The sequence below is a fragment of the Triturus cristatus genome, chromosome 2_1 (genome assembly GCF_964204655.1).
Source record: "Triturus cristatus chromosome 2_1, aTriCri1.1, whole genome shotgun sequence".
Taxonomy (NCBI): Eukaryota; Metazoa; Chordata; class Amphibia; order Caudata; family Salamandridae; genus Triturus; species Triturus cristatus.
The window spans coordinates 1,072,464,488-1,072,957,270 of NC_140581.1; the positions used below are offsets into that span (position 1 = coordinate 1,072,464,488).

Here is a 492,783-nt window from a genome sequence, read left to right on the forward strand (position 1 = left end):
GTGGACTGGGCCTAGCATTTCGGGTTGGTTTGTTTCTGCTGGAGCAGACCAGACTGATTTGCATATGGCTGATCTGTGTGTGTGATGGCATAGTGGTCAAAACAACTATAGACAGGAATGTGGTTTGAGCAATTGCCAGCAGACTTTACCTCAGTTTGGGTTTTGCCACTACAGGCAAGTGTAAGAGGGAAGATGTAAAGCATTACAGATTCTGTGAACTAGTAAGGAAAGATTTTTAAAAAGTATGACAAGTATTGCGCGTGTTGCATGAGCTCGCATCTGGAAAACGAGTAGGGCATGTGTAAATCTACAGCACTACAAGCTGCAAATTGATAGTCACTGGTAAGAATGTTTTTTTTCGTTTGCAGCATGTATAGATGTAGCTGACATGCTTTGTGAATAAGAAAAGCAGCACCTCTGCCCTAAAGAGGTGGCCTCCGAGCAGGAGCAGAAGTCCTGTGGAACAGTTTATTGAAGACATTTTGGCACACTTGCGTTTCTTGGCATTGCATGAATGTCCCCACAAAAATGTTTAGTAAATGTCTAGCTAGCATGCCATGAAGCTGCTGTGCAGATGTCTGATAAAGATATGTTGTCTAGGAAGGCCAGTTGCGTGTGCCCGAGGCACTGAGGGTAATGTGTGCCTGGCTTAAGCATAACAAATGTGGATACTCTTCTCAAACCACCTGGCTGTGCCAGACTGTTGGGGGGGGGGGGGAGGTGGGGGGTTGTCAAGGTGGAGCTGCGCAAAACCAATAAACAGTTGTTTGGTCTTTCCAATAGACTTGGTGTGATCAACATAGTACATAAGACCTCGCAAAAGATTTTATATATGTAATGCCTTATCCGCCACTCACTGCTGATAGGTGGGAAAAAAAACAAAAGAATAGACTGGTTGGAATGGAAAGGCGAGATAACGTTTCATATGAAATGAGGTATGGTTTTTAAGGAGACCTGTTTCTTGTGGACAACCGCTTCCCCCAGGGGTAAAGCTTGCAGTTCACTTACCGAGTTTACGGAAGTTATAGTAACAAGGAAAGCCACTTTATAGGAAAGAAGATGCGGTGAATATTAATGGAGGGGCTCTCAAAGAGGCCACATAAGCCTGTTAAGGACAATTTTAAGGTTGAATGTAGGAATAGATGGTAACCTGGGTCTGTGGCGTAGCTAGGGGCTCCGAAGGTGAGCAAGTTGTGTCTGTCGACTACCACCATCCCCCTGCCTCCCGAAAACAAGTCAGCCGCCAGCCAGCAGATCTGTCGGCCAAAGTTACCTGCACCGCTTACCTGCACCAGGTGGCAAACTTAAGGTCCGCACCAGGTGGCAGTAGGTATAGCGATGCCACTGACCTAGGGGGAATTACTTCTTTAAGGTGATCCAACGAAGGTTCTAATAACGGGTATTGTAAAAATGGATTGGAAGTGTCTATTTTGAAGCTATGCAGTAAGTGCTGCTGAAAGGCACACTAATAGAAGTGTAGGCCAGCCCTGGCTTTTGTAAGTCTAACAGATAACAAACAGTCTTTGTACTGTTCCTTTCAAAACCTGCATGTTCATACAGTTTCAAAACTGGACAAAGCACTTCCATTTGATACCATAACATGCCACCGTATACGGTATCCTTGCTTCCCGTAAGAGTTTCATACACTCCTCTGGACTGTGCAAATGGCCAAATTGTAGGATTTCAGCTGCCAAATCACAAGGTTCAGGGCCATGGGATCTGGATGCTGCAGTGGTCCCTTGTATGGATGGACATAATCGGAACGTAGGGAGAACCATGTCTTTCATGCCCAACTGAGAGTATAAGTGTCTGCCACATTTTTCTGATCACAAATGTAATCTGTAAGAGCAGGGGGAAAAGCATATGTAAATACACCTGACCAGCTGATCAGTAGAGCACTGCATTGTGCTCGGTTACCTATTTAGGCACTTTTGGGCATATGTATGAAGCCTAATACCCATTCGCAAACGGGACGATTCTCAGAATCGGCCCGTTTGCGAACGGGAAAAAGTCTTTTGGGATGTATCATCCCAAAAGGCCCGCACAATATAGGGAATCGCAAAATTTGCGATCCCTATTTTGCGAATGCACTTAAGGAATCGCAAAGTGCGATACCTTAAATGCAATGCCGGAAGCACCCAAGTTGTGTGATTTTTTCCATAGGAAATCGCAAATTAACTTGGTGGTAATTTGCAATTTCTTTGAAAATTCACTTTTTTGCGTTTTTTAAAGTGGCATGTGGTGCACATGCATGCCCTTAGGGCATGTGCACACATACATATTTCAGGGGTGCAACAGGGTAACCTAGCACCCTTGAAATTGCATTCAAGGCCCATAGAAATGAATGTGAAGGTATTCCTTAATTGTGAATTGCAATTTGCGTTTCGCAATTAAGGAATCGCAATTATTATTGCGATTCCTACATACATTGCATTTTGTGAGTCCTTAATAGCGATTCGCTAAAAATCGCTATTAAGAACTCGCAAAATGGTTTGTTCAAACATATGCCCCTTTGTGTTTGCGTGTGTGGCCAACAGGTTGTTGGTTTGCCCCAATGCAGGAAGTAGTGATTGAGCACCCTTGGGTTTACCTGTTATGCATCCCTGGCTTCCTGCCACATGCCATGCTAGTAGTCTCTCTTTAACCCTATCGAGGATCAGAAGCACAAACATCTGGTGCTTTCTGGACTGTGCATTGGGCCTCTTCTCCCACACCTCATGTGGGGGTTCTGACTTTCTCTACGTGAAGGGGCTAGAAGAGTTGTGTGGAGGAGTGGTAGAAAGGGTGGATTCAGCCCTATGCCGTGACTGGAAGGACTAATTGTGAGCATTGAGCAGTTACTCCATTTCTTAGTAATGTAGGTGGAGGCCCAGACGCCCCAACCATATCCCATAAAAAGGCTTAAGAAGCGAAGAGGGGTAGTTAGCCACCTGGGCTGGTGGAAAGGTCAGTGAAGGAAGGTGTAGAATATCTCAGGGTGGCATAAGACTTAGACCCCTGCCCTCAAGCCATTTGCCAGAGCAAAGTACCCTTTCACCATCTGCCATGTAAAGAGAACCAAAAGCAACATTCTGTAGATTATAAGCCTCATTTAGATCTCGTCAGACGGGTTACTCCGTCACAACAGTGACGGATATCGCGTCCGCCAAAATATAAATTCCATAATATCCTATGGGATTTATATTTCAGCGGACGGGATATCCGCCAGCGATGTGATAGAGTAACACGTCAGCCAAGATCTAAGTCAAGGCCTATGTAATTGTTTGGATTGTATGTCTGATTGTATGTCTGTGGAAATATAGTTGTTTTCAGCTGCAAACGTTTCTTTTTTGGCGTCGTAATTTCCTGTATTTATACTGTTGTGGCATGCGACTATCCGATGTTTTATGGTTTTTTTAGACTCCCCTGCATCTGGCAGTCCTAACTAACCAGGCTGACATAGTGGAGAATCTAGTCTCGGCTGGCGCTGATATTGCCCTCCTCGATCGCCATGGGAACTCGGCGTTACATCTTGCTGCCAAAGAAGGAAAGGCAGACATCTTGGAAATCCTTCTCAAACACAAGAACATAGCCAAGATCATCGACCTTCCCAATGGGGATGGTATGTGGCCTTTTATGCCAATAAATGTTCGTCACTTTGTATTTCCTGCTCCTCTGCGTATACTTTCTTTGTGATCTATTTTTATTTTTCTATGTTGCAGATTTTTTATGAAAACGTGTCAGTTTTTGGGTTCTTCGATTTCTTCAAACAACTGTCCAAATCAATAACGGTTAAAAAGTTGCATGCCTTGCTGTAACAGTAAACAGAAAAGAGGGGAAATGCTTGATAGCCTCATTTAATTAGGATTTACAGTACAGGTAGTCTTTCCTTTTGCTGATCAATTTCAGCATCGTGACGTAGGATTTCTAAGAATTCGAGTCAGTTGTCTAAGACTCAGTGGGGTTGAGGCCTTTTTTTCATGTTCAACTACTTCATGACTTATGTACTGCTTTTATCTCCCAACTCTGACCCTTAACCCCGTTCTTCTCTTTTTGTTATCTTTATTTCGATCCGAACTACCCGCAGTTGTTTCAGTCTTTCTAAATTAGATCAGGGTGAATTCCCTTCTGTGAGCCCACTCATCCACCACTTTTCTGTTTTTCTCTCTCATCGACATTTCCTGTTGGTGGTTTAAATTTCACCCAGGACTTCCTCATAGTATTGGCACTCTTCCTTTTCTTCTTTAACTGGCCCATTGTGAGCACACAGATTACCAGCATTCTTCTGGTGCTTGCTGGGTCCTCCTGCAGTTGAAGTGGCAAATCCTCCAAGACCAGAAAAGAAGCAGTGTTGTTCAGGTGGGCCACAGTAGTGCCGCTAGCCAGCGAGTGCATGCCCCTACTACATGGCACAGCTGGAGGAATTTCGACAGACCTGCTGAGGTAAAGCAGCATCTTGAGGTGAATGTCGTGTCCTGGTACAATGAAGTCGTTCTGTTTTATGGTTACTGAGTAAATGCAACATACCATAGACCCCAGTTAAAAAAAGTACAAAGACATCCCAGGGCCCTCTGTATCTCCAACACCCATGAGCCTTAAGCAACCATGATACACCTGCCACTGCAGACCCCTCAAACCACTTCGCCACTGTCACACAATATATTTACCTACAGATTAGGGTCTCCCGTGGCTGGACTAAACAGTTCTGTTTGTCTCTGAAATAGCGAATCCAGTGACTATAACATGGATAGTGCACTCGCTTCTCTCTTAAGGCAGCTGTAGGAAAAGTATCCCAGGCACATTCGTGAAATAGTAACGAAGAAGAGAAGGAATCCAGCATGCTTCGTTTATCATCTTATTGTGTTTGCTATGTTCACCCTAAGTGGCCAAGGGTATGCCCTGTCATGTGTGCTCACTATGCCACTGGGAATGAGCTAGCCTGGCTGATGAGGGGTGATGGCCTGTAACTGGTCCCAGGATGCTTGTTTCCGGTCCAGGGAGGACCTGGCCTGGCAGTTCGGGCTGGACTGTTCCCATGAGGCACAGGGTCAAGACTGATTTGCATATGGCTGGGTCCAAACTGGGGTGGCATAGTGAGCAAAAGAATGATGGAGTAAACCCAGATCTGTGACTGGGGGTGAGCAGTTGAAAAGTTTCAGTACTCCATCCATCATCTTGTTGTGTTTGCCAGCTTACTCTATTTCCCTTATCTAGTCCCTCTAAGTACATATCTCTCCCTACAGTTTTATTCATCATCCTTCGTTTTTCTGCCATGGTAGCCCCCAGTTCAGCTTTGTTTCTGAGTATCCAGCTTCTGTTTCCCTTTCTTGTGCACCTCTTCCGTTCTTGCTGCATTTGCCCTTCCACCCTGCCCCTTTCAAGTCCTCCTGATTCCCTTTTCCTGACCATTTACCCCTCCTCCTCTCTCTTTGGCTCTTCCGGTCCTTTCTTCCACGCTGCAGCGCTTCCCTGTGCGCTGCATAAACATGGCAGACACCGTGAAACGAAGCTGGTGTGCAGTTCTAATTAATCTTAGTTGTAATTCATCTTTTTATAAGGTCAGTTGTAGTTTTTTGCAGAGTAACTCAAACCTTTTTACATTTAGCCTGCTTGTACATCACACTAATAAATATGTGCCAGGACCTCATTACGTCTGATTTCTTCCAATATGCCTGTCAGAGGTGGGATAGACAGATGGAGGGTGGGTAGTGTGAGAAACAGGTCAGCTGAGGATGAGCTCTAGTGACCTCAGTTGGGCAAAGCTGACTGGCAGTGGATATTTGTGGATGTGTAGCCAGAGAAGAGTTTGGTGTTGATGTCTACATAGGAGTTTCCAAGCACCCTGATAAGGCTGGAGAACACAGGGAATCAAGTATTGTATCTAAGGCTGAATAATTGCCCTAGTAGGCAACAATGATGTGACAAGAAAGTTTGTCAAAATGTGTATGCAAGAAGAACAGCAAGAATTCTCCATATGGTCTACAAGATGCAATCCTTTGCTTCTAAACATTGGCTCTTCCCCTTCTTCAGAAGCATAGGCCTAACTAGGTCATGTGGCAAATATGACACGATCACAAATAAACACCGTGAGACCGATTTACAAAGCACCCTGTATGCAAATCGAACATTTACTCACCTAGGCATATGCCTTTGTTTGAAGTAAAATGTTGACTTTCATAGAATACTTAAAGAATTCCAGGCGTGATCCGGGGAATCTACAACTATTGGAGATTACCCAGATCGCTCACTAGATATCCTGGTGGAAAGTTCTCTGTGGTAAAGTTTGAGTGCAAATTCACATAATTCCTAGGAACCGCCACTCGTAAATGAATTTATTTGTGCATCGAGGTGAAACTTAAAGCTTCAAGTCGCGTTTAGCCTTTTGTCTGTACATTTCCCACTTCTACTTTCGACATTGGAGCGATGACAAACTGCCATTAGATATGGTGCCAGTGATTACCACACTTTTGCATGTCTGCCCTTCGAGTGAATGTGTCTTTCTTTGTTTGAAGGATTGAATGGTGTTCACTTGGCGATGATGGCCAACAGCATGCCCTGCCTCAGGCTGATGATTGCAGCTCGAGCAGACATCAATGCTCCAGAGCAGAAGTCGGGGCGAACACCGCTGCACCTAGCTGTGGAGCAAGAGAACATCTCCTTGGCGGGCTGCCTTCTGCTTGAGGTGAGCGCCATTTTTTTCCCAAACAAAATCTATGTACTATGTTGTTTTTAGAAACGTGCCACCAAGGAGAGAGCCAAGAATAGATTAACATTTTTGGAATTCATTTCTGGAACTAATGCATTCTTTGAATGTTTTTTGAAACCTCAGTTCGAGTTTATAATTAAGGCTCCCGGTTTTATGGTATTTTTTTTTATTTTACATTTCCGTCTTTATTTATCAATATTTCTTTTTTGATCATTTTATCTGTATCTAACCACATTTTATTTTGTCGCAAAAAAAACAGAAGATGCAGCTAGTATTTTTCTACATTTATTTCAATAGGCAATGCGCGATTGGTTATTATAGGTTTAAATAGATTTATGTAGATGGGTAAACAAAGAGATCCTTTTGTTACTTGCAGTTAATAAATTGCAGTCCTTCTAATTTAACCCCAACTGTCTTATGCAACACATCATATACATTGATTTACACACATATGATTAATTGTCAATGTATGATGTAAAGCACTCTGACACCTTGCTTTACGATGAGTAGGGCTATAGCGTTATTAAAGAAATAAAACACAATAGTGGAATTTAACTTATTTGTGTAAATACTGGTACAGACCAACACATCTAACATTCCTACAGTGTGTGCATATCTCTAGGCTCGAGGGACTGAACACATTTTCAAAAGCAGGCCTCTCTTAGGTTCCTCTGAAGTGATAAGCGGTGGACATTTGTTTTCCCTCATTTGCTTTTAGGTTTGCTTCTTCCTCCTCCCCAGCCCCTACCCCCCATAGCTCCCAGCCAGGACACTCAAGCAAAAGGAGGCCTGATGGCCCCTTAATGTCGACCTTTGTTATGGACTCAGCTGACATTTGATAAGCTCTCTCCCCGTCCTGCACTTGGACAGTCTCGTCTTCTCCTCTCAGGCTGCAGGAAAGGTAAACATATTTATTGACATTTTTCCATTTCCTTTTTATAAATACAGAAAAAAAAATGCTGTCTGTATTTATATGCAAAAAATAGTTTAAATGGAAAACCGGGAGCCTTATTTATAATACACTTGTATAGTCATAACAGGTCTTCAGTAGAACTAGGTAACCTTGGGAAACATACGTCTTTCTGTCACTGTCAAAGGCTCACTAAAGATCACAACATATTGTTTAGTCTCAATGAAAATCGCTGATTAAAGTACCTTATAACACACCATCTGAAGGCTGACAGGACTGGTGGTATTTTGTGAGCTTAGACAAAATGTGCCTCTAAGCGATGAGGCTGTCTAAATAGACCAGAGCTCTCAGCTTCCCAGAGAAAGAGCATAATAACCATATTAAAAAGTCTGAAAAGTTCAAGATGGTACCACACATGCCCTCCATGAACTGCCTCATCATTCAACCAAGGGCACCTAGACAATCTTCTCTAATCATTTGTTTCCTGGTGAAAAACTGAGATGTCTGATACATGAGCGTATGTTTTTCTTACAAATTTAGGTAGAGAAGGTCAAACAAAGAAATCATCCCTAAACATTGCTGTTTTATGTTTTTCTTGATGGCAGAAAGGCTGGCTAATGCTCTCAGATGAGGATCCAAATAGTTCTTAAGGGCTGTGCCTTACACTTGAGACTCATGGAACTATTGTAGTGGGAATCAGTTTCTCTACAGGAGTGATCCTACCTGAGAAATTTGTAGGTGGTTACCACTAGCAAGATGGTTTGTTTTTATTATAAAGTAATATTTTATTCGCCAATGTAATTATACCAACCCCACCGCTGTGCACAGCTTCTGGTCGTGCACTGCATGTGTTTGACTGCAGAGCCTGGAAGAGCCAGGGCCTGCACCAAACCCCATCACAGATGGCTCTACATTTTTATACTTTTTGTTTTTCAATTTTCAGAAGATGTAGGCCAAATCCCTGTGTGCTGTAATGGCAGCTGCAACATTTCACCTCATGTTGCGGCCAGTCAATCCAAGATCATGCTCCCACGGATCTCACAGGAGCCTCTCGCTCCTGTGGGGTCATAGCACCCAATGGGAAAAAAAGCGAATCAGATCGATCTATTATTTTAAGTTGCAAGCCCGCTGGTACTATTGCATACCCAACCGTCCAGATATCTATACATTTTAAACCTTCATCTCTCAATTACTACTGAACTGATTTACACCAAATCACAAAAAGCACAAAAAGCACACAAGGCCTATTCCATTCAGCTTTTCCGGTGGTAGCGCTGTTCAAAAAACCTTATGAAAATTGCGTTTTTTGGACCCTTTCCTTTTTCTCGGCCTGTTACTTGACCAATCACCCCAAAACCTTCTAAGAAGGAGCTGAGATGGATTAACTTTCTTTTCATGAACATTAGGTGCTAACAGGGCATTTATAGTTAGGACCCCTTTCTATAGGAAAAGCTGCATGCTGTGGGGGTAGGGCACCCGCGGATGGAGGGGTTCTAGCCAGGAGTAAGTCTCACACAGCGGGAGTGATAAGAAGTCGCCGAGGCCCACCCCCTTTCTCCACTACTCTGCAAATGTGCAGTGTGGAAGTGGGTGTGTCAGTGGGTGTGTGATTGGTTCTGTGGATGATGTCATCGGTTCTGTGGATGATGTCATCAGCGATGTTACTAACCACATAATGAGTGATGTAATATGAGAGGTCAAAAGCAGTGCATTGCGGAGGCGTACGTTATAGTTATCTCAGATAACTGCTTAATTTCACTGCTTTCGTACGAGTGAAATCTGAGCCTAACAATAACATCCCTGTAACCTTTGTTTTTTCAGTGAATAATTAAATACAATAAATATAAATGCCTTTTCAGTAAGCACAGTTTTCTTATTAAATAAAAAATCCTGAACACTAAATTGCTACTTTCATATTAATTATCAGTTGTTAGGCAAGTTCTCCTGGGTTTATGGAAGTTTAGCATCTGGATAATCCTACTGCAAGCATGTTGAATGTGAAGTATCTTCTTTTTAGGCTTTGATCATAGGAATTTTGCAAAGGCAAGCATTCAAGGTTTACTCTTGAAGGGTTTGTGTGGGGTAGAAAGCATGAATGCTGACATACAATCTTCCAGGGATCTGTGGAGACTATGCCTGTATTTAAACTATTTTATGTGTATGAGGAATGTGTTCTGGTGTTGCCGTGCATGTGTGGTGCCTCTTCTACAGAGGAAGAGTCCAGAAGGTTCTCTGGAGCTGTTTGAGTTTCACTGTTCGTTCAAGAGATCGTGCAAATGTACGTTGTTGCTGGTGATAGCCACAGCCATTATAAGATTTCTGGTGTAAGTCACTAGAGGGCAATGCTAAAAGCTGTGTGCTGCAAGATTATGTGCCTTGATCCCTTGGGCACATAGACAACTGCAGTCCAAAATGATTGGGTACACAGAAGCTCTGAAAGCACAAATATGTAAGTGCAGCAAAGCAGTTGACTATGATGCATTTGTGGTCAGATGGGTCGTCTTCCAGAAACCACTCAAGTGACACTGATAGGATTCCAGCATTACAGTCAGTAAGCACATGGAACAGAGAAACAATAGGTTCACTGTGAGGGAAGATTTCCTTGGGCACGGTGCACATCACAGCAGTTTGCCCTGAAAGTTGTTGAGCACTTCTTTCATGCTTATGACAGGAGACACAAGCAATTGCACCTTCCTCTCTATTGGCAGTTGTTGAATAAGAGTTGCACTCTTATTTGGGCTTAGGTTAAACAGCCACACAAGTATTGGCAGTGCTCACTCCTTGCTTTGGGCAGTGATCCTCACAGGTGCTCTTGTTTCTTGAGAAATATGGCAGGCCCTAAAAACACAGGGGTGCCACTTTACAGCAACAAAACCTACACAGTCCTTCAAGTCTGGTTCTGTGCATGGGGGAACAGCCATATGTATCCCTGGTATACATTTTTCCTCAGGCTAGGCGCAGTTACTTCTGGAAGGCAAATGTAAACACATGCTCCTCGCTCAGAGGGCCAGCATCTATCTTTTTACAGTGGCAGCAGAGGGAACCACTACATTCACATAAAGGATCCAAAAGGGAGATGCCCAGCCAGACACATACTGCTCCCAACATAACATAAAAGTCACAAAAAAGTGTATTTGGTGTCTAAAAATTGAGAAAGGGCAGCATGTAAGTTTAAATGTCTCTAGGGAAGATCGCTTCTTAAACCCTCACTCACCCAAAGGTGACATGCTTTGTCTTTGGGTTCCTTCCTCACACCAGGACCGCAAGGTACCTGGTGTGGACTACAACTCCCCAATGTGGAGTTGCTGTGGTGTTTAGAATGATGAGAAGATGTTGGCAGGGAGTGAGGTGCAGAGTGTGAAACAAAAACAAGATAAGGAATATAACTCTCTCCAGAAGAGCTGGACTGACTTTATTCAAATGCCCTCTGGGATGGGATTATAAGTATGGGAGGAATAGGGGATTTCAACAACAAATATACCTACTTTGTGTGGTCAGCATGTTTCTGTCAGTCGTCGACCCCGGGAGGGGTTCTGAGGCATTCATCAGGACCCAGCTAGTCAATCGCTCTGCTGGTAATAAAAATCAAATGTGAATGGCCTAACAGTACCTGGGGTCCACCGGTGTTCAAAAAAGTGATACCATCCACTCTCAAACCTTCTGGGTTGTGCCTCAATCACAGAGCTGCTAAAGTCCGTGCAGTAGTGTAGTGGTATCCCAGCAAGAGTTCTGAGGGAACTAGCCGGCACCTCAGAACCAGTGCAGCACTTTCATCTTGCTTTAGTTCAGTTTGGCCTCTAGGTAACAAGAATCCCATAATGTCAGGGGCCGTGGGTCTATGGCAATGAGAGGCAGGCCATATCATCTCAAAATATTATGGAGTCTTTCAGCCAATTAGGTATTAAAAAGATCTCACACTCTGGGAAAAGTGAGGTGTCTGTGTCATGGCAGAAATCCTAGATTCACTTGGAAGGGTCAGTGAGTTACCTCTCTGACTTGGGTGCATATAAAATAGCCTGAACCCAACAACTACGTAATCAGCTGCTATCTCCCTTTAGTCATGCAATGGCCTGAACACAGTAGCCACCACAATTAAAATGAGTATCAATTTGGGTTGAATCCCATTTCATTCCAGCACTGTCAAATGCTCTGCAGATGAACAAATCCCAAAGGTCATATAGGGCACCTGCTCAGGGACTTAGTGCCAGATGTACTATCCATTTTTTCCATTCACAAATATTCAGAATGTGAGTTTTCAACCCCACAAATGGATTTCCCATTGTACAAATTCCATTTTAGAAGTCAGTTATGTTTTACCAGATCCTAAAATGTGATTGTGATTGAATACCAATTTGGTGTATGGTAGGGGTGTTGTGGTTGTCTCTTCCAATTAGCAGTCTGTATCCAATGTATCAATGGTTTGCTACAATAATTCCAAAACGTTACTTGCTCCAAAGTTTCAGCAGTGACATAATTGCAATGGGGGAGGGGTCCTATTTGGACATCATCACCTTTGGGAATTTTTGCCAAAGTTTTAGCGGAAGTGGGCGTGCACTAGAGGACAATGCCAGCTCTCACTGGCAGTTTGGAAAAAAAAGAAAACTTTTTTTTAAAAGCAGCTCCTCTAAGGAAACAGGCTGCATTAAAAAATAAAATGTTTTCTTTATTGAAGCACAATCACAGACATTGTCGTCTGAGACCCATGCAGGCCCCAATCCCTGTGATTGTGTAAAATCAGAGAGGCTCGCAATTTGTAACCTACCTGATGAATATTAGAAGTAGATTTGATTGAGACTCGCTCAAGTTCAGAATTTTACAAATTGACCTTTTAGGACATTAGTTGGTTCTCAAAATTCACTCCGGTCACGAAAAAACTGGTTGCATATTGCAAACAGTTTTTGCGACCAGTTCAATAGTACTATATCTTACCCCAAGTCTGAGTGTTTCCTGTGCTGGAAACATACTAGTTAAGTCAGAAAATATTACATTAAGAGCAGATCAGCTCTGTGCTACTGGCTCAGACACTTTAAGCTGTATATCCCTCAAAATAGTAAATACCTGATGAAGTCTCTTCTGATGCATCTTTTCTGTGAAAAATGTGCTATGTCCCAGTGTCCTCGTGCCCGTTCCATAGTATAAGCATTGTAAAACCTGACTGTCATTTCAATTCAATGCCATCTCACCCAGTCTCTGAATTGAAAAGCCTGAAACTGCTGTTTATCTGTGGTGTGTTGCAGGTGTTTATTCACTATTCCTTGTTACTGTTAGAAATGGGGTCTCTAGTTGGCATAGGTATACACCCTGTCCAAGGAGGCACCCACACTCTAGTTAGGCTAAGTGTAGTACACACTAAACGTTTACCTGTTCTCACCCTCTAGTAGCTTGGCATAGAGCAGTCAGGCTAAACTGAAGAGGAAATGTATATACAACAAACACAAGTCAGGATATTAATTTGTTAAGATTAAATCAAAAATGCTGTGCTTAGAAGTCTATAGCTGCAACTGGGGGCATGTGGTCGCGCTTCAGTTCCAGAAGGCTATGTGGCATTGAGGCGGTGTTAATGTTGAGATCGCGGAGCATCGGTTCCTCAGAGTTGAATTCAAACCACTGAGACCAGAGCGCTGCGTCAATAGGGAGTCACGCAGGGTCAGGGATTTGGTGGAGTCTGGACGGGTCACTATGGACATCGGTGGTGCAGTGTTGAGACTCACGCGGCTGCGGTTATTCGGAGGCGCTGTGGCAAAGTCAGCGCTACATTGAAATCGAGATTGTAGCGTTGCACACCTGATCGAGCAGTGTCCACAGCTTCGGCGCATGCAGTGGCAATGCGTCGATTTCACAAACTGCGATGGTTCCAACTGATGCTCAGCGTCGAATTTCTTGGTTTGCAGCTACAAATTCACCTCCAAGGGACTTGGATTGGCACCACTTGGCAGGTCAGGACCCACAGCAGAGGAGCCCAGGTGCTGGTTACAAGATGCAGGTGAAGTCTTTGATGTCCCTGAGACTTCAGCAGCAGGAGGCAACCTCAGTCAAGCCCTTGGAGAACCTTTAGAAAGCAGGATGCAGAGTGTAAAGTCTAGTACTCTCACTCCCAGACAAGAAGCAGCAGGCCAACACACCAAAGCAAACAGCAAAGTGGTAGTCCCTCCTGGCAGCACAACAGCTCTTCTTCCTGACCGAGCGTCCTCGGTCCAAAATGGTTCTGAATATATGGTGTCAGAGGTCCAGTACTTACACCTATTTTAGCCTTTGAATTAGGGAGACTTTAAAGAAAGATCTTTGTTGTGCACAATACCCTGCCCTTCCTGGCCCTGGGTGAATTTCTATGTATAGTAAAACTGGTCTAATGGCTCTTTGTGTAGTAGACTCAAATTCACATGGGTAAATAACTAGGTGTAACTAATATTCGTGACAGATTGGTTGATGATGTGGATTTTTGTAGTTTTGCATTCTTTAGCTTTTTTGTAACAATGTATTGTAATAATCAAATACTAGTAATGTCTTCTATATACCAAAGTGTATTAATTGTGTAGTTCTTGGGAGGCCTCAGACACATTCTGGCACATTTTTTTTAAAATTGAAAGACCCTCGGAGCTCCTCCCTAGAATTGCACCAAACGTTTATACTTATGAAGGTGCAAAAGTATTTGTCATTGGATGCAACATCATGCTTTTCAGCATGAAACGTATTTATAAATTATTCTTTTACATATCTGTAAAATAATGTCCTTGAATGCGTTGGTAAATATACTGGAAAGCATTGATAATAAAAATACATTGTGTGCCAAAACCTGTAAATAACTACAGTGCTGTTTGCAAACGTAGGAGCTGTTGGTACGAGGCATTGGGGATCACCAATACTAGTGTATTTAAGCAATGTTCCACTTTTATAGGTTTTTCGACACTTGGGCACCACCATTTGACAAAAACAGTTAAATGGTTTCTCTTCCTATGATATTTTTTTTAACCTTTTTGTTCATTTCTAAATGATTTTAGCTACAGCATTCTTTCCTTAAAAACAATATGGCACTGTTTCACAGGCATTTATGAGGTGTTGTTTTTCAATTGGTGGGTGTGGTTTTCAGTTATTTTAATGGACACGTCTGTTACTTGTTTTTATAGTATTTGGGCTTTTATTTTTTTTATTAGTGATGTATGTTTTTTCAAGTTTTTTTTTATTTTTTATTATCACCTTTGCTAATTAATGCTGTTGGACCAATGTGACTCCTGGCAGGGTGATGCCTTTGTGGACAGCACAACGTACGATGGGACGACTCCGCTCCACATTGCAGCGGGAAGAGGTTCGACCAGACTGACAGCCTTACTCAAGGCCGCAGGTATGGTGGGGGGGGTTTGGAGTGGAGCAGCCTTCAGCATTGTTGAATTGAACTTTAGTAACAGCTTTAACCATTTTTTATCAATATATAAAGTATGTTCCATTTGCCTTAAGATTAACATTGCATAATTTTCAGGACTCTTGTACAGTTTAAATTTTGAAACTCAACGTCACAACCGCACTCTGGCCTACCCTTCCCAGCTCTCTGATGTAGCCAGACTTTAGTCCTTTATTTCAACTGGATCAGGGATAACTTTGCATAACATGTGTGAGGTCACACTCATGCCATTTATTTCTTCAGGACCTCTTTAACGTTTGCAATCAGCAGGCTTATTCTATTTGATAGATTACGCCTGTTACTTTAACAACACTCTGCATTTAGCTTACACCATTAGCTTTAAGGAGAGTTAATCCTATCTTTCCCTTTTCGCTGGGGCCTATGTACTCCAGTTATGTTTAAAGTGATTGGAGCTTAACCACTCCACTGCCTAAAGAATTGTTTGCGCTGGTGGATGCAACTCTGGAATCCATCCTTCTCTAAAGTCCCAGTACTTTGATTGACATATACTAGAAGTCATTACACTTCTCCCTATGTATGGCAAAGACTAGTGAGCCTTTCCTACTGGACAAGCCTGCCAGACCATGGACTTTGACAATCAGTGGAAAGATCATGCCTTCCGGGCTAAGCCTGAAGTTTACCTCTGATGCTCTCCTGACCTTACAATTGATCGCACTGTGAAGTGAGGTCCAAGCAAACCCCATGGCACTCTCCAAGAGGCCTTTCTTACTAACCCCAAATGCCTACCAAATCAGTAACTGCTTAGCAGCCATCCACCACTAGAAGGCAGCTGAAATCCTTCAAAACAGAGATTCTATATTGCTATTTCTGGGCTTCCCTCCCAGCACCTCAGAAGAACGTTTCCCTTCTGACACCTTTACCCTAGTTTTTTTTTTCCACCAAGGACCTCAAAGTTCTATTTGATGCAAAGAATCAAGTTGAGTCGTTCATCCTTACCATAACTACAGCTGCCAGACCACCTCTCCCAAATCTTAAAAAGATCTGCCCTCACTTCCCAGTCCATACTGTCAATGCAACTCACTTGTAATGAGCATGCTTCATTATTGCAACAAACTGCGTGTGAGACTCCTCAAAAATTCATCCTCAAATCACCTCTCATCACCATCATCAAGTGAGTTGATTATCTACCACCAGTGGGACTCTAATTGACCCCCTCTCGCTGGTGTACTAGGCAATATATGGCATATTCCCGACCTTCCTCACAGGAGCCTTCCCTCAATATTTTACTACTAAATAGCTAGTCTCTGTTAACCACTTCCTATCTATGCCTATACTCCCTTGTGTATTGTCTTGTTCCACCTACTAAGCCCCTGACATTTTAAATATCCTGTCCCCTCAGTTGCCCTAACAGATTTCAAAATCTACCTGCATTTCCATCTCCACAGCCATTCTTTTTAATAATAATACTGATAGTTTTTTTTTCTTGTCAACTACCATATGCAGTCCTCAGCGACCCCAGTCTTTTTCTGTGCTCTTGCACGCTCCCTGGAAACTCGATCAGCATTGGATTTCAATGTACACCTTTTCTGTTAGAAATTCCCTTTTCTGGGCAATAAATAGAGTAAACAAATATTCTGTTTCTAGCTTTTAATCCAAAGCAGCCTACATGGGGCAAGCTCACCAATTCCAGTTTCCAGTACCCCTAATAACATATATAGCTCACCTGAGGGCTGCTTGTCTATCAAAAGTGTGTACTCTTCAGTACATGACTGAACTTGAGCGCTAGTGTGATGCAGGAGAACATGGCTCCAACCATATGTAGAATCTGTTTATTGAAGAACGAATTCAGAAATTGAGGAAGTCAAGTGTCCTTATAGCAATACTTCTTGGCTTGGTAAATCTTTTAGGAGTATAGGTGGCCTCCAACCACAAGGATTCTCTGAATGCTCATGAAGATGGTACAGTATTTTTGTTTTCGGAAGCCCACACCATCCTCCTTCCAACATGGAAGAAACATCTGCACTCTCGACTCCCCGGATACAAAGTATCTCCTTTTCATTGTCAAATAAAATATATCACAACATGCACAGAAGTCACTATCATAAGTCATGCACGCTCAGGATACTGTTCTCTTTAACTAAACTAGAGGTCTCCAGCTTTTGATGGATGCGCAGTGGGCATATGACACTTTCAACAATTAGGCGGTTAGTTTAGGGAAACTAATGATTGGTCTCTCCTGCAAGGAAAGTAGTCAGTCTCTTGATGTCTTCCAAAATTGAATGCGTAATTTACGGCAATAATAGCAGCTACCTTTTGCAGGTGATCACAGCTAAAATCAGTTACAGAATTCCAATATTTGCTAGGCAACTTAATGTGCTTTTAGACTAAATCTATTGTCAAGTTCTATGACTTATTTTTTGTTTACCTTACTGAATTCCCCAAGTGTGTTTAATATTAGAGTTTAGAACCTAGAGACTAATATGGCACATAGTCTTTTGTCTGAGGCACCTGAGCTCTATGACTCTTAGTGGTCCTATGTTTAAGGAAATCTGTTCTACTTCTTCTGTTTGGGTTCCACCTTTAAGCATACATTCGGGATCTTTGGATTATCAGATGTCTGGGGAGAAGGTGTGAATTGATATGGAAACTCTAGAGATACCCCCGACTCTTCCGTTGCATCGTGAAAATTTGGCTTAAAGCCTCAGTCTTCTTCATCTCCTGGACCTAAGTTGGATAATATTTTGCTGTACAAATTCTAAGCTATCTATTTATACCATACTCCCATGTACTGAACAGTTATATTGCTGGTAGTGTAGTAAAATACATTTTACCAGTGGCACCAATTTTAGAATCAAGTTTTTGTTTTGTTGTTTACTAGGAGCTGACCCTCTAATTGAAAACTATGAACCTCTGTATGACCCGGAAGTCACCCAGGAAGAAAATCATAAAGATGAAGGTATAGTTCCTGGAACAACGCCCCTTGACATGGCCGCCAATGACGAGGTGAGCGTGCTATGTCGTATGGGTCAATAATGATGGACCTGATTCAAGTCCATTTTGAAGAACTGTGTATGGAGATGTATGATAATCGTAAAAATCGCATGAGTACTTATTATCCTCTCCTATTCGTTCTGTGCATTATTGTCAAGCGTGTTTCCCAGGATGGTAACACTATGCAGAATGTTTGTGAATGGCCACAACCCAACACATTTGAAGGTGTTAAGAGCGTATTGCATGGCCATTAACCACACACTCTAACCGATCAGTTACACTAAACTTGGTACCACAAAATTCTACCTTATTAACATATTTTCCGCTGCACTAAGGTCCCTAAGTAACCTTAAGTATCTACTTATGCTAATCTAAGAATTTGCTAAAGGAGAGCAATGTTTTGTGCCTGCATTTTTTGTTTTTATGTTATCCTTCATTACATTGCACTTTGCATTATGTGATGTGCTTTGACTATTGTTTTTGACCAAATCAAATATTAATATTATTCAACTGTATGAGGTTTTCATAAATTCTTATTGTTTCCATCAGTTCACTGTTGTTGCTCCATATGTCGTTCTGTCTTTCCCTTACCTTCTGTTGCGATGTAATGTGATTTGTATTACATGGGCAGCATTCTGTTACTGCTTTATTTAGGCCACTCTTTATGAATACATACATTAAATAAAAATGTTTAGACGTTTTTGCAATGTCCTCTCAAGCAGCTTGTTTTAAATAATTATACACCCTGCTCAAAATGTCATCGGTCAGGCAGATACATGTTGGCTCTGAACTTCAACATCTACTAACTTTCCCCCTATTTTCAGGGCTCAGGGACTCTTTGGCTTCTGTTTAAGGTCTCAACAGGTGGCCCATCAAACTTACTATACTGCCCAAACACAAAATCAAAAAGATGATGGGTGGAATACTTGAATTAATCTCCGCCACTGGTAATTACTCAGAGCTGCATTCCAGTCCATTATCTTTTTGGCCATTATGCCACAATTGACAGAGATCAGCCATTTGCAAATCCCCATTGACCTGCTCTAGTAGGAACATTTCACCTGAAGCCATGTCTTCCTCATTTGGGATGACCACTAGCCACCTCAGATTGGTTTCTGTCTTTTGGGACTCATTTTGTTATGGTCTGCCCAGAGCCACACCGTGATCCCCTTTGACCCATCTGTGCTGTTGGTCACATTCTCCTGTCTATGCTTGATGTATGTCACATGGAATCTAATGTAAAGAAGGTAGCACTGCTAACATGTGTTGTTGATCCTACCCATGGTTTGCGCTGATGGCACTTTTTTTTTCAACCATTTCAGGTCTATGATATATTAAATGGGAAGCCATATGAATCGAAAGTGACCTACGAAGACCCGTTAGCACAAGGTATTGTGTTGTTTAACTGCTTTTAGTGAGGCACTTCAGTGTGTTGCAATAGCAGAGCCTGAAATGGTTTAAAGCACCATTATCCGTGTTATGTTTTCCTTTCACGTACTTATAAACATAAAAGAGACCCTTTACACCTCACTAGGGTAGACAGCATTTAATAGTATGCACTCCTATCTAATCCACCGCCATTTGGCGGGCGATGCATTGTATCACTCTATTGTTACTCTAATATGAATTTACCTTGAAATTTACCTTGAAAAAATGAAAGACAAGAGGTGTTTGGCAAAACAGGAACAGTTGGATAATAAAACGCTGCAGCCAGGAGTACAGTTACAGAAGCGGGTCTAAGGACTGACTCAAAGTACAATCGGTCTGAACAAGGTTTTAAGACATTTCTTTGTGTATCATAAATTGTTTTCGTTGATCCTTTTTGGTAAAGAATGTTGATCTTGTCTTTGGAATCATAAATCGGTCACCTGATAACAAATGCAGGTGGGCCTCGGCCTTGCGTGCACAGGTGTAACAATGGTACAGTGCAGGTAAATAAATTGTATGCCTTTACCACACATTTTTTACCACGCATATTTTTCCCATGAATATGCTTTTACAATGAATGTCATTACTACGCATTGTTTTCATATACACTCCCCCAACTTACCTTAAATGTGTGGTAAAGGCATGTGTTGTAAAGGCATGTATGTGCTAAAAATATGTGTGATATAAAATGCGTGGTAAAGGCACAACAAGGTAAAAATCTTGTAAAGTCTGTTTCCTGCGTGGACACAATGTGGGCCAGTGGGTAACGTGTCGAGATTTCCAGCATGAGGGCGCGTGATCGCTGCGTGTACTGTGTGTGTTGTGTTATGATTGGCTCTGTGTTCCTAACTTTGTGTGGCATCTGACTTTATGATGTGTTTTGGAAAGCGTGCACCCCTCTGGCCCTGTGTGCTTTATTGGGGCCAATCTCTCTGTACCATTGTGGCGTCACTCCACCTACCTGTGGGATTGATCTGACTGTCCTGTTCACGCGTCTGTCTGTCAGCTATGTGTCACTCCACCTGTGACATATCAATCAGTAACCTCAAGCCTAGTTCTCAGACCCTGGCTGACCACTTATTTCTGAGTCGAGGTTGATGGAGAGTTCATGATGGGTGAATTTGGTAATAATGATGTGATCTCGTTCTTATGCATACATGTATCATTGTGTACATTGACATCGACTTTTCCAATATTAACATTATTGTTTGGCAGCCTTCTGTTCTGATGGAAGACAGAACGTTCCCGAACAATGGAGTGAGGCAATGTATCAGCCTCCCAATGATTAAGCGTATTGGATTCGAGTGCCGTCTACTAAGCAAATTTTCTTTTTGAGATAAGGCTGCCATACCAACTCTGATATAAAATATTGGCTACGAATTTGATAACGAAAAAGTTGACGGCAAGAAACAATCACCATGCACACAGCAGGAGTAAAGTATTGAACCACAAGGTGTAACAACTGTAGAATAAATAACAAAAATGTCAAGACATTGCTGGAATTGGTATCTCCCAGCAATGTGGGATATGAGAGCACTGATCCCAGTAGATTGGCAGAGCTAACCAGGGTACAGAGCACAGTGGAATATCGAGGCAGATGGGAGCAGGCAAAGACAACAGAGGTTGAAACAATTACACCACACATGTGGTTATAGTGTGATCAATTCTAAGCAGCTTTGGAAAGATTCCCCACGTAAAAAACTGGATATATAACCTATGATGCTTTTGTAATTTTATAGAAAACTAAATATTTTCGCCATCACAAAAACTTTGATGGCTGCATCTTGATTATTCATTTCCCCATACCAGTGATTATGACTATACCTAGCATGTATATGTATATATATATATATATATATATATGTGTGTGTGTGTGTATATATATATATATATATCCAATCAAGAGTTTGCCTGGAAAGAGAGGACGCCACACAGGTAAGTTCAAATCTTGTTACCATTTATTCACCGAAGGCAGTCAGTTTTTGATGTGATGATAGCGGCACCGCCTGAGCCGCGAGAAGAGCCCCGCTGTGCTTTGGGTACAGTCCTGCCGAGACGCCAAATCGACGTTCCGGCCTAAGGAAAAGGTTAAGCTGATGGAGGATGTGAACGGCGTGTAAATGACAGTCTGCCATCACAACCCACTTGGAATTTAATTAAGAAAGGCGAAATGCTGCGCAACTCACTGCAGTATCACAAGGCACCACAAAGACCAACAGGCCACGCGGGTGGCCACGCCCACCTGGGCGGGGCATGAATTGCTTAATTGTGGAGCTGTTACAACGTTGCAGCTTATCGCTAATCGAAAGCCCGTATCCCAGGAAGAAGTGCCGCAGAGCACGAAACGCGTCGGATGGACTTTTGAATTTGTGTCTGACAACACTGTTGATTTGCTCGTCTTCGTCCATCGAATAAAAGCTCTATTGAACACTCACCTTTTGGGGGCCTCTCTTCGCAGGCAAACTTTTGATGTGATATATATATATATATATATATATATATATATATATATATATATATTCTTTTTTTTTTTCTTCTTCTTTTAAAGATTGGCCCTACCTACGTTTGTTGGTTCATCTATTGTGGTGGATGGAATTGCATATCACAGTGGAAGTGATTTGTTCTAGCAGGCACAATCAATGCATGGTAGCCTTTTACATAAATCCCAAGGGACACCTGTGACTATTTATTACATTTTCATTTGCGTCATAACATAGTAAATGCAGCTTCTTAGGTAATTACCGTTCAAGGGCCCTCGTCACAGGGTAGTAGCCAAAAGGCATAACTTTTCTTTTCATAACATGAGCATGCTCATGTGAGTAACTTGTGACTTTCTGGTAAGTCCCACACATTTCTAGCAGCACTTAATCTTAGCATGCTTATCATGCATTGCACAAATTTTACAGGAACTTTTTCGGTACTTTGTCCGCTTTCTGTAACCGCGCTTATACATATACTTGCATAACTTGAATGTGTTAACTTGGGATTAGTAAAGAATAATAATCATCCTTTCCTGTTTTATTCTTTATTACTACGTCACAATTTCAACACCCATGCCATCCTTTATTATGCACATTTTCTAAGTTCATTGGCCCATGTCACTCCACTTTTTGTCATCCCTATGCCAGATTAATTATTTTGTTATTCAGTTTCCTATACCTGTTGTAGACTCTTTTGAGAATATCCCTAAAAGTTGCATGACGATTCAATGTGATCAGTTTCAATCATTTAATGTGAATTAAATCTTTTTCTGTAAAAACTGTAGGTCCCCTCCTTTTATATCCTCCTTCAGTTTCCACTCCCTTCTTTTTGCTTACTCATTTCCCTGCTCAAACTCTGCTTTCTGTTTTTCCCTTTATTGCTAACCAGCGTCTTTTTAGCTCATATCTACCTTTCTAACTGTTCAGTTTCTCACTATTATTTTTTGAGCCATATGTTTCTAACTACATGTATTTTGAGCTGGTTAATGAAGAGCGTCTGTGACCACTCCCACCTACAGCGTGAACAAATAAAAATTCTGTCCCTGTCTCTTTATATTAACGTTTCTCCAGGAAATGCAGAAAGTAGTGGAAATACCACTCCTTTGCACTTATTCCCATTTCCCTCAGCAATAGACAATAAATAAATAGTGCCACGAGTAACATAGAACTATTTGACTTTATGAAAATGTTATGCACATGGCACAAGCAGGGAGAAGAACAAGACAATAATATAAATCATCATTAGTGGACTACTACTCGCAAGGAGAAGTAGAGCTACCTGGGCGGAGAAAGGATTGAAGGAGGTGGAAAGATGCAAGGGGCAGGGGAGCTGCGCATTACGAGGGGAAGAGCATTCCATGCTAGCGGACCAAGGTGGTAATGGAGTAGAAACTACTGGAGGAGACACAAGAAGCAGGAAAGCATAGAGTAGAACCTGAGCGCAAGAGTGAAGAGAACAGGATATGAATTAACTTGGCAAAAATATTGAAACCAGATGCGCTTTCTGAAGAAGGCAAGGGAAAATGAGTGAAACAAGCAAAGGTTTAGATAAAGGGTGCAGTAAATTTTGGGGGACAAAACAAACTTTTGTGAATCGCAGCCGCCGTGAACTTCTGTGGTTGTCCTGTTCATGATTGTGAAACACTTGATGTGTGTACTAGCTAGCCCTTTTGACTCGTATGCTCCAACACAATTGTAAGTTTGGTGTGCATGCACTTGTTGATGTACTTATGAGGAGCAGCCCATGCAAGTAAGAGCGGTGGGGCCGGGTTGGAGGGGGGATGCAACAGACGACCACCAGGGAAAATTAAATAAATAAATAATTTTCCCTCGTCTGTCGAAATCCCCGGCTCCACCACCCCACCGCCCTTACCTGCACAGGCCGCTGCTGGTACTTATGCAAAACAGCATCTTAGTGCACACCCCAATTGGGCAAAGCGGCACAGGGATGTGAATAGTTAAGTATAATCCAATCAGTTGCAGTGGGTATCAGTGCTACTAAAGTAAAACAGTGCCAAAGTTAAATGTCGGTGTAAAATGTGTATGCGCAGTGGCGGCTCGCAGAGGTAATGTTGTGGGGTGGAAGGCGTGGCGGGGGAGGAGCTGGGTGGGGGGTAGTGGAGTCTGACATACAACGGCAGGTATTTATTTACGTTCACCTGTGCTGTCATATGTGGGACTCCACTACCCCCCCACCCAGCTCCTACCCCGCCACAGCCTCACTGCCCCGCAGCGTTACCTCTGTGAGCCGCCACTTTGTATGTGTGCTACTAAATGACATTTCCTTTCATGATTCAGGGATAGGAAATATGTGTTTCCACAAATCTTGATTTTTAAGGAAATATCCCATTTCATCTTCAGTGGCAGGCATTTGTTTCTGAAGCTTTCCAGGATCTTCTTCTGATGGTTCCATAGAGTTATCAACAAACGCTCTGATAAGCAGCAGCCATCTTGTAACAGGAACATTCTTTTAAAAGTGCAATATTTTTTATCTTATCCAGGAGACATGCAAACTCTCAATGAAGATGTCAAATTGAAACTTTACAAATTGTTAGACGTGTCTGATGCTAAGAAGAACTGGTCGACTCTAGCACAGAACTTGGGTCTGGGAATACTAAACAACGCCTTCAAGTTGAGTCCCCTGCCATCAAAAACCCTTTTAGACAACTATGAGGTAATGTATTTTGAAAATATATTTAAAAGTACTTGCAGAATAACGCAGCAAGGATGGTCACTATTTGTGATATAGGCTGTTCGTATTTGTTTTAGGTTTGACATGTATTGCGCTGGAGTCATTCCTGAGGAACATATTGTATTCCAAATTACCTTAAGGGACTTTAGGTATGCGCCTTCAGCCATTTGCTTCATCCAAAGCATACCTCAGCAATGAGGGCCTGGATCCTATTCACCATAGAATACATCCACTGTCTTTGTCTAGTTGTCAAGGCCACAGTTAGGTGTATTGAAACCGCAACCTCAAAAATTGTCCACGGACTATCTCACAGGGACTTTTGGGGGTCTCCTCCCTCTACATCCTAGAGGTCAGAGTTTGCTTACTAAGCCCTGCGTCCTTAAATGACTGCAGCAAGGGTAATTCTTCTCTTGCTTCACTGCTGCCAGGTCCGTTAACTCAGGTGTGTGTTTGCAGACATGAAATGGTTAACTGGAGATGAAAGCTCTCTCACTCAGTGGGAGGCTTTATTTTTTTCATTTAATCCACAGATGGTTCATGGACTAGTCCATGAACCTCTGCAGACCAAAATGATCAAGATATACAATATCGCTGACCCTCTCATTTTCACCCTACACCTTTTTTTGTGTTAATTTTTTGTAAACTACTGAACAGATATATACTAAAATACCAAAAGCACGCTTTCCTAGGTAAGTTCTACTTTTATACCAAGTTTGACTTAGTTTAGCGGTTTCTGTTGTAGGCATGAGCAAAATTCCTGTGTGAGGTAAAATGGGAAAACACATCTGTTTTGACAAATTGCCCCCCTTAAGTTGTATTTACATTTTATGGAATACATGAAAGAGGGCATGCTAGACATTACCTGACTATTCTAAGCAGTTGCCAAATTTGTTGCAGATCTGTCCACTGGGGTTAAAGTTATAGACATATCAAAATATTACTTTTCAATGGACAGTGTGGATGACGGACACTGTATAAAAAAATATTTTCACTAATAACAGTTACATTGATGATATAGTTAGGTGTTGGAAAACAAAATCCCAAACTACTGAAATGCATGTTAAAGTTTTGTAGACTAACTATAACTTGAGCCCCCATCATGCACTGTTTAAGTGCTCCCATATTACATCATTCTTGGCATGGTTAAAGACATAATTGATGACATCACCGGTTATATTTAAATAATAACATTGTTGAAATTACTGAGATTAGCCAATGATTCCAACAGTTTGCTATTTGCTTTGTAAACAAGGAGTAAAACAACAACGTAAATCAAAGGTTGGACTCATAAACTTGTCTGTTAGTTTTCGAAAGATGCAAATGAAATTATATTTCAGAAGTGAAGCACTTTTGATGAATGTCATTCTCTCTTTACTTGCATTCACCCAAAGGATGGGTGCAGTTGGAGTAGATAATTTGCAGAGAACTGACCGCTGCACATCATTGCACAATAGGCCCTTTGGCCAGCTATTGCTGTTGATCCAGCGCGAAAAGGGGGCACATTTTACATATCCTCCCTGCGTCACAGACCCGTCATCACACTAACTCATTCACACACGCATTTATTGGTGGAGCCCATAACACCAACACTCATACATTTCTCTCATGAGTCTGCACAAAGGAGGAACGATGCGCAGGACATGTGGGGGGGTACCTTATTACCTATAGGGAAGGAGAATTTATATTACAGAATATACATATTTGCATCACCACCTATAGGATCCTAACCTTAACATCAAGGCACTCCACCACTTGGTCGATGGACCAGTTAGTTGGACTGGTTGATGGCGATTTAGAACCAGCTAAAACACATTTACGCTTCAGAATCCTCTAATCTCCTAATGGAAAAACCACAAACTCATAATTCCTGTTCATCAAATTATTGTTTATCTAAATCTTATTTGCAATTATATAATTAGCATTTCGGTCAATCAAATTTTAATTTTTTTAGTTAATCAACACAAATCGCATGACATTTTATATTTACCTATTCTTGCTATTGGGGTCTTTTCTAATTGGCTCTGCATGAACCGAATTCTCTGCTCAATTGTCCCAATAAAACCAGGCCAAGACTCAAAGTCCGGAAAAGTTCATTGCTCAGCACATCACAGTCCCAAAGATCTCCAAAGGACCAGGAATCGTGCAAGCGTGTAGCTCATCTATCATCGCCTGTGGGGTCGATAGGGGTGTGCCGAGACTCCTCCCTATTATACTACCCTTTTTATAATAAAATTTTGGGTAACATGAAACATTTCTTTGGCCATACTAAAGTCTGATTGGTCCATTTGAGGAAAATTTAAACATCGTCCGACTTTCCCAGAGACTTTGGTTCTCAAAGAAGTGCTAGGTCACTTCCTCGGCTCATGACATAACCATGCAACATTGTTGTTTTCCTGGTTGTGGAAGTTCATTGTTTCTTGCATTGATTTTTATTAACTGAAGTTTGGCAGTCCTCCATGTTCCTATCCTTGACCAGGAACACTGTGCTCTGACTTGAGGGTGCCTGGAGATCTACGGAGCCATCCGAGTTTGCGCAGTAGACATCGTGCTCACGATTTCTGAACTCCATTTTGAATGCCATGGCTTGACAGGCCCGAATGCCAACTTAAGCAAAACAAACACAAAAGGGTAATTAATATGCGGAAATGAAGATTCTAATGTTAAACCCTCACTAATCCCTTTGTGTATTAGTAGTTTCCTAGCTTATAGCGACATTTAAAGCAATACTACTCACCCTTAGAAAACGTCACAAAAGCAACATAAATCATGCAATTTTCTATTACCACATCTCCTATTATTAATATGCGTACCATATTAGTCATAAAGTTATTCTGCCATGCAAATAGCAATGAGTCCCTTGTGTAATTTTGTGTTTACCAAAAATTGCAAAGTGTTGGTTAGTATAACACACCACTCAGTTAATTCAAATTATAATATAAATCGATTACGTAATTAGTATTTTCATGCAAAATAGAGTAGGTATACAAATTTTGCTATACCTGCTCCATCACTGTGAAGGGCTGAAGACTGAACAAGTAGGTTGTGAGGTGGTCATGGAGGGGTGGGCCCTGTGCATGGCCAAATGGTTGGCCCCATGCAGATGGTTAGGCTCAGGGTTTTAACATACAGCAAGCCTACTACTCAACCTTTCTTGTACAGTGAATGCAGGGCAATGCAGATAATATTCAGTGTGTATGTCCAAAGTCTCTGCTTAGTCACGGTTGGCCGCTTGTGGAGTGGTGAGTGCACACCCTGGCCACAGGTTATGTCCATTGTCAGACTTGTCTTATAGGGGGCTGAAGATTGTGTGCAGTGGAGGTTTGATAATTGCGAAGTGTTGAGCACAGAGCCTTGCTGGAGCCTAGGCACTGAGACAACTCCTGATGTAGATGGGACACAGGTACTGGCAGGAGGCTATGACTGAGATGTTGTGAGCAATGTAATCAATTATGTCATTTAACATGTTATAATTCATGTGATGTGTGAGGTCATAAGCAGTGCAAACATATGGCCCTGGGGGATGGGGTCCCCAGGGCCATTAATTGCACCCCAGGGTTGGGGGGGGTGGCAGGCACAGCCTCCCTCCCCATCGCTATTCCAGCCAGGCCCTGGGGTTGGGGTCCCCGGGTCCGAAAACCCAGGGAGGGGGGCTGGGTGCTCCTCTCTCCCTTTTTTTTTTTTTACTTCAGCTGGGCCCTGGGAGATGGGGTCCTTGGGGCCGAATTCAGCCCGGGCGGGGGGGGGGGGGGGGGGGTTACGTCCTCCCTCCCAATTATAATAAGTCCAGGCCCCATGGCAAGGAATACTCCAAGACAAAATCAGCCTGGGGATGTGGGCTGAGTGCCACTCTGCTTTTTTTTTCACTTCAGCCGGGCCCGGGGGAATGGGGTGTCTCAGGCCGTAATTGACTCGGGGAATGTGTGCCCACCTCCCAGTTATAATAAGTCCAGGCCCCAGGGGGCGTGGTCCTCTGGACCAAAAACGGCCTAGGGAGGGGGCTGTGCGCCTCACCCATAATATTGGTTATTAATCCCCCCCGGACCCTGGCCCACTCGGTGTGGACCAAAAAAAGCAAGCGTGGGAAATCGCCCTTGGTTTTTCTTTTACATTTTTGCTGCGGATCCTCCCTGAGTTCCAAGATGGCTGCCAACACTTCCGGGCTGAAGTAGTGGCAGCCAATCAGATCTTACCATGAGATCTGTCGGATCCACAGAGAATTTGCATCCCTAGATACACATAAATCTTATTTCTTTAATAACTCCAAAATTACTGAACGCATTTACTCCATATTACAAAAAGAGATCTTTCTGACCCAGATCTAGCTTTCTGACAAATTTGGTGTTATTCGGTTCAGGGTGTAGATGTGTCTAAAATACCTATGGGAAATTGCATGGGGAAAACACACCCCCCCCTTCCTTGGGCCGCTTGACAGATCACCCCAAAACTTTTCAGACACAGCTGAAGTGACTGGCTTGCTAGTTTTTTCGTGAGGATTCATCAAACGGCGCCAAAGTTATTAGCAAAAGAAAACGCTTTTCCTATGGAAGCTAGGTCCTAACTATAACTAGAGGTTATATATATGTGTGTTTGTGTATATATATATATATATATAGATAGATAGATAGATAGATAGATAGATAGATAGATATTCACTGAAAAAAACAAAGGTTACAGGGACGTTATGTTAGGCTCAGGTTACACTCATACAAAACCAGTGAATCTCATGACATGGTCAGTGGCATTTTTAGAAACGCTGTTTTTTTTTTGTTTTTTTTAATGCTTCTTTGGCCCCAAGAGGCCTAAGGGGTTAATGTGTTTCTACCCTGCCACCTTTTCTTTTTTTTACATTTTTTGTGGGACTCGGTTCAGCCGAGTCCCAGATGGCTGCCAACACTGCCTGGTTGAAGTGTTGGCAGCCAATAACATTTCAGTGGGCTGTTCGGCTCCCAGATATCTATATTTTTTAAACTTAAATATTTCTGAAGCTACTGAACGGATTGACACTAAATCACAAATGTGTATGTGTGTGTATATATATATATATATTATATATATACAGTTGATGAACTTATTTATAGTTCTAGGTTGTCAACATCCTGGTACTTCATATGTAAGTGTGTTTATTACTATTCCTGCACGCCTTGCATTTGGTGAAAGGAAAGAATCTAACAGTGTTGCGATTCCTAGGTTCAGTACTTTCAAAGATTAGGTGGATTTGAACTATTTTCTCTTTGATTGATTATGCTTTTCAGTATATTATACTGAGGTGATCTTGTTTTTCTGATCCCTGTTTGACAGATCACCCCAAAACTTTCCAGACACAGCTGAAGTGACTGGCGTACTTGTTTTATAAAGTTTTGTGCAGATTCGTCAAACAGCTCCAAAATAGTTAGCAAAACAAAAAAAAAACTTTCACCATAAAAACTAGGTCCTAACTATAACTACAGGTTATGTATGTATGTGTGTCTATCAACAGGTCACTATTTCAAAGTTAGGGAGCTGTTTAGTGAAAGAGAAAATTAGTGGGCTGAATAAAAAGAGGAAGGGGATGCTGTACTTATGCAGACATATCTCACTTTAATTATGTGCAGCCCTCTTAGAAATACACTAGACCTCAAAATACTATAACCTCATACTTCCACTAACATTTGTAGCCCACTGGTTTCTTACCAGCGTTAATATCGCAAGGCTCATTTACTTCAGCCTACTCTCAAGGAAAGACTTCAAATTAAGCAGCTCCTAGTGCAACAAAATGGAGTTCATAAATAAATCACTTTTATTTTTAGTGCTAAATGTTTGCGCTCTAATCGTTCATTGGAACTCTTTGGTGATGCTGCAGTTGATTACTAGGGAGTTAACTGACAGACTGCTGTTACTGTTGGAGGTACATTGCATGTCCAAATGTTTAACTGGCATGAATCAATTTATGGGCAGACCGTGATTGGAGTACAACATTTGCACCTTTGTGCACTAATGATTGAAGGACTGTGGTCATGCACCCAGGTGCTGAAGGCATTCATTACCCCTTCTAAATACCCTTTAGTGCATTTCTTACCATTTCCTGTGGCTCATTTGTCGAGATATATAATATCCCTTCTTTGGATTCTGTGGTGGGGTGTCTGGGGACTATGTTGATCACTTGGCTCCGGCAGCAGCTATAAGCAGAGCTGGCCTTTGCTCAGAGAATGCTCCAGGCGAAATCTAATTTGGCGCCTCTTCCACTCGCCCTCTTCAATTGTCAACGTATTGAAAATTTGGGAGGAGTAGGAGGAAGGTAAAGAGTGCAATATTCAGGCATGCCATGAAAAAACACACACAAAAAGCAGACGACCGTACCAGCAGCATACAATAAAACGTGTTTAAGGTGTTTCTTTGGACATAAGCCATAGTGAGACTGCTGCAGGGAGATCCCACGCCCTCTGTAGGGAGGTCCCTTGAGCGTGGGCCCAGCTCTCAAATGCTGAAGGCTGACCCTGGCGACAACACATTGCTGTTGACAAATTCAACTTTATATTTTTTTGTTTGGAATAACTTTCAATGTCCTGTAGCTTTATACTATATGTTTTAATGCTTTGTCGTTCCATTTCACAGGTATCTGGCGGTACAATAGCAGAACTTTTAGATGCCTTGAGGCTGATGGATTATGCAGAGGCGGTTCAAATCGTCCAAGAGTCGATCTCTAGTACCAAAATCGACCTCAGCAATGAGGAAACATCCGGTTATGTGTCCCCGGCAGTCACAGCAGACCAGATAGGTACAAATTCGAAATATTTGTAGATTTTGTTGGGGGAGGCTATACTATGTTGGTAATGTTAGAATATGGAATTTTCTAACCCATTTTATTGGGGTCGCGGGGAAGACCGGTTTTAATTTTCTCCATTTCTGCTTTACAAAAGTTTTATCTTGTGATGTATAGAGAAAATCCAGTAGTGGAGGTAAATATGTAGAAGAAGGATGTATTGATATTGGTTTCAGAAAGTATATTGTTCAGTCTTTATGGTAAGCCCCTCCAGGAGCAGCCCATACTCCAACTGACACTCTACCACAGGCATCCTTGCAAGAGAGCATGCATAGAAAATATTGCAATATGCAAGATGGAAACACCACATTATAATATACACCAAATGTAACACACCGCTTCCCCTTATACAGAACAAACGAACATAAAATTAATGTAAGATAGAAACAAATCAATAAATTACGATAAAATCTTGCTAAATAAAGGGCTGAAAACAAACGAGATGGCACAAAATGCACCCCATGTAGAAGCATATGGAGCAAAATGCTGCTCCATGTTACCACACCACAAACCCAACATCTGGCCAGACTAGCATGAAATGAGAGATGACACAGAACACCAAACATTAGGAGGAAATAGACACCACATAAAACACCAACATGGCACTCCACTAAAACCTCACACGCAAAAGCAAAAGGAGGACCCTCCTACTCACACACCCAAACGAAACCCATTAAACCTCGAAAAGAAGCAACGGGTGGCTTACACCCCACACAGTCATCCCTGAAGAGAGGGCTCCTAGTGTAAAAGCAGCAAATGGGTGGCTTAGACCCAACACATCATCCCCAAAGAAAGGGCATCATGTGTAAAAGCAATGGATGGGGGAACTACACCCCACTGGTGTATCAACAAGCAATGGGTGGCTCACACTCAACATGTCATTCCAGAGTGTCTAAGAAATAAATGATGTGACATTAAATAAGAGCAGAATTCACAAGACTTAAAATGCAGCAGAAACACAGTAAAATTCCCACGCACAGGAAAACTTGCATGCTAATAACAAAGAAAAAATAAAACTGACGTGACAATAAATAAGTGCAGTCTCCATGCACAAGAAACTTGTGCACAAGTAGGAAAAGCTCACTGACACAGGAAGTTTTATCATGCAACAGACAATGAAGAAGAGTACTCTACCAAAAGCACACAAAGAGCAAAATGCAACAATAGACAACATAATCAAATTTGTAGCGCATTGAACATGTAAATTAAAACAGCAATAAAATATTCAGTCTCACACTGGAAACCAGTGCTTCACTCCGGTGATTGACTCCTTACCCAAAATATCTCTGAAGACTGAGGTGCCCTATGCGCCTTCAAGAAGATTGGAGAACTCAGGTCTCTGAAGTCCTAGGTTCACTATACACCCTCGAGAAAATTGGAGGACTCTGAGGAAATCCCAAAACCCTACAACTGTGTAGAAATGAGTCCCACGCCTAAACTTGAAACTTGGTACAGCAAGATTATGACCTCGACCTCTCCCGTGTTAACAATAGTGTGTCCCGGCAGTAAGAATAATTTTCATTAAAATAAAAATGCACTTTACCGTGATGGTGATAACTTGCTTAAAAGGGATAAGCCTCTCACCCAACTTGCCTATGCCATTCAGTCAAAATAGAAACCGATGTTATCGAACAGTTGTCTTGCGACTGGCCATAGAATTTTAAAAAATTGCTCCCACAATGACTTCTATGAATACTGCGCGACCTCACCCCCCCCCTCCCCGCTGGCCAGGGCATCGGGGAAGAAGAAGAGAAGAACAAGATGGAAGCACATAGAAAAAATACGTCCCGGTTGGCTCCGGCATGTACATGCTGCAAAAAGTGCTGCGCTCATGGAAACAACAAGGAGAATGCCTTGTCCCTCATCTGTGTGTCCAACTTCACCGCAATACCTTCACACATCTTTACATGACACTTTGGTCTAGAAAAGGGTGCGCAAGCCGCCTACCTCATGCAGCCCATTCAAATACTGCACACCAGCAACGGCACAACCGCTCGGCACAAAACAATGCCGCAAATCGGCATAGAAAGACAGGACCCATAACAAACCTGACAATTTCCACCAGCGTAAATCCTCAATCTGGAACAGTGGAAAATTGTTTTTAAGACATGGGTTGACCCTCAGCCGGTTCCTAATAACATTAATAAAGTTGATGCCACTGCAGGTCTCCTCCACTAATAAGCGCACGCTGCCAATAACTGCACATCGGCAATTGACACAAAACTTGAGCAGGAACTGCTAGCATAGCTGCCAACAGAGTCAACCATGTGGACACCTGTACTAATACCCTGGAGTGATGGCTGTTAGATGAAATATAACACTGGTGGGGCGATTTCCAGGGCATAGTGGATTTCTGCAGGCTCCACTACCTTGATACTCCTTCTCGATTGCAGAACAGATCTCTTGAAGCTCTCCTTGTACTCTTCGATTCTCCGTTTCTCTCTGTAGGTTAACTTCATTAAACACCTTCCACATGTAGTTTCTTCACTCAATCGTCGCCAAAATATGTTATGATGACTAGAGGAAATACAGTAGTCAAGGTAAAGATGTAGAAGAAGTATTTATTGAACTTGGTTGCAGATAAGTGAATGGTTCAATCTTTATGGTAAGCCCCACCAGGTATATGGTTCAGTCTTTATGGTAAGCCCCACCAGGAGCAGCCTCCCTGCTGCTAAGCCCATACTCTAACTGACACTCCACCCACAGGCATCCTCGCATTCCATTCCATCACAATGCACACCAACATCCCACACAGCACACTCACGCTGGCTGAGCAGCAAGGACCAGAGTATCAGGAAAGATGCATAATACCATAAACCAGATATAAAATTTTTAGTCCTGAACAAGGAAGGTGCCATTAATGTATGACGAGTTCCATTTTTTAGGCACTAGACCCCATGGGATGGTGTATTGAGTATTAGAACACTGAAATGTTGGGAGCTCCATTGAAGACAATGGAGTTCTCCCTGCTTCAACGGGCCGATAAAGGCCCGCAGAGCAACATTCCAATGTTTTACAAAGGCCTCTCGGAGCTCGAGGGGATTCAAATCCCCTCGAGCCTCGAGAAGCGTTTGTCTTATTTGTTAGAGCATTCTGCCCTCTAGTGGCAGAATGTTCTAATAGCCTTATAGCTCTTCGTAGCAGGGCTATACCGGCTATTAAAGTCCCGCTCCCTTCTTAAAGTCCCTCGCCTTTGGCTCGAGCCTTTAACACGGGACCGGGCCTTTAATAGCCGGTATAACCCGCCCCCGGCGGGCTATAAGGCTATAGTGTTCCCCTTTCTTGGGGAACATTGGCAATCCATGTTGTGTTATTCCCAACCCATTCCAAATATTAGTTTGTGTATATGTGGCGTGATAATTTCATGCTTGTGTTTTTAACTTTTCAGGTGAAATGTATGTTCCTAAGGCCCAGGACGATAGCATGTGTGACAGTGGCGTGGAGACCTCTTTTCGGAGACTGAGCCTGTCTTATTCGGAGTCTCTGACGAGTGGGCCTTATGTGGAGAAGCCAAAGTTGCCACTGACTACGGAAAGGAGCGCAGTAACTCACCCCTGCTGAGCCCATGAGCCCGAACTTCATGGAACCGACCATATCCAAGGGGTGGATTGGGCGCCAAACCTAAGAATAGTGCACTGACGACCAATGGGCACGCTCACACTTTAAACAAATCTAATCTCAAATCATGAATTGCCATCAGCGAACCCGCGGCTGCTGTCGTGCAACATGGCGACACCTGTTTTTGGCGCCACGAAGTCTGTGTCTACTGAGTTTTCACAATCTCCACAGCGCCTGGAAGGAAAGGCGACATCACAGTGGTGTCAACACTGAAAAATCTGGAAGGCTGAATGTGGACGTTTTTAATCAATCACCAAAATGTACTGACTTGAACGTTTTAACAAGAAAATTTCACGTAACAATTATTCTTGAGAACATATTTATTGAGCCACCTTAGCAAAATGAAATGCCTCCAGACGTCTGATTAGTAGGTAGCTGTGTTGGTAGCCATCTTTGTTTACATCTGTCCCTCGTCACACTTAATTCTGATGTAGACTGTGGCATTTACTAGGACACGGAGAGCAGTCCCAAGTTATAGGAACGCGTGCATATAGGTAACATTCGGTGAAATTCGGATTTCTGGTTGTTTTTCTGTTGCCAGCATATTTATTGTCTTCTAATAGAGCAGCAACACCTACAGCCACTCAAACGTGTTTGAAGTTCAGTACAAGGACATACATGACACCGGCTCCTACATACATGCGAGTGGTATGGTACACAGGTTGGACTGACAATGCCTTTTTTATCCAACAGAAGGAACGGCAGATACCATCTGCATAATAATGTACAGAAATTATATCTAGAACTGAAATAACGATGTGAAGCATACGATAATGATACCTGTTTCAGTGAAAATCAGTGCAATATAGAAAATATATATTTTTTTAAAATAACCTTTTGTATGTATAAAGCCCAGGTTGAAACGCTGCCCGTTGAGAAACAAGAGGCATATTTACAAGGGCTTTATCTCTGCTTTTTTGGCTTTTAAAGCCAAAAAAGCAGAGCTAAAAATATCGCCCTATTAACAAGAGGGTGCTAACATGCATTAGCGCATGTTAGCACCCGTTTACCCAACGCCTCCCTTTGCATCTCTAATGAGATGCAAAGTGGGCGTCACTGAGCAGGACAACCTTGTAAATATCGCTGATGTGCACATCGCGATATTTACAAGGCTGCCAACGCATTTTAGCAGACGTTAGTTTTGGGCGAAAACCGCTGTTTTAGCTGGAAACTAACATCTGCTAAAATGCAGACTTAGGCATACCTATTATCGGGGTGGATTGTGCTGCTACGACCCTGTGGATCGTATTAGCAAGGTTATCGCCGGTTTGCAAGGAACATTGCTGGAAAACCAGCGATGTGCCCTGCAAAACGGTGATCTCCCCGCAATCGCTGGTAATTATATCGCCCTGAGGAAACGCGTTGTAAATAACACGCTAACATGGCGATATAATCAAGCGATAGACGGCGATAAATAGAAAAGCGCTAATCGCGCTTTGTGTCTATTTATCGCCATCCTTGTAGATATGCCCCCAAATTGGTAAATTTGTAGTAAAACAGGCGATGATGGCCATCGCTCGTTTTATATTTATTTGTACCTTAAACTATATAGCATTTCCAACCTCTCACCATCTTACACAATTCTTCGTCAACTGCACATCACCACACTTAAGATGTGCATTTTTTGCGTCCAGAATGTTTTCAAACTGCGCAAGAAGATGCAAATTAACCACGTGACGCAACACGAGCAGCTACTTCTAAATCCGTTCCCAAGAAGTAAAGGCCTGGGTAGCCGTAGCTGGAGCCTTAACCGACTACGGCAGTTCACTTCACCTCGGTCTAACAAAAGAAAGCTAATACTGCCCTCCAGAGGCCAAGAAGCAGGGTCATGATTTCCCAGATTATTTTATATCGCCCTAGTAGTCTAAAAAACGCATCAAGTCGAATATAGAGATGAGAATAAAATTCAAAGCCGCACCTATCGTCTGCAATATCATCATGACAGTACTGCGGCGACCTTACAGTCTTCCAGATAAAAATTCAACACATACATTCACACCCGCCAATGGCTACAAAGCAAAGCAGATTCCCTGTGCCACTTTCCTAGCAATTCAAAAATAATAATACTAAAGAGTGGAAGGCGATTTTCTGTAGCATGACGACTTCTTCTAGAACTACCTAAACGCTTGGGCACCAGCCCCACATTTTTACCAACAAATTAAACGGATCCATAGTTCCACCGTTACTACCAGCACAGATAGTCTTGACAACATAACACTCTTAAATTGTTTGGGGTTCATGCACTATCTCGTTACGGTAGTTACAATTATATCCTACGCAGTTTTGTATCTACACAATTATTTTATATCCGTTTCCGCTGTCACACTGGCAGTATGACGTACAATCCTATTACTTCTTGCTATTTATTTCCTAATTCCGATAATCTCGAGGCGGATTCCTATATTTTATTGCTATTATAAGTGCTGCCGCTCTGTTCCTCAGTCCAGCATGCCCAGTGAGAGACAACAAATAGGCTCGGCTGGGCTCAAAGAGCCTATGGACGAGCCGAGTCCTGTAAATAGTTGGGGGCATATTATCAAGCCCCAGCGATAATTATTGCTGAGCGCACTGTGCACACTTTTTATTATCACCGGCTGTCGCTGGAATATATCGCCAAGCTAGCGCCGTACTGTCAACGCTTAGCGCTATGGCGATGAATATTCCAGCGATAGCAGGAAAATGGCCAAACATCGCTGAAAAATCAGCGATGTCCCTTTTAAAACGGCGATAAGCTTGGTGATAAGGCCCTGTGGCCTCGACCCATAATCCACCTCCCATGTTAGGTATGCCTTAGTCAGAAATTTAGCAGACGTTAAATTCCTGCGTTAAGGCAGAGTTAGCGCGATTATGATTTTTCGCTACGCCGCGTTGTTAATATCGCGAAGCTGCCTTAGTGATATTTTCCCGTGTTGTTTTGACAGCCACGCCTACTTTGCATCTCATTATCAATGCGATGCGAGTCGTGACAAAAATGGGAGCTAAATCAAGGAAACACGCGCTAGCGTGTCCTTGTTAATAATGCGATGAAATTATCACCGCTTTCCGCCCGAAAACGGACGCTAAGCCGGCGATAATTCTATCGCCAGCCCTTGATAATATGCCCCTAGGTATCTAAATCATGTAACAAATATTCTGCAAAAATGTGATGATCTCTTTAAAATTAAAAAAGGTATGTCTTTGGTATGCAGACGTTTTTTCATCTTAATACATCAGATTATTTTTGCACAATATTGGATAGTTATTTCATGTGCGATAGCGAAGAAAAAGGAGGCTCTGTAAAATAAAATATTTCCAGAGGATCATACAGTTTGGTCAAGTGAGGAAGTCAGGATTGGGCGAGGTTTCACTTCACGCACTAGATGGCTACCTCTCTCTCGCTCCTTGTTAACACCAAAGGCTTATGCATTGTTTTTAAAAAAAATTGATGCATGATGGGAAAGCTTTTAGCAAGTTTTTTTTAAATCTGAAAACTACCCCAGACCTGAATCCATTTGTTGTAGCACATGAAACGTGGATGCTGAATAGTTTGAAAATGTCTGCTCTGAGTGCAGTATTTTCTACATAGGTATTCTGCAGAGTGGGTGTGGCTTGGTGATCCTACATACTGATGTCGTGTGGTCAGGATTCTGCAGAGCCGGGGCATCAATATCAATAAGGCGGTTGCAGTATAGAGCATGTTGGTGTCATCCAGCTCACATGCTATCCGTTAATATTAGTTATAAAATCGTTGAACCAGAGACAAATTTTCGGTATTGGATTTTTCTTTATAATATCCAAACGTAAAACCCCTAACAGCATGAAATGTTTACCTTGTGTTTTTTTTATATCCTGCTCATAGGTTATATTCAATTCTTTCTTTTGTTATTGTAACATTCTTAAATGAGAATTTGTTGCTTTGAGCATTAGTCTCCTAGTTTTCACTGTTACCTTCTTCTCATCAGCAACTTTACATGCCCCTGTAACCATCCTGAAAAGATGTGGTTTCTCTGGGATGTTGTTTCTCATTTCTCCAGCTACATTGAATTGCTCATGTACAACGTGGACAACCATGGATAAAACTGAAGTTGACATTTACAGTGATTAGAGCAAGTTGTAAATTGGCCTCACTAAATGCCAAAACTCAACAGCTAGTCCAGATGTCTCCTCCTTAGCACAGCTCTCCATACCTGCTGACTGGGATGTATTTTTTTCACGAAGCCAGAACTTCATCTTGCATCTGTTGTTTGTCATGTGCTCTGTTTAGTTTTAGGTCTGACGTTAGCCAAGACCTTTTAATTTTAGTGATATCCGGCATATCATTTAGGGGATTTAAGCTAGCCCCCTACGTTCATTGGTCTGTTGTGTTATTCATATTTTTCTTCTGCCCGCTATCGCATATAGTATGGACAACTTCACTGTGTGTGACAATATGTTGCTCTTTCAGAAGGAGCATTTCCACACACACATTAGTTCCCTTCAGTATTGGGGACTGCTATGGCATTATGTGCTTTTTGAGACCCCAAAAAAGGTTTGCTTTCCTCCACTTTTTAAAAATCTTTGGGACATTTTGAAAAGACCTGACAGTTCCAACAACTATAACCGTATACAAAAACCATTTCAAAACAAGCATTGAGAAAGCCAAAAGTCTGATTTTTTTCCTGCAATATGTGCTCCACTCTTCCAGTGGCTAAACAACATTTTGGGGAAAACAGCATTCTTTGAATTTTAATGTCTTCACATACCTCATTACCTCATTTTGACATGTGTTCTTTTTGGATCATTTTTGGCCTGACGCCTCTTTTTTTTAGCATTGCTGAGGTTTTATGATGCTTTATTAATCGTTTGCGAGTCAAGGACCAGTTACATTTAGAAGTACTTTGAATTCATAAGACCTACTCTCTCTCCCATTGCCTTCTCTGCAGACACTGAATACAGAAAATGTTTTTTTCATTAAAAATACTGCCAGATTTGTAAATTTCAGAAATCTCTGATACTTCGATTTTGTGGCAGATTAGGTTGAACTCCAGCGTCGGCCTTGCCTATTCCTGAATTTTTTGTCACTTTGCTGGTTAACATCACTACATTGCGAAGCACTCGGAGGCCCCTTTGGTCCTTTTGCTCCTGTGCTTAAGAAAACCGTGAATAAATCAGTAAAACAATATACAGAAAGCTATCCAAGTAAGCGAAAAAGGACAGCATTTTTGCTGGGCTGCTTTAGCCTCTTCCAAATGTTGAGACTATCCAGATGGGAATGGATGGTGCAAACGAGGAGGGTGCCATTCCTAACTGAGTTAACCGTTTTAATAGCAATCTTTAAACAATCCTCGTATAATAGTTAAAGGCCTGATGTACTAATAACCATTCACAAAGCAGAATGTGCATTTCGCTCACCAATTGGTTTGAGGATGGTATGCAGCCTTATTTGCTACCTATCTGTGAATAGGCGGCAAAGTAAAGTGCCCATTTGCAGGAGCACCGGTGATTAGCTTTGAATACAGGAATGGTGGCCTGCAATGCTCAGCAGACCTCCACCCTGCATTTGCATTCCCAAATGGATAAAAAAAAATGAATGCAGCGTGTGTCCAATAAAAGGAAGGACAGGCCTTGATTAAAAAAAATAAAAAAAAACTTCAGTTTGTGAAGTTATCTGGGAAAAGAGGAAGTAGCACCATGGGCCATTGTCTAAACTCCCCATACTCCCCAAGGCCACTAGACACAATACACAAAATTACCAATAAGCTATACGACCCCAGATTAAAGACTGGTAACTGATCAATGGTTTGTATCACTAATTGCGGTTATAAACGATTGATACATACCTATGTGACTCATAACTACTTTCAGTTTGGAAAGGGTTGCAAAAGTACTTTTACAAATTTGAAAATCTTTTCTTACCCCTAAAAGGGCTTCAGCATCTTATAAAAGAAACACTAGCTTTGCAAGCACAAAACAACTTTGTACATCAAGCTCTAAGGCACGTCATCACGAAGGTGAAGCCGCTTCCAGCCACAGCATTTTTAAACAGCATCATGTCCTTTGGCTTCCTCGCTCTGTGGGTGAATAATTGCCCCACAAAAATGTACGCCACAGGAGACTTCCGTAAACCATGGAAATACATTATTATGTTTGTGCTCATTTGAAAAGAATTTAATTTCCTTCATACTCTGTGGACTTTGAGAAGAGATTACACCCTACCCTGGTATGTTGTCCAGTATGGCCCGAATCTAAGGCGCAAATACCCTTCCAGCGTGGCATTTGCCCGCACGTGTGGGACTGTGGAACATTATACACTGATTAAGTGAGATTCCTGCTACCTTCTGATCCCGCGCAAGATTTATTTTTGTAGTTTAATAATTTTATTTATTCTGGAAATCATCAAAGCTAAATGCGGCTTGTGGAACTTATTCCAAGGCCAGACAGCAGATTAAAATGAGGGCTCGCTCTGGCAGTAAACTGTTGAAAAGATTCTCACCTGCTCACACTCCAACTTAAGACATTGCTGCATGCTTGTGTGAATGCACATAGAACATAGTACAGAGCAATGAGCTATGTGTAAATTACCTTCCGTTCATTTGTGAATTTGCACATCCTTCATTAATCATCATACAGGCACCTTGACCAATGTGCAGTTAATTGTGGCCCAGTTTGTAACATTAGATGTCCTCTTAGCAAATGTATTTGCCATGCGCCTGCCCGCTTCCATCTCATTCTGTAAGTGATAAAAATGTACTGGGATAGGGCTATATTTGCCCTATGTGTCAAAGTAAAACTACCTGGTAGTCTAGAAGTAAATGGTGCTTTAGTGCTGGATAAGCTGAGCTAAGCAACCCTGAAGAAGAAACGCACACTTTTCTTATATGTGCATACATGATTTGCTACTGCAGAGAAAGAATGTATCCTGAACTCTCAAAATTTTGAATATTTCATGACTTGTTATTCAGCACTACCTGTAAAACATATAGATTACTAGCCAATATATTTGAAAAGCTGTGCTGTAACATGAATTGCTTGGTCTCAATTTTAGAGAACATTTGGAGAGGGGGAGAGAAAACCGCCAAACCACCACAGGGCAGACTGCGCTCACTCTCTGGATGCAATATGATGCTGGTATTAAAACATTTCCGGGGCTGCTTTTAGATCCCTGTCCAGCTCTACTTCCCGTACAAGAAAGTGTTAGTACCTGAGGAAGACTGTGTAAAGTCAACAACCCACTGACAAACATTCGGACTAGAACCAAAGCCATGTTGACATTTAGTATGTTTTATAACTCAAAGTGCTTTGAGAGTTATCTGATTCTACGGTACAATATGAACATAGAGGCATTGTAGTTATGCAGATACAATTTGTTTAACAATAATACCGACAAGCCAATTTAGTGTAAATTTCATTGAATATATTTAATGCCCGCAGTGCGTAATTTGTAAAAAGTGCCAGTGCCTTCATCAGGAAGCCACTGCAGCTTACACCACCCCTTTGCCCCTGCTAGCTATGCCAATGGCAGTACCAACACAGCTACTAACCCTCACACTTCTACAAGTGTGACAATCCAGATTATTCCAGACCACCAAAGCCATAAGAATGACTTGGGTGGCAGGTTTTGGTCATTTTGTATTGTACGTTGATTTATAAAAACAACTGCTGTTGTGCTCATTTTAAAATTTTAAAGACAACGCCACCATGTGGCAGATGGTCATAAGTGCCAGTGCTGACAATTAAATGCAGGTGCCCAGCACCGGAAACCACCGACTCAAATTAAGATGAATGCCGGTGAATCCTAAGCATTGCAAAATAATGTATTCCCCCGCGCCTTGTTTTATTGCTGTAAATATGTTTTTTCTGTGCGTTTTCTGTTAAGGAGAAAATAATATGTCTTTTGAATGAGTATTTGTGTTTTACTTTTGTAATAAAAAAAAGATCAAATCAAGACTTGCCATTGATCTTTTAGTTTATATTTTTTCCTGTCTGTGATAGATGTGAATGTAGAAATGAGCAAAAAAAGTTATTAATAATCATTAAGCAGCCCTCACAAATATTGCATTGTAGCTATTAGTGACATAATGCATGTTAATAATTCAATGAAATGTTCACAGATGTGTTAAAATGTTATTAAAGCCCAACTGCCAATACTACCCGTCACTCAACCTCAACAGTATCACTTCGTGAATTGCAAATCAGATTTTGTAAAGATCTATTGTAATTTCCTCATAAACTCATGTTCCACTTGCCTGTGCTTCACTTAATTCACAATGTACATTTTGAGCCGGGTACACAGCAAGTCCACAGACCATAGTGCACAATCTTAGTTATTCAATAGAGGAAACTGATGAAACAAGATTATCCTTTTATTCATCAAATTTGCTAGTTTCTAATTCAGTACTAACATAATGATACGCAGCAGGGACGGCTTTAGCGCTGGTGGCACCCGGTGCAACAATCATCATTCATCATTCGTGCCCCTATGACCGCATCCTTGGATTCTCTCACTGCCACCGGGCAAAATGCGCCCCTCATCTCTCCAATCATAAGTTATTGCTAGACACAGCATCCCACCCACCCCCGTCAGTGCCCCCTCCATAGGTCAGCGCCCACCAGTCGCACTGCCCTAAAGCCAGCCCTGATACGCAGTACTCGCACAGACATATAGTGATGAGCTGCTGTGGTCATTGATGCACCAAAATGCCAACTGTACCGGATGTGACGTCACACACCGTTTGATGTCCGTGATGAAGTCACAATATTGACTTACACAATATTGACTTATCAAAGCCTTCGAACATCAACTGGACTTGGCCCTTTTCCCAGAAATTTTTCGCTTTTCTGTGGAACCACATGTGTAAATGCAAGGATTGAATGTGTGCAGACTGGATTTCCCCATTTTAAAAATGTAACTTAAAATGGATGCCATAGCTGTGTGGTTGCGCCGTTTGACTGAGCTGGGTTGACAGTCTAGGCGTTATTTCCCAGCAACCCCAGCTTTTGGAGGGAAGCCTGGCACCCAGGGTGCTCTACCCCTCCCCCTAGGCCAGTTAGAGCCAGTTTCCCCAGATGCTTCTAGAAGCTTCTGGCACTGTCTGGAAGGTGGGGTGAGGGGCGTCTAAAGGGAGGAGCTGGGTTGCCATGCAGTCAGTCAGAGGGTGGACCAGGGAGAGAGGGGACCTGCTGCCAGGGGTTACCGCCACATAGGCCTGTGTGCTGGGCCCTGAGCCTACCTACCCCCCTACTGTCCACAGGGAGAGGGAAAGATATAGTTGGGGCAACGCAAACCTGGAGAAGCCCTCGCAGGAGTTTTAGGCGGTAGGATCAGTCAGGGACCTATGCCTCTGAAGGTGACGGGGTTTAGGCGCTGCCCTTTAAGTGAGTGAGGGATCCTGAACTACCCACTGATCTGGCCCGGCGAGAGGAGAATCCAGGGACGACAGGCAGAGACTAATTAGTCCGCCTTCAGCCACCAACGCAATTTCCCCCCCTCAAGAAACCCTCAAACAAGGGGCAGGAACCAAAGAGCGCTATTCCCAAGCTGCCCCCGGGAAGGAGAGCGCTATTTACAAGCTGCCCCTGGAAGGAGAGCGCTATTTACAAAGAAGAGCACTATTTACAAGCTGCCCCTGGAAGGAGAGCGCTATTTACAAAGGAGAGTGCTATTTCCAAGCTGCCCCTGGAAGGAGAGCGCTATTTACAAAGGAGAGCGCTATTTCCAAGCTGCCCCTGGAAGGTGAGCGCTATTTACAAAGGAGAGCGCTATTTCCAAGCTGCCCCTGGAAGGAGAGCGCTATTTACAGAGGAGAGCGCTATTTCCAAGCTGCCCCTGGAAGGAGAGCGCTATTTACAAAGGAGAGCACTATTTCCAAGCTGCCCCTGCAAGGAGAGCGCTATTTACAAAGGAGAGCGCTATTTCCAAGCTGCCCCTGGAAGGAGAGCGCTGGATTTGGTGAGCGCTATCTTTGAAGTGGCTGTGCCTGCAGCCAGAGAGAGTGACAGCCTGCTGCTGGGAGGCCGCCGAGACGCCTGCAGCCGAGAGCCCGGTGAGTGGGGCAGTGGGGGAACCAGTGGCGTGGAGGGGGCAACGGGGCACATTATCGGTGCCCGCCCCGGGGACCCTTCACATTTTTGGGACCTTGTGGGGGCGCACTTGGAGGGTGTGTCGGGGCACATTGTCGGTGCCCGCCCCCGGCGTCGTGTGGGACTGGTAGTGGAGGAGGGGGGGCAACGGGGTACATTGCCGGTGCCCGCCCCTGGTGCCAGGAGACTGCACAGCTGCCCCACAGGACAGTGGGCAGCTGCAACGGCCTAGAGGGATGCTGGAGGGGGTGGACACCTCGGAGGGCCCACGGACCTGCCCGGACTAAATGCAATGCCTAGCGCTGCAGTGGCTGGCCATGGTTGATGCTCCCAGAGCTTGCCAAGTCTACTGCCCCAAGAGCTTGCTATGCTGAATGCTCCCAGTGAGGGCCCTATCTGAAGCGCCATTGATCTGCCAGGTGTAGCACTATGCTATAATGCCATATTTAAAGCGCTATGGTCAATGCTAGTTGTGCAGCGCTATATTCAAATGTCATGCTCTTAAGCGCTATGTCAATTGCTATGTTTTGAAGCGCTTTCGCCGTGATATGTGCAGCGCTATATTCAAATGTCATGCTCTTAAGCGCTATGTCAATGGCTATGTTTTGAAGCGCTTTCGCCGTGATATGTGCAGTGCTATATTCAAATGTCATGCTCTTAAGCGCTATGTCAATGGCTATGTTTTGAAGCGCTTTCGCCGTGTTATGTGCAGCGCTATATTCAAATGTCATGCTCTTAAGCGCTATGTCAATGGCTATGTTTTGAAGCGCTTTCGCCGTGATATGTGCGGCGCTATATTCAAATGTCATGCTCTTAAGCGCTATGTCAATGGCTATGATTTAAAGCGCTAGTCATGTGTTGTATGCAGCGCTATGTCTAGATGCCAGGTTTTAAGGTGAATGAACTGCCTATTTTGATTCCTGCCTCAGGGGACCTCCAGGTTGTTAAGGGATATGGTCAGGTCATGATGTGTTTTATTACAGGTGGTCCGGACTAACGCCTAAGGTTATGCCCTGAGTTGACTTTATTGCAGGTTGCAGCTAATGGACTTACTTTTACTATCTTCTAAATCTCAATGATTCCGTCAGGGGCCCGATTGGCCCTGCCCTGTACATAATTCCCCCCCTGTAAATGTTAACCTAGCGCCAGTTGGCGCAGTACAGAGATTGCCTATTGACACCTTGTGGTTTTGGACAATACAAAAGTTATTTTTACCTCAACTGGTGTAGTGTCTCTTTTTGTAGTGTGCCTTGTGTGTCGCCTGTGTGTACTGCGTGGATGCTTTGCACATTTCCTCCGGAGTTTGGCCCGCCCGCTCTGCACCACGCTACCCGTTTCCAACATTGGTGTTCAGCGGTGGGATAGGACTTGTGTTTGCGCAGTACCGCAGCGACTACGGGTTGCACTGCAAACTGAGGATTGAAGGAATCTCAGGTCTTGGGGAAGTATTGTTTTTTTGTCTGATTGTGATTTCCTCCTAGAAGTGTGTTTTTAAATTGTGTCCCCTTGTTGCACTGTGGGTGGTGTGTCCCGGGTGTACCTCGCCAGGATGGGGTCAACCTAAAACGAGGATGATCTTATGGAATACACGGAGCAGGAAGTAGTGGATTTCTGCAGGGAGAGGGGGATACCCCCAGTAGGCAACATACGCAGGAAGTTATTTCTCTATGAGGCCCTCAAGAGGGGGGAACCCTTAGAGATCGGTGGGGACCTGTCAGATTACCCCTCCGCATATTTAAAGGGTGGTTTTAGTGGAGACCCGGAGGAGGACCTCCAGTGTAGGGAGGACTCCGAGAGTGAGGGGGCCCAGTCCATAACCCAGGAGGGGGGTGACACTGACGAGGAGGAGGAAGATGACCGGGGGGAGACGCCAGTAGCGAGTGAGGACACCAGAGTTAGGGAGTCCCGCGCTGGGTCCAGTCCCGGGGGCACTGCCCCGTCCCTTTCCCTGTCCCCAGAAGAGTGGGTAGATAGGAAGGAAGAGAGGGAGCATCAGCTGGCGCTGGGAAGGCTCAAGGTGGAGCTAGCGCGGCTGAGTGTGCAGGAGAAGAAGCTAGAGACGGAGAAGGTCCTAGCGCAGGAGAGGATGGCGGAGGCAGAGAGGGCCTTTGCCAGGGAGAGACCAGCTCGGGAGGGTAGGTTGTCCCCTGAGAGTGGTTTTTGTGGTCTGGATTCACCAGTGAGGGTGGGATCCAGTGGTGGCAGCGAGAGTGGATCCAATGTAGGGTGTCCCACTCCCAGAGCCCAGGAGATGGTGCCTGATTCCCAGGAAGAGGGGGACAGGTTACAGTTCAGGGGCAGGGTAAAACTGTCCCACCAGTCCTGGGGGGAGTTTGCGGAGGTGTGTGGGACTGCATTGGAGGATTGGGTGGTGAGGAGTGCAGTGAATGAGTGGGAAGGGCTGTGCCAGGTACTCATCCGGGAGCACATGCTCAGAAATTGTTCCCCCAGGTTGCGTCACCACCTAGTACAGTGTGGGTTCTCCGACCCCAGGGAGCTTGCACAGGAGGCAGACCTCTGGGTGAGGGCCAGGGTGTCTGAGGAGGCATTGGGGAGTGACCCTGAAGAGGGTGGTGCAGGGATCTTCCAACCCAGCGAGGTGGGAGAGGTGGCGAATAGCCCAGCTAGGTCCCCGGGAAGAGAGAGGGTTGTAGGGCCTCACGACCTATCCATAGGAAGGAGTGAGACGGGGAGGTGTCCCGAGGTGCCCCAACCGCAGTCTCAGGGCCTGGAGAGTTCCGTAAGGGAGCCCCAGGTTGGGAGCCTAGGCTGTCCTGATGTGCCGCCCGGTGAGGGGGAGCCCCTAGTGTCAGGAGGACCCGGGGCATCTGTAATCAGAGCTCCTGAGGTTCTGGGGTTGGCCCAGTTGCAGGGTTTAGATCCTGGGCTGGGATGCCAGGTTCAGGGGTTGCCTGACCTGGCGGGTGGGGCATCTGTTAACAGTGTCCCCCCAGAATTGACTTCCAGGGGTACTTCTCCAGGTGGGAGGGTGCGGAACTCTGGAAGGGGGTGCAGAGGGAGGAAGGTCACACCTCGGGCACCGGCTCAGCCACAGGGCTTAGATCCTGGGTTGGGAGGCCAGGGATGGGTACTGCCTGACCTGGCGGGTGGGACATCTGTTAGCAGTGTCCCCCCAGAATTGTCTTCCAGGGGTGCTACTCCCGTTGGGAGGGTGCGGAACTCTGGGAGGGGTGCAGGGGGAGGGAGGACTCGCCCCTGGCACCGGTGCAGCCTAAGGGTTTAGACCCTAGGCTGGGGAACCAGTTGAAGGGTCAAGGCCCTGGACTGGGGAGAGAGTGGTGGTCTGAGGGTGCCTCGCATGGGAGTAGGGTGAGGAACCCCAGAAGGAGAGGTAGGGGGAGGAGAGCCTCGCCCCTGATGGCTGGTCAGCCTGAGGGTGCGGACCCCAGGTGGGAGGACCAGTGGCAGTTTGGAACTGCAAGGAGGAGGAGGAGAGTGGTCAATGGGTACTACGGGCCTGGGGTTACTGCCCCCCACTCTGTGAGACCGCAAGGGCCAGAGACATCTGCGTGGCCTAGGGGCCAGTCCTGGCCACAACCAGCTAGGGGACCCCCGGGTGGTGGCTCAGTCGGTCGAGGAAAGTTTGAGAGAGGAAACCATCGGGTTCCAGAGTGGAAGAGAACCTGCGGGTGCTCCTGCAGTTGTGGGTCTGCGTCCACCTTTTCTCGCCCTAAGCAGGGAAGCCCATCAAGGCATTGATCGGTCTACCCTGGCTTTTGGCTGGAAGGGGGTTGTGTTGGACTTGGCCCTTTTCCCAGAAATTTTTCGCTTTTCTGTGGAACCACATGTGTAAATGCAAGGATTGAATGTGTGCAGACTGGATTTCCCCATTTTAAAAATGTAACTTAAAATGGATGCCATAGCTGTGTGGTTGCGCCGTTTGACTGAGCTGGGTTGACAGTCTAGGCTTTATTTCCCAGCAACCCCAGCTGTTGGAGGGAAGCCTGGTGCTCTACCCCTCCCCCTAGGCCAGTTAGAGCCAGTTTCCCCAGATGCTTCTAGAAGCTTCTGGCACTGTCTGGAAGGTGGGGTGAGGGGCGTCTAAAGGGAGGAGCTGGGTTGCCATGCAGTCAGTCAGAGGGTGGACCAGGGAGAGAGGGGACCTGCTGCCAGGGGTTACCGCCACATAGGCCTGTGTGCTGGGCCCTGAGCCTACCTACCCCCCTACTGTCCACAGGGAGAGGGAAAGATATAGTTGGGGCAACGCAAACCTGGAGAAGCCCTCGCAGGAGTTTTAGGCGGTAGGATCAGTCAGGGACCTATGCCTCTGAAGGTGACAGGGTTTAGGCGCTGCCCTTTAAGTGAGTGAGGGATCCTGAACTACCCACTGATCTGGCCCGGCGAGAGGAGAATCCAGGGACGAAAGGCAGAGACTAATTAGTCCGCCTTCAGCCACCAACGCAATTTCCCCCCCTCAAGAAACCCTCAAACAAGGGGCAGGAACCAAAGAGCGCTATTCCCAAGCTGCCCCCGGGAAGGAGAGCGCTATTTACAAGCTGCCCCTGGAAGGAGAGCGCTATTTACAAAGGAGAGCACTATTTACAAGCTGCCCCTGGAAGGAGAGCGCTATTTACAAAGGAGAGCGCTATTTCCAAGCTGCCCCTGGAAGGAGAGCGCTATTTACAAAGGAGAGCGCTATTTCCAAGCTGCCCCTGGAAGGAGAGCGCTATTTACAAAGGAGAGCGCTATTTCCAAGCTGCCCCTGGAAGGAGAGCGTTATTTACAAAGGAGAGCGCTATTTCCAAGCTGCCCCTGGAAGGAGAGCGCTCTTTACAAAGGAGAGCGCTATTTCCAAGCTGCCCCTGGAAGGAGAGCGCTATTTACAAAGGAGAGCGCTATTTCCAAGCTGCCCCTGGAAGGAGAGCGCTGGATTTGGTGAGCGCTATCTTTGAAGTGGCTGTGCCTGCAGCCAGAGAGAGTGACAGCCTGCTGCTGGGAGGCCGCCGAGACGCCTGCAGCCGAGAGCCCGGTGAGTGGGGCAGTGGGGGAACCAGTGGCGTGGAGGGGGCAACGGGGCACATTATCGGTGCCCGCCCCGGGGACCCTTCACATTTTTGGGACCTTGTGGGGGCGCACTTGGAGGGTGTGTCGGGGCACATTGTCGGTGCCCACCCCCGGCGTCGTGTGGGACTGGTAGTGGAGGAGGGGGGGCAACAGGGTACATTGCCGGTGCCCGCCCCTGGTGCCAGGAGCCTGCACAGCTGCCCCACAGGACAGTGGGCGGCTGCAACGGCCTAGAGGGATGCTGGAGGGGGTGGACACCTCGGAGGGCCCACGGACCTGCCCGGACTAAATGCAATGCCTAGCGCTGCAGTGGCTGGCCATGGTTGATGCTCCCAGAGCTTGCCAAGTCTACTGCCCCAAGAGCTTGCTATGCTGAATGCTCCCAGTGAGGGCCCTATCTGAAGCGCCATTGATCTGCCAGGTGTAGCACTATGCTATAATGCCATATTTAAAGCGCTATGGTCAATGCTAGTTGTGCAGCGCTATATTCAAATGTCATGCTCTTAAGCGCTATGTCAATTGCTATGTTTTGAAGCGCTTTCGCCGTGATATGTGCAGCACTGTATTCAAATGTCATGCTCTTAAGCGCTATGTCAATGGCTATGTTTTGAAGCGCTTTCGCCGTGATATGTGCAGTGCTATATTCAAATGTCATGCTCTTAAGCGCTATGTCAATGGCTATGTTTTGAAGCGCTTTCGCCGTGATATGTGCAGCGCTATATTCAAATGTCATGCTCTTAAGTGGTATGTCAATGGCTATGTTTTGAAGCGCTATCGCCGTGATATGTGCGGCGCTATATTCAAATGTCATGCTCTTAAGCGCTATGTCAATGGCTATGATTTAAAGCGCTAGTCATGTGTTGTATGCAGCGCTATGTCTAGATGCCAGGTTTTAAGGTGAATGAACTGCCTATTTTGATTCCTGCCTCAGGGGACCTCCAGGTTGTTAAGGGATATGGTCAGGTCATGATGTGTTTTATTACAGGTGGTCCGGACTAACGCCTAAGGTTATGCCCTGAGTTGACTTTATTGCAGGTTGCAGCTAATGGACTTACTTTTACTGTCTTCTAAATCTCAATGATTCCATCAGGGGCCCGATTGGCCCTGCCCTGTACATAATTCCCCCCCTGTAAATGTTAACCTAGCGCCAGTTGGCACAGTACAGAGATTGCCTATTGACACCTTGTGGTTTTGGACAATACAAAAGTTATTTTTACCTCAACTGGTGTAGTGTCTCTTTTTGTAGTGTGCCTTGTGTGTCGCCTGTGTGTACTGCGTGGATGCTTTGCACATTTCCTCCTGAGTTTGGCCCGCCCGCTCTGCACCACGCTACCCGTTTCCAACAGGCTATATTTGCCCTATGTGTCAAAGTAAAACTACCTGGTAGTCTAGAAGTAAATGGTGCTTTAGTGCTGGATAAGCTGAGCTAAGCAACCCTGAAGAAGAAACGCACACTTTTCTTATATGTGCATACATGATTTGCTGCTGCAGAGAAACAATGTATCCTGAACTCTCAAAATTTAGAATATTTCATGACTTATTATTCAGCACTACCTGTAAAACATATAGATTACTAGCCAATATATTTGAAAAGCTGTGCTGTAACATGAATTGCTTGGTCTCAATTTTAGAGAACATTTGTAGAGGGGGAGAGAAAACCGCCAAACCACCACAGGGCAGACTGCGCTCACTCTCTGGATGCAATATGATGCTGGTATTAAAACATTTCCGGGGGTGCTTTTAGATCCCTGTCCAGCTCTACTTCCCGTACAAGAAAGTGTTAGTACCTGAGGAAGACTGTGTAAAGTCAACAACCCACTGAAACACATTCGGACTAGAACCAAAGCCATGTTGACATTTAGTATGTTTTATAACTCAAAGTTCTTTGAGAGTTATCTGATTCTACGGTACAATATGAGCATAGAGGCATTGTAGTTATGCAGATACAATTTGTTTAACAATAATACCGACAAGCCAATGTAGTGTAAATTTCATTGAATATATTTAATGCCCGCAGTGCGTAATTTGTAAAAAGTGCCAGTGCCTTCATCAGGAAGCCACTGCAGCTTACACCACCCCTTTGCCCCTGCTAGCTATGCCAATGGCAGTACCAACACAGCTACTAACCCTCACACTTCTACAAGTGTGACAATCCAGATTATTCCAGACCACCAAAGCCATAAGAATGACTTGGGTGGCAGGTTTTGGTCATTTTGTATTGTACGTTGATTTATAAAAACAACTGCTGTTGTGCTCATTTTAAAATTTTAAAGACAACGCCACCATGTGGCAGATGGTCATAAGTGCCAGTGCTGACAATTAAATGCAGGTGCCCAGCACCGGAAACCACCGACTCAAATTAAGATGAATGCCGGTGAATCCTAAGCATTGCAAAATAATGTATTCCCCCGCGCCTTGTTTTATTGCTGTAAATATGTTTTTTCTGTGCGTTTTCTGTTAAGGAGAAAATAATATGTCTTTTGAATGAGTATTTGTGTTTTACTTTTGTAATAAAAAAAAAAGATCAAATCAAGACTTGCCATTGATCTTTTAGTTTATATTTTTTTCCTTTCTGTGATAGATGTGAATGTAGAAATGAGCAAAAAAAGTAATTAATAATCATTAAGCAGCCCTCACAAATATTGCATTGTAGCTATTAGTGACATAATTCATGTTAATAATTCAATGAAATGTTCACAGATGTGTTAAAATTTTATTAAAGCCCAACTGCCAATACTACCCGTCACTCAACCTCAACAGTATCACTTCACGAATTGCAATTCAGATTTTGTAAAGATCTATTGTAATTTCTTCATAAACTCATGTTCCACTTGCCTGTGCTTCACTTAATTTACAATGTACATTTTGAGCCGGGTACACAGCAAGTCCACAGACCATAGTGCACAATCTTAGTTATTCAATAGAGGAAACTGATGAAACAAGATTATCCTTTTATTCATCAAATTTGCTAGTTTCTATTTCAGTACTAACATAATGATACGCAGCAGGGACGGCTTTAGCGCTGGTGGCACCCGGTGCAACAATCATCATTCATCATTCGTGCCCCTATGACCGCATCCTTGGATTCTCTCACTGCCACCGGGCAAATGCGCCCCTCATCTCTCCAATCATAAGTTATTGCTAGACACAGCATCCCACCCACCCCCATCAGTGCCCCCTCCATAGGTCAGCGCCCACCAGTCGCACTGCCCTAAAGCCAGCCCTGATACGCAGTACTCGCACAGACATATAATGATGAGCTGCCGTGGTCATTGATGCACCAAAATGCCAACTGTACCGGATGTGACGTCACACACCGTTTGATGTCCGTGATGTCACAATATTGACTTACACAATATTAACTTATCAAGACCTTCGACCATCAACTGCCTCTTATTTGCTGCTCCGAGCGTAAGGCAACTGAAGGGCTGCGAACTAGAGAAAGAGGGCTCTAAGAATTATTTTTCTTTTTTTGTTTCTATTTTGCCAGCATGACCTCTGCCATTGGCGTAAGAAGAGTAATTGCAGCAGAAAAAATATGCATGGGGTAGCAAGGGCTGTGGTACTGGTGAGAAGTGAGCCAAGAAGTGAACTTCGTTGAACAGAATAAGGGCACATATCTTAGCCTTTGAGTAAAATGCACAATTTGTGCTGCTTTTCTGAGGGACTTTTTTTTTTAAAGGGGGAAGTCGCATAATCTGCTATCTGAGGTATTCCGTAGGACACTCTCATACCTGAGAGAGCACTTTCTCACCTTCTGACCTTTTTAAAGCCTTGGGGCCAAAACTTCCGGCGATTAGTTACTGATATTTTTGGCGCAAGTGGTAACTCAGCGTGAACTCAGCGGAGGTTTTCGTGCTGGTGCATTCCCTCACACCCCCGCGCTGTTGGTCTGATAAAGTGTTCCACCCAGATGAATGGAAACAAAGTTGAAACTCGGCAGCAGCGTTGGCCTTTTCCTGAGTGTTTGATATGTTGGTTTTGATTCTAGTTGAAACGCTGTCTTGTGAATTAAAGGCCAGAATACACTGTGGTTCAATGAAGGAGGGGAAATTCGAGGTGTCACTCTAGGGGGGCTGGGAGGAGGAGTGTCTTAGACTTTGTCTTGTAAGGAGCAGAGACATCAACTTCAGCATACTACCTGAAAGTAATTCTGTTCAAGACGCTATGGCCAACATTACTCCACTGGTATCCTTGGAGCCAGTGCTACTGGTCTGAATGGACTGCAGCCATCACACTGAGAAGGCAGCAATATTCTGTTTGTTTGCAATAGGGAGGGGTAGGTTGAAGAAGAGCACTACATTTCCCAGGCTCCGTAGCGTGGTACCCAAAACGCCTACTATGATCAGGGCCACTGGAATTATGTGGCAAAGGAGGTCCGAATTATGCGGCAGCGTTTAGTAAATTATGCTGCAAGAAAAGGCAAATTATACCGTCTCATGCAACATATTTTATGATGGTATTACTTCAATATTTTGTCATTTTCCAACTTGTTAACATTGTCTGGGAATCGGTAGCACTTCATTAGTACCAGTTTAACACCCAAATATAGCAATAAAAAACAAAATGTAATTAGTCAACATTTGCAAAGGGCCTTTCACTGCGTTGCAATGTGTTTTGCTGCAGTCTTTAGTAACTTTTGAAACGTTTGAGCTAGAATCCGCTTAAAATATGCAGATTATTCGGCAGATGATGGATTATGTGGCAAATGGGCCAAATCTAAAACTATTTGAAAATCGCCGCACAATCGCATAATTCCAGTGGCCCTGACTATTATACAGTGATGGCACTGCCAACAGTCGTGAGGCACCTTTTGGGAACAGGTATTTTTTATTTCTTACCCTGTATGCAATTAGTTTTATCAATCTTCAGAGCAATTCCAGAACCAGTGTTTTTAGGGTTTGACTCCTGCACCAATCAAGAATCTGTAATTGTTTATAAATGTGCCAGCTGCATGACCACATTTTGAATCATTTTGTGCTTTGCCACCCCTTGGCAACAAGTGTTTATTGTTCCGTAGATCTCTCGTGCAGGACTTCTGTTTCCAGAATTGATCAACTAGATCGTTTTGACCACCCTCCTTGTGGAGTTCTGGACGCAGCTGAAGGAGTGAAGAACCAGCATGTGGCTTCTCCCTCAGCACAACGCCCTCTAGTCATGAAGCAGTGACAAGTGCACTCTGGGTCAACACTAAATGGCCTTTTTGGAGGCTCTTTTGTGGCTGAGCCCAAGCTCGACCCTTCATCTTTGGAGCAAGAAAAGCTCCCCTGACAGTGCTGGTATAACACACCAGCATCATGTACCCAGAGGGGAGTAGATCCAGGTGTTTGGCCCAGTCTTTTTGCAGAATCTGAAAAAGAAGAGTTGAAGAGAAAGACTAGGTGCCCGATTTTCTCATTTTTCACGCAACGCAGCATCCTAATTTGCTGCTTTGCCTATGGGGTAAAAAAGCACAGGACCTTTTTTACTGAGAGTGGCTTAACTCTAGTGTCCCCCCCTGTGCTGGTTCTCAAACAAGGCTGCCTGGCATAACGTACAGGCTCACACCATGGTGCAGAGGTGTGTTCTGTGTAGCATAGGACTTGTGCTGGAGGTATACCCTTCTAATATAAATCACTTTGCACAGACAAACTCAAAATTCTCCCACGCGTGTACATGTAATGAGTATTTTATTTGAACTCATTTGCCTTTGTTTGAATCTGCTTCAAGAAGTGTTTGACACAAAGACCAATTTTGCTATCTTAGTAGATCAGACTTTGCATCAAAACCTATGGGTTTCTGCTCTGAGCTGCCCCAGTAATACCACCTGACTCATAGCGGCGGAAAGCGGGTTTTGTGCTGTGAAAAGTGCAAATCACCTTTTCCAGTGGATAATAAATCGCCTGTGCTGCTTTACATCACACTGGCACAAAGCCTTAGTAAATCTAAACCTAGGGTCAAAATCAAAGCTTTTTTTCCAGACCTCAACAATTGTCGATTTGGGGAAAAAGCACACAGTGGGCCAGATTTACTAGGTTGTCACACAGTGCACTGCAGCATCCGCCACAAATGCTGCACCGAGCTGCGTGAGAAGGAGAGCAGGAGAGCAGTGTATTTACAGAAATATGGCACCCTCCTCCCACCTCTCCCTAACGCCGGCACAGTTTTGTGCGGCCGTGCATCACAGACATACCTTTGCACCATAGTGCAAGGGTGTCTCTATGAAAGTAGCTAGGGGCAGGTCCTCCGCTTTGGCAGAGGAGCGTCACCCCACTGCTTTTAAGAAGTGCACTGCAAAGTAAAGGAAACATAAAATGATAAGTTTCAGTTGTTATTTTATGTTTTCTGTTGCTTTGAGGGCAGGGGGTGGGCGGGGCAGCTCTGCTCTCGGATCAGGGGAGGAGTGATTTGCCCACTCCTAAGTGCACTAAGTGTTCGGTCCGCCCAAACCAGTCATGGGCACTTTCCCCGTTCTCCATGCAGTCTGCATTACAGCCTGCATAGAGTACAAGCCCAGGTCCCCATTCCCTAGTTGAGCATCGAACCAGTACGCTCAAAACCAACACAGCGCTGCATTGCAGCTTTGTGATTGGTCAGGGTAACCTTTTCTGTGCTTCCTGTGACTCGGTCCAACAAGGAGAGCAGGAGCAGAGACGCCGGACCCAGCACGGCAAGGTAAGTGTTTCTTTTATTATTTTTTTACCATTCCCCTCCCTACCATTACCCTTACAGTACAAAATAAGATGCTTAGACTAACTTTAAACCTTTTACCACTTTGTATGTGTGCTGTAAAGTGCAGCACACATGCAAAGTCAGAAAAGAAAGGAGAAATAAAAGCATTTCTCCTTCATAGTGCTTATCTGAAATGGGCATTATTTTCTGATGCTAATCCTTGTCTACTTTTTTAAAGTAAATAGGGCTTAGCGTCCGAAACATTGGGTGGTTGCATGAGAACGCCCATGCACCAACTATGACATGCCCCTTGGCGCTAGATAATACAAAGCCGTGCTATGCAGTGCTTTGCGTTGCTTTCAAGTGATTTTCCAGCTTTACCCCTTCGCTGCTAGGCCTTCCCCCCCTGTGCTAAGCCTTTTTTTGGCTATTTGGGGTAGTGCGCGCTTAGGCCCCTGTAATTTTTTTACCACATAAGGTATCTACGCCAAATTTGCATCCTTTTCTTCCAACATCATGGGGATTCTAAAGATATCCAGGGTTTGTGGATTCCCCTGGAGGGGTCCCAGAAATTAGCCAAAATACAGCAACATTTTTTTCTTTTTGGAAAAATGGGAAAAACGCACTGCAAATGAAAGCGTCTGGGTTTTTCCCTGCAAATGTTATCAAAAAAGGGTTTGTGGGGCTGAAATCACCATTTTCCCAGCTTTTAGGGAATGACAGACTTTTGTCAGAAAACCAACATTTTTTACACAGTTTTGGCATTTTTCTGGGACATAGCCTATTTTTGCATTTTTTGTGTGCTTTCAACCTCCTTCCAGTTAATGGTAGAAATGGGTTTGAAAGTAATAATGGATCCTGGAAAGCTATACATTTTAGAAAAGTAGACACAATTCTGAATTCAGAAAGGGGTCATTTGTGTAGATCCATCAAGGTTTCTTGATAGAAACTAACAGTTAAATATAGGAAAAATTGAAAAGTAGTTAAAAAAACAGCCTTTTGTGTCAAAGTTTTCACCTGTAACTTCTTCTAATTATGACAGCTCTTTGGGAAAGCAATATACCGTTACATCCGCTGGACATTCCTGGTTGTGGGGATATATAGGACTTGTAGGTTCACCAAGAACCTGACGAACAAAAAAGTCAAAAACCGAGCAGCAATTTGCAATGGTTTTATATTATGTTCCGGGTATATAGCAATTATTGTGGGAAAATGTATACATGGAAAAATCGGTATGAAAGACACCTATGTATTTCTGAAATGGGAACAAAATATAGAGTTTAGAAACAGTAGGTATTTGCACATTTTCGAAATTGGGAATACTCATACTAGCACGAGAATTATCGGTCATTTTTCAAAATGACTTCTTTTTTACACAATGTCTTCCATTTGGAAGGCAGAAATGCATACAAAAATCAATAGGTAATAACAGTTGCTTTACGGATCTGAATTACCCTAAGTCTCCCGATAAAAATGGTACCTCACTTGTGTGGGTAGGCATAGTGCCCACGACAGGAAATGGCTCAAAACCCAACGTGAACACACCACATTTTCACAATGAAAATGTACCCTTTTTTTGCGAAGTGTCTTGCTATAGTTTTTGAACCCTAGCTCTGCCGGCACCTAGGGACACCTAGCAAACCTATACATTTTTGAAAACTAGACACCCAGGGGAATCCAGGATGTTGTGACTTGACTGCCTCCGACCAGGTTCTGTTACCCAGAATCCCTTGCAAATCTAAAAAATTGTCAAAAAAAACACTTTTTCCCCATATTTCTGTGGTGGAAAGTTCTGGAATCTGTGTGGATCCACAAATTTCCACCCACCCCTTGTTCCCCAAAGGCTTACGAGAAAAATGGTACCTCACTTTTTTGTGTCGGCCTAGTGTCCGCGACGGTAAACGGCGCAAAATGCAACATGGTCACACCTCAATTTCGCTGTGAAAAATGACCCTTTTTTGGCAAAGTGCCTAGCTGTCGTTTTTGAATCATAGGTCTGCCGGTACCTAAGAAAACCTAGCAAACTATACATTTTTGAAAACTAGACACCCGGGGACTTCCAGCAAGGAATGGCTTGCATGGATCCCCCAACGTTTCCTTACCCAGAATTCCCTGCAAACCTCAATTGTAGCTGAAAAAAACACTTTTTTCACACATTTTTCTGTGGCAAAGTGTGGCATCCCCGGGCTCACACAAATTTCCCACCACCCAGTGTTCCCCCAGGTCTTTCTATAAAAATGGTTCCTCACTTGTGTGGGAGGCCCAAGTACCCGCGACAGGCAAGGGCCCAAAACATAGTGAGGCGACATCAAAATTGCCTATCTCAAAACCACCTGGTTTTGCAAAGGGGGTCACCTAGGTTTTTGGCCCCATGCTCGGCGGCCATCTAGGGAAACCTACCGAACCCACACATTTCTGAAAACTAGACACCCAGGAGCTTCCAGGGAGGTATGGCTTGCGTGGATCCCCCAACGTTTCCTTACCCAGAATCCCCTGCAAACCTCAATTTTAGCTGAAACAAATCACTTTTTTCACACATTTTTGTGTGGGAAAGTTGTGGCATCACCGGGCTCCCACAAATTATCCCCCACCCAGCGTTCCCCCAGGTCTCCCGATAAAAATGGTGCCTCATATGTGTGGGAGGCCCAAGTACCCGCGACAGGCAAGGGCCCAAAACGTGGTGAGGCGACATAAAAATTGCCTATCTCAAAACCACCTGGTTTTGCAAGGCGGGTCACCTGGGTTTTTGGCCCCGTGCTCAGCGGCCATCTAGAGAAACCTACCAAACCCACACATTTCTGAAAACTAGACACCAGGGGGCTTCCAGGGAGGTATGGCTTGCGTGGATCCCCCAATGTTTCCTTACCCAGAATCCCCTGCAAACCTCAATTTTTAGCTGAAACAATCACTTTTTTCACACAGTTTTGTGTGGGAAAGTTGTGGCATCACTGGGCTCACACAAATTTCCCACCACCCAGCGTTCCCCCAGGTCCCTCGATAAAAATGGTGCCTCACTTGTGTGGGAGGCCCAAGTACCCGCGAAAGGCAAGGGCCCAAAACATTTTTTGATAAGCAATGTTGATGTTGCCTCAAAACATTTGGTGTCCTTGCACAGTCACATTTTGAGGTTTGCAGGTCATTGTGGGTAAGATAACTTGTTGGGATCTACAAGAGAGACATCACGATGCACTGCCATGGGTGTTTAGTTTACGACCAAAACTACAGTTGTTAGGTTATTCTTAAATGAAATGTACAGCTTGGCAGAGAGACAAAACAGACAAAGATTACTACACAGCCATCTATTCCTCGAGCACACACACATACTGGTTGGATTTGGCACGAAGGCGAGTGAAGGTTCACTATATAAAATTGTATTAACAAGAGATTTCACAAAAATGAAATGCACTGTCAATATTTGAATGGACAAAAAACTGAACCAGTAAAGCCACTTCAAGGCACCAACCGCTTTACAGGCCATTCACACACCTTTCATACAGGATACACACAAGACCATTTACACCACCAGGCACAAATCCAACACATTACAACATTCACAAAAAAGGGCAAGGTACATGTATGTCTGCTTGACAAAAACAGAAAAGACACATTTTTATGCACAACCACCAATTCCTCAAGCAGACATACATACTGGTTGTATTTGGCACGAGGGTGAGTGATGGTTCAGTATATACAGTTGTATTAACCAGAGATTCCACAAAAATGAAATGCACTGTTAATTGAAAGGACAAGAAACTGAACCATTGACTCACAGCTCGTGAGCTGTAAAGCCATGACAAGGCACCAACCTCTTTACAGGCCATTCATACACCTTTCATACGTGTGACACATACAAAACCATTCACAATGCCAGCCGCGGGCCCAGTACATTACAACACTCACACCAGCAGACAGCGTCATTCAAGGACCCATCACTTTCACACGCCCACATTCCTGACACAGCAACCACACCAGCTCACAGATTACGTTGAGTGGCGTTTGGCTAGCAGTGTGTGTAGTGACCAGCAGCTAGTCACTACTCACATACCGCCAGTCCACGCACACCAAACCGTCAGCCATGCGTCAGTCCACGCACACCGCCAGCCAAGCGCCAGTCCACGCACACCACACCGCCAGCCAAGCGCAAGTCCACACACAACGGCAGACAAAAACCAGTCCACGCACACCACCAGCCAAGCACCAGTACAAATACACCGCCAGCCAAGTGCCAGTACAAACACACCACCAGCCAAGCGCCAGTCCACGCACACCACCAGCCAAGCGCCAGTCTACACTGTCAGCCATGCGCCAGTCCACACACACCACCAGCCAAGCGCCAGTCCATGCACACCGCCAGCCAAGCACCAGTACATACAACCCCGCCAGCCAAGCACCAGTCCATGCACACCGCCAGCCAAGCGCCAGTCCATGCACACCGCCAGCCAAGCGCCAGTCCACGCACACCACACCGTCAGCCATGCGCCAGTCCATGCACACGACACCACCAGCCAAGCGCCAGTCCACGCACACCACACCGCCAGCCAAGCGCCAGTACAAACACACCACCAGCCAAGCGCCAGACCACGCACACCGCCATCACATTTAGAATTTTTCTTTATATAAATAAGAAAACACAAACAAATTGCAAATAGATACAAATCTACTAACACAAAAACTGAAACTAAATACACTACACAAATGCCAACCTTGAAACTGAACAAAAAATATTAAACAATAGAGGCCAGGCAGTGCACTTTACCACTCATGGATGCTCCCAAAAATTATTTTGCGTGTGGTACATTCTAAAACAAGCAGGCACACACAGCCCAGGGTTAGAAGGACACTCGGGGCAGTACATACGAGTCTCCTTCCGCATACCTCTTCGCCAACAGACTCTACATCTCCTACTGGGAAAGTCTTTTGAGGGTGTGGGAGGAAGGTGACCCGGAAAGTGGCGATCTTTCAATCTAGCAACATCCTCCACCACTCCAACTCTAGGAACACTTGCCTGTTCCACTAAAACAAGGCTGCCTATTACAGACTCCTGAAACTTAGCAAAAGTCATCTTTGACTCAGGACAAGAATCCTGGAACACAACAAAAGCATTAAAGGTTGCCAAGTGGAAAAGATGGATAGCCAACTTCTTGTACCAAATGTAAGCCTTACGAAGAGCAGTGTAAGGTTCCAACCTCTGATCTACTCTGTCAACACCACCCATGTGCCTATTATAGTCTAAAATGCACACAGGTTTGCGCGCTTCAGCAACCTGACCCCAAACAGTCACAGGTGCAGTGCGTTCATCATGGATGTTAGTCAGCATGTAGACATCTCTCCTGTCTGAAAACTTCACAGCTAGAAGCTCCTCGCAACACAACGCACTGCACTGTCCCCGCACAAGCTTTTGACAAACTTTTTTTGGGAAACCTTTACGGTTAGAGCGGATTGTGCGACAAGCAACAGTGTCCACTTTGGCAATTCCCTATACAACCGCACACCAGTGTAGAAGTTATCTTCATATAAATGGTGGCCTTTGTTTAAAAAATCCTCTAGCAAGTTCCCTCACAATTTTCTCAGTCACTCCAAAAGTGGACAGACAACCAGGGGGGTTAATCCTGGATTCCTTACCAGTGTACACCCTGAAATTATTGACATATCCAGCCCTACTGTCACACAGCATATACAGCTTAATTCCATAGCGGGCCCTCTTACTAGGAATGTATTGCCTAAAAACCAAGCGGCCCTTGAACAACACCAAAGACTCATCCACTGCAATTTCTTTCCCTGGAGCATAGATCTCAGAAAATCGATCAACAAAGTGATCAATGACAGGCCGAATCTTAAAAAGACGGTCACAATCAGGGTCATCTCGTGGCAAAGCTAAACCATTATCGACAAATTGCAACATCCGAAGCAGAAGCAAATACCTATCACGACTCATGACTGCCGGAAATATAGCAGTTGCCATCAAGGGACTAGTAGACCAATATTAAGACATTGATGGCTTCCTTAGCAAGCCCATCAAAAAAGTTAAACCCAAGAACTACTTCATCTCTTCCACCGGGTAGCTCTAGAGTGGGGCTTAAGGCTGGCACTGTTGTCCCTCAAAAACTGTTTGGCATACAAATTAGTCTGCTCAACAATCTCTGCCAAAAACACATCGTCCATAAACAACTAAAATAAATGTATCGGCAAAAAGTTTTCAGTATTCACTCTACACCCTGGAACACCAGTAAAGTCTGGCAATGCCGGCTGCACCGTGCCTGGGGCAACCCAGAGGTCAGCCCTTTCAACTGGAAGCCTTGCAGCCCCAGGCTGCAGCCCAGATGCCTCTTGCCGCACTATACCAACGGGAAGCCTTGCAGCCCCAGGCTGCAGACCAGATGCCTCTTGCCTCACTATACCAATGGGAAGTCTTGCAGCCCCAGCCCAGATGCCTCTTGCCGCACTATCGGCACATCAATGTCCTCCTCTACTACAGGCACTTCATCCGCACTAAGAGTAGCTTCATACACACTGAGAGTAGCTTCATCATCGGATGATGCCATGTGGAGAGAAATCTCACTGTCTGAATCTTCCCCTCCCACCTCAGCCTCAGAATCAGAGTCAGTCTCTGGACCATGGTCAGAGGAAGAATCAAAAAGCATACCAACAACCTGCTGAGCAGTAATCCTGTGGCTAGCCATTATCCTTATTAAGAAAGGAGACTGCACAAACAAGTCAACAACCAACACTGTGCAAAATAAGTAAGTAAAAAAATGTGAACTTTTTTCATCAAGATCTATATACTCAAAAACTATACGATTCACTTACAAGAGACAGCTACACTCACCAGCACCGACTCTGCAAAGACACAGCAAAAATCAACGATATCCCACTAGAAAGAAAGAAAAAAAATACTCAAAAGACAACAAAATACACATCGAGCACAAATGCAAAATGTTTTAGACACTCAAAAAACAGAAGCCAAATATACTGGTATTATTACACAATTTGCAAAAAACACATTCATGCAGAAAAATGAAACTCATTTACATTGTACAAAAAAAGTCTTACCAAACACATGCAACTACACAAACAGCAGAACCACCAGTGACGAAACCGCAACCTGCAACAGTCTACAGAGCAAAAGCCTTGAACTAGAACAAAAAGGGAGAAATAAAGCATTACAATTACAAATAACAAGAAATAAAAACAATTCACATTATAACACGCTATGTCACTACCCAAATGGGGGCAAAAAGGCCAAATAAACAGACTGATTTTTAAATCTGTGGCTCTAGTGGGCTGTCCTAGCCCCCCCCCCCCGGCCAGAAACGCCAAAAAATATAGGTGATCTGTTCCCGGGGGGGGGGGGGGGGCAGAAAAGTCTTAAATATTATTTAGGCCCATAAGGAAGTGACCCTTGCCCAAGGGGTCGCTTTCCATTTAAAATTTAAAACACTCCCTGGTGTCTAGTGGGGTTTTCTGCCCCCCCCCGGGCAGAAAGGTCAATTAAACAAACCGATCTGCAGAATAGACTTTTTTTAAAAATAGGACCCCTGGAAGCAACCCTTGCCCAAGGGGTCGCTTCAAATTTAAAAAAAACAAACTTCCTGGCTCTAGTTCAGCCTCTGAAGTTCAGCCCATGAAGTGCAGCCTCGGAAATGCAGCCCCGGAAGTGGGGCAGGTGTAGTGTGTGCCCTCCGCACAGGAAATAATGGATGTGTAGGTGTAATAGGTGTAGAACGGGGGTCAGGGGTACCTAGGGCTATCTGCAAGCCACCCAGTAGGGCCAACTAGGGGTGTTTAGGGTTATGGGATGTGTAAGCAGAGACTTACCTGTGTGCGCCATGTTGGTGGGGCAAGCAGGGACATGTCTGGGCATGTTCAGCGGATAGTTGCGGCTATAGGCCCGGTGTTGCTTCAGCAGTGGCGAGGGGCGTCTGTGGAATGGGAGCCCTAGAGTGGTGATGGGGTCTTTTTGGAGGTAGACCCGCCCCCCTGGGAGGCGTGCCTAATGCATATGGAGTTCCTGAGTGGTGGACTGTGGTGCAGGGCTTACACACAGCCAGCCATGGGTGGGAATTCCAATGTCCCCACAAGAGGCGGGAAGCTAGACTGCGAGTTTTGCTGGTGCAGTAATTTTACTGCCTATTTTTAAAAAGTCTCTGATGTAAAATGACAGTAGTTATAAACAAAAAATAAAAATCCAGCCAAGGGCGGGAATTCCAAAGTCCCCACAAGAGGCGGTAAGCTAGACTGCGAGTTTGCTGGTGCTGTAATTTTACCGCCTATTTTTAAAAAAGTCTCTGATGTAAAATAACAGTAATTATGAAAAAAAAAAATGTTACGTCAAGCCATGGACCTGGTATGTGTGCTGTTGCAACCCTAGACTGTGAGTTTGCTGATACAACAGTATGCACCATATAGTTTTAAAGTCTCTGATGTAAAATGATACTAGTTCTGAAATAAATAAATAAGACCTGTTTATACAACTGCGGCTTCTCTCTACGTGGGAGTGGGGTGTCAGGGCTGATAAACATGGCAATTGTGTAAAGCATGCGTCAGGGTTTGGTAACATGGCCATGCATCGTTTTGGAACGGTGAAGGGTGCTGCCACAGCCCGGAAAGGGCTGGATGAGGCAAGTTCCACTTAAGAGGCGGTAAACCTATCAGTCATGGTGATGTACCAGGGTGAAAAAATGCTGCTGCACCCCAGAAAGAGCGGGATGAAACACTGCTCCACAAGAGGCGGCAAACTAAAATGTAAGTTTGCTGATGTAACATTTTCAGCGCCTTCCATGTGTAAGCCACCCCAATAGGGCCTACTAGGGGTTGTTTAGGGTTATGGGATGCGTAAGCAGAGACTTACCTGTGTGCGCCATGTTGGTTGGGGCAAGCCGGGACATGTCTGGGCATGTTCAGGGGTAGTTGCCGCTGTAGGCTGGTGTTGCTTCAGCAGTGGCGAGATGCATCTGTGGAATGGGAGCCCTTGAGTAGTGCTAGGGTCTTTTTGGAGGTAGACCAGCCCCCCTAGGAGGCGTGCCTAATGCATATGGAGTTCCTAAGTGGTAGACCGTGGTGCAGGGCCTAGCCACAGTCAGGCAGAGGCGGGAAGTCCAATGCCCCCACAAGAGGCGGAAGCTAGACTGTAAGTTTGTTGGCGCAACAATTTTACCGCCTAATTTTAAAAGTGACACTAGTAATGAAAAATAAATAAATAAATGTTAAGTCACCGAGGCTTGAAGGGGTTGATAAGTATGACAATTTTGTAAAACATAAGTTGTTGGTGCAACATTTTTCACTGCCTAATTTTAAAAGTCTTTGCTGTAAAGTGACACTAGTTATGAAAAGTGAATACAATTAAATAAACAGATGTTATGAAACTATGGCTTCTTTCTACGTAGGAGTGAGGTTAGCAAGTTTGCTGATGTAACAATTTCACCGCCTAGTTTCAAAAACCGCCTTAAAAGAGTGCTAAGACACAAAGAGGCTTCTACGTGGGGAAAGAGGTGTCAGGGACTGATAAACATGGGAGTCTTGTAAAAAGTGGCGCCGAGGGCCTTGTAATATGCTGTTCTTAGATGGGACAGTGCATGAGAGGTCGGTAAAAGTATGACATTTTTAAGGCACGCATTGTACACCTTTGGGGTGTGCAGAGAAGAAAATTGAAATGCAACACGTAAACTTTTTCCATGAGTTTCCCGCCTGTCTAGGACACGACGAGGCTTCTACGTGGGGAGAGAGGTGGCATGGACTGATAAGCATGGGAGTCTTGTAAAAAGTGGCGCAGAGGGTCTGGAAATATGCACAGTCATGGTGTTCTTAGACAGGGAGAGGTCGGTGAAAGTATGACATTAAGGCGCGCTTTTACCCCTTGGGAGTGTGCAGAGAAAAAATTGAAATAGGGACGTAACTACACTTGCACTCTAAAATTTGTTGGAGCACCTAATTGTATCTTTGCGGGTAAACAGGCTTTGGCAGAAGACTACAGAGTTAACATGGCGCAGAAGGGAAACAGCCACACTGATGAAACAAACTCTATACTTAATGTAAGTAGCCATGGATTTCTTTTTTTTATAAGGCAGTTCTGGTATTTGTTAAAAACTTTAGGTAAGGAACAGCTGTAAAATAAGCATGCATATAGGTATTATTGTAGTGCTATGTCATAGAGACCTAACAGCTTTAAGAGGATAAAAATTACAAAATAAAACAATGCCTTTTATACACATACCTTAAGTGTTGGTGGTCTTCAGGATATGTAGGAGATGGTAGGGCCGCCCAAAATCCAGCGCCTGCTGCATTACAAGTGGCCAGTTGTGGTAGGTGCACTGGCTGCTGCTCAGCGCACTTGTTCTACCCCAGATACTACATTTTATTGACTGCTTGCTTTCCCCTGCTGCATCTTCTGGGAGCACACTCCTCAGCATACTGATACCCAATCTTTACTTAACACAGCTAGCATTCCAGTACTTGTAGTGCTGGCTATTCTCAGTCTTATACTGTTTAGGGGCAGTACAGTAATGTTATTGGGAATTCGACAATGACAATGCTTCCTATCAACATTCTATACATTTTCGCATTCATTTGCGAAGACTATTGATGTTTTCAGGGTGAGTGTGCCATGATGCTGTTAGTGTAGTCCATTTGTATTTACAGCAGCCAGGATACAAAGTGCACATCAGAGGGCTCAGACAACACCATTGCATTTAACAATTACAGACGTGGCATTAAATTCCTCAACCCACTGCCATTGTATTCCCTTATTTGGCACCACTGATAGTCTCCTCGTGATTGTCTTCTGTTCAGTCGACTGCTATATTGACAACACTGTTTATTGTAGTTTTACTGCTTTGATTCCTTGGCTCATGGATATACAGGTTTTGCTCTCTTGGTCTCAGTTGCAAAAATTGTCCTTTGTAGACCATTCTTCGCAGAGGTTAATTTGTAAAAAATAGGTGCTGGGGCTCTTGTCAGGAGGCAGCTTGCACCAGCCCATTTCTCCTGTTAGCACTGCCTAAAACAGAACCAACTACCAACCACGAAAGTGGGGAGAGGATGTGACGTAATGGCCAGAGTTGCTGACTTCAGCGCTGGGGAACCAGGTTTGAGACACAGCATCGGCTCAACATCCTGGGATTCTGGGCAAATCACTTAAGCTCCCTATGCATAAATGAATGTGTCCTTAACTGGTGCTCATGAAAAGCACTGGTGTTGATGAATAAGCGCCGGCTGAGCACCGGAAAACACCGGCTCAAATTAAGCACGGATTCTTCTGCTTCTTTGTGCTAGAGCTAAAACATACATGAACCTGTCAATCTGTGGAAGCTATTCCTAAATGAAAGTGCCTTGAAGTACATGTGCTGAGGCAGGAGGACAGATCCATACTCCCCATACACAGAGTATACTCCTTGTGTTGTGCATTCCCAAAGGTGCCATCCAGTGTAGATAGAAAAACACAAAGTTCTTTTTGTCCACACCTATGTCACTCACAATTACCAACAACGGGCGCCCCGGGCGTTGGAACTAGGGGTGCAGCAGGTGCTAGAGCACCCCCAGATCTGGAAGGAGTTAAGAAAGGTGATGGAAAACAGTGGAGCCTTTCAATCTGTGAAATTTAGCTGTGTGCTCAAACGCAGTGAAAGATCAACGAAATTAAGGAGAGCCCAGAGAAAAAAGGTATGCCACTCTTGTGAGTGGGTGGGATCAGATTACAAGAATGCGGCACATGAAAGGCACCAATGTAACTAATAGCTCCTTTTTAAAGTTTGCCAACATCGCAAACAAGAATCTTTTGAGTCTTTTAATTGGGGAATGTGGAGACAGGCATGTGTTAAAGTAGGGTGGGAAAACAAACCAATCCACAAATTATTTTCCCCGTGCGTGTATGCATGGCTAAAACCACTCTGATTTATCAATGGTCTCTTCTAAGTAACTCATTTCTTTAATAATGTTTTTAAAAATAAATTGACACAATGTATTCACATGTTTCATAATATTGCACCATAATGCAAACTGAACCACATTTTCACTAAAAAAGGTCTCCGGCTATCATTCACCCGCTTCCTTCCCTTCAGCTCCCCACTTAAAACTTTTTGTCATGCTCATTTGATACACTTGCTTGTTCAGTAACAGCATGATGCTCTTAGAACACCTACAGTTTTAGCGTGCTGAAGACCCTGACCAGCATCCTGAATCAGAAATTTGTTCTAGCATCACTGATGGCTTTTCAGATCTCATGTGACATTGTTCACCAGATGACCCCTTTCAAGCTCCCTGGGAAGCAGATCCTACGTTGGTTCATGCCGTAGAGCACTTCTGCGGATGAGTCTAGACCTTCCATATTCAAGATGACAGAAGATTTTTGTTTTCCAAATCCATGTGCAATTAAGTGTCTCAGACCAAGGTAGATATCCCTCCATCACCATAACTACCTTTAAAATCTACATACTTAGTGTGTCAAAATAGGACTTTCTGTGGTGTATTGAGCTGAAGAAGAAAATGGACTTGGATGTCCAGAATGGAAGGAAGTAAACCTGATACTGTGTTAGTAGCAACCGTGCAAACAGGAAAGACCTCTTTGTTATGTTATGGTAGGTGTTTTTATTTAGCCATTCTACACTATTTACATGGTCTGTTAACACCCTCAAGTGTTATAGCAGTTTGCTCCAACAGAAGGTTCATTTATTGGGGAAATCAGACTTGTGTATTCCTGACTTGTTGTCAGTGTGTTTGTGGTGGTTTTGCTCAATTTGCACTGTGGTGGTGTGTCTCTATCCTTGAGCTTATTGCTTGTCCATTTGTGGATGTAAACAAGCAGATGCCTCTGGGTGAGACCTGCGTGGTTTGCATTATATTTTTATGTTATACCACGGCTCTGTTTGGCCCAGCAGTGTGAGGTTTTTCTGGAAGAGTTTTGCCATAATAGATAGATGGTTTATACTAGATGTTTAACACCCTCATTTTCTATGTAAGACTTGTGTCTTGCTGTAACTTGTGTAAAGAAGCAGGATGGTATGGTTTCACTGATGTGGTGTTGCAGTGGGTAGTGTAAGGTGGTGTGCGGAGTCAAGTGTGGTTTTGGCTATTGTACAATATTGGGTTGTATAGTAATTACATTGCAATTTAGTGTGGTAAGGTGAGGTATGGTGTTATGTGGCATTTGTTGATGTGGTACACAGACCTTTAAGGTGAGACATAATGATATGGTGTGCCAAAGTCTGAGAAAGTGTGGTATTGTGTGTGTTGAGAGTGGTGTGGTACTGAGAGATGTGGTGTTGAAAATTGATGATGTGACATGATGTAATATGTTAGTGTATGATATAATGTGCTGTAGTGAGGTAGACTGAAGTGGAGTGGTTCAATATGAGATTGTCATGTGTGGTATGTTGGTGTGTTCGGTGGTGTGGTGAAGTGATATGTACTAAGTGAACTTTATTGTATAGTTCTGCTGTGCTGTGATGTACAATGTAATTGCTCTTATATGGATAGTTGCGGTATTGAATGGCATGTATACTGCATGGCGTGGTGTAGTCTGATGTGGAACCATAGGGAACTATGAGAGGGGTTGATGGATGGGTGGGGTGCAATATGATCACATGTGATGTGGCTTGGTATAAAGTGTGGGATGTTGTAACCTGGTATAAGTATACTTGAAGCCGGTGGTGCAATGTGTAGGATGTTGCGTTTTGGTGTGGTGTAGATTGGTGTGGTGTACATTAGTGTGGTGTTAGATTTTGTGGTGCTATGTGGCATATTTGGCATGGTGAACAGGGAGGTGTGTTGTGGTACAGTAGGGTGTGTTGTGTTGTATACCATAGAATGTATGGTCCTGTGTGGAGGTATGAAGTCAACTAGGGTGCTGTGAGGTGCGGCAATGTGACGGGGTATATGGTTGTAGTGAGTGGCTGCAGTGTAGAGTTGTTGTGTGAGATGATAGGTGGTGGTCTCATTTAGGATTTCACCCTTGTTCCCCAGCATATGGGTGCTATCCGGTAAGGTGTGAGTTGATCTGGACTAACGTTTTATGATGTGAGTTGCATTGTGCTCAACACATTATAGTGTGGTGTTAAGCTTACTGATTATATTGTGTGCCAGGTGTAGTGATGATGTAGTATGGTATGGAATTGGTTGGGGTGGTGATGTTTTGTGGGAGGCAGTGATGCGTGTTGATATTGAATAGTCTGGAGGTGCGTTGGAGTGTGCCGTGGTGAATGCTGTTATCATATAGCAAAACAACAACAACAAAAAACTTTAATTTACTGAAGGATCCCAGAAAACATAGCTGTCTGAGTACAAGACCCCGTTATACTGAAAAAAGAGTTCATTAATTATATAATTACATTTACGATTGGTGTGTCACCCCTTCTACTCATGTTCAGGTAGTGGTAGAAGTGGGATTGAAGATGCTTCCGTTGTGGATCCAACAGTATACCAAGTGGCAGAAGGTCAAAGACATTTTCAATAGCTCTTAAATAGTATTCTCAAAAGGCCCAACTAGAAAGCAAGCTTTTCACATAGCCTTCATGGCCAGACTGCTAGATATGCACAAAATGGCAGTGCAAAAAATAATGCCTTAGTTAGACTGCAGTTGCTAAACCCAAAGTACACCCTAAAGTATCATCTTCCATCTTACAAAAATATGTTCCAAGGAAGTACTCTACTTATGTATTCATTCACTGTGAAGGTGTGGCTAAGAATGCAGCCTCTTAGGCAGTATTGTGGGGGCCAGTATAGCTCCTTTATCAGCAGAAGTCCAAGTCGCAAGTCAGGCCGCTAATCCTGTGTATGCTACACCTTATGAAGAACTTAAATAAGCCATTTTAGCGAAAATTGGGCTTAATAAAGAGAATTACTGAGTTGTGCTCAGAGAGAAATGTGGGCTCATAAGGAAATCCCTGGGCATTATTCTTTAGAGTCAAAGACTGAGGAGAAATATGGTACAGATGGGTTTGGCTAGTGAAGGTTATATGTAACATATATATGGAATCATTCATAGATATTTTTCCTTTTAGTACTGTAAGAGAAGCAAAGCAACATACCAGGGTAGGCATACAGGAAGCCATCAATATAGCTTGCGCCAATCCTTGTGCTCAAGATTGGGAAATATTTGAAGTTAACACCCACTCCTAATGTCTGTAAAGGCCCACTCATTTCTCCAAGAATAGATTTTTTTCATCTTGGTTGAGTGTGTCCTAGGAAAACACTAGCATAAACATTCAAACATGTTTTTCAGGAGGCATTGTGTTGTTTGCAGAAGCACAAGCTCTTCCTTTCAAGCAGGCCTTTAAATTTATCAGGAGACCAGTCCAAGCGCTAGTAGATGCAGGAGATAAACAAACTGTCACCTTATAGTGGCTACACCCAACAAAGAACGGAACCAGGAGTCTGTGAAATATGTGCTTATGGAGATATGATCAATTATTAGGCAGATTGTATTCCTTTGCAAGGAGGAAGGCACACCAAGGAAGCTTTGGGAGGGGTAATAGATAAATTACTTGAGGAATATATATTTGAAACCAACAATCCCCAATTCAGCTGCAATTGTTGCTTGGTGTACGATAGTCAATGTATGGACGGCATTCTTTATTCTATTCAATCACATAACACCATACCTCACCTTACCACACTAAAATTGCAATGTAATTACTATACAACCCAATGTAGTACAATAGCCAAAACCACACTTGACTCCGCACACCACCCTACACCACCCACTGCAACACCACATCAGTCTAACCCATACCATCCTGCTTCTTTACACAAGTTACAGCAAGACACAAGTCTTACACAGAAAATAAGGGTGTTAAACATCTAGTATAAATCATCTATCTATTATGGCAAAACTCTTCCAGCAAAACCTCACACTGCTGGGCCAAACAGAGCCATGGTATAACATAAAAATATAATGCAAACCACGCAGGTGTCACCCAGAGGCATCTGCTTGTTTACATCCACAAATGGACAAACAATAAACTCGAGGCTCAAGGATAGAGACACACCACCACAGTGCAAATTGAGCAAAGCCACCACAAACACACTGACAACAAGTCAGGAATACACAAGTCTGATTTCCCCAATGAATGAACCTTCTGTTGGAGCAAACTGCTATAACACTTAAGCGTGTTAACAGACCATGTAAATAGTGTAAGGTACCTAAATAAAAACACCTACCATAACATAACAAAGAGTTCTTTCCTATTTGCATGGTTGCTACTAACACAGTATCAGGTTTACTTCCTTCCGTTCTGGACATCCAAGTCCATTTTCTTCTTCAGCTCAATACACCACAGAAAGTCCTATTTTGAGACACTAAGGGGCAGATTTACAAGCCCCTTGCATCATTAATTGCGCTGCTGTTGCATCACTTTTTGTGACGCAGTAGCAGCGTAAAAATACGGCCCATTTATAACATGACGCATCTAGTTGTAAAGCCCTGCGTCACATTATACCTGCATCAGGTATAATGTATGCAGGGTGGGCGTTCCAACGCAAAAAAGCCTTGTAGAAGTGACGCAGTGAAAACTACAAGATTTCACTGCGCCATATCTAGGACGCCACTGCGTCAAATTCTTACGCTTGAAGCAGGCGTAAGGAGTGACGCAACGCAATGATGATAGGCCACCCCCTGCATTGCTGGAGCAGCGTCGTGCTTCCAACACCACTCCAGCAATGCGTGACTTTTGCGTCAACAGATGCGTCAGAAAATCTGACGCATCTGTCAATCCTTGCGCCATGGTGCGCTGTATTGTAAATACAGCACATCCATAGTGGCGCAAGGGTTTCTAATGGTGACGCAGGGGAAGTGTCGCATCTTTATAGATGCGTCACTTTCTTGTAAATCTGCCCCATTGTATGTAGAATATAAAGGTAGGTATGGTGATGGAGGGATATCTACCTTGGTCTGAGGCACTTAATTGCACGAGGATTTGGAAAACGAAAATCTTCTGTCACCTAGAATATGGAAGGTCTAGACTCATCCGCAGAAGTGCTCTACGGCATGAACCAACATAGGATCTGCTTCCCAGGGAGCTTGAAAGGGGTCATCTGGTGAACGATGTCACATGAGATCTGAAAAGCCATCAGTGATGCTAGAACAAATTTCTGATTCAGGATGCTGGCCAGGGGCTTCAGCACGCTAAAACTGTAGGTGTTCTAAGAGCATCATGCTGTCACTGAACAAGCAAGTGTATCAAATGAGCATGACAAAAAGTTTTAAGTGGGGAGCTGAAGGGAAGGAAGCGGGTGAATGATAGTCTGAGACCTTTTTTAGTGAAAATGTGGTTCAGTTTACATTATGAAGCAATATTATGAAACATGTGAATACATAGTGTCAATTTATTTTTAAAAAAATGATTAAAGAAATGAGTTACTTAGAAGAGACCATTAATAAATCAGAGTGGTTTTAGCCATGCATGCACGCATTTGTATTAACTCCTTTCAGATCTGGGGGTGCTCTAGCACCTGCTGCACCCCTAGTTCCAACGCCCGGGGCGACCGTTGTTGGTAATTGTGAGTGACATTGGTGTGGACAAAAAGAACTTTGTGTTTTTCTATCTACAGTGGATGGGACCTTTGGGAATGCACAACACAAGGAGTATACTCTGTGTATGGGGAGTATGGATCTGTCCTCCTGCCTCAGCACATGTACTTCAAGGCACTTTCATTTAGGAATAGCTTCCACAGATTGACAGGTTCATGTATGTTTTAGCTCTAGCACAAAGAAGCAGAAGAATCAGTGCTTAATTTGAGCTGGTGTTTTCCGGTGCTCAGCCGGCGCTTATTCATCAACACCAATGCTTTTCATGAGTACTAGTTAAGGACACATTCATTTATGCATAGGGAGCTTAAGTGATTTGCCCAGAATCCCAGGATGTTGAGCCGATGCTGTGGCGCAAACCTGGTTCCCCAGCGCTGAAGTCAGCAACTCTGGCCATTACGTCACATCCTCTCGCCACTTTCATGGTTGGTAGTTGGTTCTGTTTTAGGCGGTGCTAACAGGAGAAATGGGCTGGTGCAAGCTGCCTCCTGACAAGAGCCCCAGCACTTATCTTTTACAAATTAACCTCTGCGAAGAATGGTCTACAGAGGACAATTTTTGCAACTGAGACCAAGAGAGCAAAACCTGTATATCCATGAGCCAAGGAATCAAAGCAGTAAAACTACAATAAAACAGTGTTGTCAATACAGTAGTCGACTGAACAGAAGACAATCACAAGGAGACTATCAGCGGTGCCAAATAAGGGGATACAATGGCAGTGGGTTGAGGAATTTAATGCCACAACTGTAATTGTTAAATGCAATGGTGTTGTCTGAGCCCTCTGATGTGCACTTTGTATCCTGGCTGCTGTAAATACAAATGGTCTAGACTAACAGCATCATGGTACACTCACCCTGAAAACATCAAAAGTCTTCGCAAATTAATGCGAAAATGCATAGAATATTGATAGGAAGTATTGTCATTGTCGATTTCCCAATAACATTACTGTACTGCCCCTAAACAGTATAAGACTGAGAATAGCCAGCACTACAAGTACTGGAATGCTAGCTGTGTTAAGTAAAGATTGTGTATCAGTATGCTGAGGAGTGTGCTCCCAGAAGATGCAGCAGGGGAAGGCAAGCAGTCAATAAAATGTAGTATCTGGGGTAGAACAAGTGCGCTGAGCAGCAGCCAGTGCACCTACCACAACTGGCCACTTGTAATGCAGCAGACGCTGGATTTTGGGCGGCCCTACTATCTCCTACATATCCTGAAGACCACCAACACTTAAGGTATGTGTATAAAAGGCATTGTTTTATTTTGTAATTTTTAGCCTCTTAATGCTGTTAGGTCTCTATGACATAGTACTACAATAATACCTAAATGCATGCTTATTTTACAGTTATTCCTTGTCTAAAGTTTTTAACAAATACCAGAACTGCCTTATAAAATAAAAACAAAATCCATAGCTACTTACATTAAGTATAGAGTTTGTTTCATCAGCGTGGCTGTTTCCCTTCTGCGCCATGTTAACTCTGTAGTCTTCTGCCAAAGCCTGTTTACCCGCAAAGATACAATTAGGTGCTCCAACAAATTTTAGAGTGCAAGTGTAGTTACGTCCCTATTTCAATTTTTTCTCTGCACACTCCCAAGGTGTAAAAGCGCACCTTAAAAAATGTCATACTTTCACCAACCTCTCCCTGTCTAAGAACACCATGACTGTGCATATTTCCAGACCCTCAGCGTCACTTTTTACAAGACTCCCATGCTTATCAATCCATGCCACCTCTCTCGCCACGTAGAAGCCTCGTCGTGTCCTAGACAGGCGGGAAACTCATGGAAAAAGAGTTTACGTGTTGCATTTCAATTTTTTTCTCTGCACACTCCAAAGGTGTAAAATGCGCGCCTTAAAAATGTCATACTTTTACCGACCTCTCACGGACTGTCCCATCTAAGAACATCACGACTGTACAAATTACAAGGCCGTCGGCGCCACTTTTTACAAGACTCCCATGTTTATCAGACCCCGACACCTCGTTCCCCACGTAGAATCCTCTTTGTATCTTAGCACTCTTTTAAGGCGGTTTTTGAAACTAGGCGGTGAAATTGTTACAGCAGCAAACTTGCTAACCTCACTCCCACGTGGAGAAAACCATAGTTTCATAACATCTGTTTATTTAATTTTATTCACTTTTCATAACTAGTGTCACTTTACAGCAAAGACTTTTAAAATTAGACGGTAAAAAAAGTTGCACCAACAACTCATGCTTTACAAAATTGCCATGCTTATCTACCCCGACACCTCACCCCCACATAGAAAGAAGTCATAGTTTCATAACATCTGTTTATTTTATTTTATTCACTTTTCATAACTAGTGTCACTTTACAGCAAAGACTTTTAAAATTAGGCAGTGAAAAATGTTGCACCAACAACTTATGTTTTACAGAATTGTCATACTTATCAACCCCTTCAAGCCTCGGTGACTTAACATTTAGGTGTTTATTTTTTCATAGCTATTGTTACTTTTAAAATTAGGTGGGGGCATTGGACTTCCCGCCTCTGCCTGGCTGTGGCTAGGCCCTGCACCACGGTCTACCACTTAGGAACTCCATATGCATTAGGCACGCCTCCTAGGGGGGCTGGTCTACCTCCAAAAAGGCCCCAACACTACTCAAGGGCTCCCATTCCACAGATGCATCTCGCCACTGCTGAACCAACACCAGCCTACAGCGGCAACTACCCCTGAACATGCCCAGACATGTCCCGGCTTGCCTCAACCAACATGGTGCACACAGGTAAGTCTCTGCTTACGCTGCTTATAACCCTAAACAACCCCTAGTAGGCCCTATTGGGGTGGCTTACACATGGTAGGCGCTGAAAATGTTACATCAGCAAACTTACATTTTAGTTTGCCGCCTCTTGTGGAGCAGTGTTTCATCCCGCTCTTTCTGGGGTGCAGCAGCATTTTTTCACCCTGTTACATCACCATGACTGATAGGTTTACCGCCTCTTAAGTGGAACTTGCCTCATCCAGCCCTTTCCGGGCTGTGGCAGCACCCTTCACCGTTCCAAAACGATGCATGGCCATGTTACCAAACCCTGACGCATGCTTTACAAGATTGCCATGTTTATCAGCCCTGACACCCCACTCCCACGTAGAGAGAAGCCGCAGTTGTATAAACGTGTCTTATTTATTTATTTATTTCATAACTAGTATCATTTTACATCAGATACTTTAAAACTATATGGTGCATACTGTTGCATCAGCAAACTCACAGTCTAGGGTTGCGACAGCACACATACCAGGTCCATGGCTTGACGTAACATTTATTTATTTATTGATTTATTTTTTCATAATTACTGTCATTTTACATCAGAGCCTTTTTTTAAAATAGGCGTTAAAATTACAGCACCAGCAAACTCGCAGTCTAGCTTCCCGCCTCTTGTGGGGACTTTTGAATTCCCGCCCTTGGCTGGATTTTTATTTTTTATTTTTGGTTTATAACTACTGTCATTTTACATCAGAGACTTTTTAAAAATAGGCGGTAAAATTACTGCACCAGAAACACTCGCAGTCTAGCTTCCCGCCTCTTGTGGGGACATTGGAATTCCAACCCATGGCTGGCTGTGGGTAGGCCCTGCACCACAGTCCACCACTCAGGAACTCCATATGCTTTAGGTACGCCTCCCAGGGGGGCAGGTCTACCTCCGAAAAGATCCCAGCACCACTCTAGGGCTCCCATTCCACAGACGCACCTCGCCACTGCTGAAGCAACACCGGCCTACTGCCGCAACTATCCGCTGAACATGCCCAGACATGTCCCTGCTTGCCCCACCAACATGGCGCACACAGGTAAGTCTCTGCTTACACATCCCATAACCCTAAACACCCCTAGTAGGCCCTACTGGGTGGCTTGCAGCTAGCCCTAGGCACCCCTGACCCCCGTTCTACACCTATGACACACCTACACATCCATTATTTCCTGTGTGGAGGGCACACACACTACACCTGCCCCACTTTCGGGGCTGCACTTTTGGGGCTGCACTTCAGGGGCTGAACTTCCGGGGGCCGAACTTCCGGGGGCCGCACTTCAGTGGGCCGCACTTCCGGGAGCCGAACTTCCGGGGCGGGACTTCCGGGGCGGGACTTCTGGCTCTTACGACACTTCCGGGGGGCGGGTCACCTGTCAAAAAATGAATGGTGACGAAAGGTATCACTGTATACTACTTCTGTGTATAGACTTCGGGGCAGATTTACAAGCCCCTTGCGCCACTTTTGGGTCACTTTTAGCATGGGAAAAGTGACGCAAAAGTGGCGCAACGGGCTTGTGAATCTGTCCCTAGTGACCTGAATGCAATGCTTAATTTGTAAAATAAATGAAAAGTAAGCACATGCCCCGTCTCATTCTCTCACTTTGACAGGTCCTTTCATCATCCATGCTGCCTCATTTTCTAATGTTTCTACCTTCCTCCTTCGCTCTTGCTCTAGGCCATAGTCTGATTATCAACAATAAATCTCAGTCCCCAACCAAGGAAATCAATTGAACACTGGGCGGTGTATTGCAGACAAGGGACAAATGCATTACAGGTACTTGCACACCAGCTCTCAAGCAGAGCGCCTGTCTCAGCAGCTCTCAGATAAGTGATACATTGTGTGCTTTCCTTCAGTAGGATACTGTAAATATCTGAATGTGAATTAGTAACGAAGCGCAGCGATTTACTAAAATAAGCAACTGGATGTGAACAAAGAAAACGAGGGGCATATCAGCAAGGCGAGTCGATAAAATTATCACCGCTTTAGCGTCCGTTTTCGGACAAAAAGTGGCGATAATTTTATCGCCCTATCAGCATGGACATGTTAGCGCGTGAATCCATGCCTTAGCGCCTGTTTACTGAACACCCAGCTTTGCATCTCTGAGATGCAAAGTGGGCGTTCCTTCCCGAAATAGCTGGAGGAATGTCACTAACCGACATTTCTCCAATTATCAAGGGCTTCTCTAACAAGCATAGCGATAAGAAAAGTAGCGCTAACCACGGTTATCGCTACTCTCCTTTTATAGCCACAAAAGGTCTATTGGGGGTGGCGAGGGGCCATGGAATGGCCCATGGACCTGGCCATAGCCCTGCTGTACTTCAAGTGCTAAATCTGTCCTTTCTCGGCTGAGGGGTGTGGAGAAGTCGAAGAGAAATATGACAGAATTAGTGAAAGATGCACATCCAGGTCAGGGCACTGATGTAGATTGCCCAGTACTGCTGTTATTACACTCTCTGAGCTGCATCTTTCACAAAACACGGCCTGCAGTGTATGGAGAAAAATTCAGACTCCACATAATCCTGCAAATTGATTGAAAACTGGGCACTCAAGCTTTAATTGTACTTATTTTTTGCTTCAAGGAGTCTGCAAACTGGTTGCACTTACCTGTCAAACTATATTCTTGTGAGTAGGTGGAAATCTTCCTTAAATGTTTTTTTTAAAGACAGATTTTATTGAGTTTAGCGGTACTTAGTGGGCGAAGCCCAAAGAATACTTTATGGATACCTTTTTAATCAGACAGTGCCAAGTACTTTTCCACCACAAGCTAACCTGCAGGCCCCAAAACAAAAACTGAAACAACAACTGAACTCCCTTAAATATTTAATAACGGAAAACTTAGCTTTCTAGATATTCTGGTTGCAAGAATTTTCTGAAAGAAGTGACGCATCTTGATAGGCTTTTCACCTTCTTAGACGAGCTATTGAGTGCGAGCCATTTTTTTCTTTGCAGCATGAGAGGAATGCAATCGCCATAACCGTTCAAGATGGCGGCACTCACGTCTCATATTGGCTAACTCCTCAATAAACCAGTTCTTATGCATCATATCAGAGTTGCAGTGTGTTACCAGCTATGGGCCAGAGTCCTCAATACTTGTTCATTATACTGATCAAGCAAACAGCTAGGATTCTCAGAGGTGGTACCAGTCGGCAAGCAAACAAAGGCTTTTTTTGCAGCAGTATTAATATCAAATTTACTCTATTTATGAACGGGTTTGCAGTTGATCATTTGGTCATTCTGGAGTGTGATAACTCAGCAAGGAAGTTAAACAGCAGCACATAATGAACTAATCAAGTGACAGCATCTTACATTGTTTGCCATATCTACAGACAATGTGGCCTTCTGTTAGAAATTGGGATTTTATTTGAGGGTGAGAGAACCCAAAGTGGAGTGTGTTTCCCAAAACAGGCAGTCACTATGCCTTGCTCTTTCGTGTTCACCAGGCACAGAACATATGTTCTTTTAGAACCCTTACCCACATGCTAATCATGTGGCATGCTTCTTCATCGGGTCCTCACCTGGTGAGATATTCACCATCAGATGGGCTCAACCTTGCAGTGGGAGGGAGCACTTTGAGATTCTCTGTGTTCTTAATGAGATCTTTGGACTGAAAACATTAAAAATGTCTCCAGGAAACCCTAACCCAATTCTTTATTAAATGGGGCCCTGTGATATGGCTAAAAACATAATATGACACAAAGGGGCATATTATCAAGAACGTGTGATAATCATCGCAAAAGTAACTTAACGCAACCTACAACATCGCAGTCTATCGCGGGAAATTTACACTGTGTTAACCAGGCATTCACAACACGGCGGTACCATGCGATAATCACCAGATAACGCGTCTACTGACCATGATAAAATCAACGCCATGCCGCAAAAATGCGAAACGCAAAAAAAGCTGCGATCAGGCCAATCGCGATACAAAAATCAGCGAAAACCAGCTACAGGCCTGCAATTCACACGTGTCAGGCGGGAACAATCACCATAAAGGTAGAAAAAAAACTGACAAACAAATGCCAAACAACAGCCAAGCACAATGGATGTTGCCGGAGCAAGTACGGAGGAGAACCAGAACCTCACAAGCCCGCCGGAACACCTGCCTGGAGAAGAAGAGTAGGAAGAAGCGCTTCAGTCCGCAGGAGAACAGGATCCTGATAACGGAGGTGGTCGAACACCTTCAACAACTGTTCATCACCTCCACTGTGTCATTTGTGACAAAAAATGGACTATGGCAGGCCATCGCGGACAAGGTGAATGCAGTTGGAGTGCTGAAGAGGACAATGGACGAGGTCAAGAGGCACTGGAATGATGTCAAGCACAAAACCAAGCTGAAACTCGCCAACAACCGGAAGGCAGCAATGCAGACTGGAGGTGGGAGTCCTGCGCCACAGGAGGAGCTGGATGACATGGAGGAAATGGTGTCCACAATCATCAGTGGGAAGACGGTGGCAGGAGTCGGGGGACCGGACACTGCTCAACAGGACCAGACACAACAGCAAGAGGGTGAGTAACAGCCTGGGACTGGGGGGACGGGGGCGATGTGCACAATGGCACACATGCACAAGTAAGTAGAGCACAGCTGCGGACAAACCATGCCCCAGACCCCAACTCCCACCAAGAGAACTATGTACCCAAGTATGCAACATTTCAGCACTTTATGAGCACAGAAGTCAGAGGCACGCCGCATGTAAGGGATAAGGGGCAGGCAAATCAAAGCTGCAGCGGTGACACCCCCAAAATGCGGCACACACACATCACGTGCACAGCATACCAACATTGACAACGAAGTGGCACAAACCACAACACGTTCACCACAGACCAGAGGACACAACTGGTGCTGACTGGGTGTAGACACTAGCCAATCACAAGTGGCATTGCAGGGAAATGTGAGTTGACAATGTACAAGCACAAGCACACAGCCGGGATATTGTCAAAATGTCCACTGTCCAGCAGCAAATGGGCAGCCTCTCCGAAACAGCCACGATGTACACAGTCATGCAGTCTGTATGTAAACAGGCAGCACCCACCACCACGGCTGTCTCCCAAGACCCCCATGAAGAACACATGGCCTTCCAATGCCGTGTGTTGGGATGCCAGGAGCAGCTGGCTGAACAGGTGCGTGGGGGCTTCGATCGCATGGCAGACAAACTAGATGCCATATGTGGGTGTCTAAGTCTCATCAGGGACCACTCACAGTTCCTAACGGACACTCACAGTCCGCTCCATGCTCTCCAACGAACCATTGCAAAAAGAACTATTGATGGACAGAATGCAGAACAATGTCATACATTCACCCCAGTACAGAGATCTGGGCCTAAATCCATCGTTTTTTTGCTCACCATGCCATTCCAGTTTGGACCCAGCCATATGCAAATCAGTCTTGACCCTGTGCCCAATGGGAACAGTCCAGCCCAAACTGCCAGGCCAGGTCCTCCCTGGACTAGAAACAAGCATCCTAGGACCGGTTTCGGGGTTTCATCCCTCTTCAGCCAGGATAGCTTGATTCCAGTGGCATGGAAAGCATATGGCCATGTCAGAACTGGGGTGGTGAAGTGAGCTAAATAATGATGATGGATTAAACCCAGATCAGATGACTGGGGGTGAGTGTTTGATTTGCTCAAATGCTCCGTTCATCATCCCCTTTGGTATCGCTTTGTTCGCCCTGAGTTGCCAGAGTATGGCCAGACGTGGGCCCCTTGCTCACTTTGCCACTGGATTCAAGATAGCCTGGCTGATGAGGGTTATGAACCCGAAACCGGTCCCAGGATGCTTGTTTCCGGTCCAGAGAAGACATGGCTTGGCAGTTCGGACTGGACTGTTCCCATGAGGCACAGGGTCAGACTGATTTGCATATGGCCATGTCTGAACTGGGGTGGTGGAGTGAGCTAAAGATTGATGATGGATTAAACCCAGATCAGATGACTGGGGGTGAGTGTTTGATTTGCTCAAATGCTCCATCCAACATCCCCTTTGGTATCGCTTTGTTCGCCCTGAGTTGGTAGTGTATGCCCAGACGTGGGTCTCTTGCTCACTTTGCCACTGGATTCAAGATAGCCTGGCTGATGAGGGTTATGAACCCGAAACCGGTCCCAGGATGCTTGTTTCCGGTCCAGAGAAGACATGGCTTGGCAGTTCGGGCTGGACTGTTCCCATGGGGCACAGGGTCAGACTGATTTGCATATGGCCATGTCTGAACTGGGGTGGTGGAGTGAGCTAAAGAATGATGATGGATTAAACCCAGATCAGATGAGTGGGGGTGAGTGTTTGATTTGCACAAATGCTCCGTCCATCATCCCCTTTGGTATCGATCCAATGAACCATGGCTGACATCGCTAGAGTCCTGACTGTGAGACAAGAATGACTGTCTAGTCAGAGTGGCTCCAGCGACCTCGCCCCGTACGGAACCACACACAGACCCCCGGGGTCATTGTTCAAACCCTTACGCTGGAGTGGCATATGCCAGGCCAGCCCACTACACTTACGCTCCGGGGGGGACAACAATGCCAGGACTCCCCTGTAGTGATCTGCTGCTCACAGGTCTAGTTGTCAGCATGCCACGGCCACTCCCTCACGGCTGGTTTACACCCACACCACACCCATCCAGCACACACGTTGCTGGAGCAGAGTTTTCTGTTGAAAATTTATCGTGTTTTAAGCTCCAGTTTCGTTTATATGGTTTAACTAAAATTATTAATTTAAAATCATTAATTTATAGTTTGTTTTGTCAAAGTCGGACTAACCAACACTACTAATGAGAGAAAATTACACGTGGGAATGCATATATGTTGCTTATTAATAATGTGCGGTTTTAATTAAATGAATGTTGCAAAGTGCTGTTTGTTTAAAGCACGAAACGCTTTTGAAATAACGTGTACTAATGCTTTATTGTGTTGCAAGAGGCTAGATAATTACATACACATAAGGGTATTAGTGGGAATTAACACTGTTTTATCATTATGCTGTGGTAACGTTGTTTTGTGTTTCTTTTAATTAAGATGGTCCGTTTTGGCCTAAACCAAGATGGCTGCCTTTTACAGCCTGCGCTCGAGTGAGTGAATTTTGATGGGAGGCCTTGCTGAATATGGTCGAGAGTCCCCTGACCGCAGCTTTTGCCTGGTTAGAAAATCTTCCGCGAGGATGGCAGCCCTGGGCGTGATTCCAGCTGGCCTTGGACAAGGATAAAGTACAATGAACATTGTCCAGTCTGTGGTGACTCTGCTAAGATATCAAGGAAGAACATTTACGAAAGATACATTTGCAAACTCGAGTTCCTTCTTCCGTCTTTTTATTTTTGTGATTTTTCCTGAGCGGAGGTTTTTCTAAATGTAACCGAGGGACTTCCTTTCCTGCTCGCTCTGCTCAGTGGCTCAACGGATATCTAATATTTGTTTGTTACTTTTGTTTGTAACATTCTCTATAAATATGTTAGACTAGAGAGGGTCCGTGTTCCATTGCGCTCATTACTTCCATTGCGTTCCATTGTGGTTCATCGCGTTTTGGACTTCTTACTGAACCTATGCTGAGGACGGCATCTCAAGAGACTTTACAGAGAGACCTGTCCTGACCCTTTTAGCTAGAATAGGTAACTATGAGAATAATGATTTCGCTAATGATTGATTTCTATTTTGAATTAATTTAGATAAATAAGCATTGATTGAATTAAGTTGTTGGGTGTTTATTTCTTGTCATTTATTGAAATTGTTTCCAAATGTATTTCTTATGTTTTAAATTATGACTCAGGGCAATATCATTCAGGTTGCATTGACCTCATTGTAGATGCAGATTGGTTCTCCTATATTCAGTGTGGATAGAGTAATAGTGTGAATTTAGTGTGATGGGCCCTAGCGTATGAAGTGTGTTTGTGCGTGTGACTGTAGGTTTACTCTGTCCGTGGAAGCAGGGAGAATTTGTATGCGCCGATCTGCAGCAGTTTCCTGGTAGCAGAGGATGGTTTGATTATTGTCTTGATCAGATTTGATTGCTTGTACATTGGCTTTTGATTTATTGATTATTGATTAATGTTGGTATATGTACTAATACTATATGTTGAAGTCGTCGTATTGAGTTTTATGTAGTGCTTCTGGAACTTGGGAGCTGGTGACAGTTCCGTAGTAGGGCAGAGGGAAGAGTGTGCTGCTCTCGGGAAAACCGGGATTGTTGGAATTACCTGTACGTATGCAGGAAAAACGTGTGACAATTGAAGTTGCGCGTCACATTGTCTGGAATAAGTGACATCGTCGTGTGTTACTATTAGATATATTTTCGGTATAAAAGGAGTGTGTATGGTAGCGAAGGTTATCCGTGAAACTCTGGTCATAAGTCCCAGGGATCCGTAAGTTTTGCCGTTAAAGCTTATCGCGGGAGGAGTAATAGGTATTCTCTGAGCTTGTTTGAAGGACTGGGCAGAGGTAAGCGCTGCTTGGTTAACGTGTGTTATAATTCTGTAGTGGGACAGACTGTTCGCTGTTCTTGAGAAAGGCAGGATTCTGTGTGCATGTGCTACATTTTCTGGTGTAAAAGTGCGTGAATGTATGAGCATTTAATTGATTGTAAGACTCTTTGGAGCAGTCCTAGAGGAAACAGTTAATGGATGCATGTTAGAAGGGCAGAGTAGAGGGATGTGCTACTGTGTCAACGAGAGTATTAATTCCGTAATGGAGCAGAGGTAAGCGCTGTTCTAGAGAGAAGCGGGATTCTTGTGAAAAGGATTTTCTTTTACTATTCTGTGGTTAGCGAGACAGACCATGGAGATGTTTATATGTTGTAACTAATAGATTTTGTGGAATTTGAAACGAAGTCTACTGAAAAGGCTTTGTAAAGGAGGGGTAGACGAGTGACAGGAGACAGAGCAGAAATGACTGCAGTGACTGCTGACGTCATACAGACCGCGCTCTGATTGGGTAGTGAATCAGAACAGTGCTCGCGCTAGGATTGGTGCGTTAGTGTGAGCCGCGCAGGGATTGGAAGGAGTACAGAGTGACGTAGACGCTTCAGGATTGGTGCGTTGGTGTGAGTCGCGCTGTTATTGGACAAAAGATCGTAATTGTACGGAAGGGATTAGAGAATATTGGTAAACATTAAAATGTATTACCAACCGGAGGAAAAGAAGAAAAAATCTTTGTTCGGTAAAATAAAGAAGTGGTTCGACAAGGATAAGAGCATAATAACCAGAGAGGGTGAATTGCTACCTCCGACGAAAACTCCTGCATCCTTCATGGTTGTGAAATATGGGTATCATACCTGTATATGGTTGGACAACTGGGTTAGGTATACTAAGGAAGATGGTGTTTTAGCGTTCCCGGAACATGGTTCATTTAATTTGGCTGTGTTGAGAAATTTACGGGAGAAAATGATGTGTCTAGAGCCTAGACCAAGGCCGACACAGTTCGAGGCATTGGTGGAATGGGAAGATGAGGTACATGAGCGAGAAAAGCAGAGGAGTGGAAATAACTATAGATACTTTTTTGGGAGAAAATATGATCGTGAAACTCATCATGATCGAATGAGGAGATGGCGAGATGCTAGTATGTCAGAGGGATTATATCCTATGAGGACAGTTGAAGAAGCGGAAGGGAGGAAAGGTGCAGAGAAGGTGCCTGATGCAGAAGTGAGAAGGTATGGAGCTAATGATTACGAGGATGAGGTCTTGGATGACATGATTTACAAGAGACCACCTCCGTATAGACCAGAACCAGAAGAAAGTATGTCAGCTGCTACTCCTGTAAGAGACACTTGCGGATTATTAAAACTGAAGTTGTGACACCTGATTTGAAAGATGGTAGCTCTTTCGTGGAAAGAGAAAGAGAGAGAGAGCGAGAGAGAGAGCATCGAGTTAGTGATGAGAAAACAAGAGAATTAGCCAGAACCACAACTGAGCTGACTGAGAAAATTAGAGAGCTAACGAAAAATCTTGAAGCAGTTACAGTGCCTGTAACTATAGGTCCGGTTGTGCCTATTTTTGATAAACAAAGAATGGGTGAAAATGGTTTGACAGTTCCTTATGTTGGAAATGGTTTGGTTGGCACGTGCTCTTTGGAGGAATCCGGAATGAGAACAGGAGGAAATAATTTGAGTCAATTAAGACATGACACCTGTGGTGAAGGATTAGATGTACAGTCTAATTCAGGATTGAATACTGGTTGTTTGGGAGGAACAATTTTGGAACCACAGAGGGTGACAGAACAAGTGGGTGCAGTGAAAAAGTCTACTGAAATAACAGCTGAGGATTTGAATGATTGGTTGAAGGTTCTTCAAAAGAAGGATAAAGATTCACAAGCAATTGATGTAGCCAGGTTGCGCATGGAAATAGAGGAGCTTATTGCAGGGACAATTCCTACAGATATACTCAAAAATCATCATGATGGGGAGTTGTTATTCATGTGTAAAAACATCACCTGGAGGGCTAAGAGTACACATGACAGGTTAAGAGCAATAGCGAGTGAACAAGGAGTTGACATGGATAAAGTGAAGGTGTTACAGAGGTCCTACAGGATGGATTTTACAGACAAAGATATTGAGAATCTAAATGGTGCTGGTAGAACAGGACAGGAAATGATTGCCTTATTGCGAAAATGGGGTGATGTAGAAAAGTGGAAGGATAGGTGGTACAAGAAAAGGGAAGATTCAGTGGACAGGACTTATTCAGCTTTTCCTGTGAGAGAAAAAGAGAAAACAGTGGATGCTTGTCCTATGAGAGAGATTCCTGGAGGAGGATATGTACATGTCCCATGGACTAGACAAGATATTTTATCATTTACAAATGATTTCCCTCGACTAAGAGAAAAGCCCGTCGAGTGGTATAGGCAGGTAGACAGGTTTGTGAAATTGTCAAAAGTGCTGTGGATTGACCTGAATAGTCTGTTTGATATAATTGTTCCAGCAGATTTGTGGGCTGAGTGTAAAATAGTTATAGGTTGGCCTGCAAAGGAGTATCCCAGAGATCAGAAAACAGGAGCACCAGATCCAGAGGTTATGAGAAAGTATGATCAGGTTATTGTGTTCCTGAAAAATAAAGTACCCCCAAAAGAGACAGACTGGGTTAAGATAGATCGAACACATCAAGAAGCGAAAGAATCAGTTCATGCTTTTTACGAAAGGCTGATACTGGCTTTTAAACAGTTCAGTGGAGATGAACACCTGGGTGACAAGGATTTGAGTCATTTTGTATACAGATTTGTATATGGCCTGAGACCTGAGATAAGTGAAAAGATACGTGAGCATACAGTGGATTGGCAGAGTAAAAAGATTGATGAAATCCTGAGACATGCAAAATACTTCAGTGATGGAATTGAAGCAAAACAGAGAAAGTTGAAAGAAAAGGCAATGTGGGCACAGGTGAAGGTTGCTGAAAGACAAGAAGCACAGTTGATGGAGCAGGCAAATAATGCAAATAATCCAGGAAATAGACCCAGATATGCAGGAAAAGGAAAGGGGAATTTAGAGGAGGCCAAGAAAAAGTTCCCTTGTCACAACTGTGGACAATTGGGACATTGGAGATCCGAGTGTACCAATCCACCATTAGTGAGTAATGAAAATAAATCATTAAATCAACAGGTGCAGAACGAGGGGTGTAATCAACAGCAGCAACAACAGAAGGTTGTCAGACAGCAGAGCCAAGAGCCAAAACCGCCCTTGCCGCAGAATAGAGGGTCCCAAAAGTATAATCAGGACTCAGGATTCTACAATAATGAACAGGTAAACAAACCGAGACGTTCAAATCTGGTACAACAGTACTGGTTAAAGAATGAGGGGAGTGAGTCTGAAGGGGACTATTGACGGTGCCGAAGAGAGGAGGAAGAGTGCATACTTGGTGCAACTCTAGAAATAGACCAGGCAGGACCATTTGTAGATGGGAAAATAAATGGGGAGAGTGTTACTTTTTTGGTAGACACAGGAGCGACGAGATCAACTGTCAGGTCAGCAGATATTAGAAATCTTCCTCTCTCGGACGAGGCAATCCAAGTAGTTGGTGTAGCTAATACACAGATTAAGACTCGTCTTACTGAACCAGTTAGGGTGAGTATAGGGAAATTTTCAGACATGCACAGATTTGTTGTCTGTGACACTAGTCCAGTGAATTTGCTAGGTAGGGACCTATTGTGCAAGATGAATTGTACAATTTTCTGTACTCCGGATGGAATAGCTTTTGAGACACCGGATGAGGATGTTTTGTACCGGATGACTCTAGATAATAGAGAGAGTGAGATTGTTGGTACATATGCAGTGTTTAATCCAGATGATTTGCCTCAGGAGTTGAGACACACAGTGAAAACAGCAGTTTGGGATTTTACTGGTGAAGATGTGGGATTGATGAATAATGTAGATCCAGTAAAGATTTCAGTGAAAGAGGGTATTGTTTATCCTAATATTCCTCAGTACAGATTGACACCAGAAATAATTGAGGGAATAACACCTATAATTGACAAGATGATTCAACAGGGTGTTTTGAGAGAAATACTGAGTAGCCCGTGTAATTCACCGATAATGGGGCTAAAGAAACCTAATGGGAAGTTCAGGATTGTACAGGATTTGAGAAAAGTTAACAAAATTGTGGTGGCATGTTGTCCCATTGTGCCAAATCCTTCAGTGATTTTGTATCAGATTCCTCACGATGCTGAGTGGTATACAGTGATTGATTTGTGTCATGCTTTCTTTTCAATTCCATTGCATCATGACAGTCAGCCGATTTTTGCATTCCGGTTTGGTCAGCGTATTTTAGCATGGTGTCGTATTCCACAGGGGTATACAGAGAGTCCTTCGATATTCAATCAGTTATTGAAAAAATCGTTGGAGAGTTTGATCATGCCTGAAAGTTCAGTACTAGTGCAGTACATTGATGATTTACTTGTGGCATCGAAGACACATGAAGCTTGTGAAGTAGATACCATAGCTTTACTGAATCATCTGGCAGATGGAGGGTTAAAGGTATCTCCAGCCAAATTGCAGTTTTGCAAGAAAGAGGTGCATTATCTTGGACACAATATTGAAAAGGGTCTGAGAAAGGTGACCGATGATCGAATCAAAATTATCAGAGGAATGAGAGCCCCAATGACCCAGAGAGAAGTGAGGATGTTTCTGGGGATGGTGGGTTATTGTCGTCAGTGGATAAGTAATTTCTCGCTGATAGCAAAGCCACTGATTAAGCTGACAAAAAGTGAAGTGAGAGATCCATTGGAATTGGATGGTGAACAAATGGCAGCATTTGAAGAGTTGAAGAGCAGAATGTGTGAAGCCCCTGCTTTGGGAATGCCAGACTATGAGAAAGAGTTTGAGTTGTACTGCAGTGAGAGAAATGGATGTGCACTTTCAGTGTTAATTCAGAAGCATGGACAACTGAGAAGGCCGATTGCGTACTTCTCATCGACACTTGACCCCGTAGCTGTGGGTTTGCCAGGTTGTCTGAAAGCAGTAGCTGCTACATGCAGAAGCTTGGAACAGAGTGAGGGTATAATAATGGGATATCCTGTAAGGGTATTTGTACCTGATGATGTGGCAATTCTTTTGACAAGAAGCAGAACTCAGAACATGTCACATAGTCGGCTGACTAAATATGAGAAAATCATTCTGGGAGCATCAAATGTGACTCTTGAGAGATGTGTAAATGTGTATCCAGCGACACTTTTGCCAGATGCTGAGAATGTGAATGTGGGAGATGATGTTGATCATGATTGTTTGGATGTGCTTGATTATTGCACAAAACCAAGACCAGACATAAGAGATTTACCATTGCCTGAGAGTGATCATGTGTTGTTTGTGGATGGATCATGTCTGAGGACTGATGATGGTGTGCTGAGTGCAGCATATGCAGTGTGCAAGGTTTCAGAAGTTATGGAAGCTTCGCCTTTGAAAAGTGTGAGATCTGCTCAAGTGGCTGAATTGGTGGCATTGACAAAAGCTTGCAAGATTGGGAAGAATTTGAGAGTGACTGTGATGACTGATAGTCAGTACGGATTTGAAGTCGTTCATGACTTTGGCCAGCTTTGGCTACAAAGAGGTTTTTTGACGTTGAGTGGGACTCCAATAAAGAATGCTGAAGTGATTGGAAAATTGCTTGAGGCGATACAGCTGCCTAAAGAACTAGCAGTTGTGAAGTGTGCTGCTCATGGACAAGGAGATGATTTTGTTACTCTTGGTAATAGATTTGCCAATGACATAGCGCAGTATTGTGCGAAAACAAATCAATCGATTAATAGGGCACGAGAAAGGGAAATGTCTTTTTGTTATGTGATGTTTACTAATGTCCTAGAAACGTGGGATGAAGTGAAACAGTTGCAGGATGAGGCAGGAGATGAGGAAATGAAAGATTGGATCAAGGCAGGTTGTGCCCCAAGAGAGACAGATCATGTTTGGATCTATAGAGATGGTAGACCAGTCATGCCAAATTCTATGCTGTCGACAATGGCAAGAATTTATCATGGCCAGGGACATCTGGGGAGGGATGTGATGATAAGGTCATTCAGGCAGACCTGGTACAATGCAAAGTTCAGGTTGATTGCAGAAAGCATCTGTCAGAGATGTTTGATTTGCCAGCAGTTCAATACTGGGAAAAAGACAGTGGTGAGTCTAGGAACAATAGGAAGAGAAGGAGGTCCTTTTACCAGAATGCAAAAAGATTTCATTGAAATGCCCCAAGTGAACAAATTGAGGTATGTTCTAGTGGTAGTCTGTTTGTTCTCGAGATGGGTGGAGGCCTATCCAACTAGGAGAAATGATGGAATAACAGTTGCAAAGTTACTGTTAAGAGAGTTAATTCCTAGGTACGGGTTCCCAGTGACAATTGAGTCTGATAGAGGTGGACACTTCTATAATGAGCTCATGGGTTTAATTTGTGAAGCATTGAGCATACAGCAGAAGCTACATTGTGCATACAGACCAGAGGCTTCTGGTGTCGTTGAGCAGATGAACGGCACAATAAAAAACCGAATTGGTAAGATGTGTTTAGCCACTGGAATGAAATGGCCTGATGTCTTGCCTCTAGTGCTGATGACCATTAGGTCTACTCCAGATAGAACAACAGGTTTGAGTCCGCACAAAATCTTAATGGGATGTGCGATGAGACATGCCTTTGTGCCTGTCAACAAGTTGATGACAATAACTGATGACATGATTTTGGATTACTGTAAAGGCCTGGCTGACGCAGTTCATTCTGTGTTTCACCAGGTTGGAGGAGACGCTACCACACTTGAGAAGAAGCAAGCCCATGATCTGAGTCCAGGGGACTGGGTGAGGATTAAGGTACACAGAAGAAGAAATTGCTTGGTTCCAAGGTGGGGAAGGCCAAGACAAGTCATTCTGACTACGACAACTGCAGTGAAGTGTGCCGGTGTGAAAAACTGGGTGCATGCGAGTCATACTCTGAGAGTTCCAAATCCAAAAGAAGGAACTGGTAAAGAGTATTTTGAAGAGTCAGAGTCGAGTGATGATGAAGAAACTGAGCCTGTGAGAAGGAAAAAGAATCCTGAAAGAGCTGAAGGAGAAAGAGAGTCAGGTGATTCTTTCCTTCCAGGAGAGGCTTTAGGAGAAACATTGAGAGTTTCAGGGGAAAGATCGGATTCTGTAAGAGTGCCTGAAGTTCTAACAAACAGTGGAGAAAACAGAAGAGAAAAGAGAAATTCCACAGAGACTACTCCTGAATTGGATGAGGAGGTTGAAATTCCACTTGAGATTATACCTGAAGAAGCAGGGTCAGAAGAAGATAGAGAGGGACAGATTGCGGAAGACCCCCGAGGAGGTGTAGGGAACATTCCTGTTGAGCTAGGTGAAGGGACAAGTAGGCAGCAAGAAGATTGCGTGTTGGAGACCCGAGGAGGGAAAGAATTAGGGAAATCTCAATCAGTAGCGGTAAAGACTGTGGAGCAAAAGAAATCTGTTGATGAACAAGAGGCAAATGAAACAGAATCAGATGAGAGTGAAAATGAGAAATCAGAGGGTCGAGTTCTGAGAAAGAGAACTTGGATTGGAGAAAGGAATAATAAAGAAGTGAGACCGAAGAGAGTTGTAAGAGGAGATCTTTGGCCTAATAACAGGATAAAGAGGCTGAGATACAGACTGACACGAGTAAATTCATCGAAAGCTGAACAGGTGAACGAAGTGTCGAGTCAGAATCAAGCAAAGGGTGAAAAACAAAAGATCACAAAAGAACCAGAGGAAATCAAGAGAATCAGAAAACCCAATGTGAGAAGTTGGCCTGGTATATGATGCTCACTAGTTAAAGTGATCACCTTGTACCATGCCAAGCAACCCTTATGGTGTGGTTGTAAGTCAACCTTTTCGGACTAGCTGCCCTAGTGGTAGCGTAGGCTAAGCAGTCTTTGAGGCTAAACTCGTGAAGCGTGTTAAGCCAGCTGTTTTACCAAATGTAACCCCCTTTTATACCAATGAAAGGACACCACACAGATGTATATTCAAAATATATATGTATTTATTTCTCAAAGTAACCCCTAGTCTCTTTATGAGCACAGGAGCACAAATCGTCAAACAAGATTGCAGTAGAATACACAGAAGTTGCACTTTATATGGATAGGCCCTGGTGGCCGCTCAAACCATATACTAAAATAGTGGTATAAGTACCACGAACAGAAAAGGGAAAAGGCCTAGGGCCTCTAGAATCGCTGGGCCTACAAGGAGCTAACTTCAGTTAGTGACCAGGAGGTCCACGGGTGGCGTGTGCAGAGCAAATAGTCACACGCGTGCTCCCATAGGTTTCAATGGGTGCGTAAAAAGTACAAAGTTACTGCAAAAAGGATCTTCCGGATGGACTAGGAACTCAAGATTGGAAACACAGACACTAGAGATGATACTCTACACTTGGGCACCGGAGTGCCAACTTTACCTCACCCACAGGAAGCGGGTGCTAGGTGTCGAAGTACGTCGGGTTTCTTCTATCTGTTCCGTGGAGCCTGAAGACAAAGATGCTGCAGGCGGTCGGTCCGGGAGAGATGCGGTGGATCCAAGGGTGGATCGGAGTTGTAGAAGACCTGTAAGCAGAGGGGACAGTGTTCACAGTCACTAGCCAGTGACCAGCGTGGCACCAGGTGGGTACCAGGCAATGTCGGGTGCAAACAGGAAGAAAGGTGTAGCTTGTCTCTGCAGCCACGTGGTCCCTGGAGGTCGACGACGTCCAGGAGTCGGTTCACGAGCTGTCCCACGCAGGCTCTCGCTGTCGGCGGTGTCGGCGACTTGATCGAAGCAAAAAGCCTTGGCAAAAGCAATTGTTGTGGAGAACAAGATAAGCTGATGGTTCTGACCAGCAAGGTCAGAGGGACTGCTCCTTTGGAGGGGAGCAAGGGCCAGTCTGGAGCAACCAGACCAGCGGTGTATTTCTTGAAGTTCGTCGCCAAGATGGCCACTAGCCAGCGGGCCAGCAACCGGTTAGGCGCGTCGAGTGGCAAAATGCAGAAGGGCCCCACGCAGATCGTAGAGATGCTGGAGGGCTCACCTTTGGTGCAGATGCTGCTCGAGGGTTGGGTTTCTCAGATCCCAAAGCACAACTTGGAGGGAGCCTCGGTTGTTGCGCTTGCAGCTTGTCGTCGTCGTTCCAAGATGGCTGGCTCCACGTGTCTCGGTGCCTCCACGGGTCTCCTCTTTTCAGGGACTGTGGATCGGGCGGTGAGAGGTCTGGAGGTCCAGGTCTTGTCAGTCTCTGGGCTCGGGCTCCGGCGGGAGGCGGCGGCAAAGCAGACGTTGATTCGCTGGGTGGTGCTTGCGTTAGCAAGGTGGTCACTCCCTGACCACAGGGGAGATTTCCTTCAGTCTTCTGTGCAGCAGAATGTCGAAGTTCCCGTCTTCTTCTTAGTTTCAAGTTGATTCCAGGATGTCTGAAGTCTTAGGACACAGCTCCTACCTTTAAGCGGATTCTAGGGGCCGGACTACCTGCTAGGTCCCTCCCTAAGGGTGGGACCAGGAAGGGGGGTGGTTACACCCCCAATCCTTTGTCCAGCTCGCCCCAGGCCCGGGACTGGTGTGTCCCAGGACCGGATTGAACTGGCATATGCACCGAGGCTCCTTGTGAGCCACAGGCATGTCTGGTTTCTTTCAAGCCCTACCTGACCAATACACAAAATCCTGTCTGGGGTGGTGCACGCACCTCCCCTGGCAGGAAACCCTTTGTCCACACCTCCCAAGCTGGAAGGACTCCCAGCAGGAGGAGGGCAGACTTGTGTCTGTGGTGGCAGCATCCATTTTGTGGAGCTGAGGCTATGTCTGATTTTACCCGGGTTTCAGGTACTGTACATGTCGTGTCCCTCTAGAAGGGTGGAATGCTAACCCCGTCGCCAGAATTGGCGAGGGGTTAGTATTCCAATTCGTATGACACCTTACTCGACATGTTTTGATAAAGCCAAACCAATGATAGCATTTAACTGCGAGGTTCATAATGCACTTAAGAGTATATGGTATGACGATATCTGGAAACAGTAGAAGGAAGTTGTTCCGACCACTGCAGACAGGCTCAGCTCATGCCAGAGCACCATCTCACATGGAACCAAGCACTCTGCCTTCAGGATTGTTAAGGCCTGCCATAGGAGTGACTTATAGGTTAACATGTGTCCCATTTAAGGTTAGGTATAGGTATACTACACCTAAGTAAGAGGTGGTTACACCAACTTACCCCAGCTGAGTGTTCAGCCAGTTGTGTCAAATTTGTTAGGACAGGCCAGGGGTGGCACAATACATGCTTCAGCCCCTGGTAGGCTTTAGATACACCAATGCCCTGGGTACATAGTGTACACTGGTACAGGGGCTCACAGGGTGATCCACTTCCAATTGGTTATGCACCTAGGGTGCATAGTGTAAATTTAGTAGAGAGAACAGCAGGCTGGGGGTCTGATTGGCAGGCCCACAGCCTCAATATGTCAAAAACCAGTGAAGCAAAAAGCAAAAATTTGGGGTGACCATAGGATAGCAGACCCTACTCTCCTACACAACCCCCCCCCCCCCAAACGCAGGGACATTAAACTAGCCTTGACCAGTCTCGTCTTCATGTCCTAAGTGGAAGTACCTGGAGAGACCATCTGCATTCCCATGGTCAGTACCTGGCCGGTGCTCCACTGTAAAGTCCATCCCCTGTAGGGAAATGGACCACCTAAGCAGTTTGGGGTTTTCACCCTTCATCTGATTTAGCCACAAGAGGGGCTTATGGTCGGTCTGAATCTTGAAGTGAGTGCCAAACAAGTATGGCCTCAGCTTCTTCAGGGCCCACACCACAGCAAAGGCCTCCCTCTCAATAGCTGACCAATTCTTCTCTCTGGGGGTCAACCTTCTGCTAATAAAAGCAATGGGTTGGTCTTGACCATCTACATTAAGTTGTGACAGCACAGCTCCCACACCCAACTCAGAAGCATCTGTTTGGACAATAAACTCTTTGGAGTAGTCAGGACTTTTCAGGATAGGTGCAGAGCACATGGCCTCCTTCAGGTCATCAAATGCCTTTTGACAGCTTACTGTCCACTGAACCTTTTTGGGCATCTTCTTGGATGTCAGATCATTAAGAGGAGTCGCAATGGACCCATAGTTCTTAACAAACTTCCTGTAGTACCCAGTCAAGCCCAAGAAAGCTCGAACTTGAGTCTGGGTGGTTGGAGGAGACCAGTCCTTGATGGATTGTATCTTACTCTCCAGTGGTTGAACTTGGCCTCCACCTACAAGGTGGCCCAAATACACAACCTTACTCTGCCCTATCTGGCACTTAGTAGCCTTGATAGTGAGGCCTGCCCTTTGCAGAGCCTCAAGAGCCTTCTTCAGGTGGATCAGGTGATCCTCCCAGGTGGAGCTAAAGACATGTCATCAAGATATGCTGCACAAAAGTCATCCAACCCAGTAAGGACTTGATTCACCAACCTTTGGAAGGTGGCAGGTGCATTCTTCAGACCAAAGGGCATCACCACAAATTGATAATGCCCACCTGGGGTTGAGAATGCTGTTTTGGCCTTAGACTCCTCAGCTAATCTGATTTGCCAATAGCCAAATGTGCTCAAAAACTTAGCAGAAGCTAGTTTGTCTATGAGCTCATCTGCCCTTGGAATAGGGTGTGCATCTGTCCTGGTGACAGCATTGAGACCCCTGTAGTCCACACAGAACCTCATCTCTCTCTTGCCATCTTTGGTGTGAGGTTTGGGGACCAGAACCACTGGGCTAGCCCAGGGGCTCTCTGAGGGTTCAATGACACCTAATTCCAGCATTTTATGTACCTCAGCCGTTATACAGTCCCTGACGTGGTCAGGTTGTCTGTAAAGCTTGTTCTTTACAGGCAGACTGTCACCAGTGTCCACCACATGGGTACACCAGTCAGTTTGGCTAGGTATTAGGGAAAACAGATGTTGAAATGATTGTAGAACTTGTCTACATTCAGTCTGCTGATGGGCAGTGAGGTTGCCTCCAAGGGTCACTCCTTCAACTGAGCCATCTTCAGGGTTCTGAGACAACAGGTCTGGGAGAGGGTCACTCTCTTCCTCCTGTCCCTCATCTGTAGCCATGAGCAAGCCCATGTCTGCCCTGTCAACATATACTTTTAACCTGTTAACATGGAGTACCCTGTGGGGACTCCTGGGAGTTCCTAGGTCCACCAAGTAGGTGACCTCTCCCTTCTTTTCCAGGATTGTATGGGGTCCAGACCATTTGTCTTGGAGTGCTGCTGGGGCACTGGCTCCAACACCCATACCTTCTGTCCTGGCTGAAACTCAACCAAGACAGCCTTTTGGTCATGCCAATCTTTCTGTAAGGCTTGGCTTGCCTCAAGGTTTTTGGATGCCTTCTCCATATACTCAGCCATCCTGGAGCAGAGACCAAGTACATAGTCCACTATGTCTTGTTTAGGCTTTTTGAGAGGTAACTCCCATCCTTCCTTCACTAAACACAGTGGGCCTCTTACAGGGTGCCCAAACAACAATTCAAAGGGGCTGTAGCCAACCCCCTTTTGTGGGACCTCTCTGGAAGCAAACAGAAGGCAGGGTAGAAGGATGTCCCATCTTCGCCTGAGCTTTTCAGGTAATCCTTTGATCATACCCTTTAGGGTCTTGTTGAATCTCTCAACAAGCCCATTGCATTGTGGGTGATAAGGGGTGGTGAACTTGTAGTTGACACCACATTCCTTCCACATAGCTGTCAAGTATCCTGACATGAAGTTGGTACCTCTGTCAGAAACTACCTCCTTAGGAAACCCCACTCTGGAGAATACTCCCAGCAGGGCCCTGGCCACAACAGGTTCTGTAGTGGTCCTAAGGGGAATTACCTCTGGATACCTGGTGGCATGATCCACTACCACCAGTATAAATCTGTGCCCAGATGCAGTGGGAGGATCCATGGGACCCACTATATCTATTCCCACTCTTTCAAAGGGGACCCCCACCACAGGTAGTGGTATTAGGGGGGCCTTTGTTGTGCCACCTGATTTGCCACTGGCTTGGCAGGTCACACAGGAGCGACAAAACTCCTTTGTATCTTCATTCATGTGAGGCCAGTGAAAGTGAGGGACAAGCCTGTCCCAAGTCTTGTTCTGGCCTAAGTGTCCTGCTAAAGGAATATCATGGGCCAAGGTAAGAAGGAAGCCCCTAAATTGCAGAGGTATAACCAACCTCCTGGTGGCACCAGGCTTGGGGTCTCTAGCCTCTGAATAAAGGAGCCCTTCATCCCAATACACTTTATGGGTACCTTGAGCATTCCCAGCAGCCTCAGCAGCAGCCAGCTGTCTGAGGGGTTCAAGAGAGGGACAGGATAACTGAGCCTGCCTCAAGTCCGCCCTTGAAGGTCCCCCTGTCCCCAGAAACTCAACCTGATCAGGTTCAAGCTCTTCAGGGACAGTTCCTTCAGGGTCCTCTAGATCAGCTTCCTGGGAAGGTTGATCATCACTCTGAGGCAGGGGGGAAGGCACAGCCTTGACCCTCCTGTTCTTCTTCTTGGTAGGTGCTTGGTCCATTGTTCCAGGATCCAAGACCTGTGGTTCAGTAAGGCACTTTTTGGCCTGTGACCTGGTCACAGCAAGGACATGTGGTGATATACCTAACATCTCTGCATGTGTCCTGTACTCCACTTCAGACCATAGAGAACTCTCTAGGTCATTGCCCAACAAACATTCTACTGGGAGGTCTGCACTAACCACAACCCTTTTGAGGCCAGTTACCCCTCCCCATGAGAAGTTAACAACTGCCACACTATGTGAAGTAGTGGCATTGCTGGCATTGGTCACCAGGTAATTCTCACCTGGTATGTACTGTCCAGGGTCCACAAAGCCTGGTGTCACCATAGTGACACTGGCACATGTGTCCCTGTAGGCTTGAGCCACTTTTTCATTAATTAAAGGAGTCTGTCTGTACTTGCCCAGGTTACTGGGGCTCACAGTCAGGGACAAATCAATGTCCCCATCACAGATCAGGACTGCCTGTGTCAGGGTTCTGTCTAAGTCAGAATCTCCTTCAGTTCCCATAGTGATTCCCACTACACCCTTTGTCTGGGGACCAACACTGCTAACAGTAGTACTGGGAGCAGGTGCCTTAGGGGCAACAGTGTTGGGGGCTCCACCCTTTTTACAATCACTAGTCCAGTGAGTTGTATTCTTGCAATGATTGCACCAGGGTTTCTTTTGACCTTCTTTCTTCTTCCCTTTAGGCTGGGACCCACCCTCTTTAGCAGTAGTTTGGGGCCCTGTTGAAGACTTCTGGTCTTTAGATTTCTGATCTCCACCCTTTTGGTCTGTTTTCTTCTGATCACCCCCTTGGCCCTGGTTCTGGTTCTTTTGCTTAACCCTGGTTCTGACCCATTTGTCTGCCTTCTTTCCCAATTCTTGGGGAGAGGTCAGATCAGAGTCAACCAAGTGTTGATGCAGTTGCTGGTTTTGACAGTTATTTAAAATCTGTTCTCTCATCATCAAATTGTACAATCCTGTATAATCAGATACCTTACTTCCCAGCAACCAACCCTCCAAAGCCTTAGTGGCACATTCAATGTATTCAGACCAGTCCTGAGTCTGTGTCTTCTGGGTGTCTCTGAACATTAACCTGTACTGTTCAGTGGTTAAGCCTAACCCATTAACTAGGACACTCTTCAGGACTCTGTAATTTCTGACATCCTCTTCTCTAGTAGTGAGGAGTCTGTCTCTGCCTCTTCCTTCAAAGGAGAGCCAGAGGATTGCTGCCCACTGGTCTTCAGGAACCTCCTGCACTTTGCAGGCTCTCTCAAGAGCAGTCATCCATTTGTGGATGTCATCCCCACTTTTGTAGGGGGGCACAACCTTAGACAGGTTCCTATTGTCAAAGACCCTATCTTTGTCCTTAGGGACAATGCTGCCACCAGTGGGTATAGACCCACTCTCTCTAGGTTGCCTAGCCTTACTCAGTTTCTCTTCCATCAGGGCTACTTCTAGCTCCTGCTTCCTGATCCTCAGCTGGGCTTCCTGCATTCTGGCCTCATGTTCCCTCCTCTGAGGGGTGGTCATCCTTTTCCTGGAGTGACCTTGAGAGCCTCTAGAGGCATGAGAAGCATTAGAGTCACCTGAGCGATTCCTTTGCCTCCCAAGCCCCTGGTTAAGTCCACTGGGGAGATCCAATGGGATGATCCCATTGTCAGTCCCCAATAGCCTTAGTTTAGCTGGGCCAAGTATAACACTTGGCACTGGGCTAGTTCTCCCTTCATCCTCACTACTTTCTGTATCCTCACCACTTTCCTCCTCTGTAGTATGATTCGCATCTAAGGGATGGCTATTGGAAAGGGGTACTTCAGTAGCAACTTCAGAAGGGGGGCCTCCTGTTCCAGTCCCTAAGGGGCCTAACTGGGAAGCTTTCTTGAGCTCTCTCTGATTTTCATCATTTTGCAAGAGTTCTCTGAGCTCAGCAGAGGTAGGGTTCTTGGGCTGTTTAAGGCCTCTAAGAGTTGCCAAATGCCTGAGCTCATTCTGGTTAAGGGTAGCAAAGATGGATGGTGCCCTCTGGGGGTCACTCTCAACAGAGATAGGTACATTGGACCCCTCTGCCCCAGCCATTGCTCTTAAGTGTGGGTGGATGTGTTGCAATCTACCTACACTTGGGTTTACCTACTAAACCTATCTAGTAGTTGTAGTCAGGGTGTGCTACTCCCTTTTCTCTACAACAACTAAGTTCAGTAGAACTTATGTATATCTAATCTTGTTTTATATGTACCTACAGGTACCTATGTGATCTTTCAATTGGTAACCAAGAGATTACAATGGTAAAACACAGCAAGCTCAAATCCAACCGCTGCTCACCAATGTGAGAAGTTGGCCTGGTATATGATGCTCACTAGTTAAAGTGATCACCTTGTACCATGCCAAGCAACCCTTATGGTGTGGTTGTAAGTCAACCTTTTCGGACTAGCTGCCCTAGTGGTAGCGTAGGCTAAGCAGTCTTTGAGGCTAAACTCGTGAAGCGTGTTAAGCCAGCTGTTTTACCAAATGTAACCCCCTTTTATACCAATGAAAGGACACCACACAGATATATATTCAAAATATATATGTATTTATTTCTCAAAGTTACCCCTAGTCTCTTTATGAGCACAGGAGCACAAATCGTCAAACAAGATTACAGTAGAATACACAGAAGTTGCACTTTATATGGATAGGCCCTGGTGGCCGCTCAAACCATATACTAAAATAGTGGTATAAGTACCACGAACAGAAAAGGGAAAAGGCCTAGGGCCTCTAGAATCACTGGGCCTACAAGGAGCTAACTTCAGTTAGTGACCTGGAGGTCCACGGGTGGCGTGTGCAGAGCAAATAGTCACACGCGTGCTCCCATAGGTTTCAATGGGTGCGTAAAAAGTACAAAGTTACTGCAAAAAGGATCTTCCGGATGGACTAGGAACTCAAGATTGGAAACACAGACACTAGAGATGATATCCTCACACTTGGGCACCGGAGTGCCAACTTTACCTCACCCACAGGAAGCGGGTGCTAGGTGTCGAAGTACGTCGGGTTTCTTCTATCTGTTCCGTGGAGCCTGAAGACAAAGATGCTGCAGGCGGTCGGTCCGGGAGAGATGCGGTGGATCCAAGGGTGGATCGGAGTTGTAGAAGACCTGTAAGCAGAGGGGACAGTGTTCACAGTCACTAGCCAGTGACCAGCGTGGCACCAGGTGGGTACCAGGCAATGTCGGGTGCAAACAGGAAGAAAGGTGTAGCTTGTCTCTGCAGCCACGTGGTCTCTTGAGGTCGACGACGTCCAGGAGTCGGTTCACGAGCTGTCCCACGCAGGTTCTCGCTGTCGGCAGTGTCGGCGACTTGATCGAAGCAAACAAGCCTTGGCAAAAGCAATTGTTGTGGAGAACAAGATAAGCTGATGGTTCTGACCAGCAAGGTCAGAGGGACTGCTCCTTTGGAGGGGAGCAAGGGCCAGTCTGGAGCAACCAGACCAGCAGTGTATTTCTTGAAGTTCGTCGCCAAGATGGCCACTAGCCAGCGGGCCAGCAACCGGTTAGGCGCGTCGAGTGGCAAAATGCAGAAGGGCCCCACGCAGATCGTGGAGATGCTGGAGGGCTCACCTTTGGTGCAGATGCTGCTCGAGGGTTGGGCTTCTCAGATCCCAAAGCACAACTTGGAGGGAGCCTCGGTTGTTGCGCTTGCAGCTTGTCGTCGTCGTTCCAAGATGGCTGGCTCCACGTGTCTCGGTGCCTCCACGGGTCTCCTCTTTTCAGGGACTGTGGATCGGGCGGTGAGAGGTCCGGAGGTCCAGGTCTTGTCAGTCTCTGGGCTCGGGCTCCGGCGGGAGGCAGCGGCAAAGCAGACGTTGATTCGCTGGGTGGTGCTTGCGTTAGCAAGGTGGTCACTCCCTGACCACAGGGGAGATTTCCTTCAGTCTTCTGTGCAGCAGAATGTCGAAGTTCCCGTCTTCTTCTTAGTTTCAAGTTGATTCCAGGATGTCTGAAGTCTTAGGACACAGCTCCTACCTTTAAGCGGATTCTAGGGGCCGGACTACCTGCTAGGTCCCTCCCTAAGGGTGGGACCAGGAAGGGGGGTGGTTACACCCCCAATCCTTTGTCCAGCTCGCCCCAGGCCCGGGACTGGTGTGCCCCAGGACCAGATTGAACTGGCATATGCACCGAGGCTCCTTGTGAGCCACAGGCATGTCTGGTTTCTTTCAAGCCCTACCTGACCAATACACAAAATCCTGTCTGGGGTGGTGCACGCACCTCCCCTGGCAGGAAACCCTTTGTCCACACCTCCCAAGCTGGAAGGACTCCCAGCAGCAGGAGGGCAGACTTGTGTCTGTGGTGGCAGCATCCATTTTGTGGAGCTGAGGCTATGTCTGATTTTACCCGGGTTTCAGGTACTGTACATGTCGTGTCCCTCTAGAAGGGTGGAATGCTAACCCCGTCGCCAGAATTGGCGAGGGGTTAGTATTCCAATTCGTATGACACCTTACTCGACATGTTTTGATAAAGCCAAACCAATGATAGCATTTAACCGCGAGGTTCATAATGCACTTAAGAGTATATGGTATGACGATATCTGGAAACAGTAGAAGGAAGTTGTTCCGACCACTGCAGACAGGCTCAGCTCATGCCAGAGCACCATCTCACATGGAACCAAGCACTCTGCCTTCAGGATTGTTAAGGCCTGCCATAGGAGTGACTTATAGGTTAACATGTGTCCCATTTAAGGTTAGGTATAGGTATACTACACCTAAGTAAGAGGTGGTGACACCAACTTACCCCAGCTGAGTGATCAGCCAGTTGTGTCAAATTTGTTAGGCCAGGCCAGGGGTGGCACAATACATGCTTCAGCCCCTGGTAGGCCTTAGATACACCAATGCCCTGGGTACCTAGTGTACACTGGTACAGGGGCTCACAGGGTGATCCACTTCCAATTGGTTATGCACCTAGGGTGCATAGTGTAAATTTAGTAGAGAGAACAGCAGGCTGGGGGTCTGATTGGCAGGCCCACAGCCTCAATATGTCAAAAACCAGTGAAGCAAAAAGCAAAAATTTGGGGTGACCATAGGATAGCAGACCCTACTCTCCTACACCCAACCAGAAGTATAGGTCACCGGAATGGACATATGTGGCACTGTCTGAAGGTGAAGAGGCAGAAAGTCAAGGAAATCCAAAGGGGACCTTACGAGAAGTCGTTGAGGAGAAAACTGTTGGAATCCTGAAAGTAATCTTGACTGATATTGGAGAAGAGCCAGATGCACAGGATGTTGTTGATGATCTGATACAATTTGATGTTGCTGAAGAAGAAGTGAAAAGTGATGAGAATCCAAACTGAATGAACTAAAGGAGTCACTTGGAGAAGTGAAAAGAGAAAATCTGAAATTAGCTGTTTGAAATAATCAAGTGTTCTAAGTCTCAGTAGTGAAGTAGAAGAGGCTAAGTTAAAAGACACTGCCAAAGTAGTAAAATGGCTAACACAGAGAATAATCAAAGTAGATGTGCCTTCTTAAAAATATGGTGTAGAATGTGCTGCTGCTGTACTGGACTATTAATGCTATTATGGGGTGTACTAGCTTTATTAGTTACTTTTAGAGTTACAATAGATCATTTTGGAATACATACTGAGAATGTGACTAATGTAGAGAAAAGTTCACAAAAGATAGTTCCAACTAGAATTAGTAACATTTACATACATAAAGATAGGTCAATTAATGATTTTTCTAGCAATGTTTTTTCAAAGTTATTGTACGAATACGTAAAGACAATGGAAGTTAGAGATTGCTACGTCTGTATGCAATTACCTGCATCCGTTTCAGAGGGTGTTACTTATCACCATTTACCAGCTACGTATGGAATTTCATGTAGTGTGTTGAGTAGTGTTTTTTATTATTTAGGGAAAATAGATTATGAGATGTCTAACAAAGATAGTATTTTTGGGCAATTGCCTATGAACCAAAAGTTGAATCCAGCTAAAGAAGCTAACATTTTTGGCGAGATTTTTATTGAGAAAGAAGAATTAACATTAGATTACATTTTTAAGAACAATTTAACTTGTAGTTTGAAAGAAGAGGAGAAAGCTTTCCTAAACATGGTAGAGGAAAGGAGAATGAGCATGCATGAGAAGGCAGAGAAATATAAAGTGAGTGAGACAATTTGGGACATTGAAATGGGAAAGGAGTTGAAAAATGGAGCTAGTCCAACTTTAGCTTTAGATGCACCACAGAAGGGTAAACTATGCATTACCAGAAAGAAGTCTCAATATGATACATATTTTGTTGGGACTAGTGAGTGTCATGATACATACTTCATTGCAACCGGATGGGGTTTTAAAGGTGGAGAAGATCCAGTTTTCCCAGGAGTGTATTATGTTTGTGGGAACAAGGCTTATTACAAGTTGCCTGACCATTGGTATGGCACAAGTTATGTGGGCCTGGTTTTTCCAAAGATTTTTCATATAGATAGGTTAGAAGAAGTAGAACACATTAATTTACTAACACGTTTTAAGAGAGAAACTTGGTCAGAAATAGTTGGTGATATATTTGGTGCTTTAATTCCAGCAGTGGGAATTTCTTTAAATGCATATGGGATTTGGAAACTGTCAACAGTGGTGGATCGCTTATCGACAAGTACCGCTGGAGGGTTTCTTTTGGTGAATACGGAGATGATTGCCGTACGTGCCATGTCTATGCCATGTCTATGCATGTCTATGCAAAATCGACTTGCCCTTGATATTTTATTGGCCAAGGAGGGTGGAGTCTGTGGAATGCTGAAAGTTCAACATAGTTGCACTTACATTCCTGACGAAAGTAAAGACCTAAAGGTCCTAAAGGTCTATATCAAAAATATTACTGATTTGCATGAAGAATTAGTACCACTGGAAGCTGAAAATGTCTGGACTAAAATAGCTAATAAGATAATTGCTGTTAAGAGTTTTATTGCTAAGACAGGTAGTACCTTTATTGGTAAAATATTGTTTCCTTTGACATGTGTAATTGTTGCTTTACTGATACTAAGATTGGGGTGTTTGTGTTGTAAAAACAGGGGAGGGAAAAAGAGATTAATTAGGAAAAAGGCAGAAAAGAAACAAAAGGGATCAAGGAGAGATCCACAAGAAATAGAATTAGAAGAGTTGAGGGAGAGTGTTTACTTGGAGACAAAGAGGGATGATGTGAGGGAGTCTGGTGTTTAATGTTGTTTAATGTTGTGTTGAAAAAAGACATTTTCGATTTCTCCTAAAAATTGGGACTTAAATTTGTTTTTTGGGTTGTTTTTTTTTTTTTGGGTTTTTGTGGTGATAAGATATCACCAAAGGGGGGATTGCTGGAGCAGAGTTTTCTGTTGAAAATTTATTGTGTTTTAAGCTCCAGTTTCGTTTATATGGTTTAACTAAAATTATTAATTTAAAATCATTAATTTATAGTTTGTTTTGTCAAAGTCGGACTAACCAACACTACTAATGAGAGAAAATTACACGTGGGAATGCATATATGTTGCTTATTAATAATGTGCGGTTTTAATTAAATGAATGTTGCAAAGTGCTGTTTGTTTAAAGCACGAAACGCTTTTGAAATAACGTGTACTAATGCTTTATTGTGTTGCAAGAGGCTAGATAATTACATACACATAAGGGTATTAGTGGGAATTAACACTGTTTTATCATTATGCTGTGGTAACGTTGTTTTGTGTTTCTTTTAATTAAGATGGTCCGTTTTGGCCTAAACCAAGATGGCTGCCTTTTACAGCCTGCGCTCGAGTGAGTGAATTTTGATGGGAGGCCTTGCTGAATATGGTCGAGAGTCACCTGACCGCAGCTTTTGCCTGGTTAGAAAATCTTCCGTGAGGATGGCAGCCCTGGGCGTGATTCCAGCTGGCCTTGGACAAGGATAAAGTACAATGAACATTGTCCAGTCTGTGGTGACTCTGCTAAGATATCAAGGAAGAACATTTACGAAAGATACATTTGCAAACTCGAGTTCCTTCTTCCGTCTTTTTATTTTTGTGATTTTTCCTGAGCGGAGGTTTTTCTAAATGTAACCGAGGGACTTCCTTTCATGCTCGCTCTGCTCAGTGGCTCAACGGATATCTAATATTTGTTTGTTACTTTTGTTTGTAACATTCTCTATAAATATGTTAGACTAGAGAGGGTCCGTGTTCCATTGCGCTCATTACTTCCATTGCGTTCCATTGTGGTTCATCGCGTTTTGGACTTCTTACTGAACCTATGCTGAGGACGGCATCTCAAGAGACTTTACAGAGAGACCTGTCCTGACCCTTTTAGCACATGTGACCCTGCCAATAAAAAGGGCCCCGCGCACGTGCACAATGCCATTTCCAACCTCTTTCGGGGGGTATCCGTGGGGTGTGCATGTAGGCATGGGGGCCCAGGGGCCTGCGACATCACATTCCGCAGGCCCGGAGGGGACATGATGGCATCCGCACCATGATACCCAATCATAGAGGGTCCATGACTGTGGGGGCACAGACTTGGTGACACCGGATACACTGCGTCCGGCACAGGCACACCGCTACAGGATGGTGACTTTCGGTGCACTGAGGTAGGGGCCCCTTAAGTGCTGAGCGGGTGTGCAGCCTGTGATGATGCCCCATCCCGGAGGTCTGGATGGCTCAGGGTATGTGTGCCCTGCTGGACCGCAGTGTAGGTCTGAGTCAGTGGGCAGCGCGGGCCTACCGCCACGTGGCGTCGCCTCCTGGATCACAGAGTTAGTGGCACCTATGAGGCTGAGCGGGTGTGCAGCCTGCGATGAGGCCGGGTGCACTGGTATGTCCTCTGCCATGGAGTAATCAAGACCCAGCACCAAACGTGAGACCTGGTGGCCTGCGGAGCGGGGATGCATGATATGGAGGGTGCCATGTCTGTGGGCCCGGGGCTTGTGGCTTGCAGCGGCACGTCATGGGCCCTCTTTTCTACACGCCAGTGGCGGAAGGTGAGCAGTGAGGCCTGGGTGCGCAGGGGCGGGCATGCACTGCTGGGCGGTGGGAGGGGCTTGGGTGCAGCTGCCTGGGTGCGCAGGTGTGGTCAGGTGATGATGTTTTGTGCAATTGTATGTACTTTGACATTCAGGTATCGTATCTGGACTCTGTTTCAGATGGCGGGTCTGTCTCAGATGTGGGAACTGGTGAACTGCACTACATACCAGCCTGTGGTTGGAGACACACCGGGGCAGCAGGTGGGCATTGTGGCCTGGGTGCGCAGTATCAGCACTTTCTCTCCTTGTCCCTCTCTTCTTTTCTCTTGCTCTCTCTCCCCCTATCTGTTCATATATCCCTCTCTGTCCATCTATCTCTCTCCCCCTCTCTGTCTGTCTTTCTTTCGCTCCCCCTCTCTGTCCGTCTTTCTCTCTCTCTCCTTCGCTCTCTCTCCTTCGCTCTCTCTCCTTCGCTCTCTCTCTCTCCTTCGCTCTCTGTCCTTTGATGTGCGTAGGACACACCTTCTCATCATGATTTGAGTCTTGCAGCCTGTGACCTACGGATTGTCCCAAGGGGACCCGACATGTGTCTTCATTTCTGTTCTGTGTTTATTTTAATACATTTTCATTTGTTGCTTCGAAGGTGAATGTGTGATGCTCATTTTTGTGACGACACATGCATGTCACCAGATGTGATTGTACGACATCATACAGGTTATTTGGTATATGTTTCTGTGTGGTTGATGTGACATATCTTTGTCTGGGGGTGGGTAGGGGGTGCCCGGAGTGGGGCCCCGGGGGAGGGGGGCGGTGGGGTCCTGGGGGTGATGATGGTGGGTGTTGTTGCCCTCTTGGAGCTCTGGAATGCATGTTCTGTGGCTCCATGGCATCTGTTGTTCTTCAGGTGTGGCTCTGGGCTGGGCTCTCTTTTGTGGTGCAGGTTGTAGTCCGACTTTGCACCAGGTCGGAGCAGGTGTTAGTTTCCTGGTGCTAACGCGCCTTATCGCATGTTTTGTGATCTTATCGCAGATCAGGCTGGTTATTGAGAATGTTGTGGTGTGGTGTTGTCACAGCTTTTTGCTCGGGAACGCCTACTCTGCATCTCATTAGCGATAGTTGCCGGGGTCATCCTTGGCGATGTTTTTTGCGGCTGCTATCGCCGGAAAACTGGTGATATGGGCTGTTTGCACCAGCTTGTGAATTGGGTGGTAAGTTTATCGCAAATTTAGCTGCGTTAAGGTGCCGATAACTCGGCGATAGCTCCCTGAGAATCTGGCCCAAAGAGCCATTTATGGAGCCAGTGGGTCAGTTCTAGGGAACATGTTTCATCTGTTCACAAGATGTGCAGATTTCATCAGGACTTCTGAGACCTTTGTACTCCTAACCTATATTGCGCAGGAGTTATGCATCTACACACATTACATGCAAGATCAAGAGATAGTTACCCAACCCTTCTATACAGGGTGAGTTGATTGAAAACTAGAGATTATCCACTTCAAGAATCCTAAAAAAGGAGAAGGTACACAGAAACGAAAATATGTCTGTATTAGAATACAGGTAGTTTAAACAATGAAATCTATGCACTCCACTACACAATCCGAAATGGTGAGGTCTCTAACTTTATAGACACGAACATCTATACGTCAGGGTAAACGACCTGTTGTGAAGTAAAGTAACAGCTAGTGTTCAAAATATCATGCAGTCATCTCATTATCCAAGTGTATTTACACAGTGCATCACAGAGCCACACACAAAGAAAAGAGTAAATGCATGAAGGTAAACCATTAGGCTCCAAGTGTTTTAGGTGGGGACATACATGGCAATGGAGATTATCCAGGCCTCATGGGAGCAAATGCCGGGGCTTGCTGGGATCAAAGGTCACACACTGTGAAAGCATGGAAGAGATAACCCTACATTACTAGCAAAGAAGAAAATATATACCAGCAAAATTACCCAGGGGTATTACTTACTACACCAATGCTCAGTGGGGACTTCCAAACCTAGCTCCGTGGACTGCATCTCCAAATGTGGTGGAGAGGCAGCTCACGCTAGTATTTAAAATAGTGCAATGTGTGCTCTGATGGTCAGTTACTCCTGCAGTCTATTGAGAAAAATGGCTCCCAGCCAGTGTGGATCACAGCAGCCATCTTAGAATAGGTTTAATTGCTAAATGCACTCATGTCTTGTTGCAGGGATTCTGCTCAGGAACAGAACTATGCTTGAGACCATAGAACATCAGCATGTAGGGACTGAGTCACCACAACCCATCAGTATGTATTGGCCCAAATCCGATTAGCTTATAGTGCCTCACTAGCCCTTCTAACCTTTCTAAAGAGACAAGTGATTTGGCAATCCAGAAGACAAATCTCTCGACCCTCTCGGAGATCGCGGTAGCAAGTCACCCCCTGTCGTTCTCTCACTCGTACCTGCCTACGATAAATAGAAAAGAGGCACAAAGGAAGTTTACAATATTTATTTAAGCTATTGTGCTCTAATATGTAATAATTGTGCCAGCATTAGAAAACAGATACAGGTCAGTAATGTCATTGGCATGATTAGCAGACTGTTGGAAATGGGGGTTTCTAGTTGGCAGAGGAAGGTACCTTTGTTCAAATAGTGGCCCTTGCTTGTAGTCAGGGTAAGTGGGATACACTCCTAAAATAACCCCTGCTCAACCCCATGGTAGCTTGGCACGAGCAGACAGGCTTATCTCAGAGGCAGTGTGTAAAGCATTTGTGAGCACATACAGTAATACAGTGAAAAGACTACAAGTGGACACCACACCAGTTTAGAAAAATAAGTAAACTTTATCTAAACCAAAACAAGACCAAACTACAAAAATCCACAATACAGTATTAAAAATAAGGCTTTCAAATGGTAGAAATAGTTCAGTTCAATACAAGTTGTAAATGTGACACTTTTCTCACAAAGTACCTTGGATGCGTCACACAAAACAAACAAAATGGCCGCAGGGAAGGTGATGCGTCGGATCCTTACACGCAAGAGCGGTGATGCGTCGGTTCCTTAATGCAGCGCAGGGGAGGTGATGTGTTGGTTCCTTACCGGAGAGGAGGTGATGCGTCTGATTCTATGCTGCGTGGGGAGGTGATGCGCAGGTTTCTTACTGCATCCCCCAACGATGCAACACTCTTGGCACCTCGATGCGTTGATCCGGTACGATGCGTGGTTTCGTGCAGCTGCACAGCAGGCTTGCATCAGGATCGGTGCGGTGATATCGGACTTCGGAGATCGTTGCTCCCGATGCGTCGTGCGGCGATTTCTCGAGCCGCGGCAGACGGTGCGATGGTTTATTCGATGACGAGTCGGAAACAGGTGCGGATGTGACACGCTTTTTTGGTGTTGCGTCGATTTTCCAGCTCCCAGCGACAACAGTCTCTAGAGGTCCTAAACAGTAGCAGGCACCTCTTTGCAGGTTGGAATTCCCAGCAAGGAAATTCAGGGGAGCTGGTGGTGAAATCTTTGTGTTCCTGAGACTTCAGAACAAGAGACAAGCTCAGTTTCAAGCCTTTGGAGTTCTTCCACAAGATGACAAAGCAACAGCAAAGTCCTTTTCTCCTTTCCTTGGCAGCAAGTAGCCATTGCAGGCCAACCCCAGACAGCAACCAGCACAGGGGCAGTATTCCTCCTCAGCTTATCCAGCTCTTCTCCTTGGCAAAGGTTTTTCTTGATTCCCTGAAGTGATCTAAAAGTTTGGGGTCTGGGACCCTCTTTTTATACCTCAAAATCCATTGTTCCCTGAAGGCAGAGAGTGTCTGTACCCAGCCAAAACCAGTTCTGTGGGGCACTTTGCAAGTGCACAACAACCTCCTTTGTCAGTGTGAGCCCGGGCTTCAGACACATCCCGGGGGGGGGGGGGGGGGGGGAGCCGTCATTGTGGAAGGCAGGCACAGCCCTATTCAGGTGAGGATGCTACTCCTCCCACCACTCCAAATGCAGACCCAGCCTATTCAGCCCAGCCCTGGCTCATCAGACTTCTGGAGCCACAGCCCTCTCCAGCCTCCTGTCATCCAAAAGCCAGACATGCAATACACCAACCTAGCAGAGGCACACTGGATGGTTAGGCAAGAAAATACCTACTATCGAAAAGTGGTATTTTCAAACACAGAATGTAAAAATCACCCTCACTAAAAGATGCATCTTAATATTCTGAGTTCAGGCGTACTAAACTTTATTTTCCTATCTTGTTCCTGGGGTCAGTTATGTTTATAAGATGTTATAAACTAACTCCCCATTCTGGTCTATGGGAACAGATAGCCTTGCAATAGTGAAAAACAAAATTGGCAGTATTTCACTATCAAAACATGCCACACACATCAGGGCATGTCCTACCTTTCACATACAATGCACCCTGTCCATAGGGATACCTTGGGCCTACCTTAGGGGTGACTAAAATGTATAAAAGGAAAGGTTTAGGGACTTGCCAAGTTGACTTGGCAGTCCCAGACTGCACACAGGCTCTGCAATGGCAGGCCTGAGCCACATTTTACAAGCTGCTTCTGTGGGTGTCACAATCAGTGCTGCAAGCCCACCAGCAGCATTTGATCGACAGGCTCTGGGCACACATAGTGCACTGTCCTAGGATCTGACAAGTAAATCAAACAGCCAATCATGGAATCACTAATCCATAGCAACAATTTACAAAGGGAGCACTTGCACTTTAGCACTGAACAGCAGTGGCAAAGTGCCCAAAGCATCTAGACCAGCAAAAACATATGTAGCAACAGCAATAAAATGGAAGGGAGACCCACGCCAATGGTGCCAAGTCTAACACAGACCATATACAATAAAAAGCACTGTCATATTATCTGACAGATTTACCTAAACCCATCATCACTACAAAAACGAATTGATTATAGATTATAGATCTCTGGGCTTAGTGGCGGACCCCATACCTTAGCATACTTAGAAAGTTTCTCTACATCTCAGCCCGCTTATCACAGGACCTTTGCTCTGTCTGCAAGTCTCCGCTCTGTGTTTTTTAGAACAACACATCCTGGGTTATATGACAAAATATCTGTCTTCAAAAGAGCAGCTGGGTTTCTCTATTATGTCTAGGTGCTAGTGTCCGCCCATAGAGAATAACAAGGAGCAACGTTGTTTGACCTTGCCTAGGCTGTTCAGACTATATCCCCGGAAAAGAGCAAAATACAAAAACATGTGCTAACTACGTGTAAAAATACAATGCGTCATAAAAAAAAGAATGATATCTGGTAACGTGTGCAAAGCAAAAGCGACCTACAACGTGTATAACTAGGCCAACATTGGGAAAATGACAATGAACTTTATAGCAAACCCACAAACGTTTCTATCCCTATTGCTACTTCTAGGCACAGCATTAATTGCTTCTGATAGATAAAATGCATTGCCCAATCCTTCCAATCTTGACCCAGAGACAGAATCACTAATACAGACTCATAAAATGCAGAGGAGAAAGCCATAAATATACACCTAAACAAGAAGGCATTGTATAGGCTAGATTGCTGTAGTCGCTGGTCCGTCCTAATACCGCACTGCCAGTGATTTTCATTGGACTTTTATAGAACACATACAGACTCACAAAACCAATACTGACTTGAACAAACTACTTCTAAAAAACAGAACAATAGTGGATATACAGGTTTGGGCACACCTATCCACGGTCTAAACAACAACATTGTGTGAAACTAACATGTATGGGTTTCTATGTAAGGAGTCACTATATGATGCAACCAAGGCTCACATTATGGCATACTGATAGGTAATGATTCACAGTGTACCCACACAGAGTACTAAGGGGACCTATTAGAGGCACATGGACATTCCATTGGCACTTGGGCTCACAATCTCCTATATTTTTTACTTTTTCCTGGGGACTCGTTAACTTAGCATCCTCCACATTAGCCAATTTCCATCTATTTTAGTATTAAATCTATTTTTATTGAGGAACATCAGCAGTGATACAGCCGCTAAGTGCCTACAACCTAGCGGACCGGCGTATTATGTTATAGGTATAACAGTATAGTGAATCAAAGCAAATAGCAATGCAAGTACATCATACTTAACACAGCATGCCGCCTACAACCCAGTCGGGCCAGCCGCATCTGAAAGAATAAGGCAGAGATGTGAACTGCTAAACAAAGCTGGGGCGGGTAAGCAAACATGCAGGATATGGCGAGTCTAAGCCTTGAGAAAGGGGCCCACTATGGTCCATAGGCTCCGAGATGCGCTCCATGTTTAAACAAGGAGCTGAAAAATAATAAGAACCAGGGAAAACCCACGAAAAAACCCCATCCCACCCCCACCCCTTCCCCTCAGTGAGTTTTAATGTAAAAAGTTGCATGTCCTACTACCCATGGGTTACAGTGCCAGGATGGGGTCCTCACGCACGGAGAGGGATAAGGACAGACAAGGCCTGTTCTTATGTGGTGAGTGCAGTGGTATCTGGAACCAAGTACAAGATGCGGAGATATTGCAGGCGGGCCAGTTCTCGAAAGTCCGCAGAGAGAATGGTTAAGAAAGGTGCCCAGATTTTAGGATAGTCTTTGTCCTTCCCCTCCGCAACCACAGAAAGTCTCTCCATCGCTAACAGAGTCCATAGTTGGTGAAGCCAGTGTGTGTGATCAGGGACTTTGTCAGTTTTCCACCGCGCCAATATCACCCTGTGCGCAGCGTTCAGTGCCAAGGCCATCTGCCGCCCCTTAGTCGAGCGCTGGGGGAACGTGAGTGCATTGGAAAGACCTAGGAGCGTGTATGCGGGAAGCCGGGGTATGGAAGTGTTGAAAGCTAAGTCTTTGTCATCCAAGATATGTTCGCAGTACCGGGTCAGTTTGGGGCAATGCCAGAGTAAGTGAATAAGTGTCCCAGGATTCCCGCACCCCCGCAAGCAGAGACCAGTGCATTGGGATTGCCACTTGGAAAGCTGTTCAGGAGTATAGTACCAGTAAGTAGCAATTTTAAAAGCTGTCTCGGTGTGGCTGGAGGAGTACGTTGTGTGGTGCGCCCGCTAAAAAATGTTTTCCCACTCCTTCTCCGACAATTCGTGCCCCAGCTCCACCTCCCAGCGCTTCTGGCCAGCCGTGCGAGCCCTTGGGGTTGCTGTATTAAGGAAGGAGTAGAGTTCAGAGATAAGGCTCTTATCATCCTTCTTAGCAAGTAACCATTTCTCAAATGGTTTCATGGGCCGAAGAGCTAGGGGACGCGTCCCATGTCCCGAGATCCAGTGGATCATCTGGGAGTGTAAATAGATGTCACAGAGTCAGGTAAGTTGTAATCCTTCTGTAGTTCCTTAAAGGGAATAAGGCCCTGGATGTCGTATAAATGGCCTATGCTCTTACAACCTTCCTCCGTCCAGTGCGCTGGCGTCTTGCCGGCCATCCTCGGTTGAAAAGCGGGATTCGAGAAAAGCGGAGTCAGGAGAGAAGGGAAAGAGGTCAAGTCTACCCTCCGTGAGACTCTGTCCCATGCCAGCATCGTAGGTCGTGTGACCGGCGAGGAGTATAGTCCCCAAGCACGGGCCGCCTTCGGCAGCCAGGTGTCATACCAGATATGTTGGCCAGCCACTGTTTGGTCCATGAAGACCCAATATTTCTCCATCAGAGGATGGTTCATTCCACAATATAGCAGATGAGGGAAGCAAGATAGTATCGGGTAATATTAGGGAGAGCTAAACGTCCGAGCTTCTTTGCCCTATAAAGCTGGGTTTGTGACAGTCGCGGCGAGACCGGGCCCCAGACAAAGCCCTCAATTGCCCTCTGTATTTGACTAAGGACATTTGGTGGGGGTACCAACGGCAGGGTTTGGAACAGGAAAAGCGCGCGTGGCAGGACATTAATTTTAATCGCGGATAACCTCCCGAACCACGTCAGGGGTAGGCGACGCCACCGTTGGAGGTCCGCGCGGATTCGAGAGAGCAGAGTTGAGTAGTTCACCTCCGCAGTTTTCGACAGGCTCTTGTGGAGAGTCAGGCCTAGGTAGGGAAGTCCCGCGGTCACCCACTCAAAAGGGAAGCGAGTCCGGAAGGCCTCCTATGTGTAATGGCTGGCAGTGACGTTGAGGACCTGGGATTTTTGTGTATTAATTTTTAAGCCTCAAAACTGACTGAACGTCTGAAGGTCCTGCATAATGGCCGGCAGTGAGATTAGGGGGTCATCAATTATAAAGATGATGTCATCCGCGTACAGACTAATGAGGTGATGGTCCCGACCGAAGGGGATTCCCTGTGCAAGAGGGTTGTCCCAGAGTCGCTAAGCCAAAGGCTCCATGTATAAAGCGAAAAGCAGGGGGAAGGGCGCACCCCTGTCTCGTCCCCCGCTCTACTTCAAAATACTCTGAGAGTAAACCGTTGTCTCGCACAGCTGCCAGCGGGGCGTTGTAAATACTCGCTATCCAGCTTCGAAACAGAGGCCCCAGCCTGAAACGCTCCAGGACAGCAAAGAGATACGGCCAGTGCACGCGATCGAAGGCCTTTTTTGATCGCCAACAGAAGGGCCTCCTCCTTAGACCGCGTCGATGAGGTGTCAGAGGCGTTTAGTATTATCTCCACATTGCCGCCCCGGAGATCGGCCGGTAGGAGCTACAGGACTCCGGGTCTTTGCCCGGTTTGAGAATAACAGAGATAGTCGCTTGTAACATGGAAGGGGCGAGGGATTCCGAGTCCGAAAATGAGTTGAAAAGGTGAGTGAGCAGCGGAGCGAGTTCAGCACAATAGGTTTTGTAAAAAAGAGTGCCGAAGCTATCCGGCCCAGGGGCCTTTTGTAACTTCAGCCGGGAAATCGTGGAGATGACTTCCTCGATGCATATAGGCGAGTCCAGGGCTGCCGCCTCAGCCTCCGGCAGGGGCGTCACTGCCGCGTCCCCCAGGTACTCGGTAGGGTCAGGTAGCAAGGAGGGGTCAGCCGTATACAGCGTGTGATAAAAAGAACAGAAGGACGAAACTATCTGGGCATCGTCAGTGGAAAGATGACCGGTCCCATCACGTAATGTTTTCACCGCATGCGCTTCTTGTTGGCTGCGTAGGCAGTGTGCCAACATGCGGCCCCCTTTGTTGGAACCAACGAAGTACTTGTGTTTTAGGCGAATCACGGCGTGCTCAGCCCGGTCAAGGTCCACCCGGTTCAATTGCAGGCGCGTGTTTTCCAGCTGTTGCCAGATGCCATGCGCAACCGTTCATTTATGTATTGCCTCCAGTTCCATGACCGCGGCCTCAAGTTCCTCACACTTCGCCCACCTGGACTTATTGTCGTACGCGGCCTTAGCAATGAAGGCGCCACGCACCATCAGCTTCAATGCCTCCCATACTGAGGTAAGCGGAGTATCTACACCCTCGTTATTAGCTATGTAGTCCGTGATACACCGCTTGATGTCTGCAACTACGCCCGGGGAACGGAGCAGAGAGTCGCGCAGGCGCCAACGCAAGGTGGAGGATGAAGCTACGGGGGGAAGCGCATTGCTAGGGTAATATGCGCGTGATCAGAGAGGGACCTTGCTTCAATTGTAGAGCCTGTGACCAGGGCCCATGCAGCTGGAAAAACTAGAAAGTGGTCAAGGCGGGCATATGTTTTATGTGCAGCGGAGAAGTAGGAATAGTCGATCTCAGTTGGGTGCAAGCAGCACCAAGCATCCCTCATCCCTACGTCCCGCAGCCATTGCCATTTCCCACCCTTTGCAGTTAGCGTGCCGGTACTACTTATGCGCGAGCCAGAGCGGGCTAGGTCCCCATCCATCACAAGGTTAAAGCCGCCCCCTATGATGACCGCATGATCCGGGGAATGCAACACCTCGGCACAAGCCTCTAGCAAAAACTTCTCTGGGCGGCCGTTAGGGGAGTAGATGGAAGCCACGGTACAAGAAGTGGGCCGTAGGCATAGTTGCAGTGCTAGAAGGCGCCCCTTGATTTCAGAGACTGTCCCCACTATGGATCCCCTGAAGTGTTTGGCCACCAGGATGGCCACTCCTCCCTTCTTACTAAATGCAGAGGACCAAAATTGGTGGGGAAAGTGACCATGCCGCATTCGGTGGGTGTCTGTTTGTTTGTAAGAGATGAGTTTCCTGAATAAGGCAAACATCGCCCCCGAGTGCTCCAGTAAGGACAGAACCGCCCTTCGTTTAACTGGGTGGTTAAGGCCCCGGGCATTGAGACTGACTATTTTAAGATCCAGAGGGAGAAGTGTAACTTCAGAAAGCTAAGCGGGGGCACGCGCTGTCTGCTTTAAAAGGAAGGGAAAAGGAGGTCCATGCGCGCGGACAGTGTGCAAAAGCAGTAGAAGAACTCCCTGAGGAGAAAACCCACCCAAACCCAACAAACAAGAAAATAATCAAAGAAATAACATGACAAGTCTGTCAGAGTTTAACAGGAAGAACATGACCAAGGTTCATCACAGGAGGCAAAGTTCAGGGGATCGTGGCTGCGACCAACGTCCAGCTCGAGGGAAGGTCGATCATTGTCCACCTCGACGATGGAAAGTCATCAGAACGTTGAACCGGATCCGTCTCCCCATCCCCCCGAAGCCCCTCTGAGAGACCACACTAGAACCATCCGACGACCTCTTCATGGGGTGTCTGGGCGATCCGTAACCTGTGATACGAAGGAGAGCGCAGCCTCTTTCTCTTTGTCTTTGGTGGCCTGATCAGGTTTCTTGAGTGGAGATGATCTGCCCACTCGCTGCCAGCCAAAGGAGCGACGTGCACGCCGCGGGGTCGGCCGATCTGCGTCCCCCAAAGGAGCGGCATGTTCAAGCCCCAGGATATTCAGCGCTTCCTCCAGCGAGCAAAGCTGTAGCAACTTGCCCTGATGTTTGAATACCAAGCGGAATGGGTGACCCCAGGAATATCCAAGCTTTCCTCATCCCCTAGTATTTGCTGAAATAGTGCTGTAACATAGGCCGAAGATCATCCTCCTCCTTCCATGGGACTGCTCTGATGCTCACATTGTTCCACCTGGAGCGGTTCTCCAGGTTCTCAGTCTGGGCCTGGAGATTGAGGTTCTGCTCCCGGAGGCGCAGCATGTCTTGTTGTAGATGGTGTAGCTCTTCGTCCCTGCTGAGCTCGTGCTCCTCAAGGGTCGCCACCCGCTCTCCAATCTCGTCCACATTGCGTCGGACCTCTTTTAGATCAGGGGTCAGCTGGGATCTTAGATCTTGTATGTCCTCTTTTATGGCCGAAAAGAGCTCTACCATGAAGGCCTTAGTGGCCGGGGAGTCATCGCCTTCCGATGCGCTTACGCTTCTGTCCCCCTGGGGCGTGGAGTTACCACTCTGCTTCAATAGTAGCTCTTTGGGCGATTTTTCTCTGCGCCCTCTCGCTGCAGCCATGGCGCGATCCACTCCTCTACTGCCCAACAGTCCGTGGCCGCCACTCATGATCGCTGGGCTGATGTCGAATCGCGGACTGCCAAGCCTCACCCCCTTCCTTCACTTTGTAGTAGCGTGCCACTCGCTACTGACACTGCGTGCAGCTCAGGGGTCAGCCAACTTCAGACCCCCTGGGGGCCGCAGGCACCACGTACAAGGCCCCCAGATGACAGTGACCAAAGGGCCCTCCGCTCAGGCATGCACCGTCCGCCGCCCAGGTGCAACCCCCTCGCCGCCAACCCCAGCGGGACCTCCAACCGGGAGCGCTCTTCACCGGGCCGCCGCTTTCCAATCTGCTGCACCACCAGGCGCGTAGCCGGAGCACAAGGGGAGCACCAGTCTGCACTCTCCACAGGCCACGCAGAGCACAGCGCTCCCAGTCCACAACGCACTAGAGACTCATCCGGGAGGGGGTGTCGCAGCCCCGTCTGCTGCCCGACAGGCCCACTCGGCAGTCGGGCCTCACGTGGCCCACCGGAGCGCCGCAGCTCAATCCCAGCAAGGGGGGGCCTCCCAAGATGACTCCCCAATCGGCCCCGGTGCAATACCTCAGTCTCCGTGTCCCCCGAGAGTGCAGGCAGCACCGCTCTCCAGTGCTCACCTTCCGCCGATCCGCGGACCGACAGCGGCCCCACCAAGTTGCATCGCCCGCACCAGGCCTGCTCGCCCCTCACCTCTGACTGCCTGCGGGCTGCTGTTCACTCCGGCTAGGGTCCGGGTCGGGGCCTGGCACCACCACCGCTCCCGGGCTCACAGGGGTCTGCACTGCGGTCAACAGCTGGGGAGTCGGACGGGAGCAGTCTCCAAGCTCCGCCCGGATCGCCGCACTCCAGCTCAGCAGCCCTCTCCAGAAGCCGGGCAAAGCAGCGGCAGCAGGGCCTCAAGATGGCGCTTGCTCAATCCGCCTCACCACGGCTGCAATACCGGCCGCCTCATCGCCTCCCCTCAGCCGGTCCACGTACAGGAGGGCACCTCTCCGGTTCGCGCAGCCAATCTCCACCGCAGGGCGACACCCCGAAACGGCCGCCGAGGGAGCTCCGGCGGGGCCGCGCACGACCACAGGCCTGAGAGGCTGCCGCCACCCCTCGCTGAAGAGGACCACAAATAGGGGGTTGCGGCAGGAAAAAATCGCCCCACCAATGTTGGACCAGCTGCCGGGGTCGCTCCGGTTCCGCAGGCCGCCGGATGGCACCGGAGGTGGGTGATATAACAAAGCTAAAACGTGGCGGTGCCGAAGGGACAGGATTCCACGTCCTATATTGCCGCCATCTAAGCCACGCCCCCTCCATCTATTTGAGATGACAGGAATGTACTGATAATCGTCTAAATTTCTACTATGCTGCTTCCAAAAATGTAAGATATTGCACTGAGCAGTATTAGATGACCACAAGAATTTCAAGGTGGCCGACACGTTCCCACATTTCAAGGCAGATTAGTTACAACAGTGGTCCAGTCTTGTATGGACCTAGGGTGCAATAGGTCAGTCTACATATGCCACTGGTTACCCATACTTTGTGTAACTGCATTTTACTCTCTCAAAACAGCACATCCACACTCAAGATAGTTCCCTTCAGTGCCAGTGTTTTTGCTATTACTTCATAATTACTTTAGTGTTGCCTTGGTATTTAGAGCCAGTTGTGACAGCAGGATGCTTCTGATGCACATTCCATCTTTATTAGATCCCGTTTCCTGCCAACACTGTTGTAAATTCCTTTTGGAGTGTTTTGATTCTCTGAATTCTGCTATTTGACAGCATACCAGATTGTCTTCATTTGAAACTGTTCTGCATTAAGTTATCATCTTTTTACTTTTTTCTTTTTTTCCTTCTGTTGTTCCTTCTTTCTTTCCTTCTTTTTTCTATTTCCCTTTCCCTTTCTTTTTATTCCTGCCTTCTTTTATTTTTGCCTTTTCATTTTTTTCTTCCTCTGCCCTTCTTTCTCCCTCTCTCTCTCTTGCTTTCCTTCCTTGCCTTCTTTTATCTTTCCTTAATTCTTTCTTTCTTCTTTCATTTCTTCTTTCCTTCTTTCTTTTGTTTTTCGTGATTTCTTTCATTCTTGTCTTTAACTACTTCTTTCCATCTCTTTCCCTCTCCCTTCTTTCTCTTTCCTTCTTTCTTTCTTTCCTTCACTTCAATTCTTTCTTTCCTTCTCGTTTACCTCTTTGTTCCTTTTTTCCTCCTTTTTTCTCTTTCTAGTTTGACTGCTTTACTGCCTGCTTTCTGTCTTTGTTCTTAATTTATTTTTTCTGGTCTTCCTTCACTTTCTTTCCTTTTTTCTTTAGATCTCTTTCCTTCTTTCTTGCCTTTTTTCTCGTGTTCTATCTTCTTACCTCCTTTTTTCTTGCCTGCCTGGTTTCCTTCTTTATTTCTCTTGCAGCCAATGCCAGACTGATTGACTGTTAAAGCAGTTTCCTTCAGTGCCAGGGAGTAGTATGGTAATGTGTGTGTTGTCTTTAGACCAAAAAACCATTTTGCCTTTAGCAAATAATTAGTATTTTTTTTTTTTTTAGATTGATGAGGACCTGGGATATTCCAAATGAACAAGTTACTTACCTTTGGTAATGATGTATGTGTAAGAGACATACATTAGTTATAGATTCCTTACCTTAGAATTACCCCCAGGCGTCAGACTGGATCCGGAGAAATTTTTGCTCAGCAGTACCCCTGTGCATCGGTAGGTGGCGTTGGTGGACTCCGCGTCAGTCGTCGGCGTCATGGTCGCCGGAATGACATTGTGGTATCTATTTAGACGCCACCTCTGCATGCTGACGTCAGTTCTGACACGTCTTTCCATGCCAGAAGAGCAGAGCCATGCAAGACACTGACACTGGTGCACAAAACTAGGGCCCTGTACGGGAGTCCATAACCCTAGAAGTCAGTTCGCAGAACAGGGAGGATGGGTGCGGCGGTAAGGAATCTATAACTAATGTGTGTCTCTTACAGATACATCGTTACCAGTAACTTGTTCATCTGAAAGAGACCATTAGTTATAGATTCCTTACTTTAGAATAGATACCCAAGCAATACCAACACCGGAGGTGGTTCTGCGAACTAAGTTCACACCAGGAAGTCCAGGAGAACAGAACAGCTGAAAAAGCCATCTCTCCAGACTCGACTGTCCAGGCAATAATGCTTGGTGAATGTGCGCAAGGATGCCCATGTGGCTAACTGACAGATGTCAAGTAAGGGAACTCCACGTCCCAAAGCAGTAGTGCCTACTGTCACCCTGGTAGAGTGGGCGCGCAGTCCCACTGGAGGTTCCTTCTTAGCCAAAGAATAGCACATCTTAATGCATAGAACAACCCATCGAGAGATGGTACGCTTGTGCACTGCCCGACCTTTCTTGGCACCCACATAACCCACAAAGAGTTGATTGTCCACCCAGAAGTCTTTTGTGCGGTCAAGATAGAAAGACAGCCCACGTTTTGGGTCAGACGGTGGAGTCTCTCCTCCTCTTTGGAAGGGTGCAGAGGCGGCAAGAAGGTGGGCAATGTGATGGTCTGACCTATGTGGAAAGAAGTAACCACTTTGGGCAGAAAAGAGGGCCTAGTATGGAGGACCACTTTGTCCGGAAGAACAGAAAGAAAGGGAGGTTTAGAAGAGAGAGCCTGTGAGCAGAGGTGAGGGCAAGTAGGAAAGCAGTCTTCAAAGTCAGGAGACGAAGAGGACAATTATGTAGTGGCTCAAAGGTAGCACACAAAAGATGAGTGAGGCCAAGATTCAAGTCCCACTGGGTCATTTGGAAAGCAGGAGGAGGAAAGAGATGAGTAATGCCCTTCAGAAATCGATTCACAATAGGGGACTTGGTGAAGGCTAGTCAGGAAGACTAAAGTAGGCCGAAAGGGACGAAAGATCGCCTTTTAGAGTGCCCACAGCAGAGACCTGCTGGGCCAAAGAAAGAAGAAAGGGGAGAACCTCTGAAAGAGGGGCAGAAAGGGGATCCACAGCCTTACCTGCACACTATGCCACAAATTTGTTCCATCTACAGTCGTATACCAATTTAGTGGAGGGATGCCTGGCTGCCAAGATGACATTACAGACTTCGGGAGGAAGGTTGAAAGCTGTCAACTGTCGCAGCTCAATCTCCACCCAAAGAGGTGGAGGCTGGACAGGTTCGGTGGAGGACCGTCCCCTGTAGCTGAGACAGAGGATCCTCCCAAAGAGGCAGTCTGATCGGAGGATCGATGGCCATACTCAAGAGCTCGGGATATCAGACTCTTCTTGCCCAATCCGGAGCCACAAGTATGACTTAGGCCTAATCGCGCTTGATCTTCTTCAGCACTCTGGGACAAAGTGGTACAGGCGGAAAGGCGTACAGGATGCCGAAATTCCACTCGCGACGAAAGGTGTCGCCGAGCGAGTGCCGCCTTGGAAACTAAATGCGCAGAACTACTGACATTGCGCGTTCTCTTCGGTGGCGAATAGATATAACCAAGGCACTCCCCCCTGTTGAAAGAGACTGTTAGACCTGGCACCATTGGCGTGGGTCTCCCTTCTATTTTTCGCTGTTGTCTCCTCTGTTTTTGTTGGTGTTAGATGCTCTGGGCGCTGTGCCACTGCCAGTCAGTGCCACAGCGCGAATGCTCCCTGTGTAAATATGATATGTGAATTGGTATATCCATGATTGGCTTATTTGGTTTACCTATTAGTCCCTAGTAGCGTGGCCTGTGTGTTCCCAGGGCTGTTAAACCAAATGCTGCTGGTGGGCCTGCAGCGCTGGTTTGCGCCACCCCGAGAAGCAGCTTGTAAAGTGTGTCTCAGACCTGCCACTGCAGAGTTTGTGTGCAGTCCAGAACTGCCATCTTGGCTGTGAAGTGCACCCACTTCCCAGCCCCTGAGCCTTCCCTTGGCATCATGTAAGTCACCCCTATGGTAGGGTGCATTGTATGTGTAAGGAAGGACATGCCTTGGTGTGTGTAGCATGTCCTGGTAGCGAATTACACCCAATTTCGTTTTTCACTACTGCAAGGCTACCTGTTCCCCATAGGCCAAAATGGGCAGTTTTGATTATTACATTCTATAATCCTAACTGACCCAAGGAACATGGTAGAAAAACGAATTTAGTATGCCTGAGCTCAGAATATTAAAATATATCTTTTAGTGAAGTTTATTTTTATATTCCATGTTTGAAAGTACCACTTTTAGAAAGTAGGTATTTTCTTGCCTAAGCCTTCAAGTGTGCTCTGCTGTTATGTGTATTGGCTGTCTGGTTTTGGAGGGACAGGGCAGGCTGAGTCAGACCTGGGTTGAATAGAGAGATCTGCATTTGGAGTATGGGGTAGGGGTAGCTCCTTGACCTGAATAGGGCTGTGCCTGGCAAGGTGAAAGCTGGCTCCACCTCCTACTGTGCGCCTGATGGCAGACCCCCTCATTCTGAAAGGAAGGATGCAGCCTGGTAAACAAAGTGCTCCAGGACTGAGCAGAACTGGTTCTGGCTGGGTTCAGTGACTTGTAGCTTTTGAGAACAAAGACTTTTGGGGTATAAATATCTGTGCTGAAACCCCTACAATTTTCTATTGCTCCTGGACATCAAGATGAACCTCTGTCCGTGTAACTGAAGGAATCAGCAGGAGGTGACTATCCCTGTGCTTGTGTGCTGTTTCTTGGATTGGCCTGCAGTGGTTACCATTGGACTTGGAAGAAGAGGGAAAAGGACTTGGAGAGAACTTTTATTAATCTTGTTAAAGCAATCACCCAGGGGCTAGGAGAGAGCTAGCCTCCTGCTGAAGTCTCAGCCACATCAGACTTCACCACCAGCCTCCTGATTCCTCCAGCGACGATTTCTATCTGCAGGTGAGGCTCCTGTGAGTTCCAGGGCCTCTAGTTCTACTACAGAGAAGAGAGTGCTGAAATCGTCGCTAACGCACATTTGCGAGCCGCCACAGCTGAAAGCGTACCGGAAAATCATTGCGCTGCTGCCGCTGAGTGCTCGCAACCAAAGATCATCGCATCGCACGTTTGCGAGCTGCCAAGTGCTCGCTAAATCCAAAGATCATCGCATCGCACATTTGCGGGCTGCCAAGTGCTCGCTAGCCCCACAGATCATCGCATCGAGATCATCGCATCACGACATCGCAGCGCGGACGCCGAGCGTCTGCCATTTTCATCGCTTCGCATCAGGATCGTCGCTCCCTCGCGGATCGTCACCTCATCTCCTCCCTCGTGACAAGGAGTCACCGCACCAACAGCCTAGCGTGCAGAAGTTTGTCGCCTTGTCCCCGCACGCATCAGCAGATCGGCGCATCGTCTCCTCCCTCGCAGCAAGGATTCATCGCATCGCCGGCCTCGCATGCAGAAAATCATCGCTACAGCTTCTTTGCGACATTTTGTTGGTTTTGCTACAAAATCCAGGTACTTTGTAAGTAAAAGGGTTGCAGAGACCACTGCTTTGAACTGAACTGCTCTTTGCACACTTTGAACTATTTTTGCAGCATTCCAAGAGTAATCCTATTTTACAGTATTGTGGCTTTTTATCGTTATCGGTCTTGTGTTAAAAGCCTATATATAAAGATGCTTATTTTTTATAACTACTTGTGTGGTGTCCCTTTGTAGTGTTCTTCACTGTGTTACTGCATATGGTCATAAATGCTTTACACACTGCCTCTGAGATAAGCATAGAGGCTCGTGCTACAATACCACAGGGTTGAGCAGGGGTTATCAAATGGTGTAGCCCTCTTACTCTGACTTAGGAAGAAGGGTCCCTACTTTCACAGTGGCCAGCCATTGCCAACTAGAGACCCCCATTTCTAACAGAGACCTTGCACCACCTCCGAGTGAAGATGCCATTCGTGATCCATCATGCACCGGCATGTTGAGTTCGTCCACCCTGGTGTTTAGGGAACCTGCCAGGTGTTGAACCACCAGGGTCATGCTCTGATGTTCCAGCCATGTCCAAAGGCAAATAGCCTCTTGACAGCGGGTCCACGACCCCACCCCGCCCTGTTTATTGCAGTACCACATGGCAGTGGTGTTGTCCGTGAACACCTGCACTACTCTTCCTTTGACAGAGGGAAGGAATGCTTTCAGTGCAAGACGAATCGCCCGGAGCTCCAAAAGGTTGATGTGGAGCCCAGACTCCGCCGGAGACCAGAGGCCTCTGATCTCCGCCTCTCCCATATGGCCATCCCATCCCAGGAGTGACGCATCTGTCACTACCGTGAACTCTGGTTGGGGAAGGGAGAGGGATCTGCCGTTGACCCAATCCTGGTTCGTGAGCCACCACTGCAACTGACTTGCAGTCCCCTCCTAGATCTGGATGACATCGAAAAGATTCCCTTGATGCTGCGCCCACTGGGACTTCAGGTTGCACTGCAGAGCCCGCATATGCCATCTGGCATGATCAACCAGCATGATGCAGGAGGCCATGAGGCCCAGCAGCCTCAGGGTCATTATCACCGAAATACGGGATAGAGGCTGAAACATCGGTATCACAGCCCAAATATCCCGCTGCTCGGGAGGATAGACCAGAAACCGTGCCAGAACCGCTCCGATAAAAAGGAGCTCCTGAGAGTGAAATCAGGTGCGATTTCAGCACGTTGATAGGGAACCCCAGCGAATGCAGGCAGTCCGCCGTAGTCTGGAGGTGAGAGACGACAGCCTGGGGCGAGCCTGCCTTCAACAGCCAGTCGTTGAGATAGACGAAGACTGGAACCCCTGATCTGCGCAGCTCAGCTGCGACCACCGCCATCACTTTTGTGAACACCTGAGGGGCGCTGGTAAGGCCAAAGGGGAGCATGGTAAACTGAAAATGCTTGTGGCCTACCACAAACCGTAGGTAAAGCCAGTGGGCAGGCAGGATGGGGATGTGAAAATAAACGTCCCGCAAGTCCAACGCTACCATCCAGTCTCAAGGGTCGAGGGCAGACAAGAGCTGAACAAGGGTTAGCATTTTGAACTTCTCCTGCCGGAGGAAGTGGTTGACATCCCTGAGGTCTAAGATAGGATGCAGGCCTTTTTCCTTCTTGGGTTCCAGGGAGTAGTGGGAGTAACCACCACGACCTACTCCTGGCACAGGGACACTTTTGATGGCTCCCTTGGCCAAGAGGGCCGCAACTTCCTGGCGGAGAAGGGCCAGATGATCCACCAACATGCAATCGAGTTTTGGTGGCTTGGAGGGAGGGGTAGTCTCGAAGGGGAGGGAGTAGCCCCTTCGGACTATTTGGCAAACACACCTGTCCGACGTGATGTTGCACCACTGTCACCTGGTGGCCCTGAAGGGTCGGACTAGGAAGGTTTGGAGGCTGCTGCAGGGGGGGCATTGGTGGACTGGCATGCTGGCTGGCCCCCAGACCCATGACGGTGGGTCCCATGTCTCCGGCCACACAGAGGCTGGGTAGCTTGCGCAGGCCTGTGGCTACATTATAAGTTTATATGAAGGATATACATGACACCGATGAGGATGGCACACATAGACCCGGCCTGCACGAAACATTGCCCCAAATGTCAGGCCCCAGTAGCAGACTTTATCCACATGATATGGACATGTAGTAGGGTAGCAGCGTTTTGGGAACAAATCTTTACTGCACTTCAACAAATGACAAGCCTACAGATTAGCCCATCCCCACTGCTGGCCCTGCTGGGCTATTCTGCGGATATACCCAATGCGATGCACAGGTATGGTGGAATAACACTACTCATGGCTAAGAGAGAGTATGCCATTCACTGGGGTCAGAAGAGTACGACAACAGTCGAACAGTGGCTTAAAAGCCTGACGTACTGTGATACCAATAGAGAGCTATATGCTAAACTGCCACCTCCCACGTCAAGACCCAGAGACATTTGGCAGCCTCTGAGAGACCATTTGAATAAAAGGATCGGTGAAGAGAACACCCAGTAAATATTCTGAACAACAGTTTCAAAGGAGGGTGGCACATGAAGGCAGGGAAGCGCAGGGACCCGGAGGGGCAACGTAAAAAAGTGAAATAAGAGTATCAAGATAGAGCCAACAAATGTGAAAACTAATTAAGACATTTACTGTGTATTATCTACTATGACAATTGAACGCACTATCAAACGCATGGTAACTGTAGATGCGTGCATCAAGCCGATGATGTAATTGGAGATTGTAGAGAATACTGTTGTACTGTTAAGCGTACTTTTAAGTGATGTAACAAAATAAACAAAGTTTAATAAAAAGCTCCTATAACATTTTCTACCCACATCTGCTGGCCTACAGTCGTGTAGGGTGGCCCTGAGCCTGCTACAGCCAATGGTCTGATCCCAACAACTTTAACCTCTCAGACAGTTTGCTTCTAGACTCCTTATTAGGGCAACAAAATTATGTCTGACTCATTCTGGCACGCAACACACAACCCTTGTCTTCTGTTTCAAAACTTCTGAATCAGACTCTTCGCTCATCCCGTTCTTGCTCACCATCTTGCCTTTACTTCCTCAATTACTTCATCTGCATATCTTCATAAAGTGGCCCTTAATACTACACCTGGAGCATTTTTGGTAATAGCTGGCCAGTTTTTACTAAAAGCCAGGGGGCAGATTTATGTTTCCTGGCGCATCCCTGCAAATCAGCAAGGATGCGCCAGGAATGATGCGTCACGCAAGTTTACCCTTGCGCCACACATGATGCGCCGCATTTACAATGCGGCGCATCATGGTGCAGGAATAAACAGATGCGTGACGCATCCGATGGCGTAAGGTTGGCGCAGTACTTCAGTTGCGTCGCAAGCGCGACGCAGCTCCAGCACTGTTCCAACCTACCCTATCCCTAACATGGTGCGTCAAGCCTTACGCCTGCTTCAAGCAGGCGCAGGGTTTTGGCGCATCAGTGTTGGGAAAGTGACTCAGTCAAATCTTATAGATTTGACTGAGTCACTTTTCAGGGGCGATCCTGCGACGGAACGCCCCCCCCCCTCTGTCGACACGCCCACGTGAAACCTGAAGCAGGTTTTACGTGGCGCAGGGCTTTACATCCTGACGCATCTCCATAGATGCGTCACGATGTAAATATGGTGCAACGTGGCGCAGGGTTTACACCGCCGCTGCGTCACAAAAGTGACGCAACGGCGGCGCAAAAGTGGCGCATCTCCAATATAGATCTGCCCCAGGTATCCCGTGGTCCTACAACCAGAATCTTTCCATTGTGTTTCCATTTTAGGTTTCACCTGCACAGTGCTTGTGCTGTGCTTGATAAGTCTATTGTTTTAATATAAACTTAAAAGGGACTTGTATCACCCCTCCTCTCTTTCCTGGCTTCTCATGGGTTCCTGGGCATGCAACTTACCTTTCCTTCCATTTCTATTGCTGTTGCATATTTTCCTGCATTTACCAATGCTTGTTCCTCATCTGCTTCTCTTATCAATTTCCACCGCCGAAATGCAGTTACCATCCACTTTGGTGGAACTATATTTTCATAAATTTTTGCCATGTACTCTTGCAGCATATTTATATAACAATTTGTCACCGGGAGAAATGTAAGCAATTTGCATAGAATCACAGGGTGTTGTGCGCCGCCCAGACACAAACCAGGATCCCCAGGTCTCGAGTCAGCAGCTCTCTGGTTGCTGCACCACATCCTCTCCACTCGTGTGTTATCTGTCAAGGAGCTTTTTCCTTCTCCCGGATGATGATTGATGAAAACTGCTCTTTATTTATTACATAGGCGAAACCGATGCATTGCCAATGCTTGTTATGTTTCCTTTTTCCTGCCTTCCCTTAGTTTGTCAACCATGGTACTCCTCGTGACATTTATTTTCTCCTTGCTGCTACAGCTCTTTGCTTCAGTCTCCCCACTATATTCCTAAGAGTCGATACAACCTGAGAAACCACAGCTATAGTACATTTGTTGTAATTTTTGTTATCTGCAAGGCCGAAATTTCCATCTTTTTGAGCGAAAATCTAGGGAGTACATTACCTTTCCTGTTCACTTTCACTGTTAAAAAGTATTATTATATGGTCTCCTTTATAATCTCATCGTGAAGTGATTCAAATCTACAATACTCAGAGGGGCAGATTTACAAGCCCCTTGCGAGACATTTACGCCGCAGTTGCGTCACTTCTGTGACGCAGCGGCGGCGTAAACCATGCGCCATGTTGCGCCTTATTTACAACGTGACGCATCTAGGGAGATGCGTCACATTGTAAAGCCCTGCGCTACATTAAACCTGCGTCAGGTTTAATGTATGCATGGTGGGCGTTCCGTCGGAAAAAGCCTCGGAAAAGTGACGCAGTGAAATCTACAAGATTTCACGGAGTCACTTTTCCGACGCTGCTGCGTCAAAACCCTGCGCCTGCTTGAAGCAGGCGTAAGGCATGACGCAGCATGCTCGGTATGGGCAGCCCCTGAGCATTGCTGGAGTTGCGTCGTGCTTGCGACATGACTCCAGCAATGCGCCGCCCTTATGCCATCAGATGCGTCACGCATCTGTTTATCCTTGCGCCATGATGCGCTGCATTGTGAATGCGGCGCATCTGTGGTGGCACAAGGGTAAACTTGCGTGACGCATCTTTCCTGGCGCATCCCTGCTGATTTGCAGCGATGCGCCAGGAAACATAAATCTGCCCCTAAGTTTTTTTGAAGAAGAAACTTGTACATAAGTAGATTCTCACTTCTTTTTTTCTAGTGAAAGAAAATGGTCTATTGCTGTACAAACACTTGGAGAATATTATTTATCTAGGTCTGCTATAGCGTTTATGAACACATTCGCATTGCTTGATGGCCTGGCCTTTTTCTACAAACTATTGTGGATTTTGATTCCAACTGGAGCCAAAGCGTATGGAAGTATTTTTTTTTCTCTCTCTGGTGTCATTTCAATATCCTCTACAGTTTCTATGAAGTTAATAAATGATTCTTTCCATTCCAATTATTTCAATAGTGGAGAGGCTAAAAGGGCTGAGGTGTCATCAAACTTGATGTTCAATAATCTGTTTCCAAGTTTATTATTTTACTTTTTGTTGTATTATTGTTTTGATTAAAAAAAGATCTCAGAAAGTAAAGGTGATGAATAACTTAAATAAGTAATTGTATTCAAATGTTGCATCTAGTAGTGCTGTCCCACTGAATGTGCTTTTGTGCACTAAATCCAATGGAAAGTGCTTCGTAGTATGAAGAATGTGTGCTATTTAAAACCAGCATCTCAAATTCTGATGGTCTAGTACAGAAGTTTTCCTTGAAGCACCACCAGCCGATAACAGCATAAACTAAACAAACAAGATGGCCTCCTCCAAGGCTCCTACAGTCTCACCTGAAACTTGGTGTGATGGGCATCACTATGTGTACAAAACCTGTTGATGCTGAAGGCTGTGAATTAGTACTAATGGCTGGCTCCATGCTCGCATTCATGTTCACATTTGTATTGGTGTACAAAGCACATGCAGCACAGGCAAAACTGCAGAAGTAAGTGTGTAGAAGGCAATTGTAATGGTGGTGCCGTGGAGCTGGTGTTCCAAAATTCCCCCAGGGTGGTCAAGTATCTCAGAAGTTCTATAGCAATGGTGATTGACTCCAAAATGATTCAGATTAATTTTCCGAAATGTAGGTTTAAGTAGGCTCGCTAGCACTACCCGGTGAAATCAAGAATTATTGGGAGGCAAATTGTGAGTTTTGTCGAAGTTTGTTCCAGTAGCCTTGGCCCACAACTCCTTCCACCCTGCCGGCTCAGTTGATGACTCAGGATATTGGGCATTTTTGGACAACCAACAAGCACTGGGGCATATTGATCAAATTTTGTTCATGCAACGTAGAAAGCCACCTTGCTGCGCTGCGTGAAATGTAGTGGGCAGGAATGAACCATATTTAGCATTATACTGCACATTCCTGCTCTTTGCATGCACTGGTACACAAACTGCTGTCTGGCGCCAATGCAGGGACCCTTGAATCATGGTGCACGGGGCCTGCTTCGTAGGCAGGAATTTTTTTTGTGAAAGAAGGGACACTTTCCTGCACAAAAACAATACTCTGAAGCTTTTTCCTCTTTTTATGTGTGCTGCAGAATGCAGTATATGAGAAAGAGGAGAAATAAGCATATTTCTCTTCATTACGCTTCCCTTGGGGAGGCATAGCATATTGATGCTTTCCGAGGTCTAACACTAAAGATAAATTTGGGAATGCGCCAAAATCCATAGGTGGATGCCTGGGAACATTCAAGCTCGACCAATAGAACACTTCCCTGGGGCAGAATAATGCAAGGCGCTGCCTTGCGTTACTCCATATTTACGAAGTCACACAGGGCCATGCAAGGTGGCCTGGCGTGGTTTGGTAAATGTCATTCTAGTTTTTGCGTCTCCCCCTGCGTGGCACCAGGGTGACACAAAACCATGATCAATATGCCTCAATGTATATACCTATGATCAGGAGAGTCTAATGGAGTTAACAGTATTTTATGTTTGTAGGTCACCCAAGAGGTAAAGAATTACAGATGTAAACATTGTCACAAATGTATATTTTTTCCTATTTACTTTCATTAGATCATGATTTTATCAATTTGTTTCTCAGGGAATACCATGAGTGAGCTACACAAAGAACCCCTCGCTGAATCCAGAATTGTGGATACTTTTCAGAAATGTATAACTTTCCAGGTTCACTCATGGGTTTCCACTACAAACTGCAAGTAGGTAGAAACCACAAAAATAGGAAAATTAACTATCACTTGGAAAAATACAAAACCTGTGGTCCTGGAATATGGGAAGAGGGTGAACGGATCACATTTGTTGATTTCATTCTAAAAAACACATGCTTTATAGTACGCCACATTTTTCTTATCAAAATCCAAATTTTGCTAGATTGTGGCTATTTTCTAAGTTCATTCCAGGGGAATCTACATAACCTGGGTAACTTTAGAATCACCAAAATGGGGGAAAAGAGGACACACATTTGGCATGGATACCATTTATGGAAAACACTTATGAATACTTAAGCGCAAACTGTCCCAAACATCAAAATAGAGTTCAGCACTGTAGGGAGGAGAAGGGAGGGAGGGAGGATACAAGCCTCAACACTTAAGTGGTTATCCCCGATTTGGTGATATTTTTGTATATAGTGATTATGACATAAGAATTTGAAAGAAAATATTTAGGTCATAATATGTTGGTTCCAAATCCACACTGGCTACTTGAAGCCCCATCAGCAAAATCCAATGGAAACTCAAAGGAACAATGGAACTATTCAAAACATGCAATGGCCTTGACCTTGAGGGACATCCCATCCAAGTAATAGCAACCCATGAAAAATGCATGAAAGCCAATGGCAGGTAAGAACGATGACCCGATCCTGGTGTCTCTCTGTACTTCTTCACATTGTACTTTTTTGAAAAATTAATGAGACAAGGTCTTTCAGACACCTACAATATTCGAGGATCCAGGACACAAGATATATTGATGCTTATGAACTTTAATCATGATTTAAATTTGGTGCTTATGAACATTAATCAAGATCCCACATTGCAGAATCATAGAGAAGGCACAAGATCTCCTTTAGTCTGGGACATCATTATTCAGTGCATCAAGCATTAAGCTGAAAGATCCCCTAGGACACACCACACTCATAATAGGCACATTTAATGACATCGAGGTCACTGACTGAATGAAAGTAAATACATCTCTAAACCTCCATAGTCACTTGAGTAGAAGATGTTAAGGTCATTGGAAGACAGGTGCCTAGGAAGAATACAGTTTCTGCATGTCATGCTTGTTAAACGGACAAAGAATTTAGATCCAGTGCTCTTAAGCCGGCATGTTTTACAATCATTGAGGTAGGACACACATTTTTTAAACAGCCTCCCAAACAGCCTCCCTGTTGCGTGGCCTACCACGTCCTCTTTTCACGAACCCCAATGACCTGTATGGCAAACTGAGGACATCAGCAAAATAACAGTAAGTAATCGAAAGTTATCTGGTCTGATATCATCAAAAGAGTTTTTGGGGTGTTTACACAATATCCAAACATTGTTTTCAATAGTACTTTAACATCTGATAAAGTTGAGTAATAACCTTACTCCATGAAAACAATCTACAGTGATCTAAAACCACAATGTGTGCAGCTTTCAGAGGGCCTTTTTCATCCTTATGTTCATATATTTGCCTGGTGTCTCTTCAATGGGGCACATCACCTAGGATGTCCGTTCCGATCACTAGATGTCCATGAGGGTTGTGATGCTCAGCGTGTTGTTTAACTGCGAAGCGGTGGTGGGTTCCCAGGAATAGAAGACAACAACGCGCTCCTTCTCAGTCATTAAGAAACCATTGTCACTGAATCTCCCCGGTATGTCGCCTACATCCAGCCAGACAAATGGGGCAACAGCAGTGGTCTTCAGCACAACATCATATGTTTCACCGTTTGGCTCAATGGAGGCCTAAAAAGAAACAGTGAAAAGCAAAACAATGAGAACTCCAAGAAACTGGTTGTACCTGCCGCTACTTTGTTCACTATGAAAGCCACACCAGGTTAACAATTGTCACAGGAACATAATATTAAGTAAGGTACTGTTGTTTCTGGGAAGGTATTTAATATTTCTTGCAGGTTCATTATTTATAGACCAGACAATGACCCCAAACTAGTCCAAACGTTTGGGGCCTGAGTCACTCAGTTACCATCAGAAGATTTGAGACAACGGAAAGAAGCAGCTGGGCATACAACAGCAACAAAAATATGATCATGAGTCTGAAAGAAACTGCTGTTATTAGTTGGCAATATTTCCTTCTCCTTTATACCATCGTCATACAGAAAGAATTCCCAACTTCATAACTAGCTAAGGAAAATACATAGTAAAAATGTTTTAGAAACATTTGTGTATAGAATTCCAGTTTATTTACTCCATATTAGCAGTTATATATATATTAAAAAACACATTAAAAATACATTGATTTAGAAAAGCACAAGTTACATTTTAAAATAAAATTACCTCAGTACAGATTTAAACAGAATTCATTGAAGTTAGGTTCTTAAGTGTACCACCATTTTTAAATGCACAATATCTCATTCGCTTCACTTTTCCTATGTTAGAAGGAGACGGCCAGGTGTGGTTTCTCTATCATGGTTCTGGAGCTGTGCCCCTCTGATAGTCCTACACGTTTACCTCAAAAAATATTAAATTGATCAATTTATTTATAGATAGGATCCTATCTCTAAACAAATTGATGTATTTAAGTCTGTGCGGTCAGTCCCTGGCGGCCTGCCCCGCCTCGCTCTGAAGCAGGAGATGGGAGCCAGGCAGTAAATCACCTTTCTGCAATATGAGGCAAGACGCAGGGCTTACTTTTCTAAACCCCTTCATTGCCATTGTAGTCTATGGTGGTATACACTGTAGGCCAGTGACAATGTCAGCGTCACAGTTTCAGGCGTCAGTCTGCATCGCTGCATGAGGCCAGATGCCTGTCATTCACAGGCATAGATCCCACCCTTTCCTATTTGTCACAAAGTAGTAACTGGATGCAAGAACGTGTGATTTGGAGCCTTGTCCTCTGTAATTTAAGTATTGGAATGCTAATCTTGTGTTATGCATATTGTGTTGAGACCCCTGGTCACGCTAACCTCCCCCATTGTGACGCTGCAGGCCCTGGCTGTAATTTGCTGGCCCACAGCAGATGAGCAGGGTTTTTGTTCCCTTGCAAAGTTAATCCAAATATCCTATTCAAGCACAAAGAGAGAAATATGTGCTTATAGTAAAGACATTTACATGCAGTATGGCACTAAAACTGGCCCTGTCTTCATACTCTTAACATTAATGCCAAAAGCATGGATTTATTTACGAAGAATGAATGTTAAAAACGTTAAGGTAATGCATGTCAGCGATTTTCTGGTTTCATGTTTTCCTTAACCTTGCATTCCCAAAGAGGGTTAGCTATTTCATCATGTTGTGTTTCTGTATTTTTATCATACATCTCTTTACTCTTGTATAGTGCATACTGTGAGTTGTGCCAGTGGTATATAGGAGCCTTGATTGAGAGCTCTGGTGCCTAGGTGAAAGGCAAAGCAGAGTGCCAGTCAGTGGGTTGGCCTGTCTGCAGAGCACACAGAACAATGGTCATGTATTCCAGTTGCAATTGAAATTCTATGTAAATGTGTGTGAAAGGGGTACACAGATGTCAAAATAAGTACAAGGCAAAAGTAAAAGAAAATAAAGTGCCTCGATGTGAGTGCAGTGTATGTTTAGGGGTGGTGAAGTGAGGGAGATGTAAAGAAGTGCATTCGGGGAGAGTAAAAAGAGGGTTGTGTAGAGGGAAGAGATGAGGTTAAAGATGTGCAGATGGACGAGATGTGCAGAGAAAAAGGGCATACATACTTGACATAAAGCGCACATAACTGAAGGACAATACTCCTTCCACAGGCCTCAATAATATTTAATTCATGGTCTCACAATTTCAGAATTTAAATAATTTCCAAGGCTAATTATAACAATTCATTTTTGTTACTGATTTATCTTAAACAGCTAACAACCATTGATAAAGCTAATTGTACTGGCAGGTTTCAGGTGCACGTCAGTTGTTATATATCTGGATGAAATAACATCTCGTAGAGAAACCGGAATACAGGTTGGGTGGCACACTATGGGAATCACAGAAATGTATTTTACATTTTTCCTTTTAGAGAGCCCCGACATTTTTCATCGCACTTGTCTGCACATATTTCTATAAGACTGATTACAGCCACCAGATGTGGGTGCTTCTCGAAGCATGGTTGGAGCATTTTCTTCCAAAGTTGATGCTGCAGGCAGTGCAAGACACTACACAAGCACACACTTTAAAGGGCTTGAAGTTGTTGCGCTGTCACATTTGCACATTACAGTAACTGTGGAACATATTAATACAGTAAGATAGGGGGCACTTTTTAATCAAGACTATACATTCTCACTACTTTATAAACTTGCTTTCTCACTAAATTGATTTTATTTAAAATGCACCATTTGCCAAACTTTTTTCAATTTTTCCTCGGGGGGGACCCCCCCTAGGTCCCCACATTTGTCCATTAAGCTTGCATGGTACTTAAAAGTCATACCCAACTTTTATGCCACACCACTTTCAAATGTCACCAGCCAGCACTGGAGCAAGCAAGAGAAATGCATATATTCACATTGTTCTTCCTCAAAAAAAATTCAGATCTGCTAGTTCTGGATATTTCTTGCTTTAAGGAAAAAGGGACGAGTAAGCAAAAGATCCTCCAAATTACACGTAACTTCTAACAGACGAGGACACATTTGATTCGACAATCACAGCAATCCTTGTTTCCTAGTTAGATCAAACTCAATCTAACAGCCTCATTACAAGTGCCTCGGAAAATCATCCAGTTACTCCATCCTCCGGAGTTACTGATACCGGTAGTACTGGTAATTCCATGCATGCAAGTTAAATACCAGAAGAAAAACACCAGGTCTGCAGTAAATCTGCAACCCCTGTAGTTCCTTTGGAGCCATTAACCAGAGTTACCAGTCTCATCCAATATGAAGAGGAACTTGTAATAATGTCCTACATCTGAGTAAATCATAAGGCATTATTGAGTCTGGCAATAAATCAAGATACTTACTCATCACTTCTGCTAACGCCGAAAATGTAAGCCACAGCAGAACGGCTCTACCCATTACTCCTGACTAGGGGCATAATGCAGGACCCAGCATTGAGGGGCCCCAATAGTTCCAGGGGACAACATTCATCCCATTGCCCTTCATACTCCACTGCTCCTGCCTTCTTGAGTTGTGTTTTCAGGCATACATTGAAATATCTGTGCATTGAAATATCTCAAAGCTACTATATGTTGAGCACATGTTAACACTTTTTTAGTTCAAACTAGAAACCAACTGTACCTGCTTGTAGCTAATGCAGCGCAACAACTGTTTACAGACGGTGCAGCAGAAGATCGCCATTTATAAAAAAATTGAATTAACTTGGACGACATCCGATTGGTGCTCTCCCTTTCGAAAAAAGACCACCACGACAAAAACCAACTTCACCACTTGCATGACCTTGGTAGCCGCATGAATGCGATCCAACTGCCTCAAACTAAACTCAGACAAAATGGAAAGGGTGATCTTCGGTAGGAAAACGTCAGCTTGGGACTCCAGCTGGTTGCCGGCTGATCTCATCTCCACACATACCCACACCAGAAATTTAGGAATCATCTAAGATGACAAGCGTGACATGATAGCCCAAGTCAACGCAGTGACTACCACATCCTGAGGATGCTGCAAAAAATCTTCAAATGGCTACCGGATAACACCAGGAAACCAATCACTCAGGCCCTGATCACCAGCAGGCTTAACTACAGCAACACACTCTACGCAGGAATTGCCAAAAAGCTACTGAATAGACTCCAAACTATGCAGAATGCCACCATAAGTCTCATCCACAACCTTCCTCACCACACCCATATCACCCCACACCTCAAAGAAAGTTACTGTCTCTCCATACACTTAGATCAAACTCTTCACACACACATACAAAGCACTCCACAACATAGGCACGGCCTACCTCAATAGCCACTTACACTTCCGTCTACCTCCCAGACACCTCTGTTCAGCTGGACTCTCACTAGCACAGGTACACAGCATACACAAAAACAGACCTTGAGGTTACATGGTCTTGTATATATCACCCAAAGAATAGAACGACCACCCAATTCACATCAGAGTCTCCTCATTGCTTCTAGAGTTCTGTAAGAAGCTGAGGACCTGGCTCTTCAAATAATCTCGCCTGGGAGACAGCTGCCAACCCACCTGCGAAAGGGCCTGAATATCCTCACAGGTGATTACCGCATAATACAAATAGACTCTACTTTCCTGAAGTGTGATACAAGGAGTGGGACCACTTATAAGGGGAGAAGGCAGGATCAACCTTGCTATTCTCTGAGCAGTGTTATAAGGGCCATGACACAGGAGCTCATTGGAGAAATCTCAAACTGATATAGCCCAAGTGAAGTGGAAATATTTATAAAAATCTTTTCCACTCATGTGTGACATCTATAGCCACCAGTGAGTCCCCTGAAGGTCATGGGCATCCAATGTAATGATAAAATCCTAGTAGGATTATGCAATCATTCCTGAGGAGACAGTGAGGACCTGGGTCCCACGGGAAGGGCATGGGACCATGACACATTATTCGTTAAAAATATTTTCTTTGAAGTAGTTTGAATTGGCCCTGAGACTTTCCTTCCATCTGAACAGTCCTTGAGCCTGAATAGAGTGACTCAGCAAGGAGCTGGGGACCCCAAACACGCATGGTGAAAAAAGGAAGCATGGGAGAGTAAGAAGCACACTGCTTCTCCTCGTAACACCTGAAAGGATAGTGATGGGCAGCATCAAAGCCAGAAGGGTCACGCAGCTTTATGAAGCCTGCTGTGCAGCCCCAATACACTTGCACAAGTAAGGTTTGTGTGTCTGTGATGCCCACAGGAATGTGAAAGGGTACCTGCGTACAGCAATGGCACAACAGCAGGTGAGTCAAAGGAATTGTAAAAGGAGATGTCCTCAAGGGAAGGCATGCTCTGTAACACCGCAGACATTGTGTTTAAAATGTAAAGATTTTTTTTGCTGGTGCCCCAGAAAGGCATGTGCAGTACACAACATACTGAAATGGCAAGGGCAGATACCCACGAGGTCCCCAGTGAAGGGAGAAAAGTCACATGCTAAGTGGCATATTTACTAGGAAGTGGCAGAGCATGGCTTTGGCCTCCTTGGCTTAACGCCACGCTCCGCCACTTCTGAAAACGCAGGGCTGCACCATACTTACAACAATATGGTGCAGCCCTGCGTTCCCCCAGCACTGGTGCTAAATTTAGCAGCCTAGTGCCAACGCAGGCACCCTTGCACCATAGTGCACGTCCCTTCCTGTACATAAACAATCTTTAAATGGTGTTTTGAAACTTCTATTTGTGGTGCTTAATGGAGCACACATAGAAGTTGCCAAACGTCATGTTTTTTAATTTATTGTTTATGTGCAGGAAGGGGCACCTTCCTGAAAATAAACAATCAAAGGCCCTTTGCTGTTTCCATGTGTGCTGCACAACGCAGGGTGATAACACACCGCCGGGCACCCAATACAAGTCAATGGAGAAAGGCCAAATTGAAAAAGGGCTACAGGCTCAGGCCAGGAGGCCAGTCTGCGAAAACCAACAGCTAGAGAGGTAAGTTGCGATGCTCAGGGATGTAGGGACACCCTTGGTCCTCTTTACCAAGGCCCAGCGGATGGGTGAAGGAGTGCCTTTTGGCGTTGGAAATGGCTTACTGGAGCAGGTCGCGGTTGAGGGGGTCGCTGTGCAGAGGCAGCAGGTGAGGTCGAGGAGTCCAGGAGGGGTCAGCTCACAGTAGAGTCGGGCTCTGGGGAACCTCGCTGGAACAGGTGGGCCACTAGGACTCGGGCCGGAAGAATTGGGTGCAGAGGTAGACTCGAAGGGCAGGTCTCGCGGTTCTTCAGGTAACGGAGTCTTTGCTTGATTTGTTACTTTTGAGCAGGTCTACTGTTCTCGAGAGATCTTGATCTATGTCAAAAGCAGGCAGTCCTCCCAAAGGATTGTCAAGGGCTGCAGACAGGCCGGTAGGACTGGGGCCTAGTCAGTAGTTCTCTGCAGTCTTCGATGCTGGTGCGGCTCTGTGGCATACAGCTCTTCTTAGCTCATCAGGAACCAGAGTTCAGGGCTCCGGGGGGGCCACCTAAATACTACATTTAGGGGTGTTTAAAGGGAGTGCTAGGTAGTAGCCAATGGGCTACTTACCTTAAGGTTGACTACACCCTCTAAATGCTCACCCCATGTGGGGGGTGGACATATCCTGTTTGGAGGAGTCCCACCATCCTCAGGATGGTGGGCACTGAAAAGTGTACTTCATTGCGCTCCAGTGTGGAGTTGGCAGTTGCATGTCTTTCCACCAAAGGATGGTGAGGACAGGAAGGGGGGCCTGCTCCTTCTAGCAGAAGAGGCTGCGGTCACCTTACAAGGCCGCAAGGCCTTTAGAGCTGCCCGCCACAGATGGTTCTTCCTGACCAGGGGGAGGTGTGAACACCTCCTCTCAGGACAGGCATTGTTCTCGACATCTGAGCTCGAAGGCGCCCACTCCATGAGGTCAATTCACTGTCTGGTGGTAGCAGGCTGGCTTACACCAGTCAGTGACTAAACTAAGGGTTGGTATCTTTGAGGGCACCCTCTATGGGTACCTCTTTGTGCAATATTTACTAAATTTGGCACTGGAATCAGTGCAGGTTTATTATGTCGAGATGTATGGTACCAAGAATACCATACTTCAGTGAAGTCATCATGGAGCTGGGGGACTCGTGTGTCCAGCCCATGTACTTACTATGGCTTACCTGGTCACTTACATTATCCAGTAATCGACAAGGATATTGCAGAGGCACATCTGCTCATGCAGATATGCCCTCACAGGAGATATAGTGCACCTTGCCTTAGGGCTAAGGCCTGCTAGTGGGTGTCTTACCATGCAGTGCCTATGGGCATGGAACACAGGAATGTGTGCTGTGTCCACTCTTCAGTTTTGTCTGCACTAAGACACGCAGGCTGCAGTGGCAGTGTGCATGTGCTTGATGAGGGGTTCCTCAGGGTGACATAATTTGTGCTGCAGCCCTTAGGGATCCTCTTTAGCCACAAGGCCCTTGGTACAAGGGGTACCTTTTACTAGGGACTTATATGGGAGCTAAAGCGGTTGTACAGCTTTTAGGGAAAGAACACTGGTACTGGGAACCTGGTTAGCTGGGACCCACTACACTTCAGTCAAGCTTGCATAAAAAAACAGGCAAAAAGTGGGGTTATTGCATCAAAAATCTAGTTTCCTACACCCATTAAGGTATTGATTAGTCTACCCTAGCTTTAGGCTTAAAGGGGGTCATGTTGGGCTTGGGCCTTTCTGCAGGGTCATCCTCAAACTTTATACCTTCACTCTCCTGTTTACTGAACCTGTACCTGCACACTTTACCACAGCTTACAGTGCTAAAGTGCTTATGCCCTCTCCTTTATACATGGTGAAATTGGCATACACCCAATTGGCACATTTAGTTTACTTGCAAGTCTCTAGCAAAGTGGCACTTCATGTACCCATGACCTGAAAATTAAATGCTACTAGTGGGCCTGTAGCACTCACTGTGCCATCCACTTAAGTAGCCCTTTAAACATGTCTCAGGCCTGCCATTACAGCCTGTGCAGTTTAAACTACCATTTCAACCTGGCAAAATAAACCTTTGCTGTGCCTAAACCTTCCCTTTTAGGATAGGCTAGGACGCGCCGCCAAACCTACCAAATCTTGCCAGACAAAGGACTTCCAGGACCAGGGGCCTCGCGGCAGGAGCCGCGTTTCTTTTGCGCGCCAGCTGGCGCTTAAAGGCCACCACTGCCTCCCGCTCCGCGGGATGCACAGCCAAACCTACCAAATCTTGCCAGACAAAGGACTTTCAGAACCAGGGGGCCTTGTGGCAGGAGCTGTGTTTCTTTTGCGCGCCAGCCAGCACTTAAAGGCCGCTACTGCCTCCCGCTCTGCGGGATGTGCGCGGGCGTGCCCGGGCAAAGCCCGGGCCAAGGGCAGGCCCATCCGTGCCCGTCAGCAACCAGAGGAGGCCGGGCTGGGCCCTCCCCCTGAGACCTGCATCAAAGAAGGTTGGACGGATCCTCTACTTATATATTACTCTAAGATAATTGAGTCACCAGTATCTACCCCTTGTTTGATATACATTTGCCATGGTGAGATAATACCAAGATGAACAAGCGCAAGGGGAAGGGTGTGTGGGCGGGAGCATTGTTGGGACTCTTGACCAATTTTTGGTTAGGGCTACCTCCGTATTGGAACATGAAATAGTGAGGACAGAACGCCGCCTATCCTTGGAGCCTTTTGCAAATAAAAGATCTTCATTGGGGGGTTTGTCTTCCTTCTCTACTTTGGATTGCGGACCTCTACTTTGGTTCTACATCTGATACTATTTCACTCAATTGATCAATTTTAGGTCCGCAATCCAGAGATAGTCCCCGAATCACTCACCGAATTGACACCTTGCGAGTCTATTCCCGAAGTAGAGTCATTTTGCACCAACCAAAGAGCTACAACCAGAGCATCAGGAATGTCAAAGACATCGAGCTTGGGGCCAATTCCTGACCCTGTGGTGAAGAGGAAGAGGAGGGGGGGGGGGGCACAGAGACCCAAACCTGCAAAATCTGCAAGGCAATCTAGAAGAGGGGGGGATGATTCAGCTGACTACGGTGCAAGAGTCCAAGGCTGGAAACAACAGTCTCTACTATCTTAAACCCCAAAGTCAAACTTTCGTGTATCAGAGGCATTATTAATTAAGATTAGGTCTTCTCCAACGTCTAATGAAAATGTCCTGACCACTGAAGTTACTTCCCGGAAAACTAGTAAACGGGTACTCCCCGCTAAACCACCCATTCCATCTATAAGGACAAAGCCTGTACCCCAAACCATGGCACTACCCAAGAATATTAACCAAGCGAAAACTATGGACGAAATCAACAATTCAGCTGATACTTTCGGCGAATTTGCACAAACTTCCACGAGTCCAATGGCTGCCAAAATATTAAACGAAGCCGCTAATGTAAACAATCCACCAATGGCCACTATTGATTGTGAAACCACCTGACAAAGTTCAATACATTTGGGGCAGGGAAGCTTAGGCGTTAATAGGAGGATTGAAAGACCGGCCCGAAGTTCAACAAAGTCTGATACCTAGTCTATAACTTTGCACCTGCCACCAGCGGCTGCACCATTGGTGGTGGTATTGGGAAATGTGCCATTATTGCGGGAGGGTCAGGCTGAATCCACAGTTCAACTAATGACTAAAGTCACGCATTGGGGGGACCAAAAGTTGAGGGGGGCTGGGGTGTGGGACAGGAACATACAAACCCAATTGATTATGGCTAGGAGAGTAACTTGGATAGGGCCTACAAGGAAAGAAAAGGGAGGAGATTGTGTAGTTTTAAATTTTAATAATGGTTTTATTGTAAATTTTCTTCTGGATATGATGTGCACCGATTTAAACAGGAATTCCAATAACATCACCGTGCTACCATTGGGTTTTTATTACAGACCTCCCCATCTAATAACACCACAGATCCATCAACAATGCTTGATGCGGGAGAGACAGACCTGGGTCGCCTCAGGAGGCCTACCAAGGGAATTCAACCTAAACTGTGAAAATAGATTTGCTCCTCTCTCTGATTTAGAAGCTTGCGATTGACTATAGCCTTCACAATTGCATTATACTGTGAGTAGCATAAGCCAGTCTCCAACAGTTTCGCTTAATGGGGTTAGTGCACAGGATATAATACAAACACAACCAGAGAGTAGTGGGAACCAGCCTTCTCCGGCTTCTGCCGTTGAGGACATCCTACTACAACCTATTAGACTGGAGGGGTCCCAAAATATGGTATCCAACGTAGATTCTAGGATTATTTTGGGAAATGACCTTAGACAATGTGATGAAAATCGGTTAAATTTACAGCAAAATCAAGATTGCTCAGAGTCATTTCCTTCTCAGCCGTCACTAGGGGTTGCTAGAGCAAAAGTAATGAAATCGAGCAAAACTCTAATCATGCAGGAAAATGTAAATCAAGAGGGCATTGATTCCCCTAATGGTGACCCCGTAAGCCAAAGATCATTAGGCATTGCATCGTGGAATAAAGCTGGTCTACAATCCAACATCGTATCCTCAGATTGGTCTTCCTTTATAGAGGGGCATGATATCTGGGTCTTTCAAGAAACATGGACACAGAATTCTATTTTCCGTCGGGGATTCCTGAACTTTGCAAAACCCTCTATTTCTAACCAAAAGGGGAGACCCTCAGGGGGACTAACTATCTGGGTAAGACAACATCCAGGTTATAGGATTGAAGAGATATCAACGGATAGCCCAGATATTTTAGCCATTATACTAAGATCACAACAAGATTTAGATATAATAGTGATTAATGTTTCTGCAAGAGGGCTGGCGGGTGGAAAATCTTCAAATACTGTCTCCATATTAGATACCCTTATTAAGAACCTTGGGGGGAATAATTATATAGTCATTGCAGGTGATTTCAATTGTACTTTTGAACCCTTAGGCTACGTAGATGGTGGTCTTAGCAGTGAAGAGGACTCCCTTTGGGGTATCCCATTGTTAACCTTACCTCCGATAAAAAAAATGGACAGAGGCAGCACTCCAGTTAAAAAGCCTGTGTCTGGAGTGTGGTAGAAGGGCTGTAAATGGAAGGAGTCTATCTGATAGTGAAGGCCAGCACACCTTCAATAATGGGTTCAGAAGTAGTCGAATTGACTATTTTCTTATTAGTGTGGAGCTATGGCCCCGACTTATAGATATGGCAATACAACCGAGAACTGAGAGTGACCATAACCCCTTACTGTTAACTTTACAGTTAATGGGTTTGGGTAACCAAGCAGAGCAGACTGGGATAGTAACATCTGATGTAATTATGACAAATGACATGAGAAGGGTAAAATGGATAATGTTATTGGGAAATGACCATAACTTAGAGCTGATGAAGATTGCAGTGGAAAATACACTATTAGCTATTTCAGTTTTAGATTCCAAGGTAGATGGCAATATCGCAATCATAAAAGCTCATGAAGAGCTCTTTTCTAAACTTAAAAGCTTTTTTATCAAGACTAAAAAAACAGCAACCGAGTCTCTAAAAAAATCAGCCAAGTGGTATAATAAGGACTGTAGAGTTGCGTATAGGCATTTGTCTCAGGCTATAAGGGGGAAGGCAATAGAGGAGGTTAGAATTGCACGGACTGCGTATAAAAAAGCCCAACACATAGCTAAAAAGGAGTTTGATGAATTAAGATGGAAGGAATTAATACAAGCAAGCTCCGGGACAGATATGCAGAAATTCTGGCAGATTGTAAAATGGGGAAGTGGTGAAATTATGCAAACCCCGGTCAACAACGTAGCAACAGAACAATGGGTTTCTTATTTCCAGGCACAATTTATCTCCCCGCCAGACATCTCGAATACAAACTTCTATTTAGTCCCAGAGACGACACTGACTTTTGAGATCAGGAAAGTTGAAATAGCCCTGGATGCAATCCAAACTGGAAGGGTACCTGGCCCGGATTGTATTCCGGCTGATTTATTTAGACACGATAAAGCCAACTGGGTTAAATACATCCATATTTTAGCAAATGCCATAGCCAGAGGGGCACCTATCCCGGATTCTTGGCGTGGAGCTGAGATCATACCGATCTATAAAAAAGGGGATCGCACCTGCCCAAAAAATTACAGGCCAATAAGTTTAATAGACACGATGCAAAAGATTATGGCCCGGCTCGTGTTGAGCCGAATAAATATGTGGATAGGTGAATGTGAGATTCTGTCAACACTACAGGCTGGCTTTCACCCCCATGTTAGTACCATAGACCAAGTCTTTAGATTCATGTTGATTTACTGGAGTACAGTAATCTTGGTAGGGGGAACCATATACGCAGCCTTTATACATGTAAAATCTGCATTTGATCTAGTCCCCCAAAACAAACTATGGGAATCCCTAAAGGAAGCAGGGATGCCTCCAGAACTTCTCCTTGTGATTGTTAAATTGCATGAGTCTAACTATGCTCAGGTCCGCTGGGGAACCCCGGGAAAGGTTACCAAACGATTTCCAGTAGGTAAAGGGGTACGACAAGGGTGTGTTCTGGCACCCACCCTTTTCTCGCTTTTTATTAATAGGTTTGTTACCTATTTCTTATCATATCCAACAGATGCTCCCTCATTAGCTGGCTCTAAGGTACCACTACTAATGTTCGCGAATGATACCCTAATTCTACCCAAGACACAAATGGGTCTACAGCGGGCGTTTGATAGATTTACGGTATTCTGCAAAGACCACGATCTAGTGGTTAATGTAGATAAAACGAAATTCATGGCCCTAGATAGATATAAATCAGTAAAAGGGAGAGTAGTAATGGATAAGGCCGTACTGAAACAAACATATACATTTACATATCTGGGAGTTACCCTGGGAAAAAGGTTAAACTGGAAACCACAGATTGACCTATTGGCTCTAAGGCATGCCCAACTTGCAGGTGTCCTTTTAAAAGAATTTCGGCTTTCACAAACTAAGCTGGTAGGCCCTGCAGTAACAATTTATAATGCAAAGATCAGAGCCTCAATACTGTATGGTGCCGAATTATGGGACTTCGAAAATGTAACATCGCTAGCTATATCCCAAAATAAGTTCATGCGATCACACAGGCCTTCCACAATCAATACCTCTTAAACCCCTCATTTTAGATTTGGGATGCACCACACTGGAGGAGCTAGCTTACTACAGGCCTATAGCGTATTGGAGAAGGCTCTGGACCACGCTGGAGCTGTTACCATATGCGAATGCATTGAAACATGTTAAAGAAATTGACTTGGCAGGTTCAATTAAATGGCTACAAAAGATAAAGAGCACATTGGTCGATATGGGGCTTAGCCATCCAACGGGTAGTATGTTCCCATCCAAAAAAGATTATAAGGAAGTTTAGTGGAATATGGTGAACATTAAATCGCTGTCACTGATACAAAACACCTCTCTTACTGGCATTTTCCTGGAACACAAAATTGAACCAAGATTTGAAGCATATTGGAATTTTATCACAAGACCTTGAGACAGGAAATTGTTCCATCAATTTAGAGTAGGCTCATTACCCATAAAATCTTTTACACTAAAATGGCAAAATTAAATAGATACTAAATGCCCTTTATGCCATTTGATGGATGAGTCAATAATGCATATTCTATTTGTATGCCCTGCATATAAATGCCCGAGAAATAAATGGCTAAAGTTGATTTGCTCTAATCTTGGCACAGGATCAAACATAACTGCTTTCCGCATCTTGAAAACAAGCCTGCGGGAAGACATAGTTATTGGAATGGCTAAGTTCTTGAGCTGGATGTGGGAAATTCGCAGAAATAACATTAATAAACTAGTGGAACTTAAATAGGGATTTCATGGCATCCTAGGTTTATTTCCCTTAGCTGTTGAGTTTTAGAAAAACACCATATCTAAGTTGCTACATACATGGGTATTACTGGTGTTATACTATGAAATGTCTAATGCTTCTCTAAACATTTCTTTTTAATCATTTAGAATATTTTAATATTTTATCTTTACTTTTTTACACTATTTGTATTATCAAATTATGTGCCAGTGGTGATTGAGGATCAATGTACTGTATTTTTTATTGTGTCTTTGGTGATTGAAATTATCGAAATAAAGACTACTTTGACTTTGATAGGCTAGGATAGTATTTATAAAGCACACTTATACTAGCTGGTGTTAAGGCGCTTATCGAACAGGGAGAAGTGACAGCACCAACTAGGAGGCATATAACCAGGTCTTTAAGAGCTTCTTAAAGACCAGAAGCGAGTCCATCTGAGAGATGGGAAGGGGCAAAGAGTTCCAGAGTTTAAAACATATAGTTCACCCCTAAGGTAGGCCAAAGGGCAGAGTGCATTGTAATTAAAAGATCGGATATGTAATTTTAATATTTACATGTCCTTGTGGTGAAAAACTCCCAAATTCATTTTACATTACTGTGAGGACTACCACTCCCATAGGATAACATTGGGTTGCCTTATTAAATTTAATAAGTGATAACTTTCAATTGGGAGCAGATAGAAACTTTGAGTTTTGTGTCTAAAAATATAATTTTAAACCCTCTTTAAAGGTAAAGTCAGGTTTTAAGTCACGATTCTGAAAATGGCACTTTTACAAAGTTTATAACATATCACAAGGACAACCCTTACTATGCCCACCGGGACCAGGGTCTATGAACATTATATGAACAACAAAGTACACCGCAGGAATCTTTAATGAAATTGGGGAAACACCTGCATTTTTGTAGAGAATCCAACAATAAATGCAATATTCATAAAAATAAGTGTTTTTACCAACTTTGGTAATGTTGTGTAAAAAGATATATAATAGTAATGATCAGCACTGTTGTGCATCAAACTTTAAATAGAAAAGGCGCACAACCGGGTTTCAGAGAATATTTTTTTTATATAGAAGTCTACAAATATATATATATATATATATATATTTAAGTATTACAAGTCTTTATACTTACATTAACCATGAAGATGGTTTAAAAGCCCTGCAACATTTTTTGAATGGGAGACAGCTACGTTTTGCAAGACATAATCAAATGATCCCAGAGTTCACTAGATTTTGTCTTGTAAACAACATTTTTCTGTTTGAGGATACATACTTCAGACAAATCTCAGAGGTGGCAATGGGCACCTGTTTCACCCCCAGTTATGCGAATTTGTTCATTGGCTGGTGGGAGGAACAGGTGCCTAGAACCTATTAGAAGGATAATCTGAAAGGCCGGGTCATTAAGTGGTATTGTTATATCGACGACCTATTCATAGTATGGCAGGGCAATGTGGAATCAGCAAAGGGTTATATTAAAGTATTGAATGATAACAATCTGAACTTACACCTTTCGGGTACAGTAAGCCCAGTGGCAGTGGACTATCTGGATCTGAAGGTGTTTGTGTCCGAACGGCAAGTTTATACCGCTCTGTACCGCAAGACTACAGCAGGGAACTCCACTCTATATGCAACTAGCAATCATCCACCCAAGTTGGTACATAGTATTCCCTACGGAGAGCTTTTAAGATTAAAAAGAAATAGCTCTCGCACATGTGACTTTGAAATAGCCGCTAAAGACTGTTTGGCAAGATTTGAGAAGAGAGGGTATGACTCTACTCTTTTAGAAAAGACATTAAGATAGGTAAAGTAAAGTAGCGACAAGAAAGTTAGCCAATACACATGAGGGTAAGTTCAGGATGCTCACTACTTATTCAGCAGAAGCAAACCATCTTAAACGTATGCTGAGAAAAAATTGGCACATCTTAAAAACGGACAATGTGATAAATCAAGACATTCCAACCTACCCGCTAGTGACCTTTAAGAAAGCTCGGTCACAGAGACAGGTTAGTAAGAAGTCACCTTGAAAAAGAATCCCACAGTTCGGGAACCCTTAGGGAAATGAGGGGTTTCTATCCATGTGGGAAATGCAAGGCCTGTTCAAGTAGTAAAAGGGTACTGTCTTATAATATTCCTGATGTGAAAATAAAAAGACAAATTACTAAATTTCTGACCTGTAGTACACCGTATGCAGTGTACTGCCTGACATGTCCTTGTGGCCTGTGCTATATAGGCAGTACAATACACCCCCTTAAATTCAGAATACTAGAACATGAGAGTGCAATAACAAAGAAGGATGAATCATATCCGGCAGCGAGGCATAATACCGAGAAGCATTCCAGTAATAGGAATATGCTACAGTATTATGGTTTAGACTATGTACCTGAAAGTATCCGAGGTGGGGATAGATTAAAGAAACTGCGAAGATTAGAATCACACTATATAGTGGATTTACAAACGAAGTATCCGAAAAGTCTAAATAGCGGAGTAGAATTAGCATCACATTTAGGTACCTGATTATATCTGCAAGGTAAAAATATGTAAGTGAATAGTTATGAAGTTTTGTACCAACTTGACCCCTATATGTGTTGACTGAAACCGTTTGAAAAACTGAAAAATTGAGAAGCAAAATGTTGAAATTACATGATTATGAAATGAAATGTATAGAGGTATTTGAACTGTGTAATTTATAAGAGAATTGCTGCGAAGATGAGGTTGCGTATAATTTTGAATATTTATCCAGGTCCAATTACTGGAATAATCGTTTTAAAATGCCTATTAATGTTGAATTGTGCATTGATGAGAATGAATAGGGACTCGAGCCGATCCACGGCAGGATAATATTTCAGAGGATAGAATTTTGTCCAATGTAGGCGTTAAATTTTAAATACGAACATATTCGTAAATGTGCTTCTCAGTTCTAATGAGAATCAGTATTCAGCTCATATTGAAATAAGCCGATACACGGCATAATTGTGATATGGAACAGAATTGTAATGACAAAAGCCGAGAAATTTTGAGCAATTTTGATTAATGACATTGCATCAATTTAGCACACAGTTATTAATTGGCTCGAATATGGTTTTAATTGAATGTGTAAATAAGAGCCTCCTTTGAATGATTACGTATTTTAGCAAGAATAATCAGCTTGCTGCTGGTATAAATTGCACATTACAAAATGGCGCCGATATAGACTATTATGCGTTAAGTCCCTTTTCTGTTACGATGCACCTTTGTAATAGTTTAAAGATGGCGTCTTGCTGGTGTGCCGGAAACACCGAAGAAGGCAGTTCGCCGAAACGTGTTTGTTTGGTCTGAATAAAAGATCCTGAGGAACGTCACCTGTGAGTGCTTACTTTCCTTATAATATGGGAATGGGAGCTGTTATATATATATATATATATATATACATATATATATATATATATATGACAGCACTAAACATAAGTGCAGGCGACACAGTGCTCCAATATGTAAGTGAATATAGGAAATATATACAAAGGGCAGAGGACTGATTGCAGCACACAGAAAAATTAGGGGAAATATAGGTATTTCTCCTAGTTGTGCCTCCCTTACGCCTCCCATGTGAAGGTATAGGAATCTGGTGCATTCCCTGTTTTTCAAACCCTTGTAATCTGGGAATGCATCAGGTTCCATGGATGCTGCATGGGAACACCCACAGCAACACACAGAGTAACGCCATGAAAAGCTACGCAGGTGGCTTTACATGGCCTTGTAAATATCGGAGGGCACACTGTGCTGCCGGTGCATCCAAAAAGTGAAACATCGGCAGCGGAAATGGCTTGTAAATAAACCCCACAGTTTCAAGCTTTAGACACTACCAAAGACCACTCCAACCATGGCCGGATCTAACAAAAAGAAACCTAAAGAAGCCTGGGAACATAAAAACGGGTCAGAAGAGAACAAAATCAGAAACCCCAATACCAGAATCTCCTATTAAAGGGAAAACAGACTGCAAAGTTAATATAGATCGGATCTTACAATGTCCATCTTCACTACAAATCTAGCCCAAAGCACTAAAACCAACACAGATCTACTGCATTCAAAGATTGTGAGACTACGTTTTTCTCAATCAGACAAACAGAGGCTGAGGTGAGAACAAACAAAGCAAAAGACGAACGGATTGGGCTTAAGAAACAAATGGACCTCGTGTCTAAGAAAATTGATATCCATGACAGAAAAGTGACATAGCTTAAGGACAGAGACATAAGAGATAATCCAAGTTTTTTGGGCGAACAGTTAGAGGCAGAAAATGATGCATAGAAACGACTCGGTATGTAAAAAGCATTTGTACCTACTTACACATTATTACATAACATACAGATATGCACACAACAAACCTTACACATACAACATGTATAAAACACACACTTGATATATATTATGGTGACACACAATTAGTTCCACATCATCATTTAAACGTAATTGTTATGTCGTGAAAACCTTGGCCAGTCCCTTCAATAACAATCATTCTTGGTCAGTCGTTTGTTGAACATATGCTGTATATGTACCTCACTTTCACTAAATGTCTACACTTACAAGTATATGTAGAACTGTGTGGATACGCTGATTAGCAATTCGACCTAAACAATATACTGAATACTCACCAAGGCCACCAAGACCACCATGGGTATTCATGTCTGTAAGGAAATGCCTCTTTTTGCATCTTCACCCCAGCATTTTTGGACAGATGCTGCTGGTTTATCAACTCTAAGACTGCACTTAGGCCTGCTAACCAGACCTCAGTGAGAGTGTTCTAACACATTACAAAATGTACGTTGAATTGGTGATCCCTAACTGGCACAGACCGACTTACTTATAAGTCCCTAGTATATGGTACCCAGGGCATGCAATACACAATGTCCTCCCACGGCCGCAGCACCGATTTTGCCCCCCTGTGTATGACAAACTACAAAATGGCTCCCAGCCTGTCACTGCACATTGGAAGGGCAATAGCAACACTGCTTGCTCGACTTTGCCATTCAAACCAATGGCCAAGCCCCCAATTCCTTTAACAATATATGTAAGCTTCCCCTAAGGAAGGCCCATTAAGCCCTAAGGCACGGAGGAGCTGTGTATCAAGTAGGACATGTATTTTTATATATGTCTTAATAGCAACACTCCTAAATTGTTGTTTTGCTGTGGAAGAGTCAGTAGCCCCATTGGCTAACGCAAGGTTACCGGCTGATCACTCAGCCCGGCTAACTTCTGAATGGGACTACCTAGCTGAGTACTGTAAGGTATCAAATTAACCTTGGCATTAAACCCAACTTGATGCCCAAATTGAATTTAATGTCACTATTAAAGAAATGCAAGGATGTCACTCGGGGTGTTAGGCCAGAAGCGAGCTTCAAAGGCGAAGCCACCTTTGGTGGGCAAATGACGATCACACCCCTGAGGGGCTGTCCTTTGTTCAGGCAGATGGGCTGGCAACGGGGACAGAAAAGGGGGAGACCAGTGCCCAAACCAGTTTTTCTGTGGGCGTGTAATCCACAGGTAGCCACATGGCGTACCATGCTCCTAACATCCGAGGAAGGGTCCTGACATCTTGAGAGTGGGCAGAATAGATCACTCTGGGATTGCCAGATGCCACACATAGCCAGAAAGCTGTCACCTTAGATGCATGCAGGGGAGGGATTGATTAACAGGAGTATGCCTGATTGCTATATTGTTTTATATGCCTGCATATTTACACTCGTCTTAGCACCATGGTGGAACTATACCTGCTATTTACTATTTTTGTGCCTGTAATCACTTTCATATGCTTCTGTCTACTGATTTTTGCAGCACATGTATTCTATACAAGAATAACGTTGACTCGATAAATATACTGCAAAACGTCCCATTGTGTATTCTTTGTATAGTTCTCTGAGTACAAGAGAGCACAAGCGACTGAGCAAATGGGTTCTAGATCGGTTACCACGATCCCTGATGGGTCAGGGTTGTCATGTTCAGTAGTTGCAGGTTTGGGTGGCTTATGGTGGCACTGTGAGCTAGCTGGTCTCCAGGCTCACATTTACTACGGAGGTGCATGGAATCAGTCTAAGCACCTCACCCAAGTTTGTTGTTCACAAATGCACAGATCCCACGGATTAGTCGGAAATGCACGACAGTTTGATCTACTGAAATATAATGAACGATGAAGTAGTAGTGTGTAGTATTGTGTACTGTTTTGTAAAGTAATTTTTCTCTTGAAAAGATAAGCACTGGGCTGGATATTAGCTAACTGGATTGATTGTTTAGATCTGAGAACAAGCACTCCCACACTACCTCAGTAAAAAGCTAGTGAATGCTCGCCATCACTACCAATGCGGCTCACGAGCGCAACGGTTGCACTCGGCCCAGATTCCAAAGCTATAGTTGGTTGTCTGTACCTGTGAGACTTCTCTCCTGTGACTGAGAAGGAAGAAGTCCTGTGGATCAAGGATGTAGGAGCTCGAGCAGACATCTCCAGAGGACCAATTGGAACTGGCAATGTTTCTGTAGTCTGTAACAGGAGCTATGGGGAGGCCTCCAAATGAACACCTTCAACTGGACATTTTTCAACAAAGTCTTATATAACAAGAACATCCCCTGCTGCAATTGAGCAGAACAGTTTTTTTATTTTATAGGAAACGAGCTTTAAAAAAATAAATGGTTTCTCTGAAACACGTTTTCTTTTCTTTCAGTGCCAGAAACGAATGCACTGGTGCCCTTTTGTGACTGATTTATCAACCAAACCGATTGCATTTTTGTATGGTTTTCATCCTTTTGTAACAATCACATTTTCCCAACAAGCATCACAAATTGTTTTGCTACAGCTTTTGATTTCTACATTATATTTCTTTCATTTTGATAGCTTTTGCTTGAATAAATATTGTTTTTCAGCTAAATCATTGGAGCTCTACAACAGATTTTCTTTTTTTTTTTTATAAGTCTTGCTTATACAACTCTTCTCTTTTTAGCTAATTAGGTTTGGTGTGTACCTTTTGATGTTCTCTATGCTCTTAGCTGTATAGTGCTTTCACTCAGTTGGCACACGTGTAAAAGAAGCATTTGATTGAGGGAAGAATTGTTGCCTGAGCCGGTTTTACTACGAGTGAACCAGGCATTCTTCACATAAACAGTGTAGCTACCAAGGAACAGATTGTTTAAACTTTGGATAAACCGAGTCACAGACCACCTCAAGATTGCAAACTCTCCAGCTAAAACATCCGACTTACTGTACAGCACGACTAGCAGCTTCTGAGCAATATTAACGCTCAACATGAAAAATTCAGTCATTTTAACAGATGTTTACCTGCATTTGTGGCTTCTCTAACCCCACTGAGTCCTTCAGTGAAGACAGAAAGTGATGATTGACAGGCCCAAACTGCTGACCCTCAGCCTCGAGGTAAAACGTGACGACGCAGCTCTGTCTGGTGCAGTTGTGGCATCTTTCTAAGAGGTCTGAAACGAGTTCCTTGTAAATTGGAGAGGCACTCCCAGCTTTTAAAGTGATCGGTCCTGTGCTGCGACCACAGACATTTTCTAGGGAGTTCCAGCGGTGCACTCTGACCTGTAAAACAGAAGTTAAAAACAGGCTTAAAAGAACAAAAGTAACAGAACCAATTTCAGTGGCAAGATGCGAGAAATGGTGGATCCATTTCGTGCTCCTTTCTTATTCTGCCTCAATAAAAAATAAATAAATAAAAAAAAATAAAAAAAAAATAAAAAAATCAGCCTTCCTTCACTGGTTTGCCGGCCACTGTGTGGTTATTGCGGCAGTACGTGACTTGCACCCGACAATAGGGTTTAAAATATCACCTCGGGAGCCTATCTTCAGCCCTGCTAGAGCCAGCACATTGTGAATCTGATGTTTTACTTTCCGTATGGGAATGGACAAAACTTAGCAGTCTTCAATGAAGCCAGCTAACTTACTTTTTTAAAGAATTGCCTTAGGAACCTGAAAACAGGAAGTGGCACCAGAACAGGACAGGAAATACCATCATTGCATCAAACGTGCAAATAAAAAAGTGAACTTTTCTTGATGTGTCAAAACAAAGATAAGGTCATCTTAATTTTCACGTGTTCTTTCGCATATGAGGTGAATCGGTGTTTCGAAACTTAAGAACAGTTTACAAAATGGAAGGCGTCCAATGGCCCAGTTGGGTTTGTCCTCAGACGCAGCCTGAGCTCATTCACCTTACGACACTTGTTTGTACCCCTCCTTGAAAGCGTTGTTTGGAGAGTAGAACCACATTGATATTGCAGATGAGCTGATCATCTATATTTTCTTTCAGACAGTCCTTAATTACATTCCATTTCTTTACCGACGCTTTGCAGAGCAATTTGCTTATTTATCCATGCACCAAGCCTATCAGGACATGAGGCATTGCTGTGTTGCACAATTTCTGTGTTCATGCCCAAAGATCAAAATTAAACAAAAGCAGCATCACAGACAGTGAGACTGAAGTGCATGCCTGTCCAGTCATATTAACTGTGTTTGCATGGCTCAAGGTCATTTAGGCAATCCCAGGCACTACTGCAAGGCCAGTGAATAGGAAAGTACCTTCTCTTTCGGCTCTATCAGTGGGTGTACAGCATGTAGCACTCACAATAAGTATAACATCCAACACCATTATTTTTTGCAAAAAGATTCAAGAATTCTGTTTTATGAAGGAAACATGCCCTATAACGTTAATAAGTGCTATGGTTCATAACCTGTGATCCGAGGACCCCTGGGGCCCACAAGGCCTAGTAAGGGGGTCTGTGGGTGTTTTACAAAATAAATAATATTAAAATGAATAAAGTATATACTGATACAGAAGCAAAATTGAAAACGTTCTATGTTGGATTGTGAATTACACAAAATATTTCAATATTAAAGAATTTGGTTGGTTTATAATTGCCTAAACCGGGGTCCCCAGCTTCCAATAATGACTCAGTGGGGTTCCCCAGATTCCAGTAATGATTCAGAAGTCAAAAGGTTGAGAACCGCTGTTCTATAATATTAACAGCTGTTCTGAAAAAGTATCACTGTTTTGCTGTAAATTTTCCGTGTCTAATATCTATGCGGGGTAACAGAGGATATATTTTCAGGTCTAATCTCTCCCTGTAGCCAAGCACAAATGTCTGCTTGATGACCGTTTTTATTGGCACTTTTCGATAGTTGTGTGCAGTTCCTTCGAATAATCTCCAGCACAGCTACATAGGAGCCGTGTGCAAAATTCGAGCTGACTGGCGCCTTTTAGTCGACCGCAGTCTCTAAGTTTGGCTCCGCAGGCTGCTGGGGGAAGCAGCAGTGTCAGGGGGCAGCTGGACTCTATGGACAGTATACAGACTGGGTTGTTCAGAAAGTCGATCAACACGGGAAAGCTTTGCAGCGGGAGCGAAGGGATGATGAACCCTAGCCTCTTACAGGCACATGCATCAAGCACAAAAACGGTCGCAAACGGGCAGATTCTCAGAATCTGCCCCTTTGCGACCGGTATTTTTGCATTTGGGATGCATCATCCCAAATGCAAAAATCGCTATTTAAGGAATCTCAAAATAACGATTCCTTAAATAGCGATTGCATTTAAGGAATCCCTAATTGAGATTCCTTAAATGCAATGCATTACAGTTTTTAAAATAGCGATTTCGCTATTAGCGTGAGCAAATTACCATGAAGCTGGAATTCATGGTAATTTGCTAAAACTTAGAAAAATGCACTTATTTGCATTTTTCTAAGTTTCATGTTGCGCACACACATGCCCTTAGAGCATGTGTGTATGCAACATATGTGCAGAGTTAACATACATGGGTGCAATAGGGTGTCATTTTGACACCCTTGCACCATCGAAATTGCGGGAGCAATTTGCGAGTACCTACTGGTACTCGCAAATTGCTCCCGCAATCTCCAATTCATTCCTATGGGCCTGGAGGCCCATAGGAATGAATGGGAAGACATTCCTTAATTGCGACTCGCAATTTGCTAGTCGCAATTAAGGAATTTGTGGGAATCGCTATTTCTTTAGCGATTCCTACATGCATAGGGTTTTGCTATTCCTTAATTGCGATTCCTTAATAATCGCAATTAAGGAATCGCAAAACCCTATGATGATGCGTGTGCCTGATAGTGCTTAATTTAAGCCGGTGGTTGCTGGTGGGGACCACGGGTGTTCATTTTGGGGGACGAATGGGCCTACTGGCACTTTTATTGACATTCCCCGAGAGCAAGAGAGGGGAAAACACACAAACAGGAAAGAAAGAAGAAGGGGAAAAATAAGACAAAAAAAACATCACCAAGGGCAAAAGAAGGCGCCGGCAAGGATGAGATAAAGGTTCAGGTAGTGTCTGGCAGAGAATTAAAGACGCCTGCAGTGGATTCAGGACTATGCAGCCTTGGTATTCGGCACAGGGACATTAAATAGCATCTGCCACTGTTTTTGGAGAAGTGCTTTGGGCAATGGCACTCATTATGTTACAAATTAAGCACTGCTCACAAAGCCATCAAGTTCGCTTGAAGAAAAAGATGTACAGTGATGCAGGGCGCAGGCAAATGGGCCTAACTTGTTCACCAATGTGGCTTGAAGAAGAGATGCATGGTGATGCAGGGTGTAGGCACACAGGCCACACCAGCTCATGAATGCTGTATAGATAGAAGTCTCATAGCAATGCAGAGTGCAGGCAGGCAAGCCTCTCACCATTGTCAGTGCTGCATGGGAGGCAGGCCAACAGCAGTGCATGACGCAGACACACTGCCTCCCGTAATCTTCAGAGGTACAAGCTTCAGGAGTTAAGCAGCACCACAGCGGGTAGCAAGCTGGCTTCAGTAGTTACAATAAAGGGTACATGTCGGGATGGACAGCTGTTGTAGGCCAAGGGCGGCTCCTCCACTATGGAGGAGAAGCGTTGCCCCCCTACTGCTGAAAGACAGCAGACTGAAGAAAAATAAAATGACAATAAAACTATTTTATTATCATTTTATTTGTCAGTCACGGAGTCTAGGGTGGGGGCAGCGTCACACAGCAGGGGGAGAAGGAGTGGTAGGCATTTAAAGTGCACATGTAGATTTGGCCAGCCATCTTAGGACAGCCAAACAACATGCGCAATTTGATATCTCCAGGCTGTACCATGGATATATCAGCAGTCCCTGCTGGAGTGTGAAACCGGCCCGCTCCACCCAAACCTAGCACTTCTCTCATGCTGGAAGTAATAGAATGAGAGCAGCCCTGGGATTGCGAGGGGAGTCTGGGAACCTGTGCTCCTGGGGACTACAGTGTAGGGAGCAGAGCAGCGAGGGAGCAGAAAATCAGGCCCAGTGCGGTGAAAGGTAAGTGTACCTTTCTTTATTTTTGTATAATTTCCCCCCCCACATCGGATTGGCAGCAGCCGCTGCTGCAATGCAGTCCAATCACTGGACTCTTTTAGAAGCGGTGCATTTCTTCCTCAATCCTCTGCATATCGTTCTTATCCCTGAAAGGGAGAAAGCCTAGAATTCTGCCTCTGGTCCTCGCCATCCTCAGCATGGGTATGTAGTGCTCCTTGAGTAAGAGGTGAACACTGGATAAGTGGTTGGAGGCATTTTACATCCAGTCCATATCCAGCTGAAATCCATCCGTCCAGTCAAATTTAAAGTTACCCCAAAAACCTGGGGAGGGGGAGGCAATCTCCTTGGGGCGCATTTTCTTTTCATTTTGCTATATCTCCATCGCAACCAGTTTCAAGTGAAAATGTCACTTTCCCTTTGTGTATCATGATCTGAGAATCGCATTTCGGCAACACAAAACATCAGGATGCTGTGGATGAGAGGCAGCCCATCTCTTTAGTAGAAGTTGTGCTTTCTTGACCTTGACTTTTGGCCATTCATTTATGCAGGTGTTTCTCAGGGCTGGCACAGGCAGCCCTGCAGGAACTTCCTTGGTCCAGGCCCAGAAAGCATCATCTTCTTCCCACATGATGATTTAAACAAGATAATTTCACTTTGCCTCACAGCTGAAGAAGCTAAAACACAATTCAGGGAGAAAGCAATGCTGACTACCATAAACACTGAAGCACCCGAAAGGGCTACTTCACATATTGGGTTGGTATCAACATGGATAGCCCAGCTCAGATGTACCCAAGCTCTGAAGAATACTCCATATGTAATCAGAGTGAATGTGAAGGCCTAGTCATGATATACCTCGCAGATCTACGAAGGAGAGCCAGTTAGAACTCCCTCCACTGGGGTTCAGATAAAATACTTGTATGCCCCTAATAAATTCAGCTGCTGCCAGCTGGTAATTGTCCAGACTTGGTCTTGGAGGTGGTAGGCATTCAAATTAAAAGAAGTGCCACTTTTGATGGAACCCAACCACCTAACAGAGTCTAGGATGTCTAGCATTGTGAAATGGAGCTCCTGCACAAGACAACATAACTGGTCCGTCAGAATATTAAAATTAAGAGCTGGTTGTGCAATGGACTAGGCGCCAGGCAGTTTCAATCCTGCAAGTCCATTTAAGGATAAATGGTCTTTCTTAATAAATCTTTTGTATACTGGCTCTTCATTCTAATGGTCAGTGAGTAGAGGGTGATAGGGTGGAGATCCAAACTAGTAAATAATAATTATCTATGGAAAGCATTATTAAACTCAGAGAGGTTCAAGAAACAACAGCGAAGGTGAGCCAATTTACACACAGACTGGTAATGTTGCTGCATCATTGAAACACCTGCAATTTATTCAGGCCTTCAAAAATAAAAAAAACTTACCAGTCTAGTGACTTGAATAATCTACTCAGCCTACCTGTAATACGCTTGACCCATAAACTGCCCTCACATTGTGTGATATTAGGCAAATGTTTTATTTCACAGTCACCTTTCTCTTCATTATGAAATGAGAGCGCCTTCAAATATTTGAGTTCAGCATGTTTGCTGTACAAAAAATTATTTTGTTTGATTTAATAGACTAAACTTTTGCTCCATGTGTAAGAAGAACCTATCCCATGTATATGGTAAACATGACCCCTGACTTGCCTCTTAGTTCGCTAACAGCGTTTTAATTAGGGCATGGAAAGGAATTTTTTTCAGTTCATGTTTAAAAACTCTCACTTTTAATAAATATATTTCTAAAGCATGATGTGGTAGTGCACCTTTACAGACAGCACATTTTCCATTGAAATGGCAATAAGCTTTCCCACTGACATGAAGTTGTATTGATAAAACTACATAGCATACAAACGATGATGTGTAGAACTCTGGTTTCAGCAAGTATTTATCATTTGCACATCACCAAATAAAGTGTTCTGTTTTGAACCTATTAAAATCTTTGCTAACCGCTATGTTTTTTAAATAGTTGCACAGTTCATTTACAAGCTATGTAAATGTTGTGTGTTCGAATAACACTGACATCCAGAGCCTTTTATTTCATACTCCCTTGTCACTTTACAAAATCCTCTAATTTAGCAGTCACAAAGAGAAAAGTAAACACCAATCTATGGGATCAAATAAGCAGCTTTTTGTAAAAAGAAATAAGCTTAAGCTGACATTTGACCTCTGTCTTTGACTGCAGAACAAAGGTGACACGATAAAAACAGAAATGGAGCAGATATTTCAAGGCCTGATGAGGGTCAATAAAGTATTTTAACATTTTCAGACACATACACCTAAGATGGGTGAATATTTAGAGGAATTCATAATTGCTGTTAATAAGAAAAATATTTGAACAAGGGGTGTGGAATTTTATAACATTTTTACATGACCTAGCGAAAGGATGATTCAGAAATATACTTGGTCTGTAAAAGATTCACTTATCCCTCTTGGTGATATGCAGTAATGTGATCAGCTAAAGGGTTTGTGCTGCAGGGGATTGGGCTTGTTTGTCCACTGGACAACATAAACATGAAAACGTGTTGTCCTTGACTTCGAAACAAATGTCCTGGGCCTAAAGTGATAGAAATGTCACTATCCTGCTTTGAAGGTCAAAAGAATGCATTTGTGTATCACCCGAAGTATTTTTTTTACAATAGTGCAAGGGCCTAACAAGTCACTGGATGCTTTCAGGACTGCTCTAAAAGTATTCAGAGCAAACTTTGGCCTTGCAGTTTTTACTTCCAGACTGATAAGAGAACACTAACTTGCCAGATGCAATTCTAAAAACGTGCAGTACCAGTTACTTGCTAAATTCCAAAGACCTGCCAGGAGGATTGAAACATCTTGAAAAGATGTCAATCAATTAAGAGATGTATACCAGAGTACTTCCGAAGACCAGCGTAGATGCTGTATTTCAGAGTAAAAAAACCAAGGAACCACAAGCTTCTAACTTTAACCTTAAAACACCCAAGTCTTCCAAGACTATACTGTCCTGCATACAGAGTACCACATCAACACTGTGTTACAAATGTGGTTCAACTATAAATAAAGCTAATGTAGGTGTTGCCCAGCATCGGGTCAAGTTTGAGGGAAGTGTGGGAAAGTGGGTCACATTTGTAGGGTGTTTTAGGAGGTTGCAAAAAGAGGGAGGTCAGGTATGTAGTAGAAGAAAATGTAAAAGATGAAAAAGACAAAGGTGATGGCACATGCCAAAGAACAGATGAACTGGAAGGGATGAAAACAGATTTGAAAATAAGTGTAGGGCCAGACGTACAAAGCCATTTTGCAATCAAAAACCTTGCTATTCACAAAATCACCGGCTTGTAAGTGTAAAATTACTTTTAGGAATGAATTAAACCCATTTTGAGAGACAGAAAAGCATTTCCAGCTAGCCATATGGGTTTAGCAACCCATACTAAATTGCATTTAGGATGGAGCATCAAAGGGGTGACCCCCTATCAATTGTGTTTCAAAGTGCCTTTTATCAATGGTTTGCACCAAAACTGTAGTGGCAAACCCCTGATTTGTTACAGACACCTCAAAGGAGGAGGTATCTGAATAACCTTGGGACATCGTGGTCCTTTGCGAATGGTACTGAGTGACCTGGGGAGACAGACAACGGAGAACCACAGTCTACTGCTCTAGACGTTTTCCCTCCCATATGGGAAACCTTTTTGTTCTAAAAGCAGCACTGGCTCTTATAAGGAACATGGGCAGATTAAAAAAAAAGTTCCCTTTCGGGAATGCAAATTCGAGAATGGTGGTCTGCTACTCTTTTCAGGCCATCATCTGCACCCAATCACAGTGGGTCACAAATAGCAACCAGCCTAATTAAAATTCATTAGGCAAGTAGTTGTGGGATCCCTGCAACTGGACATTTTGTGATAAAATCTATTAGTACATAGTTTGCATCACAAAATCAGAGACAGGTCAGAAAATGTTGGAGCACAATTTGCAACCCCTTCTGCTAACTGTCTCTAAGAATAGGAGGCCCATAGTTTAGGTAGTGTGACCAACATATTAAGGTGTCTATTGATGGGACAATTACAAAATGATTAGAGATTCTGGGGCCAGGATCACTATCCGATCTGTTTATAACTATGAGCAGAATTGTCAGCACAAATTCTTCAGTATTAGCATGGCGGAATGAAAAGGGAATTACATCGATTTGGGCATGCAATTCCTTCAAAGACAGTGCCATTGACTGAAATGTTTATGCAGAAAAAATAGGCTGAACGTGCTTAGGCAGAAGCACTAAGCTGACTTCAAAATAGCCCTGCGGCTATTAGAAAGAATTTTGAAAATCAAGGGTAAGAGCAAACGACCAAAACCAAGAAAGACAAGATTACTGTGAAAGATAAACTAAGCAGTGTTCCACATAGTGTTAGGGAGAACTGGACACCAAATACAAAGTATGTTAAAACAGATGAACCCATTGATGCAAAGCTGTGGTTGCTACCTACCACTGTGTTTTGCAAAAACAATCAAGAGAATTGGGTTTAAGTGTTGACTTTAGAAACTTTAACAAAGTCATTTGGGTCAAGTGTTGTCCACTTCTAAAGATTGAAGACTTTTTTAGCGGCTGTAGTTCTAGATCATTGTATCTCAACGCTGCATATCATCAGGTCGATCTGGATCCTGACATCTCACTGCTTTTGTCACTCACGGTGGTACCTACCAATTTGGCCCTATGCAATTCGGCCTGACAACTGTGGCATCAGCGTTCCATCATGTCGTCACTGAAAGTTTGAAAGGGATCAAAAAACACTGTTGCTGGGGCGTGGCTACGTGCTAGAGAGAGATGGCAGCGTAGTTGATCGGCTCCTGTGGCCCTGCTCGATTTCCTCGATATTCTGAAGTGTCCATCCGTTCCTTTGTGCGGAGTTGCTCATGAACAGGAACCCCGATCCCAGGCGGACACTCGGAGGGGCCTTGCGCGCCCGATTGCCAGGTGGGCGAGGACTGCCAGACGTGCGGCCTTTGAGAGGCCTGCAGGTCGGGACCTCTCGTGGACACCGGAGCCGCGCCGGTGGGAGAGATCGGGACGCTCACGCGGCGGCTCCTCCATCCGTTTGAAGATCTTGTGCCGGCGGCGAGCGGTGGGTGGCGTGTGCACTTCTGCCTCTGCCAATTCCCTCCCCTCGCCTGATCTTGGATCGGTCCCGTGTTGCCTCTCTCCTTGGCCTCGCCGGGAGTGGCGGCCGCTGCCATCGCCTCTGCCCGCCTCTGCAGCGCTACGCGCCGGCTGTGGCGGACTCTACCGGCAGGCGCTCGGACATCGGTCTGAATTCTTCATCGACCTTCTGCCACTGCCACAGCCTCCTGGGACGCATCGCCTTGACCGCAGTCACCAGCGGGGGGGCCCTGAGGCGGCACAGACGCTGTGGCTCCTGCCGTCCGACAGAAGATTGAGGCAAACGGAGAGCGGTGAGTGGCACGCGCTTTTCCACCTCTACCGATCTAGTACCCTTGTCTGATCTTGTGACAGTCCTGGGTGGTTTCTCTCCTCGGCCTGGCTGGGTGCGGCGGCCGCCATTATCACCTCGGACCTGCCTTGTAGTGCAACGCGCCAGCCCAGGCGGATTCTATTGGCAAGCGCTTGAAAGTCAATCCACATTAAGTATCGGCTTGCTGCCACTGACGCGGCGCATGAATCCCTATGGCGCTTATGACTGACTGATTCACGAGACACTCCATTTTGACTGCAGTCACCAGCGGGAGGGCCGCGCCTGAAGTGTCCACACCACCCTTGAACACTCATCGACTGCCCACTGCAGGTGGACCGGTGCGGACTGTCCTTATTTGCCAGGCAGTACAGAGTGGGACACAATAGAAGCCCGGCGTGGTGTGCATATCCAGAGAGCCCACAAGATGTCCAATACTAAAGGTGCCAAGGCGCCCTCACACCACATACTTGATCGTTTCCAATACCAAAAATCCAACTCCCCTGAAGCTGCACACAAAGACAAGCCAAATGCCGAATCTGGGAACCATCTGCCTGAACACACCCTGAAGGATGTGATGGATGCCATCGCGGGGGTTAGAACCTCTATGGAACAGAGCACCGATGCCATAACAGTGGAGTTACCCTTATCAGAGCAGACCTCTCCAAGATAAGCAACAAAGTCAAACAACTCAAAGTCACCTCATCCAATCTGGTGGAAGATGTCTCATAGCTGCAAAGTGAGCTTCGGGATCTCCAACCCTTCAAGAAACAAGCTGAAGACAAACTAGATGATTTTGAAGGACGCTCTAGGAGAAATAATGTACGCATTATTGGGGTGCAGGAGAAGGCGGAGGGGCAGGCAGTGGACCTCTTCGTGGAGGACCTCATCACGAACCACCTTTGCCCCAAGGGCCTATCTCGGCTATTTGTGGTTGAGAGGGCCCATAGAGTCCCCGGTGGAAGACCAAAGCCAGGGGCTCCTCCGAGACCTATCCTGGCCCGGCTACTAAACTTCAGGGACCGTGATGTCATCCTTAAGAGCGCCAGGGCAGCGCCCCCGCTCAAATATAATAACGCTACGATCTCCTTTTTCCCCAGACTTCACCCAAAATGTTCAGAAGCTCAGGCGTTCCTTCCTCACAGTCAAGAAGCAGCTCTGGGACAGGGGAGTAAAGTACTCGATGCTCTTCCCGGCTCGCCTGCGTGTGGAAGCAAACGGAAAGGCTTGTTTCTTCGACCGCCCTGAGGAGGCGATGGACTGGCTGGAGGGGTGGGGAGATGCGAGAGACCATAACGCTAGGTGAGGACACTGTACTGTTTGACCGCTGGGATACTACTCCAACCTGTAAGATGATTTTCTTGCCCTTTCATCGGATCGAGTGGTGGGAGACTGCCGGGAAGTCAGACCTTGGTGCCGTCATTCCCAACACCCGGACGGGGTGTACTTTCACTGGGGGACATTTGGACATGGGAGTGCTCTGGCGGAGGTCATGATTTAGACTAGCTATCTTGGGGTTGAGCGTGTTGCGGGAGCGATTACTCCCTACAAGTTACCTTTTTTATGGTTTGCAAGTTGGGTGACAGGCGTTCTGCACAGTTGTTGTACTTGGGCAGTTGGGGGCTCAGAATGCAGGGTAGCAGGGAGGGGGGACTTAGGGTAGGGGGGGTAGGAATGTTTCGAAGGGTTGTTCTTTTTTGTCTTATTTGTTTGTTAGTCGAGACTAGGCAGCTGTATATCTTGCACCCAATACACCGGTACTGTAACTACACACATGCTCACAAAACTAAAATTACTTAGCTGGAATGTCAATGGACTCGGAGATAGGCTGAAACGTACACTGGTCCTCCAATACCTTAAACGACACTCCCCGGATGTGGTGCTTCTTCAAGAGACCCACTGAAGGGACTTACTTGCAGGGCCCTCAATCGCTGGGGCTATAAAATGATCGCACACGCTGGCTTTACCACTAGCTCATGGGTGGTGGGTATCCTTCTTAAAAATACGTGCCCCTTTTTAGTACAACATATCCGAACAGACGATGGAGGTAGATATGTTGCTGTTACGGGTAGATGGGAGGGACACGTCCTCAACTTGATCTCTGTTTATGTTCCCCCGGTCTTCAGCACACAACGTTTACGGATCTGGGATTGCTGCTCCTGGGCCTCCCGAAGGGTCTCCCCTTAATTTTCGGGGATTTCAACGCAGTAGTTTCGGGCTCCCTGGACAGGCACCCCCGAGGGACTTGACTTCCTCACACCGCTGGCTTCCTGACTTTCTTGACTCCCTGGGGCTGACAGACACATGGAGGGCACTCCATCCCACCACTATACAGAACACCTTTTTCTCAGGTGCCCACAGGAGCTTCTTTCGCATTGACTACGTGCTCACCACTGCCACGCAAACAACGTATATCCGGGAGGTCAAACATTTGGCCTGGGGTATCTCGGACCATTCCCCCTGTGGGTACAGATGGGGTGGGGGGACCTACAGACTGGGGGTATTGCGCCTATAAACCCATGGTATCTGCGGAACCCACAAGTCAGGAAAGAACTCTTGAAATCTATCCAGCTTTATTTTCAGGAAAACCAGGGCTCCGTTGATTTCCCCAGATACTATGGGAGGCTTTTAAATCAGTTGTACGGGGCAACGCCATATCTCTTATAGCCGGTACTAAGAAAGAGAAGCATAGGGAATTGGAAAAAATAGAATCTGACATATTGGACCTGGAGAGACTTTCTGACAGGATTCCATACCCAGAAACATTGCACCTCTTACACCTCATAAGGGTAGAATATAAACACCTGGCGACAGATAAAGCCAAGGAATGGGGTACGCAAAGAGAGGGTAGGATATACGAGTGGGGAGACAAGGCTGGCAAACTGATCGCGTGGCTCGAAAAGATGGAAAAAGCCAGCCGACTAGTTTCCGAATTGACGGGGAAGGGAGGTAGCATAATTAGGGACCCAATAGTAATAGCAGAAATGTTTGCAGAGCACTTTAATACAATCTACGGCTCCACGTCAACCATGAGGGAGGATGACTCTAGAGACGTCCTGCGAGATATCTAATTGCCTACGCTCTCCCCTGATGACCGACTATACTTAGACAGCCCTATAACGACTGCGGAGATAGCGCAGGCCATCCAGAGTCTTAAGTCAGGGAAAGCCACAGGTCCCAATGGGACTACAAACTGTGCCCAGACTTGCTCTCCCCCCATTTGAAGGCTATGTATGATGACAGCAGACTAGTAGGCACTCTCCCACCGGACCAACGTCTGGCTTCGCTGGTAGTCATCCATAAGGAAGGCAAACCTAGAGATCTCTGTTCTGCTTATAGACCCATCTCCCTTCTCAACTTGGAACCCAAAATCCTCGCCAAGTTGCTGGCAACTAGATTAATCAAGGTCATAAATGACTTGGTGCACGCTGATCAGTCGGGTTTTATGTCCCAGCGTAATACAGCCCTTAACTTGCGGCGTGTACATAGCGTGTTGGGTAGAATTGACACGATACAGGAAGATGCCATCGTACTTTCTCTGGATGCCTCGATGGCATTCGACACCGTAGAATGGCCATATCTCATGGCGGTGCTTGAAAAGCTGGGTTTCGCCCCCCTTTTTATCTCCTGGGTAAGACTCTTATATGCTGCACCACAGGCGCAGGCAGTAGTGAACAACAAACGTTCGGTGGCCTTTACACTTAGCTGGGGCACTCGCCAAGGGTGTCCCCTGTCACCATTATTATTTGCACTGTCCCTTTAGCCCTTGGAGGCCTGCATCCGACAGGATCCCGTCATTTGCGGCCTGCGGTGGTCTGCGGACTGGGAAGATCGCATATCCTTATATGCAGATGACATACGCCTTTTTGTTTAGCTTCCCCCCCATAGATCACTCAGGAGCATCCTTGACATCTTTGCGGTATTTGGGCGTTACTCCGGGTTCTCGATTAATTGGGACAAATCCATACTTTATGTGCTCAGGGGTCTCCCACCTCGTTTATTCGATGATTGCCCCATTCAGATAGCGCAGGGTGATTTTCGGTACCTGGGAATATTTGTTACCCCTTACCCTAAGTTGCATTTTGAGAGGAATTTGCGCCCACCCCTACAGCAGCTGCAGAGAGACATCGTTAATTGGAAGATGCTCCCTCTTTCGCTCCTGGGGCAGGCAGTATTATTTAAAATGATGGCCCTGCCCCGCTTCCTGTATGTCGTGCAAAACGCGCCTAACCCGGTGCCAGCCAGTTACTTTAGGGAAATCGAGAGTCTCCAAAGGGAATTGATCTGGAACGGGAGGCCCTGTATAGCGCACAAGACACTGGTCCTCAACTGGTTCGATGGAGGCATTAGCCTCCCAGACATAAAGAAATATTATTGGGCTTCTCAGCTGGTGGCCATCAACCAAGCCACCTATCGCGACCCCTTCGATCCTGGATACACCATGGATAGATGGCTGCTGCCAGGTGGAACCTTTGGCGTTGCCCTTTACTCTCCCCGGGAAAATCTCTCGCTCACTGGCCCTACCAAAACATGTCATACGGATTTGGCATGACGTCAATAAAAGCATGGGTTGGAACTGTAGGCGAACGCTCGCCACCCCATTGTGGGATTCGGCACAACTCGGCCAGCTGAGGACCTCCAAGGTGTTCGATAGATGGAATCTAATTGGCATCTCGCGAATAGATGATCTCTGGTCCAAGGGGGACGTGGTGCCGTTTTCAACATTACAACGCTTTGAAATGGCGGACACTGAGTTTTTTCGCTACCTTCAGATTCGTCACGCCCTATACTCGGCTATACCGAAGGGCACCTCACTCCCAGACTCCTCCCCGCTAGAGGATAGACTCCTGGATGGCTACTTGCCAGAAAGGGCAGTCTCCCTTACCTACAAGAAGCTCCTCCACAATACCCCTGATCCTCTCAAAACACTTAAGGGGAAATGGGTGGCAAACAGTCTTGAAATGGAAAAAAGACGAATGGCGGAAGGCAATGGCGTCACCCTGGAAGGTGGGTTTATCCGCTTCACTACGGCTAGTTCAACTGAAGATCCTCCATAGGACCTACGTCACCGGACCACACCTGATGCATATGGGATGGGGGGTAAGGGCGAGTGCCGTAGGGGTTGTGGACAGGTAGGCACATTTATGCACATCCTCTGGGACTGTGACCGTATTCAGTGGTTTTGGCAAGCGATACACCGAACCTTTAGGTCTGTCCCACACAAACATATACACCCTGAGGCGAAGCGCTGTACCCTTAACATTTGGGAGCCAACTGACCTCACCACCTCCGAGAGGACCTGGGTAACTCTGGGTCTCTCGGCTGCAAAAAGGGTTATTGCGCAACACTGGGGAGCTGACACACCACCCACATTGATTCATTGGAAGCAAAACATGGACTGGTGCATGTTTCGTGAAAAAACTGTATATGTTGCAAGGGGTTGTCCAAAAAAGCCGTCTGCAATTTGTGGTGCATGGAACTCATACAGAGGTGATATTTGCGAAGCCCCATTGGTACCTACTGATGATCAAGACCTATCCTTTTGAGTTCCAGCATGAGGTTTATATTGTGTGTTGTCCTCGACGATCTCCGCTATGTGTATTATTGATTTATACTGTATTTCTTATTCTCTTATCAATGCTGCTGTCTCTTTATATTTTCAATAAAAAGAGTTATTAAAAAAACACAAAAAAAACACTGTTGCACTTCAAGACGACATCTTGGTTTTTACCAGTGCTTTGCAACAACATGATAGTACAGTGGAGAATCTGCTTGACGTGTTCTGTGAACAAGCTGTGAATTTGAAAAAGGACACGTGTATTTTTAGAACTGATGAGATTGAGAACGTGGCTCAATTCTATCCGGATGTGGGGTTCGACCAGAACAAAGCTTGAAATAATGCATTGCGAATGTACCAGCACCCAGAAATAAAGATTAGTTATTTTCCTCTCTGGGCATGTGTGAATATTCAAAACTCATTAAGTGTTCGCAGGTTTGGCTAAAGGTTTTATACATCTCTTAAAGAAAAATATCCCTTATATGCAAGATCTTAAGTGTAGCAAAGCCATTTGTAAAGTAAAAAAAAAATGATCTCAGAAGCTCCATTTGTACAATCCTTTTAGAGAGGTTTAAAACATATTGCTGCTATTTGTAATCAAGTTTGATGATCGACTACTGACTAATATTTTGTCAGGGAACAAAATAAATACAAACACTGTGCAGTTATCTACGTTGGTCACAAAACTCCCGAAACTCATTTCAGAATGGAGAACTTTCCCTGTGGTAGAAATGTTGGGAGCAGGTGGTCAACACCAAGAAGTGCAGTACTGAGGAGTTAGAAGTCAATGCCATACTGTGGAGAAGTAAGGATGAGTGAAAAGAGGGCACGGCAAAAGATGAAGTAATGCAGGAAGTTTTGGATTATTTTATCTTTGGATGGCTCAGGGAAAAGGAGTTGAAATATGAAGTTTAACTGTTTTGGACGGTTGCTCATTAACTGCTGAAAGAAAAGGGGTTACTTCTGTTTGGTGATGAGTTAGTCCCTCCCACAGGAATAAGAGAAAAAAATTAGAGGCATCGCAGAAGGGTCAAATGGATGTTTTAGTAAAATACGTCTGAAGAAGGAGGAGAAATTTTAGTGGCCTCATTTCAATGGTGATGTTCTTACACAGCCGCTCACAAAGGATAAAAATAAAAAACTTTACCTCCGACCTACACCATGTCAACAGGGGCGTCCCCCAAGGTTCAGTGCTCTCACCTCAACTGTTCAACATATACATGGAACCCCTCACTACCCTACTCAAAAAGGCTAACATCCCTTTCCACCTCTATGCAGATGACACCCAAATCTATCTTGAAACCTCCTCCATCGAGGACATCCACAGACTAAATGCCACTCTAAAAGAAATCCAACATTGACTGTCGAGTAACCACTTAAAACTCAACCAAAACAAAACCGAAATACTCCTCATCTCCAACAAAGAGGAGAACCCACATATTTCAGAATGGCTAAAAGCTTTGGATGCTCTTAACGGCAATCACACTCTGACCTGCTCCATTAAATCATTAGGAATTACCCTAGACTCAAAACTCGACATGGCCAAACACATCAAGAGCTCCGCAAAGAGTGCCTTCGTCAACCTGAAGTTACTTAACAAAATAAAACCATTCATCCTAACCAACGACCTCAAACAAGCCACCCATTCACTGGTACTATCCAGACTCGACTTTGGGAATGCCACCCTCACTGGTACAGCAAAATCGCACCTAGCCCCCTCAAAACTACTCTCAACGCAGCAGCTAGAATGGTCACTGGAATCAGGAAATACGATCACATCTCACCAGCACTCAGAGAACTAAAATGGCTCAACATTGAACTGCGTGCCAGATACAGAACTGCCTACCTCACACATAAAGCCCTGCAAACAGGAAAACCTGAGTATTTGGCTGCAAAACTCAAGAGGGCTGGTCAGACAAGGAACCTCAGGAGCTCCAGTACCCTACTATTCATCCCCATGAAAACACAAAAACAAAAAACTACTGCACGGTCCTTCGCAGGTAATGCACCCAAAATCTGGAATGCCAATCCAGCCGATATCAGGGCTATCCCGTCCTTCACAAAATTAAAAAAACTACTTAAAAATCCTTTTCCTCAACCGCTCCCTCCCAAATGGCTAGCCACCATCAATATGCTATTCCCTGCTTGTCGTCTCTTCCTGACATTGTAGCTCTAAGACTTTCCTCCTCCCTGCTGTTCGACCCCCAACTGCTCCTCCCCCCCCTTAATTGGTTTAACCCCAAGACAACATGCACTCTATGAGGTTATCTCAGGACTCACGGACTACCTCAATGCTGCTCAGCACACTTGGATTTCCGAACCTATTATGTTGAACCCTGCTTTATTGTATCAACCCCAAGACAACGTGCACACGAAGAGGTTATCTCAGGACTCACGTACTACCTCAATGCTGCTCAGCACACTTGGACTGCCAAACTTATATGTAGAATACTGCTTATTGTATGGATCTTACTCAAAAACTGTTGTGAAGCGCTCCAATACCCTCGGGTCAGGCTAGCGCTATATAAAACTCCTTAAATAAAATAAATAAATAAAAAGAAAGATATAGATTGTAGTCAGTGTGCTGTGAGTGACAAACAGTTGGCTACTAAGTCCCCACCACCAAAAACACCCATTGATTGCCCTGAAAGAGTTTGGCAGAAAACTGGCCAGATTTCTTAGGTCCTTTCCATAATCTGCTGGCACATGTGCGCTACATGATCGTGTTACTAGACCATTTATGTGTAGATGTCAAGTTTGTAAGAAAACTCACCACAGGAGGAGTGATAACATTTTTACGTGTTTTTTTTTTTTTTTAAGAAAGAAGGGGTACCTAGTATGATTCTTATGGACAATGGAGTCCATTTTTTTTGTTATGGTGAGGTTCTGAACAGATGTGGAATTGCATAATTAAGAATTTCTTTGTATAGCCCACATGGTCAGAGCATGATCAAGAGATTTAATCAGGTGTTGGACAAGTATATGCAAAGGGCTCATAAGAGCAGAAAATATGCAGAAGAAGCTGTGCGCAGGATATTGTGATGCTACAGGACAACTTCCAATGTCCCTAATGGGAGGACTGACTCCTTTTGAGTTGATGCAGGTAGGAAGGTGTGCTAAGCATTGTATCCATGTTGGATGGCGTCTTTCATTAAAGAAAAGAAGCCTGTAGATAAGTTAAGAAGAGGTGTCAAAGCAAGAGCAGTCATTAAGCCCCTCATTACGAGAGGCCCAGAAAATTAGCTAAATTTTCAACACCCATGGAGTTAGCGATACTGGCGGTATCTGTAACTCTGGGTGTGGGGTAAGCTTGGCCTTTTGTTAGTTGGAGCATGAGGGTCCACTAAGAAAAGAAGAGTTAGTAAGAACCTGTAGTGTCTTGCATTTCTGCTTAGCCAGTCTAGTTATCCTGTGGAATGTTATCATTCATGTGATGTCTTGGAATGTTGGGATACTGGACTCTAGGAGTCAGTTGAGAGCTGGGCTGAGCAAGCTAAAACATCTGCGTGAAAGTCTGGAGTTAGTGGTTTTCGCATGATTCCGAGCCTGCGTGAATGCAGGCTCAGAATTAGGGTTCTGTAGTGATGGTGTATGAATCAGGAAACCTGTAACTTTGAACGTATTGTTTAATTCTCTTTTGTCCTTGAAAGGGAAGATGTTGTGTCCTTTTTCCTTCATCCTTGTTTTACTTCTCTTATCTTTGCTATGTTTTTCGTATTGTGCATCACATCCTTTTCACATTTTGTAATTATTCACCTCATGTAATTAGTGTTCTCTTCCCTTCTTATTCTTGCTGTACTCGTTTATTGCTCTTCCTATTCATTTCATTCTATTCTATGTATTTATTGTTGTCTTCCCATTTTATTCTTGGTGTTCCTGCTTTGTAGTTTTTCTTCATGTTCCTTCCTCATCTTCCATTCTATGTTTCTATTGTTATGGTTATACTTTGCATTTTTGATGCCTTTATAAAGGGGAAGATGTGTAGTGTCTTGCATTTCTGCTTAGCTAGTCTAGTTATCCTGTGGAATGTTATCATTCATGTGATGTCTTGGAATGTTGGGATACTGGACTCTAGGAGTCAGTTGAGAGCTGGACTGAGCACGTAACATACTGATCCTGGTGGGGTCTCTGCATAAGCTTCCATCTTCTACTTTGAATAAACTTCTAAATATACTACCTCGTCTGATTTCCTGATTCATACACCATCACCACAGAACCCTAATTCTGAGCCTGCATTCATGCAGGCTCGAAAGCATGCAAAAATCACTAACTCCAGACTTTCACGCAGATGTTTTAGCAATTAAAATCCCTGGGTGCAAGTGAAAAACTTTTAATTTTGAAGGGGGCAGTAACTCCTGGCACCATCAGAATTAGGAGGCCACTCTTAATGAAGGCCTAAGTACAAGAAAAGGGAAAAGATCAAGTGCACAGAAAACAAACACTTAGGGCCACATGCATCAACAAGAAAACTGCTCGCAAACAGGCAGATTAGCAGAATCTGCCCCTTTGCGACCGGTATTTTTGCATTTGGGATGCATCATCCCAAATGCAAAAATCGCTATTTAAGGAATCTCTAAATAGCGATTCCTTAAATTGCGATTGCATTTAAGGAATCCCAAATTGAGATTCCTTAAATGCAATGCATGAAAGTTTAAAAATTAGCGATTTCGCTAATAGGGGGAGCAAATTACCATGAAGTTGAACTTTATGGTAATTTGCAAAAACTTTGAAAAATGCACTAAAGTGCATTTTTCAAAGTTCCATTTTACACACACACATGCCCTTGGGGCATGTGTGTGTGCAAGATGTATTCATATGCAGATTTCAGGGGTGCAACAGGGTGTCCTTTTTGACGCCCTGGCACCCTTGAAATAGCATGAGCAATTTGTGATTCTCTAATTGAGATTAGCAAATTGAGAAAGTCCTCCCATTCATTCCTATGGGCCTCTAGACCCATAGGAATCAATGGGGAGGTATTCCTTAATTGCGACTCGCAATTTGCGAGTAGCAATTAAGGAATGTTTAGAAATCGCTATTTTGTAAGCGATTTCTACATGCATAGCCTTTTGCTATTCCTTATTAGCGAATCCTTATTTTTCGCTATTAAGGAATCGCAAATGGCATTGTTGATGCATGTGCCAGTTAGTGTGTCCTGTGGGCAACTGAGTTAGGAGCGAGGTGCCTTTGTTGTTAAAGAAGAGCCTTCCAAGTCTCAGTGATCATCTGTACATTTGTGAAGTGGGTAAAAATGCTGTAATTGTTGCCAATGGCCAGTGGTGGCATGTGAGCAGGGTATCAACATTAGATTACGATGTTGGCATTAAGAAGCGATACAGCTCAAGAATTCAGGATCCAAGGGAGAAGTGTGAGCATCCATGCAGAGCAGGGGTACATCGGATCCTGACCAATCTTTCGGAATGAGGATCTCACGTTGGCCATGGGTTTAGAATGAGTCCTCTAATATGAACCTATTTATTCTAAGGAGTGTTGTTTGGCTTTATCGATGTTCCCTTTGTTTCTTTTTTGCATTATTGTAAGGATATTTGTATTAAAAAGGGGGACGTTTGTGGTGTCAGAAGGGTGTTGTGTGATGTCAAAGCATCATACAACCCCACTGAGTCTTATGATTCTCAGGGGTCTGAGAGGGCTGTGGTAGAATTGTGTCAGTTGGCTTCTGAGTAGTGCTGTCAAGGGTTGTGCTCTGCCCCATTAAATCTACATATTACATTCTATGTGTTGTGTCTCTCTCCTTCTGTGCCAACACAATAGTGGTTTACAAGGAACATTAACCTTTCTATAAGAAGGTCTTAGTTATTATTCATCAACACTTGAATAGATTAGCAAACCCAACACCAACCATAAGTGATGGGAAAGTCAAAAGACCCTGAAAGGCTAATAAAGTGAAAAGGATAAGGGATATACCAATTAAAACGTGTTTTTCCAAGCAGGCCTGGCCCACTTGTAAGTTTATTCTAGATTTAAAATATGAACAATAGTGTTTGATAAAGGTCTGCTGCAGACAAACATACTAACACTGCAAATACTACCTACCACATTGTTCCTTTACCTCATACACAACCTACATACTTACAACAAGAATACATGTGTAGTCCATGAGAAGATCTGAAACACCATATATGTACAGTGTCCCGTTGTCTTCAAATCCTATTGGCAAAACAAGTGCAAAGAAGTGCTGCGCCATATAATGAAGCATCTTCCATTTGCCACCATACTCTGGGGAGATAAAAAAAAAAAAGGCAACGTGAACAATCTCACCCAAAGTAGATGCTAAGATTTACCAGACATAATGAATAGTGACTTATCATAAAACACACACAAGAATGCAAACTCTAAACACACACTGACACAAATCACCCACTGACTTGTTCAGGAACGAGTAGGCCATTGTTTTTACAAGCATAGAAAACCCGATTATACAAATGTTTCATTAAGTTAACATGCACACTGTTACTGCAGAACAACACTGACTGTACTTTTCTTTGCGAGTTTTATATAGCGCAAACTTTACCCGAAGGTCTCAGAGCGCTTTACATGAGCACCAGTTGCGTTACACAAGGACACATTCATTTTTGTTAGGCACGGGGGGATTAAGTGATTTGCCCAGAATCACAGGATGTTGAGCGTCCCTGCCGAGACTCGAACCTTGTGCCCCAGCTTCGAGGTTGACCGCTCCAACCGTAAGGCCACATCCTCTTCCCTAAAAACATGTCGATTCGGTATTATTTTCCCTAATTCATTCATTCTAGCGTCCAAAGCCCACAGTATTCATTGGTCACAACACAGCAGGATTTAACTGTAGGAGCAGCCTTTAAGTCACATGCTGCGCTTCCTGGCGTGCATCTTTAGGTAGCCCAGCAGGCTAGTTATATTTTGATTTTGTTGTAACTGATAGGAAGTGCAGAAAGTGAAGGGTCAGACTCAGGTCAGAATTTCTAGGGCTCTTCACTGCTTAAATATCTCTACAGTGCTTTCTGGATTGTTTCTGTGTGTATAGGAAGTGACAGACTCTCAGTCAGCTTGTATCTTCCAGCAGCACTGACCCTCTGACTGGGAATAGCAAGGTTCAATGCTTAAATCTGGCTTGACATATAGTGGGCTTCACTGGAATATTACTCTCTCACCGCACGAAATTGGCTGTTTGGTGCCTCGTTACATCTCATACAGGGTGTGTCAACTGCACAAGGGACTAGTTTCCGTTTTAAAAGTACAGTCATCACGCTTTTTGTCACATTCAACAATGTATTCCACATATGCAATGAAGAACGAAAGCAATCCTTTTCTGTAATATTTTTCACTGTTTCAGGCATAGGTGAAATGCTTTTTTTGCGATAGGGGTGCAAGCCTGACTTTAAAATAGCCGTCCTATTAGCCTGTCCTTTTACAGATTGGGACAGCCTGATCCCAAGATGGTTACTCCAAGATGGTTGCCGCAAGGTCTTGTAGTTCAAGCACAACGGACAGGCAATATCAACTATCCTTTATAAAACAGCTTGTCATAATCTTCTCTTGGATACCACTTTTCTTTGCCGTTTTTAAACAATTCCGTTATTGTCCAGTGGCAATTGCGCCATACATGACAGAGCTTTTTACTTTTAAGTTATAGATCTCCACTCCTGTGGCAAGGGGGTAAGCTTTTGTGCACATTTTGACCTTGGCACCCGATCCTTGCTGGAGTTTCAGAGAGCGCTTCCCAATGTGTGTAGACCAACTCATCTTATGTGTTAAATAGACCCCACCAGATACACAAACTCTTGAACTTGCCCCAAGGGCACACCCTTCACCAAAATATTGCCCTTCCTAATTTATAGGGATTGAATATCATACAGTTGTTTTTGTTGATATTTAATTCAAGGCCACGAGTGCTGCAGAAGTTAGAAAGCGATCAACTATTATCTCCTGCAGTTTACGCAGCGTTTTGGAAATTAAAAGCAGCATCGACATTTTTGAGGGCCTAATTTAGGGGCATATTAACAACGTTCATTCAAGTATGAGAGGGGGGTACAAGGAGCTAGTTTGAAATAGGTCCTGAACCAATGCTCCTAAAGTTAGTACATTACCAATGTGGATGGTATCAGTTCCTTAAAGGGAGGGAGAGATTCTACAACAACCATATACGTTGTAGACGGATAGGGGTGTCTCCGAAGGATATGTGAGTGTGCAAAGAGGAGAGAGAGTGTACTCCTATGTGTCAATCGTGGTGCCCTCACACACCCTTGCGAGTGTATAGCATCATCATCGGGCGAAAGCTCCTCGTGGGGGTGGCGCTGCAGTCTCTCACAGGCCCTTTTCAAGGGCTCTCTGGCGGAGATCTTTTTAGGAGTTGCCGCATTTGTGTATGAGGGTGTGTGGGATGGGAGGTGATAGTGAGTGCAAGATAGAATAACCCAGGGGGGCCTAGACAATTTATTAGGAGGTCCCCTAGATTTGAATAAAAAGATCACGGGGATGGAGACGCACAATAGTGCCACATTGAGAGGGGAAACCAAACAAATAAGATCCCACTGCTCTCAACCAGTGTAGTGAGTATCTAAAGTGTGAGGTGTTAGAAAGGGGTCGACATGTTTCGCGCTGTGGGTGGGTCCCCAATGGATCCTAGAGCGCTTCATCAGGACCTAGGAGAAATAATGGCAATCAGGGAAAAGACACCCTATATTACCATGAGTAACCTTCTTATAGGTTCTGCTTGACACGTTCTGTCTACGGGACACGTTCTTATACGTGACTCCTGTTCATAGCCTGAGGAGACACAAGAAGGGAAGGAGAGGAAAGGAGAGAATAACAAGTAATCACATAGCTGAAAAACGCTTATGTATGTTAGGATGCACAGGAAAATGTGCCCCAGTGCAAAGTGCAAGTGATATCTCTGCAAAAGAGCATGCTCATGCATCATTCGACATGCGTCACAGTCCGCATGTTTCAAAGGGGAAGTAGGAGTGCTTGAAGAAGCACGGATATATAGTACTATTCATGCATAACAGTTCGCATGGTTGGCATAATAGAAAGATGCACGTGATGTAAAAACTAGTGGTCGGGTAGGTTTCCCGTTTTCTGAGGAAGGAGACTTAGTAAGTAGACCGGGCTGACCACTTACGAGACCCTTAAGGTATCATCCATTGTCATACGGGACCATTAATCTCCACCCCCTTTTTTGTACAGTTTCCTTTCTCCTGCGGTATCGCCGAAGGAGCCCATCTTTGACCTTGAGGAGGGTAGGCAAATAAGTGTTACTCTCGATACTGTTTGTTCTATGTGCAGGGTGTGCTGCACGTTTACCACCATACTTCATTCCTCCATAGATCACACCCCCAGCCTCTCGTAGCACGGGCTCCCCGTCCGCTACCTTGCCTTAGTTCTCGGTACCTGCCGTTGGGAGTCCCACCTTCGCACGTTAGTATTTACTGACGTTTGATCAGAACCCCCACACCTATGCAGGCTCCGCATTTAAGAGTATTTATCGTCTCTACTCCACCATAGATCACACCCTTGGCGATGCGCTGCACGGGGTCACGATTGGCAGTACTTCCTAAGTTTTCCGAGTCTGCGCCTGAGCCCATGCAGGCTCCGCTTTTAAGAATAGTTATTGACTTCACTCCATCATAGATTACACCCTTAGCGACCCGTGCGCACTGTGAGTCACCCCCAGGACGGCACCCAGGCCACGCAGTGCTCCGGCACAGCCTTCCACTAGTTTTTATATCTATTATGCCAATCATGCGAACTGTTACGCATGAATAGTACTATATATCCGTGCTTCTTCAAGCACTCCTACTTCCCCTTTGAAACATGCGGACTGTGACGCATGTCGAATGATGCATGAGCATGCTCTTTTGCAGAGATATCACTTGCACTTTGCACTGGGGCACATTTTCCTGTGCATCGTAACATACATAAGCGTTTTTCAGCTATGTGATTACTTGTTATTCTCTCCTTTCCTCTCCCTCCCTCCTTGTGTCTCCTCAGGCTATGAACAGGAGTCACGTATAAGAGCGTGTCCCGTAGACAGAACGTATCAAGCAGAGCCTATAAGAAGGTTATTCATGGTAATATAGGGTGTCTTTTCCCTGATTGCCATTATTTCTCCTAGGTCCTGATGAAGCGCTCTAGGATCCATTAGGGACCCACCCACAGCGCGAAACATGTCGACCCCTTTCTAACACCTCACACTTTAGATACTCACTACACGGGTTGAGAGCAGTGGGATCTTATTTGTTTGGTTTCCCCTCTCAATGTGGCACTATTGTGCGTCTCCATCCCCGTGATCTTTTTATTCAAATCTAGGGGACCTCCTAATAAATTGTCTAGGCCCCCCTGGGTTATTTTATCTTGCACTCACTATCACCTACCATCCCACACACCCTCATACACAAATGCGGGAACTCCTAAAAAGATCTCCGCCAGAGAGCCCTTGAATAGGGCCCGTGAGGGACTGCAGCGCCACCCCCACGAGGAGCTTTCGCCCGATGATGATGCTATACACTCGCAAGGGTGTGTGAGGGCACCACGATTGACACATAGGAGTACACTCTCTCTCCTCTTTGCACACTCACATATCCTTCGGAGACACCCCTATCCGTCTACAAAGTATCTGGTTGCTGTAGAATCTCTCCCTCCCTTTAAGGAACTGATACCATCCACATTGGTAGCATATTAACAACGGCCAGCGATAATTATTGCTGGCCGTGCTTAGTAATAATTATATTATCGCATGCTATCTCTGGTATTTATCGCCCTGGTAGCGCGTTATTAACAACGCGTTACTCCAGGGCGATAAAAATTCCAGAGATAGCGAGGTTATCGCCCTTTTGCAGGGAACATCGCTGGTTTTCCAGCGATGTTCCCTGCAAAAGGGCGATAAACTTGCTGATACGACCCACAGGGTCGTATCAGCATAATCCACCCCCTATGTTAGGGATGGCTAAGTCAGGGTTTTAGCAGACGTTCGGTTTTGGTGAAAACAGCCGTTTTCACCAAAACCTAATGTGTGCTAAAATCATGTGGGCTGCCTTGTAAATATCGCGATGTAAACATCAGCGATATTTGCAAGGTAGTCCATCTTGGGTACGCCCATTACGCCCACTTTGCATCTCGTTGAGGATGCAAAGTGAGGCGTTGGGAAAAAGGGTGCTAACATGTGATTATTCTTGTTAGCACCCTCTTGTAAATAGGGCGCTGTTTTTATCTCCGCTTTTTTGGCTTTGTAAGCCAAAAAAGCGGAGATAAAGCCCTTGTAAATATGCCCCTTAGTTGAACCATTACAGGGGAAGTCAAGGGCCTCTACCAGATCGTTAGTGTAGAGTGTGAACAGTGTCGGTGTCAGTACACACCACTGGTGGACACCGGTCTCGATCTTAAAGGGACTGCGAGCTCGCCTTTGCTCACATATCTAACGTGGGCAGTGTTTCAAGCATGCAGTCTAATTAAGACAGACAAGAGATTGGCAGGGGCACCCATCTGATCCAGAACTTCTCACAACTTGCCTCTAGGGATACAGTCAAAGGCTGATATTAAATCTGCAAAGACCACAAATAAGTGGCCCAGTCAGGCCTCGAAAAATCCACTCGAGGGATTATGAGACTGTGGATGTTGTGCTTGGGCTTTCTGCCCATGATTTTTCGTAAAGGTCCCAGCAATATATTTCCCAGGTTCTTTGTCTATTGGGCTCAGCACCTCCTCAGCATGGCAACTATAGTACTACAAGGCTTCGATAACGACCAATCTTGTGAGATGTCCCAGTGATAATTAGTGGAGCCCTCAAACCCTATTTCATTAAGGAATAACACGAAGGATACATTTTAAAGTAGTATTTTAAATCGAAATCCTAGTCTAGTGCACACGATAAAAATATTAACCAGAAGTGGTGACAAATAAAATGGCAGCAGCAACGTTTACCAAAAGCATAAATAAGTGAAACCAGTACGACATGATTGTGCTATAAGTCTATAGCGACGCTACCCTCATCCTGCTACTTCTAAATGCGAATCTAATTCTAGCACAGCAGAAAATAAAACCTATTTTGAGTTCCAAAGATGGTACACACCTGCATATCTGTTCGAACAATTGAGCTCTATGTTCAATCAAATAGCAAGCTCTGCATGTGGCCAGCTGCACCGATAAGTCAACTTGCGATGGCTAACTGCCTCCTGCCTCTGTAGCCTTCAATTGGGATTTGAGATCAAGGGGCATATTTTCAAAGAAGTCACGCAACGCAGCAAAGCAGCCAGAAATACTACACTACGTTGTGCGACAGGGAGGGAGCAAGAGAGCACCATATCTACAGAGATATGGCTCACTCCATTGCGCCTGCGCTGATTTCAGGTGCTATGCACCAGGTACACACTTTAGTGTCATGGCGCTAAGGTGCATGCTTGAGTCTGTGCTTGGTTTTGCATAGGAAGGGTACCCTTCCTGTACAATCTACTATGCCTAGACACTTTTGAACACTTTTTCCACTTTGTGTGCTGCACAGTGCAACACGCATGCAAAGTTGGAAAAGAAAGTAGAAATGAAAACCTTTCTCCACTTAACACCTCCTTTCAATGGCATTAAATTGTGTTGCTAAACCCTGCCTAAAATTGTTTGGAGAGAGGTTTTGGGTCAAAAGGCATGGCTGGTTACATGGGAACGCCCAGGTACCACCCATGTAATGCCCCAGTGACGCTAAGTAACACAAAGCAATGATCTGCGCCGTTTTGCATTACTTGTAGGGTAATTTACAACGCAAAACAAGTTTTGCGCTGGAAAGTAAATTGGTAAAAAATCATTATGTGCTGGTTAGCATTACTTTTGTGGCGCTAACCCAGCGCAAAATGCTTAAAAATCTACCCCATAGTTCTGTATGGACTGTCTCAGTGTCACCTAGTGTGAAGATTTCCCTTTACGCTTCCTTCTTGGTGCTTGACTTTTATAAAATAATCTCATTGTTGTTAGGACCTCTTAGCAAACCCAATTACAGAAAGTTATCTCATGCTCTCTCTCTATCTCACTTCTATACCAACCCCTCTCTCTGACTACCTGCCACCTCTCTTAAGAAATCTCTTGCTATTTTCACTGCCTCACATATCTTTCTGCCTCTTTACATAACCTCCCCTCTTTTAGCTCACTCCATCTCTTTAATCGGTCTGTACCTATATCTACATCTTCATGTTACTCCTCTATCTCTTTCTCAGCTCCCTTCCTCACCTGGCTACCTCACCTCTTTTTATATACACCTCTCCAGGCCATCTTTCACAACCTCAGCCACTCTTTGTGCTTACTTCTAGATCTCTACCCTTTACCTGTACCTCACCTGTCTCTACATGACCCTTCTCTCTGCATCTCACTACTGCTTCCATCTCCCCGTCCTCTATATATCTTCCTCCATCTACTTCACGCCTATCGTAACCACATCTCTCGTCACCACATTCCTCTATTGCTCTCTCCATCTTTCTATACCTCACCTTTTTCTACCTTTCACTTATCTTTCTACTTTACCTTTCTACCTCATTTCTCTCTTTACTTCACATCTGCCTCATAACTGTATCTCTTGCTGGCCTACCTTTCTTTCTCACTAGCTACCCTTGTAATTGAACTCACAATTCACTTGCTAACTCACCTCTCGCCCCCTCTTTTTTTCTACATGAGTTCCCACTACCTCACCTCTCCAACTAACTTTCCTCACCTCTGTCTCTACTTGCCTATCTACCTCACCATTCTGCCAGTAGCTCAGCCACTCTCTTCACCAATACATCAACCCCACCTTTCTGTCTCACCTGTCTGCTTTATCTCCTCCCCTTTACACCACTGCCTCTTCTCTCTTTATACCCATCATCCCTTTCCACCAGCCTCACCACTCTCTTTACTTGGCTTGTCTTTCGATATCTTGCGCCGCTCCACCTCACAAGTCTATGTCTATCTTGCATACTGCTATACTTCTCTTATTTCCTCACATCTATCTACCACCTTTTTCTCACTATACATGTCCTTGTCCCTATCTCTAGTTCTTTATCTTACTGTTAGGCTGGTTCAGGGAAGGGAAAGAGAGTGGGGTTAGAAGAGGGGGGCACAGGGCAGACATGGACTTTGGGCACTAACTATGGTGGTTTGACACTGGTGTCTTGGGGTTCATCTTTCTGTAACTTTGCAATCTGGGTCAAGTACACTCTTTCTGCACTTTTCTCTCAGGGTAGCAAGGGTGAACTCTCAAAGACTTCTCAGGGAGGAAGTGTAAGGGGCAAGAGCTCAGAACTCAACAGCCAACCAATAGACTCAGTAACATAATTGTCCAGCCCAGTCCTTAACTTTTGAATTAAAAGAAAGTCTAGTGGGCTTTCTGCCCCTTGGGGGGCAGATTGGGGGTAATCACCCCCATCTGCCCTCCGGGTAGCAAAAAGACTATCACCACAGGTTTTTTGGGGGGGTGGGCATGGCCATGCCCATAGTGGGCAGCCCATACCCCTATATTTTTTTTAAAACTAGACCCTGGTGTCTAGTGATCTATCTGCCCCCCACCCCCGCGGGGGAAGATCAGGGGAGATTACACCCATCCACCCCTCGGGGGGCATAAAGACTGATCTGGTATGGGGATGGAGGGGAGCACAAGCCCTTGCTTAAGGGGCCACTCACCAAAATTCCTGGTGTCTGGTGGGTGGATTTCAGCTTGGGAATCGCTCTCCTATGGCTATTCTGAAGCAGGTATTCACTGGGCAGAGATTATCCCCCCACCCCAATCAGTGCCCAGGGTGTGAGGGATGAGATATGTCCCCGAGCACTAATGCAGTGAAAGCAAAACGAGGCCTTCAGCTCGGTTTACTTTTACTTTAGTGTAATGACTTCAGCACACCCTGTGTGATGACCATCCTTACACTAAAGGGGAAAAAAAAAAAGACTCCCGAGCAGTCAGAGTTTAAAATGTAATAAAGTAATCCCCTTTTTGCTTTGCATCAGAGGAGCCTTTGTATGCCTCCCCAGTGTTGCCCAATGGCTGACATTTGCACTAAAGGGGTTAAGAAATGCAACAGAGTATTTGCCAATTTTGTTGGGTAAAAAACCCTATACGAAAATCTTCACTTACACCTAAATTTTCATTTTCAGCATGCCAACAGGTATTTACGCAAGGAGCAGCACTAATAAATGTCTTTGACTATGCCACAAAACAAAAATCTTATTTTCGATAAAAAAATGGAAACAGAATTCAAAATGTTAAAAAGGCATCCTTTAATAAATTATGTATGAAATGCAAATGTTCTCGTTATACATTACAATATACAAAATTAGGAAAAAATGCTGAATCCTCTATTGGGACACATGTCAAAAGAGCGAGTCAAATCTTTCTGTCACACAATTTTATAGGTACCATTTGTAGGTCTCGCCTACCAGACAGCGCAAGCTGTCTGTTTGCAAAAAGACCATTGTCAGCTTACAGTGAGTTTAGAGCCCACCTATTGCTTACCATTGGTTGGCTTTATTGTCAGTCTTATGTAGTTGCCTTTAAGTGGTTAACTTGTGTGGACTTTCCCTCCCTTTCTTGAGGTTGTCCTCCCCTGGAACATGGCCTCATTACTTATGTCCTCCCTCTGCTTACTTTTTTGCGCACTACTTTTTCCTGTTTGGTTAAGTATTCCATGAGATTGCATGTGTTTTCCAGGTGTCTCCCTTCTATAATTCTCCTCCCCCTCCAACACGCTCTGTTTCTCTCTCCTGCCCATGCCCATGTGCTTCTCACAGGCCCTCCTCGGTATTGTACTTGCCCTTGTGATTTCCCCCGTTTTGCTTTCACAATCATGTGCTTCTCCCTCCCAGCTCCATGTTCGTCTCTCCCAGCCATGTGCTTCCCTTCACCCTGCGCTCCACGATGCTCTGTCTCTTGTGTACTTTTCCCCCCACCCTCGGTGTTGCTTCCAGCACCCAAGTCCTCTGAATTGCTTCCCCACGCACACCCTTCCTGTTGCCTCCCACTTCAACTTTCATGCTATATTTTTTAATTTACCGATCCAACACAGTTCTGTAAATAACAAGAAAAAAGTGCCCATGTAATTTTGTATGTTCACGCATGTGTGGTGTGCGCTTACAAAATGATGCTGCCACTATGGCCCCGTAACAGTGTATTTTTTTTGTTCACACTTAGCCATGCCGCACAGCATTGGGATGCTGTACAACAGAGTTCTCCAAAGTCAGTCCTGGAGGGCCGGATCCACGGCAAAGTTTTAGCATAACCCATTTAGATAAAAGTAGTTATCTTAAAAATCTGGAATGGATACAGCCACAAGGACCGACCTTGGAGACCTCTGCTGTACAGCATTGCTAAAAACCATTGGCAAAGCCAAAAGGTCCCAAAGGTGCAACCTATTGGCTTAGTTAATGCTTGTTTGCTTGTTGGTGAAACACTCCATGAGAGTGCATGTGTTTTCCAGTGGTCTCCCTCATATACTTCTCTTTCCTCCTCCACCGTGCTGTGTTACTATCTCAGACCCGGTGTTTCTCTCCCGGCCCCTACATGTTGCAGTCATATTGTCTGTTTCTTCTCTCCCTTACACTGTTTTTCTTGCCTGTGGGCTTCTTACTCCCAGGTCCACGTTGTTCTTCCTTGGCTTCTTTGAGGCTCCCCCCCCACCGGCCCTACCGTGTTGCTTACACTCTACGCTCTCTGTGTTGCTTACGCCCCATGCTGTCCATGTTGCTTCCCCCACCCACACCCTTCATGTTGCTTTTCCTCACCAACTTAGAAATAAAATACAGAAAACACTTTGCACTAATGTGTTCTTATATACTGATCCATCGCACATCGTAAATAAAATGAAAAAAAAGCACCCGCATCGTTTTGTAGGCAAGTGCACTTACAAAATGATACAGCTGGTCACATCATAGGTTTGGGGATGCTTTACGGTTGTATGATGGAGGCATGCATGGTTAAACCATGCATGCCTTTACCACACAGCCCAACCCACGAATGCATCTTAACCATGCATTCCTTTACCATGCATGCCTTTACCACGCACTTTCGTTGTATAGGCATGAATGGTAAAGGGGTATGTGTGGCTAAGATAGCCTATACACAGAACCCGCCCTCCCCCCCACCGACCACCACCATGCTCCCACTAGCCCTAAACCCTGCCCCTTTACAAACACTACCCTGACCCCCCCACCCCAGCGCTGTCCCTAAAACTACACTGTCTACCCTTTTCCCATCCCCCTGCCCTAAAGCCTAAAACCCTGCTCCTTTACTTACACTACCCCGACCCACCCCACTCCTTGTGCTGTCCCTTAAACTACACCAACGCCTTCTACTGCCCTGACACCCATCTCGACCCCCCACGCATAAAAACTACTCCGAATACCAATTCCCCTTCCCCTAAGGCTTAAAACCTTGCCCCTTTACATACACTATCGGACCCCGAAGCTGTCCCTAAAACGACTTCAACCCCTTCCACTGCCCTGAAACCTACTCCACCCAGCCCTAAAAACTACCCCCACTACCCATTTCCACCCACTGCCCTGAGACCAACCCTGACCCCCCAGGTCTAAAAACTACCCCGACTACACATTCCCCACCTGCCCTAAGGCCTAAAACTTTGCCCCTTTACATACACTACCCTGACCCAACCCGATGCTGTCGTTGAAACTACCCAAACCCCCCTAGTCTCCCAACCCTGAAAACTATCCCCCAGCCCCACTAACCTCACTGCGTCTCTTACTTGCGTCTTCCTGCTTCCACCTTCACGACAGCAACAGCAGCCAGCAGATAGACCACGCACTGCCTTAGCCAGCATATGCTTGGTTAAGGCATATGTGTCGTTAAGGCAAGCGTGGTTGAGCTTGCGTAGTCGGAACACGTGTGGTTAAGACCGCGGTGTTCCAAATGTTTCCCATGCTGTACAGCATTGCTAAAAGCATTGGTAAAGCCTATAGGTCCCAAAGGTGAGACCTATTGACTTTGCCAATGCTTGTTGTACTGGCTACTCTTTATAACAGATGCAGCAGCTATAGAAGAAGTGCATACATTTTTTTAAAGTATCATTGATGACTCTTCAAGCCCTCTTTCCTGTTTTGATAAAATCCTTTGTAGGATAGTGTATCCTTGAAAGTCCTGAAAACCATCTGCACATTGGTAATATACAATGTGAACACCTCTAGTTAGAGAGTTCAAAGCACAAGAAACAAGTCATGGCAAAACCAATAAGTCCGATATTGGCAGCCAGTGTTTAGGTTTTGTCAATGCTTGTTTTGTGGTGGTTTTTGCAACACTTTATTGTTGGGGAAGCTGCAAGGCCTTCATCAAGTTACAAAAAAATCTTTAGCTAGCAGCAAAAATATTTTCTGGTCTCCAAAACTACACTCTGCCATAGTGGACCCTGGCACTAGAGGAACCTACTTTGTGTGTGAATAGGTTCCTAGAGAAAGGGTCACTCACAGTAAAGTTAGCCAAAGGCTGAAAGGGGCGGACCCTCTTCCTCATTCTGTATGTTCTAGTGGGGGAAGAAAATTGTGAATTTTTAAATAAACGACAAGTGGATGAACAGGGCTTGCTGAAAGCCCTATAAGTAATTATGTTATACATATAATTTTAATAAAATCTAAAGGTCTTGGATAAGGCCTTACCTACGAATACAGAAGAATGCTCTTGCAACTTACCTATTGAGGACCAGGATGGTGCCTGCCAGATATCATTAAGCTGCCAATAAAGCGCTCCCATGGTATGCCCCACTCCATCCACAATCTCACTCCGACTGCGGCGATAAAACTCAGTCTCTGTTTTAATACACTGAGCCTGCATCACCTGTAAATGAAGGTAAATGTAGAAAGGAAAACGCTTAAGATGTCGACATTCAGCATAAATGCAAAGCTGAAAAGCACAAAGGGCAATCCGAAATCAAAATCTTTACGACATATTCAGGCTCTCAGAGACAGACATAAAAAGTCAGACAATCTGCGACAATGTCCGGAGTAGATTGTTGGTTCTTGGTGTTGTGATTCACAAAAATGTCAAAAAACAATACTTCCAAGTTGTAGGAAAGAGCCTTTTTGCAAGGTTACCCCCTAACCTTTAGCCATATACCTGATGCCAACCTGACTGAGTGTGTGATGGAATCCTGCTAACTAGACCAGCACCTGTGATCTTTCCTAAAACGGTACCTTTGTACTCACAATTGGCCACCTCTGGGCCACATGTATTTCCCTTGTAAAAAGTACCCCAGGTACCAAGGGCCTTGTGACCAGAAAGTGCCTCTGAGGGCTGCAGCATGTATTATGCCACCCTCTGAGACCCCTCACCTTAACAGACTGGGTGTTGTTGTGCAGACCAAACTACAGAGTTGACATGGCACACATCCCTGTGTGCCATACCCACCAACACATGGGTAAGTCACCACTCTAGAAGGTCTTACAGCCCTAAAGGCAGTGTGCACCATATCCAGGTAAGGGCATAGCTGCAAGAGCAATATGTCCATGCAGTGTCTGTGCCATTCACAGGGATTGTAAGTGCAGGGAAGAAATTTTGAATGCATGGGGTGAGAGTTTGTCAAAACAAACTCCACAGCTCCATGATGGCTTTACTGTAGTCTGGGAAGTTTGGTATCAAACTTCCTAGCACATTAAACCCACACTGATGCCAGTGTTGGATTGAATGAAAAATGCACACAGAGGGCATCTTAGAGATGCTCCCTGAAAAACGACCAACTCTGGTGTGGTTTTGTATGGGTTCCCTGCCATCTGCCACCACCAGACAGGTTTCTGGACCCCTGGGTAGAATGCCCTCTGCTCTCTGCACCTGGAAACAAAGCATATCCTGAGCAGAGGTGTCATGCCTCCTCCCCCAGGATGGGCAGGGTCTTCGAAGAGGAAGGTTCAAAGGCCTGTCGCCTTTGTTAGCTTACCCCAGCGTTTTGCTGCTCCCAGCAACTGGCTCCCACCCCCAGTATGGGCGAGTAAAGCGGTGGGAAAAACTAGCCAGGAAGGGAGGTGTGCCCACCCTTGCAAACCCACCCCTCAGGTGGGTAAGGCGAAGTGAAGGCCACCTCTCAGTCCCCACCATTTTGGAGATGGAGAGCACTCTCCAATCAGGAAGAGGCATATGCCTCCCTACAACTGGAGGGTGGCAAACTAGGCAGATGTAGACATCCCAAGAAAGGGACCCATTGGTCCCAACCTGAACACCCCTGTAACTCCCCTAAATCTAGTATTTAGGGGCAGCCCTGAACCTTGCTTCTTCAGATTTGATGTGACAAGAAGGAGGACCGAAGAGCTGTGCTGCCGAAGAGGAGGGTGAAACCGACTGCTTTGGTCCCATTCCTACCCGCCTGTCTCCTGCTCTGAACCTCTGCGACCTAAACCCGGCGTGTCCTGCAGCCAGCAGCCTTCAAGCACCCCTTGGACCTCCCCTATCTTCCTAATGAACTCTGATCTCCCATGAACACTGGATTGGTCCAACACCAACTTAAGCCAGGAATCCAAATCCTGCCGGATCCCCGAGTACTCACCACTTTGCACCCGATGCCCACAGCCCGAGTTCGAGTGGCACAAGACCCCAGCGAGGTCCCCTCAGCGTTCCTGACCTGTGATCCAGCATTGACGCCTGAAGCCTCAGCCCGAAGGGTCCCCCCACCACTACCAGAACCCGTGAGGGGAACCAGACAAGAATGGACACACCTACACCCGCAGCTCCTAGTCCTGAAGTGCCTGGCCGATGGTGTCCTGGTGTCCAGCAACTTTAAACTTCATTCTCCATTCATTGGTTCCCTTCGTCTAGTCTCATGGGTCCAGCATGCAGTCCATTTCCGCAACTGACATCCTCCATTGAAATGCATTGGGTTCCCAACACCTCCTGAACACCCTGCATCCAGCCGCCCCTTTGCCACTGGTGGTGTGGACTTGGTGCCGACCTCTGATCCCCTTTGCTCTTACCTTTACTCCAGGTGCTTGACTCCTGAGACAGAATGGCCTGCCCTCAACCCCAGGAGCTTGACTCCCGAGACAGAATGAGCAACCCCCAACCGAGGTGCCCCTTTGGCTAACATTAGCACCCTGCATTCTGTGCCCGGCTGCCCTCATGCCACTGGTGGTGCCCCCTGAGTGCCAACCTGAACCTTGGGAAACTTTGGTTCTACCCTCCAAAACTCCAACCTTAAAACCATTTACTTACCTGCAAACTTATACTTCGTTTTTTTCCATAGGACTGAATGGTGGGTTTTCTCTGAAAAGTCTTGCGTTGAACTGTCGTGTAGTGCAACAAAGAGTTACTTGGTACCTTCACAAGAGTTAAACTGTGTATCAATGTCCCGTGTTGATTAAACTGTATTAGGAGTGTGATTCATGCCAAACTAGAAAAGTAATTTCAACGTAATCTAAAAGTAATTTACAAGTAATCTCGAGTGCTTTTGAACTGTTTTTTCAATTGCAAAAGTAATCCAAATGTTCCTACAAATCCAGTGCTCACTGTGGTTCTAAAAGAAACACTGTATAAAAAGCTTCACTTACCTGCTACTAAGTCAATCTTGATTCTAGAAATAAAAACAACAAAATAACTTTTTATACAATCAATTGATTTGGTTACAGTCTTTGAGTGCGTGACATCATTTTTGCCTGAGTGTGTACAACAAATGCTTAACACTACCCTCCTGATAAACATGACTGCTCAACCACAGTAAGGTATCACCTACTTTAGCCTCTGCCATACCTCTGGGGATCCACTGGACTCTGCACACTATACCTAACTTTGGTATAGTATATACAGAGCCAGTTTCCTACACAATCGTTGTCCTTTTAATTGAATTTTGCTTTGCCAAAACACAGCGAAGATGTGCTATTTGCAGCATAGTGAATTGTGACACTTATTTATTTGACAGTGACTGAACCTCGATTGCAAATGTCACTTTTTATTTTGTTTTTAACATGAACGTTTGGTAATTACGGCCTTGATTCGCTTTTCTAACAGATTATTTTACTTTTATCATTAATCAATTATTTTCCCTTACAGTTCCATTGGTTTATTATCAGTCAATGCAGCTTTGTCATCAGCCAATTTGCCTTCCCAACAAATCAATTTGTTTCTGTCATAAATTGCTTAGATTTTCCTAATTTTGTTGAGACTTTTTTGGAAGCCGCAGGGCTATTAACATTGAGTCAAAATACGAATATTTGCTATAATATATATTTCTGCCAGTTAACGCACAACATTTGCCTTGCCTTATGATCGCATTAATGTAAACAATAAAGTGCATTCAACGTCGAAGCATGCAATTGCGAAAGAGAAGCAGTAGCTAATAACTGGAGTGACACCGTCGAATCTTCAAAAAATAGATATTTGGCCTCGACAGTAACAGGGTTACAGGAACACGATTTTAATTATTTGATAATGAAAAAAAAGTTGGGAATTTTGTCTCAAATGTAGGCATAAGCCTAAGGGAGTAACGGAGCATCATTTTAAGCAGGATCCATCATTGTCTTATGGCATTTAAATGTGATGTGAGAGGCTTACATAAGTAAACAAAGTGAGCCGAATTCACAAGGAATGTTTTGTGACGTACACTTGTGGAACTTCTGGTTTACTGCTGACTTACAGGAGTAAATCAGGAGTACTACAGAAAATAATCACACCTCCTCCCAGAGAAATGTTTGTGAGTTGGGCCCAATGTCTTCAGAAGATGCATGGCACCTGTTGTTGAACTTAGGGTTTGATGAAAAAAGGCAGCTAGCTGAAAATAACAAGTAGCCCCACACTTTAATTATAGTTAGCCCAATTTCAGATACAAAATCAGCAAGCAATAATATCATGTATCATTCATAAACTAACCAGATGAAAGTGCTATTGTCACCTGAGTAAGGTAGAGTGTGTCCACAAATGTTTTTAGCGACGGGTCCGAGACGTCTGGTAGCTTAAAATGTAGGGCGGCCTGTCGAAGCATTTCCGTGTTCCCATCTGCATGATGCTGTCGGTGGGCCGAGAAATTGCTGGTGTATGTCCAGTCTTCAGGGGAAGAAACCTGTTGGATCCAGTTGAAGACGTCAATAAAGCATGCCGTCAAATGCAGAAGATTGTTAAAGATTTAGATCCCTTAAAACATCATTTGAATACCTGTGTCACATAAACAACTTCATTAGCAGGTCAACGTGAGGGAAGGGGCTGCACGGCTGCAGGTTTCTTATTCTTAATGAGGGTTGACAGACCTCAGCAAGATTGTGAAACGGTGGTATTACAAGTCTCTCAGTTTCACACACCCACCTTCCCACCCACCAGTGCAGTGAGAGGTTCTTGGTGAGTAATCAATGTGGATTTTTTATGCAGTGTAGTTATTTAATAATATAGGACCTAATACACAAATAAATGTGGCACCCCTTCAAGTGAAATAGGGTGTGTAAAATGTTCAATATGCACACAGAAATTCTCAATCTTGATTCATAGAATTTTATGTAAGCAAAGTGCATTAACGGAGTGTGAACATTATGCATGGTGGAATTACTGCATTCTCAAATTTGCTGGATTCTGAGCAATTCTTAGTGGCTGTAAGGGTACAAGTATTATCCAGAAACTCATAACCTTTTGAACAGTCACATTCCACTTGTGGGTCCTTTTCCCACCATGAAACACAAGCAAAGTTACACCTATCGGGGCAGGAGTAAGCGCGCTTCAAAGGACGCAGTGGGAAGGGAACAATCCGATATTTATTTGGTGCCTGAAAGACGTTTCTTCATAGAAAAGCATTTTCCTCTGTGGAGAAAAAGTTTATAAGTGCAAATCCACATTTGGACTAAATTCCCACATGCAGGTTTTTCTTCCTGTTGATGATTCTGAATTCATAAATAGTCGGCAAGCAAATAACACAGAAATAGGCAACCCTTGAACACTTCCAGAAATACTTGAGATGTTCTGAGCACTCAAGAAAGCAGAAGATTTGCTCCAAACAGAAAAGAGGTTCTAGGGGAGCAAACATGCAATTTTCAAATCTGGCCCTTTGCAAATCACACCAAATGCACTGTTCAAAGTGATTAGGCAAGTTAGAATGGCTGTAGAGAAAGAACAGTGAGAAACACTGCCTTCTGCTTATCATTATTTATTGATTATTGAACCAAAGTCTAAGGTCTAATAAAACACTTTAAAAAAACCTAATCATCAACCAATGGCCAAACACCATGGGGCAGGCGAGCATAGCTCTACTCACACAAAAAGCTAGACAACACCAAGCTGTTGGTAAAACAAATCAACACTACCTAATATAAATGCAAAATGGAAACTGTAGTCTCTACACTACTGTAGAAATTCTCCTTAAGGGACTAACTATCAATATAAGAAAAGACCTGCTGGTGCGGGTCAACAGTATCAATCCGTCCTCTTCCTTGCCCCAAAATGTTCAGGCGGTAAGATCCCAAGAATGATTTATCATCATATCCGTCCCAAAGATCCATTCGTCCTGAAAGGATACGACATTGAGGGTATCTGGATGGAGTCAGGACTACTCTAGCCAACACATTATTATGCACTGTGCTGCATTGTATTTACCAATAGAATCTTCTTTGAACATTCTTCAGGCCCACCCTGCACAGACAGCACCACAGCTACATCAAAGCAACCAGACGTTTACTGTAGCAGTCGGCCATACACTGTTGCACAGCATTGCTTCCAGACCCTATAAAGTCATACTAGCCTTTAGTGGTGTATGCTTTTGGATGCTTGTAATGTGAAGAGCATGCAAGGCATGCATTGGAAAAAGTGTGCTCTTTGCAACTTGTAGTCATCGTGCTGGGAGTGCTGGCTGTCAGGAACAGCCCAGGTCAGGTTGCAGGTAGTTCATAAGGGCGACAGGCTTCCTCAGGTAGTGCCTCTCACATGCCTGTGAAGTTCAGAGGTTCAAAGCGGTGGTGGGCTAACTCATGAGATGACGGCCAGGGTCAGTGGCGTAGCTAGATGTTGTGCCGCCCTTGGTGGTCCCTGCGTTTGCCGCCCGGCAGGCACATGTAAGACGGGGGAGGGGGAGGGTGCTGGCGATTCCTCCGACGGCTACACCACTGGTCAGGGTCATACATCGGCATTGGACCTACATCTCTTTTTTCGAGTTCACTGTTCTGGATGATCAGCTTAAGGTTGGGCAGGATAATGGAGCGATAACCCAAGTCTTGGTTTGACTCAGCAGCACTAAGTACCTCATTGCAGTACAGGTACATGGTACCACAATCTCTGGTTGTACAAGGCAGGTTCTCAACACACAGGGCAGTGTACCTCCTTTTTAGCAAGGCTTGTACGCATATATCTTCCATATAGCTGCTGGAATTCTTAACCTCTTAAAAGAAGACGGCCATGGATTTAGTCTCTGGTACTTTCCTTTCTTTGCATAGCTTCTCCAAAAGCAGAACAATGAATAGACAGGAGAGCCCCACATACAAACAGTCATGGGGACAGATGGAATTTCCAAATGTCCTAATACTCATTTATAGGTAGCATCAAACCTTGAAGTGAACCATACTTCCCACAGCTCATTTCACTTTCATGTAGCCATAGCTCTATAGCAGCCACTGTAACTTTGGGCCTGATTTAGATCTCGGCGGACGGGTAACTCCGTCACAATGGTGACAGATATGCCATCCGACAAAATATAAATCCCATAGTATATAATGGGATTTATATTTCGGAGGACGAGATATCTATCACTGCTGTGTCGGAGTAACCTATCCGCCGAGATCTAAATCGCTCCCTTTGTCTTCTGGGTAGTGCCGGTGAATGGTCCTGCCTACAGCACAAAGCATCTGATGTAGGGGGTAGGACAACAGTAAAAATCTTTCTCTGAGAGGTGTGCTTTGTCCAGCTTCCAGTCCAAAATCTTTGCTCAAGCACTTTCTCAGTTCACACCTTTACCTGCTGGAACTGATTTGTAGCTTAGGACACAGGAGAAAATGCCCTTCCTGAGAATGGGTACTGAAATCCAGACAGATGAGGAGATCTAAAGAAGCAGCGCAGAGGGACATGGCCTAAAAGGAAGACCCAGATACCCTCAATGTCGTATCCTTTCAGGACGAATGGATCTTTGGGACAGATATGATGATAAATTATTCTTGGTATCTTGCCGCCTGAACATTTTGGGGCAAGGAAGAGGACGGATTGATACGGTTGACCCAAACCTCACATGTAACTCAATCACTCATATACACATGCATCATATACCTAGGGGAACGCGAAGGTTTCACTTATAACCGACTGCACAGATTTACCATGGTGGGCCAGGAGACAATCCCCACGGTGAGGTTCCAGGGGGGGGGGGGGGGGGGGGACTACGCTTCAACATTAGAATCAGGAATCAACAAAAGTTAGTAGTATCATAGCCTCAGAATGGAACAGTAGTACCACTTTGGCTATAAAGGATATGATCTCACGGCTAGAGCTGCCGCCTTTGGAGCTGGGAAACCAAGGTTCGATCCTCGGGATGGACTCCACATCCTGTGATTCTGAGCAAATCACTAAATCTCCCGGAGCCTACCAAAAAAAAAGAAAATGTATGTGTCCTTGTGTAACGTAACTTGGTGCTCATGTAAAGCGCTCCAATACCTTCGGGTCGAGTCGCGCTATATAAAACTGCAAAAAAAAAAATACACCAAGAACCTCAGAGTCAAGCACTGTGATGCATATCTTGTGCCCTAGAAAACATACCGAACTTCGAACCTTTAGTGCTCGAGATTAATTCAAGAATTTTTATCCATCATTTATTGGCACAAAAAACTAGCACACCATTGCTCAATAAAACCTAAAAAGTTGTTTTAACAGGAAGGTATTAAATGAACGTCAAAAATTATACCATGAGGGCTTGTTATAGCTTTAACAAGTATCACAGCACGAGCGGATATTGTAGCACGAGGGAGACAGAAGAGGACATTTTTCTGTACCTTTCGCAGAGTGCTGAAGGACGGCCATGACTGAAACCCATACTCGGAGGCAAAACGAGTTTTCGGGAAGGTTTTCCAGTCCCAGCAGTCACTGAGGTAGTTGTAAAAATGGGTGTCTCCATAATGGGGGTCGTAGGGGTCCTCAGCAACCCAGCCTTCTCTGACAGACTCCTCTCCGTTGGTCGGACTGGATGTGAGAAAAGGGCGACTTGGGTCTTCCTGTGCAAAGACAAGTGCACAAAATGCACATTACATTCAGTTGTGAAGAAAATAATGTTTATTTTATTTTTCCCCATCCTACCTTCATGCAAATGTCCCTGCCTGGGGTATCTTTTGTGAAAACCACATTCATTGTTCTTTATAAGGCTGCTTGTTGTGTTTTGTTTTTTTGGGGAAATTTAATAGAGTCTAACAAGCATTGGCATAGCCAATAGGTCTCGCCTTTTGGGCCATATAAGTGTTTAGCCATGCAATGGCTTCACACACTAAGGGGCATATTATCAAGGACGGCGTTAAAAATTAACGCCAGTTTAGCGGCAGAAAACTGCAGCTAAAACGGCGATAATGGGCTTAATAGTATGCCCTGGAGAATTCCAATAGAAGTCCATGTTCTGGTGTGAACATGGGCTTCTATTGGAATTCTCCAGGGCACATTATCAAGCCCCTTATCGCCGTTTTAGCGGCAGTTTTCTGCCGCTAAACCAGCGATTATTTTTAACGCCGTCCTTGATAATATGCCCCCAAATTCTTACTTTGCAAACATGAACGTGATTCATATTAACTATGTAATACTGTGATATATTTTATAAGATACATATTTGTATTTGCAGATAAACTTTTTCTGGTAAGCAAGAAAGTTCACCCCCTCCCCTTTGTCAGTCTCAGACACGCTGATAAACTGTTACTGCAGCATCCCTTCTCCAGCAGATCGAAGGGTGGGTTGGATTCATACGGAGACATACTACGGTGGTCAGTGGTTTAAACAATACATTTGCTCTAATAATTACAAGACATACTAAACACTCACATGGGAAAACATGCTGCTCAGCTTGTTCAACAGACCACAGGACTACTGACTCCCTGAATTAAATACTTTCCCACTTCACTCACTGTGTTTTACACAGACAATAAATGCTTGGACACATGCGATCGAGTCACATGGCTTCACAAAATCGCATTATGTGCCAGTCACTGATACACAATGGTGACCTGTGCATTGATCAGAAAATTAATCATGGGGATGAAGAGCGCTCAAACATCATATAGGTATGTACATTGTGCCCCCCACCAGAGTTTCTTTAAGCATCACCCATTCCGATTAAATCGTTCCCTTATAAAAAAAAATCTGCGTAAGTTAAAAAGTAAACAGAGTTAGCACTTTAAGTATTTTACTTTGAAAACTATTCAGTGTGATGGTTTTCAGAGGAAGAGAAATTGCATTCTGAGACGAATAGCGTTCATAATGTTGTAGTGGCTGGCAACATGCCTACTTGTTTGAGATTGTATCACTCGCACCTTGGAATCTGGTGTGATCTGAGCTCTCAGCAGCACATCTGAAATCGCCTGCCCTTGCTGGGAATTATTCCAGTATGCTCCACTGTGAAATCGCGCTACCCAGAAGTAAATGTCAAACATAGATTGTAGTTTTTGTCCTATAAATGTCGGCCTCCTGTGAGTTTCTGGCCCCTCCTGCAAGACAACGTCTTACGCGAGCATGCGTGTCCAACTGGGTGGAATTTAATCAAATGATTATGTAAGCGTCTTAGCCATTTTGCTAAAAGTTCAAAAGCACGCAAAAATGTGTATAACATACCAACTATTTTTATTAAAATAAACTGTTGAAACCGTTGGTTTTATATGTAGACCTGAAAAAAAGGTCATCTTTGTAAATACATAATAACGAACTGCCTTCAAATGTGTGTGTGTGTTTTTTAACGATACTACAGTAGACTCACTTTTAACATTAAGCTCCTTGCAAAACAGAAAGCTAACCATTTCGAAGCAAGCGGCTAACTGTGAGAGAAGGTGCCCTCAGTTTGCAAAGTCCTGAAATTCCTCGAGCACCCACGAAACCCGTTAGGTGGCAAAGCTGTGTTAGTATTCTTTTGTGTCAACCTCCCCTTCTTCCGTCACTAGCTGAGAACAAGCGCGGCCAAAGCAGACCGCGCTGAAAATGATAAACAAGCATGGCCGAAGCGGACCGTGCTTGTGCAAGAAAATAATTAAGTAAATGAAAAAGCGCGGCCGAAGCGGGCCGCGCTGAGAAGGAGAATGAAAGAGTGCTTACAGAATTATAAAGGAGACCGTGTAACTCCGCCAGTAAACGATCCAGTCCGGGTGGGCGGGGCCAAAAGGAGACAGGGCAGCAACAAGGAGGGACTAAAAAGCCTCACGCACAATGGAAAGCCAGCGTTTTGCATGCACAATGACACAAGCCAATGAAAAAAGGGGCCGAGCCTACACTCACTTCTAAAATTGTATCGATTACAAGAAGCCTCGTAGAGCGAGCAACGCATGCGCGCTGCAACACTAGGTGAGACCTAAAAAAAGGTGATGCTGTGGTCGGCAGGCTGACAACAACTCCGTAATGAAGCCACACACAAATGTCTTTCCAGAATATCACTGTAAATGGCCAAGCACGCGCTATAGTGAGCGCTAAGATGTTACTGCTATAAAGGGGGAGGTCAGGTTGCTTCTAATTTTGCAGAAAAAAAACAATGATATGAGCTACATATTTTCAGTATGTGCCTTATATCCCTCCGTTCTTATACCACACAGTGGAGTAATGGAAAATGATGACCCCCTTGCTGGATGTGCCAGGAGGTTCCGGAGACTCCCATATCTCACTAATATGTTTCTGCCGTGGGTTGAATGGAGGACCCCTGAAGGGCTGAGGCCCTCCTGAAGAACTGGTGGCCCCACTGAACTGTTGTGGCCTGTGTTAAGCCCCTGAGACTACCTCATGCTAACAAGTTGGCTTCTTGAGAACAATGCGTTTGGAGAAAGGGCAGCCACAATATTGCAAGGCTGAGCCACACAGTGGAGGGAAACAGATAGATACTGTGAGAATAAAATCATGTATCCCATTTAAAGTAGAAGAGGGACAGAGTCTAGTTTTTGAAGAACTTTACATTTTGATCTTTATGAGAAGTGAGTTGGTGAAGGGGCACTGTGATTAAAGTTCTTTTAAGTTCAGTAAAGGCACAGGGTTGAAGCACACTTTTGATTCTCATGACTATGGGCATCTTTTAGACCTAAGCAGATTTTGGACTTCCACCAATAAGAGCGGTTCCCCTGCCACATTTGGAGGGGGGTTACCAGAGGCTTCCACCAGCAATATCTCAGCTGGCTGTGTCTGTATAAATCCTTCGCCTGGTGGCTCGCCGGCCACCAGGTTAAAGTGTTGGTCGCACTGAATGTCAATGGGATTCCCTCCCCAGGAAGTCCCAGGCACTGAAATCAAATAAAGGTGAAGTCACACAAAAAGGACACTCGCTGCGTGTCGGGGACATTACTTTTTTGTTCAACTGAAACAAACTCACACTTTTGGGAAGAATCCTGATAAATAAGGTCTTAAACAATAACTCGCTGAGACACTTGAAATAGTCATAGCATTCAACATCTATTAAATATCGAACATTAAATTTCATTTAAATTCACAAATTGAGAATTTGTTAATCATAATCATCCATGACCCCTACTATTGTACAAGTGTTGCCCATGCATATCAGTGCCACTTGACCCAACCCACTTCAGGCTCCCTAAAAACATCACCAGCCCCATCGGCCAGGAAATATGCAGTCTAGTTTCATGGCATCCCATCTAGACACAGTTCATAATCTTCTGATGGAGCATTCTCCTTCTCCACTCTTCAGAACCTTTAAGTAGTTGTGCTACTTTAACTAGGAAAAAAATGAAATGGGATCTAATATGACAGAAAAAATCTGAGGGACAGGGTATGTAACATAGAAATTGATAAGAGATTACCACATTTGAGACAGCCGGGTCATAATCGGCCATAGCACAAATAAGAAGAGCAGTAAACAAAACAAAGGAATTGTTCAGGGATCACTGCAGGATCACTATAACCAAGTCTTGTAAAAAAACAAGCTCTGCACCAGTGCACAATCCTGGGACGATCCACAACTTTTTTGGGACACCCAAACATACAGAATCTGTCACATGATCTGGGATAATCCAGGAACACTTACACTACACTTGCATGACCCCCCTTTTCCCTCCAGAATGTGCTGTATTTATTCAGCCAAGTCATTCTCCACAGCAGGCAGAATCAAAACTTTGAATTTATCAGCAGAACTCAGCCGTGAAGTATTTTTCAATGAAGGCCTCAACACACTTACTCCAGATATCCAGGAACTACTGAAAGAAAGGCTCCATTTACCAGAATAAGAGTTGACTGAGGGAGGTTACTACTACCCCTTCACCGTGAAGGTGTGTGCATTAAGTGATCATCTTGGTCAACGCATGCCTAAACTTTCATTATTGTGACACTTGAACCATATATCCCTACACTATCAAGTCAAAATTGTTCTTGATGTCTAGGAACCAAGAGCATATGTTTCCCGAAGTCTGCATGCTATTCAGAAACACTTGTATGTTGATCATTGTGCTCCTATTAGCCCTTGAACACCTCTAGAAACCCATACCCTAATACTTTACTTTGTTTTACTGCCCAGTATATGCATGGAGATAGGCTATATGACCGCATTGCTTCAGATCATTATCAGGTTTAAGTTGAACTATAAATGCCTCAGACGGTTCCGAGTAGATGCCCTTGTATGAGAGCTTAACCATACATATCGTTCATCCCGGAGGCAAGTAGCTCAAGCTGTAACCTATATAACTCTTGCGTTACACAGCCTCGGTTTCTAGCAAGGCTCGCAGTCTCCAAGAATCAGTTACCATTCTTATGCTACAGAAGTAAAATCTAATTTTGCTGCATGAATACAGTCTGTTTGAGTGAGCTATACTCCACAAGGGAGGTCTATATAAAAAATAGTTAACAATACTTCGAAGGTCTTCTAGACCATACTGAAGTACAAAGCACTAGCACATACCATGCCACTGCTTTCTTCATCTAGACACAAGATGGCCTGGAAGAGCTAGTTGAATCATTTTGTTTTAGTAAATTGAATTGGTAAACACTCCACTGACATGCTCTGTTCACAAATAGGCTGAGACCACCACCACGTGTTGTACTCACATGTACAAAACCACAGTTTAAAAGCAAGTGATGATGCCACCCACCAGTAAACACTGGCACTAATTAAACACTGTCTCAGGTGCACAATAATTTGTGGTAAGTACTTTATTCTACACCATTCCCTGGCACACATATCATGCAGATTATGCATCTTCACGATGTAACCTCTGCATTTCAATTCTGTTCTCTATATACTTGCCAATACAGACCATCCTGGACGCCTTAGTCAGAAATCAGACACTCTGCCTAGTTTATATTCTGTGTCCTTCATTTTGCAGGCCCATGCTAAAACCTTCCAGAGATCTACTGGTTGACATCTATATTTGCAGTCTCAATCTTCCCCTCCATTGTCTTATATCGTCTCCAGCATAACTATTACTGTATTATCCTCAGCTGTCCCTAAACAAAACCTCCATCTCTCCATTTTCTTCAGTTGAATCACCGTTGTACACCTTCTTCCCCATTACTTGTGTATATATTTATGTATAGTGCTCAGTAGCAAAGCTTTTCGGTATTTATCCCCCACCATGCTTTGGATCCCCTGTTGACCTGGACTCATTTAATTGAGATGTGAGGTTTTATGCCCAATCAACTTGTGGGTACTTTACTATGTAGTGGCAGGACCAGACACTGCTTTTTAAAGCGGCTCATAAAAAGCATGTATATGTGGTTTACCCTTCTACCACTGTGTGGGTTCACTCCTGCACTAGAGCACCCTTGTCAGAGGCAATTTTGTAAATAGCTAATGTATATCTTTTTCCATTCAATATGGATATTTACTGAGAAATGAAAGACCAGAATCACTTCTTTAAAACAAAAAAAACAAAAAAATCACCACAACATGTAGCTGAGATTTTTTGTTGATGATTCTGACAAAGGTTTGGATACACAATGAGGGAGAAATGCCTCAAAGGGACAAATGAATGCTCAATTGCCATCATGAATGCCTAACCAAGATCTATGGGAGAAACTACTTTTGCACACACATGGATCAATGACAACCTTCTCATGGTTGATCCTCCCTATCAGAAGCAAAAGTTGGAATGCTAATGTACTTGTGATGCACACTCAGGGATTAGAAATGTTGGGGGGTAACCAACCAGGAGTGTGGGATTCCTATAGCCTGACTTCTAAGACATATTGTTTGGGGTCAAGGACAACAAGCTTTCTATTCTGTCCTTGGGACAAGTAGTGTTAGACGGACCGGGAGGGTCGGCCGAGGACAAGGGGAGAGGTCTCCGGGGAGAGCCGTCTCCAGCGATCGTACAGACGAGTAGCTTCCCCCCCACAGATGTACACCACACAAGGATAGGATTTAACGTTCTTTATAAGCGTTTTCTTAAGGTACGATGGAATGGTACAAGGAGGTCTGGACTCAGGGGTCCCCTCGATTCTAGTCTCTTGGTTTGGGAAAGGGGGTAGCGGGACAGTCTGGTTACCAATCTGGTAGATGCGATGATGGATAGCTCACAATCCTCGAGCTCGGTGTTCTAGCTTGGACGGGCCGCGGCAGCGCCAGCAGGTCCCGGTGAAGGTGGTCGTTACACGGTCTGCGGCAGCGCCAGCAGGTCCCAATGAAGGTGGTCATTACACGGTCCGCGGCAGCGCCAGCAGGTCCCGATGAAGGTGGTCGTTACACAGTCCGCGGCAGCGCCAGCAGGTCCCGATGAGGGTGGTGGATACAACGGTCCGCGGCAGCGCCAGCAGGTCCCAACGAGGATGGAGGATGCAGAAGGCCGCGGCAGCGCCAGCAGGCAGGACGACAGTTCACAAGGCAGGGCTACGGCAGCGCCGGTAGTCCGTCAAGGATGAGTTCTTCTCGGTGTCTCTCGACTCCAGGATACAACTGCCTTCCTGCTCTGGAGCTGCCCTAGTTATAGGTCTGGCGCCCTTTGATGTCCGGACCCTCGCACTTGGAGGTCGGAAGGTCCGGGATGAGGGAGTCCAGACACCCAGCAGGGGGGTGGAGCCAGCGCCCGGGGGAGCTGGAGGGCAATCGGCACCTGGCGGGGGAGAGCCATCGACACTTCTTTCTCCCATTGACCTGCCAAGTGGTCCGTTCACCTCCTGGGTGGATGGTGGTGCCGGGATGTCGGGGCCTGGCCAGGCCCAGGGTTAGGTCGAGCTGAGGCCACGCGGCCTCGTGGTGCAGTGTCCAAGATGGCGGCTGGTCCGGCCGGGGGAGCCGGTAGTGGTTCGGCCCCATGATACATGGATGTCCGGGGGCAGGAGTTCCGTCGGGAGACGGGGTGCGGGTTGTTTCTGTGGGTACACCTGGAGGGCCGGGGCTTGGGCCCTGTCATGCGGGGAGGGAGCAAGCCCTTCATGTGGCCTGTCCAACAAGTAGGTCAAACACCCTGCAGCACAAACCCTTTGGCTGCCAGTTTTCCACATTATGGATCAGGAAAGGGCATGATCTGCAGTTAAGGGAATATATGTATCCATATGTTAATGATGTTCGAACTTGTATTTAAGGGTCAGTTAAACAAAGCCTTTCTTATTAGGGTGAACACTCTAAAGAAATGTTGTAAGCTAGGACTACACTTTTGACAGTGGTTCAATTGTAAAAATGTGCACACGCATTTGCAAAGTTTAACAATTTGAGGCTACATACAATGCTCCCAGAATTCTCTCTAATTAGATGCAAATATCTTCAGAAGCTTGAAAGCAAGATTGATGATCCTTTGCTTTAACCCCTTGAGTGCCCGCCCCTTTCCCCGCCCTGTGCCGGCCGTTGCATTAGCGGGCGGGGTTTATGACGAGCTGGTCTCGTCATGGGCACAGCGCAACCGCGGCCCATGACGAGACCAGCTCGTCATGGGCACTCAAGAGGTTAAAAAAAATGTTCACATAACAAATGCAACTAGGAAAAAAAAAGTTTTCCTAAACCACTGTGAAATTATAGGTAACATTTCTTTGAAGCATCATTTAGTAAAATGTGCTGATGCATGCTCGCATTTCCAAAACATGTTCATAATAGAAAATCAGAGCAACAAGATAATGGGAAACATGAAAATAAACAATCACTGGCAAAGCCAATACTTCTGATATTGGTGATCAAGCGTTTTGGTTTTGTCAATGCTTGCCTTGTTTTGCTTTGGGTTTTGTAAAACTTTGTGGGAGCTACAGGAACTCACCATTATAACAAACATTAGCAAAAAACAATCATATTTTTTGGTCTAAAGAAAAGCACACACAGACATAGTAGTCCCTGGCACTGAACAAAACTACTTTGTGTGCAAATATGCTCCTTGTGACAGAGCAGAAGGCAGTCGAAGAATAGATAGAGATTACATCCAGACATAATTAGGGGCCCAATTCCTAAAGAAAGTCACAAAATTGCACTTATTGTATATGACCTTGTATTAGTGCAGATGTATGGTTTCATGAATTCACAAGAATTTACAAAAGTAGGCCAGAAAATCATATTCCTAGAAAATATTTGTGAACTGCTTTTTAGCACGAGCAAAAAGGTAGCTGTAGATTTGCTCATGCGAAAATCTACTGAGCGTTTACAAGTTCACTTTCCCTCCAACCACTTTTCCTCAACCCTTGAAGAAGTTTTTCTTCTGCCATTATCAGGAGTAAATTTCCAACCTTTCTCAGTGTGGGAAAAGATTAGAGAAGAGCTGGTGAAAACCCCTAAAACATGCAATTTAGTAGGATTGCACGGACTCAAAGGGGCATTCCAACCATACTAGTATGTAGATCTGTGGAAAGGTGGTATAAAATAAGGAAATTGCTAGAATTCAAACCCTAATATTGTATGACTTCGGGCATAATCAGAAAGGCTAACATCAGAGCTTTTATATAATGAGACTGCTGCCATAATTTGTCGCTGCACTATGTGGCCCCAAAGGGACATGTGGATTTTTTCTTTTGCAGGACAAATTTATGAAGCAACCTGTCCCATGGACAAGTAGATATTTTAGTAAATTTCACACCACTGCCAACAATAATTTAGTCCAACCAGCCAAGGGAAAAAGCATCTATTAGAACATCTAGAGTCACACTTATGAGCCGATTACGATGTTGTGCGGAATTGCTTCCTCATGACACCGTCTCGTAAATGGGCCCGACCGACCTATGGTCGGCGGTCCCGACCGCCTGATTTGGATTCTGACATTTCCCTATGGGAGCATGTGTTACAGCCGTAAACCGGTGTAGTACATGCACCCATAGGGAAATGGGAGCGGGTGGTAATCCCTGTTCCCCGTGGCAGGCACCTCAAGGTGCCTGTCAAAGGGTGCAGGGATTAACAGGGGGACACCATAGGTGCCGCCTCGGCCCCCAACTGGAGGCCGGGCACACAAGGGCACACAAGGGGGTCCTGCTAATGCTTTGGGACAACTGTGCATCGTAATCCCAAGGGCGGAAAGACGGCCCTTTGAGGTCACCGACCGGCCTCCGACTGGCTGACGAGCTCCTTGAGCCCGTCGCAAGGAAGCCGGAATGACCAGCTGCTTTCAATTTCGACCAGCGGATTCATAATCGGGCAGTCAGAATTGAAACCGACAATGGCGGTCGAAAAGCCTCAGACCAAAAGTCGGAGGCTTTCCGACCACTATCGTAATAAGCCTCCTAGTGTTCAGCATCTCAAACATGTGGAAGTGTCAACGCAGTAGAGCACTTGATCAGCTGTTTTAATATAAACATATATAAGACACTGCTTACTTGGTATTTACAAGGTTTGGTACGCAGGGTGAAATATTCAGTAAATAAAATAAAGCTTTGTGTTGCTCCTTATTAGATAACATTTCAGCATATGTACAAAAACAAATAAAAACAATTGTGGAGCACAATGCATTAGATTAAAAGTACATTATGATAAATGCTGGTAAATACTATGAGATACACACAACCCTCTTAACAAAGTTTTCTATTAACGTGATCAAGAAAAAAAACAAATAAAATAAACATACCGTTACAAACTACAAAATACAATGCAGTGTGAAAATATGAGTCAAAGTTGTAGATGCTAATTCCCAGTCATTAACTTTCAATATAACAGTACTTCAGACCTTCTGATTCTTGGCATGCAAGTATAGGGATAGCTACCAACCATTCACATTCGTTAATTTGAAACCATCATTTTTGTTCATTTTTCTTGCAGCTTTCTACAAAAATGTAAAAAAGTTTCCCTTAACTAACTTTACAAGAACTGCAAATGATTCTCTCAAATTCTTTTCCATGACCCCCACCCATCTCCACCATCTGTCTTCACATGATCACTTACTGAAAGAACAATCTCTCTGATGTTTTTCACGTAAAGTGTTATGTAGTCCTGGAGGTAGAGTGATTGGAGTTCGCGACGAATGAAGAACCAGTTCATTGCAAGAGCTGCCTCATTTTCATTACTTCCACTCCATATGATGATGGACGGATGAGATTTTAGTCTTCTCACCTGGAACAAAATGGCAAGTTGAAAAGGTTACATGATTTGGAATCATTAATTTAAAGCGTCGCCTTATATTTCTATCATGATCCATTTCTTGTTTTTGTCCATTTTCTACCCTTTACTCTTTCACAAAAATTACCAATCCGGGTCAATATCGCAGACAATGCCTGATATTTTCTGTCTCAATCCGACCAGGTCTACTGTCTGTTCTCTAAGTGGTAGAAGCTGTGAAACCAAACTACACTGAGGAAGAAGCCTCCTTGCAGGAACTGCAATGTCCACTAAGCCTTAGAGGTGAACACTTCGTGCCGCGGTCTGCTGTAAGCCGAAAATGGCTTCCTTAAAGAAAAAATAGAACACAGTATCCCAAATGATTACCACTTGTATGCGAAGATTATTTGGGAGTCTAAAATGAAATCACATCACCATCTATGACATTTTTCAGTAACATACTATGCCCAATTAACTAAGCACTGAGACACTGCACAAAATATCATGACAACCTGGAAAATATACTTCTGCACTACGGTGTGAAGAAACTGAATGAACAGTTGCGTATAACACAAGTTGAAATGTTATAGTAATCAATAAAGATGGCCTTTAACGAGCACTTCCTGTTTAGCAATCAGTGTTGTCACATATCATGGCCGAAGAGTACCCGAAGCAGCCTTTTCAAACGTTCTGTACAAAAAGGATGTGAAAGGCTACAAGTTCAATTCAGTTGTAGAAGCATCGCTCCCTGTTTAGAGATCTGTATTTGCAGCTTGTCCCACCCTCTCTCCCCTCATTAGCCTGTGGTAGGCACTGCTCTTAGGAACAAGGAATATACGTTAGAGGGCCCCTGAAAAACTAAGTAATAGGGGAGGAGGGCAGGGGAAAATACAACATAAGAAATAACGGAACCTCCCCCAAATGTTTTTTAACCGGTAATAACTCTCACAACGGATTGAGAATTAAAAACATCCCTGGCTTGTTTGTTGAGGTCAGGAAATTCCTGGAAAAGTGGTCTTTAATTGCCAACAGGTGTTCCAGGGATTTAATGATCCTTATTATAGAAACAGCCAGGGAAGCTGTAGAACTACTACTTAAGGAAATATCTGATATTGAAGATAATCTTAAGAAAAATAACCCTGTAGAGGAGGCCAAGAAAAAATTGGATGAAGTTAACGCTGAGCTCAATTCCTTCAGCGATTATTTGATCAAAAAGAAAACAGACAAACTCAAGAAAGACATTCGATATTTTTCGGAGGAAAAAATCTATCCCTATCTAGGTAGCCAATATTATAACCTCACTAGGGAACAGCCCTATCAGAGTGACCAACAACATTGGTCCAATAGAAAGATTCTTACCTTTTCTGTGTCTTCGGACTCTGATGGCGATTTTGGAGATGGCCCCTCTAGAAATACCAACTTCAGGAGACCAGCATATGAAAATCACAATCGAGGAAATCGTTTTTTAGGGAACAGACAACATACTCCACGCACAAGATTCAGAAACCAGTCGAGAGGTCAATACCCTTACCAGGAACAGCAGTACCCATACCCAGAGAACCAGCAACACTTTCTCCAAACCCGGAGAAATCAATACTGGAGGGAGTGAATACCTCTGTTCCTGAAAACTCTATAGCTATTTTCAATCTGTCCAATATCTCCATGGACAATCAGACCCTTGATCTGCTTTCACGAGGACTATCGTTTGTTCCGAGTGTAGGGCTTAATAAATTTGAACTTCAACGCGACCTCCAAGCCTTTTTCAGAAAAATACGACTTAACAGATTCTTTGAAAATCATAGCCCCCCTGAGACTACGAATAGGTCAGGACTTCGTCCTAATTCTCTCTTTACTCCTACTCTTGAAGAAGTAGGACCAGAGGTTGGTATATTTGAAAAAGTGGTGACATCTAAAGTCTATAACATGCTGAAATTTGTCCCAAAACCCTCATACAACCTTAACTATGATGAATACAAGGCACTTAAAAATCTTGCGAACAACAACTCTGTTACCATCAAACCATGTGATAAAGGTGGTGGTATAGTAGCACTCAACAGTGCTGACTATACTTTACAAATGGAAGAAATGCTCAATGTACCGGAACATTACTTAAGGGTCAATTCATATCCCAGCAAAAGAATTAAAAATGATATTCTAAATATTACCCAAGGAGCCCTGGAAAGAGGCTCAATTTGTCAGCTGGAATTTGATTACCTTAATTGTCCATTTTTCAGTATCCCTACTCTCTATGGGGTACCTAAAACCCACAAGAGCATTACCAACCCACCTTTTAGACCTATAGTTTCCACCATTGGATCTATCACTGAACCGTTGTCAAAGTACGTAGACAAGTTCCTCAAGCCATTGGCCAGTGGACTCCGAGGATATATTAAAGATACAGGCCACCTCATCAAAACTATTGAAGGCCTCCCATTCAATGTCCACACGGAGATACTTGTATCTATGGATATTGAGGCACTATACACTAACATCTCGCAAATCGGTGCCTTAGAAGCAGTCAAACATACTCTGGAAGTTGTTAATAGCTCAGATGACAAACTATTCATTCTGGAATGTCTCAGCATAGTGCTCCAAGACAACTACTTTGAATTCAACAAATCCATTTACAAGCAAATCCAAGGAGTTAGTATGGGGGCTGCCTGCGCCCCAAATGTTGCTAACATCTATATGGGGTGTTTCGAAACTCGCTTTGTTTTTAATGAGGTGGCACCATTCTCCGAAAACATCACCCACTGGCATCGATATATTGACGATATTTTCTTTATATGGAATGGACCAGAGGAAGATCTTACTGAATTTATCCTATGGTTGAATCTATGTGACCCCAATCTGAAATTCAGTCCTAATATCAGCAAGACCATGATTGAATTCCTGGATATATGGATCCAGGTGGTCAACGGTACCATTGAGGTATCCTTGTACACTAAGCCTACAGCTAGAAACACACTGCTTCAGTACCAAAGTTTCCATCCTCGTAGTCAACGAGACAGTATTCCTTTCAGTCAATTTCTGAGACTACGTAGAAACTGTACCAGCCTTAGAAACTTTGAGTGCCACGCGGAGGAACTCCGCAAAAAATTACTTATCCGTGGTTATCCCCGTAGACTTGTGCGAGATTCCTATAAAAGAGCAAAATATTATAACAGAGATGCCCTTTTTTTGGATAAATCCACCAAAGATCAAAAGAAACTGGTCTGTGTCACCAGACACTCAACCATAAATAACAAATTACGTCAGATCATCTGCTCTCAATGGCATATACTCAATTCAGGTCAGCAGATGGCTTCCTTACCCAGACCTATATTTGCCTTTCGGAGAAACAAAAATCTACGTAATTTCCTGGTCAAATCAAAACTTGAGAACTCCAAATCTACCAATCAGAAGTCTATTACTGGCAGCAACCCTGTGTTAGGCAACCACAAATGTGGGAATTGCCATGCCTGCAGTACTGCCATTGTATCTTCTGAATTAGTTTGGGAAAAACATACATTTCAACTCAGAGAGATGACCAACTGCAGATCTGCCAACGTCATCTACCTCATTCTCTGTCCCTGCAACAAGGGATATGTGGGGGAAACTGGCAGAGAATTCAGAATCCGCCTCAGTGAACACAAGTCGGCAATTAAAAACAAACGAAGAGGGGCTCCTCTCGTCCAACATTGGTTAGACCACCGACATGCGGACAATGAATTCAGATGGACGATACTTGAAAAAGTGCATACTCCGAGTGACAAAAACATCAATGGTCTCAGAGGTAAGAGAGAAGTATTTTGGATTTTCACTCTACGTACTGCCATTTTTGGACTCAATGAATACTGTCCTTGGCAGAATGCCTTATTATAACTATTCTGCACTAGCCTTATTATACAGTTCTGGCTTTGTTCCTTGTCCCCTCAGGGGAGCTACCAGTGCTTTTCTATTTCTGTGTACCCCTTTAGCCTTCATCAATCAGTATGAGAGACGTGTTCTCTCTTTGTGACCTAGTTGCGGTTTTATGTTGGTTTTTGTATCTCTCTATCTTCTATTCTCATCCTTAACCCTATAGGTCTATTTATTTTCTCTTATTTATTTTTTCATTTTATCATTTTTTTACTTATTTTACTTTGCACTTTCACACTGTTCCGGGTCTATCATGGACCTTCTGTATCCCTTTTCCATAGCCTGTTCGCTCTTATTTTGTCGCTAGTCTGTTCTCTATTTTTTACTTTCATTCCTTTTTGTTGTAAACTTTGCCCCTTTGGATATTCACATAATTCTACATTTTTATTACTTTATTTTTCATTTATATAGACCCTATTTTTGCTTTTCGCATTTTTCTTCTTCACGTCTTCTCCGCCTAGCAGTATCGAACGGGTTTAGCATTCACTTCCGCATTCCCCTAACATGGCGCCCTAACTTGTACTTTTTAGACGTTGGACCGTCTACGCTTCCCACGTAGTGCTCCAGGTGTATGTCATTCGATTAGGGATTTAAAGCCAGGTACAGCGCTCGCCTCTCCAAGTTCCGGGACCCAGCCGTTACTTTACTTGACATCGCGTTTCATTTCCAAGTAAGTTCTCCAGCTGGTATACTCATTTTTAGCAGTTAGAATTTCAGGTCTTATTTAACTTAAAATAATCGCTCTACTTTTCTAGATCAGTGGACTTATGCCTGACTTTGACTTCCCCCTTGAGGCGATGACTACTTTGCTTCTACTCCGCCTCTAAGCCTATTTCTAACTCAACTACAAGTAAGCCTTATCATTATTAGCATTCTCATTATTTCTTTAGGTCCGTTTTTCTGCATAACTTATTTTTAGCATCCCTACTTAGTTACACTATTATCCCCACAGGAGTTTTATGCCCGGAATTTATGAATCTCGGGGGCAGCTGCTCTTATCCGGATTTGTCCTAAACCTCCTCTAGAGACGATCTTCGACCTCTGGTCTAATCACTGTGCACTATTTACGAGTAAGCGGCATTATTCATGATGATTCCTTTCATGGTCTGCTTCTTTGGTGTGTCTCCATAGTTACATGTTTTTACACTTACCTAGTGATTTTTCTTTCCGCTCAGGCTCGTATCTTTTTTTCTGGCTTTACAACTATTCTATATTCTTTCTTTCACATTCTCGTCAAACTTCATTTTTTATGCAAGTTGTGGCCATTTTGCCTTCCCTGGTTATTTAGTAAATTCTTACCTACTCACTTACTCATAGGTGTATTTTATTCATTTTTCAGCGAGGCTGACTCGTAAGATTATCGTTTCCACTGGCCCTGTTACTTTTTTGTCCCTCTATTTGGTCCATCGGAACATTCTCGGCTACTCCCTTATTCAGTAGGTATTTATGTGTGCGGAGCTAGTCATTTTCATTTCTCCTGGGTTATTATTCATTTCTTTTTCTTTGGGAACTTCGTCTTAGTCACTCTAAACTACTTGCATCTTTTTTGTCTCCATTTTTTAACTCTTGGGTGTTTCTTTTGGGATTTGTAGTATATCTTTATGTTGTAAATATTTCTCTTGTACTTATTATTTGTATGCACTCTATTCATCTATTCTGGCACTCCTTTGAGTTCCTTCCTTTGGTGACGGGTTTGCTCCTACAGAAATAGATTATTGTTTTTTTTTTAATTAATATGTACTTGCTTATTGTGTGCCTCATTCATGTCTTTCACAGAGTTTGCCTTGAGTTCGCTCTGGGTTGCCAAGAAGCCCCATCTTTAAGTCTTTTTGTCCATGTCGCCTTAATGTACTCAACAAGATTCTACTGATGAAAACATAGATTATTGTTTTATTCATCTACTTTTGCGCCCTGACGAAGGAATTAGTGGACTCTTTGGTCCACCCCGAAACGCGCGTCGGCGCTTTGTAGTTTTTTCACTACAAATATGAATAACGTTTGCTACTATTGAGAACGGTTTTTTTCTTTCCTTTAGGTGGTGTGTTTTCATGTTGTTTTTTATTTATGTCTCATGTGTAGTATGGTTACATATTATGTTGATTTTGTGCTATTTTTATGTATAAATATGTGCTTTTGCTAATACATTGTTCTTTGTGGGCGTCACTTGGCTTTTTGTCAGTGTTAAATATTGAAACTATGTTCACTGTACCAGTCCTATTTTTACATCTTTGTTTATAAAAAATAAAATGTTCTAAAGTTTTTTTCATGTCCCTGTGATTGAAGGAGGCACTAACTTATTTTTTGTGAGTTATTACCGGTTAAAAAACATTTGGGGGAGGTTCCGTTATTTCTACTGCTCTTAGGAACACCAACCTCCCGTCCCTATCTAGAACATTTAATTTCTGCACATAGTTTTGCCAGTTTTTCCACAAGCTTTTCAATTTGTATCCTTTAATATCCTATCAATACCTTGCTCCTAAAAAAAAACATAACTTCCCTAACTGTCCCAGAATATCTCTTTCACGATAAAACAACTTATGGTCAAAGGCTGATGATTTCCCTATTGTAAGATCAATCTATAAACGAATCCGTTTTTGGACTCACCAGTGGTGTACATTTTTTTCCTGCTTTCTTGCCTTTATTAATGTTTTTGTCTGGGTTTTTTTAATAGCTATGGCACAATTCTGAAATTTGCTGAATTTCCCTCCAGCTCATTTTTATTTCCGTTTGGCCTGAAACACTGAATATGTAACTTTGTGAACTTTTCCAGCAGGTACACGCACAAGTATGGACACAGCTAGTAGATTTGCTTTTTGCATAGTGAATCCACGCAATTGCACATACATGCTACAAGCACACATACACCCTGCCCAACAGACAAACAGGTTTTGATGTGTTCTTTTATTTTTAGTACAGCTTCAACAACGTGTCCCGCAGCAACAGACAGTACAGACCTATCGACTTTGCCAATGTTTGTTACAAATTGGGTGCTAGATTAGAGGAAGAAGTATCTCATTTTCAGCACTGGACTCAATCCCCATTCTGAACTGAAGCATATTATGAAAGATCTCACGGTACATGGTGTTGAATGCGGCTGATAGGTCCAGCAGCCCCAGCAGACAAATATCTCTCTTCAAAAATATTTAGAATATGGTCGTGAATATGAAGAACTGCTAGTCCACTGATGCATTCCGGATGACATACAGGTTTAAAAGAGTTCATTAGGCAGCAATGTGGAAAGGAAGAGAGAACAAACAAACTGTCAAACCACTTTCCCAAGGAAGGGAAGTAGGAAATTAGTCTTAGGTTTTGGAAGTCTGTAGGGTCAAGGCTTAGAATGACAACTGGGGCAAATCAACCTAGGTATTGATTTGGCCAGATTGTAAAGTAGAGTAGAAAAAAAGTCACTTACATACAAGTTAACCTCCATCATCAGGTTTATTCAGGGTTATGTCTTTAGGGCCTTACATCTGGGTTCCAGCTTATTTAACATATATGGGTATTGAGTACAGAAAACATGATCTCCGTCGACTACCATTTCAGCAACCAGCAGCCTATCCTTTCTTGTTTAAAGTCTAAAATGATTTTGAATTCTAATATATTTTAAAATAAATTTTTTTTTTAAATGTGGCCTACAAATACATTTTCCATACCTGGTGAGCCACTTCTTTTCTGACGGATTCAATGAAGTGAGGGTCAGTCGGGTAAAGGGCACAAGCGAACATGAAATCCTGCCAAATCTGAAAGACAAATACAAAAATAATGAATTTAAATTATCTAAGGATGTCTTCCACTTCGCTACCTGATTGCACCATGTGTATAATACCATTCATGCACTAGTGTGGTCCACACTAAACACAATCTCCCGCACAACCCTGTAAGACACTCATCCTTTTCCAAGCCAGAAAAAGTAAATATGTACATACTGAATGCAAGATATACCTCACAGTTACATCTGTGTCAATGTCCTTAGGTCTATGTTCTACTATTGAAAAGATGTACTGTGCGTTCAATTGTACATCCACTGCTAATGTGCTAAGGAGCACTTATTTCTATGTATGACACCTCCATAAAATTGAATAAATTCAAAAGATAGACATGCAATATATTTCTTTCTCTTACATAACTGAAGAGCAGGGCAGATGGACAGTGGATGGATGGGTGAAACTACAGAGCCTTCAACTGATGTTGTGTATCATCTTTCTAAACTCACACTGATCTGTAAAGTTGGTCAACGTATTTCTATACAATCACTCATGAGTAATAGCACAACATGACACTACTTACTCTGAAAACTTGTGTTGCGACCACACTCCAAAAAGCTTGCATCAACTATGTTGTAACAAATATGCTGTGAAATCTACCCCCAGGAAGTCTACAATGCGAAAGGGCACCAGAAGGAGAGGAAGGGGAAACTTACTTCAAGCTACACACCCAACATTGCGAGGCTGGTTGGGGGAGGGCAGATACACCACACATTATTTGTATGAATCTACTTCCTTTACAATGCAGTTGAGTATTTATAAAACAGAAGGATTCATGGTGTGTGAGACTAATGTTTTTACTCTATTCTACATTTTCTTAGATCCATAATATACACTGCAGTTCCATTGAGACTGTTCACAACTTAATGAAAAGTAAGCGTCAATGACTACTTTAAATGAGCTGTTTTACTGCACTTCTTGAAACAGCTAATTTTATTTAAACATGTTTTAACTGACAGAAAGTAGACCCATAAAAATGGCAATATTGAAAGACAGTAATACTAATAAAAAGATTTTCTGTCAAAGACAGAACACTGCTTAACACACTTAAAGAATATGTAAGTGAAGCAAATTCTAGGGTCAATCATAGAGCCTAGGTTCTTTCTCAAGACCTTTAAATTGTAGAAATATGAGGCTACACCTATGCCAAAACATTATTTACAATTATTAATTGTTTGAATAAAACCCCTGGGTGGCCCATTATCCTTTTAAAGCTTCGTTCAGCGAGGAATTTTGGATAATAGGGATAAAAGACCCAAGGATTCAAAGTCCATTAAGATATCATATTAAAGTATGGCTGAATGTCTCTCTATTGAGCAAAGAGTTAAGTATTTGGAAAGGATACCATCTTATAACAAAGCACCCTTCGGTAAACCACTGTGAAATAAGGTTTGCATGATTTCTTCACCTCATCAGAGAAAATGAGTTTAATTAAATTCATTCCATCCTCCAAGCAGCATTCAACTGGGACTCTGCAGCAAAGAACTAGCCTCTGATAAGAACTTCTACTTTATTCTGATCTTTAGGTGAGAGTGAACTAAACATGACTTAAGCCATATTTTTTTACATGGTATTACACTGCAGAAGACATATCAACATTTACAAAAAATTACATTATACCCATATACATTAACAGTATTGCCTAGCACTTGAGAAAGCAAATCTTTATATGCATACCCTTCACAGCAGATCTAGCAACTCAAGACTCTGGATATTTTCTGATGTTTTGAGTTCTTCCCCGCATTTTACTACGAACTAAGGTCTAGTTAAAACACTCACGGTGTTTGTGTCTCCTATGTTTTATGTTTACGTCACACAATAACCTATTGTATCACATCATTTTCGTATTAAAGTATTTCAAAGAACAGGGGGCGTGGCCAACCGGGCAGCGAAATGGCCGCTCTGTGAGCGAGCTCCGCCGGCTACATGAATAAATCCTGAAATAATCCTACCCAAGCACGCGAAGAGTCCCGTTTTCTACACCGGAGGGTGCCGCACATCGAGCAGCGCTGCCGTCTGCCATCTGAAGGCAGCTGGAAACCGCGGAGCCGAGCTGTGCCCCTGTCCTCCCCACCCGCGTGGATCCTCTGGCGCGAGCCCGCCGCTGTGAGGGTCGGAGGCGGCTGGTTGCGGCTGCGCGAGGCCGGGGCTGTGCGGGCTTGGAGTGAGGCGGCCGGCTGCTCCCCCGGACCTGGAGCGAGTGGAAGTGTGGGGTCCGTCGCCGCAGGAGCGGAACCATCTGGGGACCCGGCCGCTGTGCTCCGCCTGCCGCGCCGTGTGGAGCGCTGCCGGGCCTGCCTGCGCCCGACCGAGGAAGGAGGTCACCCGGGCGGCGCGGGCGCCATCTTGTGAACACTAGCGGGGGCGGCCGAGCGACTGGCCAGCGCGGCGGACACCGGACTATAGCTTGGCCCGCGCCCCTACACGCTTGATGCGACGGCCTGTGTGAGGTGACCTGCGGATGGGGCTGGCGCTGTGATGACTGCTGGACACACGCTATAGACTGTCACTGGCGCTGCTGCGGGCGGCCTGGAGGCGATTGGAACCGCGAGAGGCCACGGTGTTGCCTTAACATACCGCATCGTCCCTGTGCCGGACTCGGAGATTGTCGGGTTGAGGACGCGGCTTGGTCGCGCCGGGTGCGGCCGAATCGGGACAGTCGGGCTCCTGTGGACACCTGCGGATGAGGAGGGGGCGGCAGTGTGACTATACGTGGCGCCACAGGTGAGAGATAGTTGGGCTGCCTGTGGCCCATCGCACAACACCCGCGCTGCCCGGCGAGAAGGGGGCAGATTGGACCGGACTGGCGGGTGCGATTACATGCTGCGCCCCCACTGATCTGAGCCCGCGGGGGTGTAGAGGAGGCGGGGAGACTGCGCCCCGGGGGTTGATCCCGGCGCACGGGGCGCTGTCTGAGATACGTTGCCATACCGGATTATCTCAGCGGACACCGTCCTGTAGGGGTCCGTGGCGGGCCAGACGCCATGGGAGGGAAGAACGAGGCGAAGCAGTCCCGGCTCACATTTGAACACAAACGCCAGGCCAGGCAGCAGACAGCGGAACAGGAGGCGGCTGAGTCTACCTCGCAGGGGTCGGGGCCTGAAAGTGAATACCGCGCGCTGATGCTGGAGGTGCGGTCGAGCCTGAAGAGCATTGATGCAAAACTGGACGCCATGGCCTCACAGCTGGAATCAGTCAAGCAACAGGTGGACTCGCACGAATCACGACTCGACAGCCTGGAGAACGAACGCACTGAATGTTGTGAGTTCAGACGGGAGACCAAACAACACCTCACGTTTGTGGATAAGGAACTGGCATTCCTCAGGGCCAAGACTGATGATTTAGAGGCCAGGTCCCGCAGATCCAACATTCGCATCACTGGCATCCCGGAAACGACGAACATGGGCAAGATGGAGCTCTATGTGTCGGAGCTGCTCCACGAGCTCTTTGATCCGGCGCTTTCCCCGATGTTCGCGGTTGAGAGGGCACACCGGTCGCTGGGGAAGAAGCCTCCAGTGGGGGCGGCGCCGCGCCCGATCCTGGCTAAGATCCTGAACTTTCAAGATAGGGACCTTATCTTACGCCTTGCACGTGAAAAGGGGAAAATCGAACATAAAGGTAACCACATCTCCTTTTACCCGGATTTCACTCCTCTGGTGCAGGCCGCCCGGAAAGAATTTTTGCCTGCCAAAAAGCTGCTCCTGCAGGCTACCATCCCATATGCACTGTTATATCCAGCCAAGCTGAAGGTGACACATGAAGGCACCACTCACTATTTTACCGAGGCAAAGGAGGCGTTGAAGTTTGCTAAGCGGCTCGGTGGAGCTGCGGCTAGACGCACGTCGCCACGTGCGGAGATGGTAGACGATCGCCTGAGTGACAATGACTGAATAGGACGTGAGTAGGCGGTTAGTGCCACCCATGGTGTTCATTGAGGGTTCTACGGGATGGGTTGTCTTCTTCCCGCCGGTGATCGCTCCGGTGGGCCGGATACATGTCTCCGGGTTGCCGAGGGAGGCCTATCCCTGGTATGTGCAATTTAACTCCAGAACTGGAACTCCTCGACAGTACAAGGGACTCGGATGTGTTATGGGTTGCTTATGGTGTAGCCACCCTGTGAAAGCGGGGGAGTTCGTCTGGAGCACCACGCCCCATGGGGTGTCTCCCATTGTCTGTGGGTTGCATGTGCACATATGTTTTGCGTGTACATGGTGGGGATCTGTCACAACCTGATTGGGGGGTTGGGGAGGGTGGAGGGCGGGGGGGGAAGTTGGGTTCGTTACAGTTTAACATGTTATGGTACGATGGATATACTTTCTGGCATTTCAACACACTGCGGCCACACACAGGGCACGGGCTATACACTGTGTTGGTGATACAGTGCAGGGGCGTGGGCGTAGAGACATCACGTGACTGATGGGATGACGACCGTTAGGTTATTGACGTGGAACGTTAGAGGGCTTGGGGACTACAAAAAGGCTCGGCTGATGCAGGGGTATCTCGCCCGACACAAGATAGATGTCTGCTTTCTGCAGGAAACACACCTGTCCTCCACTCCCTCACACAGGCTGAAACACTCACGTTGGGCAGGGGTGTACTCCGTTGTCTATTCGAATTATGCTAGAGGGGTGGCCATACTCATACGGGCCGGGTTGGATTGGAAGGAACATCACACAGTATTGGACAAAGAGGGCCGCTATGTTATCACACACGGGGTGTTACAGGGGAGGGAGATTGTATTGGCTGCAGTGTACGGACCTAACGTTGATGACCCCGACTTCTTCAGGGCACTGTGGGCTCAGATAGTGTTACGGGATTGTTCCACTATTATTCTGGGCGGGGATTTTAATGTGGCACTGGTGGATGCAATGGACCGTAAGGGGGCGGGTGGGCCAACCCACATCAGAGCGCGACAAGCCGTTTTCGATATCATGGCCGAGGGATTGCTGTCGGATATATGGAGAGATAGGCACCCCTCTGATGCTGTGGGGACTTGCATAACGAGCCAGCATGCGGCATGGTCCCGACTGGATTACTGGCTGGTCTCGCCGGATGTGGCGACCTGGGGGGTTGCGGTGGACATTCAAGCACGGTCACTATCGGATCACGCCCCCTGCTTGCTAGGGATTCGAGTACCTGATGCCCCCACCCGCGCGTTCTCCTGGCGGCTACCCCAGCATGCACTCACAGACTCTGCTTTCACCGAAGAAATCAGGGAGGACATTGTAAAGTATTTTGAAACCAACACGGGGTCAGTGGCTACCGAGGCGTCCCTCTGGGACGCATTTAAGGCGGTGATCCGAGGCCAGTGTATTTCCAGGCAGGCCGGGGTTCTCAAGGCCATCCGCGGGATCCTGAGCAGATTGGAGGGGGAGCTACGGGACTTAGAGGAACGATTCTGTGCTGACCCGTCGCCTTCACTGGCGGCCCAAATGAAGGCCAAGCTCCTAGAGTTCGAAACCGAGGCGCAGCGTGAGGTAAAATTCCTGGGTAAACAGGCGGAGGCCCGTCGGTACGGGGAGGGGGATAGACCTAGCAGGACCCTGGCGCGGCTGATTTCCCCGCGTGCGCAGTCCCACTTTATAGCCTCCATACAGGACGTGGGGGGTGAGCTCCAGCTAGGGCACGATGCAGTCCTGACTGCTTTTTCCCAGTTCTACTCGTCCCTGTACACTACTAGACAGACTGCAGTCCCTGAGTCCCTAGATGCCTTCCTCGACTCGATCGCCCTTGTCTGGTTTAGCGACCACCACCGCCGCTACATGGATGTCCCGTTCACTGCCCGGGATGTGGCGCAGGTGATAAAGAGCATGCCCGCGCATAAAGCCCCTGGCCCGGACGGCCTGACCACCACCTTCTATAAAACATACGTTGATGAACTTGCCCCCAGGCTCCTCTCGGTATTTGCGGAGGCCCAGGAGACTGGTTCCCTGCCGGACTCGATGCGAGAGGCACTCATAATTACGCTGCTGAAGCCGGACAAGGATAGTCAACTGCTGGACTCGTACCGTCCGCTCTCCCTTATTAACGTAGACGTTAAAATCTACGCTAAACTGATTGCAGACAGGCTTCAGCCCTTGTTACCGATGGTGGCGCTGCCCGATCAATCGGGGTTTATCCCCGGCCGCGCCACGTCCCACAATCTGCGAACGATTTTCTCAGTATTACACCACCTACACCCCTCTGTACAGGCGGCGGTCGTTTTCCTAGACGCAACGAAAGCGTTTGACTCGCTAGAGTGGCCCTACCTTTTTCGGATTCTTGGGAGAATGGGATTTAGTCCCCTCTTCATAAACCTGATTCGGCCCCTGTATGCCGCTCCAAGAGCACGGGTGCGGGTGAATGGGCTGATCTCCCAGCCTTTTGGCATATCACGCGGGACCAGGCAGGGGTGCCCTCTGTCCCCTCTACTTTTTGCCATTGCCATGGAGCCTCTGGCGGCTCGGGTTCGCCAGCACCATACCGCCCGGGGTATAGGCTTCAGCTCTCGCAGCCTGCTGATCTCCCTGTACGCAGACGATGTGACGTTATATGTCACCAATCCCGCCGAGAACCTGAGCCCACTTCTGAGGGAATTCGTGCGGTTCGAGGGATTGGCGGGTGTGGCGATTAACTGGTCCAAGTCTGTCGCGTTCCCCCTGACGGATGACACATTGGAGGTGACCTCAGACTATCCCCTGCGCTGGGAATCAGACTCGGTCAAATACCTGGGGGTCTGGATCAGCCGTAGCCTGAACGACTTGTGGTTGCTGAATTTCGGCAGGGCGGTAGACTGGTTGGAAGGGAAAGTTGAACTCTGGAATAAGCTCCCCCTGTCTCTGGTTGCGCGGATCGCCCTCGTAAAAATGGTGGTCCTTCCTAAGTTTTTATACCTATTCGTTAATGTACCCTTGCCCCTGACGACGCATTTCCACACGCGGGTGCGGTCACTTCTGTTGACGCTGGTTTGGGCTGGGGGCCAGGCGCGATCTTCCTGGGCGCTGCTTACCCTCCCGTTGCGACAGGGCGGACTGGGGGCCCCTGACATGGCATTATACGCGCTTTGCGCGCAGGCGCAATTTCTGCACTTTTGGGTGTTCCCCACACCTTACCAACCGCATATTGCAGTGGAGACGGCGGCCGCTGCTCCTTTACCCCTGAGTGTGGCAGTATACGGAAAGCCGTCCCGCCCCTCCGGGGATGTGGACACGGTAGCCTTGCTTCGCTGGACATGGCGGGAGCTGAGACGGCGGGCGCGACTCCCCCTCCTGTATGCACCGGCCGCCCCCCTGAGGGGCAACCCCTTGCTTCCCTGCTTGCTAGACAGAGGGGGAGCCGTGGTGATCAGAGGAAAAACGCTGCACACATTTGCTGACATTTATCCGGGGGGCACCTTCGGGGTTCCAGTGGAGGGTGAGTCTGACTCACAGGGGACCTTTAGTGATCTCTTTACCTTACACCAGCTCAGAGAATCCTGCAAAACGCTGTGGCCTCAATTCCCGGAGGAACCCCCACAACTCCAGGCATTACAAAACTTACTCTCGAGAGCCTCCCCCAAAAAACTGGTGTCCCGGCTCTACAACTGTATGCAAGAGCAGGCCCCTGTCGTGGTACCTACCTCGCTCACTGTGTGGAACGAGGATCTAGAGACCCCTTTGTCTGAAGAGCAATGGGCCTTTTGTTGTGGGCAATTGAAGGAACTATCCCCTAATTACAGGTTGCGCCTGGTGCATTTCAAGTTCCTACACAGGTACTATCGCACACCGAGATCGCTGCATCGTATGGGCCTTAGGGAGGATGACAACTGCTGGAAGTGTGGGGCCGAGCAGGCCACTTTCCTGCATGTGGCATGGAGTTGCCCGCGCCTGGAGGAATACTGGGCGAATATCTTCACGGCCATCAATCAAATCCTTCACAGAACCGACACACCAACACCACTTCTGGGGCTGTTGGGATATGTCCAAGCTACCCCACCAAAGACCAGGAAACTACACGCGCTTCTGCTCCTTTATGCTAAAAGGCAAGTGGCGGTGCGCTGGGGCCGTAAATCCGTGCCTAAATTTACAGAATGGGTGAAAGATGTCACGTATGGAAATGCACAGCTGGAATGTTACTGGGAGACGATGCCGACCGCTTCCCGCCCGAGGGACATTTGGGAGCCCTTTCTGCAGTGGACCCGGGAGGGGGCGGGCTCCCCCGACTCTCCACGTTCCCTGGCAGGGGCAGTTTCGGACGACATGGGTTGAGGGGGTTGGGGGTCGGGTGGGGTTGGCCTAGTATGCTGGGCTCTAGCCTATTTTACAGATGTCGGTGGCTGACTGGGTGTGCATGCATGGAGACGGGACAGTGGGAAGAGTGAGGTGTTTCGCCTGGCCGGGCCGGGCAGTGTGCCAGTGGGGGATATGGCTGGGACCACGTGGGTCGCGACATACTTGGGTCCGATACATACAAAAGTTCGTCATTGCTGTGTGCCACTTGATATAAGGTGCCCCCTTTGCAGATTTCGCTCCTGAATTGCCACGTGTAAACTGTTTGTGCGCTGCTGATTCCCATCTATACCGGAGTTTGTGTTGGTTTTGGTTATGTAAAAATGTATTTGGGTGTAATATGAAAACCGAATATTGCATTCACACTGATTTACAGTACTTGATATGTTCGGACACAGCCCGCAGATGCGGCAGCTTGGAGTATCTATAACTGTATTGTCATTTACTTGCTGACCTGAATAAACAAATTTAAAAAAAAAAAAAAAAGTATTTCAAAGAACAGGAAGGGTTAAACTGAGGCTTAAACTGGTAAAGAGGCAGGTTGTAAACTGATGTGTTAATCAAATGTTAAGGAATTATTTATCTCGGCTTGTCGTTTACCATGGAGTTACGTGGCTTGAAATACAAGATGGAATATTTTTTTGATCCAGTTAATATAATTGTTAATCCAAACTCCGGGCAGCAATGGTTGAGACTTGGCCCACAGTCAACTATAGACAGCTGAAGTAGGGGTATGTATGTCAATACATAAAAATATATATATATATTCCCTCAGCCGTTGTATTACTTGTAAAATGTGGTTCCATTAAACAACTATTTCATTTTTAATTCTCTAGAACTGATCTGTATGATTCTGTCCACTGCACTGGTTGACTACTGTAAGTAAAAGCAGACTCATAGAATTTTTTTCTCTCTTTTTAAGATAAATAAAGAAAAAAGTAATGCCTCCTGGCATGGGGCACACAGTAATAAAATGAGACCGTGGGAGGGGCAAGCTTCCACTCTGGCCTAAATAAAATGAGACCCATGTTAATAGCCCGTTCATGGCAAAACTTTTTCAATTTACAGTAGGTATTAAGGAGTATTGAAATCCATGGAAATCAATTGATTAAAAATTAAAGACACAGAAACGTGTGTGATATTATAGCAATCATGGAGGGACAATACCTTTAATCCAATACTTGCATGGACCATAAGCAACAGTGCTATGTCTGACAAAGGTGGGGGTAAAGTATCAAATGTGACTGTATATGGAATATGAGATATTGCATCCTTATGAGATGTCACATTTTCTTCGCCTGAACAAATAGGGAATTAAAGTGGACTCTGTATGGTATGAAAGAGTCTTTTGTTGCGGTGGACAGAAAATGTGCAAGACACTTCTTTTCCGCTAGGTTTAGAAGGGGAATATTGTGCTGGAGCAGAGTTTTCTTTTAGAAAATTCTGGGGCTTTTGAAGCTCTGGCATGTCTATGCGTTTTATTAATTTATTAATGATTAGCAATTAATTATTTGTCTTGTGCAAGTGTGTTTTACTAATCAACCCGTTTGTCCTAACATAAGAGAAAGTTACATGAGGGTTAGCTTATTTGTGCTGTTCTTGTATTTACAATAACGTGCAAGTTTTCATGTTTAAACGTTGCTGTGTGCTATTTATTTGAGCACAAAACGCTGTCTGAATTAATGCTTTTTATGTCGCAAAAGCTAGATAAATGCATACACATAAGGGTATTAGTGGGGTTAACACTGTTTAATCATTATGCTGTAGTAACGTTGTTTTTTTTTATTTCTTTAAATTGAGATGGTCTATTGTGGCCTATGGAGGCCTAATCCATGATGGCTAATTTTGAGAGCCTGGCCTCGAGTGAATATGTGAAAGACGTGACGAGAGAGACCCCTGCTGGAAAAAGGTCGAAGACAACTGACCATGGTCCTTCTATGAAATTTTCCATGAGGATGGCAGCAGCTTTGGGTGTTCTCCAAGAAAAGTGAAGGTGTCCTTGGCAATCTCGAAAGACAAAGGAGCCTTAGAGGGAAACTCTGAACTGTGGCTCGATGGCCGAGGGAAACTGGATTAAATGTGTTACATGTTTTATTTTCTTGGTTCCTGTTCCGTAGTTCACGTCTTGTGACTTTTCCTGAGCGGAGATTTCCAGATGTAGCAATGTTACATTTCTTCCTTCTCGTTCTGCTCAGTGATACAGTTTATTCAGCCAACTTTATGTGTGTTTCTATTGTATTTTTCACTATAAAAACTGTTAGTTTAGGGAGGGCTCTCCCCACTCTTTTGGCCACCTTCACGCGTTGCTGAGGATTGATGCTGAGGACTCTGTCTTGACAGACTTTACCGAGAGACTGGTCCTGACCCGTTCTGACACTTAGTTAGAATAGGTAATTATGAGATGACTTATTCTGATTTACTTTGACTAATTTAAGATAAAGCAATATAACTTTAACATGGTGTTGAATATTCTTTCTTGTCAATTATTGAGTATATTTTGATTATTGTTGTATAGATTGTATAGAGTATGATTAAGGATAACCATCATAATTAGGTCCTATCGTCCTAGATATAGATGCAGGGTCTTCTTCCCACAGGTCTTATGCTGGTAGAGTATTTGTGCGTATGTTAGTGAAATGGGCCCTAGCGTATGATGAATGTATGTGCGTGTAACTGTGAAATTACTCTATCCGTGGTAGTGGGTTTATTTTAGGTACCCTGATCTCTATCAATTTCTCTGGTAGCAGAGGATGGTTATAGATGGTTGTCTTGATCTGATAAGATAAGATTGCTTGTAAATTAGCTTATTGATTATTGATTTATTTTGATGTTATTGGTATATGTACTAATACTATATGTCGGAGTTGTCATGTTGAGTTATATGTAGTGCTTCTGGAATTTGGAAGCTATGGTAGCAGTTCCGTAGTAGAGCAGAGGAAGGTGTATATGCTGCTCTCGGGAAAGACGGGATTGTAAGGAATTACGTGTGACAATTGAAGTTGCGCGTTCACATTGTCTGGGTTCGGAATCAGTGACATCGTCGTATGTTACTATTAGAATATATTTCTGGTATGTACGGAGTGTGTATCATAGTGAAGGTTATCTATGAAACTCTGGTCTTAAGTCCCAGGGATCCGTAAGGATTGCCGTTAAAGCTTATTGCGGGAGGAGTAATAGGTATTCTCTGAGCTTGTTTGAGGAACTGGGCAGAGGTAAGCTGCTTAGTTGTTGAGTTATAATTCTGTACAGGGACAGATTGTGCTGTTCTCGGGAAGCAGGATTCTGTGTGCATGTACTATATTTTTCTCGTATGAATGTGCGTGAATGCATATACATTTATTGACTGTAAGACTCTTTGGATAAGTCCTAGAGGAAACAGTTATGCGATGTATGAAAGTTGTTGATTCTTGAGAAATAGACTCTCTTTTACTATTCTGTGGTTAGCGAAGCAGACAATGGAGATGTTTTTATGTTGTAACTAATAGATTTTGTAGAAATTTTGACACACGAAGTCTACTGAGAGTTTTTGTAAAGGAGGGGTAGACGAGTGACAGAGACAGGAGACAGAGACTGCAGCGACTGTTGACGTCAGAAGGTCCGCGCTCTGATTGGATAGTGGATCAGAATAGGGTTCGCGCTAGGATTGGTGCGTTAGTGTGAGTCGCGCAGGGATTGGAAGAGCTGTTTAGTGACGTAGACGCTCCAGGATTGGTGCGTTAGTGTGAGTCGCGCTGCTATTGGTTGAGAAACCTCGTATTGTATATTTATAATACGGAGAGAGTAGAGAGTTTTAGTAAGTGCTAAAATGTATTACCAAGAAGAGAAAAAGAAAAAGACGTTCTTTGGAAAAGTTAAAAAGTGGTTTACCAAGGATAAAGAGGTTAAAACGAGAGAGGGTGAGTTGCTACCTCCAGCGAAAACACCTGCATCCTTCATGGTTGCGAAATATGGATTACATACCTGTATATGGTTGCAGAATTGGGTTAGGTATACTAAAGAAGATGGTGTTCTAGCATTTCCAGAACATGGTTCATTTAATTTGGCCGTGTTGAGAAATTTACGGGAAAAGATGTTATGCTTAGACCCGAAGCCGAGACCTACACAGTTCGAGGCTTTAGTGGAATGGGAAGAGGAAGTTCATGACCGAGAAAAGCAAAGATCTGGAGGGTATTACAGGTACATGTTTGGGAGGAGACATGATCGTGAAACACATCATGATCGAATGAAAAGATGGCGAGATGCTAGTATGACAGAGGGATTATATCCAATGAGAACAGTTGAAGTTTCTGCTCCTTCGACAGAAAGGGTTCCTGAGTCAGATATGAGAAGATATGGAGAGTATGAGGATGAGGTCTTAAATGACATGATTTATAAGAGACCACCTCCATATAGACCAGAACCAGATGAGAGTATACCAGTTGTTTCTCCGATAAGAGATACAGTTGAGAAAGAAAAAATGACACCTGAATCAAGAGGTAGTAGTTCTTTCAGGGAGAGAGAAAATCGAAGTAGTGAGGAGAATGCCAGAAAATTAGCAAAAACGACAATAGAACTGACTGAGAAAATTAGGGAGTTAACGAAGAATCTGGAAGCTGTTACGGTGCCTGTAACAATAGGTCCAGTTATGTCTGTGTTTGACAAACAGAGAGCAGGTGAGAAAGGACTGGTAATTCCATATATTGCAAATGAATCGACAAATTCAGTTGGTCCTTCAGGAGATTCAGATAAAAGAACAGGGAGAAGTGACCTGAGACAAACAAGACATGACACTTGTAGTGAACTATTGGATGTTAGTGAACCTAGTTGTTCAGGGATGCCAATTTTAGAACCGCAGAAAAAAGTGGTTCCAGTGAGAAAAACTGCTGAAATAACAGTTGATGATTTGAATGATTGGATGAAGGTTCTTCAGAAAAAGGATAAGGATTCACAAGTTATTGATGTGGTTAAGTTACGTATAGAATTAGAAGAGCTTGTGACAGGAACAGTTCCAACAGAAATACTGAAGAGTCATCATGATGGTGAGCTAATGTTCATGTGCAAGAGCATAACATGGAGAGCAAGAAATACGCATGATAGACTAAGAGCAATAGCAAATGAGCAAGGAGTTGACATTGATAGAGTAAAGGCTTTGCAGAAAACGTACAGGATGGATTTCACAGAGAAAGACATTGAGAATTTGAATACTTCTGGTAGAACAGGACAGATTAAAGAAATGGTGGCATTATTGAGAAGATGGGGTGATGTAGAAAAGTGGAAGGATAGGTGGTATAAGAAAAGAGAGGAATCTGAGGATAGAACAACTTATTCAGCATTTCCAGTGAGAGAAAAGGAGAAACCAGTGGAGAATTATCCCATGAGAGAAATACCTGGAGGAGGATATGTACATGTTCCATGGACCAGACAGGATATTTTATCATTTACGAATGATTTCCCTCGATTGAGAGAAAAGCCCGTCGAGTGGTACAGGCAGGTAGACAGGTTTGTGAAATTGTCAAAAGTGCTGTGGGTTGACCTGAATAGTCTGTTTGATATAATTGTTCCAGCAGACTTGTGGACTGAGTGTAAAATAGTTGTGAGTTGGCCTACTGAGGAATATCCAAGAGATCCGAGAACAGGGGCACCAGATCCAGAAGTGATGAGGAAGTATGATCAGGTGATGGTATACCTGAAGAGTAAAGTTCCTCCAAAAGAGACAGACTGGGTTAAGATAGATCGAACACAACAGGAGGCAAAAGAATCAGTTCATGCTTTTTACGAGAGGCTGATACTGGCTTTTAAACAATTCAGTGGAGATGAACACCTGGGTGACAAAGATTTGAGTCACTTTGTATACAGATTTGTATATGGCCTGAGACCTGAAATTGGTGAGAGAATTCGTGAACACACAGTAGATTGGCAGAGTAAGAAAGTAGATGAGATTCTGAGACATGCAAAATACTTCAGTGATGAAATTGAAGCAAAACAAAGAAAGCTGAAAGAGAAAGCAATGTGGGCACAAGTGAAAGTTGCAGAAAGACAGGAAGCACAGTTGGTGGAACAGGCAAATAATCCAGGAAATAATGCAGGAAATAGACTCAGATATGCAGGAAAAGTGAAGGGAAGTCTGGAGGAAGCCAAAAAGAAGTTCCCGTGTCACAACTGTGGCCAACTGGGACATTGGAGATCGGAATGTCCTAATCCACCATTAAATGAGGGTAAATCCTTAAATCAACAGGTGCAGAATGATGGGAATAACCAGCAGCAACAACAGCAGAAAGTTGTGAGGCAGCAGAGTCAAGAGCCAAAACCGCCCTTACCGCAGAATAGAGGGGTACAAAAGTACAATCAGGACTCGGGATTCTTCAATGATGAGCAGGTAAACAAACCGAGACGTACTAACAAAGTGCAGCAGTACTTGTTAAAAAGTGAAGGGAGTGAGTCTGAGGGTGATTATTGACGGTGCCGAGGAGAGGAGGAAGAGTGCATACTTGGTGCAACTCTAGAAATAGACCAGGCAGGACCATTTGTGGATGGGAAAATAAATGAGGAGAGTGTTACTTTTTTGGTAGACACAGGTGCGACAAGATCAACTGTCAGGTCAACCGATGTTAGAAATCTTCCTCTCTCGGATGAAGCAATCCAAGTAGTTGGTGTAGCCAATACACAAATCAGAACACGTCTTACTGAACCAGTAAGAGTACAGATAGGGAAATTTTCAGACATGCACAGATTTATTGTCTGTGACACGAGTCCAGTGAACCTGTTAGGTAGGGACCTATTGTGTAAAATGAATTGCACAATTTTTTGTACACCAGATGGAATAGCTTTTGAGACACCAGATGATGATGTTTTCTACCGAATGACTCTAGAAAATAGAGAAAGTGAGTTAATTGGTGCATTTGCTGTGTTTAATCCGGAGGATTTGCCTCAAGTGCTGAGAGACACAGTGAAAAGAGCAGTTTGGGATTTTACAGGAGAGGATGTGGGATTGATGAATAATGTAGATCCAGTGAAAATTGCAGTGAAAGAGGGAATCACATATCCTAACATTCCTCAGTACAAAATGACACCAGAAATAATTGAAGGGATAACTCCTATAATTGAGAAAATGATTCAGCAGGGAGATCTGAGAGAACTACTGAGTAGTCCGTGTAATTCACCGATAATGGGACTGAAAAAGCCCAATGGCAAGTTCAGGATCGTGCAAGACCTGAGAAAAGTTAATCAAATTGTGGTGGCATGTTGTCCCATTGTGCCAAATCCATCAGTGATTCTGTATCAAATTCCACATGATGCTGAGTGGTATACAGTGATTGATTTGTGTCATGCGTTCTTTTCAATTCCATTGCATCATGACAGCCAGCCGATTTTTGCATTTAGGTTTGGCCAGCGTATTTTAGCATGGTGTTGTATCCCACAGGGGTATACGGAGAGTCCTTCGATATTCAATCAGTTATTGAAAAAATCGTTGGAAAGTCTAATCATGCCTGAGAGCTCAGTGCTAGTACAGTATATTGATGACCTACTTGTGGCATCAAAGACACGTGAAGCTTGTGAAGTGGATACCATAGCTTTACTGAATCATCTGGCAGATGGAGGGTTAAAGGTATCTCCAGCCAAATTGCAATTTTGCAAGAAAGAAGTGCATTATCTTGGACATAATATTGAAAAAGGTCTGAGAAAAGTGACTACTGACAGGATCAGAATAATCAGAGAAATGAAAGCTCCGAAAACCCAGAGAGAAGTGAGAATGTTCCTGGGTATGGTGGGATATTGTCGTCAGTGGATAATTAATTTTTCCCTGATAGCAAAGCCATTGATTAAATTGACAAAAAGTGAAATGACAGATCCGTTAGATCTGGATGCAGAACAAATGGCAGCATTTGAAGAGCTCAAAACTAAAATGTGTGAGGCCCCAGCTTTGGGTATGCCTGACTATGAAAAAGAGTTTGAATTGTACTGCAGTGAGAGAAATGGATGTGCACTTTCAGTGTTAATCCAGAAACATGGGCAATTGAGAAGGCCTATTGCATACTTCTCATCGACACTTGACACTGTAGCCGTGGGGTTACCAGGTTGTCTGAAAGCTGTGGCTGCGACATGCAGAAGCCTGGAACAGAGTGAGGGGATCATAATGGGGTATCCTGTAAGGGTATTCGTACCTCACAATGTGGCAATTCTTTTGACAAGAAGCAGAACTCAGCATATGTCACATAGTCGGTTGACTAAGTACGAAAAAGTGATTCTGGGTGCATCAAATGTGACTCTTGAGAGATGTGTGAATGTGAATCCAGCGACACTCTTGCCGGATATTGAAAATGTGGGTATAAAGATGGAAGATGATCATGATTGTTTGGATGTGCTTGAGTACTGTACGAAACCAAGACCAGACATAAGGGATATTCCCTTACCTGAGAATGACCATGTGTTGTTTGTGGATGGATCATGCTTGAGGAATGATAATGGTGTGTTATGTGCAGCATATGCAGTGTGCAAAGTTTCAGAGGTTATGGAAGCATCACCATTGAAAGGAGTGAAATCTGCACAAGTTGCTGAACTAGTGGCATTGACAAAAGCTTGTGAGATTGGGAAAGATTTGAGAACAACTGTGTTGACTGATAGTCAGTATGGATTTGGAGTGGTGCATGACTTTGGCCAACTTTGGCTACAAAGAGGTTTCTTGACATCGAGTGGAACTCCGATAAAGAATGCTGAGTTGATTGGAAATTTGCTTGAGGCGATACAGCTGCCTAAGGAGTTAGCGGTTGTAAAATGCGCTGCACATGGTTCAGGGAATGATTTTATCACTGTTGGTAACAGGTATGCCAACGATGTGGCGCAGTATTGCGCCAAAACAAACCAGTCGATTAACAGGGATAGGATGGAAGAAATGTCTTTTCTTTCTGTGATGTTTACTAATGTCCTAGAAACGTGGGATGAAGTAAAGCAGTTACAAGATGAGGCAGGAGAAGAAGAGAAACAAGATTGGGTTAAGGCAGGATGTGCTCCAAGAGAAACAGACCATGTTTGGGTCTACAGAGATGGCAGACCAGTAATGCCAAACTCAATTTTGTCGTCAATGGCAAGGATGTATCATGGCCAGGGACATCTGGGGAGGGACGCGATGGTAAGGTCCTTTAAACAAACCTGGTACAATGCAAAGTTTAGGACAATTGCGGAGAGCATCTGTCAAAGGTGTTTGATTTGTCAGCAATTTAACACTGGGAAAAAGACAGTGGTGAGTCTAGGAACAATTGGCAGAGAAGGAGGTCCTTTTACAAGAATGCAGATTGACTTCATTGAAATGCCCCAAGTGAACAGACTGAGGTATGTTCTAGTGGTAGTCTGTTTATTTTCAAGGTGGGTGGAAGCTTACCCGACTAGAAGAAATGATGGATTAACAGTGGCAAAATTACTGTTGAGGGAATTGATTCCTAGGTACGGGTTTCCAGTTACAGTTGAGTCTGATAGAGGTAGACACTTTCAAAATGAACTCATTGGTTTGATTTGTGAAGCATTGAAAATACAGCAGAAGCTACATTGTGCATACCGACCAGAGGCTTCTGGTGTGGTTGAGCAAATTAATGGCACAATCAAGAATAGGATTGGAAAGATGTGCTTAGCCACTGGCATGAAATGGCCAGATGTTTTACCTCTAGTCCTGATGACAATGAGATCTACTCCAGATAGAACTACAGGTTTGAGCCCGCATGAAATAATTATGGGACGTGCAATGCGCCATGCATTCGTGCCTGTAAATAAATTGGTGGCAATAACTGATGACATGATTTTGGATTACTGTAAAGGCCTGGCTGACGCAGTTCATTCTGTGTTTCACCAGATTGGAGAAGAAGCTACCACACTTGAGAAGAAGCAAGCCCATGATCTGAGTCCAGGTGACTGGGTGAGGATTAAGGTGCACAGAAGAAGAAATTGCTTGATTCCAAGGTGGGGAAGGCCGAGACAAGTCATTCTGACTACGACGACTGCAGTAAAGTGTGCTGGAGTGAAGCACTGGGTACATGCAAGTCATACTCTGAGAGTTCCAAGCCCGAGAGAGGGAACTGGTGAAGAGTATTATGAAGAGTCAGATTCCAGTGATGGTGAAGATCCTGAAGATACGGAATCAGTGAGAAAAGAAGCAGAGAGAGCTTCAAGAGATTCACTGCGAGTATCAGAGGGAAAATTGAGTTCTGTTGCAGAGCCTGAAGTTTCAAGTAGCAGTGGAAGTAAAAGAAAAGAAAAGAGAAAACACACAGAACCCACTCCTGAATCAGAAGAGGAGGAGATTGAAGAACCACTTGAGATTATTCTTGAAGAAACAGGGTCAGAAGAAGATAGAGAGGGACAGATTGCGGAAGACCCCCGAGGAGGTATAGGGAACATTCATGAGGAGCTAGGTGAAGGGACAAGTAGGCAGCAAGAAGATTGCGTGTCGGAGACCCGAGGAGGGACAGAAATAGGGAAGTCTCAAACAGTGGTGAAAACATCTGTGGAGAAAAGAAAAGCTACTGGGAAACGGAAACAAGAGGCTCTTGAAACAGATGATGAAGATGAACAAACAGAAGGTCGAGTTCTGAGAAAGAGAACTTCGATTGGAGAGAAGAGTGTTAAAGAATTGAGGCCGAAGAAGGTTGTGAAAGGAGATCGTTGGCCTAACAACCGAGTTAAAAGAGTGAGATACAGAGTAATAAGAGCAAATTCATCAAAAGCTGAACAAGTGAATGAAATATCAAGTCAAACTTCGAGAGCTGAAGAAGAAGAATTAAAGAAATCAAAAGAACCAGTAGAAATAAAAAGAGTTAAAAGACCCAACCAAAAGTACAGATCACCGGAATGGTCTTATGTGACACTGTCTGAAGAAGGAAAAGAAGAAACAGTGACTCGAGATAATCCGGAAGTGGTCTTGAGAAAAGTGGTTGAGGAAGATACTGGTGAAATTCTGAAAGTACTTTTGACTGACATTGGAGAAGAGTCGAGTACTGAGGATTCCGACGTTGGAGATCTGATACAATTTGATGTTGAAGAAATTGAGGTGAAGAATGACAAGTATCCAAACTGAGTGAAAGAAGGATTCACTTGGATCAAGTGAACGAAAAGATCATTTGGATAAACTGAAAGCTGAAGAATTGTTGGAGAATTGAAGAAGTTCAAACAGTAGTGGAGTAGTAGAGGCAAAACTAAAATGGCTAACAGAGGAAAATAGAAATAGATGTGCCGTTTTTAAGAGGTGGTGCAGAATGTGCTGCTGTTGTACTGGATTATTAATGCTTCTATGGGGTGTTTTAATTTTATTAGTAACTTTTAAGGTTGAATTTGGAATGGACACAGAAAACATGACTAATATTGAGAAGAATTCACAAAAAGTAGATCCAATTAGAAGTAGTAGTTACATACACAAAGATAGGTCGATTAATAATTTTTCTAGTAATGTTTTTTCTAAACTGTTATATGAATATGTGAAGACGATGGAAGTGAGGGATTGCTATGTCTGCATGCAGTTACCTGCATCCGTTTCAGAGGGTGTTACTTATCACCATTTGCCAGCTACATATGGTATTTCTTGTAGTATTTTAAGTAGTGTTTTTTATTTGTTAGGGAAAATAGATTATAAGATGTCTAACAGAGATAGTATTTTTGGGCACTTGCCAATGAACAAAGAGCTGAATCCAGCTAAAGAAGCTAACACTTTTGGTGAGATTTTTATTGAAGAAAAAGGACTAACATTAGATTACATTTTTAAGAATAATTTAACTTGCAGTCTGAAGGAAGAGGAGAAAGCTTTCCTGGATATGGTTGAGGAAAGGAGAGTGAACATGCATGGAAAAGGGGGAAAATATGAAGTGAGTGAGACAATTTGGGACATTGAGATGGGAAAAGAGTTGAAAAATGGGGCTAGTCCAACTTTAGCTCTAGATGCGCCGCAGAAGGGTAAACTATGCATTACCAGAAGGGAATCCCAATATGATACATATTTTGTGGGAACTAGTGAGTGCCATGATACATACTTCATTGCGACAGGTTGGGGTTTCAGAGGTGGAGAAGATACGATTTTTCCAGGAGTGTACTATGTTTGTGGGAACAAGGCTTATTACAAGTTGCCTGACCATTGGTATGGCACGTGTTATGTGGGCCTGGTTTTTCCTAAGATTTTTCATACAGATAAAATAAAAGATGTAGAAAATATTAACTTATTAACACGTTTTAAGAGAGAAACTTGGTCTGAAATTGTGGGTGACATTTTTGGGGTTTTGATTCCAGCAGTGGGAATTTCTTTAAATGCTTATGGAATTCGGAAACTGTCCACAGTGGTTGATCGCTTATCGACAAATACCGCAGGAGGGTTTCTTTTGGTGAATACGGAATTAAGTGCCGTACGTGCCATGTCAATGCAAAATCGACTTGCCCTTGATATTCTTTTGGCCAAGGAGGGTGGAGTTTGTGGAATTTTGAAAGTTCAACATTGTTGCACTTACATTCCTGACGAAAGTAAAGACTTGAAGGTCTATATCAAAAATATTACTGATTTACATGAAGAATTAGTACCACTTGAAGCTGGGAGTTTATGGACTAAACTAGCTAATAAGATGATAGCTGTTAAGGATTTTATTGCAAAAATAGGTAGTACTATTATAGGTAGAATATTGTTTCCTTTGTCTTGTATAATTGTTGCTTTACTGATACTAAGATTGGTGTGTGTGTGTTGTAAAAACAGGAGAGGGAAAGAGAAATTGAAAAATGAAAAGAAAAATAAGATTTTGAAGAGAGAACCACAAGAGATTGAACTAGAAGAATTGAGGGAGAGTGTTTATTTAGAGACAAAGAGGGATGATGAAAGAGTGACTGGTGTTTAATGTTGTGTAAGGGGAAAAGACATTTCTGATTTCCTAAAATGGGACTAAAATTTCACTAATTTTTTTTTTGGGGTTTATTTGGTGATAAAATCACCAAAGGGGGGATTGCTGGAGCAGAGTTTTCTTTTAGAACATTCTGGGGCTTTTGAAGCTCTGGCATGTCTATGCGTTTTATTAATTTATTAATGATTAGCAATTAATTATTTGTCTTGTGCAAGTGTGTTTTACTAATCAACCCGTTTGTCCTAACATAAGAGAAAGTTACATGAGGGTTAGCTTATTTGTGCTGTTCTTGTATTTACAATAACGTGCAAGTTTTCATGTTTAAACGTTGCTGTGTGCTATTTATTTGAGCACAAAACGCTGTCTGAATTAATGCTTTTTATGTCGCAAAAGCTAGATAAATGCATACACATAAGGGTATTAGTGGGGTTAACACTGTTTAATCATTATGCTGTAGTAACGTTGTTTTTTTTTATTTCTTTAAATTGAGATGGTCTATTGTGGCCTATGGAGGCCTAATCCATGATGGCTAATTTTGAGAGCCTGGCCTCGAGTGAATATGTGAAAGACGTGACGAGAGAGACCCCTGCTGGAAAAAGGTCGAAGACAACTGACCATGGTCCTTCTATGAAATGTTCCATGAGGATGGCAGCAGCTTTGGGTGTTCTCCAAGAAAAGTGAAGGTGTCCTTGGCAATCTCGAAAGACAAAGGAGCCTTAGAGGGAAACTCTGAACTGTGGCTCGATGGCCGAGGGAAACTGGATTAAATGTGTTACATGTTTTATTTTCTTGGTTCCTGTTCCGTAGTTCACGTCTTGTGACTTTTCCTGAGCGGAGATTTCCAGATGTAGCAATGTTACATTTCTTCCTTCTCGTTCTGCTCAGTGATACAGTTTATTCAGCCAACTTTATGTGTGATTCTATTGTATTTTTCACTATAAAAACTGTTAGTTTTGGGAGGGCTCTCCCCACTCTTTTGGCCACCTTCACGCGTTGCTGAGGATTGATGCTGAGGACTCTGTCTTGACAGACTTTACCGAGAGACTGGTCCTGACCCGTTCTGACACTTAGTTAGAATAGGTAATTATGAGATGACTTATTCTGATTTACTTTGACTAATTTAAGATAAAGCAATATAACTTTAACATGGTGTTGAATATTCTTTCTTGTCAATTATTGAGTATATTTTGATTATTGTTGTATAGATTGTATAGAGTATGATTAAGGATAACCATCATAATTAGGTCCTATCGTCCTAGATATAGATGCAGGGTTTTCTTCCCACAGGTCTTATGCTGGTAGAGTATTTGTGCGTATGTTAGTGAAATGGGCCCTAGCGTATGATGAATGTATGTGCGTGTAACTGTGAAATTACTCTATCCGTGGTAGTGGGTTTATTTTAGGTACCCTGATCTCTATCAATTGCCTATAGGGAAATTTGATAATCTAATATGGTTGGAGTCCTACAATGTGAAAAATGTGTAAGTTAGAACACAGCTGCTCCTTTGAAGAGGTAAACAATAAATATGAATTATATAGAAATTATTTGCTGAAATACACTGCAGAAGAATATGATGGATAATTAAACATTTGTACTCTTGACAGATATTTTAATTTCAAGGGACACCGTTTCCTCTTTTTACCAAAAAGGAAAGCTTATGAAAAAACAAAATAAGGCATCAATTCCATGATGAAAACAAGGTAGAGTGAATAGCTGGGCGGAAATTTGAACGTAGAATAATGGGAAGCAATTTTTGCAAGTATATCAGCCTACTGCATGGATTTAATTATCTAAATGGTACAATGTAAAATTCTCCAATGGAAATAATAATTTCTAGAGTAGATGTTTAAAATGGATATCAGATTGATGACAGATGCTGAATGTGCAAAAGTCTCCGTAGTATGAATGCTGTACATATGTGATAAGTCTAATATCTTTGGGATTGTTTTGTGTATTAGAATAAGAAATATAAATATACCGATTAAAAAACAAAACCATTGTGTATCTTAGGATACAATGCTTATGTATTAATTCTTACACTGATTGTGTAGATGTTTTGACAAAAAATAATTATGCAACACTGGAAACATTCTCAGTGCCCAGGCTGAGGAGTGGTTGAGGCGGCTGGCCAAACTGACGAGTTAAGCAACATAGATAATTTAAAGGCCGGAAAATCCAGTTCAAAAGAATTATAAAAATCTAGCATTCATTTGATGATACATATAGGGGACTTTGTTTAAATTTTTCTATGTCTTGTGTTTTTCATTTTACTTTTTCAAGTGTAAAACAGTTATTGACGGAATCAGATTACGTTTTTACTAGATGTGTCCCCTTGGGGGTCCTTTATGCATCTGTTGAAAAGATTAACATTTTATTTTGTTGGTCAGTAGCCTGTCCTTTTATGAAGGATGATATGGGTGTACCTGAAGTAATTAAAGGGATTCTGAAATTTTGTTCTGAAACATTTATTATGTTATGCTTGTTTGAAAAAAAGAAATGACCATGAAACGGCGCTTGCAATTGCATTAAGTTGAGGACCTACGTATTTTGCTGATTTGCAAAGGTTTATTAGTCTCAACCTCATGTTACTATTGTGAGGTTGGATTAACTGGCCCAGAATCTGGAATGATATTAACATGTGGCTAAACTTTCTGCTGGGAGTTCAAATTGTATACACATTTGTTGCAAATGGCCCTTTCTAGGGTGCTTTCCCTCAACTTTTTGCTTTTCTCCTTCCCAGTTTTCCGCTGATCTGGAATCTAGCCTTAGGACTTGAGCACATTTGGCACTGTGTTGCAGTGTCAAAGCGCTGTGCTTGTCATATACGTATTGTCGATCGGTGTATATATGATTGGCTGATTTGAGTTATCTGTAAGTGTCATGTCATGGGGTAAGATCTATACCCAGGGCATGCCTCTCAAATGCCCCTCCATGAGCCTGCCGTACTGGTTGTTCCATCCACGGAGGTAGCTCATCGATTGTGCCACAGGATTGCCCTGGTGGGGCCTGTGTGCACCAATCACTGTTACTTGGCTTGGCATTTAAAAACCTATGTGTCAAGGCTCTGCATGTCTCCTGCTATATCGGAGTTCTCCCTGGTCTGGTGACAGGATGCACTATTGGGATGAAGTTGGGCAGGTGTGTTTAAGCGTTACCTGCAAGAGTCGTGAATTACACCGGATGGTGTGTTCGGCACAATGGGTCCTGCTTCTCGTATTGGATGAGAATGAGGTGGTGTAGGGAAAGGCTATTGAGCATTATTTTTCTCCGGGTAGAATGGTAACAGTATAGTGTTTGGTATTGATTAGTTCGTAATGGTGACTCCTATCCGGTAGTGGGAGGGGGTTTGACATTACGATGAAGGAAATGTCACTTTGGGAAAGTGGGCATTTCGAGGCTTGTGGCTAGGTTTGCTCATCTCATGATTCACAACTGGGTGCTAGGGGAACAGCCACATCCCCGATAGAAGGCCATAAACTTGGGGTTCACTGAGAACTGTGGACCTCAGACTCTGAGGGGCCTTTCAGTGATGGTTACATGGGGGTGGAATTGACACCTGCATTTCAAGGGGCAGGATCTTGGCCCCACTAAAGATTGTGATTAAACCTTCTGGGGTAGGATGGCAGCCAGGACAACATTTGGAGAGGGCCTGTGCATTTCAAAGGTGGCCTTTGAACTGATCGTCTCTTCTATGCTCATGGTGGGTATAACTACTGGGGCTTCGACCTCCGAAAATAGAGACACTTTTGGACTTGGAAATATACTACCCTGGTTCGATACTGGGTCATTGACACGAAGAACCATTGGGGTAGGAGGGATTGCAAATGGACTATCCACAGACTTGTGGTGGCTTGGTGCTTGTCATGCTCCTGGAAGGGGACTATCTATCACTTGGTGAATTTTGCCTGGATGTTGCTGGCTTGCAGCTAAGTGCCAACTATCGTGGCCTGGGTCTTGAAGTACTCCCCAAGGGCCGGTATGCTAGCCTCCTGTCCACAAGATCCCAGGGATACAAAGGATTTCACTGACTCCATGAGATCATAAGGACCGCACAGGGCGCGGCGGAGACAGGTGGAAGGGATCATGGTTGGGACAAGGACCGTTCTGACATACACCATTACTCACTGTGCAAGAGGAGTGTGTGTGTGAAGATCAGCAGCCATCTGCGGTGCTGGGATGTGAGCAGTTTGAGGAGGCAGGGGAAGCTTGCAGAGTCCAAGGGACCTGTGTTTACAACCAGAGGACCTATTGCACTCCAGAGAGTGTGGAGTCCGAGGGATGTTGGGAGAACCTGAGCTGGGAGCCTCGTCTATCTTCAGCCTTTAGATTGGGAGGACAACAGTGCCTGACATCGTGGCCTCTGACCTACGTCACTGGCTCCCTCTCCCTGGACCCACACCAGAGGGTGCTTTGTTGTGGAAAACACCAAGGTGAGACCAGAGGGGTTTTGTTTGCCTTGTGGGCATCTACAGCTGACTATCAGGGGTCTACAGCAGGTCACACCTCTGCCTGAGGTAAAAACATTTCTCCAGACATAGAAGCACACCAGCTTCCCGGGTCACAAACTTTTGTCCACAGGAAGGGGGATAAGGATCCCGCACTCATGTAGGTGCCGTCGAGCGCCAGTAGGTCTAATCCAGATGGACGAAACTGAGTAACTGTTTTTTTCCAACTTACGTAGCTCCGACTGTCTAGTCAACAGGGCGTCAGCCGGGGCAAAGAGAATCACTGGCTGCTGCAGTTGAAGGACTGAGTGGCTGGGTCACGAGGCGTAGTCCGAGACTGGTGACTGTTTGACCTTCCTGTGAGGTGAAAGTCCAAAAATTGCATATAACCGTAAAGTGTATATACAATGTGTATCTCGTTTGGATTATAATGTGTGTGTATAATACATAGACAAGTGTTTTTATACATATGGTCGTGGAATCTTTTTGTAGGGTATGCAGTGTGTTGCAAGGGGGGTGTGGTGTTGTGCCAATACTTTAAGCTCTAGCCCTGAGGATAACCCTGACTGCTCAGTGCCAAGCTACCAGAGGGTGAGCACAGGTTATTCGGCCAGTGTATCGTACTCATCCTATTTGGAATGGTGGATTCTGACTGGCATTGATGCGTCTCTGCCAGCCCGAAACCTCTGGGTCTAACATTTAATTTGTTTATGCAAAATTTATATTGTAAATTGTGAATTTCGATACACTCAATGCATTCACAGCTTTGTGGCCACCATTTCGTGTTTATATATGCATTTTATTTTTATTTGGGGGAGAACTGGTTTGTTTTTGGGCTAAAGTGAGACCAGTCGTTCCGTGTATTAGGACTTATTTTGTGATAGGACTATTGCCATATTCTTCCAAAAACAGCAACTGAACTCTGATTCATTTTTTTATTATATCATTTTTCACTTTTGCTCTACCTTTAGTTAGCATTATGTTGCCCTGTACACCTCCGCAGCTCTTTTACCTCCCACAGGCCATGTCCTATTGAGCAATTCATGGCAATTACATGGACGAACAATACTTAACTTCAGGAAATGTTTATTTTGAACTTGCCCAGTGCCATGTACACCAAGAACACTCTTGTGTCTAGATTTACACAAGTACTGTGCAGTGGCGGCGAGCAGCAAATAAAACTGGTGAGGTGAATATTTTACTTGTTGACGGACACCGATAATAAAAAACAGTGGTGCCCCTTAGGCTCAATGCCAAATCTCTCAATTGTGGTCTGTTTTAAACAGTGTTTACAATGGGCCCCGATTGAGAGCTTTCGAGTTGAGTCTGAAGGCACTGTGAGTTTCTCACAGTGCCGTGAGAGAGTTAAATCAACGTAAAAAAAATTTAAAAAAAGATTTAACTTACCCACTGCCTTGTGCTAGGTGCTTCTCTTTGTCCCGGGAGTCGGTGGCTCCAGCACAGGCTCTGAGAGCATAAGGCATCTCCCCTCTACCAATCCAGATGATGCTCAGGCATCATGAGAGAAGCACCAGGATGAATTTCTTTTAGGCACTGGGGGCCAGTGCTTGCTCTCCTCCCTGGAGTGTTTAAAGTGGGAATATCAGGCTGGCTGTCACAAGACAGCCGGCCAAAGTGACATGCACACTTTAAACAGGAAATCATCTAACTAATGTCAGATCGCTGTCTGTAAAGACTTTTTATTATTTCAACTTTCGCCCATCAACTTTCCGTTTTCAGTGTTCTTGTAGCTAAACTAACTTTTGAATGATTGCTCCTCTCTTTTTCGTACAAGCGTTATTTAAGTTGTGATTTCCTTATGTTAATCCTCGCCTGAAGTTTATTATGTCTCTCTTTTCTACGAGTCTTTCAATGTAAATACATAGGCATTGGAATGTAGGTGCGTGGGGGGGGGGCTGCAGTACCCCAAAAATATATATGATATATGAATATATATATATATATATATATATATATATATATTCAGTGAAAAAACCATAGGTTTCACACATGTTATAGTTAGCTGGACATTTTACTCGTAAAAAACCAATGAAATTGCCCCGTTATAGTTAGTTCAGCTAACTATAACTCGCGCGCCCGCAATGCACTGCTGATGACGTCACATATTACATCACTCATGACATGGTCAGTGACATCACTCATGACATCACTGATGACATCTCAAATGACATCACTGATGACATCACTGATGACATCATCCAGTGAATGTGGGTTTTTCTGAAAATTAAATATGTTTTATATATGTATATCTCAAGGTCGATGGAAGAATAAATGGGTATATAAGTGTCTAAATGGATGATTTGTTTTTGAAAAATTGATTGTGTAACTGACTGATTAAGTGTATCATAGTGAATACATGGCTTAGTGAGTAATGTTTAAATATGTAAATATCTGTATCAGTCTCTCACTTTGTGTATAAGTGGCTGCATGGGTTGGTGAGTAGCTACATGGGTGTCTATATAGGTTATTAGTTGGTTTTTTGAGTATCAGTCTGAGTGTCTGCATGGTTCGGTGGGGGTATTACGTAGTGCATAGGTGCATGAATGAGTGACTCACTGTTTATATGTGTTGAACACAGTATGTGTGCAGGACTGTATGGGTGGATGAGTGTGTGTATGGGTGTGTTAGTGAGTGAATGACTGTCTCAATAGTGTCTTTATGAGTAACTACATATGTTTTAAACTAGTATATGTGACTATTGGTGTATATATGTGAGTATATGTGAGAGTGAGAGATTGAAAGAGTTCTTGTATGAATAAGTATGTGTTTCTATAAGTGATTGTTTAAAAGACTAAGTATGTGTAAGTTTCCGTAGAAGTAAGTGTGGTGGTGTGTGTATAACTGTATATGCAAGTAAATGTATGTTTGATTCTTTGTTAGCATGAGTGACTATGTGTGTGAGTAACTCTATGGATGAGTGGCATTGTGTAACAGGATGTATAGGTGTATGAGTACATATGATGAGTGAGTACATGTATGAGTGACTGAATTGGACTGTTGGTGAATGAGTGGATGTGTATGTGGATCTTAGAATTACTGAAAAGGTTGTTTTAACTGGTATTGGTATGTCCATTGTTTTGAACATTGTAGTTTCTATTTTTGAATGTGTGTGTCAAAGGTTATATTAGGGGAAGAGGAGGTCTGCCACTCTATCACAAGGATGATGTCATCAGTGATGTCATCAGTGATGTCATTTGAGATGTCATCAGTGATGTCATGAGTGATGTCACTGACCATGTCATGAGTGATGTAATATGTGACGTCATCAGCAGTGCATTGCGGGCGCGCGAGTTATAGTTAGCTGAACTAACTATAACGGGGCAATTTCATTGGTTTTTTACGAGTAAAATGTCCAGCTAACTATAACATGTGTGAAACCTATGGTTTTTTCACTGAATTTCTAAGGTTTTTTAAATGCTAATTCCTAACTATAACATGTGTGAAACCTATGGTTTTTTCAGTGAATTTCAAAGGTTTTTTAAATGCTAATTCCTAACTATAACGTGTGTGAAACCCATGGTTTTTTCAGTGAATTTGCAAGGTTTTTTAAATGCTAATTTTTTTTTTATTCTTCAATTTTTTCAAACATATTTTTAATTTAATTTTCTTACCTTTTATAAAGACTATGCTTTAATTTTTAAAATCCTTAAATATTTTTTTTTAATATATTTTTTAAAATAAACATGTAAAATTTATTTCCAGTTCTTTTTTTTTTTTTTTATTTTTTTTTAGTACGCGTACCGTAAGCTCACGGTAAGCGTACGGTTTACGCAACGTCCGTAATCTATCTACGCTGATTGCGTATAGTTACGCACTTTGCGTAGCCACGCGTACTGCGCGTGGGACGCGTGCGCGCTTACGCCACACGCGCACGTTACGCGGAAGTGCCGGGGAGTGACTGTTATGCGCATGCGCGCAAGCGCGTGTCTTTTTTACGCGCACGCGTACTTTTTGCCGTAAGCGTACCGTAAGCGTACCGTAAGCGTACGGTAGGTCATGTGATCTTGAAACACAACTTTTGATTGGTTGAAACTACTTTCAGTTCTAGAACTCTCCTACACCACACCCATTCCCCTCATTTCTGCTTGTGATCCCTTGGGAGAAGGAGCTGGTTTGTCTTTGGGATACGATGGCAGAACAGCAGAGCTCTTCTGAGAGTGAGGCTAGCACTAGCAGCACTGTCTTGAGGCAGAGATCGAGGAAACAAAAGCCTTCTTATGTTTGGGATTATTTTACTTTTCCAGAAGGCCAGCAAAAGGTGAATGCACCCTTAGTTACTTGCAGGCTGTGTAAGCGTGTACTTTCTAGAGGTAATCCTGACAGGAAGTATTCCTTTGGGAATCACACCATGAAGAGACCTCCAGGATGTACACAGAAGGACACATGGTCATCTTTTTGGAGGTAACTCTTCAGAAAGACGAGCCAGTACATCCACAGCAGCTCAGCCTGGACCATCACCTGCAGGGCTTACTCCTTCTTCTGCAGGTCAGGTGAGCCCTTCATCTGTGGGGGGAGAATCTCCTTTTGCTGGCCCTCTGGAAATGAACCCTCGATTTCGGAAGGTTGATATTCATTGCACATTTTGTAAAGATCTAATTTGCCATAGGGAGACCAGTGTTTCCCTAGTGAACAACAAAATAGATCAGCACATTTGTCGCTTTGAATAATTTTCCCATGCTTCCTTTCCTCTGTCCCTGCATGAACACAACGGTTCTTTTAAGAGCCAACCTTATCTTTCATCTTTTTTTTACATATGTTTTTAAAAACTTTTTTTTATTTTTTTTTTACCGTACGCGTACGGTGCGCGTACTTTTTTTTATTTTTTAAAAAAAACACTAAAAATCATTTATCACATTACATTGTCCTTGAGAGACTACAATTATTATTATTGACTTACCATACTCACTGAAAAAATATTTATTCATTTCTTTTTTTAAAAAATAGTTTTAAAAATGTTTGTAGTTTTCGAAAATTTTCTATATCTATCTGGAAAAAAAGAAAAAAGTATTAATATTTTTTAAACATTTTATAATACAGTACACATATTTACATTTTTTACCAAAAAATCTTTTTGCCTTATTTTTGCTGTTTTCAGAATATATTGCATTTCACTATAAATTGTGAAAGCAATTGCATTCATCATTTTACAGCGGGCAAAAAAAAATACCAATCACAAAGATTGTATTAAAAAAGCCCTGATTCTTTTTTTAATTAAACTTAACATTATAGAAATGCATAATATTGTAAAAAAATATCATCTAATACCAATACTTATTTCTTTAAAATACCGTCTGATATGTTTGTTTCAGAACTATAATCACAATATTATATCTCAAATAACTCCAAAATACATCTGATTTCATTTCCTTTAGGCCAAATAGTAATTTTAATTTTTTTTTTGGAATAAATTTCCAACGGAAATCCAATAAAATTCTAAAGTTTAATTTGTCCAGATCTCACCGATTCTCTGTAACATTTTGGTTCACGAAAGTTTTTTGAATAATTTATTTAGTCCACAATAGAATTGGTTACTTTTCCACATGGCCAAATAGTAATTTTTTAAATCATTTTTGAAAAAATTTCCAATGGCAGTCCAATAACATTCCAAAATTTAAAATGTGCAGAAGTTACCGATAATCTCTAAATTATTGGTTTTTCAAAATTGCATTAAAAATTAAAAAAGTCCACATTACAATTGGTTATCTTTCCATTAGGCCAAATGATAATTTTAAAAATCTTTTTTTTACAAAATTGCAATGGTAATCCAGTAAAATGGTAAAATTATTTTGTCCAGATCTTGCCAAGTCTCTCTAAAATTTAGGTTTCAGGAAGATTAGATAGGAATTTGCTAAATCAAAAGGCAAACGTTGTTTGAAAATCAATTGGGAATCATTACACAGTGTCCAGCCTTTTTCACATTTTAGATAAACTGTGTAATGTCCAGAAGTAACAGTAGGTCCATCATGGAAAATTATTGCAACAGTTACAAAAGTTTTTCCTGAAATTGATAATTGCTGTCCTGTAAACTTCTTTATTAAAGTATCCAATTTTGAACCATCAGCTCTACATCGTTGCATCATTAAAATTACATACTGTCCGTATTCCTTTAAAATTAATGTTGAAAACATGTCAGAATTACACTCACCACATTTCATGCTATGATTAGCATCTTTAACTAATTTTGCAAAAGTGACTGTTTTACTCTCTGGCAATGTCAAATAAATAAACCTTTCATTATCAACAATAGAGCCACATATATTATAACAATTATCACAACTATGTTCCCATTTATAAGAGAGACCAAAAAAAATGTCAATGGGAACTCCTTCTTCTTCCACTACCTGAAGAAAATACATCAAAAATTCATGTGCATCTTGCTGTTCATTTTGAGAAAACTGTGTTCGTCCTGAACATACATCTAAAAGTTTTCTAATGTCAGCAGCACTTTCTATTTGAGTTTTATCTTTACTCAACTTTTGAAAAAGGAGACTCAGCTCTGAACAGAATCTTTTTCCCTGATTTACTATTATCTGCTCTTGCAAACTTTCCAGATAAAATGCAACATTCAGCACTACATTTGCGTAGCAGTTGACACCAGAGCTATTTTCAAAATGACATCCTACAACCTGTTCTTCATTTTCCTTTTTCTTTTTGCTTGCAATTACATCACTCCTCTTTTTTTTCCTCTTCTCTACATCTTCACTACAGATATTCTCATTTTTTCTTTTACGAGAAACTACACGTTTCTCCAACACAGGATACTGACCTAAATGAGGAGCATAGCTTCTTCTTAATCTATTATACTCCTTTACACAATTTGTATCAGCACTAACTTTTGATTCTTCAAAGTCTATCATGAATAAACCTGATAATGTTTTGACTCGTGACAAAGCAACATATGCCATACCTTCTTTGAACACAGTTGAACCAATGTTCACAAATGCACAATCTACAGTCAATCCTTGAGACTTGTGAATAGTTACAGCATATGCTAGAGAAAACGGAAACTGCTTCCTACGTACATATAAGTCTTTCACAAGCATAAAACGAACTGTACAACGACAAATATCTTTAACTTCATCTATCTGATCAAATTTTATTTTTAAACATTCAATTCCTTCTTTTTTCTGATAATTAATAAAACCCACAACTCTTCCCATCGCTCCATTAACTAAACCTTTCTCAACATCCAAATTTCTCCTTAAAAACACTCTACAGTTCATGCAAACATATAGATTTTTTTCTAATCCAGCTGTTTTGGAGATGTTCTTCTCTAGTGAGTCCAATTTATTTTTCAGTTTGCCTGTTACTGTGACAGTAATTCTTCCATCCTCAATTTTGTCCACTGCTTCCAATTTCCTGATCTCTTCCTTTTCCAATTTCAAAAGCTCCTCATTGAATATTGAGCATTCACGTAGAGTAGGCATTAAGCAGATGACACTTTTGTTTTCTGCAATGTTCTTGTATATCTTCTCTGCAACTATTTCTTCCTTTGGAAATAAATTATGTAGCAGCCGAGTCTGTAATGCTTTTTTGCCAGCTTCTGTGAGTAGTCCAATCCTGATATCTTTCAGAATACTTCCATATTCTTCATCGTTTGCTTGCCTCATATTAGTTGTAAGTTCCTTGTACTCAAAGAAGGACCAAATATTTGTATTACCGATGCTTCCCAATGACTTCTTCGTGTCTTCATGTGTCACAGTATTAAACACTGGTTGTCCTTTAACTGGAGTAAGTTGCAAAAGATCTCCAAAAACTATGACGTGTTTTCCACCAAATAACACGTCATAGTCTGTCTTCAAAATTTGCTGCATTCTTAAATGCACAAAGGCAAGCATTAAGTTTGATACCATGCTCACCTCATCAATAATGAGAACTTGCATCTTCTTCAATACTCGTGAAACTTCCAAGGATGCTTCTCCAGTTAGCTTGTTGAATTGTATTTTGTTCTCATGCTCCACTGGTAACATTAGCAAACGATGTAAGGTGATTCCTTTTATGTTATATGCTGCTAACCCAGTTGGAGCAGTAACCACACAAGACAACGTAGAATCCGTTTTTTGCTTTAGGTAGCTTCTGATGACTTTAATTAGGAAACTTTTTCCAGTGCCAGCTTGTCCGCTTACATACATCCTGATTGGATGAAATGATGTGCATGAGCACTCTTTTTTTACATGTAGAAATCCGTGATCAATTTTGTTTTTGATCTCTTCATAAATTTGTTGCTGCTCTTGATTCAGTTGTCTTTCCAAATTTTCTAAGTCTATAAATTCTTCTTGAGCTTGATTCATAGCTGTTTCCACTTCATTCATGGCTATTGATGCTTCATTTTCAACGATTGGTTGTCCTAGGGGATCTTGACTGTGTGTTCCTGAACTTTGGCTGTCCTGAGAACTGTCTCTAGCTATTTCTGCTGCAATTGTAGTTTCCTGTTCAATTTCTTCATTTAACATTTGCAGATAAGTTGTGAATGTATTGCATTGTATGCTGTCTTTGCAAGCATTAAATGAATCCTCATAGCTTTGAAATTCTCCCAGTAGTTCATCCTCTGTACGCCATGGTTTAAACAACTGTAAAAGAGCCAAGTAGTAAAATTCTTTCTTGTCGGTAGTGTCGCAACTCAGCTTCCGGTGATTTATCAAACTTCCTTTTGTTTGCTTCACCAAACATCCTTCTTCACCAACAACTTTATATTTTCCATTATTAATGTCTTCTGCAGCTTTCCGTGAATAAATGTAGTTCTGCAACACTTCATAGAGACACATGTTCTCCAGATGATGACTTCTCTTGGGATAATATGTGTCCAACATGTTTGTTTTCAATATATCTGTACTTTCTGGGTCATTCTCGGCCAAATATTCAATTTCTCCAACAGATTTCAGTACCCGATTTCTCATTGCTGCAAGGCCTAAACTTGCCCAAATTATTCTTCTTGACTTTGAGTAGAGACTTGCAGAAGATAACCTATCTGAACATTCGTAGGATCCAATTTCTCGATGCGATAACATCTTCAAACTGAAACTGTACAGCTTCTTACTAACAGTCTTCTCGTGAGAAATCTCTTCCCACATTTCCTTCAATTCTGTTTTTTCTGATTTCGTAATGTAAGACGTTACATATCGTGCAACAGCAATGGAATTGTCAGCTACATACTGTATATTCATGTTAGCGTTCCACATGGATAAAATGACTGGGTTGTAGTCATTTATATTTTTTGATTCTTCTTTTCTTTTAAGGTTGTAGGTATTCTTAGGTGATTTTCTTGTGATAGTATGTCTCACAGCTGACATAAAACTGTTTACTCTTCCATTTGAAAGAACAGGTCTAGGAAATCCAAATCGACATTTAGTGTAGTATTTTTCTTTGCTCTTGTATTTCCGTCGACAGTATTTTCCACACCGATGACTTTGGAAACGTAAAACTTGCTCCTTTAACTTGTTCTCTTCTGTGCTTTTTGGTATACCACATGTTGCATATTCTTCAATGTAAGATAACACTGCTTCATCAGTATCTGTTCCAAACTCTGGGGCATCCTTGATCCACAACAGCATATGAATATGAGGAGCACCTCTTGCCTGGTACTCTTTTCTCCAAAAGAAATCCACTACTTCTCCAAGGGGTGGATTTTTTTTATTGCAGATGAAGGACATCATAGCCTCAAATCTATGATTGAAATATCTGCAAACATTAACCGGATCCAATGAGCACAGTTCTCCTGCTGTCTTGTATTCGATGTTTTTAATGTTTGAATTGGCCTCTCGTAGAAAATCCAGTAAATCATCCCAAGCGTACTCGGCACAGCTTAGGGTAAGGAACCATGTTGGTGTTCCTAAATTGCGTAACATGCATTTTAGTTCACCATGGCGTCGGTACCAATATTCATTTGTCCCACGCTGACAAGCCATCAGATTGATCAGTTGTGTTTCCAAATGATCATCTCGGTGCTGCACTTTCTCCATAAAATCCTTAGCAGACACATTTTGTAAATGTACTCCACTTTTTAAAATGTGATTTACTGCATAAGACAGTGCAGACAAGTCGCTTTCAAATAAAAGATGGAACAAATAAGGAATACTTTGTCGAAATCTGGGATCTTCAGCATATAGTCTTGTAGTCCGATACTCTGAAGCTGGAATCTGTTCTGGACGTTCATCGTATCGTCCTCCTTTTCCCGTAGGAAACAGCTGGGGAAAACATCGAGCTTCCAAGCTCTCCTCCCATACACTCACGGGAGTTCCTTTTGCTTTCTTCATCTGAAAGAGATCAATATTGTCTCCCATAACTTCTTTCGAATGAAGAGGATGTATGCTAAAATGTTCATAAATTTCTTCTTCCTTTGTCTTGTCCACTTTTTCAATTTGTCCAGTTGGTGTTTCTGTGTCTTCTTGAAAATCTTCGTCTTCTTCTTCTTCTTCTATATAAATTGATTCATACCATTTGTTATTTTTTTTCAAATACAAATTTGCTCTTTGTACTTTCCGCACATCTACCAGCTCCTGCCAAATCTTCTTATTCTTTGTAGGTACACCATTAACCAGAATAATTAATGGTTCAGTTTCCAAAGTATCCGCATCAATAGTTTCCATATTTTTTTTCAAATCCAAGGGCAAATACACCACTCTACCTTTTAAACCTCTCAGTAAATCTGAAGGAGGTAATTTACCAGTTTTGGGCTCCATACGTACTATGGTCTGGAACGGATGAACACATTGAATGAGTATAGACTCATATGTATTTAATTCAGAAAGTTCAGCAGGAATAGCATCCAATTCTAAATTATTATGTACAGCTCTGGTCGGCATTCTATTTTCCTCTAACTTGTTGTAACAGTATTTACAAATACGCTGATCTTCACTCAATTTAAAACAATTTTCAAGAAATATATATGTGGCAAAATCCATCCACTTATAATTATCTTCATTTTCACTCTTTCTGTAGAGATCAACATTCCTAGTTTGTTTTCTATAATGAGTTCTGCGGCAACAAATACAAGTAACATTTGGTCTTTCATTAGAGACTATTGCAAATTTTGTTATGTGATCATTAAATGTCTTACTTACAGAAGGTTCTACATTCTCTTCCACTTCTTCCTCATTTACTGTGTCCTTCTCTGCACTGTTTTGTTCAGGACCAAAGTAACAAAACTGAATTTCATCAACAACCTTCTCTACATCTGATACCGTTCCTCGGAACAGAGCCCTATTCAATTCATTTAACTTTATTGCTGGACTTTTGGCAAAATACAACCGTCTCACAAACTTTCTCATTTCAGTATGATGAACAGCCAGCATCCTAAAATGATGGAAAACACTATTGCACACTTTTCTAGATAGACAAGCCAGAGAATGACCCTGCAAACCAGTATTCTCTCTCACTCTGCATGGATCCAGACTTTGAAGCACCTTAATCTTCTGTTTTACACTTTTTTTACTATATTCTCTTAGAAACTCTCGAAATCTGTCAATAGATTCCTGACGCACAGTGCAAATACTACTACAATTCCAAGTGTACACTGGGGCTTTAGGACGTCTCCCCATTGCCTCATCTGCCATCACTTGTACCTCATCTCTTGGAACCATTATCTCCTTCTCCATTATGCAACCATTTTTTACTTCGTATGAACGACCTCTGGTGTCAACTGCATGCAGCAAACTATTACTTTGAAAATAGCTCTCTTCATTAAAAAAAGGTTCACTACTTGAACTATGCATCCACTTTCCTAAAAACACTTTACAAAAGTTTGTTCTGTTCTCTACTCTTTTGCTTTTGCTTTGTGATTTCAGTACATTAACCATTTTATCTAATGTACGCATCCTATTCAAAATTAATATGAATAGTTTCCTTTTTAATTCTAATGCTTTTGCTGCAATGGCTTCAATTTCTTTTTTTCTCTTGTAATATTTTGCCTTTTGCTTATATTTCTTCACATCCTTTATCAAATTGGACATAACTCTTCTCTGAAACATTTTTCTACGTATCTCTTTAAACGCTGTTTTTCTGTTTATGTAAAACTTTTCAGTTGCAGAAGGTATATTTGCATTAACTAAATTCTCAATTTTTTGCTGTTCTCTTCGTTTTGTTACATTCTTCCCAGGACAGACATTTTGTACATTTTTCTTTGTTTTGAATATTTTTTTAAGAAATTGTTTTTTCTGCTTACCAGAAGATTTTTTCTTTTTCCCAACATGAGCATCTTCTACTAACTTTGGTCCTCCAGTTGTCTTCAAATATAGTTTTTTTTTTAGCGATTTTTGAACTCGAGATTTTGTAGGCATCTTAAATTTTGTTCACTGTTCTTCAGCAATACCTGAAAAAAACTAAAAAAAAATCCTTTATTGTATTTAAATATATTACTACATTTCTTTTCACAATAGTCACAAAACAAAATTTCTTTGCCAATTTGAATGCACACAAACTGCTCTTTTTTTTGGGCAAGTGAAAATCTCTTTTACAAACTGTCACATTATGAAACCACTTTTCAGATTTTTTAAAAAGCCCATGTCCAGAGTGCTACACTCCAGCAAGGGCAACCAGCCTTAGTGAAGCTCAATGTATTTGCATTACAGACTGAAACCTGAAAACCCCACTCGCTTCTAAATACTGTGCATGACTATACACGGCAAGCACATGGGTGTGTGCTAAGACTCTGCTTCTTCCCCCAAAAATTCACTCCCCCTTTCCATCTAATGCAACTGTGAAATCACCAGAGCAAGACGCAATAAATCTCTGCCTATAATTCCTCTATGCACACAGAGTCATGTTTTCACATTAGTCCCAAAACGAAATTTCTTTGCCATTTTTAAAGCACACTTACTGCTCTTTTTTTTTTCGGGGCAAGTGAAAATCACTTTTACAGACTGACACATTATGAAACCTTTTTTTTTAATTTATTTAATTGCACTTGTCCAAGCTGTTTTTTTCAGACCACCACCATGTGTATTCGCGGTGACTGCCTACACTCCAGCAAGGGCAACCAGCCTTAGTGATGCTGAATGTATTTGCATTACAGACTTAAACCTGAAAACCCCACTCGCTTGTAAATACTGTGCATGACTATACATGGCAAGCACATGGGTGTGTGCTAAGACTCTGCTTCTTCCCCCAAAAATTCGCTCCCCCTTTCCATCTAATGCAACTGTGAAATCACCAGAGCAAGACGCAATAAATCTCTGCCTATAATTCCTCTATGCACACAGAGTCATTTTTTCACATTAGTCCCAAAACGAAATTTCTTTGCCATTTTGAAAGCACACTTACTGCTCTTTTTTTTTCGGGCCAAGTGAAAATCACTTTTTACAATTGGAAATCACTTTTACAGACTGACACATTATGAAACCACTTTTTTTGATTTATTTAAATGCACATGTCCAAGCTGTTTTTTCAGACCACCACCATGTGTATTCTCTGTGACTGCCTACACTCCAGCAAGGGCAACCAGCCTTAGTGATGCTGAATGTATTTGCATTACAGACTTAAACCTGAAAACCCCACTCGCTTCTAAATACTGTGCATGACTATACATGGCAAGCACATAGGTGTGTGCTAAGACTCTGCTTCTTCCCCCAAAAATTCGCTCCCCCTTTCCATCTAATGCAACTGTGAAATCACCAGAGCAAGACGCAATAAATCTCTGCCTATAATTCCTCTATGCACACAGAGTCATGTTTTCACATTAGTCCCAAAACGAAATTTCTTTGCCATTTTTAAAGCACACTTACTGCTCTTTTTTTTTTCGGGCCAAGTGAAAATCACTTTTTACAATTGGAAATCACTTTTACAGACTGACACATTATGAAACCACTTTTTTTGATTTATTTAAATGCACATGTCCAAGCTGTTTTTTCAGACCACCACCATGTGTATTCTCTGTGACTGCCTACACTCCAGCAAGGGCAACCAGCCTTAGTGATGCTGAATGTATTTGCATTACAGACTTAAACCTGAAAACCCCACTCGCTTCTAAATACTGTGCATGACTATACATGGCAAGCACATGGGTGTGTGCTAAGACTCTGCTTCTTCCCCCAAAAATTCGCTCCCCCTTTCCATCTAATGCAACTGTGAAATCACCAGAGCAAGACGCAATAAATCTCTGCCTATAATTCCTCTATGCACACAGAGTCATGTTTTCACATTAGTCCCAAAACGAAATTTCTTTGCCATTTTTAAAGCACACTTACTGCTCTTTTTTTTTTCGGGGCAAGTGAAAATCACTTTTACAGACTGACACATTATGAAACCTTTTTTTTTAATTTATTTAATTGCACATGTCCAAGCTGTTTTTTCAGACCACCACCATGTGTATTCTCTGTGACTGCCTACACTCCAGCAAGGGCAACCAGCCTTAGTGATGCTGAATGTATTTGCATTACAGACTTAAACCTGAAAACCCCACTCGCTTCTAAATACTGTGCATGACTATACATGGCAAGCACATGGGTGTGTGCTAAGACTCTGCTTCTTCCCCCAAAAATTCGCCCCCCTTTCCATCTAATGCAACTGTGAAATCACCAGAGCAAGACGCAATAAATCTCTGCCTATAATTCCTCTATGCACACAGAGTCATGTTTTCACATTAGTCCCAAAACGAAATTTCTTTGCCATTTTGAAAGCACACTTACTGCTCTTTTTTTTTCGGGCCAAGTGAAAATCACTTTTTACAATTGGAAATCACTTTTACAGACTGACACATTATAAAACCACTTTTTTTGATTTATTTAAATGCACATGTCCAAGCTGTTTTTTCAGACCACCACCATGTGTATTCTCTGTGACTGCCTACACTCCAGCAAGGGCAACCAGCCTTAGTGATGCTGAATGTATTTGCATTACAGACTTAAACCTGAAAACCCCACTCGCTTCTAAATACTGTGCATGACTATACATGGCAAGCACATGGGTGTGTGCTAAGACTCTGCTTCTTCCCCCAAAAATTTGCTCCCCCTTTCCATCTAATGCAACTGTGAAATCACCAGAGCAAGACGCAATAAATCTCTGCCTATAATTCTTCTATGCACACAGAGTCATGTTTTCACATTAGTCCCAAAACGAAATTTCTTTGCCAATTTGAAAGCACACTTACTGCTCTTTTTTTTTTTCGGGGCAAGTGTAAATCACTTTTACAGACTGACACATTATGAAACCACCATGTGTAACTACAACAAAAACAATTCCCATTTCTATTATTCATTTCTTAAGTTACCACATACATCCCCTCTCAAACTGTAAACTCACCTTTAAAATTAGTTAGTTGTGAAAGAAATGTGACACTCAAACAGCAGATTATCAGAGCCAGGATCTCTGTTGTGTTCACCTCTCTCCTCTCAGCAGAACCAGATAATGGCAAACTTTCCCTCTATTTTTCCACACATATACATGTAAGTTTCAAATCTCAGTGCTTCCCCCTTTTTTTCAAATGTAATCACACATTTCTATTGGTTGAAAACCAACCCTTTTCCAAAAGTACCCTTCCCCCAACTTGACTTCTGCCTAGTACCCTTCCCCCAACTTGACTTCTGCCTGCTACCATAGCAACAGCTCATGGAACACTGCTGTGTAGAGTTAGGTCAGAAGTTCGACACACAATGTTTCAATTCCACAGAGCAAGAGTGCTTGACTTTTCAAACCTTACAGCAAATCCATAGTACTGTTCTTTGGTTACACATTTTTTTGTACCAATACAAAACATGCTTCTATTAATTTACACATACAGCCTAGTTTTTATTCTAGAATGGTATGAAACAGCCAATCAGTTCTTTTTGTTTTGAAAAAAATATGTATGCCTCCATTTCCAAACTGTCTTTCTTTTCATATTGCCATTCTACTGAAAGACACCTCCTGAGTGCATCCAGTTCTCCTTTGAAGATGTTCACAGTGTGGATTGTAGGGCACAGCTATGTCTTCTGGAGTGAAAAGTTTGCAGAGAAAACAGGTATGGTGAGAGACCTTGCTTTGCCAAATGTAGACATTAAATGGATTGGTCAGAGAGGGTTAAAGTGGCACCAATTGATGCCATTGGTGAAATCCTTCATTCAAATCCAACACCCTGACCTCATAATAGTGCACTGTGGTGGCAATGACCTAGGCACTTTGACTGGGGTAGGTCTGGAAATGCTTATGAAGGACACCTTTGCACAACTGTTTACACTTTTCCCTAAAACTGCCTTTGTGTTTTCCAACATATGCCAAAGGCAAAAATGGAACTGGTCCAATCATTTCTGTCCGCAGATTGACAAAGCAAGAAAGCACGTCAACAAATCTGTTTCTGCTTTCCTCCGTGACTATGGTATGGGTGCCATTTACCACAACAACTTGCGTTATGACATGCAAGACATTTATAGAGGAGATGGTGTGCACTTCAATGATGAAGGGAACAGAGTCTTCCTCTTGAACCTTAGACTCTGCATCGGTACTTACTTGTAGGTACCACTAAAAAAATGACTTCATAAACACAACAGCTCTTTTTAGAGCTCCCTAATTTCTAAACTCTTAAATCTGCTTTTCATTTATTTATTTTTATTTTTTTTACCGTACGCTTACCGTAAGCTTACGGTACGCGTACCCCGTGATTTTTTTTAAAATCAATAAATGTTTTTTTTGTACTTTTCTGTCCTTCTTTGACCCCCTTACAAATGTTAGGGGGTCTGTAACTCTCCTCATTGCCCCCTTTCCTTGTTTTCTCTGTTTTTTTTCTGAGTGAAACACACAAAATGGCGGCCGCCGCTTCCTGGTTTCGGCCGATTCGAATGTTTACTAAGATCTATGGGCCAATCAGAATCTCCTTCGCGCACGCCATGTTTCTTCCGTACGCTTACCGTAAGCTTACCGTACGCGTACCCCGTGATTTTTTTTTAAAAATTAATAAATGTTTGTTTTGTACTTTACAGTCCTTCTTTGACCCCCTCACAAATGTAAGGGGGTCTGTAACTCTCCTCATTGCCCCCTTTTCTTGTTTTCACTCTTTTTTTTTCAGAGTGAAACACAGAAAATGGCGGCCGCCGCTTCCTGGTTTCGGCCGATTCGAATGTTTACTAAGATCTAAGAGCCAATCAGAATCGCGCTCGCGCACGCCACCGTACGCTTACCGTAAGCGTACGGTAAGCGTACCGTAAGCGGGCTCAGATATATATATTGATTTAAAGGCTATTTTCTCAGAATCTACTGAACAGATTTACACCAAACCTACAAAAGGCACTTCCTTGACCTAGGGACTACCTCTCTGCCAAATTTTGAGTAATTCTGTTCAGCCGTTCGGGCTGTAGCTCGTTCTAAAGGTCCTATGGAAAAATGCATGGGAAAAACGCGTTTTGGGACCCCCCTTTTATCTCAGCCCCCGCTTGACGGATCCCCCCGAGACTTTCAGGATAGGAGCGGAGCGTAGCGCCCCACCTATTTTGAGAAATTCGCGAGGATTCGTCGACCGGCGCCAAAGTTATTCAAAATAGAATGTTGAGGTTTTCCTATGGAAACGTGGTCCTAACTATAACTACCTACTGGCGACCGCCAGTAGGTAATATATATATATATATATATATATATATATATATATATATATATATATATATACATATACATACATACATACACATACAAATATTACCTATTGGCGATCGCCAGTAGGTAGATATTGTTAGGACGTTCTTTCCATAGGAATAGCGTTTTTTTATTTGCCCCTCACTTCAGCTGCTGTCTAGAACATTTCGGAGTGATCGGTCAAGCGGGGGCTGAGAAAAAAGGGGGGGGGGCAAAGCGTGCTTTCCCCATGTTAATTTCCATAGGAAACATTGGACAAATTTGTATATCGGGGGGGGTGGTGGTGGAACCGTGACCACGCTTGATCTCGTGCTGAGATCTGATTGGCTGCCAACACTTCAAACCAGGAGCCACAGAGGTTTTTTTTCTAAAGAAAAGGGAGCAGGGTAGAAACACCTGGTCCCCCTAGGTCTCTTGAGGACGGTCCCACAGGGACCCCGCAGGGTCAAAAAAGCATTTTTGTTTTCGGCGGGAGTCACGCTGGAACATTGAGTCCCACCGAATTGTGTTTTTTAAACGAAGCGTGGAGGCCCGTGCTTGATTTCCAATCAGCCCCCGGGTGTGCCAGGTCCTGCGTGCATGTTTAAAATATGAAGGAGGGGGTGCATGGGGATGGGGTCGCCCTCCAAGGAGCCCTAAGGCCCCCGGAGACCGTCACATCCCCGGGGCATTCTTAATAATTTATGCGGGTGTTGTCCTATGCAACCACCATGCCCTGGGGACCACCACCTCCCCAGGGCTAAATGTAAAATGAATGCAAGGGGGTTCCGGCCCCCCGCAGCCCCAGGGACCACCTTCAAGGGGCAAATGGTGAAAATGAAAGTGGGGGCCACGCAGCCCCCCACAGCAGCAAAGATCACCACCTCCGGAGGCTGTGACCGGCAATGGAGGGGAGTGCATGGCCCTCCTCCTGGAGCCATAGATGGCCCTGGGGACAGCCACCCCCAGGGTTAGCTCCTGCTATGTCCCAGGGTGCCCAACCCTTGGGACATAGCTGGTTGCTACGGCTTGGTGGGAGTTAACTGCTCCCGCCAAGCCATGGCAAACTGTGCTCACTTTCAGCAAGCAAGAGCATTGAGAATTATCTTGCTTAATGAAAGTGAGCACAATCACTTTGACAAAGAGGGAGCTGCATGTTAGCAGCGAGGATTCCTACACATGGTTATAACGAATTTGACATTAATAGCATAGCAGAATAACCTTTCCTCCCCAGAGTAATAGAACATCTAATTATCATCAACACGAGGTTTGGTGTCTCTGAGTTTGCAATACATCATCTAGTCGGCACACTGCTAATAGCATTTAAGCTAATATGAAACATACATGGGATTTGAATCTAATAAACAGATTCCCATTTTTTTTATACACAAAGTTTTCCAACCTTTTAGGATCACAGTAGGATCCAGGGTAGCACTAGGTTATACAATACTTCAGCACTTAGCACTTTAAATAGTAGAGGACATGACATCACTTACTAAGACAACACCATTTAAGACAGTTATGTGCAGTCATATTAATTACATCATCGTAATGGAAATTTAGGCAATCAGGTAAAAACACACTATGTGTATTATTGCCATCATTTAACGAGTGTAAAGATATGCAATGCAGAAATGGACACGTCGCTAAATACTGTATCATGTCATTTTATGTATTTTACGTAGAAATGTATTTTACACATTATTTTAAGTGTCAGGATTTTAACCTCACATTTTTACATTTATATTTATATATTCATGTATTTATTTATATATTCCTGTATTAACGTGTTTATATTGAGTGATTGCTGATTTGCACATGTCTTTTGTCATCTACAATGATAAACCAAAAGTATTTTGTATATGTCCATAGAGTAAGAAATCACGTGTGATAGCACTTGGCACTTTAAATTGGGGAAAGTGACTCCCAGAGCGCGTCATGTGATCAAGGCCGAGTCAGGCCGAAACGCCTCATGGCGGTCATGGTGACATAGAGCAATAAAGAAAAATTGGGCACTAACTTTTGGGTTTGCTTCCGTTTGTTCCTGGTAGAGTGGAAGTCACAACGAGCAGCATAACTGGAATATATATATATACACACACACACACACACACTTAATACTTACCTGCAAAATACTTACATTTACATATGCTCGTTTGTAAAGGCATCCGTGAAAAAAGGCATACTTGTGGTAAAAAATGTTGCTGTAAAAACCATTGTGATAAAGACTGTTTCATTGTAAAAGCTTTGCTGTGAAGGCATTCGATGTTTCCCACATACTCTCAATTTGGCAGGCAAGACTCAAAGCACTGGTAGCTGCTCCCGATGCGACATGATAGGGCAGCAAGAGGGGGGACATAAATAATATAATTAAAACAATTACGACTTACCTGACGCTGCATTCACTCGGTCTTGCTTCTCTCCTGATCCTCAACTGGTGCACACTGCACAAGCTCCCAGATGCCAATCCCAATGCTTCTCTCATGTTAGAAATACTATTGGGATTGGTCTGAGTGGCCTGGTTTGCCGGTCAGACAGTGCCTGGGAGCCTGTGGCTTTTCTCTACCCGGCTGTACAACACAGCCGGGTGGAGAAATAATAAGTGCGCATGACGAGTAGGCCAGCCTAAGATGGCTGGCCAAACAGTCATGCACACTTAGAAGTGCCCACAACACCTTCTCCTGAAGCTCAGGATGGCCCGGCCATGTCCCGCCCTTTTATTTTTCACTGCTGCCTCTGCTGGGTAGCAGCAGTGGGGCAATGCTAATCCACCATAGCGTAGAGCCGCCCCTGCTCAAAGCCTGTCTGTCTGCTGCTCCATGACCAGTACTTACTGCCAGTTGGGTCCACCTTGCCCCTGCCAGAGCCACAACTCCACTGGGATCTTGAGTCTCTGACCATTCCACCATCACCAACGGTGACAATCGGTACTGAGCTCCAAGTCCTTTAAGCAAGCACTGAAGGTGGCGTCTAATCCAGTCATCAGGGCAACTGCACATTACTGCCAGCCCACACCTGTCTGGTAAAGTTAAGCTTTGGGAGGCACCAGCCCAAACTGCCACAGTTCACACCACCTAACAAGTACGGTGAAAATAAAAGCAGTACATGGGCTAATGACCCTATCTGACAGCAGTGTGAATGGTACCATGCATATTAGAAGCAAGCTGGAGGTGGAGATGGCCCCTGGTGTTATGGCTGTGTCCATGTGACATAGACAAATTAACGGAAGTATCGTCATTAAGCCTATTACAACCACAACAGAATAACTAGGATGAGAGAGGAGATACATCCCTATTGCTATGATGCAAAGAAAAACTAGGATCCTGTAACCACATAATTTGGAACTGCCCAGTCATACACAAATACCGGTCCCAAATACATAAAACACTGTCCAGAAGTCATTGGTATGACGATTAGAATGAACCCCAAAATTGTTTTACCAGGCTTAATGGTTGAATAGGGAGGGCCCAGAGGTACAGTTGGTCTATTAATTGTGAAAAGAGAAATTGAACGCCATCGGCAGTTAGAGGTGGCTCCTTCTGTAGGGGAATGGACACAAGGCAAGAGCGAATGTGCAAACGCTGGAGAACAAGCGTATGACTCCAGAAAATATTGCAAGATATGGGGCATGTGGTGAGACTATTATCAGAGTCTGGACCCTATGTAAACCGCTAAATAGACTTGGGGAATGCATCAAATATAATGTGTACATCACTGGAGAATTACAAATGGCTACAGATCACTAGTAATGAAATTGGATGCTGCCCAGAAGAAGTTCAAAGGGGGACGAAACGCGTCGGCTATGGCTAAAAACGTTTCTACCACAGAAGATCATGAATGAAGGAGTTTTTACAACCACTCTCCTGATTTATTGTATCATTTGGAATCATCCATATTGTGACCAATTGCTCATGATATGGACTATATTATCTGAAATTACTTGTTGTTTGGAGTGCTGGGTTTACCATTTCTTTAAATATTGTTGTGAACATTGTATCCCACAAGGGGGTTTATGGTGGCTGATTCCCCCGTACTCGTGCACCCCTTTTTTTAGGTCTCGCCTAGGCAGCATGAATGCGCTGCTCTAGGAGGGCCTTTAGACATCGGTCTACACTTTTCAAGCACTGCACTCATGCTTGTGGCAGCATCCACCTTGCGGGAGCGAGCAGCGGCATACCACAAGCACGAGTCCAGTGCTTGAAAAGTGAAGACTGATTGTTTTTTAATGTGGTGGATTTCCCTTTGACTCTGTGCCATCTAGTGGTCACTGCCATGAATAGACGCACTCGTGCAGCAGCCTTTGACGCACGCTGGCCTGTATCTTTTACACGCTGCAGCTTGTTTTAGCGTATTATTATTTTAGCTTGTTCTTGATTGTTTGTGTTATGCGAAATGGTTTTAATTAACCAAAATTAACTAATTACTTATTAACTAAATTGCTTACAAGTTTAAATCCCGGCCTTGGCAAAAGAGTCAGAATCGTGTGACTCTGGGAAAATCCCTGAACCTAAATATGTGTAAAATGTACTTGTGTAGTCGCTCCGTTTGCTTCGCAGCTAGGTTCGTGCTACATACCAGTACATACATATATCTATTAAATATTCAAATCTAGCTGTGAGGCAACCGAGCGCTGTCCATTACAAACACTTACTCCTGTTTTAGATGGGAGTAAATTTGTATGCATGGAGGAAGGTTATGAATGTCCATAAACATACGAGTTACATGATTGCTCATTATCTTTTGCAGATCGGTCAACCCAAAAAACACGCAAATCCCCAGTTCAGAACTGCTTCACACTGTACATACACTGCAGCTAAACACTACTTCCGAGCTTCGTGAACCGATGTTACACCGTGAGTGCATTACAGATTCACAGTTCAGAGCCCATCTCCTCTGCAGTCACGCTGTAATCACGGCGTGTGTTTAGCTTCCTTCTAATAACCTGGGTGACTTTGGGCGGCGCATTATTCTTTCTTGTTCAATTCAACACGCTCTCAACTCCCAGAAGCCCCTGGGAGGTGTGCTCTCTGTTCTGTCCCTTAATGTATTCACGTCTTCCGCAGAAACGGAAGCAGGTCAGAGCGGGCGCTCTTTGCCGAGCAATTCATACACATCGGTATTGGAAAGCGTGCGTTCAGCAGAATAAACATATAGTGTGGAATCTACGGTGATGCCAAATAATGCATAGATCAGAATACAGCAGTGCATCTATGGGGGATTTAAAGCATAGATATTCAATGAACAGTGATGGCTAGGCGTGCAGACATTAAAAAAAGTTCAGCGTGGAGCGAAATATTGAATATCGACTGCAAATCATAGCCAAGAATAGAGCATCATGTTCCACGGGGAACAGAAGTGCCTTTTCTTGGACCTTGACGTATGAGCACATATGATGCGATCAAATACCATGATGCATGGACATCCCAAGAACCTTGCGTTCAGACAAACCCTTGCAACTAGTTGTAGAGTTTTCAAGGCCTAATGCGGGTGAGGCTGAGCTGTGTACCTGCATCCGAACTCACTGCACTACTAAACATCAACACAGAATAATATTGTACTCCTAAGTGTACCTGCAGGGGTCTGCATTAGGCCCGTACATATTGTGCGATGCATCTACAAAGGCCTGTACTCTACATACTCTGAACTCTTCAATACAGCATGCGTATGCATCGTAAAACACAAAGGCGATTGGTGGAATGCTTTGACTGATCTCAGCCATTGGTAATTGCTCTGAGCCATATTCCAATCCATCTAAGGTGACCAGATTTTGAGAACAAAAAAACCTGAGCATTCTGAAAAAATAGAAGGACTACACTTTTACATCAACCACCACCACGTCCACCACCACCACCACGTCCACCACCACCACCACGTCTACCACCACATCCACCACCACCACGTCTACCATCACATCCACCACCACCACATCCACCACCACCATGTCCACCACCACCAACACGTCCACCACCACCACCACCATGTCCACCACCACCACGTCGACTACCACCACCACCACGTCCACCACCACCACCACGTCCACCACCACCACGTCCACCACCACCACCACCTGTGACAGGTAAAGAGTCACTGGAGGGCAGGGGTAATAGGAGTGTCAACCCCAGCTGTACATGAGACATTTAAGGATGCATTGGGTGCGAGAAGACAGGAATAGGGGCTAGAAGTATTACACAAGACCCAAGATACATTTTGAAGAGGCGCAATGTCACAGGGGCTCCTGTAAAAGCATTCGCAGCATCTCTACCTCACAGTGGCATACCTGTACAAGCCACTTACAAGCATTGGCATAGCCAATAGGTCTCACCTTTGGGACCTTATAAGTGTTTAGCCATGCAACACTTGATGTTGTTGCACCAAGGATATTGTGCTGGATAACTAAACACTTATAAGGTCCCAAAGGCAAGACCTATTGGCTATGCCAATGCTTGTTCTAAATAATCTTTTACTTATTGGTGATAGGTGCATTAACAGTTGCCTCAGCCATTTTTTGTAAATAGTTTGCAGTTGTATGAAGCATGACCAGCCACACTTTTTCTGTACAGGTAATGTGGCCTTAGGATGCGGTTGTTGGATTACTGTTCTTCTTCCAATTTGTGGATTTGTGGTCAATAAGTCTATTTGGTAGGGAGCAGAGAGAGGAGATTTATGCTTGTCTGTCAGCTTAATAATGACTGGAAAGGTAAATCAACACAAGTGATCAAACTGGTGCTGCTGCTTAAATTAAAGGTGGACTGGCAAACGGGCTATTTTGTTGCAAATAAGCATAGGAATAGGGTGTGCAACGTAGATCCAGGACAGATTTTCAGGGTGTCCAGATAACTTAAAAAATATATAAAATGAATCAAAATTGAACTAATAATTGTAGTTCATGTTTCATTTTTGGCAATCTAGTACTGACCTGGACCTTCTGGATCTACAGTGATCCCTCATGATCTACATTAGGTAGAGTCTTTAGGCATCCTATAAACTGTACAGAAACCCGTGTAAATGGAATAATTATTTGTATATATTTACCCAGAGGTGTGCACTGCCTTTCCTAATTAGGGCAAGGGGCCATCATATTTGCTCTTTATAGCAAACAAGTATTGAGGCTGTCCCCCACTTCAATCATACCATACCCTCTCTCCCACCCTTTCCCCTGTTCAGAGCGTTTGTCACCACTGTGGTTGTTTTATTTATTTTAGTTTTTTTACAGTCGAAACTATACGCTTCCTGTAGTAAAGGTAAGGTAGAAACTATAAGCTTCCTGTAGTAAAAATAAGGTAGAAACTATAACCTTCCTGTAGTAAAAATACAGTACACTTCTACTTTAACATCTCTGCACAAGTCAACCCTGCGTTCAGCACCCAAAAACTTTCCTAATTCTCGGCGTCTCGAGAAGAGATCTCTCGTTCAGCGACAGCCCGGGATAGTGTGGCCCATCGCTCACCTACCGCACTCCGACGACCTCATGTTTTATGGTTTGATACAAGGAAATACTAAATTGATCTGCAGCTGACACTGCAATGATAAATCCAAACTGTTTTAAAAGGGACCACACACACACACATTTACCACACACACACATTTACGAGTCACCTGCAGTCCTCACGCTAATCATGTGCGAAGACAAGTGAAGATTACAAAACGCTGACCATTAAATACAAGTAATTTTACAGAAAGAAGGAAGGAAAAAAGGGGGTAGGAAGAAGGAATGACAGATGATTTCAAATCAGTTAAGGTGCTAATGGGCGATATGCTTGTCTGGAGTTTACCAACTCCCCCTTCTTGTAGGTACTTCTGTTTATGTCGTGCAGTGTGTGGCCTAGGTTGGAACATGCATTACAAAAATGTGACAGCGCATAACCTTTATAACCACTATCTTTTAAATTTCGCAATGGCTCAAATAAATAATACTTCTGGTCAATCTTATTCAATAGGTGCATCATTACTGGCAAATGCAGAGTTCGTTCATCTGTTGTTGTGATGAAAATTAATTTTACCATTATCCCAAGTTCATCGCAGATTTCATAGAATTCGTCCTGTTCGTAAACTCCTCCTCCCCAAACTCGCAGTGTGTTCATGTTGGCATCTGCTGCGGACTGCAGAAGACGCTTCAGCCTGGAGAAGGAATCAAAGTGTAAATTACGCACATTGGAAATAAACTTCAAACAAAAGCACTGATTTAACATTTTTTGCATTGAATAATTCATCATTCTTTTTAAAAACACAACAGACTAATAGCTGAGTCTGACAGTCTTGCTCTGAGGGGTTGGTGAGGCCCTGGATGGTGACTGGGAGTGGGCAGGGTCTCATCTTCTGCAGCGATACAAGATGGCGTCCACCGCCCTCATGATGCCTCTTGGGATGTGGTGCTCCTGGTGAGATCAGAATGCCTTTGTGCCATGTAAGATCTGTGACACATAGCGTGAAGCATGAGATTTGAGTGGGAAGCATGAGATTTGAGTGGGAAAGCATGGCATACACAAGGGTTCATGAAGTCCCAGGCTTCGGAGGCCTGAGCCATGCCAAGGGTTGATCCCACGGCTGAGCGGGGTAAAGCACTGCAACTTGAAGGTGCTCCAATTCCACAGGACTCCAAGATGGAAGGCAAACAACCTGAAAAGGGTAAGCAGGACTACTTCACACACTGGCAAGAAGGTGGTTGTCAGTGGAGAGGAAGACCAGCGCTCATGGGCAGATGCGCATATGAGGGGTCATGAAGGAGATCATGGCATCACTGGGCACAACTATGAAGAAGTGGTGTAGGAAGTTGGGTTTTTGCTCGAGTGGCATGAAGACCTTTCTCAAGCAACAACCACAATACCAGTCAGGGTGAACCACAAAAGTCACTAAATTAACGTGTGCTTAACCCTCTGGTAGCTGGGCCCAAAAGCAGACAGGCTTAACTGCGAGGCACTGTGTTAAGCATTTAAACCACGATCAACCAATATGAAAAGTCTCATACCAATTAAAAAAATATAGAGTTAATTTTAATATATAAAATGATACCAAAATGAATGAAATCCAATCAGTAGAACTAGGGTTATGAATTTTTAAAATTTTAAAGTGAAAAATAGTCCCTTTAGTGTCACATGTATCATCATTTCAAAAAGAGATTACCGAATTGCGTTTCTCTGTGAATCGCAATTAGGTAATGTCAATTCGAATGTATGAAACTCCATGAGTTTCATTCAGGTTTCCTTAATTATTATTATTATTAGTGAGGCAGGTTGCAATTTGCAACCCATTAGTAATCGCTAAAATCACAGGGGCGGTGGCCTGCTGGGGTAAGCACACCACCACGTCTGTGATTGCTTTTAAATAAAGCAATAATTTTTTTGTTTTAATTCCTTAAAGGAAAACGGGTTGCGTTTTAAAAAAGAGAAATGAAAAGTTTACTTTTAATTTTTTAAGAGCAAGCAGTGGTCCCCCGGGCATTTTTACGAACATTCACCAAGGAAGGGGTCACTTGGGGACCCCTTCCCGTTTTTGAATGGGTTACCACCTACTTTAAGTAGGTAGTAAAATGCAAATGCTTTGTGATCGCATTTTGGTTGCAAAACATTACTACATACCGCTGCAATTTGGTATTAAGCAGGGACGCCCTAAACGTGCCCCTTCCAAATACCGGTTTGGTATGTATTTGCAATTCTAAATTGTGATTTGGTAACATGTTACCGAATCGCAAATTAAAATTCATATATACCAAAAAGAATTTTACAGGTCGCATAAGGCCCGATTCTGTGAATCGGGCCGTTTGTGACTGGTAAAGTGCATGATACAAGTGGCCCTAAAAGATCAAAGTGCCAACAGCGGGTATCTGGTTGCAAGAGATCGGGGTAAAGTCAAAAGCTAAGTCCGAATGAAATGGAGTGCGGTTCGGCTACACGAGGTGATTGCATCCAATCTCGGCTTACCTCTGGACTTAGAAGACATTATGAAGAAAAGTTCATGAGAAGGTAAAATTGAGTAGGGCAAGACAGCCGAGATGTCCAAGGAGGAGACATCGTTGTCAGGAAGGGGCTGGAAGGGGTCACAGTGAAGATTTCTACATTCAACTTTGTCATTTTGTTTTGGTCACAAATCTCCAAAGGTCCCAGGTCTCAGGTTTTGGTTGTATGGGGACCTTTGGCACCACTTCCAAGGGTCCATGACTGGTTGGGCACCACTTGGAGGGCAGGCCTCACTCCTGGCAGGGTCCAGGTGGAAGGGTTCAAGGTTTTTGGAGCTTGTGGTGTCCCTGTAGCTCAGAGCAGGAGGCCAGACAACTACCCTTGAAGTATCTCTGGTAGTACTGTGATCAGGCAGCAAGGCAGGCCTCAAGAAACAGGGCAGTATTCTGTGGGTACAAGGCAGGCATCAGGGCAGTCCTGTGGATTCCAAGGCAGTACTTCTGAGTGTCCTCCAGAGGTGCAGAAGTGAACTGAAGAGTTGGTTTGCGGGTTCAATATGTATACCTGGTGCCAGCCTTTGAAGGGGGGAAACTTCTAGGCTACCCCCACATCTGGTACTGTAAAGTTCCTTTCCTTCCCTGCCCAGGCTCCAAGTAGTCTGGTATCATGTACCTTTGTGAGTGTGCTGCACGCAGCTCTTTGAAATATCAATGAGGTAGGGAACAGCCCAACCCCTCCCATCTCGGCAGGCTGGCCCATCCTGCCAACACCTGGTCCCCCTTTGCCTCACTGTCTGGGAGGAATACACAAAGACCAACTGCCAACTATTTACAGCCATGTGACCCAGGTCACAGGCTGCAAGCACCAAATGGTTAGTACAGGAAAATGCCAACTTTTAAAAGCAGCATTTTCAGATTGGTGACTTCAAACATGACTTTACCATTAAACAGGATTTTAAATTAAAATTCTTTTGAGACCAAACATTTTATATCTTCTTGTTTCCAATCAAACATTAGCACTTATTAAATGTAATAATCTAATCCAATGTTATTCTATGGGGGAGGTAAGCCTCAAAGTAGGGAAAATTAATTTGGGAATTTTCCATTACCAGGACATGTAAAACTTAAAAACACATGTCCTACTTTTTAAATACAATGCATCCTCCCCTACGGGCTGTTTAGGGCCTAGCTTATGGATGATTTATATGTATATAAAAAGGGAGGTTTAGGCCTGGAAGAAGGTTTATTTTGCCAGGTCGAATTGGCAGCGTACAACTGCGCAAGCAAACTGCAATGGCAGGCCTGAGACGTGTTTTAAGGGGCTACTGAGTGGATGGCACAGTAAGTGCTTCAAGCCCACTAGTAGCATTTAATTTACAGGCCCTGGGCACATGTAGCACCACTTTACTAGGGACTTATAAGTAATTAAATGTGCCAACTGGGTGTACAGAGTCCTAATGCCAACAAAAAGGAAATTAAGAATTTTGAAATTCAAAAAACATGCGGGGAGAAGGCAAAAGGTTTGGTGATGGCCAAACCCAACAAGTGGGAAAAGGCAGAAAGCTCACCAACAGCGGTAGAATCCTGTCTTGAGCAGGTGAAGCTTAGAGAAGTGAGCTGAAAGGGTCAGGTGAAATTCTTAGAGTACAGGAGGGGGAACAGGAAGGAGAAGATGGAAACGGGTTCGGACATTTAATTAGAATTAAGGGTTCATACAGATTTTGGAAGATAACCCGTCCGCCATCTCATTGTTCCCACACTCTCTCTAGAGTATATGAAGTGCCATGATTTCAACAGTGTACCGTCTTCTGGCAGAAACCTATGACCCGTGTCCTGCCTGTCATTGGGCCATCCAATCAATGCACATCAGACCATAATTTCCATTTAGAAACAGATGCTCAGACACACATTTTTACTGTTAATGACCATGAGGAAAGCCTCAATATCTCAAAAAGGAAACCTAAGAAACTGTCCTCAGGCACTGGGAGAAAACTCCCAGCATACCAGCGCCATTTGTTGTTTTTTTTGTTTCTCAATAACAAACTCTCCAGTTGGGAGTTTGTTTTTGAAAAACAAAACATTTTGCCCTGTGGATGCATTAAACATGGAGCTCACTGAGCAAAGATTCAGTGGCCCCCACCACCTCACCAAGGCTATACTGAAGGCAAAGCGGTCCCTTCTTATCTGATGGTGATCTCTTTAAGTATTGCAGGATGTCTTCCGCAAGGGGAATGGAGGACGTTGGTCTGCTGATTCGGCAGGCAGGCAAGATACCCACCAAATCTGAAGCCCCTTAGACTTCAAGCACAAAGTGCTGATGCAGAAGAAATATGAAGGAGCTTTGTAAACTCTTGAGACGAATCTGGAGGTGTTGGAGAATGCAAGAAGAATGGATAACATTTGAGTTTTTGGGTTTCCTTCACTGCCTGTTCTTGACAAGTCTATAAAAGAGGTGATGCAGCCCTTTTCTTAAAGAACCTAAATCCACTGGACTCTGAGACACTGATTAAAAAAGAATGTGGTCCCCTTTCTAGGCCCTTTGTTCAAATGCACAATGTCGATGGGGTAGGCTTCTAGTGGTTGGGAGATCCTGACTTTTGTGCCTCCGTCCGGCAGCTGCATTGAAACATTTTCCCCAGGAGGAGAGGAATTGTATACTGCTCTTTCCTGATTTCAGTGCCCTCAACTAATATAAGAGGATAATACTTCAAGTGCTTGAGAGGGCCTTTTCTGAGTTGAGCTTATCCGAGAGCCCTGGAAGACACTGTAAATCATGAAGATAAATGGCATGAGGTAACGCAGGTGGACCCAGTACAATCCATCCTGGACACTCTGCATGGTAGTAAGACCAAAGTCACCTGCAGCGGTTGGGAGTGGTAGATGGTGACTGACAGTATTTTCTGGGCCTTTGACAGGCTCACAAACTCTCTTTGTATTCATACCTCAAACGACTTCGATACTGGAGGAGAAAGATAGCACATGGAAGGCACTGTACGTTAATTAATGGGGCTTTGATTGGGTTTCCTCCGTCACTCCCTCCGTTCCTATCGCCTTGTCCGTTTGTCTGTGGTCCAGTCCCTTCTTCCCTTTTCGCTTATTGTGTTCTTGCCCGTATTTTCCTTTTTGTCTCTTCATTTTGTTAACCTCCCTGGGTGGGAATTTGGTTCACAGTGGGTATTCAGTTTATATACAAAACGTTGTGTTATATATAGGTTGATCCTATAAGGCCTAGCTGAGTTTTTCAACTTGTGTAAAGTTTCAATGAAAATCGGTGTATCCTTGAAAAAACTATAATAAGAATGGAGAGAGCATAATTGTTGCAGGTTAAAAAAAAAGACTGACTACGGTGAACCCCCCTTCAGCAACCAGTCAAGCAAAGCACAGAAATACAGGATATCTCAGCCTTTGAAGATGAGAAGCAACCACCACAATCACATTCGTGAACACCCAAGGGGGCTAGGTGAGGCTGAGGGGGAGCACAAAAAATTCAAAGTGTTCCTGGCCCACCCTAAACCACAGGTAACGCCTGCAGGACTACCACACGAGTATATCAAAATATGTGTCCTGCAAGTCCAGGGACACCACCTAGTTCCCAGGATTTAGAGCAGATAGAATCTTAAGCCAAAGTGAGCATTTTTAAGTTGTCCTTCTGCAAAAAGACATTTAGAGGCTAAAGGTCCAGCATAGGTTTAAGGTCACTGTCCTTTTTCAGAACAAAGAAGTAGCCCGAATTATAACCCTCGCCTCTCTCAGAGTCTGGTACCGTTTTGATAGCACTATTGGAGAGTAATAGATGTACTTCCTGCAGTAAAATAGAAAGAGGATCCTCCAAGATTCATTCTGGTGGGAAAGAAAGGATTAGTTGGAAGGAAATACAAGGCAGGGAGTTGCTCCTTTGAACAATCTGTAAGACCCATCTGACGGATGGATTGCCAACGTTGGAGGAAATAAAGAATCCTGCCCCCTACAGGTTGGTCTTAAGTTGTTGAAGACAAACTAAAGCGCCTTTGTGGTTGTGGTAGCAAGAGGTGAGCAGATAGAGGACTGATGCCCCTGCTGGCTGGTACAATGTCTGCCAGTGGCACGTTCACACACCGACAGGACCGGGCTGTCTCCCGCACCACCAGCTAGAAAAGCTGATGTTTTCTATAGGCTACCCCCCAAACCTCAAATAATTGCCCCTAAGAACTGACAGGGAATTGTTTTGGACGAGTCAAAAGCCCCAAGAAACACAATTTGGGCCCTACTGTCTTCAAACTGTTTCAGTGCAGGTTCTGCCTTCTCTACCAAAAGTCTGGAATCATCAAAAGGTAGGTCTATCAGAGATGCCTGCACATCGCCAGAATATCTGATGGATCATGGATCTCATCCAGCCACGCCTGCAAAGCACGACACTGGTACTGCACAGATAACATATTTTGCCCAACATTGATAATCTAAACCAGGGAGGCCCTAAAGTCCTTCAGGGTCACCAGCAAGAGCTTGCTGGCCATGTCCCACAAGGCATGCATGGAGCGACCTAACCGGCAGACTGCATTTATGGACCATTGCACCAAGCTGGTAAACAAAAATATCTGTTTGGCAAAGGCATCAATCTGTTTTGATTTTATTATCTGGCGGATTAGTCTGAAATAAGGTGGGGTTAATTTTACTGGTCAAAGCTTGTGAAATAAGACTTTCTGGGGTAGAGTGCTTGGTTAGGAAGCCAATATGCTCAGGTTCAGGCCTGTGTTACCTTTCTACTTGTCAACATATGGGTGAACAAGAGCGTGGTTTCAACCATGTACCCAATAAGGCATCTGTGATGGTGTCGTAAAATGGGAATTAGGGCACTTATTTTGCTGACCCAGGTTGCAGATTCTCCATCAGAATAGTAGTCTTTGTCCCAACAGAGAGTAACTCTAATTCTACTTCCTCAGCTGCCCTTCAAATAGCCACTGCAAATGAGGCACTTTCATTAGTTGGTGGTCCATGTGGTGAGTCAAGTTTTGTTTCAGGGGAGGTGACGAGCCTACTTATATTCTGTAAATCAATGTATGAAGTAGCAGGGGTATAATGAGAAAGAAGCAAGCCATCTCACTGTCTATCGTCATCTATATCTTGGGGTGCTCCCTATTCTGGTTTAGGATCAGTCACAATCAAAAGTAAGTGGAGCCTCTGCTGATGGTGGGATCGGGTTAGAGGCAAGAGGTTTGCTAACCGGTTGCGCTTTTGTTATTCCACAGCATGACACTGGGAGGGGTCTTGCCAATGTTGGTTCATGGTCTGACATTGGCATCAGCACCAGGTCACCGACTGTTGCTGGTGGAGCCGGCACAGCATCAGTGCAGTGGAAACTGGTGTGGGCCTTGGGGACCGACTGGAAACTTGTGCCTGGTCAGTCTGAGTCCGGTAACAAGTCTCGAGTGGAAAGAGTGTGTTGAGGAAGGATCCGCCGACACTAACCAGACTGAAGGCTCATACAGCACCTTGGGGACTGAAAGCCCACCAGAGAAAGTCAGAGGGTCACTGAAGATTTGTATCATGGTCTCAGTAAAGACTTTGATCTGCTATGGGGTAAACGATGACCTGGTAAACTCATTCAGGTATGGACCAGCTGGGACATTGGCACTGTGGCGGTTAATCTCAGATTATGACACCCTCACTCTTATTGAGAGCAAGATGGGGCTAGATCCTACTTTGCTTTCTTCTGTGTGGAGTTTGACTTACCTACAGATTTTGAGCAGGAAGTGGAGTAGTCGCTGGAAGGCCTTCATGACTGGAATATGAAAAAGGGAGGGGGGGGTGAGACCTGTGTGAAGGCTGTGGCTTCTTCTTAGGCTTGGCGAGGTACAGCTTCACTGCTAAGTCTCAAATCGACTTTGGGTGCATCAGGGGAAATTGATAAGACAACCCAAGTCGTGACCAAAGCCAAGGCATGAAAGACCTACCTTGTGGGGGTACGTGGTCCTCATCTGCTTGTGCCAGTCTTGCCATTGCTTAAGGGCAGTTGTTTTTGAGAGGACACAGTTCCTTAGCAACCTGTCTTGGTAGAATTCCAAAACCATCAGAAGAGCTATAAAGTTGGGAGCAAATCTTTGGACCAGCGTTGCCAGGCATATAAAGGAAAAAACTGACAAAACAGGGATGGCACTGATATGCAGCTCTGCTCCATCTCTTCCGGGGTAGTATACAGCCTGTGCAGGGCCGCATGATGCCACCTATTGGCACACAGAAGAACTACTGGAAAAACTTCTTCAGAGCAAGTCTGCCACTTGGAGATATTCAAAGGGTGCGGAATCTGCAGTTAGAAATAGCCATCAGAAGAAACCTTTAACATATTTTAATCCTCAAATGTTTAATGTCTTCCACATCAACACAGTGATTCATAATTCAAACACCAACAGCATCAATGTGATTATGGGCAGTGAGGGTGTTGAGTGTGTGGACATGTGAGCGTGTAGATAAAACAGGAACTTTTTACAACAAGATGAAGATGAAAAAGTGAAGAGGTGAGCAAGTTGTAGAATGGAGAGAACATAACTTGATTGAGTTTACGAAATGTCTGAAGTGCTGCCTCCTTTTCTTCAGCTGAGCTTATATGGATGATCGCATGAGATGATAAAGAGAAGAGCACAATTATGATAATCACGGATTTGAAATTAATGGTGAAGAAGAGCAGATGTCAAATGACAAGCCACTGCTTGCCATGCTCAGGGCACTCTTGGCATAAAAGCCCTAGTCGGATGAAGACCCAGTACAGAGTATGGTAAGAGGTATGCAGAGCTCTCCTTATCCTCTTGGAGGAAGGTGAGGGAAAGTGAGGTTGTGTGAAGATGGCACTCACTTGATAAAACTTAGAGGTACATGGTATAGTACAATCAATCTGATTACCCCTTTGCAGTAAACTGTGTTAGTTCATGTATAAAGTAAAAAGATCATCTGTTACCTGAAGAATAGTATTTTATATTTGTGACTGTGCCTCTGAAGACATACATGGTGAATGAGAAGTAGATAAGGTGTACTTAAATGTATTCAAGGTCATAACACAATGTCTAAGGGCAGGCACTCAATATTAATAGTTCAAAATATCCAGGTACTACACTCAGTTGCTAGTTCCTTCTACCAGACAGTCTTTGGAGATTGGAAACAAAGGCTCCAAAACTTCAAGTACCACATCTTTCTGCATCAGCACCAACCGGCTTTTTCAACGATTGTAATGAATAAGTCTTCTACTGTAGCAGCAGTAAAAGTCAGGAAGAAGGCAGAATAAAAACAGAAATGTGTAGTACTTGCACCACCAGCAGAAATCTGCCTTTTGCAGGTATTGAAACATCACAAAAACTGCATTCAAAATAGCAGCTACGACGTAAGCTAGATACAATTAAAATTATAATTTCCCAAAGCATGAAAACACAAACTTATGAATCTTTTTATAATCAAAGTTAAAATAGATCACAACACAGGCTGCAGACCTGTTTTAGTGACAGAATAAGAATAGGGGTGAAACTATCCAGTCGGGGCTCCCATTAGTAAGAGCAAACCAGGAAGGGCTAGAAAGTGGATATGTATGTGTATACACAAAGAATGACAAATTGCTAGGTTTCTTTCCATATTGTTTTTATTACATTTCAACACAACATACATTACAATCACATTGTCATGTTCAACACATATATTATATCTATTGTGCCGAGAATTCCCCCAACTTCCCTCACTCCCTACTGCCCACCATGTCGTACCACTAAAATACTCCGTACTCCACAGTGTGTCCTTTATCGATGGCCACCCCCTTTGCCCAGCACATATGGCGAGTGCCTTGAACCGATATCGTCTCTATACCTGCTCAGTCAAGTTTGGCCACTCCCAGCTTGTCCCTTCCCGGTGTGCCTTGAACTTTCCAGATATTCTAGCCAATGTTATTCAACTGCTATGCCCTCAAAGGGGCTGCGAATCCAGGAAGGGGGGGTCCCTTAGTGCATCTAACATAGCCGCCCACACTCGTAAATCATCTTCCCCCTTATTGTGGTGCCTAGTCTGTCTCATATGGATGTCCTCTGCCACTGCCCACTCTGATATGTCTCTAAGCCACTCTCCTACACTGGGAGGGTTATGCGCCATGCACCTCTTGGCAATCCTTCACTTAAGCAATACGAGCTCCAGGAGCACAAATCTCCTACTTAGCCTTTTCCTCTTTAGGTGTGGGAGTAACCCCAGCAGCACCACCCTGATACGAAGCTGTATGTTCCACCCCTCCACTATTTCCTGCCAGTAAGAGCCCAGTGATCACCAGGACCAAGCGATGTATATGAAATCCGCTTCCCCCTCTCCACAACACAAATAATTCTCCTCTCTTGTGGGATATTTGATGTGTAGTGTCTAGGATGAGGTATGCCTGGTGATTGTAGTTATAGTGAATTAACATGAATCTTGCACTGGAGGCGACCGTCTTCGCTCCCTTATGAACCTTATTCCAGTCTGCTTCCGTAATCGATTCAGCGATTGCTTCTGGCCACCTCTCCTGTATTTTCAGTAGTGTATCAGACGATTGTCACAAAATGCCCTCTACAGGGGAGATTTCAACCTTCTACCCTAGCCAGAGCTAAAAGTGTTCCCAGAGTCTGTGAGCGAGGAGATTCTTCCAGGAAACTGGGCCACAATTCAAGGGCCATGGCAGAAATGTTTGTATATTAGAGGTACTGTACCTGTCCTCACTCAAAGGTCTCACCCGCCTTCTGCCACGCAATCAATCATCCGACTGTGTACAGGTCTCCCAGGGTACTACAGCCTCCCCTCTTCCTTCTATACGTTCAGGTCAGCAGTCTTTTTCACGAATGGCTGGAGCACACCAATGGACATGTCTGATGTAGGTGGTGCCCACTTTATCACCCTTTTTACCACCCATTCCCACAATCTACACATCTGCCTCACCACCAATGACATCTCGGCTCGCACTTCAGCACTCTTCAACAACAACATGGGTAGTAACTCCACAACACAGGAGCCCCCCAGCAACTGTTTCCCCCAATTGTCATCTGGATCCATCCAGTGCACTGCATGTTGCAAGTGCACCGCCATGCAGTAGGCCTTCACAACCGGCAACTCAAGACCACCCTTATTCCAAGTCCGTTTGAGGGTACTGAGCCCAACCCTCTCCTACTTTCCAGCTCACAGTAATTCGGTACTTAGTTTATCAATCTCAGAGAAGTAACGCAGCAGGATCTTATACTGCGAGCCCTGCAATGTGTAGAGGTATCTCGGCACCAGCACCATTTTGATCAGGGCCACTCTGCCCATCAGGAACAAGGGCAATGTCTTCCAAAACCTGAATAGTCAGGCCCTAGCATCTACTCCCCGCTGCATGTTTAGGGTTCTTGAGTCCGATTCAGTCCGCACAACTCTAGTTCCCAGATATTGCATACTTGCAGTCTCCCATGGGAATTCTGACGCTGGCGGTTGGTCCAACGGTTTTCCCCTCAACTCCCCCAAGGGGAAGAGGGAGATCTTGTCACAATTTACATGGAATCCTAAGATGTCCCCAAATTTGTGCATTGCCCCAATAGTATGGGCATCATTGGTGTACATTAATAGTCCATACTATGTTTCTCTCACATGGATACCCCAGGTTCCCATCATCCTCTGAAGAGTACCTGCAAAAAACTATCACTAGGGCGAACAGAAGACGAGACAGTGGAAAACCCTGTCTCCCATTCTGACTCTTGCCCCCGGTATGGTATGCAAAAGTAGTACCCAGGCTATATATTTATGACCCAACCCTGCTTTGTCGAGTATTATCCACAAATATTACCATTTCACCTAATAAAATGCCTGTTTCATATCCAGGAATATTAGGGCATAGGTGTCCTCTTCCAAATGCGGCGGGTGATAAACATGCGCCAGTTGCCTGATATTACAAAGGGTGTTCCATTTCAGGATAAATCACACTGGTCATTGATAATGGGCAGTATGATGACGGCTCTGTCGGATCCTTACCTGGGTTTGCCAACATCACCACCAGTGTCTCACGCACTGAGTCCGTCAGTCGCCCCCTTTCTAGTACCTCATTATAGACTTCCAGCAATTTGGTTGCCACTACTCCAGCGAGCCTCTGATAGAGCTCCACTGGTATCCCATCCCCTCCAGGTGCCTTCGCTGTTTTGAGGCTATGTATGGCCGCCACTATATCTGGCTAATGGCGACTCTAGGTAGTCCCTATCTCCCGCTTCCAATCTTATCATTGGTGCATCCCGCAAAAATTGGCATCCCCGGGCCACAGCTGATAGATGTGTCAGAGAAGGACCGCAAACATGGCGTGTATGGCCTGTTGAGTGCACACCAGTTTCTCACTCATGCCTTTTTTAGACAACAGTGGAACCTGACGTGGCTCCTGGTTAACCAACTGAATCAACAACGCTCCCACTTTATCTCCCCCAGGATGCAAATGCTATTGAATGGGCCTATACACAAATTTGTTCAACCTACTCCAATCTGCCAGGATTTCCCCCTTACGTTGCCGCCCTTCTGGGAGTCTGTTTGGGTTTTGCAGCAACTCATCTTCGAGTGCACTCAGTTTATGTTCCTAGCTATCCAGGTTGCTCTCCAATTGCTTCCTGACCTCATACATGGTTTTCATGCTCTCCGCGGAGTACCACCTTCAGGGCTTCCCTTTCCATTGCTCTACTACTCGTACTTCCCCAGTTATCACTGAAATAATACATCAAAGTTTTACTGACCATGACAGGGCCCAAGTCAGTGCTGGTTTCATATGTAGCTTGGATGCATCACATTCCAGCACCCCATTCAGTACATAGTTGAGCAAAGGTGACCCCTCCATCTCTTTCGTAGTGGCTGTATACATTCACTCCACACTTGTCTCCTGAATGAAGGCTAGTGAGACCTCATAGTGCTTCATGTACGCATGCAAACTCCTTCTCTTCTCCACCCGACCGAGCCCTATGACATTCCATGTCAATATTTTAGTGGCATTACTTGCCATTGCTAATCTGAGTACCATCATTCTTTGTCCCATTGCTGATTCCTGTTTGAACCATAAGACCCTCATCACTTCCTGGCACTTCCAATACAATGGAGAAAAAAAATCACATAAGAGCATTCCAACTTTCTTTGAAACTCAACTTTAACAGACTACAGATGTCCCTTCTCCCCCACCCTCCCTCAGGAAGCACATGAAATAATCCCACCCCTGCGACTGGCAGTTTGTGGTAACACATCCACCACCCCATCAACACCCACTAAGTTCAATGATCTCCTCCCCAACTAGTGCTTGTGTTACGCTAGTAGTCCTCTCACCATAGGGAGTGGCAACACCTTAGCACTCAAGACCCTCCCCCCTGCATCAGGGCCACTATCTCCCCATCAGCAAACAAATGTTACTCAAGACTCGGACATACATTCACACCCCATCATTCCTTGCTCTCGCCTTCTCATACAGTGCTATCTCATGCGGCATCAATCTACAGAATCGCAACCATATACAAGGCAGCACTCGATGACCTCAACCTCCTCCACCCTGGCCCAGAGACCCGCTCAATCAGACCAGAAGCTCAATCAGTGGTATCACTGCCTGAGCCCGGGCCCCCCCCATGCCTGGTAGACGATGTCCTGCACCACCCCTGTTTCCGCCAGGGTCGTATCGGGGTGAACCACTATGCGTCCCAGCAGTTGTGAGGAGCTCTGGCTTACTGACGACATGGTCCCCCCCCTTCAATCTTGCCAACTGTCATACCTTGGCCCGGATATTCCGTCCTCATAGGGTATCTCAGCTTGGAGGGCCTCCAGGCAACGTGTCTAACCAATCATTGGCTTCCTCCGGTGTGTAGGAAAAGTGTCTTTCCATCAAACACGACCGTCAGTTTAGCATGGAATATCAAACTGTACTTTAGTCTTCGGTTCCGATGTGGCCACTTGACTAAAAAAGTTTTTATGCAGATCCTGCACTCGTTTGGTGCAGTCCAGAAAAACAGATGCTATTCCCTTTGAACTGTGGTGGGCCATGGACCCGAATATGTTGCAATATAATATCACGGTCCCTGAAATTGAACATTCGAGCAATGATGGTACTAGGGGGGCGTCCCCGACGGCAGGACCAGCGGTTTGTGCGTCCGATCAATGTTGAAGAATTTTGACAGTGCCATGGATCGCAGTTCCTTCACAATCCAGGTCTCCAAGAATAGCTCCACTGATGGACCTTCCGCCTTTTCAGGAAACCCTATGAAGCACAGATTATTTCGTCTGGACCTGCCCTCTGAGGCCTCTAGTTTTGCAGACACTTTAGACAGTTTAGGTACTGTCTCTTTCATCTCCTTTACCTTACATTGGAGCTCTGAGACCATGCCCTCCATCTCAGTGACCCTATTTGCAAACTTCCGAAGAACCGTGCAGGGCAAGTTAATGTCAATAGCCACTAAATTAATTTTAACCATCATCTTGACTCTCGAGCCATTGATTGCTGCCATCAGGTCCTCCAATGTTAGGGCACGCTACCCCTGCTACCCACTCTGAACCCTGATTCAGTCACCGGGCCTTCCGGTTGGATAACATGGGGGTAGTTCACTATTTAATTTGTCTGTGACAGCTTAGTTGGTTTATCCTTCCCCATTGCAGCATGTGTTGCAGAACAGCTATAAGCTCCTCCAGATTTAAACCACCCCTGGTCACCTGCGCTCAACTGGTACGATCCTTCGTGTCTCTGTCGGGCAATCGCGTTAGTAGGCCCGGCACCGTCTGGACTCTTTTTCTTGGCCCTTGAACTCACACTGACCGTGCCACTGTCAGGGGCTACCCCCTTGGGCCAAGTGGGTCACTCACTCATTTATGCCTGCCAGTACCACGTCCTCCAAGCGCCAAGTGTCGGGTTTAGGGTCTTTCTTACCAGTCTCGAGGCGTTGGGACGGTTCCCGGTTTCGGTTCTTGTAAGTCTTGGTTTGGCAGAGATAGGGGCGACCCCTTCTGGTAGCCGCGGTGCTGCCGACAATGAAAGTCTAATCAGCCAGTGCCTTCCAGAAGGAGTCCTGAGAGGAAAACCCCAGAGGGAAAAAACCTATGATGTTGATGATGAGACTCCAGGAATGAAGAAGAAGACAAGGAGCCAGAAAACACTGGAAGACCAGGAGCCCAAAAAGGAACCAGGAGAAGACTGGAAAACAAGCTGTAGCAGAAGGCGCAAAGGGAAAAATAAGCACCAATGGAAGGAAGGAATCACCAAAAGAGGAGCCACGGAACCAACAGGAGTGAGGACACACCAGCAGGAACAAGGAGTGTTGCAACGCAAGAAGGAAAGGTTCTGATCCCTTAAATACAGAAAAAACAGGCGGCGACACAAGGGAACAGGAAGTGACATACGGAACAGGAAGTGACATATAGGAACAGGAAGTGACAAAACAGGAAGGAGAGGTGACCCTATCTTGGATAGGGAAAAGAGTGAAGTGCATTACCGAAAGATCGCCATGTTAGGAAGGTAAGTAACCCTCCCCTATTGCCTTCTGGGAGCAAGGTGAAGAGGAGAGCAACAATATGGCCCCCAAGGAAGGGGGATCATCAGACGCCCACACCAGGTGAGTGTAATGTCCCAAGGTGCCTCGGGAAGCAGATGGGCCGCCGTGCAAGTATGCGGCATGCCCGAAAACCAACAGGCATCGCAGGTGCTTTCCGCGACACCGTCGAAATGGCCACAGTGGGCTGCGATGCTGTACCGCGGCGCCCCCCAAGAGGAGGGAGGGGCACTGCGGGCTGCACCACGGCCGGGGATGAGGAAATGAGTAGTAGCGCGGGTCGGGAGTCAGCCCGCGGCGTAACACCAAGTCCCGGCCCACCTCCTCTTGGCCCAACACTCATCGGCTCTTTCTTATGCAGACACTCTGCCTGGTGCCACAACATCACCACACTCACTGTACCTGGGTCTCTAGGGCCCACCCGGGGAAGGTCCGAATTGCTACAGTCTATTACCACCGTGATGCTCAGGCTGCAAACTTCACAAGCGCCCCCTACCTTCTCCAGTGGTAAGCCCTATGAAGCTGATCTCCAACGGCAGCAAACACTGCTGGGTCCCATCTGGTATTCCACTGCACAGGAGAAGGGTTGAGAGAATCAGGGTACTGTCCTCTTACCTCTCTGAAGGCCTTGGCTTCTGCTCTGGCCCTCAATGGGGCCCTACTGAGGTACTGCACGACTTAAGTCTTGTCCTCAATCTTCTAGGTAAACAATGGGAGTCATTTATTTATATGTTAGACCATCCGGGCACAGTGGTGTGTGCAGTGATTTCTTTGAGAGAAGGATGGTAAAGATGGTATTGGTTTGGAGTATGAGCAGAAGCTACATCCTACCAGGTTGCTGGTGGTATGCCAGTTCATCTATGTATACGATTGATTCACTGAAAGACGATGACAACTAGAGAACAAAAATAACTTAAATATAATTGACAGAGGATAGTAATACAACCAGAAGAATAACAAATTAGCAATAAAAATCAGTCAACAAGGACTTACACTCCTGAGTTTACTCTGTCCTGGAAGGAGTCAGCTGGAATCCAGTTAGAACCCTTGATGAAAATTGGAATTCCATTAATTTTAAAGTAGAAACTAAGTCCAGGGGATCCAGGTACAGGCTCTTGTACAAGCTCGACAGTCCGAAAGTAAACCTAAATGGAACACAATTGTGAACATGCTGAAAGGGGAGTAATTATAGGGTAGGACATAGCAAGGTAGCTCAAAACTGCATTTTGGCAAAATTACTATTTTTCTAAACATCAACTGGCAATTTGATGCGATGATATAAATATTCAGCAGAAGACAAAAACAGCCACTAAAATATTCTTAAGTTAAGAAAAGGTAAGATAAATAGTTCATTTAACCTTTATTAGAGGTTCCGAACTAACAGTTCTTTTTAGACGATAGCTGGGAATGGCTTTGAGGGAACTAAGGTAAAAGCACTAATGTTTTGACTCATTATTTCATGTGTACTAAACTCCTTAACATGAACCACATGGTGGTGATGCTCTGGTAGCTCCCCTAAAGTCAATTTGTATTTATTGTTTTCTATAGTACTATTGAGCAAAAAAGGCACATGTGACAAATGTATGGCAAACAAGCTATATACAATACAGGGGATATAAGATGATAGTAGACACAGTTCAGGTAGCCCCAAAAAGACGAGTCTTTAATGACTTTTCGAAAGAAAGAAAGATGGGTAAATCACATATTGGTCGACAATGAGTTTCCTAAGTCTGTTGCTGCCCATGTAAATATCTGCAGTGGCGGTGCGTCCATTAGGGCGCTTGGGCATTGCCCCACTAATTAATTTGAGGCACGAGTCAAGTTACAAGCATGCGTGCCGTTGCTGCTGTCACTCTCTCAGTCTCACTCTCTCACCGGAGGCAGTCGGCTCAGAAGGGGGCGGGGTAGCCGCAGCAGGAGTTCAGTGCAAGTGCATAGACGAATGTATCAGGTGGTCGGCGGAGCGCACAGCAAGAGTGCACATGTTCTGTTTAGGGCTTAAAACTTTTGCGATCAGCCCAAACACGCGCACTAGGCTGCTCATTAGAAGAGCGAAGGTTGTTCCATGCCGCTCTTCTAATGAGCAGCCTAGTGCACATGTTCGGGCTGGTCGCAAAAATTTTTAAGCCCTTAACAGAACATGAGCACTACTGCTCTAGCCAATCCTGGCGCTGCTGCTGGAGCAGCGTCTGGATTGGCTGAGACGCAGGCGGTACTTGCTAGCCAGCCAGGAGCGAGCGTGATGTCAGATCCTCCTCGTGGAGACAGACACACCTCGTGTTCACTGCTACCACAGGTGACGGGAACCGGCTGAACCTGCAGTAGCGGCCGGGCGGGCACCAGTGGGGACCCCTGGTCTGATAGGTAAGGTTTTATTATTTGTTTATTTTTATTCCCCCGCGCTCCCCCCCCCCTCCCATGAGCATGCCGGCCGCGGCTGAATATCTGATGTTTGACCTGCTACTTGCTGAGTCATGATGTTTCTTTTAGGACAGATTTCTTCTGAGGCCACACTGGACACGAGATATTTCGAAGATTGTGGAGGTAAATTGGCCTTTGTAGCTTGATTCCCTTAGACGCACTACAGAATATTTAGAATGTTTTCCTCACCTCAATGGGGAGTCAATGTAGCTTCAAAACTAATGAAAGAGGTGATCATTCTTGCTTGAGACAAATGAGTTTTGCTATTGAACGGAGAAAATCATTTGGTGAATCCATGTATGGCTGAGGAAGCCCACGAAAATGGGGTTGGTAAAGTGCTGCTAAGAGATCATCAAACAGTGGACTTCAGTCTACTGCTGGGTTAGTGTAAGCAGATGCTCAATTTTCTTCTTAAAAGGAAGGATGAAGTTGGAGTATTGAGCAACTGTGTTTATATAATGTAACGGATGAGGGAAAGTAAAGTGTCAAAACTGAATCCAAGAGATTTAACTGATTAGGCAATTGAGGGATAAAGCCTGTTGGCTTTGAGTTTGTTTAGACATCTGTATTAGAACTTATTTCAGCATTTAGAGGTGATTTCAAAACATGTGTTTGCAGGCTAAATATAAAGAAGCTATCCAGCATCAATTGTTGGAGTTTCCAGTTGCGGGATTGAAATAGGAGCACATCATTTAATGAAGATTTCTTTTTATACATGGTTGTGTCATTTGCATGATGATGAGTGGAAATTCCCAACCCCTTGAATATCAAGCTCTTTGGTTCGAAGTATAAGTTGAACAGTGTTTAACCAATTTTGAACCTTGAAAGACACCACATGGCATTGTCACCATCCCAGAGGTGGCACCTCCTATCTTTACCAATTCAAAACGACTGGACAGAAAAAAGAGAAGTCCCATCTCAAAACTGGTTCCTAAAATCCCATTCAATTCTCCAGAGTTTTAAGCAGTCTAAAGCAGCTGTCTGTGATGGAGGTTGCTGATAAATCCAGGATAACAATTAGACAGGAGTATCCCTCATCTAATGTGCAATGAACATCAGCTACATTTTGAGGAGTGGCCCTTTCAGTGCTATAGCCTTGGTGAAAGCCCAATTGGTAGTCTGCCAAAACGTGGTTATTGTCGATGTAGCTAGCCAACTGGGAAGAGACACATTTTTCCAATGCTTTACCTTGCCAGGGATGTTTGGAGAATGGTCATAAGATGACCAAAATGTTAGGCCCAAGATTTGTTTTGTTTTAGCGCTGAAGTAAACATGTCATAGTTTTCATGGAGCACTTCCAGGGATAGACCATTGCATGAGATGACAGCTTGTGTCTTTGAGGTGGAAATGCATGTAGTAGGAGACGTGGCAGCGCCCGGAGACCCCACAACCCACCACAGTAAGCCTGAAGGGGAGCCTTATCCCTGAGCTACAGTGAGGGCATAGCACCCCCATAGCATACACAAATGCATGCCTGGCCCCCTGGTGGACACCTGCTTGCCATTTGGCATTTCAGAGAGACAGCGGAACTGCACTCTGGGGGCGGTAGGCCTGGAAACCAATTCCCACCCTTGGTCTTCCCTCCGTTGGGCTCTGGACCCAAGGTTGGTTTCGAAGAGGGGGGCACTGTGGCTTGGCCCGGCAAAGCAGCCCCTTGGCAGGAAACACTGTGCAGCGGCAGTAGGGCCCCACATCCTGTGGCTGTGGGGCATCACCAGAGCATGAAGTCATCCTTGCTCCCTCCTCTCCCTCTTCCCGGTCTACGATGGGAGCCATACTTTGAAATCACAACGAGAGAGGAATTCTGCAGACAAGCTCTCTGAGCCTGTAACACTGGGTTGCGGCAGGGGGCCGCAAACCCTGAGACACAACCGAGGCAGCCCACAACACCTCTCTTCTTTACCAGGGCCATGTCCTGGATAACACTTCCTGCATTATCGTTGTGAGATCTTAAATACAGCACCACACCGCCTTGGCACACCCTTTGGCCCCCTGGAAAGCAGGGTCATAGCCCCACCTGGACAGTTGGTCTCATGTGAAGGGTCAGTATCTTGGGAGTGTCCTCTACCGTATACCTCGACACACCGCTAGAGAGCGCTGCACTGATCCCCAGGCCTTCTTAAATGCAACGTTTCAGCCCCCCAGACCGGCAGGCCCCATCAACTCTGTGTCACTCTAGGTTCCGAGTATACATACTCAGCTATCCACAAACTAGGCACAGACTATTCCCTCACCCACATAGCACAGCACAGCCATACCTGGCGACTAGTGGCCAAGTGATGGACCCTGGTGAATTCCCAAGCCCACTGATGTGCGAAGAGGAGCCATAGGTAAAAATAAAGGTGAACATCCCAGGCCTAATTGAAGATGGACAAATTTACCACTTCACATTCGCCCATGGGTAGTGGTCACGAGGATTGATTCTTGAAACAACGCTCAGCAGAACCTACTGACACAAACGCTATCCTTTAAGCAATCCAAGCCTCAAGGGAGTTGTGGAAACCAAAACTGGAGAAGTAAGGTGGACTATGATTCTAGTCCTGCAAGATTTCCGGAATGTAGCTATCAGAATCACTGAAACGGAGGGCAAGGTCTTTGCCCTGGAGAACAACATCACTTATCTCAAATCTTCAGTCGCCAAATTGCTGCTCACCACTACCCAAGTGGAGGCACGTGCAGAGGATGCAGAAAATAGATCCAGACACAACAACCTGGGGAGCTTCCTGAAGACCTGGCTGAAACCCCGACTCCCAAATGACCACCTCTCGCTGTGGTTTGCAATGGAACGGTCCCTGGCCCGCAAATCCCCCCCCCCCGGGCACACCTCCTCACCCATTCATTGCCCGCACACTGACTTTTCGTGAGACACCATACTTCAAGAGGCACAAAGAGTGGGAGACCTCTTCTTCAAATCCACACACAATGATTTTCCCAGACTACTCCCAAAATGTACAACAGAAGCATAAATCCTTCCATGAAGTGAAGCAGAAACGTAGGGTGATAAACCTTCAATACATGCCGATATTCCCTGCCGTTCTAAAAGTGATAATCTTGTACCCATTTGTTTGACACTCTGGAGGCGGCCTGGAACTCGGCGACCAAGAAGAAGACCCTCTGCCCCACCTCCGAGTCAACCTGTCTGACTCCAGAATGGTGGAATGGCTGCAGTCAGAACCCCTAGCGCCCACGCTCTCGGTGGACAATGAGATTCCGAGGGAAACAAGGCTCCACTCACGGTGCATCGGATTCCAACATACAGGGCCCTGCCAACCCCAGGCGCCCATCCCCCGGGTGGACACAGATGCGGGGCCCCACCTGGACTTGCGCTCACCGGGTCTGAGGATCTACTGACTGCCCAGGAGACCCTCTGGAGCAGCAAATCCTCTGAAGCCCACCTTAGTCTAGCAACCCGAGTCATTTGGCCGACAGCCTTGGTGCATGAATTCTCCATTATTGGTGGTCCATCTCTACAGTCTCGACAACCTGGGTTAACTGTTTTGGCTTTATGTGTTTTTTGGGGACAGATGCTTCTGGGAGGGAAGTATGTGCTGGGGGAGTTGAGAAAAGAAGGGTTGTTATGTTGTATTTTGCTTTAACATTTTTATTGTAGTGTGTGCTTAACCCCTTCAGCGCGGCGCGGATTACCGCGCCGTGCTGAAGGTTCCGTGCGCGGGCGGGGCCGTGACGGAGTGGTTCCGTCATGCGCACAGCGCAACCGATGCGCTTGACGGAACCGCTCCGTCACACGCATCGAAGGGGTTAAGGAACACCAATTACACATCACATTATCAATCCATTATGGACCAGCAACTCACTACTACAGATTCGGTCAAGGGCATGGTGCCCAGACGGCCACTCAGCACGAACCATAAATCATTCAGATCAAAATGCTAATTTCACTGCACTCACCTGGAACGTCAAAGGGCTCTTTGCGTTCCTATAATATGCCCAAAGGAAGCTAACAGCAGTCCTCATGCTTCAAAAAAATTCACCTTATGGGCACGAGATGCCCCTTCCTGAGTCAATATGGTTACAACCGGGTGTTTCACACCAGCTTGTCTAGAGGTATGACAGGAGTCACAATACTGTTTCAAAGAAGCTTTCCCTTTGTGGTTACTTCCACAAACTTGGACCCTTGGGTAGATAAGATGGGGTGAGGGTCACACTGAAGGGCGCCCAGTGAACTTCCCTTAACATTTATGTCCCGCCCCAAGCAGCTATCACCACTCTGGAGGCCTGCCAGACGATTATCCTGGACTTCCCCATTGGTATTACACTTAAAGGGGGAGACTTCAACGCAGTCCCATGCCCAGTAAGAGACTCCCAGTTGTCCCAACAGTGCACCGAATAAACACTCTAAAATCTCTAGCAAAACAGATGTCCTCCCTAGGACTCTGCAAAATTTGGAGAGAGTGACAGTCACCGGGGATAAAATCCACACATACTTCAACAGCACAGAGGAACTTCTCCCATATTGACCTCTTCCTTCTCCCCTGCGCACTGCAGCCATAGAGGTCCTCCCACATGGTTATTCAGACTAATCCCCGGTCTTACTGCATGTGGAGACTCCTGAGACCACACAGTGCCTTAATGCATGGTAGTTATCTGACTTCCAATACGTGGAGGACCTGGAGACAGAAATCTGGGTATACTTTGACACTAACCAAGGCTCAGTTGCCTCAGCTGATACCCTATGGGACGACCGCAAGGCCGTGATCAGAGGCATAGTAAAATCCCATCTCTGCCATATGGAAAAAGGGAAACAGTTCCATATGGCTGACCTTGAAGTTTTCATCCTCCAATTGGAGACTGCATGTGTGACCACCCCCTCCACACCCTATTGAGAAAACTTGAACTCAATAAAACCGGACTATGTCACCTAGCCCCAGAGGAGGGGTGAAAGTGCTGACGGGCCTCCCTCCAACAGGTCTATCTCCATGGAGGTAAATCCAGTAAACTGCTCCACTGGCTTGCCACCGTAGACATGCCCACAAAACTGCTCCCAGAAATCATGGACCACAAGGCAAATGGCAACACACGTAAGGAGCAAAATAGGAGTAACAGCGTGAGCAAAAAGTTGTGTTTTTAAGAGAACCCTCACTCACCAACCTGGTTGGTGACATGCTTCATCATCGGGTTCCACCAGAGAGGCCGAATGCCTCTCTGGTGTGCTACAACGCCTGAACTACAGCGGAGCTGGTTTTTGATGGAAAGGGGAGTGAAAAATTTAAAAGGTGAGTGGTTTTAACCAATAACCAATTTAATTCTGGCAAACCAAATACCGAACTAAAAACAGGTGGGTTGGACAGAAGCCGGCCAATTAGGTGGGACAAGGCTTATCCAGATGGGGGAAGGTCAACATGTTTCTGCTTAATGAGCCCAGTCGGCTAAGCATTCATCAGGACCATGGGGAACACCACGGCGGTATGCACACGCTAAGGTGCACCCAGACCAGTGGTGTGTTAGAGCGGTAGGACTCACTGTTTTACCGCATGAGCCATCCTGTAATTAAGGGGCTAGTAACGCCTGTAAAGGGAAAAAAACAGACATAACACACATAAAGACATATACATATAGACACATTGTGTCACTTGAATATCTTATGCTTTACGTGATTCAGGTGAACACAATTGGTAGGCCCATGCTGTGAAGGGGGAGTGGGTGTCAAATAACGTTAAGTGGTTATCAAGACTCCCACACAAAAAGAGTGTGGCAAGCACTACGGCTAATACAGCCTACGCCGACAGCACATCGCTGGCCGGCTAGTCAATACATTGTTTTATTGACTTCACTGACACAATTTGTGCGCAGGACCACTACGAAAACACGTTGATAAAAGTACAGGTCCTACAGCTCACACAGAGCACCACTCTTTTTGTGTGGGAGTCTTGATAACCACTTAACGTTATTTGACACCCACTCCCCCTTCACAGCATGGGCCTACCAATTGTGTTCACCTGAATCACGTAAAGCATAAGATATTCAAGTGACACAATGTGTCTATATGTATATGTCTTTATGTGTGTTATGTCTGTTTTTTTCCCTTTACAGGCGTTACTAGCCCCTTAATTACAGGATGGCTCATGCGGTAAAACAGTGAGTCCTACCGCTCTAACACACCACTGGTCTGGGTGCACCTTAGCGTGTGCATACCGCCGTGGTGTTCCCCATGGTCCTGATGAATGCTTAGCCGACTGGGCTCATTAAGCAGAAACATGTTGACCTTCCCCCATCTGGATAAGCCTTGTCCCACCTAATTGGCCGGCTTCTGTCCAACCCACCTGTTTTTAGTTCGGTATTTGGTTTGCCAGAATTAAATTGGTTATTGGTTAAAACCACTCACCTTTTAAATTTTTCACTCCCCTTTCCATCAAAAACCAGCTCCGCTGTAGTTCAGGCGTTGTAGCACACCAGAGAGGCATTCGGCCTCTCTGGTGGAACCCGATGATGAAGCATGTCACCAACCAGGTTGGTGAGTGAGGGTTCTCTTAAAAACACAACTTTTTGCTCACGCTGTTACTCCTATTTTGCTCCTTACTTTGTTCACTCTTTTGTTGTTGATGTATCATTAACCATGGGGGATCAAGAGTGACTGTCCCTCACCCTCTCGTTGTTATTGTGATATTTGGCAGCGCACAGCTGCGAGGGTATTTTTTTCCCGTTTTTTTGCCTTTATATTTAGCGACTCTTCAACACAACATCATGGATAACCTGGGCCTCTCTTACTCCAATGAGGAAGTAGATGCCCTTTTGGCAGATCCCTCACTGTTTTCTGATCCTTCTATTGCTCAAACTATTTCACAAACCACTGAGTGGGATAAATTAAGTGAGCAGAAACGGGGACGGATACGCACTATTCTTCACGGCACAATTCTTACAGAATATCTCAGGAACAATATAGCACCCAAAGGTTTACTGGTCACCAATGCCCCCCGAATTTTCCTAGATGATGCACAGTTTAGGAAGGAATGGGCCCAAATTGCCTGGCACTGCACCAGGGATTGGCTGGTGCTGATTATTAAAACAGCACTGAGGCTCTCAGAGGCCATAATGGTGGAAATCCAACTAACGGAAACCCATTTCAAATCGACACTAGTGGGATTTAAGAAACGACTAGAAGAACTGAACAGAGAAATGACTGAATACAAAGACTCTCTCACTCACTCAAAAGCCCAAAAATTCCAGAAAGATCTGTCCAAATGGTCCTATGTGCGAGCATATCCTTACACTAGCCCAGACTATACTCCGCCGACCAAAAATGATTTCGGCACTGACAGTTCAGCTGATGAATCCACTGGTAGTGATTCAAGCAGTGGCAGCTACAAGGCTCGACAGCGGGGGAGAGGAAGAAACAGACGACAATACAATAACCAGTCTTGGCTTCCATACCAACAACCCCCTTTTCAACCACCCCCGTTCCACCCGATGATGGGTTGGAACCCTGGTTTCTTTCCACCTCCACAGTTCCAGCAGAACCAATACCGCCCTCCTTTTTTAGAGAGGGGCAGGAGAGGCAGGGGCCGAAGAAGAGGCTCCACCCAGGTCCATTGGCAGCAAGACGAAGCAGTGGGGGACAACACGAGGAGCAAGACACAACGGGCAGGCCCCAGCAACCAATGAGTCTGATCACTAATTTATCATCCATAACACTTACGATTGATGAAACTTCAGTCCTGGAGAAGGGGCTAGGTTTCATACCTACAGCCAATTTTGATCGCTTTAAACTAAGATGCGAACTCTCCAACTTTTTCAGGAAACTCAAGCTCAAAAGTTTTTTTGAGAAAATACCTTCGGACAGTACCGACTCTCCGTCAAGTGATACTGGATTAAAGATCAAATCCAATTTTACACCTCCCCCACACTCTATACCGCCGGAAATCACAGCATTCGAACAGGCGGTTTCTAACGATGTCGAAGCCTTCATTGAACCCGACCGTTTCAAGAACATGACGGCTGGCGAATTTCAAGCGCTTCTCTCTCTGCAGTCAAACACGGACATCGTGATAAAACCGGCAGACAAGGGTGGAGGAGTAGTCATTCAGGATACCACTGCCTACGACAGGGAATGTAGACGTCTCCTTAATGATCCCATTAGTTATAAACCTTTGACTACGGATCCGTCCTTGGAACTCCAAGGTATCATTCATGATTTGGTCAATGACGCCGAAACTAATGGCTATATCACCAAACAAGAAGCGACTTTCCTCACTACTAGTGAAGGGAAGATCCCTTATTTCTATACCTTACCAAAAACGCACAAGAACAAGATACCACCCCCTGGCCGACCCATTGTGTCAGGGATTGGCTCATTACTGGAACCCCTGTCACGTTACTGTGATTTTTTTCTGAAGCCACTGATTCAATCAACAAGCACTTATCTGAAAGATACCAAAAGTCTGTTATCACTACTCCAAGGGATGGTTCTCCTGGAAGGTGTATCCTTCCTTGTGACAATGGATATCGAAAGTTTGTACACCTGCATCCCGCAGGATGACACCATCAATGTCGTGAGACGCACCCTTGGGTCCAGTGATTGGAACTACACGACCCCGCGAGAATTCATTGTCAGCTGTGCCACTCTCGCACTAAAGAGGAACTTCTTCGAATATAAGGGTGACCTTTTTCAACAAATCACAGGAACTTCAATGGGCAGCACTTTTGCGCCTTCGGTAGCCGGGTTGTATGTTTTCGACTTCGAAGAAAAATTCATTTTGGATCCCAACAACCCTTTTCTGTCAAACCTCGTCTTTTGGAAAAGGTACATTGACGATGTGCTGATCATTTGGCAGGGCTCTGAGGACTGCCTCAAAGATTTCTTTGGATGGATAAATACTTGCGATCCCCATCTCAGATTCACCCACACACATGACAAGGATGAGATGATCTTCCTTGATGTGGTAATCACTAGAACAGGTGATACCCTCCAAACCAGGACTCACCATAAACCGACGGCAAAGAATAATCTGTTACACTTTTCCAGCTACCACCCTCGCCCTCTGAGGGAAAACCTCCCCTTTGGGCAATTTTTGCGTCTCCGGCGGAACTGTAGCGAAGTGTCCACATACAAGAAACAAGCACAAGAGCTTACATCGAAATTGAAATCTCGGGGTTACCCTGACAGAATCCTTTCCAGGAGCAACAAGCGGGCCCGGAATCAGAATCGAGACGCTCTACTAGAAGACCATGTGAGAGATGATCAGGATTCCATACCTCTCACTTGTGTAACGACTTTCAATGCAGCATCAAACGCAGTCAGTAAGTCCATTAAAAAGCACTGGAATATCCTGACGAGCAACAAGCACAACTGGGATAAACCTTTATTCTCTTACAAAAGAGCAAGGAGTTTAAAGGATGCCTTGGTCCACACTCGCCCTAAGATATCAGACAAAGATCAAAACCAGTCTATTACTAGTGCGTGGGGCCTTCCTCCTATTGTTGGTCACTACCCTTGCGGCTCATGTAGCGTCTGCCACCTGACTTCCCCCTCGAAATATCTTGAACTTGAACCAGGGAGACAATGGGTGCAGAGAACGCACACAAACTGCAACTCTACAGACGTTGTTTACCTCATCACTTGTCCATGCGGACTAAGATACGTCGGGATGACAGGGAGGAAAATTAAGCAGCGCATATGCGAACATCGCAGTACCATTCGCTGTCGGAAACTAAGCACGAAATTGACAGAACATTTCCTTTTGGCCAATCATACCACGAACGATATGACTTGGTCAATCATTGAAAAATTGAAACCAGGACAAAATACCCAGCGGCTACTCTTTGAAAAAGAGCAAAGGTGGGTCTATCGCCTTTCTACTCACCTCACAGGTCTTAATGATAACATCCCGTGGAACTCCGTCTTGAAGAATTGAAATATGGGTTGTTTTCCACCATTGGGACTAACACTTTGATGGCCTCTTTGTAGCACTGCCTAGGATTCCTTTAGACCCCCTCTGTTCTCTTCGGAACTGACCAATGCAGTGGGTCACCAATAGATACATAACACAAAGCGCCTCTCTTTAATGTCCTAATGAAACCAGTAGTCACTTAGGGAACCCTCCCGTAAAGTGTAAAAAAATTATTATTTTTTTTTTGAAGAGTTTTCAGGTATTACGTGGCATGTTTAAGTAGTCAACAATCACCGGCTATTTTCAAACATAAAAAAACATGACGAAATATTTTCGCCATTATTTGTCATGCTCGCTGGAAAAACTAGCATATCCTACTCCAGCCCACCACATCTTAATCAACCAATCCCAATGGGACTAGGTCTGGGGGCTCGGCCGCCAACACACGCCCCGTATGATGATGTCACGCGTTTACGGACGCTGTTGCTATCACGTGACACGCGTCTCCGCATCACGTGATAGGTCTGCATCTGTATTTATTCCGGCTCTCACTCCATACTCACCAAGATCCGGGCCGAGCAGGACCGATCCAGGTACCTTGCGGGAGTGTGCGAGCATGGAAGTAAGTAGTTTCCCTTTACCATCGCGTCCCTCTGGTCCCAGTGAGTTTCTTTTACAAGTACCCAGACCAACAAGGTTCTCTTATTTATCTACTCCCATAGATACTATAGCTCACTACCCCCCTCTCGGACCCATGACGCAACAAATACTGGTTTACTGAGTAAGAGTTCAGCCCCCTTTTTCCATGTTGTTGTTGTTTTTTAATACCAAATTGATAGTCATGCACTGGAGCAACGGCGCCTGGCAAACACCATGTGTGCTCATTTCAGCATGCACTCCACTTGCACGAGTCCGCTATATATGTATATATGTATATATTTTTAAAGGCAAGCACTACGGCTAATACAGCCTACGCCGACAGCACATCGCTGGCCGGCTAGTCAATACATTGTTTTATTGACTTCACTGACACAATTTGTGCGCAGGACCACTACGAAAACACGTTGATAAAAGTACAGGTCCTACAGCTCACACAGAGCACCACTCTTTTTGTGTGGGAGTCTTGATAACCACTTAACGTTATTTGACACCCACTCCCCCTTCACAGCATGGGCCTACCAATTGTGTTCACCTGAATCACGTAAAGCATAAGATATTCAAGTGACACAATGTGTCTATATGTATATGTCTTTATGTGTGTTATGTCTGTTTTTTTCCCTTTACAGGCGTTACTAGCCCCTTAATTACAGGATGGCTCATGCGGTAAAACAGTGAGTCCTACCGCTCTAACACACCACTGGTCTGGGTGCACCTTAGCGTGTGCATACCGCCGTGGTGTTCCCCATGGTCCTGATGAATGCTTAGCCGACTGGGCTCATTAAGCAGAAACATGTTGACCTTCCCCCATCTGGATAAGCCTTGTCCCACCTAATTGGCCGGCTTCTGTCCAACCCACCTGTTTTTAGTTCGGTATTTGGTTTGCCAGAATTAAATTGGTTATTGGTTAAAACCACTCACCTTTTAAATTTTTCACTCCCCTTTCCATCAAAAACCAGCTCCGCTGTAGTTCAGGCGTTGTAGCACACCAGAGAGGCATTCGGCCTCTCTGGTGGAACCCGATGATGAAGCATGTCACCAACCAGGTTGGTGAGTGAGGGTTCTCTTAAAAACACAACTTTTTGCTCACGCTGTTACTCCTATTTTGCTCCTTACTTTGTTCACTCTTTTGTTGTTGATGTATCATTAACCATGGGGGATCAAGAGTGACTGTCCCTCACCCTCTCGTTGTTATTGTGAAATGGCAACACACACCCTCCGCCATAGCCGAAGCCTTTGCCAACTAATATGGCACTCTGTATGCCCCGCACCCATTGCTCAGCAGACAAGGTAAACTCCATATTGCCTGATATCTCTGATCCAACCCTATCTTTCTCCCAAAAATGAGGATCTCGACTGCCCCATAATATTGCAAGAAATCGGAGATGCCTTAACCAAACTGAATGCGGGTAAGACGCCCGGCCAGACGGTTACCCCACCAAATACTATTGGGAATTACGCAAGATACTCTCACCTGGACTGCTCGACCTGTACATAGAAGCCTAAACTAATAATGCATTGCCTGGGGGTTTAAACCTAGCAACCACAGTAGTCATTCACAAAGCTGGGTGTTCCCCTGAACGCTGCGCCTCATACAGGCCTATTTCTCTAATCAATGCTTAAGTAAAAATGTTCGCAAAGATACTGGCCCGATGGCTCATTCAGGTGCCTCCTGACCTAGTTCACCCCAATCAAAGCAGATTTATGCCAGGATGCAACACCGGACACGGCATTAGACATTTGCACCTCACACTGGTTAATAAGTCAGATATCCAAGATCCATGTGCTCTACTCCTCGTCATTTTCGAAAAAGCATTTGACTCCATCAACTGGTCCTTCTTTGAGGCTGTACTGTGGCGCATAGGCCTAGGCCCAAGATTTAGTTGATACATCGGTCTTCTGTATTCCTCGCCACAGGCCTGGGTGCCCTTTAAAGTTACGCTTTCTGACCCCTTCTCATTCCGTAGAGGCACAAGACAAGGCTGTCCCCATAACTCCTCCTCTTCGCCCTGGTGAGCGAAACATAGCCTCAACTCATTCACTGCAATGCGCAACTGCAGCAACTGATGTTTGAATCTCATTATACACAGATGACGTGCTCCTTTAGCTCCAGAACCCCCATGAAACTGGAACCTGAATACTGCATATCTTAGCACTAGATGAAGAAGCGTCAGGTCTCCGTACTAACGGAGCCAAATTGTTTCTGGTTCCCTGTAGGAACCTGGGGTCACCAGGCCCTATAGGCGGTAGCGTGGCGCGAGCCGGTCGGGCAACCAGAGGGCTATGTGTTAAGCAACCATACACCACACGCTTCTCATGGGCTAGGGACACACACAATAAGTGACGCCACACCGTTGAAATTATGCAAATACTTCAAGTTTATCCAAGTATAGCTGGTCAGCTGCAGTTCAGGAAAGAACAAGGCGATACATGCACCATAATACCATCAATCAGTAGATACAGCAATCGTGGCGATACATATGCAGTGCCTAACCTTATTCATATACCCACGCCAGTTGGCTAAGTGCGGGTGATTATAGCGCTGTGCGCGCTAAGAGAGGTCTTTCCCTGAACAGGCCGTCTAACACAGCACGATACTCGTAACGGGTGACATTGGGTACATTAACATGGAGCCTGTAGAACTGAGCGCTCCTCGTAATCAATGGCCCCTAATCCTGTGAAGTAAAGCATATAAAACAAAGCGCTACGCGCAACCATTTGCAGGTAATTACATTTGAGCAGAGCATATAATACAACACGTTACTCGTGATCCCTGGTATGGAATTACCTTCGAGCAGAACATATAACACAATGCGCTACGCGCACTCTTTGGCATGTAATTACTTTCGAGTAGAGCATATAACACAAGGCGCTACTCGCATTCCCTGGCATACAATTACTGTCGAGCAGAGCATATAATCACCATGCGCTACTCGCATTCCTTGGCATGTAATTACGTTCGAGCAGAGCATATAATACAATACGTTACTCGAATTCAGTTACAGGTAACTACTTCGGAGCAGAGCATAGAACATATCACGCTACTCGGAATCATTGGCATGTAAATACTTTCGAGCAGAGCATATAACATAACACGCTACTCGCATTCCTTGGCATGTAATTTACTTTCGAGCAGAGCATATAACACAGTGCGCTACTCGCAGTCCTGGTCTCTCCAGCTGGGGAAGCAGGGTCGGTGGCGTGAAGCGCCACACGAGGGTAATGTCAGTCAGTTCTTTGGGCGGCTTCCAGTGGGGAGGGTGACCGGACTTGAGGAGCGGGTCCCTATGCTCCGGTGCAGTTCACAGAGCACCGCGCTCAGTATTACAGAAGGGGGGACTCGGACAGGATCCCTCGGCGGGGTCTCTCCGTCGCGCAGGCAGGGGAGGGGACTCCCACGGAGGGAACAACCCGGGCCAAGTGCGGTGTGGTTTCCAGACCAGCAGGGGGCGCACCAGGGGGGATCGCGGCCTCCGGGCTTACCTCCGTCTCGGCGTCAGCAGGCGTCCGTCCTCACGACGTTAGGGGAACTCGGCCCCGACCTTGCGCACCTCCTCACACGGCTGCGACGGCAGCGACGGGGCCCTGGACTTCACCTGGGCCTCACGACACAGCAGGGCACTCCTCCAGGCCTCCAGGCCGCGGCGGTGAGCGCGCTGGCTTCGTCGTCGCAGGGGGGGGCTCAAATTAAGGATGGGGGTAAAGTGCTCAGCGGAGCACGCTGCCGGGGGTCCCAGACCAGGGCAGGGAGCGCGGGGGTCACAGCGCTAGTACCTGGTCGATCCCCGGTGACTTGGCAATCGGCTTAGTATTTTGTTCAATAGGGTAGCTTGGACACGCAGTCTCAGCTCTGGCATTCAAGGCTTACAGCTCGCTCTTGTCATGCAGTCTCAGTTCTTAAAGTTAGGTTTCAGTTCTCAGTTGACAGATGAAGTCTTTTGGCGCAGATGTATCTGGCGCCCTTAAGGGGTTCTGTTACAGGGGGTAGGAATGGAGAGGGCGACTAGATCCTTCCTAGTCAGGCTGGCAGAGAGTCTCTGGGTCCTCCTACTACTGGGCAAGATCAGTGGGATTCACAGGGCACCTCACTCACTTAAGAGGCAGTACCTAAATCCTGTCACTCTCAGAGGCATAAGTCCCTGGCTAGGCCCTACCGCCTACACTCCTAGTGGATTCTTCCAGCTCTGCTTCACCCCAATGGCCAACTCACTACAAAAGCTTCCCTCCCACTCTTAAGTAGCCCTAGGTCAGGTGACCTCTAGCCAAGGCGGCAAAAGTAAAACCCCACCTCCCTTCTAGAAGGTTCCAGCTTCTTCCAGGAGCTTCCCCACTCTAACTATGGGACAAAAAGGCGGGCTGGTATCGCAACATTGTTGTGGGTCCCAGCCAGCTCCTGGCAGCTAGGGTGCTACTATGAAAAACGACCACCCTGCAGTAGCAGGGGTCTGTGGCAGCCATCTTGGGCGAAGTAAGCACCTGCACCTTAACATTACAAAAACGAAAAAAATGAGGGAAAAAGGGCCAAGTCCAACATAACCCCCTTCCAGCCGAAAGCCAGGGTAGACCGATCAATGCCTTGATGGTCTTCCCTGCTTGGGGCGAGAAAAGGTGGACGCAGGCCCGCAACGGCAGGAGCACCCGCAGGTTCTCCTCCACTCTGGAACCCGATGGTTTCCTAACAAACCTTCCTGGACCAACGAAACCACCCCACTGGGGCTCCCTAGCTAGTTGTGGCCAGGACCGGCCCCTGGGCCGTCCAGATGTCTCTGGCCCGGGTGATCTCGCGGAGTGGGGGGCAGTAGCCCCAGGCCTGTAGTGCCTGTTGACCACTCCGGTCCTCCTCCTTGCAGTCCTAAACTGCCCCTGGTCCTTCCTCCTGGGGTTCACACCCTTAGGCTGACCAGCCATCAGGGGCGAGGCTCTCCTCCCCCTAACTCTCCTTCTGGGGTTCCTCACCCTACCCTGCGAGGCACCCTCAGACCACCACTTCCTCCTCAGTACAGGGCCTTGACCCTTCAACTGATTCCTCAACCTAGGGTCTAAACCCTTAGGCTGAGTCGGTGCCCGAGGCGAGACCTTCCTCCCTCTGCACCCCCTCCCAGAGTTCCGCACCCTCCCACTGGGAAAGGTACCCCTGGAAGTCAATTTCGGGGGGACCCTGTTAACAGAGGCCCCACCCGCCAGGTCAGGCAACCCCTGAGCCTGGCACCCCAGCCCAGGACCTAAACCCTGAAACTGGGCCAACCCCAGAACCTCAGGAGCGCTGGTTACAGTCGCCCTGGGTCCTCCTGACACTAGGGGCTCCCCTGCACTGGATGGCACATCGGGACAGCCTAGGCTCCCAACCTGGGGCTCCCTTGCGGAACTCTCCAGGCCCTGAGACTTCGGTTGGGGCACCTCGGGACACCTCCCCGTCTCACGCCTTCCTACAGATAGGTCGTGAGGCCCTACAACCCTCTCTCCCTGGGACCTAGCTGGGCTATCTGCCACTTCTCCCACCTCGCTGGGTTGGGAGATCCCTGCACCACCCCCTTCAGGTTCACACCCCAATGCCTTCTCAGACACCCTGGTGATGTCATCCTGGGGTAAATAAACTCCTAGCTCCTGTGGAGCTTCCGGTATGCTGCCACCAGTGTCCTCACTGGACACACTCATCTGGAGGGCACGCAGCTCCAACTCCTTCATCCGAAGCTCGTGCGCCATCCTCCTCTCTTCCATGCCCCATCTCTTGCTCTCCCTTTTATACTCTAATTTGGCCAATTCCCATTTTCTTTCTCGTTCCAATCTGGCTAGTTCCCATTTTCTTTCTCGTTCCAACCTAGCCAGCTCCCATTCTTTCTCATGTTCCAATCTGACTAGCTCCCATCTTAATTGCCTCTCTTTCCTCCTGTCCTCGTACTCCTCTGGAGACGCGCTCCTCCTAGACCCTGTCCTACTACTGGCCCCAGAACGTCTTCCTGGGGGCACATTCTCGGACATGTCTACATTCAGGATATCTAGGACTTCCTGGGCGCTCTCCTCCTGAGGTGCATCTGGCGCTTCCTGTCCCTCATCCCCTCTCCCTTCTGGGTGGGCTTCTACCCATGCCCTAATGGCGGTACGGAGTTCCGGCGCTTTGGCCCTCCGCATCCCAGGCACCCCCAACTCCTGCGCGAACTCCCTCAGTTGCCTCACGGTGTACCCCTCGAGGTCCGCTAGCCGGGATTCCATTCTGGCAGGTGGGGACCTAGACTCTAAGGAGAAAATTCCTAGGGTGTAGGCAACAGTCAATAGCTAACCAGGCTTCTCGCACTCTCTACCTGGACAGTGGAACTAATGATCCAGCAATCAATGTTTTTTGAGCTGTGGAACAAAAAAAATGTAGGATAGGCGTTTAATTGTGGCGCCCTTCGCCTCACGGAAGGGTGCTGTATGATCACAAGTCCCAAGGATCCCACCGCTGGCCAACAATGTAGGAACCTGGGGTCACCAGGCCCTAAGGGCGGTAACGTGGCGCGAGCCGGTCGGGCAACCAGAGAGCTATGTGTTAAGCAACCATACACCACACGCTTCTCATGGGCTAGGGACACACACAATAAGTGACGCCACACCGTTGAAATTATGCAAATACTTCAAGTTTATCCAAGTATAGCTGGTCAGCTGCAGTTCAGGAAAGAACAAGGCGATACATGCACCATAATACCATCAATCAGTAGATACAGCAATCGTGGCGATACATATGCAGTGCCTAACCTTATTCATATACCCACGCCAGTTGGCTAAGTGCGGGTGATTATAGCGCTGTGCGCGCTAAGAGAGGTCTTTCCCTGAACAGGCCGTCTAACACAGCACGATACTCGTAACGGGTGACATTGGGTACATTAACATGGAGCCTGTAGAACTGAGCGCTCCTCGTAATCAATGGCCCCTAATCCTGTGAAGTAAAGCATATAAAACAAAGCGCTACGCGCAACCATTTGCAGGTAATTACATTTGAGCAGAGCATATAATACAACACGTTACTCGTGATCCCTGGTATGGAATTACCTTCGAGCAGAACATATAACACAATGCGCTACGCGCACTCTTTGGCATGTAATTACTTTCGAGTAGAGCATATAACACAAGGCGCTACTCGCATTCCCTGGCATACAATTACTGTCGAGCAGAGCATATAATCACCATGCGCTACTCGCATTCCTTGGCATGTAATTACGTTCGAGCAGAGCATATAATACAATACGTTACTCGAATTCAGTTACAGGTAACTACTTCGGAGCAGAGCATAGAACATATCACGCTACTCGGAATCATTGGCATGTAAATACTTTCGAGCAGAGCATATAACATAACACGCTACTCGCATTCCTTGGCATGTAATTTACTTTCGAGCAGAGCATATAACACAGTGCGCTACTCGCAGTCCTGGTCTCTCCAGCTGGGGAAGCAGGGTCGGTGGCGTGAAGCGCCACACGAGGGTAATGTCAGTCAGTTCTTTGGGCGGCTTCCAGTGGGGAGGGTGACCGGACTTGAGGAGCGGGTCCCTATGCTCCGGTGCAGTTCACAGAGCACCGCGCTCAGTATTACAGAAGGGGGGACTCGGACAGGATCCCTCGGCGGGGTCTCTCCGTCGCGCAGGCAGGGGAGGGGACTCCCACGGAGGGAACAACCCGGGCCAAGTGCGGTGTGGTTTCCAGACCAGCAGGGGGCGCACCAGGGGGGATCGCGGCCTCCGGGCTTACCTCCGTCTCGGCGTCAGCAGGCGTCCGTCCTCACGACGTTAGGGGAACTCGGCCCCGACCTTGCGCACCTCCTCACACGGCTGCGACGGCAGCGACGGGGCCCTGGACTTCACCTGGGCCTCACGACACAGCAGGGCACTCCTCCAGGCCTCCAGGCCGCGGCGGTGAGCGCGCTGGCTTCGTCGTCGCAGGGGGGGGCTCAAATTAAGGATGGGGGTAAAGTGCTCAGCGGAGCACGCTGCCGGGGGTCCCAGACCAGGGCAGGGAGCGCGGGGGTCACAGCGCTAGTACCTGGTCGATCCCCGGTGACTTGGCAATCGGCTTAGTATTTTGTTCAATAGGGTAGCTTGGACACGCAGTCTCAGCTCTGGCATTCAAGGCTTACAGCTCGCTCTTGTCATGCAGTCTCAGTTCTTAAAGTTAGGTTTCAGTTCTCAGTTGACAGATGAAGTCTTTTGGCGCAGATGTATCTGGCGCCCTTAAGGGGTTCTGTTACAGGGGGTAGGAATGGAGAGGGCGACTAGATCCTTCCTAGTCAGGCTGGCAGAGAGTCTCTGGGTCCTCCTACTACTGGGCAAGATCAGTGGGATTCACAGGGCACCTCACTCACTTAAGAGGCAGTACCTAAATCCTGTCACTCTCAGAGGCATAAGTCCCTGGCTAGGCCCTACCGCCTACACTCCTAGTGGATTCTTCCAGCTCTGCTTCACCCCAATGGCCAACTCACTACAAAAGCTTCCCTCCCACTCTTAAGTAGCCCTAGGTCAGGTGACCTCTAGCCAAGGCGGCAAAAGTAAAACCCCACCTCCCTTCTAGAAGGTTCCAGCTTCTTCCAGGAGCTTCCCCACTCTAACTATGGGACAAAAAGGCGGGCTGGTATCGCAACATTGTTGTGGGTCCCAGCCAGCTCCTGGCAGCTAGGGTGCTACTATGAAAAACGACCACCCTGCAGTAGCAGGGGTCTGTGGCAGCCATCTTGGGCGAAGTAAGCACCTGCACCTTAACATTACAAAAACGAAAAAAATGAGGGAAAAAGGGCCAAGTCCAACATTCCCCTTCCTAGAAACCTGGAGGCCAAGGCGTGGCAAGGGTCTATCTCAATCCAAAGGCTTAGTTCCCAATACTTAGGAATACATATCTCAGTGATTCCAAAGTTGACCTGGTCCCTCAACCTAGAATTCCTGGTGGTCCGTATAAAGCCAGTCTTTTGCACCTGGGCACCGCTCTCGCGACATATCCGACGCAGCGTAGCACTGTTCAAAATGATAATCGAAGCACGCTTTCTCCATGTTCTGTGGCTCCCAATGGAAATCCATACAGCCTGGTTCTGAACTCTCACCTCGAAGATTGGAACCTTTCTATGGGCACACAGGCACCCCCATAACGTTCCAGTGTTGTCAGCACACATATGATGGTGGCATGGGAATGGCAGACATTTGCTTCTATTATTGGGCCTCCCAATTCCTGGTAATCAATGACTGGCTCTAGGTAGACCCATCTAGAATTAGATAATGTCCTACACATAATGTACTGAGGTCTACTCCCCCAATTACTTCAGGAGCACCAGGGTAGTGGTCCAGGTGTAGTGTGCCGCACTGCTAATGATGGGCTGGAACAAGAAACTTATACAATGCACTCCAGTATGACAGGGTGCTGGCTTATCCAAGTTTCAGAATCGAAAGGATTTGTCAAATGGGACAAAATAGGCATCACACACCGAGGTGATGTCTGGTGCGTATCAGCTATGAAATCCTTCCCAATTCTCCCCCTCCACCACCCAATTTCACAAATGCCTGTGTCTGAGACACGCACTCTCCGGCTACTGAGGAGACACCACTGATCACCTGGTATACAATCAGCATGAGGCTCAAATCCTACAGGGCTCAATAGGGAAAGGGGGGAGAATTTTATGAGAAACATAGAACACTCGTACTTAACTGCCTCTACACATATGACTCATTTAAACAGAAAAGGACTCTTGGGTGGGTACTATGGAGGAGGCAGACTGGAGATGTTGGCATGGCCCACCGCACCCTTGCCATATCGGACCGCCTAAGACTTATCCAACTTTGCAATTTGCACGCCACCTACCTCACACCAAAACGGCTATGGAAAGCGGGGATATGGAACACATCTGACTGCCCCAGGTGCTCATCTCCAGAAGCGGACTTCTTCCATGTAATCTGGTCGATATATAGAGAGAGAGGGTGCCCTCAGAAACTCGAGAAGATGTGGGGGTGATGGTGGATCTACTCAGGGATATTAAACAACCTCTAAGCTGGATAGAGGGAGGAGGGTTGCAGGAAGGAACGGTATCGCCAGAGTCGGAAGATAATAAAAAAGGCAATTGTAAAGACAAGATGTTATGGTGAGTCTTTAAGAAAACAATAAAATTTGTTTATAAAATATAAAAGTTTGAGTTATGTGGGTTGCCAGAGTTACAAACGAAAGAGATCTCACTATTTCATAGAAGTTCCCAGTAGAGAAGGCACTTAACACTCAACCATGAACCGATGGACTTTCCGCAAGGCATAGGGTAGGAGGCTTATTAAAGAATGAATTTGGCATTTGTAGAGCAAACATCTCTGAAAGGCCTTCATGATGCCAGAACTGAGAAGTTTTGAAAACACACAAGATGGCAGAGGGAACACTCAGCAGAACAGATTTTGTGAAACCTCCTGAAAGCACAATGCTTCTTGTTCTGATGCAAATACAGTGGGGGCTCATACCAGAGAGAAGGTCTGACAACAGAGAAGGAATGATCCCCTCATTGTAATCTCACAAATTGAGAAACAACCAGTAGGAGTGACAATCCTGAGGGAAGGGGGGATGCTAGGGCGTGTATCTTTGTAGCATTTTCTAAATAAGCATTTACAAAGCAATAGGTCTCGCAGTTACGCAAGTTTGAGCTATTGGCACTGTAAATGGCTATGCCTTTTATTTTGGTTTTAAAAATATAAAAAGGCATAGCCATTTACAATGCCAATAGCTTAAACTTGCGTAGCTGCGAGACAATAGCAAACGTATGCGCACACACAAATAAAGCAGCCAACGCACATAAATAGAAGCTCACGTCTAGTGAATACGCACACAACATGCATACCGCGCAGACATACGCTAAAAACACACACATATGCAAATTATACAAGCACACAGCCCACCCACAAAACATATATGTAGCACGCACACACTAAAGCTATATAAAACGTTACTGCATACATATTAACTCTTACGTTTAGGCACGAGTGCACACGTACTACCACTCAGAAACGCGCACTAACACGCCAAGAACTTCTGTTCAGAAAATATCCTTCGTATAACTGTTGCTACGATTACTGTTTAAAAGTAAAAAAATTAACAGTAAGAGATGTTCACAAATTCTGCTTGTAACCCACGGTGTGGATTACAGGCCGACAACTTGCAAAGGATAGCGCCAAAATCCCCATAGCAGAGACTAAAATGGGAAATCATATTTACAGATGAGACGGGCCGGGGGGGGGGGGGGATTGGTACAACATTAGTTAAATGATATTTATAATTTAAAAAATAGCATTTCCTAAGAACTGGAGGCATGTTCCCCGTCGCAGGTCCTGTAAAAAAAAGAATTCACTGTCGGGCGCGCATGTCTGGATAAGGGGAGGCATAAAATTGGCTTTATTGGGAATGCTCCTTGTTGGGACCCATCCAGTCCTGCGTGAATTCTTATTTTAGAACAAATATTTTAATTATATTCCGTTGTGCATGGATTGTGAAGAAATTGCAATAAGAAAATATAAGTCTTAAACTGGTATTTAAGCGACAACTAAACCAACTCCCTACATAAATATCAAAGAGTAGGATATATATATCTATATCGTGTGTGCAGACATGTATCATAGTCGCACAAAATTGTCTTTATTTCGGAAATTGTAATTGTAGGTAATGATGACGCGTTTCATGTCATTTAATTAACAAAGAACACGCAAATGCCACCAGTGTGCTTTTCATGGCCTGCAAACATGCGTAGAGATAATGTCACCCTTAATCCGTTTCCATACCTACGGGCCACAATTAAACGGCCGTAGCGCCTGTAAACAGGGGTAAGGCGCTGCAATGTAATTGTAAACACACCGTGTGCAGGTTGTGTTTCACCGGCCAACTATAATCTCTACTACTTTGAAAACCACGTGTGTCCTACTTCGCACGCAGTCTACAAACACCCATTCAGATCACCAATAAACAGCGTTCTCGTCGGTAAACACACACCCGGGGGTACATGTCTACAATCACCTCATCCACAAGGCGCCTTCCATTTCAGCGCCTTGAGGTGGCCGTGGAAGTTCAGACGCTATAGAAATAACCCGCTCATAAGATGTCTGTCAGCGTATGCGTGGATAGCTGATACAGAACACGAGTCACATAAAACTGACTATGTGGAGAGAGTAAAATGGCAGATAAGCACGGCGTGTAAAGCACATCTGTCTTGCAAGTAGAAACATAATTTGAAGATGTACAGGTGGAGGGCGCTCAGCGCCTACAGGACCACATTATGCACCAGCACTAGTGCATCTTCAAGCAGTTCACGAACTCTGGTTCCTGTACACTCGTGCAACACATGCACGACTGCTTTAAGCATCTGTATAGCGCTGAGCTTACGACCCCCTACATCTATGTAAGAAGTGTTGAGCAGAGATCTGCATGACACAGTGAACCCCCCCATGTGCCCCAGTAACCACATCACCTGCAATCAGCAGTGAAAAGTCACCATCTGCCTGTGCCCCCTAGAGCCCAGGCCAGTCGTGCCTGCTGTAGCCCCAAGGCGCATAGAGGGCGCCGGAGGCACGGGCAGTTCGGGGCACTAAAGGCACACGAGGCACCAGCAGAGCAAGTGCTAGAGTTTGGGGAAGGGCAGCAGGCAGAAATGGGGCACAGAGCAGGCACAGTGCATTGCACGGGGACGGCGCAGGGCACACAGCGTATCGGGCCGCATGTAATTATCGTGTGGGAGCCCGTGCACCAGGGCACAGTGGTAGAGATGGCACGGGCGCCGAACAGACAAAATGCAGGGCATGAAGCAGTGCACGTCGGTACAGGTAACGACCAGCATTGCGCAGGGTTTTCTGATAGTGGGCATTTGTGCAAGTTGGAAAGGAGGGAAATCTGCTCCCGGAGTCCATCACTGCGCCTGTAGCTTGCTAACAAAGGAGCGCGCTTAGCCGAGTCCGCCACTTCAAGGGAGCTGAAATCATATTCTGCCCAATCTGAGAAAAGCGCACTGTGAGGTTCAGGGTGAACTGCCTTAACGTGCCCGAGGTGACCCCCGGCTCCCCCAGGAAAGTCCAAGGACAGATCCAGGTACTGGGAGAGCCGGAGCTGGCATACGTCCCAGAAAAGGGATGAGTTCACACGAGGGAAGGGCTCTGATAAGACAAGCACTTTATATTTTTCAAGAAGCCTACCCCTCATTATGCCCGGAGTGAAGGTATCGCCGCCGCTGGCCCTATTCGGCGCGAAAACCGGATGTCAGGAGGAGTCATGCCTGTCGTGGGGCGGGACTTCCACCTTCCGCGGGAAGCCCACGGAGTAGCTGGCCGAGAGGAGAAGTGGTGACGCGGGGCTTCCATGCCTGAGGGAGAGCCCCGCGATGGGGGCAGAAGTAAGGAGAACCCCTGGGTCAGATGTGGCGGCTGAGGCCGCCGATGTCGCCGATGCAAGTGCGGGGCTCCCATGAGTGAGGGAAGCCCCGCGTGTGCCAGGTCATGCGAGGAGGAGGAGTTGAGACCAGGGGAGTCCTGAGACAGAGCCTGTAGCAGCCACAAATGAGCCCGGTGAGTGGGGCTCTGTTGGACCGTGGGGGCTGGTGCGTGTGTTTGTTATTGAGTCATCGAGTACGCGTGCACTGGCTTGGGGCGGCTGGTGCGTGTGTGTTTGTTGGCGCAGTTACTGGCTTGCGTGGACGGAAGGGGGACAGGAGATGTGCACACCGCGTGGCTGTACGTGCGCGTACACAGGCTCCAATCGCCAATCGCCCTGCGCGTGCCCATCTCCTGTCCCACGTCCCAAGTCAGCAACAATAGATCTCGCAGGCGACAGCGCTTTCGCGCTGCGTTCGCCAGGCGAGACCTAAAAAGTAAGGCCAGTTCATAAAAGGCTCTACGAGCAAAACAGAGCACCTTAACTTGGATCCACACAGAGACAGAAAGCCAATGTAGATTCCAGTGTTCCTTAGAGACCATATCCATATCAAAGTTCCTGAAGTTAAAAAGCAACTCCCACAGTATTCTAAGCTTCCTGCAGAATATGGTTAGAGGAATAAGGAAGACCCAAGTAATCCAACCTGGAAACGTTACCAGCATTGATGACACTGACTCTGTAATGCAAAAGAATAAGTGGAAGAACTTTTTTTTAAGCTCCTCCTCTAAAAGTAGCAAAAAAACGACTGCAGTAGTGGGCCAAAAAGCAGAAGCCCAAGATAATTTCTGACCCAGCACAAGAACGTCCATTTTAGAGGGATTATGACTAAGGAAGTTACTATTCATACAGTGTAGGATGGTGGCCAGTCACCCTTTCATGAGGTCTTGAGGTTTTGCAAGCAGGCTTGTAAAGTCTCAAAATAAGCTGTGTATCATCAGTGTTAGAGATTACCTTAACCTCAGAGGACTTAATGATGTTAGAGGCCATAAACAGACATTAAAAAAATAAGCAAAAAGATTTGAAGGACTCCGCACTGAATTGAAAATGAATCAGCCCGGTAATGTGAAAAAGAAAGCCAATGACTGACTTATGAAAGTAGAAGTAGAAAGCAGGCAAACTAGTCCCTGATGCTTCTCTGCAGACTCACTGTCTCAATGTCCTGGAGAAATTAACCGTATCAAATGAAGGAGACAAGTCTAACAAAATGAGGCAGATGAGAACGCCCTCATCAAAGCCCTATCTGAAGTCATTCAACATGGCAACAAGTGCTATCTAAGTACTATATCTAGAAAATAAATATTTCCCAGCCAGCACAGCCGACATTTCTCACCAACTTTGGTGACTGCAGGAATGAGGGATATTAGACTATTATTATTCTATCTTCTGTAAAACGGTCCAAATTTGAACCTTCTCAGAAGAGTTAATAATTCCATCTTTCCACCCTTCAGGAACAATACCAGATGGTAAAGAGGTATAAATAATGAAATGCAGGAATGACTGAAGGCACTAAAGATTTCAGAATACTGGCTGGACAGAAGCTATTCGGGACTCAAGACCTTTAAATCTGTTTCGAATTCAGTGGCAGCACCCTCACCCTTTACAGATCATCTATTACAAGGAAGGACTGGCTATCTTTCAGGGAGCGCTAATACAATGTCAGGACCCAAGGCCTTAGGTTGTGTGATGAAAGTCACATCCAAAACATGAGCTTTAACCAAAGAGTAAACTTCCCACTGACATGCAGCAAGAGAGTGGATATTTATTAAGGCTACAAACCGAGGAGAACTGGGCGGGGACACCATTGAAGGTACAATAGAAATAGATAAATTACTACTTTCAGAATAATAAGTGACATAAACGGTATTAGAGCATTGGAATGTTCAGCACTCCATTGAATACAATGGAGTGCTCCGTGCTTCTATGGTCAGTAAAAGCCGAGAGCAACATTCCAATGTTGCTTCTGTTCACAGCTGCTGCTGTGAACAAAGGCCTCTTGGAGCCCTAGGGGATTTAACCCCCCTTGGGCTCCGAGAGGACTTTATTTTATTTGTTAGAACATTTTGCCCTCTAGTGGCAGAATGTTCTAATAACCTTATAACCCCTCGTAGCTGAGCTATACTGGCCATTAAAGTCCCGCTCCCTTGTTAAATGCCCTCGCCTTCGGCCAGGGCATTTAATGCTGGAGCGGGCCTTTAATGACCGGTATAGCCCACTACGGTGGGCTATAAGGTTATAGAAGAGGTGGCAAGGGGGAGTAGGCATCAGAGAGAGAGAGATAGATGATTAGTCGGTGGGGGCTTAAAGAAGGGTTAGAAATTACTGGGGAAGGAAAAGTACAACTTAAACTGAGCAGTGTACTTAAGAAAGCAGCGTCCTCCCCAAGTCCACGCGGATAAATGCAGGCTGGCTTGCCTTCGACACCCCACCACCTTGCCCACTACACAAACATACAACAGCCTCTCCAATAATTGGGATCTTCCCTGAACACACAAGACTAGAGCGGAGTCTCCAAGTAAACTGAGAAACTTGAAATGGACGGCAGCAGGGAAAGTGAAGACAACCTAAAAAAAGAGACTTCCACAAGTGTAAAGACAGTTTTGTGAAAGAGAAAAAGGCCAAAAAGAAGAGACTACAACAAGTGAAGAGACAGTTATGTGAAAGAGAAGAATGCCTAAAAAAATACTACAGCAAGTGTAGAGACAGTTATGTGATGGTAAGCCCAAGTCATACCCAGAGTTAAGGAACAGAAAAAGATCTACAAAATGAGTCAATGTAACACCAAAGTACTTAAAAAATCAATTGATATCAAAAATTAAAATCAACGGTTACAACTATTAAAAACGATTAATAATGGCTATAGACCAAAGCAGTAATACCGCAAAAAAGAAAGCATAGCAGAGCCAGGAACATGCTCCAGAACAGGCAGTCAAAGGCCTAGCTGGGCAGAGTGTCAAACGAGCAATTAGTTCACCAAGCATAGGCTTGGAGGCATATTTCTGGATAGTTATGGAAATCACAACTTCTTGAATGTACCCAGGTTAGGCTGTCACTTCACCGACATGAGTAAGTCTTGGTAACATAAATGTAAGTCTGTGCTCCAAGATGTACTCATTTATTTCTGAAAAAGGCATTCAGATATCATTTTATTACATTTTACTTCACAGAATTGCAATCAAAACACACTCAAATGTAATTTTGAATGAACTTTAAATTCGTTCGGTCTCTTTTGCAGTACCAGGTACCTGTCTTTTATTTTTCAGGTTTTTTTTATGGTACCCCCTATCAACAAATAATATCGATAACTATAAATAGAATCCAAGATAGCATACAGGCACATTCACAAACTGCGACCATTGTCAAGTTGTAAATTTCAAAATATTGAACCATCAAACCAGTACATATGAACGAGATCCCACAAGAGTGATGCAGAGGTATCCAAATAGGTCACGGAGGGCTGGATGACGGCAGATTTTCAAGAAATGTACATCGGATACATTTATATACAATTACTCTAAATAGGACTCAATTTCAGAATCAGTGATTAGTTATCCTGACAATCTGGCTTGGATCCTCAAGACACGTGTAGGGTTCCTCAAATAAAAATAAATTGAAATTTCCAGTACACCAATCAATAGTGCAGTGTAAATAACATAGCAGACGTACAGTTCCAACACCTGTAAAGCATGTTTGCGCAACATATACCTTGAAAATAAGAACATTTAGGATCTGGTTACTAGTTTCCCATTAAATTGCAATTGCTGTGCAAACATCAGTGGTGGCCACCACAAAAAAAAAGTGAGGGGGCGGGGGAAAGCGCAGGAGGGGGTTAGTAATAATTTTTTAAACGGAAGTTACCTGTAGCTGCTGAACCCCTCCCATGCTATGAGAGCAGCATGGAGATTGGCCTGAGCGGGCTGCTTTGATGCTCCACCCAGGACAGGGAGCCTGTGCTGTTTCTCCAGCCCAGCTGTTCATTACAGCCCAGTGGGAGAAACCTAAGTGCGCATGTGTGTTTGGCCAGCCTAAGACAACTGCCAAGCACACATGCGCACTTAGAGGTGCACAAAGCAGGCCTCCTCTTCCCTCCCATGGCCCCGGCCCGACCATCCCTACGCATGCCTGCTCAACCAGCAGATGAAAAATAAAATGATGATAGCAAGCATATCGTTTTCTTTTTCACCTGCTGGCTCTGAGCCAGTGTGGCAACACTGCTCCGCCATTGCAAAGGAGCCGCCCCTGTAAGACACCTGTTTGCAAAGGGAACGCAATTATAAGTGATAAAAAATGTATTATTGGCAAAAATTATTGTATCTGTTACATTTCAGAAGTTCAAGCAAGTCGGAATTTAAGGTGTGAAAAAGGGCCAATATATACTGAGACATGCAGATCTTGTTACGGTACCACAACAAAACCCATGTTAGGCCCCCTTTTCAGAACATAATAAGGGATAGTTGAAGACTGTCGCACCCAAAAATTCGAAGCAACTCGATATCGGATTTAAACTGGTGCAATATTCAACGCATCCAACAGCAGCGCCCTTGTAATCAGGCCCTTAATTGTGAAATTCATAGCCAACGTTCTACGATGAGACAATGATAGCAACAATCATGCCAGTACCAACATCACCAATGTATTTATAACCAACTGTTTTGGTGAAGAACTTTAACTTATTGCACTATACACAGAAACATTGAATACACCGACCAGGAAGATAGGCCTTGTTGAGAGATGGTAAAAGATGAGCCTTAGCTGAGAGACAGTAAAAGATGAGCTATATTGAGAGATGGTAAAAGATGAGCCTTAGCTGAGAGACAGTAAAAGATGAGCTATTTTGAGAGATGGTAAAAGATGGGCCTTAGCTGAGGGACAGTAAATGATGAGCTATATTGAGAGATGGTAAAAGATGAGCCTTAGCTGAGGGACAGTAAAAGATCAGCTATATTGAGGGATGGTAAAAGATGAGCCTTAGCTGAGGGACAGTAAAAGATGAGCTATATTGAGAGATGGTAAAAGATGAGCCTTAGCTGAGAGACAGTAAAAGATTAGCTATATTGAGAGATGGTAAAAGATGAGCCTTAGCTGAGAGACAGTAAAAGATGAGCTATATTGAGAGATAGTAAAAGATGAGCCTTAGCTGAGGGACAGTAAAAGATGAGCTATATTGAGAGATGGTAAAAGATGAGCCTTAACTGAGAGACAGTAAAAGATTAGCTATATTGAGAGATGGTAAAAGATGAGCCTTAGCTGAGAGACAGTAAAAGATGAGCTATATTGAGAGATGGTAAAAGATGAGCCTTAGCTGAGGGACAGTAAAAGATCAGCTATATTGAGGGATGGTAAAAGATGAGCCTTAGCTGAGGGATGGTAAAAGATGAGCTGTATTGAGGGATGGTAAAAGATGAGCTTTAGCTGAGAGACAGTAATCAATGCTAGTTACCTTTGCTGATTTCTCAATCCTGTATCCTCCCTCAAAGGCAAAAGTCAAGGACACGTTGTAGCTAGACTGGTTCCCATACCCATTAGGCCACCAAGGTTCCACTGAAACACTCTAAGGTAAACAAGGAAGGGGGATAAAAAGAATTAGCATTAAGTTTGCATTTATCAATTATATCATCCTGGACTCTTAACCAAACCTAAACAAGCATTTGCAATGCGATAGTTCTCGCATTTGCGAGAGTTTAAACTTTTGGCATTGTAAATGACAATACCTTTTATTTATCTGTTTTGCTAATTAACGCATATATAAAACGCATTGTCATTTACAATTCCAATAGCTCAAACTCTTGTAAATGCGAGACCTATTTCATTTCAAAGAAGCAGGTGCCATTGTCCCGGGCTGCTTGGAAAATAAAAGTGCACATGGCAAGCTGAATGTTGCAGGAAAGCATTTCGTACCTGCAGTAGGAGAATCTCTTTAAAGAAAATAGTGCTTACAGACTAAATGAGACATTCTGTGAAACAACAGAAGTAAAAGGGCCAGTCTTCATGGGAGGTTACAAATGAAGACAAGTTGGTTTTAAGGAGGGACTAACATGCCTATTAATGAATCAGAAGCCTGCATTTATGAAGGACAATGACACAAGCCAATGACAAATATGGATGGAGAGTGGGCGGGGCTTCAAGTTCATACTCAAATACAGCATGCCTCGCAGAGCAGCGCATGCACTGCCAAGGCTCGACCTAAAAAGTAGTGGTTGCGCATGAAAAACTATTTAACCCTACCACTAGCAGGTTCATAAGGAGAAATCCCTTGAAAAAGTATGCTGGATAGGGAGCTGTGTGGCATGTAGATTAGAACAATTTTCATGCTGCACTTTTCAAATGTTTTGGTATCCACTTCCTTTCTTCTGCTAAAATGATTACTCAGGTGTGTACGTGTTACTTTAGCAAATAATATGGAATTCCATGTTTCTTCCTTAAAACTTGCACATTGAGTGGTATTTCAAAGGTTTAAGGTTGTATGGTTAGTGTTCAGCTAAAGAACCTGTTATGTAGTTTATGAAAATAAAATATTGGACTTTTAAAAGGCCATATTCAGTGGTGACTGTACCTTTATATATCTAGAAGATTTTGATAATTGTTTCCTTTGCATATCACCCAAATCATCTAAATCCTGAACATAGGACTAAGCAGAGTCAACACATTGTCTTGAAACCTAGCAGAAGGATTTTCAACGTGCTCATTTTTAGCAGGGACAATTAGTGGCAAAGCCAATAAGTCTAGCCTTCGTAATGCTGCCATACTTTTTTTTGCAAATAAGTAAAACGCTGTCACTCACAGTGCGCAGACTTTTTGTCCCAAGCTGAATGATGTGGTGGGCGGAGGTAAAAAGTGACTGACTCTTGAACAGGTAAATAAATGAAGAGGGTTGACCAAAGGCCTTCTAAATGTATACATATATGTATATTTTTATGTTTTTTCTTTTTTAAACAGGACACCGCTGAGACAGTTTATGTCTCTAGGGTAGATCTAAAAATAAGGTAAGCAAGGGTAATTAATTATTCTAATAAACAGCAGGTGAGTATGGGAGCCTTAACCTTGATTTGCTCTCTTCTGTCATGTCATTTTTAACTTATTTATATTTACTCCTAACTCTTTTTTAGTAGAAAAAGAAGCCAAAGTATAGGGTGCACCCTACCTCTCATAACCATCCTGGTGGGACAGCACACAGACAAAAAATTTTAAACCCCAACTAAGTGGACACATCACCAACAATTGAGGCAACAGGTAAAGGCACTAACATGCTCCCTCCAGCCTGGAAGATGAAAGGGTAAATCCCAACTTACGTTCAAACCACTCAAACTGCAGCTCAGTCACCTGTGTGGCATGGGCGGTTCGAAAGGAACAACAAAATTCCACAACCTCAAACAGAATTGGGAAAGGAAGACCACCAGGTATCACAAAGGTGAAAAAAAAGTGCCACAACAACGCACTCAAGCACATTGCTGCAACAACATTCCATTAAACACCAACACCACAAAACCTTTCCAATGTACAAGTTATAAACCTATAATATATACTAAAGTGCTGGAAAAATATAAAGGCACAACGTCCGCTCTAAACCCTGTACATATATCCTGTGAGCAGCAAAGAAGAGGAGGTGACTTAATACAACAAGCATTTGCAATGCAATAGGTCTCGCAGTTAAGCAAGTTTGAGCTATTGGCATTTTAAATGGCTATGCCTTTTATTTTTGTATTGGTTTTTAACACATAAATAAAAGACATTGTCATTTACAATGGCAATAGCTTAAACTCGCGTAAATGAGAGACCTATTGCATTGCAAATGCTTGTTAAACCATTGATGCGCTGCATTTCGGGAGTTGCAGGTTCACTTTTGACATTTCTAATATATGCTCATAAATCCTAGCGTGCAAACTGCTGTTGCTAAGAAGGAAGCCATCATTCAAGGTGCCACGCACGACGTGAGGCCTCTTGTCGGCGATGGAAAAACGGGAACTCTGCAGTTGTAAAGGGCCCCACGTACAGGAACTCCTCGGTTGTAACGGGCCCCGCGTCTGTAGGAGTTTCTGCCACTTATAACGAGCCGCGCGCTGCACAGAGGTGCCGACAGTCACTCACTTATAATGAGAAGCATCGAAATACGAGTCTCAAAAGCTAGGGTCGCCGGCTACCTAAAAGGACTGCCAGAAGGTGCTCCAGGTAACATGGCACCAAGTAATAATATTGGAAGAAGGCGCCAGGAATGAGGTATAAAGAGCAGTTTCGTGAGTGGATCCTGCATTAGTTGGAAGCAGAGAACTGACCCATTTTTATCTGAAGTGCAAAGAAAGTCGTCATTCTTTTTTTTGGGAGATTTTGGTGAAATATCTGGCATCTGTCAGATCACTGGATCACCAGAGAAGCTCCTGAAGATACTACATGAGCTGGGCGAGTAAATGTGCTTTTTGCAGATATATCTGCACACCTTGGAGGCCAAAGGCTACACTTCCAGCAAACTGCAAAGATTGTGGATGTGCCTTCTGCAGAAATCTGAGATGCACACGCAGCCTGAATACTCAAGCGGCTATAGCATGGAGGTGATGTGGCTTAACGGCTGCGCTGCTGACCTTGGAACTGGGGGACCAGGTCCGAGTCCGTTTAGTCTCTTAGGCTCAACATCCTATGATTCTGGGCAAATCGCTTATTCTGCCCGGGCCTAAAACAAATTCTGACCTCATGTAATGTAATCTGGGGCTGAGGCAAAGCACTCTGGTGCCTTTAGGACACATGAAAATGCGCCAGTCACAGGGTTTCACATGCAATAAGTCATCCGACTGGTTTATTTTGCTAGGTACGGTAATACGTGTGCGCAGACCGCAGTTCACATATTGCAGTTCCAGTGTATACGACAGCTCGTGGCTAGATGAAGCCGGAGAAGTCCACTATAAAAGTGGAACAAGTAACATCTGTATTTTTTGTTCGCCCACAGAACAAAATCTGCTTTATTTCGCTGGCGAAAAATAAAACCCAAGGCATCCATATTAGTGCCTGTCCTTCAAGTACACCCCAGTCACCTCCCTGGTGACTGCCCATGGCCGCTTCTCTTCTAACCGCAGGGATGTTTGCTTCAGTTACAGGTCACCGGTTCTACTCCTAGTAAGACAGCTCAGATGGTTAATGTGCGCGCTGCAGAAACCTCTCTGTTAACTGCAGCCCATGGGTTGCCATATTTAGCAAGCTAGTTTATAAGGCTCCTCCCACCTGCTGTACAGTTCAGATCGATGTATAATCTGCGGTTTTCCCATTCGGATCCCGGCATGTCCGCCTTTCCATTTCCAAAGGTCAATAAAACGGAACCCCCACAGACGTTCCATTTAATAGTAATAGCACCTAATAACAGCCCAGTTTGTGGATCGCGCTGTATAGGCTGTGCTCAGTAGTATTATGGGGTACATTCCTGTAGGCAAACATCACATTTTAGGGGCACTCACCATTTTTCCATGGCGACCTTGAGCTCTGCGCAGGTGGTCTCAGGCACTTCCGGTGCTTCCTGGGTGGCCTGCCGCGTGTGGTTCTCACTGTCAGACATGCTGGAAAGTGCTTCAGTTTTATGCTAGGTCTTCTTTATGCTTTTCGGTGTCACCTGTTTACTCTCCGCCGTCTGTCCGTCCACTGCCTCCTCACCCGGCTCGCCAGGGCCTGCCTCGCACGCTCCGGCTCTCCACTGGACTGAGAGGAATCGTTCTGGCTCCGGGCTTGGCATAGATCCCGCTGACATGCTAGCATCGGCGGGGACCTCAGAGAACTGGTGCTCGCAACCCTCTATAGCCACCCGGACGCTGAAGATGGGCCCTGACGCCAGGGGAATGACACCCAACCACTCCGGGGCACCTCGGTAATATTCCTGGTCCCGGTGATCGGATCAACATTTGAGGCGGATCCATTGGACCACAAAGGCGCCAACCTGGAACAGATGAAGGGCCACTAGGGTTGACTGATACCCCCAAACTATGCAGACCCTCGGGTGGACTCATGGCCCCAGTGATGATAACCGGCGCCCTGAGAAACAAGCATTTAATAGGCCTGTCAAAGTACATAGGCCAGTGCGTATGAAGGCCCCCAAGATCAAAAGATTAATTCCCATTACAAGACCGAGATCCTTTGTGTTAAACAGACGTTATGAGCAGGTCCTCCGCCAAGGCTGCGATTACAGACTCAAAGAGAGGAAAGTGTGGCCCTGGGAAAGCTGTGAGGGGACAATTAGAAGACCGACAAAAGAAACATCCTTACGTTTGTTTTTGTCATGCGCTGTATGTGGTACTTTGAATGCCTGAGTAGCACGTGGGAAACAATTAAAAAACATGGTATATTTACAAGATGGCAAACAAATGAAACTTGGCAGTACCTAACTACCTATCCTTTATGAAATCACGTCAGAAGCATGCCTCCTTATTGAACGAGAAGGACACCACAGCCAAGAACACGCCGCGAGTGGTGCGCGCGCCACAGCGAGCGATCTGTTTTCAATTATCGTGGCCGTGTCTGGGCACGATAATTGAAAACAGATGTTGGCGTGCGGGTAACAGACACCAATAGGCCATGGGCGGAGCAACGCGACCGCCTTTGGCCTACTGCATGCTGTGTTTCTAAAAAAGACGACCGCAAACACCAATACCGTTGCCCAAAAGGAATCGCACACGCACGAGCGTGTGCGATTCCAGGGTTCGTTTTGGAACCCTCCACAAAAGGACTCTCGCCTGCGTGAGCAGTGCTGTGCACTGCATTGCTGCTAGGCGCGAGCCCGTAAAAGGGCTTTAAGGACTGTGTAATATCTTGAGTGACGAATTAAGTGCTTTCCCATGTCTTGTTTACTTCCTTCCCACTAAAGTCTGCTCAAAGAATAAATATATTGTAGTAGTATTTTATTGGAGAAAAGGATCCACCTGATTGCAGCAGCATTCAGTATCAGAGTCTGCCTATAGCAACCGTCCACACTGAAGCCAGCATACTGCAAGAGGGTAAGGACCACACATGATGCAACACATGCAGGTGTCACTCCGTGTGACATAACCTTTCACACTTCAAGCTTGACCTGGCAAAACACCATGCATGCAAGAAGCCCTGGGAACCGGGATTCTTGTAAAGACAAACCTCTAAAAGAGACAACCCCCTTCAATTTTATTAAGTTCAGACCAATCCCAAGGAACTACAATTTACAATGTTGGGAGGATTTACAAGGCATCTGGTAAAGGCAGCAAATATTACAGGCTGTAGGGAGAGCATCACAAAAGAGCCAGTCAAGCCCATCGCTCTGAACTCAGAACCAGGGGCCTGCTTCCTATCGTTCACAAGAAGATGTAGCAGCAAGCTCCGGTTGGGTCCCTAGATCTCTTTCAGTAAGTTAGTTACTGGTTTTGGAGTACAGTAATTGATCAAGGACCACTAGACTGCCCCTCTTGAAACCTGAGCTGCAGAAGAAAGTGCTACCAGGGACAGACACCTTGTAGCACATAGGATCATTTGTGGTCATTCATTGAGCAGGATGTGATTGATAGGTTTGATGGTAATGCCAGAGTCATCCGAGGATAGAAACTAAACAGGATGAAACGCATAAGGCTGTAAGTCGCCATCCAAAGCCATGAGCGAAACCTAAGCAACGCTTCTTGTCCTTAATAATTCTTTTTTGCTTTCCTAAGCCAATAGAAGTTCTGTCCTAGACAACACGCCGTTTAATTCTCACCCCTGATAGTCGGGCAAATTTGTCCCCCAAATTATTTAATCTAGCAGAGCTGCTAGTGTTGTGCTAGGCAGACACCTTGTATACCTTCATTCTAGAGCAAGGCGTGTTTTTTTATACATCCATACCCCTCACCTGATTAATGCTGGTGAATAAATTAACGCTGCTCTCCCCTGGCTGCAGTTCGATGGTGAATGTCTGCAATATATGCAGTTTGGGGATCCGGACGATCACACTTCCTGCCACTGGATTCAAGCTGACAACATCAAAGTAAGGCACTATCTGCAGACCCCACTGCTGAGCACTTGACACTAAATAGAAAAACAAATGTTGGTGTAAATTCGGTTACATTTTCAAATTCAAGTATGCGGCATGCATCCAGGGTGAACTCGGTTGCTCCTTGGGGTTCCTGATCGCACTTTCATCGTAATGTCTTATTATGATATGTGCACTATACCTTTCACCATGCACATTACTGCTTGCCGTTTTTTCATTTATAATGTTCTGTAAAACTGAAAAAGAAAGTTTTTTCTTTTAAAACATTCAAATTTAACTTCTGTATTTTATGAAATTTAAAGATTTACAAATTCTCTATTTTTTATCTATATTTTATAAGTGTATGACGCTTAATGCTAGGTGCGCAACCTTGAATACAGACATTCGTATTTCCATTGTTGACAAACTTCTGTACTATTTAGGAGGCGATTTATGACAGATTGAGTTTGGAAAATGGCTTATACATAAGTGACAATCGGAAGGAGGTTGTTTGTTACAATCGCCACTTTGTTGCTAGCCTGTATCAGCTTTTTACACGGGTAAAAAAAAAAGTTATGTGTTCAGTCATTTTGTCTACACCACGCGGCTGCAAGCAATGACATAGAAAAGGTGCCTTGGTCAAAATACAAGTAGATAAATGGACTCCCTTGTGCCCCGATGCCACTGCACATGACGTCCTATTGACGGTGGCGGCTGGTGACATTTGAAAGTGGTGTAGTTTAAAGTTGGGGATGACTTTTAAGTAGCGAGCAAACAAACACTGCATTTATTTTTCCTTTCACCTTGTCAATTTTTTGGAAAACTGTGTACCTCCACAATGGGAGCCCTATCACACCCATTTGTACTAAATCACAATTACAACTGGAATATGTTACTAATGCCCTGTGCGCTCTGCAGAGAGGTCAAGGACTGGATGGCAATGTATTCACATCTATTTGAGATGTCATCAGTGATGTCATAAATGACATCATAGAACATGTCTTTAGTGATGTCATATGTGAGGTCATAAACACAAGGAGATGATGGACGGAGCGCTGAAACTTTTCAGACACTCACCCCCAGGAACAGATCTGGGTTGAATCCATCATCGTTCTTTAGCTCACTTCGCCAAACCCAGTTCAGACACAGCTATTTGCAAATCAGTCTTGACCCTGTGCCTCATGGGAACAGTCCAGCCCGAACTGCTTAGCCAGGTTTTCCCTGGACCGGAAACAAGCATCCTGGCACCGGTTTCGGGGTAACACCCCTCATCAGCCAGACTAGCATGAATCCAGTGGCAAAGTGAGCGAGGGATTTAAGCTAGACTGGCTGATATGGGGTGTTGCCCCGAAACCGGTCCCAGGATGCTTGTTTCCGGTCCAGGGAAGACCTGGCTTGGCAGTTTGGTCTGGACTGTTCCCATGAGACACGGGGTCAAGACTGATTTGCATATAGCTGGGTTTGAACTGTGGTGGCGAAGTGAGATAAATAACGATGATGGATTCAACCCAGTTCTGTGACTGGGGGTGAGTGTCTGAAAAGTTTCAGCGCTCTGTCCATCATCTCCTTTTGTTTGCTTTGTTCGCCCTAAGTTGGCAGGGTATACCCAGACGTGGGTCCCTTACTCACTTTGCCACTGGATTCAAGCTAAATGCAAAAACAACGGTTGATGGACAGAATGCAGAACAATGTCATACATTAACCCCAGTACGGAGATCTGGGCCTAAATCCATCGTTTTTTGCTCACCCTGCCATTTCAGTTTGAACCCAGCCATATGCAAATCAGTCTTGACCCTGTGCCTCATGGGAACAGTCCAGCCCGAACTGCCAAGCCAGGTCCTTCCGGGACTGGAAAACAAGTATCCTAGGACCGGTTTCAATTGTGTGGCTTTTGCTTTCTCGCACTAAGGGCACCCGGAATGCTCAGATGTGGGTCCCAGGCTCACTGTGCCACTGGATTCAAGCTATCCTGGCTGAAGAGGGGTGAAACCCCAAAACCGGTCCTAGGATGCTTGCTTCCGGTCCAGGGAGGACCTGGATTGGCAGTTTGGGCTGGACTGTTCCCATGAGGCACAGGGTCAAGACTGATTTGTATATGCCTAGGTCTAAACTGGGGTGGCATAGTGAGCAAAATAATGATGGATTTAACCCAGATCTCTTGACAGGGGGTGAATGTTTTGATTTGTTCTGCATTCCATCCATCAACTGTGTGTCTTTTACAGGATTCAAGCTAGCCTGGCTGATGAGGGGTGTTACCCCGAAACCGGTCCTAGGATGCTTGTTTCCAGTCGAGGGAAGACCTGACTTAGCAGTTCAGTCTGGACTGTTCCCATGAGGCACAGGGTCAAGACTGATTTGCATATAGCTGGGTCTGAACTGGGTTGGAGAAGAGAGCTAAAGAACGATGATGGATTCAACCAGATCTGTGACGGGGGGTGAGTGTTTAAAAGTTTCCAGTGCTCTGTCCATCATGACCTTGTGTTTGCTTTGTTCGGCCTATGTTGGCAGGGTATGCCCAGACGTGGGTACCTTGCTCACTTTGCCACTGGATTCAAGCTAGCCTGGCTGATGAGGGGTGTTACCCCGAAACCGGTCCCAGGAATGCTTGTTTCCTGTAGAGGGAGGACCTGGCTTGGCAGTTCGGTCTGGACTGTTCCCATGAGGCTCAGGGTCAAGACTGATTTGCATATAGCTGGGTCTGAACTGGGGTGGTGAAGAGAGCTAAAGAACGATGATGGATTCAACCAGCTCTGTGATTGGGGGTGAGTGTCTGAAAAGTCTCAGCGCTCCGTCCATCATCTCCTTCTGTTTGTTATGTAGTAGGGCACCACTAGCTTTTCTTCCAGGTTCAGAGTTTTTATAATGATTCAGAGAGGAATGTGAAGAACAGATTTTGTTCATATAATATAAACTTAAATAAAATAGAAAAATTAGAACAAGCATACTAAAATAACAAACAGCCACCTGGAACTGTGACTTACAAAAACAACAAACAAACTTTAAAGCCTCCATTTAATATGACTAGTCTGACCTACTTTACAGCTCCCAATTTTTAGAAATCTCTGTGTATTAAATTGCAAATTATTTAAAGAAACATTCAGAACCCACTTCAAAATAAATAAAAAAAAGAGCAGCATCCAGACTTACGATAATAAGGAGTGAAGGTGAGGTAATCCAAGCGAAGATCATTATATGCTTCAATTCGAATATCCTTCCAAATGCCTTGACTTGGAAAAGAAGGGCCCCAATCCCAACTAAACGAACACTGTTCCTGAAATACCACAATAATGCCAGTCTCAGGTCAAAGGTGAAGGCTGGAGATGAAGCATTCACTGTTATAAAGACAGCGCCAGGATACCCTCGCTGATGATAGTGCGCTTTACAGATACACACAACATAACAAGATACATTGGTAGGAAGCTGGAGATATGCTATGCAGATTGCTTGCAAAGATCCAGGCCCCATCAATTTGAAGGTCCCAAATTAATTGTCTGCACATGGTTGAATAATCTACTCACGAGAGAAGTATACACTAGAGTTAGAATGGTAGAGATATCTTGTTATGTTACAAAATATCTCTACTATGTTAAATCTTCCTATAGGTAGCATCCAAAGAGAAAATATGGCAGAAAACTAACTCTTGTAGAACATGTAGATTTATCTATCAGATGCATGTTTAGTCATGGACATTGCCTTGGCTTCGGTGAAATATGTTCTGGATCGTATTATGAAAATTTTTAATACAGATGTCAATGATCAATGCAAAAAGTGACCACATGTTAATTGACCTTGCAGACAGTGGCCACTACTTACTTCTCACATTCCAGTACAGACGGTTAACCTAAAGATGGCTTTACGAGGCTTAATAGAAAGAAAACTGACAGAACAATTGCCTGACTGGGGCAAAAACCTGAAATGATCTTTCAAATAAATGTGTAATATGGTTTAAAGAGTCCTTCTTAGAGTATGCAGTCCTTTTAGGGAGCAGCATATATACCTCAGGCCTTGCAACACTCATCAGAGAGGTATACAAAAATGTGAATATATTTCACCCATAAGCAGTACGCAAGAGTAATATTAGGTGGCCAGATACAAGAAAGCCAGCATCACCAAAATCAATGCCAATCATCTTCAGATATAAATTGCAAGTAGAAACGGACAAATCCTTTAAATGGCCCACCAGTCAGTCCTTTTAATTCTCCAGTATTAATGAAAAAAGCAAGGACCTAGATTAGGTCTTCCCACACAAAAAATATCCTTCAAAGGAATTATACTAAAGAGCTGATGTTGTACACCTTCTAATTTAGGTATTCCATGCAGGAAAGAATGATTATAATTTTCAAGATGTGAAGTTCACTGCTGAATTACCCATAGATTTAAATTAGACACATTTAGCAGTATGTACACCCATGAGGTGTGCAACCCGAAAACCAGATTGTGCTGGTCTACCCACAGGAAAATGGTATAATGCACTTCCAAGGAAAATTGAAACGTAGGAAATGTAAATATCATTTAATGCGCTTTCAACTCAGCTGAATTGCTACTATCAAGGAATGTCGTGAACAGTTGACTTTAGACGTACATTTCCTTCCAGCAGGTCCCATTGCCAAAGCATGTATAAGTGACAGTGATTTTCCTCGGTCCAAGGGTTTTTTTCTGTGACCTGATTCTAACAAGGCATCATGGATTAAGGACATAGGGAGTTTCTTCCATATTTATTTTACTTATCTCACTGGGGTTTATCTGAGTTAACTCCCACACAAGCTTCATTACTTCTGAAGAATGTTCACCGCATATCACTTACAAGCTCCAAAAGCTCTCAGGATCTGTGAAATATAGATGGAAATACCAAAACTATGCTTATATGGACACTGGTTTAGATTATGATAGTATCCGGAGTGCTTGTTTGGAACCATTTCAGCAACACAGTAAGTGTTACTGAGTAAAGGAAATATGCATATATTTACCTTTCTACTCCTGTGTGAATCTTGAAGTCTCTGGTTAGGGAGCTTCTATGTATAATGTATATGGGAGGCATACAACTGCGCAAAGATATTTCCAAAGATTCAGAGTGTTGCTCAACTTCCTAAGGCGGTGGCAGTCAGCCCGGTATCGATGCAATGCAAAACATTTAACAAATGCAAAATTAAATGTACGTCACTAGATCTAGCTAAAAACCCGCCTCGAGGATGGTGGCCTATAATTCAATAGTTAAACTGCTTATGGTCAAGAGAACAAACCAAGCTAATCCGACTCTTAGTAAGTGTCACAAGGTGACCGTGATAATATCTGAAATTCTATGCTTGGCCACAAACATTAATTGCTGACACTATCGTAAAGATACAATTTCTGTTTGCACTTCCAAAAATCATCTTTTCACTCAGAAATAATGTAATCTACAATCTAAGAGATATAGAATATTCTCAACTGAAGATCAATTTCCTTTAGAAGAACTCCAACAGACACCACGAATTATAAAAATGTTTATACATTCCAGGCCATCTGAAGACTTCTGTTACTCACTGGTGACTTCAATATTTTTCAAGCTCACATTGAAGTGATGTAGCTTTTCAGTCATGGGCGACATGGGCATAGAGAGCCAAGATAAACCCCGATGAGGACGACTACATTTGTTACTAGGAAGAATCGAACAGTCGTATAGGCCACAGGTTAAAATTATCTTTAAAAAACTTTTACTCCGGCATCTATAGCCTCTAACTTCAGGAATTATTGGTAAAAGAATAAGGAATACAGTTTGTAATCACACGCCTTGAAAAAGTGCAATTGGGGACAAAACATATGTTGGCTGATACACATGTACACGGTTGGGAGCTTTAAGCACAATAAAGGCGACAAAAATATATCACATGACCTTGGACCTATGGACTAAGTTTTTTCATTATTTGCTCTCAACCACTGTTAATTATGTAAATTGTTGGAGTGCTCCAGTTTACTGTTTTAAGGTGTTCTGTAATCTGATTAATGTATTACTTTTATACTGTGCACACTAACCCCAGGGCCTTACAAACATTTCACTTTTTTCCTGAAGTCAGTTAAATAGGATTGATGTTGATGTTGAACCATTGTTAATTATGCACATTTTTGGAGTGCTCCAGAATACTGTTTTAAGGTGTTCTGGAATCTGATTCATTGATTACTTTTATAATGTGCACACTAACCCCAGGGCCTTACACACATTTCCAATGTTTGCCTAGTGTCAGTTTAGTAGGATTGATGTTGATGGAGAGTATCCTAAAAAGTATGACCCTTCATTGAGTACCAGCTACCCCCTTTTGATTTTAGGTTAACTCGTGGACACAGATTCTAACATTAGTTTCTGAGTTTCTTCACTGGTTGCTAAAGGTTAATCTAGTCAGTCAGTCAGTCAGTCTAGTATTGTGGTGCACAATTTTGAACGCAACTGAACAAACAGAAGCATAATTTAAAGGCATGCAACCCTTGACAGCCAGCTAAAGGGTATATTTTCTTGCATTTGTTTGATGGTTCTCCTACCTAGTACAGCTATAAAAATAATCGCAGCATTCTCTTTTCTCTATGGACTATTGCTTTTGAGTACTGTTTAGATGTGGATTATACTGTAAAATATTTAAGCGCCTAATATTTCAAATATTATTATTAATAATAAACATTTCAAATATGAATATTTACACCTTACATAATTCAAAAACATTTGAGTAAAAAAACTACGGTTAGAAAAAAAAATTAAAAATTTACACTGGGCTTGGCTTTAAGGATTACACTTGACTGTGTGCTCTTGGTGTCTGCATAGACTAAGGGACTGATTACGATCTTGGCGGATGGGATACTCCATCACAAACGTGACAAGTATCTGGTCCGCCATATTACAAGTTCCATAGGATATAACAGACTTGTAATAAGGAGGATGGGATATCCGTCATGTTTGTAATGGAGTAACTCTATCTGTCAATATCGTAACCAGGCCATAATTTTCATTATAATAAACCAGATAGGACGTTTTCTACAATTACCTTTCTGATGAAATTACCATGGCACTCCCCTTTCTGTACTGGTGGGGGGCACTGCGGGGGAACACTGTAAGCAGAGTGAGCCTCACTTTGTTGTGCCGCATACCAGACTGCTGAGAGGAGCCGAACCTCTATAATGTTGACTTCCTTTATCACATTGGTAACATCAATGTTCTGCATTGAAAAAAGAAAAAACACACACTGATTTTCCAAAATTTAAATAAGATTTATTCTTACAGAAAAACAGATAGGGATAAATTATGAACATAAGTCTTGAAAATCTTCGAAATGTCCAACATCAGAGGCAATGTATTAAATATTATTTGAAATATTAAGACAATGCAGTACACGATGGTGCACAGTCAACGGCATAATTGTAATAGTGATGAAAGAGTGTAGAACAAGAAAACATGTATGCCATTTAATATAGTAAGAGGAGTTGTGTTGCAAATACATTTTTATTTCCAAAATACATTTAGGAACACTGAAGCAAATTACTTTAAAATATTTCTGATATCAGGCATGGTAGCAAGCAACTGAAAAGGCCAACTGTACTAGAACCTGATCTTGACTCCATGGACATTAACATACAATTAGGGCTCCCGGTTTTATGGTATTTAATTTTTTGACATTTCCGTCTGTATTTATCCATATTTAATCTTTGCTAATTTTCCATATTTATGTTGTGTTTTGTGGAGAAATTAAGCTGAAATTAATATATTTCCACATTTATTTAACTGATAAATATGCACTCATGCTTGAATGTCTGTCAGGTTGTAATGCTATGAACATCCGCAGAAGATAAATCAATGCACTTATATGAAAATCAATTTCAGTGTCAACCTTGTGCATATCTGCTGCTGTTAAATCCTCTTTACTAAAATTCCTTTCTTTTTTAACCCCTTACCTATCAATCCATGCAGCTATTGGCCTGGCAGTCATGGCAGACAGTATTTAGAATTACTCCAAAAGCAACCCAATTTCCGTTTTTATCCACATTTAAAAATAAATACAGACAAGAAAATAAATGTTTTCTGTCTGTATTTATGTGTAAAAATCAGTAAAAACGGAAAACAGGGAGCCTTACATATAATCCATGCTGCGGGTTACTCAGCAGAACCGAATATTGCGGCTGCTCAGAGGCATTAACCCTCCTGCTGATTTCCCCCTTCATCCACCTCAGGGCCACAAGGAAATGCCCTTTTCCCAGTAAGATGAAAGAACAGTTCCTAGGGCCCACTGTGGAGTTTGTACACATCCAAGCGCAGTACAAAATGTTCTGTAAAGAAGGATGGAGGTATACAATACATTACCTTTTCAAAAATTGATTTGCCTGAAATTGAAAGACCTATAGAACAAAACACAGAGAGAAGGAAGCGCAAATATTTAGCATCGAAATCCCTGGAAGAAAATCAGGAAAGACTGGGTGTACAATGCTGGGCCAAAATGAGATCCAGACAGAGGGGATAAAGAAGAAAGAAGATTCAGAGGAGAGAATTACCGAAAGCGAGGGCTGAGGTGGGCTAAAAAAAAGGGGGTACTGTCATTCTTTTTTCTTCCTGTGTCTATTTACTCATCTAACTTGCTGATGCTCGCACTGTTCGTGCAAATAGATCCTTTTAGCAAACTGGTATTCCAAGAAGTGTTCATGTTAGTTAATTAACAGGAGAGTGTAATTGTAAATTACAAATGGATTATATAGCGTTTTAGCATTTACAACCTCTGACGAAGCATTGAAGAGCTTTTTTGGCTCGTAACAATGTATTCTGCAACCCAAGATTAGTAGTTAGTAGGTTATACGTTTTTTGTTTGTTTTTCTTATGCATTATAGGTGTTAGTTTTGTGCTCTTCATTTCTTGTGTGTTTAGTAGAGTTTAGAATAGGAATAGAATGATAGGAAGGAATTTGAAAAGGGAAGTTTGGAGTAGGGATTGAATGGTAGGGAAGTATTTAAAAAGGGGAAGCAGTATGCTGTTTTGTAAGTAGTGGGAGTATGTGCTTATTAGTTGGGTGGCATAGTCAGACTAACGTGGAGGTTGACAGTTTGAGAAGGATTTTTGGGAATTCATAGTAGTCAGAAAGGTTTGGGATGAGTCAGAGGAGGGGCGGATGGGAATGACGGACGGGATTTGTTTGGTAGCAAAATTTTAATTATATATATATATTACACTAGATTTACAGAGTTTGTATACTAGTATAAGACATCAGGACGGCATGAGAGCTACCAAACATTATTTGGACAAAAGAGATTCAAGTTTACATGAACATACATACAGTGATGTTGTTAAATATGGTGGAGTGGTGCTTAACCAACAACATTTTTTTGTTTGACAGGCTTTTATACAAACAGGTACAAGGTACAGCCATGGGTACTTGCTTCGCCCCCAGCTATGCGAATTTGCATATGGGCTGGTGGGAGGAGCAAGTACTCATGACACAGTGCAATACTCAAATGTGTGAAAATGTTGTTGTATATCAACGTTATATTGACGACATTTTCATTGTGTGGAAGGGCAGTGAGTCGAGTGCCATTGATTTTGTGAATGTGATCAATACCAATGATTTAAACCTGAAGTTCACAGGCACTATAGACAAGCAGTCCATTGTGTTTCTTGACTTAGAACTTTACACCATGAGAAACCGTATACACACACGTACACACCGGAAACTGACATCAGGGAATGCCATCTTACATGCTCAGAGTTTTCACCCTGTTAAACTCATTGAGAGCATTCCCTTTGCCGAGTGCCTCCGTATGAAGAGGAACTGTAGCACCACTGAGAGCCTTACTCTAGCGACAAACAATTTGTGTACAAGACTCAGGAACAGAGGCTACAATGAAACGACTCTTAAATTAGCCAAGGAGAAGTGTCAAAATATCCAAAGAAAAGATCTTCTTTTCAAGAACAAGGGCCAAAAACTAACCTTAGGGGAAACAGCCCAACAGACACCCAGGCTAATCATTGGCTACAACAGTTTCCATCAGAGATTCAGACAAATTCTATACAGACATTGGCCGATAGTAAGATGTGACCCTGTTATAGGTCCTTCATGTGCTAAGTTCCCCCAGTTAACTTTCAGGAGAGCTAAGTCCATGAAACAGGAACTTGTATCAAATGCTCCTGTATCCAACAAAGGTACCAGCTGGCTAAAAACCCAAAGAGGATTTTTTAAGTGCACTAAGTGCAAAGCCTGCCAGTACGGAATCAACACCAAATCTATTGTGACCCTTCTCAGAAAAACTCCCATTGAGATCAGGGAGCACTTCACGTGCAAAACCGAATTTGCGGTGTACGTACTACGCTGTACATGCAACAAGATGTATGTTGGCAGCACCATTCACCCGGCACATGTCAGAATTCTGCAACACTTAAGGGCAATTAACAACAAAGACCTGACATACCCAGTTGCTCGACATATCAACAGAGTACATGATGGCAGGGCAGATGATTTGGTATATTTTGTGGCTGACAGTATTAAGAAAAATGTCAGGGGTGGAAATAGACAACTTGCACTAAGAAAGTTAGAGTCACGATATATAATCTAATTAGATTGTAAGATTCCTAATGGCTTGAATGCCGACGAAGCATTAAGTGTTCATCTATAAATTCTAAACTGCTTTTTCAAAAAATCTTTGTAACAATCCTTTGAGTCTTAATCCAGTTTTTGTTTATTGGTTTAGCGAAATTGTTTAAAATACGTGCTCAGTAAGTCCCCCTATGCTAATATATGGCAACTATAGAAAAATACCATGAGGCTTCATTGTTTTAATTGGTCATCAACACTAGATTTTCTAAACAGTGCCTTATAGAAATGCCCACTTGGGCTTTATTTCAAATGTTTACAAATAGCACTGTCTCTTTGGGAACTTTTTCCTTATTAATACGAATAATGATGGACTGATGTACCTCTTTTTTGAATACTTTGTATCGTTATATTTTACAAAGTGACACTTGTCTGAGGAAAGACTTGTTTAACAACAGTATTTCTTTCATGTTAATTGTTTTGATTGGTTGCCAAGTAATCAGGGTGTGTGTATCATGTGCACGTAATCAGCTTATAAGCAGTGTATGTGAACTGGGTTTGACACAGTGAGCAAGGCGGACTTGTTCGCCGAAACGCGTCTGAGCCACAGCTTTTTTGAAATAAAGCATTTCTTTAAGATTCATCCCACGGAGTCAGTGCCTGATTCGTATGCATGGAACCCGGTTTGGAGCTAATATATATATAACAAACACACAAACACACTTTTGTTTTCTTGATTAAACCCCTCTATGATGCTGCCATTTGTATCTGAGAGGCTATCTCTGTCTCTACCCTCTCCCTCATTGGGCTGTTTAATGCAGAAATCCAGGAACTACATTTTATTTTGTATTCCATAACTCTGCACCTTGGCACTACAATGTAGGCTAATATCTATTTTTTTCAGCCAGGAGCATGTTGCATTGTGGGACTTGTAGTTTTATGGGATCAAAATCCCAGCATGCAAATTGGTGATTGCTAAAATGTCAAAAATGGTTGAAGGGGTCATATATCAAATGGAGCCATATGTCAAGCTATCTTTTGAATTTTTACAAAGTTGCTTACTCCATTAAATAAATTCTTGTTTCATTGTGGAGAGGTGTGGCTCACTGGTTAGAGGAAGCAGACCCAGAAGCAGAGGACGGCCCGGGACCAGGGTTCAATCCCCGACGCGGCAGGGTCGTGGACCACTGCCAGCGGACTCGATAATTCTCGCTTCGGTGCCTACTCTAACCAGGGATCACACTCGGCAACTCTGGGCATTAGCTTGCCTCATCTCCACAACGGCCCCCCACATTCGCCAGGGATGCCTGGTTTCACCTTGGAGATACCCAGGAGGGACCATCTCACAGGGATAGCCAGGATGGGTTCCCCAGCGGTCTACAGCGCCAGGACGCCTCAGGGCAGCAGTGCGCTTTACAAGACACATACATTTACATTTACATTGTAAAACGAAAAGTAAACCCTGCCCACATATTTTATGAGGGTTTACTCTTTAACTCGCATGATGCATTAACACAAGCATTGACAATGTGGATATCTTTTCTTATGTGCAGTGGAAAGTTTTATACCTAGCTTCACAACACAATAAAGGTACAACACGGACAGTCGCAGTGCAACCTTCCCTAGCCCAAATAGTAAGTTACGGACAGGTGGTAGCAGCAGAAAGAATATCACACGATTCTCTCACATATACATGACAGGTACAGCACAGGTAGCTAACGCACTAAACAGTGAGTGAACAGTGATAGTGAGACAGTGCCTGTCGGGACCCATAATTCTCTGCAGCCCATCTGTTTTTTGGCCTCCTGTCTGAAGAAGCAGTGCCATGGGGGCTTAAGGGAACAGCTATTGGCTGGCTTTGGCCTTATTTATAGCTGAAGTACTAACTTTTTTTCAAAGGAGTTTTTATTTTTAGTAAGATAGAAAACAAGAGAAAAAAGGAAAACACGCGGCAATCCCGCCACAATACCCACGCAGGGGAAATGCACAAGGTGAGGGGGGCCGCTATGATTAGCAGTAGTCCTTGTGTCCGGCCCAGCTGGGCTACAATCTAAAGGAGACGAAGAGGGACCAAGTCCAGGCCATCAGTACAGAGGCTATACAGGCGTTTGAAGGCCACCCATTCTGAACGAACCCCAACCTGCAAGTTACCGGGGCCGGACCAGCCAATCCCATGACCGTAGGTTCTCCCCTCTCGTCGTGGAGGACTATCACAATAATCCAACAAAACTAAAAAGAAAAACCCAAAGGAACTCCCCCCCATTCCAAACCACCACCCACCCACCCCCCCCACCCCTCCAGTGGTGGCAGCATACAACCATACTACAGCAGGCTTCCAACGAAAGTCACACTTGAAACAGATGCAGGGCTCGGATCGACGGCGGGCACACAGCAGCTGGTAGCCCCCGAGAAAGAAAGCGCACCAAAGGCCCCCAGCGGAAAACAAAATTCTTGAAGTCCCCCAGAAATATGTCTGCCATACGCTCCATGCTCAACAGCTTCCATAACCTCGCATGCCACAGAGAGATCGCTGGGGCCTCCCTCTTCTTCCAGGCCGCCGCCAGAGTGATTTTAGCCGCTCCTGTGCAGAGCCAAAAAATCTTCTGGTCCGCTCGCGTCTGATGTTCTAAAAGCGGGTCCCGAAGGCCCAACAGCACATGTTCCAGGGAGTTCCGGATCGGATACCCCAGGATGTCCTTAATATGGGACAAGATCTCTTCCCAATAGGGGCGGATAACTGGGCAGTCCCACCAAATATGGCGGAAGTCCCCCAACAATCCACAGCCCCGCCAACATCTGTCTGAGGAGCTAGGGAAAATGCGATGGAGCTTGGCAGGAGGGAGGTACCAATCCATCATAGTTTTAATATGCGCCTCCCGCAGGTCCATCGAGTGATTGTGTCTGGCCAGGTCCCGCCACAGGTGGGACCACTCCTCATCCGTGATGTCACGCCCAACAAGGCCCTCCCACTGACCCATATACCATGGCCTAGGCGAGACAGCTGTGGTCAGGAGGTGGCGATAGATGAAAGAGATAGCCCCACGCATAGAAGAAGTGCGGGAAAGAAAGGCTTCAAAGGGGGTAGGCGGCCGGGTCGCCGCCTCCCGAACCGACGGAGATAGAGCCCAGTGTAGCAATTGGCCGTGACGAAACCTCTCCGTCTCAGCGATCCCATAGTCTTGCCTACAATTCGGGAAAGTCAGCAGGGCAGATCCGTGGAACAAATGCGTGAGGGCTAGGCAGCCTCCCTCCCTCCAGGTGTCAAAGGGGCCCTCTCTAAGCGCAGGCGGAAAGGCCGGATTGAAATGAATGGGAGTGAAGGGCGACGGAAAAGTAGTCCAGCGCTCATCTCCTGAAACCGCATCCCAGACCTTAAGGGTGGTGCCAGTAGGGGTGCTAAGGTAAGCATTCTTGGGCCTGTCCCCCTTAGGCTTCCACACCAGGTCCCAGATCGTGCGGCCCGCCACACTCCTATCCATGTGGAGCCAGTGCTTCTCCGAAAGTGGCTGGGTCCACTCCACCAAGACCCTCAGCTGCGCCGCTTTTTAGTAGAGATGTATGTCAGGAAGGCCCACCCCTCCCTCCGTCCGCGGCCGCCGAAGAGTGGTAAAGGAAAAACGAGCCCTGCCCCCCTGCCACACGAAGCGGAGCATGAGAGTCTTTATGCGGCGAAAAAAGTCCCCGTCAATAACAATAGGGAGAGCCTGGAATAGATATAAGAGCTTCGGTAGGAGCGTCATCTTGATCGCATGAATCCTGCCCAACCAGGAGATAAACAGCGGCTTCCAGCGCTACAAATCAGTCTGGATAGTCGCCAAGAGCGGAGGGAAATTAGCCGAGTACAACTTGCCCACCGTGGGGGTCAAGCGGACCCCTAGATATAATAGAGAGGAGCGGGACCACGATAGGGGCGTTAGCGGCCGAAGCCGGTCCACCTCCGTCGAGGAGAGCGTGAGATTGAGAATAAAAGATTTGCCATAATTGACCCGAAACCCCGCAACCCCCTCAAAGTGCGCCAGGGCCGTCTGCACATGGGGGAGGGAGTGCGCTGGATCCGCAAGGGAAAGGAGGACATCGTCCGTGAACAGAGAAATCTTATGTTGCTCCCCCGTGAAGGGCAGTCCCCGAATGTCCGGGTGCTCCCTGATTGCTATTGCTAAAGGCTCAATACTCAGGGCAAACAGCAAGGGGGAAAGAGGACAGCCCTGCCGCGTACCCCGCGAGTGCGAGAAAAAGGGGGACTGGTACCCATTGACCGCGACTCTAGAGCGGGGGCCGCTATAGTTGGCTTTAAGCATGGTCACGAACCTGTCCGAGAATCCAAAAGCGTGAAGAGTTCGGAACAGGAACTGCCAGTCCACCCGGTCAAACGCCTTCTCGGCATCCAGCCCAATCAGCACCGCCGGGATGTGAAACGGGTTGGCCTTCTCGATAAGGTGGACCACCCTTCTGGTGTTATCATGAGTCTGCCGCCCTTTGATGAAACCGGATTGGTCAGGGTGAATCAGTGCCGGCATCAAGTCCTGTAAGCGCGATGCCAGAATAGAAGAGTAGAGTTTAGCATCTAGGTTGAGCAGGGCTATCGGCTTAAATGACGAACAGACAGAGAGATCCTTGCCGGGTTTGGGGGATCACCGAGATGATCGCCTCCGCCATAGAGACGGAGGACACCCCCGAATTAGCCATTTCATTAAATAGGCGTACCAGGAACTCACAGACTTCCACCGCAAAGGTCTGGTAGAAGAGGGCCGTGAATCCGTCCGCCCCAGGTGCCTTGCGGGGCTTCAGGGATTTAATAGCACCCAACACTTCCTCCTTAGTGACGGGGGCAGAAAGCAGCTTATTCCATTCGGGGGACACGCGGGGGAGCGGAAGAGCGCGCAGATAGTCCTCTTGAGCCGTCGGGTCCAGGACGTCCCTCGAGTACAATGTCGCATAGAAGTCCCCGAAGAGGTCTGCCTTGGTCGCGTCATTGTGCTGAAGCAAGCCAGCGGCATCCCTCACGCTCCCTATGTACTCCCTCTCCCGCTTACGGCGCAGTTGACGGGCTAGGTGCCTCCCCACCTTATGCCCCTGGGAGTAAGAGAGATGGCGGAGCTTCAGGAGAGTGAACTCAGCCCTGTTGTTATAGTGGGCCCGAAGTTTGCCCCTGAGAGCAGTAAGGGAGCGCAACGTTTGTCTGGACGGATTAGCCTTATGCGCCTGCTCCGATGTTGCAAGCTCCCGCTCCAGCGCCTCCCGCTCCACCCTCCGCTGCCGGTTGAGCGCCGCATTGAGGGCCAAGCAGCTACCCCGGACCGACGCCTTAAAGGCGTCCCAAGTATTGAAGATCGAGGTGTCCCGCACTGGATTGAGCTGAAAGAATTCCCGAACCGCCTTCCGGAGGGCATTGCAAGAAGACTCGTCCCGCACCAGCAACGCCGGAAAAAAACATCTTCGCGGCACATTTCCCTTCGGAGCCCACTGGAGGCCCAGCGCCAGTAAGCTATGATCAGAAACGGAGAGGGGAAAAATCTTTGCTTCCCTCAAATACCCCTGGAGGGACTGGCTACAGAAAACATGGTCAAGGCGGGAGTAAGAGTTGTGCACATGAGAAAAGAAGGTGTAATCACGGGAGACGGGGTGCAGAGAGCGCCACCCGTCTATCAGACCGAGTTCCTCTAACCGCTGACGTGTCTCCGCAGAGAAGAGGCCGTCCTCGGTTCTCCGCTGGTGAGAACAGTCCAAGTCCCTGTCCCAGACCAAATTGAAATCGCCCATTATAAAAAGGCCGCCCTCCACAAAGTCTTCCACTGAGCGCAACAGCTCCAGGAGGAACCTATTTTGCCCAGTGTTGGGAGCATACAGCACCAGAAACGTGCAAGTCCTGACGAGAAGCACTCCCTTAACAATGAGCCATCTGCCCTCCTTATCGCCACGCACCCCCAGAGGCTGAAACTGAAGGGTCGAACGAAACATCAGGGCTACTCCCCTGTGCTTCGACGCCGCCGAAGGCCGATAGATAAGAGGAAATAGCCTATGTTTGAGGCGGGACTCGTCTCGCCGGGTCAGGTGCGTCTCGTGAAGCCCCACCACATCCAGGTGATGATCCAGGATGTATTTCCAGACCTTCTGGCGTTTCTGGGGAGAGTTCAGCCCCTTCACATTCCAGGTACTCTCCACTAGATCTCCCCACTCACACCACAGCACCATCGCCCATCGTCCAGCGCGGGCAAAACTCCCTCTCCAAACTAGGACCAGCAGCGCACCCCGGGACCATCGCCCTAGAATCCCAGCCCAGGGAGACTCAAGGCAGTTTCCTAAGTTGTCAAATGTCTCATCAGACTCACCAACCAGATGTCGCCTCGCGCCCTGCCATAGCAAGTAGAACAAGGACCCTGGACAAGTCCGCCCCCCACTCCCCCGTCTGGAGCTAAGTCGCGTACAATCACACATCCCAGAGCCTCCCTCTATCCCCCACACACCAAACACCCCCCTCACAGCTCGCACAAGCCACCCCCAGCCGCCACCACCGGACCCTCCCTTCCCCACTCCCAACCGACCCCCCCCCCATCCCCCACCCGCTCCGGGGACCACCCCAACCAGGATCCCACCAGAGAATAAACTGAAACAAGAAAAATACCAACAAACCCCAAAACAGGGACCACTGTAGTTATCCCCCAAGTCCATGAGGCGGAGTCTCCGCCCTCACTTCTCCAATGCACAGGCCCAGGGTGTCACCTCACAAAGTACAACAATACCCCGTGGTATCTGAAAGGAGGGTGGCCCTCTGGCGACAAGCAAGCAGAGGCCTTCCGAGTGGCTAGGCAGCCGAAGAAGAGTCCTGCAAGGCAGCCTCCATCACAGTCGCCACCGAGGCAACCGCTGCACCTCGCTCCTGTAAGCTGGTCTCAGGGTCCGGCCGACCGGGGGCGGAAGGGCGCCCCACTCGCTGCCAAGAAGAGGAGCGTCGACGTTGCCTCACCGGCGAGCCCCCAACCCCCAACGGGGGGGACCCGTCGTCCAAACCCAGGAGATCCTTGGCAGCCTGTAGAGAGCGGACCTGAACCAGCCTGTTCCGCCACCGGAAAATAAGCCGGAATGGATGGCCCCACGAGTAGGAGATATTCTGGTCCCTCAAGAAGGACATCATGGGGCGAAAGTCACGGCACTTTTGCAACGTCAACGCCGCCAGATCCTGAAACAACTGGGGACGGTGGTCCCGGTACAGCAGCAACGTAAGCCCTCTCACCTTCCGAAGAATACGCTCCTTAAGTTGGTAATCGTGGACGCAAACCAGGATGTCGGGGGGAGGAGCCCCTGCCCCTCTCGGCAACCCCACGCGATGCACCCTGTCCATCCGGACCTCGCGGAGGTCGTCCTCTCCCAGGATCTGCAAGAACAGGCCCTTCACATAGCCCCGCAGGTCCCCAGCCTCTCCATCCCATGGCACCGCGCGAATGCGGATATTGTTCCGTCGGGACCGATTTTCTAAGTCCTCTGCATGGGCTTGGAGGTCCAAGTTCTGCTCTGTGAGTCGAAGAACATCGTGTTGGAGCTGATGGACGTCGCCGGCGAGCCCCAAATCATGCTCTTCCACGGTTGCCACCCTCTCCCCAAGACCATCCACATCCCGACGCACCTCCCGGAGGTCAGAGGCCAGCTGGGAGCGGAGGCTAGTGATATCCTCCTTGATGGCGTTGAACAGGTCCAGCATAAACGCCTTGGTGACAGGCGCTTCATCATCAGGAGGTTTGGCAGAGGCACTAGCGCCCGGCGGCGTCGAAGGGGTGGCACCCCGCTGAGAACCGTCCCGTCCGGCTTTGCCCCCCCGGGATTTGCCAGACATCGTGCCCCAGTCAAGGATAGCGACACGTCGTCCGGCCACCCGGCTCCACCACTGGCGCTGCCTCACTGCGTGTCTCTACAAGCGGGGCAGCCGGTCTCCGGATAGGCCCAACTCCCCCAGGTCGTGCCAAGCATGGGGGATAGGCAGGCGCAGGTAGGCGCTTATCGGGCCAGAGAGTCCAGCGAAGGGGCTGCGCACCCGGCTGCAGAGCGACTCTGTACACACCCCTGCTGCCGCAGACCCCCAGGCAGTCTCCACAGCTAGGAACACAGGGACAACAGAAAGGGCAGTGGGGCAATGTTTCCTCCCAGCGGTCGCCAGCGGGGGCCCCCCAGGGGGACCGCCCACACAACGGGCCCCAAATTGAGCCCACCGGGCCCACACGGAACTTGCTTGTGTCCAGGGGGGAGCCCTCTGAACTGCGGCTCCCCCAGCAGTCCCAGCAAGCCGAAGCAGGCCCCACACGCTCGGGGAGATTGCTGATCCTCTAGCACCACCACGGGCGGAGCACACTCCAAGCTCCCACGCCCCAGGCCCCCACGAGCGTCGTCCAGTCCAGTCCCCCAATGGCCACAGTACCTCCACTGCCCCAGCCGCTCAACTCCTCACGGAGGGACCGAGGAGAACGTCCTACTCCAGCCGCTCAACTCCTCACGGGAGCCCGGAGGGGCCGGATCCACACGTCGCGTCGCCAGGGCAGCCCGGCAGGCTCGTACTCCGGCGCTGCAGCGTTCCAGTCGGGGGACCTCCTCAGGCCTCGCCCCCTCTACCGCAGCGGGGCCAATGCTCCCAGGGGTCCACTGCTGATTCCGCCCGCTGGACAAGGCCCCCGCACTCTGGGCAACCGCACCCCGGCGCCACCTCCAAAAGTCAGCTCCGCACCGAGCTCCACAGCTCCAGCACAGAGTCGCAGGCGAGGTCCCGGCTCCTCCGGCAGCCGCGGTGCAGGCCCCAGTCCGGACGGGACTGCCAGCGCCACGGTAGGGGCCGCCAGCGATCTAAAACATCCTCCACTGCCACAGGAGATCCAGCGCTACACCAGGCAGGGCTCAGGGGTCCTCGGGAGGCCGCAATAACAACGCTGTGCAGGACTGGCGCCGGAGGGACCGAGGAGAACGTCCTACTCCGTCGCCATCTTGGCTCCGCCCCCGAAGTACTAACTTTTACATAAAAAAGAGCATTTTATATTGTTTCATTTTAGTACCTTAGATTATATCATTGCTCCAAATGGCATTTAATAAAATTAATAAACCACACACTTTATGCTGTGACAATTTTATTAATAACTCAAGAAGCAAGAGAGTGGTCTTGTTTCTTCCTATATAAGCCTTATATTTTTTATAGATGGATCAACATTGTGCTCTATTAAACCATAAACAAGAGAGGTGGATGTTGTACAGTGTGCATTCTGAACTATTTCACGGTGCTCTCAAATGTGGTGATCGTGGAAAAGTAATTGCCTGGGGTCGCACTGTTTGGTCAACCTTGGAGCTGGGGTTAAAATCCGGTTTCCGGATTACACATTGTGCAATTCAGATCCTGGGTGGATATTAAATTCTTTCCCACGTCTGCCCTGATGAAAATGTTGTTAGCGACCCAAGAGGCAAGTCAGTTGTTTTATGCTCTCTATACTGTGCCCTTACTGTTGTCATAGATGGGGCAATATTATAGACTACTAAACCACATACCAGAAAGCTTTTTGTAAGTGAGCATTCTGAACTAAGTTTTTTCAAGTTGCTCTCAAATGTGATAATCACTGAAAAGGAAGCAGAGTGAAGAAAATGAATTGTCCTGGGTCACACAGTTTGGAAACGGTCTCTGGGTCAGGGCACCACAATTAGTTTTGCCTTGTGTCCAATCATAGCCTGCATAGCACACATTATGCAAGGGCATCCAAAGTATCCTTTGTGTTTTTTATGCGATGGGGAAACAGTAGTGGAGACACCCCTCTTCACTGAATAGCTATATCTTGGGCAGAAACAGTGCACGCTTCCCTCCTTCAGAAGACAGGTACAGCTGGGGTATCATCAGCATAAACAAGCAATTGGGCAACAGCAGGGCACGCTTTAATTCTTCATAGAAGAGGAACAACATGGCTATGGCAAAGCAGGAGTCACTCTCTCACAGAAGGTAATAAGTGAGATCTTTTGTTTCTTCGGACCAGAGCCAGTATCAGAGTTGTTCAAGCTTCCATCACTGAAAGAACATGCAGGGTTAAGGCATGAGTGAGATGTAGGTTACAGACAAATGTCTGGAACAGCTGCTTAACACACTGAGAGGAATGTATAGGTGGATGAGTGAGTAAATATGCGAGCCGATATTCCACCCCTACCCTCTGAAATCCTACTGCTGTCACTCTGAGGTCTGCTTTTATTGAGTCTTTGTTTTTCCACCTATTGTGAAACAGCAGTAACCTAGTAGGGCATTGTTCTTTGGATCAGCCTCACACAGCCCAAGTAACTATGCTCTAGAGAGGCATGCAAATGTCAATCTCTTTGAAAAGGTTTTGAATGCATGTGCATCAGGCTGTGTGCAATCCCAGCCTCGGTGCTGCACCTGTTCAAAACGCTGAGGGCCGCCAGTGATATGACTGGCAAATGGCCCTATTTTGTGTCCCAGTCCGACCCTGGGGGCAGCACACACTGTGTGACATAGATTGTGCCTTGTAGAAGGACTGTCTTCGCTAAGTGGCTGCAACCCCTCGGAGGGGAGACGTCCCTAGCAATGCCAGAAAAATGAAAAGCAGAAGCAATGGGAATTTGCATCCCTTAAAACACAAGTGATGGGTAGGTGGATGCCTAGTGACTATTGCAGGTCTTGCCAGTTCGCTTCATTCGGACTGCACGCCCTTCAGATTACTTCTAAATAGCTTGAATCAATACGGATCTACACTCCGAACCAGCGGAGGTGCTGTGATTTTTCCCTCCACCATAGGAGCCCACGGGCCCACCTCAGCCACTAGCCATTGTGCAGAGGCTTTTTCCGACCGTGCTCTCCCCTACCCCCTGCACCCAGTCCTGATGAAGACCCCGTTGTAAGGAATCAAAGTGCCTACATTTCCTTAGGGGTTGAAACGTCGACACTTACACAAGGAGCCAGTACAAGACAACAGATTTTTCATTCATGTTACTGTTGTGAACATGGCCACCTAACGCTTTTGTTAAAATTGTAACTGTCAGGCTTGATGTTTTAGCCTTATATGTTTAAAGTGATGTATTATTTCTGAATAACACCGCCCTTCTAATCACTACCCTATCCTCACGAAAAATATACACCTATCCTCCCTTCCCCCTCACCATGTTCCTTTCTAGGGACATTGTTATTTATAATGATATGAGTATGTACATTAAGAGAAAGATGCCGAGTGTGAATTAAAACACTTAGAACTACCAATGTTTTGAATACTTGTGTGTGATTTCCATTAATGTTTGTCATTTTCTGGGACCATTGTCCTTACGTACTGCCCTACACCCAGGTCCCAGAGACTATTTTGGGTATACCCTTCCTAGGTAACTATTGCAGGTCTTCAGCAAGTTCGCAACCACAGCCTGCAGTTCTACTGAGAGCGCATCAAAGAATTCATGTCATCCAGCGATACGGTTGTGCAACTGCTAAATAGTGGGCTTTCATGGCTTCAGGCCTAGGACAAATTACGGGAAATAAGGGCACTGTAGCCTTCTTGATTTCAGTCATTTGTTTTATGAGGACTATCCATTGAACATCCAGAGATGGTGTCTTATTATTTAACTCTTGTGGGCACATTTACTCACTACATATTTATAGTTGGTACATTTTAGGTGAATGCAGTCCAGATAATTGATTACATTAGAAAACCTTTTTTATGTCCACATTACGTGTACTATTCTGGTGTTCCTGAGGTTTCTAAAGGTAAAAGCCGCAATGTGGATGGGTTTTCCTCTTCTTTTCCTGGTTTTAATTTTCTGAGTGAGTTGAAGGAACTTATACAATGAGCAGGCACTGCCGGAACCAGGAATGGTACACTCCGACCAAAGTGATTCCAACCAACATGGAATGGTTCAAGTGGACTAAAAGACAACTGAAGTTGTATCAGCTCCACCTCTGTTCTCGCAGTTGCCTTGGCAGTCTACTTTGTAGTAGGAATAAAGGAAAGAAAGTTTCAACACCTACAGCGTTGATGCTCTTGCCAATAATAATTTTGCAAGGAAGAGCAAACTTACTATACTTAAACATTGTTTAGGCGCAGAAGGAAAAACATTTTCTGAGCACCTTCCTGCACCTTTTTAACATCACAATGCAGAAGCACTGGAAGAATTTGACGTGGACATAAGACTTATGGAAAAAAAAAACTGAGGTGAATTGATACATCCATTCCTAGATAAAGCATTAATCCCAAGTGAATCTATCCATAGTTTTATGGCGACCTTGCATGTATTGGCATCCACATGTAACTACTTCATGTTTAGTGAAGATATAAAGCATGATAGCATAATGCATAAAGATACACTAAAAGGTGCAGGATAAAGTGGTGTTCGCCAACATCCTTCAATATGACTGTGGGGACTGATCGACAATTATGAGAAATTGCTCATAACATCAAAGAATTATCAGTTGGGAGTCAGAAGTGGGGAGGTGTTCATGAGGCAAATAGCATAAACAAAAATAAGTTGATAGCACTGGTCAGAAAATGGGGGGGGGGCTACAGTGAACCAGAAATGTTTTTGCTACAGATATGGGCTTAAAGGACCCCTAGCCACTGATATGCGATATCCAGCTACCTTTCAGACATACAAGAGGTATCATCAAAACGCCCATTTTGCTTGAAAATAGTTGAGAATGAGGACTGTGATGAAGACACATAATTACTACTAGAAAGTGAAGACAGGAGGGTGATTCTGAATCAAAATGAGGTGTTTTGGGAAAAGAAATGGCGTGTGTATTAGTATGAGGTGCTTGATAAACCTGATACATGGTTCATAGCAAACAGAAGGAAAAATATTGCAGCAGTAGGATTTTTTGCAATTGGCATTGTGTTTGAAGGTAGGAAAACCAGGGTCAAGGTACATGTGGCAAAGGACGGTGGCAGATGGTTTGGCTGCAACAATGAGCTTTAAGATTCAATTTTGTCCCCAATCATCTAGATAAGGTTCTCATTGAGAGTTTGATAGTGCAGGACTGATGGGTAAAATCTAGTATTTCCACAGCAGAACCTCAGGTGGCTAACCCCTCTGTAAACCTTTGACTGGTAGCCAGTACACCACAGGGCCACCAGTCAAAGCATGTCAGAAGGACCAGCTCTGTTAGGACAGTCTTTCCAATGTACATTTTCTCTGATCAGGAAAAGTCTCACGATATTGAACAAGAAGCAATACAAATGGTTTCCAAGCACTGGAAAAACATAGACGTGTCAGGGCCATTTTCATTTTGTTTTTAAGAAACCCTGCTCCAGAGGGTTGGTTTTGAAAAACATAAATGGTTCAGAACGTGGTCTAAACCACGTGGCATCGGCTCTGCCTACTTCTATATATAAATATCTATATATTTGCAACTGCCACACTTACAAATGCACAGAAGGCAATTAGATCCCTACCACAGAAGTGGGCATCTTACAACATGGTGGACAGACCTGCACTAGGGGGTTTCAGCTGAACTGGCACGTTGGAGCGCAATCCATCATGAGCTAACTGACGTCCCAAATTTAGCTGTAAACAATACAGAAGAACAGCTTTAGGGAAAGAAAAAATCCCAGAAATGTTTAGTGACAAGTTAGGTATGTTGAAGGGATTTAAACAAGAGGTACTTCTGAAGAATGAGCAATTGCCAAGGTACACAAACTGGAGAGAGCAACAATGACACTGTGACATGAAGTGAAGGTTGAACTTGAAAAGACGAGTAGGAGAGAGAATACCTTTGGAAAGGGAGGCTTCTGAGTGGCTGACCATTGTGGTTTGGCAATGAAGGCCAATGAGAAATTTAGGATGGGAGCTGATTGCCAACATCTGGGTGGACCGCATTCCTTGCCAAACCTTAATGGGTTTCTGTTTTTCATATCTTGGACCTCTCCTCTGTATATTACCAAATAACAATTCAAAAGCACTCTAGACCATTAATTGCATTTATTACAGTAGAAGGATCTTATACATTTAAGCATGTGCCCCTCTAAATTAGTGTCTGCCTCTGTGGTTATTCAAAAGGCAATACATCAGTTATTCAAAAGCATCCATAATGTGGCCTAGTTACAAGGTGAAATACTTGTACACAGGAGGGAGTGAAAGGAGCTTGATGCCATGCTAGAAAAAGTTCTGGGAGTTCTGCTTTAGATTTGGCTGACCAGTAAGTGAGGTCAATTTAACTTAGGTGTGACAAGAGTGATTAGCTGTGATGGAGTGAGATCTAAAAAGTTCCTTGTAATGGCAATTAGACATGCCCTGGCTCCAGGTAATAAAGACCAGGTACGTTCTTTCTTGGGAGTGGCAGATTATTACGTTACACTCATAGAAAATGTTGCTGACAAAATTACTTATTTATGCAACTTAATGAAAAAACCTAAGAGGTCTGAACGGAGTGGGTGGTTTATGAGTAACTGAGGTCATAGTGTGCAAGGACCATAAACTGCTGGTCCATTTGTTACCAACAAAGCGTCGGGCAGTGCAAGACAGCGAATTGCTAAATGGTTACTGAAGTTGCAAGTGTATATGTTCAGAGCAGAATATGTGCCAGGAATCGATAAAGTGACAACAGACTGTTTATCAAGCTTACCAGATTGGTCCGAGGAGCATGAAGGAGATGAAGATGGCAATGTGGTGTCAAGTGCTGAAGATGTAACAAGGGACATTGTCACCAACAAGGAGTTGATGCAACATTTGAAGAGTGTGATGTTAGGGAAAATACTGAAGTATGGATGGGAGAGCAGGGGCAAAGTCTGTGAGGAGAAGCAGCCATATCCAAGTGCCGCTTTGGAGCAAAATTATGGCACAAAGGAGTACTACAATGCAAAGAAGTGTTGGTGGTGCCAGGGGGGTTGCGTGAAGATTTTTTACCATGGAAGGAACAGGAGGGTCAGTTGGGTAGGACTACAGGGTAGAGATGAGAAAGGACGGTACTTGGTTGCCTGGCCTGGATAGAGAAATTGAGGGCAAGATGCACAAGTGCAATTGGCATGATAAATCAAATGAAAAGTTGTAATTTCAGCTAAAATAGTGGATAGGCGTAGCAGATGATGGGAGAAAATTGCCCTTGCTTGTTCAGGACTATGCAATATGTTAAGAGCAAGTCCCAGGATTAGCTTGGTGGTTGTGGATTATCATTCCCACTGGCCACGAGTGAATCTATGGGTCAAGTGGATAGGAGTGTTGTGATCAAACCTCTTGAAACAATAAAGGTTCGAGTTGAGGTCGTGGTGGACAATAGAGTGATGCTGGTATGCAAGGAGATAAAAGCATTTTGTTGAACAGCGGTATTTAATACATAAGGACATCTATTTACTGCCCATTGGTCAATGGGTTAATTGAAAGGTGGAATCTACTATTCAAAGAGATTGTAAAATGGTGGTAAGTATATTAGTTTGCCCTACCGCACTATGAATAGCCTGGCAAGAGCAGCAACCCTGTATAAGATGACATGGGCAAGGAGGTTCTATTCAAAGTTCAAAACAGAGCTGGATATTAGTGGAGATGAAGGCAGTGTGCCATGTGGAGGGAAAGAAGGAAATACATGGACACAAGAATTCTGGGTCAGACTGACGAGTAGGGTTATTGGAGGGGCAGTCTAATTTCTCCATCCCATTGCAAGTGTTGATTGTATCAAGGGAGTAGTGGAGTCATCTGACTGGAATGTATGCAATTCCCCAAAAGTGTTGCATGTGCCTGGATGGCTGTTGAAGAAGTGTACGCAGGAAGGTGAAGTGCTGAAGAAGGAGAGCAGAATGCTTGTTTGGGTGAAAGATTTTGTGGTAGGATATTTGTATATTGCTGTGCAGAGTACAGATTATTTTCAGCCATATGAGGTGGGGCTGGTCTATGGTTGTTGCGGTCTAGTGTACATGCCTGTTTTGCGGTTGTGGTTTAGTTTTGTATTAGGGAGATTTTCATGGGGTTACAGTAACTTTGTACATATTTCCATCGAGCACTTGTCATGTCATGTGCTGTGACATTGCATCATTCGGTACGCTGGACGGGAGTGATTGACAGTTGCTGAATGATCCTATTTGTCGTATGGATGCTTCCATCTTGAGCTTAATAGACATATTGTACCTGCTACTGTTTCAAAAGCTTTTATGAACAACATTAATTACTCATAATGCATATTTAAACGCAGACTTACTTACATATTTGATGAACATGTTGTCTGTTTTCCCAACAGTCACGTTATTGAGGAGTATTTCTGATACTGTGTCTATTCCTTCACATATCAAATTCACTTTCTGCCATTGACTAAAAAAAGAGCAATGTGATAACATTCAAATTATTGCAATTTCTACTAGTGAAGATCTAAAGCTGATATTGCTTCATTAACATGCTCTTGGGCTATATTGCTAAACAGTGAAAACAGCTGGTGGTTACTTTTAATTTCAGTAAGAATGATTTTCAATACAGTAATACATATAACAAGTTCTCACTTGCTGTAGTAATTTTCTTTTGCTCTGTGAAGCCCCTCAATTCATGAAATATATCAAACTTACCAAGTGATGCATACTTCAAGCTTTAAAAATTGTGTCATGTTAATATTTGTACTTACTAGGCCTGAACCAGTCAGCTGGTGCCTGGTAAGACGAATGCCTGAATAATGGCAATACCTCTGCTCGTTTTCTGCCTTCCGTTTTGCCTTTTCTGCTCGTTCTGTTTTGCCTTTTCTGCTTGTTTTTCTGCACTCTGCTTTGTCTTTCTGCTCGTTTCTGCTCTCATCCTGCCGTTTGCTCAAGACCTAGCTTTTTGACGGAGACCTCTCACCCCAGCACCCAGATAGCCCCAGGGGTGACAGTGCAGCGCTCTACAAATGCGGATTGATTAATTGATTGATGCCAAAAGGTAGAGGCAAGGATTGACACTTTGTACAAAAAGATGCACTACACACCCACAGCCCCACATGCTCTGCTCTGCTCTTTTCTACTGGAGAACAAAAATACCATACCGACAACACCTGATTGGCCAGAGGAAACCTGGAAGCCGGCATAATTTGGAGTATGACATCTACCTTTTGGCTGAATGAGATGACAAAACGCACTCTGTAGTGACGGTTCCCCCTTAATATTTGGGCGGAACTTTGAATCGGAGAGGTAAGTTGGCTGGAGAATCGTCACTGTTCTGGATGCAAGCTGGTCTTATTAAGCAAGCACCAAAGTCCAGCCTTGCCATGAGGACGAATGCACCTGGTGAGATTGGAGGCCTGCAAGCAATGCAATGCACAGATCAAAGATTTCCTGAGTAAGCGACCTACGGACAGCGTGAGAAGCTATGTATCTCAGTTCCATCGCTGCCCCTGACGAATTGCCCTAAAGTATGCGGCCCAGCAGCCCACCACCCCTGCTGATGTGTGTATCATTCATCCTCGGGTATATCCATGATCCTGCCAGGCCATTGTGCCTCCACTCCGCATTACCATGTACCCTACTATTAGGATGATGACTTTGTGAGGACTTTGTGCCTGCACACTTAAATTGCCATACATCCTGTCTGTGACTATGTTAACATCCAAATGAGGACTATGTGCCTGCACCTTTGGATGCGTCCTATCTGCAGCTATGCCAATGAGATGCAGGGGTGCCTGCACCCACTTGTGCCTTCTTTTTCAGCTTTGTTGTCCTGGTGAAACCCATGTGCATACATCCACAGAGTGCCATATTCTTCGAGCTTCTTTGCCATCCGTTATCAGTAACAGTGTTGCAATCCCAGCCTTGTTGTTGTGAACTCCCCAGTCAAGTAGCTGCTCAGCACGACAACCTGGGTGCCAACCAAGCTGGCCATGGTGCGTCACTCAAAGGAAACAGGTTACACCGAAGAAATTACCCAGTCACTTTGTGCATTAGGAACACTGGAAGACAGACATTGCATTTGACTACTTGATTGGTAAACCGCAACTGTGTGCCTTGTTAAATGAATATACGGTCAACAGACGGTACAGGCAAGTTACAAAGTGTGAGAAGTTGGCCTGGCATATGCTGTCCTCTAGTTATAGGGGACACCTTGTACCAGTCCAATTCGATTCTTATGGTGATAGGTTAAAGGCAACCTTTAAAGAAGGCTATCCTAGTGGTAGCTGTGGACAGCAGCCTTCAGGCTAAGTCTTGAAGGAGTGTTAAGCTTATTGTTTTACCATAGATAACCTCTTGAATAACCAAATGAAAGAGTAGTCCACACGGGTATATATATAAAATATATGTATTTATTCTAGGACTAACCCCACTAGTCTCTTTATGAGGCTAGAGGTGAAGATACAATTCAAACAAGCATTGATAGTTACAATAAATAGCACTGGAATCACAGGGCCCCAGGGGGGGACCAAACCATATATCAAAAAAGTGGTATAAGAACCACGACAATTCTACAGACAATGCCTAGGGCATTTGGGGTCGCTGGCCCCTTGTGAAACCACCCAAGGTAGTGATGATGGGGACCCACGGGAGACGCTTGCAGTGGCTAAAGCTACTGTCGGGATCTCTATTAAAGCCTATGGAGAATGTCGCGGTTGAATTTTACAAGTTTAAAAACACTTCTAGCAGGAGTTCAAGTTCAATACTTTAGAGTTAAGCTTTTGAAGGGCCCACACCCACGAGAGTACCGAGGTAGCACTGTTACCTGCCCCAGGGAAGCCGGGTGCATAGGTCGTTTTCGATGTCGGGTCGCGGGCTGATTTTCAATGGCAAAACGTGAAGAACTGCTGCTAGCCAGAAGCGTTGTCTTTGTCGTGAAGAATGAAAATGTAGATCTTGTAGAGGAGGACCTGAAAGCAGAGGGGACAGAGTCTGGGTCACGGCACAGCGACCAGGGGGCTCAAGAGAAGGAGCCCTCCAATGTTGGGTGCTTCCAGGTGGAAGAGGTGTAGCTTGGATCGTCAGCCACGGGGTCCAGGAGGCGTCAAGGAAGGCCAGGTTCTGGAGGGCGACTGTCCCACGAAGGATGAGGGTCGCTGCGGTGTTAGTGTCCGGATTGGATCCACTAAGCCTTGGCAACCGCAACCCACGCAAGAAACACAAAACTGCTACTGGTGCAGACCCACGAGGTTTGAGCGAGGTCTCCAGCAAGGAGACTGAAGAGCAGGCCTGGAGCAACCAGGGGAACTCTTGGTATCGAAGATTGACCTCTGCTAGGGCCCACAAGTCGGGAGACAAGGAACCGCGGGAGGCAGCAATTTGGCGTGCGTAAAGATGCGCCCACGGGTCGCCGGAGCGGGCTAGGGAGTCGATCTTTGGCACAGATGATGCTGAGAGGTTGGCTCAATAATGGGCCAAAGCACAACTTCCCCACTCATCGGGGTCGGGTGCTGTGCAAGAGGTGGCTGGTGTCCTGGGGTATTGGGGATCTCGGCACCCACGGGGTCCATGGTGTTAAGCTTTGCTGTGCACACTCACTGGCCTCTGGGATGCTTGGAAACCTACCTCAAGGTAGGAAAGAGTCGTCGATGTCCATAGGAGCAGCGAGGTTCCAACCGGGTCACTTGCAGTGTTTCAGGTGCCTGCCAAGCAGGGGGGTAACTCCTTTACCCCAAGGGACATTTCTTCAGTCAGCTGTGCGGCAGCAAGTCAAAGTTCAAGTCTGTGAAGTTCAAGAATAATCTGAGGCTCTGGGGACCCAGTATTCACCTTTATCCAAAGATTAGGGGAGTGTCCAGATCAGAGCCCACCAATGAGAGGTCAGGTGGGAAAGGGTGGCTACACCCTCTCCCCTTTGTGTGTTTCCCGCCAGGGCAGCGGACAGGATGCCCCTGAACCGGTTCCAGGCGGTGTATGCAGAATGTAGGCCATGGAGAAGCCTACGTGCAACTCTGAAAGGCATCCTATGGTGCACCCACCCAGTTCCAATCCACATAGTCTGTCTGGGGAGGTGGGAATACCTCCCTGCAACAGGATCCCTATTGTCCAGCTGCCGGGGCTTATGTTCTGCCCAGCAACAGGCAGCCAGAGTCGTGTGGGTGGCGGGTAGCATCCATTTTGTACTACGTGTGCACTTTTAAATCGGTGTCTAAATTCTGCCGCTTTTCCCATATCGCCCCTCTAGCAGGGGGGAATCATGCCCTCAGTCCAATGGCTGGATTGGGGGTATGATGCCTACATGTTTGACACCAAACACGATACGGTTCTGTGTAGCCATTCTCAAGTTATCACGCTATCGCGATATACTTATAATGCGGTTAAGAGTATATGGTATGGCTACACTACAAACAACCCAGCAAGGATTTTACGAAGGTTGCAGAGGGGCCCTACTCAGGTAGGGGTCCCCCCTCACACATATCTCAGCACCCTGCCTTGTAGGATTACCAAGGCCTGCTTTAGGGGTGACCTATGAGGATATATGTGATGTATTAAGTGGGATACAGGATACCTATATCCCTGTAAGGAGTGCAAGCACCACCTTACCCAGACTACAGTAGTGGTCTGGTGGTGTCATTTGGCATGGCTGTCCCAGGGGTGGCACAATAAGTGCTGCAGCCCCTGGTAGGCCTCTGAGGGACCCATGCCCTGGGTACCTAGGGTACCATCTACAAGGGGCTGATAGGGTGTCCTCAGTATCCAATTGGAAGGTACCCAGGGTACTCACATCAGTTTAGAGAAGAAGCAGATAGGCTGGGGTCCTGGATAGCAGGGCCATAGCCTGGCTAGTGTCATAAAACAGTCAAAACATCAGCAAAAAGTTGGGGGCAACTATGCAGTCGATGCCACTCTCCTACATAACCCCCCCCCCACACACACACAAACGCAGGGACATTAAACTAACCTTGACCAGTTGAGTCTTCATGTTCTAAGTGGAAATATCTGGAGAGGCCATCTGCATTGGCATGGTTGCTCCCAGGTCTATGTTCCACTGCATAGTCCATCCCCTGTAGGCTACAAGAGGTACTAGACCTGATACGATTTTAGCAGCTTACACAGCAACCCCACACATTTTCCTACTCCCTGCTGACGAGAGGCAACTACCTCGAAACACGTGTCCAGGGATGGCACACGCCACGCATACTTGCATTCACACTCGAGCATAGGTGTATCCGCCGACGCTGACCTTCAGGGACCATTTTCATTGGGGGAACACGCCTGGTAGGTGTAGCAGTGTGCGACCAATCTGGTTTAACTTTATATTCAGGCTCCCTTGAGCCGGTGGAGTCGACGGACTCATGGTTACGCACCTGCACGCTACGAGAGGTACTAGACCTGATACGATTTTAGCAGCTTACACAGCAACCCCACACATTTTCCTACTCCCTGCTGACGAGAGGCAACTACCTCGAAACACGTGTCCAGGGATGGCAAACGCCACGCATACTTGCATTCACACTCGAGCATAGGTGTATCCGCCGACGCTGACCTTCAGGGACCATTTTCATTGGGGGAACACGCCTGGTAGGTGTAGCAGTGTGCGACCAATCTGGTTTAACTTTATATTCAGGCTCCCTTGAGCCGGTGGAGTCGACGGACTCATGGTTACGCACCTGCGCGCTACGAGAGGTACTAGACCTGATACGATTTTAGCAGCTTACACAGCAACCCCACACATTTTCCTACTCCCTGCTGACGAGAGGCAACTACCTCGAAACACGTGTCCAGGGATGGCACACGCCACGCATACTTGCATTCACACTCGAGCATAGGTGTATCCGCCGACGCTGACCTTCAGGGACCATTTTCATTGGGGGAACACGCCTGGTAGGTGTAGCAGTGTGCGACCAATCTGGTTTAACTTTATATTCAGGCTCCCTTGAGCCGGTGGAGTCGACGGACTCATGGTTACGCACCTGCGCGCTACGAGAGGTACTAGACCTGATACGATTTTAGCAGCTTACACAGCAACCCCACACATTTTCCTACTCCCTGCTGACGAGAGGCAACTACCTCGAAACACGTGTCCAGGGATGGCACACGCCACGCATACTTGCATTCACACTCGAGCATAGGTGTATCCGCCGACGCTGACCTTCAGGGACCATTTTCATTGGGGGAACACGCCTGGTAGGTGTAGCAGTGTGCGACCAATCTGGTTTAACTTTATATTCAGGCTCCCTTGAGCCGGTGGAGTCGACGGACTCATGGTTACGCACCTGCGCGCTACGAGAGGTACTAGACCTGATACGATTTTAGCAGCTTACACAGCAACCCCACACATTTTCCTACTCCCTGCTGACGAGAGGCAACTACCTCGAAACACGTGTCCAGGGATGGCACACGCCACGCATACTTGCATTCACACTCGAGCATAGGTGTATCCGCCGACGCTGACCTTCAGGGACCATTTTCATTGGGGGAACACGCCTGGTAGGTGTAGCAGTGTGCGACCAATCTGGTTTAACTTTATATTCAGGCTCCCTTGAGCCGGTGGAGTCGACGGACTCATGGTTACGCACCTGCGCGCTACGAGAGGTACTAGACCTGATACGATTTTAGCAGCTTACACAGCAACCCCACACATTTTCCTACTCCCTGCTGACGAGAGGCAACTACCTCGAAACACGTGTCCAGGGATGGCACACGCCACGCATACTTGCATTCACACTCGAGCATAGGTGTATCCGCCGACGCTGACCTTCAGGGACCATTTTCATTGGGGGAACACGCCTGGTAGGTGTAGCAGTGTGCGACCAATCTGGTTTAACTTTATATTCAGGCTCCCTTGAGCCGGTGGAGTCGACGGACTCATGGTTACGCACCTGCGCGCTACGAGAGGTACTAGACCTGATACGATTTTAGCAGCTTACACAGCAACCCCACACATTTTCCTACTCCCTGCTGACGAGAGGCAACTACCTCGAAACACGTGTCCAGGGATGGCACACGCCACGCATACTTGCATTCACACTCGAGCATAGGTGTATCCGCCGACGCTGACCTTCAGGGACCATTTTCATTGGGGGAACACGCCTGGTAGGTGTAGCAGTGTGCGACCAATCTGGTTTAACTTTATATTCAGGCTCCCTTGAGCCGGTGGAGTCGACGGACTCATGGTTACGCACCTGCGCGCTACGAGAGGTACTAGACCTGATACGATTTTAGCAGCTTACACAGCAACCCCACACATTTTCCTACTCCCTGCTGACGAGAGGCAACTACCTCGAAACACGTGTCCAGGGATGGCACACGCCACGCATACTTGCATTCACACTCGAGCATAGGTGTATCCGCCGACGCTGACCTTCAGGGACCATTTTCATTGGGGGAACACGCCTGGTAGGTGTAGCAGTGTGCGACCAATCTGGTTTAACTTTATATTCAGGCTCCCTTGAGCCGGTGGAGTCGACGGACTCATGGTTACGCACCTGCGCGCTACGAGAGGTACTAGACCTGATACGATTTTAGCAGCTTACACAGCAACCCCACACATTTTCCTACTCCCTGCTGACGAGAGGCAACTACCTCGAAACACGTGTCCAGGGATGGCACACGCCACGCATACTTGCATTCACACTCGAGCATAGGTGTATCCGCCGACGCTGACCTTCAGGGACCATTTTCATTGGGGGAACACGCCTGGTAGGTGTAGCAGTGTGCGACCAATCTGGTTTAACTTTATATTCAGGCTCCCTTGAGCCGGTGGAGTCGACGGACTCATGGTTACGCACCTGCGCGCTACGAGAGGTACTAGACCTGATACGATTTTAGCAGCTTACACAGCAACCCCACACATTTTCCTACTCCCTGCTGACGAGAGGCAACTACCTCGAAACACGTGTCCAGGGATGGCACACGCCACGCATACTTGCATTCACACTCGAGCATAGGTGTATCCGCCGACGCTGACCTTCAGGGACCATTTTCATTGGGGGAACACGCCTGGTAGGTGTAGCAGTGTGCGACCAATCTGGTTTAACTTTATATTCAGGCTCCCTTGAGCCGGTGGAGTCGACGGACTCATGGTTACGCACCTGCGCGCTACGAGAGGTACTAGACCTGATACGATTTTAGCAGCTTACACAGCAACCCCACACATTTTCCTACTCCCTGCTGACGAGAGGCAACTACCTCGAAACACGTGTCCAGGGATGGCACACGCCACGCATACTTGCATTCACACTCGAGCATAGGTGTATCCGCCGACGCTGACCTTCAGGGACCATTTTCATTGGGGGAACACGCCTGGTAGGTGTAGCAGTGTGCGACCAATCTGGTTTAGGGAAATGGACCACCTGAGTAGTTTGGGGTTTTCACCCTTCATCTGTTTTAGCCATAGGAGGGGCTTATGGTCGGTTTGAACAATGAAGTGAGTGCCAAACAAGTATGGCCTCAGCTTCTTCAAGGCCCAGACCACAGCAAAGGCCTCCCTCTCTATAGCTGACCAACGTTTCTCTCTGGGGGTCAATCTTCTGCTAATAAAAGCTACTGGTTGATCCTGGCCCTCTTCATTCAGTTGTGATAATACAGCACCTACCCCCACCTCAGAAGCATCAGTTTGAACTATGAATTCTTTGGAGTAGTTGGGGCTTTGGAGCACTGGAGCAGAGCACATTGCCTGTTTTAGGTCATCAAAAGCTTTCTGACAGCTGTCAGTCCACTGAACTTTCTTGGGCATCCTCTTAGAGGTTAAGTCATTTAAGGGGGTCACAATGGATCCATATCCCTTGACAAATCTTCTGTAATAACCAGTCAGGCCTAAGAAAGCTCGGACCTGAGTCTGGGTGGTTGGAGCAATCCAATCCATGATGGTCTGGATTTTGCTCTGTGGTGGTTGAACCTGGCCTCCACCTACAAGGTGGCCCAGGTACACAACCTGACTCTGCCCTATCTGGCACTTAGTAGCCTTGATAGTGAGTCCTGCCTTTTGCAGGGCTTCCAAAACTTTTCTCAGGTGGATCAGGTGATCTTCCCAGGTGGAGCTGAAGACAGCAATATCATCTAGATATGCTGCACTAAAGTCATCCAGGCCTGAGAGGACTTGGTTCACCAACCTTTGAAAAGTGACAGGTGCATTCTTCAAACCAAAGGGCATCACAATAAATTGATAATGCCCACCAGGGGTAGAAAATGCTGTTTTGGCTTTTGCAGATTCAGCTAACCTTATCTGCCAGTAGCCTGCTGTCAGATCAAATGTGCTCAGATATTTGGCGGAGGCCAATTTATCTATGAGCTCATCTGCTCTGGGAATGGGATGTGCATCAGTCCTAGTGACTGCATTGAGTCCTCTGTAGTCGACACAAAACCTCATCTCTCTCTTACCGTCTTGGGTGTGAGGTTTTGGCACAAGGACTACTGGGCTAGCCCAAGGGCTATCCAAGGGCTCAATCACTCCCAACTCCAACATCTTTTGGACTTATGCAGTCCCTGACATGATCAGGTTGCCTGTAGATTTTATTCTTGACAGGCAGACTGTCCCCAGTGTCCACTTCATGAGTGCACCAGGTGGTCTGACTTGGAGTCAGTGAAACATATGCCTGAATTACTGTAGAACTTGTCTGCAGTCAGACTGTTGCTGGGCAGTGAGGCTGCCTGCCAAGGCTACACCATCCACTGACCCATCATCAGGGTTGTGAGAGAGCAGGTCTGGGAGAGGGTCACTCTCCTCCTCCTGTCCCTCATCTGTTGCCATGAGCAAGCTCATGTCAGCCCTGTCCACATATGGTTTCAGTCTGTTTACATGAAGTACCCTGTGGGGACTTCTGGGAGTGCCAAGGTCCACCAAGTAGGTGACCTCTCCCTTCTTTTCCAAAATGGTATGGAGTCCACTCCATCTGTCTTGAAGGGCTGCTGGGGCCACTGGCTCCAACACCCATACCTTCTGTCCTGGCTCCAACACCACCAGTACAGCCTTTTGGTCATGCCAGGCTTTTTGCAGTTCCTGGCTTGCCTCAAGCTTTTTTGTCGCCTTCTTCATATACTCAGCCATCCGGGAGCGGAGACCAAGTACATAGTCCACAATATCTTGTTTATGGGATTTGAGAGGTAACTTCCATCCCTCCTTCACTAGACAGAGTGGCCCTCTAACAGGGTGACCAAACACAAGTTCAAAAGGGCTGTAACCAACCCCCTTCTGTGGCACCTCCCTGTATGCAAAGAGAAGGCAGGGCAGAAGAACATCCCATTTTCGCCTAAGCTTTACCTTATTTAGAAACCCCGAAACCGGTCCTAGGATGCTTCTTTCCGGTCCAGGGAGCACCTGGCTTGGCAGTTCAGGCTGGACTGTTCCTATGAGGCACAGGGTCAAGACTGATTGCATATGGCCAGGTCTAAACTGGGGTGGCATGGTGAGCAAAAGAATGATGGATTTAACCCAGATCTCTTGACTGGGGGTGAATGTTTTGATTTGCTCTGCATTCCGTCCATCAATTGTGTGTCTTTTGCTTTCTCGCCCTAGTGCGCCAGGTATGCTCAGACGTGAGTCCTGGGCACACTGTGTCACTGGAATCAAGCTATCCTGGCTGAAGAGGGGTGAAACCCCGAAACCGGTCCTAGGATGCTTGTTTCCGGACCAGGGAGGACCTGGCTTGGCAGTTCGGGCTGGACTGTTCCCATGAGGCACAGGGTCAAGACTGATTTGCATATGGCCAGGTCTAAACTGGGGTGGCATGGTGAGCAAAAGAATGATGGATTTAACCCATATCTCTTGACTGGGGGTGAATGTTTTGATTTGTTCTGCATTCCGTCCATCAATTGTGTGTCTTTTGCTCTAGGAGAGGGCCTCTTGGAATCACTCCAGACTTCGCAGAGACATCTCTGTGTGGGTCGGACTCCTCCCACACATTCTATTGGCCTTTGTGTGGGGCTTTCAATAATGAAAGCACGCAAATGGCCAAAGACGGGTGCATGTCCCGCCTTTCCTCTAAACGTTCACTCCCATGGCCTTTGGGTCTCGGGAGCGAGCAGCGGCGCCCAGGCTGGCAGCTGGTCGTGGATCAGGTTACTAATTTAACATAGCGCCGTCGCTTTCACTTTCGCGTCCGCACTTGTTTTGTGCTTGTTTAAGTGGGCTTAATGGCAATTTCATTTTATTTTTAAAAAGGAGGATGCCTCCATTTGAATTGAAAATCACGATTTAAAACACACATTTTTGGATAACATTTACTAAACTCTATTCGAGAATCAGTTCCTAATAAATTGCTTGCGACTGGGAAATGCAATGAAATTGAAAAATTATGTTTCGCATTAGTCTGCTGAAATGTCTGAGTAGCTTCTGCGTATGCTGCAGAGTGTGCGTGTGAAATCTCTGGAGTCAGGCTACACCGCTCATCTTCAGAGCATGTTAAAAAGATTCCTGTTAAGGTGCACATGGTTACATCTATTGTTTCAACTCAAAAGCATAATTTGGTTTCAGATGCGCATCGTATTACTTATTATGCGCGATAATATTGTGGTTGATAAAAGTTGAATTTTTTTTTTTTACAATTTCCCGAAGGTTTTTCTGTCTTTCTGTGCTTGAAGAATATTGGTTCGAGGCGCTATGAAAAATCTAGAGTTGGCGCTATGTCCAATATGTAGGTAAAAACACAATTTTAATAATCGCCTATGACAAAAACGGTTTGGTGCTATGTCCAATACGTAGGTAAACCGGCAATTTTATTAATCGCCTATGACAAAAACGGTTTTAACAATGCAGTTTGTCTTTGAAAATAACTTCATGTGAGGTCAACGGAAGAGCACATAGCAATCTACATATGAGGTTTGCAATACTTAAGACCATAAATTAATCATATGCGTATTTCTTTTGTGTGAAATGCTTTTTTCAAGTGCATGGAAAGATAAAACCTACAACTAATGTCTTGGTGTTCAAGCAGTAGCAACATTTCTGCGAACTGAAAAGCCACTTGGCACTTAACGCGAGTTTACAGTTGTCACGTTTCTGGGTCGTGGGTGTATGCGTGCGGGGTAGTTGTGGTTAAAAAAACTATATAGCTCAATGGTAGACGGCGCTATAATGCACTGTTGCAGACACCTGTGTTTGATATGCGGAAGTGCAGGTTAAAATTCTAGATGACTCCGCTCTTCAACCTCCTAGTGTCGGACTCAATACAAGCGAGCTATATTGGGCGTTGACAGAAATTCTGTATCTGGCCATGCGCCTTGCAACCTCACACTAACCGCTGGGTTGATTTCAATTACGGTATTAGTGGAAATAAGAACTACCTTTAATTCACACACCGTTTAAAATTCAGCCAGTGCATCAAGCACGTAAGCATTCTTTACATCTGCAGTCACCTGTAAACTCATATTTTATGCACTCTGCGCTGACATTTCAAGCAATACCTCGGAATTCTGTGCAGCCGCAAACATTCTTTCAGCAGAGTGACACAAGTTCAGTCTGATGATCATGGAATTTGCCCATATGATGCATATTTGATGGATAGTGTGCAAAATAAAATAATCCTTTTGTCCAGAAATATGAGAAATGTATGAAGCATTATAAATCATGTTAAGTTTGTTATGCTCTTAGCCTAGATAGTTCACAGAATTATAACATATCATTTTTTGCCTATTTATTTATTTTGGGAGTTTCATAAAGCGCTTAGTGCCACCTTCAGTGTACTTAAGAGCACTGCACGTGCGTCAAGCCTGGATATTGATTTGAAGCAGGTAGTGAAAGACCGATTTGTCGGGGGCGTGGGGGACACAGAGCTTTCAGGACAGATTTTTATTGGCACAGCCAGATACCACGGCCAGGACTGTGAGGTGTAACTCTGGACAAAGGTAGCAAAAATGCTTCTGACACTTTTTTATTATAACTTCTCAGCATGCTGGACAGCAGTCACAGTCAGTCAGTCAGAAGGTCTTTATTCGATTCACATCATAAAAGACATTCTACACATGTAAAAACAATTCATATAATACAATTCATGTTATAATACAAGATAAAACTACTAAACCTTTAAAATATTACATAAAAACAAGTAGATTTAAAAATAATCACAGCATAATAAAATATAATGAGATACAGTAAGGGACACGCCAGTTAACCTAATAATCCATAGTAAGGTACTAGTACTAATAGCTAGCAGAACACAAATCACATCTTAAGTTTCCTTGCCCTAAGAATCCATGCCCAGCTAATAAATTTGGCAACTCCTATTACTATGGGTTTTGAGGTATCTGTTTTCAAGATTCTACTGGCAACCTGTGCAGAGCGAGTACTCATTAATCTGCAGACAGGTCAAAGCCAAACACGACGAGGGAGTTGGTAAATTGGGCAACCAAAAAGGAAATGGTCCAACGTTTCGATCTTGTCTACGCAGAAGGGGCACTTATCACTACCAAGAGGACTCCAACTTTTGGTGAGTCCTCACAGTGGTAGGGCGCCCACTCTAAACTGGTGATACAGTTTACGATCAAAATACTTCAAAATAGTATCCCAGTAATTTTCATAAGCAGACTCGTCCTTAAGAACTAGAAATGTAGCAGTCATCGTGGTGCCTATGAGGGAAGCACATCTCCTGGTCTTGATAAAGCACCAATAGGCATTCTTAAGGACTTTTTTCGACGGAAAGACCACGGAATCAGGGTTAGCCCATAGGTCATGCATCCCAAGGTCAATCAACAGGGTTTTAATACTGGACAACCAGGGAATCCTGTGTGAACCCTCCATCCCTTTGACCTCCAAGAGGGCTTTTGCATAGATCGATAGTTAAGGAGTAGCCCACAGGCGACGCCAAAACGCCAAAGGTCTATACCCTGCCCAGCCCTCTATAGGCTGGATTCCCAGATCGTACAATAAGGGGATGCGCGGAGTAGATTGGGGAAGCCCAATAGCTGACCTAAGAAATTTATTCTGGGCGGTCTTCAGCTTGGACAGGTTACTAAATCCCCAGATCTCAGCACCATATAAGATGGCAGGTAGAATCTTGGAGCCATAGATCTTCATTAGGGGGGCTAGTGGTTTAGTTAGGGAAAGTTTATGCTCTTTCAGCAAAGCACCACCCAATTGGGCATGTTTAAGAGCAAGAAGATCCAGCTGATGAGACCAGCTGCAAGTCTCACTAAAGGTGACCCCTAGATAGGTAAAGACAGCCGTTTGGGCCAAGTTAACACCGCCCAGACATACCTGCGCCTTAATACGCCGGGGTCCACGGAAAACCATGAACTTGGTTTTCCTGACATTTATTTCCATCTCATGCTCGCGACAGAAGATCTCGAAGCGAGACAGGGCTAGCTGCAAACCCTGTCTCGTCTTCGAGATCAAAAGGGTGTCATCTGCGAACATGAGTAGGGGAATCTTCATTCCAGCCAGGGTGGGACCATCAGTAGGGTTATTGGAAAAGTAATTTATGACCCTATTAATAAATAATGAAAACAAAGTGGGAGCGAGCACACACCCTTGGCGAACTCCTTTAGACACTTTAAATCTATCCGTCACCTCCCCTGGTTTGCCCCAACGAACACGGGCATACGTATCTTCATGGATAGTAACCAGAAAGGAGACCAGTTCCTTTGGCATGCACATCTCCGAAAGTGCTTTCCATAACTTATCCCTCGGCACAAGGTCAAACGCGGACCTTAGGTCCACGAAGGCCGCATACAACTTACCATCCCCCCAAAAAACTTCCTTACAATAAAGGAGTACTACCCTGAATGCTTGGTCCAGGGTCCCAATATGAGAGCGGAACCCTGCCTGAAGTGGGGACAACACATCAAAATCGGACATCCAGGTTTGAATACGACCAAAAACAAGACGGGCTATAATTTTTTGTACTGCGTCAATAAGACTAATAGGTCTATAATTGCCCGGGGCAGAGCGATCGCCTTTCTTATAGATCGGCAATATCTCTGCCCCGAGCCACGAGTCAGGGACAGCAGCACCACCCGCAAGGGCATTAGCCAGCAAAGTCAGATACGGGATCCATACATCTTGCTCCTGAATGAATAAATCAGCAGGAATACAGTCTGGACCCAGGGCTTTACCACTCTTAATTGATCTTAGCACTAACTTAACTTCACAGGGGGAAAATTCTAGGGGATTTTCAACACCAGATGGACAAGACATGTAGGTAGCCGTCTTGTCACCAACCTTAAACTGATCCTCGAAATACGCCACCCACTGTTGTGGCTCAACTTGATTAGTGGGACGAATATCCGAGGGGCAGTTACCCCATTTAAGAAGATGCCAAAATTGGACCATGTTACGGTCATGGCAGGCCTGATAAAGATCCATCCAGCGATCTTCATCCCAGTTCTGCTTCGCCTTGAGTTGGGCAGTTTTATATACAGATCTACATTTTTGTATAGTGGTGGGAGAGCCAGATTTAATGGCCAGAATTAAAGCACTTTGGGCCAATCTACAGTACTTATTGAACCACGAATGGGGTCCCTGCGTTTTTACCTTTACCAGTAGCAAGATAAGTTTTCACAAAAAAAGATTTAAGTTCGGCAAAGAGCTTATTATGGATGTCCCGAATATTATCCTTAATCAAGCTTTGGGACTTCAACTGATTAAGTAGGACCAGAGCATTGTTAATTAGTTGATGGCTGCCCGTGAAGTTTCACAAGTGGCGATTTTCGGCCATCTCACCCTTCTAAGATCATTTGTGAGGAAAACATCCATAGGGGTGCGGCCATCAGGAGAGGTGCGGGGGACAGCAAAACTGTTGTCTTTAATACACAATGCAAGGGGATTGTGGTCGCTCTCGACTCTACTTACTACCACCATATCGTCAATGAGCGGCCACATTTCCAAATTGACTAATATATAGTCAATTCGGCTCCCAGTTCTGCCATTGTCGAAAGTCGACCTCCCCAACCTATCTGATTTTGTTCGCCCATTAACTGCCCTCATGCCCTGGTTTAGACATAAGCCTTTCATAAAAAGGGCAGCTTGAGTCCATTTACTTATAGGTTCGAGCTCCAGCTGGGGAACACCCCAAGTTGAATCTTCGTCCTCTGTGAAGTCCCCAAGGTCGACCCCCAAGGGCTCAAAACAGACATTAAGGTCTCCGGCCACAATCTTATTAATGGACTTTGGTTCGGTCTCTAAATAATCCTCCAAAAGAAGACAGGTAGGAGAACATTTGCCTCCCGGAAGACCCCTTGCATAAATGTTTATTATTAGGAGATTGAGGCCACTACGGGATTTAACCCTGATAATCAAAATATCAGAACTGTCAATTGGGACCTCTGTCATGGTGACACCTTCACATTGACGTACCCAAGTGGTTAAACCACCCATGGGTCTACCCCTATGACCCTTAACAGCAGGCTTATAAAAATTCAAAAAACCTGTGCGAAAGTGGGGAGTCAATGCCCAGGTCTCTTGAAATGCCCATATCTCAAACTCGTCAATAAAATAGGCCCAATCAGGAACATCAAGCCTAGACCCCAACCCTGCGATGTTCCAAGAGCCCAATTTTAATGAGGAGATTGCAACCCCGATTTTCACCGCTTGACCTGGAACAACCTGGGGATCGTTCAATACGGCAGAGAATAGTTGTATAGAACCAGATGGATTAGCCCTACATGGAATAACATTAGAAGATGATGACTTAATAGTAATATCCGAGATCTGGTGACAATTGGGACCCAAGGACCCAGGAACAAGCGGTAAGGAGCAATGTGAACCATCCATGCGTCAATCGTTATCCTCCAGTGATGAGGATATCAAAACGATTGGAAGTCGCAATGGGCAGATCAGACCTTACAGGAATTATTGGAAGGGCACGAGTATCCCACTTTAACTGTAAGGAGCCTGGCCTATAAAAGAAACCCAATGGGAGAATTTTGAGCGAGTTAGGAGCTGGGGGTAGGTGGTGAGCAACTTCCAAAATATATCTAACCAGAGCAGGAGACTTAAAACTCAACACAACGCAGTCCCCAGAAAGGGACTTATAAGACTGACCAATCCAGTTGATGCGCCTAACCATGTTGAAATCATCAAACAAAGCCCTACTATTACCAATTTTAGAGCTCAAGTAATGCAGGGATTTGTTCTTAAGATTGGACCAGTGTTCATAAGATCCTTCCGGGAGTGGTGGAACATTAGCCAAGACTATAGAATAGGGGGTGGCTTGGGGAGGGAGATGTAAACTAAAGGGCATAGTAGAACTCCCTGCTCCCACCCCCTCATTACCAGCCCTGTTGCTCTGGGTGGGGCATCTTTGCACATCACAATGGTTATTAAAACCCCTGTCGGTAGCCTCACCTAGACCTAAATCTTGGCCTTTCTCTTCCCCTGTAGATAATGAAGGTGGCATAACCCCCACTGACCTTGATAGACTAGCTCTACCGGCCACGTTAGTCACCCCCACTGTCATCACCCCATTTGTCAGTGTGAGAGGCCCTAAGGCTAAGGACTTATCACCAGCTAGTCTAGCTTTTAATTTATCCAATCTATCGGCAACAAGATCCAATTTGTGGTGGACGGGTGTTAGAAGGCAAGCTAGATGGTCTTTAAGTCCAACAATAAGTAAATCCAATAGAGGCTGAAACAGGTCCTGGCTCAGGGGGGTAGAGTTATGAACAGAGCTTTGCCCTTCGACGGTGGACCCACTAGGCTCAGAATTAGATGACACAACAAAGGGCTTACTCGTTCCTTGACCTCTCTTATTTTTACTAATAACTTCTTTTTTTTTTGCTTTATGAGCCAGCCTCCCTCTTGTAGTGACCCTAATTGGACTTTGAATAACAACACAGGCCTGGGCAGAGTCCATAGGCTCCTGGGCAAGGAGGGTAGGCAATGGGGGGATAGTGGTGCCATCAACTAAACTAGAGTGATCAGAAACAGGCAAATCAGCCTGCAACTGGGCACATGGGAGGGAGGAAGATGTAGGATCTAAAGAGAGCCTGCGTTCCACCGCTAAGATCTCAAGGTTCAACGCTGACTCAGCTCTAATTAAATAATCATCTAGTGTCCCCCCCACCTTATCGCCAGCTCTCCTTTTAGACATACTGCGAGGGCAGACAAAGATCGATCTTCTCTAGGAGCAGCCCGCCTTCCCCTATAGTAACACCACAGCCTAGGGAAATGCACAACAAAAGTTAATAACAAGTCAATACCCCTCTTGGCCAGCTCACAGTTCCTGGAATGAGGCTTCTTGGACGCCGTTCCCCTCACGGCAGCGACAGATGGCACAATGACTGCTCGAATTTCCACCACAGATGTTAGGGGAATAGCCCAGCGGAGTGTTTAAATCCCCGCCCCGGCGCCGACTGATGACACTGCTACAAGGCGCCCGGGGCTGGGGGGTCTGGGAAATTGAGTCCGTCGGAGCCTCGTACCCCTCAAGCCAAATACTAGTGGTCAGGACCTCTTGAGAGGGATTCGCCCCCAGAAACAGCCAATTCCCTCACGGCAGCACGGAGCACATGAAGCCTTCGCTGGTAAGTGACAGAACGCGTCCCGCGCTGCGGTTCTGGCGGAGTGTTTAAATCCCCGCCCCGGCGCCGACTGATGACAGTGCTACAAGGCGCCCGGGGCTGGGGGGTCTGGGAAATTGAGTCCGTCGGAGCCTCGTACCCCTCAAGCCAAATACTAGTGGTCAGGACCTCTTGAGAGGGATTCGCCCCCAGAAACAGCCAATTCCCTCACGGCAGCAAGGCGCACATGAAGCCTTCGCTGGTAAGTGACACAGCAGTCACACTTCTCTCAGCATAGCTTAAAAACATTGGCAAAGTCAGTATATCTAGCTAAACACTTATAAGGTCCCAAAGGCGAGACCTATTGGCTATGCCAATGCTTGTTACTGTTAGGTGCTATTCCCCATTGGTTGGTATGGACACCGCTCTACTCAAATTCTGTTTTTTGTTAAAAAAATTACACTAAATAATGGTTTTAAAAATATACAATAACAGACATAGGCTTGCATCTTTTGAGCCACAAATGTGAGATCTAAAGCCCCCGAGCTGTTACAACTTGCATACCTGATATCTGTGGGGAGCGTAAATGTCCTACTGTAGGTCCAATTCTCCAAAGAAATCCACCGATAGACCATGTCATTAAATCGGTAATAAGGATCCTATAAAAAAAACAAGAAAAACAGAACCCTTTCAGAGCTTCTTTACAACCCCCCAATGATGGTGTTAGAATAAACAGAAAATGTATCATTGGGTATAGCAACATCCAATTAGACCAATACAGGATTATGTTATGGGGGTATTTGTAGAGCGCACGGCTACTCCTGAGAGTGTCCCGGCGCTAACTTAACCCTGTTGACAGAACAATCAGAAGCGACTACGGGTGGCTCCATCTCATTGAAACAACCAGGTTTTTAACTTTCTTCTAAAACTGAGGAGAACTTGTTCCTTTCTCAGAGGAGGCGGTAGGCTATTCCACAGCTTAGTATCGGTCAACTGGAACGAGTGACCGCTCAACCGAGAACGTGTGAATTTTGGCACGACCTTCAACTTCTGAGTTGAGGATCGCAGGGTTCTAATATGGCTGGATTCTGTTCCCAAAGTAAGGGGCTTCAACATAATGAAAGTCTTTGAAGACTAGTACCCAGACCTTAAAGATCACTGGAGCTAGTGCAGGGACATCAAGAGAGGCGTCACATGAGTTCTAAGGTCAACCAACAAGACGGCCCTTGCTGCCGCGTTCTGTACCACCTGCAAACGACCAAGTAGGTAGTTAGGGAGGCGAGATACAGAATGTTGGCGTAGTCAAGCCTAGATGTTATCAAAGCTTGGACCACTGTTTTCCTATGGGTAACTGAGAGGAGAGGGAGAAAAGTATTATGCAAATAGCACTACTTTTAAAATACTGTTCAGTTTTTGTCTGCAGTTTTTTTTTAAAAGCGTGAGCAAAATATAGCTGTAATGGGAATATTTAAAACATATTTTTGAACGCATCACATCTTGCCTATCTTTTAGGTCAAGATTAACTTTTCACGCAAGATTTTGGAGTTTATGGATTTCATTATAGCAGTGGACTAATCTATAGCAAGGCTGGATATTCACACATAAATAACAAAAAATACTTAGCAAATTTTCTTTCCCAATCAAAACAGAATCTAGGGCTTGTGAAACCGTAATATATTATCTTGTTTATTATTTTTGAGTCATTCCATGATTTTGAAAACGATAAAAAACAGAAGAGAGGGATACTATTGACATTTCTCAAAGCTTGCGGACAACCCATTCTGGATGAAGCACCCAGGACAGTGGAAAAAGTGTTCTGGTATTTTAAACACTTGAGCCGAAGAAAACAGATAACTTTTGCAGTATGAAAATATACTCTAGAGCTAATGAAAAGTTCTGAAACTGTTCCACTAATTTTAAAGCTGGCCTGCTCAGAAGTGTTGGTACTGCCCAAATTAAAATATATCTACCCTTCTGAGATGTGGTGGTACTAAACACTGCTGAAAAGTGCTTGTACTGTTCATTATAGGCACAGAGCAACCCTGCCATGTGGAGCTGGTACTTTCCCACTAAAGGCATAGTCACACTGCTGAGAAGTACAATACTGTCCAATGACAGGGTAGCAGCCCAACTGAGAAATTATGGCACTGTCCATTATAAGCAAAGCAGTCCTACTAGGAGCTGTAAGCACTGTCCAGTCTAATTACAGCGGCACTACTGAGGTAAGAGCGCTGGTGCTGCTAAGTTCTGGGTTAGCAGCCCTAATAAACATTCCAAGTAGTATTTCACTAAATCGGACAGTGTTCATGAGAAGTACTGTCCATTATTCCTGCAGAAGAGTGTTGGTATTGTCCCACAAATAGAATAGGCGACCCACTAAAATCTGCTGGCTCTGTCCAACTAAAAACCTGCAAAGCCTGCTGGGAGATGCTGGTTCTGTCCCACTAAATATTATCGGCCCTGCTGAGAAATGTTGATTTTGTCCATTTTAAGCATAGCTCTCCTGCTGATACATTAGCCTTAGCGGGACTTCTATGCTTACAAGTCTAGCAGCCACACTGGGGGAGGGGGGGCTGGAACTTTTCTACTAAGAGTACAACAGTGAGTCTTGCTGAGAAGCACTAGTACTGCCCACCATTTATATAGCAACCCTGCTGAGAGGTGCTACTACTTCCCATTAAAGGTATATAGCAGCCATGCTGAAAAGTGCTGTTTACTACAAGTAGACCAGTACCACTGAGAAGTACTGTTACCATTGATATAACTAGAGCCCTTACAAGAGGTGTCCGTAAAGTTACATTAAATGCATGTCTGCTACGATGAGAAGCAGCAGTATGCACAAGTGTAACTTGCAGTACTGAAATATTTGTAACATGCACATTTGATTCCAAGAAAGTATGGGGCAGGGATGCATATAAGTAATCTCTAAGTATCTGCAGAGAAATAGTGGCACCGTCCCATTAGAAGTAGAGGAGCTCTACTGAGAGGATCGGATATGGGTCACTAGTGATATAGTAGCTCTGGTGCGTAGCGCTGACACAGTTACAAATACAGTAGCCCTGCTAAGAAGTGATGGCAGTGTCCATTTAAGAACAATTATTGGTAATGTATCATTGAAACCATTGCGGTTATGTTGAAATGTGGCAGTATCGCCTAATGCAATGTGTTTTCAGTGGCTGCTGCTGCCAATCCAACGTGGGGCGGGGGAGCACGTGGAAATAATAGTAATTTAAAAAAAAATGTACACTTACCTTTCGCTGCAGGCCGCCACCTTCGTGATCATCTGCTCCCACACCTCGCTGCTCCTCTGCTCCTGGCACAGGAGCACAAGTTCCCATACTCCCCACGCAATCCCAACCCTGCTCTCATGCTATTGCCCAGCATGAGAGAAGTGCTGGGATTGGGCAGAACGGGCATGTTTCATGCTCCAGCAGGGATTGGGAGCCTGTGCTCCTGAGCACTGCTGATATCTCCAAGGAACAGGCTGGAGATATCCAAGTGCACATGTCAGTGACCCGTCCTATGACGGCCTGCCAAACCGACATGCACACTTTCAGTGGCTGCCACTCCGCCTCCCCTTGCTGCTGACGCTGCAAAATGGCCCCGCCCTAGACTCGGCAGACGAGAAGTGAAAAATAAAATGTCATTTTATTTTTCTTCTGTCTGCTGCCTTTCAGCAGGGGCGGGCGATGCTCCTCTGCCATACAGGGGAAGCCGCCCCTGTGTGCTTTAGGTGTGGTCTTTGAACTAAAGCGGTCTCACCAGGCTATTGTTTTTACAAAACAAATCATACATAATATGCATATGTAAAGTTGTTTTTGGTCCAAAGGCTTCATCCATGCTTTGCTAAATTGTCGGTCACATGTTGCTTACCTCCACTACAGCATACCACATGGGGCAATGGGTCAACACACTCTATGCCCATCACTCCCTTCACTTTCAGCGACTGCACAAAGCCTGTGCGCATTGTTCACATTCACCTAACAATTGTTCCATTCATTTTTGTCATAAACTTTGTTCCAAGCAGTGCTTTTTCATTTGAATTATTTTTCATATTCACTTTAAATAGTGGCTATTTATTTTGTCCACACTTCAGGTGCCCAGTTAGACTGTGATGTATTTTCTGGCGCCATTTTAAAGATACTCAGGGGCATATTTCCAAGGGGATTTTGCCACTAGAACATCACCTTTTTTTAGGTTCCGGTGGTGCAATGCTCTGCATCGTATTTACAAAGCGGAATTAAACCACTTTGCATGGCTTAACAGCGCTTTGTAAATATGGTGGCCTTTCATGCAGATACCTACGTGAAAGGGGTGTGCACTGGGTGTTGCTGTGGGCGTTGCACCGCAACACCCATTGCTTTATGACACTGCCCCAAGTTTACAAGGATTTGTAAATCTGAGGCAGTGCCAAAAACTAACACCATACAAAAGTAGGCGTTAGATTGGCGCAACGAGGAGAAATACTTTTATTTCGCCTCAATTTTGCTCTTTCTATGTGTGCTGCAATTTCTTTCGATCAGCTCAAATCCTCATGGCTAGAAGGATTGACTGGGTGGGGCCATCACCAAAGGCAATGTCTGGTGACTGCTTAGTTCTCAACTTTAAAGATCCAAGTATTGTCTTAAGTCTTTAAACTCAATCAAAGTGCCTTCTCCCAGGGTCTTCTCAGATATCTGTTTTGCCCTTGGGGTTCTTTCATAAGCCTTGTATTTTTAGCCTTCCAACCCAGTTTCAGGGCCCCTGATGGGGCATAATGCTGTTTACTGGATGGATAGTTTCTATGGGGCAATGGATTGAGGGGTGTGACTGACTGGTTTATGCTCCCGAGGCAGAGATTTATAGCAACAAGGGGGGGCAGAGATCAGCAGATTTCTGAGACACTGGAAATTACTACTGTAGCCTCCCCTAGTGGGGCGCATGGCTAATGCATTGCAGCTTGCCCTCCCCACTACTTTATGCGAACGGATGAGATAATCCAGGCCACTCAGGGAGAGCCAGATACCAAATTATTGGGGGAGAGTAGGAAGGCCAGTACCAGGAGCGTCATCCAGGAATTCACCAAACCCCCCAGCGAATCCACGGACATCACCCCCACCCAGGGCCTCTGCAAAAAGCTCAGCTCTTACTTCCATCTGAAAATCAAGGGCCTCTACGACAACTTTAACGATCAGACACCTGACTCCGAAACCACTTCCTCCTCCAGCAACACCAGCCAGCCCATAAACTCCTACTGGAACCCAGTCACCACCGAAGACATCGCATCGACCATGAAAGGCATCCACTCAGGAAACCCTACGGACCCCTGCCCCCTGCACATCTTCCACAGAGCCGCCGCCATCGCTCATGAACTGCGACGCACCATCACGCCACCTTCAAAACCAGCATGTTTCCCGGCGATTGGAAACGCGCTGAGGTCAGATCCCTACTCAAGAAGCCCTCAACAGACCCCATGGACCTCAAGAACTACTGGCCCATCTCCCTCCTCCCCTTCGCGGCCAAAGTCACAGAGAAGACAGTCAACGACCAACTAACAAAATGTATTGAAGAAAACTCCATCCTCAACCCCTCCCAATACGGATTCCACAGCAACCACAGCACAGAGTCCGCTCTACTCGCCGCCACAGACGATATCCGCACCCTCCTCGACCAAGGACACATCGCAGCACTGATCTTACTAGACCTCTCTGCAGCGTTCAACACCGTCTCCCACCACACACTCACCACCAGTCTCCAAGACGCCGGCATACAGGGAACCGCCCTCGACTGGCTTCACTCCTTCCTCACCGGCAGAACCCAAAGAATCAGACTTCCGCCCCCTCTCCAAACCCATGGAAATCAACTGCAGAGTACCCCAAGGATAGTCGCTCAACCCCATGCTCTTCAACATCTACATGGCCCCCCACACCCCCATTGTCAGACAACATGGACTCAGCATAGTATCCTACACCGATGACACCCAGCTCATCCTCTCCCTCATCAAGGACCCCATCACCACCAGAATCAACTTTCAGGAAGGAATGAAAAACGTTGCATCCTGGATGAGCAGCAGCTGCCTGAAGCTCAACTTGGAGAAGACAGAGGTCCTCGTCCACTGACCCTCCCCCTCTGCATGGGACAACACCTGGTGGCCCACTGCTTTCGGCAGCCCCCCACCCCCACGGATCACGCCCGGAATCTCGGCATCATACTCGACTCCTCCGTCTCCATGGCCCGACAGGTCAACGCTGTCTCCTCCACCTGCTTCAACACCCTCCAAATCCTCTGCAAGACCTTCAAATGGATCCCCCCGAATCAAGAAAGACTGTCACCCACGCACTCATAACCAGCAGACTGGACTACGGAAATGCCCTCTATGCCGGGATCAACAAGTCTCTGCTCCGCAAACTCCAGACCATACAGAACACCGCAGCCAGACTCGTACTCGTCATCCATCGACACGAATACATCACCCAACACCTACGTAACTTCCACTGGCTCCCCGTTGAGAAGAGAGTAACTTTCAAGATACTCACCCACGCCTACAAATGCCTCCACAACACCGGACCTCAAAATCTCAAAAACAGAATCTCCTTCCACGTACCCAAGAGGAACCCCTCCGATCTGCCGACCTCGCCCTCACAGATGACCCCGCGCATCCATACAGGTGGAAGAACCATCTCCTACGTTGTGGCCAAGACCTGGAACGAGCTGCCGATCAACATCAGATGCGCCCTCGCCCTGCACATCTTCAGGAAGACCCTCAAGACTTGGCTCTTCGACTGGCCGGAGCTGCTCCCCCTCCCCCAGCCCCTTGAGACCCTCACAGGCGAGTAGCACGTTTAAAGATTCCCTTATTGATTGAATGAGGGTGTGGTAGCTTTGATCTGGCGGTCCATTTTGAGTTCAGAGTCCAGGATGATACCGAGGTTGCATGCATGGTCCATGGGGGATGGAGGGTTCCTGAGGGCGGGGGGCCACCAGGTGTTATTCCAGGTGTCGGCCCATGATGAGTACTTCGGTTTTGTCCTTTTTGAATTGTAGACAGCTGTTCTTCATCCACCTGGCGACTGCTTCCATTGCTTCTTGAAAGGTGTGTTTGGAGACGTTGGGTTCCTTGGATAGGGAGAGGATGAGTTGGGTGTTCTCTGCGTACGATACAATATTGAGTCAATGTGATCTGATGATGGATGCGAGCAGGCCATGTAGACGCTCAACAGGGTGGGGCTGATGGAGGATCCTTGGGGGGCTCCGCAGGTGGTCGGTGTGGGTTCCGAGAGGAAAGAAGGGAGTCTGTTCCACTACGTTCTCAAATCTACAATAGATTATATTCTAATTACTGAGAACCTGAGCACATTAGTGGCAGAGTTTGAGCCCGAATTTACAAACCATAGTGACCATGCTCAGCTGCGCTGTAGGATGGAGTTAGAGGGTGTGACTAACTCTTGTGGCAGAGTTGGATTAATGCCAGTTGTGACATGGAAAAATGGGTTTACTATTAAATGGGACAAGGCGGACCAGGTGAATTTTCTTTCTAGTGTCCTTCATTATAGTCAGGCAGAGACTTCCTTGTGTTTGGACCCGGCAGCTGAGTCTCTATTGATTAAGTTAGCTTTCTCCGATATGCGAGGATAAGGCTGGCCCTAACACGAGAAACACATTCTGCAAAGTTACATTCCCAGGGCCGGTTTGACTCGAAATGGACTAAAGCTCTTGAAGTTGCAAAAGGCCTTACACACTGAATCGAGAGATACAGTCCTCATCAGAATTGCACGGGCAGTATATGAGAAGACATGAGAGAAAAGGATAAAGCAGATCAAGGAGGATGCGTGGGAGGCCCTCCAGACAACTAGCTTACAGAAAGACAGTACAGCCTTTTGGAGAGTGGCAAATGCTCCTTATTTCAGGGAAGCTGAAGACCCCTCAATGGATGTTCATATTCATGAAGTAAAATGGGTTGAACATTTCTCTACCATGTATTCAAATAAGACACTGACAGTTTTTGAAGTGGATCCTGTTGAGTTACAAGGTGACCCAAATCCTCAAGTGCTTGAATTAGAAGAAGATGCAAAGGGCAGTAATGGAAGGCAGCAAAGGAAAGGTTCCTAGTTCAGATGGGGTTTCTTTTGATGTTTATGTAGACTGCCAGGTTTGTGGGGGTCATCTGATTATGAATGTTTTAATGCCATTGCGAGGATAGGTCCACCTCCTTTTTGAAAAAGCTCAGTCATAGTCCCAATTTATAAAAAAGGGGAGAAGTCAATGCCCAAGAATTATAGGCCAATACCCTTCATTGACGCTGCAGTTAAAATTATGGGGCGCAGACTGGAGAATTGGCACTACTCCAAAAATATCCTGGCAGACACTCAATATGGATTTAAGAAAGGGTTAGGTAATATTGAACAGTGTTTGAATCTGAGCATGCTAATAGGCAAGTATACTGTCACAAAGAAAGGCTCCATCTTCCTTGCATTCATGGACTTAAGTGCAGCATTCGACTGTGTCTCACATTCCAAACTTGTCAATTATGTCCACGACAGGCTTAGAGGAGGGCATTATTAATTTCATAAGAGAGCTGTATGCAGAGGAGAGTGCGTGTGTATGTAACCGAAGAAATGGTGAATGCTCAGAATCCTGGAGTGAGGCAACAGTGTGTCCTTGCCCCCCTCATATTTTCCCTCTATAAGAACAGTGTGGATTTTGCATTATTAGTGAGAGCGAAGGATATTCCCTACATAGTAACACGTCCCCTTTCAATGCTCCTTTATGTGGATGATTCAGTCTTACTGGCAAGAACTGGGAGAGCGCTGAAAGGGTTAATTGATGATTATATTGCTTTCATGCTGGAGTTGGACCTACAGGTTAACAAAAGTAAAACCTTAACTATGATATATGGGGTGAGGCCCAAGAAAAGTCAGGTGCACATTAGTAATAAGACTAGGGTGAGTGAAACTGCTTCTCTCATATATGGGTATCCTCTTTGATAGTAAATATCTCTGGAAACTAATTTTGGGGTTACATAGCTTTTGTAAAGAGAAATAGGTCCCAAACCAGCGAGAAAGCTTCTAACCATCTATGCAGCTAAATCTGTGGCAATAGATACATATGGGGCAGGCATATGAGGTATGACCGATGTATGCGTTTTACAACTGGCCGAAAATGTTATACTTAAAGAAAACTTTGAACGGTCCCCCGTAGTTGCCCAATCGCCATTTGCCATGATGAATTAGGCATTCCCTATTTTGTGGATAAAATCAAACTAGTGCCACTTTTGCTTTGGCACTCTATTTGGACACAGGAGAGTGTGTTACTGAATCAGCTTGTCCTAAAAGATTGCCTGAACTGCATGGAGCTCTCGACATACCTTGGCTAGCGTATGTGAGGAGATTGGGCTTCCTGATATATTTTCTTCTCGCAACTCATGCCTGGATTGTAATAAGTTTATGAGAACAAGGGTAACCCCATACATTAGAGAACCACTTTTTATATAAACATACTACTTTACCCCAGGTTCACAAATGTATGGGGTTATCCTTGTTCTCATAATCTTATTACAACCCAGGCATGAGTTGGGAGAAAAAAAGAATCTCTTTAGTAGTTTCTCCAGCCGGAGAACATGAGTAGCATATGCAAAACATTTTACAGGCTCTTAATGTACATGTAAAAAGTATTGCGTATGCTACTCATGTTTCCTGGCTATGAAACTACCAAAGAGATGTATTTCCTTGTGCACCACTGTTTATATAAACATATGGGATGTAATAAGGCCAAGTTAAAGCAACTGTTCTTAACTAATGATGCAGCAAAAAGATCGGTGGCTGATAGAGATACAACATCGGGCACCTCCTACAACTTGGTACATATACAAGCCTTCAATTCTATTTATCTCCAATTCAGAACCAAGGACACTGTTTTGTTTTAACTCGAATTAGTTTTAACTACCTACCCCTTATGGTGGGCTACCCAGCGAACAGTTGTTCATTATCAGATTTAGGTCCCTGCCCATGTGATGGTGTATCTACTCAGACTAATTTGATCATTCTCTTCTTTTGCCCTTTTTAGAATGACCATAAAAGAGATTTTATTTTGCCATTTTAAGTTGTTTAAGTTTAGACAATGTAGGTCAGGGCCGTTGTTTCTGCAACAATTGTACTGCCCTCTGGTTTGTTATTCTATGGTGCTTTTTATATGGCAGGTTTTAAAAATAAGTAAAAGTGCAAAATGTTGAAATTTTGTGTGGCTGCACATCAATGAATTAATCAGGGTTTATAAAGCGCGCTACTCAGCCGTGAGGGTCTCAAGGCGCGGGGGATTGCAGCTCCGGATTAGTCGAAAAGCCAGGTCTTGAGGCTCCTCCTGAAGGTGTGCAAAGTGGGGGAGCGTCGGAGGTTGACTGGGAGCTCGTTCCAGGTCTTTGCTGCGACATAGTAGAAGGTTCTTCTGCCTGCTATGGTTCTACGGATGCAAGGGGTCTCTGCCAGGGTGAGGTTGGCAGAGCGGAGGTTCCTTTTGGGTACATGGAGGGAGACTCTTTCGTTGAGGTATTTGGGTCCGATGTTGTGGAGGTCTTTGTAGGCGTGGGTGAGTAGCTTGAAGTACTTAAAGATTTTAGGAGCTAAAATGGTTTGGTCTATTGCAATGAACTGCAAGTGAAATTCTACTCATTTTATTTTAAGGTATTTATTGTCGGTAAAGGCTAATGGATGTATTTTTATATTTTATCTGTGCTTTTATGCTACAGAATTGTAGCGAATAAAGATATCTTGACTGACTGACTTAAAACTTGTCCTTATTGGCCCCTATACTAATGCCTTTAACTTTACAGGCAAAGTCACTGATCAATATCTCAAAGCAAATTATAAAAGAAAATTTGAGTGATGCAGTCCCGGTTTACATTTCACTTCATCTTGCATTCCCTAAAAGTATTAGCTTTTTGCAAATGTGCTTCTGTAGTTTTTTCATGCAACATATCTCTTGAATTGTGCATACCGTGAACAGAGTTGCCTCTAGGTGTCTGGATGAGTACAGATTGTGGGCGGATGTTCATAACGGAGCATGATTGATACCTCTGGAGTTGAGACTGAATACAGTGCTAATTCTTCAGAGTGCCAGTCAGTGGGTAATATAGGTGTTCAGGCTATATGCTCATACAATCCTTGACCACTATGCAGAGCGCAAAGCGCTATGGTCACATATGTATCACTTGTAATTATGGGAAAGTTTGTAATGGTAGTACAGAGCTGTCAAAATAGTGGGTGGGTGAGAGGGAGGTAAAGTGGAAGGCGATGAAAGAAAGTCCATGCAGAAAGAGGAAGTGAAAACACAGTGCTGAAAAGGAAAGAGATAAAAGGTGAGCTATGCAGAGTGAGGATTTTTTTTTAAAAAAAAGAAGAAAAAGATGTGGGGAGAAAAATGGTTTTAAGTGTTTAACAGTGAAAGACTGCAGAGGAAAGTGATGCGTAGGGGAGAAAAGTATACATTGAGACCTTCCGAATACCACTACCCCTTTCGTTTACCTTAGTAAAGCTTAATTTACATTATCACATTTTTAGAATGTGAACATTGTCAATTACAAGTATCAAAACAAAATCATTGTTACTCATGCATTTGATACTGTTTAAAAAGCACCGGGGGGAATCCAATAAGTTTGACATGCTTTGGGCATAGGTCCGTTGTGTGCCTGAATTCAATAACAGAAACCCAAATACTAGTCAGATGGCACACTGGGTGAAACAAAGGAGTTTAATTTAAATGTTTTAAGACAAGCTTTTTGTAAAGTATTCTTATTAACACTTCTTTGGTCACACCCCTTTTAAAGACTGATATGAGGTGCTTGTTGGGACCCAGCTGAAAGAGTTTTGCTTAACCTTATTCTGTCTATAACACTGACACATATTGCATTAATTCAATTTCACATTAGGATGTACTGTAGGTGAAAGGATGGCGATGTGCTCTTACAGCAGATACCACAGGGAAGTTGCACGTTCCAGCGAACAGCTTAGGTTTAGAAGCAGGAAGAAATATCTGTCTGCAAACTGTACCTCGATGAGCCCTTGCTGCAGTAAGGCGCTGTGCACGCACCCAGGCACGTCTCCCTCCAGCACCAATGAGCCATTCGCGTTGCACAGCCCCCACCTGCCCTGCAGGCTGTGCACTTCGGGGGCTGGGGTGTGATGTCGGCCCTGCAGCAGCTCGCCCCACCAGCACAGGGCCAGCAGCACCGGCGAGCACCAGCGTAAACTCCAAGTTACCAAAGCCATTCCTGCTGCTTCCTCGGATGCGGAACATTATTTATCAGCAGCCCACCATAGGGATTGTGGTAGTTCAGCAATACCAAAAGCTCCTAGAGAGCTATAGGCACCTTCACAGTTAGTCCCCGCGACAGTCTGATCAGTACTGAATGTAAGCAAATAAATTCTAAGCGCTGTTTACTTCTCCCTTCCGGACAAGACAGTATTTGTAAAAATTTCTTAAACAAAAAAAAAATAAAAAAATTGGTGACACATGATTCTGACTAGCAAAGTGAATGCCAATGACGCGTCTCACTTGTGCTTTCAGCTTCCTCTCCACCGAAACCATCAAAAACACACCCATGAGCAAAAGCGGCAAAAGACAACACTTTTATTTACGTGACGGTGTGAATATTATGTCAGATGAAAAATGTAATATACACGAAAGTACCGTACGCAGCAACTTAAAAAAAATCCTTAGTAAATAGCTTTAACTACATGAACATAGTCCCTGAAAATAAGGAACACTTTTTACTGAATCGGCCAGTCAATGGCAGAACCATGCAGTGTGCTTTCCCTGAAGACAATTCCAGTTCAAAGATGGCAGCAGCAGTGCATGGCTATGTCACGGAGTTCTATTATTGAACTAGAATGCTAACTTACAAAACAGCTGGCGTCAAATTCCGCCGATACTAGTCGCCATGTTGGACAAGTCACTTTAGAGTCCTTTGAGTTCCTATGCAGCAGGCATATTTTATAACTGAAAATAGTTTTTAAAAGTTGGAAACGTCCCAAAACGCACTGAGCCAAGAAATTCTGAATTTTATATTAGTAAGTATACCTATATATTTGGATGTAGATTACACATTCTTGGAAATCTCAAAGGATGACAGAAGTACTTTTGAAAAGAAACTTTCAGGTTCCCTGAAGTATTGGTGGAAAGCATTTCAGGATTTCCATTTCTGCTACTATTAGCCCTGTCGAGTTTCCTAGGTCCATGCATTTCGTGCTGCTCAGAATCGTTTTTTTCTTTAATTTGTGGGACTTGTAGTCTTATTAATTTCATTATCAAACAGGACTACAATGCCAAAATTCAAAGAAAAAAGCTCGACTGCAATCAGCACATCACACACAGACCTGGGAAACTTGGCAACTATGTATAATGTACCCAATGCATGTATGTAAAAATGTCTTTTAGCATCAGTAAATGCCCATTGTAATTTTTTTTACCCAAAATACTCCAACCCAGCCCTGCAATTTTTCCAGATCCATGCGTGATATGATCCTCCAGTCCAGGGCGTTTTCTTTAAAATATGGGATTTGAAGACTTGTTTATTCCATTATGAAACCAGAGTGCACTTCCCAGAATTAAAAATTAGGAATACTACCGTCCTAGAGCAACACATCATGCATGGACCTGGACAAATTGACAGCTCTGCCACCCACAACCCGCTCGCACACCCTTCAGCTTGTGGATGTGTTGCTTCCCCGTTCCCAGGGCCATACTGGCCATAGCGGGCATCGGGTGTTTCGCCAGTGGGCTGCCAGGGTGGGGGCAAGTTTTAGACCCCTGTGGGGCCCTTTTTGATACCAAGGACCGGTTTTGCAGCATAGCTGCAATATCGGCTCCCTGCAACAAAATAGCACCCAGCTTTCCACCAGTACACCCCCTGCCCACCCCCCTGGCCCCTTGTGTTCCAGGACTACTATGTATCCTGTTATGGATTATTCATAAAACGTTTTAATTTTTTTCTTTCAACTGCTGTAAACTTTGTTTTAATCTCTTGAATTTATTCACATTTTTGTATACCTGCCACATTGAGACCTGCCATATTAGAAATAAAGAAGGGCAATACAATAACCTCTTGCAGGCTGGTGTATCATTATAAACTGCAAAAACTGTCAAAGAGTTTTCTAAATGTGCAAGTTTGTGTAACAAATAATTTGCAAATATTAATGATTTGTTATGATGACTATAGATGTAACAGATGAATTATTAATGTTGCACTTAAAATTATTTTATTTAGAATTTTAGAAGTGTGTTGATTAATGTAGGTTAGTTATGTCACATTTCTGTAGAGACCGAATTTTAATGTTATGGCTGCTGCTTTGTTGTTCTGTTCATCTTGCTGCTGCTCATTACCCCTCCCAATCATTATCTCCTGCATGTTTTCTCTCCCCAGCATCATTGCAGAGCACAGGGCACTGTGACACAATTGGTTATTTTCCTAAGAGAGCATGTATTGTGAATACAACTTTCTTTGTGTACCGAATGTATCATTCTAAAGGATACTGTAGTGTGTTGTGTGAGTTAGCAATGGCTGAACCTTTGTGATGAACTCCGTAGAACTGGGATGATGCAAGATTGTGAAAATCATAATACATGGTATATTTACTGATTGAAGACACGAAAAGCTGAAAGTACACTTTGCACACGATAGATACGGTGAAATATGAAACTGAGACAAGTGGAGTAGAAGCACTGTAAAAGCATGCTTTAAAATGTGAGAAGAAGAAAACATACATACAAAGTAATACTGATACACTTAAAAACCAATGTACAGACAAATCAGGACAGGATCTATATGTAAAGTCTACCACTAATGCTCGATGTAACACTACGATGTAGGCATGGAATGACCACTGTATAATACTGCGACAGATGTATCTTTTCTTTTTTGTATTGTTTACTTGAAAAATGTTTAATAAAAAAAAAAAGCAATACTGGTACATATAAATGAGTTGCACTAATGAATTACTTATGAACATGTTGTTTGTTAACGTTTACTGATGAAATTGTGCTGTTAATAAAGTGGCCTAGTGTTTCTAATGCTTTCTGTTCGAAGGCACCATTTAGAAAAGTCAGTGCAAAAATGTGTAGAAACTAGGTTAGGCTAGGTTCACATAACAATACTATAAGTTTTATAGTTTATGAAAAGGGCAAAACTAATTTTGTAGAGTGAACTTAAAAAAGTATACACTTATATGAATGTTGAGAAAAATTATGGTTGTAGGGTATTGTGAACATTAGCTATTTTTATGTAATAATGTTTGGTAAAAGTGCCATATATTCCTTATTTGAATTGATTTTATTACATTATATTTGATACAGATTTAGAGTTTATTTCTTTCAAATCTTTAATGCCAACCTTAACACTCTTTTGAAAATGCTTTTTCTCTAATGCTGACCGTTCCACTGCCCTAATACAAAGGTCCATTTACAACTAGTGAAATGTTGCTCTATTTGTTCTGTACATGTAAACATTTTGACACACCTAAATGTTAATTCAACATTCACAGTCAAATATTCCTGTGAGAAGAGGATTTCAGATGTTGCTTTAGATCAGAGGTCTTCAAACTTTTTGATGCCGAGACCCCCCTGTCAAACTTTTGTAGGCGTAAGGACCCCATCCTGACAAATATTTCTGGAACCTGGTGCTCCTCATCCTCGATAACCATAAACGTCCCCAATTCCCACAGCAAATCAATTTTATGGTGGGGAAACAATATTAAACAGTGTTTAGCAAACCAAAAGTTTGTGGGTGACTGTGGCTTGGTATCAGAGGCTTATTACACAGTTCAAAAAGAATTACACAAAAATTCACAATGCTACTTTTTCACAAATAAAACCTATTTTGGCAAAACTTATTTGGATGATAACACCTTTCTGAACTAAAGTGATGAGTGTGCTTGTTTTTCTCCAGAGAGACGGTCAATCTCTGATTGCACCTTATAAATACAAGTTTAACACCAAAATATAGCAATAAGCAACAAAACGGTGACCAGTCCCGCTCTGCCAAGGGCCCTTAGTGCGCAGCAACACATGTCGATGATTTTTAGTAACTAATGAACCGGTTGAGCTATAAACACATTTTTTTGTTACAATCAGCAGCCTATGTGGCAGATGATTGACTGTGTGACTTTTGAAGGTTTGCTTTTTTGTAAAAAAAAGTGTTCACTGATTCAGTGTTGTAGCAGTAGCGCATGGTCCCTTAATCTGCCTCATATTTTAGGCAGCAGGCCTTGTATCTATGATGTATACTGACTATAAATGCTACGTTACCTAGAGCAGCACCAACAGCCTTGCTGCACAGATCTGCGGAGCCCTACGCAAAATGACATTTTCTCGTTTGAGTGCTCATTTTTCCCTAATAAGGGCTTTTGAGGATACTATTGTTATATGGCCCTCTTTTGGGGTCATTTGTTTATGCAGGCCGTAAGGCAGCTATTTTCAGTGGCCTTAGTCAGGGCCACTGGAATTATGCAGCGGGGAGGCCCAAATTATGCAGCAGGGTTGGATAAATTATGTGGCAAGCAAAGGCAAATTATGCAGCACATTTTGGGAAAGTATCACTTCATTATTTTGACATTTCTAAACTTGTTAACACTGTCTGGGCATTAGTTGCAACTCATTAGTACCAGTTTAACACCCAAACACAGCCATAAGTTACAGAATTATGACCAGTCAACCTTTACAAAGGATCTTCCACTGCGCAGCAACACCTGTTGCTTTGTTTTTAATAACTTGAACAGTTTGAGCTCGAAACTATTTTATGTTAAAATCTGCATATTATGCAGATGATGATGGATTATGTGGCAAATGTAGAATTATATGAAAATCGCTGCATCCGTATAATCACAATTTCGGTGGCCCTGGCCTTGGTGTTGCATTAGCTCTGAGCACAACTTCACTGCCAGACATCCCTACTACTGACACATATGGTAGTGCTCCGCCCCATGTGTGATGCCTGACATGACGCTATGCTCCACGTTGAGCAGAGCAGATGGGTGACGCACTGGAGGACATGCAAGACACCACGCATCTCTTCCCTAAGCCTAGACAGCAGACTTCAAAACACCAAAGCTCTGGCTGCCCACCCAGATTTCAGAAATATTGGGAGTACTTTTATTTATTTTAATTATGTGGTATTTCAAACTCGAAGAACTGCTACATTTGGGAAGTAATATACTCGAGGAAAATTTCTTGACAGAAATGTGCTTGAGAATAAACTAGCCACAATGATTTACAATAGATTTGCAATGCAATAGGTCACGCATTTAAGCGAGTTTAAGCTATTGAATTGTAAATGACAATGCCTTTTATTTAAGTTTTATAAACCAAAACATAAATAAAAGGCATTGTTATTTACAATGCCAATAGCTCAAACTCGTGTAATTGCGAGACCTATTGTATTGCAAATGCTTGTTTTTCTTGCTCCTTACTGGCCTTCAACACCTCCTCAGGGATACTAATCACTATGTTAATATATTGACAATTAGAAGCGCGCACTTCACAGCTCATCCCAAAGCTTTCAGTGATTTGATCAATGAAAGCCAGTACCAGTTCCCAAGCATTCTTTACAGCTGCAAATTGCCCTTTACATTTTCAGATTAACTCGTAGCACATATTTCTATTCTTTACAGGCAAGCAGGCATCCTGGAAGGAAACCTTGTTTAGCTGTCTGATCAGCTCCGGTTTCACATCACAAGAAAACACTCCCTGAATGGCATTGCAGCTTTTAGTATTTTAATTTCACAATGAACTGTCTGGGGACTTTTTTTTTCCACAGTCCAGGTAGAAATGAGGCCCAGGAATGCGCGATCCCCTTCCCATGACTCCACGACCCCCGTGGGGGTCGCGCCCCACAGATTGAAGACCTCTGCTTTAGATGGTTACTTTCTATCTCTTTTTCACCAATGTTAGGCCTATGTGGACTCCTGAATCTTTCGTTTCTCATGACTAGCATGGGAAAGCATCTTACTGTTGTGAGTGTCCTAGGTGACATTATGTGAATCTGAACATATGACAGTCTTTCGATGTTGGTGTGATGCTACATCACCTGGATGTTGTTAGAGACTTTATAAAAGAAGAAAACCCCAAAGGAGGGGCAACGGCATTGATTTTTGTTTCTAAACAAACGGCTTTCTGATTTTTCCTAAATTGAGGCAATGTTATATTTTACCTTTTCTCCTTGTGAGAGGAAACTATACTGATCGATTTTTGACAACTATACGTTTACTTTTGGACTGCTTTGCTGAGGCTACAGTCTGTAGCTGAAGGACTGAAACCTTCTTAGCTGAACCATAGAATGTTTAATTTTTTGTTTGTTTTATATAGCACGAACTTCACCTGAAGGTATCAGAGCGCTTTACATGAGCACCAGTTGTGTCACAGATGGACAAATTAGATTTTTTGTTGGTAGGCAAGGGGAGATTTAGTGATTTGCCCAGAATCACAGGATGTTGAGCGTCCCTGTCGAGACTCCAACCCGGTTCCCCAGCGTCAAGGTCGGCCGCTCTAGCCGTAAGGCCACATCCTCTCCCCAATTCATTTTCTTTTATTCCCTTGTTCTATTCCAATGGGCTCACCCTTAATGGACTTTAAATCTGAACCCTTTCCCATTTTTCGTAGAATTTGAGTTGTTAGGCAAACAAATTATCCTACTGCCTTAAAGGTAATGAGATTATGTAACTCTGTGTAGGAAAGTGCCCTTTCTGCATGGTTGCCCCCTTACGTTTTGCCGGATACTTGATGCAATTTGACTGAGTGTGCCCTGGGTCCCTGCCAATCAGGTTTACAGGGCCTGTGTTCTTTCCCTAACCTGTCCCATTGTTTGCACAATTAGTACAACTATAGCTGACAACTAAGTCCCTTGTAAGGGGTACCTATGGTACCAAGGGCCTGGGAGCCAGGGAAAGGCCTCTGAGGGCTGAAGCATTCATTATGCCACCCTCAGAGACCTCTCACCACAAACATGCACCACTGCCATTGCAGCCTGCATATTTTGGTGCAACTTAAAGCTGAAGACATGGCCCCCATCCCTGGTTGCCATGCCTGCCCAGCACTGCATGAGGCCTAGGTAAGTCACATAGGGCAGGGTGCACTATACCTCATGTGAGGACCTACCTGCATGAGCTGACAGATCCCCATAATATCTTAGGCCATTCTTAGATATTATAAGTGCCCAGTAAATCCATCCAGAGTATACGGTCTAGAAACTGGACATTACGAGTTTGCTAGCACCATAATGGCTTTACTTAATCCTGGGATGTTTGGTATCAAACATCTCAGAATAATAAATCTGCACTGATTCCAGTGTCAGATTTATTATTCCATGCACTCAGTGGTCCTTTCTAGAGGGGACCCCTGACCCAAACCAACCTCTGGTGGGTTCCTGATTGGTAAACAGCAGCCTACCACCAGGAGACAAGTGTCTGGACCCCTAGGGTGGAAGCCTTCACTCCCTGGGCAGAGGTGTTAACAACTCCCCCAGGCCAGGAAGAGCAATCTGTAGTAATGAAGTCCACAGCCCGGCTGTAGTTTCAGGAAGATTTATTGAGACCAGTTCCATGTAGATAGGTAGTAGAGATACAGCCCCACCAGGAGCAGTCTGCCAGCTGCTCAGCCCATACTCCAACTTTCACACTCCAGCATCCAGGCACCCAAACATTCCATTCAAGACTCTCACACCAACATTCCATGCATCCCATTCACACTGGCTGAGCAGCTAGGGAGTAAGTAACCATATAAATACAACAGGGGTTACTACACCATCTGTGGCAGGGGAGCATCAAAGGCCTTGCTGTCTTTGCAACGTGACCCCTACCCTTTCCTGCTATGAGGAGCAGGCCCCTTCCTGTCTCATCCACTTTTCAGTAGGAAAACAGGCGGGAAAAATCAGACCAGCTCAGAAGGTGTGTGCCCACCTCTGCTAACCCCACCCTGCAGTTAGGGGAGGCGAGGTATCCCACTCTTCATTGTCTGCCATCTTGCAGATGTCAGGCTCCCTCCAATCACTGTTAGGTATTGTACCCACTCCCCCACGTGGGGTGAGCACAGTAAGGGTGTAGTCACCCTAATGGCAGTAGCCCTTTGGCTACTACCTCGAGACCCCTAAAATAACCCCTAAATACAGTATTTAGGGGACAGACCGAAACCCAGAATTCAGTTTCGACTCAACTAGAAGAAGAAAGACCAAAGAGCAGTGCTGCAGAGAGGACAACAACAACTGCTTTGGCCCCCGGCCCTACCGGCCTGTCTCCTGCTTCGGAATCCCTGCAAGCTGAAACCAGCGATTCCTGCAGCCAGCAGCCTAAAAGAACCCAGATGACTTGCCCTGCCTGCCACTCTGATCTCCCGTGGACACCAGAATTGTCCAACAGGTACCCAAACCAGGACTCCAGATCCAGCTGGAACCACTAGTCCTAACCACTCTGCACCCGAAGCCCACAGCTCAAGTCAATGTGGCCCAACACCCCAGTGAGGTCCCCCTGGGGATCCTGACTCGGTATCCATTGTTAGAAACCTCCTCCAACCTGCTCCTCGACACCTGCAGCCTCATCCTGAAGGGTCTCCCTGACTGGTACCGGAACCTGTGAGAAGAACCTGACACGAAAAGACACAGCTGCATTCAAAGCCCCTGAGCCGTGGAGAGCCCAACCAATGGTGTCCGGGTGTCCAGCAACTCTCCAATGTCACCTCCAGTCATTGTGTCCCTTCATTCTGTCTTCTGGCTCTAGCCTGTAGTCTTTTTACTTGAACGGCAACCTCCATAGGAAAGCATTGGGCTCCCGACACTGCCTAAGAACCCTGCACCCGGCCACCTCTGAGCCGCTGGTGGTGTAGACTTGGGGAGGCCCTGGGATACCCTGTGCCCTTACCTTAACCCAAGGAGCTTGCCTCCAAAAGTACGTGCTCTGCCCGTGAGCAGCCACCAACCGAGGTGCCCCTCAGCCCCATTGGCACCCTTGCACTCTGCCCCTGGCCACTATAGTGCCGCTTGTAGTGCTCCTCGAGTGCTGAACTGAACCTTGGGAAACCTTGGTTCTACCTCCCAAAAATTCAGTTACCAAAACAGTTTACTTACTTGAAAACGTAACACTGCTTTTTCCTCCGTAGAATTGCATGGTGTGTTTTTCTCTAAAATTGTTCTGTGTTGACCCTGTCTTGTACTGTAACAAAGTAAATTAAAGGCTTCACATAAGTTAATCTCATTGCTAATGTATTGCAATGCCCAAAATGTGTGCTTAGTTTGTTTAGTGCAAAAGTAGAAAAGTAACTGAAAAGTAATTTTAAGTAATTACCGATCTCCAAGGAACTTACAACGTATTTTCTTGACTGCAAAGTAATTTATATGCTTCTACAAAGACAGTACACACTGTATGTTGAAAAGTATCATTGTATTGGAAGTATCACTTACCTGCTACTGAGTAAATCTTGGTTCTAGTAATAAAAATGACTAAGTAATAACTTTTTATGCAAGCAATTGATCTAAATTCAGTCTTTGAGTGTGTGACATAATTTCTTGCCGCAATGTGTACAACAAATGCTTATTACAACCCTCTGATAAGCCTGACTTCTTAACCACACTACCACAATGGAGAGTACGGTATTATCTACTTTACCCTCTGCTACACCTTTGGGGATCCACTGGACTCTGTGCACACTATATGTTACTTTGGTATAGTATATACAGAGCCAGCTTCCTACACTCTGTAAGCTGAATTTTATAATAACCATCTAGTAAAGTCTTGCCTAAATATTTGGTGCCTTAATGCAAGCTGTGATAGTCTTAACCAAAATTCTTAAAAAACTGCTTATTACTATGAATTTTGAATCTTTAATACAATAACCAAATTAATCTAATATCTGTCTGAGTCTATTATTGAGTCCTGTTGGTTTTTCCATTTAAACTGTGCTATTTTACTGATGTCTTAAACGTATTGTAGGAGAAATCAGCAAGCTCTGGAAGAACATCAAGTATTACATCAAGTATTACTTCTTTTGTTCTGTCTTGCTGTTGCAGAGCTGTTGGTCTGCATAATTCTAGTCCAACTTGACTTCTACAGCAGGTTGGTTCTCCCTGTTGCTATTCTTTATTTTTACAGCGTGGTTTTGAAAGTGGTGTACCTAAATCTGATCTCAAATATGTGAGTTAGCTGTCAATTAATGGTCCTCATTAGACAGCTTATGTAGGGTTTAAATTGAATACAGGTTTAGAATTTTGGGTTAAACGCAGAAGAATAAAGACATGTTATACTAAGCTCCGTGCGTGGTGTAATCATTGGTGAGTACCCAGGCTGGGGAGGACACTACAAGTGGGGATGAGATAGGGGATAAGCAACCTGAAGATCAACAGTGCTCTCCCAGAGAGTTTGCCATGGTCCCGCAAACTGCTTGTGCGTGCCAAGTGTGTCTTCACAGAATTCCAGAATCGACATTTGCCGTATGTGAAGTCAAAGTGCATCCCCAGTCCATTTGAAGATAACGAAAGCTACACTGAGAAGTCTACATATCGTGGGCCAAGATCCTGCTGTGAACACTTTAAAAAGCGGTACGACACTGCTACGCAACTTAAATCTATACATCATACAGAGAGATAGCACTAATGGTGGATGCAACCAGGTTTTGGAAGAGCAGCAACTAGCAACAGCAAATTGCAAGATCAATCAATCAATCAAGGATTTATAGAGCAAGGCAAATCACCTGTGAGGGTCTCAAGGTGCTGGATTTACGAGCTGCTTTGTGATGCTCTTGTTTATTTGAACAGCTAGGTCTTGAGTCCTTTCCTGAATTAATTCCTGGAGCGATGAGGCAGCCCTGAGGTGCAGGGGAAGGTCGTTCCAAGCTTTGGCCTCCAGGTGTGAGAAGAAGCATCATCTCCAGATCTGGGGGGTGCATGTGAGCAAGAGGGAGGCGTCTGTTCAGTTGGTGGGAACTCATGTGTTTGTTGATGTATGCTGATCCTTCATTGTGCAGGGCTTTGTATGCGTGAGTCAACATCTTGAACTGGCAAGATAACATTGCGAACTGAAGCTCTGCGAGGCAGAGCTCAAACAGGTGTCAGACAGTACAAAAAAGGCCTAAAAGCATAGCGATACAAATAAAAGAAGCGGTCATCTGCTTACCGGAACTAATTCATGAGAGTCATCATACCACATAGTTGGGTGAAAATGTAACCAGGGTTGTGTTGAAAGAGCAGTCCATACACGAAGCAGCAAACCACCAAAGCTAGCAGGTGGTGGCTCAGAACAGCTCCAAAGGTCTCCATAACTGTGAAAAGCTGCAATGAAGATAAATAAGGAAGTCAAGGTTCCACAGTCTGTCCAAGATGACTCAGAGGCCCGCACAGCACAAGGCCTTAGAGATGGTATGGCTGAAGCAGCTCCTAGTGGACAGCAGACAGCGTCAGAGAGAACTCTACCCTTAGTGTCATTCAATCTCGTAAATGGTTACAATACCATTGTCTTCTTGAAACGACCACCACCATTTGATACCACCAAAATGCAAAATATTGGCAAAAGATGGACTGCCTGGATAGAGACATTTGATGATTTCATTGATGCGATAGAGGAAACAAGTTAACAAATACCTTAAGAATCTTGCTGGTGAAGGTGTAAAAGAAGTCATAAAGAAAATGCTGCAAGCTGACAAAATTACATACTGTCAAATCAAAACAGCTTTGAATCTCAAGTTGAATCCAATGCCAAATGTAGATTACGAAAGATACTTTTTCGGTCAAGAACGACAGAAAGTTGATGAAACCATTGATGAATTTGTTGAGAGACTGGATGTGCTCATCAAACACTGTAAGTTCAATTTATTTAATGATGAGGAAGCTATACGCCCAAAGTGATTGACGAATGCCTGTCAGATTCATTCTGACGGCAAATGCTGAGAGAAACTCTTAGTCTGGAGGGAGTTCTCATGGCTGCCAGAGCTGAGGAGCATGCTGATTGACAAACTGACGACATGGAGGCCTGAGGTGCCCAGAGGGAGTCTGTCATGAACATGAAAAGTAAGCCAAAGCACAAGGCCGAAGGACACAGAGTGCTGTCTCGGAAAAAGAAGTCATGCTTTAGGTGAGGATTTTCTTTTCCACATGAAGGTAAATATCCAGCCATTGGATAGATCCTAAAAGGCTGTGGGAAAGAGAGCCATTTTGCAGTGGTCTGTAAGGTGAAGGGAAAAGTAAGTGAGTCACAGGCAAAGATAAAATGGCCGCCCAAACGTTCCTGAAGCGACATTCGACGTACACCCACAAGGTCAAGCGACAGCACCATCTGAGACAAGTCGACACCAAACAAAGTCGATCGTCTTCTAAAACATGGTCAAAAAGTTCTTCAGTATCAATATCAAGTGGAAGTGAAGAAGATGGTTGTGTCATGTTCATGTTTACCTCAGAGAAACATGCGCATGTTGGACTGGCTGCATGTGAAGACAAATAAGGTAAAAGCAGAATTGACATGACAAAGCTTCAAAGTCTTTCAAACATTTTCCGAAAAATACACTTAAAGTCAATGGTAGGTAGCTCAATACATTTTATTATTGATAGTGGTGCATTGATAAACAATATGCATGAGAAGAAATACAATGAACTAGCTCCATCGCCCCGATTTATGTCATTAAAAATTGAAGTGTATACAAGGGCTGCATCAATGCCACTAAACTGTCAAGGTTCATTTGTAGCACTGATGAAACACAAGGAAACAAAAATACAAGCACCCATTTATTTACTTCAAGGTACGGCATCAAGTGCCTATTTGCTTCACTTCAGCACAGCTGCTGATATGCGACTGAAATCAGCGAGCTGTAACATGAATGCTCATTACGGAATAGTGAGTCAATTCCCTTGGCCGTTTCATGGGTTGGGAAAACCTAAGACTATGAACGTGCAATTACATATTAATGGGGACGTTCATCCTATTGCTCAAAGACACAGATGGTTTGCATTTCATCTACAGGAAGTTTAAAAAAAAAAATTTGAATCCTTACTTAAACATGACAGTGAAGGAGCTGTATCATCTGTGTAGATGTGCATCAAGCAAACAGGGTAATTGAAAGAAAATGACATCCAGCTCTGCACATTGCTGACATGATACCACAATTGAATGGTGCGAAGATATTCTTTCACCTTGATTTGAACAAAGGACATCATCAGTTGGAACTCAAGCAGAATTGAAGGTACATTACCACCTTTTCTACACATATGGGTCTGTTCGTTATAAAAGACTACATTTTGGTGTGTCATCAGCTGTGGAGCTTTTTCAAACTGTCATTTGACGTATTATACAACCTGTCATGAATGCTTTTAATTATAGTAATGACATATTAGTTTTTGGAGCTACACAGAAGGAACATGATAAAGCTCTCACACAAGTGTGTTGTTTGCTCACTCGTGTTGGTTCAACTTTGAATGCTGAGAAATATGAGCTCCATAGACAAAGATAAAATTCTTTGGCCTCATCTTTTTTGATGGGTGATATGACACCATATCCAGCTAAAGTGCAAGTGTTGTCAACTGCCAGTCCCCCACAAGATGTTTCCATGTTACCTTCATTCCGTGACATGGACAGATGCTGTTCTAGATATATACAAGACTTTGCCACTGTAGGTGCTCCATTAAGAAACATGATGAAAAATAATGTTTCAAGAAAATCAAACAAGCTATAGAGAATGCTACTGAAATGGCATATTTTGATACAAAGCTTCATATTGAGGTTTTTGTTGACTGTAGTCCCGTTGGGGTAGGCACAATCCTTGTATAGCAAAAGGGACACCCAAATGCTTGAAGACATATTTTGTCGGGAAACAACCTTTACAACGCAGTCATTGCTTCTGATGGATACATCTGCAAATGGATTTCTCACCTTGTGAATATCCCCTGCGCCAGCATTCCACGGAACTTTTTTCTCCCAGCACTCCACGCCGACGTGGACGACGTCATAATGCATCGGCTCTGCTCGCGACTCCGTATGACGTCTCCGGAGCCATAAGAGAACCACGTCGGCGTGATGACGTCATTTCCCTTTTTTCCGCGCCGTCGACGCGCAACGGTTTTTCCAGTACTCTCCTGCTACTTTGTAGTTGTTAGTTGTTACTCTTTGTAGAATCTGTAATGTCTTCGACGAGGAAGTCTGGCTTTAAGCCCTGCAGGGAATGTGGGGGACATATGTCGATGACAGACCCCCATGAGGATTGCTTGTGGTGCCTTTCGTCTGACCACGATGTTGAAGATTGTGTATGCTGTAGGAGGATGAATCCAAAGGCATTGAAGGCGAGGAAAGCTAAGCTGTTTATGGCTAAGATCGGAAAGGAGAAGAGAGGGAGAAAGAAGGAGAAGTCGAGGCCGGAGTCGTCGACTTCGAGGTCATCAAAGTCGAAGAAGCATCACAAAAAAAGAAAGCATTCTTCTCGACGTCGGTCCTCAAAGAACAGGAGATCAAGATCGGCTTCGCCTCGTCGACGTCGAAGTAAGGACTTGTCACCTTCTCCTTCTCCTTCTAAGTCTCCGGGAGGATCTCCTTCGCCGAAGCGGACTCCAGCGCGTTCACCGGCGCAGTCCCCGGCGCAGTCACCGGCGCCGTCACCGGCGTCGTCTCCGGTACCAGTGGAGTCGCCTGGTTCTAATGGTAGTCAGGAACAAAGGGAAGAGCCTCCTCCAGGGACTGAGGATTCTGCGGCTCTGGTGGAGTACACTGCGGCGCCGCTGCCAGGTACTCCGCAGAAGGATACAGATTTGGCACCTTATCCACAGTTCCCGGTTCCAGGTGCTGATTCTTCACATTTTTTAAATGCCATGTATGGAATCTTTAATCGGGCGGCCTTCTCATCCGGTGCACCGACTGGTCCCGTGGGTCCTATGGCGTATACGTTAGGGGTGCCGCAGCATTACGCTCAGGCCCCCTTTATGCCCTTTCTGCCGATGGCACCTTCGTGGCAGTTTCCGGCGCCGTCTGGGGATCCATCTCGGCTTCGTCAGGATAGACCTTCTTCGTAGGCTTCCTCGACGCCTTTGCCGACTCCCTCGGCGTCACGTCCGGCGCCGCCGACTCCGTCTCTGGCGCCGCCGACTCCGACACCTCTGGCTCCACCGACGCCGCGTACGACGCCGATGACGCCGGCTCCACGGATTCGATCAAGAAGGGAGGCCCAAAGGGTATTGGAAGAGGAAGGTATAGAGTGGAGGTAGAGGAAGGTGAAGTGGACACATCCTCTGATGAGTTTGAGGGGATACAAGAGGCTAGTGGCCTGGATACGACCCCTGAGTGGGAGCACACTTCATCTAGATCCTCTCCACCACAGGAATTGGCTCCCTACCATGTGGTTATTAAAAAGGCCGCAGAACTGTTGGACTTGCAGCCACCCTCTGCGGAATATAAGTCTAATTTAGTGACAGAGGTTTTGCATTCACCCACTTCAACATCTGAGCCTTTGCTGCCTTTTAATGAGGCCATTGTGGAGCCTGTTTTGGAGGTGTGGCGAAAACCAATTTCTTCTCCGGCAGTTTCCAGGCAGGTGGCGAGAAGATACAGGGTGGCACCTGGAGATCCGGATTTTCTTTCAACGCACCCGTCTCCAGAGAACCTGGTTGTGCAGGCGTCCTGCTCAAAGCATGCTTCAGGGGCGTTCCCTCAGTCTCCTGCTGATAGGGATTCCAAAAAGGTTGACTAGGCGGCTAAGAAGACTTTTTCATCGGGAAGTATGGCGTTTAAGTCTACCAATGCCACGTGCTTGCTGGGTCGTTATGTGCATGCATTAATGGACTCAATGAAGTCTTTAGCCCCTAAGATGCCGGATAATGATAAGGCGTCCTTCATGGAGGTGGTCGCAGATACTCAAGCTGCTGCTAGACAAGTTATCCAGTCGGGGCTTGATACAGCGGATGCAGTGGCGAGAATTATGGGCTCGTCTATAGCCACAAGAAGGCAGGCATGGCTCCATTCATCTGGCTTCTCCACGGATGTTCAGGCTACATTGGTGGACTTGCTGTTTGATGGACAGAAGTTATTTGGAAAGAAAGGTGACTCCGCTCTTCAAAGATTCAAGGACAGTAGGGTGACTGCAAAATCTTTGGGTCTGCAGGCGCCTGCTAAAGGATCTGGTTTTAAGAAATTTAGGGGTTTCGGAAGGTCTTCATTTCGCTCCTTCCGACAGCCTCAGCAGCAGCAGCAGCAGCAACAACAGAATCCCCTCTATAGGTCCTATAGAGGGAGACAAAGGGGTCGGAGAGGTTCTGGACATAACCCCTCATCTTCTTCCTCCTCCTCTGCTCCCAATGAGGCTTCAGGGAAGCAGCCCTAGATCCCCGATCCCGGATCATGTAAGACCTGTGGGGGGTCGGGTGTCCCACTTTCTGCGGGGTTGGAAATCTGTTACAACAGACCTTTGGGTTTTGAACCTCGTGGAGACTGGGTACGCCCTTCCCTTTCGGGAGTTTCCTCCCCCTTACCCTCCTTGCCAGGGTTATTGCTCAGAGGACCATCCGCTCCTTTTACAGAAGGAGGTTCTGGCTTTGTTTCAAAAAGGGGCGATAGAGGTGGTTCCGGAGCAGGAAAGGGGTCAGGGATGCTACTCCCGGTATTTCCTGATTCCCAAGAAGGATGGCAGATTGCGTCCAATCCTGGATCTCAGAATCTTGAACTTTTACCTGAAACAGGAGAAATTCAAGATGTTGACCCTTGCGCAGGTTCTTCAAGCGTTGCAGCAAGGAGACTGGATGGTGTCGCTCGACTTGCAGGATGCGTACTTCCATGTCCCAATCCTGAAGTCGCACAGGAAGTATCTCCGTTTTACAGTTGGGTCGCAACATTACCAGTTTGCGGTCCTCCCGTTTGGTCTTACTACTGCACCTCGAGTCTTCACAAAGGTGATGGCAGTGGTGGCTGCTCATCTCAGGAGGTCGGGGGTTCCAGTTTTCCCCTACCTGGACGACTGGCTTCTGAAGGCAGAGTCCCCAGAGATGGTGCAACATCATCTGCAGGTAACATCTCAGCTGTTATTCGACTTGGGTTTGTCGATCAATGTGCCCAAATCTCACCTGGTGCCCACTCAACGCAACCTGTTCATAGGGGCGGTACTGGACGCTACTGTGTGTCGAGCATTTCCTCCTCCTCAAAGAATTCTCGACATTCAGGAGATGGTCCCTTTATTCCACAATGGAGCGGTTGTTCCAGTTCTGAAGGTCCTTCGCCTGCTGGGTCTGTTCGCTTCCGGCATTCTGTTGGTCAGCCATGCACACTGGCACATGAGGGCGCTCCAGTGGTGCCTCCGCAAGCAGTGGTATCAGCACAACGGAGATCTCAGGGAGTCGATCAGGATCTCCAGAGAAGCTGCAGCGGATCTATCTTGGTGGAGCGTGGAGGGCAATCTGTCTCAAGGAAAGCCCTTCCATCTGCCTCCATCGGTGGCCACAGTGATAACGGATGCCTCCACCTTAGGGTGGGGTGCTCATCTGGGGGATCTGGAGATCAAGGGTCTTTGGTCTCCAGAGGAAAGGTTGCTTCACATCAACCTTCTGGAATTGCGGGCGATTCGTTTGGCGCTCAAGGCCTTCCTCCCTTCCCTTCGCGGTCAGTCGATTCAAGTCCTGACAGACAACACTACTGCGATGTGGTATGTCAACAAGCAGGGAGGAGTGGGGTCTCTTTGTCTATGCAGAGAGGCCTTACGTCTATGGTCCTGGGCTCAGGACCATCAGATTTGTCTGATGGCGAATCATTTGGCCGGGGTGCTGAACGTACGTGCGGACAGTCTCAGTCGGCAGTTCTCCGCCGACCACGAGTGGAGGCTTCATCCGGAGGTGGTTCGCCTCGTCTTTCGGACGTGGGGAACTCCTCGGGTGGACCTGTTCGCCACCCGCGAGAATGCGCACTGCCCATCATTCTGCAGTCTCCAGTTTCCGATGCAGGGAGCGTTGGGGGACGCGTTTCAGTTGAGTTGGGGCTCGCAACTCCTTTACGCGTTTCCTCCCATACCATTGATTCCTCGCGTTCTGAGGAAGATTCACCAAGACCGGGCCCGAGTCATATTGGTCGCCCCGGATTGGCCATGAAGGGTGTGGTATACAGATCTTCTCCACCTCTCCTCGTGCCCTCCGCTCCGTCTCCCTCTGAGGGCAGACCTCCTCTCACAGTCGGAGGGGCAGGTTCTACACCGCCACCTCCAGAGCTTACACCTTCATGCCTGGAGATTGAACGGGGCAACCTGTGTTCATTCTCTCTCCCGCCTGATGTGGTGGATGTTATTTTATCGGCCAGGCGACACTCCACCAAGTCCGTTTACTCATACAGGTGGTCTAAATTTGTGAAATGGTGTGGAGAGAGGTCCATTGACCCTTTAAAAGCCCATCTTTCTAATGTGCTCCAGTTTGCTCTTTCCTTGGCTCAGCAGGGCTGTGCTGTGGCCACGGTCAAGGGCTATCTATCTGCCTTATCGGCTTTTCTATGCCTTCCTGATCAACCGTCACTGTTTAAATCTCCGGTTGTACTGAGGTTTATCAAGGGCCTTACAAACATGTTTCCTCCCACTCCCTATGTAATGCCACAGTGGGACCTCAATCTTGTCTTAACTTTTCTGATGGGGTCCCCGTTTGAGCCTCTTCATAGCTGTCCTTTGAGGCTGTTGTCCTTTAAGGTGGTCTTTCTTGTAGCCATAACCTCGGCAAGGAGGGTGAGTGAGCTTCAGGCTCTTAGTTCTAAACCCCCTTTTCTTACATTACATGCTGAAAGGATGGTTCTCAGGACCAGGGCTGGTTTCCTGCCCAAAGTTGTTACTCCGTTTCATTTAGGGCAGTCTATTACTCTCCCTGTTTTTTATCCACCTCCTCATCCTTCCAAAGAGGAGGAAAGACTCCATTGCCTGGATCCAAAGAGGGCTGTGAGCTTTTATTTGGACAGAACGAAAGACTTTCGTCTGGATGATCAGCTCTTAGTTGGCTATGTTGGTCATTCGAAAGGAAGAGCGGTGCACAAGCGCACTTTATCGAGATGGATCATCCTTACCATCAAGATCTGTTACGCCCTGGCTGGTAAGACTCCTCCTGAGGGTATTAGAGCTCATTCAACTAGAGCTAAATCATCTACATCTGCTTTGGCCCGGGGTGTTCCTGTGGCAGATATTTGTAAAGCCGCGACTTGGGCCTCCCTCCATACTTTCGCAAAGCATTATTGCTTGGACTCTGAGATGAGGAGGGAGGGCCACTTCACGCACTCTGTCTTGCAAGACTTTCTGGTATAGGAAGGTGGACACCCTCCTCCGGGAGTGGGGACTGCTGTGGGAATCTATTCACAAGGTGAGGAATCCACTGGCATATGTATCCATCAGAAGAACAAGTTACTTACCTTCGGTGACGCTTTTTCTGGTGGATACAGTATCTGCCTGTGGATTCCTCACTGGCCCACCCGCCTCCCCGTTGTCCACCTTGGTATACCGTGAAAGAGGTCTTGTTTGAAATGTTGTTATACTTTCTTGTACATTTGTAGGAAATGCTTGGTTGTTTAGCATTCCTTTTCTTTGTATACTATGTATATGTGGTTGTATATTGTATACTGTGTATACTTTGAGTCTGTCGTTGGTTCACCTGTTCGCCTCGGAGGCACGGAAAAAATAGGAGAAACTGACGTCATCACGCCGACGTGGTTCTCTTATGGCTCCGGTGACGTCATACGGAGTCGCGAGCGGAGCCGATGCATTATGACGTCGTCCACGTGGAGTGCTGGGGGAAAAAAGTTCAGTGGAATGCTGGCGCAGGGGATATTCACAAGGTGAGGAATCCACAGGCAGATACTGTATCCACCAGAAAAAGCGTCACCAAAGGTAAGCAACTTGTTCATCACGCAACATCCTTTACAACGCATGTCACAACAACGCAGCCATTACATGGCATGTCACTACAACGCATGACACTACAACGCAGGCTTTACATCGCATGTCATTACAACGCATACCATTACAACGCATAGTAGCCCTACACTAACCAACACTACTGTTGCACACCCTGGAGTTAGAATAGTAATTTTTACCCCTACACTATCCAACACTTACCCTACTGTTGCACTCCCTGCAGTTAGAATAGTCATTTTTACCCCTACACTATCCAACACTTACCCTACTGTTGCACCCCCTGGAGTTAGAATAGTAATTTTTACCCATACACTATCCAACACTTACCTTACATGCAATGTAATGGTATGCGTTGGAATGGTATGTGTTGTAAAGGTATGATGCGATGTAATGGAATGCGTCGTAAGTGTAGTTTTAAAAAATTCGTTGTAGTGGCATGCAATGTAAATGTGTTTGTTGTAAAGGATGTTGCGATGTAAAAACTGTGTTGTAAAGGCATGCGTTGTAAATGTATGCTTTGTAACGTCATTAATTCATTTTGTCATATGCAATCCGAAGTTTGTCCCAAACTGAACATTCTTATTCACAACCTGAAAAAGACAGCTTAGCAGTGGTGAGGGCTTGAGAGCATTTTCATCTGTTCTTGTATGGGCAGCCTTTCCTGCTTGTAACCAATCACCAAGCTTTGTTGACGATCTTTGGCGATCCAAAGACAAAGATGCCTCTTTGCATTGAATGCTGGGGTCTACGATTACAAGAATAGAACTAAACAATCATGCACCATCCAGGGAAAGTCCAAAACCCCACTGACTATTTCTCAAGTGTGACTTTGCTGTGCCATGGCAGCCCTTCCATGCACACCAGCTGCCACTTCATTGGAATAAATTGTTACTGCCACAAGTCAAAATAGTGACCCATTCAAAACTAAAAGACACTATCACACATCAGTCTTGGCACTAGCCCCTTCGACCTCTTACCAGTGACAGTGAGTACCTGAAGTTCAAAAATGTCAAAGATGAACTGTTCATTATTCAGAAAGGCATTATCCTAGGGGGTTAGAGAAGTGTTATCCTGGAGAGTCTGCTACAACAGAAAATTGAAGTGGCCCATGAAGGTCATCGTGTCAACAAAACGAGCTCTCTGAGACCAAGTCTGATTTCCACAGCTCAAAGAGAGTTGAAAGAGAATTGAAGGCCTGTCATCTAAACAACTGCCTTTTAACGAAAACTACTCAACACACCTTAAACATGTGAGAGTTGTCAGAGCATGCATGGGAAAGAATTGTTGGTGACTTCCTCAGTCCTCTTGGCAATGGACATCACCTAATGGTGATGGTTGATGAATATTCCTGTTTTCCATTGATAGAAGATCTCTCATCCATCTCTCAAGAAAGAGTCATCGAGACATTAGACGTCATTTTTGCTACATGGGATGTCCCTGCAATCTTGCAGTCTGACAACAATCCACCTTTCATCAGTTGAGAATTCAGAGCCTTGTCGAATGGTTCATGAGTACTCTTTTTTAAAAAAAAACATATTTTATTACATTTTTATAGCACTACTTGGGCGAATGCCCAACATAATCCAATGGAAGGCAAAACATTGGTAAATTACCAGACATGGGAATATCAATGGGTATAGTTCGTACATACAGCAAAGCGAAAAAAACTTTACGCAGACTTTCCCACCTCACCCGCATTGGCAAGCAAATTTCAATGCACTTGAATACCCAAAGGGATAAAACAACACGTCATACATTATGGCCCACAAACACCCCATGGAGCTGCTTTTACGGGGATTGCGAAGGAAGAGGAGGGAGGTCAATGCCCCAGTATTTAGCCCATCGTGACCATATTTTTCTGTGTTTTTGGGGGCAACCCGTCGCTTCAAATACCACCATCTCCGTGCCCATACATTTGTCTAGCTCTTTTCGCCACTTTCCTGCTATTGTTGGAGAGGTTCCTTCCATAACTGAGCAATATTACGTTTGGCGATTGTGAGGGCAAGGAAGAGTAAGTGTTGTTTATATCGGTTCCCGCCTATGTCCTCTGTGCTATGAAGCAGAAACAGTCTAGGATTGTGTGGGAGATCCATGGACAACACCTCTTTAAGGCAGGCCGATAACCTACCCCAAAAGGGCTGTAATGCCTTGCAACTCCATACCGTATGGAGAAATGCCCACTCCTCCCTGTCGCAGTGTAAGCACTGAGGGGATGCAACAACTCCCATCTTTCAGAGACGAAGACGTGTGTAATATGCACAATGGACATACTTAAACTGTATAAGATGGTATCTGGAGGCTAGCGCGGCGCCCCGGGGACTTGCTATCACCTCCGCACAGTCATCGTCCGACCTGTCTGGGATGTCATCCTGCCACGCCTTCTTCGTTTGGTGGAGTTTGTTGTCAGTGTTTGGTATATCTGTCGTATTTTATGAGCGCCTTGGTCGCACATAAGAAGGCGGCCTTCTAACGGGTGAAATTCTGGGAGGACGGCTAGATTTGCAAGCGAGGGTGTCAGGGCATGGCGTAATTGGAGGTACCTGTAGAACTACGTTTTATGGAGATGAAACTCCTCCTGTGATTGCTGAAAGGATTTTAAGGTGGTGCCCCGCATAACATCTCCTAATGTGGAAATACCAATCCGGTCCCACTGGTGGAACCCCTTCAATGTGACCACCTGGCGTAGATAATTCCCATGCCATAGGGGCGTCGTCTGCGTCAATCGCATGTGCCACCCCATTCGCCGGACGGTATATCGCCATAGTCGGATCGTTGCTCGACTGGCGTGTTGTAAAATGTCAAGATCAATGTTCCCTTGTTTCCTCTGTGTGAGGAAGTGTAAGGTCGCTGTGCGCTGCAGCTAATGCTAGGTGCGCCAAGAACCGGACCGCGCATATGGGTGCAGCGACAAATATCAGTGCAAAAATCACTCCAAACTTTTGCTTACAAAATGACAATACAGTGCATTCCACACATACAGTCCCACATGATGGCTCTTAAGGCAGGTTTGCAATTTACATACACACAACATGACATGAATTGGTTACACAGGCAAGTACACTTCGGCTTTAGAAAAGCACAGGACTCCAAGGGTGGTACCAATATAAGATTTCACTAAAGATTCTCAACTAGAGCTCTGTTCATAGTGTGGGGAAATGTTGGGAGCCTATACAAGATGCTGACTTCATGGACCATAATGCTTTGGGGTAACACGCTGATAGGACGAGCAGTGTGCGACCAATTGGATTTGTGTTAATATTCAGGCTCCCTTGAGCCGGTGGGGCTGATGAGCTCATGGTTACGCACCTGAGTGCCACGAGCGGTACTGGACCTGAGAACAATTTTTGGCAGCCTACGCAGCAACCCTACACACATGCCTATTCCCTGCTGACGAGAGGTAATAACCTTGAAACACGTGTCCAGGGATGGCCAACGCGACTTTAATTATGCTTAATACTCTGGCAGAGGCGCACTCGCTGATGCTGACTTCATGGACCATAATGCTTTGGGGTAACACGCTGATAGGACGAGCAGTGTGCGACCAATTGGATTTGTGTTAATATTCTGGCTCCCTTGAGCCGGTGCGGCTGGCGAGCTCATGGTTACGCACCTGAGTGCCACGAGCGGTACTGGACCTGAGAACAATTTTTGGCAGCCTACGCAGCAACCCTACACACATGCCTATTCCCTGCTGACGAGAGGTAATAACCTCAAAACACGTGTCCAGGGATGGCCAACGCAACTTTAATTATGCTTAATACTCTGGCAGAGGCGCACTCGCTGATGCTGACTTCATGGACCATAATGCTTTGGGGTAACACGCTGATAGGACGAGCAGTGTGCGACCAATTGGATTTGTGTTAATATTCAGGCTCCCTTGAGCCGGTGGGGCTGACGAGCTCATGGTTACGCACCTGAGTGCCACGAGCGGTACTGGACCTGAGAACAATTTGAGGCAGCCTACGCAACAACCCTACACACATGCCTATTCCCTGCTGACGAGAGGTAATAACCTCAAAACACGTGTCCAGGGATGGCTAACGCGACTTTAATTATGCTTAATACTCTGGCAGAGGCGCACTCGCTGATGCTGACTTCATGGACCATAATGCTTTGGGGTAACACGCTGATAGGACGAGCAGTGTGCGACCAATTGGATTTGTGTTAATATTCAGGCTCCCTTGAGCCGGTGGGGCTGACGAGCTCATGGTTACGCACCTGAGTGCCACGTGCGGTACTGGACCTGAGAACAATTTTTGGCAGCCTAAGCAGCAACCCTACACACATGCCTATTCCCTGCTAACGAGAGGTAATAACCTCAAAACACGTGTCCAGGGATGGCCAACATGACTTTAATTATGCTTAATACTCTGGCAGAGGCGCACTCGCTGATTCTGAGTTCATGGACCATAATGCTTTGGGGTAACACGCTGATAGGACGAGCAGTGTGCGACCAATTGGATTTGTGTAAATATTCAGGCTCCCTTGAGCCGGTGGGGCTGACGAGCTCATGGTTACGCACCTGAGTGCCACGAGCGGTACTGGACCTGAGAACAATTTTTGGCAGCCTACGCAGCAACCCTACACACATGCCTATTCCCTGCTGACGAGAGGTAATAACCTCGAAACACGTGTCCAGGGATGGCCAACGAGACTTTAATTATGCTTAATACTCTGGCAGAGGCGCACTCGCTGATGCTGACTTCATGGACCATAATGCTTTGGGGTAACACGCTGATAGGACGAGCAGTGTGCGACCAATTGGATTTGTGTTAATATTCAGTCTCCCTTGAGCCGGTGGGGCTGACGAGCTCATGGTTACGCACCTGAGTGCCACGAGCGGTACTGGGCCTGAGAACAATTTTTGGCAGCCTACGCAGCAACCCTACACACATGCCTATTCCCTGCTGACGAGAGGTAATAACCTCGAAACACGTGTCCAGGGATGGCCAACGCGACTTTAATCATGCTTAATACTCTGGCAGAGGTGCACTCGCTGATGCTGACTTCATGAACCATAATGCTTTGGGGTAACACGCTGATAGGACGAGCAGTGTGCGACCAATTGGATTTGTGTTAATATTCAGGCTCCCTTGAGCCGGTGGGGCTGACGAGCTCATGGTTACGCAACATCGCAGCAGGTGCTATTAAAGCAATAATATACCTGCAAACACGTCGTTCCTATCACCCACCCCCTGTAGTCCGCACCTGGTACAGTAGCACCGGTCAAACACCCCTAAAGCCGGCCCTGGCCCCGTGGATGAGCCCTAGTAACTAAAGAAATGCAGCTAGACTACCAGGGACATCTTAAGAATTTTGGAGCCCTGTACCAAACCTATTTTGGGGGCCCCTGTTCTGAACAGGTTTGAATTTATGATTTCATTTAAGCTCTTTCTTGCCTCCTTAGGCCAGGTCACTGACAGTATACAGGTGCAATTTTCCGAATTCTAAATGTGTTTACATCTAACGTTCAGGGATAGTGATGTGTGTTATCAATATTGTAACATATCAGCAGTTCACTAATATTACTGCAAATAATATCTGTGACACACTCCCATTTCTCATATGTTTGGTCCTATTGCGATCTAAACATCACCCACCTTAAAAATAAATTAAGGGATAATAGTATTCAAAACAATCGGTTTAGTAATTATTTAAGGTCATCACGGCAAGACTATCAGGAGGCTCCCCTTAAAGGCTGGGGCCCTGGGCCAGAGCCCACTTTGGCCATGCCTTAAATCGTCTCTGAAGTCTCTGCCCTGCCAAGTACCATGCATCAGGCCTTAGACTAACGCATTTCAGTGTGGTGGTCCGCATCACTGCACTTAAATGCAAAGTCATGCATAATTGCAGGTCCTCAGGAGCGCTAGTAATCATGCACGAATACTGACTGATTCATTTTCACTGACTAACTTCAACTCCTGTGCTTATTTTAACTGACTGACTCTAACTCCTGTGCGCTTATTTCAATTTTCTATTGACTGCTCCCTCCAAGCAAAACAAAGCTGAATCAGAATCGTAACTTTCACTAGATGCGGGTGGGGCTAGGCAGTGGGTGTGCGTTCACATGAGCGTGGCAAGAGGGGGCAGAGCCATAGTGGCTGAAGATTGGAGTAGGCCTGTTGATGCCCTGACTAAGCGGTGCAGAAGCAGCGATAGCCCACGCTGTCAAAGGCAACATGGAGGTAAGTTCTGAGTGACTGAGGAGGAATTACGGGGAATGATACGGGATCATGTTCATGCGCGCTGGGTAAGTATGACTTAATGGAATGGTGGAGCCGCCTATCGCCGTGGAGTCAAGTGTGCGACATACAGGTTGAATATGTGACTGCTAACCGTGCGCCTCCTTTGCCTGTTTCACACCGCGTCTGCTAGGCCTCTTGTGGATTAGAATATTTGCTTTCTACGAGAGAGCAAGTCGGCATATAATTGACAGAGCCGAGCCGGACATCCTGATTGGGTGCATGGTTTCCACATTGAGAAACATACAGGCCGTTTGTACAGTTTTCTTGAGAGGTCAAAGTTAGTCCCCATGCAGCTGCTACTGAGCCATAGAATCATGCTCGGGCCGGCTTTTTCCAAGGGAGTCGTTACGGTGAAGCAGCCCGAACCAATTGCTGGTCCTCAAGAGTCGCCTCGCAAAATAAGAAGTGCCTCTGTGAGGCATTTGCTTCAGTGCTTCAAAATGTACTTTCAATTATTAAAGCACCAGCGTGCCGCCCCCTGGTGCCTGTCCAATTAATTTCAGCACCAGCGTGTTAAGTCAGCAGAGCCGCTGGCCTGGTCAGTGCCAGTGGTGTCTAGGTCTGTGACAGCCTGTGGCTGCAGGGCTGTTTTGGTTACATCATTTGTTTAACAGTACGATCAGGTTAGCTAAGTTAGTGTCCTTCCAATTTTGGGGGCTTGCTCAGGGGCGCAACTAGACCCGAATGTCTGGGGGGGGGGCTAACACTCACAGCCAGAGGTTAGATTTACTATTCCCACTCCAAAGTAAGTAAAAATTGGGATAGTGTTGGACTTCGAAGAGGTTAGATTTACTGTTTCCACTGTAGCATAAACAAAAGTGGGGAACGTTTTGGAGTTTAAAGGATTTAGATTTACTATTACCAAACCATATATTCATTCATTTTAAATCAAATTAAATTACACTTTATGATATACCTTTTCTATAAAAAATAAATGATAAATATAAAAATGATAAATATTTAATATATATGCAGTTCCCTCATTACTACCAAAAAACAAACAGAAACAACCACTAACAAACAATTAAAATGAGTAAAACAAATATTAACATGAAACATTAATATTCAAATAATTATTACATAAACAAAAAAACTAAAACAATTAATACAAATATAATTTTAAACTAATCAGTCAACAACTAGTTAAAAAACAAAATAGCAATTACGCTATCTACTTATCATTTACTTATTTATCAATTAATACAGTCATTTAAATTAATAATTAACTATAAATTAAAAGCAATATTTTACGCCCACTAGTAAATCAGAAATTTCTAATTACATTTAAAAACAATTAAATATCAGACTAAAAATTACAGATGGTACAAAAAACTAATAATATAATACTAATACCTTATAATGCCATCATAACTAATATTTATCAAAATTATTAAAACACAATATTTTTGGAATTAATAAAACAGTATGACATACTACGATATTTAAAGAAACTATATTATGTACCTATAGACACAACATGCATATCTTCTATGTTCTGATCTAGATTATGTTTGAATCAACATTGAAGAGATATGCCTGTTACAGCTGTTATGTGCAAAGGTTGAAACGTTCCCACACTGAAAACCAGCCATTTTTGTCTTCTCAAGAAGAAAACTCGGGCGTGCCGGAGATAAGACTCCAGACACTGCCCAGCCGAGCCCACAACACAATCTGCCCCTCTCTATTCACAAATGAAATGCTGCAAGTCTACAAGCACAACGCCTTTCATTTGTTAATCGGGCACAACTGCAGGGCAGATTGTGTGCCTTTGTTAAAGTAATCATGTTAATTGAAGCACATGACAGACGCTGCGATTAACATGATTACTTACAAAAAGCCACACAATCTGACAGTTTTCGCGACGCCGCTTTTAAAATGTGTGCGGCGCGAAAAGGGTCATCAGTAGCTTGTGCGCGCTTTACATTTTATAATGCGCCCTACGGGAAACATTGGGGCGCGCGCACCCAGGCGCACACCTTAGAGGGAAAAGTGGTCAAGATACTGTGCACTATACAGTAACCGTAGGAGGGGAGTCCTCTTCATGGCAGTGTGTTCTAGGGCAAATGCCGGGTTGGCAGGTGAATTATACCACCAGTCATTAATACCTAAAAGGTGAGCAGCCACATAGTAGGAGTATACGTCAGCAGCAGCGATGCCGCTGCAATAGGTGCATTGCTCACAAATCTGCAGTGCCACTCTAATTGCCCCTCCCCCATAAGAAGTTATTATATATAGCGTCGATTTGCACGAACCACGCTCGCGGTATATGATATGGGAAATTTTGAAGTCGGTATGGCACTCTGAGGAGAGAGACCCTTTTAAAAATGTCTGAATGTCCATAAAGCGAGAGAGGTAGGGAAGACCAGAGCGTAGTCTCATCACGGAGGCTGGCGAGGAACGGATTTATGTTGCGTGCCTATGAGATCTTTGGACAAGGAGACACAAACACTCCCAAATATTGGAAACCTGTGGCGTGTTGTAGCTGAGATGCCCACATGCTTCTGCCCTAATAACCACAGACTGGAAACAATACAGATTTAGCAGGATCAGTGTGGAGCTCAGTGGTCTGGCCAAAGACCCAGAGGATCTGCAGAATGCGCGGGCCCAAGATCCATGGGTCAGTCATCAAAAATAAGACGTTGTCTGCATATAATGCAATACGGTCTGGTTGTGACCGTGGCCAGTCGAAGCCTCTGAGCACCGGATCCCCACAAACCCATGCCTCTAGGGGTTCTACCTCCAAGGCAAAAAGTTGTGTGTCGCGACTGATGGGAAAGAAGGGAGAGCGATGACCAGCTATACGCACTGAGGCCATAGCTTCTGTATAGAGTAGGCGCACGTATGCTAGAAAGCGTGGACCGAAATTGATTGCCCCCAAAAGTTGGAATAGGTACTCCCAGCTAAGGGAGTCGAAGGCCTTGTCTATATCTGCCAGGAGTAAGGCCCCGGGGCGACCCAGCTCCGGGGCCAGTGCCATGGCGTTATGGACCCGACAAATGTTATGTCGAGTGGCTCGTGGTGGCATAAAGCCAGATTAGTCCAAATTGACCAAAATGTTAATGTAGGTCTGCAAGCGATCGCAAGGACTTTCCCCAGTAGCTTGGATTTGAAATTGATTAGGGAGATAGGACGGTATGAGGACGGGTCCTCTGGTGGGCGTCCGGGCTTTAAAAACAGGACAATTTCAGCTTGACACCAGTCCTGAGGTAATAGTTGCTTCTCAAGGGCCTCTTGTATTGTTCCCAATAAGTACAGGCCCAGTGTGGCCATATGGGAGTGAAGGAACTCCATAGGGAACCCGTTGGGGCCCGGAGCGCGACCTGTTCGCATCGCGGTCAGTGCAGCTGCTAATTCGTCTATTGTAATGGGGGGTGTCTAATTGGTCTCTCATCTCGTCTGATAGCAGCTGAATGGGTAATATCCTGTAGGAGCTCTGCTATGAGATCCTCCGAGAGCTCTTCTCTCCGGGTGTATAGCGTGGAGAAATGATGTGCGAATTCCTCCACCACCTCTGCGGGGCATGTATATAAGGTACCGTCACTACCCCTGATGGTTGGAACTGTGGCTGGAGCTTGCCTGGCTTGACAGAGTCTGTGCAACATTTTACTGGATTTGTCCCCCCACTGATATATTCGATATTGAGCAAGGGACAAGTCTCTCTGGAGGGTCGGATTAGGATTCAGCGTGTATTGTGTCTCCAAGGAAATGCACTGGGTCTCCAACTCCGACCGCTGAGAGGAGCATTTGCATTTGTCATTAGCCCTATAGCTAATGTCCACCCCTCTAATGGTGGCTTTCAGGGCCTCCCACTGGGTTTCTTTAGAAGGTGCTGAGTCTGTATTTAAGGTTAAATATTCTTGAACCGCTGTGTGTAAACACTCCTGGTAGTCAGGATCACGCAGATGCCATGGAGACATCCGCCATCTAAAGGGAGCTTTTGAAGGTGTAAGAGTGTCACCGTGACTGGAGAATGATCGGACAACCCTCTTGGGCGATGGGAGACCTGGGCAAACCTGTGTACATAGCTCCATGGCGTGAACAAGTAATCTAGGCGAGACATGGAACCATGGACCGTGGACAGGTATGTGTAGCCTATCTCGGCGGGATGGTATTCCCGCCATAAATCAGCCCTTCCCAGTGCCCTGACAAGCGACAATAGTTTTGAGGCAACGATGGGAGGGTCTACCCTCGATCCCCGTCTCCTATCAAGTGGTGTCATAGTATCATTCCAGTCTCCGCCCAGGAGGGACAGACCCTCTGGAAGTTCGCCCCACAGACGAGTAATACCTTCTAAAAACGTCGTCCCAAGAGGTGGGGGTACGTACACACTGGTTTACTATAGAGCGTTCCCGACAGGAGAACAAATCTGCCCCCTGGATCTACCCAGTGTTTAGTATAAATGAAGGGAGCACGACTATGGATAAGAATAGCTATTCCACGGGACCCCCTAGTGAAACCCGCATGATATACCTGTTGGTACATGAACCTAGCTAGACAGGGAGCCTTATTGCCCAGGAGATGAGTCTCCTGTAGGAGAAGAATGTCAACCCTGTATCGTGTAGCTTGCCTAAGGACAGCGCCCCCGTTTGACCTTGTTGAACAACACTCGGACATTCCACGTCACCACCGTCAGGTCACCTACTGGGAAACCGCTGCCTGAGTAGCCATATACCTATTCTGGGTCTAAGAGTAATAGTCTGCCTAATGAAGAATGGGATGCGTGTCTGCGCGTGTAAACAACAAATAATAACATAACTCTGAATTCCAGCAAACCCCCCTCCACCCCGATACTGCCAAGAACTAGGAGCATCTGTCGTGGTGAGGAGCGCCTCAGGATCCCAAACTGAGATCCCAAGGCCCCCCAATGGATCCCAACCACCTCATGAAACATTAACCATGGGTTACAAGTGTCCGTGTAGGTCAGCCACTGTGCATAGTGTCCACCTCCGCTTGGTGCAGAGTAGGCCGGTTAAATCCAGACTATGGACATACAAATATGTGCTAGCGGGAATATCATAGACCATGGGTCAATCAAGATGCTTACTCAGGGCTGGAGGAGCACCGGTCAGAGCCGGAGCGATGCCGACGTTTTGATTTCGTCCTGCGTGATCTGTTCCGCTGCGAGCCCCTAGATGCGTCGGACTCCATTGGTGGCAGGGAGTGTGGTTTCAAGTGGGCCCTTTCGTCAGACCAGGCAAAAACAGCCTCAGGCAATTCGAAAAAAAACGTTTTAGAGTTGTAAATTACTCGGAGCCTGGCAGGATAAAGCAGCATGTATGAAATGTTGAATTCTCGCAGCCTCCATTTTGCTGCTGTAAAAGACTGTCTTTGTTGTCGCATAAGACGAGTGTAATCAGGAAAAATCATAATGGGCCTAGAGTCAAAGACAAGTTTATCTTTATTCGAGCATAATTTAGCAACTTGGCGATGACTGGCAGTGAATTCTCCCCAGGGGTTGGCTTTCTAGTAAGTGCCCGTTGGGCCCTCTCGACCACAAAGCACCCTGAGACCATGTCCGCAGGCAGCAGGTCCTTGAGCCAGGAAGTAATGAAGCGATTCATGGAGTTGCCCTCGCAGCCTTCCGGAAAACCAACAAAATGGAGGTTGTTGTGCCTTGCGCGGCCTTCCACGTCCTCAGCTCGGGAAGCAAGTTCCTGAGAAATGTATTAACCTGCAGTTGGAGGGTCATCACATTATCTTACATGGATGACACCCGTGTCTCAGCCTTGGTGATACAGTCAACCACTTTTCGCAGGTCCTGTTTCAGTACCCACTGCGCCGATTTTGGCCTCCAGCATGTCCCTTGCTTCTGTAATGGCCACCAAGAGAGCCGCATTATCCGGTGTGGGGCCAGGTGGGGATCCCCCACTCCAGTGCTTTGTTTTGGACCTGTGGCACCGGGCTTGTCTTTCCCCATTGTTGCTGCCAATTGATCACTCCAGCTATTTCTGGGGGGCAGGTCCGGGTCCAACGTGGCACACTAGGTAACAGTAATGCCAATTTGCCTCGTCGAGGGACTCTCCAGGGAGCGCACCGCTGCCGGTTCTCTCGGAATCCGTCTACCGCATGACCACAAGCCACACTGGGTCTAATCCAGCCGCCTCCGCAACCAGCAGCAAACAGCCAAGCAGGCCCCTATAGTGAAACCTAGCTCGCCGGACCACCAGCACATGGTACGCCCTCAATCTCCTCCGCACCACAAGGCTGCGTCCTCTACGGCCGAGCAGCGATCAGTATCCCAGCGTGTCCCCCAGGTCCATGGGGCACCGCACGAGAGCACAACACGTCCTGAACTCCGGTCACATAGCTCAGGCCAATAGCACGGTATTGATGATGGGGCCAAACTGGGCCAGAGCCCATTCATGGGAGGCTGTAGAGAGAGGGCCAAAATGGCGTCCCGCGTGTAATCTAAGCAGAGGCCCGGACCCGATCATTTGCCTGGAGTCCGCAGGACCAAACCCCGTCCCGCTCTGGCACCCCTGGAAGTGGAGCATGTCACAGCCACAGGCCGGGTGGCTGAGTCCCAGGACTAGCTGCGCAGGTGTCCCCCCCAGGGAGCTCCTCTTCAAGTGGCACCGACTGGGCCCCGCAAGCAAGGCACACGGCGCCACCCTCCCCACCCACAAGGCCCCAGAGCAGCAAGCCCCCGCACCGGCCGATGCCCAGACGAGCCCCGCAACCACAGCAGGGAACCAGACTGGGCCGACAATGCTCCCCCACTGCCTGAACCCTGGTCGGAGGCCGAGACCGCCACACAATCCGGGCCCCAGTAAGGCGAGGGTATAAGTAGACCGGCTGCCCCCACTTGGTCCCTCCGGCACCCCCTCTCTCCTCACCTCGGGGACGGATCCCGGTCCCAGCTCAGGGCCTGGCCACGTCAGTACAGGATCGGGCGGCAGGCAAAGGGTACTGGGCTTTGTCCGCAGTGCACACCACGCAGTTGTCATACCCGCTCTCGGTCCCACGGCGGCGATCCTTCTCCGGCTCTGCACCAGGCACACCGAGCGGATTCTGCATCTCTGAAGCCTCGGATGAGCTGCACCGAAGTGGGTTAGCGTAGGATATTAGACGGATTAGTGATGTGGAAGCACGGAGCTTATTCAATCTGCATCTGCCATGTTGGCTGACCAAGCCACGCCCCAGTTCATGAGTACTCTTAAGAAAACTATTCAGCGTACTGTACTGTAAAAGATCAACCTTAAAACTGTATTGATTTCTACTCTACGAGCTTACCGTTCGACCTCTCACTCGACCACAGGTGAAAGCCTTGCAACCTTGATTTTCGGGAGAGCCATGCCAACCAAGTTAACTCAATAGACCACCCAGAAGATCAAGTAGTGTGGAAGAAATCCGTTAAAAAGCCTTGGATCATAAAAGGAGAATGATGGACTATGCAGACAAGCGCCGGCATGCAAAGGACGTGATTTTCAGTAAAGGAGATTGAGTGCTTGTTCGTCAATATAGAAAACGAAAATCTGATGCTCCCTTTGATGATTAGCCCTTTCATATTCTGACCAGCAAAGGACACATGGTGACTGCCGAATGTCCTGGGCAGTCCATTATATGTCGGAAATGTGAGAATTCTCCCATTTCCGACATGTGGCTCATCGCTTGACAGGCACTGATGTCAAAGTAGAGACTTTTCCTGATCTACTAGAGACGATGGGACACATGTTTTAAGCATTTTTGAGGTCGTAAACAGCCGATCGGTCCGTTTCCGACTGCAAAAATGCTTTTACATATGTATAAAACACTAATTGCAATTCGGTAACACGTTACCGAATCGCAATTTGTGTTTGCGATTCGGTATTTGGAAGGGGCGAATTTAGGGCATCCCTTCCAAATACTGAATCTGAATGGGATGTATAAATGTTTTGCAACTGAATTACGGTCACAAATCACTCATATTTTACTGACTCCTTGAAGGAGGTGGTAACCCATTCGCCCATGGGACGGAGTCCCAAGGGGCGCCTTCCGCATTGAGAATAAAAAATGAAACTGCAGAGTTTCATTTTTCTTTTTAAATGCATCCCGTTTTCCTTTAAGGAAAATGGGCTGCATTTTTTTTTTAAAAGACTGCTTTATTATGAAAGCAGTCTCAAGCATGGTGGTCTGCTGACCTCAGCAGACTACCATCCATGTGATGGCGTAGATTCCTAATGGCTCGCAAATTGCGACCTATCTCATTAATATGCACGAGGTAGGTCTATTTGCAACGCATTAGGAATCTCTAATTAAACTCTAAAGAGTTTCATACTTTAGGAATAGTGATTACCTAATTGCGATTCGGAGAAAATTGCAATTCGGTAATCGCTACTTGAAATAATGATACATGTGGCCTGTTGTCCAGTTATTGAGAAGATTCCAATTCTATTAGAGATGCTTTCATTATGATTTTTGCTGTCTGTTGGGACTTAAACTTATTCTTATTTCTGACTATGTAACCTTTATCTGACCTTTTAAGGACAAATATTTTTCATTTCTCTGCAATTCCTATTTTGAGATTATAGTAATAAAACCCTTTAACATTTCATTGATATAAAACTCAGTTGAGTGGACCCAGTCACTATTTTTATTACACTGCTAAGTTTATTTGTGGGGCCTGATGTTGAGGAGGGTGGTGATTATTATCGCTAGATCATTGGTGCAGGAGACAAATTGTCAGATGTAAATTTAGCTGTGATCAAAATATTGGGGTGCAGTAATATATTGGGGTTCAGCTCCCACACTGTTATGGATTAGTCATTAAACGTTTTAATTTCTCTTTTTCTAGTGCTGTAAACATAGTTTTAATCGCTTGAATGTGTTCACAATTTTTATTGCTGCCACACCGTGACCATATCAGAAAGAAAAAAGGGCAAACCAATAACTCCGTACAGGCTGGGGTGCCAGTATAAACTGTAATAGATGGCCATCAAGGGAACCATTTATAGAGTTTGTTTATAGTTATTTATGATATATATTTTTCTACTCAAGATTACACTTGAATCAATCATTTGGAGTATATCAAACAAAAAGGTTATATAGATAAAACAAAGCACAAAACGAAACAGGTGTACAAGTGTGATGACATTTTATTCAATTCATCCATTTTATAATCATAGATGATGGCTAAATCATTGAGAAGGAGTACAAAACAAGCAAAAGAAGCACATCTACCCAGTGCTAATCTTGTACAGAACAATCTTTTATAACACTGTTTGACAAATGTGTGACCAATCCACTCTCATCAGAATATTGTGGGACAAAATATTGTGTCAAGAATATAGAGGGCAAAAATATTGTGAAGTACATTTCTATGGGTAAGTATAGTGTTACTATATATAATTCCACATATACGGACATTGCAAATATATACATCTTCAAGATACATAGATGTGGAGTTAAGAATAGTAAATCTATACTTACCTAATCACACTTACCTTCTCAATATTTTGGTCCTCTATAATATCGACACAATATTCTGTCCACATAATATTTTTGGTTCTGATATTCTGTCAGGGTTCCACATTTTAGCAAGTCCCTTTGCAATGGCAGCTTGTTAGATTCTCATTTGCCATTAGGCAAGCACAGGTTGGTACCAATTTACCAGCTTGAGAGGGAGAAGCAGGCAGGCTGTGGCCCATACATATTCCACAACTGTCTCGGAGGTACTGCATATTGGGCAACCATCAAATCCTGTCAGACATTGTCATGAATACAATTTGTTTTAATGGTTACTGGAACACTTTTTCTCAAAGGATGTACAAATAAGAAATCCAAAGAGAACAATTGATGGACAGAATAAGAAATCCACACTGTTTAAAACAAAAATTAAAGCCCTTTTTTAGTGCAGAATTTATTAAAAAGTGTAATTGCGGATCTAACCATTATGGTGAGGAAAATGAAGCAATACATGTAAATTATATCAAAATTAGGAACGTGAGAGATAACAATCTTTGCTGCAGTCTTTGAAGTCCTTTCTTTCTGGTCCTAGCTAATGTCTACATTAGCACCACAATCATGCCATAGGCAGACGACAGACTAGAAATCTTCAGTTCTGTTTTGTTAATGCTCTCACAAGAGAGTTAGGAGTCCTAACTTTACTACTACTAAATGCCTCCTGTGAATACCAAAAGTAGTAAGTTTAGGATTTTATCTCAGTTTAGTAGTAGTAAAGTTAGGAGTCCTATCTCTACTACTGCTAAATGCCTTCTGTGAATACCAAAAGTAATACGTTTAGGATTTTATCTCAGATTAGCTCCGTGAATCGGCACCTATGAGTTAGAAATATACCACAAAATGTACTGAAACTTTGTTGTATTGCAAGTGCACATAAATAAACTAGTACATAGCAGTATAATAAACTATATGTGAAGCTTTAGGCAGCATAGACCCTATCAAGAAATATGCTTTCGAGGGGGCCACCAAGGAAAACATAATGGAAAGCATAAAACCCCTTTAATAAGGGAATGAGAAAGACCAACAAACATGTTTCTATTTGGAGGATCTGTACACTCATTTGGTATCTCAACTGCTTATTTTAAACCTGCTATCTAACAGTAAATGCCACATATGCCTTTCTAAGTTCCATTCCAAAGTATTAAAATAAAAGGTTGAAAAGATCATACATGACTTTCAAATGATTAGCATTTTCATAAATTAAATTGAAGGGGGTGTGATGCAAATATATTTTTGTGTAAAATGTACACTGAGTATATTTGTTGAGAAATAGGTCTTTAGTTATTGCGGTCATTTAGAAAGTTATTATACCGTAACTGAGCTTAGATCATTTACTACTACATGCTATGTAGTAAATGCTGTTAATCCAATAGTTTAATTTCCAGTGGCACAGAATTGGTCCATGAAAACATCATATGGTCTGGCTTGACACAGTAAGCCAACTGATCAACCTACTGTTTCCAATATGCAGAGAGTGGGCTCTGGGTCATCTCTCTTCAGCTATTTACATATTTGAGTCACATCCTTTAAAACTCAGCTTTAAGAGGTCGTCAATGAGTACTTTAATCAGCCCACAGTATTATATCTCTCTCCTCGCCCTGCTATAGGCAGTTATGTGCATTATTCCGCCACCCAGTTATTTAAATGCCATATAATAATTTACGTTGTTTTTCAATATTTTTGTTGTGTCCAAAAATAAGACTCATTAATTTTTTTATTTAAAAACAAATACTCATTATGGTATGTTATGTGTATTAGTAAAGCACACTATCAACCGTGCTCATATCTTAAGTGAGCAAGTTGGCATATGTTTATTATTATGCTGATTTTAGTGCTTACACTACAGAAAACAGCCTTAAAAGAAGGCCTCATTGATTCAGTGATTTTTTGATTTATTAATATTTTATGTATGTCTGAGGAGCTGACAGTAAGCCAAAGAAGGGTGTATCATTGACATTTCTGTATGCACTTCAGAATGGCCTAATTCAAAGATGATCTTCCAAAGACTTGTGAGATTTCATTCCAATCTCAAATAGAAACAGCAAACAGTTTTGAAAATGAATTTTGTGTACAAGCTGGAGTCAAGTATTTCTAAACGCAGCTACTTGTAAAGAACTTTTTTTGTTCAGATCTAGTTTTCAGAGTTTGGTGGGTTTTTCAGGTCGAACCTACCGATCAGCATAAGCTGTCTAGATGCAAAAGACCTCTTGGGAGGTTAGCCCTTTTCTTTGTGCAAATGTGGGGCCCAACCCAAAAAGCGATATCTAATGAATCAAAGTTTGCAAATGAGGCTATTCAATAAACCAATACATTTAAATAACATGAAGTAGTGTACCGGGGAGGATTGTGTGAACCACCGATTGTCTCATCCCCAGAAGACCACTGTACGTTTTAAAATGGCAATGCATATATTGTAACTCTACCCGCTAAGACGAACAATATGTACGGATACGTGTTAAAACGGATGCAATTGGAATATGTGCGGTGCAGGGATGTATACCATGAAAACTGTTTCTCTACGTTAAATAAACAGAGTTTAAAAAATAAAAAAAAATAACATGAAGCACATTAGGCACCACAAAGAAGACAGAGAGTGGTGAAGTTTCAAACCATAAAGGTTTATCAAAGGTTCATATGTTTACAGAAAACAAAATCATCAAGTTAGTATCAATCAGTAATCATTCAATCAAAATCATATAAGAGGACGAACTATAATAAAGTTACCTCAAAGGAACACTTAGGTACAATTAGTTGTCCCATAAAAAAATACCTTGAATCTCCTACACTGCTGTAAGTTGTCTCGAAAGTGGACAAAGCATCTCTGAACTGTAATTCACTCTGCACTAGCTTAAAACGCACAATTCTAACATTTGCTACACCTACTCATAGTTCCTATAAAGTGATTCAATAAGTTTAGAGTAAAAAGTTACAATCTTGAGTTCATTAATGTCTCAGGATCCCTCACAAAACACCTTCTCTCTGCGTCCTTCAAACGTACATTTAGCTCCAACAAAACAAGACCAGCCTGTACTCTGCAGGTGCTTTATCAGATTTTATACCACTTAGAGCATTCTGCAATGACCACAACAAAAGAAAACATCTCTTCTAATGAGAAAGTAAGACACAGAACACTCTGTTGGACAGCACTGAAATTCAGCTCACATAGAAATAAAAATGAATGTGTCATGAAGCAAGATGGCAACCAATGTCAGCCATTTCAAACACAGGCCTACATTAACTATGGTCAATTTAATGGTATTTGCGTGTGTACATGTTAATGTCAATATAATGCAAAAACAATTAATATGTAAAATAACTCTTCAGGGACTTATCAAGAACTTACAGGGCTTATAGTCTGTCATTTGCTTACAATTCACTGGCTTTATTGTCACTCTTTTTTGCTAGTATTCAGTGGCTTTCCTTGATCTAGCTTGTTCACCTTGTGTTTGTCCTTCCACTGGAGCACAGCCCTGTACGATCATTCTGATTGGCTGGCTTCTATCATTTCACTTCACACTTTTAGGGAACTACCTTTTGCTAAGCACTCCATGTGAGTGGATATGATTTCCAGCCCTGCCATTGTGTGCTTCCCCCCCACCAAATACTCGCCCCCATGCTTTGTGTTGTGTTTTCTCTCAAGTTACAAATGCTTTTTACTGTGCTTCTCCCCTTGCAAAATACCCTGCCTCCAAGCACTCTGAGCTACTTTCTCGCTTCTGTGCTTATTCTGCAGCCCCCAGTTTTGCTCTCCCTTTTATTTATCTTTTCCCTTCCCCACACACACAATCCTTTTTTGTAATGTTTTTTAGAGGGTGGGGGTCAGGCAGGGGAAGGACCAGGCAGAAAATGTATGCCGGCCCCTTCACCTTTCATGAAACTTATTTTCATTTTTAAATTTTTAGTGATCCGTATTGGGTCAGTAAATAAAACAATTGGCGTCTGCATGCACATAGTCGTTATGTATGAGCATGCCTACAAAATGACACGGTGGCTGTGTCATTCCACCCTTTATTTGCTTTTTTAGTTTTACTTTTAGAACGATGTCTCATCTTGCCGATCCTGTACAACATCGCTAAAATGCATTGGCAAAGCCAATAAGTCCCAAAGAACAGACGTATTGGCTTTGACAGTGCTTGTTTTAATGGTTGTTGCTTTTTTCACCTACATTTTTGCTAAATAGGAAATATAATACTAAAAATGAGGTCCAGTAACTCTGTCATGTCCTTCTTTGTGGTGCCACAGCTCCACCTCTTCCTCCATCTCTCGTTCCCTGTCACCCTGTTTCTTGCTTTCCTCTCCCCCTTCATTCCCCTCTTTTCTCTCCTTTGCTTACATGGTGCCTGTTCATTCATAGATTGCTGTTTGTGAGCCATAACATCAGAAGATCTGTTGCTCATGCATAATAAATAGCCCATTGGTTCCTTCAGCGTTCAAACCTGCCATTAGCCAATCAGACTATGGCCGAGGCTGCCCTATAAGCAAGAGTAAGCAACAAGATACACAGAGGTAGCTCTTTGTACCTGGTACATCCTGGGAAATCAGGGGCTTATAGTTTTAGCATCTCTCTGTTTGGGACGTGTGGAGTACACATCTTTGTCACCAACAGCTTGCTTACTGGTAGGTGAGGGCGCACACATATAATAGTATGAAAACAATTCATTCTACAAATGGTAAATTCTAGATGCAGTAGAAGTTGTCCATACCCACTAAATGGGCACTAGCTCTGTCTCTCTCATACTTCACTCTCACCCTCACTAACTCCGGCGATTTGATTGTCAATATGCTCCCCTTGTTATTTTATAGTCTTTCAACCTTGTTCAATAATTTCCTTTCACATAACCTATGTAACTTTCATTGCCATCTTTTGCCCTTCTATTGTCCCTTTTCTATGCTTCCCACCTGTTGCCATTCTGCTGATCTCCTTTAGTCTCCATTTTCTCCTTCTCCAGCCAATATCTCATAATTCCTTTGTTGACATCTGCTGCACAGTGCATCTAATGTGTCCTTATTTTTTTGTGACGCAAACAAATGATGGACGGAATGCTGAATAAATCATACATTCACACCCAGTCAAGAGATCTGGGTTAAATCTATGTCCTTTTTCTCACCATGCCACCCCAGTTTAGACCCAGCCAATTACAAATCAGTCTTGACCCTGTGCCTCATGGGAACAGTCCAGACCGAACTGCCAAGCCAGGTCCTCCCTGGACCGGAAACAAGCATCCTGGAACCGGTTTCTGGGTATTACCCTTCTTCAGCCAGGCTAGCTTGAATCCAGTGGCACAGTGAGCAAGGGACCCACGTCTGGGTATACCCATCCCACTTAGGGTGAAAAGTGCTACGCAAACAAATGATGGACGGAATGCTGAATATATCATACATTCACCCTCAGTAAAGAGATCTGGGTTAAATCCATGTTCTTTTGCTCACCATGCCACCACAGTTTAGACCCAGCCATATGCAAATCAGTCTTGACCATGTGCCTCATGGGAACAGTCCAGACCGAACTGCCAAGCCAGGTCCTCCCTGGTCCGGAAACAAGCATCCTGGGACCGGTTTCAAGGAATCACTCTTCATCAGCCAGGCTAGCTAGAATCCAGTGGTGTAGTGAGCACGGGACCCACGTCTGGTCCTACCCTTTCCACTTGAGCGACATATGCAAAAGAAACAATGGATGGACGGAATGCTGAATAAATCATATATTCACCCCCAGGCAAGAGATCTGGGTTAAATCCATTGTTCTTTTGCTCACCATGCCACCTGAGTTTAGACCCAGCCATATGCAAATCAGTCTTGACCCTGTGCCTCATGGGAACATTCCAGACCGATCTGCCAAGCCAGGTCCACCCTGGACCAGAAACAAGCATCCTGGGACCTGTTTCTGGGTATTACCCTTCATCAGCCAGGCTATCTTGAATCCAGTGGCACAGTGAGCAAGGGACACACGTCAGCATCTCAAAAATCCATACATTATTCAGTCCTCTGTAATACTATAACCCCATACACAAAACACATCTCTGAGCTCTGCTGAAATTGAGCTTTAGATTTTATGCGCACAGAGATTAGAGACCTATTCCGGCCACAATCAAGACAAGCATTGGCATAGCCAATAGGTCTCGGTTTTGGGACCTTATAAGTATTTAGTTATGCAGTACAGTATCCTTGATGCAACAACATCAACTGTTGCATGGCTAAACACTTACAAGGTCCCAAAGGCGAGACCTATTGGCTATGCCAATGCTTGTTTATTTACTGTAGTCGCCACTGAGTATTAAACGACCGTGAATTTTTAGCCAGTAGGACGAATGGCTGCTCTGGCGACAATTCCCACAACAGCCCTATAGCGAGCGGGGCGGCATTAAAATGTACTTCTCCTGAACGGTATCTCAGTAGTGTCTGCTGCTTAGAAATGCCTTTATTAGCATCGTTTCGTCTAAAAGAATTAATGGAATAAACAACATTAAATACACAAGTCTTTGTTACACGTTCCATATGACTGCTTGTTTAATACCTCTAAGCATACCCTGCTTTGCAGTGACTGCCGCAGGGATTTCTCCTCTGCTCAAAGCAGCCTGTGTGCCAGCATTATGTTTGCTGGAAGAAGTCTCTGGGAGATCTTCGCTGTGTTTCCCAAAAAAATAAAAAACAGACCCACAAAGCGTTTCCCTTGCAGGAGCGAGCAGGGGCACCATCTGTTTGAAAGTTAATTACAAACAGATGTCGCCAAAGCTCGCTCCCGCAAGGGAATCACCAAATGTGCATGTGTTGCAATTGAAAGCAATGCAAAGCGTGCATGTTTTTGGGCGAAAATGCGAATCAATTCCAAGAGGTCTGCTCCTATGCAGCGCATGTGCACTGCATAGGAGAGACCTAAAAAAGCAGCTGCAAAGCCAAACATTTTTGTGTTAATTTGTTTAATGTGTTTGCATGTGTCAGCACATTAAAGCTAGATAAATTAGCTTTGCCAATGTTTTTTTTTGTGTTGGCTATAGTGAAAGTTAGCACTCTAGTTCTTTGTAGGAACACTATATATGTATACATTCAAACAAAAACTGGATTTTAATAATACGCATATCATGCTGTCTTTTTTCTTATATCTCATACCAACTTTAACAACACTGGAGTAACTTTTTGTGCCAATAAAGGCTGTTTGAATTTCAATCGTTAAAAACTGTGGCAAGTTCCTTTTCCCTCTTATGGTTCACAAAACTGTGGACATATATGCTGGCCAGTGTAGAAGGGGAGCATATAATCTAACAGATCTGAATGCAATCCAATTAGGTATTGAAAGAAAGAAACTCTAGATTGCCAGCAACTTCCTGTGAGACACATAGTGCACAACTGTTTGGAGGGAGGAAAGCCATGGACATCCATTCACCAAAATGCCAAGAGAATCGTCATCACACATTTGAACCCACCACTTCATGACATCACAGGAAGTGACCTCACACCACCATTAGCACTGTGACATTCCAGAAAGTGACATGATTGAAAAATAATTGCCTTTTAAAATTATAAGAACTATAGTTCAAGAAACATTATTCTCTGTACAGAAACTGTAAAGAACTCATTCTGACACTGTCTGTCATATTACTATACATTTATTATATGGAACAGCAACATTAATTGAATACTATTGCACAAGTGTACCATTGCATTGTAAAAGTAGGATGCCAAAGAGTATGTGCTTCCAAAAGTTCCAGCTCCATCAATTGTGCCCTCCAAAGTTACTTTGCCACACACACATTGACTGTCCGTGTGACACCCAGAAAATAATTGTCTATACATTTATTGTTTCTCTAAATCAATGGGGGAAGGAAGAGCGAGTTATTTTATTGAGGTCCAAAACTCTAGCTCCTCCCGGGAAACAGTACATTTTTTATAAACATCAGGGTAGTTCCTCCTCTGCCAAGTGGACTCAAACTGTTGAGCCAGGTAGCTAAGGTACGTGTTGCTGGTAGATCTGAAAATCAGATCTTGGTGCCCTCACACACCTGTTAGGGTGTCAAGCTTCATCATTGGGCGCTCCTTGGTTGGCTGGCGCTGCAATGCCTGATGGGCCTGGGGCTTCTTTATCCGAGATCTTTTAATCTAGAGATGGCGTAAAGATGAATGCAGGTGAGGGAGTTAAGTGATTAAAATAGGCTCTGGTAACCTAAAAAAAAAGTGGGGAGAAAAGGGTGCCTGGACTAAGTAAAAACAGTGGTGCTATCTTGTGGTCTTCAGGTACCAGGATAGCCACTAGTCTAAAGTGGTCACTAGTATGGTGTGATCAACATGTTTCGTGCCATGAGAGCCCAATCTTCGGGTGCACTTCGTCAGGACCAAAAGTCAGTTAATCCCCTATCTGGAGCTAAGGGTCTCCTCTAAAGTAGAAGGGGACCTCTTAGCATGACCAAAAGCCTGTCCTGACTGTTTATCAGCCAGGCCAGAAAGTGTGGGTGTTGGAGCCTGTGGCCCCAGCAGCTCTCCAAGACAAGTGGAGTGGCCCCCATACAATTGTTGAGAAAAAGGGAGAAGTCACCTACCTGGTGGATCTTGGAACTCCCAGGAGCCCCCTTAGGGTGATCCATGTCAACAGAATAAAGCCATATGTGGACAGGGCTGACATGGGCTTTCTCATGGCAACTGATGAGGACCAGGAGGAGGAGAGTGACCCTCTCCCTGACCTGCTCTCACAGAACCCTGATGATGGGTCGGTAGATGGTGTTGCTTTAGCAAGCAGCCTCACTGACCATCAGCAAACTGAGTGCAGACAAGTTCTGCAGCAGTTCAGACATATGTTTAGCCTGACCCCTAGTCAGACTTCCTGGTGCACCCATGAGGTGGACACTAGAGACAGTCTGCCTGTCAAGAGTAAAATCTACGGGCAACCTGACCATGTCAGGCACTGTATCAGGACTGAAGTCCAGAAAATGTTGGAATTAGGTGTGATTGAGCCTTCAGATAGCCCTTGGGCTAGTCCAGTAGTCCTTGTGCCTAAACCTCATACCCAGGGTGGTAAGAAAGAAATGAGGTTTTGTGTTGACTACAGGGGCCTCAATGCAGTCACCAGGACTGATGCCTATCCAATTCCTAGGGCAGATGAGCTCTTTGATACTTTGGCCTCAGCCAAATATTTGAGTACATTTAACCTAACAGCTGGCTACTGGCAAATCAAGTTAGCTGATGATGCCAAGGCCAAAACAGCATTCTCAACCCCTGGCGGGCACTACCACTTTGTGGTGATGCCCTTTGGTTTGAAAAATGCACCTGCCACTTTTCAGAGGTTGGTGAACAAAGTTCTGACTGGTATGGAAACGTATTGCTCAGCTTATCTAGATGATATTGCTGTGTTTAGTTCCACCTGGCAGGATCACCTGGTCCACCTCAGAAATTTTTTGGAGGCCCTGCAAAAAGCAGGCCTCACTATCAAGGGCACTAAGTGCCAGATAGGGCAGAGTCAGGTTGTGTACCTGGGCCACCTTGTAGGTGGAGGCCAGGTTCAACCATTGCAGAGCAAAATCCAAACCATAATGGAATGGGTAGCTCCAACAACCCAGCCACAGGTTAGAGCCCTTTTATGCCTGACTGGGTACTATAGGAGGTTTGTTAAGGGATATGGATCTATAGTGACCCCCTTAAATGTTCTTACCTCTAAGAAAATGCCAAAAAAGGTTCAGTGGACAGCTAGCTGTCAAAAGGCATTTGATGACCTGAAGCAGGCCATGTGCACTGCTCCCATCTTACAGAGTCCAGACTACACAAAAAGTTCATTGTCCAAACAGATGCTTCTGAGCTGGGTGTGGGAGCTGTACTGTCTCAACTGAAAGACGAAGGTCAAGACCAGCCAGTAGCTTTTATAAGCAGAAGGCTGACCCCTAGAGAGAAACGCTGGTCAGCTATAGAGAGGGTGGCCTTTGCTGTGGTGTGGGCCCTGAAGAAGCTGAGGCCATACTTGTTTGGCACTCACTTCATAGTTCAGACTGACCACAAGCCCCTCCTATGGCTCAAACAGATGAAAGGTGAAAATCCTAAACTGCTAAGGTGGTCCATTTCCCTACAGGGGATGGACTATACAGTGGAACATAGACCTGGGACCCAACATGCCAATGCAGATGGACTCTCAAGGTATTTCCACTTAGAACACGAAGACTCCACTGGTCAAGGTTAGTTTAGTGTCCATGCGTTTGGGGGGGGGGGGGGGTTGTGTAGGAGAGTAGGTTTTTTTCTGATGTTAACACTGGTTTCTGGCTATAGTCTGGCTGGGTCCCTGCTAATCAGGGCCCCAGTCTCTCTGTTCTCTCTAAACAACTTGGAGTGCATATTAGATGCACTAGTGATTGGATACTGTGGTGCCTTATGAGCCCCTAGTATATGGTACCTTAGGTACCAAGGGCATAGGTACTTCAAAGGCCTACCAGGGGCTGAAGCATGTATTATGCCACCCCTGGGAAGCAGACTAAATCTGACACCACAGGACTGCTACTGCAGCCTGGGTGAGGTAGTGTTAGCACTCCTCACTGAGGTATAGATTCCTATATCTCACCATACACACACATATAAACCTATCAGTCACCCCTAAAGCAGGCCCTATCAATCCTGAGGACAGGGTGCTTGGTTTACAATGTGAGGGGGTGCCTCTGCCTGAGCAGGGCCCCTCTGCAGCTGGCAGGGTCTATTCCCTGTGGCTGTTTGTGGATGTGGTTAAACCATATACTCTTAAGTGCATTATAACCTACCGGTAAATGCTAACTTTGGAATGACTGCATCAAAACATGTCATGTTTGGTGTCAAGCAACTTGGAATCATACCCCCACACCAATAACTGGTGTGGGAGTGTGAGACCGGCCTCACGGCGTATGCCCTCCCGATCATCCAGCCAACCTACAACCACCCCCAAGACACGGCTTCTCCGACTCCGGCCGCCCCAGCCACACAGACCCGAGGGCCGGCCAGAGCCCCCGACAGACTCGACACCCTACCACGCATGTCCGACCGAGGGAGCGGGAACCCCCGAGCCAGACCCAGAGGCGCCAGCCCAGTCACACCTCGGGTCGCCTTCCCCCGGGAGGACTCGATCGGCCACCAGGCCCCTGGGGAGCAGGCGCCTCGCCTGCCGAGCGTCTGGGGTCCCTCCCAGACCCACCTGAAAAGACCAAAGAAACGAGCGGCAGGAAATCCCGCCGAACCCCCTCAGTCACCCAAGGCCCCTCTCTGCGAGGACTCCGGACTTCAAAGGGCAGGGGGAGTATAATAAGGGGTGCCGGAGGAACGAATGGCAGAGAAGACCTGGAACCATCGAAGCCTGCTGACGCTGTCGCGGCTCCCGAATACCGAACCACCTGGGCCTGCTGAGTGACTCGCGGCCCCCAGCCATTGAACCATCTGAGCCCTGCTGACGAGATCGCGGCTCCCGAACTCCGAACCACCTGGGCCTGCTGAGTGACTCGCGGCCCCGACCCTCGAACCACCTGAGCCCTGCTGACGAGGTCGCGGCTCCCGAACTCCGACTACCTGTGCCTGCTGAGTGACTCGCGGCTCTCCCCTCGAGGACGAATTGGCAAGAGATCGCCCAGAGAAACAACACCCTCCAGCTCGAGGATTGTGAGCTATCCGCAGGGTACTTTGCAGAGACACTACCTTCAAAGACTGTCCCGCTACCCCCATTCCCCTACCACCGATTTGTAGTCTCTTGTGCCGCTGATGTACTACTTACACCTTGGATCATAAAGATCCCTTGAAACCTTCGATAAAAGAATCTATCGTCCTACAAAGAGTACGTGTGGTGTCACTCTGTTCGTAGTGTAAGCTCAGGGTGTGCGCGCCTGGTTCGGCCTACTTGGGAGAGGTGGGTCAAAGGGGTGGGCAAGACGTGTATCGAACCCCCCTCCGGCGAACGCCTTTCCAACATTTGGTGGCAGCGGTGGGATCCGAGCCGACACCGAAAGAGAGCGTACAGTGAACGACTGACGCACTACCAAACAGAGATGGAAGGAGAAACCTCCCTGGGTGCCGCAGGTACCGAAATGAGCTCGACGTTCCGAGAGGATCAATTGGACTATTATACGCATAGAGAATTAAAACAATTTTGCAAAGACCTTGGAATCGCTACCACCGGATTAAGCACAAAGGAAGACTTCCAGAAAGTATTGAAGACCTGGGTCGAGACGGGGGCGCCCCCGACCCAAACGGAAGGAGACTCCGCCCATGAACCACAAAGCATCCCGGTGAGAAACAGCGGGCCAGAGGGGAACCTGTCCCCCGAGGAACTAGCAGACCGAGAGAGAGGCCGCAACCACGAACTTGAACTGGCCAAGCTGAAAATCGAGGGAGAAATAAAACTGGCCGAGAAAAAGTTAGCCGTCGAGCAGCTACGGCTACAAGGGGAACTCGAGGAAAAGAGACGCCAAAGAGAGCACGACGAAAAGAAACTCCAGCTGGAACATGAACGCAGCCTGAAAGAGATCGAGTTGAGGGCTAAAAGCGAAGAGTCACGACCTTCCGGGAATCTACCATCCGCTCCCTCCGTGGAGGCCAAGGTCCACATCCCAAGGATGTGGTAAAGGAGTATTACAAAAATGACGATATCCAGCAGTGGTTTAAGGCCTACGAAGTCGCCATGACCTCTCACCGAGTCCCACAGAAGGATTGGGGGGCTGGGCTATGGGGCCGGTTCTTAAGCGAAGGAAGAGATACCCTGCTGGGGCTGCCCTCCACGGTCATGAACTCCTACAGCCACATGAAAGAAGCCCTCGTGGGCCGGTACGGACTCACCCCCGAGATGTACCGGCAACGGTTCCGAGATTGCAAAAAGATACCGGGCACCACATGGGTAGAATACGTGAACTTTTACAGCCGGGCCTTGGACGGGTGGATCAAGGGCAGCAAGGTCTCCACCTTCGAGGAGCTGTTTGATCTGATCGCCTGGGAACATTTAGCGGCCAATTGCTTTGTAGAACTGCGCCAACATCTCCTGGACAGTAAAATCACCGACCCTCGAAAGCTGGCCGCCGAGGCTGACCGTTGGGTGAACATCCGGGCCACCCGAGGCCCCGTGGGAGACTACGGTCGCCACAGTCAAGGACCCCCCCGCCAGAGGGGCGGAGGAAACCACGGCCGACCGAGAGACTTCCCAGGGGGGCCCCCGCACAGCCCTCCCAGCAGCCCACCAGCGGCAGGTCCAGCCCCGTCCCCAGCCAGCACCGGAGCCCCGGGGCGGCTAGGGCCACGAACCAGGATCACCTGCTTCCGCTGCCAACAGCCCGGACACTACGCCAATGACCCCCAGTGTCCCCAGTATCAACGAACCGCAACGACCAACCCCCCGGCCCGGCAGATGGCCTCCGTGGCCCTAGGGGAAGAGATAGAGGACTCCGAAGAGTGGGAACCAGCTGCCATGGCCCTGGTCTCCCTTGGTGATCGAGAAATGGTCCCCGGGACACCCTTGCCCGCCAACACGAAGAAGTACCGACAGCAGGTGACCATCAACGACCACCGAGTCGAGGGCCTCCGCGATACCGGGGCAAGTATCACCGCGGTCCACCGCAACCTAATCTCTGAAGACCAGATCCTACCCGGTGCCCTCTGTCCGGTCATATCCTCCGACAATTCCGAGAGCCTCTGCCAGATGGCTCTGGTGCCTTTCGAGTGGGGAGGAGTCTCCGGAGAATTGAAGGTAGCCGTCCGAACATCACAGCCCGTAGACTGCCTCCTGGGCAACGACCTTGAGAGTTCCCCGTGGGGGCAAGTGGAACGAAGAGCCCATCTCGAGATGATGGGCCTACCTGAATGGGTCTGCGCCACCACGCGCTCCATGACCGCGCGATTGCCCCTCTCCGAGGGCGGGGAGGCCCTCCCACCGAACACTGTCCCCGAGAACCGGGACACCCTACCAGAAACGGACAACCCTCCTTCGGAAGGAGAAGAAGACATTAACCCGGGAGAAGGGCCGGAACCTTCCGCCCCTGAGGCACTGACTGAGCTCGGAGAACTGCCCGAGATGGCCCAGTGGCGCTGTGAGGGAGGTCCCTCCTGTGAAGAGTTCTGCCAGGAACAGGCCACCTGCCCTGCCCTCGTGGGACTCCGACAACAAGCCGAAGCACAGACCGCCGGTGACCGGACCGGAACCCACTGGGTCTATTGGGACAATGGCCTCCTATACAGCGAACAAAAGTCAGCCGAGCTAGGCGCAGCCCGAGTACTGGTAGTACCCCTGCGCTTCCGAAGCCTCCTCCTGGGCCTGGCCCACGATGTACCCTTGGCAGGACACTTAGGCCAAGACAAAACATATCAGCGATTAGTTACCCACTTCTATTGGCCCAAGATGCGAGCAAATGTAGAAGTCCACTGTAAATCCTGCCTCACGTGCCAGGGCAGTGGGAAAAGTGGCGGGAAGCGCAAGGCTCCATTACAACCCTTTACCGTTGTGAGTACCCCGTTTGAGCGGGTCGGCATCGACATCGTGGGACCCTTGGATCCGAAGACCGCCCAGGGACACAGATTCATCCTCGTCCTGGTGGACCATGCCACCCGCTACCACAAGGCCATTCCCCTCCGCACCGTGACGGCTCCCGTGGTGGGCCGGCTCTCATGGGGATCTTCTCCCGTGTCGGATTCCCTCGCGAGGTTGTGAGTGATCGCGGCACTAACTTCATATCCCGCTACATGAAGTCCCTGTGGCAGCAGTGCGGAGTAACATATAAGTTCACGACCCCCTACCACCCCCAGAGCAACGGCCTGGTGGAACGCTTCAACCGAACCCTGAAGGGGATGATCCTGGGCCTCGAGGAGCCCCTGCGCCGAAGATGGGACGTCCTCCTCCCTTGCCTCCTGTTCGCGTACCGGGAAGTTCCCCAAAAGTCCCTGGGGTTCAGCCCATTCGAACTACTATACGGACACCCCGTCCGGGGGCCCCTGAGCCTGGTCAAAGAGGGCTGGGAGACAAGCCCCCGGGGGACCCCCCCTGATGTGTTCCGCTACATCCTGGTGCTCCGCAACCAGACCCGGAAGTTCAGAGAACTCGCAGAGGCTAACCTCGAGGCCAGCCAAGAAGAAATGAAGCGCTGGTATGACCAGAACGCAACTCTGGTCGAGTTCCAGCCGGGCCAGCAGGTTTGGGTCATGGCCCCGGTGAAACCCTGCGCCCTACAGGACAAATGGACTGGCCCCTTCAAGGTGATCGAGCGGAAGAGTCAGGTCACGTACCTGATCGATGTACAGTCCCCACGGAACCCCCTCCGGGTTCTCCACGTGAACCGTCTCAAGCCCCACTTTGTGAGAACGGAGTTGAGTTTGCTACTGGCCACCGATGATGGGGCGGAAGAAGACACTGAACCCCTGCCCGACCCCCTGTGCGCTAAAAAACTGGATGGTTCCGTGGAGGGAGTGAAACTGTCGACCACCCTCACTCCCCAACAGTCCGACGACTGTCACCAGCTGCTCAGACAATTCGCAGACCTCTTCTCCCTCATCCCAAGAGTCACCGACTGGTGTGTCCACGACGTGGACACCGGCGACAGCCCACCTGTGGGACACCGAGCCTACCGGGTGCCTGACCGGGTCCGCACCTGCATCAAGACCGAAGTACAGAAGATGTTAACCCTTGGAGTGATCGAACCCTCCGATAGCCCCTGGGCCAGCCCGGTAGTCCTGGTCCCGAAAGCGGCCGCCCCTGGGGTCGCCCCCGAACTAAGATTCTGTGTGGACTACCGGGGGCTCAATGCGGTCACCCGAGCGGACGCTCATCCTATCCCCCGCGCCGACGAGCTCATCGACCGCCTTGGGGCCGCTCGTTTCCCCAGCACCTTCGACCTGACCTGCGGCTACTGGCAGATTGCGCTCACGGAGGGAGCAAAAGAACGCTCCGCCTTCTCCACGCCCGATGGACACTACCGCTTCAGGGTCATGCCGTTCGGGATGAAAAACGCCCCGGCCACCTTCCAGCGGTTGGTAAACAAGGTCCTGGCCGGACTCGAGGAGTTCAGCGCAGCGTACCTTGACGACATAGCCGTATTCAGCTCTCAATGGCACGAGCATCTCCAGCACCTCCGGCAAGTACTGCTGGCCCTGCGCCAAGCCGGCCTAACAGTGAAGGCCAGCAAATGCCAGCTCGGGCAAGGCTCCGTGGTCTACCTGGGGCATCAGGTGGGCAGCGGGCAGGTCGCCCCCCTCCAACCAAAGATCGACGCCATCAAGTCCTGGGAGCCCCCCACCACTCAGACGGAAGTCCGGGCCTTCCTGGGCCTCACAGGATACTACCGGAGGTTCATTAAAAACTATGGTAGCCTCGCAGGACCTCTCACGGAGTTGACCTCCAAAAAGCTCCCGAAGAAGGTGCAGTGGACCCCCCCGTGCCAGCAGGTGTTCGACGCCTTGAAAACCGCCATGTGCACCGCCCCAGTACTCAAGGCCCCCGACTACTCCCAAGAGTTTGTGGTCCAGACCGACGCATCCGAACACGGCATCGGAGCCGTCCTCTCGCAGTTCAACGACAAGGGCATAGATCAACCCATAGCCTTCATCAGCCGAAGGCTGCTGCCTCGAGAACAGCGTTGGAGTACCATAGAACGAGAGACCTTCGCCGTAGTCTGGGCCCTCAAGAAACTACGGCCCTACTTGTTCGGAACCCACTTCCGAGTGCAGACGGACCACCGGCCCTTGCGGTGGCTGATGCAGATGAGGGGAGAGAACCCCAAGCTATTACGATGGTCAATCTCCCTCCAAGGGATGGACTTCACTGTCGAGCATCGCCCCGGGGCGGATCATGCCAACGCCGACGGCCTGTCCCGGTTCTTCCGCTTCGGCGAGGAGAACCCACCAGTGGATGGGTAGTTCTCCACGCCTTTCAGCTGGGGGGACGCGTGTGAGACCGGCCTCACGGCGTATGCCCTCCCGATCATCCAGCCAACCTACAACCACCCCCAAGACACGGCATCTCCGACTCCGGCCGCCCCAGCCACACAGACCCGAGGGCCGGCCAGAGCCCCCGACAGACTCGACACCCTACCACTTATGTCCGACCGAGGGAGCGGGAACCCCCGAGCCAGACCCAGAGGCGCCAGCCCAGTCACACCTCGGGTCGCCTTCCCCCGGGAGGACTCGATCGGCCACCAGGCCCCTGGGGAGCAGGCGCCTCGCCTGCCGAGCGTCTGGGGTCCCTCCCAGACCCACCTGAAAAGACCAAAGAAACGAGCGGCAGGAAATCCCGCCGAACCCCCTCAGTCACCCAAGGCCCCTCTCTGCGAGGACTCCGGACTTCAAAGGGCAGGGGGAGTATAATAAGGGGTGCCGGAGGAACGAATGGCAGAGAAGACCTGGAACCATCGAAGCCTGCTGACGCTGTCGCGGCTCCCGAATACCGAACCACCTGGGCCTGCTGAGTGACTCGCGGCCCCCAGCCATTGAACCATCTGAGCCCTGCTGACGAGATCGCGGCTCCCGAACTCCGAACCACCTGGGCCTGCTGAGTGACTCGCGGCCCCGACCCTCGAACCACCTGAGCCCTGCTGACGAGGTTGCGGCTCCCGAACTCCGACTACCTGTGCCTGCTGAGTGACTCGCGGCTCTCCCCTCGAGGACGAATTGGCAAGAGATCGCCTAGAGAAACAACACCCTCCAGCTCGAGGATTGTGAGCTATCCGCAGTGTACTTTGCAGAGACACTACCTTCAAAGACTGTCCCGCTACCCCCATTCCCCTACCACCGATTTGTAGTCTCTTGTGCCGCTGATGTACTACTTACACCTTGGATCATAAAGATCCCTTGAAACCTTCGATAAAAGAACCTATCGTCCTACAAAGAATACGTGTGGTGTCACTCTGTTCGTAGTGTAAGCTCAGGGTGTGCGCGCCTGGTTCGGCCTACTTGGGAGAGGTGGGTCAAAGGGGTGGGCAAGACGTGTATCGAACCCCCCTCCGGCGAACGCCTTTCCAACAGGGAGTATGATCCCACCCTTCTAGAGGGGACGACATGTACCTACTGTGGTAACACGGTAGAAATCTGAAATAGCCCTGGCATCACAAAATGGATGCCACCAGCACAGACCCTGGGCTGCCCTCCTGCTTCTGACTGAAAATCGCAGTGGAGGAGGCCCAACAATAGGCATCCTGTCACAGGGAGGTGTCACCACCTTCCAGACAGGATTTAGTGTATTGGGGCTGGGTGGGTGCACTCCTAGAGTGCTTTGAAGTCCTGCACTGGGGGAGCAGTAGGCTCCTCTGTGTATATGCCAGCTCAAACCGGTTCAGGGACAACCTGTCCCTGCTCTGGCATGAAACTGGACAAAGGGAAGTGGGTGTAACCACCCCCTACCCTGACCCTCCCAGAGGAGTGGTCATAGAGCTAGTCCCTCCCTGTCTTTTAGTGTACAATAGGGAAACCTTGACATTGCAAGTTAGATAACCCTGGACGATGCTTTACAAGAAGAATCCTGGTCCTTCGACATTCCATTACCTTTGGAAGACGGAAGAATCTCCCGTGGAGTCAAGGAGTGACTCCCCTGCTTGGCAGGCACCAAAAACTTGAATCAACGGTCACAAACTTTCCTGCTTCTGCTGGAGCCCGAAGTCCCTGCAGCCCCGGAAGCAGATCTTCTGACTTCTCAACGGCCATTGTGAGTCGCCAGCAGAGCTGAGGCGAGTTGACCCCACGAGTGATGAGGAACAGCAATACCCAGGTACCGTGCGCTATTGTCGAGTGCAACCCCTTCTCGACGTTCTACGAACGTGTGCTTTGGACCATTTGTGGCCCAAGCCTCTAGCAGGTTGTGCACCAAAAATCAGCGGCCTACCCTGTCCCGAGTGACCGTGGGCTCCTGTGAAGCATTTCCTCACGAGGCATCTTCACGATCCCTTGCCCGTTGGCTTGTGGGTCCCCTGAAGACTTTCTGAACAAACCAAAAGGCTCCTCTGGTTGCTCCAGGCCTGCCCTCACTTACCCTCGTGGGGTGAGTCCCTCAGACCTTGCTGGTCTGCACCATTGACTAAATTCACTTTTCACATGACTTGCTGTTGCGAAGGCTTGTTGGCTCCAATCTGGTCGCTGACACCTCAGTTAGCTGCAGATGTCGTGGGACACTCTGAATCCAGTTGCTGGTCATCGTCGATCCTTCTTGGTCCTCGTGAGCGAAGAGTCAAAACACCCTTGATCACCTGAAATCACCTGACATCCGTGGGCATCCATCTTCCTGGCCACGGGTCACTGGCAATTGACTGTGAACACCGTCCCTTCTGCTTTCAGGTCTTCTTCTTGAATCCAGCCTTGGATTCCACCGGACACTTCTTCAGTCTTCGCAAGCAGCAAATCTTCTTTGGCTTCCATAGAAAACATCGACGCGACCCGACACCAAAAGACACCTATGCACCATCTTCCCTGGGTGAGGTAACTTGTGCACTCCGGTGCCCTAGTGTGTGTTGGCCCTCGAATTACTTACCTTGTAAGTGGCTTGCTTGTAGACTTCCTCGAAGTACCCTAAAACTTTAAAAATCAAACCGCGACTTGCTCCATTGAAATCAATAGGGAACCCGCGGCTGTGTTCTCACACTGCACGCGTCTCCCGTGGGTCTGTTACTTACCTGCTTTTGCTGCATTAGTGAAGCCCCAGCAATTCTACAGGTCCTAGGCCTTGTCCCATTGCAAGTCGACTTTCCCAAACCTCTTTTTTAGTATATGGTCTGGTACGCCCCTAGGGCCCCAGCCATATTTGTGCTTAACTTATTGTGAAACGTTGATATTTGAATGTGTTCCTGACTTCTAATCTCATAAAGAGATTAGTAGAGTGTGTCTAGAAATAAATACATAAATATTTGATATATATACCTGTGTGGTGTCCTTTCATTTGGTAATTCAAGAGATTATAAGGTAAAACAAGCTGCTTTACATTCCTCAGAGACTTAGCCTGAAGGCTGCTCTCCACAGCTACCACTAGGATAGCTTTCTTTAAAAGGTTGTCTTAAACCTATTTACCATAAGAGTCAAATTGGACTGGTGCAAGGTGGCCACTATAACTGGTGACCAGCATATGCCAGGCCAACTTCTCACAGATGGCGATTCCCCCCCCCTGGTCGGTTCGGGCGGTCTAGCCTCTTGAGCTTGTAGCCGTCTGGTATGGCTGTGGCGATGTCAGGTCTCGAGCTTGCGTTCGTCCAGGTCTCAGTGAAGAAGGCGACGTCGGGGGCGAGAGTGTCTCGTAGGTCCCAGATTTCTGTGGCGTGCCAGTGTAGGGATCGAACATTGAGAAGGATGCAGTTTATGGTGCTGGCGGGTCTGGCTGCCGGTGTGTCTTTGTCAGTTGTGTGCAGGGGGTCCACAGAGAAAGTGTTGCGGCAGTGGGCGCACGAGAAGGCTCCTTGAGTGTTGAGGGGTGAGGCCCGCATGCAGGGTTTGAGGAGGCTGGGTTTGAGTGCGAGGAGGCTGGCGAAGGAGTAGCAGGGGGGGCCCAGCAGACCATGGGTCCTGGCGGTCAAGGCACGGACAGACGCAGATGGGCTTGCCTTAGGCTCGCCTTGGGCGTGACAGCACAGCGGTTGCCGTTTTAAAGGAGAGGGGGTGGGATTGATGAGGAGGCGGGCGGGAGTGTGGAGGGGGCCGGGCAAGAGCGAGCGATCACTGGGGCTCGGGGGCGGGAGGCGGCAAGGCGCTACGGCGCTGGATTAACGTGGGGAAACAACCTGTAAAAGAAGAAATACCAAAATGCCAAAACAGAGATACACTAAGACACGTGCTGATGTCAGGAGCGCGGAAACACAATCACACCAAAAACCTGGTGCGGAGTCGGGCGCGCGGCTCGAACTCTGCTGCTGGGTGTCAAATGCGGTGTGTATCAGCTGGTGGAGCTGCGGGGAGAGTGCTACCTGGACCGAGGTCTGGTCAGTACAACTTCTGGCATCGGAACACGCTCGATGGCCCCCTTGGCCAAGAGTGCTGCAACTTTCTGCTGGAGAAGTGCCAAATGATCCCCTGACATGCGGTGGTACTGCGGTGGCATGGCTGAAGGGGTAGACTCGAAGGTGAGGGAGTAGCCCCTTCTGACTATTTGTAGAACCCACCTGTCCGAGGTGATGGTGCGCCAGTGGGGAAGTAGATGGTGAATTCTGCCACCCACTGGCGTCTGGTGGGCCTGAAACACCGGACTAGGAAGGTTGAGGCGGCGGCAGCAGGGGTGGGTCCCACGGCCGCAGCTGAGACTGCGCAGGCCTGCGGGTCTGAAAGGAACACGCTTGGGCGCCTCGACCGTGACCTCAAAAGGAGCGAAAAGTAGACCCCAAGGGAGTACACGTGGCGGCGAGACCCAAGGACTGGGCCGTAGCCCGAGAGCCCTTAAAGCGTTCCAGGGTGCTATCCGCCTGGTCACCAAAAAGACGTGTGCCATCAAAGGGCATGTCCAAAAAAGTGTTCTAGACATCCCCGGAGAAGCCAGTAGTTCTGAGCCAAGCGTAACGGCGGAGCACCGCTGTTGAGAAAAGTGCCCTGCCGAGTAAATCGGTCGTGTCAAGTCCCTAATGGATAGTGAATTTAGCAGCATCTCTCCTCTCGGTAATGGCCTGGGAGATCACCGCCCGAGCTTCCATTGGGCACTGAGGCAACACCTGTGCCACTGTGTCCCAAACAGAATGTGAATAACAGCCCAACAGGCACGCAGTGTTCACCACCCGCAACCCAGAACTGGCAGAAGTAAAAATCTTTTTTCAAAACTTCTCCAGTTTAATAGATTCCAGAGGGGCAGAAAGGAATGCGCTCTGCGAGGCAGAGGCCTGGACAACCAGACTCTGAGGCATCGGGTGTTGCGTGAGAAAGCTGGAGTCACCAGGCGGTGGCGGCACACCACACACTTATCCACAGGCGCCCCGGTGTTGGGTTTGTTCCAGGTGCTCAACAGGACGTCAGTAAGTGCGTCATTGAAAGGCAGTAGCTGCTCCACGGAGGACGACGCTGGTTGCAGTATCTCAGTCAGGAGATTGGTCTTGATAGGCACAGAAGGGAGCTCGAGGTTAAGAGCCTCAGCCGCCCTACGCAACACCACAGAGAAAGTCCCAACCTCCTCCGTAGCCACGGACGAGGGGGACAGTGTACCAGGGTGTGGAGAGAAATCCAGATTCACTGGACCCTCCATGTCACCTTCCCATTCAGGCTCATACTCGCATTGAGCTGCAAGAGGGTAAGGACGAGGTGCCCGGGGAAATGGGGCAAACTCCCCACCAAGAAATGGAATCGGGGGGGGGGGGGGGGGGGTAAGAGACCAATCCTAGTTCGGCGCCGTCCGGCGTCAGCGGCGGTGTCAGCGCCGAGGCCGGTGCAGAGGCCAGATCCTGCGGTGGTGCTGCCGGAGCCGGCGGTACCACAGCGTATGGTGCCAGCGTAGCCGAGGCCACAGGTGGCGGCAAGGGGGCAGGCCCACCCAACGGGTCCACGGGGCCCGAAGGCGCTCCGGAAGGACCCGATGGGCCAAACAAACGGGTGATGGCCGACAGGAAGGCCTGGGCCTCGTCCAAAGTCGCGTGCGGTCCTGGAAAGGGCGGGTAGGCTGCAGGCAACAACGGAGGCTGCATCAGAGCTGCGGGGGAGTGACTGCCCACCCCCTCCACCGCGTCCCACAACCGGTGAGGGGTAGACAAAGAGCGACGTCGCTTCTTCGACTTTTTATGGTGCCGTGACTTACCTATCCCTGATTCCGACGTGCAATGGTGTCGACTCCGCGACCGGTCCCTCGACCTCCCACGGGAGCGAGACCTCGATCGGCACGGAACCGATTGCCAGACCTCCAACAACTTTCGGGAACGCCCCCGCAAAGCTTTCGGCGCAATGGCCTGACTATCGGGACACGCATCGGGGTCATGGGCGTGCCCCAAGCAGAAGAGACACACATAGTGGGAGTCCGCTACCGACATGTTCCGACGGCAGGCCCTACAGGACTTAAACCCAGGCGTCCCTACTGCACCAGGAGTCGAGTACTCGACAAAAAGAGAAACAAGTTCTCAGAAACCAAGTTAAAACTTTTAACTAGGTGTACCGCTCTCTCTCGGATCTGCGCTGCTGGCGCTGAAAAAGGAAGAACTGATGTCAGCGAGCGTGGGAGCGTCTAAGTAGCTCCGACGACGTCATCTCGGCGGCTACAACACCAGCGACGTACGCGCAGCCGTACGACGACGACAACTGACGTCCAGGGGTACTCCTGACAAAAACTTTCCCGATCCAGTCTGACTCCTGGGGATATTCTAAGGTAAGGAATCTATCACGAACGTGTCTCTTTCAGATAGTACTGAATTATACCCTGAATGCCCCCACCAAATTTTCTAGAGCCTGAGATGATGTGGATGTGGCCCAAGGTTCATTAATTTTAGTAAGAGGTTCTGGTTCAAGTACATCATCTTATTGTTGGGGGCTACACATGCTAGACCTCTGATAAGCCCACTAGGCCTAGTCCCAAACCAAAGAAAAATAAAATTAAATGGCTTCAAACCAAACCTCAGAATGAACTAGCTCGCTGGCAGCAAGAGATGTAGAAATGGGCCATGAAGGAAGAGATGTAGACGAAGTTAACCAGGACAGATTAACCGGAAAGGGCCTGGTTGATGTTGCTGCAAAGCAGGTTGTGCCAATCACTACCATGGGACAAAGAACATAGCCCATGGGAAACCACTGCAAATAAGGCCCAGTACAGGAACCAGATACAGTTCACAAAGAAGAACCAAGGCTTCTCAAGACCACCACCTGACTACAAAGTGGGGAGAAGAGGACGAGACCAAGGAGACTTAAAAGAAACTTTATACACCACAATTAGACACCAGGTATCCAGATTGTACTGCCTGTATAAGTACTTTGACTTTTTCTTCTACAATTTGGTTACTGTAACCTAGGTTTTAAAATCAAAGTTTTAAATGTACAGCTTTTTATAACTATGCTACCAGATAGCAGGGTACCAAAAGGCGGGTAATGGAAGACGGGCAGACATTTTCTGTAAGGAAAAATGACTGCAAAGTGAATCCCAACAGAGGGCAGATAGAGACAATCAGCTCTTATCAAATTAACAAAGATAGTAAAGTCTGATCAATTGCAATAACACAGAAGTGCAACACAAAATGGAGGCCCCCCTGAAGAATATGTTGAGGGCCCCCTCTAAATCTCCCATCTTTCACAGCTATCATTAACCTTGGTCTGAATGGGGCCCCTCTTGAAAGGTTTGGGGACTCCTGGAGGATTAGTGCCCTCCAACCCCCTCCCCCCCAATGTTACAGCCCTGCAAATAATATTCCAAGACTAATCACCAGATACTTACTATAGCATTTAGAACAGAGCGTCAAGTAGATTGGCATGGCTAGTCCAGGGCACTGAGGCTCAAATCAAATAATTTGAAAAATGCATACATCTTGCAATTACCTTGACTCTGGATACCTGAACAAGGCGGTCAGCATTTTGCATTTCCTACCATGGCTAAGTCAAAATAATCAATCCATCCACTGCCTACAAACATTTGTAGCTCTTGGTTGGCGCTGCTGTTCGGAGAGTAAATACGCTGAATCTTATATCTTTTTAAACTTGTTACTGCTTTTTAAACTTGTTACCGCTCTTATACCGTGTAAACTGCTATGTTTTGTTTTTAAGCATCTTTCAGCTTTAAAGCATTTTTAAGCATTCTTAAGCATTCTTAAACTCATAGCCTCTGTGAGCGAGTTCACCTGTGAGAGATCTGTGTGCTTTGGCCCTTCCTCCTTCCTTCTCGCCCCGGTCCGACTCGGTAGCTAGTACCGTTGCGCGGAGGGCGGTGAAGGTCAGGGCTAAGCACTTCCGGGGCTTAAACGGCTGTGGGGAGGCATATAATCGCATGCTACGGCAGCCGCGCAGCGGACGCGCGCAGCGGGCGCCCAAGGCAAGCCCGTCTGCGCCCGTCCGCGCCCGACCGGGCCCAGGGCCAGAAGTTATGCCGGATCCCGCTTACAAAAAAATTAGTTACTCCCGCCGAGCCCTCTTGAGTCTTAGACCCACCAACAATACTCTGTGCACGTATGTGCATGAAGGTGACGGACCCTTCACTAGCTGCATACTCTGTCATCCTGTCCGGCTTCAACTCACCGATTCTCCCACCCCACACCCTGACCTCAAACTAGCCGTACTGAATTGTAGGTCACTCCCCAAGCATGCTCTACTCATCAATCACCTTCTTGTAGACCACGACCTCGATGCTCTGTTTCTCACAGAAACGTGGCTCACTGCTCACTCGGACTCGGACGTAGTCATAGCCTTACCCCCAGGCTTCCTTATTCAGTCCCAACCACGTCCCTCCGGCAGAGGAGGCGGATTAGCTATCCTCTATCTGGACCACTTTTCCTGCAGAATTAATGATGCCCATATCTTAGATTCAGAAAGCTGCCATTTTACCCTTCAGCTGGCACCGACAAGCTCGCTGTCTGGCCTCCTAGTATATCGCCCCCCTGGCCATTTTGGCCCCTTTGCTAGTGCTCTCTTAGAATCAATATCTTCCCTAGCCTACTCTACCTCCAATATTACTATACTTGGAGACCTGAATATTCATTTCGACGACCCCCTAGACATAGGGGCCGCCGATCTGACTCTAGACCTGGCAGCCTACGGCCTCCAATTGACTAACTCTGGAGCCACTCACACCAAAGGTCACCTGTTAGACCCTGTGTAGGAAGGTGGATATCTGACTATGGTTACCCCCAACTTTTTGCCTAGTGTCTAGCTGGTTTTTCGACTTAGTTGGCCTGAGATCCTGCCGGTCTCAGGCTGTCTGCTCTCTCTTTAAAATGGACTCCATGTACCCTAGGTACATAACCAATTGGGAAGGATCACCTTATTGGACCCTGTACAGTGTACCCTAGGTACCCAGGGCATAGGTGTACCCTAGGCCTACCAGGGGTTGCAGCATGTATTATGCCACCCCTGGCCTGGCCTTCCATTCTGACACAACTGGCTGATCACTCAGCTGGGGCAAGGTCGTGTAATCACCCCTTGCTTAGGTGTAGTATTCCTATACCTAACTTACATATAGACACATGTGTACCTATCAGTCACTCCTATGGCAGGCCTTAACAATCCTGGAGGCAGAGTGCTTGGTAACATGTGAGATGGTGCTCTAGCATGAGCTGAGCCTGTCTGCAGCTTTCGGAACCTTGTCCTTATAGCTGTTCTATGATGTAGCCTACCATATACTCTTAAAGTGCCTTATAATCTTAGACGGTTATGGTAACTATGGTTTGGCTTTATCGAAACATGTCGTGTAAGGTGTCTAACACTGTGGAATAATACCCCCATGCCATTTCTGGACATGAGAATATTATTCCCCCCTTCTAGAGGGAAAGACATGTTAAAATCATACTTCAACTGTTAGCCTCTGACCAAAGCCTCAGCATCACAAAATGGATGCTGCTGCCACGACACAAGTCTGACCTCCTGCAGCTGGGAGTGATCCCAGCCAGGGAGGCCTGGACAATAGGTTTCCTGCTTGGGGAGGTGCTAGCACCTCCCCAGACAGCCTTTAGTGTATTGGGGCAGGGTGGGCTGAAAGGAATGAGACATGCCTGGGGCACACAAGGTGTTCCTTGCATAGTCCAGTTCAAACCGGCGCTGGGGCACTCCAGCCCCAGCTCTGGCGCGAAACTGGACAAAGGGAAGTGGGTGTAACCACCCCCTCCCAGGTCCCACCCATAAGGCGTGACCTAGCAGGTATCCCAGCCCCCCAGATTAGTATAAGAGTGGGAGTTGGGCCTCAAGACTTTAGATTATCCTGAACCTGCAAAACTGAACAGAAACTCTGGACCTTCGACATTCGACGAAAGAAGAAGACTGAAGAATCTCCCTTGTAGCCAAGGAGTGGCTACCCTGTGCAAACAGGCACCATCAAGAGACTACCCTTTGCTTTGCCCACGTTCTACGAGGAACCGACTGCAGAGCCTGACCAGAGCCTTGACTTCCAGACTTCTCCGACCCTGATCCACATCTACAGCAGAGCTGAGATCCGTGGAGGCGACGAGCGACGTGGGACCGGCATCCTGGAAAAAGTGGCTAGTAACTTAAAGCGCAGCTTCTGAGGTACCCTCGAAGTTGTGCACCGGGGATTGAGAAGCCCCAACCCCAAGCACCATCTGAACCGAAGATCAGCCCCCCACACTCCACGAGTCCTGCGTGGGGCCCTTCAGCATTTTCCTGCTTGCCGCGTCTGTCCGGTTGCTTGCCCGCTGGCTAGTGGCCTTTGTGACAACGCACCCTGAAATCTTCTGCGCTGGTTTGGCTCCTCCAGACTGGCTCCCGCTTCTCTGCAAAGAAGAAGCACCCCAGACCTTCCTGGTCTGCACCAGAAGCAAGTCCTCCGTTCTTCGTGGGTTCCGCTTGCCAAGGCTTGGTGAGTCCTAGTCCAACTTCGATGCCGCCGACAGCAAGAGCCTTCGTGGGTCAGCTCGCGTCCTGGTCGTCCTCGACGCTTCCTGGTCCTCCTGGCTGCAGCGACAAGCTTCACCTTCACCTGCAAATCTTCACGACATCGCCTGGTTCCTTCCTGGTTCCACGTGGTCACTGGCTAGTGACCTTGACTCTGTCCCTTCTGCTTGCAGGTTTCTTCTCTTCTTGATCCCAGCCTTGGGATCCACCGGACACTCTTCACTGACTGCCTGTCAGCATCTTTCTTCAGGCATCCATAGGAGTCGACGACGAAAACGACGCATCTTCACCCCTATGCACCCGCAGCCTGTGGGCTAGGTAACGTGGGTACTCCGGTGCTCATCAGGATAGTGACTATCCTAGTGTCTAGTTTTCAAGTCTCAACTTCCTAGCTACTCCGGAAGTGTCCTAAATCTACCGTTTTCTAAACTGTACTATTGCTATTGACTTTTACGCATTACGCGTGAGTGTTTCCACTCTGCACACGAATCCCGTGGGCCTCCCACTTCCTAACTAACGCTAGTGTAGTGTAGCCCCAGCGATTCCCTAGGCCTAGGCCTATTCTATTTCCGTGACAGTGGTTCTTATACCACTTACTTAGTATATGGTTTGCGTGGCCCCTAGGGCCTAACTGTATTACTTACCTGTGTGACTTAATGTATGCTTAAATAAGACTGTGTTGTACTTACCTCTAATCTCATAAAGAGTGCTGAGGGTTTGACTAGAATAAATACACTTTATTTTATATATATATCTGTTGTGGTGTCCTTTCATTTGGTATTCAAGGGATTATATATGGTATCACAGCTGGCTTCACATGCCATTCAGAGTTTAGCCTAAGACTGCTCTTGTCCATGCTACCACTAGGATAGCTGGTCTATAAGGTTGACTTTACAACCAATCACCATAAGGGTATTTGGACTGATATAAGGTGTACACTAGAACTAGTGACATCATACATCAGGCCAACTTCTCACACCCAGTCTTCACCAATGTCCACACCCTCCAATCCAAAGTGTCTCTTCCCCTCCCTTGGACAGACCATTTCTTGGTCCCTCTCTTCCTATCAGGAGTATTTAGGAAGCCCCACAAGCCTGCTACCCTTATCCGGGATAGGGCCTGGTCTAGGCTCTCTACAGAGGACTGGGCCAGAACCCTCAACTCGATGACCCTTACTCCGTCAGAGGACCCTGTCACAGCGGACAGAAATTTCAGAGAGTGGATTTCCACTTCCCTGGATGCGATCCTCCCTATTAAAACTCGTGAGGACAAACACGGAAAGACAGGATCAGCTCCCTGGTTCAGCCAGGAGCTTAGAATCCTCCGCAAAGAATGCAAAAAAGCGGAGCGACTGTGGAGAAAGGACTGGCTCCACTCCAGTAAAGACGCCTACCGTAAGTCAGTGAGAACTTACAAATCCACCTTGAAACTCACTAAAGCCTCATATTACGATGCTAGAATAAAAAATGCCACTAATTCGGCGAGAGAGTCGTACCTTATCGCCAAAGAGCTTCTGAAAATACCAACACCTCCCCCCTCCAACAGCTCCCCTCTGGGCAGAAGCGATGAACTGGCAACCTACTTCGATTCCAAAATCTCCCGCATCTTGGCCTCGCTCCCACCCCCCAGTCAGCCAACCTATAGCTACACCGATGTGTCTATTACCCACACTGAAATCATCTCTCACCCACAGCTAACTGCGTTTAGGGCTGTATCCCTGGACGAAGTGGGAAAAACTTTGGCCAAGATGAAAAGCAGATCTCCCCTCGATCCTGCCCCCATGAGATTCTTGAAAACAGTTGCCCCGGCCATCGTAGCCCCTATCACGGAGCTGATCAATATCTCGCTGTCCCAAGGCTTTGTCCCTCCGAGCTGGAAGGGTGCAGTAGTCAAAGCCCTCCTTAAAAAACCTCAACTGGACCCCTCCGATCTGGCAAATTACAGGCCGATCTCGCTCCTCCCGGGCATTAGCAAAATTGCCGAAAAACTGGTCAATGCCCAACTGTCCCTGTTTCTCGAATCCAACAACCTCCTGCGTCAATCCCAAACAGGGTTTCGCCCTGGCCACGGCACGGACACCGCCCTCCTCACAGTCATCGAGGAGGCAAGGTGCATCTTGGATTCAGGAGGGTCAGTGGCAGTGATCCTCCTGGACCTTAGTGCAGCCTTTGATACGGTGAACCACCGTGTCTTGCTCCATCGGTTGGCCAGGGCAGGTCTTGGGGGTACCGCGTTTGCCTGGATAGAATCCTTCTTATTGGGCCGCTCGTTCCAGGTCTGGGACGGCAACTCCCGCTCAGCATCATTCCCTCTCTCTAGCGGAGTCCCCCAAGGGTCTTCGCTAAGCCCCACTCTGTTTAACGTCTACATGGCCCCCCTGGAGGATGTAGTAGCCCCATTCGGTATCAAGATAGTGAGCTATGCGGACGACACGCAATTGGTCGTCTCTCTCTCACATCTTGACCACCGCCCAGACAATCTGTTGAACTGCCTCCAGGAAATCCACCATTGGATGTACGATTCATCACTCAAGCTCAATGGATCCAAAACGGAGGTCATGCTCATGGGCAAGAAATGGGCTACTATTCCTTCATCGGTCTGGCCTGTCGTTTTTGGCGAGGCGCCCACGCCGAAGAAGGAAATTAAGACCTTGGGAGTCTGGCTTGAACCTGATCTATCCATGAAGACCCAGGCAGCCAAAACAGCAGGCACTTGCTTCGGACTCATGCGCTCTATCCGAAAGATCCTCCCGCTACTCCCTCCCCTATCAAGGAAACTTCTTGTCCAAGGCCTGATCCTTGCTCGCCTCGACTATAGCAACGCCGTCTATCTAGGAGCCCCAGAATCCACTCTGGCAAAACTCCAGGGCGGCTCCTAATGAATCTTCCCATCAGAGCCTCTGCCAGACCAGCACTCAAGGCCCTACACTGGCTTCCGATTCGTCAGAGGATTGAATTTAAGGCCATGTGTACCACCCACAAACTCCTCAACGGCCAAGGCCCTTCGACCCTGAGAGACATGGTCACTCCCTATAAGGCTCCCAGACTCTTGCGCTCTGACAATGAGCGTCTGGCCAACGTTCCGAGATTCAGGAAGGTGCGCACTGGTGGTCGACGCTTCGCAGTTAAGGCGTCCTCCGGATGGAACTTACTTCCACGCCGACTGCGTCTGGAACCCTGCCACCTCCGGTTCCGCAAAGAACTGAAAACCTTCCTCTTCCCCAAATAGTACCTCCTCTCCCCTCCTGATCACTACTAGTCTTTCACAGCGCGGGGATGCCTCCGGGTCACCAGACGCTTTACAAATCGTTAAATAAATAAATAAATAACTGTTCATTAATCATTTGCATTGTTGCAAAATTGCTTAGCTCATCTCCAGACTGGAACCCTCAGGCCAATGCTAAATTGAGGGTCCGGCACCTTGTTCCTCAGTTCATTGGAACAGTGCACACAGAACTGCCTTTTCCAAACCATCTTAGCTTCATCGGATAGATGGTTTAAAGAATTAAGACATTATAAATCAGTTCCAGAGCACTGATGGAGTGCTCCGATTGAATATGACACTTTTCTGCAATCAAGCTTGTTGAACAGTTGACATGGTCAGGTTGAGCTCCTAATCCAAACATGGATTCATTCCCCACTATTGGATGGGCTGCAATTCCTAGAAGAGAAAGCCTTCCAACAAGTCAGCACAGTTATTTACATGACAGCGAACAAGGAACCATGGCAGTTATCGTCCATGGTTTACCATTTGCTCAATGAGGACACCACCTGTCTAAGAGGCATTCCTATGGAAGTTTAAAACGAAACCACACACTGGGAACAAAAATTGATGATTCAGGTAGAAACAAAACCTGTCTGGAAGAAGGCTGATGATTTGTCTTAAAAGAAAGGTATTTTAAACAATTAGATTGTCTCCTAAGGACACATTCTCTTTTTTACACAATTGTGTCCAAGACCACGCACATGCATGGAGTCTTGAGCAGTAGGGCAGAATAATTGCATGGATTTACATGGAGCCACAGGTTGCACATGGTGTTGGAGCACCTTAAATTTTCCATGACTGATAGGAACTTTGTTGTCGAGAAGCAGAAGTACATGTTAAGATTAGACAAATACGGTTCTCCGTAGGTCAATTGCTTCCATAGCACGGCCAGGCACTTCAAAAAGCCATAAGGCATAGACATTAGGTTTAAATATATATTTTTTTAAGACATCAAATAGAAGCTGTAGAAATCGAATAGAATACTTTACATGCAACTTTCAGGGTAATCTACAAAACAGCTCAGTAACAATCAGTACACTGAACCCCTTACAACATGCGAGAGAGTGGAAACACGTTGACAGAGGGAGGAAAAATTCATAACAAAGTCATTACTTCGAGAAGGCCAGAATATTACACAATAAAATGGAGGTAGCATCATTCCAGAGTCAGAGTTGCTTCCGATTCTTCTGTTAAGCCTTGCATTCTCTAACTGTACCAAAACAAAGTGCAGCTTGTGAGCTGGTAAAGACAATTTTTCTTCACATATCACTCAGAGCTCCGTGGGTAACCAAGAGATATCATACTTTGCACATTTTTAATGCAGGAGGGATTTGTTTTCTTGTGAAATGAGGTTTAGGCTGGGGGGAAATTAAATCTTAAATCCGATACACTTCTAATCTGTTCTTTGATGAGGACAGGGTGACATTCCTGTATCAAGGTCTACAACCCCCCCAGCAGAGGTAGCAGCTCAGGTAGTCTTCTTCCAATTTCCAGGTACTAAAGCAACACTTGATGGGTTTCAAAGAACACATGACACTCAAGACCCAGCAGCTCCAACTCTACAAAGTGGAACCTCTGCTCTTTTATATCACTGCTACCCTCAAGATCCTCAGTTTAGATAAGCACTAAAGCCACTTTACCTCATGTTCTAGGCGCACTATCAAGGGACAAGCAGACCATTTAAATCTTTTCTACTGTAGGAAGCTTTTTCCACCTTGTTCTAGCCATTAATCTAACTTAGACACCTTAAACTCTGGCCTGTCCAGTTTGTGCAGTGTTTTATGACCTTTTCTTTCAACTCTTCCAAACAACCCTCAATGGAAGAAGCTTTCTGTTCAATGTCCTGGGGGTCGAGAAGCAGAAATTCCCTTGAGACAGGCAAGAGTAAGCATGATCTTTGGGTTCCTTGTTGGCACGGGGTTGATAAGAGAAAATGAGGCTGCCATAGGAAAGGAAACAAAAACTACAGCAGTTCCAGGTGAATAATCATTCGGGCAATGCAATTTAGCACATTTCAGTCCACTCAAACAATAGTAGAAAATAAATCACATTGGCTTCAACTGGCTATGTTCATCAAGCACAGCCAGCCTATTAGGAGCCACTTGGCCTATGCCTGATCCTCTCTAGCACTCTCCACGCCACCCCACCCCCCTTCCTTACAGAGTTATTGCACTTGCTAAACGTTAAGGAGGTAAGGCCTCCCCCCTCCCTTAATCTTGAAATGCCAAGCCAGTTGAATCCCTGTACTTTTCCAACTCAGGTCTTGGGTGTAGGCATTAGCAGAACCCACAGCCACCTCGAGAGGCCTAGAGTCTTCTCATACAGCACATTTTGGAAAGGAGAAATAAAACGAGATGCCTACCACCTCAGAGTATGTGTGCGCATGTTGGTGCTGAAATCACCCACCTCAGAGTTCACTATCGCCAATTTGATTAATGATATCCATTCCAAGTCACCACAGCCAAACCTAGTCCCTATGTAGGAGATGCACCTAAGTGCTCTAGACATGCATGTCTGAGCGCTCAACTACGTTATTCTTTAGGTGGGAGTTGTGTACTGGTAGAAACAGAGGCAAATGAATCACAATACCATAAGTCTCTTCACTAGGATTACACGGAAATCTGCATGCAAACAGGTTAAAGCTTTAAGGTTGGGGATAATATTTTGACTCTTGAACTCAAACACATGAACATCTAGAACAAGCATTTGCAATTAAATAGGTCTCGCATCATAAAAATGTGAGCAGTTGGCATTGCTAATAATAATGCAACACTAGCTAGTGGCATTGTAAATGATAATGGTATTTGTTTATGTGTTTGTTTTATAAAATAGATAAAAAAGGCTTTGTCATGAACAGTGCCAATAGCTTAAACCTCTGCAAATGCGAGACCTATTGCATTGCAAATACTTGTTTCAGTACTGCAGGCTTTTTAAAAGTTTTAGTCACTACTCAAAATAAAATCCATTTTATCAGCGTTGCCAGGGATCCTTTAGTTTAATGCCATAAATGAAAATGTTCTAAGCAGATTGCTAAATAGCATCTCCAGCCCCGATCACAATGTCTCACTTCATGCTGGACAGTGGGCACCCTGTTTTCATGCAGCGCCAAGACGGGATTTACTAATGCACAGACTGAGGTCTGTCAGCCTCCGAGGCTCAAAGCATTCCTTGCAATAGTCCGCTGTGTCAAGGTATTGCCATGTGTACAGCACACACTCTGCAACAGCAAGTGGTTTCAAAGTAGGGGGTGACTTCCCAAACTTTCCCCGAGGTGTTCATCATGTTTGATGAACGCGTATTAATGCTGACAGCCCAAAAAACTGGTTGTGTGTGTGTGGTTGTGTGTGTGTGTGGCTGTGTGTGTGGTGGCTGTGTGTGTGTGTGGCTGTGTGGGTGTGTGGCTGTGTGTGTGTGTGTGTGTGTGGGGCTGTGTGTGTGTGTGTGGGGCTGTGTGTGTGTGGGTGGGGCTGTGTGTGTGTAGGGCTGTGTGTGTGTGTGGGGGGGCTGTGTGTTCGGGGGGCTGTGTGTTTATGAGGGGGGCTGTGTGTGTGGGGGGCTGTGTGTGTGTGTGGGGGGGGCTGTGTGTATGGGGGGGCTGTGTGTGAGGGGGGCTGTGTGTGTGTGTGTGTGGGGCTGTGTGTGTGGGGCTGTGTGTGGGGTTGTGTGTGTGTGGGGCTGTGTGTGTGTGGGGCTGTGTGTGTGGCTGTGTGTATGTGGTGGCTGTGTGTGTGTGGCTGTGTGTGTGTGGCTGTGTGTGTGTGTGGCTGTGTGGCTGTGTGTGGGGCTGTGTGTGTGTGTGGGGCTGTGTGTGTGTGTGTGGGGCTGTGTGTGTGTGTGTGGGGCTGTGTGTGTGTGTGGCTGTGTGTGGGGCTGTGTGTGTGTGTGGGGCTGTGTGTGTGTGTGTGGGGCTGTGTGTGTGTGGGGGGGCTGTGTGTGTGGGGGGCTGTGTGTGTGGGGGGGCTGTGTGTGTGGGGGGGCTGTGTGTGTGTGGGGCTGTGTGTGTGGGGCTGTGTGTGTGGGGCTGTGTGTGTGGGGCTGTGTGTGTGTGGGGCTGTGTGTGGGGGGCTGTGTGTGTGTGGGGCTGTGTGTGTGGGGCTGTGTGTGTGTGGGGCTGTGTGTGTGGGGGGCTGCATGTGTGTGGCCGTGCGTGGCCGTGCGTGTGTGTGTGGCCGTGCGTGTGTGTGTGGCCGTGCGTGCGTGTGTGTGTGTGTGGCCATGCATGTGTGTGGCCGTGTGTGTGTGGCCGTGCGTGTGGCCGTGCGTGTGTGTGTGGCCGTGCGTGTGTGTGTGTGGCCGTGTGGCCGTGCGTGTGTGTGTGGCCGTGCGTGTGTGTGTGTGTGGCCGTGCGTGCGTGTGTGTGGCCGTGCGTGCGTGTGTGTGGCCATGCGTGTGTGTGACCGGGTGTGTGTGTGGCCGGGTGTGTGTGTGGCCGGGTGTGTGTGGTTGGGTGTGTGTGGTTGGGTGTGTGTGGTTGGGTGTTGTTGGAAAGCGTTCCCCGGGAAGGCTGCGGAATGCGTTCCTGACCACCCAGAGACCCACCTTTCCCAGAGTTAGGCCGAGCAAGAGCGGGGAGGCCCTTCCTGGAAGGGTCTCGTACCTAGGATCGCACACGCTGCGCTTACTCTCTTCTGATAGAGGGACACCACACAGTAGTTCTTCGTAAGACAGTATACTTTATCGTTAGTTGTAGGGGATCTTTATAATCCAGAAGGCAGGTACAGAATTAGTGTCACAAACGGCGGTGATCTCGGGGTAGCGGGACAGTCTTTGAGTCAGTGTCTCTGCGGAGTATCCGGCGCACAGCTCTCAATCCTCGAGCTGAGGGGATGTTGCTTCTCTTGGCAGTCTCTGCCGATTCTCTTGGAGGAGGGGGGCCGCGAGTCACTCAGCAGGCACAGGTGGTTCGGAGTTCGGGGAGCCGCGACACCGTCAGCAGGGCTCAGATGGTGCAGAGTTCATGGAGCCGCGACAGCGTCAGCAGGGCTCAGATGGTTCAGAGTTCGGGGAGCCGCGACAGCGTCAGCAGGGCTCAGATGGTTCAGAGTTCGGGGAGCAGCGACAGCGTCAGCAGGGCTCACATGGTTCAGAGTTCGGGGAGCCGCGACAGCGTCAGCAGGGCTCAGATGGTTCAGAGTTCGGGTAGCGTTCTTTGGTTCGGGGAGCGATCGAGCCCCGACCAGGTCAGCAGGCTCTCGTCAGTCCAGGTCTTCTCTCCTCTTCCCGTCCCTTCCGCACCCCTTGTTATACTTCTTCTCCTCTTTGAAGTCTGGGGACCTCGCCGAGAGGGGTCTTGGTGCCGGGGGGGCGGTGTGTCGGGGCTTCTTGTCGTTCGGCCCTTTGATCTATTCAGGTGGGTCCGGGAGGGACTCCAGACACCCAGCAGGCGAGGCGGCCGCTCACCGGGGGCCTGGTGGTCGATTGAAACCTCCCTTGGGGAAGAGACTAGAGGTGTGACAGGGTCGGCGCCTCTCGGTCTGGCTTGGGGGGGGGGTTTCACTCTCCCTCGGCCGGGCATGCGTGTTGGGGGCCTGGCCGGCCATCGGGATGTTGGGCCATGGTGGCCGGAAGTCTGTGACATGGAGGATCGGTGCGGTTGCAGGGTGGCTTGCTGGTTGGGAGGGCCCACACCACGAGGCCGGTCTCACACGCGCCCCCCCCCCAGCTGAAAGGCGGGGAGAACTACCCATCCACTTGGGGGTTCTCCTCGCCGAAGCGGAAGAATCGGGACAGACCGTCCGCGTTGGCGTGGTCCGTCCCGGGGCGATTTTCCACAGTGAAGTCCATCCCCTGGAGGGAGATGGACCAGCGTAGCAGTTTGGGGTTTTCCCCTCGCATCTGCATCAACCACCGCAAGGGTCGGTGGTCGGTTTGCACTCGGAAGTGTGTTCCGAACAGGTAGGGCCGTAGCTTTTTGAGGGCCCAGACTACTGCGAAGGTCTCTCTTTCAATTGTGCTCCACCGCTGTTCTCGGGGCAGCAACCTTCGGTTGATGAAGGCTATGGGCTGATCTTCCCCCTTGTCGTTGAACTGTGAGAGGACTGCCCCGATGCCGTGTTCCGAGGCGTCCGTCTGGACCACAAACTCCTGGGCGTAGTCGGGGGCCTTAAGCACCGGAGCAGTACATAAAGCGGTTTTTAGGGCGTCAAACGCGTCCTGGCATGGGGGAGTCCATTGTATTTTCTTCGGGTGTTTTATGGAGGTTAGCTCAGTGAGGGGGCCTGCGATGCTGCCATAGTTCTTAATAAACCTCCGGTAGTAACCGGTGAGGCCCAGGAAGGCCCGGACTTCCGTTTGGGTCGTTGGGGGTTCCCAGGACAAGATGGCGTCGATCTTTGGCTGGAGGGGGGCGACCTGACCGCTTCGCACCTGATGCCCCAGATAGGTTACGGAGCCGTGCCCAATTTGACATTTGCTGGCTTTGATGGTGAGTCCGGCCTGGCGCAGAGCCAGCAGGACTTGTTGGAGGTGCTGGAGGTGCTCGGTCCATTGAGAGCTGAATACCGCTATATCGTCGAGGTACGCCGCGCTGAACCCCTCTAGTCCGGACAGGACCCTGTTCACCAGCTGCTGGAAGGTGGCCGGGGCATTCTTCATTCCAAACGGCATCACCCTAAAGCGGTAGTGCCCATCCGGGGTGGAGAAGGCGGAGCGCTCCTTGGCTCCCTCGGTGAGGGCAATCTGCCAGTATCCACAAGTTAGGTCGAAGGTGCTGAGGTAGCGAGCGGCCCCGAGGCGGTCGATGAGCTCGTCTGCGCGGGGGATAGGGTGAGCGTCCGCTCGGGTGACCACATTGAGCCCTCGGTAGTCCACGCAAAACCTCAGCTCGGGGGCGACACCAGGGGCAGCCGCTTTCGGAACCAGGACTACCGGGCTGTCGCCGGTGTTCACGTCGTGGACACACCAGTCGGTGACCCCAGGGGTTAGGGAGAAGAGGTCCGCGAACTGCCTTAGTAGCTGGCGGCAGTCGTCGGACTGCTGGGCTGTGAGGGCGGTTGACAGTCTCACCCCCTCCACGGAACCATCGGTCTCTTTCGCCCCCAGGGGGTCTGGGAGGGGCTCGGTGTCTTCTTCGGCTCCATCGTCGGTGGCCAGGAGTAAGCTCAACTCCGTCCTCACAAAGTGGGGTTTGAGGCGGTTCACGTGGAGGACCCGGAGAGGGTTCCGCGGGGACTGTACATCGACGAGATAGGTGACTTGGCTCTTCCGCTCGACCACTTTGAAGGGTCCAGTCCATTTATCTTGGAGGGCGCAGGGTCTCACCGGGGCCATGACCCAGACTTGTTGGCCCGGCTGAAACTCGACCAGTGTAGCGTTCTGGTCATACCAGCGACTCATCTCTTCCTGGCTCGCTTCGAGGTTTGCCTCTGCGAGTTCTCGGAATTTCCGGGTCTGGTTGCGGAGCGCCAAGATGTATCGGAACACATCTGGAGGGGTCCCCTGGAGAGTCGTTTCTCAACCCTCCTTGACCAGGCTCAGGGGTCCCCGGACGGGGTGTCCGTATAGCAGTTCGAATGGGCTGAACCCCAGGGATTTTTGTGGGACCTCTAGGCGAACAGGAGGCATGGGAGGAGGACGTCCCATCTCCGGCGTAGAGGTTCTTCGAGGCCCATGATCATCCCTTTCAGTGTCCTGTTAAATCGCTCGACTAGGCCATTCCCTTGGGGGTGGTATGGGGTGGTGAACTTGTACGATACTCCGCACTGCTGCCATAGGGACCTCATGTATTTGGAGATAAAGTTCGTGCCCCGATCACTCACAACTTCGCGGGGGAACCCCACGCGGGAGAAGATCCCCATCAAGGCCCGGCCCACCACGGGGGCTGTCACGGTGCGGAGGGGGATGGCTTCGGGGTAGCGGGTGGCATGGTCCCAACACGCATGCCCTGCCGAGGGAGAGCGAAACCCCCCCCAAACCAGACAGAGAGGCGCCGATCCTGTCACACCTCTGGTCTCTCCCCCGAGGGAGGTTTCGATCGACCACCAGGTTCCCGGGGAGCAGGCGCCTCGCCCGCTGGGTGTCTGGAGTCCCTCCTGGACCCACCTGAACAGATCAAAGGGCCGAGCGACAGGAAACCCCGGCACACCGCCCCCCAGGCACCAGACCCCTCTCCGCGAGGACCCCGGACTTCAAAGAGGAGGGGGAGTATAACAAGGGGTGCTGAAGGGACGAAAGCAGAGAAGACCTGGACTGACGAGAGCCGGCTGACCTGGTCGCGGCTCGATCGCTCCCCGAACCGAAGAACGCTACCCGAACTCTGAACCATCTGAGCCCTGCTGACGCTGTCGCGGCTCCCCGAACTCTGAACCATCTGAGCCCTGCTGACGCTGTCGCGGCTCCCCGAACTCTGAACCATCTGAGCCCTGCTGACGCTGTCGCGGCTCCCCGAACTCTTAAACCATGTGAGCCCTGCTGACGCTGTCGCGGCTCCCCGAACTCTGAACCATCTGAGCCCTGCTGATGCTGTCGCGGCTCCCCGAACTCTGAACTATCTGAGCCCTGCTGACGCCGTCGCGGGTCCCCGAACTACGAACCTCCGGTGTCTGCTGAGTGACTCGCGGCCCGCTCCTCCAAGAGAAACGGCAGAGATTGCCGAGAGAAGCAACATCCCCTCAGCTCGAGGATTGAGAGCTGTGCGCCGGATACCTCGCAGAGACACTGATTCACAGACTGTCCCGCTACCCCTTTTCCCTCATCACGAGATCGCTGCCGCTTGTGGCATCAATTCTGCACCTGCCTTCCGGATCATAAAGATCCCGGACAACTACCGATAAAAGTCTATAGTCTTACAACGAATTACTGTGTGGTGTCCCTCTATCCGAGGAGAGAGTAAGCGCGGCGTGTGCGATCCTAGGTACGAGACCCTTCCAGGAAGGGCCTCCCTGCTCTTGCTCGGCATAACTCTGGGAAAGGTGGGCCTCCGGGTGGTCAGGAACGCATTCCGAAGCCTCCCCGGGGAACGCCTTCCAACATTTGGTGGCAGGCGACGGGATCCGAGCCAACACCTAGAGATCGTGCAGCAGACTGCTTACGCACTACCAAGAAGAAATGGAAGGAGAAACTTCCCTAGGTGCCGCAGGCACCAACCCGAGCACGACATTCCAAAAGGACCTGTTAGAATCTTATACGCACCGAGAACTGAAACAATTTTGCAAAGACCTTGGAATCGCTACCACCGGACTAAGCACGAAAGAGGACTTCCAGGGGGCATTAAAAACCTGGGTTGAGGCGGGAACTCCCCGGACACAAACAGAAGGAGAGCCTCCCAACGAACCACGAAGCACCCCGGGGAGGAACGGCGCCCCCGAGGGGGGCCTATCCCCAGAGGAACTAGCGGACCGAGAAAGAGGTCGCAACCACGAACTAGAACTAGCAAAATTAAAAATCGAAGGAGAGCTAAAACTGGCGGAAAAAAAGCTGGCGGTGGAACAGTTACGCCTACAAGGAGAACTCGAGGAAAAGAAACGACAAAGAGAACACGAAGAAAGAAAACTCCAACTGGAGCACGAACGTAGCCTGAAAGAGATCGAGCTCAAAGCGAAGAATGCGGAGGCCAGACCCTCGGAAACCCAACCCCTCTCCTCCACCGTGGAACCAAAGGTCCACATCCCCAAAGACGTGGTGAAAGAATACTATAAGAACAACGACATCCAGCAATGGTTCAAAGCCTACGAAGTCGCCATGACCTCCCACCGAGTCCCGCAGAAAGACTGGGGGGCTGGGCTGTGGGGCCGGTTCCTGAGCGAGGGGAGAGATACCCTGCTGGACCTGCCCTCCACGGTGATGAACTCCTACAGTCACATGAAAGAGGCCCTAGTAGCCAGATATGGGCTCACCCCTGAAATGTACCGGCAACGGTTTAGAGACTGCAAGAAGATACCCGGTACCACCTGGGTGGAGTACGTGAACTTTTACAGCCGGGCCTTGGACGGGTGGATCAAGGGCAGCAAGGTCTCCACCTTTGAGGAGCTGTTCGACCTAATCGCATGGGAACACTTGTCCGCTAATTGCTTTGTAGAGCTGCGCCAGCACCTCCTGGACAGCAAACTCACAGACCCTCGGAAACTGGCCGTCAAGGCTGACCGGTGGGTAAACACCCAGGCCTCCCGGGGCCCCGTGGGAGACTACAGTCGCCACAGTCAGGGACCCACCCGCCAGAGGGGCGGAGGGAATCAAGGCCGGCCAAGGGAACTCCCGGGGGGATCCCCGCTCAGCCCCCCCAGAGGACAACCTCCGCCCTTTCCAGCTCCACCTCCGGCCAGCACCAGGCCACCGGGGAGGCCGGGGCCACCGGGCCACCGGGGAGGCCGGGGCCCCGAGTGAGGATCACCTGTTTCCGCTGCCAACAGACCGGACACTATGCCAGCGACCCTCATTATCCCATGTACCAGCGAACTGCCACAACAACCCCGCCGGCTCGACAAATGGCCTCCGTAGCCCTGGGGGAAGAGATGGAAGACTCCGAAGAATGGGAACCAGCCGCCATGGCCTTGGTCTCCCTAGGGGACCGGGAGATGGTCCCCGGAACGTCCCTGCCCGCCAACACGAAGAAGTACCGACAGCAGGTAACGGTCAACGGTCACCGCGTCGAGGGCCTCCGGGACACGGGGGCGAGTGTCACGGCGGTTCATTGTCACCTGGTCTCCGAAGACCAGATCTTACCCGGCGCCTTTTGTCCCGTCATATCGTCAGACAATTCCGAGAGCCTCTGCCGGATGGCCCTAGTCCCCTTCGAATGGGGGGGGGGTCACCGGCAAGTTAAAGGTGGTGGTCCGAACCTGCCAGCCCGTGGACTGCCTCCTGGGCAACGACCTTGAGAACTCCCCGTGGGGACGAGTGGAACGAAGAGCCCATCTCGAGATGATGGGCCTACCCGAATGGGTATGCGCTACCACGCGCTCAATGACCCTCAGAGTGCCTTCCTCCGAGGGGGGAGAAGCCATGCCGCTAAGCACCGCTACCATCCCCGAGGTCCAGAATACGCCACCAGGGGCCAACGACCCCCTTCTGGACGAAACGACCGCTCCCGACGAAGGGTCCGTGCCTTCCGACCCCGAATCCCTGACCGAACTCGGGGACCTGCCAGAACTGGCCCAGTGGCACTGCGAAGGAGGCCCCTCCCGTGAAGAATTCTGCCAAGAACAATCCACCTGCCCGTCCCTCATTGGACCCCGACAACAGGCCGAGGCCCAAGCAGCAGGCGACCGGACCGGCACCCACTGGTATACTGGGAAAACGGCCTCCTGTACAGCGAACAGAAGTCGGCCGAGTTGGGATCGGCCCGAGTACTAGTGGTACCCCTGCGCTTCCGAAGTCTCCTCCTGGGCCTGGCCCATGATGTACCCCTGGCCGGACACTTAGGCCAAGATAAGACCTACCAACGACTCGTCACCCACTTCTATTGGCCCAAGATGCGAGCAAATGTGGAGGCCCACTGCAAGTCCTGCCCCACGTGCCAGGCCAGCGGAAAGAGTGGGGGCAAGCGCAAGGCTCCGCTACAACCCTTCCCAGTCGTCAGTACCCCTTTTGAGCGGGTAGGAATCGACATCGTGGGACCACTGGACCCCAAGACCGCCCAGGTCCACCGGTTCATCCTCGTCCTGGTGGATCATGCCACCCGTTACCCCGAAGCCATCCCTCTCGGCACCGTGACGGCCGCCGTGGTAGGCCAGGCCTTGATGGGGATCTTCTCCCGGGTGGGGTTCCCCCGCGAAGTCGCGAGTGACCGGGGTACGAACTTTATCTCCCGATATATGAGGTCCCTCTGGCAGCAGTGCGGAGTATCGTACAAGTTCACCACCCCGTACCACCCCCAAGGAAACGGCCTAGTCGAGCGCTTTAACAAAACACTGAAGGGAATGATCATGGGCCTCGAGGAACCCCTACGCCGGAGGTGGGACGTCCTCCTCCCATGCCTCCTGTTCACCTACCGGGAGGTTCCACAAAAATCCCTGGGGTTCAGCCCATTCGAACTACTATATGGACACCCCGTCCGGGGACCCCTGAGCCTGGTCAAGGAGTGTTGGGAAACGACTCCCCGGGGGACCCCTCCGGATGTGTTCCGATACATCCTGGCGCTCCGCAACCAGACCCGGAAATTCCGAGAACTCGCAGAGGCGAACCTCGAAGCTAGCCAGGAAGAGATGAAGAGCTGGTATGACCAGAATGCGACGCTGGTCGAGTTTCAGCCGGGCCAACAAGTCTGGGTCATGGCCCCGGTGAAACCCTGCGCCCTCCAAGATAAATGGACTGGACCCTTCAAGGTGGTCGAGCGGAAGAGCCAAGTCACCTATCTCGTCGATGTGCAGTCCCCGCGGAACCCCCTCCGGGTTCTCCACGTGAACCGCCTCAAACCCCACATTGTACGGACAGAATTGAGTTTGCTCCTGGCCACCGACGATGGGGCCGAAGAAGACACCGAGCCCCTTCCAGACCCCCTGGGGGCGAAAGAGACCGATGGTTCCGTGGAGGGGGTGAGACTATCAACCACCCTCACAGCCCAACAGTCCGACGACTGCCGCCAGCTACTAAGGCAGTTCGCGGACCTCTTCTCCCTAACCCCTGGGGTCACCAACTGGTGTGTCCACGACGTGAACACCGGCGACAGCCCGCCAGTGAGACACCGGGCCTATCGGGTCCCTGATCGGGTCCGAACCTGCATCCAGACCGAGGTGGCGAAGATGCTGGACCTCGGGGTGATTGAACCCTCCGACAGTCCCTGGGCCAGCCCGGTAGTCCTGGTTCCGAAAGCGGCTACCCCGGGTGTCGCCCCCGAGCTGAGGTTTTGCGTGGACTACCGAGGGCTCAATGCGGTCACCCGAGCGGACGCTCACCCTATCCCCCGTGCCGACGAGCTCATTGACCGCCTCGGGCCGCTCGCTACCTCAGCACCTTCGACCTGACTAGTGGATACTGGCAGATTGCCCTCACCGAGGGAGCCAAGGAGCGCTCCGCCTTCTCCACCCCAGATGGGCACTACCGCTTTAGGGTGATGCCGTTTGGAATGAAGAATGCCCCGGCCACCTTCCAGCGGCTGGTGAACAGGGTCCTGTCCGGACTAGAGGTGTTCAGCGCAGCATACCTAGACGATATAGCAGTATTCAGCTCCCAATGGACCGAGCACCTCCAGCACCTCCGACAAGTCCTGCTGGCTCTGCGCCAGGCCGGCCTCACCATCAAAGCCAGCAAATGTCAAATTGGGCACGGCTCCGTAACCTATCTGGGGCACCAGGTGGGAAGTGGGCAGGTCGCCCCCCTCTAACCGAAGATCGACGCCATCTTGTCCTGGGAACCCCCCACGACCCAAACGGAAGTTCGGGCCTTCCTGGGCCTCACCGGTTACTACCGGAGGTTTATTAAGAACTATGGCAGCATCGCAGGCCCCCTCACAGAACTAACCTCCAAAAAACACCCCAAGAAAGTACACTGGACTCCCTCCTGCCAGAAGGCGTTCGACACCCTAAAGGCCGCCATGTGCGCGGTGCCGGTGCTCAAAGCACCCGACTACGCCCAGGAGTTTGTGGTCCAGACGGACGCCTCGGAACACGGCATCGGGGCAGTCCTCTCCCAGTTCGACGACAAGGGCATAGATCGGCCCATAGCCTTCATCAGCCGAAGGTTGCTGCCCCGAGAACAGCGGTGGAGCACCATTGAGAGAGAGACCTTCGCAGTAGTCTGGGCCCTCAAAAAGCTACGGCCCTACCTGTTCGGAACACACTTCCGAGTACAAACGGATCACCGACCCTTGCGGTGGTTGATGCAGATGCGAGGGGAAAACCCCAAGTTGCTACGCTGGTCCATCTCCCTCCAGGGGATGGATTTCACGGTGGAACATCGCCCCGGGACGGACCACGCCAACGCGGACGGCCTGTCCCGATTCTTCCGCTTCAGCGAGGAGAACCCCCAAGTGGATGGGTAGTTCTCCCCGCCTTTCAGCTTGGGGGGGCACGTGTGAGACCGGCCTCGTGGCGTGGGCCCTCCTGACCAGCAAGTTACCCTGCAACCACGCCGAACCTCGTTGATACAGCCTTCCGGCTCCCGCGGGCCAACCTCCCGAGGGCCAACCAGATCCCCAACACGCATGCCCGGCCGAGGGAGAGCGAAACCCCCCCCAAACCAGACAGAGAGGCGCCGATCCTGTCACACCTCTGGTCTCTCCCCCGAGGGAGGTTTCGATCGACCACCAGGCTCCCGGGGAGCAGGCGCCTCGCCCGCTGGGTGTCTGGAGTCCCTCCCGGACCCACCTGAACAGATCAAAGGGCCGAGCGACAGGAAACCCCGACACACCGCCCCCCAGGCACCAGACCCCTCTCCGCGAGGACCCCGGACTTCAAAGAGGAGGGGGAGTATAACAAGGGGTGCTGAAGGGACGAAAGCAGAGAAGACCTGGACGGACGAGAGCCTGCTGACCTGGTCGCGGCTCGATCGCTCCCCGAACCGAAGAACGCTACCCGAACTCTGAACCATCTGAGCCCTGCTGACGCTGTCGCGGCTCCCCGAACTCTGAACCATCTGAGCCCTGCTGACGCTGTCGTGGCTCCCCGAACTCTGAACCATCTGAGCCCTGCCGACGCTGTCGCGGCTCCCCGAACTCTGAACCACATGAGCCCTGCTGACGCTGTCGCGGCTCCCCGAACTCTGAACCATCTGAGCCCTGCTGATGCTGTCGCGGCTCCCCGAACTCTGAACCATCTGAGCCCTGCTGACGCCGTTGCGGCTCCCCGAACTACGAACCTCCGGTGCCTGCTGAGTGACTCGCGGCCCGCTCCTCCAAGAGAAACGGCAAAGATTGCCGAGAGAAGCAACATCCCCTCAGCTCGAGGATTGAGAGCTGTGCGCCGGATACCTCGCAGAGACACTGATTCACAGACTGTCCCGCTACCCCTTTTCCCTCATCACGAGATCGCTGCCGCTTGTGGCATCAATTCTGCACCTGCCTTCCGGATCATAAAGATCCCGGACAACTACCGACAAAAGTCTATTGTCTTACAACGAATTACTGTGTGGTGTCCCTCTATCCGAGGAGAGAGTAAGCGCGGCGTGTGCGATCCTAGGTACGAGACCCTTCCAGGAAGGGCCTCCCCGCTCTTGCTCGGCATAACTCTGGGAAAGGTGGGCCTCCGGGTGGTCAGGAACGCATTCCAACAGTGTGGTTGTGTGTGTGGCTGTGTGTGTGTGTGGTTGGGTGTGTGTGGTTGTTGGGTGTGTGTGGTTGTGTGTCATGTGTGTGGGGTTGTGTGTGGTTGTGTGTGTGGTTGTGTGCGTGTGTGGTTGTGTGCATGTGTGTGTGTGGTGTGTGTGGTGTGTGTGGTGTGCGTGTGTTGTGTGTGTGGTGTGTGGTCGTGTGTGGTTGTGTGTGTGGTTGTATGTGTGTGGTTGTATGTGTGTGGTTGTATGTGTGTGGGTGTTGTGTGCATGTAGTTGTGTGTGTGTGGTTGCGTGTTTGTGGTTGGTTGTGGTTGGGTGTGTGGTGGGGTGTGTGAAGTGTGTGTGGTGGTGTATGTGGGTGTGTGTGGGTGTGTGGGTATGTGTGGGGTATGTGTGTGTGTGTGTGTGGGGTGTGTGTGTGGGGTGTGTGTGGGGTGTGCGTGGGGTGTGCGTGGGGTGGTGTGTGTGTGGGGTTGTGTGCGTGGGGTTGTGTGCGTGGGGTTGTGTGTGTGGGGTTGTGTGCATGGGGTTGTGTGCGTGGGGTTGTGTGTGTGTGTGTGGTTGTGTGTGTGGGGTTGTGGTTGGGTGTGTGTGTGGTTGTGTGTGGGGGGTTGTGTGTGTGGTTGTATGAGTGTGGTTGTGTGTGTGGTTGTGTGCATGTGGTTGTGTGCGTGTGGTTGTGTGCGTGAACCATTGTGTGCATGTGGTTGTGTACGTGTGTGGTTGTGTGCGGTTGTGGTTTGTGTTTGTGGTTGGTTGTGGTTTTGTGTGTAGTTGGGGTTGTGTGTGTGGTTGTGTGTGTGTAGTTGTGTGTGGTGTAGTGTGTGTGGTGTAGTGTGTGTGTGTGGTGTGTGTGTGTGTGGTGTAGTGTGTGTGTGGTGTTGTGTGTGTGTGTGGTGTGTGTGTGTGGTGGTGTGTGTGGTGGTGTGTGTGTGGTGGTGCTTGTGGTGGTGTGTGTGGTTGTGTGTGTGTGTGTGTGGTGTGTGTGTGGTGGTGTGTGTGGTGGTGTGCGTCATGTGTGGGGGTGTGTGCGTGTGGGGTTGTGTGCGTGTGGAGTTGTGTGCGTGTGGGGTTGTGTGCATGTGGGGTTGTGTGTGGTTGTGTGTCATGTGTGGGGTTGTGTGCGTGTGTGGTTGTGTGCGTGTGTGGTTGTGTGGGGGTTGCGTGTGGGGGTTGCATGTGGTGGTTGCGTGTGGGGGGTTGCGTGTGGGGGGGTGTGTGTGGGGGGTTGTGTGTGGGGGGTTGTGTGTGGGGGTTGTGTGTGGGGGGTTGCGTGTGGGGGTTGTGTGTAGGGTTGTGTGCATGTGTCGTTGTGTGCATGTGGTTGTGTGATTGTGTGCGTGTGGTGTGCATGTGGTTGTGTGTGGTTGTGGTTGCTTGTTTGTGTGTGTGTATGCGGTCTTGTGTGCGGTCATGTGTGTGTGTGGTTGTGTGTGGTTGTGTGTGGTTGTGTGGTTGTGTGGGTGTGTGGTGTTGTGGGTGTGTGGTTGTGTGTGTGGTTGTGGTGTGGTGTGTGTGGTGGTGTGTGTGGTTGAGTGTGTCTGTGGTTGTTTGTGTGTGTCATGTGTGGGGTAGTGTGAGTGTGGTTGTGTGTGGTTGCGTTTGGTTGTGGTTGGTTGTGTGTGGTTGTTTGTGTGTGGTTGTGGTTGGTTGAGTGTGGTTTGTGTGGTTGTGTGTGGTTGTGTGTGTGGTGTGTGTGTGGTGTGTGTGTGGTTGGGTGTGTCTGTGTCATGTGTGGGGTTGTGTGCGTGGGGTTGTGTGCATGGGGTTGTGTGCGTGTATTTTTGTGGTTGTGTGTGCATGTGGTTGTGTGTGCGTGTGGTTGCTTGTGTGTGGTTGTGTGTGTGTGGTTGTGTATGTGTGGTTGTGTGTGTGGGTGTGTGGTTGTGTGCGAGGTGGTGTGTGTGCAGTTGTGTGTGTTGTTGGGTGTGTGTGGTTGTGTGTGTATGGTTGTGTGTTTGTGGTTGTGTGTCATTGGGTGCATGTGGTTGTGTACGTGTGTGGTTGTGTGCGGTTGTGGTTTGTTGTGGTTGTGTTGTGTGTGTGGTTGTATGTGGGGGGTTGTGTATGTGGGGCTGTGTGTGGGGGGTTGTGTGTGGGGGGTTGTGTGTGTGGGGGGGGTGTTGTGTGTGTGGGGGGTTGTATGTGTGAGGGGTTGTATGTGTGGGGGGGTTGTATGTGTGGGGGGTTGTATGTGTGGGGGGTTGTATGTGTGGGGGGTTGTATGTGTGGGGGTTGTATTTGTGTGTGGTTGTTTTGTGTGTGGTTGTGTGTGTGGGGTTGTGTGTGGGGTGTTGTGTGTGTGGGGTTGTGTGTGTGGTTGTGTGCATGTGGGGTTGTGTGCATGAATGGTTGTGTGATTGTGTATGTGTGATTGTGTGCGAGTGATTGTCGGCGTGTGATTGTGTGCATGTGATTGTGTGCATTTGTGTGTGTGTGGTTGCGTGTGGTTGTGGTTGCTTGTTTGTGTGTGTGGTTGTGTGCGCGGTCATCTGTGCGGTCGTGTGTGCATGGTTGTGTGTGTGTGGTTGTGTGTGTGGTTGTGTGTGTGGTTGTGGCTGTGTGTGTGGTGTTGTGGCTGTGTGTGTGGTGTTGTGGTTGTGTGTGTGGTGTTGTGGTTGGGTGTGTGTGGGGTTGTGTGTGGTTGTGTGTTGTGGTTGTGTGTGTGGGGGTGTGTGTGGGGGTGTGGTTGTGATTGTGTGTGGTGTGTAGTTGTGTTTGTGTGTGGTTGTGTGTTTGTGTTATTGTGTGGGTGATTGTGTATGGTTGTGTGTGTGGGTAAGGTTGTATGTGGTTGTATGTGTGGATGTGAGTTAGTGTGTGTGTATGTGTGTGGTTGTGTGTGGGGTTGTGTAGGTGTGGTTGTGTGGGTGTGGTTGTGTGTAGGTGTGTGGGGTTGGTTATGTGTGTTGGGTTGTGGTTGTATGTGGTTGTGTGCATGTGTGGTTGTGTGCATGTGTGGTGTGAGTTTGTGGTTTTGTGTGTGGTTCTGTGTGTTGTGGGGTTGTTTGTGTGGTTGTGTGCAATTGTGGTTGTGTGTAGGTTGTTGTGGCTGTGTGTGTATGTGGTTGTGTGTGTAGTTGTGTGTAATTGTGTGTTTGGTTGTGTGTGCTTGTGGGTGGGGTTGTGTGTTGTGGTTGTGTGTTTGTGTTATTGTGGGTGTGTGTGGTTGTGTGCTTGTGGTTCTGGGTGTGTTGTGTGTAGTTGTGGTTGTTTGTTATTGTGTTTGTTTGTGTGGTTGTGTGGGATTGTGGTTACATTCAATTTGATGAGAGTTAAGCAGAGATGTCTGCATTCAAACCACTAGTGCAGTGGTTCCCAAACTTTTGACTCCTGAGGACCCCCATTGAGTCACCACTGAAAGCCGGGGACTCCCAAGCAATTTGTAGGATTTAAATTTCAAACATTAAAACAGTTAAAAAAAAAAACACGTGTGCACACAAAACAAACACTCGTATTACTAAGGATTTCAAGGGCATATTTACAAGTCCCTATCGCCATGGGAACGTCACTTTCAGCGATGTTCCTGTGGCAATAGGGGCTTCGCCTTATTTACAAGGCAGCGTTAAGCCACTTATTGTGGCTTAATGCTGCCTTGTAAATAAGGCCCCCTATCACACAATGCTTAGCGTGAAAAAGGTGGGCAGTGGGAGTTACAGTGGGCGTTTCACTCCAACACCCATTGATTTTAACGCTGCCCTCTATTTACAAGGTCAGCTTAAATAGGAGACAGCACCCAAATTAAGACCATGAAAAACCTGGTCTTAACTCTGGGAAACGAGGAGAAATGCCTTATTTCTCCTCGTTTTTGCTTTTTCCAACGGAAAAAGCAAAACACCTTTGATTGTTTATGTTCAGGAAGGTGACCCTTCCTGCACATAAACAATCTTTAATAAAAATGACGTTTTGTAACTTCCATGTGCGCTGCATTAGGCAGCACACATAGAAGTGACAAAACAGCATTACAAAATTGTTCATGTGCAGGAAGTGGGAACATAGCAGCATCAGGATAATGATAGACTGGGAATAAACATATGTTGCTAACTTTTACCATGCAGTTTGCAAGCAGCTCTTTGATGACAGTTTATGGGACACTGCTAGATTACGATTGTTCCTTATGAATTGCACAGTGACGAAAGAATCTCTGTGACAAAATCAGTAACCCATTGACCTATGCACATAAAATACTGTTTTTTTAAATGCATTGTAAGCGTTCTTTGCAGTAGGCATATTAACTCTCTGTGTCACATTAGATAAGTCAAAGCTGCCACTGGACAAAACTCTCATCTCTCTCCAGCAGGTACATTAATCACTGGCATTTTCTTGACACTTTTATAGTTGCTCAAAAACTGCTAATTTCACAAAGAACTTTGCAGTGCTTTTAAAATTGCTGGCTGAGGACCCCCTGGGAATGTGCCACGGACCCCTGGGGGTCCTCGGACCCCAGTTTGGGAAACACTGCACTAGCGAGTAATTTTAACTCTGCAGCTACACATATCCCTTGTAATAAATACAAGAGGAACATTTCTGAGCTTGGTAAATAAGATATAGTTCAGACAGTAAGGTACTGTCATTTCTTTCCCAGTTAAATAAAAGGTGAGTACAAATATGTGCATGTTATAAGGAAAAAGTTAAAGGCCAGAGACAATTGGGAAGCAATCTGGTATATTTTGGGAACCAATGGAATTGTCAGAGTATTCCCAGTTTCCTTGAATGGACAAAATAGATGCACCATTTTTCTCACGATTGGATTTAAAAACCATTATGCTTGCGACTTTGAATCTAGATGACCGTTGTTTTTTTTCCTTAATTGCAACAAATTGTAAGATGTAATTGAGGAAGCTTTTACGGAGAGGTCAGGGGTTCGAGAGTAAATCCACATGCAAACAAGCATTGGCCGCGCGGCTCACTGAACATCAAAGCGGCTGAAAGGGGAGGAAGGAGAGGTGAGTACAAACCGAGGTGACAAGAAGGGCTGGGCGAGAAAGGAGGAGGGGGGGGGGAAATGCCAGCAGCAGAGCAGCCTGATTAAAGCCGACGAGGAGTGAGTGAGAGCAGCAGCTGTGCATGCCATCATGCACTCAAGCTTTAGGCCTGGGTAGCACTTTGAAAACCTGTATACTAAATGCTCTCTGGCTCAGCGAGACCTTATAAAGGGGAGGAAACGGAGTTCCATCCTTAGCCCCACCCTTTTCAATATCTACCTATCCCCCCTGGCATCTATGGTAGCGGAAGAGGGTGTCAAGATCATCTCCTACGCTGGTGACACTCAACTGATTTTTACCTGCAACAAGGGTTCAGAATTCGACGGGCCAAGATTAGGACCTGATTAACAAAAGTATTCAACTGACTGAAGATTAATCAGCTAAAGTGCAACCCAGATAAAACTGAGGTGGTTTTCTTTGGTTGCCCAGTTATTCCGAAACTGACCACCTGGTGGCCAAATGATTTTCCACAGCCCTCGGCTGAAAAGAAGGAAAAAAATCTGGGCGTCATTATAGATAAAGCACTTTCTATACAGTCTCAGATCCAGATTCTTACTGGTACATGTTTTGGTTTACTTCGCATGCTCAAAAAATTCCTGCCACGTCTCCCAATGGAGAGCAGGAAGATCGTGGTGCAGGCACTGATAGTCACAAAACTGAATTGTCAATTGCCTGTATCTGGGCCACCCTAAATCGCTGATCCAGCGTTTGCAGGTGATTCAGAACACGGCAGCCAGAGCTATTACCAAGCCTAATCCGAGAGCCAGGATAACTCAGATTTTTGCATCCCTTCTCTGGCTGCCCATAAAAGCACAGATTGATTTCAAAGCCCTGACCATCTTCTTCAAAGCATTCCATAAAGTAGGTGTAGGCTAGGCCTCTCCGCTCTTCAAATTCCAACTTGGCCTGCATCCCCAAGATAAGTCTGGCTCGCACAGGAGGCAGATCCTTTGGCCATCTGGGTGCTAAGCTGCGGAACAGCCTCCCTGAAGCCTTGAGATCAAATACAAATCTTCTGTTCTTCAGAAAGAACCTGAAAACGTGGCTCTTCAGTCCTTGATCGGGGTCTCTCTCACTCCTTCACACTGTTGTCAAAGGTGCCAGGACACTCTAGTTTGAGTAGCTGTGCGCTCAAATAAATTCCTTATTTCATTTCATGTAACAAATGAGGAAAGGGGAGTATGGAGTGGGAGCATACTGAACAATGGCATTTACATAAAACCAAGAAAAACAAAACATTTACCCAGGTTGTTTTCCTTCTTTAGGTGCATAAAAGTGAAGCTGTTCATCCAGAGGAGGATTTGACTAAATTGATGACCACACCTAAGAATCTGCTGAATGCTGTTAACCCTTTTGGTGCTCGCGTTGGCCAATGGCACTAATTAATGGTCCAGTGCATCGCACCGGAGATTCCTTTTTTAAAGAGATGTGGAAGGCTTTCCGCGTCTTCCCGCGTACCCCCTCCCGCCCATCTGTGACGTTAGCGTGCCACGATGTGCTCCGACGTCACTGATTTCCCCACCAGAGCAGAGGACAGCAGCAGGTAAGGCTGCACTAGACTCCGATGGGAAAAATCTGGCTGCGATCCACGGCCAGGAAACCCCACTAGACACCAGGGATTTCTTTGGGGGGGGGGGGGGGGTCAGCCTCTGTGGTGATTGGTCTGGCCCCCCCCTCCCCGGGGGCCCATTTATAAATTATTTTACCTGGCTTTCCCTGGGGGGCGCGATCACCCCCCAAAAATTAAACTAAACGTTTTTATTTTATTTTTTTAAATGGCGACGATATTGGCAGGGGGGTCGGTCCTTCTGCTCAGTGGCCGACCCCCTGTGGGGGCAATTATTTATTAAGATAAATATGGGCATTTCTGTGGGGTCCACAATCTGCTCCCAGGGGAGCCATAGGCATGCACATAAAGTGCATATAATGTAAAGAGGTTAGTGGGTTACTGCTTCTGTGCCCTTTTGTTTTTCGTGGTTTTATTGGGCTAAACTGTCATACTAATGCTGCATGTAAACTTCAATAGCTATGTTAGAGCTATATGTTTTTTTGCCCAGTGTTTCATCATTTCAATCTTGTGCAAAGGGTTCATTGGGTAGAAAATAATTCTTATTATGAAAGAGAACCCCTAACAATGATGGTACGTTTTAAATTCTGGATTTGTTCTGTCCCAGAATAAGGACTCAAACTATATTGCCTGCCAGTATAGATGGCATGTTACTGCTACACTACACCTTGTCCTGTCCGATGTAACATTTCCTATAAACTGATGTACGATTGTCTCTGTGCAGTGTGTGTGTGTGTGGTGTAAAGTGCTGTGACACCGTACACTGGTGTGAGTGTTGCTATAAAACTAAATGAATCTGAGAGACAGTGGTTATTGAGACTTGAGGGGCACTATTAAATGGTGCTAGTGAGGGAATCCATGGCAGAGGTGGTCATTTGTGGGGCACCAGCAGACATTGTCGCACAGGGCGCCACCAGCGCTAATGCCGGCCCTAGAGTGAAAGATGCATATATATATATTCACTGAAAAACCATAGGTTTCAGGGGCGTTATAGTTAGCTGGACATTGCCCTCATACAAACCATTGAAATTCCCCCGTTATAGTTAGTTCAGCTAACTATAACTCACGCCCCCGCAATGCACTGCTGATGACGTCACATATTACATCACTCATGACATGGTCAGTGACATCACAGATGACATCACTGAGGACGTCATCCATGTGATAAATTAGTGCATCTTCTCACACCCTTTGATATACTCAATCACAATTTCACACGTCCATTCTCAAAACCATAGATACTCCAATACCAATAACTACATACCCACTCATTGACTCTTAGGTCTACACACACATCCACTCACTCACCTGTACAGTCACTCATACTTATAGTCACTTAGTACAGGACTATCATATGCATTTATACACCTACATAGACACTCACACACCACCAATCATCCATAGAGGTACTCACACCTAGTCAGTCATGCAAATAATTAATCACACTCCCATTTACTCACCTATGCAGTTATACACACTCAAGTTCACTTACTCATAAAAATAGTACCACATTCTTACGCTCTTATACAATCACTGATACGAGCACACACTCATCCATACAGCCACACACTCACATATACCCACTTATATACTCTTACACACATATATACTGCCTTTCACATATGTAGTTACTAACACATGTACCACTGAGATATACATTCAATCACTAACACACCCATACATACACTCACCCAACCATACAGTGCATCACAGATGCACTCTTAAAACCATGCACCCATAGAAATACCCACTTACACATGTATGCACAGTCACACACACCCACCTACACAAACACTCAGGCACCCATACAGATACTCAGACAACCAATCAATAACCCATAGAGACTCATATAGCTATTCACAAAATCATGCAGCCGCTTATACACCAAAAGACAGATACAGACATTCACACAGTTTAGTCACTAGTCTGCAGTAAGATACATTTAATAACTCACTTATAGTCAGTCACGCACCTACTAAACCATCCATTCACACTTATACACCCACTCATTCTTCCATAGGTTTTTCCTTATATATATTAAACATATTTAAAATTTACAGAAACACACACTCACTGGATGATCTCTTCAGTGATGTCATTTCAGATATCAGTGATGTCATCAGTGATGTCATCAGTGATGTCACTGACCATGTCATGAGTGATGTAATATGCGACGTCATCAGCAGTGCATTGCGGGGGCGCGAGTTAGCTGAACTAACTATAACGGGGGAATTTCAATGGTTTTGTACGAGGGAAATGTCCAGCTAACTATAACGCCCCTGAAACCTTTGTTTTTTTCAGTGAATTTCACAGGTTTTGTAAATGACAATGTTTAATGTATTAATTGTTATACTGATTTTTTTGATACTGATTTACTACATTTTTTTAAACTATTTATTTTTAGATATTTTTTTAAATTACATTATACATTACAAAATAGACTTTCTCAGAATGAATAACTTTAGTTTAAATACTTGGCAAATAGGCAACAGACTTTTAAGTACAGTAGTTACAGTTGTTGCAATGGCCAACCCAAATTCAAACACAAAGCAACAGTGAGCTCAATGTGAATTTATAGTTAAATGCAATTAGTTACTTTATGGATTACTTTTCTAACCACAGGACTGGATCCTAGATTTAGTCCTTGGACATCTCCTGTAAACAGTTGAGTAAAAGCGTTTTGGTTACAGTAGTTATTTTTAAGGAATATTATTGCATTTTAAAAGTTGACACTTTTTTCACATAGAATCACCAATGTTCTCCTATGGCAGAAAATTCACTTAGCAGGTAAGTAGTGTTATTGTTACTTTTTCTTACTCAGTGGTGGATCCTGTATCCAGCACTGGCAAACCTCCTGTAAACAGTTGAAAGGATGTGTTTAAGTCATACAGACGATTTTTTAGGAATATTTTTTGTTTGTGAAAATAGACACTTAGAAACTTTTCTGCTGAAAACCACACAATGGATTCCTATGGAGGGAAATACAAGTTACTGGTAAGTACGCTTAGAATTACTTTTCAGAGTCAGTGCTGGGCTACAAGATGCAGCACTGGGTTCTCTCCTGATTTCAGGTGAGTAAATCGGAATTCGTAGTTCGGCTGATTTTAGAGGAATATTTGTACAATGGTGAAGGAAGGGGGCAGGCCTGAGGTGATGTGAACAAACACGCCCTGTGGCGCGTTTTAAGTTGGGGAATTAATTCCTCTTCAATCCTGAGGTCCCCTGGGGGCCAACTAGCCCACCAGGTACCTCCAGTATGCGCCAGGGGGCTACATTGCAGAGAGGTGTTCAGAGGTCACACCCCTTTTTACAACACTCTACAACGCAGCTCCGTGGCGCTTAGTGGAGGTACCTAGTGGGCTAGTTGTCCCTAGGGGACCTCTGGATTGAAGAGGAATGAATTCCCCAACTTAAAATGTGCCACAGAGCGTGTTTGCACAGTACCCTACCTTCACCACTGTGCAAACGCGCCCCGTGGCACGTTTTAAGTTGGGAGATTAATTCCCCTTGAATCCTGAGGTCCTCTGGCGGCCAACTAGCCCACCAGGTACCTCCAGTAAGTGCCACGGAGCTGCCTTGCAGAGAGGTGTAAAAAGGGGCGTGGCCTCATTACACCTCTCTGCAACGCAGCCCCCTGGCGCATACTGGAGGTTCCTGGTGGGCTAGTTGGTCCCCAGGGACCCCCAGTATTGAAGGGGAATTCGTTCCCCCTCTGCAAACGCGCCAGGGGGGGCGTTTGCAGAGTGATGAAAGGAGGGGGCGTGGCCTCCTCCCGATCCCGTTTTTTTTTTCTGTTTAAGAAGGGGGGCTGTGTAGCTCCCCTTTATTTTCTTATTTTTTGGCCCCGAGGACCCCATCCCCAGTGCCTGCCCCCTATTTTTTTTTTTAAACTGTGGAGTGAGGCCGCGTGGCCCCCCTCCCAAGGCCTTAATTTGCCCCGGGGACCCCATCCCCCCGGGGCATTGCCCTTTTTGGGTTTTTTTTTAAAGGGGGGCTGCCTTGCCCCCCCGACTGTGGCCTCTTTTGGCCACAGGAACCCCATCCCCCAGGGCAGAGTTTTTTTATTTTGGGGAGGGGGGCCACGTGGCCCCCATTCCCCGGGGCCTGGCCTCCGTTTGGGACCGTGGGGGGGTCCCCAATCCCCCCACGGCCCTGCCGGCTGCCCACCTCCTGCAGGCGCCGGCATTGCTTTTCCACACGGGGAGCAGCTAACATGCTGCTCCCCATGTGGAAAAGCAATCTGCTTTGCTATTTGGAAGAGAGAGCAGGTTTCCCTGCTCTCTCTTCCAAATAGCAAAGCAGTTTGCAATGGCAGGGTGGGAGATGCGAGGCTCCCGCCCTGCCATTGCAAACAGCAGTGACCCGGGGGTGGGCACCCCGGGACACTGCAGGAGCCGGTCCTGGGGGGTGGCGCTCCCCAGGGCCACGACAAGGCTCCAGGAGGGGGTCGCGCAGGCCCCCCCACACTTAAGTTAAAGCCCGGGGGGGTCCCCAGGGCGTGTGGGGGGGGCTCAAGCCCCCCCCACACAGGCTTTATTTTTTAAAAAAACAAGCCCCAGGGGGTGGCGGTCCCCGGGGGGGCCATGAGCCTCCCCGCATGCATTAAGATAAGCCCCAGGGGGTGGCGGTCCCCAGGGCCCCCCATAACTATGAAAAATTGCCCCCGGGACTTGGCCCCCCCGGGGGCTAATTGTAAACGAAGCGCGAGTGCCCGAGCTTTGTTTTTTTTCCCTCAGCGGGATGCGCGGACCCTACGCGCATCCCGCGATTTAAAAAAATGAAAAAATTATTCTTTGCCCTTGGGGGTCCTTGTGGGACCCCCTGAGCAGGCCTAGGGGGTCAGGGCATTTCTACCCTGCCCCCTTTTCACGTTTTGCGATGTTTTTTTTGGGGCTTCTTGTGCCTCGGTTCTACCGAGGCACAAGATGGCTGCCAACACTTCCTGATCCGGAGTGTTCACAGCCAATTAGCATTCAGCTCGTGCACGGCAGGGTGCACGCTGGGTGCGGGGAGGGTCCGCGGATCCTCCTCGGCCATAGATATCACTAACTTTTAACTCTAATTTTCTCAGGAACTACTGAACGGATTTACACCATTTAAGCAAAAGGCACGAGTCTGAACTGAGGACTACCTCTTTGCCAAATTTGGTGTAATTCCGTTCAGCAGTTCGGGCTGTAGCTGCGACAACAGGTCCTATGGGAAATTGCATAGGGAAAATGCGTTTTGGGACCCCCCTTTTTTCTCGGGCCCCGCTTGACGAATCACAGCGAAACTTTCAGGGTAGGAGCGGAGCCGAGCTGGCCAAAAGTTTGGAAAATTTCGCGAAGATTCGTCAATCGGCGCCAGACTTATTGGGAATAGAAGGTTGAGGATTTCCTATGGAAAATAGGTACCAACTATAACTACATACTGGCAACCACCAGTAGTTTAGAAATATATATATATATATATTCACTTAAAAAACCATAGGTTTCACACATGTTATAGTTAGCTGGACATTTCACTCGTAAAAAAACCATTGAAATTCCCCCCGGCTAACTCGCGCGACCGCAATCCACTGCTGATGACGTCACATATTACATCACTCATGACATGGTCAGTGACATCACTCATGACATCATCCTTGTGATAGAGTGGCGGTCGCACGAGTTATAGTTATCTGAACTAACTATAACGGGGGAATTTCAATGGTTTTTTACGAGTAAAATGTCCAGCAAACTACAACATGTGTGAAACCTATGGTTTTTTTCAGTGAATTTGCAAGGTTTTTTAAATGCTAATTTATGTATGTATTATATTAAGTTTTTTATAGGGTTTTTCGCGGTGCGCGCACCGGCTCGGTGTGCGCATGCGTGCGTGCTCCGTGTGCGCGCTCCGTGCGTGCTCCGTGTGCGCGTGTGTGCATGCTCCGTGCGCGCACGGTGCACGCACGGCAAGTCATGTGATTACGAAACAACACTTTTCATTGGTTCTTAGTAGTTTCAGTTCCAGAATCTTCAAACACCACACCCACTCCCCTCATTATTTATTCTTATTTCCTGGGAGAAGGAGCTGAACAGCTTTTCCAGTAGTGAAAATGGCAGAACAGCAGACTTTTTCAGGGAGTGAAAAGGAGACCTTTGTGCCACCAAGGCAGAGAAAACAAAAGGACTCATTCATATGGAAGTTCTTTACTTATCCAGAGGGCCAGAAGAAGGTGAATGCCCCAAAAGTCACATGCACTGTTTGTGGAGTTGTTTTACCTAGAGGAGATCCCCCAAAAAAATACTCCTTTAGTATTCATTCTATGTTGAGGCACTTCCAAACAGTGCATCCTGTGGCTTATGCTCGTGAATCTAGAAGAGCCACAAGAGACAACCCTGCAGCTGCTCAGCCGAGCACATCATCTGCGGCCGCAGATTCACCTGCTTCAAGACCTCTGGATATCCACCCTCTGTTCCAGAAGGTTCATATACAGTGCAATGTTGTTCTCGGTTATGGTGAGAGCAGCATTAACTTAATAGAGAACAAAGTACAGCAGCACACATGCTCCACCCCATAATTTTTTTTTTTTTTGTTCCTGTTGAACAGTTTCATTCCCTGTTTTTTTTTTTGCTGCTCTAAAAAAATAAAATAAAAAAAAATACAAAATTGGTAAAAACAAAAAAAAATACAAAACAAAAAAGACAAGAAAACAGTTCTTTTCAGAACTCACCAACATCTAAACACTATAAACTTGATTTTTAATTCTATTTTTTTTATGTATTTTTTGCCGCCGTGCGAAAATGTTCTTTTCACCCTTCGGGGTCCTTCAGGGACCCCCTGACAAAGGCTAGGGGGTCAGGAACTCTCTACCCTGCCCCCTTTTCACGTTCTCCACCTTTGTTTTTCACTGCCACACACAAAATGGCGTCCGACACTTCCTGATCGACCGACTCGAATGTTGACTGACATCTAACCACCAATCAGAATTGCGCACGGTGCGCGCCTATAGATATTTATGTACTTTTAACTGCAATTTTCTCAGAAACTACTGAACAGATTGACACCATATATGCAAAAGGCACATCCCTGACCTGAGGACTACCTCTTTGCCAAATTTAAAGTAATTCTGTTCAGCCGTTCGGGCTGTACCTTCGACTAAAGGTCCTGTGGCACAGACTGTGCTGGCAAAGAGACATTTCGCGAGGATTCGTCAACCGGCGCCAAAGTTATTCAAAATAGAATTTTCAGGTTTCCTATGGGAACTCGGTCCTAACTATAACTATCTACTGGCGACTGCCAGTAGATTATATATCGGTTCAGGCTTGCTTCTGCAACCCACCACCTCCTGAACGCAAGGCGCGTCGACGTTAATGGACCTCCGAAGTCCGGTCCAGTAATACGATTCAAACTCCAAAACAAATGGACTGTCGACGCCGTGTCGTTTGGAAAATGGTTTAATGTCAGCTGGAAAGAGTTAGACGCGTTTCGCCTGCCCTGCAGGCTTGTTCACCAACAACTCCAATAAAGTTTTCTACCACCATTTAAACTCGTGCATAAGTTCTGTGTCACACGATGAACTACAACAATAGAAAGTGAAGGCATACTCGTAGTTTCCCTAATTGTAGCACATGTTAAATTCATTTGCATTATTTTATCTGAGGCTCAAAATTCAATATATGGCTCAAAAACAGGAAAATTTGCTCATTTCATTATTTAGACATTCCTCATTAATTTAAAACATTTCATCATTCTAGTGAAATCAATTGTTTAGCGCGTGCCACAAAATACAATGGCAAACGCGCTGATAGGATGTTGGATTATTGCTGATATAAGTACACTTTAGGATGACATTCAATGGCGAGTTTCATTGCCCTATCAATAATCATTGTTAACATTCATCCATATCTCTAGTGAGACTAATCACTGTGCTAGTGCCACAGGATCAAAATCAGTCTTGTACCTCTGTTCAAGTGTATCAAAATTATTAAACATTATTGATCATTATTCAACAGTACTACCCCAGTGGGTTTTCCAAATCATTCCTATTGATATTGTATTTCATATGTTACCGCGCCAGTGCGCAAAAGAGTCTATTGTAGTCCTGTAGTTCTCTTAGATGTATATTATTATATATCGCATCGCCTCATGCCGAATTATCTTCACATTATTAGATATACGTGAAAAGTGAATACAGAAACATTTAAAATTGATTACAGAAAAGAAAAAAAATAGGATCATAGGGATAGTTCATAAGTACGTATACAGGTCTTCTTCCATATTTAACCCCATAGGGGTTTTTGTGTTAAGCCTGATAATATAGCTTGATTCTAATTTTCGTAGGGTTTTCAGTCGATCACCCCCTCTAATGTTAACAGGTACAGCATCTATGACAAAATATGTCAAACCACTCACATCTTGGTTGTGGATTTGATTAAAATGACGGGCAACCGAATAGGATTGGTCCACATTCTTTATGGCCCGCAAGTGTTGCAACACTCGCTTATGTACTTGGAGAATTGTGCTGCCCACGTACCTCAGGCCACAAGGGCACTGAAGCACGTAGACAGCAAATTCCGTTTTGCAAGAGAACTGTCCCTTGATTTTTTGTTCTCTCTTCATAAAGCCAGAAACATAACTGTTGGTGTTTTTACCAAAAGTACAGGCCTTGCACTTCGTGCATCTAATGAACCCATCTTTCCTGGTTAACCATGTGCTTTTAGTCTTCGATACTTTGTCAGTTGGTAGCATGTTGCTTACCAATGCTTGTTTTAACGAATGAGCCCTCCTAAAAGTGATGAGAGGTTTTCTCTGAACACACTTCTTTAAGATTGTATCATTCCGAATAATATGCCAATGTTTTTGTAAAATCTGACGCAAATCTTTGTGCTGGTTATTGAACGTGGTGATCATTCTACACTGGGAATTCTCTAACTTGTTCTTACTATCCTTCTTGCTGGGTTTAAAGAGTAATTCTTCTCTTGATTGTTTTGTGGCTCTATATACAGATGATGCAATGCAATCCTCCGAGTATCCTCTGGCAGAGAATCTTTTTTTGAGACATTTGATTTCCGTCTCCAGATTCTCCTTAGTGCTACAGTTCCTCATGGCTCGAAGACATTCTCCATAGGGAATGCTTCTTACCAGATTAGCTGGATGAAAACTCGTGGCATGTAACAGCGTGTTGCCATCAGTGGGTTTACGGAATATTTTTGTATGAAGTTTACCTTGGTGCATGTAAACTGTCAGGTCTAAAAAAATTCACTTCTACACTGCTGATGACACTGGTGAATTTTAGATTCAGTTGGTTAGTTTGTAATTCCTTCACAAAATTTTGGGCACTTATAACATCTCCCTTCCATATGACAAACAAGTCATCAATGTAACGACTCCACTGAATCACATTGTTTTGCCATTCTTGAGTGAACTGCGATTGGACCACCTGCTCCTCCCACCAGCCCATATGCAAATTAGCATAGCTGGGGGCGAAGCAGGTGCCCACCGCTGTACCGCACTTCTGATGATAAAGCTCTTCACCAAAAAGAAAAAAATTGTTTTGTAAACATATGGTAGTCATGGATAGCAGCAGCTCTGTATGGTGCCAGAACTTTGCAGATCTCTCTCCTAGGAAATATCTGACTGCATTTAGCCAATCTTTGTGACGTATACTAGTGTATAAAGTCGTCACGTCTATTGTCATCAGAAGGAAATCAGGTTCCCATGGTACATCATATATTTTACGCAAAAAATCTCCCGTGTCTTGGATATAAGAAGGGAGCCTGGTGACCAATGGGTTTAGAAAAGAATCAACAAATTTGGATGCATGTTCAAAAGCGCTGTTGATGGCTGAGATAATTGGTCGGCCTGGGGGGTTTAATAGATCTTTGTGTACCTTGGGGATTAGATAAAATACTGGTGTAGTGGGATTAGATATCTTCAGATAAGCATGTTCATCAGTGTTGATCAAACCTTGTCTGTGCCATTCAAGTAACTGGATATTATAACTATCAAAACTGTCCTGCATTACCGCATTCTGAGTTCTCATCACTTTTAGGAGGGCTCATTCGTTAAAACAAGCATTGGTAAGCAACATGCTACCAACTGACAAAGTATCGAAGACTAAAAGCACATGGTTAACCAGGAAAGATGGGTTCATTAGATGCACGAAGTGCAAGGCCTGTACTTTTGGTAAAAACACCAACAGTTATGTTTCTGGCTTTATGAAGAGAGAACAAAAAATCAAGGGACAGTTCTCTTGCAAAACGGAATTTGCTGTCTACATGCTTCAGTGCCCTTGTGGCCTGAGGTACGTGGGCAGCACAATTCTCCAAGTACATAAGCGAGTGTTGCAACACTTGCGGGCCATAAAGAATGTGGACCAATCCTATTCGGTTGCCCGTCATTTTAATCAAATCCACAACCAAGGTGTGAGTGGTTTGACATATTTTGTCATAGATGCTGTACCTGTTAACATTAGAGGGGGTGATCGACTGAAAACCCTACGAAAATTAGAATCAAGCTATATTATCAGGCTTAACACAAAAACCCCTATGGGGTTAAATATGGAAGAAGACCTGTATACATACTTATGAACTATCCCTATGATCCTATTTTTTTCTTTTCTGTAATCAATTTTAAATGTTTCTGTATTCACTTTTCACGTATATCTAATAATGTGAAGATAATTCGGCATGAGGCAATGCAATATATAATAATATACATCTAAGAGAACTACAGGACTACAATAGACTCTTTTGCGCACTGGCGCGGTAACATATGAAATACAATATCAATAGGAATGATTTGGAAAACCCACTGGGGTAGTACTGTTGAATAATGATCAATAATGTTTAATAATTTTGATACACTTGAACAGAGGTACAAGACTGATTTTGATCCTGTGGCACTAGCACAGTGATTAGTCTCACTAGAGATATGGATGAATGTTAACAATGATTATTGATAGGGCAATGAAACGCGCCATTGAATGTCATCCTAAAGTGTACTTATATCAGCAATAATCCAACATCCTATCAGCGCGTTTGCCATTGTATTTTGTGGCACGCGCTAAACAATTGATTTCACTAGAATGATAAAATGTTTTAAATTAATGAGGAATGTCCAAATAATGAAATGAGAAAATGTTCCTGTTTTTGAGCCATATATTGAATTTTGAGCCTCAGATAAAATAATGCAAATGAATTTAACATGTGCTACAATTAGGGAAACTACGAGTATGTCTTCACTTTCTATTGTTGTAGTTCATCATGTGACACAGAACTTATGCACGAGTTTAAATGGTGGTAGAAAACTTTATTGGAGTTGTTGGTGAACAAGCCTGCAGGGCAGGCGAAACACGTCTAACTCTTTCCAGCTGACATTAAACCATTTTCCAAACGACACGGCATCGACAGGCCATTTGTTTTGGAGTTTGAATCATATATATATATATATATATATATAAAACCTACTGGCGGTCGCCAGTAGGTAGTTATAGTTCGGACCGTGTTTCCATAGGAAATCTCAAAATTCTATTTTGAATAACTTTGGCGCCGGTTGACGAATCCTCGCGAAATTTTCAAAACGAATGGGGCGCTCCGCTCAGCTCCTACCCTGAAAGTCTCGGGGTGATTCGTCAAGCAGGGGCTGAGAAAAAAGGGGGGTCCCAAAACGCGTTTTCCCCATGTATTTTTCCATAGGGACTTTAGTCGCAGCTACAGCCCGAACGGCTGAACAGAATTATGTGAAATTTGGCAGAGAGGTAGCCATAAGGTCCATGAAGTGCCTTTTGCAGGTTTGGTGTAAATCTGTTCAGTATTTCCTGAGAAATTAGCATTTAAATCAATATATATATCTGTAAGCGCGCAGCGTGCGCGCACTGAGCAAGTACTGTGCGCGCACCTTGCCGATCGCGAGCGCACTTCTGATTGGTTGTTAGATGTCAGTAAACATTCGAATCGGTGGAAATCAGGAAGCGGCGGCCGCCATTTTGTCTCTCGCATAAAGAGGGGGTGATAAACAAAGGGGGAGAACTTGAAAAGGGGGCAGAGTGGGGAGATATTGACCCACTAGGCAGTGTAAGGGGGTCACATTAGGACCTTGTAGGGCAAAAAAAAAAAGATTTATATTTTGAAAAAAAAATATCGCCGAGTGCGCGCACCCGAAAAATTAAAAAAAAAAAAAATAAAAAAAAAAAAAATCGCACTTAAGTGTTTAGATATAAGGTGGCTCTAAAAAGAGCCCTTGTGTTTGTTTTTTGGTACCTACAAGTAAGTACCGATGCAGAGTCTAAAGTTCAAGAGGAAGACTCTGTTGCCTTCATCAGTGGAGTGTACACCGTCTCCTCTATAAATGTCTTGCATGTTGTAACGCAAGTTGTTGTGGTATATAGAACCCATACCATAGTCTCTGAGGAAAGCAGAAATAGATTTGTTGACGTGCTTCCTTGCTTTGTCAATCTGCGGACAAAATTGGTTGGACCAGTTCCACTTTTGCCTTTGGCATATGTTAGAATATACGAAGGCAGTTTGTGGAAAAAGTGACATCAATTGCACAAAGGTGTCCTTAATAAGCATTTCCAGACCTACCCCAGTTAAAGTGCCTAGGTCATTTCCACCACAGTGCACAATAATAAGGTTAGGCTGTGGGAGATGTAGAAAGGTTTTCACCAAAGGCATTAATTGGTGCCACTTTAACCCTCTCTGACCAATCCATTTGATGTCTACATTTGGCAAAACAAGGTCTCTCACCATACCTTTTTTCTGCAAATTTTTCACTCCAGGAGACATAGTGTGACCTACAATCCACACTGTGAACATCTTCAAAGGAGATCTGGATGCACTCAGGAGGTGTCTTTCAGTAGAAAGGCAAAAAGAAATGAAAGACAGTTGAAAAATGGAGGCACACATAGTTTTTTTTATAAAAAGAACTCATTGGCTGTTTCAAACCATTCTACACTAAAAACTAGGCTGTATGTTTAAATTTTAAAAAGCATGTATTGTATTGGTTCAGAAAAATGTGTGAACAAAGAACATTAGTTTGGATTTGCGGTTAGGTTTGAAAAGTCAAGCGCTCTTGCTCTTTGGAAATGAAACATTGTCTGTTGAACTTCTGACCTCTCTGCTCACACCTGTGTTCCATGACCTGTTGCTATGGTAGCAGGCAGAAGTCAAGTTGGGGGAAGGGTACATTTGGAAAGGGGTTGAAGTTTTCAACCAATAGAAATGTGTGATTTCATTTGAAAAAATGTGGGAAGCACTGAGATTTGAAATTAACATGTATATGTGTGAAAAAAGAGAGGGAAACTGTGCCATTAACTGGTTCTGCTGAGAGGAGAGAGGTGTTCAGCTTAGATAAACTGCTGTGTGACTGCCACATTTCTTTCGCAACTAACTAATTTTAAAGGTGAGTTATGAGTTTGAGAGGGGGTGTTTGTGGTTAATTTTGATATAAATAAAAGAATTATGATTATTTGTTTAAAGTTGTGATTTACATTTTCTGTTTTGCGAGATATTTAACTGTTTTGAATATGTAAAATATTATGGAGTATGTTTTCACCATAAGTTAATGTGTACTGGTAACAATGAGGAATACTGTTTTGTGCCTACCATCAAACCATGAGTCTGTGTGCAGAGAAGAATTGTTGACAGAGATTTAATTTGTGTTGCTGTTGAAAAGTAAGACTTGCACTTGAAAGAAAAGGACAGCTTCTTTTTAATTGTGATGGTTAGCATTTAGCAGAAATCACTTTGAAAGAAAAGAGAGGAAAATGGCAGCACATTTGAAAAAAACATTAGTTCTGTTAGAATTGATAACCCAGGAAAGGGGCAGCCTGTGTTTTGTGCCTACCAACACAGCATGAGTCTGTGTGTATGAGGAATTGTGGGCAGAGATTTAATTTGTGAAGATGTTGTTCAGTAAGAAATGCAGTCCCAGGAAAGGAGCAGCCTGTGTTATGTGCGTAAAAAGATGGCATGAGTCTGTGTGCACACAGGAATTGTGGGCAGAGATTTAATTTGTGAAGATGTTAAGTAAGAAATGCAGTCCCAGGAAAGGGGCAGCCTGTTGTGTTTACACAAATTATCCCTTAGCACACATGCACTGTTACATACATCCCTGCAGTCTTCATGCAGTTCTGGAAGTCTCTTTGCTCATCTGTCTTGCACCAGACAATACACAGTGTTCAGAAACACACTCTTGGCACACACGCAGCAGCTTCTCCAACACTCTCATGTGTAGTACTCCGCTCTGTGTGCTGTTTCAGATAGCACTGTGTAATGCAAACACATTCAACGTCAGCAAGGCCTCATTTAAATTGATCTAGTCTAATCACTCACCCTGTAACACATGGACATGGTCTTAGGGAGCTGTTAGGACATGTGCTGTTTTCTGCTTCTGTAAATGATAAGGGAAATGTATCAGGCTGCAACAGTAATTTGGTACTATTCAGGGACACGGTTTTGTTCCAAAAAACATAGCATGAGTCTGTGTGCGCACAGGAATTGTGGGCAGAGATTTAATTTGTGAAGATGTTGTTAAGTAAGAAATGCAGTCCCAGGAAAGGGGCAGCCTGTTGTGTTTACACAAATTATCCCTTAGCACACATGCACTGTTACGTACATCCCTGTAGTCTTCATGCAGTTCTGGAAATCTCCTTGCTCATGTCTCTTGCAGCTGACAATACATAGTCTGCAGAAACACACTCTTGGGACACATGCAGCAGCTTCTCCAACACTCCCATGCGTACTACTCAGGTCTGTGTGTAATGCAAACACATTCAACGTCACCAAGGCCTCTTTTTCTTTGCTCTACTCTAAACACTCAGCCAGGTTGCAGATACTTATGGTATGAAGTAGCTGTTAGGAAATGTGCTCTTTTCTGCCTCTGTGATTTTCCAGGTAAAATGTGTAAGGCTGTAACAGCAATTATCACTTGATCTACCAGAGTAGTAAATGTGCTTTGAATTTGCAAATCAAATTCTGTTTTCTGCTTAGAAGCACGCCATGAGGCTGTGTGCGCACAGAAATTGTGGCCACAGATATAATTTGTGTTGCAGTTGTTCTGTTAAAAAATGCACTTGCAGGAAAGGGGCAGCTTGTTTTTTTTCAACTGTGGTGGTTAGTACTGTGCACAAATTAGTAAATCACAAATGAGAGACAAATGGAAAAACATTTGAAATAAATGAAAAGTAAAAAAAAATATTTAAATGAATTATTACAAAAAGGATTTTTTTTTAGTTCCTTGCAGGTATTGCTGAGCAACAGTGAAAAAAAAATGCCTTTAAGGACAAGAAAAAGGAAAGAAAAGCAACAACAAGTATATCTGGACAAAACTGGGAAAAAAAAAATAGCAGGAGAAGCTGGTGATGGCAAAAAGAAAAAGTCTACTGGTAAGCAGAGCAGAGATTTCTTAAAAAAGATTTTCAAAAAACAAAAAAATGGCAAAAATAACTAAAACAAAGAGAGTTTTATGTACAAAGCAACAACACAGTCAACAGCAAAAAAAAAGCTAATGTACAATCAGAAGTATGTCAAACAGATTTAACACGAAAATTAGATTTTAAAAACATTTGTCGAAAAATGTTTCAGAGAAGAGTGATGTTAAATTTGCTAAAGGATGTGAAAAAATATAAGAAAAAATCTAAATTTATTAAGAATTTTTTTTAATAGAAAATATTGTAAGTAAGGCTTTGGAAATAAAAAGAAATGTTTATTCTAATTTTGAATAGGATGCGTAGATTAGAAAAATTAGTGAATGCAATGAAGTCACAAAGCAAAAGGAAAAGAGAAGTGAAAAAAAGTAACTTTTGTAAAGTGTTCTTGGGAGAATGGAAACACAGTTCAAGTACTGAACCATTTTTTAATGAAGAGAGTTATCTTCAAAGTAATAGTTTGTTGCATGTAGTTGACACTAATGGTAGAGCATAAGAAGTTAAGGATGGTTGTGTGATGCAAAAAGAGAAAATGGTCCCTAGAAATGAGGAAGAAGTAATGGCTGCTGAGGCTATGGGGAGACGTCCAACAGCCCCAGTGTACACTTGGAACTGTAGTAGTATTTGTACTGTGCGTCAGGAATCTATTGATAAATTACGTGACTTTCTAAGAGAATATAGTAAAAAGAGTGTAAAACAGAAGATGAAGGTGCTTCAAACACTAGATCCATGCAGAGTGAGAGAAAATACTGGTTTGCAGGGACATTCTCTGGCTTGTCTATCTAGAAAAGTGTGTAAAAGTGTTTTTCATCATTTTAGGATGCTGGCTGTTCATCATACTGAAATGAGAAAGTTTGTGAGAACATTGTATATTGCTAAAAGTCCAGCAGTAAAGTTGAATGAGTTGAATAATGCTCTGTTCCGTGGATCTGTATCAGATGTAGTGAAGGTTACTGATGAGATTCAGTTTTGTTACTTTGGTCCAGAACAAGAAAGTGCAGAAAAGGACACAGTAAATGAGGGAAATGAGGAACAGAATGTAGAACTCATTATTACTAAACATTTTGAGGATGAAATGACAAAATTTACTATCACCTCTAATGAAAGACCAAATATTACTTGTATTTGTTGCCGCAGAAGTCATTATAAAATTCAAACAAGGAGTGTTGATCTGTATAAAAAAAGTGAAAATGAAGATAATTCTAAGTGGAAGGATTTTGCAACATATATATTTCTTGAAAATTGTTTTGAATTGGGTGAAGATCAGCGCATTTGTAAATACTGTTATAATAAGTTAGAAGAAAATAGAATGCCGACCAGAGCTGTACATAATAATTTAGAATTGGATGCTATTCCTGCCGAACTTTCTGAATTAAATACATACGAGTCTATACTTATTCAATGTGTTCATCCGTTCCAGACCATAGTACGTATGGAGCCCAAAACTGGTAAATTACCTCCTTCTGATTTACTGAGAGGTTTAAAAGGAAGAGTGGTGTATTTGCCCTTGGATTTGAAAAAAAATATGGAAACTATTGATGCAGATACTTTGGAAACTGAACCATTAGTAATTCTGGTTAATGGTGTACCTACAAAGAATAAGAAGATTTGGCAAGAGCTGGTGGATGTACGAAAAGTACAAAGAGCAAATTTGTATTTGAAAAAAAAATAATAAAATGGTATGAATCAATTTATATAGAAGAAGATTTACAAGAAGACACAGAAACACCAACAGGTCAAATTGAAAAAGTGGACAAGTCAAAGGAAGAAGAAATTTATGAACATTTTAGCATACATCCTCTTCATTCAAAAGAAGTTATGGGAGACACTATTGATCTGTTTCAGATGAAGAAAGCAAAAGGAACTCCCGTGAGTGTATGGGAGGAGAGCTTGGAAGCTCGATGTTTTCCCCAACTGTTTCCTACAGGAAAAGGAGGATGATACGATGAACGTCCAGAACAGATTCCAGCTTCTGAGTATCGGACTACAAGACTATATGCAGAAGATCCAAGATTTCGTCAAAGTATTCCTTATTTGTTCCATCTTTTATTTGAAAGCGACTTGTCTGCACTGTCTTATGCAGTAAATCACATTTTAAAAAGTGGAGTACATTTACAAAATGTGTCTGCTAAGGATTTTATGGAGAAAGTGCAGCACCGAGATGATCATTTGGAAACACAACTGATCAATCTGATGGCTTGTCAGCGTGGGACAAATGAATATTGGTACCGACGACATGGTGAATTAAAATGCATGTTACGGAATTTAGGAACTCCAACATGGTTCCTTACCCTAAGCTGTGCCGAGTACGCTTGGGATGATTTACTGGATTTTCTAAGGGCAAATTCAAACATTAAAAACATTGAATACAAGACAGCTGGAGAATTGTGCTCTTTGGATCCAGTTAATGTTTGCAGATATTTCAATCATAGATTTGAGGCTATGATGTCCTTTATCTGCAATAAAAAAAATCCACCTCTTGGAGAAGTAGTGGATTTCTTTTGGAGAAAAGAGCACCAGGCAAGAGGTGCTCCTCATATTCATATGCTGTTGTGGATCAAGGATGCCCCAAAGTTTGGAACAGATACTGATGAAGCAGTGTTATCTTACATTGAAGAATATGCAACATGTGCTATACCTAAAAGCACAGAAGAGAAAAAGTTAAAAGAGCAAGTTTTACGTTTCCAAAGTCATCGGTGTGGAAAATACTGTCGACGGAAGTACAAGACGAAAGATAAATTCTACACAAAGTGTTGATTTGGATTTCCTAGACCTGTTCTTTCAAAAGGAAGAGTCAACAGTTTTATGTCAGCAGTGCGACATACTATAACCAGAAAATCTCCCAAAAATACCTACAACCTAAAAAGAAATGAAGAGTCAAAATTTATAAATGACTTCAACCCAGTGATTTTATCCATGTGGAATGCTAACATGGATATTCAGTATGTGGCAGACAATTCTATTGCTGTTGCTCGGTATGTGACATCTTACATCACTAAATCTGAGAAAACAGAATTGAAGGAAATGTGGGAAGAGATTTCTCACAAGAAGACTGTCAGTAAGAAGCTGTACAGTTTCAGTTTAACGATGTTATCGCATCGAGAAATTGGATCCTACGAATGCTCAGATAGGTTATCATCTGCAAGTCTTTACTCGAAATCCAGAAGAATAATTTGGGTAAGCTTAGGCCTTGCAGGAATGAGAAATCGGGTACTGAAATCTGTTGGAGAAATTGAATATTTGGCCAAGAATGACCCAGAAAGTACAGATATTTTGAAATCAAACATGTTGGACACATATTACCCAAAGAGAAGTCATCATCTTGAGAACATGTGTCTCTATGAAGTGCTGCAGAACTACATTTATTCACGGAAAGCCACAGAAGACATCAACAATGGAAAATATAAAGTCATTGGTGAGGAAGGATGTTTGGTGAAGCAAACAAAAGGAAGTTTGATAAATCACAGGAACCTCAGTTGCGAAACTAGTGACAAAAAGGAATTTTACTACTTGGCTCTTTTACAGCCGTTTAAACCATGGCGTTCAGAGGACGAACTACTGGGAGAATTTCAAAACTATGAAGATTCTTTTAATGCTAGCAAAGACAGCATAGAATGCAGTACTTTCACAACTTATGTCCAAATGTTAAATGAAGAAAATGAACAGGAAGCAAAAATTGCAGCTGAAGTAGCTAGAGACAGTTCTCAAGACAGCCAAAGTTCAGTAACACTTAGTCAAGATCCCCTAGGACAACCAATCATAGAAAATGAAGCTGCAGTAGCCATGACTGAAGTAGAAACGGCTATGAATCAAGCACAGGAAGATTCAATCGACTTACTAAATCTGGAAGAACAACTGAATGAAGAACAAAAAGAAATTTATGAAGAAGTCATCAAAAAAATTGGATCATGGATTACTACATGAAAAGAAAGAGTGCTCATGCACATCATTTGAACCAATCAGGATGTATGTGAGTGGACAAGCTGGAACTGGTAAAAGTTTCTTAATAAAAGTCATCAGAAGCTACCTACAGCAAAAAACAGCTTCAAATTTGTCTTGTGTGGTAACTGCTCCAACTGGGTTAGCAGCCTAGAACATAAAAGGAATTACCTTACATCGCTTGCTAATGTTACCAGTGGAGCATGAGAACAAAATAGAATACCACAAGCTAACTGGAGAAGCATGCCTCGAAGTTTCAAGAGTGTTGAAGAAGATGCAAGTTCTCATTATTGATTAGGTGAGCATGGTTTCAAATTTAATGCTTGCCTTTGTGCATTTAAGAATGCAACAAATACTTAAGAGAGACTATGACGTGTTATTTGGAGGTAAACACGTCATAGTTTTTGGGGATCTTCTGCAGCTCACTCCAGTTAAAGGACAACCAGTGTTTAATACTGTGACACATGAAGACACGAAGAAGTCATTAGGAAGCATTGGTAATGCGAATATTTGGTCGTTCGAGTACAAGGAACTTACTACTAATATGAGAAGCAAACGACGAAGATTATGCAAGTATTCTGAAAGATATCAGAATTGGACTACTCACAGAAGTTGGCAAAAAAGCATTACAGAGTCGGTTGCTACATAACTTATTTCCAAATGAAGAAATAGTTGCAGAGAAAATATACCAGAACATTGCAGAAAAAAAATAATGTAATCTGCTTAATGCCAACACTACGTGAGTGCTCAATATTCAATGAGGAACTTTTGAAATTGGAAAACGAAGAGATTAAGAAAATGGAAGCAGAGGACAAAATTCAGCATGAAAGAATTACTTTTACATTAACAGGCAAACTGAAAAATAAATTGGATTCACTAGAGAAGAATATTTCCAAAACAGCTGGATTAAAAAAAAAATCTATATGTTTGCATGAATTGTCGAGTGATTTTAAGGAGAAATTTGGATGTAGAAAAAGGTTTAGTGAATGGAGCTATGGGAAGAGTTGTGGGTTTTATTAATTACCAGAAAAAAGATGGAATTGAATGTTTAAAAATAAAATTTGATCAGATAGAAGAAGTTAAAGACATTTGTCGTTGTTCAGTTCGTTTCATGCTTGTGAAAGACTTATATGTACGTAGGAAGCAGTTTCCATTTTCTCTAGCATATGCTGTAACTATTCACAAGTCTCAAGGATTGACTGTAGATAGTGCTTTTGTAAACATTGTTCTACTGTGTTCAAAGAAGGTATGGCATATGTTGCTTTGTCAAGAGTGAAAACATTATCTGGTTTATTTATGATAGACTTTGATGACTCAAAAGTTAGTGCTGATACAAACTGTAAAGGAGTATAACAGATTAAGAAGAACCTATGCTCCTCATTTAGGTCAGTATCCTGTGATTGAAAAACATGTTTGTCGGAAAAGGAGATTTGAGAATATCTGTAATGTGGATGAACAGAACAAAAAAAAAAAAAAAAAAAAAAAAAGGACAGTGATGTGATAGCAAGGAAAAAGAAAAAGGACAGTGTTGAAGAGGTTGTTGGTTGTCATTTTGAAAATAGCTCTGGTGTCAACTGCTATGCAAATGTAGTGCTGAATGTTGTATTTTATCTTGAAAAGTTGCTAGAACAGATAATAGTAAATCATGGAAAAAGATTGTGTTCTCTGCTGAGTCTCCTTTTTGAGAAGCTGAGTACTGATAAAACTGAAATAGAAAGTGCTACTGATGTTAGAAATCTTTTAGATGTATGTTCTGGATCTACACAGTTTAAAGAAAATGTCCAGCAAGATGCACAGGAATTCTTAATATATATTTTGAGTGTACTAGAAGATGAAGGAGTAGAAGTAGAAAACTTATTTGGTGTTTCTTACAAATGGGAACATTGCTGTGAAAACTGTATTAACACATCTAGTAGTAACGTTGATTCAGAAAGGTTCATATTTTTACCATTACCACAAAGTAAATCAGTAACTTTTAGTAAATTAGTTAAAGATGCCAATCACAACATGGAATGTTCTGAATGTAAATCTGACATGTTTTCCACTTTATTTTTACAGAAATATGGTCAGTATGTAATTTTAATGATGCAACGTTGTAGAGCTGATGGTTCAAAATTGGATACTTTAATAAAGAAGTTTACAGGACAGCAATTATCAATTTCTGGAAAAACTTTTGTTACAGTTGCAATAATTTTTCATGAAGGACCTACTGTAACTTCTGGACATTACACAGTTTTTCTTAAATGTGAAAAAGGCTGGACACTGTGTAATGATTCCCAATTGATTTTCAAGCAACGTTTGCCTTATGATTTACCCAATTCTTACTTAATTTTTCTGAAACCTAAATTTTGAAAACTAAAAACTGCATCTGAAGGAAGCATTTTTTGTAATTTTAAAGGATTATAATTGAAGATATCACTTAAAAAGGATTTTGAAATTACTATTTGGCCTAAAGGAAAAGTAATAAAAACAATTGTGGACTCCTTTGACAGAAATTATTTTGTCATGTGTGCTTTTGCGACAAGGTTTAAAGACTGTCTAGAAATTTTTTATTCATCTAGAGAAGTAGTTGTAATATATAAACAATCTTTCAGATTTTTTTTTTTTTGCCCGCTGTTAAATGATGAATACAATTGTTTTCACTATGTTAAGTGAAAATTTAAAAATTCTGAAAACAGCAAAAAAAAGGGCAAAAAATTGCTTTGTAAAATATGTAAAAACATGTAATGCTTTTTGTAATGTATGATTGAATATTAATACTTATTTTATTTTTTTGCAGAACTGGAAAAAATAAAAAAAATCTCTTCCCTTGCAAAATACTTTAAAAATTTTTTTTGAAAATGTTTATTTTTTTAAAAAAATAAGTGAAAAATATTAGTATTACTCAATCCTCCCTTTTCATGCTTCCATTTCTTCACCTCTTTTTGTACATTAAATTTTATTTAAAATAAAAAAATTTTAAAAAAAACCTTGGGTGCGCGCACCTCAAAAAAAAAAAAATGTAAAAAATCCCTCCCAAAAAATTTTTGGGGTTAAGTTTATAAGTAGCTCTTAAAAGAGCCCTTGAGTTAATGGAGGGAAACAGGAAGAGAAAAACGGAAAAAAAAAAGAACAAAACATCTATGGCCTACTACACTCATGGGCATCAAATTTTCTCTGAATGAGATCAAGACTGGTCTCACACACAGAAATAAGTTTACCGAAATCAGTGCAGCGTGTGGACAACCTAGCAAAACAAGGTGGTCCAAAACGAGGTGTGGAAGAAGGCAAAGGCACCACTGCAGAAGAAGTGCTCGGCTGAGCTGCCGAAGATGTGCTCGGCTGAGCTGCTGCAGATGTCGTCGGTAGAGCAGCTGGAGGGTTTGCTCCAGAAGCTCGACGAAAAGTTACTGGATGCATTTTGTTAACATGTCTCAACATAGTGTGAATGCTAAAAGAATATTTCTTGTTAGGATTCCCACGAGATAAGACTTCATCACAAAGTACACATGTAACTTTAGGTGCATTTACCTTTTTTTGTCCCTCTGGAAAAGTGAAAAACTGCCATATAAAGCTGTCTTTCTGCTTCCTGCTCCTCTGCCTCTCAAGAGTGTCCAGATCACTGTCTGAAGATGGTTGCTGTTCAGCCATTGTCTCTCAACAACAGAATAGCTCCTTCTCCAAATGAATCAGAACTAATAATGAGGGGAGTAGGTGTGGGTTGGGAAGAATCTGGAACTGAAAGTACTTCAAACCAATCAAAAGTGATGATTCTTGATCACATGACTTGCCATGAGGGGATTGGGTGTGGTATTGAAACAATTAGAAACTGAAAGTAATGATAACCAATAAGAAGTGCTGTTTTATTATGCATAAACCCGAGGTGCGCGCAATGCGCAAGCTCCGAGCGCGCACCTCGTGATTACGTATGCGCGAACGCGTAGGAGTGCATGTGCATACGTCATATGCGCGTACCTAGCGCGCATACGTTGAACACGCGTATACGCAACCGTTATTGCGCGTAATTTTAGCGTATGCGGAAGTAAACCGCATGGAGCGCGTAGGACGCACGCACGCATGCGTACGCACACGTACTGGGTGCGCGCTCCCAGCGCGCACTATGACGTATATTTGCGTACGTAAATAACGTACGACGGTATTCATAAAAAACTTACGAAATTGTACTAGGAGCGCGCACCCCAAGAATTTATATAAAAAAAAAAAGTGGAGAAAAATTAATTGCAAAAATTAAAAAAAAACTGTTCAACTTTATCTAATTGAAATAAAAAAAAAATAAAAAAAAATAGATAATATATAAATGAATACATAGGAATTTTATTTTTAATAAAAAACTTTTTTTAATTAAATACAATTAAAAAACCGTACAAATTCACTGAAAAAAACAAAGGTTTCACACACGTTCTAGTTAGGAATTAGCATTTAAAAAACCTTGCAAATTTACTGAAAAAACCATAGGTTTCACACGTTATAGTTAGGTGGACATTTCACTCGTGAAAAACCAATGAAATTCCCCCGTTATAGTTAGTTCAGCTAACCATAACTCGCGCCCCTGCAATGCACTGCTGATGACGTCACATATTACATCACTCATTACATGGTCAGTGACATCACTCATGACATCACTGATGACATCTCAAATGACATCACTGATGACCTCATCCAGTGAATGTGTGTTTTTCTAAATTAAATATGTTTTATATATGTATATCTCAAGGTCGATGGAAGAATAATTAAAATATTAAAATATTACCTTTAAAAACGAAGTGCATCATATGTCCTCCATGTGCGCACGGTGCGCGTAGCGCACCGCGTGCCCACCGTGCGTGCACGGCACTAACTGCGTAAAGTGGGCGCGCCGTACAAATTCACTGAAAAAACCATAGGTTTCACACACGTTATAGTTAGGAATTAGCATTTAAAAAACCTTGCAAATTCACTGAAAAAACCATAGGTTTCACACGTTATAGTTAGCGGAAATTTTACTGATAAAAAACCAATGAAATTCCCCCGTTATAGTTAGTGCAGGCAACTATAACTCACGCGACCGCAATCTTCTGCTGATGACATATGTGTCTTTATGAAAAGAAAATATTTGTAATATATGTATAGCTAAAAATGTATGGAAGAAGACATGGGTAAATAAGTGTCTAAATACAGTATTAGCATCAGCAGAGGATTGCGGTCGCGTGAGTTATAGTTGCCTGCACTAACTAGAACGGGGGAATTTCATTGGTTTTTTATCAGTAAAATTTCCGCTAACTATAACATGTGTGAAACCTATGGTTTTTTCAGTGAATTTGCAAGGTTTTTTAAATGCTAATTCCTAACTATAACGTGTGTGAAACCTATGGTTTTTTCAGTGAATATAGAGATAGAGATAGAGATATAGATAGGTACATATATTCTGACTGCTGGCCATTAATTAAAACAACTTTTGTTACCTGCTTTCTCGACTGGAGGGCTTCCTTTGTGCTATAATACAGCATGATTTTCATTTTGAATAGTAAAGCGGCGAAACCCTGGCCCACCTGGAAGGGCTCCTTTTCTCGTCATGATTCATATGGATAGATATATATATATCTTCACAAACACAAAAGGATACCGCACTCCAGAGATCGGTTTCAGAGTTGCTTTATTTTCACCACCACTAGTTGTGGTGAAAATAAAGCAACTCTGAAACCGGTCTCTGGAGTGCAGCATTCTTTGCGTTTCTGAATTCAAATATCTTGTAAGGATTCTACCCGTTGCTGCCTGCACCAGGTATTGAGCGCGCTGAGATTGGGAATTAATTGTTATATATATATATATTAATATTTAGAGATATTTCTCAGTGCTGAAATTATGAGACTGCGAAAGAACTACGAGTCTCTTTGAAGTTACCTGAAAGTCAGTAACGTGTGGTACTGCTGCAGAGTACAAAAAACAATTCTGCTAGATAGAGATATCTGACTTTTGTGCAGTGGCAGTTTTGACGCCGTAAAGGGTATGCTGAAACGAACAGATCTGTATTATGTAGACAGCTAAGTGGATTAGTAAAGCCACGCAGTAGAAACCCTTTGTAACAGATTAAATGTATGTGAGAGAGGGGCTATGGAGAGATGAGGGGCACGTTTGCAAGGATGGTAGTGGGCGCATCAAAGGAGGTCATAGTGTGCAATTGTAAAGCACACGTTCACCCGTAGGCATCTTGGCGCCAAAATGATGGTCGCACTGACTCTTTTTTCTCTCTTTTAGACTTTTTGGAGAGCGTACGGATTTCGCAAAGGTAAGGTGACTTCGTCATTATTGACAAACACTTCACGCACGCACGCACACACCTACACTTTAAACCCAACAACCTATCTGCCTTCTACGTAGGATAGTGTTTTAAAAGGATAGTTTAGGCACTAGCAGAGATGGCATATCGTTGGATGAATGCTGCCCAGGCCCTAAATCTGGTTCTGGAGTCCAGCTCTGAGGCAGGATCAGAGACTGAGACAGCAGATACTGAGACAGCATCTGAGGGAGAGGACAATGGAGCCGAATCCGGGAGTGACTTGTCAGTCAGCGCAGTTCCATCCGATGACTCATCGTCCAGCAATTCTGAAGGAGACTATGTCAGTCATGCTGTCTCTTTGCCAGCAGTCTGTGCCGCAGGACACCCGTAACAGGTTAGAGCAACCCAGAGTGCAGGCACATGTGGCCGCATGCACAGACGGAGTGCTGTCTTGGCAGCCTCCCAATTAGTTCAGCCCCAAATTCCGCCTTTCACTGGTGACGCTGGATGTAAAGTAGCTACGGCAAATTATTTGCCAATTGACTACTCCATCTCTTTTTTGGTGTTGACTTCCTAGACAAAATTGTGCAGCTAACAAATTTGCGTGCCAAACAATTTCTGAGGGAGCAAGGAGGCACTCTTGGGCCTCATTCTAGGGTGCGCAAGTATACTCCCACTTCTCTAGGAGAGTTGAAGATATTTTTGGGCCGCACGCTTAAAATGAGGTAGTGCATAAGCCAACCTTGCTATCCTATTGGTCTACTTGCACGGTTTGGTTAACCCCCATCTTCGCACCATACATGAGCAGAGATCGTTTTTTGCTATTGCAGCGCATGCTGCATTTCAATGACAATTCTGCTGCATTGTTCCGGGACCATCCAGACCATGACAGATTGTTCAAAATTTGGCCTGTCGTGGAACATTTGTCTGCCAGGTTTCCAGAGGTTTATACTCCTTGAAAGAACATAGCCATTGATGAGTCCTTGATCTTGTAGAAAGAGCGGCTGCTGTTTAGGCAGTACATTCCGAGCAAACGCGCTCGCTATGGCATCAAGCTGTACATGCTGTGTGAGAGCTCGACTGGCTATGTGTACAGCTTGAGAGTGTATACAGGTAAAGACAACTCTTAACCCTGTAGGTTGCCCTCCCATGCTAGAGGTTACAGGAAAGATTGTATGGGAGCTTGTCCAGCCACTTCTTCACAAAGGTTATAAACTTTATGTGGACAATATGTATATAGGAGTAGAGCTGTTCAGTGAGCTCTACAAAGCTGGCACCGTGGCTTGCGGTACAATTCGTTGTCGCCGCAAAGGATTCCCGCAGGAGCTTGTTTGCAAGAAGCTTCAGAAATCCCAAAGCACTGCGTTGCGTTCCAACAAAGTTCTCAGATAGGCATGACGTGTACGTGCTCACTATAATTAATGCTGAGAGCACTTCCCCTGTCACGGTTTGGGGTCAGATGGCCGAAGTCCACAAGCTCACCTGTATACTTGATTACAACAAGTACATGGGCAGAGTGGACAAGAACGACCAGGTTCTTCAGCCATACAATGCGAGTCGTAAAACTCGCACTTGGTATAAGAAACTGCTTACGCACCTGATCCAGATGGCAACATACAATGCGTATGTTGTTTATCGTGAGACCACCACAGGAAGACTGTCTTTCCTTGACTTTCAGTTGTCTGTAATTGAAAGTCTTACTGCTACAGAATCAGAAGCCTCCACTTCATGTGTTCGGAGGACGTGGCAAGGCTGCAGAAGCGACACTTTGCAGATCAAATTCCTGCAACCCCCAAAAAGGAGCGACCATGTCGTCGTTGTGAAGTGGGCTCGATGCAGGGAAAGAGGCAGGAGACTCGTGTTTACTGTCCCCAGTGCCCAAGTAAGCCTGTCTTCTGTTTTCCTACTTGCTTTATGTTATCACACTAAAGCAAATACTGGGAAATTGACTGAGGTGGAGCTGCCAATAGGTTAACCTTTCAATTGGTGTGAATGGTTACCTACTGTCTGTGGGCCACTCCTTCACTACACAAGCAGCTGCAGGATATTTCTTCCTCTACTTCATGAAATCATGGACTTCAACACCTTTATCTGCTTTCAGAACATGGTAGTTCTGTTCGCCAATTCACAAGTGCATTAGTGTCCCCACGCTGCACATGCTGGTGGACAGAACATATGCCACGTTGTCATGGAGTACCCGCGTTTCACATTCAACCATTCTTCGTAGTTTATGATGTTCGCTTTAGGAAGTTTTTGAAAATTTCCAGCATGTTTGCCTTAGTTTCAAAGGTAGATATGCTTGCTCAGCTCGAGAAATGTTTTTGCAGCATACTCGGGCACCCCCCCCCCCCTCGGGCACCCCCCCCCCCAACTTGCATCCACAAACTGGAAGGAGTTGGATAGAGCATGGATAGCTCGCGACAGAAATGTTCACTCAAGCTTCAAGTAGCTAGAGAAGGAAGGCATTAGTATAGGGTCTCTTAACAATTGGACATGGTTAGTCAGGAC

General features: G+C 45.5%; 2 protein-coding genes across 6 annotated transcripts in view; one reads left to right on the forward strand and one right to left on the reverse strand.

The window, feature by feature from the left end:
• The window catches only part of NFKB1 (nuclear factor kappa B subunit 1), a 272,410-nt gene extending 231,843 nt beyond the window's left edge, over positions 1-40,567 (forward strand). For 2 of the 4 annotated variants that reach the window (XM_085636099.1, XM_085636108.1), the window contains 8 exons: positions 3,400-3,601; positions 6,492-6,661; positions 14,832-14,934; positions 17,831-17,955; positions 19,266-19,332; positions 24,353-24,525; positions 31,135-31,297; positions 34,731-36,961. In XM_085636099.1, the coding sequence (XP_085492225.1) occupies positions 3,400-3,601; positions 6,492-6,661; positions 14,832-14,934; positions 17,831-17,955; positions 19,266-19,332; positions 24,353-24,525; positions 31,135-31,297; positions 34,731-34,903 (1,176 nt within the window). In that variant the 3' untranslated portion in view covers positions 34,904-36,961. Of the gene's footprint in view, positions 1-3,399; positions 3,602-6,491; positions 6,662-14,831; positions 14,935-17,830; positions 17,956-19,265; positions 19,333-24,352; positions 24,526-31,134; positions 31,298-34,730 lie in introns of all 4 variants that reach the window. The other 2 variants (XM_085636087.1, XM_085636094.1) reach the window with 2 other exon arrangements.
• A 92,847-nt stretch (positions 40,568-133,414) lies between these two features.
• On the reverse strand, positions 133,415-377,351 carry MANBA (mannosidase beta). Of its 2 annotated transcripts, XM_085636120.1 has the most exons (17): positions 376,859-377,351; positions 365,403-365,497; positions 346,764-346,869; positions 327,109-327,279; positions 323,246-323,369; positions 319,979-320,154; positions 313,601-313,711; positions 282,840-282,991; positions 266,465-266,582; positions 215,294-215,380; positions 207,588-207,755; positions 197,128-197,346; positions 193,074-193,241; positions 188,896-189,040; positions 176,360-176,502; positions 155,258-155,515; positions 133,415-134,395 (listed from the first exon to the last, which is right to left on the reverse strand). In XM_085636120.1, exons 1-17 carry the CDS (start codon positions 377,075-377,077, stop codon positions 134,174-134,176), a joined length of 2,682 nt encoding a protein of 893 aa, XP_085492246.1. In that variant the 5' UTR covers positions 377,078-377,351; the 3' UTR covers positions 133,415-134,173. The 2 variants fall into 2 exon arrangements, with proteins under 2 accessions (XP_085492246.1, XP_085492254.1); XM_085636128.1 differs by lacking the exon at positions 313,601-313,711.
• Between the last annotated feature and the right edge of the window lie 115,432 nt (positions 377,352-492,783).

Excerpts from the sequence above, each read along its gene's own strand:
- MANBA (XM_085636120.1), bottom strand. The coding sequence starts at position 377,077 with ATGGCTTTGGTAACTTGGAGTTTACGCTGGTGCTCGCCGGTGCTGCTG. Across the intron at positions 320,155-323,245 it reads CACCTTCACTCCTTATTATC|TGTCAAGTGCTCAGCAGTGG; the intron begins GTAAGTCTGGAT and ends TTTTCTATTTAG. Across the intron at positions 176,503-188,895 it reads ACCATCCTGGTCCTCAATAG|AGTATGGTGGCAAATGGAAG; the intron begins GTAAGTTGCAAG and ends TTATCTCCCCAG.